The sequence below is a fragment of the Choloepus didactylus genome, chromosome 2, assembly GCF_015220235.1.
Source record: "Choloepus didactylus isolate mChoDid1 chromosome 2, mChoDid1.pri, whole genome shotgun sequence".
Taxonomy (NCBI): domain Eukaryota; kingdom Metazoa; phylum Chordata; class Mammalia; order Pilosa; family Megalonychidae; genus Choloepus; species Choloepus didactylus.
Window position 1 is genome coordinate 82,715,935 of NC_051308.1, and position 576,716 is coordinate 83,292,650.

Consider the following 576,716-nt stretch of genomic DNA (forward strand, 5'->3'; position numbering starts at 1 on the left):
GATGGAAGGGTGGGGAAAGGATCTGGGCAAGCTGTTTATTCCCATGTTTAAGCGGATTTATGTTAAATTTTGAAAGGGGGTTCTGATTTCTTCTTCCTTGAGATTGAAACCTTTTTATGACTAGATACAGGGAAAAAATGTGATCGTGTGATTTTCTTTTTCTGTTGGATTATTTTTACTGCTATTTGTTTGATGTCTTCATTAAAAACTGATCCCCCTTCAAAACAAAGGCTGGATCTTATTTCAGAGTGACTGGAGGGGTGAGTCCTGGTCAAGGAATCAGAGAACCTGACACTTCAGAACCGATGGAGGTTTAAACATTTCTTTAACCTCTCCTGATCAAGTTGTCCGTTCTACAAAAGGTGATTATAATACCTGTCCTGCTAACCTCAGGAGGTTCTTTTGAGGGATTGTGCTACTGAATGTCCCTTGAAAGACTGTAGGAGTGTAATGTTTTATTTTTGAATATGGTAAGAATGTGGCCCTTCATTCCTTTAAAGAAGGTGAGATTGGTAAGGAGTATTATATTGTAAGAGGGACCAGAAACCAGGTCAACAATCTGAGAATCCTGGGCAGGGAAGGCAGGAGGGAAGATGGTGAAGGGGGGACAGAGGCTTAGACTGCCCTCCAGTGGCAGCTTGGGCCTGAAGCTGGAAGACACTGGGAGGAGGTAAAATTGCTAGTGACCTGCAGCAAAAAAAGGAAACACTGTCAGAAGAGGTCATACTCCTCTCTCAAAAGAGCATTTAAATACCAACTAAGAAAAGCAGAAAATACTAACTGTTTCATGTCATCACCTTGTGCCCCAATGCATGGCTTCCCATTTAAGGCCTGCCACTTTACATTCAATTCACCGCTCTGGTGAATGCAATGAAGTGTTCAGAATCCATTAAGAAACCTCAAAGAAAACAAACCTTGGGCCTTTAGTGTTAGCATGAAAGCTCTTTAAAAGCTTCTCCCAAGCTATCATTTGTGCATTCAGAAAACCATTAGGACTTCCTCTTTTGGAAATATGTGTGTAATTCTTTAGCTTCTGATTTTAAACGTTAATATTTTCTTACAGTGACCCTTATCCTCAAGAACAAATTTCCCTCGCCTCACCAGGCAAGACAATCAATTTCCAAGATGCTGAGATGTGGACTGGATTTATAACAGTAAAGTGACAAATCTGATGGGAGGAAAATTGTAGTTGGAAGGAGTTGGGGGAGTGGGAAAGTGGGATGGACATGCATCCTGAATACTCCATTAAGACAGCAGGATTCCCGAGGACAGTGGGAGAGAGGTTTTGCCTGTTGGGATGAGGGGGATATCAGTGGACCAGAGTGGATCACAGTGAAGAATATGTCTTATTCCCTCCTAACACTCTCAAGCAGTGGGGACTTGGGCAGATATCCAGAGAGGTATCATGCAGTTTTGGTAGAGGCCTGCAAACGCTGGGACAAGCTCTTGAGTTCCTCAGCTCTGTCACTGTGACCTTGGGTAGTGAGAGAGTAGTGTTTTCAGTGGCCATGAGAACAAAATCCCAGGTAATTCATATCACATTCAACACTTGCCTATATAGCAAGACTAATTAGTCTCTTCTCTACCCAACAAACCTGATTTTACAAAATTCATGAATCGGGTGAGCCTTCTTGGTTTTCCTTGAAAAGGAGCAAGAAAGTATGTGCAGAGGTGAAGAATGCCAGGGTTCAAATGCCAGCCCCTCTGCTTACATGCTAGGTGACCACATTACTTTCTCTTTAAGCCTCAATTTCCTCATCTGTAAATTGGGAATAATGATAATTTCTATCTCTGGATGTTGTTGTGAAGATTAAATGCAATGATAATTTATGAACTATTTAACACTGCATGGCTCAGAGTAAGCAAAGCACTCAACAAATGGTAGTTATAGTAATAATAGTAATTATTTTCATAGTAGATATTTGAGGCCGTTCCCCACTATGATGCCAGGTCAAGTTGAGGGAAGGCATTGATTAGGATGTCAGAGACATCACCTGTACAAAGGTTTAAATCAAAAGGTCTTTCACAGAAGGTTTGACTTTCATATCTGTCTTTTTAAAAATGGAATTAATTGCTTTTATTCCTAATCACTAAAGTAATACACGAACACAATATAAAAGGTGGATATTTTAGAAAAGCATAGAAATGGCCTTTGTATATTATTCAATACAAGTCTTAAATATACAAATATATGTGTATATTTAAAACAAAACTGAACTCATACTGTACACACTGTTTTATAAACAGCTTTTTTTATTCAACAATTAATTGTGAACATGGTGAACTTTGTCCTCTGAAAAGATGATGTTTAATTTCTGCATTCATGCCATCGATGAATATGCAATAATTTATGTTACCTATGCTATATTGTCGAACATTTAAATTGTTTCTACCTATTGTAAACAACCATGCTTATTTCTTAAGGATAAGAATCCCAGTAGAGAAAGATGTGAAAATTTTAAGGTTTTTTAACTCATGCTGCCTAATTATCACCAAAGAAGTGGTTCCAATTTATGTTCCACTAATAATATAAAAGAATGCCCATTTCTCAGAATATTATTAAAATGTTTGCTGATTTGAAAGGTAGAAATGTGATCTCATTCGTAACTTTGCATTTCTTTGATTAGCAGTGAATTTGAATATTTTAAATATGTTTATTGGACATTTGTACTTTTTGGTTACTTTTCTATTCTTGTTGTTCTTTGTTTATTTTTATTGAGTCGTTCCATTTTTTTTCTTAATTTGTAAGAGCTCTTGTATGTATGACATTAACATTTGTATGTCATATATATTGCAAGGTTGAAAGGGGGATTTTAAGTCTACCTTTCCCAATTCTTGTGGTAGGTGAAATTAAGTGAAAGAAGCAGAATACAAAAACTGTATACATAGTATGAAACCGATTTTATTTATTTAAAAACACATAAAAGTGAAGAAAAATACTATTAGGTATCATATGAAAAAGTTAATTTTCTTTTTTATACTTTTTCTATTTTCCAAATTTTCTACAATGAACATATTTAAATTACATTTATTGTGTTCTTTCTCTTACAATTAGATCTAAGTTTCTAGGGAACAAAGACACCTATACTTCATTTGTCTCTTGTGGTTGTCAAAAAAAGTCTTCCAAATAAATAAATTGGTGGACTAATATTTTTATTTTATTTGACAATACACACTTTATTCTCAGGCATATTTTCCTCTGTTACTTCCACTGCAGTCTTATTTAAGCTTCCCTGGGAAGCGGAGGAATTAGTTTGTTTAAAAATCTGGTTTTAGAAGCGGCAGTCGGTGGTGCTCAGGTTATATCCTTTGCAGCTCTCAATAAACATCATCCATTAGCTCCGACTTCCTCCCTTGCTTTATCGAAGACTTGCTCATGAGGTAGGGGAATCCACAGACACTGGAAATATGCAGGAATGTATCACAACCTTGGTCACATGCCATTGTTAAGCAAAATCCCACTCAGAGGAGAACATCCTTCTCTACTTTTAATAGAAAAATCAGTCTCAGAGCTGTTGCTGCTCTTGTTAGTGGTGATAAAAATCCGGACCTTAGACTTCTGAGCACCTCAAGGAAAAGAGGTGGATTTGGCAGCAGCTGGAGACAAGAGAGGGCAATGGGTAAAGAAAGTGGTTCTGGAATCAAACACTACCCTCCTGGTTCTACATCGCTGTATGGCATTTCCTTGGCAATACAGAGTCAAAAGGGGGGATTTGTTGGGAGTCAGCCAATGGGATCCCACAGCCATGTGAGAAGGTGCTGGGCATCACCACAGTGCACTTTGAATTACTTGCAAACAGGCAAAGGCAGCTAACTAAGCAATATTGAAAAGTAGGTGAGAAAAATATTTCATTTAGTAAAAGTGGGGTCCCAGTTGCCAGAGTATTAGGGTAAACTATTCTAACTATTTTTTCTCAAATGAAAATGGGTTAGCAAGAGCTAGTTCAGAATAAGCTCCATTTGGAGGCAGTGAGCTGTTGGGTAGTTAGCTCCGGTTATGCTTTGGGCAGCAAAGCCATTCATGGGTAGATTGGTGTGTAGACTTTGCCTGGAAGGGCTTCCCCTGTTCCTGAATAACAGATCATGGCCCTCATAGAAAAGTGCTTCGTGACATCCTTTTTGCTTAGCCATCAAAAAAGGATCAAAGCTGGGAGGAGAGGTGGGGCCGGTTTCCCGAGTACTTCCCCCAGGGCTAAAAGCCCAGACACCCTCAGAGGCAGATGGAGACTTGCCAGAGTTCTCGGTTCACCCTCAAGGGACCTTGTTTATCCGGCTGCAGTTCTGAAGCTAACCAGTGTGGCTGCTAGATGCGTCTCCGTGTTGGTCTCCCTCAATATTCTTTTCTCCTCTTTTTCCTACCCTTTACCCTCAGCACCTCCCCTCGTATGACTTGCTAGAACACCCTTTATTTTCTTACTTTATTTGAGAAAAATGTCTTATATTGTCAAATAAACCACTATGTTCAACGGGCATACTAGAGGTACAGAACAGAAAGCCCTCCATCTGGCAGAAGGCACTTAGAGGAATCTCACCCTATTATCTTCCAGGTAATTTGTGCTTTTTAAATACTTTTTTTCTATGAAGAAAAGTCTAAATGACTGCAAAAAGAGATATGTGCCATTAAGAAGACAGTAATAGCATAACACTATTTTCTTAGAGTATTAATTAATAATCCTCTAATTGCTAAATGTAAATCACATGAAATGGTCGACATTAAAGTTTTTTTCAAAAAATAATTTTTCACATATCTCATTTCCCCCGAACAGCCACCTTTGTAATTACTTTAAGTGTTTTAGAAAAAGACCTGTAGTTGCAAAGTGTTTTTGCTAAGTCATTACCACAATTAGTAAGACACGATGGGAATTTACCCCCACCCCCACCCCCACCATCGTTTTCTAAAATGAAGACACCCAAGATGCCCAGAGGGGTTGGGTGACTTGTTCAAGGTTGCCCAGCTCCCTGCAGCTCAGAATTGCTCACTCTAGTTCCATGATGTTTATAGCTCCATGCTGCATTCTGTTGTTTAAAACAAAATAAAAAACATTATATTACACTTGACACTATCTTGTGGCTAGGTTATACTGGCATAGCTTTACACCTAAGCACTCATTCAAATGTGATTCTGAGCTGGGAAAATGCTATTTTCATATACCCAAGTGAGACTTAGTTGATTTTTTCCTAGTATGTGTCTATGTCTAAGAGAACACAATGTCTCAAGTAATTGTTCCTTCACTACCCCGGTAATGTTTGTTTTGCTAAACTCATGAAACTCATGAAGTGAGAATTAATTTCCTAGAAATGTATAGTAATCATTAAGGAAAGGTAAGTTGATTAAAAATTGTTTTAAAAAGATGATAAATAATGGAGATCTTCCCGTAAGTTCTGAGTCAGAGGCAGCTAATATTCCTCAATAGAAAATGCCAAAAAAGTAACAAGTCCTCAATAGAAAATACTAGGGAAATAGACAATCTTTCTGTTTATGTCTTGAAGGTAGACCTGCCTCAGTTCTGGCTGGGGAACCTACTCTGCCAACCCACCACCATTAATACGTATCCAAAAGCTCAGAAACAAAGGACTCAGGAACTGCACCTTAAAACAAATGCACACAAACAACACAACAACTGTCGATGTCAAATTGCTAAGATATTTGTGTAGCTAAAGGGTTACCAGGGTGAGTTTCCTTATAAGATGTTTACTGATTCCAAGTGGCCTTAAAGTATTTCAAAACAATGGAAAGACTTGTGACCAGTTATGACAAAGCCAAAACAATTGCTGACACACATACTTAGCAATGGAAGAAAAGTCTGTGCCGGTTATTTTGGGGTTTTCCAAAGAACAGAATCCTGAGTGGCAGTGTTAAATAAATAAATGGCGTTTCCAGCCAACAAGGGTGAGAACTTTGTCAGGGTTCAGGTTCATATTGGGCTCAGGAATTCTCACCTCCTCAGTGTCACTGAGCATTGACATCACAGGCATATTTTCTATATTGAGAATTTGGGTCTCTTGTTTCATTTTTGAGGTCTTTAAAAAAAGCAAAAAACAGAAACCTGTTATATGCCTGCTATTATGTGGCAGCTGTAGAGTAAAGCCAAGGTGATGACTCATTGTCCCTTGAACAAGTCATTCGCATTCCAGTCCCAGCACCCCAAGCTGCCCACAGGCCCTTCCCCCTCCCGCCCAACTAGCTGAGGCCACATGGGAGCCTCATCTCTGGCCTAGTGTCTTGTCTTCCTTCTCTGGGTCAAGGTGCTGTCTCTCTCCTTGGAACGTCTGCAGCCGCCATCATTTATGTTTACAACTTGGCATATCCTGTGGGGTATGGATAATTATCTTTCATATCCTGTTTCTGAAAATAGGCTATAAATTCCATCAATGCAGGCATGGCTTTCTTTTTTTTTTTAATTTTATTTTTTTAATTTAATTTAATTTTATTTTAAAAATTCCCCTGGTAGAGTGTCTCCTTCCTAACAGGTACTCAGCAATTTTGTTGACTGATCCGTGAACCCTAACCTCTTGGTGCTGGGAGATAGCACTCTACATTTCGATAGCAGAGCTGTTATTTCTCACTATATACCCCCTGGTTTAAGGTCCTTTGGACTGTGGGTTCATGTTGTCACAGTCTCTCAGTGCACTGTCGGGGAGGAGAATCACAGTATTTAAAGCTCCATTTGTATGTGTGCACTCTCTCATCTGTGGCTGTCATCCCAACCTGTGGCAAGGACATAATTAAGAATTATGAAGATTCAGGAGGGCTGAGTGTTCTGGCTTAATGGAGTGTGAGCTCAGTTCCAAGAAGGCTAAGGAGTTGGGAAGAAGAAAATGAAGCTTCTGGTTGGGGAGGGGAAAGCACCTGAGAGATTCAGCCCAGGAATCAGGCATCCTGTTGCTGCCTGTCTGTGGGGCTTGATTCACCCACATGAAAAAGGCAGCAGGGAAGGGGGATTCCTGTTCCTGGTATTAAATGAGGCTCTTTCCTTAGAAAAGCTGACAAAGCAGAGAAATGAGGAGGGGAAGCCAAGAGAGTAGAAAGCTATCTAGAAGAGTGAGAGGAAACAATTCTTGGAAAGACGATGAGAGCGGATATGAAAGTTATCGCAGCAGCAGGAGGGTCATTTCTGAGAGAGAGCTCTTGGGGAAAGGATTCAATTGCATGGAAGAAAATACTAGGGAAAGTTTTACCTGACTGTATAGAAAATTTTGCTGAGTTAAAGTAATAGATTTTAATTTTGGTGACCTAAGAAGTATGTGAAGGAATCGGGTTACACAAGGAGGCAGCAAGTCTAATAAGGTGAAGCCTGGGCTTTGGAGTCAGAAGACCTGGTTTAAACCTCTCAGGCGTGTGTCCCTGACCAAATTATCTTTGAATCTCAGTTTCCTCATCAGTAAAAGAAGAATGCCTACCACAGATTATTGTTGAGAGGGTTAAATGAGATAATATAAGCAGTTAATGCAGTCTCTGAGACTTAATAAATAGTAGTTCCATCAATATAGAAGGATGGGATCATTCTTGCTTTTCAATTTATTTTTTATTAGAGCAATTGTAGGTTTACAGAAATATGCAAATACCACCCCTTGCACATGTAGTTTTCCTTATTTTTAACATTTGGTACTAGTGTGTTACCTTTGTTACAATTCACGAAACAGTAGCATTATAATTATGCTATTCACTTTAGTGCTTGGTTTACAGTGTGCTATACAGTTCTATGGTTGTGTGCCTGTGTGTGTGGGAGTATGGAATATTTCTTGATCTCTTTTTAAACAACTGTGGCTTTGGGGCTCCCTTGGGATGCCAAGGAGGGACACAGTCAAAGAGAAATCTCTTGTGGAAGAAATGTCCAATGCATTTCCAGAAACAATGATGCCTGACATTGCATTTGAAATTATTTCCTGCCCCAGGCTATAACATCTCTGTCTGCTCTCAGGAGCCACAACATCGTCAGAAAAGTCTGTTATGTGCAACTGCTATGTGTTAGTGGTGCTTCGCAACAGAAAGAGACAGGCTACGTCTGTACTTTGGCTACTCACATGGGATGCTAGAGAGCAACCAGCATGGACTGAGCAGGAAGCAGGATTTCTGAGCCTGAGCTTACGGTTACATTAAGGACGGTTACAATGTTTCCAAAATGAATTATCAAAGGTAAAAGTGACCTCTGAAGGGTAGGGGTCTTGGAAACATCCAGGTTACACTAGCACCTTCTTGACTATGTCAGAGGTAGAAGAAATCCAGACAATTCTGCTTTGGTTATTGATCAAACCAACCCAGAGCTGAGAATTGATAGGAAGGCTTTTTTTTTGGCCTTATCACTTACTGATTAACTTTGGTCAACCTGACTCCCCTGGAGTAGCTCTGGCACATTCTAATTAGTCTGTACCCTCTACGTTTACAAAGCCAACATCTTTGACTGTCAGCTGTGGCTTCATGCTTGCATCCTTCTCTAGGTGACAGAAAGATTTTCCTGGGCCACCAGCCTTGGGTATACGCAGGATGCAAATATTAATAGCACGACGACAGGATTCTGTGCCCATTCTTCCAGTATTCTCTCTCTGGCTCAAAATGGGGAAGATTTCTAGGATGGCTCACAACTGCTGTCTTCTTGTTTCCAGGGCTGCAGTGACACCCTGACTGACTACTCCAGCAATCACCAGGGAAAGCATGAACCCCCCAGCCACTGCAGCCACTACCTTACCATGGCACCGGCCTCCGGGGCAGTGCCCTCACACAGGCAGGGCCCAGAGCAGGGCACACCCTCGTGTTCAGGCAGGAGCAGGGCTCCGGCTATTCTCAGGCTCTTACTTCTTCACATGGTACTGTTGAGGCTGCCCCCTCTGCCCGTGATGCCTTCTCCCAGGCAAGGAGCTCTGTCAAGGACAAGAGCTGAGCTGCTGCTCTTCAATGTCTCCTAGTTTTAAAAATAAACCTGGTTCACCCACACAAGTGGCTTGAAAGCCCTTTGCAGCACCTGTTCTTAGTCTCTAGAATTTCTCCAGACCATCTTCCACTTGCTCACTTTGCAGCGTATTTGTTATTCTTAGCTTTCTGGTCAGTGGTTGCTCCTTTTCTACTCTCCTCCTCCTGCTTCCCACCTTTAATTCCACTGGTAGCTTCTGTCCTTCACATTGGAATGGATTCCTCTGGCTTCAGCCCCAGCTCCCTTCTGGACAGAATCCCATCATTTCTTCACCTCAAAGACTTAGGGCTGAATTAAAATCTTTAGAGCTCTATGCAATATAAAAATTATAAACTGAAATTTTCAAATTATAAGCTATAAAATAAATATCAATCCTAATGGACATTTTTTTTTTCATGATCACCACCTAAATGCTTTTTTGGAACTTTCAAAATGCTCCTCCTGGCCAAATATTTTGGAGGCCTGGTTTGCCGGTGCTCAAAGCTTGTGCTTAGTCTGTCTGTTGAAGAACTGCACATGCTGCCACCCACCCCCACACCCTGGGAACCTTAGGGTCACATAAAGTCCGATCAGGTGTGGCTGCCTTGTCTGGCCTTGCCGGTCAAGAGAGGGGTTAGCATAGCTGGTAGGCTCACCCCAGGCCTTGCTTCTAGCTTCTTCCCCCAGTAAATCCACCTCTTCTCTTCCCTCCCCATTCATCCCAGACAAACAGTGTGTATATCTGCTTTGTCTCTTCAACTGACTCTCATTGAATTGACTGCTACTCATTGTTGCTTTCCACAAAGATGATTACAAACCCAGTGATAAGTACTACACCACTACACTGAGAGGTGTGTATTGAGTCTTTGCAACAGTGATTCCTCCTGTAGCCAGGCCCAACCCTACTAGGTGATATTAGGGAGCCGGGGAGCAATTTAAGCAACAGGCAGTGACAATTGTTCTGCTCCCAAGTAAGTTTACACAGGTCACCAGAATAGCCATCATTTCCAACTGCAAGCGTTCTAATGCCAGTAAAGATAGTTATGCACAATTTATTTTCTAATTGATGTGACCAAAAGGCCACGAGAGAAATAACAGTCATACCCAGAAGATTCTCTTTTACTTCTCTTTTGTTCTTTTCTATAGGCTCATACAAAAGCAGGCTCACTTTCTATGGATAACTCAAAATATTTACCTCATATTCACTCTTCGTGACACAACCTTCCCTAAATCCAAATCCCTTCCCAAATCTTCCTTGAATCAGGTAGAACTAGTAGACCACACATGGCTCTGTCTTTAACTATTAGTTATTTCAATTGCAAGGAGTTTTCTTGTGATAGCGTCATTAGCATGGGAAGGAAGCCTGTCTACCAGGGCAAGCTGGAAAGGTATATGCTTACCTCGGCAGTGCAGCCCTTCCTGGAGTCTTAACCTTACCTTTCAAGCTCATTTTATATTCTTGGCTTCCACCACTTGTATTCCCATTAGGTCTCTCCAGGATGCTTTACCCCTAATTTACTTGTTTTATTTCTTTTAACTAAACTTAATGCCTTTATAACAGTAGTCTCTTCAGAATTCCCTGTCTGATCATCACTGTCCACTTGACAGTAGACACTAGTGCTATGGGGAAGTGAGGAGAGTTAGCCTGTCTAATTTTGGGGGATGGATTTAAATGTTTCACCCAGGAAGAGATATTTTTAATTCATTGAGATTAAAGAGTTTCTCAGATGGACAACTGGGTGGGGATAAGACAGAGGAAGCAAAACACAGTAGCACAATAAACAGGCCCGTTCTGAGAACGGCCAGTAGGTAAGTTTGGCTGGAAAGTCAGGTATGAGAAGGGAGTGGTGGGAAATAAAAATAATACCACAACCAAAATAATTATTGATTTGTAGCTTAGCTTAGGTGGAAAAGTCTCTGTATCTCTCATTCCAGTCTAGCAGCTTACAAATTTTGCCCTTGGTCAAAAGAAAGAGAACTCTATGCAGGCAAGTCAATAATGTATTTTACATCCATCTATCATTCATTCATTTATTAATTCAATAATACCTGTTGAGCACCAAGTGTGAGGAAACATCCCAAGCAATGGGGATTCAGTGGTGAACCAGGTACACATACTTTCATCTTCTTGGAGGTCCTGGAAAAACAACTTCAAAGTGTGATCTTACTAGTCTTCAGACATGACCTCTATCATAAAACAATGTTTAGAATGAATTCCAAGGTTTGGAAACTAAAACCAGAGTGGTGGCAAAATGCAAAACAAAACAGGAAATCATTTTAAAAGGAGTAAATAAGCAAACATATCCCAGACAGGTGGCAAGCCTGTGCAAAGCTCTTTCTATGTCAAGGCCAGTACCCTTTAGGATAATAGGTAACTAACTCCTCCAAACAGCTAAAGCATGCCTGTCATTCCCATAATGAAAGCAGAAAACCCCCAAGTGACCCTGCTGGAAGGTGACACTATAACACACACACTTGGCCAGCAGGCGAAGTTCACAAGGCAGCAGGAAATATACAGCTACCTCTTCCATGCATTAAGGATAATTGGACCATGCCTGGAGAAGCACAATGAATTGGAAGAAAGCCTCAACTATAATCTAGGCAGCACAGTTGTCAATAAATTACAAAATGTCTCCTGGTTTCCATGGAAAAGAGGAAGGTGCTGCCGACATGTGATTAGTGCTATTACGTTCACTACAGTTAATATGTTCCATAAACTACAGATGGTCTCTGAATTGGGTGGTCTTTGCAAAAATTATGTTTTAGTACTATAAAATACTGCATGGAATTGCCTTTTAAAGAAGTGATGCACGCAAGGCTTGTCATTCAGTAGAGAGTTTTCACATTACAAGTATATAATATGTTTTCACAAAAAGTAGGGAGGGAGGGAAAAATGAGTAAGATAGCATGAATGTCATTAGGGTTATTCACAAATAGTCTGGCATTTCTTTCTCTCAAGGAACATGGTAGGATTGTATTTTGCTGCCCCTTTGCAGTTAGGTATGGCCATGTGATGTACTTTGGTGATGAAATGTGTGCAGAAGTGATCTATGTTACTAATAAGTGAAAGCTTTAAGGGCCAGTGCACAATTTACCACATTCTTTTTTTCTTGCCTCAGAGATTGTGGAAGCAGGAGCCAAGATGGAGCCTCTGTCATCACGGGTTCCTAGTGACTCTGACAAGCAGAGCTCATCTGGGGACGAGGGAGAAGAGGTTTAATTTCACAGCCAAAAGAAAGCCTAAAGGTATCCATGGTCATTTGACATTTGAAGAAATGAAAGTTAAAAACTTATAATCAGGCTGCAACCAGAAAAATAAATGGGTAATTTAAATTTTTAATCTAAAGACATCTTGGAAAAAAACATTAAAACAATTTTAATGTTATTCCCTATTTTAAACATAATGTAAATGAAACTGTGTACATTTTAATGTGTTTGACCAGATTTTCTGGCTTCTGATAACTAGTATCTTCCAAGTCTGAACACCACAAAATACATCAGTCATTGTTTCTTCCAGGACGATGCTTATCTGTGGCCATCATTAGTAACAAAGAAGGAATATTTGGATGAATGTAAACTTAAAAAAATTTCAAATATGAGAAATTCTGATTTTGGCACGTTTTCATTTGAATAAACACATACCAAGATATATGTGCTAAACATTTTATCTTTTACTGTGTATTTTAAAATGTCAATTTTTAATTTAAATTTTCACAGAATATTTGGGAGAAGAGGGGGGAAAGCCAAACAACAACCAACCACAATCAAATGGGAGTAATGACGTAGATTCAAAGCTAAGTTTATTCAACTCTACACTGTATGGCCTCTGTTTCTTGTTGTGACATTCAGAATAATAAATGGACTTGTCAAGCCCACATTCTTTTCTTCTTTTTTTAACCAAGCATATGTTAAGGAAGCCTATTTTCCTCTTCACTCTCAGTTCTTGGGTCTTAAGTCTAAAGAAGAAACAGCATTAGAATTTGGCTGGTGTTTAAAATAAAGATATAATTACATAAACAATTGTTCCATTCACGGTGCCATATGACATGAAAGATCTGTCTTTCCTAAGCATCAAGACCCAAAGTACAAAGATAATCCAGCTAGTCCTTCATGCTGGCAGAACACAAACTTGGTTCTATGTCGCCATCCTGTGCCCTCTATGTATATTACACTTGCACGTCACTGGTGCCCTGCAAACCATTGACTCAAACTCCCAGGACTAATTTTTTATATAAAGAAATTATATTTCATGAAGGTACACTGTGTTAGTTATGTCTTTATTTTCTGGCTCCTTTATTCTTCAAACTAGTAACTGAACGCAGAAAACGATTGCAGAGATAGTTAAGAACATTTTCAGTTTCTTAGTTTCAATTTCAGGTATACTTTCCTTAAAAGATCTTGGCTTCTAATGCACTTGGAAATAACTCAATATTAGTTGTGGTCAACTGATTAATAGCTGCTTCTCTGTTTAATGAAGTTTGAGAACAGTCTTAGTAGACATAAAAGGTCCAGGCTGCTTAAAAGACCTTGATTAGAACTACCTGGTCACTCACCTAAGTGTAAGGCTACAAGAAGTCACTTAATATTTAAGGCTTTCTTCTGGAAAATAATAGGATTTGACCGAAGACTTTGATGGGGATGTCCAGCTAAAATAATTCTATCATTACTGACTTCAGTGTATACTACAAGATTTAGCATGTAATTTTACTGCCCTGTTTGATTTTTTAATTGTTTCATGAGCATCAATTTTATCTCTCCACCTAAAATTTAAGTTACTCAATGGCAAGGATAATATTGGACTTTTCAGCCTGTGTGCTTTTTTACTGTACAACATTATCTGAAACATTAATAAGCCAGCACTTAATAACTTTTCGCTGATTAATTTTTAGCAAGATGGTCTAAATAGTGATATGACAAATTTAAAAATACATTTACTAATAACTAATATTCACTAAGTACCATTAACATACTAAAAGCTACATTAACAACAACAAAAACAAAAAGGTTTCAAATGCAGGGCAGAGGAAGAGTATGCTTGATTTTTATTGTCTAATCTTCTTTTTCTTTGTGCCCTTATATTTGTATCCATGGAATGATAAGCAACATTATACAAGATTTTACTGTAAAGTAAGTTTCTAAACCCACAAAATTTCCATCCCCCAAGTCTTTGTTAATTGGGTTAATTTGTTCATTATCCTCAAACAGCCTCAATTTAGGTGGTCTCAAAATTAATCACAATTTTTTCCTTCTTAATTTTTAGCAGAAACTATTTCTGAGGACTCAAGGATGTGATTTTGTTCACATTTAAATTTTGCTCAGTATTCAGATTTCACAAGACTCCAAGGTCACAACTCTGATTTTCTAGCTGTGATTCCTTATTTTGCATTTAGTAAAATTCTGATGATTTTATTTGAAGGTGGTCAAATGAATCTCAAGATTATGCAAATTAGATAATACAGCCTAATATCTTCCTCTACCTGCTTATCTGCCTATATGTCAGAGTCCTGCTAATGTGCTTAGTCAAAGAGTTGGATTAAAGTCAATGGATTTTCTAGAAGTTTATGACCTAGATAAATACCGCCAATCTGATTTAGTGATGTAAAAATAAGCCACTGACCTATTAGAATTCTTTTCTTTTAAATATTTGCAAAATAATGTAGCCTTTGTTAAGCGCGGTTTTACCTCTTAGAGTACGTTAACATATGTTCCAATTTTTAGTTTATGCTAGGTAAGGGGAAGGACAGGCAGCTAACTAAATTTCTGCTGTTTGCTTATCGAACCTTATACTTAAGTGAAAACAAGCAGCAGTGTTTGCTATTTTTATACCACTGTGCCTTTGCTACTTCTGCCTGGAATGCACTTCTCTGCTTCACTTACAATATTTTGTTGCCCTTATTCATTTGCTATCTGTAAGTCCTTAAAGAACAGTGACAGTATCTTTTATACATTCACTCATTCACTTATTTATTCAATAAAGATTTAGTTATGTGTGAGCTCTGGTGATACAGCAGTGATAAAAATAGACAAAAATCTCTGACCTCATGGAACTTACATACATGTAATATGTGAGAAGATTATATTGTATGTTAGATGGTGATAAGTGCTAAAGAAGTGGGATAGAGAATGCTGGGTAGGGGTGGGGTTGCAAGTTTTAATAGGGTGATCAAGGCATGCTTGCCTGAGAATGTGAGTTTGAGCAAAGACCTGAAGGAGGTGAGGGCAAACCATACAGATATCTGGGGGTAGAGTTTTCCAGAGAGAGGAAGTACCGAGTGCAAAGGAACTAAAATGGGAGTATGCTGGATTATGCATGGCTTTTAGAAAAATCACAAGCAGCCCATGGGACTGGAGTGGAGTGAGAGAGGGGAATAAATAATCTTGTTCATCCTGGTATCCTTCGGGTTTAACACTGTGTCTGCGGCATATTAGGAATTAACATGTTTTTGACGAATTCATGAATATTTTTGTGGTGATGTAAAAAAAATGTCAATATTTCACAAAACATGAATTGTACTAACTCCAGTCCAGTCGCTTTTTTAATGATGAAAACATTTTGGTTTTGCCATTGAAATAGATATTACTTTGTTAATTCAAAGTTTGGTTCATCTTGGATGTTGTGTCAGAGTATTCCACAGCGTTCACATCCTCTCTTTGCACTTGTTCTGTTAAAGAACTGCAGCCTATAGTGAATATAAACACTGGAAAATGCCAGCAGACATTGGTGGATTTTATCCAAATAATGTAACATTCAGATTCCCTAGCAAGGTTAACAGTGTTATATACAATTACTTAAAGAAATAGCCACTTGAAGGACTTATTTATTAGAAATAAAACTTGTTATTTCTTAGAACACTCCAAGAATTTGTATAAAGCTCACTGTGCACATAAACTTACTAATATTTATTTGCAAGATTGTCTCATGGTTAGCAGCAGACGGGGCCATGAACACACATGTTAAACATAGCAACTGCTACAAGTGAGACTGATTAGATGGTCATCAATTCTCTTTTGCTTGCTCCTTTTTCTGATTCACTTTGATTCCATGTGTCGAAGTTTCCTGCTCTTGCTTTCAATGTATTAGTGGCTTCCTTTGACTCGTTAACCTCTGTGTTGAGTGTTAAGCTTTAATTCCTGCAGGGGAATTACAATACTTTCTCCCGGTTTCCTGATTTCTCAGCTGATTTTTCATGGGATATAGAAAAACATATTTCTCAAGAAATACCGGGAAGGAATTCCTGCCTGGAAAGTCTAATTTTAAAAATAATCTATTCCCTCAAAGTCACCGGACCCTCATAGTTTTGTGTTTTAATAGAATCTTCAAGAAATCAAACATTCAGAGCTGCATTGAAGGCGAACAGGATTGAAAGGGGTTATTTCAAGGCATGTATCCCACAGATCAGCACTACAAATATAGATAGGTGCTTGCATGATACACTTCTAAAGTATGACACTGGTACAGAGAGTTGACAACAGAGTGGTACATTGGAAAAAATCTACCTGTTGCATGCTAGGGACTATAATAGGAATACCTTACTAGTACCACACAGATACTAGGGACAAATAATGAAGGGCTGAAAAGAGCTATGGGGTATTTTGGGTCATGAGAGTTGTTTAAAATGGAGAGTGATGAGGATTGTACAACTAAGTGATGATAATGTGAGATGTTGATTATCGTGGACAGAACACATGCTATGTGGAATTAGGAACCCTCTACTTTATAAGTTAAGCCCTCGATCTTGAGTCTTGCTCTTGTGAAACTTATGGTTGTAAACCTATAATTATGCCTGGGAGTCACCTCCCAAGAACCTCTTTTGTTGCTCAAATGTGGACTTTCTCTCTCTAACCCCAACTCTGCAAATAAATTCATCACCCTCCCCCAGATGTGGGACAAGAACCCCCAGGTAAGTAAGTCTCCCTGGTGATGTGGGACACAGATTTCGAGAATGAGCCTGACCTTGGCATCGATGGGGTTGAGAATGCCTTTTTGACCAAAAGGGGGAAAAGAAAGGCAACAAAACAAGGTTTCAGTGGCTAAGAGAATTCAAATAGAGTTGAGAGGCTACCCTGGAGTTACTCCTATGCAAGCTTCAGCTAGATATCCCAAATGGCCACAGTATGATGATCCCAAGTCAATAGTAGTCACCCTAACCCTAAAGAATACCTGGGTCCCTATCTGAGACTCTATTAAAGTTTCACTCACTAAGTTTATTCTTCAGAAACTTAAATCCTCCAGACAGCTCCTATGCCAGCTAAATCCCAAAACCCAGAGGCAACAGCCTCTTCAAGAACATCAACCAGTTCTGTCCCCTTTTTCCATAATGTCGACACCCCTTTTCAACATGAACAAGTTAGGGTGGTCACTGCCTAGACATCCCTGCAGATCAGGAAAGTGATTAAACTAGAGGAAGGGATAGCAAGGACAAGATGGAATTTAACAAAGGATTATGAATACTGAATCTCTGTATAATTTTCTTTTTCTTAGTTGCTAGGGTATTAGAATAGCTAGAAGGAAATAATATGAAATTGTGGAACTGTAACCCATAACATTCTTTAAAATTTGCTATATAGCTACTTGTTAAATTGTAATTTGAAAGTTATCACCTTTTTGTGTATGTATTTCACAATAAGGAAATAACTGAAACTGTGGAACTGTAACCCATAACAGTCTTTGAAATTTGCTCTCTAACTACTTGTTAAATTGCACTTGGAAAGTTATCACTTCTATGTAAATATGTTACATATAACAATTTAAAAAAAAAAGTAATCAAACGTTTTCAAGTGTCAAGGCCCTTTAGCCAGAGAAGACCAGGAACACATCTGTAGTTAACTAAGTTGGATTTATTGCTCATTAAAGCAAGAAAGAACCCACCTTGGGAAACCATGGGCTGTCTTGGCAAGAAGGTGTTAAGAAAGAACCCATTATAGGATTTGGGCTTTGGTTGGGTGATTTGAGGTAAGAGTCTAAAGAAGCAGGGATTTGCTCAAATTAAATGCTGTCAGAAAGCTGAGGCAATTTTGTGATTGGGCATCTCAATAACTCCTATATACAGGGAGGGGAGATGGACATTAGAATAGAGCTATAATTTGTAAAGAGGTAGCGATCAGTCATTTTGGCTGAGAGGAGTGTTTGACATTTTGTGGGTGGCACGGGATCTTGTTTTTGTTTGTGCTTAGACAAACTTATGAAATGCCTTGCTTTGTCTCATTTTACTATGGTTTCAGAGTGACCTTGTCTGAGGTTGGTATTTTGTGAGATTGTTTATATCTAATCAGAGAATAACACGGCCTAGCTCTAAGTGCCAGGCCAGCTTCTAATGTCAGGGGTTATTCTTTTCCCCTTCCTCCCTCCCTCTTTCCTCATATGTCATTAAAATTTTTTTCATTCACATATAATGTACAAAAATAAAAGTTCACAAAATTTAAGTGAATTTTCATATAGTGAGCACACCTGTGTAACTAGTGTTTACAGCAAGAAACAGAAAATCAGCAACATCCCAGAAATCCCTTTTGTTCACCCTCAGGTCACTAACCCCAAGCCTAATCTCTGTTCTGACTTCTAACATCCCAGATTAGTTTTGCCTGATTTTGAACTTTATATAAATGGAAGCATGCAGTGTGTACTCTTTGGTGCCAGACTTCTTGGGCTCATTATTATGCTTATGCGATTCATTCACGTTGGTGTGTGTGTGTGTGTGTGTGTGTGTGTGTGTGTGTGTGTGTGTAAATACACCACAGTTATTCTACTGTTGAGAGGCATTTGGGATTTCCAGTTTTGGGCACTCAAAAATAGTGCTGCCATGAACTTTCTTGTACATTTCTTTTGGTGAACACATGTATGTGTTTCTGCTGGATAGGAATAGAATTGCTATATGCTTATGTTCAGCTTTAGTAGATAATGTAAAACATTTTTCCAAACTTGTTGAACCAATTTACAGTCGTTAAAAAAAGATAAAATGGTTACCTGCATTGGGAGTTGCCGGGAGCAACCTCTTTTTTATAAATGGCAGGAACTTTCCAAAAGATAAAAATCGACGAGGGATGGGTCTCTCTGAGAAATCAGAGCAATACCAACAAAGCTGAAATTTTTGCAACATTTAGTTATTAGGTGGTCTCGGTACAGTTGGGATAGCCTATTAAAAATAGATGATTTTTTTGTCCAAGCTACAAACAAATTCAACCATTTCTAGAGGGCATAATTCTATGGCAGTATCTTGTTTTTTTTTGGTAAATTTGCTTGTTTTATTTTACTTTCTATTTTAATTTTATTTATATATAAAAACAAAAATGTACAAAATTACATTTATGGTGCCTTTTATTCTAAAACCTATATAAGATGCCTTCATTTGACAGTCATGTTAATTATAATTACTTCAGAGTGAAAAGAAACATCCGCTATCATCCCAAACTTTTTTGAACTGAAGGACTATACTAATAATTTAATTTGGTATATAACAACTTAATATATAATACATATTTTATTGTGTCTTGGATACACGGTTGTTGAATTTTGGTGTTTTTTGTTATTCATTCAAGAAGGTAAATTAATAAAGGCATAGAGAAAAAAAATAGACGAGTATGCCATACTGACCAACGTATAGCTGTTCCTCATTTTGCAAGGTCCTCCTATGTAATGAAGAACTTAAATGTCAACCAACCATTGTAACTTCCCAATTGGAAATCCCCTAATTGCCTTTATAAGCCATTGTAATTGGCTTGCTGTTCTGAGACTCTCATTCTGACCTCCCCAGTTTGAGGTCTTCCTGCTTAAACAGTTTCTTCTTCAATAAATCTGCAGCTCTGATTATACTGGTGACTTTGATTATACTGATTATCCTGGTGATTATCTGCAGCTCTGATTATACTGGTGACTTAGTTTCTTTTGACAGCTCCCACTAACCTATATGAGAATTCTATGTGCTCTATTCCACTTATTGAAACAATTCCAGAAAACAGAAAATGCAATCTACAAGGCTATTATTATCCTGATACAAATGTGAGAGGGGATAGAACAAAAAAGGAAACTATAGGCCAATGCCAACTTTAAATGGAGATGCAAGGATACTAAAGAAAATATTGGCAAACCGAATGCAGAGGTATTTTTTTAAAAGAGCATGATCAGGGACAGAATATGTTTATTCCAGGAATATAAGCATTGTTCAAAACTAGGAAATCTATCAATATACATTAAAACTCACATTAATTTATTGGAGAAAATACTTAGAAACCACATATCCAATAAGGGTTTAATATCCAGAATATATAAAGAAATCCTACAACTCAACAATAAAACAAACAACCCAACTTAAAAATGGGCAAAAGACGCAAAGAGATATTTCCCCAAAGAGGATATACAAATGACTAAAAAGCATATGAAAAGATGCTCAACCTTATTAGCTATTAGGGAACTATAGCTAATAAGTTCAAATTTCAAAACCACAATGAAATACCATTTCACCCCCACTAGAATGGCTACTATTAAAAATGCAGAAAATTACAGGTGTTGGAGAGGATGTGGAGAAACAGGTACACTCATTCATTGCTGGTGGGATTGTAAAACGGTGCAGCCGCCGTGGAAGACAGTTTGGCAGTTCCTCAGAAAACTAAGCAGAGAATTACCATATAACCCTGCAATCCCTCAACTAGGTAGGATTGAACGTAGGGACTTGAACAGATATTTGCACACTGACTTTCATAGCCGTCTTATTCACAATTGCCAGAAGACGGAATCAACCCAAGTGTCCATCACCAATGAAAGGATAAAGAAAATGTGGTATATACATAACAATGAAATATTACTCAGCATTAAAAAGGAATGAAGTTCTTGTTTATGAGACAACATGGATGAATCCTGAGGATGTTATGTTGAGTGAACTAAGCCAAGCACAAGAGGACAAATATATGTCCTGATGTGAAACAATTAGAATAAGCAAACTCACAGAATTAGAATCTAGAATATAGGTTACCAGGGGTAGGGAATGGGGGAGGGCGGTTATATGCTTAATTTGTACAGAATTTCTGTGTGGGTTGATTGTAAAGTTTTGGAAATTGATGGTGGTAATAGTAGCACAACATTGTGAGTGTAATTAACAGCACTGAATTATATATGTGAATGTGGTTAAAAGGAGCAATTTTAGGCCATATATAAGTTACTAGGATAAAAATTAAAAGATAAAACATAGGACTGTACAACACAGTGAACACTACTGTAAACAATGGACTATAGTTAATATTAATATAAAAATGTTCTTTCATGCATTATAACAAATGAACTACACTAAGGCAAGGTGTTAATAATAGGGTGGTAGATAGGAAAAAATATAGTGTAAACTATGGACTATAGTTAATACTACAATTATAGTATTCTTTCATCAATTGTAACAAAGTTACCACAGTGATGCTAAGTGTTAATAATGGGGTGGTGGTACAAGGGAATGTTGTATTTTTTACATGATTTTTGTATATATCTTCTCTAATTAAAAAATATTTAAAACCTAGGAAACCTATTAATATACAATTGTATACAATCAATGGCTCACAGTATCATCACATAGCTGTGCGTACATCCCCATGATCAACTCAATTGTGTTTTGAATACTAACTTAATATATACGATATATATATATATATATTTTTTTTTTGTCACCACCACTTAGGACACAATAATAATGCTATAGTTTTTGTTTAGTTCTATAAGTTCCTTCAGGGGCTAGGCTGTACTTTCTTTGGTTTCACTTGACTGAGTCTACAAAGTACAGTGGCAAGGCTGAGCTCGGAAAGAGAGTTTTGCTAAGGGTGGGGCCCGGGAAGGGCCTAGTCTCAGAGACCTGAAAGATAAGGTGCTCCGCAGTGCGCAAAGCGGGAGACGCTAGAAAAATGATTCCATCAATCAATCACAGATAGGTGCCAGAGGCCCATCTTCCGGCTTTTCATTCATTATAAGACAGAGCAAAACCTCAAGCAATCGATGAGGGCGAAGGGATCCGAAGCCGGGATGGGGGATGGGGGGTGGGTACGGTGGGTCCAGGAATTACCACAATACGTAGAGGAGGGAATAAGCGGCACCTTTCGTCCGCTTCATGTGTCCTGCAATTCCACTCATATCCTACTCTACCAGATAGATGCCTCCTTTCGCTACTCCCCACCCCTGACGGCCTATCCCGAGGACAGGTTCCTGAGTTTGTGGCTACCAATTACAACGAAAAGATTAAAGGGCACCGGAACGGCTGGAGACACTTTCTCCAAAAAGCGTGAACCCAGCAACATCCCGCGAGTCTTGGGTGGGAAGGGCGTCCAATGTAGGGCCGCCCACGCTTCCCCCTACCGGCGCGGAGCAGGCTCAAACAAGTCGCGCGCCGCAGACGCCGCGCGTAGCCCCGAGCTCGTGCTCGGGCGCGCACGCAGCCCCGCCCTCGCCGGCCCATCCGCCCGCCCTCGCCGGCCCATCCGCCCGCCCCGCGCCGCGCTCTCCCCGGCATCTCGGGTTTACTCTGCCTCGGGTGTCCCGCCTCCCGCGCCGTTGGAGGAACTTGCGGCGAGTCTGTGCGCACTGTTAGAGGGAAGACCGGAGAGGCCGGATCTCCTGAGAAGAGAGCGGCAGAGTGTAGCACGGCCTGCCCTGCACGCCCGGGGAGTGGAAGTGGGAGGGAGGCAGAGTTGCGGGAGGGACTGCGGAGTAGGTGAACTTGAGTCCGACTCGAGCTCGGGACGAGACTGGTCGGCTAGGCCCCCTTCCCCGTAGTACACCTGGTTTGAGGAGGACAGACCGGGCACAGAGAGACAGATCGAGAAAGGAGACATGGCCTCGTCATTTCTGCCCACGGGGGCCACCACAGGCGATAGTGGCGGGGAGCTGAGCTCGGAGGAGGATTCTGGAGATGTCGGAGACTCCCTCCAGAGCCCTGAGGTCGAGGCGTCCAGGAGCCTGACAGAGTTGTTTGAGAAGGCTGCAGTGCATCTCCAAAGCCTGATTCAGGTGGCCAGCAGGGAGCAGCTCCTGTATCTGTATGCCAGGTACAAGCAGGTAAAGTCGCAGGGAAGGAGTGGATGTAGGAGAGACAAGGGGGGCTTCTCTTTCTTCCAAAAACTGATTGCAAACATGCATGGTTAATGACTAGGTGTAATGCAGTTTGCGGGTGTTTCGTTTCTGTTTTTAATCATCTGCTAGGGATTAGCATCATTCAGGACATTGGAAGGCCCTATCCTAGGAGTGATACTGTAGCTGGACACTGAGTTTTTCTGTCTTCATTGACTTGCTCAGTGACCTTTCACATATGCTTCTTCCAGCTTCACGGCCCTTGCAAAATAAGAATAATAAAATGTAATTTATCATTCACTCTTTTTTAACAGTTTTATTCACACACCTTACATTCCATCCTAAGTGTATAATCAGTGGCTCTTGGTATAATCATATAAAGTTATGCATGCACCACCACAGTTAATATGAGAACATCTCATTTCTACCCCCACCCCCACTCAAAAAAAATTCCCATACCTTTATGCCCCTCTATTATTGACGTTTAGCTTTGGTATAGTTCCTTTGTTATAATTAATGAAAGAATATTACAACGTTACTGTTAAATATAGACCTTAGTTTGCATTAATTGTATTTTTTCTAATATACCATCCTGTTAGTAACACCTTGTAATAGTGACATATGTTTGTTCTAGTTCATATCATTCACTCTTGCCATGGTAAATGTTAGTAAAAATCTTTGCGATCCAAGAGAAAAATAGGATTGCAATAAATGAGATGATGCAATACAAAATAAAGTACTACTGCTTTTATTATAGTGATTTTTTTAACCCTAACTATCTTAGACTTACGTTTTGGCTGAATATATTTCTGTCTTTTAGATGTAATCCTAAAAATTTTAGAGGATATTTGTTCATGGTCGTACAGATAAATCAGAACTAGATTGAAACTCCCAGCTCTGTCTAAGGTTTTGAACTTAACCTAGAAATTTGGAAATGAATGAGTTATTCATATAAGCCATGTTTAATTTATTATTCGAAGAGTCATTAGTGAGGTACCAGAAGGAAAAGTAGTTTGGCTTATCAATCAACAAATATTTGTTCAGTGTCTTTTATGTGCACAAAACTTAGGTGTTGTGGTGTACAGGGTATGCAGAGAGGCAAAAGCATCATACTTGCCCTCAAGAGGCTTACAAAGTATTTTGAGGTATGTAGATGTAAGCAAGTGAAGAATATCCACGATTATCTGAAAAGGCTATTAAAATTCTCCTCCTTTTTCTAACAACATATCTGTGTGAAGCTGGATTTTCTTCCTATCTTCAGCCAAAACAATATATTGCAACAGTTTGAATGCAGTGAATATGAGAATCCAATTGTCTTCTGTTAAGCCAGAGAGATTTTCAAAATGTGAAAGAATGCCACTCTTCTTACAATTTTTTTGTTTTTGAATATATAGGTTTTTTGTTATTTATGGTAACATATAATGGGTTTATTATTGTTTTAAATTAATTAACCCACTTTTTTTAAATATGTTTCTGCTTTAATTTCTAGTATGGTAAATATCAATAGGGAAAATGAAAACAAAAGCTCTTTGGGGTCCTCAATTTCTAAGATTATCAAGGGATCTTGAGACTAAAAAGTTTGAGAACTGTTGCATTAAAGTCTTCTTTTCATGGCCAGAAAAGCCTACCATTGTCAAATGCATGTTCTCATCAGGGCAAAGGGGAAGGGGAAAATAAGCCCCCCATCCCCTTTTTTATTAAATACAGTTTTATTGTGATATATTCACACACCATACAATCCATCAAAAGTATACAATCAGTAGTTCATGGTATCGTCACATAGTTGTGCATTCATCAGATGGTCAGTTTGGGAACATTTTAATTTTTAACGTAAAAGCCCCTTTTCTTTTTAAGGAAGATGGTTATATAACTTACACACAGCCATTCCCCAGAACCTAGGCAGAAGTTGCATGGACACATGTGATGTTTAGCTGGATGGCCATGTGTCCAGCTGAAACTTCTATTTCTATAGACCAAACGGAGGATAGATGTTGGTATTCCTTTCTGCCATTGGCTGGTGTCTGAATAAAAAACAAAATTGGTAATAACTGCTACTTTTATGATTATATAATTTGTATAGTTTATCTCATTTCATATTTTTAACGATTCAGCAGTTTAAGTGATTTTAGAGAGGCCAGGACTAAAACCCAGTTCTTTATAACATGGAAGACAGAGTGGTATAGCGAAGAGGTATTGGACTTTGAAGTCAAACAGTCCTGGATTGAAATCCTGACTCTACTGCTTCCTGCTGTATGAACTGAGTCAATGCCCCTGAATTTCTCCATCTTCATTTATAAAATGAGTTTGTAATGGCATACTTCACAGTATTAATGTGTGGCTCTGGTGATTGTTCAAGAAATGCAGTTCCTTTTCTCTCTCACCCTTTTTTCTCTGTCAAAGCATACAATTTGATAGCAACTTGAGGGCGATGTGGTTAATTGCTAAGTAGATGCAAGAGATGATTATTGTTATGAATTCAGAGTAGACTGAATCAGTGTAGACTAAAAGAGTTCTTAGAATCTGAGCCTTGAATGGGATTTGAGGGAAGCATAGCACTTTGAAAAACTGAGTGGGAAAAAGGACTTTCAGTTGAGGGGAGTAACATGAGTAAAACACGCAACTAAAAATCCCTAAGGCAGTGAGCAGACCCATCTGTCTGAGTCAAGGGATTAGTTTGATTTTAGTGAAATTCAAATGTGTAAAAGTAATAGGAGGTAGTGGAAAGGCCCCTGAGAAGTAAATTGTGTCAAATTGTGGCATTTAGCATTCGTGAAAATGAGTATTTTGTTGAACACGTTTAATATATTCATTCTTTATGCAACAAACATTTTTTACTACCTCAAATTAGGCACTGTATTAGGTTCTGTGAGTTAAGAATGGTTTCTTAGAGGCTCTACTAGAAAGGTGAGACTGTATCATCTTTCCAAACACAAGGTAGAAAGTGAAAAGTGCCACAAGAAGTGTACAGAGTAAGTGTAAAAGTGCCATAAGAAGTGTGCAGAGTTAAGTGTTATGAGAGTTCATAAGAAAGGGAGATTACTTCTGGCAGTGGGAAACAATGGCTGTATAGTGAATTCTGCACCTTTGTGAATTTCACTAATGCTTATTCACAATGAAAATGATCCCTCTATAGTTTAACTACAAATGTCATTTGACGATTAAAAATAGACATTGACTGCAAACAAGAAGGGTTATTGTAGAATAGAATTTATGTTGTTGTTGAGGAACCCTTGAAATTATTTTTACATGTTTTTTGGCATCTAAATTTATTTTGATGCATTTCATAATAGGGCACTTTTTTTTAAATCTTCATTTTATTGAGATATATTCACATACCATGCAGTCATACAAAACAAATCGTACATTCGATTGTTCATAGTACCATTACATAGTTGTACATTCTTCACCTGAATCAATCCCTGACACCTTCATTAGCACGCACACAAAAATAACAAGAATAATAACTAAAGTGAAAAAGAGCAATTGAAGTAAAAAAGAACACTGGGTACCTTTGTCTGTTTGTTTGTTTGTTTCCTTCCCCTATTTTTCTACTCATCCATCCATAAACTAGACAAAGGGGAGTGTGGTCCTTATGGCTTTCCCAATCCCATTGTCACCCCTCATAAGCTACATTTTTATACAATTGTCTTCGAGATTCATGGGTTCTGGGTTGTAGTTTGATAGTTTCAGGTATCCACCACCAGCTACCCCAATTCTTTAGAACCTAAAAAGGGTTGTCTAAACTGTGCCTAAGAGTGCCCACCAGAGTGACCTCTCGGCTCCTTTTGGAATCTCTCTGCTACTGAAGCTTATTTCATTTCCTTTCACATCCCCCTTTTGGTCAAGAAGATGTTCTCCGTCCCATGATGCCAGGTCTACATTCCTCCCCGGGAGTCATATTCCACGTTGCCAGGGAGATTCACTCCCCTGGGTGTCTGATCCCACGTAGGGGGGAGGGCAGTGATTTCACCTTTCAAGTTGGCTTAGCTAGAGAGAGAGGGCCACATCTGAGCAACAAAGAGGCATTCCGGAGGAGGCTCTTAGGCACAATTATAGGGAGGCCTAGCCTCTCCTTTGCAGCAACCGTCTTCCCAAGGGTAAAACCTACGGTAGAGGGCTCAACCCATCAAACCACCAGTTCCCTATGTCTGTGGTCATGTTCAGCTACCCCAATTCTTGAGAACCTAAAAAGGGTTGTCTAAATTGTGTGTAAGAGTGCCCACCAGAGTGACCTCTTGGCTCCTTTTGGAATCTCTCTGCCACTAAAGCTAATTTCATTTCCTTTCACGTCCCCCTTTTGGTCAAGAAGATGTTCTCCATCCCACGATGCCGGGTCTACATTCCTCCCCGGGAGTCATATTCCGCGTTGCCTGGGATATTCACTCCCTTGGGTGTCTGATCCCACATAGAGGGGAGGGCAGTGATTTCACCGATAGGGCACTTTTAAAATGGTGCATTTTATCATGGAATTTGAGAGAGATGAAATGCTGATAGTGTTATGAGAATCAGCATAAAGTAACTCTGTTTAATTAACCCATGTTAATTACATGTTTAAAATCCATGTTATAAATAAGGATTCTATAATCTACATATTAATTTGTCTACTAATTTATGAATGCAACTGTATGTCACAAATTTTTTTTCTGTATTACAATATTAGATAACAGTAGTTTCATACAATAAGCCAAAGCAGCCTATATTTAAAGTTTGTTTTTGTAAAGAATGTTAAATTTTGTTATTCTATATAGATGCAAATATTTTCTAATCTATATTATTAAATATTTGTAATACATTTGAAAATAAAAAGTTTCTTGGGCATTTCTTTGAAAAAAAAAGTTATTGAAATTTTTTTCCCTCATTTAGGTCAAAATTGGAAATTGCAATACTCCTAAACCAAGCTTCTTTGATTTTGAAGGAAAGCAGAAATGGTAAGAAATTCTTGGAACCTGAATGAGGTTGTTGGAAATGGTTTAGGTGTTTAAGAATTAGAAAGTAGTGAGCAGATTAAAAGAATTATTTTTATATTAATCTCTCTTTGCTGTAGACTACACTAATGACAGGCAATTGGGAGACGGATTAAAAGGATCTGCTTTTAGCTAAGTCTTCTAGAGGATTGTGATGCTGTGATGTTGGTATATAAGTAGTTTACAATAGACATGCATTCCTTACATATGAATAGCTTCTTAGAAAGTAACCATAAAACCTATTGCCTGAGATTTTCCTTTCCTACCTTATAGCCCCTAATGGGTCACTTTTCCCCTCTGAAGGGCTCTTTGGAACAAAGCCAGGAGGATGGGAAAGAAGAGCAGCATAAATCCCCATTTTTTTAAAAACTCTTCCCTTCCCCTACCTCCAGTTTCATCTCCTTGCCTCTCAGTGGTATTCTGTTCCTTGCCCCAATTCCTACCCAGGGCCCTGTAAAGAAGTGCTTATAATAAACTCTTGGGAAGAATGGAAAAACAACAGATACTCGCACTCTCAATTTTTTTTTTACTTGTAATTCAAGGATTCCCTCTTATCATTTATGAGACGTTATTTACTCTTTTCCTTGTCTAAGTGAAAAAAGAGAAATTGCATAGTGTTATAGAAGAAGGACTTTGGCCCATCAGCCCTGGAATTAGAAGTACAGAGGGTGGGGTTAAACAAAACAAAACAAAACAGAAAACAAAGATGAAATATGTAGAGGGAGGAAGTGCTATGAAAAACTTTGCATTCTAGAGCGATGCTGCTCCAAAAGTGGTCCCCTGGACCAAATGCCTGTCTGCAAACTATATGTTAACCATCTGTAGGAAATTCGGAGCTTAAACCTGGATGGTAAATCAGTTGTGTCACCAAGCACACTGATAAGTTCAGTTGGAGTTTTTTTGTATAAAATTTTCTCAGTGAAAGGAGCATTGCTTTGATTTACGTTCTGGCATAAGCTTTCTTTGCTGATAATAATAAACAGTTTTCCGACTGGCACTTTATTACTGTACTAGAAAATACCTGATGTAACTTTTATTGTATTTTGTTTTAATTTGAGTTTTTTTTAACTTCACTAATATTTTTTCTAGTACCTCACCTGTTTTTCCATTGTTTTTAGCAATTAGAGAAGTTTAGTTTTTACAACCACCATAGTAATAATTCATTCAGGCAAGATCATCAGTGGACACTAAAACCTTTGCACAGTATGACCTACATTTTGCTTTATTAATTACAAAGGAGAAACCTAGCAGACACTGCCTTTTTCAAGTCATCAGTCTTATCATTGGTGAGGGAACAAACTGATATCATGTGCCCCCGATGTGATACGTTGTAAAGTACATGTCACCTATGTATTGCTCTTGCCAAAATATTGATCCTGATTTCAATCATGATTAAACACCTTTGTCAAGAGCGCTATATAGGTGAGACAAATCCAAATTGAAGGATGCTTTATAAAACAACTGTTTTGGACTTTTAAAAAGTCCACAAAATATTTGAAAAATTGTTAATATTGTGGAAGACCCAAAGGGCTAAAGAAATATGAAACTCAATACTATGTGTGAATCTTGAATGGCTCCTTGTCTGGGGGAGAAAAGCTATGAAGGACATTATTGGGACAGTTAGGGGAAATCTGACTATGGTCTATATAATAGATAATAGATTGATGTTAAACTTTGATGCATGTTTATATATTTGGGGATAAAGTATTATGGTATACACAAGTTACTCTCAAGTTTTGTAAAAATAAGTTTAGAAAACCTCAGAAAGGATGTTTTATTCATCATAGGAACAAGAAGATAGTAAAAAACTGTGGGACTGAGTTTTGTTTTACAGTGGATCAGGGAAATAGAGGAAACCCTGGTTGGGAGTAGAAAGAATTGGCAGGGAAAAACAAGGAAGCAGGCCTGTCTTTGCAGCTGGCAGAAAAAAAGAAAGGAATGACCAGAAAGGGGCTGAGGACTAAAACATCCCATTTTCTTGGTATTTATACTGTAGGAAGTTCCTACCTTCTTACTACACATTAGTCCCTTTTCTCTACCTCACCACTCATTATTTTTGAAGTCCCTACCTGAGGCCTCAGGATGCAGTACTAGTAACTTAACAGCAGAAGAGGAAAGTGTCTTTCTTGCTTCTCAAGTAAGAAGTTTGAAGCATTTTCCATACTTGTGAAATGCCATAACATTTGTAAGTTAATTTGTAAGTTAGGAACTACCTAACAGACCATGCGTTCTCAACAGAGATGAAAATTGATTTTGGGGGGATAATAAAGTCTGGATATTACAATGGTCTGTGGTCCTTCAAAGTTCAACAGATATGTAGTATATCTGTTATTAAAATTTCATGGGGGAGAGTAACTAGGAAAGAATAAAGTCTTGAAAGACTCTTTAGGTAGGGTGATAAGGAAAATAGGTTGAAAAACACTGCTATAGATCAGTGTAAATGTAAATAGAGAAGGCTACTCATTTATGGCTTATTATCTTTATCCTCAGACTCTTAAAATGTGTATGCAAATTGTTTTTTATTAATAAAAAGAAATATGCTATTTGTGTTATTTATATACTTAATAATAGGTCATTTTGGATATTCTGTACTATAGGGAAGCATGGAAAGCACTTGGTGATTCAAGTCCCAGCCAAGCAATGCGGGAATATATTGCAGTAGTTAAAAAATTAGATCCAGGTTGGAATCCTCAGGTAAGATTTAATCATTGTAAATGATACTTTCAAAAAACATCATCTTTCTCTCAAAATTGTTACACTGTTTATCTATCTAAAAATATTGCTCAAATATTAACAGCTACTGATACTGAGAACTTCTCTGAATTATAGAGAATTTTTAAAAGCATAACAATTTTCAATCCTGTAAGAATTCAGTTCATTTCAGAATTTGAAAGAGTTTAACTTGAGATCATTGTTGTGATCTTAGGGAAAGGAAGCTTTCTCTTGTTTTTTTTCTTTTTTTAAAATTTTTATGAGCACCTTCTTTGTGAGCACACAATGCTTATAGGAAAGGATGAAAGATGAATAATACGTAGTTTCTGCCATTATGTAATTTAAATATATAGAGTAGATAAAACTCATAAAAATATGATAACAGTGTATAGCAATAATAACACAAGTGCTTGGGAGTCCAGTGGAAGGAGATATTACTTTGGACTTTGCGAGAATTAGATATTATTCATTAAATATACTCTGATTTTCTATATAGTTATTGGGGAACATCTTAAAACATCTAGAAGGAATTTTTTTTAATAATTCAATTTTATTGAGATATATTCACATACCATACAGTCATACAAAGCGTACAATCAGTTGTTCACAGTACCATCATACAGTTGTGCGTCCATCACCAAAATCAATTTTTGAACCTTTAGAAGGAATTTAATAAAAGTGTGGTTGCTATTTTATTTTAAAAACTTTTTAAAACCTGGTTGACGGGTGTTTCAGTGAGATGAGGCAGCATTGGTACCATGTCAAGAATACAAATTGGGTATTTCTTTTCAATCAAAATATTTAGTCCATATGCTTCAATGGTGAATGAATTCAGCAATTTTCAATGAATTTTAATAGTTAAATTATTTCATGGATGCAGTTATTAGCTGTATAAAAGATTTTTTCCCATCAATTATGCAATCTTAAAATCTCAGAGTTGTAAGGAACCTTAAAGAAGTATGTATTATGACAAAGTGTATCTTAATTATGATTATAAAGGAGGAGAGATATCCAATTTAAATTATCTGTAATGATATGACCACCTTTAGAAGTCAATGCAAAATATCCTGAATGTTTTTGATGTGCATGAGTACTCATTCTTAGAAATTTTCCATTTTATTAATAGCTTTTATAAAACAACTGGTATGTATCATAAAGTTCTTAAGGGCTTAAAATCTGAAATTCAGTGGTCAAAGCAGGTGCCCTTCTGAGCCTAACTCAACCTGAAGTCATATAGCACAATGTTTAAAAACATTTGGCTCTGACCCAGAAGTTTTGGGTCTGGGTCAGAGCCAAAGGACTTTATCACTCATGACATAAGCAAGCTGCATGAACTTCATTAGGTTTGCATCAGTTTCCGATGTCCTCCAAGTCTTACAGGTGTGATGCAGGTAGACTTAGGTGGATTCCTGCATGTGTAGTGGGTTGGGCGGTGTGAAAGGAGTACTGAGCTTGGGGGATTGACCACTTTTGTAGCTTGCTCTTTGTCAGAGGGTGAGAGAGACATTACCTTGTATCTGAACGTGGCTTGCTGCAAACTCAACTTTAAGAAATGACTTTGGTAAAGAGTGGTTAGGGCCTGGCATACCCAACGAAAATGTGGGCAGACATTTAGAGTCCATGATGAATTGCCTTTCCTAACTTTCATGTACTTATATCAGTATGGGCTCAATGGATTTCTGTTTTACTCAATAGATTATAATCCTTTACAGTCATTTATTTGGCCACTGGAAGCCCTTCAAGATGGCTCTTGCATCCTTTAGACATGTCTCCATCACTCTTTGAGTATTTTCTTACTTTCTGGCACAAGCAGTTCCAGGCTCATCTTAAACTTTCCCTGTCCCAGCCCTGGAATCGGTTATTTCCCTGTGGTTCCTACAGGGTATATTCTGGTCTTCCCCTCTTTTCCATATTTATAACTCCTTTCTCTAACAGAAACCTGGCTCCCATTATCCTCAGTATATTTACTTGCTCAAGCCTAGAATACACAAAAAGTTTCAGAATTGCTAACCGATACGACATTGAAAAGCAAACTTACTAACTAAAGGTTACTATTTGTTTACAGGTTCTTTTTTTTTTTTGAGGCAAAACTTATATACAGTGAAATGCACAAATCTTAAGTGTATAATTCAGTGAGTTTTGAATAAATATGCAAAGCAGTTTGTAAAAATTTTGATGAGATTGGAAAATAATTGCATACTAGTCGCCTTGTTTTTCCTGACTACTACCTAATTGACTCAGTGGTCACTTGGGAAATAAAGGTTCCTTTTTAATGTGGATGCTCTGAATCATGAAGTAACCCTGTTCCAAAGTGCTTCCTTGCTTCTAAATCTGCAGGCTTAAATAATGTTGACATGTAAAGCAGGACCAGTGAAGTCCCGTAGCAATTTTAATACATTTTTTACTCTAGACAAAAAAAGATGACTTTTTATAGCCTAATAAGTATATTGACAGTTCTGTAAGAGGATGTTTTCCAAATTAAAGAATTGATGTTTTTTCCCAATAATTCCTAATTAATACCTCATATTTTCCATAACTCTTTTGAGAAGATTCTTGTTCTAAGTGCACAGTGTAATGAGTACTCTTTCTTTGGCATCCTATACAAAGTTTTTTAAATAATAATAGAATGATAGAATTTGAGCTTGTTTGGTATCTATTAATCCTACTTATTACTTATAGCACATTAATGATCTCTCTTCAGATCACACCGATTAAAAGACTAATATCATATACTTAGCATATATAATTAAAATTTTATCCCATTCTTTAATGGATTACTGTTTCATGTTGGATCAAATGTAAAATGGGGCATTTTGTCTTTTTTGTCTAACACCTGTTAAGGTTTTATTGATTTAGTCATTCATTCCACACACTATGTGCAAGCTATAGCTCTAGAGGCTAGGGTCACAGAAGTAAACAAAGTGATAAATCCTTGCTCTTAGAGAGTTTACAGTCTGGTAGGAATAAATAATATCATAGATAAGTTAATATTATAGTATATTAGAAGATGATAACTGCAATGATGAGAAAGGGGAGGGAGTACAGTAGGTAGAGTTACAATTTCAAGCAAGATGATCAAGGAAGGCTCACTGAAAAGGTGACATTGAACATAGAGTTGAAGGAAGTGGAGGAGTAAGCCATATAGTTATCAAGGGAAGGGCGTTCCGGACAGACAGAACAGCCAGTACAAGTCTTTTTTTTTTTTTAATGCAATTTTATTGAGATATATTCACATACCAGATAATCATCCAAAGTGTACAATCAGTGGTTCATGGTATCATCATATACTTGTGCATTCATCACCACAATCAATTTTTGAACATTTTCATTACTCAAAAAAAAAAAAAAAAGAATAAATAAAAGAGAATACCCAAAACATCCCATTTCCTTTATCCTACCCCATTATTTATTTATTTATTGTCTTTATTTTCTTACCCATCTCTCCATACACTGGACAGAGGGATTGTCAGTTGCAAGGCTTTCACATTTACACAGTCACACCGTAAAAGCCAAATAGTTATACAGTCATCTTCAAGAATCAAGGCTACTGAATTACAGTTAAACACTTTCAGGTATTTTCTTCTAGCTATTCAAATACACTAAAAACGAGAAATCTCTTAGTCATTGAAACTTTATTTTGTTTCATTTCTCTTCTGCCTTTTGGTCCAAGAAGCCTTCTTCAATCCCACGATGCCAGGGCCAGGCTCATCACCACGAGTCATGTTCCTTGTTGCCAGGGAGAGTTATACCCCTGGGAGTCATGCCCCACATAGAGGGGAGGGTAGTGAGTTCACCTACAGAGTCAGCTTAGAGAGAGAGAGAGAGGCCACATCTGAGAAACAAAAGAGATTCTTTGGGGTGACTCTTAGGCATAATTATAAGTAGGCTTAGCTTCTCCTTTGCAGGAATAAGTTTCATGAGGGCCAGGGCTTGGCCTATTAAATTGGTAGTCCTCAGTGCTTGTGAGAATGTCAGTAATTCCTAGGTGGGGGAGTTTAATATTTCCACAAGTACAAGTCTTTAAGGCAGGTTCAGGATTGGTGTGCTCAAAATCCCTACCACAAACATGACTGAATTGAGTGTACGGGAATGAAAGGCAGAGAAGTGGGAAAGGATACAGGTTGGGGCACATGGGGTAGGGCCTTATAGACTATGTAAGGATTATGGCCTTTGTCAGAATGAAAGGGGAAATACAGTCTTATAAAAAGATACAGTTATTCTTCTACATTGTCCAATAAATAATACCTTAATGAAAGTAATACATGCATATGGAAATAAAAGCTCAAAACAGTATAGAATAAAGTATAAAATGAAACTTTTAAGTTCCTTGTCCCATACTCATTCAGTTCTATTCCCTGTAAGTAACTGTCTACTTTTATTTTTTTATTTTTATTTTTAATTTTTTTATTGTGGTGCTTTATATACAACACAAATTTTCCCTTTTTAACCACGTTCATGTTCAGTGTTCTCAGTCACATTCGCAGTGTTGTGCTCCTCTCACTACCATCCTTTATCAAAACTTTTCATCGTCCCAAACACTTTTGACTGCTTCTGTCATTCTGCATTGCTACCTCCATAACATTAAGCTCTAGATCCTTTATTTTATTCTTTTCAAAAGTGTTCTTTGTAAATTGAACATTTATTTGTGACATGTAGGTGAAGATTAACCTGGATAGTTCCTGCAGTTGCATTCCACCTCCATTTCTATTCACACCTGGTAAAACCTCTTATGACCACCAGAGGGAGCAAAGTTCATTGTAAATAAGATGATTTTATTCTCAGAACTTACTAGGGTTTTCTGTCTGAATCACTAGTATTGATACCTTGATTTTCAGTGACCATCTGTTCCCTTATGTATATATTTTAAATTCTTCAGATCTTTAAAACTTTTATGTTTGCTTGGGATCTTATTGGTAACTTCATTTCTCTTCACCTCATTGGTCTGATGACTCCTGGACTAGGATCCATTGTATTACATTTATGTGTTGTTTGTAAAGATAAATGGCATGGATGGAGGAACTTGTACTCTCCTCTCTTTTGTTCCAGTAGCTGCATAAGTAGTCATCTAGCTGTCTAGTGGCCATCTAGCCTTTCTAGCAAAACTTGCTCCTATTCATCTGTGTTTTTTGTAACATCATCTACTTATTTTTTACCTGTAAAAATTCATTGAAAGTCAGACTAGATAAATTCATATATGTACCTCTAAAGGTAGTCATAACTTTTAGTTTATATTTTTAAAAATAATTAGGCAATGTTTGTTTTTGCCGAAAACTTACCCCCTTTGACTTTTTTTCTCATCATTAATGTTTAATTTGTGTTGACTGTCAGAATATTAGTATTGAATTAGGTTTCTTTTCTTTAGCTGCCTCATGATGGAGAATCATTCTTTAAGGTAGATCTTCTCATATATTAAAACTATCATCTCAGAAAGAACCTTAGCTCACCTTGTCTAATGGTACTACATCTAGCCTATAAGGTACTCAAACCCAAGGACCAGTTTGTATTCATCATTCTATCTCCAGCATAGCTCCCTCACCTCCCTCACCCCCATGGCCATAGAAGGTACCTAGTAAGTAGTTTTTATATCATTCTGTCCTCATTCTCTTTTCCAAAATAACAGTAATCCCTTTACATTTCTCTTTTAAGGCATATTTCTAGTCCTCTTCTCATTCCTCTCTTGTTTCTTTAAATTCTAAGGCATAATAATGCTCAGTATAGGGGGATTACTTTGTTTAATTCAACTGTTATCTATATAGAGTATAGATATGCAGGATGCTATTTTAATTCCTGAAAAACTACCTGGCAATAAACAGAAAACACAGGCTTTATGGTTAAGGACTAATGATCTCCTTGAAAAGATTGAAATAGATACATGTGGGGAAAGTAGATTTTGAATTAAGATTTGAGTGTGGTAAAAGCCATTTTTAGAGGTGATAGGAATATCATAAAGTGTGAAATTTGCATGATTAAATAATGGTTTGCCCCAGGATTCAGCTTATGTTGATGGTTTTGCAAACTGTTTCTCTCTCTCTAATATTCTTGTAGTTTTAACTGCAACCTATGTTGATTCTCAATTTATTGTTTAGCTCAGACCTTTTCTGTGATCCCGATCAGGGCTCAGAGTTTTTTTTTTTTTTGTTTTGTTTTTAATTAGCACCAGGTTTACAAAAAAGATCAAAAAGTCAAATGCCTGCAGGGACTAGGCAGTTAACGTAAATGGATGAAGTAGGTTGGAATTTATATGGGGACTGTAGTGTACAAGGGAAGTTCATGCCCTACCCTAAAGAGAGATACTGGACCTTAGCTCTATGGTTATTGCTTGAAGGGCTTGGAAGTGCCAGATGTGATACGAAATCTTATTTAATAGTACTTTCATATATGTAGTTTACTCAGGAGAGAATCCTAGGAGTCATCCCAGATTCTTTCTTTACCACCACCCCTTAGTGACCCATTCGATTAGTTACCAAGTCCCACTAATTTTACCATCTAAATATTTCACATCCATCACTTTCTTTTCATCCTTACTACCTCTGTCTTAGTACAGTCAGGCTCTCATCATCTCTTGCCTAGGCTATTGCAGTACCTCCAGTGTGTCCTCCCTGTTTTGAGTCTCGTCCCTCTCAATTCTGTCCTCCACATTGCTTCTAAAATGACTTATCCGAAGTGCAAATCTGACCTTGTTTTCCCTGTTTAAAAGTGGTCCCCTCCCGGGAGGAATCTAGGCCCAGCATCGTGGGATGGAGAACATCTTCTTGACCAAACGGGGGATATGAAAGGAAATGAAATAAGTTTCAGTGGCTGAGAGATTCCAAAAGGAGCTGAGAGGTCACTCTGGTGGGCACTCTTATGCACAATACAGACAACCCTTTTTAGGTTCTGATGAATTGGAATAGGTAGCAGTAAATACCTGAAACTATCAAACTACAATCCAGAACCCTTGAATCTTGAAGACGATTGTATAAAATTGTAGCTTATTAGGGGTGACAATGTGATTGGGAAAACCATATGGACCACACTTCCCTTTGTCCAGTGTATGGATGAATGAGTAGGAAAATGGGGGCAAAAAACAAAACAAAACAAAACAAAAAACCCAGTGTTCATTTTTACTTTAATTGTTCTTTTTCGCTTTAATTTTTATTTTTGTTATTTTTGTGTGTGTGGTAATGAAAATGTTCAAAAATTAATTTTGGTGATGAACGCACAACTATATAATGGAATGTATGCTTTGTATGACTGCATGGTATGTGAATATATCTCAATAAAAACGAATTGAAAAAAAGTGGTCCCCTGTTCCTCGTAGACTAAATTAGTATGGCATACATAGTCTGCCATAATCTGGTTCATAGCTACATTTCAGTCCCACTGCCTACCTCTCCTCACCTTTTATTTTATGTTCCGGTAGTATCAGACTGCTTGTATTTCCCTGCAGTATTGTTTCAACATCCTGGCCATGCATCAGAATCCCTTGATGCTTAAGCCTCACCCCAGATTTACTTAATCAAAATTTATGGTGGGTTGGGTCCTGGCATCTGGTTGGTTTGTCTTTTTTATTCCCAAAATTATTTTGAAGCTCACGGCCCAGGATTGTCAATATCCACTGCCTTATATCTTACTATTTTCATACGTCCTTAGTTCAAGTTGTTTTCTCTGTCTGAAAAACCCTCTCTCTCTTTGTTCTATTAATTTATACTCATCCTTCAGTACTCACTTCAGGGTATATTCACCTCGAGGAATCTTTTCCTCATTCCTTGAACCATACTGAAAGAGGCAAAGTGCCTGTTCTTTCTGGTCTGTGTTCTCATTGTACTTACCCCCTTGAATTCAAATTATCTGTGTCTTTCTCTCCTATTATACTGTGAACTCCAGAATTAAGATTATATCTTATTCATAATTATATTTCCTATGCCAGCACAGGATTGAACGTTGAAGATGTTCAGTAAATGTTGAACTGAACTAACTGAACTTACCTGGCAGTCATGTGTGGTCCAAGGGAAGTTCAAGTTCCTATACCTATTAACGCAATTTGGCCAGATTACCTTGATATCTGAGTGTGCTGTTCTTCTGCTTACTTTGCTTTGTATAGCTTTGCTAATTTTAATAACACCAAGTTAATAGAAAATCAGGTTAAGAACCTGTATAAATTGAATTCAAATTCTATACTTTTATTCCTTTTTTGGTGTGGGTTGCGTCCGTGTTTTCTCAGATATGTTCTGTCTGTATTAGTTGGGTGGGATTAATTGGATAAATATTGTAATCTTTGTGCAGGAACATTAAGGTTAAGGCCATTTTTTTTTTTTTTGTAGTTTTTTTTTTTTTTTTTAATCTTCATTTTATTGAGATATATTCACATACCACGCAGTCATACAAAACAAATCGTACTTTCGATTGTTTACAGTACGATTACATAGTGGTACATTCATCACCCAAATCAATCCCTGACACCTTCATTAGCACACACACAAAAATAACAAGAATAATAATTAGAGTGAAAAAGAGCAATTGAAGTAAAAAAGAACACTGGGTACCTTTGTCTGTTTCCTTCCCCTATTTTTCTTTTTTTTTTTTTTTTTTTTTTAAATCATCATTTTATTGAGATATATTCACATACCACGCAGTCATACAAAACAAATTGTACTTTCGATTGTTTACAGTACCATTACATAGTTGTACATTCATCACCTAAATCAATCCCTGACACCTTCATTAGCACACACACAAAAATAACAAGAATAATAATTAGAGTGAAAAAGAGCAATTGAAGTAAAAAAGAACACTGGGTACCTTTGTCTGTCTGTTTCCCTCCCCTACTTTTCTACACATCCATCCATAAACTAGACAAAGTGGTGTTTGGTCCTTATGGCTTTCCCAATCCCATTGTCACCCCTCATAAGCTACATTTTTATACAACTGTCTTCGAGATTCATGGGTTCTGGGTTGTAGTTTGATAGTTTCAGGTATCCACCACCAGCTACCCCAATTCTTTAGAACCTAAAAAGGGTTGTCTAAAGTGTGCATAAGAGTGCCCACCAGAGTGACCTCTCGGCTCCTTTTGGAATCTCTCTGCCACTGAAGCTTATTTCATTTCCTTTCACATCCCCCTTTTGGTCAAGAAGATGTTCTCCGTCCCACGGTGCCAGGTCTACATTCCTCCCTGGGAGTCATATTCCACGTTGCCAGGGAGATTCACTTCCCTGGGTGTCTGATCCCACGTAGGGGGGAGGGCAGTGATTTCACCTTTCAAGTTGGCTTAGCCAGAGAGAGAGGGCCACATCTGAGCAACAAAGAGGCATTCAGGAGGAGACTCTTAGGCACAAATACAGGGAGGCCTAGCCTCTCCTTTGCAGCAACCGTCTTCCCAAGGGTAAAACTTATGGTAGAGGGCTCAACCCATCAAACCACCAGTCCCCTATGTCCGCGGTCATGTCAGCAACCATGGAGGTGGGGTAGGCGAACACCCCTGCATTCTCCACAGGCTCCTCAAGGGGGCACCACATCTTTTTTTTTTTTTTTTTTCCCCTTTTTTTTCTTTTTTCTTTTTTTTTTTTTTTTTTTTTTTTTTTTTTAACTTTCCCTTCTTTTTTCAAATCACCTGTATGAAAAAAAAAGTTAAAAAGAAAACAAACATACAATAAAAGAGCATTTCAAAGAGACCATAGCAAGGGAGTAAGAAAAAGACAACTAACCTAAGATAACTGCTTAACTTCCAACATGTTCCTACTTTACCCCAAGAAAGTTACATAATATAGCAACATTTCAGTGAACTTGTTCCTACTACAACCATCAGAAATTAACAGACCATAGTCATTTCTGGGCATCCCCAGAACGTTAAATAGCTTATCTGTTCTTCCTGGATTATTGTTCCCCCTTCCTTAATTGCTCTCTACTGCTAGTTCCCCTACATTCTACATTATAAACCATTTGTTTTACATTTTTCAAAGTTCACATTAGTGGTAGCATATAATATTTCTCTTTTTGTGCCTGGCTTATTTCGCTCAGCATTATGTCTTCAAGGTTCATCCATGTTGTCATATGTTTCACCAGATCGTTCCTTCTTACTGCCGCGTAGTATTCCATCGTGTGTATATACCACATTTTATTTATCCACTCATCTGTTGAAGGACATTTGGGTTGTTTCCATCTCTTGGCAATTGTGAATAATGCTGCTATGAACATTGGCGTGCAGATATCTGTTCGTGTCACTGCTTTCCGATCTTCCGGGTATATACCGAGGAGTGCAATCGCTGGATCGAATGGTAGCTCTATATCTAGTTTTCTAAGGAACTGCCAGACTGACTTCCAGAGTGGCTGAACCATTATACAGTCCCACCAACAATGAATAAGAGTTCCAATTTCTCCACATCCCCTCCAGCATTTGTAGTTTCCTGTTTGTTTAATGGCAGCCATTCTAACCGGTGTTAGATGGTATCTCATTGTGGTCTTAATTTGCATCTCTCTAATAGCTAGTGAAGCTGAACATTTTTTCATGTGTTTCTTGGTCATTTGTATTTCCTCTTCAGAGAACTGTCTTTTCATATCTTTTGCCCATTTTATAATTGGGCTATCTGTACTATTGTCATTGAGTTGTAGGATTTCTTTGTATATGCAAGATATCAGTCTTTTGTCAGATACATGGTTTCCAAAAATTTTTTCCCATTGAGTTGGCTGCCTCTTTACCTTTTTGAGAAATTCCTTTGAGGTGCAGAAACTTCTAAGCTTGAGGAGTTCCCATTTATCTATTTTCTCTTTTGTTGCTTGTGCTTTGGGTGTAAAGTCTAGGAAGTGGCCTCCTAATACAAGGTCTTGAAGATGTTTTCCTACATTATCTTCTAGGAGTTTTATGGTACTTTCTTTTATATTGAGATCTTTGGTCCATTTTGAGTTAATTTTTGTGTAGGGGGTGAGGTAGGGGTCCTCTTTCATTCTTTTGGATATGGATATCCAACTCTCCCAGCCCCATTTGTTGAAAAGACCATTATGGCTCAGTTCGGTGACTTTGGGGGCCTTATCAAAGATCAGTCGGCCATAGATCTGAGGGTCTATCTCTGAATTCTCAATTCGATTCCATTGATCTATATGTCTATCTTTGTGCCAGTACCATGCTGTCTTGGCAACTGTGGCTTTATAATAAGCTTCAAAGTCAGGGAGTGTAAGTCCTCCCACTTCGTTTTTCTTTTTTAGAGTGTCTTTAGCAATTCGAGGCATCTTCCCTTTCCAAATAAATTTGATAACTAGCTTTTCCAAGTCTGCAAAGTAGGTTGTTGGAATTTTGATTGGGATTGCATTGAATCTGTAGATGAGTTTGGGTAGAATTGACATCTTAATGACATTTAGCCTTCCTATCCATGAACATGGAATATTTTTCCATCTTTTAAGGTCCCCTTCTATTTCTTTTAGTAGAGTTATGTAGTTTTCTTTGTATAGGTCTTTTACATCTTTGGTTAAGTTGATTCCTAGGTACTTGATTTTTTTAGTTGCTATTGAAAATGGTATCTTTTTCTTGAGTGTCTCTTCAGTTTGTTCATTTCTAGCATATAGAAACATTACTGACTTATGTGCATTAATCTTGTATCCCGCTACTTTGCTAAATTTGTTTATTAGCTCTAGTAGGTGTATCGTTGATTTCTCAGGGTTTTCTAGATATAAGATCATATCATCTGCAAACAATGACAGTTTTACTTCTTCTTTTCCAATTTGGATGCCTTTTATTTCTTTGTCTTGCCGGATTGCCCTGGCTAGCACTTCCAGCACAATGTTGAATAACAGTGGTGACAGCGGGCATCCTTGTCTTGTTCCTGATCTTAGAGGGAAGGCTTTCAGTCTCTCACCATTGAGTACTATGCTGGCTGTGGGTTTTTCATATATGCTCTTTATCATGTTGAGGAAGTTTCCTTCAATTCCTACCTTTTGAAGTGTTTTTATCAAAAAGGGATGTTGGATTTTGTCAAATGCTTTTTCAGCATCTATTGAGATGATTAATTGATTTTTCCCTTTCGAGTTTTTAATGTGTTGTAATACATTGATTGTTTTTCTGATGTTGAACCATCCTTGCATGCCTGGAATGAACCCCACTTGGTCATGGTGTATGATTTTTTTAATGTGTCTTTGGATTCGATTTGCAAGTATTTTGTTGAGGATTTTTGCATCTATATTCATTAGGGAGATTGGCCGGTAGTTTTCCTTTTTTGTAGCATCTTTGCCTGGTTTTGGTATTAGATTGATGTTAGCTTCATAAAATGAGTTAGGTAGTGTTCCATTTTTTTCAGTGTTTTGAAAGAGTTTGAGTAAGATTGGTGTCAGTTCTTTCTGGAAAGTTTGGTAGAATTCCCCTGTGAAGCCATCTGGCCCTGGGCATTTATTTGTGGGAAGATTTTTGATGACTGATTGGATCTCTTTGCTTGTGATGGGTTGGTTGAGGTCTTCTATTTCTTCTCTGGTCAGTCTAGGTTGTTCATATGTTTCCAGGAAATTGTCCATTTCTTCTACATTATCCAGTTTGTTGCCATACAGTTGTTCATAATATCCTCTTATAATTTTTTTAATTTCTTCAGGATCTGCAGTTATGTCACCTTTTTCATTCATTATTTTGTTTCTATGGGTCTTCTCTCTTTTTGATTTTGTCAGTCTAGCTAGGGGCTTGTCAATCTTGTTGATCTTCTCAAAGAACCAACTTTTGGTGATATTTATCCTTTCTATTGTTTTTTTGTTCTCTATGTCATTTATTTCTGCTTTAATCCTTGTTATTTCTTTTCTTCTACTTGGTTTAGGATTGGTTTGCTGTTCATTTTCTAGCTTCTTCAGTTGATCCATTAGTTCTTTGATTTTGGCTCTTTCTTCCTTTTTAATATATGCGTTTAGTGCTATAAATTTCCCCCTTAGCACTGCTTTTGCTGCATCCCATAGGTTTTGGTATGTTGTGTTCTCATTTTCATTCGTCTCTATATATTTAGCAATTTCTCTTGCTATTTCTTCTTTAACCCACTGATTGTTTAGGAGTGTGTTGTTTAACCTCCAGGTATTTGTGAATTTTCTAAGTCTCTGATGGTTATTGACTTCTAATTGTATTCCATTGTGGTCAGAGAATGTGCTTTGAATGATTTCAATCTTTTTAAATTTATTGAGGCTTGTTTTATGTCCCAGCATATGATCTATTCTGGAGAAAGTTCCGTGAGCACTAGAAAAGTATGTGTATCCTGGTGATTTGGGATGTAATGTCCTGTAGATGTCTGTTAAATCTAATTCATTTATCAGATTGTTTAGGTTTTCAATTTCCTTATTGGTCTTCTGTCTGGTTGATCTATCTATAGGAGAGAGTGATGTGTTGAAGTCTCCCACAATTATTGTGGGAACATCAATTGCTTCCTTTAGTTTTGCCAATGTTTCTCTCATGTATTTTGTGGCACCTTGATTGGGTGCATAGACATTTACGATTGTTATTTCTTCTTGCTGAATTGCCCCTTTTATTAGTATGTAGTGGCCTTCTTTGTCTCTCAAAACATCCCTGCATTTGAAGTCTATTTTATCTGAGATTAATATTGCTACACCTGCTTTCTTTTGGCTGTAGCTTGCATGAAATATTTTTTTCCATCCTTTCACTTTCAGTTTCTTTGTGTCCCTGTGTCTAAGATGAGTCTCTTGTATGCAACATATTGATGGTTCATTTTTTTTGATCCATTCTGCGAATCTATATCTTTTAATTGGGGAGTTTAATCCATTTACATTCAACGTTAAAACCGTGAAGGCATTTCTTGAATCGGCCATCTTATCCTTTGGATTATGTTTGCCATATTTTTCCCTCTCTCTATTAATATCCTTTATTGTACCCATACCGAATCTCTTTAGTACTGAACCTTTCTCCAGGTCTCTCTGTCCTGTCTTTGTTTCTCTGTCTGTAGGGCTCCCTTTAGTATCTCCAGTAGGGCAGGTCTCTTGTTAGCAAATTCTCTCAGCATTTCTTTGTCTGTGAAAAATTTAAGCTCTCCCTCAAATTTGAAGGAGAGCTTTGCTGGATAAAGTATTCTTGGCTGGAAATTCCTCTCTCTCAGAATTTTAAATATATCGTGCCATTGCCTTCTCGCCTCCATGGTGGCTGCTGAGTAGTCACTACTTAGTCTTATGCTGTTTCCTTTGTATGTGGTGAATTGCTTTTCTCTTGCTGCTTTCAGAACTTGCTCCTTCTCTTCTATGTTTGACAGTGTGATCAGTATATGTCTCGGAGTGGGTTTTTTTGGATTTATTCTATTTGGAGTTCGCTGAGCATTTATGATTTGTGTATTTATGTTGTTTAGAAGATTTGGGAAGTTTTCCCCAACAATTTCTTTGAATACTCTTCCTAGACCTTTACCCTTTTCTTCCCCTTCTGGGACACCAATGAGTCTTATATTCGGACGCTTCATATTATCTATCATATCCCTGAGGTCCATTTCGAGTTTTTCAATTTTTTTCCCCATTCTTTCTTTTATGCTTTCATTTTCCATTCTGTCATCTTCCAGGTCACTGATTCGTTGTTCAACTTCCTCTAGTCTTGTACTATGAGTGTCCAGAATCTTTTTAATTTGGTCAACAGTTTCTTTAATTTCCATAAGATCATCCATTTTTTTATTTAGTCTTGCAATGTCTTCTTTATGCTCTTCTAGGGTCTTCTTGATTTCCTTCATATCCCGTACTATGGTCTCATTGTTCATCTTTAGTTCTTTGAGTAGCTGCTCTAGATGTGTCTCTTCTGGTCTTTTGATTTGGGTGCTTGGGCTTGGGTTATCCATATCGTCTGGTTTTTTCATATGCTTTATAATTTTCTGTTGTTTTTGGCCTCGTGGCATTTGCTGTCCTTGATAGGGTTCTTTTAGGGTTTGTAGACCAGTTGAAGTCCTTATCTCTAATTTATCAGATCTACAGCTTCGTGGAGTACACTTTCTCTAACTAACCAGCAGGTGGCGTCCACGAGCCACCTGTTCTCCACAAGCCAGATCTCCCCTGCTTAGCCTTTTTGGTGAGTGGGGGGAGTGAGTCTTGTGGGGCCCAATTGGTGTCCCAAGCTTGCGTGTGTAGTTGGTGTTGCCTGCCCTGTATGTGGGGCGTGTTTCTGGGCAGTCGGGGAGGGGGGGTGGCCCTAACAATCAAATCTCCCTGATGATCCTAGAGTTTTAAAGCTACTGCAATAGTCTAATCCTTCAGTTCAGTCCTGCCACAGTTTGTCTCTGCCACTGACCCACAAGTCTTTGGTATTGGCGTATGGCTCCTGAGACTTGCAAGTGGGCCCCTCTTCCAGGCTGTGCACCCCGGGTCCTCTGTTGAGGGATGACTGTGCTATGTCACAGGTGAGTGCCGTCCCCCCAGGGCAGTTCTGGGCTGCTGGGCTGTGTTGGGAGGCTCCCAGTCTGCTCAAATGATGGCTGAATGGGGCTCTGTTAATTCACACTGCTCCCCCTTCCCAGCTCTGGGACATTCAGCTGAGGTTGCAGGGAAGGCTAATGTCCACGCCCAGTTTTGTGGTGTGTGCCTGTTATTTGAAGCACTTCTGTCACACTGGGTTGTCTGGGGCAGCTCTGGGCTATGGGGCTGGCGATGGGCAGGAGTGTTTCCTGTCCACCAGGATGGTGGCTGTGAGCGGACACCCCCCTTTTCTTGGGAAGTTGTGTTGTTTAGTGAATTTTCTCAGCCACTGGATTATTGCCTTTTGTCTCAGAGCTCTCTTAGTTCTGCTCTTGACTTGACGTGCCCAAATTTCAATTCTTTGAAGCTTTCTGTATTGAGCTTCTTAGAGTAATTGTTTTAGAAAAAGCAAAAAGGATTTAAAAAAAAAAAAAAAAAAAACGGCCCTCCTCAGAGATCTAATGGGTTATTGAAATGCTAATAGACAAAGCAACCAGGGCCATTAAGGAAAGGTGCCCTGGGCAGAGAGATCAGCCTTGCTTCGGGATTTGCATATGCGCCTCAAGGCCTGATCTCCGCCCTTCCCCTTTCTGTGTTCACCAGAACTCCAAAAATCCTCTGCTTTTACTTTGGAGCTTCTCCTGTTGTTTTCCTTCTATGCCCGTCTCCTCTCTGCTGGGCTGGCTGCTCTCAGAGTCTCTGGTGTCTGGCCTCAGTCTATCTATGGTTGGAGTTTGAATCAGTAGAATGAGTTTCCGATGAGAGCAGCCACTGCAATTCTCCCTTCTCCTTCCTGGAGCTGACAGCCCCTCCTCCCCCGGGACTGAGCCTGGCAGGGAGGGGCGCGGGTCCCCTGGCCGCAAAAACTTACAGATTTCGGTGATCTCAGCAGTTCCACGTTTTCATGAGTGTTGTATGAAGTATGCCCAAAGACAGATTGCTCTGTGGTGTCCAGTCCACGCAGTTCCTGGCTTTTTACCTACTTTCCTGGAGGAGTAACTAAAACATACAGCTCACCAGTCTGCCATCTTGCCCCGCCTCCCCTTCCCCTATTTTTCTACTCATCCATCCATAAACTAGACAAAGTGGAATGTGGTCCTTATGACCTTCCCAATCCCATTGTCACCCCTCATAAGCTACATTTTTATACAACTGTCTTCGAGATTCATGGGTTCTGGGTTGCAGTTTGATAGTTTCAGGTATCCACCACCAGCTACCCCAATTCTTTAGAACCTAAAAAGGGTTGTCTAAAGTGTGCATAAGAGTGCCCACCAGAGTGACCTCTCGGCTCCTTTTGGAATCTCTCTGCCACTGAAGCTTATTTCATTTCCTTTCACATCCCCCTTTTGGTCAAGAAGATGTTCTCCGTCCCACGATGCCAGGTCTACATTCCTCCCCGGGAGTCATATTCCACGTTGCCAGGGAGATTCACTCCCCTGGGTGTCTGATCCCACGTAGGGGGGAGGGCAGTGATTTTACCTTTCAAGTTGGCTTAGCTAGAGAGACAGGGCCACATCTGAGCAACAAAGAGGCATTCGGGAGGAGGCTCTTAGGCACAACCATAGGGAGGCCTAGCCTCTCCTTTGCAGCAACCGTCTTCCCAAGGGTAAAACCTGTGGTAGAGGGCTCAACCCATGAAACCACCAGTCCCCTATGTCTGTGGTCATGTTAGCAACCATGGAGGTGGGGTAGGCGAATACCCCCGCATTCTCCACAGGCTCCTCAAGGGGGCACTAAATCTTTTTTTTTTTTTTTTTCCTTGTTTGTCTTTTTTCTTTTTTTCTTTTTTTCTTTTTTTTTTTTTAACTTTCCCTTCTCTTTTCAAATCAACTGTATGAAAAAAAAAGTTAAAAAGAAAACAAACATACAATAAAAAAACATTTCAAAGAGACCATAGCAAGGGAGTAAGAAAAAGACAACTAACCTAAGATAACTGCTTAACTTCCAACATGTTCCTACTTTACCCCAAGAAAGTTACATAATATAGCAACATTTCAGTGAACTTGTTCCTACTACCTCCATCAGAAATTAACAGAGCATAGTCATTTCTGGGCATCCCCAGAACGTTAAATAGCTTATCTGTTCTTCTTGGATTATTGTTCCCCCTTCCTTAATTGCTCTCTACTGCTAGTTCCCCTACATTCTACATTATAAACCATTTGTTTTACATTTTTCAAAGTTCACATTAGTGGTAGCATATAATATTTCTCTTTTTGTGCCTGGCTTATTTTGCTCAGCATTATGTCTTCAAGGTTCATCCATGTTGTCATATGTTTCACGAGATCGTTCCTTCTTACTGCCGCGTAGTATTCCATCGTGTGTATATACCACATTTTATTTATCCACTCATCTGTTGAAGGACATTTGGGTTGTTTCCATCTCTTGGCAATTGTGAATAATGCTGCTATGAACATTGGCGTGCAGATATCTGTTCGTGTCACTGCTTTCCGATCTTCCGGGTATATACCGAGAAGTGCAATCGCTGGATCGAATGGTAGCTCTATATCTAGTTTTCTAAGGAACTGCCAGACTGACTTCCAGAGTGGCTGAACCATTATACAGTCCCACCAACAATGAATAAGAGTCCCAATTTCTCCACATCCCCTCCAGCATTTGTAGTTTCCTGTTTGTTTAATGGCAGCCATTCTAACCGGTGTTAGATGGTATCTCATTGTGTCTTAATTTGCATCTCTCTAATAGCTAGTGAAGCTGAACATTTTTTCATGTGTTTCTTGGCCATTTGTCTTTCCTCTTCAGAGAACTGTCTTTTCATATCTTTTGCCCATTTTATAATTGGGCTGTCTGTACTATTGTCATTGAGTTGTAGGATTTCTTTGTATATGCAAGATATCAGTCTTTTGTCAGATACATGGTTTCCAAAAATTTTTTCCCATTGAGTTGGCTGCCTCTTTACCTTTTTGAGAAATTCCTTTGAGGTGCAGAAACTTCTAAGCTTGAGGAGTTCCCATTTATCTATTTTCTCTTTTGTTGCTTGTGCTTTGGGTGTAAAGTCTAGGAAGTGGCCTCCTAATACAAGGTCTTGAAGATGTTTTCCTACATTATCTTCTAGGAGTTTTATGGTACTTTCTTTTATATTGAGATCTTTGGTCCATTTTGAGTTAATTTTTGTGTAGGGGGTGAGGTAGGGGTCCTCTTTCATTCTTTTGGATATGGATATCCAACTCTCCCAGCCCCATTTGTTGAAAAGACCATTATGGCTCAGTTCGGTGACTTTAGGGGCCTTATCAAAGATCAGTCGGCCATAGATCTGAGGGTCTATCTCTGAATTCTCAATTCGATTCCATTGATCTATATGTCTATCTTTGTGCCAGTACCATGCTGTTTTGGCAACTGTGGCTTTATAATAAGCTTCAAAGTCAGGGAGTGTAAGTCCTCCCACTTCGTTTTTCTTTTTTAGAGTGTCTTTAGCAATTCGAGGCATCTTCCCTTTCCAAATAAATTTGATAACTAGCTTTTCCAAGTCTGCAAAGTAGGTTGTTGGAATTTTGATTGGGATTGCATTGAATCTGTAGATGAGTTTGGGTAGAATTGACATCTTAATGACATTTAGCCTTCCTATCCATGAACATGGAATATTTTTCCATCTTTTAAGGTCCCCTTCTATTTCTTTTAGTAGAGTTATGTAGTTTTCTTTGTATAGGTCTTTTACATCTTTGGTTAAGTTGATTCCTAGGTACTTGATTTTTTTAGTTGCTATTGAAAATGGTATCTTTTTCTTGAGTGTCTCTTCAGTTTGTTCATTTCTAGCATATAGAAACATTACTGACTTATGTGCATTAATCTTGTATCCCGCTACTTTGCTAAATTTGTTTATTAGCTCTAGTAGGTGTATCGTTGATTTCTCAGGGTTTTCTAGATATAAGATCATATCATCTGCAAACAATGACAGTTTTACTTCTTCTTTTCCAATTTGGATGCCTTTTATTTCTTTGTCTTGCCGGATTGCCCTGGCTAGCACTTCCAGCACAATGTTGAATAACAGTGGTGACAGCGGGCATCCTTGTCTTGTTCCTGATCTTAGAGGGAAGGCTTTCAGTCTCTCACCATTGAGTACTATGCTGGCTGTGGGTTTTTCATATATGCTCTTTATCATGTTGAGGAAGTTTCCTTCAATTCCTACCTTTTGAAGTGTTTTTATCAAAAAGGGATGTTGGATTTTGTCAAATGCTTTTTCAGCATCTATTGAGATGATCAATTGATTTTTCCCTTTCGAGTTTTTAATGTGTTGTAATACATTGATTGTTTTTCTGATGTTGAACCATCCTTGCATGCCTGGAATGAACCCCACTTGGTCATGGTGTATGATTTTTTTAATGTGTCTTTGGATTCGATTTGCAAGTATTTTGTTGAGGATTTTTGCATCTATATTCATTAGGGAGATTGGCCGGTAGCTTTCCTTTTTTGTAGCATCTTTGCCTGGTTTTGGTATTAGATTGATGTTAGCTTCATAAAATGAGTTAGGTAGTGTTCCATTTTTTTCAATGTTTTGAAAGAGTTTGAGTAAGATTGGTGTCAGTTCTTTCTGGAAAGTTTGGTAGAATTCCCCTGTGAAGCCATCTGGCCCTGGGCATTTATTTGTGGGAAGATTTTTGATGACTGATTGGATCTCTTTGCTTGTGATGGGTTGGTTGAGGTCTTCTATTTCTTCTCTGGTCAGTCTAGGTTGTTCATATGTTTCCAGGAAATTGTCCATTTCTTCTACATTATCCAGTTTGTTGCCATACAGTTGTTCATAATATCCTCTTATAATTTTTTTAATTTCTTCAGGATCTGCAGTTATGTCACCTTTTTCATTCATTATTTTGATTCTATGGGTCTTCTCTCTTTTTGATTTTGTCAGTCTAGCTAGGGGCTTGTCAATCTTGTTGATCTTCTCAAAGAACCAACTTTTGGTGATATTTATCCTCTCAATTGTTTTTTTTGTTCTCTATGTCATTTATTTCTGCTTTAATCCTTGTTATTTCTTTTCTTCTACTTGGTTTAGGATTGGTTTGCTGTTCATTTTCTAGCTTCTTCAGTTGATCCATTAGTTCTTTGATTTTGGCTCTTTCTTCCTTTTTAATATATGCGTTTAGTGCTATAAATTTCCCCCTTAGCACTGCTTTTGCTGCATCCCATAGGTTTTGGTATGTTGTGTTCTCATTTTCATTCGTCTCTATATATTTAGCAATTTCTCTTGCTATTTCTTCTTTAACCCACTGATTGTTTAGGAGTGTGTTGTTTAACCTCCAGGTATTTGTGAATTTTCTAAGTCTCTGATGGTTATTGACTTCTAATTGTATTCCATTGTGGTCAGAGAATGTGCTTTGAATGATTTCAATCTTTTTAAATTTATTGAGGCTTGTTTTATGTCCCAGCATATGATCTATTCTGGAGAAAGTTCCGTGAGCACTAGAAAAGTATGTGTATCCTGGTGATTTGGGATGTAATGTTCTGTATATGTCTGTTAAATCTAATTCATTTATCAGATTGTTTAGGTTTTCAATTTCCTTATTGGTCTTCTGTCTGGTTGATCTATCTATAGGAGAGAGTGATGTGTTGAAGTCTCCCACAATTATTGTGGAAACATCAATTGCTTCCTTTAGTTTTGCCAATGTTTCTCTCATGTATTTTGTGGCACCTTGATTGGGTGCATAGACATTTACGATTGTTATTTCTTCTTGCTGAATTGCCCCTTTTATTAGTATGTAGTGGCCTTCTTTGTCTCTCAAAACATCCCTGCATTTGAAGTCTATTTTATCTGAGATTAATATTGCTACACCTGCTTTCTTTTGGCTGTAGCTTGCATGAAATATTTTTTTCCATCCTTTCACTTTCAGTTTCTTTGTGTCCCTGTGTCTAAGATGAGTCTCTTGTATGCAACATATTGATGGTTCATTTTTTTTTGATCCATTCTGCGAATCTATATCTTTTAATTGGGGAATTTAATCCATTTACATTCAACGTTAAAACCGTGAAGGCATTTCTTGAATCGGCCATCTTATCCTTTGGATTATGTTTGCCATATTTTTCCCTCTCTCTATTAATATCCTTTATTGTACCCATACCGAATCTCTTTAGTACTGAACCTTTCTCCAAGTGTCTCTGTCCTGTCTTTGTTTCTCTGTCTGTAGGGCTCCCTTTAGTATCTCCAGTAGGGCAGGTCTCTTGTTAGCAAATTCTCTCAGCATTTCTTTGTCTGTGAAAAATTTAAGCTCTCCCTCAAATTTGAAGGAGAGCTTTGCTGGATAAAGTATTCTTGGCTGGAAATTCCTCTCACTCAGAATTTTAAATATATCGTGCCACTGCCTTCTCGCCTCCATGGTGGCTGCTGAGTAGTCACTGCTTAGTCTTATGCTGTTTCCTTTGTATGTGGTGAATTGCTTTTCTCTTGCTGCTTTCAGAACTTGCTCCTTCTCTTCTATGTTTGACAGTGTGATCAGTATATGTCTCGGAGTGGGTTTTTTTGGATTTATTCTATTTGGAGTTCGCTGAGCATTTATGATTTGTGTATTTATGTTGTTTAGAAGATTTGGGAAGTTTTCCCCAACAATTTCTTTGAATACTCTTCCTAGACCTTTACCCTTTTCTTCCCCTTCTGGGACACCAATGAGTCTTATATTTGGACGTTTCATATTATCTATCATATCCCTGAGGTCCATTTCGAGTTTTTCAATTTTTTTCCCCATTCTTTCTTTTATGCTTTCATTTTCCATTCTGTCATCTTCCAGGTCACTGATTCGTTGTTCAACTTCCTCTAGTCTTGTACTATGAGTGTCCAGAATCTTTTTAATTTGGTCAACAGTTTCTTTAATTTCCATAAGATCATCCATTTTTTTATTTAGTCTTGCAATGTCTTCTTTATGCTCTTCTAGGGTCTTCTTGATTTCCTTCATATCCCGTACTATGGTCTCATTGTTCATCTTTAGTTCTTTGAGTAGCTGCTCTAGGTGTGTCTCTTCTGGTCTTTTGATTTGGGTGCTTGGGCTTGGGTTATCCATATCGTCTGGTTTTTTCATATGCTTTATAATTTTCTGTTGTTTTTGGCCTCGTGGCATTTGCTGAACTTGATAGGGTTCTTTTAGGGTTTGTAGACCAGTTGAAGTCCTTATCTCTAATTTATCAGATCTACAGCTTCGTGGAGTAGACTTTCTCTAACTAACCAGCAGGTGGCATCCACGAGCCACCTGTTCTCCACAAGCCAGATCTCCCCTGCTCAGCCTTTTTGGTGAGTGGGGGAGTGAGTCTTGTGGGGCCCAATTGGTGTACCAAGCTTGCGTGTGTAGTTGGTGTTGCCTGCCCTGTATGTGGGGCGTGTTTCTGGGCAGTCGGGGAGGGGGGGTGGCCCTAACAGTCAAATCTCCCTGACGATCCTAGAGTTTTAAAGCTGCTGCAATAGTCTAATCCTTCAGTTCAGTCCTGCCACAGTTTGTCTCTGCCACTGACCCACAAGTCTTTGGTATTGGCGTATGGCTCCTGAGACTTGCAAGTGGGCCCCTCTTCCAGGCTGTGCACCCCGGGTCCTCTGTTGAGGGATGACTGTGCTATGTCACAGGTGAGTGCCGTCCCTCCAGGGCAGTTCTGGGCTGCTGGGCTGTGTTGGGAGGCTCCCAGTCTGCTCAAATGATGGCTGAATGGGGCTCTGTTAATTCACACTGCTCCCCCTTCCCAGCTCTGGGACATTCAGCTGAGGTTGCAGGGAAGGCTAATGTCCACGCCCAGTTTTGTGGTGTGTGCCTGTTATTTGAAGCACTTCCGTCACACTGGGTTGTCTGGGGCAGCTCTGGGCTATGGGGCTGGCGATGGGCAGGAGTGTTTCCTGTCCACCAGGATGGTGGCTGTGAGCGGACACCCCCCTTTTCTTGGGAAGTTGTGTTGTTTAGTGAATTTTCTCAGCCACTGGATTATTGCCTTTTGTCTCAGAGCTCTCTTAGTTCTGCTCTTGACTTGACGTGCCCAAATTTCAATTCTTTGAAGCTTTCTGTATTGAGCTTCTTAGAGTAATTGTTTTAGAAAAAGCAAAAAGGATTTAAAAAAAAAAACAAAAAAAAACGGCCCTCCTCAGAGATCTAATGGGTTATTGAAATGCTAATAGACAAAGCAACCAGGGCCATTAAGGAAAGGTGCACAGGGCAGAGAGATCAGCCTTGCTTCGGGATTTGCATATGCGCCTCAAGGCCTGATCTCCGCCCTTCCCCTTTCTGTGTTCACCAGAACTCCAAAAATCCTCTGCTTTTATTTTGGAGTTTTTCGTGTTGTTTTTTTTCTATGCCCGTCTCCTCTCTGCTGGGCTGGCTGCTCTCAGAGTCTCTGGTGTCTGGTCTCAGTCTATCTATGGTTGGAGTTTGAATCAGTAGAATGAGTTTCCGATAAGAGCAGCCACTGCAATTCTCCCTTCTCCTTCCTGGAGCTGACAGCCCCTCCTCCCCCGGGACTGAGCCTGGCAGGGAGGGGCGCGGGTCCCCTGGCCGCAAAAACTTACAGATTTCGCTGATCTCAGCAGTTCCACGTTTTCATGAGTGTTGTATGAAGTATGCCCAAAGACAGATTGCTCTGTGGTGTCCAGTCCACTCAGTTCCTGGCTTTTTACCTACTTTCCTGGAGGAGTAACTAAAACATACAGCTCACCAGTCTGCCATCTTGCCCCGCCTCCCTAATTGATTTTTTATATTTAAGCCCAGACAAAAGAAATAATATAGGAGTAGTTTCTTTAGGAGTGGGTTATTATTTGAGGTTTATTTTAATTAAAACAACATGAGTTTATTAAGAATTAGTCACTCAAACTCATTAGAGCTGCATTTTATCTGATTTCCAAATTATAAAGAAATTTTTTTTCCCATGAAAATCCATTTATTCTACTAGCAGAACTCTGTTATAACATGTTTTGTTGTTAGGAACGGAGATTGAATATATTTTGGGTCAAATGTATTAGCCTTCATATATGGGTAATTTCTAATATAGAGAAGCATGATGCGTTAGTGTAAGAAAGGAATAAGTTTCGTTTTCACATAGAGACAGCATGGAATAAGGGAAATGGAGGCAAAACCAGTTTAAACAAGCCCCAGACAAAGAGAAGAGAGAATCTGCCTGATGTAAAGAGACATGAGGTAGTATCAGAGGCGGGAACTCACAGCAAAAAAATAAAAATTTGGGGGGGGGGCATTGGCTAATCAGTTCAAAATCTCAATAATGAGCTAGTTGGCTCTCTGGGATTGGCTGTACAAATTAAAATCTCAAAAGATGAATTAGTTAGTGTTCTCGGATAGGCTGTAACCTCTGTAGTACCCAGTCAATGGGGAAACAGGGGAGGGACTTGCGAATTAGGAGTAGGAGATTTAAACATCGCCATTCTCTTCCTCTGGCGCGCCAGCCTTCCGCGTGTTTGGCTGGACGCCCCATCTTGCAAGATCGTAAATAAATTCTTTTCTCCTCCAGAACCAAGAGAGCGTTTATTCCCTTACAGGTACCACTTTATTTCCGACAGTTAGTAAATACATGAAATGGTTTACCCTACTGATTTCATAAAGGGTTATACGATATTTAGTAACTGTCCTAAAATTTAATAGTGTTTGGTAACTGTTCATTTAGTAAATGTTCTAATGTATGTGTGGTTTGGGAGGGGTATGTTTACTAGTTTAATCCAGTGGTCCCTATTTGTGGTTTAAAAATGTATAATGTTTTGATTAGATTTAGAGGGGAATTAGCAAATAACTTTCGTTGGATATATTCACCAGGTATTTTCACGTTCCTTTTATGCATTTACTTGTCTTGACTTTTTGAGTTTTCTCCTGTTGTATTTGTCAACTGTACTTTTGAATTTTCTCTTATAATATTTGCCAGTTGAAGAAAGGAAGCAGTAGGTTAGTCTCTGTGTTATATACAAAAACCTGTGAGTGACTTCAGTCTGTATTAAAAAAATAATTTAGTGATATAACAAACAAAACATGTGAATGCTTTTAGAACTCACATTCCATCTTTAAACAACACTACAGTTTTGTATCAGAGATCTCATAATTTTACCTGGGATAAAGTTCTAGTGTTTTCATTGCCCTTGGTGGAATTGGGTTGCATTGGAATCAGATTCTGATTTTCGTATACAGTAGAGTGTTCATTTCGATATTTCTTCCATCAGTACCTAGATGTAATAATAAGTGTTGTAATCTTTCAGTTTTTCCTTAGGTTGAATTTTTAACAATATATACTTTAATTTGAAAAACAAAAAAGTTTTAGTGGAACTCTTAGTAATCTACAATTTCAATTTAAGTAAAAGGGAAATAAACTTAGGAAAAGATTTTTAAAAAATGAGATGTGACACACCTACTCTTTTCAACATATAATTAGATTTTATCGGAGTATTTTTCCATCGTATAGTAGTTATAACACTGGGCTGTTTAATTCAGGACCTGAATTTGAAGTCCAGTGAAGGGAAATAATTTTTAATCCCCAATTTTAATTGTGATGTAACATAAATTTTGCCATTTATCCATTTTATTTTTGACATAAAACAGCAGAAATGTGTTGTCTCGTAATTCTGGAGAAGTCCTAAATTAGTGTTTTGGCAGGACCATGCTCTCTCTGAAGTCTCTAGGGAAGAATCTTTTCTCTGCCTCTTTTGGTTACCCCAGAGAGTCCTTGGTTTGTAGATGCTTCTGCTTCCATTCTTCATGTGGGCATATTCTCTTTGTGTCTGTCTCCTCTCCCCTTCTTATAAGGACGACAGTCATAATAGAATAAGGGTAGGTACTTCAGTGATACTAATTATATTCACAATGTTGTGCTGCTATCACATCCATTACCAAAACTTTTCATCACGCCAAACAGAAACTCTGTGCCCATTAAGCAATAACTCCCCATGCCTTGTTTTCCCAGCCAATGATAACTCAAATCTATTTTCTGTATAGGAATTTGCCTATTCTATATATTTCATAAAAGTAGAGTCATGCAGTATTTGTCCTTTTGTGTCTGGTTTATTTCACTCAGCAAAATGTTTTCAAGGTTCATCTATGTTGTCTCATGTATCAAAATTTCATTCCTGTTTATGGCTGAATAATATTCCTGTGTGTGTGTATATGTGTGTATCACATCTTGTTTATCCATTCATCTGTTGATAGATGCTTGGGTTGTTTCTACCTTTTGGCTATTGGTAATAATACTGCTTTGAACATTGGTGTACAAGTATCTGTTTAAGTCCTTGTTTTCAATTCTTTGGGTTATGTACCAGGGAGTGGAATTGCTGGGTCATATGATAATTCTATGTTTAATTTTATGTGGAATTGCCAAAACATTTTCTATAGCGGCTGTATTATCTTACATTCCCACCAGCAGTGTTCAAGAGTTCTCATTTCTTCACATCCTTGCCACACTTATTTTCCACTGTTTGGATTGTAGCCATTTAATAAACATGAAATGGTATCTCATTTCGTTTTGATTTGCATTTCTCTGATGACTAATGATGTTGAGCATCTTTTCATGGGCTTATTGGCCTTTTGTATCCTTTTCTTTGGAGACATAGCTATTCAGGTCCTTTGCTTATTCTTAGATTGGATTGTCTTTTTGTCTTTGAGTTGTAGGAGTTCTTTATATATTATGGGTATTAAGCACTTATCAGATAGATGCAAATATTTTCTCTCATTCTGTTTTTCTTTTCACTCTCTTCAATAGTGTCCTTTGATGGACAAAATTTTTAATTTTAATGAAGTCCAATTTCTCTATTTTTTCTTTTGTTGCCTGTTTGGTGTCATTTTTAAGAAACTTGTCAAATCCAAGGTCATTAGTGTTTGGCCCTTTGTTTTCTTCTAGCAGTTTTATAGTTTTAGCTCTTAAAATTAGTTCTGATGTATTTTGAGTTAATTTTATATATGCTATAAGGGTCCAGCTTCATTCTTTTGCATGTGGATAGCCAGTTTTCCCAGCATCGCTTGTTGAAGAGAATGTTCTTTCCCTCTTAAATAGTCTTTTCATCCTTGTTGAAAATCCAGTTGGCCATTGGTGTGGGGGCTTACTTTGAACTCTCAATTCTATACCATTTGTCTATATGTCCGTCTTTATTGGCAGTTCCAAACTGTTTTGACTACTGTGGCTTTGTGGTAAGTTTTGAAATCAGGGACATGTCAGTCTTCCAATTTAGTTCTTCTTTTTCAAGAAGGTTTTGGCTCTTTGGGGCCCCTTGCTCTTCTATATGCATCTGATGATGGACTTTTCCATTTCTGCAAAAAAATGCCATTAGGATTTTGATAGGGATTGCCTTGAATCTGTATACTTTGGGTAGGATTGTCATCTTAATAATATTAAGTTTTTCAATCCATGAACATGAGATATCTTTCCACTTATTTTGGTCCTCTTTAATTTCTTTTAGCAACATTTTGTGGTTTTCAGGGTACAAGTCTTGTGCCTCCTTTGCTAAATTTATTCCTGAGTATCTTATTCTTTTTGATGCTATTGTAAATGGAATTTTCTTAATATCCTTTTTGGATTGTTCATTGCTAGTATATAAAAATACAATTAATTTGATGTGTTCAGTTTGTTACCTGCTACTGTGCTGAATTTATTAGCACTAACAGTTTGTGTGTGTGTGTGTGTGTGTGTGTGTATTCTTTAAGGTGTTCTAGATATAAGATGATGCCATCTGTGACTAGAGATAGTTTTTCTTCTTCCTTTCCAATTTGGATGCCTTTTATTTCTTTTTTCTTGCCCATTTGCTCTGGCTAGAACTTTCAGTACTCTGTTGAATAGGAGTGGAAAAAGCAGGCATCCTTTTCTTGTTCCTGATCTTAGGGAAAAAGCTTTCAGTCTGTCACCATTAACTCTGATGTTATCTATGGATTTTTCATATGTGGCCCTATCATATTGAGGAAATTTCCTTCCATTCCTAGTTTATTGAGTGTTTTTATCATGAAAGGATATTAGATTTTGTCATAAGTTTTTTCTTTTTCCATTTATTCCATTAATGTAGTGTACTACATTGATTGATTTTCTTATGTTGAACCACCTTGCAATCCAGATATAAATCCCACTTGGTCATAGTGTATAATCCTTTTAGTATGCTGCTGAATTTGGTTTGCTGGTATTTTATTGAGGATTTTTGAATCTAAATTCATAAGGATATTGATCTGTAGTTGACTTTTCTTGTGATATTTTTGTCTGGCTTCTGTATCAGGGTAATGTTGGCCTCATAGAATAAGTTAGGAAATGTTTGTTCCTCTTGAGTTTTTTGGAAGACTTTAAGAAGGGTTGGTAGTAATTCTTTAAATGTTTGGTAGAATTCACCAGTGACGCCATCTGGTCCTCGGCTTTTCCTTGTTTGACGTTTTTGGATACTGAATCGGTATGCCTGCCTGTTATAGGTCTATTCAGATTTTTAATTTTTTTTGAATCAGTTTTCATAGTCCCTTATTTATTTTTAAAATATAATGGTAAAAGAAATAGTGAAATTGTATACCAGAAACATACGAATGTGTCACTTCTAGTCTAATATATTTTGTGTCAAAAAGGTATAAATGTTTCATATAAATATATTAATAAATGTGTACAGATAAAATTCAGAGTAATATTCTATTAGTTTCAAAAAAGCCTTTTAAACAATCTTGTATGGTTGGCATTGTTATCCACCTATTATGGATGAGGAAACTAAGGCTAACTTAATTAACCAAGAGGTTAAGTAACCAGCACACAGCTAGAGAGTGCAAAAGCAAGAGTTATTGACCTAAGCTTGCCTGGCTTACATACTGTCATAATTTTCACACATCACATGGTCCAATACATTTTAAAAGATTTTTTTAGCTTTTCTGGTATACATTGTTTTATATTCTGTCTTTTCCTTAAAGATTCATTGGCTATTTGGCCCTACTTATGGGATTCTGATTTTGTTTGTAGGACTGCCTCCCCTTTTAAAAGCAAGTACAGGTTTCAACTATTTTTTATTGACATTTTTTATTGTGAAGTATAATACATATGTAGAAACATGATAACTTTCACAGTACAGTTTAACAAGTTGTTATAACAAAGTGTGTTATGGGCCACAATTCCACAATTTCATTTATTTCCTTCTAGCTGTTCTAATACACTAGAGACTGAAAAAAAACCTACATAATGATTCAGTAGTCATAATCCTTTGTTAAATCCTGTCTTGTCTGTTGCTATTCCTCTCTCTCATTTGATTACTGTCTCAGTCTTCAGGGGATCTGGGCAGTGACCACTCTAACTTGTTCATATTGAAAGGGGGTGTCAACTTTATGGGAAAGGGGTATGCAGCTGGTTGATGTTCTTGAAGAGGCTGTTGCCTCTGGGTTTTGGGACTTATCTGGCATAGGAAGAGTTTGGAGGTTTTAAGTTTCTGAAAAATAAACTTAGTGAGTAAAACTTTTATAGAGTCTTAGATAGGGACCTGGGTATTCCTTAGGATTTTCAAGATTACTGTTGATTTGGGCTTGGCCTACTGTGGCCATTTGGAATATCTAGCTGAAGCTTGCATAAGAGTAACCTCCAGTATAGCCTTTTGACTCTCTTTGAGATCTCTTGGCCACTAAAACCTTATTTTGTTACATTTCTTCCCCCTCTTTTGGTCAAGAAGACACTCTCAATCCCACGATGATAGGGCCAGCCTCATTCCTGGGAGTTATGTCCCTTGTTGCCAGGGAGACTCACTCCCCTGGGAGTCATGTCCCACGTAGTGGGGAGGGTAATGAATTTATTTGCAGAGTTGGGCTTAGAGAGAGAGAAAGACCACATCTGAACAACAAAAGAGGTTCTCTGGAAGTGACTGTTAGGCATAATTATAGGAAGGCTTGGCCTCCCCTTTATAGCCATAAGTTCCATAAGAGCAAGCCTCAAGGTCAAGGGCTTGACTTATTAAGTAGGGGTCCCTAATTTCATATAGCATATATTCTGTCCAAAATAATCAGTGCCTCACATCATCCTCACTTAGTTGTACAATCATAATCACTCTCAATTTTAAACAATTATTATAACCCAAAACACTCCATAGTTCTTATCCCCACTCCAATTATTTATCCCTAATATTAGTGTAGTACCAGTAAGATTTTCCTATTAAATATTGTCAATAGTATGCAATAGATAGTTTTCCCATATATCAGTCTGTTGTTAACTCTTTGTACAAGTGTCATGCCTTAGAAAGCAGATCATGTAAGAACTTATTTATATTTGTAGTGCTTATCTGTTAGATACATGACTTTAAACAACCCAATCGATCATGTTGGTCTTTAGTCTGGCACTGATACTTAATAATCCTTTTAATGAACTGTCATTACCCCTATCCATTCCCTTTAATTTCAACCTTGTTAACAAGTCTGTACATATTAGAAACCATTCCCCCTTCTCTACCTTCTGTCTGTCTATAGGTCCCCTATATTCTACATTTTAAGACACTGGTTTTACATTATCCAGGGGGTTCATATTAGTTGTATCACACAACATCTCTCCTTTTGAATCTGACATTTCACTTAGCATTATGTCCTCAAGGTTCATCCCTGTTATCACATGTTTCAGAGTCTCATTCCTTCTTACTGCTGCATAGTATTCCATCGTATGTATATACCACATTTTGTTTATCCACTCATCTGTTCAAGGGCACTTGGATTGTTTCCATTTTCTGGCAATTGTGACTAACGCTGCCATGAGCATTGGTATGCAAGTGTCTATTTGTGTCACTGCTTTCAGATCCACTGAGTAGTGAAATTGCTGGGTCGTAGAGTAACTCGGTATTTAATTTTTTGAGGATCTGCTAAACTGTCTTCCACAACAGCTGTACCAATATACATTCCTACCCGAAATGAATAAGAGTTCCAAATTCTCCACATCTTCTCAGCATTTGTAGTTTCCTGTTTGTTTAATGGCAGCCATTCTTATGATGTGAGATGATATCTTATTGTCGTTTTGATTTGCATTTCTCTATTAGCTAGTGAAGATGAACATTTTTTCATGTGCTTCTTAGCCATTTGTGTTTCCTCTTTGGAAAAATGTCTTTTCATATCTTTGCCCATTTTATAATTGGGCTATTTGTACTTTTATAGTTGAGTTGTAGGATTTCTTTATATATGCTGGGTATCAGTCTCTTATCAGATATATGGTTTCCAAATATTTTTTCCCACTGAGTTGGCTGCCTCTACACCATTTTTGCAAAGTCCTTTGAGGCACAGAAGCTTTTTTTTTTTTAAATTTTTTTTATTGAGATTGTTCAGATACCATACAACTATCTAGAGATCCAACGTGTACAATCAGTTGCCCATGGCACCACCATACAGCTGTGTATCCATCAACACAATTAATTTTTTTTTCAATTTTTAGAACATTTTCACTACTCCAGAAAAGGAATAAAGACAAAAAAAAAAAAAGGAAACTCAGATCCTCCCATACCCCTATCCATGCCCCCCTCCATTATTGATTCATAGTTTTGGTATAGTATATTTGTTATTGTTGATGAAAGAATGTTAAAATACTACTAACTGTAGTATATAGTTTGTAATAGGTATATATTTTTTCCCTATATGCCTCTCTATTATTAACTTCTACTTTATAGTGACATACATTTGTTCTAGTTCATGAGAGAGATTTCTAATATTTGTGTGGTTAATCATGGACATTGTCCACCACAAGAGTCACTGTTCTATACATTCCCATCTTTTAACCTCCAGCTTTCCTTCTGGTGACATGCATGACTCTGAGCTTACCCTTTCCACCACTTTCACACACCTTTCAGCACTGTTAGTTATTCTTATAACATGCATCACCCCTGTCCATTTCCAAACATTTAAGTTCACCCTAGTTGAGCATTCTGCTCATAATAAGCAACCGCTCCCCATTGTTTAGCCTCATTTCTATATCCTGGTAACTTATATTTCATGTCTATGAGTTTACATATTATAATTAGTTCATATCAGTGAGATCCTTCAGTATTTGCCTTTATGTGTCTGTCTTATTTCACTCAATATAGTGCCCTTAGGGTTTCTTCATCAACCCATTTCTTTTAAGATGATTTTGTTCACACACTATACATTCTGTCCTAGGTAAACAATCGTTGGTTCCCTGTATAGTCATATATTTATGTATTGAGCACCATCATGCTCTATATAAGGACACCTCCATTTCTTCCACAAAGATGGAGGAAAAGTCAAAGGAGGCAGAGAGGCAAAAGAAAAAGAGAAAGAGAGAAAAACAAACAAACAAATTAAAAAAAAACCCACAAAACTTGATAGCTAGAAAGTGACAAAGGAAAGATAGCATTAACCTAAAGTAGAATAAAGAGTCAGACAACATCATGAATGCCAGGAGTACCATATCCTTCCCCTATCCCCCCCCCCCATATGCATTTAGCTTTGGTATATTGCCTTTGTTACACTAAAGGAAGCATAATACAATGTTTCTGTTAATTCTAGCCTCTAGTTTGCATTGATTGTATTTTCACCCAAATCCTACCCTATTTTTAACACCTTGCAATGTTGACATTCATGTTCTACTTCATGTAAAAACATATTTGTACCTTTTATTACAATCAATGAGCACCCTAGGTTTCCCTGAGTTACAGTCTCAGTCTTTATCATTAATCTTTTGTTCTGGTGTCCCACATGGTCCCAGCCTTCCTCTTTCAACCATATTCACAGTCATCTTTGTTCAGTGTACTTACATTGCTGTGCTGCTATCTCCCAAAATTGTTTTCCAAACCTCTCACTCCTGTCTTTTCCTTTCTGTCTGCAGTGCTTCCTTTAGTGCTTCCTGTAGAGCAGGTTTGTTGTTCACAAACTGTCATTGTCTGTTTGTCAGAGAATATTTTAAGTTCTCCCTCATATCTGATGGATAGTTTTGCCAGGTATAGGATTCTTGGTTGGTGGTTTTTTTCTTTCAGTATCTTAAATATATCACCCCACTTCCTTCTTGCCTCCATGATTTCTATTGAGAAATCCACACATAGTCTTACCAAGCTTCCTTTGTATGTGATTGATTGCTTTTCTCTTGCTGCTTTCAGGATTCTCTCTTTATCTTTGGCATTTGATAATCTGATTATTAAGTGTCTTGGCATAGGCCTATTCAGATCTATTCTGTTTGGGGTATGCTGTGCTTTCTTGGATCTGTAATTTTATGTCTTTCATAAGGGATGGGAAATTTTCATTAATTCCTCTATTAGTGCTTCTGCCTTTCCCCTTGTCTTCTTCTGGGACCAGTGATACGTAAATTCTTCCTTTTCATTTTGTCTTCAAGTTTCCGGAGACGTTGCTCGTGTTTTTCCATTCTTTTCTCTATCTGTTCTTTTGTGTGTAGGCTTTCAGGTGCCTTTTTCTCCACTTCCTGAGTGTTTTCTTCTGCCTCTTGAGATCTGCTGTTGTATGTTTCCATTGTGTCTTCCATCTCTTGTGTTGTGCCTTTCATTTCCATAGATTCTGCCAGTTGGTTTTTCAAACTTTCAGTTTCTACCTTATGTACGTCCTGTATTTTTATTATATTTGTTCAGCTCTTTCGCCATATCTTCCCTAAACTTTTTGAATTGACTTATTATTAGTTGTTTTGATTCCTGTATCACAGCTGAAGTGTAAGTTTGTTCCTTTGACTGGGCCATAACTTCATTTTTCTTAGTGTAGGTTGTAGTTTTCTGTTGTCTTGGCATGGTTTCCTTGGTTACCCCAATCAGGTTTTCCCAGACCAGAACTGGTTCAGGTCCCAAAAGGAAGAAGTATTCAGTATCCGGTTTCCCTGAGGGTGTGTCTTAGAAAATTGGTACACCCTGTGATGCCTCCCGTCACTGCTTTTCTGCCCAGCGGGTGGTGCCTGTTAGCCTGTAATTCTTGACTGGTATAAGGAGGTGTGGCCCTTGACTGTTTTCCCTCAGGCTCTGGGGTCTGATTCTGAATGGAAGGTGGTAGTAGAGCCGGGCCCCACCCCTTTCCTCTTAGAGAAGATGGACCCCCTCAGGGGAGGTCATTAGCATTTCAGTGGTCTCTCTCTGCCTGTGCTATCTCCACCCTTGTCTGGGTCACAGCACTGGGAACTGAAAATGGTTGAAGCTTTCTCCACTGAGCCAAAAAAGGAACAGGAAGTCCCCTTCAGAGCTAGTCCGAGGTGACTCTCCAGCTCTCCAAGGTCAGTCATCACCCAAAGCCTCTGTCTGCTTGTTGGGGTTTCATACCTCATAGTGAGCAGTTCATACTCGCTAATTAAAGCCCCAATTGGAGCTCAGCTGAGCTATATTCGCTTGCTGGGAGAGAGGTTCTCTTTGGCACCACAAGGTTTGCAGCCTGTGGGGGGAGGGATCTCCCAACTTGGATGCACAGTTTTTACTTACAGATTTTATGCTGTGATCTTGGGCATTCCTCCCAATTCAGGTTGGCGTATGAGTGGATGGTCACGTTTGTCCCCCGCAGTTATTCCGGATTATTTACTAGTTGTTTCTGTTTTTTTTTTTTCAGTTGTTCCAAGGGGACTATTTAGCTTCCACTCCTCTCTATGCCACCATCTTAGATCCTCCAGCACAGAAGCTTTTGATTTTGAGGAGTTCCCATTTGTCTATTTTTTCTTTCTTTGCTGGTGCTTTTGGTGTAAGGTCTAAGAAACTACCTCCTGTTACTAGGTCTTGAAGATGTTTTTCTACATTATCTTCTAGGAGTTTTATGGTATTGTCTTTTTTTTAAATTCATTTTATTGAGATATATTCACATACCACGCAGTCATACAAAACAAATCGTACATTTGATTGTTCACAGTACCATTACATAGTTGTACATTCATTACCAAAATCAATCCCTGACACCCTCATTACCACACACACACAAATAACCAGAATAGTAATTAAAGTGAAAAGGAGTAACTAAAGTAAAAAAGAACACTGGGCGCCCTTGTCTGTTTGTTTGTTTGTTTCCTTCCCCCGTCTTTCCATTCATCCATCCAGAAACTAGACAAACGGGAGTGTGATCCCTGTGGCCCCCCCAATCCCACTGTCCCCCCTCATAAGCCACATTTTTATACAATTGTCTTCAAGATTCATGGGTTCTGGGTTGTAGTTTGATAGTTTCAGGTATCCACCACCAGCTTCCCCAATTCATTAGAACCTAAAAAGGGTTGTGTATATTGTGCATAAGAGTGCCCACCAGAGTGACCTCTCGGCTCCTTTTGGAATCTCTCTGCTACTGAAGCTTATTTTATTTCCTTTCACATCCCCCTTTTGGTCAAGAAGATGTTCTCCGTCCCACGATGCCGGGTCTACATTCCTCCCTGGGAGTCATATTCCATGTTGTCAGGGACATTCACTCCCCTGGATGTCTGATCCCACGTAGGGGGGAGGGCAGGGCAGTGATTTCACCTTTCAAGTTGGCTTAGCTAGAGAGAGAGGGCCCCATCTGAGCAACAAAGAGGCATTCGGGAGGAGACTCTTAGGCACAATTGTAGGGAGGCCTAGCCTCTCCTTTGCAGCAACAGTCTTCCCAAGGGCAAATCCCGTGGTAGAGGGCTCAACCTATCAAACCACTAGTCCCCTATGTCTGTGGGCATGTTAGCAACCATGGAGGTGGGGCAGGCCAATACCCCTGCATTCTCCACCAGCTCCTCAAGGGGGCTCTGCATATTTTTTTCCGTGTTTTTTTTTTTTTTAACTTTTTTTTTTCTAAATCAACTGTATGAAAAATAAAAAAATAAAAAAAACAATTAAAAAAAAACATACAATAAAAGAACATTTCAAAGAGACCATAACAACGGAGTAAGAAAAAGACAACTAACCTAAGATAACTACTTTACTTCCAACGTTTTCTTACTCTACCCCAAGAAAGTAACCTAATATAGCAACATTTCTGTGAACTTGGTCCTACTATACCCATCAGAAATTTACAGGCCATAGTCATTCCTGGGCATTCCCAGAACATTAAATTTACCCATGATAGCTTATCTGTTCTTCTTGGATTATTGTTCGCCCTTCCTTAATTGCTCTCTATCACTAGTTCCCCTACATTCTACATTATAAACCATTTGTTTTACATTTTTCAAAGTTCACATTAGTGGTAGCATATAGTATTTCTCTTTTTGTGCCTGGCTTATTTCGCTCAGCATTATGTCTTCAAGGTTCATCCATGTTGTCATATGTTTCACGAGATCGTTCCTTCTTACTGCCGTGTAGTATTCCATCGTGTGTATGTACCACATTTTATTTATCCACTCATCTGTTGAAGGACATTTGGGTTGTTTCCATCTCTTGGCAATTGTGAATAATGCTGCTATGAACGTTGGCGTGCAGATATCTGTTCGTGTCACTACTCTCCGATCTTCCGGGTATATACCGAGAAGTGCAATCGCTGGATCAAAGGGTATCTCTATATCTAGTTTTCTAAGGAACTACCAGACTGACTTCCAGAGTGGCTGAACCATTATACAGTCCCACCAACAATGAGTAAGAGTTCCAATTTCTCCACATCCCCTCCAGCATTTGTAGTTTCCTGTTTGTTTAATGGCAGCCATTCTAACCAGTGTTAGATGGTATCTCATTGTGGTCTTAATTTGCATCTCTCTAATAGCTAGTGAAGCTGAACATATTTTCATGTGTTTCTTGGCCATTTGTATTTCCTCTTCAGAGAGCTGTCTTTACGTATCTTTTGCCCATTTTATAATTGGGCTGTCTGTACTATCGTCATTGAGTTGTAGGATTTCTTTATATATGCAAGATATCAGTCTTTTGTCAGATACATGGTTTCCAAAAATTTTTTCCCATTGAGTTGGCTGCCTCTTTACCTTTTTGAGAAATTCCTTTGAGGTGTAGAAACTTCTAAGGTTGAGGAGTTCCCATTTATCTATTTTTTCTTTTGTTGCTTGTGCTTTGGGTGTAAAGTCTAGGAAGTGGCCCCCTAATACAAGGTCTTGAAGATGTTTTCCTACATTATCTTCTAGGAGTTTTATGGTGCTTTCTTTTATATTGAGATCTTTGGTCCATTTTGAGTTAATTTTTGTGTAGGGGGTGAGGTAGGGGTCCTCTTTCATTCTTTTGGATATGGATATCCAACTCTCCCAGCCCCATTTGTTAAAAAGACCTTTATGACCCAGTTCAGTGACTTTGGGGACCTTATCAAAGATCAGTCAGCCATAGATCTGGGGGTCTATCTCTGAATTCTCAATTCAATTCCATTGATCTATATGTCTATCTTTGTGCCAGTACCATGCTGTTTTGACAACTGTGGCTTTATAATAAGCTTCAAAGTCAGGCAGTGTAAGTCCTCCCACTTCGTTTTTCTTTTTTAGAGTGTCTTTAGCAATTCGAGGCATCTTCCCTTTCCAAATAAATTTGATAACTAGCTTTTCCAAGTCTGCAAAGTAGGTTGTTGGAATTTTGATTGGGATTGCATTGAATCTGTAGATGAGTTTGGGTAGAATTGACATCTTAATGACATTTAGCCTTCCTATCCATGAACATGGAACATTTTTCCATCTTTTAAGGTCCCCTTCTATTTCTTTTAATAGAGTTATTAGTTTTCTTTGTATAGGTCTTTTACATCGTTGGTTAAGTTGATTCCTAGGTACTTCATTTTTTTAGTTGCTGTTGAAAATGGTATCTTTTTCTTGAATGTCTCTTCAGTTTGTTCATTTCTAGCATATAGAAACATTACTGACTTATGTGCATTAATCTTGTATCCCACTACTTTGCTAAATTTGTTTATTAGCTCTAGTAACTGTATCGTCGATTTCTCGGGGTTTTCCAGATATAAGATCATATCATCTGCAAACAATGACAGTTTTACTTCTTCCTTTTCAATTTGGATGCCTTTTATTTCTTTGTCTTGCTGGATTACCCTGGCTAGCACTTCTAGCACAATGTTGAATAACAGTGGTGATAGCGGGCATCCTTGTCTTTTCCTGATCTTAGGGGGAAGGCTTTCAGTCTCTCACCATAGAGTACTATGCTGGCTGTGGGTTTTTCATATATGCTCTTTATCATATTGAGGAAGTTTCCTTCAATTCCTACCTTTTGAAGTGTTTTTATCAAAAAGGGATTTTCGATTTTGTCGAATGCTTTTTCAGCATCTATTGAGATGATCATTTGATTTGTTAATGTGTTGTAATACATTGATTGATTTTCTTATGTTGAACCAACCTTGCATGCCTGGAATGAACCCCACTTGGTCATGGTGTATGATTTTTTTAATGTGTCTTTGGATTCGATTTGCAAGTATTTTGTTGAGGATTTTTGCATCTATATTCATTAGGGAGATTGGCTGGTATTTTTCCTTTTTCCTAGCATCTTTGCCTGGTTTTGGTATTAGATTGATGTCAGCTTCATAAAATGAGTTAGGTAGTGTTCCATTTTCTTCAGTGTTTCGAAAGAGTTTAAGTAAGATTGGTGTCAATTCTTTTTGGAAAGTTTGGTAGAATTCTCCTGTGAAGCCATCTGGCCCTGGGCATTTATTTGTGGAAAGCTTTTTGATGACTGATTGAATCTCTTTGATTGTGATTGATTGGTTGAGGTCTTCTGTTTCTTCTCTGGTCAGTCTAGGTTGTTCATATGTTTCCAGGAAACTGTCCATTTCCTCTGCATTATCCAGTTTGTTGCCATACAGTTGTCCATAGTACTCTCTTATGATTTTTTTAATTTCCTCGGGATCTGCAGTAATGTCACCTTTCTCATTCATTATTTTGTTTATATGGGTCTTCTCTCTTTTTGATTTTGTCCATCTAGCTAGGGGCTTGTCAATCTTGTTGATCTTCTCAAAGAACCGACTTTTGGTGTTATTTATCCTCTCTATTGTTTTTTTTGTTCTCTATGTCATTTATTTCGACTTTAATCCTTGTTATTTCTTTTCTTCTACTCTGTTTAGGATTGGTTTGCTGTTCATTTTCTAGCTTTTTCAGTTGATCCATTAGTTCTTTGATTTTGGCTCTTTTCTTCCTTTTTATAGTACTTGCATTTAGTACTATAAACTTCCCCCTCAGTATCGCTTTTGCTGCATCCCATAGGTTTTGGTATGTTGTGTTCTCATTTTCATTTGTCTCTATATATTTAGCAATTTCTCTTGCTATTTCTTCTTTAACCCACTGATTGTTTAGGAGTGTGTTGTCTAACCTCCAGGTATTTGTGAATTTTCTAAGTCTCTTAGGGTTATTGACTTCTAATTGTATTCCATTGTGGTCAGAGAATGTGCTTTGAATAATTTCAATCTTTTTAAATTTATTGAGGCTTGTTTTATGTCCCAGCATATGATCTATTCTGGAGAAAGTCCCATGAGCACTAGAGAAGTATGTGTATCCTGGTGGGTATTGTCTTTTATATTGAAGTCTTTGATCCACTTTGAGTTATTTTTTGTATAGAGTGTGAAGTAGGGGTCCTCTTTCATTCTTTAGGATATGGATATCCTGTTCTCCCAGCCCCATTTGTTGAAGAGACAGTTCAGTGGATTTGGGGGCTTTATCAAAAATCAGTTGACCCTAGATCTGGGGGTCTATTTCTGAATTCTCAGTTTGAGTCCATTGATGAATATGTCTGTCTTTGTGCCAGTACCATACTGTTTTTACCACTATGGCTTTACAGTAGGCTTTCAAGTCAGGAAGTGTAAGTCCTTCCACTTCATTCTTCTTTTTTAGGATGTTTTTGACATTAAAGGCCCCTTTCCCTTCCAAACAGATTTGATAAGTAGTTTTTCCAAGGCTGCAAACTAGAATGTTGGAATTTAGATTGGTATCGCATTGAATCTGTAGATCAATTTGGGTGGAAATGACATCTTAATGACGTTTAGCCTTCATATCCATGAATGTGGAATATCTTTCTGTCTATTTAGGTCCTCTCTGATTTCTTTTTGTAAAGTTTTGTAATTTTCTGTTAGTGGTATTTTGCATCCTTGGTCAAGTTTATACCTAGATGCTTGATTTTTTTAAGTTGCTATTGTGAATGAAATTTTTTTCTTGATTGCCTCATCAGTTAGGTCATTACTAGTGTATAGAAACATTACAGATTTTTGCAGATTAATCTTATATCCCGCCACTTTGCTGAATTTGTTTATTAGCTCAAGTAGCTTTGTTGTTGATATCTCAGGATTTTCCAAATATAGGATCATATCATCTGCAAATAATGACAGTTTTACTTCTTCCTTTCCAATTCGAATGCCTTTTATTTCTTCTTGCCTAATTGCTCTGGCTAGAACTTCTAGCACAATGTTGAGTAATAGTGGTGATTATTTCCAATCCTAGGTGCAAGGCTTTCAGTCTCTCACTATACTGACTGTGGATTTCTCATATATGCCCTTTATCATATTGAGGAAGTTTCCTTCAATTCCTCCCTTTTGAAGTGTTTTTATCAAGAAAGGATGCTAAAGTTTATCAGAAGCTTTTTCAGCATTTGTCGAGATGATCATATGGCTTTTCCCTTTCGATTTGTTAATGTGTTGTATTACAGTGATTGATTTTCTTATGTTGAACCATCCTTGCATGCCTGCAATGTACACAACTTGGTCATGGTGTATAATTCTTTTAGTGTGCCTTTGGATTCAATTTGCAAGTATTTTGTTCAGAGTTTTTGCGTTCATTAGGGAGATTGGCCTGCAGTTTTTATTTCTTGTAGTATCCTTATCAGGAGTATTAAGAGTAATGTTAGCTTAATAAAATGAGTTAGGTAGGGTTTGTTTTTCTTCAGTATTTTAAAAGTGTTTGAGCAGAAATGCTGTTAGATCTTTTTGGAATGTTTGGTAAAATTCTCCTGTGAAGCCATCTGGCCCTGGGCTTTTTTTTTGTAGGAAGATTTTTGATGACTGATTGGATCTCAATGCTTGTGATTGGTTTGTTGAGGTCTTCTGATTATTCTCTAGTCAGTCTAGGTTGTTCTTGTGTTTCCAGGAAATTGTCCATTTCCTCTAAGTTGTCTAGTTCCTTGGTGTGCAGTTGTTCATAGTTTCCTCTTATGATTTTTAAATTTATTTGGGTTCCATAGTAATGACCCCCCGTCATTTTTTATTTTATTTATTTGAACTGTCTCTCTTTTTAACTTTGTCAGTCCAGATAAGGGTTTGCCAATCTTGTTGTTCTTCTCAAAGAACCAACTTTTGGTTTTATTTATTCTCTCTGTTGTTTCTTTGGTCTCCCCCTCATTTATTTCTGCTTTAATCTTTGTTATTTCCTTTCTTCTACTTGCTTTAAAGTGAGTTTGCTGTTAATTCTCTAGTCTCTTCAGTTGTTCAGGTAGGTTTTTGGTTTTAGCTTTTTCATCCTTTTTAATGTATGCATTTAGAGCTGCAAATTTGCCTCTTTGATTTGGGAAATTTTCCCCAACTGTGTCCTCAGAAATTCTTCCTAGCCCTTTATTTTTCTTTTTTCCTTCTGGGACACCAGTGATTCTCATACTTGTATGCTTCATGTTGTCCATCATGTCCCTGAGATCCATTTCAAATTTTTTGACCCTTTTCACCATTTTTTCTATTGTGCATTCACATTTGATTACTCTGTCCTCTAATTCACTTTATTTTTTTTTCTGCCTCTTCCAATCTGCTGTTGTGTCTCTAGTATATTTTTAATTTGATCTATATTAACTTTCATTTGTATAAAACTGCTATTTTTCTATTTACTATTTAAAATTCTTCTTTATGATCTTCTAGTATCTTCTTGATGGCCTTTATGTCTTTAGTCAACCTACTGAAGTTGTTTTGGAGTTTTGTATGTACTTCTTCGAGTAATTGTTCCAAGTTCTGCGTCTCCTCCAGCTTTTTAATTTGGTCATTTGATTTGTCCATATCTTCTCGGATCTTCCTATGCTTAGTGATTTCATGGCATTTGCTTATCTTGATAAGGTTATTTTGGGAAATGCAGGTCTCTTTTGACATTTGTGTAAAATCTGGGAGAATCACTATTTGTCAGGGTGCACTTTCTGTGTCTTCTCAGCAGATGGCTCTCTTGGGCCACCTCTTCCCCTCAAGTCTGCATTTCTGTGACTTCAGCTGCATGCTGGCTGGGGTCCAAACCAGGTGGAGTTCCAGACAATGAAGAAGGTCTCCGTGAGCACTGGGGATTGCCAGCTCCAGTGTTGGGGGATGTGCACTGTGCAGCTCAGTGGAGAATCTCCTTAAGGGTACAGTGGGTCTGGTGATTCCCAGGCCTCCAAGAGGATTAATCTCAGGATGTACAGCTGTGAGTTTTCACCTTCCCCAGCTCTCAGCAGCTCATAGATGCGCTTTTTCCCCTGCCTGCTGTGTGCCCACAGGCCTCTGGTAGAGGAGTGACTCCTGGTGCTTCCATGTGGCACTCTCCTTTATCCCCACCTGTGCCAGTTTGAATGTATTGTCCCCCCAAATGCCATTATCTTTGATGTAATCTTGTGTGGGCAGACCTGTCAGTGTTGATTAGATTGTAATTCTTTGAGTGTTTTTTTGGAATGCGCCCCACCCAACTGTGGGTGATGGCTCTGGATAATTTCCATGTAGGTGTTGCTCCGCCCATTTGGGGTGGGCCTAAGTTGAGTCACTGGAGCCATATAAATGAGCTGACGGACAGAGGGAACTCTGTAGCTGAGAGTGACATTTTGAAGAGGAGCCACAGCCAAGAGGGACACTGAAGAATGCACAGAAGCTGAGGGAGTAGCTGCAGATGAGAGACAGTTTGAAATTGGCTGTTGAAAGCCAGACTCTTGCTCTGGAGAAGCTAAGAGAGGACAAACACCCCAAGAGCAACTAAGAGTGCCATTTTGGAGGAACTGCAGCCTAGAGAGGAACATCCTGGGAGAAAGCCATTTTGAAACCAGAACTTTGGAGCAGACACCAGCCACATGTCTTCCCAGCTAACACAGGTTTTCTGGACACCATTGGCCATCCTCCAGTGAAGGTACCTGATTGTTGATGCCTTACTGTGGCCACTTTATGGCCTTAAGACTGTAACTGTGTAACCAAATAAACCCCCTTTTATAAAAGCCAATCCATTTCTGGTGTTTTGCATTCCAGCAGCATTAGCATACTGGAACACCACCTCTCTACCCATGCACACTGCAGACTTCCGTGGGGGAAGAGTAAAGGCAATGGAGCATAGACTGTCTCTCTTGTCTGCCAGTTGTTGAATAGATTCTGCTGAGCTCTGCATTCCCCTCCTCCTGAGGGGCAGGCTCCTTACTCCTCCCCAGAGTAGTCCCCCGCAGCAGCCCACCTCAGAACTGAGGGATTTAGGCACTGCCTGCTGGACCAAGTTTTCTGTATGCATCTAGTAAAAGTCCACTGGTTCCCACGTTCCTCATGGGAGCTCCTGGCTGCAGGGCTGAGAATGGTTATCTCCCTAGCTGGTTGCTGAGATAGGAGAGCGGGAGTGCAGAGCTCCTTGCTCTCCTGCTCCAGTCAGCTGGCTCATAGCAGCCTGCCTTGGCAGTGGTCACAATTGAATAAACTCATCCCATCCCTTTAGATCTCCACTTTTTCTTCTAGGTCCCCACTATATATTGTAGAGGTCCTTCTCTGGCCACTTGTACAATGGAACTACTGTCCTGGTCATTTTCTGCCTTGTCTCTAGTTATTCCACGGGGGGGGGGGGGGATTTGTTCTGCCTCTCCTATTCCACCACCTTCCATGAATTCTCAACTACATTTTTTGAAATGTAATTTTATTTAGAGACATTTACACACCATACGGTCATTCATGGTGTACAATCAGTTGTCCACAGTACCATCACACAGTTGTGCATTCATCACCAATTTTTTGAACATTTTCATTACTCCAAAAAATAAGAATAAAAATAAAAGTGAAAAAGAACACCCAAAACATCTCATACTCTTTTTCCCCCCTATTATTCATTTACTTTTTGTCCCCCTTTTTTCTACTCATTTGTCCACACACTGGATAAAGGGAGTGTGAGCCACAAGGTTTTCACAATCACACAATCACACTGTAAGAGCTGTATAGTTATATGATTGTCTTCAAGAATCAAGGCTACTGGGTTGCAGTTTAAGAGTTTCAGGTATTTCCTTCTATATATTCTAGTACACTAAAGACTAAAAAGGAATATCTATATAATGCAAAAGAATAACTCCAGAATATTCTCTCTACTCCATTTGAGATCTCTCAGCCACTGAAAGTTTATTTTGTTTAATTTCTTGTCCCCCTTGTGGTCAGGAAGGTTTTCTCAATACTACAGTACTGGGTTCAGGCTCATCCCTGGGAGTGATGTCCCGCATTGCCAGGGAGATTTACAACCCTGGGAGTCATGTCCCATGTGGGGGGGAGGGCAGTGAGTTTTTGCAGTGTTGACTTAGAGAGACAGGCCACATCTGAGCAACGAAAGAGGTCTCTGGGGGTGACTCTTAGGCACAATTATAAGTAGGTTTCGCCTCTCCTTTGCAGTAATAAGCTTCATAAGGGCATGCCCCAAGATCAAGGGTTTGGCCTATTACCGTGGTAGTGCCCAATGCTTGTGAGAATATCAAGAATTCCCCAGTTGGGGAAGTTTAATATTTCCAGTTTTCCCCCAGTCTCTCAAGGGGTCTTTGCAAATACATTTTTATTCTCTACCCAAATTATTCAGGGACGTATTGGGGCTTCACTCTAACGTGTACAAACCAACCAGATCTCGCCTCCTATTCGAGGTTCCATGTAATTATGATGTTTGTATAAACTGACCGTACAAGTTAAATTATATAGTGTGCTACAGGAAGTGTAGATTTTGCACCAAATAGACATCTCTTCCTTTGTTCTCACACAGAAATTGAGGTTTTAAAACACAGTCAATATCATCCTTTTCCCTTTAGTCTGGTTTATCTTAGTTCTAATCAAGTCCATTTTGTTCATATTTCTAATTAAAGGCTGATGTCTTTCAGCTTTTTTTAACATTTGCTGTATGGGTAACGTTGACATTCATAGCTGCCAAACTCTGGCTCTGAGTTTCAGGTGTCAGATACCCGAAATTACAGGGACCAACCAGCTCAGCATCTCAGAATTTAGAGATAGCCATTACAACTCATGAATATATGTGACTGCTGTAAGAGCTTACAATCTAGGAGCCTTTACCATAAACCTTCCCCTGATAACCAGTGCTCTCAGATTCAGTTCTCAGAGTTTGTACATTAATAGTTAGTCCGTATTAGTGAGGTATTATAATGTTTGTCTTTTCATTTCTGGCTTATTTCACCCGATATACTACCTTCAAGTTCCATTCACCTAGGTGCATACCTCACAGCTTCATTTCTTCTTGCCGTTGCTCGGTATTCCATTGTATGTATACATTACAGTTCACCATTCTATTTATCAGTCAATGAACCCTTAGGCCACCTCCATCCATTGCGAATCATGAATATGGCTGCCATACACACCAATGTGCCGTGTCTTTCATATCCTTCTTCTCACTTCTTCCAAGTATATAGTAACAGGGCTTCAGGACCATATGGCAAACCCATTGTTAGCTTCCTGTGGAACCACCACACTGCCATGTAGCTAGGCTGCGCCATTCTGTTTCCCTACCAACAGGGAATAGGTATATCCCTCTCTCCAAATTTTTTCTAGCACTTGTATTCCTCTGTCTATTCTTTAACAGTTTTATTCACACACTTCTAGTTTCCTAATGCTGCAGAATGCAAAACACCAGAGATGGACTGGCTTTTATAAAAAGGGGGTTTATTTGGCTATACAGTTACAGTCTTAAGGCCATAAAGTGTCCAAGGTAACACATTAGTGATCGAGTACCTTCACTGGAGGATGGCAAATGGCGTCCAGAAAACCTCTGTTAGCTGGGAAGGCATGTGGCTGGCATCTGCTCCAAAGTTCTGGTTTCCAAAATGGCTTTCTCCCAGGACGTTCCTCTCTAGCAAGCTTGCTCCTCTTCAAAACGTCACTCACAGCTGCACTCCGTTCGGTCTCTTTGAGTCAGCACATTTATATGGCTCCACTGATCAAGGCCCACCCTGAATGGGTGGGGCCACGCCTCCATGGGAGTATCCCACCAGAGTTACCACCCACAGCTGGGTGGGGCACATCTCCATGCAAACAACCTAATTCAAACGTTCCAACTTAATCCCCACTATTCTGTCTGTCCCACAAGATTGCATCAAAGAATATGGCTTTTTCTGGGGGACATAATACATTCAAACTGGCACATTCCACCCCCTGGACCCCAGAAAATCATATTCTTTCCAAATACAGAATACATTCATCCCACAATACCACAGAGACTTAAATCATTTCAGTAACAAAAGTCAAGTACAAGATTCTATCAAAATCAATTACAGGCATGGTGGGTCCTAAGGCATAATTCTCCTTTAGCTTTGGATCTGTGGACTTAGAAGAAGTTATATGCTTCCAATATACAAAGGAGGGACATGCATAGGATAAACATTCCCATTGCCATAAGGAGAAACAGTAAGGAAAATAGGGTTAACAGGACCAAAACAGTTCCTAAAACCCGCAGGACAAACTCTCATTAGATTTCAAAGTCTGAGAGTCATTTACAGAACAACGTTGCATCCTTGGGGCTTGAGAGAACGGGAGTCTAACCCTTCCTAAGTGCCTTTGTGGCAGCCCTTTCCTCTCCAAACACTTGGGTGAGTGCTCCAACATATCCACACATTGGGAGACCACCTTCTTGGCCCCACCGTCCTCAAACATCGGGGCAGCTCCCGGATTCCTTTCCATCTCCGGGGCACACGCTCAACCCCTTCAGAACAGTGTGGTGGCAGCCAGGCTCTCCCCAATTCCCTGGGAATGTGCTCCACCCTCTTTGGGGCTTGGGGTGGCAGGACATTTCCTGAGCATCGAGGTGGAAGGCCCGCCCTCGACCTCCAGGGCAAACTCACCCTTTCCATGCATGTGGGCTGCTCCGCTCTCCCAGCCCGAGACCTCTTGACTCCAGACCTCAACCTCCATGGCTCTGTCTTTGAAGAAATTTTTCCTTTAATTTTTTCCTTGTCTGTCTCTTCCAGTCCAGACCGGCAACGGCTCTGTCTATAAAGATCTCGCAAAAATTCCGTTGGCTTTGCATGAAGCACACAGGGGTCAAAGCCATTAGACAATAGGACTTCCACAAATCCTTTCTGGATAATTCCATCTCCAATCTTGGCTTGTACTGAAATGGCGGCTGGGTTCCATGTTTGGTAACATCTTCACATTGGGCTGTAGCTTTTAGGATTCCACCCCCTGGAAGCCTGTAATTTTCCAAGCCATCAGCTTCTGGTTTCTTTGAACCCAAGAGTTCAGTTCTAAGTTTATCTCTCTTCACTCGCATTTTACTATAAGCTGCAAGAAGAAGCCAGGATACATCCTCCACACGTAGTCTGGAGATCTCCTCAGCTAAGTATTCCAGGTTGTTGCTTCCAGATTCTTCCTTCCATCTGACACCAGGACTTAATTTTGCCAAATTCTCTGCCACTTTAAAACAAGGATCGCCTTTCTTCCAGTTTGCAACAACACATTCATCATTTCTGCTCAAGTCCTCATCAGAAGTATCTTTAGAGTCCATATTTCCACAAACAGTCTCTTTAAAGCAGTTTTGGCCTTTTCTATCAAGCTCCTCACAATTCTTCCAGAAACTTCCCCTTATCCATTTAAAAAGCCGTTCCAACATGTTTGGTATTTGCAAACTCAGCAGCAAAAGCACCCCACTTCTCTGGTACCAAAATCTGTTCTAGTTTCCTAATGCTGCAGAATGCAAAACACCAGAGATGGATTGGCTTTTATAAAAAGGGGGTTTATTTGGCTATACAGTTACAGTCTTAAGGCCATAAAGTGTCCAAGGTAACACATCAGTAATCGAGTACCTTCACTGGAGGATGGCAGATGGCATCCAGAAAACCTCTGTTAGCTGGGAAGGCACGTGGCTGGCGTCTGCTCCAAAGTTCTGGTTTCCAAAATGGCTTTCTCCCAGGACGTTCCTCTCTAGCAAGCTTGCTCCTCTTCAAAACGTCACTCACAGCTGCACTCCGTTCAGTCTCTTTGAGTCAGCACATTTATATGGCTCCACTGATCAAGACCCACCCTGAATGGGTGGGGCCACGCCTCCATGGGAGTATCCCACCAGAGTCACCACCCACAGCTGGGTGGGGCACATCTCCATGCAAACAACCTAATTCAAACGTTCCAACTTAATCCCCACTATTCTGTCTGTCCCATAAGTTTGCATCAAAGAATATGGCTGTTTCTGGGGGACATAATACATTCAAACTGGCACACACACCATACAAGCTTCCATACGTAAACAATTGTTGAATCCCAGTATAATTACATAATTATGCATTTAACACCCCAGTCTATATGAGGACATTTCCGTCTCTTCCCCAAAGAAAGAGGAAAAGGAGGGAAAAAAATGAAGAATAAAAATGTGAAAGATAGAAGAAAAATAAAAATAAAATGCGAAGAAAAGGTCAGACAACATCACCACCACCAGGAATGCCAAATCACTTCTTAAATCCCCCTCTTAGAGACATTTGGCTTAGTATTTTGCTTTTGTAAGAATTAATGGAACCATCTTACAATGTTACCATTAACTATAGACTCTAGTTTGCATTGATTGTATTTTTCCCTTATACCTTCTGTGCTGGTTTGGATGTATTGTGTCCCCCAGAGCGCCATTATCTTTGATGCAGTCTTGTGTGGGCCGGAAACATATTGGTGTTGATTGTGTTGGAGACTTTTTTTTTTTTTTTTAATTAAATTCAGTTTTATTGAAATACATTCACACACCATACAGTCATCCATGGTATACAATCCACTGTCACAGTATGATAACATAGTTATGCGTTCATCACCACAATCTATCTCTGAACATTTTCCTTACATCAGAAAGAACCAGAACAAGAATAAAAAATAAAAGTGAAAAAAGAACACCCAAATCATCCCCTCATCCCACCCCATTTGTCCTTTAGTTTTATCTCCATTTTTCTACTCATCCATACACTAGATAAAGGGGGTGTGATCCACAAGGTCTTCCCAATCACACTGTCACCCCTTGTAATCTACGTTATTATATAATTGTCTTCAGGAGTCCAGACTGCTGGGTTGGAGTTTGGTAGTTCCAGGTATTTACTTCTAGCTATTCCAATACATTAAAACCTAAGAGGTGTTATCTATATAGTGCATAAGAATGTCCACCAGAGTGACCTCTCGACTCCATTTGAAATCTCTCAGCCACTGAAACTATTTTGTCTCATTTTGCATCCCCCTTTTGGTCAAGAAGATAATCTCAGTCCCACAATGCTGGGTCCACATTCATCCCCAGGAGTCATATTCTGCATTGCCAGGGAGATTTACACCCCTGGGAGTCGGGTCCCACGTAGTGGGGAGGGCAGCGAGTTCACCTGTGGAGATGGCTCAGTTAGAGAGAGAGAGGGCCACATCTGAGCAACAAAGAGGTACTCAGGGGGAGACTCTTAGGCACCATTACATGCAAGTTTAGACTCTCCTCTGTGGTAATGAACTTCATAAGGGCAAGTCCCATGCTCGAGGGCTCAGCACATCAAACTGCCAGTCCCAATGTTTGTGACAACATCAACACCAGTCCAGGTGAGGATGTCCAACACATCCGCACCTTCCCCCAGATCCTCGGGGCTGGGGAGGGGGAGGCTGTAAATATCTTTTTTATTACCTGCCCAAATTACTCTGGGATGTTTCACTATTTCACTCCAGCCTATACTAACCTACCATATTTCACTTTGTGTTGGAGACTTTTGATGGAATGTTTCCGTGGAGATGTGATCACTCAACTGTGGGTGAGATCTTTCATTGGATACTTTCCATGGAGGTGTGGCCCCGCCCATTCAGCATGGGCCTTGATTGGTTTACTGGAGCACTATATAAGCTCAGACAGAAGGAGCGAGCTTGCTACAGCCAAGAGGGACACTTTGAAGAATGCACAGGGGCTGAGAGAGGAACTGCAGTTTACAGAGACATTTTGGAGACGGCCTTTGAAAGCAGACTCTTGCTTGGAGAAGCTAAGAGAGGACAAAATCCCCAAGAGTAACTAAGAGTGACATTTTTGAGGAACTGCAGCCTAGAGAGGAACATCCTGGGAGAAAGCCATTTTGAAACCAGAACTTTGGAGTAGATGCCAGCCACGTGCCTTCCCATTTAACAGAGATTTTCTGGACGCCATTGGCCATCCTCCAGTGAAGGTACCCAATTGTTGGTGACTTACCTTGAACACTTTATGGCCTTAAGACTGTAACTTTATAACCAGATAAACCTCCTTTATGAAAACTGATCCATTTCTGATGTTTTGCATTGTGGCAGCGTTAGCAAACTAGCAAACTAGAACCATCCAATTTTCAGCACCTTGCAATGTTGACATTCATTTGTTCTACCTCATTTAAAAACATTCTTATATTTGTAAATTTAATCACCATCATTGACCACTCTAGGTTTCTCTAAGTTATACAATCCCAGACTTTATCTTCCATCTTTCCTTCTGGCATCATACCTCTCCTTAGCCTCCCTCTTTCAACCATACTCACACTGATCTTTGTTCAGAGTACTTACAATATTGTCTTACCATCACACACTATTATGCTCTGCATTACATTTCTGGACCTATACAGTCAATCCTGTTGAATCTTTTGTACTCCTTCAGCATCAAAATGGCCCACTTTCCGACCTCTTTCTTTGTCCTGTTACTGTGTGTTCTCAACTCTCAAATTTCACTCATCAATGCATAGGCCATACTACTGAGACCATGGAGTATCTGTCCTTTTGTTTCTGGGTGATTTCACTCAACGTAATGTGTACTATCAACCGTTTTGTCTTTTGGATTTTATATATTGTATCTTATTTTATTTTTATTTTTTCCTCTCTCTCTCTTTTTACCCATACTGATAGTCTTCATTTCTACACTCTTCTCCAGAGCTGTCTCTCCTGTCTTTTCCTATCTGCCTGTAGTGCTCCCTGTAGTATTTCTTGTAGAGCAGGTATCTTGTTCACGAACTCAGTGTCTGCTTGTCTGAGAATATTTTAAATTCTCCTGCATTTTTGAAGGACAGTTTTGCCGGATATAAAATTCTTGTTTGGCAGTTTTTCTCTTTCAGTATCTTAAATATATTATAGCATTGCCTTCTCGCCTCCATGGTTTCTACTGAGAAATCTGCACATAGTCTTATAGAACTTCCTTTGTATATGATGGGTTCTTTTCTTTTTCAGCCTTCAGAATTCTCTCTTTGTCTTTGACATTTGATAATCTGATTATTAAGTGTCTTGGAGTTGGTCTACTCGGATCTATTCTGTTTGGGATATGCTGTGCTTCTTGGAGTTTTGCAACTCAGCCTGCTGTGCTGATGGGGGAGGGGCAGCAGCTCTGCAGTTTGGGGAGCTTTACTTACAGTTCTGTGCTGTGATCTCAGCCATTCCACCCATTCCAGGCTGGTGTACGGTGTTGTCCAGTCTTGGTTTTCCCTCCCATCAGTTGTTCCAGACTGTTTTCTAGTTGTTCCTGTCTATTTACTAGTTGCTCCAGGGGACTAACTAAATTCCACACCTCCCTATGCCGCCATCTTGGCCTGCCTCCTCAACTAAATTTAAGCCAGACTAATATGCCTTCCATTTTTATAACCTTTTAAAGAGAAATATACTCCAGATTTGTTTTACAATGGCTTTATACTTGTGTACTCTTCCTTGACAATATAGTGGGCTTCTTTTTTTAAAAATTTCTCACCAGATAGAAGTGTATATGAACAGAATCAGTAGTAAATTGGAAATGGTAGAGGATTAGAAAAGTAGTCTTTCTGTTTGTTCTTTATTTTGAAACCAAAGTTTCTGCAATGTTTTCAGTAAGAAATTATAGCCTTTGGAAATATGTGGAACTATTAGTTTTATATTTAGATTTATGATGAAGAGAAATCTTAATATGAAATGAATATTATTTCAGAATTTTAGCCTTAATATATGTAAAATGTTTATATATGTATATTTATAAACAGATGTTAATATGAATATTAGCTTTTTGACATAAGTACATGGTTATAAGAAATATTTTAATCAAGTGAATCAGAACTTCAGTTTTGGTGTGGTGATTTGATCTTGTGTGTCTTTATAAGAATAAATTATAACAGTTTGACAGTGGGTAATGTTTAAGAAATTAACACATTAAAAGCTAAAAAATAAAAAAGAGTCCATATGTGGCATTAACATTGCATTCTCAAGTATCCCTATTGCTTGCATTTTCCCCAAATATTTAGGTAATTTAGTATATCTCATTTTTAAATTTTTTTTTTTTTACTCTTAACATTTTAGGATATTAAAATTTTGCATTATAATAGATTTATATAGTTCCAAGTGCTATGGTCTTTGTTGTTTTTTGTTTGTTGTTTCTTTTCAGGTCTATTTGTGTTGTAAAACTGGGGGTGACTATGTTAATTTGTCCTTTGAGATTCAGTTCAACTAAGATTTATTGAGCCTTCTCAGACTGCATTTACTTAGCATAAACTAATGCTGTAATCCCAGTGAAGTCTTTTTTTTTTTTTTTTTTTTTTTTTATTCTTCATGCATTTTATTGAATTTTAGTGTTTTAAAAATTGATAATCCATGTAACTCTCAATGAAACAACACATTTAATTAAGCAGAACACATCTCCCCTCCCCTACCATCCCAGATTTCATAACTTGCTGAATTTGTTTATTTAACTGTATTTATTAGGACCATGTCCTTGAGTGTCAAAATTCAGCTACTGGCTTTGAGAACAAGAGTACATTTATTGTTCCATCTATTTCGTTAAACAACCTTTCATATGCCCAAGAAAATTGAAACCATTAGTTATATGTCAAACCATTAGACTGAAAAGTATCAACCTAGATAGCCACGACCTACACACATAACTCACACTAACCGATGTCTATTTTTCACAAAACAGTGTCACACACCGAGACACATCCTTTTAGCAACTAGATCTCTGGCTTTATTACTAATCGATTGTGCCATGGCTATATGTGAACAAGTTAATGTAGCTTCCCAAAGCACCTGGGTGTATATTAGAGAAATGATTAGTGTTTGAGGAACCACAGAATTTCAGAGAAGGAAAGGACCACGGAAATATTCTGGGCTCTTTGGTACAAAAGAAGATCAAAGGCCACTTACTGGAGTTATTTTTGGATTAGCTTTGAACATAAGCTAAAATCCACTATACCAGAAATTCTTGGACTTTTGAAATCAAAGGAAAGCTGTTAGTTTTTCATGCCCGTCTGTATAACTACATTGAAAATGGGCCTCTTCTGGTTGTAGTACATGGTGATAATGTTATCACAACAATCGTATTAGAATGGGAAGCTTTGGATTTCTCTATCCACATGCTCCCTGTATGGTATAAGAACCTTTCTCAAAATAAAACACAGGAAATCAATCCTTGACTTTAGTCAGATGTTTCTTTGACTATACAAAAAAAAAAACTGGCAAGGGGAATTCACATAACATCTTACAAGTTCTACTTTAAAAGCACAATGTACAACTTGGAAATTTCTGCCAAATTCACTCTAAATATGATAAATGCTGTCACACATTTTAAACAGCAAACTGACACGCATGACTACATAAAGCTCTCTTTTTATTTTTAATTCATAAACCTTAATGAATATATAATGCCTGATTTTAAATAAATGGATCCTTTAAACAGATAATGGTGATTATACTATAAATAATTAAAGTTTCCAGATTCCTTGCATTCTTGTAAAAGCCAAGTAACCTAGTTTTCAACACCCATATTAGCATGTGGGTGTGGTTCTCTAACCTTAGATACTAAATATTATAATTTATTTTTACTCTTCCCCATGGTGGATTTGGAAAATGGGACATTCATACATTCAGCAATTTCTCCAAAGTCCCTTTACAAGACTGTAATAGTTTTAGAGTACAAACATTTTGCAATATTTTTTGCAAACACAATTTATACATCCTATAATGGTCAAGGGAAAAGGTAGATTTCACCGTAGGTGCCAAATGTCCTCCTTGGCAGACTGTTCTGCTATTCAGTGTTCATAGCTTCTTCATGGATTAATTTTTTTGGAGAGTCTTCACTCTGCAAAGGCATCACTGTTCTAATTCAGTACTGGCTCCCTTGCATGACCATGTCCTTTTGTCTAGTGGGATATGGGTGAACATGGTTTCCATCAGAAAGACATCAAGATCAGACCCATATCATGTAACCAGGCAGCTATAAGGCTGACACATCGCCTACTCCAATCATTTTGTTCCCACTGCTTTCTATACTGTACAGTGGCTGATGCTATTGACTTTTTGGTTTTTGAGAAAAAAACAGTTTGAGAAAAAGTGTTACCCCCTACTATCCCAGCTGAAATTAACTTGCAGAGACCAGGATAACCATGGGCTGCCGGTTGTAACTGAAAAATAAAGCTATGTGGTTTTTCAGCAATTAGACATTTCTGGAGGCATGCAAATGGTGTGTGCAGTCTGGGACATGTTCTTTCTTTCCCAACATCAGTTGCAAGTTCTAAATGAGACCACAAGTCCCCCAGGTCCTTAAAATAGAGTCCTGCTCCATGCAAGTTATTCTTTATAGATGATTAATTCAGTGCCAGTTTCACAGTAAAACACTTTGTTCCAATTTCTGAATCATCCTTATATAGTCATTGGTAGCAAGAACAGATAAAGATGCAGCCTGTCACTCCAGACAGAATATTTGTTTAAAGCTGCTTCATTTATGAAGCAAACATGAACTGTTACCCGCCAATGTACGAAAGTAACAGTGTTGATACAAGCCAAAATTACACTTCTTGAAACTCTCTCTCTTTTTCTTGCAACATACTTATCTCATTATCCTCTTCATTAATCTGTATTTTTTCAACCGCCCTTGTAAGATTTGGTTGTTTCTTCTTCCAGTATAAGGCTCCAAAGGCAAACCCAATTACAAGAGAAAAGAAAGCTGGCAATGCCATGGCTGCCCATTGTAAGCTGGAGTCTCCAGTGGAATTTGAGGCCTTCCCTTTCTCAGGACTTAACGTTGAAGAAAGCACACATTCACTAGTTTCAGATGCCACGATAAAGTCTTTGATGGCATCAATGGATCTATTAAAAATTTGAAAGAATTGTTCAGGAGTAAATTGCCTGCGTTCTGTGTTTTTAGGTGGTTTTTTTACATTCTTAGATGAATGTTCATCCATGCACTCTACAAGGTCATCCACTATTTTCACCAGTTTGTCTATGATAGAATAGTTACTCAAGCCTTCAGAGATATCTGAAAACTTGTCCAGAAGCTCAGTCAAGCTGACTGTCAATTGTTGCACCATCACGCTTATCCAACAATGAGTAGGCAAGACATCCATCCCGGGGACATAGTTGAGGGTTATCATATAGTCTTTTGGAAGATTTGCCACCAATTTTGTAACGTCTTTCACATCATCAGTCACACGACTCCTGCAGGTCCCTGTAGTTCTGACGAGAGGATTAAACAGGAGCAGTTGAAGATAAATGCAAGTGATAATCCAAGTTTGTGTCTTCTTCATAAGGAAAGGCAGCACGGCGATCCAGCCCAGGCAGCGGTGTGGCGACTCCGTTTAGCTGTTCTGGAGCTCCAGCATATTGCACGGGCAGCAGTGGCAAATAGTCCACGCATTGGGTAGCCCGAGCACAGCACCCTCTCCGCGGCCGGTGCCTCCAGCAGCTCTCCCAGTCCCAGCGCGAGGCGGCGAGTGAAGCCCCAGTGAAGTCTTATAATAATTAATTCTATGTCATCTGAAAATTTTTAAGAACTAATGTACTTTGGAAAGTTATTTTCCCAGAAAAATCAAGATTTTAGATCAGTTTCTAGCTCTGTCCTCCAGTATTTTTGCTAATCAATGTGAAATCAACAAACTCAATTACAATGTCTTTGGCCTATAACTTTGAAAAACTGAATTAGAAGAATTTTTATAGTTTATTAGTGTTATATACCTTTGTGTTTGTTAGTTTCTTCCATGGAAATTTAAACTTGGGAGGTTCTCTTTAGATCAAGAATTAATCTTCCTTTGATTTTCTCCAGAATTCCCAGTGATGTCTAATGGAGTAGTTCAAGTAAGTCTACCCTAAGCCATGTTACTATCATTTTCTGATACTCTGAGTCATTCTTGGCTTAGTATATCTCTTATAAAGTGTGCACAATTATTCCATAGTCTAGCTTTTTTCTGGGTATCGCCTCACATATAAATCAACTCTGAGTAGTGAAATAATGGAGGAACTATCATATTTGATACTAAAATGACCCCAGCAGAAGATAATGACTAAACAGGTTTTGACATTGGAGTGAGACTTGCCAAGATAGGCCTTTTAGAACCTCTCTATAAGGTCTTTCCCTATGTGTATATATTTTCCTAAAATTTCAGCATGTCAGCCCCAATCAGGATGGTGGAATGAGAAGCTATGGGGCTTTGTCCCCCCACGCAAACTTTGAACAACTAGAAAGAACTAGCAGAAATATCTTTTTCAAAGCTCCAGAAAATAGTTAAAGGGCTGCAGTAACAGGGTGAGCAAATCGAAGAAAAGGCTACTTAAAAGCAGTAGAATCTCGTGGCACCCTGGCTGGCTCCTCCCCCAATCCTCACCAGCTCAGCATGGAGCCAGCCCGCATTCCTAGTGTGGATCCGTGGTCCTGGATTGAGAAGGAGCAGGGTCACCCTTGTGCACATACTGAGAGCATATAAGTCTGCCGTAGTCCATCTAGTGGTAGCTGAGGGACTTGCCATCCCAGAACTTGCCCAGCATGTAGAAGGTAGCTCTCAGAGCTCTCTACAGAACACTGTGGAAGAGCAGTCAAGTGGATGCTTGGGGCAAGACATTGCTGGCTGTAGGACATGTAGTCAAGTGCCTGAACCATGACAAAACTATTCACTAGGGAAGAAGGGACCTTTGTACCCATATAATTCCTTTGGCCAAACACATGCCTAATACAAAAGAAATATATGTAGAAAGAATCTTGGAGGCCCCTACGTTTTGGCCTGAACCTATTATCTAAATGATTTTTATGGATAAGCTCTGGAGGAAAGTACTCTTACAGGTGAGTCTGCAATGTCTGGGAAAGGTATTTTCTGTTTTCTTTTCCATCTTTTTTGTTAGCTCCTGGCATTCAAGGAAACCTCTGTCATAACACTAGCTGGATACAAGCTTAAGGAACAGACACCTCAGAGTCTAAATTCCAGCAATAACATATTAATGTCAAAATGTCCAGGTTTCAATGAAAGATTACAAAACTTGCAAAAAGACAGGAAGCAATGGCTCAGGCAGATGAGAAGGTTGAAGCATTAGAAACCATCAGTGAGGCAGTTCAGATCTTGAGCATTTCAGGCACTTTTTAAAAATGGTCCTAAATATGTGTGAAGAGCTAAAGGGAATCATGGACAAAGAGCCAAAGGAAATCAGGAAAATGATAGAAGGATACAAAGAGAATATCAATATAGATATGGAAATTATGAAAAGAAACCAAACAGAGCTGAAGTTAGAAATTAAAAATTCCCTAGAATGGTTTAACAGCAGATTGAAACTGGCAGAAGAAAGACTCAGTGAACTTGAAGGTAATACAATTGAAGTAATCCAGTTGGAGGAACAGGAAAAAGGAAAGAATGAAGGAAAGTTAACAGAGCCTGAGGAACCTGTGGGTTATCATGAAGTGTATCAGTGTACACGCACATTGTGGGAATAACAGAAGGAGAAGTGAGAGAGAAAGGGGCAGAGAGAATATTGAAAGAAATAATGGCTGAAAACTTCCCATGTTTAACAAAAGACCTAAGTATATGTATTGTAGATGCTCAGTGAACTCCAAACAGGATAAAACTGAATAGACCCACACTGCAGCGTGTTATAATCAAATGTCAAATGCCAAAGTTAGAACAGAATTCTGAGAGCTGCAAGAGAGAAGCAATATGTCACACACAAGAGAGTCTCAATGAGATTAAGTGCTGATTTCTCATGGGAAACCATAGGAGGCAAGAAGGCAGTAGGAAGACATATTTAAAATGCTGAAATAAAAAGAAATGCCAACCAAGAACTCGATATGTGGCAAAACAGTCTTTCAAAAATGAGGTAAAGATTAAGACTTTCCCAGTTAAATAAAAGCTAAGGGAGTTCACCATAACTAGATTGGCCCTACAAGAAATGCTAAAGGGGGTTCTTCAGGTTGAAAAGAAAGGACGTTAGATAACTGACTGAAGCTACATGAAGAAATGAAAATCTCTTCATGGACATGGAAGTATTATGTGTTCAAGGATTATGATGTGTGCCACCTGCTATTAAATGTTCAGAAAGTAAGTAGATAAATAGATAGGCAGATAGATATTAGGATGATATGGCAAAGGTGACAATGTTAAAATTGGTGGTTCTGGGTATTTGGGGAGGGGTAGGGTATGTTAAGTTCTCTGTATGGGGTTTGTTGTAATTTTTTTCACTGTATTGTAGATTTGGAATGATTTCATAATAAAAAATTAGAAAACCATTTCAGCGCATCATAAATAATATCATCAAATTTATAATTTTAGTAAGTAGAGATATAAATATTTTTCTGTTTACAAATACATATGTGTGTGAGAGGTTTTTGAGGAAACACATTGATCTAAACCTCTGCTGGAGCAGAAGACCATGTGTCTTAAATAATTTACTATACTAACCACAGTTGTTTTCTGTTTAATTATTTTTGTGCAGACAGAAAATCTGAGGTTTTTATTTATTACCTTAGCCTAGTGGCATATCCCTGCTTTCTGAGTTGACAGATTTTCAATTTTTGTCTCATTTAGGAACATAGAAATATCAATTACAAAATGAACAGGACAGTGAATTCTTATGTAAGACAACTGATTAGAATGTCAAGTTTCTAATTATTTTTTTGTATAGGTTATTGTAAAAAGTTCTAAAATTTTGGAATATTTAGAATATACTTGTGTTCAAGTAACATGTTTAGATTTATTAAACCTAAAATAAACAATTGTGTATTTTTCCCATCTCTGTGTAAAGACATTTGGTTTTAAATGCCATTTCAATTATGTGTTTTAAAATTAATTCAGCTTATCTCTATGTATCCTTTTTTTTAAATTCAGTTTTATTGAGATATATTCACATACTATACAGTCATCCATGGTGTACAATCAACTGTTCACAGTACCATCATATAGCTGTGCATTCATCACCCCAATCTATTTTTGAACATTTTCCTTACACCAGAAAGAATCAGAATAAGAATAAAAAATAAAAATGAAAAAGAACACCCAAATCACCCCTCCCATCCCACCCTATTTTTCGTTTAAGTTTTGTCTCCGTTTTTCTACTCATCCATCCATACACTGGATAAAGGGAGTACGATCCACAAGGTTTTCACAATCACACTGTCACCCCTTGTAAGCTACATTGTTGTACAGTTGTCTTCAGGAGTCAAGACTACTGGGTTGGAGTTTGGTATTTTCAGGTATTTACTTCTCACTATTCCAATATATTAAAACCTAAAAAGTGTTATCTATATAGTGCATAAGAATGTCCACCAGAGTGACTTCTTGACTCCATTTGAAATCTCTCAGCCACTGAAGCTTTATTTCATTTCATTTTACATCCCCTTTTTGGTCAAGATGTTCTTAATCCCACAATGCCAGGTCCAGATTCATCCCCAGAAGTCATATCCTGCATTGCCAAGGAGATTTACACCCCTGAGAGTCAGGTCCCACATAGAGAGGAGGGCAGCAAGATCACCCACCAAAGTGGCTTAGTTAGAGAGAGAGGGCCACATCTGAGCAACAAAGAGGCACTCAGGGGGAGACTCTTAGGCACAGTTATAAGCAGGTTTAGCCTCTCCTTGCAGCAACAAGCTTCATGGGGTCCAGCCCCAAGACAGAGGGCTCAGCACATCCAGCTGTCAGTCCCCAGTGTTTGTGAGAACATCAGCAACAATCCAGATGAGGAAGTCCAACACCTCTGCATTCTCCCCCAGCTCTTCAGGGGAGCCCCAAATATATATTTTTATTCTCCACCCAAATTACTTTAGGATGTGTTGCTATTTCATTCTGATCTATACAGACCTACCATAGTTCATTTCCTATTCCAAGTTCCATGTAATTGTAGTGTTTGAACAAACTGACTGTAGAAGTTATATTGTATAGAAAATATAGATCCTGCACCAAATAAACATCTCTTCCCTTGGTCTCACATGGAAGTTGAAGTTTGAACACGGTCAGTTTCAACCTTTACCCTTTGGCCCGACGATTTGCTCTAGTCTTAACCAGATCTACTTTATTCATATCTCTAATTGAAGTCTGGGCTCTATTTCAGCTTTTTTTTTTTAAACAGTTGCTGTATGTGTTAATACTGATACTCATATCTGCCAAGCTGTAGCTCTGAGTTTCAGGTGTTCCAGAGACCAATCAGGTTATGCATTAAGGGATCAACATCTCAGAGTTTGGAGATAGCCGTTACAATTCAGGAGTAGATTTGACTGCTGTAAGAGCTTATAATCTAGGGACCATTTTAATAATCATTTCCCTGTTAGGCTGTGCTCTAAGATTCAATTCTGAATTTATGCATTGTAGTTAGTCCATATTGGTGAGTTTTGCTCATTAGTGTTATTTCATATTAGTGAGACCATACAGTATTTGTCTTTTTGTTTCTGGCTAACTTCACTCAACATAATGTCCTCAAGGTTCATCCATGTTATTATATGTTCCATGTTCCATGTCTTTGTTCCGTCTTACAGCTGCATAATATTCCATCATGTGTATATACCAGTTTGTTTATCCACTCGTCCATTGATGGACATTTGGGCTGCTTCCATCTCTTGGCAGTCATGAATAATGCTACAATAAACATTGGTTTGCAAATGTCCATTTGTGTCTTAGCTTTCAGTTCCTTTGAGTATATATCTAGCAATGGAATAGCTGGGTCATATGGCAAATCTATACTTAGCTTCCTGAGGAGCCTCCACACTGTCTTCCAGAGTGGTTGCACCATTCTACATTCCCACCAGCAATGAATAAGTTTGCCTCTTTCTCCACATCCTCTCCAGCACTTGTCCTTTTCTGTTTTTTGGATAATGGCTATTCTGGTAGGTGTGAGATGGTATCTCATGGTGGTTTTGATTTGCATTTCCCTAATAGCCAGTGAAGTTGAGCATTTTTTCATACGTTTTTGAGACATTTGTGTTTCCTCTTTGGAAAAGTGTCTGTCCATGTCTTCTGCCCATTTTTTAATTGGGTTGTTTGTCTTTCTTTTGTTGAGTTGTAGGATTGCTTTATATATTTGGGATATTAAACCCTTATCTGATGTGTGGTTTCCAAATATTGTCTCCCATTGTGTAGGCTGCCTTTTTAACTTTTCTAACAAAGTTCTTTGATGTACAAAAGTGTTTGATTTTGAGGAGATCCCGTTTGTCTGTTTGTTCTTTGGTTGCTTGCGCTTTGGGTGTAAAGTCTAGGAAACCACCTCCTATAACAAGATCTTTAAGGTAGTGCCCTATGTTTTCTTCTACGAGTCTTATGGTCTTAGCACTTATGTTTAGGTCTTTGATCCAATTAGAGTTAATTTTTGTATAAGGTGCAAGGTAGGAGTCCTCTTTCATTCTTTTGGAAATGGATATCCAGTTCTCCAAACACCATTTATTGAAGAGGCTGCTCTGTCCCAGTTGATTGGGCTTGACTGCTTTATCAAAGATCAGTTGTCCATAGATGCGAGAGTCAATTTCTGAACACTCAGTTTGATTCCATTGGTCGGTATCTCTGTCCTTATGCCAGTACCATGCTGTTTGGGGCACTGTAGCTTTGTAATACGCTTCAGAGTCAGGTAGTGTGAGACCTCCCACTTCGTTCCTCTTTCTCAAGATTTTTTTGGCTATTCAGGACACCTTGCCCTTCCAAATAAATTTTGTTATTGGTTTTTCTATTTCTGTAAAGTAAGTTGTTGGGATTTTAATTGGTATTGCATTGAATCTATACATCAGTTTAGGTAGAGTTGACATTTTAATTATATTTAGTCTTTCAATCCATGAACACAGTATGTTCTTCCATTCTTTTAGGTCTTGTTTGATTTCTTTTAGCAGTTTCTTCTAATTTGCTTTGTATAGGTCTTTTGTGGCCTTCGTTAAGTTTATTCCTAAATACTTGATTTTTTTGGTTGCTCTTGTAAATGGAATTTTTTTTTTAATTTCTTCCTCTTGTTGCACATTACTTGTGTATAAGAACACTGCAGATTTTTGTGTGTTGATCTTATAGCCTGCCGCTTTGCTGTATTCATTGATTAGCTCTAATAGCTTTGCTGTAGATTTTTCTGGATTTTCTACATATAGAATCATGTCATCTGCAAACAGTGAAAGTTCTATGTATCCTTTTAAAATATGTTTTATAGTGAGCACAAGTAGTGTGATCTCTTACAAATTCCTGAATGTGCTAAGATATTGTAGATGTAGCACTTCTTTATATGAATATGGTAAAAACTGTGTTGCTCTCTTTTCTACATGTTTTAAAAATAAAATTTCTGTATACTGGAGTTCCTCATCAACTGTGTGAATATAAAGTCATGGGAGTCTTGAGATCTTCTAGGTATTTGACAGGGTTACTGTATTCTCTAGTTTAAGTGTTCTGTTTTTCAGTTAGCCTTTACTTCATACAAAGTCTTGTATTTAAATTTCTCATATCATTGGTATTCTAAGTAGTGCTTTTGCAGTCAAATCTCTGAAAGTGATTGCCTCTTTCCCCCATGGCTCTACAATTTATAAGAGAACATAAAATGAAAAGACTAGACCAAGATGATTTTGGTGTACATGGTCATAATCTTGATATCAGTGTAGAGAGTAAAGACTGTATCTGTTCAGAATATACTGGTTAACTAACTGATCAATTTAAATTTCATATAATAATTCCTTTTCATTGTTTAGCTGGTGATTTTGTTTGCTGCTTTTAATTTGTAGGTGTTGGTTGTCTTTGACTTTATGTCTTGAGAAATTTATGATTGGGTACTTTATTTACGACCTTGTAGTCTCAGCTTAGGCAATTGATTGAAATTTAGGGGTATTTAGTATGTATTTTTTTTAAAAGCTTAAATTGGGAAAATGAACCAACAGTACTAATATGATGGTAGTTTTGGAGCAAGGTAAGAAGGGAATGGCAGGTTAATTTCTTTATAGTTCTGTTGGTCTTTTATTGTTAAAGTCTTATTTACAATATTTAACATGATTTGGTTTTGGAGATTTGTAATGTATTGTTATGCTTTAAAGTTGTGAGAGAAAATTATAATTCATTGTGATTATATTTGTAGAAAACAGTTTGTATACATGCAATGCAAATATAAATTAAAAAAAAATTTTAATTAGAGAAATTGTAGGTTTACAGAAAAATCCTGTAGAAAATACAGCATTCCCATACTCTTCCACCATTGTTAACTCTTTGCATTATTGTGGTACCTTTGCTACAGTTGACAAAAGAATATTATAATTGTACTATTAACTATAGTTCATACATTAGGATGTATTTTTTCCCACCCTATAATTAACACCGTTCATTAGTGTGATATACTTTTTATAATTCATGAAAGAACATCTTCATAATTGTATTACTAAGAATAGTCCATTGTTTATGATAGGGTTGATTGTGTTATACAGTCCGATGTTTTATCTTTTAATTTTTATTCTCATAACATACATATGACCTAAAACTTCCCCTTTTAACCACATTCACATATATAATTCATTGCTGTTAATTATACTCATAATGTTGTGCTACCATTACCACCATCTATTTCCAAAACTTTACAGTTAGCCCTAATGGGAATATACAATGTAAGCATTACCTCCTGTGCTGGTTTGAATCTGTTACGTACCTCAGAAAAGCCTATATTCTTTTAATCCAATCTTGTCGAGGCAGACCTATTGTTGGGTGAGACCTTTTGATTAGGTTGTTTCCATGGAAATGTGACCCCACCCGTTTGAGGTGAGTCTTAATCCTTTACTGGAGTCCTTTAAGAGTGCTCTTGGAGAGAGAGAGAGTTTAGAAAGAAAACCCCCTGGGAGAATCAAGAAGGACCCATAGGAAAAGCTAAGAGACAGAAGCCCAGGGACATTTTGGAGAAAGCCACGGAAACCAGAAGCTAAACCTGGGAGAGAAGGACCAGCAGACTCTAGCCATGTGCCTTCCCATGTGGCAGAGGAACCCCAGATGCCATTGCCCTTGCCTCAGAGAAAGTATCATCTTGTTGATGCCTTAATAGGGACATTTTCGTGGCCTTAGAACTGTAAATTTGTGAACTAATAAAGCTCCATTGTAAAAGCCAATCCATTTCTGGTATATTGCATTCTGGCAGCTTTAGGAAACCAAAACAACTTCCCATTCCCTACCCAGCCTCGGGTAACTTACATTCTAGATTCTAGATCTATGAATTTGCGTGTTCTAATTATTTCATAAACAGTGAGATAATCCAATATTTATCCTTTGTGTCTGGCTTATTTCATTCAACATAATAGCTTCAGGATTCATCCATGTTGTCACATGAATCAGAACTTTGTTCCTTTTTAATACTGAATAATATTCCATTGTATGTACATACCATATTTTATTTATCCATTCATTGGCTGGTAGACAGTTGGGTTGCTTCCATCTTATGTGCTAACTCTGAAGATTAGTTTCTCTTCCCTAAGGTTTTATTGTAGGTGTGTTAAGGCTCTTCTTTGATGCTTGGTCCAACTTATAATGGCCCTTTAGAGTAGCCTGTGTTTAACTGTTCAGATTTTTTTTAGGTCTTCTGCACCTGTTTCTGGCCCTGGATATGCAGTAAAGCTTTTTAAGATTTCACTTTTATGTGTAGTTGTTTCACCTCCAGGACAAATCTTCCTTTCCTCTCTTTCTTCTCTGGGAATTTTGATCTGTTCTGTTTGTTTTTGTACAGAACTTTCTCCCCAACTCCTATAGTTTGTTTTAAATTCTCTCCTTCACTCAGTGCCTCCTTTCCATTACACTTTTCAACTCTGGGGCCTATCCTGTCTTACAGCAGTTCAGTCCCCCACCCTTTTAAAAATTTTATTATTATTTTTTATTAGAGAAGTTGTAGGTTACAGAATGTGCCAGTTTGAATGTGTTATGTCCCCCAGAACGCCATTATCTTTGATGCAGTCTTGTGTGGGAAGACATTAGTGTTGATTAGATTGTAATTCTTTGATTGAGTGTTTCCATGGAGATGTGACCCACCCAGTTGTAGGTGATAACTCTGATTGGATAATTTCCATGGCCCTGCCCATCCGGCATGGTCCTTGATTAGTTTACTAGAGCACTATATAAGCTCAGACAGAAGGAGCGAGCTTGCAACGGCCAAGAGGGGCACTCTGAGGAACATAGGAGGTGAGAGAGGAGCTGCAGATGAGAAACAGTTTGAAGATGGCCCTTGAAAGCAGGCTTTGCTCCAGAGAAGCTAAGAGAGGAAAAATGCCTCAAGAACAACTAAGAGTGACATTTTGAGGAGCTACAGCCTAGAGAGGAACGTCCTGGGAGAAAGCCATTCTGAAACCAGAACTCTGGAGCAGATGCCAGCCATGTGCCTTCCCAGCTAACAGAGGTTTTCTGGACACCATTGACCATCCTCCAGTGAAGGTACCCGATTGTTGATGACTTATCTTGGACACTTTATGGCCTTAAGACTGTAACTTTGTAACCAAATAAACCCCCTTTATAAAAGCCAATCCATTTCTGGTGTTTTGCATTCTGGCAGCGTTAGCAAACCAGAACACAGAACAATCAGGCATAATATACAGGATTCCTGTATACCACCCCACCACTAACACCTTGTATTTGCTGCAAATTGATGATAGCACATTTTTATCATTGTAATATTAATAAAGTCCATGGTTTAATTCTGGGTTTACTGTTTGGGTAGTGTAGTTCATGGATTTTTTTAAAAAAGATTTTTATTCTGTTAACCTTATACACAATCTAGCATTTCCCCTTTTAATCATATTCAAATATGTATTTCAGTGCTGTTGTGTTTATAATGTTGTGCTACTATCAACATCATCCATTACCAAAACATATCCATCATTCCAAATAGGAACCCCGTGCATTTTAAGCCTTAATTTCCAATTCCCTATCTTCCCCTACCCCTGTACCATGGTAACCTATATTCTAGATTCTGACTCTGAGTTTGCTTATTCTAGTTGTTTTAGAACAATGAGCTCATAATGATATTTGTCCTTTTGTGTTTGCCTTCTTTTACTCAACATGATGTCTTCCAGGGTCATCCATATTGTTGCATATATCAGGATTTCATTCCTTTTTATGGCTGAATGATATTCCATTGTATGTATATACAGCATTTTGTTTATCCATTCATCAGTTGGTGGATACTTGGGTTGCTTCCATCTCTTGGCAGTTGTACATAATGCCACTATGAACATCGGTGTGCAAATATCTTGTCAAGTCCCTACCCAATTCTTTTGGGTGTATACCTAGTAGTGGGATTGCGGGGTCATATGTTAGTGTTTTAGTTTGTTAAGCTGCTCAAAGTAGGTATTATGAAGTGCATTGGCTTTATGGGAATTTGTTAGCTTACAAGCTTTCAGTTTTGGAGCTGAGAAAATGTCCAAATCTAGGCATCATCAAGATGATGCTTTCTTCCTGAAGACTGGCTGCCAGCCAACCTGGACTCCTTTTTCTCATGGTAAGGCACTGCTGGTCTCTCTTTTCTCTTCCTGGTTTCATTGCTTTCAGTTTCTTGCTTCCGTGGCTTTCTCTTTGTCTGAATTTCATTCTCTTATAAAGAAAAGGAGGAGTAGGACACACCCTGGGCCATGCCTTGCCTGAAGTAGCTTTATCAGAATATCCTAATTACAGTGGGTCTACACTCACAGGAATGGATTAGTTTTAAGTACATGATTTTCTGGAGTTCCAAACCATCATAGGAAATTCTACTCTTAGCTTTCTGAGGAACTGCTAAACTCTCTTCCACAGTGGCTGCCAACATGAATGAATGTTTCTATTTCTCCACATCCTCTCCAACATTTGTCATTTTCTGTTTTTTCTTTTTTTTTTTTTTTGAAAGCAGCCACTCTGATGGGTGTGAAATGGTACCTTTTAGTGGTTTCAATTTGCATTTCCCTGATAGCTAATGATGTTGAGCATCTTTTCATGTGTTTTTTGGCCATTTGTATATCTTTTTTGAAGAGGTGTCTGTTCACGTCTTTTGCCCATTTTTTTAACTGGCTTGTCTTTTTGTTGCTAAGTTGAAGGATTTCTATATATAGTCTGGATAGTAAACCTTTATTGGATATGTGGTTTTGAAATATTTTCTCTCATTGCATAGGTTGTCATTTTACTTTCATGGTAAAGTCCTTTGAGGAAAAAAAGTTTCTAATTTTGATGAGGTTCCATTTATCTTTTTTTTGTTTTGTTGCTTATGCTTTGGGTGTAAAGTCTAAGAAACCATTGCCTAACACAAGGTCCTGAAGATGCTTCCCTACGTTTTCTTCTAGGAGTTTGATAGTTCTAGCTTTTATATTAAGATATTTGATCCATTCTGTGTTGATTTTTATATTTGGTATGAGGTAGGAGGTCCTCTGTTTTTTTGCAAATGGAGATCCAGTTTTCCTAGCACCATTTGTTGAAGAGACTATTCTTTCCTAATTGAGTGGTCTTTCCTTGTCAAAATCACTTGGCCCTAAATGTGAGGGTTGATATCTGAGCTCTCAGTTCTATTCCACTGGTCTTTATGTCTGTACTTATGTCATTACCATGCTGTTTTGATTACTGCGACTTTGTAATTGGTTTTAAGATGGAAAGTGTGAATCCTCCAACTTCATTCTTCTTTCTCAAGATGGCTTTAGCTATACCCTTCCCCCCCATCTGTTTTTTTTCTCATGAGGCTTTTCTGCCTCTTTTTTTCCCCATTAGAATATCCCCCAGGGAGCCAGATGGAGTCAATCCAGAAAGGTCTGTTTGTGTTTCGGTCATTCAATAAATAGAGGCAGGTTGAGTATGCACACTTTTTGCCAACAGTTCTGTCACAGTCTCTTTTTTCCCCCTGGGGACACTTTTGTATACCGCAGTCTTCAGCTGCCTGTGTTCTGACCTGGGTCTCTGAGGACTTAGGTCCCTGTGCTTGGATATGCATGAGGTTCTGACTTGCTTCTGTGAGTGGCTCTGTGGTTTGCATCTGCAGCAGGATTCTCGGGCCATGCTGCTTCAGTGCAACTCTTGAGCCATGTGGGACTGAGTGAGGGGACAGAGATGAGAAGGATATCTCCTACCTGAATTTGGAGATTTTTTTCTTTTTTCCTCAATTCAGCATTTGTGGATCCTTCTTGAGCCTCTGTCATCCTCCAGAGTTCCAAGCAAGTGAGATTTGTTCTTTTATTAGTTGATTCTGAGGGAGACTTTTCCAGAGATATCTTTCATTGCCAAGTTGATGACATCCAAATTTTTATTATTATTGTTATATCAAACATAATACTGAACAGAGGCAACAATTTTATTAATATGCTACCATATAATAAATGAAATACAATGTTAGTGTTGTTGGAAATGTTAATGAATGGTGATATGACACTTGGTAGTCTATGTTGAATAAATGAGGGAGTTTAATTAATAGAGGAATTATTCAGAGGGAAAAGTCAATACAGCGTTTGTGAGGACGTACTATAGCAAACCTTAATGCTTATTGGACTGATTTAGGTAAGCCATACCCATATTCCTTTAATTTAGAATTGGAAAATACAGTTTTTCTTCATATATATTGAATCTGTCAGCTGCATGAATTACAGTTCATCAACCAAATTGAAAATACATTCCTTTTTGAAAAATGTTAGCAGAGGATTGGATTTAAAACATATTGTCTGAATACTACATTGTTTTTATGCTTGCTATAGAGCAGTCCTCTTCTGTAGGCAGTTCTGTTTTATTCACTTCCCAGTGCGTGTGGAATAAGAATTCCAGCTATTCGATACAATTTCCAAGTCTAGACCAAAAATATTACTAACTAGTCAAAGCTACCACTTATTTGTTGGGCTTTCAATTTTTTAGAGTATGGCAGAGGTGAAATTCAGTGGGAGAGAATGAGGTGATTGGTTGACCCTTACATACAATGCAGAAATTGAATCTAAAAAACAACAAAACTGTAGGAGATGTTATGGTAGGAAAAAAATAGAAGATGTTATCACAAATTTGGGCCTGAATTTTCCAGCATTGTCTTTTTATGGATAAAGTTTTTATATTGTTTAAGATGGTTGTCTTATTTTCAGAACCATACAGTGATAAAAGAAAATTTGAACTGGACACTGGTAAGGTATCTTGATGGGCTTAGAGGTTCCTGATGGAAGCAAGTGCCATTGTTCTGACTGATACTGAAACATTCTGAGCAGAGCTCCAAGACATATGGAAGATAGGGAAACAAGATAAGGCAGTTGCCATGTTCTTGCCTTGTCCTTTTCTGTTATACCAAATAATCATCAAAGATTTTATGGTACTATATTTAAGCTAACTGATAGGCTTAAGTATCTTATTTATAGGTAACCTGAAGCAATTTTAGGAAATAGGGGAGAACTGAGAGTAACAGAATCCTGTAGTTTAATTACAGATTGCTAATGGAAAGGTGAAAAATTACACCTGAAATTTATATGAATAACTTTCCCCAGAAGAAATATAAATGCCAATAAATAGGGAAGATGCTCAATCTCACTAATAAACAAGGTATGTTAAGATAAAACAGCATATACTACCTTTTATCTATTAGATTGAATTAGAAGCATTTATAGTATCTAATATTGTCAGAGCATGAGGAAATGAGCACAGTCATGTACTTTAAAAAAGTTATTTTGGTGTCATATATATATAACATAAAATTTAAGTCATGTACTCTTAGTGGAGAGTAAATTGGCAGCAATCTGTCTAGGAGAAGGTTTCTTTGTCTCCTAAGACCTCCTGCCCACTTAGCTTCCTTTAGGGTGAGGACCAGACACAAAGATTTTGACTTCTTTTACTTCCAGGGTCAGGTGATAGTAGACAGGTGGAGGGGAAGTTCTCATATCCTTGGCTCCCAGGAGGGGTTGGGTAGTAAGCTCAGAAGGTTATGTACCGTGGGGCAAACTTTGACCAAGGAGAGCAGGATATGGGAAGGACCTGGCAGATAAATTGCTCTTCCTTTCTTTCCTCTGCCCCATGGTTTTGAGACACTGTGGTCCATTTAGCCTGACTGGAAGACTTCTGTGTGACCTACTAACCGGGTGTTTCTTAGAAGACAGCTCAGTAACAGTATACCACCTTTTATTTGCTTTCCCTCCACCTGTCTTACTTCCTTTCCTTCTCAATCTTCATATCCTGGGATTTCCCCTCCTAATAAATCCTTAGCTTGGCGCTTTACTCAAGCTCTGTTCTTTAGGGAATCTGGACTAAGAAGCTAGCCCCACTTCTGAGACTTTATTCTATAAAAATATCAGCAATAGAAGATGTATGTATATGGATGTTCATTGCAACATTGTTTGTATTACTGAAAAAATGGAGATAATCTAAATGGCCATCAAAAGGAGAATGGTTAAATAATGATATGTTGTACATTGGAATATAAAAGTTGTCCATGATAAGTAAGTTAAAGTACAGAAAAGTAATGTACTTAAGTTCCCAAACATGTTGGGCATGTTTGTACCCAAATGTAGGCACAGGCACAATATTGAAAGGAATGATGTGGGATCAGGGAAGAGAGTGAGGGAAGTGAGGGAGGTATTTTTACTTTTCAGCTTATACACTTCTATGGAGATTGAATTTTTTTTCATATTGAACATGTGTTAAAAAAAATGGAAAAAGAATTTGCTACTTAAGTCAGATAGACACTAGGATAATTATTAAAATTTGAGAACAAATGTTTTTAGGAGATAGAAAACATACCAGAATGCATAGTTCATCCAATATTTATCTTTGAGGATCTTGTAGAAACTAACTTTTTTGCTTTATTAATACTATGTCTATATATATATATGTTGACTATAAGTGCTTCATATACTCTATGAGGTAGGTGCTGTGGAACTCATGGCTTAGAAAAGTTAAAAACAAACCAACCTTTCCTGAAGTCATATAGATTTAACAGCAGTGGTTAGGAAATTAAACCTAATTTGCCTCACTCTACAACCTGAATTTCTAATCATGCTGCTTCTATCTAATTCATTCATATAGCACCTTCTTATCACAACTAGTGTATGATTTGGTTGTGAAGTTGCCTGCATACTACAGGACATAGCCAAGTTTTATTGTCTTTGAAAGAGATTATTTTTTTTCCAAAGTAGGAACAACTTTTTTTTTTCTGATTGTAAAAGTAATGTACTTTTTTATTTCCCTTTCCCATTCTCCATAAGAATTCATTTTATACCAAACATTCTTCTACTGTGTAGATTCCAGAAATATTGTTCAAACTTTCTGCTAATAAAATTGAAAAATTAACCAACTTGAATGCCCAAAGATTTCAAAAGCCACTCCTAATCCTAAAGCCTAAAGCTATTAAGGGTTTTTATTACAGTTGCCCCAAGTATAATAATTGGTAGCCATTTCTCTTCTCTTTTGTTATATTCCCAACTCCACCTTTCCACAATTTATGCACTTCTTACATTTGTTCTAACAAAGGGAAAGAAAGCTTGGGCCTCTGAATTGAAAGAAAAGGAAGTAGCCCTGGGTGCCGCTTATGAATTAAAAGGTTTTTGTTGCCAATTATTCACTAAGGATCCCAGGGTTCTCACTGTACATAGAAAAGAGTAAAACTCAGTTTAGAATTAACGTAACAGTTTATGAGAACATTTGCCTGGATTTCAACAGTGCTTCCCATGTTAAATGATGCTGTTCCTAAAAGAATTCTTAGCCACTTTCAATTAGTGATTCTCCTGATACATTTTCGGGATGGAGACAATTCCTTTTCCTGATATACTGTTTATTAAATAAATGGCTTCACCAGTATGTGAGGTAGGTAGAAATAAGACTACATAAAACTTGAACATTTCTGAGCTGTCTGTTAACTTGTTGGACAAAAAAACTGGGAATAGAGGGTTCAAGGTAAATTTGACTTGGCCATTCTTCCTCAGTCTGTTTGCCCTGATTCTCTTGTGGCTGTTGTGACTATTTTTTATTTTCTCTCTTTCTTATGATCAGAATTTGGCTTTGTTTCCTTTGATTTTATATATTTTATTTGAATCCTTTTCTTTGTATATATTTTTAAAGGAATAGAATATTTTTAAATATAGGTTTTTATCTTGTCCAAAGCCAAAAAAAAAAAAAAAAAAAAAGTAGTGTTCTAAATAGAAACTTCTAGAAAATACAGAGAAGTTTTTGAATGAAAATAAGAATGATCTATAATCCTATCACCTAAAAATAACACTTTTAATGTTTTGGTGTTTCATTTTGAAATTTTAAAATGTATATTCACAAACACATATAGTTAGAATTTTGTTTTATTTTCTTCCAAATGGGATCATATTAATCAATTATTTTTTAAAAATCTGCTTTACTTGCCAGTTATTATGGTCATCTTTCCATGTCAGTATATATAGATATATAGCATTTCTAGTGGTTATACTGTTATCTTGTATGGATGAATCATATTTATTTTAGTCAGTATTCTGTTCTTGACTATTTAGTTGTTTTTTACTCTGTTTTATAAGTATCCTGCAATAAACATCCTTCTACTTATACTTTTAAACACTTATCTAATTATTTCTTCCAGATGAATTTCTAGAAGTTCAGTAGCCAAATTTTATATTTTTAATTATTGATTGATGATTTAGTGTTCCAAATTGATTAAGTAGGATTTTAAATTTAGGTTTGAGTGGAGATCAGGTCCAACACAAATGTTGAGCCAGGAGCAATAACGCATGAAATGATAGTTTATTACAGTTCCTGGAGGGGGAGAAGGGTGCCACGAGGGGACAATGGGAAGTGTGAGAGGCTTGGGGACTTAGCCAGCAGGTGGGAAGAACACAACCAGGCAGAGAGGGACCCATGGGCTTGTGCCTTCATGGTGGTCCAGAAATGGTGCTTAGTAGGTTTCCTGCGAGAGTTAAAGATTGTTTAGTTTAAAGCAAATGCATGCAAAAAGAGAAAGAGACTGGGAGTCTGAGGGCAGTGGGATGGGTAACTTATCATTTGGGACCAGCTGTGGGTCTTGGGTTGGTACTGTGGGTGCTGTGGTGTGCATGGAAGGTAATGGTTGGGCAGAGGTGACTGATATACACTGGGGTCTGGGTGTAGAAATGGTTTAACAGCTAGAACAAAGGCCAAGAGCCCTTTCCAAAAATAGATGCCGAGATAGCACAAATGTAATGGAGGCTCAGGGCAATCCATCCCTTGGTGCCTCGACATCATTTGAAGTCAGAATGGCAGCTGCATGGGTGATTGATATATTGATAGCCAGAGGCATGGCATTGCTGAGTCAACTCAGGAGATACTTAATTATATACACAAGTACTATAAGTTGAAAGCCCTTTCATAACTGTTTCCTCCATCTCTCTGGGGAGAGCCAAGAAAACAGGTTAGAGGTCTGTTGGAATTGGGATATTTGTTGGAAAATCTGGGTGATGTTGTGAAAGATTTGAATGTCTTGAACTATCTTATTTTTTTAAATCATATTTTTTAATTGTAGAATGTAGCATATATACATAGAAGTGATAACTTCCCAAGTGCAATTTAACAAGTAGTTAGAGAGCAAATTTCAAAGAATGTTGTGGGTTACAGTTCCACAGGTTCAGTTATTTCCTTATTGTGAAATATAACATATATACAAAAAGGTAATATCTTTTTTTTTTTAATCATCATTTTATTGAGATATATTCACATACCACGCAGTCATACAAAACAAATTGTACTTTCGATTGTTTACAGTACCATTACATAGTTGTACATTCATCACCTAAATCAATCCCTGACACCTTCATTAGCACACACACAAAAATAACAAGAATAATAATTAGAGTGAAAAAGAGCAATTGAAGTAAAAAAGAACACTGGGTACCTTTGTCTGTTTGTTTGCTTCCCCTACTTTTCTACACATCCATCCATAAACTAGACAAAGTGGTGTTTGGTCCTTATGGCTTTCCCAATCCCACTGTCACCCCTCATAAGCTACATTTTTATACAACTGTCTTCGAGATTCATGGGTTCTGGGTTGTAGTTTAATAGTTTCAGGTATCCACCACCAGCTACCCCAATTCTTTAGAACCTAAAAAGGGTTGTCTAAAGTGTGCGTAAGAGTGCCCACCAGAGTGATCTCTCGGCTCGTTTTGGAATCTCTCTGCCACTGAAGCTTATTTCATTTCCTTTCACATCCCCCTTTTGGTCAAGAAGATGTTCTCCATCCCACGATGCCGGGTCTACATTCCTCCCCGGGAGTCATATTCCACGTTGCCAGGGAGATTCACTTCCCTGGGTGTCTGATCCCACGTAGGGGGGAGGGCAGTGATTTCACCTTTCAAGTTGGCTTAGCCAGAGAGAGAGGGCCACATCTGAGCAACAAAGAGGCATTCAGGAGGAGACTCTTAGGCACAAATACAGGGAGGCCTAGCCTCTCCTTTGCAGCAACCGTCTTCCCAAGGGTAAAACTTATGGTAGAGGGCTCAACCCATCAAACCACCAGTCCCCTATGTCTGTGGTCATGTTAGCAACCATGGAGGTGGGGTAGGCGAATACCCCTGCATTCTCCACAGGCTCCTCAAGGGGGCACTACATCTTTTTTTTTTTTTTTTCCTTGTTTGTCTTTTTTATTTTTTTTTTTTTTTTAACTTTCCCTTCTTTTTTAAATAAAATTTATTAAAAAAAAAGTTAAAAAGAAAACAAACATACAATAAAAGAACATTTCAAAGAGACCATAACAAGGGAGTAAGAAAAAGACAACTAACCTAAGATAACTGCTTAACTTCCAACATGTTCCTACTTTACCCCAAGAAAGTTACATAATATAGCAACATTTCAGTGAACTTGTTCCTACTACATCCATCAGAAATTAACAGACCATAGTCATTTCTGGGCATCCCCAGAACGTTAAATAGCTTATCTGTTCTTCTTGGATTATTGTTCCCCCTTCCTTAATTGCTCTCTACTGCTAGTTCCCCTACATTCTACATTATAAACCATTTGTTTTACATTTTTCAAAGTTCACATTAGTGGTAGCATATAATATTTCTCTTTTTGTGCCTGGCTTATTTCGCTCAGCATTATGTCTTCAAGGTTCATCCATGTTGTCATATGTTTCACCAGATCGTTCCTTCTTACTGCCGCGTAGTATTCCATCGTGTGTATATACCACATTTTATTTATCCACTCATCTGTTGAAGGACATTTGGGTTGTTTCCATCTCTTGGCAATTGTGAATAATGCTGCTATGAACATTGGCGTGCAGATATCTGTTCGTGTCACTGCTTTCCGATCTTCCGGGTATATACCGAGGAGTGCAATCGCTGGATCGAATGGTAGCTCTATATCTAGTTTTCTAAGGAACTGCCAGACTGACTTCCAGAGTGGCTGAACCATTATACAGTCCCACCAACAATGAATAAGAGTTCCAATTTCTCCACATCCCCTCCAGCATTTGTAGTTTCCTGTTTGTTTAATGGCAGCCATTCTAACCGGTGTTAGATGGTATCTCATTGTGGTCTTAATTTGCATCTCTCTAATAGCTAGTGAAGCTGAACATTTTTTCATGTGTTTCTTGGCCATTTGTATTTCCTCTTCAGAGAACTGTCTTTTCATATCTTTTGCCCATTTTATAATTGGGCTGTCTGTACTATTGTCATTGAGTTGTAGGATTTCTTTGTATATGCAAGATATCAGTCTTTTGTCAGATACATGGTTTCCAAAAATTTTTTCCCATTGAGTTGGCTGCCTCTTTACCTTTTTGAGAAATTCCTTTGAGGTGCAGAAACTTCTAAGCTTGAGGAGTTCCCATTTATCTATTTTCTCTTTTGTTGCTTGTGCTTTGGGTGTAAAGTCTAGGAAGTGGCCTCCTAATACAAGGTCTTGAAGATGTTTTCCTACATTATCTTCTAGGAGTTTTATGGTACTTTCTTTTATATTGAGATCTTTGGTCCATTTTGAGTTAATTTTTGTGTAGGGGGTGAGGTAGGGGTCCTCTTTCATTCTTTTGGATATGGATATCCAACTCTCCCAGCCCCATTTGTTGAAAAGACCATTATGGCTCAGTTCGGTGACTTTGGGGGCCTTATCAAAGATCAGTCGGCCATAGATCTGAGGGTCTATCTCTGAATTCTCAATTCGATTCCATTGATCTATATGTCTATCTTTGTGCCAGTACCATGCTGTTTTGGCAACTGTGGCTTTATAATAAGCTTCAAAGTCAGGGAGTGTAAGTCCTCCCACTTCGTTTTTCTTTTTTAGAGTGTCTTTAGCAATTCGAGGCATCTTCCCTTTCCAAATAAATTTGATAACTAGCTTTTCCAAGTCTGCAAAGTAGGTTGTTGGAATTTTGATTGGGATTGCATTGAATCTGTAGATGAGTTTGGGTAGAATTGACATCTTAATGACATTTAGCCTTCCTATCCATGAACATGGAATATTTTTCCATCTTTTAAGGTCCCCTTCTATTTCTTTTAGTAGAGTTATGTAGTTTTCTTTGTATAGGTCTTTTACATCTTTGGTTAAGTTGATTTCTAGGTACTTGATTTTTTTAGTTGCTATTGAAAATGGTATCTTTTTCTTGAGTGTCTCTTCAGTTTGTTCATTTCTAGCATATAGAAACATTACTGACTTATGTGCATTAATCTTGTATCCCGCTACTTTGCTAAATTTGTTTATTAGCTCTAGTAGGTGTATCGTTGATTTCTCAGGGTTTTCTAGATATAAGATCATATCATCTGCAAACAATGACAGTTTTACTTCTTCTTTTCCAATTTGGATGCCTTTTATTTCTTTGTCTTGCCGGATTGCCCTGGCTAGCACTTCCAGCACAATGTTGAATAACAGTGGTGACAGCGGGCATCCTTGTCTTGTTCCTGATCTTAGAGGGAAGGCTTTCAGTCTCTCACCATTGAGTACTATGCTGGCTGTGGGTTTTTCATATATGCTCTTTATCATGTTGAGGAAGTTTCCTTCAATTCCTACCTTTTGAAGTGTTTTTATCAAAAAGGGATGTTGGATTTTGTCAAATGCTTTTTCAGCATCTATTGAGATGATCAATTGATTTTTCCCTTTCGAGTTTTTAATGTGTTGTAATACATTGATTGTTTTTCTGATGTTGAACCATCCTTGCATGCCTGGAATGAACCCCACTTGGTCATGGTGTATGATTTTTTTAATGTGTCTTTGGATTCGATTTGCAAGTATTTTGTTGAGGATTTTTGCATCTATATTCATTAGGGAGATTGGCCGGTAGCTTTCCTTTTTTGTAGCATCTTTGCCTGGTTTTGGTATTAGATTGATGTTAGCTTCATAAAATGAGTTAGGTAGTGTTCCATTTTTTTCAATGTTTTGAAAGAGTTTGAGTAAGATTGGTGTCAGTTCTTTCTGGAAAGTTTGGTAGAATTCCCCTGTGAAGCCATCTGGCCCTGGGCATTTATTTGTGGGAAGATTTTTGATGACTGATTGGATCTCTTTGCTTGTGATGGGTTGGTTGAGGTCTTCTATTTCTTCTCTGGTCAGTCTAGGTTGTTCATATGTTTCCAGGAAATTGTCCATTTCTTCTACATTATCCAGTTTGTTGCCATACAGTTGTTCATAATATCCTCTTATAATTTTTTTAATTTCTTCAGGATCTGCAGTTATGTCACCTTTTTCATTCATTATTTTGTTTCTATGGGTCTTCTCTCTTTTTGATTTTGTCAGTCTAGCTAGGGGCTTGTCAATCTTGTTGATCTTCTCAAAGAACCAACTTTTGGTGATATTTATCCTTTCTATTGTTTTTTTGTTCTCTATGTCATTTATTTCTGCTTTAATCCTTGTTATTTCTTTTCTTCTACTTGGTTTAGGATTGGTTTGCTGTTCATTTTCTAGCTTCTTCAGTTGATCCATTAGTTCTTTGATTTTGGCTCTTTCTTCCTTTTTAATATATGCGTTTAGTGCTATAAATTTCCCCCTTAGCACTGCTTTTGCTGCATCCCATAGGTTTTGGTATGTTGTGTTCTCATTTTCATTCGTCTCTATATATTTAGCAATTTCTCTTGCTATTTCTTCTTTAACCCACTGATTGTTTAGGAGTGTGTTGTTTAACCTCCAGGTATTTGTGAATTTTCTAAGTCTCTGATGGTTATTGACTTCTAATTGTATTCCATTGTGGTCAGAGAATGTGCTTTGAATGATTTCAATCTTTTTAAATTTATTGAGGCTTGTTTTATGTCCCAGCATATGATCTATTCTGGAGAAAGTTCCGTGAGCACTAGAAAAGTATGTGTATCCTGGTGATTTGGGATGTAATGTTCCTGTATATGTCTGTTAAATCTAATTCATTTATCAGATTGTTTAGGTTTTCAGTTTCCTTATTGGTCTTCTGTCTGGTTGATCTATCTATAGGAGAGAGTGATGTGTTGAAGTCTCCCACAATTATTGTGGAAACATCAATTGCTTCCTTTAGTTTTGCCAATGTTTCTCTCATGTATTTTGTGGCACCTTGATTGGGTGCATAGACATTTACGATTGTTATTTCTTCTTGCTGAATTGCCCCTTTTATTAGTATGTAGTGGCCTTCTTTGTCTCTCAAAACATCCCTGCATTTGAAGTCTATTTTATCTGAGATTAATATTGCTACACCTGCTTTCTTTTGGCTGTAGCTTGCATGAAATATTTTTTTCCATCCTTTCACTTTCAGTTTCTTTGTGTCCCTGTGTCTAAGATGAGTCTCTTGTATGCAACATATCGATGGTTCATTTTTTTTGATCCATTCTGCGAATCTATATCTTTTAATTGGGGAGTTAATCCATTTACATTCAACGTTAAAACCGTGAAGGCATTTCTTGAATCGGCCATCTTATCCTTTGGATTATGTTTGCCATATTTTTCCCTCTCTCTATTAATATCCTTTATTGTACCCATACCGAATCTCTTTAGTACTGAACCTTTCTCCAAGTCTCTCTGTCCTGTCTTTGTTTCTCTGTCTGTAGGGCTCCCTTTAGTATCTCCAGTAGGGCAGGTCTCTTGTTAGCAAATTCTCTCAGCATTTGTTTGTCTGTGAAAAATTTAAGCTCTCCCTCAAATTTGAAGGAGAGCTTTGCTGGATAAAGTATTCTTGGCTGGAAATTCCTCTCACTCAGAATTTTAAATATATCGTGCCACTGCCTTCTTGCCTCCATGGTGGCTGCTGAGTAGTCACTACTTAGTCTTATGCTGTTTCCTTTGTATGTGGTGAATTGCTTTTCTCTTGCTGCTTTCAGAACTTGCTCCTTCTCTTCTATGTTTGACAGTGTGATCAGTATATGTCTCGGAGTGGGTTTTTTTGGATTTATTCTATTTGGAGTTCGCTGAGCATTTATGATTTGTGTATTTATGTTGTTTAGAAGATTTGGGAAGTTTTCCCCAACAATTTCTTTGAATACCCTTCCTAGACCTTTACCCTTTTCTTCCCCTTCTGGGACACCAATGAGTCTTATATTCGGACGTTTCATATTATCTATCATATCCCTGAGGTCCGTTTCGAGTTTTTCAATTTTTTTCCCCATTCTTTCTTTTATGCTTTCATTTTCCATTCTGTCATCTTCCAGGTCACTGATTCGTTGTTCAACTTCCTCTAGTCTTGTACTATGAGTGTCCAGAATCTTTTTAATTTGGTCAACAGTTTCTTTAATTTCCATAAGATCATCCATTTTTTTATTTAGTCTTGCAATGTCTTCTTTATGCTCTTCTAGGGTCTTCTTGATTTCCTTCATATCCCGTACTATGGTCTCATTGTTCATCTTTAGTTCTTTGAGTAGCTGCTCTAGGTGCTGTGTCTCTTCTGGACTTTTGATTTGGGTGCTTGGGCTTGGGTTATCCATATCGTCTGGTTTTTTCATATGCTTTATAATTTTCTGTTGTTTTTGGCCTCTTGGCATTTGCTGAACTTGATAGGGTTCTTTTAGGGTTTGTAGACCAGTTGAAGTCCTTATCTCTAATTTATCAGATCTACAGCTTCGTGGAGTACACTTTCTCTAACTAACCAGCAGGTGGCGTCCACGAGCCACCTGTTCTCCACAAGCCAGATCTCCCCTGCTTAGCCTTTTTGGTGAGTGGGGGAGTGAGTCTTGTGGGGCCCAATTGGTGTACCAAGCTTGCGTGTGTAGTTGGTGTTGCCTGCCCTGTATGTGGGGCGTGTTTCTGGGCAGTCGGGGAGGGGGGGTGGCCCTAACAATCAAATCTCCCTGATGATCCTAGAGTTTTAAAGCTGCTGCAATAGTCTAATCCTTCAGTTCAGTCCTGCCACAGTTTGTCTCTGCCACTGACCCACAAGTCTTTGGTATTGGCGTATGGCTCCTGAGACTTGCAAGTGGGCCCCTCTTCCAGGCTGTGCACCCCGGGTCCTCTGTTGAGGGATGACTGTGCTATGTCACAGGTAAGTGCCGTCCCCCCAGGGCAGTTCTGGGCTGCTGGGCTGTGTTGGGAGGCTCCCAGTCTGCTCAAATGATGGCTGAATGGGGCTCTGTTAATTCACACTGCTCCCCCTTCCCAGCTCTGGGACATTCAGCTGAGGTTGCAGGGAAGGCTAATGTCCACGCCCAGTTTTGTGGTGTGTGCCTGTTATTTGAAGCACTTCCGTCACACTGGGTTGTCTGGGGCAGCTCTGGGCTATGGGGCTGGCGATGGGCAGGAGTGTTTCCTGTCCACCAGGATGGTGGCTGTGAGCGGACACCCCCCTTTTCTTGGGAAGTTGTGTTGTTTAGTGAATTTTCTCAGCCACTGGATTATTGCCTTTTGTCTCAGAGCTCTCTTAGTTCTGCTCTTGACTTGACGTGCCCAAATTTCAATTCTTTGAAGCTTTCTGTATTGAGCTTCTTAGAGTAATTGTTTTAGAAAAAGCAAAAAGGATTTAAAAAAAAAAAAAAAAAAAAAAAAAACGGCCCTCCTCAGAGATCTAATGGGTTATTGAAATGCTAATAGACAAAGCAACCAGGGCCATTAAGGAAAGGTGCACAGGGCAGAGAGATCAGCTTTGCTTCGGGATTTGCATATGCGCCTCAAGGCCTGATCTCCGCCCTTCCCCTTTCTGTGTTCACCAGAACTGCAAAAATCCTCTGCTTTTATTTTGGAGTTTTTCGTGTTGTTTTTTTTCTATGCCTGTCTCCTCTCTGCTGGGCTGGCTGCTCTCAGAGTCTCTGGTGTCTGGTCTCAGTCTATCTATGGTTGGAGTTTGAATCAGTAGAATGAGTTTCCGATAAGAGCAGCCACTGCAATTCTCCCTTCTCCTTCCCGGAGCTGACAGCCCCTCCTCCCCCGGGACTGAGCCTGGCAGGGAGGGGCGCGGGTCCCCTGGCCGCAAAAACTTACAGATTTCGCTGATCTCAGCAGTTCCACGTTTTCATGAGTGTTGTATGAAGTATGCCCAAAGACAGATTGCTCTGTGGTGTCCAGTCCACGCAGTTCCTGGCTTTTTACCTGCTTTCCTGGAGGAGTCTTCCCTCATGTTTGAAGGACAGTTTTGCCAGATACAGGATTCTTGGTTAGTGGTTTTTCTCTTTCAGTATCTTAAATATATCACCCCACTTCCTTCTTGCCTCCATGGTTTCTACTGAGAAATCTGCACATAGTCTTATCACGCTTCCCTTGTATGTGATGGACTGCCTTTCTCTTGATGCTTTCAGAATGTTTTCTTTGTCTCTGACATTTGATAATCTGATTATTAAGTGTCTTGGCGTAGGCCTATTCAGATCTATTCTGTTTGTGGTATGCTGTGCTTCTTGGGTCTGTAATTTTATGTCTTTCATAAGAGATGGGAAATTTTCAGTGATTATTTCCTCCATTATTGTTTCTGCTCCCTTTCCCTTAGACACCCATGACATGTATATTCATGTGCTTCATGTTGTCACTCCTTTCCCTGAGACACTGCTCATATTTTTCCAACCTTTTCACTGTCTGTTCTTTTGTGTGTTGGATTTCAGATGTCCTGTCCTCCTGTTCATGGATCTTTTCTTCTGCCTCTTCAATTCTGCTGTTGTATGTCTCCATTGTTTTTCATCTCTTCTATTATCTTTCATTCCTATAAGTTCTGCCAATTGTTTTTTCAAACTTTTGAGTTCTTCCTTATGTTTTCCTGGTGTCTTCTTTTTTTTTTTTTTTTTTTTTTTTAATCATCATTTTATTGAGATATATTCACATACCACGCAGTCATACAAAACAAATTGTACTTTCGATTGTTTACAGTACCATTACATAGTTGTACATTCATCACCTAAATCAATCCCTGACACCTTCATTAGCACACACACAAAAATAACAAGAATAATAATTAGAGTGAAAAAGAGCAATTGAAGTAAAAAAGAACACTGGGTACCTTTGTCTGTTTGTTTCCTTCCCCTACTTTTCTACACATCCATCCATAAACTAAACAAAGTGGAGTTTGGTCCTTATGGCATTCCCAATCCCACTGTCACCCCTCATAAGCTACATTTTTATACAACTGTCTTCGAGATTCATGGGTTCTGGGTTGTAGTTTAATAGTTTCAGGTATCCACCACCAGCTACCCCAATTCTTTAGAACCTAAAAAAGGTTGTCTAAAGTGTGCGTAAGAGTGCCCACCAGAGTGATCTCTCGGCTCGTTTTGGAATCTCTCTGCCACTGAAGCTTATTTCATTTCCTTTCACATCCCCCTTTTGGTCAAGAAGATGTTCTCCATCCCACGATGCCGGGTCTACATTCCTTCCCGGGAGTCATATTCCACGTTGCCAGGGAGATTCACTTCCCTGGGTGTCTGATCCCACCCTGGTGTCTTCTTTATATTCTCCATCTCTTTTGCCATATCTTCCCTCAACTCATTGATTTGAGTTTTGAATTGATTTAGGAGATTTTTTTGATTAATAATTAGTTATTTCAATTCCTGTATCTTGTTGAAGTGTGAGTTTGTTCCTTTGACTGTGCCATATCTTCGTTTTTCCTGATGTGGTTTGTAATTTTTTGTTGTCTAGGCATCTGATTTCCTTGATTACCCCAATCAGATTTTCCCAGACCAGATGGGCCCAGGTCTCAAGAGGAGGTTGTTTTCAGTACCAGATTTCCCTGAGGGTGAGACCCAGAAGATTGTCAGACTTTCCTGTGAGGTCTCTAGACTCTGTGCTTTTCCTATCCTGCCCAGCAGGTGGCCCTTGTCAGCCCACAACTCCCCACTGGTGTAAAGAAGTGTGGTGCCTTTAGTTCTCAGCAGACCCTGGCCTGGCCAGGGGCCACATGAGTCAGAAGGCAAGCTTAAGTTGTTTCTGCCCCCCTCCCCCAGACCCTGGTGTCTGAATTCTCTGAGGGAGGGCAGCCACTTGATCTGCATCCTGCCCCACCTTTTCTTAGGGAAGATACACCCTTTAGGGAGTTCCCTTCTCTACGTGATTTCCTCTTTTGTTTCTCTGACTCTGTTAACTTCGCCCTTGCTTGGGTCAGCGCTGACAATTGAAAATGCCTGATACTTTCTCTAATGAGCTACTTAGAATGAGAGGAGAAAAAAAAAAAAAGAAAAAGTGTAAAGCCCTTTTCAAAGCCAGTTCCCAGCCCCTCAGTTTCTCCAGTTGACAAGTATTGATATCCAGTTCTCTGTTCCCCTTTTCTTGGGACACAGCCGTTTTCCAGTATTCTGAGCTCAGCCATCTCCGAAAGCCTCTGGTTTTATGTATCTATGTATTTTTTTCCTGTTAGCCACACCTCCTCTCTGTCAGGAGTGACCTCAGGGTACATTCCTGCTTGCTCTGAGTTTATCTGTGCTTATAGCTTATAGTCAGTAGTCCAAATTTGTTAATTAAAATGATAGTTGGAGATTTGTTAAGTTACTTTCCCTTGCTGCAGGTAACCTGCTTCTGTTTTCCACAGGAAATTGTTTCAGCCCAGCCTGCTGTGCTGGTGGGGAGGGGCGGCAGCTCCGTGTTTCAGGGCTTTACTAACAGTTCTATGCTGCAATCTCAGCCATTCCACCCATTCCAGCCTGATGTATGATTTGTATCCAGTCACAGATGTCCCCCAGCAGTTGTTCCATACTATTTACTAGTTGTTCCCGGCTATTTACTCATTGCTCTAGAGGACTAGCTAAATTCCACACCTCTCTATGCTGCCATCTTGCCCCACCTCTCCATCCAGTAGTTTTTAATGTTTTACTTGTATATGAAATCGTTTGGATATATTACTTATAACATGTAAATAGTAACCATTTATTATATTTGCTTAATATATAGTCCCTTCTTTTCCTATTTGTTTTATTACATTATACCTGTATTATTACAGAAATGTCCAGTGTTTGAAACATTGGGTCATTTTTTAAGGATTTTCTTTGGAGCTTAAAATCTGAGAAAAGTTATAATCTCCAAACAGGTATGATAAATGTAATATTCAGAATTATTTTCTAAAGAACATTTAAATCTTGATCATTGTTACATTTCTAGAGAATTAGTCTAGATATCCTAAAGGTAATTTTCCAGGAGAGCCATTTTAAAATAAAATTGTTAGTGAAAATATTTCACCAGGACAGATGCCTTACATATTATATAATGGAAGCTGGACATGTGTACAAGTTATAATCCTTTGTATTTTACTTTTAGAGTACCCTAGAACCAAGACAATTGAGAAAAGCCAGGAAATTAAGAATACAAAACTAATAAGACATTTATTCTCAAATTCCATTATGAAGTGATAAGAGAGCAATTACCAGTTTTTTGGTTTGTTATTAGAGAGTGATCAAATTTATTTGATGGAATATAATGACAGTCATTGGAGTTGTGTTAATCATATTAATTATCTGGAAAAATTATCTCAATTTTGTGGAACAGATTAATATATTTAGTAATAAATGTGTATTTGTTAATTGTTTTTTCATCTTTTAAAATCTGTTTTCTGGCTAGGTTATATGATAACATACACACACACAAAATTCGGAAAGCCCAAAATTTAGAATTTTGGATAAAATATCTCCTGTGCCTATTTCTGCTCTTTTTCCTTTTATCTAAAAATTGTTTTCCAATACTAATTTAAGCATTTATGTAATATTTCTAGATCATCATCATTCTTCTAAATAGTCACTGTTCTTAAAATTTTTAAGAGGTGATCTTTTTAAACTGTGCTGTGTTCATTATTTTAAGAGAAACTGAAGTTAGAAAAAGGAGCTTTATGAAGCTTCCTTTTTTGAGAAATGTTATAAATGTTGCTCTTTTAAATAATAACCAACAATCATTTTATGGTAAATTTGTGAGTGTTTTTTTTTAATGCTCTTAATGACAGATAGATGAGATGAGGGTTGTTCGTAATTTTCTATGTAGAAATGAATGACTGTTTCAGGGAAAAACTACAAGGAATATTATTAAAGAATTATTTAAAAAGTCTTTATTTTTTATGGGCTTAGAACTTCAGTATGTTTTAGTCTATTCAGTTTATTCAATGTAATAGGTAAAGTTCAAAGAAGTTAGAGTGGTATACATTTATTTTAATTTTAAAGTCTTATCTTTGAGCTAATGAAGTACTTTACTGAGAAATAAAAAAGGACACTTAAGAAAACAGAACAAAGTGTAATTCAGAATATTGTATAATGGCAAGAATGGTTTCATAAGTAGCGTGGAGAGGTAGTGTGGTTTAATAGAAAGAGCTAAGGCTTTAGTATCAGAGGATCTTGGTTTTAATCTCAATTCTTCCACCTGCTATGTGGCATTGGGCACATAACTTCTTGTATCTTCAGTTTTCTAATCTGTAAAATGGAGATACCATATTTCATCAGACAGTCATATATTCAGTTTGTAACATTTTTGAAATCTGGATGTGTCTTTAAATTGATGGTGTAGTATATTTAATTGGCTGTGTTTTTTCTCTCTGAGCATTACAGAAAATAATACTACTTCTTATAATTGATGATGTCTTAGATTAAATGAAATACAATAGTAATGCCAGCTTTATAGAATTGTTTTGAAGATGAAATTGGATAACACCTGTAAAGTGTATAGCATGTGGAATACGCTACTTAAGAATTAGTTTCCTTTCCCTTTTTCTTTTGACAGAGTTATGTTAGTTTTTATTGTTGTTGTTTGGTTTTGGAGTTTGTTGTTTTTTTTCAGGAGAATGAGAAGTTGAGAGCTACTAGATAAAGATTCTAGCCTAATACTGTAAGTCTCCACCTTAAAACATCTTGTATCTGTATTGTTGAAAAACTTTCACCTTGGAGAAATGGCCATATTTTGGCTAATTATTAAGTAATATTTATGTGGTATCAGCTTTGTGCCAGGCACTGTTCTGTTTTACATATATATTTTATAACCTTAAAACAACAAATGAGATAGGTTATTGTTATTCCCTTTTTATAGATGAAGAAACTGAGGTGGAAAGATTAATTAATTTGTCCAAGTACTTACATCTTGCCCAACAAACAAATAAACAATAAAACAGGATTTAAAAAGAAAGTACAGAATTTAAAAACAAACCCCCTTCTTGCATATATTAGTCTAATAATCTTTGGAATAGTTACTTTTTCAGATAGAAAAGAATTTTTCACGAGGTTTTAAATCTGAGCACTGCAACTGACTAAGGTGGAACCTGAATCATGAGATAGATTTAGCCAACAACTTATCCTTTCCTCTTTGAGTGAAGGAGCATTTTAGTGTTTTGAATAATATAGTCTGATGCAGTATAAGAATTGGCAAATTTTATCCTGTTGGTGTTGCCAGATTGGAGTCTCTTTCTTTAACTGCTGATGCAACATAAAAATAACTTAATGGATTCTGAGTAGAGAAAAATGAAATAAGCTTTTAAAAATTCTATGAGAGATACGTCAGAGTGGAAATCGAGGGTGTGGTAGCCAAAGTTTACCCCCTCTACTGGATGAATTGGTTGGAGAGGAAAACTAATGTATCTTTGGCAGCTTTAGTCTAAATTCAATTTGATGATGGCAGATTATTTTTAAAATATTATTTCTTTCAAAGATATCTTCTTTTCTCCCAAAAAATGTTGCCACCAATATTCTAAGGTGTTTATTTGTGCAATTGCTTCAGAAAGAAGAACCAACCCCAGGAATAGGGTGTGTTTTAGAATCCATTTTTTTCTAAAGATTTTAATAAAAATTATATTATGCTGTATGTACAAAGGTATTCATCATGTTTTTGTTTATAAGTAAAAATTAGAAATAACCTGAATATATACAACTGTTGAATAGTGGTTAAGTAAATTAGGATATATTACTGCATAGAGTATTATGCTAGATTTAGAAGTAATGTTTGTGCGACTTCTGCTTCTGGGTATGGTGGAGTAACAGGTATTGGATTTACCCTTTTGCCTAAAACAACAATAGAACCAGACAAAATAGATGAAAGATTTATTTTCAGACATTGTACCACAAGTAGTGTCAGACTGTGAGAAAAGGGAAACAAATAAATTGAGCTCTAAAATTGTTTCAACTTACTGCCTAAAAGCCATTTCTAGGCTGCAGTGCAGGAAAGGGGAACTCAGAAGGTCTTGGCAGTCTCATTGAATTGAGGAGATAACACATATTTGTACATGAATGTTCATAGCATCACTATTCACAATATACAAAAGGTGGAATAGGCAAAATGTGGTATATGCACATAATAGAATATTACTTATCCATAAAAAAAATTGAAGTACTGATACATGCTACAACATGAATGAGCCTTGAAAGCATTATGCTACGTGAAATAAGACATACACAAAAGGTCATATATTGTTTGATTCCATTTATAAGAAATATCTAGAATGGATGATAAATCCATAGACAGAGAGAATATTGGTGGTGCCAGGGCTGAGGAGAGGGGAGACTAGGGAGTGATTTCTTAATGGGTATGAAATTTTCTTTTGGGGCGATGAATGTGTTGGAACTAGATAAAAATGGTTGTCTCACAACATTGTAAATGTACTAAATGCCAGTGAATTGTATACTTTAAAATGGTTAATTTTATGTTACATGAATTTCACCTCAATAAAAAAAAAAAAGTGAGGGTGCAATACTTTTTTCAGACAAACAAATACAGATAATTCGTTGCTAACTGACTTTACTACAATAAATGTTAAAAGAAGTTCTTTAGGCAGAAAGAGAATTATGTCAGAAGGAAATCTGGTCCTTCGTAAAGAATAAAGAGTACTTGAAGTGGTAAATATATGGGTAAATAGAAAGTATATATTTTATTATATTTTCAACTCTTTAAAAGACAGTTGAACTTCCAGTTTCAGCTCTGATATATAAAGAGCTTGGAAGCCATCACCTTCATTCTCAGTCATGAAAAAGTTGATCAAACTGACAATCCAGAGCTAGTCTTAGTTCTCTGAGAGATTCGATGTCACAGGGCAAACAGCCACCTTGAAAACTGGAGATGGAGGCAAACAGAGGCAGAGAATCACAGCTGAAATTAATTTACTGGGAGTAGATGCTGCTGGAGTCATAAACTGGTGATAACACTTAAATAAATCATAATTGACATGTTGCTGGAGGCTGAGTGTGGACTAGCTTGAGAGTTTAGAACTAAGGGCCCAGTCTGAGGAGGCCCCCCTACACTTTTGCGGATTTTACCTCCAGGATCCTCACCAGGTTCTCATGGTGAAAGCTGGAGAAAAATCTTCTCATATTTCAACAGAGGAAGGGAATATGTAACTATTTTGAAATACACCCAGGGGAAACAATCTAGAGCACATAACAAATGCCTGCCCTCTAAAAGAAACTTACTAGAGCCTTATTTGACTTGAGGGAAAGACAATTAGCCAATTCCAGCACCCTGTAGCCTTTCTGTTTCATATTAAGAGGAGGGGGAAAAAGAGACCAAGAAACACTTCTGAAGTTCGCAGCCTAAAGATTCAGGCCCACTAAACAAAACAAAACAAAACAAAACAAAAACCATTGAGATTTAATCACTAGATTATAAAATACTTCCCCTCCTCAACACTTCCCCTCCCCATCAACAGGGCTCCACTATAATAACAATGGATTACAACTGAGAGAACTGCAATACACAGACTCTATTTAGAAGGAGTCTTTAGGGACACCCAAAGATAGCAGGGTAAGGAAAAAAACAAACAAACAAACAAACAAAAAAAACAGAATGAGGAAACTGAAGCTTCTGGCACTTACAGCAAATGGCCCAGGTTAACATAAAACGTCACACCAAATACCTGAGTTCCTATAACCCAGTACATCATGGTCTGCCTTTTCAACAAAACATGTTAAAAGCAAGAAAAAACACAGTCTGAGGAGATAAGCAGCAGAACTAGATTCAGTTAGACACAGATTTGGTGATCAGATAAATATGATGAAATGATAGGGGCTCTAATGGAAAAAAGTAGACAACATGCAAGAACAGATAGGTAATGTGAGCAGAGAAATGGGAACTAAGAAAAAATCGAAAGGAAATGCTAAAAATAATACTGTAAGAACAATGAAGAATGCCTTTCATGGGCTCATCAGTGGACTGGACACACCTGAGTAAACAGTCAGTGAGCTTAAAGGTATGTTGATAGAAACTTCCGAAACAGAAATGAAAAGAGAAAAAAAGAGAAAAATGAGAAACCCTGAAAGAAGCCATTGTGGGGTGGGTTTGGGAGGGTGGCTTATCTTTAGAAGAACAACGATAAGAATTACATTGGACTTCTCTTCAAAAGAAAGGGGAGTGAAAGAATTAAATTGTTGAAAGAAAATCCCCACCAACCTAGAATTCTGTATCCAGTGAAGTCATCCTTCAAAAGTGAAGGAAAAGTAAAGACTTTCACAGACAAACAATAATTGAGGGTATTTGTTATCAGTAGACCTGCCTTGCAAAAAATGTTAAAAGAAGGTCTTTCAGAGAAAAGAATATGATTTATGTCAGAAACTCAGAACTACATAAAGAAAGGAAGAGCATCAGAAAAGGGATAAACAAAGGTAAAATAAAATAATTTTATTTATAATTCATCTTATAGACAATGTTCAAAATAATAACAGCAATGTGTTGAGTGGTTACGGTATATGAGTAAATGAAATAAGAGAAAGGAGGGAAGAATTGGGAATGTTTCATTATAAGGGACTCGCACCACCCATAAAGTGGTTTAGTGTTGTTTGTAAGTGGACTTAGATTAGTTGTAAATTTATATTGCAAACTCTATGGCAACCATATTTTTTTGAAAAAGATAAGTATGATTGATAGGTAAGAGAGGAGATTTTGTTAGGGAGGTGCTTGACTGCAAAGAAACACAGAATAACTGTTTGAGGTGATAGAAATATGTTATATCATAATTTGGATGGCAGTTACATGATTGTATTCATTTAACAAAACTCATTGGTAACTGTTCTGGTTTGCTAATGCTGCTGTTTTACAAAACAACCAGAAATGGATTGGCTTTTATAAAGGGGGTTCATTTGATTACAAAGTTACAGTCTTAAGGCCATTAAGTGTCCAAAGTAAGGCATCAACAATAGGGTACCTTCACTGGAAGAAAGGCCATTGGCATCCAGAAAACCTCTGTTAGCTGGGAAAGGCATGTGGCTGGCATCTGCTCGTGCCCAGGTTGCGTTTCAAAATGGCGTTCTCCAAAGTGTCTGTCTCAGCTGCAGCTTTCCTTGATGCGTTTTGTTTTCTCTTAGCTCTAGCACCTCCTTCTGTCTGTGCACACTTTTATATGACTCCAGTGATTCAATTAAGACACACCCTGAATGGGTGGGGTAACACCCCCATGGAAATTAACCAATTAAAGGTCTTGCCCACATTTGATTGAGTCACATCTCCATGGAAACACTCAATCAAAGGATTCCAACCTAATCAACACTAATACATCTGCCCCCACAAGAGTGCATCAAAGAACATGGTGTTTGGGGGGACATAATATATCCAATCTGGCACAGTAACTTTTATTTATACCTTAGTAACGCTCTTTTAAAACTGTGTATGAAGAGTTTATAGTAACATAAAAAATACTTATCTCGTGGGAAACAAAGCAAAATTTAAAAATATACAAAATTTGCACAAAAGCAATGGATATACATAGAAAAAAATGAAAGAGACATGCTAATGTTGTCTTTAAGTATTATAAGACTATCGATGTTTTACTTTTTATTTTCCTATATTTTCCAAATAAATTTTACACTTAAAATGAAAAAGGAAAGTTTTAATTACAAAACCTTATAGTTCATTACAACATGATGAGATTGAAATATCAACACTTCACCAGAATTTTATTGAGACCTGATTATATACTATGCATTTTTTAGGCACTGGGGATACAAAGATGAATAATACACAAATCTCTGTCCTCCGTCAGCCCAGGAGGACTGATAAACTAATAAGACTGTTTTAATACAATATGTGAGGGCTATGTTAGTAGTCTTTGCACTGTGTCCTGTGTAGTGGAAGAACAAAGGCAGACAAGAAAGCCATTCTGGTTGGGCAAGGCACAGGAGACAGGGTTCAGGGAATATTTGGTGGACATAATGATCACTGATAGTTAAGTAGTTGGTGAAGAAAGAAGGGGTTTCCGGACAGAAACTAACATAATCAAAGGCATATAGCTATTAAATGGCATGCTATTGTACAATATTCATTATAGGTTAGAGGTCAGTAATATGTGAAGCTAAAAAAGTGGAGAGTAGTAAGGCTGAACATTTTTTGACAGTAGTTTTCTAACATTAAGAAAATGATTGCTATGGAAGGAATAGTGCTGGGGAAGAAGGTTGCAGTGTTAAATAAGATGGTCGGGGAGGGCCTCATTGAGAAGGTCATTTGAATAAAGATATAACAGAAGTGAAAAATGAGGCTTGCAGATAACTGAGGGAAGATTTTTCTAGGTATAGGAAACAGCCAGTACAAAGACTCTTTTGTGAGTATGCTTAGAATGTTAGAAAACCTTATATGTTCATGTTCTTTGCCTATTCTGTTTAAGCTGGAGGTGATTAATAAATTTTAGGGGTCAAGACTAAAGGTAGGAAGACAAAGTTGTTCATGAGAACCATAGTTTCTATTAGTTTTATTCACTGAACCTCTTAAATGTGGATGATTTAGGAGTAGATGATTTAGGAGATAAACTGTAGTCTGCTTGGCAGTTATTTACCATGAAAATATGTATTAGTAATTACAAGTTATGTGATATTTTGGAAAGAGGTGAGTGTAGTTCATTGTTCAAGAAGCAATGCTGAGCAATCTGTACTTGGTTCTTTTTCTATTTCTTTTTCCTTTGTATCAGTTTTCTCATTTCCAGTTTTATTACTCATTTAGCAAGTATCTCTTGAGTACCAACTATGTTTTAACTTTATCCGTTAATGGAGTGTGTATTTGAAATATAGTTGGATTAAATATAGAAAGTTCTTGCTTTTGATTGTGCTTTTTTAGTAGTAAAAAAGGATTCTGTATCCAGAAAATCCTTTGCAGCATTTATTCTCTAAGAATGCTCCTCAGAGAAGAAAGATACCTACTTAGTGCTTATTTGCCGAGCGTCATACTAGAGTACTTTATATACTTTTATCATTTAATCAAGACAGTAGTTGTTTTATTGTCTTGAACTATAGCTCTTCTGTCATGAATTGATAACTGACAAACAGCTGTTTCCTCAAAAATGTCTGCCATTACTTAAAACTTTAGTGTCCCCTGTCCTCATGGTCTTTTTCCTCAACTCAGTGGTTCACAGACCAAAACAAACAAACTTAACAAAAACAATAAAACAAAACCCCTTCTTAGAATACATTAAAAACAATATGTGGTGATTGCCTACAAATTTTTAATTACAACTAGTCTTTTTGCAGCCAGTTTTAACAATGAAAATTTAAATTTTGATTCTCAAGTATTTTATGTTCATAGTCAGAATTTTTACTTTTGCAGGGTTCCAAGGCCTAAAAACTCAGTATTGCAGGAGATATGGGCTTTTGCAGAGGATGCTTTTGCATCCTTTCAGACAAGAATAATATCCAAGCTCGCTGCTTGGATTACATGTTACATACTACATGTTTTAGAAGAGTTTTACTTCTAAATTAATCTTAACTCTTTTTTGCTTTTTGAGAACATAAAGCGGCAGAGCCTGTTGAATCTTTGATTTTGGAAAATGCTTCTTTGATAATTTGCTTCTGTTTTCTTTTTTTTTTTAGGTATAAATCTCCTTCCTTCTCTTCCTTTTTTCCCCCCTTTCTCAGTCCTTCTTTTCCTTCCTCCTTTCCATCTGAAAATATTTTCTTCATTTTTACCTATGGTTGAATTTTAAGATTTACTACAGTTTAGTTTACTTCTGAATTGGGAATTTGATTTTATTAGTCTAGATATGATTTTCCTCGTCACATTCGTGTTTGGTAGTTGCGCTTCATATTTTGTTTTAAGCATTGCCACATCAAATATCCATATTTCCCACTTTCAACATAGCAGAATTGCTTTTAGGTAGCTCCAGTAAAAAGATACTAGAATGACCTTCGATTACCAGTAGATACTCATTCAACTGCTGTGATGACCTGAGAAACCTATTGGCTTTCTGACACTACCTTAAAATTGTTCTAGGTCCATAGAGAAATGGTTGAAGGTAGAACACTCTTCCTTAGCAAAGTAATATTTTGTAACTAGTTAAAGTAATACTGTTTCAAACTATGTGTCTTTTTCCACTTTTTTTTTCCCCCACAGACACCAGAAAAGAAAGGAAAAGAAGCAAATACTGGGTTTGGTGGGCCAGTTGTTAGTTGTCTGTATCATGAAGAAACCATCAGGTAATTTCTCTTGTCATTGAGAATAAGGGATATGTATACAATATATATGTGTATATGTATTGTGTATGTGTGTGTATTTGTATTTTTAATACTGAAATGTTCAATTGTGAAACACTTTTTCCTTAATATAAAACTAATTTGGTAGTATCTATATTAGGATAATAAATGGAAAGAAAGAATTTGTCCAGGTGTATAATCTATAAAATCACTAAGTGTCTGAATCAGTACCTTTTTCTGCATAAGTTGTTGGCAGAGTAAGGTTTTGTGTCTCAAACAATCTGAAGCTATGGATATTTTTGGTTTTGGTTTTTTACTTTTTGCTAAAATAGCATTATTTCTTTTAAAGATTTTAATTTTCATAGCTTATTTGCTCTAGCTATGAATAAAAAATTATTTTATGTTTAACAGAGCTCTTAAATTTTGTATATTGTGCATAAAATTTCTTAAATAATCTCTTTCAGCACTGTGTAATTCAGAAAGAGGATCATATGCTGCTTTGAAGAGTTAATGTGACACATTTTCTAAGATTATGACTTTACAAACAAAATAATAGGAATCTCTGGTGCTCTTACTCTGAGTTATTTGAACTTTGCTTTGTTTACTCATCATTAATATGGGGGAAAAAAAAAAAGCCAAGCTCTAATTTTCAAGTGGAAAAACTGGTTTTGCCTAAATTTTTTGAAGGGAATTATCTATCTTCATAGAATTCAGAGGAAGTTGTAGCAAAAAGTTATGCTTCACTTATATAGAAAAGAGTTTGCTGGTATTATCCACCATATAAAGAAATAGCAATATAAACTCCCACGAAGCTTCCTGAAAGCACAGTTATTGGTACCACTATGAATCAAAAACTTTAAATGCTCATGGTTTTCAGTTAATAACCTGTCAGTTAATGCTAAGGAGCCCGTCTTGAGCCTATTTACAGAACAAGAGAAACCATTTTTACTTAGAGTAAATGTTTATTTGGGGTGGGACAAGGGAAAGCTAATGAAGACTTTGGGGAAATAAAGATGCCATTTAGGGCTGCTACTAGCCTGGAGTACACTTGCCCCCCCCCCCCCATCCCTTTGTTGGACCCTGAGGAGGAACCCGTAACAGTTTTGAGGAAGCACAGTTTGAAAAACATTTTCAGAGCTTAACCTTTTTTTTTCCTCAGAAAGTATTTTGAGGTCCTTAATTTTTATGGTCTATCCTTAGAGTCTTCTGAACAATGATATTTTAGGGCCTTAACCCTACTAGTCAAAGTTTATTTGATGTTAAATGAAATAAAAACTTTAGAGCCACTTCTCTAGGCAATAGGAGGTCAGACTAGTCATTCCTTCTGTTTTCCCTTTGTCCTTTGGTCATACTTTTGTTATAGCACTTAATACATTATTACTACATCAAAGTACAATTTTTAAAAAACCTTATGTTTACCACTAGACTTGTAGTTTTTCAGGACAAGGATCATATTTTATCCATCTCTCTATTGTCAGTATCTAGGGAAGTGCCCAGAACGTACTTGATATTTAGTAAAATGCCCTGAGCTTAGGAGTTATTCACGGCTGCTTCCCTCTAGTAGCTGGTAGCTTCATGAATGTTGCTTATATAAGACTTAACCTGGTAGTCCTATCAGAAGGCAAAGAGCTGCTGGTTTGGCTTTCCTGTGAGATGCCCATCCTCACTTCTTTCCAAAGCAATTAAAGAGAGTTATTGGCTATTTTTCTTTCCTGATTGGGTAACTAGATTGAGATAGTTTCTTGAATATACCTTTTTTGAATCACTAAACTTAACTTTCTAACAATATCATTCACCTATCCATAAGTAATAGTGGTCTTTATTTTGTTTGCTGATTTCCTTAAGGGATCCCAGACTCTAGTCTTTTTTCAAAATGATGTAATTCCAATATTCTTTTGGAATATTAATGACATGACTTATCATAATAGCTCTATAGGACAGAAAGAAAATCAAGTGTATTCCACTTGAAGTGACAGTGGACACCTGGATTACTGGAATTTTCCTAAGACAGAGTTAAACTTTGTTGGAAAAGTTAACATTCTCCCCTCATCCTTCACCCAGTTCTTAATGAAGTTACTCTAAGATTTAAATCAGTATTTAGAATTTTGATGACAAGAAAGAATAACACAGAATAATATATCATAATTTCATAAAGTAGAGATTTTAATTCAGCTCAACACACATTTACTGTGTTTCCACAATGATAAAAAAACATTGTGGATATTTGTGCTTCTCTGCTTCCTCATTTTAAATAGTGGTTTTTAGAACTTTTGTCATCTATATGTAAGTAGGTTTAGTAAATACTTTTAGTTAATTGAGTAAAAATGTGAACTTTAATTATGGGTAAAACTAGTTATCTTGGCCTTATTTCATTAAGGCATCAAACTGGTAGTCTTCTTATGAGTGATCTAAATCTTTCTATTCTAAAACATATTGTTAATATATGAAACAGTGAGATAAGAATGTGAGAGAATCATTGAAAGCCTTTTTAAAAAAATAATTATTTTTAATTGTGTTAAAATATTCGTAACAAAAATAATCATTTTAAGTGGCCAATTTTTTTATGTTAAATACATTGACAATACTGTGTAACTTTCACCACTATTTCTAGACTATTTTCATCATCCTAAACCAAAGCTTTTACTCATTTAACAATAACTCCCCATTTCTCCCTCCTGCCACCTCTGGTAACTGCTTATTCTGCTTTTTGTCTCTATGAATTTGTTTATTTTGAGTATTTCATATAAGGAAATCATACAATATTTGTCCTTTTGGGTCTGGCTTATTTCATTCAATATGATGTTTTCCATATTCATCCATGTTGTAGCATGTACCAGCACTTCACATCTTTTTACAGCTATATAATTTTCTATTGTATGGATATACCACATTTTGTTATCCATACGTCTGTTGATGGATACGTGGGTTGTTTCTACCTTTTGACTGTTGTGAATAATGCTACTGTGAACATTGGTATATGACTATCTGTCTGAGGATCTGCTTTCACTTCTTTTGGGCATATGCCTAGGAGTGGAATTGCTGGGTTGTACTGTAATTCTGTTTAATTTTCTGAGGACTGCCAAATTGTTTTCCACGGTAACTTCACCATTTTATATCGCCTCTAACAATGTATGAGCATTCCTGTTTCTTTGCATCCTCACCAACACTTGTTTTCAGTTTTTTTAATAGCCGTCGTAGGGAGTTTGAAGTGGTATCTCATTGTAGTTTTAATTTGCATATCTCTAATGACTGATAATGTTGAAAATCTTCTCATATGTTTATTGGCCATTTGTGTGTGATCTTTGGAAAATGTCTATTCATTTTTTTGGCCCATATTTTAATTGGGTTATTTTGTCTTTTTGTTGTTGAATTGCTGGAGTTCTTTTGTTTTTTCATTTTTATTGAGATATATTCACATACCATGTACCATTATATAGTTGTGCATTCATCACCAAAATTAATTTTTGACATTTTCATTACTCCAAGAAATAAAAATGAAAATCAAAATAAAAATACAATAAAATGCCCAAAACATCTTATACTCCTTTTGCCTCCCTATTATTCCTTTTCTTTTTGTCCCCCTTTTTTCTACTCATCTATCCATACACTGGATAAAGGGAGTGGGAGCCACAGTGTTATCACCATCACACTGTCATTCCGTATAAGCTATATAGTTACACAATCGTCTTCAAGAATCAAGGGTACTGGACTGCATTTCAACAGTTTCAGGTATTTCCTTCTAGCTATTCTATTACCCTAATAACTAAAAAGGGATATCTATAAAATGCATATAGATACGACCTCTCAATTCCATTTGAAATCTCTCAGCCACTGAAATTTTATTTTGTTTCATTTCTCTTCCACCTTTTGGTCAAGAAGACTTTCTCAACCCCATGATGCCAGGTCCAGGCTCATCCCCAGGAGTCAGGTCCACGTTGCCAGGGAGACTTATACCTTTGGGAGTCATGTCCCATGTAGGGGGGAGGGCAGTGAGTTTACCTGCAGGGCTGGCTTAGAGAGAGGGCCACATCTGAGCAACGAAAGACGTTCTCTGGGGTGACTCTAAAGCATGATTTTAAGTAGGCTTAGCCTCTCCTTTGCAGTAGCAAGCTTCATAAGATCAAGCCCCACACCGAGTACTTGGCCTACTACAGTCCCCAGTGCTTGCAAGAATATCAGGAATTCCTCAGGTGGGGAAGTTTAATATTTCCAATTTTTCCCCAGTCTCTCAAGGGGGCTTTGCAAATACATTTTTATTCTCTGCCCAAATTACTCTGAGATACATCGGGGTTTCATGTTAACCTGTACAAACCAGCTAGATCTCACCCCCTTATTCAAGGTTCCATGTAATTATGTTGTTTGAATAAACTGACCATACACCCAAGACCTCTATCTTGGGGCTTGCCCTTATGAAGCTTGTTACTGCAAAGGAGAGGCTAAACCTGCTTATAATTGTGCCTAAGAGTCTTCCCCTGAGTATCTCTTTGCTGCTCGGATGTGGCCCTCTCTCTCTAGCTAACCCAATTAGGCAGGTGAACTTACTGCCCTCCCCCCATGTAGGACCTGACTCTCAGGGGTGTAAATCTCCCTGGCAACACAGGATATGACTCCTGGGGATTAATCTTGACCTGGCATCGTCGGATTGAGAACGTCTTCTTGACCAAAAGGGGGATGCAAAATGAAATGAAATCAAGTTTCACTGGCTGAGAGATTTCAAATGGGTTCAAGAGGTCACTCTGGTGGACATTATTATGCACTATATAGATAACCCTTTTTAGGTTTTAATGTATTGAAATAGCTAGAAGTAAATACCTGAAACTGTCAAACTCCAACCCAGTAGCCTTGACTCTTGAAGACGATTGTACAACAATGTAGCTTACAAGAGGTGACAGTGTAATAGTGAAAACCCTATGGATCGCACTCCCTTTATCCAGTGTATGAATGGATGAGTAGAAAAATGGGGACAAAAACTAAATGAAAAATAGGGTGGGAGGGAAGAGATGATTTGGGTGTTCTTTTTTACTTTTGTTTTAATTCTTATTCTTTCTGGTGTAAGGAAAATGTGCAAAAATAGATTGTGGTGATGAATGCATAACTGTATGATGGTACACCATAGATGATTGTATGATATATGAAAACATCTCAGTAAAACTGAATTTAGTTTAAAAAAACTGACCATACAAGTTCAGTTATTTAGCATGCTATAGAAAATATTGATTTTCCACCAAATAAAACATCTCTTCCTTTGGTCTCACATAGAAGTTGAAGTTTTAAAACACCATCTGTATCATCATTTTCCCTTTAGTCTGGTTTACCTTAGTCCTAATCAAGTCAATTTTGTTTATATCTCTAATTATAGTCTGATTTCTTTTTCACCTTCTTTAACATTTGCTGTTTGGGGTAATGCTGACATTCATAGCTGCTGAACTCTGGCTCTGAGTCTCAGGTGTCACACAGATACCCAAAGTTCCAGGGACTGACCAGGTTATACACAAATAGCTCGTCATCTCAGAATTTAGAGATAGCCATTACAACTCATGAATAGATGTGACTGCTGTAAGAGCTTACAATCTAGGAACCTTTGCCATAAGCCTTCCCCTGAGAACCTATGCCCTCAGATTCAATTCTCAGAGTTTGCACATTATAGTTAGTGTATATTAGTGAGGCATTATAATGTTTGTCTTTTCATTTCTGGCTTATTTCACTCAACATACTGTCCTCCAGGTCCATTCACCTAGGTTCATACCTCACAACTTCATTCCTTCTTGCCCTGTTCAATATTCCATTGTATGTATACACCACAGTTCACCATTCCGCTATCAGTTGATGTACCCTTAGGCCACCTACGTCCATTGTGAATTGTGAATACTGCTGCCATGAGCACCAATGTGCAATGTCCATTCATGTCCCTGCTCTCAATTCTTCCAAGTATGTACCCAATAACGGGGGGTTGCAGGACCATATGGCAACCCTATAGTTAGCTTCCTTTGGAACCACCACACTGCCCTCCAGATGGGCTGCCCCATTCTACTTCTCTGCCAACGGTGAATAGGTACATCCCACTCTCCACATTTTCTCCAGCACTGGTATCCCTCTGTTAATTTTTTTTAACAGTTTTAGTCACACACAATACAATCCATTCTAAGTAAACAATCAGTGATTCCCAGTATAGCCACATAGTTATGCATTCACTTCCACAAACCATATGAGGACATTTCCATTTCTTCCACAAAAGAAAGAGGAAAAGGAGGGAAAAAATGAAGAATAAAAATACAAAAGAATAGAAGAAAAATAAAGTAAAGTATAATGAGAAGTTCAGACACCACCACCACCACCAAGAATCTTATATCACTCCTTATAACCCCCCTTATAGACATTTAGCTTTGGTAATTGCCTTTTTTACAGTTAATGGAAGCATCTTATAATGTTGTCATTAACTATAGACTCTAGTTTGTATTGATTGTATTTTTTTCCCCTGTACCGTCCAATTTTCAGCACCTTTCAATGTTGACATTCATTTGTTTTCCCTCTTTTAAAAACAGTCTTATGTTTGTACATTTAATCACCATTACTGACCACTCTAGGTTCCACTAAGTTATACAATCCTAGTCTTTATCGTCTATCTTCCTTCTGGTGTCATACATGCCCCAGCCTTGCTCTTTCAAACTGTACTCACACTCATCTTTGTTCAGAGTACTTAAAATATTGTGCTACCATCACACAGTATTATGCTGTCCATTTCTGGATCTGTGCAGTCAATTCTGTTTACCCTTCTGGATCTATACCATCAATTCTGTTTACCCTTGTGTACTCCTTCAGCATCAGATGACCCATTTCTAACTTGTATCTCCTGATAACCTGTGTTCTCAACTTTAACTCTCAAATTTCGCCCTTCAGTGTTAGTTCTTTTTAGTCTGTGGAGTATCCATCTTTTTGCTTCTGGCTAATATCACTCAACATAATGTCTACTGTCTACCATTTTGACTTTGGGGATTTATATGTCATGTCTTATTTTCCCTCTCTCTTTTTACTTTCACTGTTGTTTTTGTTTTAGTTTTTTTAAAACACATAAAATAATGTGTTTTGAAGGCCTGCTTTGGATACTTTTATATATGAATTTTATATATATATATATACACACACACACACTTTTGTATGTAAATTTCATATTTTTTGCATGCTTTAAGATCAGGAAAATCAGTATCTAAGATACTCATTTCATTAGGCTTGGGCTCTATTGTTGTAACAGCTTTCCTGACTAATGTGTATTGTAGGTGATAATTAAGGGGCCATCCTGATTTTCTAGTAAATGTTTCTGAGCCTAGGGCCAGGGGGACAACTCTGAGCTTGCTCCCTGCTGGATTTGGTTCAGGCCATTATTTCCACTCTGTCAGAGAAAGTGACAATCTAATGTCATAGGTGCAGATCCCTGTGTTACTATCCCAGAGCCCTGATACCAATTTCTCATTTGAAGCTAGTTAACAGTTTTGTAGTATAATAGAGGTGGTATAATGTGAGACTAAATTAAGTGCACAGATTATGTAACCAGATTGCTGACTTTTAAATGCTGATTTTACCATTAATCTTGGGCAAGATATGTGTAAAATGGTGACAATTATAGTACTTTTCTTTTATTGTCCTTATGTGGATTATGTGAGTACATGCGCACACACACGCACAGACAGCCTGTAACAGTATCTGGCACAAAATTAGTTACTTTGTAACTGTTAGGTTTTTTTTAGTATTGTTACTTAGCATAAGGAGTCCTCTTAGAGGAGACCCAGAGCAAAGGGCTGACATTAGGAACCCAAATCACTTGTCAGTTTGGTTATAGAATTAGGTAGAAATTGTTTGCTTTAGGAGAAGAAAATGCAAAACAAGGCAGGGAAGACCAGTACTATTAGATCTGTGTTTGAAACTATAGAAGCAAGAGAGTAAGAAATCTTGTCACTCACAACAATTATCTGTAGTCATGAGATCATTTATATTTCATGCATTTATACTGCAAATGGGCAGAAAAAGTGCTGGTAATAGGCATAGGACTTTACAAAGAGTCAAATGGTTTTGAACTGTATATACTAGCACATTTTTTTTTTAATTTTAAATCTTCATTTTATTGAGATATATTCACATACCACGCAGTCATACAAAACAAATCGTACATTCGATTGTTCACAGTACCATTACATAGTTGTACATTCATCACCTAAACCAATCCCTGACACCTTCATTAGCACACACACAAAAATAACAAGAATAATAATTAAAGTGAAAAAGAGCAATTAAAGTAAAAAAGAACACTGGGTGCCTTTGTTTGTTTGTTTCCTTCCCCTATTTTTCTACTCATCCATCCATAAACTAGACAAAGGGGAGTGTGGTCCTTATGGCTTTCCCAATCCCATTGTCACCCCTCATAAGCTACATTTTTATACAATTGTCTTCGAGATTCATGGGTTCTGGGTTGTAGTTTGATAGTTTCAGGTATCTACCACCAGCTACCCCAATTCATTAGAACCTAAAAAGGGTTGTCTAAATTGTGCATAAGAGCGCCCACCAGAGTGACCTCTCGGCTCCCTTCGGAATCTCTCTGCCACTGAAGCTTATTTCATTTCCTTTCACATCCCCCTTTTGGTCAAGAAGATGTTCTCCATCCCACAATGCCGGGTCTAGATTCCTCTCCGGGAGTCATATTCCATGTTGCCAGAGAGATTCACTCCCCTGGGTGTCTGATCTCACGTAGGGGGGAGGGCATATACTAGCACATTTGACGAGAAATCACATTTAGTGTCATATGTACTTACTTAGGTTTTGATCTAGACATTGGCATATCATATATTGAAAAATTAGGGCAAAAATTTAAAATACAACAAATAAAAGAGTGTACAGTGTCCACCCCCACCCCGCAATAAGATTTGATCATCAATGTAATGTTTTGTAGTTTGATGCCGCGTAATCTATCAGAATTTTATTAATCCCATTTACACAGGCAGCCATCTGGATCTTCTTTAAGCAAGATCAGACTAGTATACAACTAAAATGATTGATGGACTCTGGAATTGATTAGTTGTTCTGTGAGACAAATGAACTGCTTTGGCAGAAAATACCAGAGGTCACTGTTTGTGGTCAGGTACACAGGCCTGTAGAATTTTAAAGAGATGCCTTCGTCATTGACTTATAAAGTTTCAATTTTTAAACAACTATGGGTTTTGAAAATAATTATTAAAATATCTCTTTATTGCCTATTCTTTAGTTCTGATTATAAAACAGAAGAATTTAAGTGTTAAAAAAAACTAGAATGAAAAAGTGGTTTTATGCTTTAAATTTGTATTCCTAACGAAAATCTTAATTGGAATGAAAGCATAAATAGTATTCTAAAATTTTTCTGAAAAAGGTGTGATTGGAGAAAAAGGTACAGCATGTATGGTTTTATTGTGATTCATAAAATAAGATGGTATAAAATTCCATTTAATTATTCACACCTTCACATCACACTGTTAGAGAGGAACCTGTTTTTAACAAATCTGTTTAAGACTCTTCAGATCAAGGGTATATGATACACATATTTTATGTCTTATTAATTGACTATTTGGATTTTTATGCTTTAAATAAGCAAAATCCTTTTGAGACACCACTCTCCCATTGACACCACTGCTCTTAGCACCAAAAAGATTAACCTGCTTCCCCTCCATTTGGCTGGTAGTAGTATAAGCCTTCCCTGTTTCACTGTGTTGCCTGTGATCAACATTGTGCTAACACTTTGGTGATAGGTGATGAATTGGATGACATATGTCTTGTTACATTCTGGTTATTCTTTGAGGACTACACAAGTGTGTATAGGCAAGTGGGGAACTCCCCCTTGAGAATCTGACTGTTTAGAATGAACTTGAGTTATGGATTCATTCAGCCTGTAAAACCTCAGCTGGTATAAATAATTGAGAAAGCAAAGGTTTGTCTGTGGTGCATACCTCAGGGACTCATGGCTCCCTTCTTCCTCTCTACCTCCCTTTCTTATGAAAATGATCCCGGTGCACTCCTAGATAATAATACACCAAGCAATTAAAAGCCATGGGTGGCTGGAGAGAGGAGAAAAGGTTTAGTTAATGAGCTTTTCCTCTTCCAGTGCCCAGGAGAGCCTTGGGAATGACAAGGCGATTAGATAATTATAGATTATGTGAAAATGGCTCCCTTGGGACAAGTGGGTCTTGACAGAAACAGTAACTGTTGTAAGAGTCTCCTGGCTCCCATATTCACCCTTTTCTAACGTGCTTCATTTAGCTTCTATTTGCTCAGTGGCATGATGCCAACCAAGCATATAGGCAAATCCACCTGTTTGCAGATCAACAGCCCTTTCTGAACAAGGGGTCATTCACCAACTAAACCACCTTCTCTTTCTCTCCTTTTTTTTCTTGTTTCTTCCTCCTTCCCCTTCTTCCTCTTCTCCTTACTTTGTTCTCCTTTTCCTATTTATCCCTTCTAATGTTTCCCTTCTCTCTCTCTCCTTTCCTTATCTATATTTGTTACTTGTGAAATGCTAGATACTTTAACTTATTTATATAGTACACTATATCCATAATAATGATAAATGGCAGTACATGTACTACAAATAAGATAAATAAATGCTTTCCTTTGTTAAAATACTTTGCATATGCATTTAAAGAAAAGATATTTTAGAAGCGTTAGCAAAGATGTTAGCATTGCATAATAGAAAAAAATCATCATCTTAAGTTTTCATTTAATTATTATCATTTATTCTTTCAACACTGAAAGGAAGCAATTTTGATTTCATTTCATTGCCTTTTAACTTATGAGGACTTTGCTGATAATGTATTATATATTTTCATAAATAGTTGATGTTTATTGAAGTTTAAATTCTTTCTGTAAAAGATATTATATACATTAATTACACTTTGATTTTGTACATTTTACCTAGTTAAAAAATTTATATATGCATCAAATAAATATTTTTACAGTATTTTATGTACAGAATTGTCATTCCTGTATCTGTCTTATCTATCTATCTATCGAAGCCTACTCTAGCCCTCATCCCCTAATATATTAGAGATTCTGTTTCTTCATGTTCTAGAATAATTCAAATTCATCCGCTTTTCATTTATTGCCACAACCATTCCTTTGGCATCACCATCACTGCTTTAAACCACTGGACACTGCAGTGGTTTCTCAGCTGGATTCTTTACTTCTTTTATTATCTGTCTCCTTTCCAGATTTCTTACTCAGATCTCATCATAGCACTCTCTTGCTCAAAGTTCTTTAATGATTTCCCATAGCACATAGGATACAATTTTAAAATCCTTAACATGTCTTATAGGGTCCCTCACTATTTCATCTAATACCAGTTTGTCCCCTTGTTCACTCTGCTCCAACCACAATGGCTTATTTTCATCTCCTTGAAGGTCTAATTAATATTTGTTAGATGAGTTGGTTGACAGTGTTATGTAGGGATATGAGAAATGACCCCAGCTTTATGACTTAAATTCTTAAGATAATAATAATAACAGCTAACATTAATTGATAACTCACTATGTACTAGTAATCATACTAGGTTTGTTATATAGATTATTTCATGTAGTCTTCAGAATGACCTTTTACGATTCCTGTTTTACAGTTGAGGAAACTGGGACACATAGATGTTAGGTTAGTTGCCCAAGGTCACATGGTTAGTAGCCCTGCTCTTAATTGCTACACTGTACTGACTCTTAAAATGTTTGAAGAATCATTGCATCTCAAAGTTAATGAGATTGTATATAATAGTTGTTATGATATTAACATAGTGAATATCTTCAGTTTAAATTTTTAATTAAATTTCTTTTCCATTTAGTGCTTTTTAAAGTATGCTTCACTGGTAAAATTACGGACTGTAGTCTTTCATTTATCAATACACTGATGATGTTTCCTTTGGATTAGTTGTTTTTTATTGATTTTAAACTTAACCTTAATGGTTGAGAAGGAAACTCAAGCTTTGTAGAGCCATGTTAGCAAAGGGATTTGATGTGGCTACTGATTTTCCAGGATTTGATCAGAATTGGACAATGTTTTTACTTATAGTCATTTAGAAGTATCAGAAATTTTCAACTTTGTTTCAAGTTTAGCAGGTTTTAAGAGGTAAAGATGCATTTTAATAACCAAGGGCTTAAAAGATTTTAGTAACCAGGGACTTATCATGGTTAAATAACTTTTCCAGTTTAGTTATCTGCAAGAAGTATCTGGGGGCATTGATCTTTCTTTTGTCAATATTTCCTTGAAAGAATGTGAGAAAAATATGTTAAAATGTAAGTGATTTTATTTGAAGGGACCCAGATCAACTTAAATAATATGATAAATGGAATGTCTTATTTGAGGACTTTAAGAATTTTCTAGTCCTAAAACTAAGTCCACTGTATATATACTCAGTCAGAAAATAGTTATTATGTGGTAGAAGAATATGTTACCATTACCACTTAACAGGAAAGGGAAAGCTAACTGGTTATTTCCTATAACTGTCTGAAACCAATTATAGATATAATAGCACTGTGAGTAGGAGAGTTGTGATCAATATATATGAATTCCTTCAGTCATTTACTAGTCCATTTGGCACTGAGTATTTTGAACCGACCTTATTGTTTCATTGACTCTAAGACATTATTGGTTTTAAGAGCACCATTATTTAAAAACTATTAAAAAAGAAAAAAATTGCCATAAATTAATTATAAGATGCTACAGATTAAAAGATCCATCAAACATGTTAAAATGTGAAAAAAATTTGTGTCTTTGAATCAGTGATGTGAGGTAAGTTATTAAACAGTCTCCAAATGTCTGTTTGTCATCTAGGATTTCAAGAATCATTTTAAGAACAACACAATAAACAACAGAAATGCATTTCCTTAATTTTTTTTATTTGAATGCTTGGTTTCTTGAGCATGGTTACTGCCCAGAAAGTGTCTTGCCTCCTCCAGGGCTATGACCAAGATATTTCAGAAAGGAGATGCTATTTGCAAGACTTTACCTGAGGATCATAGACTTCATTTATGGTGTTTGGTAAAATTGAAACTCAAAACTGACCAATGTTTTAGGTTTTAATGTATTGGAATAGCTAGAAGTAAATGCCTGAAACTATCAAACTCCAACCCAGTTGCCTTGACTCTTGAAGACAATTGTATAGCAATGTGGCTTACAAGGGGTGACAGTGTAATTGTGAAAGCCGTGTGGGTCACACTCCCTTTATCCAGTGTATGGATGGATGAGTAGAAAGATGGAGACAAAAACTAAATGAAAAAAATAGGGTGGGTTGGAGGGGATGATTTGGGTGTTCTTTTTTTACTTTTATTTTTTACTCTTATTCTTTCTGGTGTAAGGAAAATGTTCAAAAACAGATTGGGGTGATGAATGCACAACTACATGATGGTATACCACGAACACCATGAATAATTGTATGGTATGTGAAAATATACCTGAATTAAATTTAAAAAAATCAATTGGCCACCAAAAGGGGGAAGCAAAATTAAAAAAAAAAAATAAAGTTTCAGTGGCTGAGAGATTTCAGATGGAGTTGAGAGGTCACTCTGGAGGGCATTCTTATACACCATAAAGATATCCCTTTTTAGGTTTTAGTCTCATTTAACTAAATGGAATGGCTAGAAGGAAATACCTGAAACTGCTGAACTGCAACCCAGTAGTAGCCTTGATTCTTGGAGACAGTTGTATAACTATGTAGCTTACATGGTTTGATGGTATGATTGTGAAAACCTTGTGGCTCACATTCCTTTTATCCAGTGTATGGATGGATGAGTAGAAAAATGGGAACAAAGACTAAATGAAAACTAGGGTGGGATGGGGGGATGGAATGATTTGGGTGTTCTTTTTTACTTGTATTTTTTATTCTTATTTTTATTCTTTTTGGTGTAAGGAAAATGTTCAGAAATTGATTGGGGTGATGAATGCACAAATATATGATGGTACTATGAACAGATGATTGTACACCATGGATGATTGTATGGTGTGTGAATATATCTGAATAAAACTGAAAAAATAAATAAATAAAAAAAACACATCTGCACTGATAATGGTAACATCAAGATGTGATTAATATCATTGAATTGTACCTTTGATAGTGGCTAAAATGAGAAATTTTGTGTTATATATGTTACCACAGTAAATTTCTTTAGTAGCAAGTAAAAAAAAAACAAAAAACAAAAAAGCAACTGACCAATGTTTTACAAGGTGACGTTAACATCTGAAATTTTAATTAAATTTTTAATGTGCTAAATATGAAAGCCATGACTACTGTTTAATCCTTTCGTTAGTAGTTGACTTCACACATTTCACTCCTCCTAGATAATCCTTAAACCAGCTTCACTAAAAACCTTTGAGTAAGAACTGATTCTTTTTTGGGGGAGAGAAGCAGCTTAACTAAAATTAAAATATGCCTGTGTAATTTTTTCATACCTGTAAATTAAAACATAATTTGATTTTTAAAATACAAAGAATATCTAAATTTCTTTGCAAACATTTTTATGTCAGCTTCTAAAATATTGATGACTTAGCCATAATGAAAGCATTTAGTAAGATTATATTGAAAAGAATCAACATTAGGCTTTGGCGTACATAATGGAGAGTAAAAAACCATAGTTAAATGAGATCAATGAGATGACAGCATTGCTTCCTAACGTTATGTTTGGACAGAATAATCATCCTTAACATTTCAGAATACAACTTCTAGTCATACATCCAAAAAAGAAAATACGAACTTAACTTCCTATAAAGAAGTAATATTCATCAGTAGTACTATCGAATTTTAAAAGACAGCATGTAGGCTTTTATCCTAGAAAGACTGACTCCTAAAGGAGCTTCAAAGAGTGGTATTTTTGGCAGATTTACCACTGATCAGGACTCATTCTTCAACTTCACAGGTCAAGAGAAAAGACCGATAGCAGAGACTAGAATAGTAAAAATAAAATTCATCTAAAACTGGCATGTAAACTAAAGCGCTTATTTCTTTCCAATAAAGGCAATACCTTTCTAGTGACATAAGTGCTTGGGTACTTCTGGGTATCCTTTTTGGGTATTAGGTAGTCCAGAGGACAAATTAATGGTCAGGTGATTGTGAACATGAAAATAGAGTAATAATAGAAGGTGAACCATTTTGAGAGTTCCTTTAGCCAAGGTGATAACGGGATCTTATGAGCCAGATACACCCCCACCCCACCCCGCTTTCCAGCAGAGAAATACCTCTGAATGCTTTTTTGCCTCAGATTGTTTCTTTCCTTTGGTTAGTGTTCAAAATTGGTCTCACTAACAGTTCTTTTTTCTGTGGTTCATTGCTAACCATTCCTCATATTGATGATAATTGTTTGTTGTTGTTTTGTGGTGTTTTTTTGGGGGAGGGTTGCTTTGTTTTTATTATTATTTTTAGATGTGTTAAGGTTAGGTATCTGAATCAAGTAGATCTTCCAGTCTATCTGGGAGACATTCTTTCTCCTAGAATTAGGTGCTTATTTAGTTTGTCTGACTTTAAGAGGGCAATCTTATTTCCCTTTATTCCCCGACTGACTTGTTACTTCATTTGTTGCTTATATTGTATATAGTGTGCTGAGGCTCTTTACGATCGTTTACTTTGGGCCTCCACTTTATAGAATAAAGAGTTACAGCAAGAAAGCATTTTGCTGCTGTATTCCCTTAAAGAATTTTGGAAATCTATGTTCCCTCTTACGTTTTTAGATAACATCTAAACTTTCTTATTAAAAGTTTAAATAATTCAAAAAGATGTAATTTTCTGGCATTTTGTAAATAATGAAATTTAAAAAATAAATGGATCGCTCTTTTAAATGTAGTCAATGAAATCTGAATATTATAATGGTAATCTGTTTTTTAAAATGCATGAACATGGAACCTTGAATAGGGAGTGAGATCTGGTTGGTTTGTACAGGTTACTGTGAAGCCTGGGTACATCCCAGAGTAATTTGGGCAGAGGATAAAGAAGTATTTGAAAAGTCCCCTTGAGGGACTGGGGGAAAATGTGGAAATATTAAATTTACCCAGCTAGGAAATTCCTGATATTCTGCAAACATTGGGGACTACCAATCTAGTAGGTTGAGCCCTCAGTCTTGGTGCTTGCCCTTATGAAGCCTGATACTGCAAAGGAGAGGCCAAGCTTACTTATAATTGGGCCTAAGAGCTGCCCTCAGAGAACCTCTTTTGTTGCTCAGATGTGGCCTCTCTCTCTAAGCCAACTTGGCAGGTGGACTCACTGCCCTCCCCCCTACATGGGACATGACTCCCAGGGGTGTAAATCTCTCTGGCAATGTGGGACATGACTTCTGGGGATGAGCCTGGACCCAGCATCATGGGACTGAGAAAGGCTTCTTGACCAAAAGGGGGATGAGAAATGAAACAAAATATTTTAAGTTTCAGTGGCTGAGAGATTTCACATGGAGTCAAGAGATCATTCTGGAGATGATTCTTATGCATTATATATATATATCCTTTTTTAGTTTTTAGTGTATTAGCATAGCTAGAAGAAAATACTTGAAACTATTGAAATGCAACCCAGTAGCCTTGTTTCTTGAAGACAAGTGTATAAGTATATGGCTTATACAGTGTGACCATGTGATTGTGTAAAACCTTATGGCTCGCACTCCTTTTATCCAGTATATAGACGGTTGAGTAGAAAAATGGGGACCAAAAAGGTAAATGAGTAATAGGGGGACTGGAGGACATGGATTGTTTTGGGTGTTCTTTTTTACTTTTATTTTTATTATTATTATTTTTGGAGTAATGAAAATGTTCAAAAATTGGTGTGAATGCACAAATATATGATGATATTGTGAACAATTGATTGTACACTTTGGATGATTCTATGGTATGTGACTATATCTGAATAAAACTGCAAGGGCAAAAAAAACGTAAAAGCCAAAACAAAACAAAACAAAAAAAAACCATGAACAGGTTTCCAGTGAAGAAATTGGGCAGAGTAGACAGGCTCTCTCTCTGTGTGAACTCACATTACAAGGTTTACAACTGAATGGGAATCTACAATTATATCAAAATAAAAAGATTAATTAAAAAAATCTGATTTTGATTAAAGAAATGCCTGAACATCTATAAGAAAGCTACTAGTGCTAATAAATGAATTGAGCAAAGTGGCAGGGAGCAAGATCAGTACATAGGAATCGGTGGTGTTTCTATACACCAGCACTGAACAACTTGAAAAGGAAATCAAGAAAACAATTCCATTTACAATAGCAACTAAAAGATTAAAATATCCAGGAATAAATAGAACCAAGATGTAAAAGACTTGTACACAGAAAACTATAAATCATTGTGAAAAAAATTATGATGTGAATAAATGAAAAGATATTCTGTGTTCATGGTTTGGAAGACTTACTATCATGAAGATATCAGTATTACCCAAAGCAGTTCAGAGATTCAGTGCCATCCTAATCAGAATTCCAACAGCAACCTTTGCAGAAATGGAAGAGCAAATCAGCAGATTCATATAGCAGGGCAAGGGGTCCTGAATAGCCAAAACCCTCTTGAAAAAAAAACAAAGTTTGAGGACTCGCACTTCCTGATTTTAAAACTTGATATAAAGCTACAGTAAGTAAAACAGCATGGTAATGGCACAAGAACAGATATATAGACAAATGGAATAGAATTGAGAGTTCAGAAGTAAACCCACACATCTGTGGCCAGTTGATTTTCGATGAGGGTGCCAAGTCTACTCAATGAAGAAAAAATAGTCCCTTCCACAAATAGTGCTGGGACAACCAGATATCCACATGCAAAAGAATGAAAATGGACCTCTACCTCGTATCATATATGAAAATGAATTCAAAATGAATCAACAGCTTGAACATAAAAACTGAAACTATAAAACTCTTAGAAGAATATGTAGAACAATATCTTCAGGACCTTGTATTCATAGACTTTACACCAAAAAGCATGAGCAACAAAAGGAAAAAATGGATAAATTGGACTTTATCAAAACTAAAAACTTTTGTGCGTCAAAGGACATTATCAAGACAGTAAAAAGACAGCTTACAGAATGGGAGAAAATATTTGGAATCATATATTTGATAAGGGCTTTAATATCCATTCACATTACATAAAGAACTCCTGTAACTCAACATCAAAAATACAAACAACCCAATTAAAAAATGGGCAAAAGACTTGGGTAGACATTTCTCCAAAGAAGATATACAGATGACCAGTAAGTACATGAAAAGATGCTCAACATCATTAGCCATTAGGGAAGTGCAAATCAAAGCCATGATAAGATACTATTTCATATCTACTAATTTTTTTTTAAAGGGAAATAACAAGTATTCAGAGTATTCAGAGAAATAGGAACCTGCCTACCTTGTTGATGGGCGTGAAACATGGTGCAGCCTCTTTGAAAACCAGTTTGGTCGTTCCTCAAAAAGTTTAACGTAGATTTACCATATGATTTGGCAGCCCCACTTCTAGGTATATACATAAATATATGTACTCCAAAGTATTGAAAGCAGAGACTTGAACAGATAGGGATACATGGATGTTCATAGCAGCATTATTCATAGTAACCAAAAGGTAGAAGTAACCCAAGCACCCATGAACAAAATGTGGTATATACATAAAATGGGATATGATCCTTAAGAAGGAATTAAATTCTGATACATGCCACTGCATGGATGAGCCTTGAAGATACCATACTGAATAAAGTAAGTCAGACACAAAAGAGCCAATATTGTATGATCCACATATGAAATAACTGGAATATGCAAATTCATAGAGACAGAAAGTAAAGTACAAGATGCTGGAAGGGGTGAGAAGGAGGAATGGGGAGTCATTATTTATTGGGTACAGAATTTGGGATGATGGAAATTTTCTTGGATGGTGGTAAGGATGGTACAACATTGTGAATATAATTATTGTCACTGAATTGTGTGCTTGAAGGTGGTTAAAATGGGAAATGTTAGGTTGTATATATGTTACCACAATAAAAAAAATTAGTAAAAAAACAAATCATGAACAAATTCTTTAAGAGTTTGAAATTTTGTATTGTCCCGTTTTCTCCTTTTATTCCACTTATCCTGCATAATTTTATGTTTCAGCAATAAAATTTTCCATAGTTTTATCATGCCATCCTAATTCTCTGCAACAAAAATATGTTTATAAATTCAAATTTTAAAAGTTTTAATTTTCTATGGCCCCAAAACTTTAAGCATTAGATTTTTTCTCATTTGAATTACCATTAAAATTATTATTTCTATACAGTTGATCAAAACATGTTTCAAATTTTGTTAAATAATTATTAGACATAAGTTAATTTTATTGGAAGTGTCTCTTAATAAGATGTATGAGGCTTTAAGGATAGTTTATTTATCAGATGAATGTTATTTATTACTGAAATCTGACAGTTTATCAACAAGTTAATTTTTTGTTTTGTTTGTTTCACCTCTTCCATCCCCCAACCTCAGTTACAGGAGGCTTCCCAACACCAGTCTTTCACCAAAATTGTACCTTTCTTTGGTATCATGGAGGATTTTATATTCTGGCAGTTCAAACTGGGGTTGATGTTTCCCAAAACTTTCTTAGTATATTTGTTAAACAGAGTACTTTTAAGCAAAAAAACTGACAGTTTTAATTAATGGTCATTTGCTAAATCTTAGTCATGTTTTTGAATATACTTCCTAGACTTAACACCTTACTAATGAGAAGAGTGTTGTTTGGTATTCTAGGAGGGACGTGATTGACCAAAGGGAAAGTGGAAGAGGAGAATGGTGATGAAATATATACCATAGCTGTCTTTTCAGGTAGATTAGTTTAGGAAAGAATACATTTGGAATTTGAGCCAGAAATTAACTCAAAGTTATACACACTTAGCTATCTAGAGAGCCCACAGGTATATATTTCCTAGTTTGAGAAATTAATGCATTCATTTGTTTATATTTGTGTAAATATTGGCCTACTGTTCTTTTTGTTTTCATTCATTCTGTAAGTGTTTATTCACAGTCTTTTCTGGAATACTGTGTTTTCTATATAATTGTGACTCACTCAAATATTTTAACTGAATGGGTGGTTTATTGAATGTATCTATTGCATAATTTGATTTCTGAGCTAGCCCCATAAATGTGTTTTTAATCCTGTGAGGTAGATGAAATAGTAGTTAAATGGATTTTAGGTGGCTTGCCATGAAACTTGGCTGTCACTTAAAATATCATTTTAGTAGGGCAATGCAATCTGTATAAAAAGGCAAGTGGATAACATTTTTAGAAATGGGCAAGGATCTATTCTTGGACTTAGAGATAAGACTACCATACTTAAATACTAAATTCCCATAATGTTGTTCCCTTATATTTCAAAAGAATTCCAAAGAAAGCCAGTGACTTTTCCATTTGTATAAATGTATTTTCTGTCTATTTCAGAAAGCTTGGGGTAGTCTAAGGAGAGACTTCCTGCCTTGTACTATGGAGAATGTGAGGCATCCTTGAGGGTAGCATCACTAACATAATTCATACTCATCCATAGAGTAGTAATATAGTAGTTTTCTGAATCAAATTCAACAAAGAGAAAGATAACTGGATAAGAATCATAAGAGAGAAAAGGATCAAGTGAGAAGATGTGGAAGGCAAAAACATTTATTGAGGTTCTGTATTTCATAATGATTGGATTCATTGGCACATGTTTCATTTAAGATAAGAATGGATATAGAGGAAAAGATTGCCAGTAGAAGAATGTATTGTGCTTGTTTTCTTTTCCCATCTGATAAAACAAATACTATAATGGGTAGGCTTAACAACAGAGATTTATTGGCTAATGATTTCAGAAGCCACAAGGCTTGCTTGCTCTTAGTGTCTTCCTGCTGGCCCGCAGTCTTTGGGGTTCCTTGGCTTTTCTGTAACATGGCAATGCACATGGTGGTATCTTCTCTTTTAGCTTCCAGGTTCTGTTGACTTCCAGCTTCTGGCTGCTCCCCGTGGCTTCTTCTCTTTCCGTGTCCAATTTCCTTTGCTTATAAGGACTTCAACCACATTGGGTTAAGGCCCACTCTCATCCAGTTTGGGCATACCCTAACTAATACAGTAACATCCTCAAACGTCCTGATTACAAATGGGTTGCATCCACAGAACTAGGGGTTGGAATCTGAACATGCCCTTTGTAGGGGACATAATTCAGTACCCAACAGAGCTCTTAACAGGGAAATGTAGAGAGGGAAAGAGAGGTATTTATACACTGTACCTACATAATTGTGTTGGAGGAGGTTAAGAAAGGAGTTGTGGCATGATATTGCTCCAGACATTTCTCTATTTTGGCCACTGGGTGGTGACATTGTATAAGGACAGGTTGCTGGCACATTAGCTAGTCAATACTGAGGAGGTGTGTGTGTGGGAGGGGAGAGTGATAGCTATATTAAGCCTTTAAAGTAGCACTTACTTTTTTTTTTATTAGTCATTCAGCTTTGTAGCACATTTGTGATGATTTTATTGAATTTCTTTTTTTGATATCTAAATTGTGTACTCCACCCTGAAGTATCTTATAAATACCTCTATGTATTTGGGACATATTTGGGAATGATAAACTATAGATGCTAAGCAGTTATTTAGATGAGGAAACACCCCCTGCCCTTCAAAAAATTCACATACCAAAAAAAAATAATTGATATAGATGATGTATATAAAAAACATGTTGAAAATGTATTAAGCAAAATACATAATAATTTTGTACTATGTTTTCTCATTTACTGATTATGCCTTGGGGTGGGTATACATGCACATTGGGGATTTCGATTCAGAAGAGAGACCACTCAGAAGATCTTCTCATCTATGAATAACGTTTACATATTATTGGGTTATGGGTGCATACTGCCCAAGGATCATCCTTACTTTCCTTTCTGTACCCACTCCCCCATCCCCCAACTCCTCATTATTTTCAAATTCAAGACAATTGATGAGTAGTGTATCTTTAATTACGACTTAAAATGACATTGTCCTTTCTCTCACCGTTGAGGTTGCTGCCTCTTGAAGTAGATGGTCTCTGGATTGAAGGAATGTAGGTCCCTATTATTCCAAAGTTGAAACTCTGAAAGCAGTTTTTCATAGGAACAGTGTTTTTAATGGTGGTTAAATAAAGTTGTGTATGCAGCCCTAATTGAAAAATAGAACTTTCTGGGGTTTTGGCCTCAGACTATCCTATTTTCTTTACAGAATAAGTTATCTGCAAATTCATTTTCTCTTCTGCAAAACTGCATTTTCAACTTATATATTCCTATTAAACATGATTTCTTCCTTGAAGCCCACCTTATTTTCTCCAGCTTGAAACTGGCTCTTTCTCCTCTGTACTCTTATGGGTCTTTATAAGGATCAAATTCTATCATATGTTAACAGTTCGCACATTTTATAAGTCAATCTTTCTTGTTTATCTTCATATCTGTTACCAACAATGCCCAGTACCCTCCTCCATAAAATACGTCAGATTTTAAAAAGGTTTTAATGGTTGATGTCAAAGCACTGTGTTTTAAGATAATGAGCTATGAGTAGAAATAACTTTTTATAGGGTATAAGGTGTTTAAATTGGCTTTTAAGGTATGAGGACTCCCTATGACCAGGTGTTTTGATTTCTGATAAATGGAAGCTATGGCCTTGCAGTTTATAAAATGCACTAGTTTAACTTTTGGAACTCAAAATACATTCTTTTACACCTGTCCAGATAATTCATTCCACATATGGGGCATTTTCATTGTTAATATTCCCAAATAATAGGGTCATAATTCCTTTTGAGAATCTGATTGAACCAGTGTCCCCCTGAACCCCCTACACCCAGAAAAATGCACATGCATCTTGCAATTCGGTATACTATTTTATAGGACTCAAAGACCCATGTTAAGAACTTTTGCTTTAGATTCTGGAATGGGCTACAGCTGACTAGCCAAGAGAGAAGAATGTACTATACAAAAAGTTATTTGATCTGAGTGGGTTTTTGCTCTGGTTTTATCACTGATAAATATGGTGCTATTTGGCAGGCCGTTTAACCTCTTCTTACCTATTTCTTCATTTGTAAAGTGAAGGTGTTGGATAAAATTAAATTAGTTCATATGTACAATATACTTAGAATAGTGCCACGTACTTAGTATGCTTCCCAGATTTTGTTTCCAGTCTTGGTTTCTACTATGTCTCATAAAAGATTTCTGAAGTTGTGAAGCCTCCTTTTTTCTAATTAATTATATTTTCTTAGGAAAATTACTTTAGTGTATACATTTTTAAAACCTGTGTAAAAAATCAACTTATTCTGTTTTCCTTTAACGCAGGTAGTAAGCTATGTCCTGACCTTTGAATACCTCTGTGCAGACAATAGTAAATGATCTTACTGCAGTGCTATGTACCTATAAGCCTGTAAAAGTAACTGGGGAAAGAAAGAGCACTGAGAAAATCTACTTTAGGATGTTATATTAGTATACTTAGTGCAACTTGTTAAAACAAGTTGCCAAGAACTTTAGTCTTTTCAGAGGTCAGCTACATCATGTCTTATCAAATATCAATATTCTTCATGTAAATTTTTTAAATTAAAATAGAGATTCCATTAATGTCTATGTCAGTAGCAAGTAGGTTGTGTTAAAAATATGTGACTTTTATGTATTACCTGGTAAGCCAACACTTTTTTTTTTTTACTCTAATTAGGGAGGAAGACAAAAACATATTTGATTACTGCAGGGAAAACAACATTGACCATATAACCAAAGCCATCACATCGAAAAAAGTGGATGTGAATATGAAAGATGAAGAGGTATGACAACATACCCTGCTCTTTATTTTCATATTTTTTGTTCTTGTGCCCAGTGTCTTCTTCTCAATATCAGGTCTGTGAACTGCAGCTCAGAGCATGCTATGGTTAAGAACAAATCAGGATATCTAAATGAGATGGTGTCGTCGCCTAGTTAAAATAGTTTATGTGTATATATTGAACATGTTTCTATCCATGTTGTAGAAGTTAGTAGCTTGAAGTACCAATAGTTAAATAACTTTTATTTGTTTATGGCAATAATTGTAATCTATAGGTGATGTCAAAAATCTCATATATAAATAGCATTAGCATCTTCTGTCATATCTTAAACAGGTATATTGTACTTAGCTCAATAATAATATTTCTAGAAAACTGTGTGTTCGAATATTTGAAAATCCAGTAATTTAAAATGTGGGCCCACTATTTAATGGAATCGTATAATAAATTATTTCATAATATAGATTACTTATTTGTTTTATGAATAAAACTTCACATATTGGGCTTAAACTGTCCCTAAATTTAGGAGCAAAATTTGCTAATTCACTTTATTTTTCTCTGAGAAGTTGTGGGTTAAGAACAGTCATGCGTAAAATACAGGATTCCCATATACCATCCTATTATTAACACATAGTATTGATTTGGAACATTTATTACAATTGATGAAAGCACACTTGTAGTGTACTATTAACTATAATCCATGGTTTGAGTTATGGTTCACTGTGTAGTGTAGTTCCATGGATTTTTTAAAAATTTTTTATTCTGTTAACATATATACAACCTAAAATTTCCCCTTTTAACTACATTCAGATATATATTTCTGTGCTGTTAATTATTTTCACAATGTTGTACTACCATCCCCACCATCCATTATCAAAACATTTCCATTGTTCCAAATAGGAACCCTGTACATTTTAATCCTTAACTTCCCATTCCCTACCTCCTGGTAAACTATATTCTAGATTCTGACTCTCTGAGTTTGCTTATTCTGATTATTTCAAATCAGTGAGATCATGCAATATTTGTCCTTTTTTTGTCTGCTTATTTCACTCAGCATAATGTTTTCAAGGTTCATCCATGTTGTTGCATGTATCAGGACACCATTCCTTCTTAATATTCCATTCCTTCTTAATATTCCATTCCTTCTTAATATTCCATTGTATGTATATACCACACTTTGTTTATCCATTCTTCTGTTGATGTACACTTGGGTTGCAGCTTTCTTTTGGCAGTTGTGAATGATGCCACTACGAACATCAGTGTGAAAACATCTGTTCAAGTCCCTGCTTTCAATTCTTTATATGTTAGTGGATTGCTGGGTCATATGGTAATTCTATACTTAACTTTCTGATAAACTGCCAAAGTGTCTTCCACAGTGGCTGCACCATTTTGCATCACCACCAGCAATGAATGTGTTCCTATCTCTCTGCATCCTCTCCAACATTTGTAATTTTCCCTTTTTTAAAAACATTTTTATTGTACTGTATTACAATAAATATATATATAGTATAATATATAATATATACAAAAATAATATATTTATTGAAATATGTTTACCGAAAAGTGATAACTTTCACGCTACACTTTAAGAAGTGTTAATAGAGCAAATTTCAACGAATGTTATGGGTTACAATTCCACCATTTCATTTGTTTCCTTCTAGCTGTTTTAATACCCTAGAGACTAAATTTCCCTTTTTTTTTTTTTTTTTTTTAAATAGCTGCCATTCTAATGAGTGTGAAATGGTATCTTGTGGTTTTGAGTTGTGTTTCCCTGATGGCAAATGATGTTGACTACCTTTTCATGTGCTTTCTGGCCAATCGTATATCATTTTGGGGAAATGTCTATTCAGACCTTTTGCCCATTTTAAAAATGGGTTGTTTGTTGTTAAGTTGAAGAAATTCTTTATATATTCTGGATATTGAACCCTTATTGGATATGTGGTTTCCCAATATTTCTCTCATTGTGTAGGTTGTCATTTTATTTTCAAGATAAAGTCCTTTGATGTGCAAAAGTTTTTAATTTTGATGAGGTTGCATTTATCTGTTTTTTTTGTTTTGTTTTTTTTTTGTTGCTTGTGCTTTGGGTATAAAGTCTAATTCACTTTTTTTTTTTTTTTTTTTTTTTTTTGTGAAAGAAAAGTTTATTAGCCCTCATGGGTCCTGGAACAAGGAGTGCTACGTCCTGCAGGGCTGTCCAGGGAAACACATCAGGAGTGTGGTTCCACCAGGCTGGTGGGGAGCAAAAGGTTACAGTGGCCTAGGACCTGTGCTTTTATAGTGTTATAGTCATTGCAGTTGGTCAAGCAAGAGTGGGGATTGGGGAGTTTACATTTGACTTTTGCAGGGGCTCAACTCAGGTGGGACATGAGGAGGAGAGGAGGAAGCTGTTTCTCTTGTTTAAGCAGGTGTCTAGGGTGGTCACTGAGGTCTAGGATGCTGAGACATTGTGACAATAAATGAAATAAATAAAATAATAAATAAATAAAAGTGAAAATAAGAATAAAAAATAAAAGTAAAGAAGAACACTCAAATCACCCCCCACCCTATTTTTCATTTAGTTTTTGTCCTCATCTTTCTCATCCATCCATACACTGGATAAGGGGAGTATGATCCATAGATTTTCACAATCACACTGTCACCTCTTGTAAGCTACATTGCTGTACAGTCATCTTCAGGTGTCAAGTCTACTAGGTTGCAGTTTGATAGTTTCCGGTATTTACTTCTAGCTATTCCAATGCATTAAAACCTAAAAAGGATTATCTATAAAGTGCATAAGAATGCCCACTAGAGTGACCTCTCGACTCCATTTGGAATCTCTCAGCCACTGAAACTTTGTTTCATTTCATTTCGCTTCCCCTCTTTGGTCAAGAAGATGTAGGGTCCAAATTCATCCCTGGGAGTCATATCCTGCATTGCCAGGGAAATTTACATCCCTGGGAGTCAGATCCCACGTAGAGGGGAGGGCAGTGAGTTCACCTGCCGAGTTGGGTTGGCTAGAGAGAGAGGGCCACATCTGAGCAACAAAGAGGTACTCATGGGGAGGCTCTTAGGCACAATTATAAGCAGGTTTAGCCTCTTCTTTGGAGTAACTAGCTTCATAAGGGCAAGTCCTGTGATATAGGGCTCAGCACGTCAGTGTTTTTGAGAACATCAGCAACAATCCAGGTGAGGAAGCCCAACACCTCTGCATTTCCCCCCAGCTCCTCAGGGAGGCGCTGCATATATATTTTTATTCTCTGTCCAAATTACTTTAGGATGTGTCACTATTTCACATTAATCTATACAAACCTACCAGCTCTCACTTCCTATTAAAAATTCCATGTAATTATGGTACTTGAATGAACTGTGTGAGTTACATTGTTTAGGAAATATAGATCTTGCGCCAACTAAACATCTCTTCCCTTGGTTTCACATGGAATTTGAAGTTTTAAAATGCAGTTAGTATTGTCCTTTATCCTTAAAGTGTATTTCACTTTCTTTTTTTTTTAATTTTTTAACATCCTTAAGAATTAAATCAACATTTATTTCTGTAGAATATGTACTTAGAAATGCATTTACTGGTTCACAAAGTACAGATATTGTTAAAGATTTTCTCTCTATATACATATATATATAATTTCCCTCTAGAAATATACTAGTTTAAACTCCCTCTAAACTCTGAGAATGTTCGCTTTCCTGCCCTCTCTCTATTGCCGAAAAATGGGAATTTTTATAAATTTTATTTTTGGCAATTTGATGGGACCCAGGAAAGCATCTTTTGTTTCAACATCAGTTATTTGTTTTCAACATCCTTTATTAGACAGTTCATTTTTTTTCTCCCTAAACTGAAGTATTTTAATTTAAGACAAAGTTTTTAGATGCCTATTTGGACCTGTTTCTGAAATGTTTATTGTGTCATGATTTCTATATTTCTATGTTAGCACTCCTTCTCAAGAATCTCAGAATTCTATTGGGATTTTTTTAAATGGTGTTCAGTGTATGGTTTAATTTGGAGAAAAATGTATACCTTTGTAATATTAAATGTTCTCATCCAGCAACATGGTATAGCTCTCTGTGAACAAGGGCTTTTTAAAACCGTTTAGTGACAATGACATTTATTACAGAAACACTTCTGTTTGGGGGAGCTCTGTTTTGTTCTCAAAATCTAAACTTTGGCTTCTACATTTTAGAAGCATTTTCAGGAGGACATTTCTGTTCTTTTTACTTTTTATTTGACCATATCTAAGGCTTTTTACAATTTCTACTAACTTTCATTTTCATTAGTTATTATTATTTTTATTTTTCAACTGCTTGTTTTCATTTCTATAAACCTCTTAATGATCCTTAAACAAAAATCTTTCTCTTAGTTTAGCCATAAAATGTCACCCTAACATAAACAGCTTCCATACATTAAGTATGCATTTGATTTGATGTGATACTGAGTATTTGCCAGGTGAATACAGGAAACCGTGTTAATATGCTGCTCGATAACATAATGTGATATTCTTCCGTATTTAGCATCCAAAACACTGAAAAATCATGACTGTCAGAAGTATTGCTTGTGGCTGAATAATCTGCCTCTCCAGCAGGTAACGCTACCCAGTAAGCTTTCTTTGGCTACTTTGAGCCTTGTCCTCAAGACAAATTGCACTTGATGGACACATGGTCTGTGCTTTCTACCCCCCGAGACACTGTGAAAGGTTTTCTTTCTATGGGCTTCTTCCTACACACACTCCAACCTCCGGCCCTTCTTTCTCCTATGTGTTCCGGTAGCTCCTTCTGCCTTTCTCAACCCCTTCTGGACCCGATTTCCTGCCCCTCTCTTCTTTGGGCTTCTTGCTGTGTCCCCAGGTTATTGGCTGCAGCGTTATCAGCAACAGCTGAAAACTGGAAACTTATGGCCACCAATATGGGAATTTTAGAATAGTTTTGCTATTTATTCTGCTACTGATAGTGTGGTCTTGAGCAAGTGACTTGGCCTTTTTGTACCTCAGTTTCCTTGAGAAAATGGGGATCCCAATTATACCTATCCCATGGACATAATGATGGTTAAATGGGCTAGTGTTTGTAAACGATGAAGCATGAGACATATGTTGGTTAAATAGAAAGAGGACAAAAAAATTCATAAAATACTGAGGAACACTGAAAAAAATCAGGGTTCTATATATACAAAATATATTGTTCAGTCAAAAATGTATACAGTATATAAATCTAAATATATGTAAATCTAAATATATACGGCATGTTAACTAAAAACATAATGGAAAATAATACATATGTTATGATCATGTGTATAAACACATACATATGTGTGTGTGTGTGTGTTACAGACACATATTTTTCTGCATTCAAAATTTCACACAGAGGAAAGTGTTTCTGGAAGGAAAAGTGGAAAGGTCGAGCTTCACACTTCCCACCGAACTCCTGATTGGAGAACCATGAACAGAGCCTGGTACTTTTTATTACAGCTCAATTGCTATTTTGGCCCAAAGATAATCCCAGATATTTGAAAGATGAGAAAGGAAGGAAGAAAGTGGCAGACCAATTTAGCTGGTTTCTTTGCATGAACAGAAACCCCATCAAATAATAAAAACTGCTCACTCTCTTCTCAGCTCCTTAATATTTACCCCTCTACATCTCTTGCATTTGTACGAGGCACTGGACCAAACTAGTGCCAGTCTCTGCCTCTAGAGCCCTGTTGGGACTCATGCATGAAGACCTTCAATGAGTTGTCCTAGCCGGCCAGTAGGACTCTGAGCCAGTCTTGAAGAAGGCAGGTGGACCCTCTGTCCTGTTCATCTCTATACTCCACGTGCTGAAAGTGAAGTGGGCACCACTCAGTCCCCTGAGGTGCCCTCTTCCTTTAGCTTCTGAGGAGTTTCCACAACTCATTTACCTGGGCTTCTATGAGGTATCCCAGTTTCAAATGCAGTCCCCGCAAGAATGCCAACTCCATGAGGGCAGGCTATAGTCACTGTTCTGTTCTCGAATGTATCTCTTGCACCTAGAACAATACCTCATTCATAGAAGGAGTGTAAAAACCACTTGGTAAACAGATGAATGGATGGATAAAGAAAGGAAAAATACATGCACATCTTTTTTCCCCAACTGTTCTTTTTTTGGGGGAAAAAAAACCTCTCTTTTTTTTCTCTAAGATTATATCCTTCCTCTTTTTCTGGTGTTAAAATGGCTCTTCTCCAATCATAGTGGTTACCTCTGTGGGAAGAGATATGTAACTTTCATTGCCATCCATCTCAGATCAGGGGATTCCCACTTTGTGTTTATCCTCAGTGTGGAGCGTACAGTCAGCCCAGCTCATGGCGCCACCCAGTGCACAGGAATTCCCTGCCACCCTGGGCTCTGAAGACAGGCTGCTGGCTTCTGAGACACCTCTGTCACATGGGAAGGCACATGGCCTGTGTCTGCAAGTCCTTCTGTTGTCTGCAACTCCTTCTGTTCCAGTTGTCATTGCTTTCAGCTTCTGGCTTCAGTGGCTTCCTCTTATGTTTTTTGTGGGTCATCTCTTAGCTTCTCCAGGGCTTTTCTCCAAATTTCTCTGAGTCTAATTCACTTTATTTATTTATTTATTTATTTATTTATTTATTTATTTATTTATTTTAATTAAATTCAGTTTTATTGAAATACATTCACACACCATATAGTCATCCATGGTATACAATCCGCTGTCCACAGTATAATAACATAGTTATGCGTTCATCACCACAATCTATCTCTGAACATTTTCCTTACATCAGAAAGAACCAGAACAAGAATAAAAAATAAAAGTGAAAAAGAACACCCAAATCATCCCCTCATCCCACCCCATTTGTCCTTTAGTTTTTATCCCCATTCCTCCACTCATCCATACACTAGATAAAGGGGGTGTGATCCACAAGGTCTTCACAATCACACTGTCACCCCTTGTCATCTACATTATTATATAATTGTCTTCAAGAGTCCAGACTGCTGGGTTGGAGTTTGGTAGTTTCAGGTATTTACTTCTAGCTATTCCAAAACATTAACGCCTAACAGGTGTTATCTGTATAGTGCATAAGAATGTCCACCAGAGTGACCTCTCGACTCCATTTGAAATCTCTCAGCCACTGAAACTATTTCGTCTCATTTTGCATCCCCTTTTTGGTCAAGAAGATACTCTCAGTCCCACGATGCCGGGTCCACATTCATCCCCGGGAGTCATATTCTGCATTGCCAGGGAGATTTACAACCCTGGGAGTCGGGTCCCACGTAGAGGGGAGGGCAGCGAGTTCACCTGTGGAGATGGCTCAGTTAGAGAGAGAGAGGGCCACATCTGAGCAACAAAGAGGTACTCAGGGGGAGACTCTTAAGCACCATTACATGCAAGTTTAGACTCTCCTCTGTGGTAATGAACTTCATAAGGGCAAGTCCCGTGCTCGAGGGCTCAGCACATCAAACCGCCAGTCCCAATGTTTGTGACAACATCAACACCAGTCCAGGTGAGGATGTCCAACACATCCGCACCTTCCCCCAGATCCTTGGGGCTGGGGAGGGGGAGGCTGTAAATATATTTTTTATTATCTGCCCAAATTACTCTGGGATGTGTCACTATTTCACTCCAGCCTATACTAACCTACCATACCTCACTTCCTATTCAGAGTTCCATGCAATTGTGGTGTTTGAACAAATCGACTGTAGAATTCTACCGTTTAGAAAATTTAGATCCTGCACCAAATAGTTATCTATTCCCTTGATCTCATATGGAAGTTGAAGTTTTAAAACACAATCAGTTTCAACCTTTACCCTTTGGCCTGGCTTGCCCTGGTCTTAACCAGACCTGCTTCATTCATGTCACTAATTGAAGTCTGGGCTCTTTTTCAGCTTTTTTTTTTTGACAGTGGCTGTATGCACTAATACTGACATTCATATCTGCTGAGCTCTAGCTCTGAGTTTCAGGTGTCTCAGAGATATGCATTGTTCCAGAGACCAATCAGGTTACACACTGGGGGATCAGCATCTCAAAGTTTAGAGATAGGCCTTACAATTCAGGGATAGAGTTAACTGCTGTAAGAGCTTACAATCTAGGGACTATTAAAATTATTGTGTCCACGTTAGGCTATGTTCTAAAATTCAATTCTGAGTTTACACATTGTAGTTAGTCCATATTGGTGAGGCATCATCCCTCTCACCATGTTTTCTCCAACACTTTTACTCCTATATATATATTTTCCTACAATTTTATAGAGTTATATTCACATACCATACATTTATCCACAGTGTACAATCAGTTGTTCATGGTATCATCATAAAGTTGTACATTTATCACCACAATCAGCACTTGAACATACTGATTACTACAAGAAAAATTGTTTTTTTTTTAGCAATAAGAAAAAAATGATAAAAAGAAAAATAACGTCATACAATACAATATACTAGTAAGGACAGCAAATAACACCACTACCAAGAATCCCATATTTCTCCCCTATATCCCCCTCTCATATACATTTAGCATTGGCATATTGCCTTTGTTACATTTAATGGAGGTATATTACAATGTTACTTTTGACCATAGACTCCAGTTTGCTTTGATTATGTTTTTTCCTGAATACCATCCCCTTTTCAAATTTCTACATGGTTGATATTCATTTGCTTTCCCACATGCAAAAACATTTTTATATTTGTATATTTAGTAACGGTCATTGGCCACTCCAGTTTTTGCCACGTTATGCAGTCCCAGTCTTTATCATCTATCTTTACCTCTGGTGTCATACATTCTCCTATCCCACCTCTTTCAGCTTTACTCACAGACATCTTTGTTCAGTGTACTTACAATACCGTGCTACCATCACACAGTATTATGCTATCTATTTCTGGATCTATGCAATCAATCCTAAACGTTCTGTAGTCCTTCAGCATCAAATGGCTAATCTCTGCCCTCTTTCTATCTCCTGGTCTCTGTGTTGTCAGCTTTTAACTCCCAAAGTTTGTTCATTAATGTCTGTTCATATTAGTGAAACCATACAGAATCTGTCCTTTTGTTTCTGGCTAACTTCATTCAACATAATGTCCTCTAGGTTCATCCACATTATTACATGATCCATGTCTTTGTTCTGTCTTACAGCTGCATAATATTCCATCATGTGTATATACCACAGTTTGTTTATCCACTCGTCCTTTGATGGACATTTGGGCTGTTTCCATCTCTTGGCAATTGTGAATAATGCTGCAATAAACATCGGTTTACAAATGTCTGTTTGTGTCTTAAGTTTCAGTTCCTCTGAGTATATACCTAGCAATGGAATAGCTGGGTCATATGGCAAATTTATATTTAGCTTCCTGAGGAACCTCCATAGTGTCTTCCATAGTGGTTGCACCATTCTACATTCCCACCAACAATGAATAAGGTGCCTCTTTCTCCACATCCTCTCCAGCACTTGTCATTTTCTGTTTTTTGGATAATGGCCATTCTGGCAGGTGTGAGATGATATCTCATTGTGGTTTTGATTTGCATTTCCTTAATAGCCAGTGAAGTTGAGCATTTTTTCATATGCTTTTGAGCCATTTGTATTTCCTCTTCAGAAAAATGTCTGTTCATGTCTTTTGCCCATTTTTTAATTGAATTGTTTGTCTTTCTGTTATTGAGATGCAGGATTCGTTTATATATTCGGGATATTAAACCCTTATCTGATATGTGGTTTCCAAATATCATCTCCCATTGTATAGGTTGCCTTTTTACTTTTCTGACAAAGTCCTTTGATGTACAAAAGTGTTTAATTTTGAGGAGATCCCATTTGTCTATTTGTTCTTTGGTTGCTCGTGCCTTGGGTGTGAGGTCTAAGAAACCACCTCCTATCACAAGATCTTTAAGATATTGCCCTACATTTTCTTCTAAGAGTTTTATGGTCTTGGTGCTAATGTTTAAGTCTTTGATCCACTTTGAGTTAATTTTGGTATAAGGTGTGAGATGGACATCCTCTTTCATTCTTTTGGAAATGGATATCCAGTTCTCCAAACACCATTTATTGAACAGGCTGCTCTTTCCCAGTTGCTTCAGCTTCACTGCCTTATGAAAGATCAGTTGTCCATAGATGCAAGGGTCTACTTCTGATCACTCAATTCGATTCCATTGTTCAGTATATCTGTCCTTATGCCAGTACCATGCTGTTTTGAGCACTGTAGCTTTGTAATATGCTTCAAAGTCAGGTAGTGTGAGACCTCCCACTTTGTTCCTCTTTCTCAAGATATTTTTGGCTATTCGGGGCACCTTACCCTTCCAAATAAATTTTGTTATTGGTTTTTCTATTTCTGTAAAGTAAGTTTTTGGGATTTGAATTGGTATTGCATTGAATCTGTAAATCAGTTTAGGTAAAATTGCCATCTTAACTATATTTAGTCTTCCAATCCATGCACATGGTATGTTCTTCCATTTTTTCAGGTCTTGTTCAATTTCTTTTAGCAGTTTCTTATAATTTTCTATGTAAAGGTCTTTTGTGTCCTTGGTTAAGTTTATTCCTAAATACTTGATTCTTTTGGTTGCTATTGTAAATGGGATTTTTTTCTTGATTTCCTCCTCTTGCTGAACATTACTTGTGTATAGGCACACTACAGATTTTTGCGTGTTGATCTTGTAGCCTGCTACTTTGCTGCATTCATTGACTAGTTCTAGTAGCTTTGCTGTAGATTTTTCTGGATTTCCTACATATAGAATCATGTCATCTGCAAATAGTGAAAGTTTTACTTCTTCCTCTCCAATTTGGATGCCTTTTATTTCTTTTTCTTGCCTAATTGCTCTAGCTAGAACTTCCAGCACAATGTTGAATAACAATGGTGATAGTGGGCATCCCTGTCTTGTTCCTGATCTTAGAGGAAAAGCTTTCAGTCTCTCCTCATTGAGTGTGATGTTAGCTGTGGGTTTTTCATATATTGCCTTTATCATATTGAAAAAGTTCCCTTCTATTCCTATCCTTTGAAGTGTTTTCATCAGGAAAGGATGTTGAATTTTGTCAAATGCCTTTTCTGCATCAATCGAGATGATCATGTGGTTCTTCTGCTTTGATTTATTGATGTGGTGTATTACATTAATTGATTTTCTTGTGTTGAACCAGCCTTGCATACCTGGAATAAATCCCACCTGGTCGTGGTGTATAATTCTTTTAATGTGCTGCTGGATTCGATTTGCGAGTATTTTGTTGAGGATTTTTGCATCTATATTCATTAAAGAAATTGGTCTATAATTTTCTTTTTTTGTAGTATCTTTTTCTGGTTTTGGTATTAGGGTGATGTTGGCTTCATAGAAAGAGTTAGGTAGCTTTCCCTCTTCAATTTTTGTGAAGAGTTTGAGCAGGATTGGTACTAATTCATTCTTGAATGCTTGGTAGAATTCACATGTGAAACCATCTGGTCCTGGGCTTTTCCTTTTTGGGAGCTTTTTGATGACTGACTCAGTCTCTTGTGATTGGTTTGTTGAGGTCATCTATTTCTTGTTGAGGTAATGTTGGTTGTTTATGCTTTTCTAGGAAGTTGTCCATTTCATCTAAGTTGTCTAGATGTATCTAGATAGTATCTTCTCATTATCTCCTTAATTTCTGCAGGGTCAGTAGTTATATTTCCTTTCCCATTTCTGATTGCATTTATTTGCATCTGCTCTCTTTTTTTTTTTTGTTAGCCTAGCCAGTGGTCCATCGATTTTATTGATTTTCTCAAAAAACCAACTTCTGGTTTTGTTGATTCTCTCTGTTGTTTTCCTGTTCTCAATTGCATTTATTTCTGCTCTAATCTTTGTTATTTCTTCCCTTCTGCTTGCTTTGGGGTTAGTTTGCTGTTCTTTCTCTAATTCCGCCAGGTGAGCAGTTACCTCTTCAACTTTTGCTCTCTCTTCTCTTTTAATATAGGCATTTAGGGCAATAAATTTCCCTCTCAGCACCGCCTTTGCTGCATCCCATAAGTTTTGATAAGTTGTGTTTTCATTGTCATTTGCCTCGAGGTATTTACTAATTTCTCTTGTAATTTCTTCCTTTACCCACTGGTTTTCTAAGAGGACGTTGTTTAGCCTCCATATGTTTGTGAATTTTATGACCTTCTGCCTTTTATTTATTTCCAACTTCATTCCATTGTGGTCTGAGAAGGTGTTTTGTATAATATCAATATTTTTAAATTTGTTGAGACTTGCTTTGTGACCCAACATGTGGTCTATCCTAGAGAATGTTCCATGAGCACTTGAGAAAAAAGTGTATCCTGCTGTTGTTGGATGTAGTGTTCTATAGATGTCTGTCAAGTCTAGTTCATTTATCATACCATTCAACATCTCTGTTTCTTTAGTGATCCTCTGTCTAGATGTTCTATCCATTGATGAGAGTGGTGTATTGAAGTCTCCAACTATTCTTGTAGAGGTATCTATTTCTCCTTTCAGTGATCGCAGTGTTTGCCTCATGAATTTTGGGGCATTCTGGCTTGGTGCATAAATATTTATAACTGTTATGTTTTCTTGATGAATTGACCCTTTTATTAATATATAGTGTCCTTCTTTGTCTCTTTTAATTGTTTTGCTTTTGATGTCTAACTTGTCTGATATTAATATAGCTACTCCCACTTTTTTCTGGTTGTTGTTTGCATGAAATATCTTTTTCCAACCTTTCACTTTCAGTCTATGTTTGTCCTTGTGTCTAAAGTGAGTCTGTGTCTTTTTATTGGGGAGTTTAATCCATTTACATTTAGTGTTATTACTGTAAGGGCAGTACTTTCTACTACCATTTTGTTTTTTGGAATTTATATGTCATATCTTATTTTTTCCTCTTCTTTTACCTTTCCTGATAATCCTCATTTCTGCACTGTTCTCCAACTCTCTCTCTCCTGTCTTTTCCTGTCAGCCTGTAGCACTCCCTTTAGTATTTCTTGTAGTGCCGGTCTCTTATTCACAAACTCTCTCAGTGTCTGTTTGTCTGAAAATGTTTTAAATCTCTCCCTCATTTTTGTTTTTTTTTTTTTAATCATCATTTTATTGAGATATATTCACATACCACGCAGTCATACAAAACAAATCGTACTTTCGATTGTTTACAGTACCATTACATAGTTGTACATTCATCACCTAAATCAATCCCTGACACCTTCATTAGCACACACACAAAAATAACAAGAATAATAATTAGAGTGAAAAAGAGCAATTGAAGTAAAAAAGAACACTGGGTACCTTTGTCTGTTTGTTTCCTTCCCCTATTTTTCTACTCATCCATCCATAAACTAGACAAAGTGGAGTGTGGTCCTTATGGCTTTCCCAATCCCATTGTCACCCCTCATAAGCTACATTTTTATACAACTGTCTTCGAGATTCATGGGTTCTGGGTTGTAGTTTGATAGTTTCAGGTATCCACCACCAGCTACCCCAATTCTTTAGAACCTAAAAAGGGTTGTCTAAAGTGTGCGTAAGAGTGCCCACCAGAGTCACCTCTTGGCTCGTTTTGGAATCTCTCTGCCACTGAAGCTTATTTCATTTCCTTTCACATCCCCCTTTTGGTCAAGAAGATGTTCTCCGTCCCACGATGCCGGGTCTACATTCCTCCCCGGGAGTCATATTCCACGTTGCCAGGGAGATTCGCTCCCCTGGGTGTCTGATCCCACGTAGGGGGGAGGGCAGTGATTTCACCTTTCAAGTTGGCTTAGCCAGAGAGAGAGGGCCACATCTGAGCAACAAAGAGGCATTCGGGAGGAGGCTCTTAGGCACAACCATAGGGAGGCCTAGCCTCTCCTTTGCAGCAACCGTCTTCCCAAGGGTAAAACTTATGGTAGAGGGCTCAACCCATCAAACCACCAGTCCCCTATGTCTGTGGTCATGTTAGCAACCATGGAGGTGGGGTAGGCGAATACCCCTGCATTCTCCACAGGCTCCTCAAGGGGGCACTACATCTTTTTTTTTCCTCCTTGTTTTTCTTTTTTCTTTTTTTTTTTTAACTTTCCCTTCTTTTTTAAATCAACTGTATGAAAAAAAAAGTTAAAAAGAAAACAAACATACAATAAAAGAACATTTCAAAGAGACCATAACAAGGGAGTAAGAAAAAGACAACTAACCTAAGATAACTGCTTAACTTCCAACATGTTCCTACTTTACCCCAAGAAAGTTACATAATATAGCAACATTTCTGTGAACTTGTTCCTACTATATCCATCAGAAATTAACAGACCATAGTCATTTCTGGGCATCCCCAGAACGTTAAATAGCTTATTTGTTCTTCTTGGATTATTGTTCCCCCTTCCTTAATTGCTCTCTACTGCTAGTTCCCCTACATTCTACATTATAAACCATTTGTTTTACATTTTTCAAAGTTCACATTAGTGGTAGCATATAATATTTCTCTTTTTGTGCCTGGCTTATTTCGCTCAGCATTATGTCTTCAAGGTTCATCCATGTTGTCATATGTTTCACGAGATCGTTCCTTCTTACTGCCGCGTAGTATTCCATCGTGTGTATATACCACATTTTATTTATCCACTCATCTGTTGAAGGACATTTGGGTTGTTTCCATCTCTTGGCAATTGTGAATAATGCTGCTATGAACATTGGCGTGCAGATATCTGTTCGTGTCACTGCTTTCCGACCTTCCGGGTATATACCGAGAAGTGCAATTGCTGGATCGAATGGTAGCTCTATATCTAGTTTTCTAAGGAACTGCCAGACTGACTTCCAGAGTGGCTGAACCATTATACAGTCCCACCAACAATGAATAAGAGTTCCAATTTCTCCACATCCCCTCCAGCATTTGTAGTTTCCTGTTTGTTTAATGGCAGCCATTCTAACCGGTGTTAGATGGTATCTCATTGTGGTCTTAATTTGCATCTCTCTAATAGCTAGTGAAGCTGAACATTTTTTCATGTGTTTCTTGGCCATTTGTATTTCCTCTTCAGAGAACTGTCTTTTCATATCTTTTGCCCATTTTATAATTGGGCTGTCTGTACTATTGTCATTGAGTTGTAGGATTTCTTTGTATATGCAAGATATCAGTCTTTTGTCAGATACATGGTTTCCAAAAATTTTTTCCCATTGAGTTGGCTGCCTCTTTACCTATTTGAGAAATTCCTTTGAGGTGCAGAAACTTCTAAGCTTGAGGAGTTCCCATTATCTATTTTCTCTTTTGTTGCTTGTGCTTTGAGTGTAAAGTCTAGGAAGTGGCCGCCTAATAGAAGGTCTTGAAGATGTTTTCCTACATTATCTTCTAGGAGTTTTATGGTACTTTCTTTTATATTGAGATCTTTGGTCCATTTTGAGTTAATTTTTGTGTAGGGGGTGAGGTAGGGGTCCTCTTTCATTCTTTTGGATATGGATATCCAACTCTCCCAGCCCCATTTGTTGAAAAGACCATTATGACTCAGTTCAGTGACTTTGGGGGCCTTATCAAAGATCAGTCGGCCGTAGATCTGAGGGTCTATTTCCGAATTCTCAATTCGATTCCATTGATCTATATGTCTATCTTTGTGCCAGTACCATGGTGTTTTGGCAACTGTGGCTTTATAATAAGCTTCAAAGTCAGGGAGTGTAAGTCCTCCCACTTCGTTTTTCTTTTTTAGAGTGTCTTTAGCAATTCGAGGCATCTTCCCTTTCCAAATAAATTTGATAACTAGCTTTTCCAAGTCTGCAAAGTAGGTTGTTGGAATTTTGATTGGGATTGCATTGAATCTGTAGATGAGTTTGGGTAGAATTGACATCTTAATGACATTTAGTCTTCCTATCCATGAACATGGACTATTTTTCCATCTTTTAAGGTCCCCTTCTATTTCTTTTAGTAGAGTTATGTAGTTTTCTTTGTATAGGTCTTTTACATCTTTGGTTAAGTTGATTCCTAGGTACTTGATTTTTTTAGTTGCTATTGAAAATGGTATCTTTTTATTGAGTGTCTCTTCAGTTTGTTCCTTTCTAGCATATAGAAACATTACTGACTTATGTGCATTAATCTTGTATCCCGCTACTTTGCTAAATTTGTTTATTAGCTCTAGTAGCTGTATCGTCGATTTCTCAGGGTTTTCTAGATATAAGATCATATCATCTGCAAACAATGACAGTTTTACTTCTTCTTTTCCAATTTGGATGCCTTTTATTTCTTTGTCTTGCCGGATTGCCCTGGCTAGCACTTCCAGCACAATGTTGAATAACAGTGGTGACAGCGGGCATCCTTGTCTTGTTCCTGATCTTAGAGGGAAGGCTTTCAGTCTCTCACCGTTGAGTACTATGCTGGCTGTGGGTTTTTCATATATGCTCTTTATCATGTTGAAGAAGTTTCCTTCAATTCCTACCTTTTGAAGTGTTTTTATCAAAAACGGATGTTGGATTTTGTCAAATGCTTTTTCAGCATCTATTGAGATGATCATGTGATTTTTCCCTTTCGAGTTTTTAATATGTTGTAATACATTGATTGTTTTTCTTATGTTGAACCATCCTTGCATGGCTGGAATGAACCCCACTTGGTCATGGTGTATGATTTTTTTAATGTGTCTTTGGATTCGATTTGCAAGTATTTTGTTGAGGATTTTTGCATCTATATTCATTAGGTAGATTGGCTGGTAGTTTTCCTTTTTTGTAGCATCTTTGCCTGGTTTTGGTATTAGATCGATGTTAGCTTCATAAAATGAGTTAGGTAGTGTTCCATTTTCTTCAGTGTTTTGAAAGAGTTTGAGTAAGATTGGTGTCAGTTCTTTCTGGAAAGTTTGGTAGAATTCCCCTGTGAAGCCATCTGGCCCTGGGCATTTATTTGTGGGAAGATTTTTGATGACTGATTGGATCTCTTTGCTTGTGATGGGTTGGTTGAGGTCTTCTGTTTCTTCTCTGGTCAGTCTAGGTTGTTCATATGTTTCCAAGAGATTGTCCATTTCTTCTACATTATCCAGTTTGTTGCCATACAGTTGTTCATAATATCCTCTTATAATTTTTTTAATTTCTTCAGGATCTGCAGTTATGGCACCTTTTGCATTCATTATTTTGTTTCTATGGGTCTTCTCTCTTTTTGATTTTGTCAGTCTAGCTAGGGGCTTGTCAATCTTGTTGATCTTCTCAAAGAACCAACTTTTGGTGATATTTATCCTCTCTATTGTTTTTTTGTTCTCTATGTCATTTATTTCTGCTTTAATCCTTGTTATTTCTTTTCTTCTACTTGGTTTAGGATTGGTTTGCTGTTCATTTTCTAGCTTCTTCAGTTGATCCATTAGTTCCTTGATTTTGGCTCTTTCTTCCTTTTTAATATATGCGTTTAGTGCTATAAATTTCCCCCTTAGCACTGCTTTTGCTGCATCCCATAGGTTTTGGTATGTTGTGTTCTCATTTTCATTCGTCTCTATATATTTAGCAATTTCTCTTGCTATTTCTTCTTTAACCCACTGATTGTTTAGGAGTGTGTTGTTTAACCTCCAGGTATTTGTCAATTTTCTAAGTCTCTGATGGTTATTGATTTCTAATTGTATTCCATTGTGGTCAGAGAATGTGCTTTGAATAATTTCAATCTTTTTAAATTTATTGAGGCTTGTTTTATGTCCCAGCATATGATCTATTCTGGAGAAAGTTCCGTGAGCACTAGAAAAGTATGTGTATCCTGGTGATTTGGGATGTAATGTCCTGTATATGTCTGTTAAATCTAATTCATTTATCAGATTGTTTAGGTTTTCAGTTTCCTTATTGGTCTTCTGTCTGGTTGATCTATCTATAGGAGAGAGTGATGTGTTGAAGTCTCCCACAATTATTGTGGAAACATCAATTGCTTCCTTTAGTTTTGCCAGTGTTTCTCTCATGTATTTTGTGGCACCTTGATTGGGTGCATAGACATTTACGATTGTTATTTCTTCTTGCTGAATTGCCCCTTTTATTAGTACGTAGTGGCCTTCTTTGTCTCTCAAAACATCCCTGCATTTGAAGTCTATTTTATCTTAGATTAATATTGCTACACCTGCTTTCTTTTGGCTGTAGCTTGCATGAAATATTTTTTTCCATCCTTTCACTTTCAGTTTCTTTGTGTCCCTGTGTCTAAGATGAGTCTCTTGTATGCAACATATCGATGGTTCATTTTTTTTTGATCCATTCTGCGAATCTATATCTTTTAATTGGGGAGTTTAATCCATTTACATTCAACGTTATAACCGTGAAGGCATTTCTTGAATCGGCCATCTTATCCTTTGGTTTATGTTTGCCATATTTTTCCCTCTGTCTATTAATGTCCTTTATTGTACCCATACTGAATCTCTTTAGTACTGAACCTTTCTCCAAGTCTCTCTGTCCTGTCTTTGTTTCTCTGTCTGTAGGGCTCCCTTTAGTATCTCCAGTAGGGCAGGTCTCTTGTTAGCAAATTCTCTCAGCATTTGTTTGTTTGTGAAAAATTTAAGCTCTCCCTCAAATTTGAAGGAGAGCTTTGCTGGATAAAGTATTCTTGGCTGGAAATGTTTCTCACTCAGAATTTTAAATATATCGTGCCACTGCCTTCTTGCCTCCATGGTGGCTGCTGAGTAGTCACTACTTAGTCTTATGCTGTTTCCTTTGTATGTGGTGAATTGCTTTTCTCTTGCTGCTTTCAGAACTTGCTCCTTCTCTTCTGTGTTTGACAGTGTGATCAGTATATGTCTCGGAGTGGGTTTTTTTGGATTTATTCTATTTGGAGTTCGCTGAGCATTTATGATTTGTGTATTTATGTTGTTTAGAAGATTTGGGAAGTTTTCCCCAACAATTTCTTTGAATACTCTTCCTAGACCTTTACCCTTTTCTTCCCCTTCTGGGACACCAATGAGTCTTATATTTGGACGGTTCATATTATCTATCATATCCCTGAGATCCTTTTCGATTTTTTCAATTTTTTTCCCCATTCTTTCTTTTATGCTTTCATTTTCCCTTCTGTCATCTTCGAGGTCACTGATTCGTTGTTCAGCTTCCTCTAGTCTCGTACTATGAGTGTCCAGAATCTTTTTAATTTGGTCAACAGTTTCTTTAATTTCCATAAGATCATCCATTTTTTTATTTAGTCTTGCAATGTCTTCTTTATGCTCTTCTAGAGTCTTCTTGATTTCCTTCATATCCCGTACTATGGTCTCATTGTTCATCTTTAGTTCTTTGAGTAGCTGCTCTAGGTGCTGTGTCTCTTCCGGTCTTTTGATTTGGGTGCTTGGGCTTGGATTATCCATATCGTCTGGTTTTTTCATATGCTTTATAATTTTCTGTTGTTTTTGGCCTCGTGGCATTTGCTGAACTTGATAGGGTTCTTTTAGGGTTTGTAGACCTATTGAAGTCCTTATCTCTAAATTATCAGATCTACAGCTTCGTGCAGTACACTTTCTCTAACTAACCAGCAGGTGGCGTCCACGAGCCACCTGTTCTCCACAAGCCAGTTCTCCCCTGCTTAGCCTTTTTGGTGAGTGGGGGAGTGAGTCTTGTGGGGTCCAATTGGTGTACCAAGCTTGCGTGTGTAGTTGGTGTTGCCTGCCCTGTATGTGGGGCGTGTTTCTGGGCAGTCGGGGCGGGGGGGGGTGGCCCTAACAATCAGATCTCCCTGGTGATCCTAGAGTTTTAAAGCTGCTGCAATAGTCTAATCCTTCAGTTCAGTCCTGCCGTAGTTTGTCTCTGCCACTGACCCACTAGTCCTTGGTATTGGCGTATGGCTCCTGAGACTTGCAAGTGGGCCCCTCTTCCAGGCTGTGTACCCCGGGTACTCTGTTGAGGGATGACTGTGCTATGTCACAGGTGAGTGCCGTCCCCCCAGGGCAGTTCTGGGCTGCTGGGCTGTGTAGGGAGGCTCCCAGTCTGCTCAAATGATGGCTGAATGGGGCTTTGTTAATTCACACTGCTCCACCTTCCCAACTCTGGGACAATCAGCTGAGGTTGCAGGGAAGGCTAAGGTCCACACCCAGTTTTGTGGTGTGTGCCTGTTATTTGAACCGCTTCCGTCACACTGGGTTGTCTGGGGCAGCTCTGGGCTATGGGGCTGGCGATGGGCAGGAGTGTTTCCTGTCCACCAGGATGGTCGCTGTGAGCAGACACCCCCCTTTTCTTGGGAAGTTGTGGTGTTTAGTGAATTTTCTCAGCCACTGGATTATTGCCTTTTGTCTCAGAGCTCTCTTAGTTCTGCTCTTGACTTGACGTGCCCAAATTGCAATTCTTTGAAGCTTTCTGTATTGGGCTTCTTAGAGTAAGTGTTTTAGAAAAAGAAAAAAGGATTGAAAAAAAAAAAAAAAAAAAAGCGCCCTCCTCAGCAATCTAATGGGTTATTGAAATGCTAACAGACAAAGCAACCAGGGCCATTAAGGAAAGGTCCACAGGGCAGAGAGATCAGCTTTTCTTCGGGATTTGCATATGCGCCTCAAGGCCTGAGCTCCGCCCTTCCCCTTTCTGTGTTCACCAGAACTCCAAAAATCGTCTGCTTTTATTTTGGAGTTTTTCGTGTTGTTTTTTTTGTCTATGCCTGTCTCCTCTCTGCTGGGCTGGCTGCTCTCAGATTCTCTGGTGTCTGGTCTCAGTCTATCTATGGTTGGAGTTTGGATCAGTAGAATGAGTTTCCTATAAGGGCTGTCACTGCAGTTCTCCCTTCTCCTTCCCGGAGCTGACAGCCCCTCCTCCCACGGGACTGAGCCTGGCAGGGAGTGGCGCGGGTCCCCTGGCCGCAAAAACTTACAGATTTTGCTGATCTCAGCAGTTCGACGTTTTCATGAGTGTTGTATGAAGTATGCCCAAAGACAGATTGCTCTGTGGTGTCCAGTCCACGCAGTTCCTGGCTTTCTACCTACTTTCCTGGAGGAGTAACTAAAACATACAGCTCATCAGTCTGCCATCTTGCCCCGCCTCCTCTCTCCCTCATTTTTGAAGGAAAGTTTTGCTGGGTATAGAATTCTTGGTTGGCAGTTTTTCTCTTTCAGTATCTTAAATATATCATGCCACTGTCTTCTTGCCTCCATGGTTTCTGCAGAGAAATCTGTACATAGTCTTATCGACCTTCCCTTATATGTGATGGATTGCTTTTCTCTTGCTGCTTTCAGAATCCTCTCTTGGTCTTTGACATTGGACAGTCTGACCAGTAAGTTTCTTGGAGTAGGTCTATTGGGATCTATTCTATTTGGGGTACGTTGTACTTCTTGAATCTCTAATTTTCTGTCTTTTATAAGGGTTGGGAAATTTTCAGTGACTATGTCTTCTATTACTCTTTCTGCCCTTTTTCCCCTCTCTTCTCCTTCTGGGATACCCATAAGATCTATATTTGTGCATTTCATGTTGTCACTCAGCTCCCTAAGATCGTGCTCATATTTTTCCATTTTTTTTTTACTAATTCACTTTTAATCACCTTTCTCATTCTTTGGTGATGCTATGAAAGATGATTGGAATGGCCAAAACGTGGTATTTGTTAGGAGGAGGACATGCAATAATCATAGACAATCTATAAAGTAGATAATCAACTAATATGTCATTACATATTAGATATTATTATAGACTATTTAGATCCCCATTCAATTTAACTGTTACTATTAGCTCTCTTTGGGTAACATCTTTCCTGTAATATATTGTTAATGATATCTGGAATTGAACAAATAAGACAATAATTCTAGCGTAGAGAGGGACCAGTAATATTGTTTGTTTGCCAATAAATAACAAAATAAACAGCCAAGAAATATGTGGCTAGATAAAAATCAGAAGCCCGATCATGAAATAATAAAACCAGGTCTTCTAATTCCAACTAGGATTCTTTTTTTGCCTTTCAGAATCAGAATACTTTTTTTTTAGTAACTCAGGCATGATTGCTTCCCTTGATTTTATTGTTAGTTTTTATTTCTGTGCTTGTCAGTTAAGATTTTTATAAAATTAATAGTTACTTAGCTAAAAAAAAAAATCAAGTAGTGCTGTAAGTCTTATGTTAAAAATAGTACTCCTTTGCCTGCATCCTTCTCACATTTGATTCTAACTCCTTGAGGCAAAAACTTTCAATTCTTTTAGTTGTTTCTTGTGCAATTTAGCTACATCATTCTAAATAATATACTTGTATCTCTTTTTTTTTTTTTAGGCTTTTATAAAGGGGTTTATTTGGTTACAAATTTATAGTGTGAAGGCCATGAAAATGTCCCAAATAAGGCGTCAACATGAGTATACCTTCACCAAAGGAAGGTTAATGGCATCCAGAAAACTTCTGTTAGCTGGGAAGGCAAGTGGCTGGCATCTGGTGATCTTGGGTTGTGTTCCAGCTCCTCTCTCAGCTCCTGTGTGTTCTTCAAAGTGTTGTTTTTGGGGCATTTTGTCCTTTCTTAATTTCTCTGGGATAAACACTGGGCTGGCTTCTCCAAAGTGTCAGTAAAAGTCTGCTTTCAGCACCCGTCTCCAAAATGTCACTCTCAGCTGCACTAAGCTCCTTCTGTCTGTGGACTCTTTTATAGGACTCCAGTGATTTAATTAAAACCCACCCTGAATGGGTGGGGTAACATCTCCATGGAAATAATCTAATCAAAGGTCTCACCAACAGTTGATTGAGTCACATCTGCATGGAAACAATCTATAGGTTCCAACCTAATCAACACTCATGCATCTGCCCCCACAAGATTGCATGAAAGAACATGGTGTTTTGGGGGATATAATACATCCAGACTGGCACACCTTACTACCCCAAAATGACTTTCCCTTCTGACGTGACAACTGAAAGCCATCTGTCAGGATGGAATCAAGTAGAATCCCAGGCTGGTATCAGATCTCTTAGTCTGATATGTTTAGCAGTGCCTTTCACTGTCTCCTTCCAGAGTGTGCAAAATCTGTGTAAGTTAACAATATTAAAATTCTGTTTTTGTAATGTACTCATTAAACGGAAAATGTTTGAACTAGCTCTGCATAAATTGGCCCTATTCTCTACTTCTGGTAAAAGTATTTTAAAAAGTATTCAGAGTTTATTCATGGCTTATGCTGAATGCTTTTTTTTCCTTCATTTTTTTTTTAATTGAGATTGTTCACAAACCATACAATTATCCAAAGATCCAAAGTATACAATCACTTGCCCATGGTACCATCATTCAGCTGTGCATCCTTCACCACAATTAATTTTTTTTTCAATTTTTAGAACATTTTCATTACTCCAGGAAAGAAATAAAGACAAAAAAAAGGAAACTCATATCCTTCCATACTGCTAATCACTCCCCCTCCATTATTGACTCATAGTATTGGTATAGTATATTTGTTACTGTTGATGAAAGAATGTTAAAACTATATACTAACTGTAGTATATAGTTTGCAGTAGGTATATATAGTTTTTCCTGTATGCCCCGCTATTATTAACTTCTAGTTGTAGTGTCATACATTTGTTCTAGTTCATGAAAGAGATTTCTAATATTTGTACAGTTAATCTTGGACATTGCCCACCACAAGATTCACTGTTTTATACATTCCCATCTTTTAACCTCCAACTTTCCTTCTGGTGACATATGTGACTATGAGCTTACCCTTTCCAACACCTTCACACACCATTCAGCACTGTTAGTTATTCTCACAGTAATGTGCTACCGTCACCTCTATCTGTTTCCAAACATTTAAGTTAAACCTAGTTGAACATTCTGCTCCTAATAAGCAACCACTCCCCATTCTTTAGCCTCATTCTATATCTTCGTAACTTACATTTCACATCTATGAGTTTACATATTATAATTAGTTCGTATCAGTGAGACCCTACAATATTTGTCTTTATTTGTCTGTCTTATTTCACCCAATATAGTGCCCTCAAAGTTTCTTCATCAACCCGTTTTTTTAAGATGATTTTATTCGCAAACCATACATTCCATCCTAAGTAAACAATCAGTGGTTCCCTGTAGTCACATATTTATGTATTCACCACCATCACCACTATCTATATAAGGACATCTCCATTTCTTCCACAAAGGAGGAGGAAGAGTCCAAGAAGAGACAAAAGAAAAAGAAAAAAGAGAGGAAAAAAAACCATGACAGCTAGGAAGCAACAAAAGGAAAAATAGCATTAAACTAAAGTAGAATAAAGAGTCAGACGATATCACCAATGCTAAAAGTCCCATACTCCTCCCTTATGTCCCCCTCTTATATGCATTTAGCTTTGGTATATTGCCTTTGTTACATTAAAGGAAGCATAATACAATGTTTCTGATAATTGTAGTCTCTAGTTTGCATTAATTGTATTTTTCCCTCAATACCACCCTATTTTTAACACCTTGAAAGGTTGACATTCCTTTTTTCTCCCTCATGTAAAAACATATTTGTACATTTTGTCACAATTGTTCAGCACTCTAGCTTTCACTGAGTTATACAGTCTCAGTCTTGATCTTTCCTCTTTCCTTCTGGTGTCCCACATGCTCCTAACCTTCCTCTTTCAACCATACTCACAGTCATCTTTGTTCAGTGTACTTACATTATTGTGCTACCATCACCCAAAATTGTGTTCCAAACCTTTCGTTCCTGTTTTTTCCTGTCTGTTGTGTTCCCTTTACTATTTCTGTAACATAGGTATCTTGTTCACAAACTCTGTCATTGTGTTTGTCAGATAATGTTTTAAACTCTCCCTCATATTTGAAGAACAATTTTGCCGGATATAGGATTCTTGGTTGGCGGTTTTTCTCTTTCAGTATCTTAAATATATCACCTCACTTCCTTCTTGCTTCCATGGTTTCTACTGAGAAATCTGCACATGGTCTTATGCTTGTTCCTTTGTTTGTGATGGATCACTTCTCTCTTGCTGCTTTCAGGATTCTCTCTTTGTCTTTGATGTCTGATAATCTGATTATTAAGTGTCTTGGCTTAGGCCTATTCAGATCTTTTCTGTTTGAGGTACGCTATACTTCTTGGATCTGTAATTCTATGTCTTTCATAAGAGATGGGAAATTTTCATTTATTATTTCCTGTATTATTGATTCTGCCCCTTTTCCCTTCTCTTCTTGTTCTGGGGCACTCATGACAAAACATACATTCTGTGTTTCATATTGTCATTCAGCTCCCGGATATGTTGCTCATATTTTTCCATTCTTTTCCCTGTCTGTTCTTTTGTGTGTAGGATTTCAGGTATCTTGTTCTCCAGTTCCTGAGTGTTTTCTTCTGCCTCTTGAGATCTGCTGTTGTATGTCTGCATTGTATCTTTTGTCTCCTGTGTTGTGCCTTTCATTTCCATAGATCTGCCAGTTCTTTTATTGAACTTTTGATTTCTACCTTATGTACACCCAGTATATTCTTTATATCCTTTGTGTCTTTTGCCATATCTTCCCTAAACTTTTTGAATTGATTTAGCATTAGTTGTTTACATTCCTGTATCTCATTTGAAGTGTAAGTTTGTTCCTTTTACTGGGCCATAACTTTGTTTTTCTTAGAGCAGGTTGTAGTTTTCTGTTGTATAGGCATCTGGTTTCCTTGGTTACCCCAATCAGGTTTTCCCAGACCAGAACGGGCTCAGGTCTCAGAAGGGGGTAATATTCAGTATCAGGTCTCCCTGAGGTTGTGTCTTAGAAGATGGACACACCTTGTGAGGCCTCTAGCCATTGTGCTTTTCCTAACCTGCCCAGCAGATGGCACCTGTCAGCCTGTTGCTCCTGACTGGTGTAAGGATGTGTGGCCTGCGTAGTTTCTATGGGGTTTGGCTGTGGGGTTTGGTTCTGAATGGAAGGCAGATAGTAGAGGTGGACACCACCTCCTTCCTCTTAGGGAAGATACACCCTCTAGGGAGTTATCATCTGCATTTAAGTAGGTCCTTTGTCTCTCTGACTCTGCTATCTTCACCCCTGTCTGGGTCAGAGCACTGTGAACTGAAAATGGCTGAGGGTTTCTTGACTGAGCCGCTCAGGTTGAGAGAGAAAAGAAGGGACAGAAAGCCTCCTTTCAGGGCTAGTCCACGGCCCCTCCAGTTTCACCCATCGGCCACAGATAGTACCTGGTCCTCTGGGTTCCCCCTCCTGGGACAGAGAAGTCTTCTGGCTGTTTAAGGTCGGTTGTCACTAAAAGTCCCGTCTTCTTGTTGGGGATTTGTAACTTATATTGAGCACTCCACGTTTGTTAATTAAAACCACAGTTGGAGCTGGATTGAGGTATATTCGCTTGTTCAGAGAGTGCTGTTTTCTACTACAGTGAGGTTTTGCAGTTCAGGCTGCCGTGGACGAGGGGTCTCCTGGCTTGGGTCCACAGTTTTTACTTACAGATTTTATGCTGCGATCTCAGGCATTCCTCCCAATCTAGGTTGGTGTATGATGTGGGGGCAGTCATGTTTGTCCCCCAGCAGTTATTCCAGATTACTTACTAGTTGTTCCTGGTTGTGTATTAGTTGTTCCAGCGGGACTAACTAACTTCCACTCCTCTCTATGCTTCCATCTTCTGTCGTCTCTATCTCTTGATTTTTGAACTTTAGACATTGTCTATTGATTTCGGCTTATAATAGGGTTTAACGGTTTTACTCCTTTTCCTCTCTTTCCCTGCCCCCCAATACAGTTATATTAAAACTTTTAGTTTGTTTCCTGATTGAATACATATTGAATCAATGTTTATATTATTACAACTGTAAGTATTGTTCATTGCTGAGGTATATTCTATACTATATGTATTAATCACATTTTTCTGTAGCAAAAAAAAAAAAAAAAACCCTATGTTTCGGTGACATACAACAACAAAAAAATATGTATCTTGCTCATATTTCAAAAGTTTTGGGGTCTGCTTAGGCTCTGCTGGGTTCTGGTAGCCATAGCTGGGCTCAGCTCATCTTGATTTCATGTGTCTTCTCAATGCTGGAATCCAACTTTAATGAATAGACACTGTCTGAGGCAGAAGCCTAAAGACAGAGCCAAACTCCATAAACACATTTAAAGCTTTTGCTTGGATGTGGCATGTGTCATATCTGCTCACATTCCTTTGGCCAAAACAAGTCATGAGGTGAAGCCCCAAGTCAGTGGAGTGGGGAAGTATGTTCTGATTAAGAGGAAGCAAAGCAAGAGTGGGAGGGAATTAATAATTATATATTTATTAATAATATACAATCTACATATCGTGTTTAGATTTTTTCTTAAGGTTAATAATTGTGTCTATTTTTAAAAACTTTTTTTTTTTAGTTTTCTGTTTCTATTACTAATTCTTCCCCCAGTTAATAACTGTCTCTATTTTTAAAAACATTTTTTTTTTTAGTATTCTGTTTCTATTACTAATTCTTCCCCCAGTTAATAATTGTCTCTATTTTTAAAAACATTTTTTTTTCTTAGTTTTCTGTTTCTATTACTAATTCTTCCCCCAGTTGCCCAACAGAGCTATCAAACTCTTCTCAGTGGAAACACATCAGGTAACCAGTCCCACGTTTTTCTTAGAAATATCCCTTCTGGTACCCACCTTTCTTCATCTCCAGTCTGGATTGGTAGTACTCTAGGCCTGTTGCAAAGATCTTATCCAGGAATTTCTCTTTACTTTTGACTTGGGAATTCTCTTCTCTTCTGCCTGGATCCTCCTGTTTTCTGGATCCTATATTTCCTCTTTTATGGTTCATTTCCCTGCTTTAATGGAGAATTCCTCTGATAGCTTCCTAAGAGGTAAATGTTTTGAGATTTTTATTGTTGAAAATGTTTTTGTCAGAGTTTTTGACATTATACCTTATGTTCAATAATGATTTGATAAATTAATGACTGATTAAGTAAATAAGTAGAGGGATTATAACATAATGTGAAGAACTGGACTACATAGGTTCAAGTCCTAGTACTGTCACTTTCTAGCATTATGACAATTGTTAAGTTTACTTTGTTTTTCAGTTTCTTAATCTATAAAATAGGGATAATAATCTTGCTTCAGGATTGTTTTAAGGATTAAATGAGTTAATGTTTTTGAAGCACTTAACTAGTGCCTGACATATACATAGTAAACACTCAATAAATTTTAGCTACATTTATTATTCTTAATAAATACTATGAACGAAGAACAATTATATTGAGAAAATAAATGAAGAGAAGCCACTTAATTTCTCAAGGTCACAATTTCTTTTTCTGTGAAAAATCATTGTGTATATATACTCTAGGATTTCTTTTTAAGTGTTCCATCTTTCAGGTAACGATAATGCATTATATGGTATATATATTATAGTTTACAGAGTACTTTCCCTTGTGACCATATTATCTTCCACAACAATCCAGTAAGGTAGGTAGGTATTATCCTCATTCTATAGATAGGAACTAAAGTTCATTTACTTGCTCAGCTACATACAGCTGGTGATTGGAAATGCAGGTTTGGGGGAGTGTTCTTTCCACAACTGGATTTTAAAAAGGATATACAATTTCCAGTTGGCCCTGCTTGTGTTCTGCTCTGATTTGTGACAATTTCCTTTATAAAATAGTACTGAAAGTCAAATCCACGTGTGGCCTCTGCAAAGATCATTATCATTGGATAGCAGTGATAGAATAGAATAAGTGTCTAGAACACAGATAGCTTACACTAAATAAGATTTTTGTGAAAATAAAAGCAGCACTTGCAAAATGTATTGCTTCCATCATTTAGTTTACTTTAATGCAGTACTGCTTCTCAGCTCTTCCAATTTGTCATCCATGCAGGTACCTTTTTACCTCCAGCCTGCTGGAACATTGTGTTCCCATGAACAGATGAAGTGCTTACACATTCATAGACTGAGACGTTAAGAATTCAGTTGGGTTCTCTTATTGCTCCAAGCAGATTTCTGCCTTCTCAGCCATGACAACTCAGGTTAGGCTTTGAATACTGATGGCAAGCCCTTTTATTATTAATCTGAATTAATTTCAGAACATAAGGGAGATGGGAGCTTAAAATCAGAATCAAACTTATCCTAAATAATATAAATGGTACTGCTTCATGACATTCAAAGCTCTAGTAAATAAAATGACGACTTGGTAAATCTTGCTGATGGACTAAAAGTATATAACCTCAAAATTAATCTGGCTAGCTAAATGCTTTTAACCCTTGTCAGTAAATAGATCTATCCCTACTGTAATAATTTTAGGGAACAGTTATACTTTTGAAAGGGCATCCAGTTCTTCTTTGTGTTTATCTGTCTGATATTTGATATTACACTACTGAAATATTACACTACTGAACTGATTACCTAGGATTCTTTGAGATGATATATATCTTTCTTTAAAATGTTCTTCCAACAGTTTCATCCTCATTTCAGTTTTGACCTTAGATAACTAAAAATTACATTTATTGCACTTAAATTTGCTGAGTGCCTAAAGAAATTTGGTTGTTCTTATATTGATAAGCTACATTTGCATTACTGCACATTGTAATAAACACAATTATTGTATTGCCTGAAATGCACATATTTAGATTGATGACTATCTTAGTGCAAGTTAATGAACTTAGTGCAAGTTCTGATATATGTATATATCAGAAATACTTTTCAAATAAGATGTATTCATTATTTCAAATGAAGTCATTAATTATATGTAAATATAGTTCCTCATGTATACCTTTTATTCATTTAAATTGTAATTACTACTAATTACGACACATATTTCTAATTTGAGAAAGTTATTTCCTACTGATGTAGTAATAGGTCATTGTCTGTATTTCATAACATAACAAAAAGAAAGTTATGTAATACATATTCAGCAAGTTATCTATGTACGGTGTTTCAGGGTCTAAGTTTATAGCACCATGATGTTATGTGTAATGATTTTTTATTTAAATTACAAATTTTACTGTATTTTTAACCATTGCAGAAATGCTTGGAAATTGAGCATTATAAAGAAAAATTGAGCATAAATAAAGAGAAAAGTGAAGGGGGAGAGATCTTAAAGCCTATTAATTTTTAAAAGTGATTCAATTTTATCTTTTGAGCCATATTAATACAGTTCTTCCCACATGCCAAATATATTTATGGTTCTTCCAAGGAAATATATTTTAAAGGGAAAGGATGATTTAAATAATTCATCAGGTATGTTCAGGATATGAACAGAATATTATCAAACATCAAACAAACAATAGCTGCATAATTATTGTCACACATTATTTCTCAGGTCAATACTGTATATGAGACACTAAATACATGCCTGTTGATGACTTTTCAATAGTATGTTAAACCTTTACATTAATTTAAATTTGTTTAAGAACAAAAGTAGCAGTGTAATTTTTTAGCAAATTATATTGCATTTTCCAATGTAGCCGTCCCCACCGAAAGCATTCGTACGTAGATTCTTACTTAATCCACTTCAAATTCCTTCTTTATTGAGTTACTTCTTTAGTTAACTTTTTCCTTTCTATTCTTTTGATGGTGTAATTGTTATCATTAACCATCTTCCTTATGTTTGTTGATTCTTTCAGATGCTTTGAAGGAAGTCACCTTTCTCTTAATTCTCATTCCTTTCCCTTCTTGCTGTGTTTTAAATCTGTGGTTGCTGTCAGAATACAATTTATATGCTTTTGGCTTGGGAAACTGCTGCAAAATCTGGTAAAACTGACAGTGTTAACCTAATAGGGAGAAGCAGAAGATTTAAGAGGCAGGGTCAGTATACCGAGGCTAAATTTATGCCTTTATTTAAGATATGAGAAAAGAAGGGAAAAAAGTGCATCATCTTAAATATCTTTCTGCTCTCATAAGAGTGTATGTTATTTTGGTAGTGTAGTTGATTAAAATATTAATGTGAAATAACTTTGATCATTCACATTGAGAGATACTTCACAAATTGTCAAATTTGGCTCAGTTGCATAAATACAAGCAACACCATTTAAAAACCAAGCCCATGGCCATACTTTACATCAAAATCTCATATTTAATACAGTCAAAGATAAACCAAGGCATTTACAAAATATTGTTAAAACTTATTTGGCCAACAAACAATTTGTGAATTAGGCAGTACCAAACTGAAGGTGGTAAGGAGCAATGTATATAGGGCAAACATGGAAGCAAGTGAGGAAATGTTCTGATTGGTTGACATTAAGTTTCCATTTTACATAGGGGGGTCAAAGTGGGGAGCAGATATGCATTGATCAGTATGGTAGGCTTGTCCATCCTGATAAGCTATCTGGACTGAAATTGGTTTATCACTAGCTTTTGCTTATCTGAAATTCTATAGGGTACATTCCACTGTTCCGTTTCCTTGAAACACTCTTGCAGGTCCATTGTTTTAGTCTTCTGGAAAACCCTTTCTCGTAAAGGGGTCCCTCCTGGCAATGGTGAATGCAAGCAGCCATTTTATTTTACTTAACAATACAAAATTAGAAAATAATGAAATCACTTAAATCTTATGAACTTTGACAACTTATTTTTGTTTGATTTTTTTCCAACACTTCATTATGAAAAATTTCAAACATACAGAAAAGTTGAAAAATTTACAGTGAACACCTGTATACCTACCACCTAGATTCTACAGTTACTATTTTACTGTGCTTGCTTCATTGATGTCTATCCATCTTTCTATTAATCCTTCATTCTGTCTTATTTTTTGATGAATTTTAGAGTAAGTTGCAGATAGTAGTACATTTCTGCTTAAGTGCTTCAGCATATATGTCATTAACTGGAATTTAGTATTTGCTTACAGTTTTTTCTTTCAAGATAAAATTTGTGTACAGTGAAATGCACAAATGTCAAGTGTTCATTCAGTGAATTTTGACAGATGCATATATTTATGTAACCAAAACACTTATCAAGAACAGAAGGTTGCTTGGTTTGTTGCTGATGTTCTCACCAACATTGAGGACTGGCGAGCCCTCTATCTTGGGGCTTGCCCTTATGAAGCTCATTACTGCAAAGGAGAAGCTAACCCTGCTTATAATTGTGCCAGAGAGTGTCCCCCAGAGTACCTCTTTGTTGCTCAGATGTGGCCCTCTGTCTCTAGCTAAGCCAACTCGGCAGGTGAACTCACTGCCCTCCCCTCTATGTGGGATATGACTCCCAGGGGTGTAAATCTACCTGGCAATGCAGGATATGACTCCTGGGGATGAATCTGGACCTGACATCACGGGATTGAGAACATCTTCTTGACTAAAAGGGAGACGCAAAATGAAACGAAATAAAGTTTCAGTGGCTGAGAGATTCCAAATGGATCGAGAGGTCACTCTGGTGGGCACTATATAGATAACCCTTTTTAGGTTTTAATGTACTGGAATAGCTAGAGGTAAATACCTGAAACTATCAAACTCCAACCCAGTAGCCTTGACTCTTGGAGACGTATGTATGACAATGTAGCTTACAAGGGGTGACAGTGTGATTGTGAAAGCCTTGTGGATCACGCTCCCTTTATCCAGGGTTTGGATGGATGAGTAGAAAAACGGGAACAAAACTAAATGAAAAATAGGGTGGGAGATGAGGGATGAGTTGGATGTTCTTTTTTAACTTTTATTTTTTATTATTTTTTTTCTGATACAAGGAAAATGTTCAAAAAATAGTCTGGGGTGATGAATGCACAACTATATTATGGTACTGTGAACAGTTGGTTGTACACCACGGATGACTGCATGATATGCGAATATATCTCAATAAAATTGAATTTAAAAAAACAGATAAAGAAGGTTGCCTTCACCCAAGAAAGTTTCTTTATGCCCCTTTCCAGCCAGTTCTTTCTCCCAGTCTCACAATGGCAGCCATCATTCTGATATTCCTGTACCATAGATTAGATCTTGAGATCTTAAAGTACTTTCTTAAGGTGGAGTTTCTGAAACAACATTGTTGTTTCCCTGATGAAAGGGCAATGGAAGTAGGAGGCATTGTGCAGTTTCTGATGGTTGCAGGTGAGAGAGTTGTCACTGTGCAACAGCAGCAGCAGAGGTTTAGAAGATGGGTATAGGATAGGGAGGAAGAAGACATTACATGTTATTGGTAATTGAAGACAATTCTGCTACAATTTTAAATTGAAACCCAATTTTTTTTTTCAGGGAGAAATTTAGGTCGACCTATTTGCAATATTTTATTTGCTAATTAGCCAGTACCACACCATCTGTCTTTGATAGAATGGCATAGTGACAACTCGTATAAATTTAAATACACTGACTTTGCTATATTTTTTGTCTACTGTATGTATGGTGTATGTTCTTTGTATTTGTTTTCAAAATGCCATAAGTATATCAAGACTCATTTTATAATGGAATCTCTTTTCATTCAATTTTGTGATATTCAGGAGAAAATCTAATTTAAAAAATTCTACATGGTTAAGGACAAGTAACTAAGGATATCAAAGAAGCATTTAAAATATTAAGACCTACTCTATGTTTTCCAGAAGGTACAAAAGTAATACCACTTAATAGGTTAGCTGCCACCCTGCACTTTCAAAAGCACTTTAGAGTCATTCGTCTGTCTGAGGTAGGACAGTATTATCACTTGGTTAACAGATGAGAACTCTCTTTTTTTTTTTTTTTTTTTTTGTTCTGCCTGTATTTGAGCTCCACAATTTATCCAGAGCTCTCCAAACATTAGTTTGTGGTCTTATGGTGGCTCAACAACTATTTCTTTAATGATGGTGTTCTCCTCCTTATCTTCTAAATACTTCTGGATATTTTTCTAGAAGGGTTTTAAAAACTAGAAACTAACAAACAAAACGAATTGTCAGCTTTGGAGGTAGCAGTAAAAAGAAATTTAACTTGAAAATGTGTAAGAGATTATATGACACATGGAAGAAGATAAAACAATTATAATATAAATAGATAAACTATTCCATAAATTTGAATAAAGTATTTAAGCATATATAGTTTCAGTGTACACCCAGTTCATGGTTTCTCTGCTGGAGGAAAGATTGTGGAATCTGTACCTAAAATAATTTAATTACAACATTTTGTTGTCCAAATATATTTGTGGTTAACAAAAAGAAAAGAAATAAGTTTATTTCCTGATTTTGCCACAATTTAAGAGGATTGCATCCCTGCAAATGATTGGTCAGGTTGTTACTTGAACTAATCTTATTAAATTAGAGCATGTTTACAGGAACTTTATAATTTGAGCAAGTAAAGGGTTATCACTTTCAGACACCTGGTTGTGCTGGTCTTTGTTCATTTAAGAATAGAGCATCTTGAAGGTAAAAATTCCAAAGCCCATTTTGTTTTATCTGTGTTTATTTACTGGTATGTTTAATCCTGCTCATGTTTTTGGGCTTCATAATACTGTATAAAAATATTAATCATGAAATGACCTTAATATAGATGTCTTCAGTACTTCTACAGAAAGTCATTGTCAGAGAATTCATTCTAATTCAAGGTTAATTAGTGTACCATTAAAATAATATGTTACAAAAATTAATTACATACCAGGTCAAAAAAGTGTTTAAAAGCATAGTATAAGTGTCTAAGAGCACATCATCCTTCTTAAAACATTGCTGTACATGTGCCACCTTTTAGGAAATATATTCAAAGTGAAAATCACTACTGAGATCCAGTCATAGGTGTTTCCCCTAAAGTAAATTTTTGGCACCGCATATGGGAAATATAAAATATAAGTCCCATTAACAATAAAATGTGTTGCTTGTCTGCTTTCCCATTGAAACAGCCAAAGATTTATATTTTAGCATTAGTTGATGTAGCTCTGTTGAGTTGAATCTAACAAGGTATCAAGAACCTGCTTGACAAAGTAATTATTTTAGGTTATTTGTTTTCCTTAATCCATTGCTTTGTTTGAAATGTTGTGGGGTTTTTTTGGTTGTTGTTTGCCTGTTTGTTTTTAATTTTTTGATAAAGTTAAAAAATTGAAAAAAAATCAGTAAAAAAATGGGAGTAAAAACTAAATGACAAATAGGGTGGGATGGAGGGATGGTTTGGGTATTCTCTTTTCACTTTTATTTTTTATTCTTATTCTGATTCTTTCTGATGTAAGGAAAATGTTCAGAAATAGATTGTGGTGATGAACGCATAACTATATGATCATACTGTGAACAGTTGATTGTATACCATGGATGACTATATGGTTTGTGAATATATTTCAATAAAACTGAATTAAAAAAAAAAAAAAAAAAAAAGAAGGGAAAGTTAAAAAAAAAAAAAGAAAAACAAGGGAAAAAAAAGTTGTAGTGCCCCCTTGAGGAGCCTGTGGAGAATGCAGGGGTATTGGCCTACCCCACCTCGATGGTTGCTAACATGACCACAGACATAGGGGACTGGTGGTTTGATGGGTTGAGCCCTCTACCATAAGTTTTACCCTTGGGAAGACGGTTGCTGCAAAGGAGAGGCTAGGCCTCCCTATGGTTGTGCCTAAGAGCCTCCTCCCGAATGCCTCTTTGTTGCTCAGATGTGGCCCTCTCTCTCTGGCTAAGCCAACTTGAAAGGTGAAATCACTGCCCTCCCCCTTACGTGGGATCAGACACCCAGGGGAGTGAATCTCCCTGGCAACCTGGAATATGACTCCCGGGGAGGAATGTAGACCCGGCATCGCGGGACGGAGAACATCTTCTTGACCAAAAGGGAGATGTGAAAGGAAATGAAATAAGCTTCAGTGGCAGAGAGATTCCAAAACGAGCCGAGAGGTCACTCTGGTGGGCACTCTTACGCACACTTTAGGCAACCCTTTTTAGGTTCCAAAGAATTGGGGTAGCTGGTGGTGGATACCTGAAACTATCAAACTACAACCCAGAACCCATGAATCTCGAAGACAGTTGTATAAAAATGTAGCTTATGAGGGGTGACAATGGGATTGGGAAAGCCATAAGGACCACACTCCACTTTGTCTAGTTTATGGATGGATGAGTAGAAAAATAGGGGAAGGAAACAAACAGACAAAGGTACCCAGTGTTCTTTTTTACTTCAATTGCTCTTTTTCACTCTAATTATTATTCTTGTTATTTTTGTGTGTGTGCTAATGAAGGTGTCAGGGATTGATTTAGGTGATGAATGTACAACTATGTAATGGTACTGTAAACAATCGAAAGTACAATTTGTTTTGTATGACTGCGTGGTATGTGAATATATCTCAATAAAATGAAGATAAAAAAAAAAAGAACCTGCTTGAGAAGTAGAAATTATCTGTATAACCTCTGATACATGTACTAGATATTTTAATATTATGTTTCCTACTTAACTAGTAGCTAGTTCTGGTAATACCACACATCATCTTAACTATGTATTGATTCCTGTTAATAATTTAACTTTGTAGCCATAAAATGTACACTTAAAGTTAGAACTGAAAATGATAGAGTTATAAATTTAGTTTCTTGTCATGAAAAACTGTGAAACAGCTGTACTGAACTATAGAATATTTTGTACATTGGCATTTGTTCAGAATTTTTCATTAATATATCTAATTATTCATTTGGAGGTTTTGGAATTAGAGCCCTAGTAACAACATAATTGTGCACGTTGGTACACACAGAAGTTTTAACATGAGAAATTCTTTTAATACAACAGTATTTTACTGCGCTTTTAGAGTTGTCTCCATTTTTAAAAACTCTTAGTGGGCGCTGAACAAGGTATAATAAACCAATTTTTGCTAGTACAACAAATTGTGATTTGCCCACATTGTAGAATTTTCTGCCTCCTCCCCTCTAAGGGTTTTTTGTATGCTATTGGAAAACAGATATTCACAGGTAAATAAAAGTAAATTGTGAAACAAAAGAAAAAGGATGGTTTATAGAAAAGAAATTGTCCTACTCGTTATTTTTGTTTCAAGAATTCATCCTGGTTTAATTAATTGAACTAATAGGTGTATAAGGAGAGTCTGAATGACTGAAAGGACATAAAGGAGGGATTTCAATTTAATGTGGGAAAACATTCCATTCTTTAAACATGACAACATCATTACCATGTTCAAAAAGTTGTGTTATGCCGTGTATCACTCACTTCTTCAGAAAACCCTTAGTTTTTGGAAGTTTATTTATTTCAACTAAGTAGGCTTCTTTAATTAAACCAAGTTTTCTGTCAGTAGAGAAGAGAGTTAACACATGTAGTAGCTGCGTGTTTTTGGTAAAGAGTTTAAATTAATACTTCATATTTAGTGCTTTGTCTCCTAATAAGTAGACCACCTATTCTGTTTTACAAGTGCCTTTCACAGTCAGCCATTTCAAGATAGACACTAATAGATAGTACTAGTATTTTTTGACATATTTTCACGTGTAAATTTGGGATATTAAAGGGGGAATGCTTCAAACTGATTACTCTTATAGTTTAAGGAATAAACTTGAGTGGATTTAAATATAGTACATTTGGATCATAATTTCTATCAAATTTTAAGTACTCTTTTTTAAACTGTAGGATTTATTTCACGAGAGTAAATGAACAAAATAGTTTCTTTTTATATTTATGAGGTACTTACAGTTTACAAAGCACTTTCTTGTAGTTCATTCATTCAACAGATATTATTGGTATTATTGCTGTTATTATTATCATTATCTCTATTCTGTAATTGAGGAAACTGGTTAGGCTAAAGAAGAAATTGGAATAATACATAATGGGTCCAGAAGTAGACTCAGTATTTCAAATTGATTGTCTGTTGTTCTTCTCATAGCACATTTTTATATCAGTCATTCTTAGAATAATTAGTCTACACTTTACCATATTACTTTGTCCCTCTTAAAACATTATGTCTTTTTTAGGGCCTCACAACTGGACTAACGCATTCATTTATCTCTTTCTCTGTTTTTAGGGCAGAGCTCTACTTCATTGGGCATGTGATCGAGGACATAAGGAACTAGTCACTGTCTTGCTACGATATGGAGCTGACATTAACTGTCAGGTAAGGGTGATGATGAGTGAGCTTTATTTTTTTTAATTGAGATAAAAGTCAAATAACCTAGAATTCACATTTTAACTATTTTAAAGTATACAATTCAGAGGCCTATAGAACTTTCCCAGTGTTTTGCAACTATTACCACTATATAGCTCCACAACATTTGCATCACCCCAAAAGAAAATCTTATACCCCTTAAGCACCTTATTCCACCTGCTCAACCAGTCCCTGGCACCACCAGTCTGCTTTCTGTCTCTATATGTTTTAGTTTCACAGCTGCTAAAACAAATACCATGCAATGGGTTGGCTTAAACAACAGGAATTTATTGGCTCATGGTTTTGATGCTAGAAGAAATCCAAAATCAAGGTGTCAGCAAGGCAATGTTTTGTCCTTGAAGACTGTGGCATTCTGGGACTGCCTGCCAGAATCTTTTAATCCTTGGCTTTCCTGTCACACAGCAATGTACATGGTGGCATCTTCTTTCTCTTATGGGTTGCATTGACTGCCAGCTTCTTACTCTTCCCATGTCTTTCTCTCTGTGGCCTTCTCTATACAGTCTCCAGTTATAGAATTAAGATCCATCCTGATTCAGTTGGCCTTACCTAACTAAAAATAGCCTCATTGAAGGTCCTATTTACAATGGGTTCACACCCACAGGAATGAATTAAGATTAAGAACATATTCTTCTGGGCACATAATTCAATCTCCCATGCTGTGGATTTACCAATTCTGGTTTTTTTACATAACTGGAATCATATAGTATGTGGCCTTTTGTGTCTGGCTTTTTTCACTTGGCATATTTTCAAGATTCATTCATGTTTTTGCATGTATCAGTACTTTGTTCCTTTTTATGGCTGTGTAATATTCCAGTATATGGATGTACCATATTTGGTTTATCCGTTTATCAGTTGGACACTTGAATTATTTCCAACTGTTGGATATTTGAATAGTGCTGCTGTGAACATTGATGTACATGTTTTTTTTGTATGAACATCTGTTCTCAATTGTTTTGAATATATACTTAGGAGTGGGGTTACTGGATCATATGGTAATTCTATGTTTAACTTGTTGAGGAACTACCAAACTGTTTTCAAATTAGCTACACCATTTTACATTCTTACCAGCAATGTATGAGAATTCCAGTGTCTCCACATCCTCTTCAACACTTGTTATTTTCCATTTTTTTTTGGATTAGAGCCATGGTACTGGGGTGAAGTGTTATCATCTCATTGTGGTTTTGATTTGCTTTTGCTGATGGCTAAAGATGCTGAACATTTTTCATGTGCTTATTGATCATTTGTGTATCTTCTGAGAAATGTCTATTCTAGTCCCTTGCACATTTTTAAATTGGGTTATCTTTTTGTTGTTGGGTTGTTTCTATATTATGGATAACTAGAACTTATATATGACATGCAAATATTTTCTCCCTTTCTGTTTGATGTCTTTTCATTTTCTTGATAATGTCCTTTAGTGCACAAAAGTTTTTAATTTTGATGAAGTCCAATTTGTATATTTTTTCTTCTGTTGCTTGTGCTTTGGGAATCATATCTAAGAAACCATTGGCAAATTCAAAGTCATAAAGACTTATTCCTATATTTTCTTTTCAAGTTTTAGCTCTTATATTTATGATACATTTTGAGTTAATTTTTGTGTATAGTATAAGGTAAGTGTCCAACTTCACTCTTTTGCATATGGATATTCAGTTGTCCCAGCATCATTTGTCAAAGAGACAATTCTTATCCCATTGTAGAAAATGCACCCTTGTAAAAACTCAACTGACCGAAAGTGTATGGGTTTATTTCTGGACTCTCAGTTCTATTCCACTGATCTGTATGGCTATCTTTATACCAGTACCACACTGTCTTGATTACTGTTGCTTTGTAGTAAGTTTTGAAATTGGTTAGTATCAGTCCTGCTTTGTTCTTCTTTTTCAAGATTGTTTTGGTTATTCTGGATCCCTTGTAATTCCATATAAATTCAAAGAACAGATTTTCTCATTGGGGACTACCAATTTAGACAACCAAGACCTTGATCTTGGGGCTTGCCATTTTGAACCTTGTTACTGCAAAGGAGAGGCTAAGCCTACTTATAATTGTGTCTAAGAATCACCCCCGGAGAACCTCTTTTGTTGCTCAGATGTGGTCTCTCTCTCAAAGCTAACTCTGTGGGTAAACTCACTGCCCTTTCCCCTACGTGGGACATGACCCCAGGGTGTAAATCTCCCTGGTAACATGGGACGTGACTCCTGGGATTGAATCTGGACCTGGCATCCTGGGATTGAGAAAGTCTTCTTGACCAAAAAGGGGAAGAGAAATGAAACAAAATATTTTAAGTTTCAGTGACTGAGAGATTTTAGAAGGAGTCGAGAGGACATTCTGGAGGTTATTCTTATGCATCATATAGATATCCCTTTTTAGTTTTTAGTGTATTGGAATAGCTAGAAGGAAATACCTGAAACTGTTGAACTGCAACCTAGTAGCCTTGATTCTTGAAGACAGTTGTATAACTATATAACTTAAACTGTGTAACTGTGTGATTATGAAAACCTTATGGCTCACACTCCCCTTATCTAGTGTATGGACAGATGAGTAGAAAAATGAGGACAAAAGTAAATGAATAATAGGGAGGGATTGGGGGGGATGGGATGTTTTGGGTCTTCTTTTTTACTTTAATTTTTATTCTTTTTTTGTAGTAATGAAAATGTTCAAAAATTAATTGTTGTGATGAATACACAACTATATAATGGTACTGTGAACAACTGATTGTTCATTTTGGATGATTGTATGGTATGCGAATATATCTCAATAAAATTGAATTTTAAAGAAAAAGATCAGCTTTTTCACTTCTATAAAAAAGACCATTGGGATTTTGATAAGGATTGTGTTGAATCTGTAGATCGATTTGCATATTGTCATCTTAAAAATATTGAGTCTTCCAGTCTATGAACATGGTATGTCTTTCCATTTATTTATGTCTGCTTTAATTTCTTTTAGCAATGTTACATAGTTTTCAGGGTAGAAGTCTCACACGTTTTTTTTCTTTTTAATTATCTGACTTTATTTAGCAATAGTTTATCCTGGTAAATAAATTAATATGTACAGCTATCAAAAAATGTTGGGTACTTTCCAAGGAAAATGTTTATTTCTGGAGGTGTACACTAAAGTGTATGTAGAACTATTTAAATAGTTGTTTTTATACTTTGCAAATTCAAAAGTGTGGTAGAATCAAGTTTTTGAAGAATAGTCTCTTTTACTGTAATTATTGATTGAGATAGTTTGAGTTTATAAAGGTTTCAGATGCCACTTCAGTTCCTGCAAGCTACAAAACCTGACATAATTGAACTGACAGTTCAGAAATCATCTGATCCCATCACCTAATTGTACAGATAAGGAATCCACTGGCATTGTCAAAGTTTACAAAAACTAGTGAGAGGCAGAGCCTGGACTACAGTTGGTTCTTAGAAAGGCTCCAGAAGTGTCTGTTGGGGTAAATAAGGCACATATCACACAGAATTCTAGTCATATCTAAAATGATCCTGGTTTTACTCTCTGTTTAACATTGAATTGAATTCTGATGGTTCTTTTGTTAGTATACAAACATATTTAGTCATTCCAACTATTGGAGTTTATCACTGATCACTGATTGCCAGGTCTGTCTGTTTATGCTTCTTTTCTCTTGGGATGTTTCAACGTTGGCAATTTTTCTTTCCATGCTCATAATAGACCTTTGTCAAGGGTGTCTGTTCTTGTTTGAAATTCAGCATCAGCAGAGGGAGCTAACATGGTATCAATATCTAGAAAACCATCAACATTTGTGTTCAGAGCAGCTCATTTCAGTCAGACTTATCATGTATCCTGCTCTGTTCATTTGAACAGTCACTGGTTCTGAGACCAGCTTTTGCAAAGCAGTTGTGGATTACTTCAGGGGTGTTGATATCCCACATAGCAGTGAGATTTCACAGCATATAAAGAATATGCCATGTAGTGCTTTAAGTGATGTACCATGGTGATTTATTATGTCTCAGCCTAATGGCTGCACAGAGCCATGCTGCAAGCAGGCAAAAGGCTACACACTTATTTTAATTTAAACCCCAGTGGGTGTGTAGAACATTTTATCAATGAGTAATAGAATGTCCAAATTCTAGCAAGCCAGTTTTCTCTTAGGAGCCATTTCCCAAACAACCTGCCAAGCATCAGTTCATTTTTACAACTTTAAACACAGGAAAGTATTTTGCATCTCCTTGATTAAATTTATTCCAAAGTTTTTGTTCTTTTTGATGCTATTATGAATAGGGTTATTTTCTTAATTTCACTTTTAGATTGCTCTTTGCTAGTGTACAGAAATACAAATGACTTTTGCAAGTTGACTTTGTATGCTGCAGTTTTGCTGATATGTTTATTAGCTTTAACAATTTTTGTAGATTCTTTAGGATTTTCTGTATAAGCTCATGTCATTTGCAAGTAGAGATAGTTTTACTTCATATATTCCAATTTGATATATTTTATCTCTTTTTCTTGCCTAATTGCTCTGGCTAAAACTTGAAGTACAATGTTGAATAGAAGTGGTATAAACAGGTATCCTTCTCCTGTTCCTAATCTGAGGGGAAAAGCATCACTCTTTCAAACATTGCGTATAATGTTAGCAGTGATTCCCCTCTATACTTAGTTTATTCAGCATTTTTATCATGAAAAGGTATTGGATTTTTCAAAATCAATTGAGAAGACCATGCGTTTATTTCTCTTCATTCTATTAAGGTGATTTATTATGTTGGTTGATTTTCTTATGTTGAACCATCCTTGCATTCCTGGAATAAATCCCACTTGGTCATTGTGCTAGTTTGAATGTATTATGTCCCCCAAAATGCCATTATCTTTTATGCAGTCTTGTGTGGGCAGACATATTAGTGTTGATTAGATTGTAATTCTTTGAGTGTTTCCATGGAGATGCGACCCACCCAACTGTAGGTGATAATTCTGATTAGATAATTTCCAGGGAGGTGTGGCCCCACCCATTCAGCGTGGGCCTTAATTAGTTTATTAGAGCACTGTATAAGCTCAGACAGAAGGAACGAGCTTGCTACAGCCAAGAGGGACACTTTGAAGAACAGCACAGGAGCTGAGAGAAGAGCTGCAGCTTACAGAGACATTTTGGAGACAGCCTTTGAAAGCAGACTTTAGTTTCGGAGAATCTAAGAGAGAACAAATGGTGCAAGAGCAACTAAGAGTGACATTTTTGAGGAGCTAAAGCCTAGGGAGGAATGTCCCGGGAGAAAGCCATTTTGAAACCAGAACTCTGAAGCAGATGCCAACCACATGCCTTCCCAGCTAACAGAGGTTTTCTGGATGCCATCAGCCATCCTCCAGTGGTACCTGATTGTTGATGCATTGTCTTGGGCATTTTATGGCCTTAAGACTGTAACTGTGTAACCAAATAAACCCCCTTTATAAAAGCCAATCCATTTCTGGTGTTTTGCTTCCCAGCAGCATTAGCAAACTGGAACAATCGTGCTGTACAGTCCTTCTAAAATACTACTGGTTTCTATTTGCTATTATTTTGCTGAGGTTTTTTCATCTGCATTCAGAAGGGATATTTGTTAGGTTGGAGTCATTCAGGAATCCACACAATGCAGCGAGTCAAAGTTTAAGTATAAAGTTTAAGATTTATTAGAGGAAGAAAGCAGGTGGGAGCCAGCAAAAAGAAAGAAAGAAAGATAATGGCTCTGGCTCTCTATCTGAGAGCAGCATTTTTTAACGAAAAAAGGAACCCACGTTGGGAAGGGTGTCTGCTGTGATGTTCTGTGCCTCAATTGGGTGAGTGCTTATCTAGTTTTGGGCTGATTGGTTGCTAGAATTCTGAGACAATATTCGTTTTAGGAAAGCAGCTGCATTATCTGACTAGGGAGAGCAGGCCTTTTTGGTTGTTCATCTTATGGACCTATCTGACCTTGCCTTACCCACCTTTGAGGTGCCACTGTGGCTGGAACAGCCTTGAACAGCTTTGAACAGCCTTCATTCTTTAGTTTATGGGGCACCTGTTTTCTGTGAGATAAGCTGCGGGGCCCCTGGGTCAGAAACTCCTTCTACATGTTAGTTTCTTCTTCTGGGATCTAACAATATTGTCTGTAGTTTTCTTTTCATACGATGTCCTTGTCTGACTAATGTCAGGGCAATTCTGGCCTCATAGTGTGAATTAGGCAGTGTTCCCTCCTGTATAATTTTTTGTAAAAGTTTGAGGAAGCTTGGTGTTAAATCTTTTTTAAATTTTTGGTAAAATTCACCGGTGAGAATATCTAGTCCTGGGCTTTTCATTATTGGGAGATTTCGATTACTGTTTCAATCTATTTGTTATGGGTCTTGTTAAATCTGTCATTTTTGGGGTCAGTTACTGTAGTTTATGTGTTTTTAGGAATCTTTCCATTTCATACAGATTATCTGATTTGTTTGCATTCAATTCCTCATAGTATTCTCTCTCTCTTTTTTTAATTAGAGAAGCTGTAGATTTACAGAAAAAATTATGTATAAAATACAAGGTTCAGATACACCACCCTGTTATTAAAACCTTGTATTAGTGTGGTACATGTGTTACAATTGATGAAAGAATTCTTTATAATTGTACTATTAAGTGTTGTCCACAGTTTATATTAGGCTTTACTGTTTGTATTGTACAAACTTGTGGATTTTTTGAAAAGTTTCTTCTAGTAACATTTATACAATGTAAGAGTTTCCCATTTAAGCACTTTCACATATGTGCTGCTGATTAACTTTCACAATGTTGTGCTGCTGTAACCACCATCCACTACAAAAGCTTTTCCATCACCGCAAATAGAAATTTTGTGTAATTTAATCATTAACTCCCCATTCTCTACCTGCGACTCCATCCCTTGGTAACCTATATTCTAGTTTCCGATTCTATGAATTTGCTTATTCTAGTTATTTCATATCCGTGAGATCATGTATTTGTCCTTTTGTGTCTGGCTTATTTCACTCAGCATTATGTCTTCAAAGGTCTTCCATTTTTTCGAATGTATCAGAACTTCACTCCTTTTTTACATCTGTGTGTATATACCACATTTGGTTTATCCATTCATCAGTTGATGTACACTTGGGTTACTTCCATCTTTTTAACTTTTTGAGGAGCTGCCAAACTGTCTTTCTTAGTGGGCACACCATTTTGCATTCCCACCAACAATGAATGGTTATTACTGTTTTACCATATCTTCTCCAATACTTGTTATTTTCTGATTTTTAATAGTAGCCACTCTGTTGATGTGACATGGTATCTCATTGTGGTTTGGTTTGCATTGCCCTAGTGGCTGATCATGTTGAGCATCCTTTCATGTGCTTTTTGTCCATGTGTGTATCTTCTTTGGAGAAATGTCTTTTCAAATCTTTTGCCCATTTTAAAATTGAGTTGTTTGTTTTTTTGTTGTTAATTTGCAGGTTTGTCTATGTATTCTGGATATTAAAACTTAATTGAATATGTGGTTTCCAAATATTTTCTCCCATTGTGTAGTGTAGATTGTCATTTCGCATTCATGAGAAAGTCCTTTGATGCACAAAAGTTTTAAATTATGATGAGTTCCCATTTATCTATTTTTTTCTTTTTTGCTTGTGCTTTGGGTATAAAGTCTTGGAAACCATTGTCTAACACAAGGTCGTTAATGTGCTTCCCTACATTTTCTCCTAAGACTTTTATAGTTCTCGTTCTTATATTTAGGTCTTTTATCCATTTTGAGTTTATTTTTGTATTTTATGTGAGGGATATGGATTCCTTTGCATATGGGCACCAGTTTCCAGGCACCATTTGTGAAGAGGCTATTCTTTCCCATTTGAGTAGACTTGGCACCCTTGTCAGAAATCAGATGGCCATTAAGTGAGGGTTGATTTTTGAACTCTTGGTTTAATTCCATTGGTCTATATATCTGTCCTTGTTCTGGTACCATTGCTGTTTTGATTACTGTGGCTTTGTAATAAGTTGTAAGATCAGAAAGTGTGAGTCCTCCAACTTCTTCCTTCGTTTTCAAGATGGTTTTGGCTATTTGGAGCCCCTTGTTCACTGTATAAATTTGAGGGCTCACTTTCCTGTTTCTGCAAGGAAGGCTGTTGGAATTTTGATTGAGATTATGTTGAATCTCTAATTCACTTTGGTTTTATTTTAATGCAATTTTATTGAGATATTTTCACATAACATACCGTCCTTCAAAGTGTACAATCAGTTGTTCGTAGTGTCGTCATATAGTTGTGCATTCATCACCACAATCTTTGAACATTTTCATTACTCCAAAAAATAAAATAAAAATTAAAATAAAAAAGAACATCCGAAACATTCCATTCCCCTTCTCCCTCCATTGTTCATTTACTTTTTTTTTTTTTTTTTTTTTTTAGTATACATAGTAGGATACTGTTTTTATTTATAAAAAAGAACACCACTGGCGTGTGTTTGCATAGTTTTCTATGAGCATAAGTAAATTACGGACAGATAAACACAACTGATGCTGTTTATCTCATCATGGTGGCATTGGATGGGGATTGATGGGAGAGGGGCCTCATTAACGTCAACAATTATTTTGAAATATTTCAAACTTTTAAGACTAATGAAACAAACATGAATGTTCCTACTCCTATTCTGTTTGGGGCATAAAACATGGCAAACAGAGTCTATGGCCCCCTATGTACATCCCCCAGGTCACACTGTGCCCTCCTCCAACTGGGGCTTAGCATCCATTTGTCTCTTTATATTTTGCTCCATATGTATATATTCTAGCATTAATTTTCCAAAGTAGACATATAATCATTTTTCATATTTTAAAACTTTACTTAAATGGTATATATGATATTTTGAAGATATTCTTATGAATGTACTTTTTTTTGCTCAATGTTGAGATTTTTGTGATTCATCCATGTTGCTATATAGTCTTTTTTTCTTTTAGTTGACTCATTACAAAGAGCATATATTACTCTTGTAATTTACAGAACTCTTATTAAGATTTGTTTTAAAAAAAGAACTTTCATGAGGAACATAAGAGAAGTCTGGAAAAAAATGACAAGACACACCTTGTTTTGGATAGGAAAATTCAATATGGAAGGGTATCAATAATCCTTAAATTTTCAGTAATTAAAATACTTTATTACTGGTTAAGGAATAGATAAACCCATTGATGGAAAAGAATTAGGAGTCCACAACTGTCCCATAAATATATGAGAACTAATATATGAAAAAAATATGATTTTACAAATCATTGGAGTAAAGTTGAACTATCAAATAGAGTTGACTGGGGAAATTACATGGCTATTTTCCTTCACATACTGAAATAAATTTCAGATGAATCATGATGTAACATTTTGATCCAAATAATGAACAAAAATGGGGAAAGCCAGTAAAAACTAAGGGGACTTTCTCACTCAGGATTCCTCACTGAACCACAGAACACAGAAAATGAATTGAGTGGGTTAATTTCTCAATTCTACCAATTCTGCATAACTGGTACCATTCTAGATGCTTAAGAGAGAAGTTAATTCATTATATATAATAGATGCCCTAGGGATTAGGGCTTAATTCTCCTAGGGAAACTTCACTGGGAAAGGCTTAAAAACAAATACATTGTGAAACTATTTGTAACATATATGACCAGGTATTCATAACCCTCATACACAAAGAACTCTCAAAAACTAATAAAAGAGACTATATCAATATACAAATACACAAATAAGTCAGACAAGCAATGTACAAAAGAAAACATGTAAATGGGCAATATCGACATCAAACTATTTTAACTTTCACCAGCAATTAGCTAAATGGAAATTAAAAAATAAACAAGGATACATCACTCTCAGCTAACAAAGTGTCAAAAATGTAAAGGTTAACAAGGGCGTGCTGAAACAAACACTGCTAGTACTTTTAATGGAATTCAAACTGGTAAGAGCTTTCTGGAAGGCAGTCTGGCTCAAGGAGATAATCAGATAGGAATGCAAAGAAATATACAGGGTTTTGATTCCAGAGTTGTTTATATATATATTTAAAACCAGCAAACAACATGAGTATCCATTGTTAGAGGCTTGTTTATTGAGGATACATTTATGGACCTGCCAATAAGGGAGGTAGCCCTACATATAAATAAGTAAATTATAAACTATATGGTCTAATAATGGTGTCTGCAATTCGGCTACACTGTTTCTGTAGGGAGAGTTCAGACCAAGTGCTTCATGGAAGGTCCTTTCCTGGGAATGACCTCATGGTTTACTCCTGGAAAAGTCTACCCTAAATTTAATAGTTTCTGCTCTATCAGAAATCACATATGTTAAAAAGTGCAGCAGAATGAAAAGATGTGGAAGATAGATGTTGAAGACTCCTACAGGCCAAGCTAACTAGGTTAAAAAATTTTTTATTCTTATTTTTGAAATAAGGCATGGCAGAGCCAGTCCTTGGTAATAGGATTTGCAAGGTCAGCTGGAAATGAGAAAGATTGCAGCTAGGGGAAGCTGGAGGATAAGACCTTTAGGTTAAGACAGTATGGGGCCTGAAAAAGCAAACCCCTGTTGGAATGGAAACGAGAGTAATCAACTCAAGATAAGTTTCTAGGACAGAATGAACAAGAGTTAATGACTAGGTGGTGGTGCAGGTGATGGGGAAGTGATATATAGGCAGACTTTAAATCGAAGGCCTTACTGAAATCAGATAGATGAACAGCAGGGATGAAGAGCTTCAATTCTGATCTCAATGAATGAAGCCCCGAAAGGTCTGTCTCCATCAATCATCTCCACTCACCAGCAGTTACACCAGTCACCTCCACTGAGGCTTTTACTCACATCTTCCAGTAGTCCACCTCCCCAAATTCTCTCTGTTAATCACTTGACTGAACCTTCATGACCCCTATTTTTAAATCTCCTATCTGTGAGCTGCCCTTCCCTGTGTTTCTTCTCCATCCCTGGAAGGAAAGGAAGACACCCAGTTTTCTCTGTGCCTCATGGGAGCCACAGGCCAGGGGTCACCCTCCTCAGTTCCAGGACTTTGGTGGATCAAGGCTGAGGGGAAGCATGGGTGGGGGTGGGGGGCAGGGCAAATGACCAGCGGGGGGTGGGTGCCAGGTGGGGTACCAGTCCTCAGACTGGTGTGGGAGAGCAAAAGGAGCACCGGGGGCGGGCTGGGAGGAGGGAAGGGCCTGGCTGTAGGGGTGAGGGAAGCAGGTCGCGGGTGGAGGCGGTGTTGGGAAAGAGTAGGGGTAAGCTGGGGACTCAGGCAGGAAGCCAGAGAAGGTGGCCGGAGACAGATGGGCCAGTGGCTGGAGCAATAACCGCTCTTGTTTCCGCTGCTTAGCTCTGCGGTTCTGGAACCAGACCTGGATTGTTGCTGATGTTCTCACGAGCACTGAGGACTGGCGGTTTGATGTGCTGAGCCCTCTATCACGGGACTTGCTCTTAAGAAGATTGTTACTGCCTTGGCATCACTCCCGCAGAAGCAGCGCCGCAGGGTCGGGACCCTCCGCCACCCTCACCTCAGCCCCTCACAGAGGGCGGCGGCGCGGCGACCCCGGGGGAGCTCCCTGCTCATTTACTTTTTTTAACACTCATTGTTTTTTAACTTTATCAAAAAAATAAAAAACAATAAAAAAATAACATTTCAAACAAAACCAAAACAAAGGAATAAGAAAAAACAATCTAAAATAACTACATTGCTTCCAACATGTTCCTACCCTACCCCAAGAAAATTAACAAACCATAACTGAAGAAAGGAATAAGAAAAACAAATAACCTAAAATAACCTCATTTCTGTGAACTTGTTCCTACCATACCCCCCAGAAATTAACAAACCATAGTTGTTCCTGAGCATTCCCAAACATTAAGTTTACCCTCCTGTATTAGTTAGGGTTCTCTAGGGAAACAGAATCAACAAGAGGTATCTATAAATATAAGATTTATAAAAGTGTCTCACGCAACTGTGGGTATGCATGAGTCCAAATTCTGTAGGGTAGGCAGCAGACTGGCAACTCCAATGAAGATGTTCGATGAAGTCCTCAGGCAGCAAACTGGCAGCTCCTATGAATGTGTTCGATGAATTCCTCAGGCAGCGAACTGGCAGTTTTGATGAATTCCTCAGGAAACACTTCACTGGTCAGCCGAAGAAGTAAAGATCCTCTATCTGTCTTGCTTAAAAGTCTTCAACTGATTGGATTAAATCCAGCTGATTGCATTCTCTCATTGTGGAAGACACGCCCTTTGTTGATGTAATCAGTCACAGCTGCAGCCTGAATTGACTGATGCTTTAATAAACCAGCCTTCTGATTTATTAACCAGCCACAAATGTCCTTGCAGCAAGGGTTAGGCCAGTGCTTGCTTGACCAGACACCTGGATACCATCACCTGGCGAGGCTGATACAAGAACCTAATCATCACAGCTTGTGATTGGTTTGTTGAGGTCTTCTATTTCTTCTCTGATCAGTCTGGGTTGTTTGTGTGTTTCCAGAAAATTATCCATTTCCTCTGCATTATGTAGTTTGTTGGCATACAATTGTTTATAGTATTCTCTTATAATTTTTTAAATTTCTTCAGGACCCACAGTAATGTCACCTCTCATTTATTATTTTGTTTGTTTGGGTCTTCTCTCTCTGATTTTGTCAGTCTGGCCAGGGGCTTGTCAATCTTTTTGATCTTTTCAAAGAACCAAATTTTGGTTTTATTTATTCTCTCTTGATTTTTTGTTCTCTATGTCATTTATTTCTGCTTTAATCCTTGTTATTTATTTTCTTCTACTTGGTATAGGATTAGTTTGCTGTTCATTTTGTAGCTTCTTCAGTTGTTCCATTAGTTCTTTGATTTTAGCTCTTTCTTCCTTTTTAATATATGATTTAGAGCTATGAATTTCCCCCTCAATTCTGCCTTCACTGCACCCTGTAAGTTTTGGTATGTTGTGCTCTCCTTTTCATTTGTCTCTATATGTTTAGCAATTTCTCTTGCTATTTCTTCTTTAACCCACTGATTGTTTAGGAGTGTGTTGTTTAATCTCCAGATATTTGTGAATGTTCTAAATCTCTGATGGTTATTGACTTCTGATTGTATTCCATTATGATCAGAGAATGTGCTTTGAATACTTTCAGTCTTTTTAAATTTATTGAGACTTGTTTTATGTCCCAGCATTTGATCTATTCTGGAGAAAGTTCCGTGAGCACTAGAGAAGAATGTATATCCTGGTGATTCGGGATGTAATGTTCTATATGTGTCTGTAATTCAAATTCATTTATCAGATTGTTTAGGTTTTCAATTTCCTTATTGGTCTTCTGTCTGGTTGATCTATCTAATGGAGAGAGTGATGTGTTAAAGTCTCCCACAATTATTGTGGAAACATCTATTGCTTCCTGTGCCGCTTTGAATGTATTGTGTCCCCCAGATGCCATTATCTTTGTGGTCTTGTGTGGGGCAGACCCTTGGGTGCTGGTTAGATTTGCTTGGAATGTGCCCCACCCAGCTCTGGGAGATAATTCTGATGAGATGTTCCCATGGAGGCATGGCCCCGCCCATTCGGGGTGGGCCTCGATTGGTGGAGCCATATAAATGAGCTGACTCAGGGGGAGGAAAGTGAGTGTAGCTGTGAGTGGCGTTTTGAGGAGGAGCAAGCTTGCTGGAGAGGAACGTCCTGGGAGAAAGCCATTTTGAGGCCGGAGCTTTGGAGCGGACGCCAGCTGCCTTCCTAGCTAGCAGAGGTTTTCTATCCTAGCTAGCAGAGGTTGGCCATCCTCCGGTGAAGGTACCCGATTGCTGAGGTGTTACCTTGGACGCTTTGTGGCCTTAAGACTGTAACTGTGTAGTGAAATAAACCCCTGTTTTATAAAAGCCTATCCATCTCTGGTGTTTTGCATTCTGCAGCATTAGCAAACTAGGACACTTCCTTCACTTTTGCCAGTGTTTGTCTCATGTACTTTGGGGCACCTTGATTGGGTGCATAGACATTTATGATTGTTATTTCTTCTTGTTGAATTGCCCCTTTTATTAGTATATAGTGACCTTCTTTGTCTCTCATAACATCCTTGCATTTATATTCTATTTTATCTGAGATTAATATTGCTACTCCTGCTTTCTTTTGGTTGTAGCTTGCATGGAATATTTTTTCCCATCCTTTCACTTTCAGTGTCTTTGTGTCTAAGGTGAGTGTCTTGTAAGCAACATATTGATGGTTCATATTTTTAAATCCATTCTGCCAATATATGTCTTTTAATTGGGGAGTTTAGTCCATTTATATTCAGTGTTATTACTGTGAAGACATTTCTTGAATCACCCATCCTATCCTTTGGTTTTTGTTTGTCAGATACATTTTTCTCCTCTCTCTTTTCATTTAATGTACCCTTACTAAAACTCTTTAGTTCTGAACCCTCCTGCATACCTCTCTCTCTCCTTTCTTTGTTTCTCTGTTTGTAGGGCTCCTTTAGTGTCTCTTGTAGGGCAGGTCTCTCGTTAGCAAATTCTCTCAGCATTTGTTTGTCTGTGAAGATTTTAAGCTCCCCCTCAGATTTGAAGGAGAGCTTTGCTGGACAAAGAATTCTTGGGTGGCAATTTTTCTCTTTCAGAATTTTAAATATGTCATACCACTGCCTTCTCGCCTCCATGGTGGCCACTGAGTAGTCACTACTTACTCTTATGTTGCCTCCCTTGTCTGTGGTGAATAGCTTCTCTCTTGCTGCCTTCAGAACTTGCTCTTTCTCTTCAGCATTTGACGCTCTGATCAGCATATGTCTTGGAGTGGGTTTATTTGGATTTATTCTGTTTGGAGTTTGTTGGGCTTCTATGATTTATGTATTTATGTCGTTTAGAAGGGCCGGGATGTTTTCCCCAACAATTTCTTTGAATACTCTTCCCAGACCTTTACTCTTCTCTTCCACTTCTGGAACACCAATGATTCTTATATTTGTATGCTTCGTGTTGTCCATCATATCCCTGAGATCCATTTCAAATTTTCAAATTTTTTTTGCCATTCGTTCTTTTGTACTTTCACTCTGCAGAATGTTTTCAAGTTCAGCTACTCGTTCTTCAGGTTCCTCTAATCTGCTGTTATGTGTTTCCAAGATCCTTTTACTTTGATCTACAGTTTCTTTTATGCCCATAAGCTCATCTATTTTTTTTATTTACTCTTGCAAATTCTTCTCTATGTTCTTCTAGGGTCTTCTTCATGTTCTTTGTATCCTGAGCCCTGGTTCTGTTGTTTGTGATTACTTCTTTGATTAATTGCTCCAAGTACTGTGTCTCCTCTGGTTTTTTGATTTGGGTGTTTGGGTTATCCATATCTTCTGGTTTCTTCATATGTTTTAAAATTTTCTGTTGTTTCTGATCTCTTGGCATTTGCTTATATCTTGATAGGGTTCTTTTAGGATATGTAGGCGGATTTGAACAATTAATTATCTATAATTTGACAGAGCTACACCTTGGTGTAGTGCACTTTCCCTGGCTTACCAGCAGATGACACCTCCGAGCCACCTATTTCCCTCAAGCCTGTTCTCCCCAACTTTGTGCAGAGAGTGGGTGTCCAAACCTTGTGGAGGTCCAGTCAGTGCACCAAATTTCCGTGTGCAATGGGGACCTCCCACCCTGAGGGTGGGGGATGTGCCTTGAGCAGTTAGGCAGGGAAGACGTCTTTAAGACTCAGAACTCCCAGCCTTTCTGGGAGTCTTAAAGCTGTTGCACGAGTCCAGCTCTTCAACTCAGATTCCCCACAGTCTCTCTGCTGCGGGCCTGCAAGTCGCTGGGATTGGTGTGGGGCCCTTGAGACCTCTGCGCAGGACCCTGCCTCCAAGCCATGTACTCTGCCGGCTTCCACAGAGGAAGACTGTGCAACATCACAGACTAGCAGAATCTCCAAGGTAAGCTTTTCAGCCTCGGTGCTGCGAAGGGGCATCTCCCAGCCAACTGAAAAGATGGCTCTATGGGGCATGTTTACTTCCCACTTCCCTGGACCTCTGCCTGCTTCAGTGGGCCACTCCTAGCTTTGGGACAATTAGCTGCCGGTGTGCAAAAGTGTGTCGTCCATGCCAGATACTGAGGTGGGTGCCCGGGGCATGGAAGGCCGCCCCACCATGTTCTACTGCGTGGCTCTCACTGCTGGATCCACAGCCATTTTTGGGGGTTTTAAACTAACCCATTTCCAAACGCCGACCCCAGGTTTCTCTGTGACATGGTTGCCATTTCCCCAGCTGCCGTTTCCCCTGCAGCCTTACTCACTCGATTTCAAACGCAGACTCTCGGTTTCACCAAGTGCACAGTCATTGTGGATGTAGTGGACCTTGTCCAGCCAGTACAACCCTGGAACTGGTATTCTGGAGCACTTTCTTTTATGTAGTGTTTTTCACGGAGAAGTATTTTTGCTCTGTCTCTCCTAATCCACCATCTTGGCTCCTCCCTCTCTCTAATTCACTTTGTGTAGAATTGATATCTTCATAATATTTAGTTTTCCAATCCATGAACATGAAATATCCTTCCATTTATTTATATACTCTTTGACGTCTTTTAGCTATGTCTAGTGGTTTTCTGTGTACAAGCTATGTACATTCTTGATTAGATTCTTTCTTAAATATTTGATTCTTTTAGTTACTATTAGTAATGGAGTTTTTTTCTTGATTTCTTCTTCCAATTGTTCATTATAGTGTATAGAATTCTACTGATTTTTGCGTGTTGATCTTGTACCATCCACTGTGCTGAATTTGTTTATTAGCTCTAGAGCTTTGTTGTGGAATTTTCAGGATTTTCTTTATACAGGATCATGTCATGTCTGAATAGAGAAAGTTTTATGTCTTCCTTTCCAATATGGATGCCTTCTGTTTCTTTTTCTTACCTAATTGCTCTGGCTAGAACTTGTAGTACAATGTTGAGTAACAGTGGTGACAGTGGATATCCCTGTCCTGTTCTTGATCCTATAGGGAAAGCTTTCAGTCTTTCACCATTAAGTATGATGTCAACTGTAGGTTTTTCAAATATGCCCTTCATCATGTTAAGGAAGTTTCCTTCTATTCCTAGTTTTCTAAGTGTTTTTATCAAGAAGAGGTACAGAATTTTGTCAAATGCCTTGTCTACATTAATTGAGATGGTCATGTGGGTTTTTTCCTTCTGTTAATGTGTTGTGTTACATTAATTGATATTCTTGTATTGAACCACCCTTATATACCTGAGATAAATCCCACTTGATCATGGTTTATAATTCTTTTGTGTACTCTTGTATTCAGTTTGCTAGGATTTTGTTGAGAGTTTTTGCATCTGTATTCATAAGGGATATTAATCTGTAATTTTCTTTTTTCTTGTTATCTTTATCTGGTTTTGGTATTAGGGTGATGTTGGCCTTATAGAATGAGTTAATGAGTGTTCCCTCCTCTTCAAGTTCCTGGAAGAGTTGAGAAGGGTTGATGTTTATTTTTCTTGAAATATTTGGTAAAATTGACCAGTGAGGCCATCTGATCCTGGACTTTTCTTTGTGGGGAGGTTTTTTAAAAAATATTTATTGGTCTTTTGTGATTTTCTGTTTCTTCTTGAGTCACTCAGAGTGTTTGTGTATTTCTAGCTGTATGTTCATTTCATCTAGCTATCTAGTTTGTTGGCATACAGTTGTTCATAGTATCCTCTTATAATTCTTTTTATTTCTATGAGATTGGTAGTAATGAGCCTTTTTATTTCTGATTTATGTTATGTCTTTTTCTTTTTTTCCTTTGTTTGTGTAGCTGGAGGTTTATCGATTTATTGATCTTTTCAAAGAACCATTCTGGGTTTGTTGATTCTTTCTGTTGTTTTTTTATTCTCTGTTTCATTTATCTCCACTCTTTTTTTTTATTTTTTATTTTTTTTCAGTTTCCTTCCTTGTGCTCGCTTTGGGTTTAGTTTGCTCTTCTTTTTCTAGATCCTCCAGTTTAGTAGTCCCTCATTTGAGATTTTTCTCTTTCAATGTGATCATTTAGAGCTATTAATTTCCCCCTCAGTACTGCCTTTGCTGAATCCCATTAATTTTGGTATGTTGTGTTTTCATTTTCATTTGCGTCAAGGTATTTTCTAATTACCCTTGTGATTTCTTCTTTGACCCATTGGCTGTTTAAGAGTGTATTGTTTGCAACGTGGAATATGACTTCCGGGGAGGAATGTAGACCCGGCATCGTGGGACAGAGAACATCTTCTTGACCAAAAGGGGGATGTGAAAGGAAATGAAATAAGCTTCAGTGGCAGAGAGATTCCAAAACGAGCCGAGAGGTCACTCTGGTGGGCACTCTTACGCACACTTTAGACAACCCTTTTTAGGTTCCAAAGAATTGGGGTAGCTGGTGGTGGATACCTGAAACTATCAAACTACAACCCAGAACCCATGAATCTCGAAGACAGTTGTATAAAAATGTAGCTTATGAGGGGTGACAATGGGATTGGGAAAGCCATAAGGACCACACTCCACTTTGTCTAGTTTATGGATGGATGAGTAGAAAAATAGGGGAAGGAAACAAACAGACAAAGGTACCCAGTGTTCTTTTTTACTTCAATTGCTCTTTTTCACTCTAATTATTATTCTTGTTATTTTTGTGTGTGTGCTAATGAAGGTGTCAGGGATTGATTTAGGTGATGAATGTACAACTATGTAATGGTACTGTGAACAATCGAAAGTGTGATTTGTTTTGTATGACTGCGTGGTATGTGAATATATCTCAATAAAATGAAGATTAAAAAAAAAGATATCCATTAAGCTATACAAAGATATGCAAATCAATACAAAGATATCCATTAATCTATATATTAATCTGCACTTCCAAGAACTTCAGGAAACTCCAAGTAGGATAAATACAAGGATATCCACAAACACACACATCATGGAAAAAATGTTAAGGAGCAAATCTTGAAAGCAGCAAGGGAAAAAATGACTTGCAAAATGTTAATAATAGGGAAAACTGCAGGGTAGGGGAATATGCGAACTCTGTATTTTCTGCATGATTTCTCTGCAAACCTGTAACTCTATAAAAAATAAATTTTAAAATAAATTTTTAAAAGTTAAAAAAAAAAAAAATGAGTGTATTGTTTATCTCCACAAATTTGTGAGTTTTCCAGATCTGCCCTGTTGTTGATTTCTAGCTTTGTTCCATTGTGACTGGAGAAGATACACTGTATGATTTCAGTATTTCTTAATGTATCAAGACTTGCTTTGTGACCTACTAAATGTTCTACTCTGTAGAATAATCCATGTGCACTAACAAAAAATGTGTATTCTGCTGCTGTTGGGTGAGGTATTCTATATGTGTCTCTTAAGTCTACTTGGTTTAAAATCTTATTTCAGTCTTTTGTTTCCTTGTTGATCTTCTGCCTAGATGATCTATCTGTTTTTGAATGTCATGTATTTAAGTCTCCTAATTCTTTCACATCTGTCGGTATTTGTTTCACATGTTCAGGCTTTGCCATTAGGTGCATATATATTTATAATTAATATTTTTTTGTTGAATTTACCCCTTTATCTGTATTGAATGATTTTGTTTGTCCCTCCTAACGGTTTTTGACTTAAAATCTATTTTATCTGAATTTGATATAGCTACCACAGCCTTTCTTTTGGTTACTATTTACCTGTTATAATTTTTTTTCCATTCTTTCACTTTCAACCGACTTATGTCTTTGAATTTAAGATGAATCTCTTGCAAACATGTATGTTTGAGTCATGCTTTTTTTATCCATTCTGCCAGTGTCTTCCTTGTGACTGGAAAGTTTATTCCATTTTCATTTAAAGTAACTACTGATAATGCAGGACTTTTTTTTCTGCCGTTTTGCTATTTGGTGTGTGTAAATCTTAAACCTTTTTTGTCTCAGTTCTTTTGTTAACTCCTATTTCTATATTTATTTGATTTTTGGTATTGTTACAAAAAATATTGAGTCCCTTCTCATTTCTTTTTATGTATTTTTCATATATTTTCTTTGTGGTTACCATGGGGCTTAAATTTAACATCATAAATCTATAACGGTCATGTTTGATTTAATAGTAACAATTTCAATAATGTCTATATACATTTTTCTCATACCCCTCTGTCCACCCACCCTTTTGTTACATTTATCGGAGATTACATCTTTATATATTGCATGCCTAATAACTATATTTATCATTATTTTTTATGCATTTGGCATTTCAGAATTTTGTTGCACACTGTACATTTGAATATTCTAAAGTGTTGACTCTAGGATTTAGTCCTTGAGCTGTCTGTTCCTAAGTTTCTATCAAGATAGTGATTTGACAGAGATTTCCTACCAGAAGCTAACAAAAACAAACCAATGCAAAAAACACCTTTCAAAAAAAAAAAAAAAAACACCTTTCGCAGTCTTTTCAAGTTGCCTCTGCTTTCGCTGGCACTCTGCTTTAGAGTTTAGCCCTCCTATCAAAAAGATCAGCCAGAGATGAATGTGAAGTGCTGAGTCCTCACGGTCTCTTTTGAGCCTGCATGTTGTCCTGGACTTGTGCATGCTCATTGTCTTAGGGATTACCCCATTTACAGGAATTGCAATTCCCCTTTTACTGCCTACAGAATAGACTTTCTTTGTCCCCCTATCCTCCCAACCCCAGGTATTCTATTTTATGACTTTAAGCAGATAATCCTTCGCCTCAGGCTTATTTGCCTAAATCATTTCTTATGCTGCTTTTGCTGTCCCAAGTTGCTTCTGCCTTCCTGGCAAGTTCTGGGAGGGCAAGCTAGAGATGAGTTTCTCTGTTCTGTCTTTCATCTTGCCACCTGACAGATTGACACCAACATGCTAACACCACAGTATGCATATTTTGTTTACCCTGCTTCCTCTGAAAGAGGTCCATGGATCCACAGTGAGATTGCAAACTGGCTTCACACCATGATGACAAACACGTAGGGAAGGAGCCAGCAAGGGAACCACATGCCTCTCCTACCATGTTTCAAAGCTGCAGTTTCTCGATTCGACATTTGCCCAGTTACTGCTTCTCTTTAAGTGTTTTCTGATGTTCAAAGAAAGACAGCTCTGCCTATTTTTCTAATCGTTCAAATGTTCTGTGGGGGAATGGCACCGTGGAGTATCTTATACCGCCATTTTGATTGACCTATGTTTCTTGTAACAGTTTTTGATGTAAAGTTTATTTTACCTGTTATTGGTCTAACTATCCAAGTTCTCTTTTGTTGACTATTTGCATGGAATATTTTTTCCATTCTTTCACTTTCAACCTGTTTGTTTTCTGGATCTAAAGTGAGTCTCTGTCAAACAGCAGATAGTTGGATCATGTTTTTAAATTCATTCTGCAAATCTCTTCATTTTAATTTGAGAGTTTAATCCGTTTCATTTAAAGTAACTACTGAAAAGATATGACTTTCCCCATCAATTTGCTATTTGTTTTCTCTGTCATATTTTTATTCCTCAATTCTTCTATTCCTCCCTATTGTGTTTATTTTTTTCTAGTGTGCCATTTGATTCCCTTTTCATTTCTTTTTATGTATGCTTTTAAAGTTTTTTTCTTGGTGGTTAACCTTGTGATTATACTTAATGTCTTACATTTATAACAGTCTGGTTTGAATTAATACCAAATTAGTTTCAATAGTGTACAAAAACTGCTCTATCACAGCGCTATCCCTCCTTTTATGTTGTTTTCATCACAAATTTCACCTTCATACGTTGTATGTCCATTAACTCTAGATTTATAATTACTGCTTCATGCATTTGTCTTTTGAACAGTGTAGGATACAAAAAGAGGAATTACAAACCATAAATACAATAATACTCCCTTTTATATTTATCTGTATGTAGCTACCTTTACCCATGTTCTTTAAGTGTTCATGTGTCTTTGAGTTACTATCTAATGTCCTTTCATTAGAGCTTAAAAAACTTGTTTTAGCATTTCTTGTAGGGCAGGTCTAGTGGCCTCAGATTTTGTTTATCTGAGAATGTCTTAATTTCTTCTTCATTTTTGAAGGATAGTTTTGCTGAATATCAAATACTTGATTAATGGTTTTTTCCTTCAGCACTTGAAATATCTCAGCCCACTGTCTTCTGCCCTCTCTGGTTTCTGATGATAAATTGGCTGTTAATCTTACTAATGATCCCTTTTATGTAATGACTCTCTTCTCTTGCAGCTTTCAAGATTCTCTTTGTCTTTGTCTTTTGACAGTTTGGTTATAGTGTGCCTTGGTCTGGATCTCTTTGAGTTTACCCTACTTGGAGTCATTGCCTTTGTGGATGTGTATGACATTTGTGTTTTTCATCAAATTTGGGAAATTTTCAGTCGTTATTTGTTCAGATAATCCTTCTATCCCTTCGTCTCTTTTCTCTCTGATACTTCCGTTATGGGTATGTGGTTACATTTAATGATGTCCCACAAGTCTCTTAGACTCTGTTCATTTTTCTTCATTCTTTCATGTTTTTGTTCCTCAGACTGGGTAATTTCAACTGACCTATCTTCAAATTCACTGATACTTTATTCTGCCTGCTCAAATTTGTTGTTGAACCTTCTAATGAATGTTTTATTACATTTATTGTACTTTTCAGCTCTTGAATTACTATTTGGTTCTTTTTTCAAAAAAAATTTATTTTTGTAACTCAAAAACCACCTGAAATTTCTGCCCTTAACAACATTCAAATATATAATTTAATTACATTAATTACATTCACATTTATGTGCTTCCATCACTCTTCTCCATACCAAAACTTTTCCATCACCCCAGCAGAAATTCTCTACCATCTATTTGGTTCATTTTTATAATTTGTGTATCGTTATTGATATTCTCTGTTTGGTGAGACATTTGTTTTTGTTTTTAGCTTTTCATTTTGTTAGTTCTTTGTGGTTTCCTTTAACACTTTAGTATATTTATGGCAGTTGTTTTAAAGTCTTTGTCGGGTAAGACCAATGTCTGGGCTTCTTCTGTGACAGTTTTTAGTCCTTTCTTTTTTTCCTGTGAATGGACCATACCTTCTTTTTTCTTTGCATGCCTTGCATGTTTTTGCTGAAAACTGAGCATTTTGTATATTATCATGTGGCAAGTCTGGACATCAGATTCACCCTTGTCCCTAAGGTTTGTTGCTGCTGCTTGTTGTGGTTTGTTGTTGTTTGTTTCATGACTTTTCTAAGCTGTTTGAAGTGTGTATTGTTTGTCATGTGTAGCTGCTGAAGTCTATTCCATTAGATTAGTGGTCAACTAGTAATTTGACAGAGATTTACTTAAATGACTAGAGCCAAAAATAATAATAATAATAATACTGTCTCCCAGGCTTTGCCGATTTTCTGTGTTGCAACACTCTTTCAGTGCTTAGCCAGGCCACTTAAAACTCTGCCATATCCTTCGCTTACTGCTTACATGAAGCCTAAGGGTCAGCCAGAAGTAAAAAGCTTAGGGTTTTCTCAGATCCTTTCTCACCATGTGTGGCCTTCTTAATTGCCTGTGATATGTGGGAGCTTTTCACAGTCCTTATTCCCTCAAGTATCTCCTTCATCAGTCTCTTTCTTTCTAGGGTTTTGGTCTGTTGCTTGCCCCAACTGTTATCCCTTACCCCAGCTGGCTGCATCTAATATATTTGCCTTTGAATAAATGCTTTTGACAAATACTGCTTGGGAAGCCACTTCAGCCCTTAGGAAGCGCCAAGGCATGCAAAATAAAGTCAATCCCCTTGAGCTGATTTTTCAGGGAGCCCCATCAGACATGTCAAAGCACACAACCACAGTTTTTAGATAATAAGGTCTGTATGGCTTCCTCTGATAGTAGCACACCACACCAGAAATGTACGCTGCTGTCTTCATGGCCATTGCTGAGCAAGAGAGTAGGGATAGTAAGCAGGTAAGTTAAAACACCATGTAGCTCTCTCTTACCAAAATTCTGCAGCTTCTTTCTTGATTAAGTGTTCCTCTGGTTTTTGTAAGTTTTTGATCCATTTTCAGAGTTCCAAAAAAGTAGACTTGGCAATTTTTCCAGCATTTTCATTGCTTTTGTGGAGGGATGATGTTTTGGAGTCCCCTACTCAGTCATTTTTGGTGACTAGGGTGAGCATGTTAATGGTGAGGATAATTTTTATTGATATATAATTCACCTGCCATAAAATACACCTTTTTAAAGTGTACAATTCGTTGGCTTTTACTATATTTGCAGACTTGTGCACTCATCGCCACAAATTTCGGAACATTTTGATCTCCCCCAAGAGTAACCCCTTATCCATTAGCAGTCACTTCCCATTCCTCTTTTCCTCCAGTCCCTAATCTACTTTTGTGTCTATGGATTTGGCAGTTCTGGGCATTTCATATAAATGGAATCATGCAATAGTAGCCTTTTTTTCCCCTGGCTTCTTTAACATAGCATAATAATTTTGAAGCTCAGCTATGTTGTAGAATGATCTGCATTCAGCCATTTTATGACTGAATAATATTCCATTGTATAGATATAACACATTTTGTTTATCTATCCATCAGCTGATAGAAGTCTGGGTTGTTCCTAGTGTTAGCTATTATGAATAATGCCACTATAAACATTCATAGGAATATATTATCATTTCTCTTGGGTATATTCACATAGTGAATATAGTAAAAGCATCTGAATTGTACACTTGAAAATTGATAAAATAGTAAATTTTGTGTTATATGAATTCTAATAAGCAAAAAGAAAATAAGCACAGGATTAAAGACGAAGATCACACAATTGATTGTTTTAGAGATGGCAGTTGTGAAAACAGTTGCTCTGTTTTCTTTTTATCGGTTAATAATGTTTTCTTTTCTAGTATCCTGTATCATGAAACTTTTTTAATGCAGCTACTTTTTCTTCAACTATGTTCAGTTTTTTTGAAAGTAAACATTTTAAGTGCAAAAAATTTTAAGGGTACATTTTTTTTTGCACACATATTTGAATGTGTTATATTTCACAATAAATAGGGTAACCATTAGAAGACTAGAAGTGGGATATATAATATAGAAGACTAGAAATAAAAGAAAATGCCATCAAGAAATAGCAGGCAGTAAAAAAGCCTAGTTAAATGGAAAACATTTTTAATAGTGTGATCATAATAAATGAGTTTGGGACATATGAACCTTTGTACAACTAAGAACATCATTTTAAAACATATAAAGCAAAAATGATAGAACTAATTGGAGAAATTGATAATTCCTATGAGACTTTACAGACCTTTTGCAAAAATTGTCACATTATACTGTATCAAATATTTAAAAGAGATGCTGAAAATGGTTTAAAAACAAAACCTAACTGTATAGACTACCGATATGAAGGAGGTAAGTACTATTAAGAAGAAAGTATGTGTGGTAATATTAATAGAATACTAGGCTAAAATCCTAAATGAGATAAGAAGAGATCTACAATCTTTAATGGTATAATTCCCTGTGGTTATGAACCTTTGTACAACTAAGAACATCATTTCAAAACATATAAAGCAAAAATGATAGAACTATGTGGAGAAATTGATAATTCCTATGAGACTTTACAGACCTTTTGCAAAAATTGTCACATTATACTGTATCAAATATTTAAATAAAACAATTAACAAGCATGATCATATATAAATGTTATCTCCCTGTAAGTAGAATTTTGATCTAGCAAGCAAGTAATGTGTATTCTTTTCCATCACTCAAGCCATGTTTATAAAAATTGACCACATGTTAATTACAAAGAATACTTTAATAAATCCCCCCAACCCCGATATAAAAGTACAAATCATGTAGGCCATGCTTTCTAACAATAAGGAAATAAAATTAGAAAATACACTTTAAAGAATGGGGAAAATGTTTCTATGTAAAAAAAGTTGATATATGTATATAAATGTATATATTTATATCAAATACAGAAGCTTAGATACAATCAAAGAAATGTTTTAAAGAAAATGAATAGTCTTGAGTACATTTATTAGGGAGAAAAAAAGACTAAAAATTAAACAATTTTTCAACTTTAAAAGCTAGAAAAAGAATATATGAAAGTTTTCCTTAATCAGAAAACTTAAAGCTTGTTCTTTGAAAATAGTGAATAAAATAGCAACATTCTGGTAAAATCTATTTAAGTAGAAAAATAGTGCAAGCCCAAGTAAGCATTTAGGAGAAAAAGAATCGTATAACTACAAAAAGATTATAAAAATCAAAGAATTCTATATTTACCTTTATTAATAATTATCACTTACTATTCTACTGAATACTTAAGAAACAAATAATCTCCATGTTGTATAAGCTAGCAGATAGAGAAAAGATTTGTTCTATGAGTCTAGAATAACCCAGACATCAAAACTAGATAAGAATAGTACATAGAAGAATATTATTAGCCAATCTATTTTGTGGATATATGAAAAATGTTGAATAGAATATTAACAGTCAAGATCAAGTATGTTTTATTCTAGAAATGCAAGAATAGTTCAATTTAAGGATGTGAAAGAATTCACTACAATGTTATTCATGGAAAAAAGCCATCTGATTATCTTATGAGAATCATACGTAAAAAACATTTTAGAAAATTAAAATATCCTTTCCTGATTTAAAGCAGTAGCAGCCACAAAACTTCTGCAATGTAGAAATAGAGAAAACTTCCTTAACTTGATAGAATGCATGTAAGAGAAACCTTGTCCCAACTTTTCCCCACAGTAGAATTAAAAACTGCAAAATGTTAGGTGTATTCAAATTAAAGGGATAAAACTACTATTAAATGTTGTACTAAAGGTCCTCCACAACACTATAAATATTGGAAAAGAAGCAACAAAGCAGTCACCATTTGAAGATGCTATAATCTTCTCTTTAGGAAATGTCAAAAGAAAATCGAATATTAAATTTAATAACAATTTGGTAAATTAACTAGATATAAGATCAACATATAGAAATCAATAGGATTTCCACATACTAGCAATAATAAATAAGAAAATCTTAGAGGAAAAAGATCCTCAGTTGCAAGTAACACTCTTTAAATACCTAGGTTACCCATTAAAATATGCCAAGACATAAACCTTTACTTAAGGGGCAGGGGAAAAAAAGAGACTTGAATGGAGAGATGTACCATGTTTCTGGATGGAAGACCTAATATTGTAAATATATTAATTCTCCCCAGTAATTTATTTATTCAATACTGTCTGATATAAAAATTCCAATTTTATTTTTAGTGAAACCTGACAAAATGACTACTTAAAAATTCAAAATGTCTGATAAAAAAAGGCAGTGCTGGAAGTTAAGCAACAAAGTAGGAGAAAATATTCAACATTGCTGAGTCATCTTAGTGTTCACCAAAGAGTTTGCTTTTTATTTCAGTATGTTAGCTGTAAAATGCTTTTCTTTTACACAATATTTCTTGCCATATTCCTCCAGCCCACATGAGCTCACCCTGGATCTTGTCATCAGCTCTTGAAATTTTCAGTTCAGATATCATTTTCTCTTACTATACCCTCAAATTCATTCTACTCTGTATCTGTTTTTTGACCTCATGAAAGCCCCTGGTCCCTTGAATGCTCCACCTTCTCTCATTTCAGTTCATTTTATCCATGCTCATTCTTTTATCCTTGTTCTAGTTTGCTAATGCTGCGGAATGCAAAACACCAGAGATGGATTGGCTTTTATAAAAGGGGGTTTATTTCGTTACAGAGTTACAGTCTTAAGGCCATAAAGTGTCGAGGTAACACATCAGCAATCGGGTACCTTCACTGGAGGATGGCCAATGGTGTCCAGGAAACCTCTGTTAGCTGGGAAGGCACGTGGCTGGAGTCTGCTCCAAAGTTCTGGTTTCAAAATGGCTTTCTCCCAGGACGTTCCTCTCTAGGCTGCAGTTCCTCAAAAATGTCACTGTTAGTTGCACTTGGGATATTTGTCCTCTCTTAGCTTCTCTGGAGCAAGAGTCTGCTTTCAACAGCCGTCTTCAAACTGTCTCTCATCTGCAGCTCCTGTGCTTTCTTCAGAGTGTCCCTCTTGGCTGTAGCTCCTCTTCAAAACATCACTCACAGCTGCTCGGAGTTCCCTCTGCCTGTCAGCTCATTTATATGGCTCCATTGATCAAGGCCCACCCTGAATGGGTGGGGCCACACCTCCATGGAAATATCTAATCAGAGTTATCACCTACAGTTGGGGTGGGGCACACTCCATGGAAACACTCAAAGAATTCCAATCTAATCAGCACTAAAATGTCTGCCCCACAAGATTGCATCAAAGATAATGGCGTTTGGGGGACATAATACATTCAAACTGGCACAATCCTCATCCCCATTTCCTGTTTTTCAACTGTCTTAGCCACCTGGCAAAATGTAATTCCGATTAATTCAGTTGTCTGCCTTCTACACGCCTACACCTGGGCTCTGGGCAAAGACAGCCCCAGTGTTATCATAAATCATGCTTTCTGTCTTTAATTTTGACTGGCAATTCTTCTGGTCTTAGGGTTCATAAGGTCATTCATCTCTTCTGCCCTGCTACTTCTTTTTTCCCATACAGCCATATAGCATATTATCTCTTATTGCACAAAGAAAATTGAAGAAGTCAAATGGAAGGGTTTTTTTTTTTTCTTTTTTTTTTTGCCATGGAATCAGCAAATATTTACCTGCCTTGTCTGTATTTAGTGTCTCTATTTTCTCAAGTCCCATTTACTCCTCAATCCATTGCAGTATTGCTTTTATTCTTTTTTTTTTATCATCATTTTATTGAGATATATTCACATACCCCGCAGTCATACAAAACAAATTGTACTTTCGATTGTTTACAGTACCATTACATAGTTGTACATTCATCACCTAAATCAATCCCTGACACCTTCATTAGCACACACACAAAAATAACAAGAATAATAATTAGAGTGAAAAAGAGCAATTGAAGTAAAAAAGAACACTGGGTACCTTTGTCTGTTTGTTTCCTTCCCCTACTTTTCTACACATCCATCCATAAACTAGACAAAGTGGAGTTTGGTCCTTATGGCTTTCCCAATCCCATTGTCACCCCTTCATAAGCTACATTTTTATACAACTGTCTTCGAGATTCATGGGTTCTGGGTTGTAGTTTGATAGTTTCAGGTATCCACCACCAGCCACCCCAATTCTTTAGAACCTAAAAAGGGTTGTCTAAAGTGTGCGTAAGAGTGCCCACCAGAGTGATCTCTCGGCTCGTTTTGGAATCTCTCTGCCACTGAAGCTTATTTCATTTCCTTTCACATCCCCCTTTTGGTCAAGAAGATGTTCTCCGTCCCACGATGCCGGGTCTACATTCCTCCCCGGGAGTCATATTCCACGTTGCCAGGGAGATTCACTCCCCTGGGTGTCTGATCCCACGTAGGGGGGAGGGCAGTGATTTCAGCTTTCAAGTTGGCTTAGCTAGAGAGAGAGGGCCACATCTGAGCAACAAAGAGGCATTCGGGAGGAGGCTCTTAGGCACAAATATAGGGAGGCCTAGCCTCTCCTTTGCAGCAACCGTCTTCCCAAGGGTAAAACTTATGGTAGAGGGCTCAACCCATCAAACCACCAGTCCCCTATGTCTGTGGTCATGTTAGCAACCATGGAGGTGGGGTAGGCGAATACCCCTGCATTCTCGACAGGCTCCTCAAGGGGGCACTACATCTTTTTTTTTTCCTTGTTTTTCTTTTCTTTTTTTTTTTTTTTAACTTTCCCTTCTTTTTTAAATCAACTGTATGAAAAAAAAAGTTAAAAAGAAAACAAACATACAATAAAAGAACATTTCAAAGAGACCATAACAAGGGGGTAAGAAAAAGACAACTAACCTAAGATAACTGCTTAACTTCCAACATGTTCCTACTTTACCCCAAGAAAGTTACATAATATAGCAACATTTCTGTGAACTTGTTCCTACTATATCCATCAGAAATTAACAGACCATAGTCATTTCTGGGCATCCCCAGAACGTTAAATAGCTTATCTGTTCTTCTTGGATTATAGTTCCCCCTTCCTTAATTGCTCTCTACTGCTAGTTCCCCTACATTCTACATTATAAACCATTTGTTTTACATTTTTCAAAGTTCACATTAGTGGTAGCATATAATATTTCTCTTTTTGTGCCTGGCTTATTTCGCTCAGCATTATGTCTTCAAGGTTCATCCATGTTGTCATATGTTTCACCAGATCGTTCCTTCTTACTGCCGCGTAGTATTCCATCGTGTGTATATACCACATTTTATTTATCCACTCATCTGTTGAAGGACATTTGGGTTGTTTCCATCTCTTGGCAATTGTGAATAATGCTGCTATGAACATTGGCGTGCAGATATCTGTTCGTGTCACTGCTTTCCGATCTTCCGGGTATATACCGAGAAGTGCAATCGCTGGATCGAATGGTAGCTCTATATCTAGTTTTCTAAGGAACTGCCAGACTGACTTCCAGAGTGGCTGAACCATTATACAGTCCCACCAACAATGAATAAGAGTTCCAATTTCTCCACATCCCCTCCAGCATTTGTAGTTTCCTGTTTGTTTAATGGCAGCCATTCTAACCGGTGTTAGATGGTATCTCATTGTGGTCTTAATTTGCATCTCTCTAATAGCTAGTGAAGCTGAACATTTTTTCATGTGTTTCTTGGCCATTTGTATTTCCTCTTCAGAGAACTGTCTTTTCATATCTTTTGCCCATTTTATAATTGGGCTGTCTGTACTATTGTCATTGAGTTGTAGGATTTCTTTGTATATGCAAGATATCAGTCTTTTGTCAGATACATGGTTTCCAAAAATTTTTTCCCATTGAGTTGGCTGCCTCTTTACCTTTTTGAGAAATTCCTTTGAGGTGCAGAAACTTCTAAGCTTGAGGAGTTCCCATTTATCTATTTTCTCTTTTGTTGCTTGTGCTTTGGGTGTAAAGTCTAGGAAGTGGCCGCCTAATAGAAGGTCTTAAAGATGTTTTCCTACATTATCTTCTAGGAGTTTTATGGTACTTTCTTTTATATTGAGATCTTTGGTCCATTTTGAGTTAATTTTTGTGTAGGGGGTGAGGTAGGGGTCCTCTTTCATTCTTTTGGATATGGATATCCAACTCTCCCAGCCCCATTTGTTGAAAAGACCATTATGGCTCAGTTCAGTGACTTTGGGGGCCTTATCAAAGATCAGTTGGCCATAGATCTGAGGGTCTATCTCTGAATTCTCAATTCGATTCCATTGATCTATATGTCTATCTTTGTGCCAGTACCATGCTGTTTTGGCAACTGTGGCTTTATAATAAGCTTCAAAGTCAGGGAGTGTAAGTCCTCCCACTTCGTTTTTCTTTTTTAGAGTGTCTTTAGCAATTCGAGGCATCTTCCCTTTCCAAATAAATTTGATAACTAGCTTTTCCAAGTCTGCAAAGTAGGTTGTTGGAATTTTGATTGGGATTGCATTGAATCTGTAGATGAGTTTGGGTAGAACTGACATCTTAATGACATTTAGCCTTCCTAGCCATGAACATGGAATACTTTTCCATCTTTTAAGGTCCCCTTCTATTTCTTTTAGTAGAGTTATGTAGTTTTCTTTGTATAGGTCTTTTACATCTTTGGTTAAGTTTATTCCTAGGTACTTGATTTTTTTAGTTGCTATTGAAAATGGTATCTTTTTCTTGAGTGTCTCTTCAGTTTGTTCATTTCTAGCATATAGAAACATGACTGACTTATGTGCATTAATCTTGTATCCCGCTACTTTGCTAAATTTGTTTATTAGCTCTAGTAGCTGTATCGTCGATTTCTCAGGGTTTTCTAGATATAAGATCATATCATCTGCAAACAATGACAGTTTTACTTCTTCTTTTCCAATTTGGATGCCTTTTATTTCTTTGTCTTGCCGGATTGTCCTGGCTAGCACTTCCAGCACAATGTTGAATAACAGTGGTGACAGCGGGCATCCTTGTCTTGTTCCTGATCTTAGAGGGAAGGCTTTCAGTCTCTCACCATTGAGTACTATGCTGGCTGTTGGTTTTTCATATATGCTCTTTATCATGTTGAGGAAGTTTCCTTCAATTCCTACCTTTTGAAGTGTTTTTATCAAAAAGGGATGTTGGATTTTGTCAAATGCTTTTTCAGCATCTATTGAGATGATCAATTGATTTTTCCCTTTTGACTTGTTAATGTGTTGTAATACATTGATTGTTTTTCTTATGTTGAACCATCCTTGCATGCCTGGAATGAACCCCACTTGGTCATGGTGTATGATTTTTTTAATGTGTCTTTGGATTCGATTTGCAAGTATTTTGTTGAGGATTTTTGCATCTATATTCATTAGGGAGATTGGCCGGTAGTTTTCCTTTTTTTGTAGCATCTTTGCCTGGTTTTGGTATTAGATTGATGTTAGCTTCATAAAATGAGTTAGGTAGTGTTCCATTTTTTTCAATGTTTTGAAAGAGTTTGAGTAAGATTGGTGTCAGTTCTTTCTGGAAAGTTTGGTAGAATTCCCCTGTGAAGCCATCTGGCCCTGGGCATTTATTTGTGGGAAGATTTTTGATGACTGATTGGATCTCTTTGCTTGTGATGGGTTGGTTGAGGTCTTCTATTTCTTCTCTGGTCAGTCTAGGTTGTTCATATGTTTCCAGGAAATTGTCCATTTCTTCTACATTATCCAGTTTGTTGCCATACAGTTGTTCATAATATCCTCTTATAATTTTTTTAATTTCTTCAGGATCTGCAGTTATGTCACCTTTTTCATTCATTATTTTGTTTCTATGGGTCTTCTCTCTTTTTGATTTTGTCAGTCTAGCTAGGGGCTTGTCAATCTTGTTGATCTTCTCAAAGAACCAACTTTTGGTGATATTTATCCTCTCTATTGTTTTTTTGTTCTCTATGTCATTTATTTCTGCTTTAATCCTTGTGATTTCTTTTCTTGTACTTGGTTTAGGATTGGTTTGCTGTTCATTTTCTAGCTTCTTCAGTTGATCCATTAGTTCTTTGATTTTGGCTCTTTCTTCCTTTTTAATATATGCGTTTAGTGCTATAAATTTCCCCCTTAGCACTGCTTTTGCTGCATCCCATAGGTTTTGGTATGCTGTGTTCTCATTTACATTCGTCTCTATATATTTAGCAATTTCTCTTGCTACTTCTTCTTTAACCCACTGATTGTTTAGGAGTGTGTTGTTTAACCTCCAGGTATTTGTGAATTTTCTAAGTCTCTGATGGTTATTGACTTCTAATTGTATTCCATTGTGGTCAGAGAATGTACTTTGAATAATTTCAATCTTTTTAAATTTATTGAGGCTTGTTTTATGTCCCAGCATATGATCTATTCTGGAGAAAGTTCCATGAGTACTAGAAAAGTATGTGTATCCTGGTGATTTGGGATGTACTGTCCTGTATATGTCTGTTAAATCTAATTCATTTATCAGATTGTTTAGGTTTTCAATTTCCTTATTGGTCTTCTGTCTGGTTGATCTATCTATAGGAGAGAGTGATGTGTTGAAGTCTCCCACAATTATTGTGGAAACATCAATTGCTTCCTTTAGTTTTGCCAGTGTTTCTCTCATGTATTTTGTGGCACCTTGATTGGGTGCATAGACATTTACGATTGTTATTTCTTCTTGCTGAATTGCCCCTTTTATTAGTATGTAGTGGCCTTCTTTGTCTCTCAAAACATCCCTGCATTTGAAGTCTATTTTATCTGAGATTAATATTGCTACACCTGCTTTCTTTTGGCTGTGGCTTGCATGAAATATTTTTTTCCATCCTTTCACTTTCAGTTTCTTTGTGTCCCTGTGTCTAAGATGAGTCTCTTGTATGCAACATATTGATGGTTCATTTTTTTTGATCCATTCTGTGAATCTATATCTTTTAATTGGGGAGTTTAATCCATTTACATTCAACGTTAAAACCGTGAAGGCATTTCTTGAATCGGCCATCTTATCCTTTGGTTTATGTTTGCCATATTTTTCCCTCTCTCTATTAATATCCTTTATTGTACCCATACCGAATCTCTTTAGTACTGAACCTTTCTCCAAGTCTCTCTGTCCTGTCTTTGTTTCTCTGTCTGTAGGGCTCCCTTTAGTATCTCCAGTAGGGCAGGTCTCTTGTTAGCAAATTCTCTCAGCATTTGTTTGTCTGTGAAAAATTTAAGCTCTCCCTCAAATTTGAAGGAGAGCTTTGCTGGATAAAGTATTCTTGGCTGGAAATTTTTCTCACTCAGAATTTTAAATATATCGTGCCACTGCCTTCTCGCCTCCATGGTGGCTGCTGAGTAGTCACTACTTAGTCTTATGCTGTTTCCTTTGTATGTGGTGAATTGCTTTTCTCTTGCTGCTTTCAGAACTTGCTCCTTCTCTTCTGTGTTTGACAGTGTGATCAGTATATGTCTCGGAGTGGGTTTATTTGGATTTATTCTATTTGGAGTTCACTGAGCATTTATGATTTGTGTATTTATGTTGTTTAGAAGATTTGGGAAGTTTTCCCCAACAATTTCTTTGAATACTCTTCCTAGACCTTACCCTTTTCTTCCCCTTCTGGGACACCAATGAGTCTTATATTTGGACGTTTCATATTATCTATCATATCCCTGAGGTCCATTTCGATTTTTTCAATTTTTTTCCCCATTCTTTCTTTTATGCTTTCATTTTCCATTCTGTCATCTTCCAGGTCACTGATTCGTTGTTCAACTTCCTCTAGTCTTGTACTATGAGTGTCCAGAATGTTTTTAATTTGGTCAACAGTTTCTTTAATTTCCATAAGATCATCCATTTTTTTATTTAGTCTTGCAATGTCTTCTTTATGCTCTTCTAGTCTTCTTGATTTCCTTCATATCCCGTACTATGGTCTCATTGTTCATCTTTAGTTCTTTGAGTAGCTGCTCTAGGTGCTGTGTCTCTTCTGGTCTTTTGATTTGGGTGCTTGGGCTTGGGTTATCCATATCGTCTGGTTTTTTCATATGCTTTATAATTTTCTGTTGTTTTTGGCCTCGTGGCATTTGCTGAACTTGATAGGGTTCTTTTAGGGTTTGTAGACCTATTGAAGTCCTTATCTCTAATTTATCAGATCTACAGCTTCGTGGAGTACACTTTCTCTAACTAACCAGCACGTGGCGTCCATGAGCCACCTGTTCTCCACAAGCCAGTTTTCCCCTGCTTAGCCCTTTTTTTGGTGAGTGGGGGAGTGAGTCTTGTGGGGCCCAATTGGTGTACCAAGCTTGCGTGTGTAGTTGGTGTTGCCTGCCCTGTATGTGGGGCGTGTTTCTGGGCAGTCGGGGAGGGGGGGTGGCCCTAACAATCAAATCTCCCTGGTGATCCTAGAGTTTTAAAGCTGCTGCAATAGTCTAATCCTTCAGTTCAGTCCTGCCACAGTATGTCTCTGCCACTGACCCACAAGTCTTTGATATTGGCGTATGGCTCCTGAGACTTGCAAGTGGGCCCCTCTTCCAGGCTGTGCACCCCGGGTCCTCTGTTGAGGGATGACTGTGCTATGTCACAGGTGAGTGCCGTCCCCCCAGGGCAGTTCTGGGCTGCTGGGCTGTGTAGGGAGGCTCCCAGTCTGCTCAAATGATGGCTGAATGGGGCTTTGTTAATTCACACTGCTCCACCTTCGCAGCTCTGGGACAATCAGCTGAGGTTGCAGGGAAGGCTAATGTCCACGCCCAGTTTTGTGGTGTGTGCCTGTTATTTGAAGCACTTCCGTCACACTGGGTTGTCTGGGGCAGCTCTGGGCTATGGGGCTGGCGATGGGCAGGAGTGTTTCCTGTCCACTAGGATGGTGGCTGTGAGCGGACACCCCCCTTTTCTTGGGAAGTTGTGGTGTTTAGTGAATTTTCTCAGCCACTGGATTATTGCCTTTTGTCTCAGAGCTCTCTTAGTTCTGCTCTTGACTTGACGTGCCCAAATTGCAGTTCTTTGAAGCTTTCTGTATTGGGCTTCTTAGAGTAATTGTTTTAGAAAAAGAAAAAAGGATTAAAAAAAAAAAAGAAAAAAGGGCCCTCCTCAGAGATCTAATGGGTTATTGAAATGCTAATAGACAAAGCAACCAGGGCCATTAAGGAAAGGTCCACAGGGCAGAGAGATCAGCTTTTCTTCGGGATTTGCATATGCGCCTCAAGGCCTGAGCTCCGCCCTTCCCCTTTCTGTGTTCACCAGAACTCCAAAAATCCTCTGCTTTTATTTTGGAGTTTTTTGTGTTATTTTTTTTTTTCTATGCCTGTCTCCTCTCTGCTGGGCTGGCAGCTCTCAGATTCTCTGGTGTCTGGTCTCAGTCTATCTATGGTTGGAGTTTGAATCAGTATAATGAGTTTCCGAGAAGGGCTACCACTGCAGTTCTCCCTTCTCCTTCCCGGAGCTGGCAGCCCCTCCTCCCCCGGGACTGAACCTGGCAGGGAGGGGCGCAGGTCCCCTGGCCGCAAAAACTTACAGATTTCGCTGATCTCAGCAGTTCGACATTTTCATGAGTGTTGTATGAAGTATGCCCAAAGACAGATTGCTCTGTGGTGTCCAGTCCACGCAGTTCCTGGCTCTTTACCTACTTTCCTGGAGGAGTAACTAAAACTTACAGCTCACCAGTCTGCCATCTTGCCCCGCCTCTGGCCTTGACTCTTGCTTTTATTCTTAACAGTGAAGTGAAACTTTGAAACCAAGATTGCTAATGACATCATTATTGCTAATGACTTTGATAACCTTTCCAGTCCTTATCCCAACTTGTCCGCACAGTAGAATTCAAAACTGCTGATTACTCCCTGACTTCTTAAATATTTTCTTCCTTTTTATTTTCTTGACATCATATGCTCCTAGTTTCTCTCTCTCCACCTCTTTTCCCCCTCTCTCTCCCTTCCCCCCCCCATGTCTCTTTCTCACGACTTCTAGAGGCTCTCATCCCTTTGTGAAATTGTCATAACAGGCTGTCAATGTGATTGAAAGAAGGAAATAGAGAACGTGAGTTCCTTTAGTGTTTACAAAGGATGCAACTTATTCTCTATGCAGAGAGCTTCACAGGATTAGGACACACAGCAGTGCAGCACTCCCTCAGAAGGACAGGCTCTCTTCCTGTGCATATAATATGCCCACAACTGATGATATCACATGATGGGATGAATATTCCTTCACATTCTTGGAAAAACTCTCTTTGTCTCACTGTTTTTGCTTCTCCCAACTGTTCTGGAGACTTTGAATACATTCTTTGGTATGGATCAAACAACTGCTTATAGTTAACAATTTCTGCAAGACTTAGTGCTTACTGCAAAGCTTAATTTTCTAGGTGTATGATCTCCCCTAGCACACCTGGTTAATTCTTGCACTTTCTGTTAATTGCTGGTGTTTCTCAGGTCTTCTAGGTCTTCTTTTGTTCTCACAATACTTTCTTCTTGGATTGTCTAATGAACTGGCATGAATTATCATCTTTGTGATGGTGATCCCCAAATCTTTATCACTGACCCAGATCTCAGTCCATAGCTCCAGACACACCTATCTCTTCTTGAATGTCCCTCTGACACTTTGTTCCAGTTTGCTAATGCTGCCATTAGCAAAATACCAGAAATGGATTGGCTTTTTAAAAGGGGGTTTATTTGGTTACAAATTTACAGTCTGAAGACCATGAAAATGTCCAAATTAAGGCATCAACACAAGTATACCTTCACAGAAGGAAGGCCAATGGTGTCCAGAAAACCTCTGTTAGCTGGGAAGGCATGTGGCTGGCATCTGCTGGTCCCTGGTTGTGTTCCAGTTCCTCTCTCAGTTCCTGTGCATTCTTCAAAATGTTGTACTTGGGTTGTTTGTCCTCTCTTAGTTTCTCCAGAGCAAACTCAGGGCTAGCTTCAGTAAAAGTCTGCTTTCTATGGCCATCTCCAAAAGGTCTCTTTATGCTGCAGTAGCTCTCCAAAATGTCAAGCTTTGAGGTCCTTCTGTTTGTGAGTTCTTTCATAGGACTCCAGTGATTAAATCAAGACCCACCCTGAATGGGGGTCCATATCTCCATGGAAGTAATTCAGTCAAACGGTTCACCCACAGTTAATTGAGTCACATCTCCATAGAAACACTTAATCCAAAGATACCAACCTAATCAACATTAATACTTCTGCCCCCACCAAGAAGGCATTAAAGAACATGGCATTTTGGGTGACATAATACGTACAAACCAGCACACACGTCAAGCTCACAGTATCTAACACTGAACCTACCATCTCAACAACTGACCCCCCACTCCCCTCCACAATTGGCACAGCCATCCAACCAGTTTCTCAGGAGTCATTCTTTATTTTTCTCTCATGTTCACGTCAGTTAAGTCCTGTAGATTCTGCCTCCTAAATATCTCTCAATTCTACCCAGTTCTCTATTTCAACACTGCCAGTACACTAGTTAGATATAGTGTACTTAGATTATTTCAGAAGCTCCGAACTAGAATCCTATTTCTAATCTTGTCATCCTTCACCATATTCCCCATATATCATCATTAGGGATCTTTCTAAAATGCAAACTTGAGCTTGTTCTCTTACTTACTTTTTAATTGCTCCTATTTTCCCCTTAAAATAAAATGTAAATTTAATTTGCCTTGTAAAGCCATTGTTTACTTCTCCTTTTATTTCTCAGTGCACTCTTTTCCTTATGACCCGTCTGTGGTACACTAAGATCCACTTGTTCTGAAGAACTTTTAGTTCTTCCAGCCCACTCACCTCTTGGCCTTTGTAGATACTTTTTTCCTCTCCTTCACTTCCCTCTGCTCTCCCTCTTAGGCCTCAGCTGATACATCATTTCCTCCAGGAAGCCTTCCTTGACTCTAAACTATCTTATAGGTTATTTATGGGGTATAACCTGTATTTGTAGGTTATACCTATGTTTCCTTATTCTTAAACTCATCAAAGAATTATCACAGTGCAATCACATTGTGTTATTATTGGCTGTTTAAATGTCTTTATCCTCAACAACACCATATACAGGTACCAGAGCTTGGTTGTGTCACCAGTGCCTTGCTTAATATCTGACATAAAGTAGGTGCTTATTTGTGGAATAAAGGAATGTCAACTTCTAAAAAAGTTGACACAACATTAGGAAAATAAAACATGAAAACCAGAAAGGACCTAAGCATATACCTGAACCTTTTGGGCATCCTCACTATTTACTCAGAAGAAATACTTCTTTCCCCATTTGACAATTGTGCCTCTTTGTTGGGCCAGTTCTCTAGCCTTGAATCATAAATCAAGTCATAATCTTAGGCCATAACTCTTCTTTGAAATGTATATAGTTCACATTTTTTAGTAGGTAGTACTCTTAAAAATGGAAAAAATTAAAAAGTGAAAAAGACTATATTTTTAAAAACCCTCCCACCCTTGTTTCCCAGCCACCCAATTCTCTTCTCTGGAGGTAGTTACCTATTTCCATTTGTATATGCATCCTTTCAGAGAGCTATATATATAAGCATGTATGATAACTATGATAGAAAACTATACACACTATACCTTCCTTTGTTTATTCAACAGTTTATCTTGGGGACTGTTCCATATCAAGAAGTATAGTCTTTTTGATGTCTGCATCATATTCCTCTATAGGGATAATCATAATTTATTTAACTCGTATCATATTAACAGACTATACCAATTCACAATTCCACCAGCAATGTATGAGAGAATTTCTATTTCTTCACCCTTACCAAAATAGTTTATCCTCACTCTTTTTGTTCTCTGCCTGATTGACAGATGAAGAACAATATATAATATTTTAAATTTGCATTTCTCTTAAGAGTGATACTGAGCATCTTTTCATATATTTAAGAACTATTTATATTTCATTTTCTGTGAATCATATGCTCACATCTTTTGCCTACTTTCTTGTTGGATCAATGATATTTTTTCTTCCCAATTTATAGGAACTTTTATAAACTAAGGAAAATAAGCACTTTCTTTGTGATATAATTATTAAAACTTTCTCCTGTGTTTTCTTAGTTCTTTCATGGTTTCTTTGATCAATCTAGAATTACTTTGTATCATGTGTATGTAACATGAATACAGCTTTTTTGGTCCATATGGTTAGCAGGTGTTGCAATAATGTTTATTAAATAATCTTTTTTCCCTTTATTTGAAATGCCTTATTTATCACGTACTCAATTCCTTTATGTATTTTGGTCTATTTTTGGTCTTATTCTTCTATTCCATTGCTCTGTTTTTCTGCTCATGTGCTTGTACTCTGCTGTTTAAATATTGTAGCTTCAAAATATGTTTTACTATCTGGTAGGACAGTTTCCTTCACTACTCATTCCTTCCCAGTTTTGCATGTTTGTTTTTCTATATGAACTTAAAATTAACTTTTCAACCCCTTCTTTCCCCAACCACCACCACCACCACCAAGGTTGCTTTTTTTGTTTTTTGTTTTTTGTTTTTTGTTTTGAATACTCTTGTTTCACCTCTGTCTTTTATTTGGTTTGAAATGTTAGGGATGTTTTAGAGGGAAATATCCCCAAGTTAGGAATTGTTTGAGGTTTTTGACTTGTGGGTCTTGTATTCTATTTGTTTGGGTAATATAAGACAAACAATCCAAAAACTGCTTTATGTACCTTTATAGAACACTCTTTAATGAACACCAGCTTTAACTAATTTAAAGTAAAAGTTCTGTGTAGATTTTTAGGATAGATCAATTAGGACCATATGCATGAGACTTTTTTTTTTTTTTGCCTCCTTTATAGTCATATGTCCATTTTTTGTTGCCTCTAGCCTTGGTTTTCCTTTGTTATTGATCATCATAATCCATACTTTCTTACTTCAGTTAATGGGAATGCTTTTGGCTTTCTCGGTTTGGATTGCTAACATGGCTTCCAAGTCAGAGGGCTTCTAGAGGTTAGCTCTAAGAATAGCTTTCCCCATGTAGTTTCTTCTTTGCTATCATTATTAAAAACTCCTTTCAAGTGTAGACAATACAAACATAATAAATGGAAGGAAAGGTTCATCTCCTTCATGACTCAATCCTTCTTAAACAGCATTATTATTGACTGGCCTATTGGTTGCCAAAAAGGAAAATCAATTTTATTAGAAGTATTTCCTTGGCCACAGATCTTGGTACTAACCCAGCACAGACAGGCTGATTTTATCAACTATCTAAAGACTAATTTTTACCATTAGCCTGAAATGAAGTAGTAATTAAAGATATGTCGAAGTCTGCTCTGTGTTTTACTGTCATTTTTACCCTTCAGTATATCTCATACATTCTTTTGTTGTACTACAGTTTCTGAATTCTGTGACTCTCTCTGATGGAATTGGAACTTTTAATTCAATTTTATTTCTAGGAAAGATCTTTATAGATTTCATTTGTTATCTGGCAGTGTTGCTGTGGACAGTTTGTCTTTGCCTCTGCTTGGTTTTGAGTTTTAGTTCAACTTTGGAAGTTAGGTTCTTACCACATTTGGGATCAGGATATGGAGTAAACACAGACAGACGCACACACAGGCACACACACACAGACAGACAGACACACACACACACATCCCTGACCTCTTGAGTAACTTTGCTCTTTCAATTCCAAAAGAAAGATTAACTCTATCATCAAAGCAAAATAAAAGGTATCTGAGTGCTAAAGATTTAGTGCTGTATTTTCTCAGATTTTTTGTGAAGTAATAAGGAAAAATGTGGGGTTCAGGAGAAGTGTGGAACATTTATGGTGTAGATGTCAACACTATGTACTAGATATTATGCAATTCAGAAGAAAAATATTTTGTTTGAATAGTACTGAAACATTTAAGGACTTTGTGATTTATAAATGATTCAGGCTTATGGTTTATAGAATGGTATAGGGCAGCATACCCTCTCAATGAGTACCTTGGTGTGATTATATGTGTGTTGTAAAAGATGTCAAAAACATGAGAAAAGTATAAAGCACTAAATAAAACCACCTGTAATTCCATTATCTGTGGGGGGGGAGGATATTAAACGGTTTTTTAGTACTTACTGTGTGCCAAGCATTTTATGTGCATTGTCTCTTTTAGTAATTACATCAGTCCTATAATGTAGGTGTATTATCTGCATTTTACTGATGAAGAAACAAGCTTGGAGAAGTCAAACAGCTAGTTAGTGACAAATCCTAGATTTAAACGTTATTCTGACTCCAAAGCCCATACTCTTAACCTTTCTCCTATAAAATATGAGTGTATTTCATCCTTATCTTTATTTTTTCTGTTTCCATGAATATAACATTTTAAAATATTTTATTGTACAAACACTTTTTCCTCCATTATAAAAAAATTGAGGTATGAAATATATCCAGTGAGGTGAATATAGTACACATATAATAAGGGTACAGCTTAATGCTTTTTTCACACATATGCACAAACCTGTGTAACTACCACCTACATCAAATTAGGATATTTCCAGCACCCCTAGAAGGTTTGTTCCCTTAAGCTTCAGTATCCATCCCCCACAGATGTAACTTTTATTCTGACTTCTATCACCATTGATTAGTTCTTTCTCCTCCTGAAATTCAATTATTTGGAATCATAATATATATTTCTTTGGAGCAGGCTTATTATGCTCAACATAGTATTTGTGAAATTCACCCATGTTATTACATATCAGTTGTTCTTTTATTTTTATTGCTGTGTAGTATTCCTTTTGGTGCATATACCACAATCTATTTATCCATTCATATTGATGGATATTTAGTGCTTAGGAATTTTTTTCCCTCCAGTTTTTGATTACTAGGAAAAAAGCAGCTGTGTAATTCTTGAAAATGAACATATACATATACTGTTTTCATTTCTCTTTGGTGTATACTGAGTAGTAGAATTGCTGGTCAAGTGGTAGCTCTATGTTTAACCTTTTGAGAAACTGCCTCTGTTTCCCAGAGGCTTCGCCATTCTACCTTCCCACCAGCAATATATGAATGTTGTGATGTCTCCACATCCTTCCTAACATTTACTGTTATCTTTCTTTTTCACTACAGTCATCCTAGTGTGTATGAGGCAGTTCTGATTTGCATTTCCCTGATGTGGATCTGAGGATCTTTTCATATACTTATTTGCTGTTTGTATATGTTTTTTGGAGAAATACCTATTCAAATACTGTGACCCATTCTTTAATTGGGTTATTCATCTTTTTATTATAGAACAGTAAGAGTTATTTTTATATTCTGGATATGAGTCTTTTATCAAATATATGATTTTCAAACATTTCCTTACTTTCTCTGGGTTGTCTTTTCACTCATTTGGTAATATTTTTTTTTCTTTTGCATTTTTGAACTTGTTTTTATTGTGAAATACAACATATACAGAAAAGTGGTGACTTTCAAAGTACGGTTCAAAAAGTAGTTATAGAGCAAATTTCAAAGTATGGAATGAGTTACAGTTCCAGTTATTCAGTTATTTCCTTCCAGCTGTTCTATACATTAGAGACTAAAACAAAATACCTGTATAATGATTCAGTAGTCATAATCCTTTGTTAAATCCTATCTTGTCTGTTGCTACTCTTCCCTCTCATTTGATCACTGTTTCAGTCTTCAGGGATATCTGGGCAGTGACCACTCTAACTTGTTCATATTGAAAAGGGGTGTTGACGTTATGGGGCAGGGGGGTACAACTGGTTGATATTCTTGAAGAGGCTATTGCCTCTGGGTTTGGGGACTTATCTGGCATAGGAACAATCTGGAGGTTTTAGGTTTCTGAAAAATAAAAACCTAGTGAGTGAAACTTTTATAGTCTCAGAGACCTAGGTATTTAGGTTTTTGGTAATACTGTTGGTTGAGGCTTGGCATATACTGTGGCAATTTGCAATATCTAGTTGAAGCTCGCATAAGAGTAACCCCCAGAACAGCCTCTCAACTTTATTTGAAATCTCTTAGCCACCAAAAACCTGAATAGACATAGTAAGTCTCAGAAGGTTTATGGAAAAGGAAATTATGGTCTATGTTAAGAAAAACTGAATGGATTTATCTAAAAGCTTTGCTATCAAATAATATACTAATCTCCTTCCCTTTGAGAACAATCTTAATTCCTCTTTTAACTCCATTCCTCATAGTCATCCTACTCCTCATTCTGAAACCTTATTTCTTACAACTTCTAACCAAGTTTGTTTACAGAAATGTTTAAGCCGTGACAAACCAAGTAGTCGATGACATGCTGCTCCTCCAACAAACACACCCTTGCCAGCCACTACCCTGGAACGAAATATAGGGACAATTCTACACTTCCCACCAGCCGGAAGCAGATACAGAAAAATAGATCTGCACCCCCTCAGCATCCCTAGAAAATAAAAGAATAAGCCTGGGATGTTAGGCAAAACTTTCCACCCCCAACCATAACATAATAACCTCCCTCACGTCAACTCCTTATCTTACCCCAACATCAGCTCCTTATCTTACCTTAAGCAAAGCAATCTCCTGACATCAACTCCTTACTTCTCTGTCTTACCCCAGCCCCCCTCCCCAAAACTATAAAATTGTACTCCCACCTTTGTTCGGGGTTGTTGACACTCTTAGGCTTCAGCCCGCCTGTGCATGGCCGCAATAGAACTTTCTCCAATTGAGCTTTGGTCTCTTCTCTTCCCAGTTAAAAAAACCTAACGGTTTGTACTTTGGTGGTTGAGTTTTAGGAATTCTTTATATATGCTGGATATCAGTCCTTTATCAGACATATGGTTCCCAAATAGTTTGTCCCATTGAAATAGCTGCCTCTTCACCTTTTTGACAGAGTCCTTTAAGGCACAGAAACATTTAATTTTGAGAAGTTCCTGTTTATCTATTTTTTCTTTTGTTGCTTGTGCTTTGGGTGTAAGGTCTAAGACCTCCTAGTACTAGGTCTTGAAGCTGTTTCCTTATATTATCTCCTAGGAGTTTTATGGTAGTGGCTCTTATATATAGGTCTTCAATCCACTTTGAGTTAATTTTTGTATATGGTGTGATGTAGGGGTCCTCTTTCATTCTTTTGGATATGGATATCCAGTTTTCCCAGTCCCATTTGTTGAAAAGACTGTTCTGTCCTAGTTCAGTGGATTTGGGGGCCTTATAAAAAATCAGTTGATCGTAGTTCAGGAGGTGTATTTCTGAACTCTCAATTTGATTCCATTACCATACTGTTTTGACCACTATGGCTTTATAGTAGGCTTTAAAGTCAGGAAATGTAAGTCCTCCCACTTTGTTCTTTTTTTAGGATGTTTTTGGTAAGTTGAGGCCCTTTTGCCTTCCAAATAAATCTAGTAACTAGCTTCTCAAAGTCTGCAAAGTAGGCTGTTGGAATTTAGATTGGTACTGCATTGAATTTGTAGATCAATTTGAGTAGAACTGACGTCTTAATGACATTTAGCTTCCCTATCCATGAACACGGAATATCTTTCCACCTACTTATTTACTCTCTGATTTCTTTTAGCAAAATTTTTAATTTTCTGTGTAGAGCTGTAAATTGCCCTCTCAGCTCCACCTTTGCTTCATCTCATAGGTTTTGATATATTGTATTCTCATTTTCATTCATCTGAAACTGGTAAAAATTTACCAGTTTCTCTTGGAATTTCTTCTTTTACGCACTGATTGTTTAAGAGTATGTTGTTTAACCTTCATGATTTGTGAAAATTCTGGTTCTTTTGTGGTCATTGATTTCCAGCTGCATTCCTTTATGGTCACAGAAAGTGCTTTGAATAATTTCAGTATTTTTTAGTTTATTGAGACCTGTTTTGTGCCGCAGCATATGAACTAGCCTGGAAAACGTTCCATAGACACTAGAGAAGACTGTATATCCTGGTGTTTTGGGATGCAACAATCTATATATATCTGTTAGGTTTAATTCATTTATCACATTGTTTAGGCTCTCTATTTCCTTATTGGTCTTCTGTCTAGATTTGTTCTATCTATAGAAGAGAGTGGTGTTTTGAGTCTCCCAGTATTACTGTAGAAACAACTATTGCTCCCTTCAGTTTTGCCAGTGTTTGCCTCATGTACTTCGGAGCTCCTTGATTGGGTACATAAACATTTATAGTTGTTATTTCTTATTGGTTGAATTGTCCCTTTTATTATATATCCTTCTTTGTGTCTTATGACATCTTTGCATTTAAAGTCTATTGTCTGATATTAATATAGCTAACCCTGCTTTCCTTTGGTTACAGCATGCATGGAATATTTTCTTCCATCTTTTGACTTTCAGTCTTTTTGTGTTGTTGGGTCTAAGATGAGTTTTTTGTAAACACCATTATCAATGGATCATATTTTTAAATCCATTCTGCCAGTCTGTATCTTTTAATTTGGGAGTTTAATCCATTCACATTCAGAGTTCTTACTGTGAAGGCAGATCTCAAACCAACCATCTTATCCTTTGGTTTTTACTTGTCAGGTCTATTCCTCCCCTCTCTTTTTTTCCTTTAAGTTACCCTTACTAATACTCTTCAGTTCTGTGCCCTTCTCCAGACCTCTCTCTCCTTTCTTTTTTCTCAGCCAGTAGAACTCCCTTTAATATTTCTTGCGGGGCATGTCTTTTTTTTTTTTTTTTTTTTAATTCATTTTATTGAGATATATTCACATACCATGCAGTCATATAAAACAAATCGTACATTCGATTGTTCACAGTGCATGTCTCTTTTTAACAAATTCTCTTAGCATTTGTTTGTGAACATTTTTAACTCTCCCTCAGTTTTTTTTTTTTTTTTTTTTTTTTTGCTGGATAAAGAATTCTTGGGTGGCAATTTTTCTCTTTCAGAATCTTAAATTTATGTCATACCACTGCCTTTTCACCTCCATGGTGCCTGCTGAGTAGTCAGTACTTAGTCTTATGTGGTTTCCCTTGTATGTGGTGGATCGCTTTTCTCTTGCTGTTTTCAGGGTTTCTTCTTCTTTTCACCATTTGATAATCTGATTATATGTGTCTCGGAGTGGGTATATTTGGATTTATTCTATTTGGAGTTCACTGCGCTTTTTGATTTATTTATTTCTTTTATAAGGGTTGGGAAATTTTCCCCAACTATCTCCTCAAATTCTCTTCCTAGCCTTTACCCTTCTCTTCTCCTTCTGGGACACCAATGATTGTTTTATTTGTATCCTTCATGTTGTCCATCATTTCCCTGAGCTCCAATCAGATTTTTCTATCTTTTCTACCACTTGTTCTTTTGTGCATTCAATTTCCATGATCTTGAGTACACTTATTCTTTCTTCTCCCTCTTCATATCTGCTGTTGTGTACCTCTAGTGTATTTTAAATTTGATCTACAGTTCTTTCATTTCTAGAAGATCTGCTATTTTTCTATTTACTCTTTCAAATTCTTCTTTATGCTCTTCTGGTGACTTCTTGATGCCCTCTGTGTCTTTAGCCAATCCATTTAAGTTGTTTTGGAGATTTCTATGTACTTCTTTGATTAATTATTCCAAGTTCTGTGTTTCCTCCAGCTTTTTCATTTGGTCATTTGACTTGGCCATATCTTCTTGGGTCTTTATATGCTTTGCAATTTTCTGTTGATTTCCTGGCATTTGCTTATGTTAATAAGGTTATTTTGGGAGATGCAAGTCTGTGTGGACATCTGCATAAAATTTGGCAGAACTGCAATTTACCAGAGTTCACTTTCCCTATCTTCCCAGAAGATGGTGCTCTTGGGCCGTCTCTTCCCCTCAAGTCCCCTTTTCCCTGACTATGGCTGTGTGCTGGGTAGGGTCTAAACCAGGTGGAAATCCAGTCAGCGCAGAAGTTCTCCATGTGCACTGGAGACTGCCAGCCCCAGGCTTTAGGGTGGCCACTGTGGACACATTTGGTCTGGTGATTCCCAGGCTTCTGAGTGGATTAATCTCTGGCTGTGGGGATGTGAGTCTCACCTTCCTCACCCCTCAGCCAGCTTATAAGTGCCCTGCTTTTAGTCAGCCCAGAAGATCCCTGCCTACTGTGCACCCACAGGTGTCTGGAATGGGGGAAGGGTTTTTGGTGCCTCTGTGTGGTATTCTTCCTTCTCCCCATCTCTCTGCCCACGCACACCGCTGGCCTCCATGGAGAAGGGATACAAGCAGCAGAACACAAACTGTCTCTTTGGCCTGCTAATTGTTGGATTGGCTGTGCTTAGCTCTGCGTCCCTTGCCTCCTTAGGGGAGGCCCCTGCAGTCCTCCTCAAAATCAGGCCCCCGTAGCAGCCTGCCTCAGGGTTGAGGCACTGTGCACTGCAGGAAGGTCTCTGTATGGCTAACACAAGTCTGTTGGTTCCTCAGTTCCCTCATGGGAGCTCCCAGATGCAGGATGGAGAAGGGTTATCTCCCAAGCTGGTTGGCAGAGATGGGAGTATGGGAGTGCAAGGCTTCTCCCTTTCCTGCTCTTGTGCCAGCCCCAGAGGCAATCATGATTGAATAAACTCACCCCATCCTTTCAGTTGTAATTTCTCTGCTTTTTCATCCAAGTCCTCCCTGTATATTGTAGAGGTCCTTCTCTGACTGCTCATACCCTGGAACCACTGTGCTGGTTGTTTTCTGCCTTTTCTCTTGTTATTCCTTGGGGTAGAGATTTGCTCTGCGTCCTCTATTCCTCTGTCTTCCTGGAAGTCAGTATCAGGTGTACCAGGCAGTCATTGTTTACAGGCTGATCCAGGGATGAGACATGTGTGATATCCAGGCACCTTCTGCAGCCTGCCAACACCAATCCTCTTGAGAATGTTGCAGGTATGAACTGTCAGCAGCAACACCTGCAGCAGCTGGAGAATGGGCACACCAAACTCTGGAAAGTCTCACTCTTGAGTCGTGAAAAAAACTGTATAAAATCTCCCAGTCCATCAACTGTCCTCTCATTGCTAGGGTCCCAATACAGTGCCTGATAATATATTCTTCGAAGCACAAAAGTTTTTAATTTTGGTGAAGTCCAATTTATCTGTTTTTCCTTTTATTGTTATGCTTTTGGTGTTATTTCTATGAAACTATTGCCTAATCCAAAATCACAGAAAAGTATGCCTTTATTTTCTTCTGCAAGTCTTATTGTTTTAGATCTTACATATATGTCTTTGATTTCTTTTTAGTCAATTTTTTGTATATGGTGGGAGGTAGAGATCCATTTTCATGTTTTTCGCATGTGGTTATGCATTTGTCCTATCATCATTTGTTAAAAGACTGTTCTTTCTCCATTGAATTGGTGTGGCAATCTTGTCAAAAATCAGTTAACCATAAATGAGGATTTATTTTTAGATTCTCTTTTGTTTTCATTGATATGTCTATCCTCATGCTAATACCAAACCATCTTGATTACCATTGCTTTGAAGTAAGTTTTGAAATTGGCAAGTGTGAGTCCTCATAGTTTGTTCTGTTTCAAGATTTGTTTAGGCTATTCTGGATGCCTTATAATTCCATATGGATTTTAGGATCAGCTTTTTCACTTTTGCACAAAAGTGATTTTGTTCATGATTATGTTGATATTTTGATAGTGCTTGTTTTGACTCTGTATATCAGTTAGGATTAGCTTTTCCACTTCTGCACAAAAGTGTTTTTGATTGTAATTATGTTGGTATTTTGATAGTGCTTGTTTTTACTTTATAGATTAATTTGGAGAGTGGTGCCATCTTAAAGAAATCAAGTCTTCCAATCCATGAACATTGGAAGTCTTTCTCTTTAGGTCTTCTTTGATTTATTTCAGTGATTTTTTTTTAGTTTTCAGTGTACAAATATTGCACTTCTTTTGCTAGGTTTACTACTATGTATTTTATTCTTTTTGATGCTATTTTCAATGGAATTGTTTTCTTGATTTCATTTTCAGATTGTTCGTTGTTAATGTGTAGAAATGCAAATGATTTTTTGTTTATTGATTTTATATCCTGAATCTTTGCTGAACACATTTATTAGTTAATAGCTTTTTTTTTAGTTGATGATCTACAATTTTCTGTATACAAGATCTTTCCATCTTCAAATAGATAGTTTTCCTTCTTCCTCTCCAATCTGGATGCCTTCTTATTTCATTTTCTTGCTTAGTTTCCCTATGTAGAACCTCCAATACAATGTTGAAGGGAAGTGGTAAGAGGGGACATCCTTGTCTGATTCTGATCTTAGCAGGAAAGCCTTCAGTCTTTCACCATTAAGTGTGATGTTAGGATTGATTAATTTTTAAATGTTAAACTAGCCTTGCTTTCTTAGAATAAACCCCACTTACTGGGTTCTATTCAGTAATACTTTATTTTAGAATTCTTGCATCTGTATTCATATGGAATGGTGGTATATAATTTTCTCTTTTGTATATTCTTTTTTTTTATCATCATTTTATTGAGATATATTCACATACCACGCAGTCATACAAAACAAATCGTACTTTCGATTATTTACAGTACCATTACATAGTTGTACATTCATCACCTAAATCAATCCCTGACACCTTCATTAGCACACACACAAAAATAACAAGAATAATAATTAGAGTGAAAAAGAGCAATTGAAGTAAAAAAGAACACTGGGTACCTTTGTCTGTTTGTTTCCTTCCCCTATTTTTCTACTCCTCCATCCATAAACTAGACAAAGTGGAGTGTGGTCCTTATGGCTTTCCCAATCCCATTGTCACCCCTCATAAGCTACATTTTTATACAACTGTCTTCGAGATTCATGGGTTCTGGGTTGTAGTTTGATAGTTTCAGGTATCCACCACCAGCTACCCCAATTCTTTAGAACCTAAAAAGGGTTGTCTAAAGTGTGCATAAGAGTGCCCACCAGAGTGACCTCTCGGCTCGTTTTGGAATCTCTCTGCCACTGAAGCTTATTTCATTTCCTTTCACATCCCCCTTTTGGTCAAGAAGATGTTCTCCGTCCCACGATGCCGGGTCTACATTCCTCCCCGGGAGTCATATTCTACGTTGCCAGGGAGATTCACTCCCCTGGGTGTCTGATCCCACGTAGGGGGGAGGGCAGTGATTTCACCTTTCAAGTTGGCTTAGCCAGAGAGAGAGGGCCACATCTGAGCAACAGAGAGGCATTCAGGAGGAGACTCTTAGGCACAAATATAGGGAGGCCTAGCCTCTCCTTTGCAGCAACTGTCTTCCCAAGGGTAAAACTTATGGTAGAGGGCTCAACCCATCAAACCACCAGTCCCCTATGTCTGTGGTCATGTTAGCAACCATGGAGGTGGGGTAGGCGAATACCCCTGCATTCTCCACAGGCTCCTCAAGGGGGCACTACATCTTTTTTTTTTTTTCCTTGTTTTTCTTTCTTTCTTTCTTTTTTTTTTTTTTAGCTTTCCCTTCTTTTTTAAATCAACTGTATGAAAAAAAAAGTTAAAAAGAAAACAAACATACAATAAAAGAACATTTCAAAGAGACCATAACAAGGGAGTAAGAAAAAGACAACTAACCTAAGATAACTGTTTAACTTCCAACATGTTCCTACTTTACCCCAAGAAAGTTACATAATATAGCATCTTTTGTATATTCTTATGATGTTTTACGATCAGAGTTATACTAGCCTCATAAAAACAGATGGGTAATATTCCCTCTTTATTTTCTGAAAGAATGTGTTTAAGATTGGTATTACTATTTTCCTTTAATGCTTAGATAAGGAGACTTCAGTTCCTGACAGGATGGAGCAGACTCATATCTCCCTATTCTTCCCATTACTTACAGCTGAAAATCCTGGACATAATGCAATAAACAAACATAAGAATACTGAAAAGTGGGAAGAAGAAAGCATACTGGCTAGACTTCTCAGAACTTCAAGAACAATACTGTGGTGATTTCTCTGGGTTTTCTTTTTGCTTCCTGTATTACCAGAGACTGGGCTGTTGATAAACCCACAAGTACAAACAAAAAAGGCCCCAAGGAAAGCCTTTTTCATTTAGCCAAAGACTGGGGAAAGGACATCCTGACAATACCCATGCTACCCCAACCAAACACCACAGAAAGTAAATGTGCTCTCTCCTGCAGTGTTTGGAGGCTGAGAGGGAAGCCTAGACTCCCCCACCTGGTGGTACCAGGCCATGCTCCCCTGCCCTCACCAGGGTGGTGCCAGCAGAGGCCAAATGAGTAGCCTGCATTTTCATCCCTGACCAGAGCTAGCAAGTGGTGCTCGCTTTCTCCCATAGGAGCAGTGTCAGTGGAGGAGAAGTGGGGAGCTGGGACATTCACTCCCACCCTGGAGATACAGTTATAAGATCGTGCTTATCCTCCCCCAAATAGACAGTGGTGGTAGGGAAAGGGAGGATTTTGGAGAGGGGGGAGCTAGAAAAAGGGGTTCTTTAATCCTGTATATGGAGTTCTGGGCAGACCTCCAAATGACCCACATATGAAACTGATCAGAATTAGCAAGACAGAAGTTTGATAACTGAACCACAGTGTGGAATACTGCCCAGGTTTTCACATTGGCCTCTGGGTAGCACACAGACAAAGCAGACCAGAATAGCACTTTAAGGGCTCTGAAAACTAAATTGTCATTGGAACCATGGCTCACAAAAGTAAGCCAAGACTTTCCTGGGAAACCCAAACAAACAGAAGATTTAAATAGATCCATAGTCTTGTAACATAATACTCAAAACTAAAAATCACTCATCATACCAAGAACAGGAAAATCACAACATGAATGAGAAAAAGCAGTCAATATACGGCAATACTGAGATGATTCAAATGATGAAGTTTTCTCACGATGATTTTAAAACAGTCATCATAAAAATGTTTCAACAAGTAATTATGAATTGAAACAAGTGAAAAATAGAAAATGTCAGCACAGGATATGAAGATATAAAAAAACTAAAAGATGGAAAATTTTTATCTGTATGTTACTATAATAACTTTTTTTAAAAGAACTAAATGGAAAATACAGAACTGAACATATAATAACTGAAATAAAAATTCACTAGATAGGCTCAATACCAGAATGGAGTTAAAAGAGAAAAAAATCAGTGAAGTTGAAGCTAGATCAATAAAAATTCCCTAATTTGAAAACAGAAAAAATAGATGGACATCCTTGTTGTTGGAGACCCAGGCGATTGGAGCTGAGAAAATATTCAAATAAATACAGACTGAAAATAACCCAAAATTTGGTGAAAGTTTCATTCATGTTGTCATATATATCAGAACATCATTCCTTTTTTATGGCTGAATAATATTCATATATATATATCTCACATTTTGTTTATCCATTCATCTATTGTTGGACAGTTGGGTTGCTTCCATCTTTTAGCAGTTGTGAATAATGCCTCTGTGAACTTCAGTGTGAAAACATCTGTTCAGGTCGCTGCTTTCAGTTCTTTTGGATTTATATGTAGAAGTGGAATTGACATATCATATGATAATTCTGTACTTAATTTTCTGGGGAACTGTCAAACTCTCTCCCACAGTGGCTACACCATTTTACATTCCCACCAACAATGAATGAATGTCCCTATTTCTCCGTATCTTCTCCAACACTTGTAATTTTCCATTTTTTTTAATAGTAGCCATTGAAGTGGATGTGAAAGGGTATCTCATAGTGGTTTCAATTTGCATTTCCCTAATAGTTGATGATGTTGAGCATCTTTGCATGTGCTTTTTGGCCAGCTGTACATCTTCTTTGGAGAAATTCTATACAAATTGTTTGCCCATTTTAAAATTGGGTTATCTTTTTGTTACTGAGTTGCCAGATTTCTTTATATTTCCACATATTAAACCTTATTGGCTATGTGGTTTCCAAATATTTTCTCCCACTGTATAGATTCATTTTTATTTTCATGGTAAAGTTCTTTGGTGCCCCAATTTTTAAATTATGATGAGGGCCCGTTTATCAAATTTTTTATTTTGTTGCTTGTGCTTTGGGTATAGTCTAGGAAACCATTACCTAGCACAAGGTCCTGAAGGTGCTTCCCTACATTTTCTTCTAGGAGTTTTATAGTTCTGGTTCTGAAATTTAGGTCTGTGATCCAGTTTTATTTGATTTGAGGTAGGGTCCACCTTCATTCCTTTGCATATGGACATCCAGTTTTCCCTGTGCCATTTGTTCAAGAGACTATTCTTTTCCAATTGACTGGACTTGGCACCTTTGTTAAAAATCAGTGGGTCATAAATGGGATGATTGACTTCTGAGCTCTCAGTTTGAATCCATTAATCTATATGTCCTTGTGCCAATATTATGCTGTTTTGACCACTGTAGCTTTTTAATAAGTTTTAAGATCAGTGATTGTGAGTCATCCAACTTCGCTCTTTCTTAATATGGGTTTGGCTGTTTGGGGCCCTTACCCTTCCATACAGATTTGATGATTGGCTTTTCTATTCTTGCAAAGAATGTTGTTTGGAATTTTGATTGGGATTGTGTTGAATCTGTACATCATTTTGGGTGAAATTGATATCTTCACAATATTTAGACTTCCAGTCCATGAACATGGAATGTCCTTCCATTTATTTATGTCTTCTTTGTTTTCTTTTAGCAATGTTTTATAGTTTTCTAGGTATAAGCCCTTGGTTAGATTTATTTCTAGATAATTGATTCTTTTATTTGCCATTGTTAATGAATTGTTTTTCTTGATCTCTTCTTCTGATTGTTCATTACTAGTGAATAGATGCACTACTAATTTTTGGGTGTTGATCTTGTACCTTGCCACTTTGCTGAATTTATTTATTGGTTCTGTTAGCTTTGTTATGGATGTGTCAGGATTTTCTATATATAGGATCTTATAGTTTACAAATAGGGAAAGTTTTAGTTTCCCTTTCCAATATGGATTTCTTTTATTTCTTTCTCATGCCTACATTCTCTACCTAGAACTTCCAGTACAATAATGAATAACAGTGGTGACAGTGAGCATTCTTGTCTTGTTCCTGATTGTAGAGGGTAAGCTTTCAGTCTTTCACCATTAACTATGTTAGTTGTGGGTTTTTCATATATGTCCTTTATCTTGTTGAGACATTTCCTTCTATTATTGGTTTTCTGGGTGTTTTTATCAAGAAGAGATGGATTTTTTTCAAATGTCTTTTCTATGTCAATTGAGATGGTCATGTGGCTTTTTTTTCTGTCCTTCTTTTAATGTGGTGAATTATATTAATTGATTTTCTTGTGTTGAACCACCCTTACATACCTCAGATAAATCCCACTTGATCATGGTGTATAATTCTTTTAATATACCATTGAATTCAGAGGAACCTAAGATGGTGGCTAGGTGAGACAGGACCAAAAAAACATCTCCGTGAAAAATACTAGAAAAAAACCAGAAGGAGACCCAGAGTACCAGTTTCAGCGATGCGCCAGTTGGATGAGGCCTCCTAGCACCACAGGGGCCGTATACTTGGTGTAACCAGGAGTCTGCATTCCAAAACGAGTGAGTAAGCCGGCTGGAAGACCCGCAGCCATGCTGCGGTGTGGGGAAGCCGGGGGTTGGTGGCTGGAGACAAACTGGTTCTTTAAAAAAAAAAAAAAAGGGAAAAACCCAGGAGCGGCCGCAGTTGCCGATGGTGGAAACCGTGCAGCGAAACGCAACAGGAGCGAGCTGAGCCGGTCTTTCGGTGTCAGCTGTGGAGGATAGCTCGCGGCAGACACCCTTGGGACCAGGGGAGTGCAGGTGAGAGCCGGAGGGAGGGAGAAGCTTGTAGCTGGATCCCCGGAGGGCTGGATAAACTCCTGCCTGGAGCTATGCCCACAGCCCAGAGCCCCGCCAGTTGTGCTGGAGCTGGGAAGGAGGAACTGTGCGAAGAGAGGGGGTTGTGGAGATGCCCCGTTCAACCATTTTTGCATCGGGCTGAGATCACCCCAGCACGGCAGGGTGGCCCGGGGCTTCCCTTGAGGGACGGCGCACAGTTGTGACGTAGCACACCTCTCCCTCAGCAGAGGTCCTGGAAGATCACAGGTGAGAAAGAGGGCCCACTTGGAAAACCCAGGGACGCTGTGCCAAGTCCGGTGGTTTGTGGGTCAGCGAGAGAGAGGGTCTGGGATGGATCTGAAATGAAGGCTTAGACTTTTGTGATGGCCTTGAATCTCCAGAAACACCTGGGGGGACTGAATATTAAAACTTCCCTGCCTCCCTGGCCACCTGGACACATGCCCCACATTCAGGGCGGACGGCTCTAGCAACACACCCAAACTGAGTTCACCAGCTGAACCCCCACAAGAATCATTTCCCCACACATCGCAGGGACAAGGTTGGGGAGAGCTGACTTGAGGGGTATAGGTGACTCACAGACGCCACCTGCTGGTTAGCTAGAGAAAGTGTACGCCACCAACCTGTGTTTCTGAAAAATTAGATTGGCATTTTTTTTTAACAACTCAGAAGAACCCTATCAAGCAAAGCAAATGCCAAGAGGCCAAAAACAACAGAAAATCTCAATGCGTATGATAAAACCAGATGATATGGAGAGCCCAAGTCCAAACACCCATATCAGAATATCAGAAGACACCCAGTTCCTGGCTCAATTAATCGAAGAACTACAATCAAGGAATGAAAACATGGCAGAGGATTTAAAGGACATCAAGAAGACCATGGCCCAGGATATAAGTGACATAAAGAAGACCCTAGAAGAGCATAAAGAAGACATTGCAAGAGTAAATAAAAAATAGAAGATCTTACGGAAATAAAAGAAACTGTTGGCCAAATTAAAAAGATTCTGGATATTCACAATACAACATTAGAGGAAGCTGAACAAAGACTCAAAGTCCTAGAAGTCCACAGAACAGAAAATGAAAAAACGAAAGAATGGAGAAAAAAATCAAAAAAATCGAAATGGATCTCAGGGATACGATAGATAAAATAAAACATCCAAACTTAAGACTCATTGGTGTCCCAGAAGGGGAAGAGAAGGGTAAAGGTCTAGAAAGAGTATTCAAAGAAATTGTTGGGGAAAACTTCCCCAACCTTCTACACAATATAAATACACAAAGCATAAATGCCCAGCAAACTCCAAATAGAATAAATCCAAATAAACCCACTCCGAGACATATTCTGATCAGACTCTCAAATACTGAAGAGAAGGAGCAAGTTCTGAAAGCAGCAAGAGAAAAGCAATTCACCACATACAAAGGAAACAACATAAGACTAAGTAATGACTACTCAGTGGCCACCATGGAGGCAAGAAGGCAGTGGCATGACATATTTTAAATCCTGAGAGAGAAAAATTTCCAACCAAGAATACTTCATCCAGCAAAACTCTCCTTCAAATTTGAGGGAGAGCTTAATTTTTTCACAGACAAACAAATTCTGAGAGTTTGCCAATAAAAGACCTGCCCTACTCCAGATACTAAAGAGAGCCCTACCAACAGAGAAACAAAGAAAGTAGAGATATAGAGAATTTTAACAGACATATATAGAACCTTACATCCCAAATCACTAGGACACTCATTTTTCTCTAGGGATCACAGATCTTTCTCCAGAAGGGACCATAGGCTGGGACATAAAACAAGCCTCAATAAATTTAAGAAGGAAAAAGAAAATTGAATATATTCAAAGCACATACTCCAACCACAATGGAATACAAATAGAAGTCAATAATTTTTTGAATTGTAACTCCACTATTTACTTCCTACATGATATAAAATACACAGATTCTAAGGACAAATCAGTAGTTTTGAACTCAACGTAAAATATGTAATTTTTGACAAAAACTATATAAAGGTGGGGGAATGGAGGAGTATAGGAACATAGTCTATGTGTCCTATAGATAAGCTGGTATCAAAGAGAAATAGGGGAAGGGGCAATGGGGAGTTAAGAAATGAGTGTAAGGTTGCTGTTTGAGGTGAAGGGAAATTTCTAGCAATGGAGGGTGGGAAGATGATAGCATTACAACATTCTAAATGTGATTAATCCCACTAATGGGATTCTAGGGAGGGGGTGGAATGGGAAGATTTAGGCTGTATGTATGTTTCCACAGTTGAGGGGGAAAAAAAAAACAGTCTAAATAGACAACAATTGAATGCCAAGGATGACCCTGGATAGGATCAGACGATGGAGGACAGGAGGCTCAAAGGGACATAGTTGAGACATAAGGAAAAGGAAATATAGAATGTAAGCTTTGTATCATTGTTGAATCTCTTGTACTTCTTAGCTGCACTTAATGGGATTGCATAAAAGAATGTTCTTGTTCATGGGAATTGTATATGAGAATTATAGTGTTTGTTCAAGGAGGTGTGCAGCTAGCTCTCATATGTTCAGAAGACAGAGCAATAGACGATGGATGATAGATAGGGAGAGAGGGAGGGAGGGAGGAAGGGAGGGAAAGAAATAGCAGTGGGACAACATGTTAAAGTTTGTGGATTGGGGGTTATCGGGGGGGATCAGGGAATGCTGGAGTTCTGTGTATGGGGTTTGTATGGTTTTTGCAACTGTTCCTATAACTCTGAATTTATTCCAAAATAAAATGTTAAAATATATATATATACACTATTGAATTCAGGTTGCTGGTATTTTGTTGAGGATTTTTGCATCTGTACTGATGAGATACTGGTCCATAATTTCTTTTCTCTTGGTATCTTTATTTGGCTTTGGTCTTAGGGTGATTTTGCCCTCATAGAATGAGTTAGGGAGTGCTCCCTCTTCTTCAAGTTTTTGGAAGGGTTTGAACAGGAGTTGTGTTAATTCTTCCTGGAATGTTTGGTAAAATTCCCCTGTAAAGCCATCTAGTCCTGGACTTTTCTATGTTGGGAAGTTGTTGATTACTGATTCAGTCTCTACTAGTTATTGGCTTGTTGAGATCTTATATTCATGAGTCAGTGTAGGTAGTTTGTGTGATTTTAGGAATGTGCCTGTTTTATTGAGGCTGTATGATTTGTTGGCATACAGTTGTTCATAGTATCCACTTACAATCCTTTTTATTTCAGTGGGGTCAGTAATGTGTCCCCCTTTTCATTTCAGATTTCTATTTTTTATGTCCTCTTTCTTTGTCAGTCTAGCTAAAGTTTTGTCAGTTTATTGATCTCAGTGAACACTCTTTTGGTTTTGTTAGTTCACTCGATTGTGTTTTTATTTTCTAATCCATTTATCTCTAATCTTTATTATTTCCTTCCTTCTGCTTGCTTTGGGTTAATTCGCTCTCCTATTTCTAGATTTTCCAGTTTTGTGATTAGGTCTCCATTTTTAGATCTTTCTTCTTTTTTAATGTAAGCATGTTGAGATGTAAATTTCCCTCTGAGCAGTGCCTTTCCTGCATCTTATAAATTTTAGTATTTTGTGTTTTCATTTCCATTCATCTCAGAATATTTCCTAATTTCCTTAGTGATTTCTTCTTTTCACTCATTGTTAAGAATAAGTTTTTAAATTTCTCACAGGTCTGTGAATTTTCCATCTCTCTATGGTATTAACTTATGGCTTCATTCCATGGTGGTAGAAGTTACATTGTATGATTTCAATATGTTTTAATGTATTGAAACTTGTTTTGTGACATAACATATAGTCTATCCTGAAGATTGATCCATGTGCACTAGAGACAAATGTGTATTCTGCTGCTGTTGGGGGAAGTGTTCTATATGTATCTGTTATGTCTACCGTGATTTAGAGTGTTGCTGAAGTCTTCTATTTCCTTTTTGATCTCTGTCTACGTGTTCTATCCATTATTGGAAATGATGTATTGAATTCTCCTATTCATGTAGAACCATCGATTTCCACTTTCAGATCTGTCGATATATGATTCATATATTTGTGTCTTTGCTGTTAGGTACATCTATGTTTATAATTGTTATGTATTCTTGTTGAATTAACTCCTTTTTCAGTATGGAACAACCTTCTTTGTCCCTCATAACAGTTTTGGTCTTACAAGTCTATTTTTCCTCATTTTAGTATAGCTACCCCAGCTCTCTTTTGGTTACTACTTGCATGGTTTGTTTTTTTTTTTCCATCCTTTCGCTTTCAACCTACTTATGTCTCTTGTAAGCATATATAGTTGTGTCATGCTTTTTTATCCATTCTGCCAATCTCTACCTTGTGATGGAGAGTTGAAATCATTTACATGTAAAGTAACTACTGATAATGTGGGACTTTCTTCTGCCATTTTGCTGTTTGGCATATGTAAGTCTTATATATTTTTTACTCTAAATTCTTCCATTAATACCTACTCTCATTTTTATTTGATTTTTTGTATTGTACCATTTTGTGTCCCCTCTCATTTATTTCTGAATATATTTTTCATATACTTTCTTTGTGGTTACTATGGGGTTAAAATTTAACATTCTTAATTTATAGCAACCATGTTTCATTTGATACCCACTTATCTTGAATAGCTTACATTTATTCTGTTCCTATACCTCTGTTCCCCACCTTTTCTTTTACTTGTTACAAATACCTTTGTACATTGTATGTCCGAAACTATAGGTTTATCATTACTTTTTCTGCATTTTCATTTTAGCACCTGTAAAAAGTAAGGAGTGGAGTTACATAACAAAAAAATATATAATAGTACTGGTATTTATAATTATCCATATGGCTATCTTTAATGGAGATCTTTTTTTTTAATGCCACTTTGATCCATTGCCTAGTGTCCCTTCTTTTCAATCTGAAAAGCTCCCTTTAGCATTGCTTGTAGGTCTGGTCTAGTGGTAGTGAACTCCCTCAGCTTTTGTTTATCTGGTAATGTCTTAATCTCTCCCTCCCTTTTCAAAGAAAATCTTGCTGGATATAAAATTCTTGGTTGGTAATTATTTTCTTTCAGCACTTTAAATATTTCATACCACTGCCTTCTTGGCTTCATGGTTTCTGGTATGAAATCAGCACTAAATCTCATTGGGATTCCCTTGTGCATAGCTTGTTGCTTTTCTCTTGTAGTTTTCAGAACTCTCTCTTTGTCCTTGCTGTTGGACAGTTTGATTACTATGTATCCAGTAATGGTTCTCTTTAAGGTTATTCGGTTTGAGTTCGTTAGGTTTCTTAAATGTGCATACACATCTTTTGTTAAATTTGGGAAGTTTTCTCCATTATTTATTTGAATATTCTCCCTGCCCCTTTTTCCTTTTTCCTTCTGGGACTAACGTAATGTGTATATTGGTATGCTTGATGGTGCCCCATAGTTCTCTTAGGCCCTGTTCCTTTTCATTTTTTTTTCTTTCAGCTTCTCAGCTTGAATCTTTTTCAATTGTCTTTTCTTCATGTCCACTGATTCTTTGTTCTGCCTCCTCCAGTCTGCTGTTGAAACCCTCTAGGGAGTTTTTCATTTCAGTTTATTCTGTTCTTCAACTCCAGTATTTCTCTGTAGCATTTCCCATATTGTTCACTTATTGTTTTTGTCATATCCTTTAGTTATATCTCTGTGTCTTACTTTTTCTCCTTGAGCATGTTAAGGATCATTTTCTTAGCTCAGAGTCTGTGCTTGGTAAGTCTAAAGTCTCCTTGTATTGTGGACAGTATGGGGGAGGAGCTAGCAAGTGTGCCAGAAGCTGCTTCTATGGCTTTTTTGGGTTTTTTTAAGAATAGAAAGATTTAATAAGATAATGTGTGTGTGGGTATAGTGGGAAGGTCTAAACTGTAGAACTGTTCTAATTTTTTTGTTGTTGTTAATTTCTTTTTTTTTATTAAATTCAGTTTTATTGAAATACATTCACATAGCATACAATCATCCATGATATATAATCCACTGTCCACAGTATGATAACATAGTTATGTGTTCATCACCACAATCTGTCTCTGAACATTTTCCTTACATCAGAAAGAACCAGAATAAGAATAAAAAATAAAAGTGAAAAAAAACACCCAAATCATCCCCCCATCCCACCCCATTTGTCCTTTAGTTTTTATCCCCATTCCTCCACTCATCCATACACTAGATAAAGGGGGTGTGATCCACAAGGTCTTCACAATCACACTGTCACCCCTTGTAATCTACATTATTATATAATTGTCTTCAGGAGTCCAGACTGCTGGGTTGGAGTTTGGTAGTTTCAGGTATTTACTTCTAGCTATTCCAATACATTAAAGCCTAAGAGGTGTTATCTATATAGTGCATAAGAATGTCCACCAGAGTGACCTCTCGACTCCATTTGGAATCTCTCAGCCACTGAAACTATTTCGTCTCATTTTGCATCCCCCTTTTGGTCAAGAAGATACTCTCAGTCCCACGATGCCGGGTCCACATTCATCCCCGGGAGTCATACTCTGCATTGCCAGGGAGATTTACACCCCTGGGAGTCGGGTCCCACGTAGGCGGGAGGGCAGCGAGTTTACCTGTCGAGATGGCTCAGTTAGAGAGAGAGAGGGCCACATCTGAGCAACAAAGAGGTACTCAGGGGGAGACTCTTAAGGCACCATTACATACAAGTTTAGCACCATTACATACAAGTTTAGACTCTCCTTTGTGGTAATGAGCTTCATAAGGGCAAGTCCCATGCTCGAGGGCTCAGCACATCAAACCACCAGTCCCAATGTTTGTGACAACATATGCTAGGGGATCAGCATCTCAAAGTTTAGAGATAGGCCTTACACTTCAGGGATAGAGTTAACTTCTGTAAGAGCTTACAATCTAGGGACTATTACAATTATTGTGTCCACGTTAGGCTATGTTCTAAGATTCAATTCTGAGTTTACACATTGTAGTTAGTCCATATTGGTGAGGCATCATCCCTCTCACCATGTTTTCTCCAACACTTTTACTCCTATATATATATTTTCCTACAATTTTATAGAGTTATATTCACATACCATACATTTATCCACAGTGTACAATCAGTTGTTCATGGTATCATCATAAAGTTGTACACTTATCACCACAATCAGCATTTGAACATACTTATTACTACAACAAAAATTGTTTTTTTTGTTTTTTGTTTTTTTGTTCTGATTTTTTTTTATTAATATTGTTTCGCTGGAGAAGTTGTAGGTTTACAGAAGTAAGCTTCATATATGTAAAATACAGAGTTCCCATATACCACCCCATTTTTAACACCTTGCATTAATGTGGTACATTTGTTATAAATCATGAAAGAACATTTTTGTAATTATATAATTGGTATTAGTATAGGCCATTGTTTACAGTAGGTCACTATGTTGCACAATCTTATGTTTTATCTTTTAATTGTTATTCTAGTAACATATTATCTTTTAGTTTTTATTCTAGTAAAATATTTATGACCTAGAATTTCCCTTTTAACCACAACCACATGTTTAATCCAGTGCTGTTAATTACAGTCACAATGTTGTGCTACCATCACCACCATCTATTTCCAAAACTTTATAATCAGCCCAAAAAGAAATTCTGTACAATTTAAGCATTAACTTCCCTTTCCCTACTGCAACACCGCCCCTAGTAACCTATATTCTAGATTCTGACTCTGTGAGTTTGCTCATTCTAATTATTTCATATCTGTGAGATCATCAAATATTAGTCTTTTTGGGTCTGGCTTATTTCATTTAACATAATGTCTTCAAGATTCATCCATGTCACATGAATCAGAACTTCATCCCCCCCCCTTTTTTTTTAATTTTATTTTGAAATAAATTCAAACTTACAGGAACAGTTGCAAAAACTATACAAAACCCATACACAGAACTCCAGCATACCCTGACCCCCCTCCCCCGATACCCCAGTCCACCAACTTTAACATCCTGTCACACCACCATTTATTTCTTTCTCTCCCTCCCTCCCTGTCGTCCATTATCTATTGCTGTCTTCTGAACATATGAGAGCAAGCTGCACGTATCTTTGAACAAACAGTATAATTCACATATACATTTCCCATGTACAATAACATTCTTTTATGCAGTCCCATAAAGCGCAGCAAAGAAGTTAAAGAAATTCAACATTGATACAAAGCTTACATTCTATATTTCCTTTTTTTTCTTTCTTTTGTCCCAACGGTGTCCCTTTGAGCCTCCTCTCCTGCATCCTCAGATCCCATCCAGGATCATCGTTAGCATTTAATTGTCATTATCTATTTAGACTGTCTCCTTTTTTTTTTTTTCCCAATTGTGGAAACATATACAGCCTAAATCTTCCCATTCCACCCCCTCCCTAGCATTCCATTAGTCAGATTAATCACATTTAGAATGTTGCAATGCTGTCACCTTCCCACCATCCATTACTAGAAATTTCCCTTCACCCCAAACAGAAACCCTGCACTCATTTCTTAACTCCCCATTGCCCCTTCCCCCACTTCTCATAACCCATACTCTACTTTTCATCTCTACGGCCATATTCTCTGATACTTCCTTTGTGTTTACGTGGGGCTTGAATTTAACCTCTTAAATCTATAACAATCTTGTTTCTCTTTGATACCAACTTACCTTCAATAGGACACGTAAACTATGTTCCTATACTCCTCCATTCCCCCACCTTTATGTAGTTCTTGTCAAAAATTACATATTTCACATTGAGTCCAAAACTACTGATTTATCATTACAGTTTATGTATTTTAGATCGTGTAGGAAGTAAATAGTGGAGTTACAAATCAAAAATACAGTAGTATTGGTATTTATATTTACCATGTGATCTTTACTGGAAATCTTTACTTCATGTGGTTTCAGTCAATTGCTTAGTGCCCCTTCCTTTTAGCCTGCTCAATTCCCTTTAGCATTTCTTATAGGACTGATCCACTGGTGATGAAGTCCCTCAGCTTTTGATTATCCAGGAATGTTTTCATCTCCCCCTCATTTTTACCCTCCAAGTGTTTGTGAATTTTCTAAGTCTCTGATGGTTATTGACTTCTATTTGTATTCCCTTGTGGTCAGAGAATGTGCTTTGAATAAATTCAATTTTTTTTTTTTTTAATTTTTTGAGGCTTGTTTTATGTCCCAGCGTATGGTCTCTTCTGGAGAAACATCCGTGATCACTAGAGAATAATGTGTGTCCTGGTGATTTGGGATGTAACATACTATATATGTCTGTTAAATTACTCTATATCTCTTTCTACTTTCTTTGCTTCTCTGTCGGTAGGGCTCTCTTTAGTATCTGGAGTAGGGCAGGTCTTTTATTAGCAAAATCTCTCAGCACTTGTTTGTGAAAAATTTAAGCTCTCCCTCAAATTTGAAGGAGAGTTTTGCTGGATAAAGTATTCTTGGTTGGAAATGTTTCTCTCTCAGAATTTTAAATATGTCGTGTCACTGCCTTCTTGCCTCCATGGTGGCCGCTGAGTAGTCATTACTTAGTCTTATGTTGTTTCCTTTGTATGTGGTGAATTGCTTTTCTCTTGCTGCTTTCAAAACTTGCTCGTTCTCTTCAGTGTTTGACAGTCTGATCAGAATATGTCTTGGAGTGGGTTTATTTGTATTTATTCTATTTGGAGTTTGCTGGGCATTTATGCTTTGTGTATTTATATTGTATAGAAGGTTGGGGAAGTTTTCCCCAACAATTTCTTTGAATACTCTTTCTAGACTTTTACCCTTCTCGTCCCCTTCTGGGACACCAATGAGTCTTAAATTTAAATGTTTTATTTTATCTATCATTTCCCTGAGATTCATTTCGATTTTTTCAATTTTTTTCCCCATTTTTTCTTTTGTTCTTTCATTTTCCATTCTGTGGTCCTCAAGGATGCTGAGTCATTGTTCAGCTTCCTCTAATCTTCTATTATGAGTATCCAGAGTTTTTAATTTGGCCAACAGTTTCTTTTATTTCCTTAAGATCTTTTATTTTTTTATTTACTCTTGAAATTTCTTCTTTATGCTCTTCTAGGGTCTTCTTTATGTCCTTTATATCCTGTGCCATGCTCTTCTTCATGTCCTTTATGTCCTGTGCCATGCTCTCGTTGTTTGACTTTAGTTCTTTGATTAATTGAGCCAAGTACTGTGTCTCTTCTGATCTTTTGATTTGGGTGTTTGGGTTTGGGTTCTCCATATCGTCTGGTTTTATCATATGTTTTAAGATTTTCTGTTGTTTTTGGCCTCTTGGCATTTGCTTTACTTGATGGGGTTCTTTCTGGATATAAAAAGTACTGATCTCTAATTTGTCAGATCTACAGTTCAGGGGCAAACACATTCTCTAGCCAGCAGATGGTGTCCACGAGTCAATTCTCCCCAACTTTGTCTTTGTGGTGTGTGGGGATCTGATTCTTGTGGAGTTCAATTGGTGCACTAAGTTTGGGTGTGTTGTTGGTTCTGTCCACCCTGAATGTGGGGCGTGTGTCTGGGTGGTTAGGGAGGCAGGGCAGCTTTAATAATCAAACCTCCCAGGTGTTCCTGGCTGGAGATTTAAGGCTGTTGCAAGAGTCTGAGCCTTCATTTCAGTCTTGCCACAGATTGTCTCTGCTGCTGACCCACAAGTACTTGGTATTGGTGTGGGGTCCCTGGGATTTCCGAGCGGGTCCCCCTTCCCAGCCGTGCTCTTCCAGGACCTCTGCTTAGGGAAGGCTGTGCCATGTCACAAGTGTGCTCTGGCCGCCCATGGAAGCCCTGGGCCACTGGGCCTTGCAGGGGCGTTCCCAGCCTGCTATAAAGATGGTTGAATGGGGCATGTTAATTTCCCCCTTTTCGCCCACAGCTCTGGGACAGTTAGCTGTGGGTGCACTGAAGGCCACTGTCCACGGCTGATACTGTGGCATGTGTGCAGTGCTGCAGGAAGTACTCCCCATCACACTGGGACCCTTGGCGTGGCTCTGGGCTATAGCTCTGGCCCTGGCCAGGAGCGTTCCCAGCCCACCGGGGAGATGGCTGCAAGGGGTGCGGTTTCTTTCTCATTTTGGCTCCCCTCTGCCCCCGAGACAATCAGCAGTGGGCTGTCCTCCCTGCCATGCACCAAGACATTGGCACAGCACTCTCCTGCTGTGCTTCACTGCACAGTTCTCACTGTTGTAACTGCAGCCACTCCTGGGTTTTTGTTTTTGTTTTTTTTTTTTAAAAGAACTAGTCCGTCTCCCAAACACCAACCCACAATTTCCCCACACCACAGCGTGGCTGCCGGACTTCCAGCCAGCTCTCTCAGTCTTTTCAGAATGCAGACTGATGGTTTCACCAAATGCACGGTCCCTGTGGATTTAGCAGATCATGTCTGGCTGGTGCATCACTGGAACTGGTGTTCTGGGTCACTTCCTGGCTTTTATCTAGTATTTTTCATGGAGATGTTTTTTTGCCCTGTCTCACCTAGCCGCCATCTTAGGTTCTCCCCTCATTCCCTTTTAATGCTGAGTATTATTGCATTGTATATATATATACCACATTTTCTTTATCCATTTATCAGTTGTTGGACACTTGGGTTGCTTCCCTCTTTTGACAGTGGTGAGTTAAGCTGCTATGAACATTGGTGAGCAAGTATCTCTTTAAGTCCCTGCTTTCAGTTCTCTTGGGTATATACCTAGTAGTGGGATTGCCAGATCATATGGTAATTCTGTACTTAGTTTCCTGAGGAACTGTCAAACTGTCTTCCACAGCAGTTGCACCATTTTACATTCCCACCAACAATTAGTGAATGTTCCTATTTCTTCTCATACTTTCCAACACTTCTAATTTTCTGTTTTTTTAATAGTATACATTCTAGTGGTTATGACATGGTATTTCATTGTGGTTTTGATTTGCATTTCCCTTATAGCTAATGATGTTTGGGTATCTTTTCATGTGCTCTCTGACCATTTGCATATCTTCTTTGAAGAGATGACTATTCAAGTTTTTTGCCCATTTTTAAATTGGGTTGTTTATAATTTTATTGTTGAGTTGTAAGATTGCTTTATGTATTCTCATACTAAGCCCTTATTGGATATGTGGTTCTAAATATGTTCTCCCATTGGGTAGGTTGTCTTTTTACTTTTGTAACAAATTCCTTTGATGCACAGAAGTTTTTAATTTTGAGTTGGTCCCATTTATCTGTTTTTCCTTTCTTTGCTTTTACTTTGGGTGTAACATCTTCCTAGATCCTGCAGGTATGCAGTTAGGTCTCTGATTTTAGCTCTTTCTTCTTTTTTAATGTAAGCCGTTGCTGCATCATGTAAGTTTTGATGTGTTGTGGTTCTCATTCACATGAGAAGCTTTGCCAGTTGGCCCTAGCGTGTCTTTTATAGCAAAAGGATCCAGCTTAGAATCATATATTGTGTTTAGTCATTGTGTCTAAAAGAGACTAAATGTTTCCTTCAACTGGAAGTTACTTAGCCTCTCTGTGATCTTTATGACTTTGATACTTTTGAAGATTATAGACCAAGTATTTTATGGCATGTTTCTCAATTTGAATTTGTCTGTATCCTCATGATTACATTTAGGTTATATATTTCTAGTAGGAATATCATAGAACACATACTGTGTTTACATTGGAACATAACTGGTGGCACATGATTTCAATTTGTTCCATTACTGATGTTCATTTTGATCACTTGAGTAATGTGCTATCTGCCAGGCTTCTCCACTGTAAAATTACTTTTACCCTTTGCAGTTAATTGGTATTTTGTGGTGAGATACTTGGAGACTAGGTAAATATTCTATCCTCAGCAAAATTTCAGTTTATTCATTTTTATTTACATCACCTTGTCCTCATGGTTCCCTGTTTTATTTAATGGTGTAATTCATTGCTTTCATTGAATAACTTTATGCTCAAATTGTCCCAGATATGGCTAGTGGAAGCCACTTCAGTCTTGCCTCTGTGTCCTTTTGACATGTGTCCTTCAGACCTTATACAAATATTCCACACCAATGCAAGGTGTTAATAATAGGGTGATATATGGGAATACTGTCTTTTTGCGTGATTGTTCTGTAAACCACTTCTCTGGTAAAAAAAAAGTTTTAAAAAATAGTAGAATGCATCATTTACAATAGCAACAAAACGAAAATAATATTCTTAGAAATAAACTGAACAAAAAATGTATAAGACCTTTATGAAAATCCTTTCAAACATCCTTTAAAGGTACAAAAGTAGACTTGAACAAATGAAAAGACATTCCTTGTTCTTGGTTTGGATGACAGCATTACAAATATATCAGTTCTCTTCCATTTGTTATATAAATTTACAGTGATCTGAATAAAAATAACAACAAACATTTTTCCTAGAGCTAGCCAAATTGATTCTAAAATACATATGAAAAAATAAACAGGAAAGCCAGGTACAAGTTGAAATGGAAGAGCAATAAGGGAAGCTAGCCCTATAAAATATTAAAATACCATATAGAGCCTATATTACATAGAGGGGTGTTCTGTATTACATATATTATATATAGTGTATGCAAACCAAAAAACAAAACAGGAAGTTGTAGGTTTATCTTGAACTTTTCCCTTTCCCAGCCCCAGAAACAGTTTCTGCCTTAAAAAAAAAAAATCCTCCCTAGGAAATAGAAAAGGCTTGCCTCTTCCCTTTTTTACCTTTTCTGTATTGTGTATGTAGACACTATGCCTAGACATACAATATTAAAGTAAATATTTAGACCAAAAAGGTTAGGTATTTAAGAAAAATGTAGTATACTAGCAAATGGCATAGGTGTATATATTTTTCATAGATTTATCAAAATATATACTTATTCACTTTTTCAATTTCTTAAAATTTATTCATTTATAAACTAGTTACAAATATATACTTGACATGTATCTAAAGAAGTTATAAATCACAAAAGATAAAATTTCAGTTTCACAATTATTATAGTGACAAAGAACCTTGATACCACATTATTATTGATGGAATGATATTAAAATAACTAATTATGTCACTTTTAATCAATTCTAAGATGAATAATTTTTCCCATCTTAACATCTTGAAATTGGGATGTGTCATGCAATCACTGTTAATCAAGCAGTGTAGTTGTCATTGACTATGTTTGAATGAACTTTTAGTCTGTAGCTTTTAATATTGTCACTTCAGTTAAGTTACATCATTGTTTGCTAGCTTTAATTGTCATTTAAAATATTTTTGGAAGGTGACTGATTTCATATTGAAAAAAATTATTTATATGCAAAAGGGCACAGCAACACAAGTGAGGAGTAAATTTGATATAGTAAAGCAAATATTCACCATTAAAGAAGTGAGTATTATTCTATGTTTGTGTGTATGTGTGTGTGTGTCTGTCCAAAAAAAACATATTCTACTAAAGCTTACTTTCTCTTTTGAATCCGACAGTAACAATTTATACTGGCTTTTTTTCTTTTCTTTTTTTTAACTTTTTGATGTAATTTTAGACATATAAAAGTTGCAAAAACAGTACAGAATTCTTGCATACCATTCATCCAGCCTCCCTTATTATTAACTTCTTACCTAAACATGATACAATTGTCAAAACCAGGAAATTAACATTGGTATTACTCTTACCTATTTTAATTTCAAAAGTTTTTTTTTACTAATGTTGAAAATGTTTTCTGTTTCAGGATGCTATCCTGAATCCCACATTGAATTTAGTTATTTTTTCCTAGTTTCCTCCAATCTTTACTAGTTCCTCAGTCTTTCCTTGTCTTTCATGATCTTGACACTTTTGAACAATTACTAATCAGTTATTCTGTAGCATGTTCCTCGGTTTAGGTTTGTTTAATGTTTTCTCATCATAGGAATTAGGTTATGAATTTTTGTCAAGAACACCACAAAAGTTATGTGCCCTTCTCAGTGTGTTGTATTAACGGGGTCATAATGTATCTGTGGTTAATTTGATCACTTTGTCTGCCTGGTTTCTCTATTACAAAGTTACCATCTTTCCTTCATAGTTGATAAGTATCTTGAGGGAAATACTTTGAGACTATGCAAATCCTGTTTCTCCTCAAACTTCTGCCCCCTAGTTCTAGCATCCATTCGTGAATCTTTGCAACAGTTATTACTCTGGTGTTTGGCTAATGATAATTTTCTGTTTTCCTCTTTCCTCCTACATTTATTAATTGGAATTCTACTGTAAAGAAGAACTGGCCCATCCATTATTTTTTTCAATTATTTGTATCAGTACGGAGTCATGGATATTTATTTTATTCTATGGGTTAAAATCCAATACTGTCATTATTTATTTTATTGCTCAGTTCCAGCTTTGGCCATTAGGACTTCCTTCAGATTGGATCCTGTGTTCTTTTTTTTTCTCTTTATTAGAAAAATTGTGCATTTATAGAACAATCATGCATTAAATACAGGATTCCCATATACCACCCTTATGTTCTTTTGATAAGTCCTCATCGTTTTTTGAGTCCTTCCTTATTTTCTGGCACCACAAGATGTTCCAGTCTCTTCTTGTATTTTCTCTACCCCAGCCCTGAAATCAAGCACTTCCCCAAGGAGCTTGGTTTCTTTTATTGGAGAATGGTGTTTAGTAAACAAGATCTTGGTACTAGTTGTGTTCATTCCTACTGGGATGTCATTACTTCTCAGCCCTCTCAGCAGATAGAGCTAGGAAATATATATATATAATATATATAATATATGTATATATATCAAATATATAATATATGTATATATATCCTTATTTGTAACTTTTTCCCCCCACAATGAGAAACCTGACTTTTATTATCTACAATATTTATTTTGTTAGATTCTGGTATACATATAAAGCAGTTTCAGAATTGCTAACCCATATACCTGTGAGAAACACATTTACTAACAAGATTAAAACATTTATGGATAGTTCTTTTTGCTGTTAGCCTTACAGTATCCAGTCAAGATACTGTTTTCCAAAGTTAGTTATTTTCTTCTCTACCCTCTTCAGTATGGTCATGTTATTTAAGTCATGTTCATTTAATTAGCATTTGTATACCATTTTTGGTTCCCTGTCACATCCTGGTTTGTTTGTTTCTTTATTTGGAGGGTATGTGGAACATTACTATACTTCTAAGAGTCAGAACTATATAAAAAGTTATACTCAGATGATTAATTATCATTTCCTTCTCATCCCTGCTACCCCAATCCCATTTTCCCCCTTGTTTCTACTTATTTCTCACTAACTCCCTGTAGGTAACCAGTCTTTCTTGTTTCTTGTTTATCCTTCCTGTATTTCTTTTGCTTAATGAGCAGGTAAATATATATTTTCATATTGTTGAAGGTGTACCTTCAGGGTAGATTCCTTAAAGTGAAATTACTGGGCTGAAAGGTGAGTCATATATAGTTTTGTTAGGCATTACTAAATTTCTTTCCAGAAGGGTGTACCAATTTGCATTTCAGCAAGCAATATACAAGAGTGCCTGTTTCTTTACAGCCTTGTCAGTAGATCCCACTCTCATATTTAAAAATGTTTCCCAGTTTTATAGATAGAAATGATATCTCAGCATTGTTTTAGTTTGCATGTCTCTAATTATGAATGAATTGTTACATTTTTTTCATGTTTGAGGACTAGTATTTTTTGTGCATATGTGAATTGTCTGTTCACATTTTTCTAAAAGGTTTTTTATCTTTTGTGCCTCAATTTTTTTAGACGTCTTTTATTTTTATATAGTCAAATTTGTCAAAAAATTTTTTATTGCTTTTGGATTTTGAGTCACAGGTAAAAGCCTTTCCTTACACCAAGATTAAAGAGAAATTCACCCATGTTTTCCTCTAGTGCTTTTATGGCTTCATATTTTACATTTAGATCCCTAAGTGTATGGTATGAAATATGCATCTAATTTTATTTTTTTCCATAAAGCTTCCCGGTTGTCTCAGCATCATTTATTTAAAAATTCACCCCCAGTGATGTGTGATGCCTCCTTTGTCTTTGTACTAAATTTCCATATGTATTTGGTCTAATTCTGGATTTTTTTTCTGTTCCACTAGTCTATGTGTCTCTTCTTGAACACCAATACCACTTTAATTGAGGGGCTTTATATTACGTATTAATGTGTGGAATGGCTATTTCTCCCTTATAGTTTTTCTTTTTAAATGTTTTCCTGGATATTCTTGCATGTTTATTTTTTTATGTGAGTTTTAGTATCAATTTGTGTAACTCCATAAAATAGGTTTTTCATATTTTTGTTGGGATTGCATTGAATTTATAAATTAACTTAGGAAGTACTGACATCTTTATAGTAATGAGTCATCCTGTCCAAGAACAGGGGATGTCTTCATTTGCTCAAGTCTACATTTGTGTCTTTCAGGAGTATTTCAAAAGTTTCCTGAGATAGGTTTTGCACATTTCTTGTTAAATGTATCACAAATATTTAATCTTCTTTGTTGCTTTAAAGTTTTTATGATTTATAAGTCTTTCAAATAATGCTTGAGATTTTTAGATCTCTGATTTCAGTACTTTACTGTAGTTCCCATACCGAGTATATAATGTTAAGTCATTGTCGATTTTTAAAATATTTTCTCTTAAGTGAAGGCATAAATAGTTTGTTTTCCTACTTTCTTTACATATTGTCCTTGCAACCCTAATTAAGGGGTCATCTGAAAAGCCTGGGTTAATGTGTTAAATCACCTGTATGATTTGCTAGAGAATTGCTTTAATTCCACCTAAGAGTATGCGATTTTGGAAAGTCAGGTGTGAAAACAGAAGCTCTTTGCCAAAAACACAATACATTTTGTTATTTGATCTTTTCCTGCTGAGTGGATCATTGTGAAAGTAGCCTTAGCCTTCTGATGTTTCCTTAATCCTTGATTCTTTCATACATTGTAAAGAAGCCAGTCCTCCAACCAGTTTTCTGCTCTTCCTAGATTACTAGTATGTTTTGGGTGCTGAGGAAGAAATATTTACTGGTACTTGAGTTTAGAACCTTGCCATGGGGAAACATAAAACTATTTTCTAAAACGAATGAAGTTTTACGTAATCTACAGAACCTAAATGACTATGTAGGTGGTAGTGGAGGAAGGAGGATGTAGATTAAATCCACTAGCTACCCTCTATTTAAAATAATTGTTTTAATTTTCATTATGAGACTCTGTTTCATGCAAGCCTATTTCTTTTATACAAGGCCAACAATGCAGATCTCTTTTATACAAGATTGTTTGATAGGAACACTTCCATTTTTAAGCTTGATAAATCACTGATTTATTATGTTGTGGAATATCCTTTTATACTAATTCCAAATATACTTAGAATTGTTGGCATTTAAAGGCAGAGTTTATGTTTATGCATTGCGTTTGATATTTAAAGCACTAGTACAAAAAACCTAGTTTTTCTTTTGCCCCCTAGAGCCAATCAAAAATCAGAATTTTGATAATCGAAGAAGTGAAAGAGTTTTAACCATGTCAAATACATCAACTGATACGATTTTCAGAATTCTTTATACTTTTGAAAAACTGTAAAATTTCAGTGTCAAATACCAAAAGCTACAATCCAGAATGTGAGCATTCTTACATAATATTCTTTACATTTTAAAACAGTTTTTATCTTTAACTTTTAAGTCATAAAGCTAGCACAGTAAATTTAGCAAATCTGGATCTCACTGATTATCACTGATATCAATATGATTTAGAATTCCCATTGGGCAATATATAATCTTTTCCAGTGGGTTATGGATTAAAAATAAATATATTTGCACATTCTTATTCTTGGCAGGCTTAGATATTGTCTTCTCAGTGACATTCTAATTTGTCTACCATCTAATTTAACCAGCTATAGGGTAAGTGCATTTAGGATGTCTAATGATAATAGTTTATAGCTAAAGACTAGCATTCTTTTCCCTAGATGATGGTATGTTTTTTCCTTGGTGCTCTTAACATTATTAAATGTTTTAAGTACATATTTTTGCAAATGATTGCTTTGAGTAGTTACTCTAATGAAACCCTAAAATAGCAGCAAAGTGCTAAAATGCCAAGTACTTAGGTTTCTCTATGCAAAGAACATAATTTAGAAAGCTGAAATAAGGGGGAAAATTAGAGTGAACGAAAAGAAAAAGTAAGGTAACAAAAGTCAGAGAAATTGATATTGGCAGGTTCTGAATGATGTTTCTACACGAGCAATCTTTCAAAATACTTCTTGTACATTGCTGCTATTCCTTTATTTATTATTAAAATAACATGATCCATGAGAAGCTTGGGGTGACTCTTGGCCTAGCTAATTCTAATTAATCCAGTCAGGGAGAGCAGTAGGGTAAGTGAAGCAGTCTATCGGATTGAAATTCATAACTTAATTGAGGTCAAAGTCCTGGGCTGGGAGAACAAAAGTCTTTTGCTAGGACCAGGCAGATCAATAGCAATAAATATCTGGCTTGGATACAAGTAGCTTATAGTGACAGATTATCTGACACTGGCCAGAGGTCTTGATTCTGTTAAGGGCAGAGTCCGAGCATGCCATGATTTTGCTGATATTCCATGACACTTGGAAAGAACTGTGTCTCAAGAACTCTTGAAAGTCTCCTGGAAACAACATGTGTGAAATTCCAAGAGACTTACATTTGTTATTATAAGCATAAACATATCTAACAATGCATGTTTTAAAATGACAAAGGAGTTTCTATCACATTGCCAGTAAGAGCCAAAGATTGCAGTCAATTAATTCTTAATTGCTAAATCCCCCAGTAATAATTTAAAATAAGTGTATAGAATTTCTTTGAGGGAGGAGCATAACAAGTCCATGTTGTCTTGATTTATATATTATTTATATTTATGTGACTTTAGAAATTAATAGGACCATGTTAACATTAAGGAGTTAGTTAATTACTTTAGGTGTGATAATGGTATTGTGGTTATATAGAATTATGTCCTTTTTAGGTGCTGACTGATGTATTTAGGGATGAGGTATCATGATGTCTATAATTTCTTTCATCAAAAAAAAGAAAAAGAAGAAGCAAATATAGGAAAATGTTAACAATCGTTAATCTGAATAATGGGTCTCCACGTTTCTGTATATATAAATATTTTTGTAATAAAAAGTAACAACAAAAAAATGGTTTGTTAAAACCATTAGGCTAGTATCTTACTAAGAAAAATTTCCCTCTGTCCCATTCTGTTCTTACCTTTAAATTCCTATTTAATTATCAAACCTTGGCTGTTCTTTTATACATTATGTTATTGTTTTTCATAATAATAACAATAGTATTAATTACTTAATTAGTACAAAACTTTGGCATTCCGTTCATCATTTAATGACATTATTGCCACTGAGGCTCAAGTACCATCTGACTGTGGAAAAAGGAACTTTTGAGATCTGCATTGTTGGCCTTGTAAGGTATGGAGAGTTTCATAATATGTGTTCCATTTCCTTTGACACTTCTCTGGTCCAAACTGTCCTCCATGCATATATTATTGTGGCAACTTCTTACATGCTTCTTTTTGATCCTACCTAATTCAGACAGATTAGTCTTCTTTAAACTTCAGTATCAAAATGCCACTTCTGTGATCAAAAACCTCCCATGGCTTTTCTATCTATGAATCATTTCTCAACTTTTATGATTGATACTCTAGGCCCCACCTTCTCTGACCAAACATTTTATCCAGTGTTCCTCCTTTTAGTGAAATTGGTGAGCTCACTTTCTACAAGTCAGAAGTTTCCAAACTATATCACCAGAATCAACTATACAGCTTAAAAAAAATAGGCCCCAACTCCTGAAATTATGACTCAGTGGGTGATTGGGAAGGAGGGGGGATTGTTGGGAAGATGAGAATCCCAAAATTATAAAATCTCCGTATGTAATTCTGTAGTACCAGCTTTGTAATTTTAAGCCCAATATTCACCAGCCAGTCCCTCAGTGCTACCTATCTTAAGTGGGAGTTTGGATAAAAACAATCAAATTAAACAAGTTGATTCCTGTGATCAATCATTAATAACTATTTAGAATTACCAGATAAGGTTGCATTTTTAATGGAGGGATGCAAATTCAGTTATAACTCCTATTCGCTGGGCACTTCCTATTTTTCATATAATTGGACAAGATATGTCTATATATTTGGTCCTTTTTTTTCTTATAATAATCCTGTGAAATGAATTTTTTTCCCTTTATAATATTCCAAAGCTACACAGCTGCTGCACGGTCAAGATTGCAATCCAAGTTTTCCAATACCACATGATCTCTGTTTGGTAAATTTTCAGTTAGTTTACCAAAATAAAGAGAAAAAAAAATCAAGGCTGTTTAGACAAAATAGTTTTAAGCAGAAGTAGTAAGTAGTTCAAGAAAGCATAATAGAAAAATTACTAACCAAGGAAGTTAAAATTAAAGAAGAGGAACTATAGCTCTTGAGAAAGCTCTCTCTATATAAAATAAACTCCAACAGTTCTATTTAGCTAGTGTCATTATATTAATTGTATTTACTTTATTGTCCACCTTCTGTTGTCTTTCCAGTTAGATTGTGTATTGAGTATAGGAATCCTGTTTTCTATTTCTTTAATATTCCTAGTGGTTTGTTGTATAATGTTTGACATACAGTACACATTCAGTAAATGTTATAAAATATTGAAAAATGATTGTTCCTATGTAGATGAATATTCCCTCAGTCTTTAGCACATACACATGTGCGTGCACACACACACACACACACACACACCACACACACCATTTCCCTTCACCTTCTTCACGAAAGCATTACCTCTTTTGGGAAGATCCTGACCTGGCCCTTCCCCTTTTGCTCCAACTACAACCCTGCCTTGAAATTCCCTCTTTTGTGGTCCTACAACACTCTTTGTTTACATCTGTCATGAAATTTATCATTCTTTGTTGTAATTGTCTCCATTCATTAGGTTCTTAATAGGGGCTTTGATTTTTTTCCTATTCCCAGCTCCTAACACACTAGTTGGCATATCATTTAATATGTGTTTGATATAAAGATTTAGAGTAGAAATAATAATGCCTCCAATAACAATATTTTTTAGATATTTATGGAAATTAAAAAAGGAAAGAATTTGGATTAGGCAGACTCAATCTTAAGATTTTTTAATACTTCATTACTTTCTTGACACATCTGGAAAATGTATTTATTTATTCTGTAGAAAATTGGCTGAGTGTGGCAGGCTTAAACAAATATGCTGTAATACATATATCAGATAGACATTCTTGAGCAGTGAATGCTAAAGACTTTGTTCTAAAGATAAATTAGATGTACTCTTAAATGAAGGTTATGCATTATGAAATGACAATGCCCATGTTGAAGTGACTTATTGCTCTTGACAGTTAGCTTGGCAGCAGACTGGTTTTGTTTCATGCGGCTGTTACTTATCTTGTTCAAACAATTTTCTTCTTTTTAGAAATGCAATTTCTTAGTTTAACGTTGTTAAAGTTGTGAATGAGTTGAAAGAAATGTAAGAATCTCTACAGTGGTAGAAAGTGTTTATTACTAGAGTAGAAAGATGAAAGAAGTTAGGTGACAGATAATCATGTCTCTCTATTTCCCTCTTCCCCAACTGTAAAATTTATACCCATGTTATACTTTTTAAGTCACATCTTCCACCAGTAATGCATGGGTTTATGTAGAGGCCAGTCCAGATGGTGCAGCCCATTTCCAGATTCCAACCCAAGGGCAGATCCCAGCTGCTGGTATGTGTGCCCCAAGCCCAAAGGATGGCCAAGAGAAAAGTTAATAGGGGTGGGAGATGGGTTGAGTTTCGACTTGTAAACTGAATTGTCTGTATTCATGTATGTGAGGCCTTTGTGATATGGAATGATGCAAAGGGTGGGAAGAAAAGGATTTGGGAACCTCCCTTTGTACTCTTGCCTTGGGCCTCCACAAATGTGGGAGGCCTGCCTACCAACTTGGTGGTTTTAAAGTATTCTGTGGGGCAGGCGGGGCAAGATGGCAGACTGGTGAGCTGTATGTTTTAGTTACTCCTCCAGGAAAGTAGGTAAAAAGCCAGGAACTGCGTGGACTGGACACCACAGAGCAATCTGTCTTTGGGCATACTTCATACAACACTCATGAAAACGTGGAACTGCTGAGATCAGCGAAATCTGTAAGTTTTTGCGGCCAGGGGACCCGCGCCCCTCCCTGCCAGGCTCAGTCCCGGGGGAGGAGGGGCTGTCAGCTCCAGGAAGGAGAAGGGAGAATTGCAGTGGCTGCTCTTACCGGAAACTCATTCTACTGATTCAAACTCCAACCATAGATAGACTGAGGCCAGACACCAGAGACTCTGAGAGCAGCCAGCCCAGCAGAGAGGAGACAGGCATAGAAAAAAAAACAACACGAAAAACTCCAAAATAAAAGCAGAGGATTTTTGGAGTTCTGGTGAACACAGAAAGGGGAAGGGCGGAGATCAGGCCTTGAGGCGCATATGCAAATCCCGAAGCAAGGCTGATCTCTCTGCCCTGGGCACTTTTCCTTAATGGCCCTGGTTGCTTTGTCTATTAGCATTTCAATAACCCATTAGATCTCTGAGGAGGGCCGTTTTTTTTGTTTTTTTTGTTTTTTTTTTTTTTTTTTAAATCCTTTTTGCTTTTTCTAAAACAATTACTCTAAGAAGCTCAATACAGAAAGCTTCAAAGAATTGAAATTTGGGCACGTCAAGTCAAGAGCAGAACTAAGAGAGCTCTGAGACAAAAGGCAATAATCCAGTGGCTGAGAAAATTCACTAAACAACACAACTTCCCAAGAAAAGGGGGGTGTCCGCTCACAGCCACCATCCTGGTGGACAGGAAACACTCCTGCCCATCGCCAGCCCCATAGCCCAGAGCTGCCCCAGACAACCCAGTGTGACGGAAGTGCTTCAAATAACAGGCAAACACCACAAAACTGGGCGTGGACATTAGCCTTCCCTGCAACCTCAGCTGAATGTCCCAGAGCTGGGAAGGGGGAGCAGTGTGAATTAACAGAGCCCCATTCAGCCATCATTTGAGCAGACTGGGAGCCTCCCAACACAGCCCAGCAGCCCAGAACTGCCCTGGGGGGACGGCACTCACCTGCGACATAGCACAGTCATCCCTCAACAGAGGACCCGGGGTGCACAGCCTGGAAGAGGGGCCCACTTGCAAGTCTCAGGAGCCATACGCCAATACCAAAGACTTGTGGGTCAGTGGCAGAGACAAACTGTGGCAGGACTGAACTGAAGGATTAGACTATTGCAGTAGCTTTAAAACTCTAGGATCATCAGGGAGATTTGATTGTTAGGGCCACCCCCCCTCCCCGACTGCCCAGAAACACGCCCCACATACAGGGCAGGCAACACCAACTACACACGCAAGCTTGGGACACCAATTGGGCCCCACAAGACTCACTCCCCCACTCACCAAAAAGGCTAAGCAGGGGAGATCTGGCTTGTGGAGAACAGGTGGCTCGTGGACGCCACCTGCTGGTTAGTTAGAGAAAGTGTACTCCACGAAGCTGTAGATCTGATAAATTAGAGATAAGGACTTCAACTGGTCTACAAACCCTAAAAGAACCCTATCAAGGTCAGCAAATGCCACGAGGCCAAAAACAACAGAAAATTATAAAGCATATGAAAAAACCAGACGATATGGATAACCCAAGCCCAAGCACCCAAATCAAAAGACCAGAAGAGACACACCTAGAGCAGCTACTCAAAGAACTAAAGATGAACAATGAGACCCTAGTACGGGATATGAAGGAAATCAAGAAGACCCTAGAAGAGCATAAAGAAGACATTGCAAGACTAAATAAAAAAATGGATGATCTTATGGAAATTAAAGAAACTGTTGACCAAATTAAAAAGATTCTGGACACTCATAGTACAAGACTAGAGGAAGTTGAACAACGAATCAGTGACCTGGAAGATGACAGAATGGAAAATGAAAACATAAAAGAAAGAATGGGGAAAAAAATTGAAAAACTCGAAATGGACCTCAGGGATATGATAGATAATATGAAACGTCCGAATATAAGACTCATTGGTGTCCCAGAAGGGGAAGAAAAGGGTAAAGGTCTAGGAAGAGTATTCAAAGAAATTGTTGGGGAAAACTTCCCAAATCTTCTAAACAACATAAATACACAAATCATAAATGCTCAGCGAACTCCAAATAGAATAAATCCAAAAAAACCCACTCCGAGACATATACTGATCACACTATCAAACATAGAAGAGAAGGAGCAAGTTCTGAAAGCAGCAAGAGAAAAGCAATTCACCACATACAAAGGAAACAGCATAAGACTAAGTAGTGACTACTCAGCAGCCACCATGGAGGCGAGAAGGCAGTGGCACGATATATTTAAAATTCTGAGTGAGAGGAATTTCCAGCCAAGAATACTTTATCCAGCAAAGCTCTCCTTCAAATTTGAGGGAGAGCTTAAATTTTTCACAGACAAAGAAATGCTGAGAGAATTTGCTAACAAGAGACCTGCCCTACTGGACATACTAAAGGGAGCCCTACAGACAGAGAAACAAAGACAGGACAGAGAGACTTGGAGAAAGGTTCAGTACTAAAGAGATTCGGTATGGGTACAATAAAGGATATTAATAGAGAGAGGGGAAAATATGGCAAACATAATCCAAAGGATAAGATGGCCGATTCAAGAAATGCCTTCACGGTTTTAACGTTGAATGTAAATGGATTAAACTCCCCAATTAAAAGATATAGATTCGCAGAATGGATCAAAAAAAATGAACCATCAATATGTTGCATACAAGAGACTCATCTTAGACACAGGGACACAAAGAAACTGAAAGTGAAAGGATGGAAAAAAATATTTCATGCAAGCTACAGCCAAAAGAAAGCAGGTGTAGCAATATTAATCTCAGATAAAATAGACTTCAAATGCAGGGATGTTTTGAGAGACAAAGAAGGCCACTACATACTAATAAAAGGGGCAATTCAGCAAGAAGAAATAACAATCGTAAATGTCTATGCACCCAATCAAGGTGCCACAAAATACATGAGAGAAACATTGGCAAAACTAAAGGAAGCAATTGATGTTTCCACAATAATTGTGGGAGACTTCAACACATCACTCTCTCCTATAGATAGATCAACCAGACAGAAGACCAATAAGGAAATTGAAAACCTAAACAATCTGATAAATGAATTAGATTTAACAGACATCTACAGGACATTACATCCCAAATCAACAGGATACACATACTTTTCTAGTGCTCACGGAACTTTCTCCAGAATAGATCATATGCTGGGACATAAAACAAGCCTCAATAAATTTAAAAAGATTGAAATTATTCAAAGCACATTCTCTGACCACAATGGAATACAATTAGAAGTCAATAACCATCAGAGACTTAGAAAATTCACAAATACCTGGAGGTTAAACAACACACTCCTAAACAATCAGTGGGTTAAAGAAGAAATAGCAAGAGAAATTGCTAAATATATAGAGACGAATGAAAATGAGAACACAACATACCAAAACCTATGGGATGCAGCAAAAGCAGTGCTAAGGGGGAAATTTATAGCACTAAACGCATATATTAAAAAGGAAGAAAGAGCCAAAATCAAAGAACTAATGGATCAACTGAAGAAGCTAGAAAATGAACAGCAAACCAATCCTAAACCAAGTAGAAGAAAAGAAATAACAAGGATTAAAGCAGAAATAAATGAAATAGAGAACAAAAAACAATAGAAAGGATAAATATCACCAAAAGTTGGTTCTTTGAGAAGATCAACAAGATTGACAAGCCCCTAGCTAGACTGACAAAATCAAAAAGAGAGAAGACCCATATAAACAAAATAATGAATGAAAAAGGTGACATAACTGCAGATCCTGAAGAAATTAAAAAAATTATAAGAGGATATTATGAACAACTGTATGGCAACAAACTGGATAATGTAGAAGAAATGGACAATTTCCTGGAAACATATGAACAACCTAGACTGACCAGAGAAGAAATAGAAGACCTCAACCAACCCATCACAAGCAAAGAGATCCAATCAGTCATCAAAAATCTTCCCACAAATAAATGCCCAGGGCCAGATGGCTTCACAGGGGAATTCTACCAAACTTTCCAGAAAGAACTGACACCAATCTTACTCAAACTCTTTCAAAACATTGAAAAAAATGGAACACTACCTAATTCATTTTATGAAGCTAACATCAATCTAATACCAAAACCAGGCAAAGATGCTACAAAAAAGGAAAACTACCGGCCAATCTCCCTAATGAATATAGATGCAAAAATCCTCAACAAAATACTTGCAAATCGAATCCAAAGACACATTAAAAAAATCATACACCATGACCAAGTGGGGTTCATTCCAGGCATGCAAGGATGGTTCAACATAAGAAAAACAATCAATGTATTACAACACATTAAAAACTCGAAAGGGAAAAATCAATTGATCATCTCAATAGATGCTGAAAAAGCATTTGACAAAATCCAACATCCGTTTTTGATAAAAACACTTCAAAAGGTAGGAATTGAAGGAAACTTCCTCAACATGATAAAGAGCATATATGAAAAACCCACAGCCAGCATAGTACTCAATGGTGAGAGACTGAAAGCCTTCTCTCTAAGATCAGGAACAAGACAAGGATGCCCGCTGTCACCACTGTTATTCAACATTGTGCTGGAAGTGCTAGCCAGGGCAATCCGGCAAGACAAAGAAATAAAAGGCATCCAAATTGGAAAAGAAGAAGTAAAACTGTCATTGTTTGCAGATGATATGATCTTATATCTAGAAAACCCTGAGAAATCAACGATACACCTACTAGAGCTAATAAACAAATTTAGCAAAGTAGCGGGATACAAGATTAATGCACATAAGTCAGTAATGTTTCTATATGCTAGAAATGAACAAACTGAAGAGACACTCAAGAAAAAGATACCATTTTCAATAGCAACTAAAAAAATCAAGTACCTAGGAATCAACTTAACCAAAGATGTAAAAGACCTATACAAAGAAAACTACATAACTCTACTAAAAGAAATAGAAGGGGACCTTAAAAGATGGAAAAATATTCCATGTTCATGGATAGGAAGGCTAAATGTCATTAAGATGTCAATTCTACCCAAACTCATCTACAGATTCAATGCAATCCCAATCAAAATTCCAACAACCTACTTTGCAGACTTGGAAAAGCTAGTTATCAAATTTATTTGGAAAGGGAAGATGCATCGAATTGCTAAAGACACTTTAAAAAAGAAAAACGAAGTGGGAGGACTTACACTCCCTGACTTTGAAGCTTATTATAAAGCCACAGTTGCCAAAACAGCATGGTACTGGCACAAAGATAGACATATAGATCAATGGAATCGAATTGAGAATTCAGAGATAGACCCTCAGATCTATGGCCGACTGATCTTTGATAAGGCCCCCAAAGTCACCGAACTGAGCCATAATGGTCTTTTCAACAAATGGGGCTGGGAGAGTTGGATATCCATATCCAAAAGAATGAAAGAGGACCCCTACCTCACCCCCTACACAAAAATTAACTCAAAATGGACCAAAGATCTCAATATAAAAGAAAGTACCATAAAACTCCTAGAAGATAATGTAGGAAAACATCTTCAAGACCTTGTATTAGGAGGCCACTTCCTAGACTTTACACCCAAAGCACAAGCAACAAAAGAGAAAATAGATAAATGGGAACTCCTCAAGCTTAGAAGTTTCTGCACCTCAAAGGAATTTCTCAAAAAGGTAAAGAGGCAGCCAACTCAATGGGAAAAAATTTTTGGAAACCATGTATCTGACAAAAGACTGATATCTTGCATATACAAAGAAATCCTACAACTCAATGACAATAGTACAGACAGCCCAATTATAAAATGGGCAAAAGATATGAAAAGACAGTTCTCTGAAGAGGAAATACAAATGGCCAAGAAACACATGAAAAAATGTTCAGCTTCACTAGCTATTAGAGAGATGCAAATTAAGACCACAATGAGATACCATCTAACACCGGTTAGAATGGCTGCCATTAAACAAACAGGAAACTACAAATGCTGGAGGGGATGTGGAGAAATTGGAACTCTTATTCATTGTTGGTGGGACTGCGTAATGGTTCAGCCACTCTGGAAGTCAGTCTGGCAGTTCCTTAGAAAACTAGATATAGAGCTACCATTCGATCCAGCGATTGCACTTCTCGGGATATACCCGGAAGATCGGAAAGCAGTGACACGAACAGATATCTGCACGCCAATGTTCATAGCAGCATTATTCACAATTGCCAAGAGATGGAAACAACCCAAATGTCCATCAACAGATGAGTGGATAAATAAAATGTGGTATATACACACGATGGAATACTACGCGGCAGTAAGAAGGAACGATCTGGTGAAACATATGACAACATGGATGAACCTTGAAGACATAATGCTGAGCGAAATAAGCCAGGCACAAAAAGAGAAATATTATATGCTACCACTAATGTGAACTTTGAAAAATGTAAAACAAATGGTTTATAATGTAGAATGTAGGGGAACTAGCAGTAGAGAGCAATTAAGGAAGGGGGAACAATAATCCAAGAAGAACAGATAAGCTATTTAACGTTCTGGGGATGCCCAGAAATGACTATGGTCTGTTAATTTCTGATGGATGTAGTAGGAACAAGTTCACTGAAATGTTGCTATAGTATGTAACTTTCTTGGGGTAAAGTAGGAACATGTTGGAAGTTAAGCAGTTATCTTAGGTTAGTTGTCTTTTTCTTACTCCCGTGCTATGGTCTCTTTGAAATGTTCTTTATTGTATGTTTGTTTTCTTTTTAACTTTTTTTTTCATACAGTTGATTTGAAAAAAGAAGGGAAAGTTAAAAAAAAAAAAAAAAAGAAAAAAGACAAACAAGGGGAAAAAAAAAAAAAAAAAAAAAACAAAAAAAACGATGTAGTGCCCCCTTGAGGAGCCTGTGGAGAATGCAGGGGTATTCACCTACCCCACCTCCATGGTTGCTAACATGACCACAGACATAGGGGACTGGTGGTTTGATGGGTTGAGCCCTCTACCATAAGTTTTACCCTTGGGAAGACGGTTGCTGCAAAGGAGAGGCTAGGCCTCCCTGTATTTGTGCCTAAGAGTCTCCTCCTGAATGCCTCTTTGTTGCTCAGATGTGGCCCTCTCTCTCTGGCTAAGCCAACTTGAAAGGTGAAATCACTGCCCTCCCCCCTACGTGGGATCAGACACCCAGGGAAGTGAATCTCCCTGGCAACGTGGAATATGACTCCCGGCGAGGAATGTAGACCCGGCATCGTGGGATGGAGAACATCTTCTTGACCAAAAGGGGGATGTGAAAGGAAATGAAATAAGCTTCAGTGGCAGAGAGATTCCAAAACGAGCCGAGAGATCACTCTGGTGGGCACTCTTACGCACACTTTAGACAACCTTTTTTAGGTTCTAAAGAATTGGGGTAGCTGGTGGTGGATACCTGAAACTATTAAACTACAACCCAGAACCCATGAATCTCGAAGACAGTTGTTTAAAAATGTAGCTTATGAGGGGTGACAGTGGGATTGGGAATGCCATAAGGACCAAACTCCACTTTGTCTAGTTTATGGATCGATGTGTAGAAAAGTAGGGGAAGCAAACAAACAGACAAAGGTACCTAGTGTTCTTTTTTACTTCAATTGCTCTTTTTCACTCTAATTATTATTCTTGTTATTTTTGTGTGTGTGCTAATGAAGGTGTCAGGGATTGATTTAGGTGATGAATGTACAACTATGTAATGGTACTGTAAACAATCGAAAGTACAATTTGTTTTGTATGACTGCGTGGTATGTGAATATATCTCAATAAAATGATGATTAAAAAAAAAAAAAAAAAAAAAAAATAAAGTATTCTGTGAGTCCCCACAGAAGTGCCTAGAGGTTTCTCTCTCCAATTCAATTTATACATATTTTAAGATTTGACTTCTCAGTAAGATTTTGTTTTAAAAATGGATTCTCCTATAATGGATTAAAAACTCGCTAAGAGTTGAGATTATAAAGGTAGGGACTAAATCCAGTACTTACTGTGTACCATACATTTAGTATTATTTAAATCCCCACAGGCTTTGGGGGCATTTTAAAAATATTTCTTGAGCAACAGAACGGATTTTTTCATCCTCCTCTGCAAAGAAATATCTACATCTGCAAAGACATAGGCAGGCTTTTCTGGGCTAACAGAGACAGACAAATGTCAATGCAATTGAAGTCTGAAAATTGTTAACAAAGATTATTAAACCAAAAATTTTTATCATCCTCTCTGTTCTGTGACATGTTTGTAAGTATTAGCTCATTTTATCCTAACAAGAGTCCTGTGTAACATTGTCCTCATTTTATAGTGGAAACTAAAGCCTAAAGAGGTTATGTGAATTTCTTGAAGATACAAAACTAGTAAGTGCGGTGACCAGAGGTTACGTCCCAGTATTGTGACTGCAAATTCTGTGCTTCTTTCCTTGCATTATGTTGCTATCGTACTCTATCATGCAGAATTAGTACTTTTAGAATTCATAGCCATCTGACATATTTTTTGAGGATATAGTATTAATTTCTTCAAGTCTTTTACATTTTCTTAATTATAATGAAATTCTTATATATAGACATCATTTTATTCATAAAATTTTCCCCTTCAGTTTAACTTTTAATTCATATTCTCAGCTCACATTTTCTTTAAGAAGTTATTTTTTTCTGTCATTTTTATATTGAATCATCTTTTTGTTAAGTATTTGTATGTGAGAACGAACAACTGGCTCACAGAACAGTGTGAATCAAGTTCAAATTACTTTGAGTTCAGAGAACACCCAGTGTCATCTTATTTTTACATCTAACTGAATTATAGGACACTGTCAAAGTGTTATGACCTGTATAGTAAATTGCTCTTTCTTAATGGTGCTTTGGCTACATTCTCTTTTGCTGTTGTTGACATCTTATACTGTTGTAAGCTTGAAAACAAAATAACTTGTTTTTATCCCCAGGCAGTCCACTTTTTCACCATAACGGTTTCTGAACGTCTTAGCTTACCTACAACTGAACAATACATAAGTTTTTGCAGTCTTTAAAGTTGATTGTGCCCTCAGAATTTGATTAATTTTATAATTCTGTAACTTCTAAAAAGTCAGGCAATTCTTCTTCATTGAACTCAGGAAATGAATCAATCATCTGCCTTAAAGGTACTAACTTGTTTGAATGTTGAAAAGATGACTCATTGATGATTTCTGAGATTTTTTATTTAAACATGTGCACATTATAAAATATATTTGGCTATATTAAGTGCTGTTAAGTCTAAAATGCTCTCTATTTAAATCATTACGCGGATGATTTAAAGATAAAGAATTATACAAAATAACAGGGTGCTCCCAAATGAGACTAAGCATTTGCTTAGTCATTGAGTAAACAGAATAAGTTCTAGAAATGTCAAGTTTGCTTCTTTGGTGATTCAGACTGATATACTCATTGAGTGTTCAATAATGCCTGAGCAATGGGAATAAGATAATTCAGGGGGGGAAATGACTTCTCAACAAGGTGATTTTTCAATAAATTACCTGCTTAGAATATTTATGGGCCATATTCATATACACATGTATAGAAATTGATTATGCACAAGTATTGTCTGTAGAAAATTTGATGGCCATTGTAGAACACAGATGAACAGTGAGACAGCAATGCAATGGTAAACTTACAAAAGTCAACATAATGCTGCCGTTATAATAACAGAAATATAACTCTATAAATTCCGGAGCAAAATACTATTTATACATAACAGTTATTAGACAGTAATTAACATAAAGCATAAAGTTTAGACTTTTATATTTCAAAAAGAATGTTGATAAATTGAAGAATCTAGTTAAGGATTTTTAAGAGCTTGGAAATGGAATTTTTGAGGGAAGTCTCATGGTCGCAAATTGGCATGGGTCATATATAGCCCAATGATCTGGTTTTGATCATTAGCTGTCAACTAATTTCACATAAAAGCACAGATTTTAGTCTTCTCTTGAAAAATCTGAATATATGGCAATCCTGGGCACATCCCCATAAGGCAACAATCAGCTATTGCTGAGTAGCTACTACTCTCTGTTGTCAGGCCTTAAACTCTACAATTCTCATAGCCCCACCAGAGCTTCTCTAACCCAGTAGACCTTGCTCTTATTTTTCTGCCCTGAGGCATTTGAGGTGTTTACAGCCTCTGGCTCAGAAAGACTAGATTTGGACTCAAATTACCTAGATTCTAGTTTTTCTGCCACTAATTGTGCAACCTTGGATAAATCAGAATTGCAAAATCTTAAAAATGGAGAGGAATTTAAAGATCATCTATCTAGTTCAACTTTCCACCTAAGGAAGGAATTCCCTCTGCTGAATTTCCAAAAAGTGGTAAAACTAGGTAGCCTCTGTTTGAACATTTCCATTTATGTCACAAAGTAGCCTACTCCATTTTAGAGAGCTCTAATTATTAGAAATTTCTCCTGCATGTTGAGTCTATGTCTGCCTACTTATAGTTTACCCTTTTGTTGTAATTCTGACTCTTAAAACTAAAGGAAAGTCAGATCTCCCTTTCATGTGACAGCCATACAGATATTTGAAGACGTTAGTCATTTTCTTCCTACATTTTCTCTTCCCCAAACTAAATTGTTTCACTATCCTAATTGCTTGCCTCTGAATCAATGTCCCTTTCTAAATATGTAATACTAATATATAAATGCCTTATACAAGATGTCTTCTCATTAGTATAGAATGAATAAAACTATAATAATATGTGTGACATCTAACACAAATTATCTACCATCACACTTCCTTTTATTTGAAAGGATAGTTAGTAAAATGTGCTAGGCCATCAAATGTGTGAATGGTTGAAAAGCAAAGCACTATACAGATACAGGTATTATCAGTCTGATTTTAGCCAGACCAGTTATAGAGCTTCTTTGCAGACTGTTAGTACTCAGTTTTGTTTAAAATTATTGCTTCTTTTTAAAAAATGGAAAAAAAAGAAAAGGAAGGAAGATTTAAAAACACGTCTTGTATTCTTGTTGGTATAATGGCATTTGTAAGTAGGTTCATACTTTTTAATTCTCCAGGACTTGCAGACTTAATCCCATGAGCTCACTTCTAATATCAGTAAAGAGTATGAGTTGTCTGTGTGGTTCAAACTGCCACTTGAGGGTTTCTCCTTCCTGTGGCTCCTTCTAATGGAATTCAAGGTTCTTTCTAAGGGTGATCATTATGAAGCCTTCCCAGGCTGCTGGGGGGGGATGGAGTGCACTATAGGTTCAAGGACACAGGCGAAGTTTAATGTGCACAAGTATGCTCTTGCTCCTGTTCCTGCTCCTGCTTGTTCTGATTGGCAAGGTTAGCTCTGAGAGGCTGCAGCTTTTTAAAGTGATTTGATTAGACTCACCACTTTATTCCCTTCACTTTCCCCCTCCCCCTTCAAGAACCAAACTACCACCTTCTTTGTCTTTGCAGTCTTTGCTTCTCCATTTACCTTATCTCTTTCCTGTCCTGTTTTTGTGCCAAATTTTGACTTTTTTGTTTGAAACAGAATAAAGAATCCAAAAAGACACAGTTCAAAAGTAAAATAACTTGTCTCATGGAAAGTTTTGCTATGAAAGATTTCCATATTTATGTTTTCTGCACTTAATGTTTATAAACTCCAAATCCCCTGCCTTCTTTTTGATGTATCTCATAAGGAAAAACAGAATTATCACTTACATTAGCAATTCACTTAAATTGGCAAGTATTTCTTCTATTCTCTATCAGGAATTAATGTGTGCATAATGAATTCTTTTCACAGCAGTTTTTAAAATAACCTTTAAATTACAAAAACAAACCACGTGTAGAAGTAAAGAGAATAGTATAAAGAACGTCCACACCCCCATCACTCAGTTTCAGCAGTTACTAGTTCATGGCAAATCTTGTTTTCTGTACTGCTATCCTACAACAGAGGTCTTTAACCTTTTTAAGAATATAAGGAAAGTTATCATATCAGAGAAAAAGGACGTGTGTGTAGAATTTTTGCATACAATTTTAATAGGTCCATACATTCGCTGAAGCTTTTCTGTGGATGTCCTTGGAATCCAAGAATCCATAGTACGAATATCTGCTTTCTACCAAAGAGAACACTAAATTTATTCAACTTTGCTATTCACCTGAATGTCAGGATTTGAGATTAGCATAGGTTCTCCTCTGGAAACTGCAATAAAGTTAAGCCAATGGCAAGATCTTTTAATGATTAAATATTCGTTATAGGACCATTCTTCTTAAGATTGGAAGACCCCTACTTCCATGTTCAGCTTCTTTTCCCCTTGCTCATCAGTTTTTTTCTTTAAATAATAGTACTTTTACCGATGTTGTCAGGTTTGGAACACCTTCATCTCAACTTTCAAGGTCAAAAGTTGCATCTAAAGTTTCTGAGTTGTCATTGCTCACAGCTAAAAAAGGAAAACTTTCTCTTCCTGTCTATAAAGAATAGAATGATTAATAATGAAATGCATTAAGTTGTTAGGAACTTAGGTAATAAAGCTAGAGTTTACATAAAAGAGGATATTAGAATTTAAATACTGATTTTAATTAATATTTAAAGCATGATTACTGAAAGTATAGGGATAGATAGCTGATCTTTCTTTTTCCCAACCTGCTTCACATCCTTCTTTTGTCAGCTGGCATTTCACTCAGCCCCTCTCTGAAACAGCTATGGTCATAAGGCAGATTCAAAACACAAGCAGCTGGTGAAGTGGCAATAGCAACCTGAGGAATTCCCTTGTAGAACTATTCCATTGTCAGACCCCACACCATTCTGGCCCTGTTGTGATTTTTAAAAAGCAGGTAATAAAAGGAATAGTTGATATAATTTAATTATTAATGATTCCACTTCAAAATACTAGATATATTGTCTTTTTTTTCCTTTGGCATGGTTCTTTTCTCTTTGTGGGGACAGAGTGGAGTTAGGAATAGAGTAGGATACGTGCCTTTCATTGATTGTGAGTAAAATAATTTCTATATTAACATTTTGTTTTGCGGTTGGAAGTACTTTTGATATTTTATTGAAGGGGTAAAAATTGATGGAAAGAAACCTTGAATGTTTAATGGTTATATCAAACAAACACCAAAATAAATGTAGTCATAGAAAGTAAATATAGACCATCTCGTTATTGTGTTTATAAGGATATATGTAATCCATATGACACATAAATCAACTTGCTTTTATTAATTGATGTTTTTATAGTATTTTGAAAGTTTTAAATTAGGGGACTTTGTCATTAGTATTAACCATTCTCTGCATTGGTTAGGAATACACAGTATTTTTGTTGCACATTACCTCCTTTTATGGAGAGGCTGTTGAATGCGTAGTCTCTGCTCTCCTTTGGGGTTGGCTTTGTTCAAGGCTAAATTCCTTAAGAAATTTTTCAAGAAGCTCAACATAGAAGCATCACTTATAAAAAAGAATAACCATCACTTTCAATACATTTTAAAATATTTTCTTTTAAAAAAGTATCTGTTTCAAAATATTTTACAGGTTCCATTATGATTCAATACATTTATTATTAGAACTGAAGATGAGTTCTCTGCTGTTTGGGGTAGTGCCCTGATGTCCTCCCCAAAAAGAAAAGTCTAAACATGTCTAAACACCTACCCTACCCCTCACCCCCCAAAAAGTTGTCTGTTAAGGGGAACTATCCCCACCTATACAATTTATTAAACCTTGACATACTGCATTACTTAAAGAGTTCTCAGAGAAAATTAAAACCCTTTTGACTGGGTTTTGCAATGCAGGGAAATTTTTAGTGACATTTAAAAGGTTTCTCTTGTGTTCCTCTAATGGGATAAATAAAAAAGGCTTGTTTTAGCCCGGCAAATGGGGGGACAATCCAATTTCCTTGATTCCATAAAGACACTCTTAAAGCATTAGCCTCCGCAGTAAAAAAATTCAACTGACCCCCTTTGCCTGATGGCTTTGAAAAGTGTCCTGATGTGTAAGTATTTGCCCAACACAGCATACTAGGTTATTGCTCTTCCAACACATCCATTGATGGAAAAATCTTATGTGACGCTCCAATAAATGTCAATTTATGTTATACAACTATAAAAACAGTACAGTAGACTATAATGGTGTCTCTGGGCAGCCTTTCACTGGAAGATGAAAAGAAATCCTGCCAAGTATGTTTAAATTTAAAAATTAAGGGAAAATGGATAAATCATTTAAAATAATATTTTAGTAAATGTTTTGTCACATTTATTTACTTCACTGGGGTTCATATTTACTTCTATTTGTCCAAAAGATGGTGCTCATTTACAGAGAATCTATTAGCATAGGGCTGAGGTTCTTGAATGTTAGCATCAGAGTCCCTAAATCTTGTTAAAACAGATTGCTGGGTCCTGCCCCTAGAGTTTCTGATTCCTAGGTTTGGGGTGGAGCCTGAGAATTTGCATTTCTAACAAGTTCTTAGGGTGATGCTGATAACCTGCTGGTCCAGGGATCTCACTTTGAGAACTACTGCCCTAGGGGATATGTGAAGAGAGATACCTCTGGATCAGTGATTCAAAATTTGAATCAGATCATTTAGTCTGAAAGTCATTAATATCTGAGAGCACTTTGGCTGTCGTAAAATGTGCTGATGGATATCAATACAGTCTGACAGGCATTCATTTGACACTTGGCCCCCTCATTGGCAGTTTCTACAACCCAGTCTTAAGAGGAAAAAAGAAAAAAGCCTGTGGAGATAGACCTTTTATTTTAGAGATGGTACAGGAGAAAAAAGTATGGGTCCCTGTGTGTTATTTAAAAGAATAGAAACTGAACATAAATTGCATAATAGAATGAAACTATTGTTCAGAAAATTTCTTTTTAACAAGAAATTTTGTCCTTTTACCACGTAAAAACCCAAAGCACCTTCTTACCCTTAAAAAAAAATGTTTGTTATTCTGATTCTTTGAAAATTGTCTTTCTTGTGTAGAAAATATGGTAACTGTGTTGTCCAGAATATTTCACTGTCTAACTATATCAGCAGTATTTACTTTGAAATACTCAGAATTGATGTAATAGTCTACTTTTACTTTAGAGTCTAGAGGGTTAGATGCTGTTTATTCACCTGTTCTTAAAATGCAATTGTGAGATAAATAGGAGGCAAAAATATAACTGTTATTTGACAAGGAGAAATTATAGCAATTATGGCAGAGAGAGGTTTTTTTTGACTTATCCAAAAGCCATGAAAGCAAACTTAGAATAAAAGAGGCTCAGATAGACTTATTTAAAGAAAACTGTCAAGCAACCAGTCTTACTTTTCTTTGGGTGGAAGGAAACATATGATAATAAGTACATGTGTATCTGTTCTTGATATACATGATAGCTGTTTTTGTAGTGATTATAATGTTCTTGTTGCACACTTCTGCTTTCTTCCATGAGTCCAGTAGATTCTGTCCTACTAACTCCTTTTCATAAAATAATACAAACATTTTATATTTCCATTTCACTTTGTATTTTTAAAAGGACTTTTCCTACATTGATTTCATGTCTTCCTCAAAGCTTTTTTTTTTAATGGTTTCCTTCCTAAAGTCATGGCAATACTATAAAATAGAGATACAGAGGGGCAAAAGAAATCTATCTGAAAAAAAATTTTTATGATAAAAATCTTGTTTTATTCATTGGCACTGTCACCTTTTTAAAAATTTGTTGAATTTGTGGCTAGTTTTGAAACAAAATGTTACTGTGTTTAAAGAGTTTATCAATTGATTTATGCTTCCTTTGGGAGTAAGGGTACTATCTACATCACTTAAAACTCAGTTTGAAAATAATTAAAGGTGACTTTGAAATTGCCTGTGATGTAAATGAATGGAATTATGTAATCAGCACTTTTCTGGTACCCTCCTGCTTTTCCCTAGTCTTCTGAGCCCTACGTTTTGTGATTCCCTTCCAGCATCAACTTGCTCTCTTGCTTTTTTTCCCCTTAGCTAAGGATAGGTAAGTCAAGTCAAATGATTGATAATTCTCCCCATTGTACCAGATATTATTATGCTAAACTTTCCTTGTGGTGCAATGAGTGGCTGAAGATGGAATCCAGAGAACACTGCATAGAGGAGGTCAGTGCAGAAGTAGTGACAGTCTCTCTGGTGCTCTGATACCTGACAGCTGGTCTGACATGGGCCCAGTGCCAGCAGTGTCTTTACAGGCTTTGTGGCAGAGATTATTTAAAGGAGATTAATCCCTCTAAACCCCTTATATTTTAATTATTTCTGTATGTATTTATAAAACCTGCAGTCTGCTAGTTTCAGGACACAACTGTCCAAGCCTTCATCTTTAACCTGGTTTCTACAATAAAACAAGTAGATTTCTGCTACAAGGGATATACATACCATTGATTTGATTTTCCTTGTTGTTAAAGTTATTTGTTATTTTGGAGTTTTAAAATTTATTTTTGGCTTTGGCTTTTGGTTTCTACTTGATAGTACCAACATTACTGTTTTTTAAAAGGATAACCAAAGTTAATATGACTTATTTTAGAATATCTGCTGAAATAGTGTTTTTCTGTTTGTATTACATAATAGGAATTTACAGTTGTAGACATGTAAAATGTGAAAACCTCTGGATAAAAAAACAATATGCCTTTCATGGTATTATAATTTAAAGATAGATTAGTAAACATGCCTACCATTGGTTTTCAGCATTGTCAGGTAAATTTATGCCTGACCAGAGAGCATCCAGAACAAAGATTTCTGCATGCCCAATTTATGTTATTGAGGGCTATAAAATTTTCCCCCAAGGTCAAGAGATTTCTTGAATATGAAGGAACAGAGACTTGTGAAAGCTCATGAAATACTCAGAGCTTCTCCCTCTGCTGGCAATTAAAACATCAAGTCCCTGAACACCATGAAAGTGCTACAGATACTAAGGAAAGGGAGGCTTTGGGGATCATCTTCCTGAGTGTCTTCAAGCTTCTAGGGTGCCTCTGATAGGTCCCCTCCTGATTCAGAATGTGAACATGACGTTTCTGTCTTCTAAACATTGTTTTACGTTGTTTTATTTGAGTGTAAAATTATCTTTTTCAATTATCAAGACTGTCCTTTCTCCTCTTAGTTGGACTTCTTCAGGCTTAACTGAGTGAATCTTGACAATGTATTTGCAACAAGAGTGGAAGAGGGATCTTGGTTAGCCAGAACATTGATAGCTAATGTTTTATTATCCAAATTCAACTATAATATTTCCCTATACTCTAGAAATGGGAATTAGACATTGAAATCTCAAAACTTGTCATTTCTGTACTTACTCCATTTGTGTAGAGGACATAGATTTTAGTCCTAATTCTGCTGTTTGGCTTGCTATATTATTTTGGGCAAGTCATTTAACCTTACTAGCCTTCAGTTTCCTTATTCATGAAATGGGCTATGAATACCTGCCCTACTTACATATGATGTTAGTTTCAAATAAATTGATATATATGAAAGTGTTGTGTAAAATATATACAAATGTAATTTTTTACTTCCTTGTTGAAAGAAAAGAAAAACGTGTCTGAATTAGGAAAGGTCTGTGGAAGACTAGGTAATAGAGTTAAAGATCTTTTACACTATCCATATTTTGTGAACAGTTTTTTAATTGGTGTTAGTTGAGCTTTTTCCTTGACTCTTTCCAAAAGACTTAATCTTCTTTTCCTAGTAATTATGATTTTTTTAAAATGTCTATTAATGTAATGACTGTTGTAGAAGCATATATTGCCATAAGGAATTAGATTATGATTACCTAATACCTAATAATATCAATAACTGTGTTCATTATATAATATATTCTCATTTTTGAACTGATCAGAACTTCCTGTATATAGTGTTAATTTTTAAAATCATATAACAATATGCCTAATTCTATACAAAGCTCGAGAAATGTATAGTTAGAAATTTTTGTCTAACTTGAAAGACAATTGGAATGTGCTTCAAAGTTTTAAATAGATGATTGGAATGTTTAAGACATAACTTGCAAAAGGGGTGGGAGACTCACTAAATTATCAAGGTGGTTCTTGTAGCCATCAGTGCATTGGGAGGTTAGGACCTTGATCCAGAGTCCCTTACTGTGGGGGAAAAAAAAAAAAGAATCAAGATATAGTACAGAAGGAGAATTGAAACAGGCTTACTTGATGAAAGACAATGTAAGAGATAAAGAAAAGGGGTAGAAGTTGAATATGATTCCAAAGCCACGGGCAAAAAGAATAACAATTTCTGATTTTGAGGAAGCTAATTTTAGGGGGCTGTCGCGATCCTTGAAGAAATTTCCTAAAGAAAAAGAAAAAGTCAGTTTATGACATTCTTGCACATAGAGATGTTTTCTGAAAAGTACAATAACAGACTCTGTGCACTGAATCTTAATTTTAACACCTCAAAATACTGAAAATATGAAGGTATACAAGGAAACCCATGGAATCCCAGTAACGTTTAAGAGCTTAAGCTTTGGGGCCAGAGACCTGATTTAAGTTCTGACTCTGCCACTTACAAATCAAGTTACCTTGGACAAGTTACTTGACTAAACCCTTCATTTCTGAAATGAGTTAATATAACACCTACTTCATAAATTGTTGGGTGGATTAAATGAGAGAACATGTGTAAATTGCTTAGTGCTGTAAGCAATATTAGCCACTACCAGTGGCTAAATAGTCACTCCTCAGTTGTTTTTACTCACAGCTGAGGAAAATCAGGCTTTCTTGTTACATTGGCAGGTTATAGGCAGAAAGGTATAAAAAATACGATATTATTAAAGCTGTCTGAAATACTGCATCTTTGTCTACTTCCTATTCATAGAAGACACATCTATTTTTATTATAGAATTCTAATTCATAGGTCGCTTGAATGAGATATATTGTTATTTTTTTAAAACTATCAGAAATAAGACCTTTTTATTTGATTCTTATCAGTACAGCTGTACACAAAAGTTATTTAATGCCGAAGGGTCGGGAGGTAGAGGTGGAGTAGAGGGAATAAACTAAAGCTAACATTTATTGAGAATCTGTTTGCCCTTAATAGAATCATTCATTCTCCCTAATAAAATTAGTCACTTCTGTCAGAAAAAATAGCTAAAATAGGCCGCATCCTATTTTACTGGGTCCCAAAGAAAGCAATGTATTGATATTTCCTTAGGAAGCCCAGGAAAAACTTAAGTAGTAAGACTAATGTGGACAGTAAAAATTGGAATAAAAATCTGTCTTTCCAGGTTTTTAAACATTTTTAAAAATTACTGTAAAGGAGGATGAAAGTGTTGATGGTGACCAGATCCCATTTGATATTACTTGTGGGAAAATTAGTTCTGAAGAAATTATATAGTACTCAAAACCGAAATTGTAGCTTCGCGGTAAATAGAGGGTTAAATCTCTGAGCTGTAGAAGCAGACTGTGTTTTCCTTTTGTGATCTGGGCTGACAAGACATCAGTATTCTATTCATCTGTTGGGAATTAGGCTGTTAATCCAATCAATGACTCTTGAGTGAGCTGTGGCCTACCTCCCCCACTGGGGAACAATCAGATCTAACTGCAGATTGTTTAAGAGCACAGTGCTGTCCTCATGTCAGGTGGAATTCTCAAATGTTCCCTGGTGAATTGGGGATAGGGAAAGCTGTCTTGGCCCATTTATCCCACTCCTTAAATAACCAGGTATCTGCCTCATCCCTACGAAAGCATTTGGCAATAGTGACAACAGGAATGCAATAGAAATCCATTAACTTTAACTCACAAAAGTGTGGGTGAAGGGAAGAAATGTTTTCAAACCCCCCAAGCAACTTACATAAAAGTTTTTTCACTTTATTCATATTTCTTTCCTACTCCTTTAAATCATTTTCTTTGCTGGTCTTTTGTTAACCACCACAAACTCTTTCTGTTTGTTTACCCTGCCCTGCCTATATTTTTAAGTCAAAAGGGTTCAAATTAATTTTAATATAGATTATGGGAACACTAATTAAATAAAATTTTAATTTTAAAATATCTTACTCTGAGGAACACTAATTAAATAAAATTTTAATTTTAAAATATCTTACTCTGAGCATACATAATTTTGACAGTTTTTGCAGCCTAGCAAATTTGATTTCTAATTAGAGATTTAATAGTCCATTAAGTACATTTGGAAATTGTTATTGAACTGATTAGATAGATGTTCTGAGTTGCATTTTTCTTCTGTGAAATGCTGCCCTCAATTTTTCCTCTCATCCAAGAAGGTAGCATAGCAAAGTATCCAAAGTGGCAAAGAGAAATTCTCAAAAAACATACTTACTATCCCACTCTTAGTGAAGATAAGCATAAAGAATAATTTTATTATTTCCCTTCTACATTACATAAAAGTATTCCAAAAAGAATGTCCTAAACCTGTCAAATTTATCCAGACATTCTATGAATATGTAGTGTGTACCTTCTGTGTACCTAGTCCTCTTCTAAGAATTGGAATTACTGTTGTGAACAAGACAAACAAGGTCCATCCGTACTCCTTTGGAGCATACATTCCAGTGAGAGAAACATACCCAAAACAAGTAAGCAAAGAAATAAGATGTTAGACACATGCTAAGAACTAAATAAAACAGATTGGTTACTTTGAACTGTGTTGTCAGGTAAGACTTTACTGAGGAGGTGACAAACTGAATTTTCAGTGAAGAGAAGTTGTGTAGTCATGCAAACAATCTCTGAAACAGAAATGAGCTTGACATACCAAAAGCAAAATACTTACATGTACCCTCTTGAATTTCTTCAGAAACTTTGTAAAATTAAAGGTATCTGAGCCTCCATCCCTGAAATTCTGATTTCAGCAGGGCTAAATGGAATGGAACCTGGGTATAAAGTGCCATGACCAATGTTGGAAACCCCATCTCTAGCCGTTGTTTCCTTAAATATACCACATACTTACTTACCTCTAGGTACATCTTTGCTCATGGTTTTTGGTTTTTTTTTTTTTTGCCTGTAATGTTCACCCTTCTTACACCTCACACTTACTTCCATCCCCACCCTCTCAAATACTTCTGTACCAATAAAGTGTATTTGCCCCCCCCAAAAAAAAAGTTGAATCCATATCTAATATAATCTGTATTAAAAAATAAGTGAGAATGATGTAAATGGCATCAGACAAAAGTAAATTGACAAACCCAGACTGTGGTACATTCTGCTTACTGATTCTATTTCTCAAGCAAGTCATTGACATGAAAAATTAAAAAGGGAGGGGGTAGCTCTAGGTTAAAAATTACTTAAGAGACCCAGCAACTAAATGTAACATGTGGACTTTGGATCTTCATTCCAACAAATCAACTGTAAAAAGACATTGTTTTTAGACAAGCAGGAAATTTGGGAATTGGGGCTGTGTAAATTTTAGAGTTTCGTACTGAGTTATGTGGGAAATGACGTAATGATTGAATTTGCTTTAAAATACTTCAGTAAGGAAAAAGAAAAAGGAAAAAAACAGAAAAATCTTTATAGTGTTGAATCTGGGAGATAAGTAAATGGAAGTTCATATTTTGTGCTTTTGTATATGTGTGAAATTTTTCATATTAAAAGTTTAAAGAGCATGAGATTTTTATGTTTATTTGAAGGGAACATGAATTTTTAAGTATTGAGAAACATAGTGATGCACCATTTTGCTTTACCTAAGAAAGTAAAGAATAATTATCTACATTATAAAGTGATAGTGCTTAAAAAAGAATTTATCATTTATCAAATTGTACCCATGATACCCCAGGTACAATTTGATATGCAACTGACTTTACAGGAATAAATCTTTTGCATAAAAATAAGCAAACTTCTAATTACCAAGACACTATTTCACAGTTTTTAAATGCTGTGCTCCATTGAGGAAGTCTTTGCTTAAACATTAGGATTCCTCTAGCCCATAAACTATCCACATTTTTAGAAAAGTACTGATTTTCTGGCTTCTTGATACAATGAAGTTTAAAGCAGAATTTGCCTTAATGTTTGTAGAGCAAAGAAAAGTTGGGGAGGAGGGAGCTCTATCCAGGTTCTATAATAAAAGTTGTTTAGCATGCTGCATGGTCCAGAAACACCATAGCTACTATATATTTAAATATAAATAAGTTAAAATGAAAATAGATATAGTATTTTTATAATAAAATCACTAGTGCTCAATAAATTTGTCTTATTATTACCAAATCTTATATATTTTAAGTGTACATGTACATATGGGAGAAGAGGTCATTATTGTCCTGGTAGAATTAGTGAGGCAGTGAGGCCATGATTGTGATTACTGTCAGACTTACCAGTAATATCTGCTATTATTACAATGACCTGTTTCCTGTTAAAGAACTTTTTCTCCTCCTTACCCATTCAGCATCCAATATTACACTTTTTAATATTTAGCACTTCTATATAGTATTCAAAACTACAGGTAAAAAAGGGCAAGCTCTGCCATGAGGACCACAACCAAGAACCCAGCTAAGCAGAAAAGGCTCTGTCAGGTAAGTGAGATTCAGGAAGGCAAAGAGGTTAGCTAAAACAGAGCCTCATGTCTAGGAATTTAGCCAGTCAGCCAGAGTATTGACATCTGGTCCTAGGGCCAAGTCTCTACTTTCTGCCCTGTTTAATACTACCTATTAATTTTAGGTTACCCTAGGCCCATTCAGTCATTAAACATGTGAGCATTTGCTGTATGCTAGGCTCTGAACTAGACCTAGAAGGCGTTGATGATAATAAATAAGACTGAGCCCTTTTCACTATGAAACTTGGCCTCCATCTGGAATGATAGACTCATAAATGCATGATGGTGATATGGTGATACTGGGATGGCAGCGTTAATAGAAATAAACATGAAGTGATTTGGTAACATAGCATAGAGTAGGATTTGTTTTCTGCCTCAAGCTTCACAGAAGAGGTGAAAAATAACACTTTGACTTATCCTATTCTTGATACTTGAAACATCAAGATCCTATTTTTTCTTTATTTTACACTATTGGCCACTCTTTCCTTGAAATTCTCTTCCTTTGGCTTCAGTAGTGCCATCCTGTTTGGTTCTTCCCTCACTTTTCTGGATCATTCCTTCTAAGGCTCATTTTTTCCTGTCTGCTCTTTATTTACATAACAGGTTCCACCTTTATCCCACTTCTCACTATATTCCTCCCTAGATTGCCCCCTTAACACCCCTGGTTTCAGTTATTCCCTCTGGTCTAGTGTGGAAAAAAATGAGAGAAAAGATTAATATGGGCCAAAGAAGTCAGAGACATCTTAAAGAGGGAATTGTGGCCTGTTGTGAACTGTAAAGGCTGGTGGTATTTGATGGACTCTGAGATGTAGCAATAAGGATAGGTAGTGGAAACAGCTCAATCTAACAGATATGTTTGTAATGAAGAATTATTGGATAAAGTAGAGGCAGACTGCAGAAGACATGAGCGCTCAGATTAAGGAGTTTGGACTACTCTGTGTGTGTGTGTATGTGCACATGTGTGCGCACATGCATTTGAATAGGGGAGTAACAATGAATTTTTTTAGAGTGATTGATCTAGAAGTGTACTGTCACAGAAAAAGGCAATAGGGAGAAAGAGGAAACTATTAATTCAGCTATGAACTGATAAAGAATTTGTATTTAGGTTACAACAGAAAGATATGAATTTATTTCCCACATACCAAAAGGAAAGTTTGAACTGGGGTCTCTTAATAGGTTGGGTTAGGAAATGCTGAGAAGAAACGTTAAAACGAGATGGCAGTGAAGAGGATTGAAACATTCTTAGTTGCAGTTATACACAGCCTGATTAATTATATCAAAGTTATTCAGTTGTTGGGAGAAAGGGATAGAGAAGGAAAAGAATGCAAAAAGAAAAATATTTCACATTATTTTACAATAACTTAAAGACTTAAGGACTCCAGAAATAAAAATCAGTCTTACAGTGACATTCAGAGGAAAACCTGAAAAGAATTTGAAGCATTAATAAACTCTGTGACTGATAGAATGGCTAACAAAATTAGGAAATGGCTTTATTTCAGTGAAAAGAGAGATTAAAGAAAGGACCACTGATAAATGAGGGAGTATGAACCTAACAAAGACCCCTAAATAACTCAAGAATTAAACCCATTTTTAGAAACTGACATCATGTAAGAAACAAATTAACTAAGAGTAGTTAAAATATAGAAAATAGGTTGTTAAATGTTGCTCTTGCTAAAATACCAATGGACATAAACCAAATTTAAAACTTGGGAAAATTTTGCATTTTCAATTATACATGGTATGGATAACATTCCTTTAGTGAATAATGTTAATTTTCAAATATATTTTTGATACCTAATGATTTTTTCTATAAATGTGATTGAAAACTAAACTAAAATAAAAAATTATAAGGAGAAGAGAGAATTTCCATCTCTACTTCCTTCAGCAGCCACCTTCTCCTGGGAAACTCATCCAAAACCTTCATCAGAGTTCCCCATTTGTGGCCTGCCCTAGATAATTTGTACTTACCCACCTCCACAGAATCCCTCATATTTTAAAGCATGTAGGGATTTGAAGTCCTTAGGACATCACCTAAATCTGATTTGAAGAGACATACTTGAAGGATGGCCTTTCTCTTTCATGCTTTGTCTGCTTAGTACGACTGTCTGTGAGTGAAAAACCAGAGGAAGACAGTTGACAGTCAAGCTATTGACAATGTAACCACTGATGAAAAAGAGCTAGGGAAAATAGGGGCTACTCTAAAGTTGTAGAATAAATTGGACCAGGTGTCAAAGAGGATCATAGATACAAAGCCAGTCAATAATAAAACCCTACACTGTGCTGGTTTGGATGTATTATGTCCCCTAAAATGCCCTGTTCTTTATTAATGCAGTCTTGTGAGGGCAGACGTATTAGTGTTGATTAGGTTGGAATCTTTGAATTAGGTTATTACCCAACTGTGGGTAATACCTTTGATTAAATTATTTCCATGGAGGCTTGGCCCTGCCCATTCAGTGTGGGTATTGATTAGTTTACTGGAGCCCTATAAAAGCTGAGACAGAAGGAGCTCAGTGGTGCTGCAGCCTAGAGAGACATTTTGAAGACACCTGTTGAAAGCTGAAGCTGACATTTTGGAAAACACCATTTTGAAATGCAACCTGAGAGCAAGCAGATGCCAGCCACGTGCCTTCCCAACTAAAAGGTTTTCCAGATGCCAATGGCCTTTTCCCGGTGAAGGTATCCTATTGTTGATGCCTTACCTTCGACACTTTAAGACTATAACTTTGTAACCAAATAAACCCCCTCTATAAAAGCCAATCCATTTCTGGTGTTTTTTCAAAATGGCAGCATTAGTGAATCAGAACTGACTTTCAGAGTTAGCACATCAAAATAATCAGATGCCCAGACTTTAGAAAAAAGGACAAGCCTTAGTAAAGAAACAGGAAAATATGACTCAGTAAAGGGTACAAATTAAAACTTCAGAGGAGTCACAGAATTTGGAACAACTAATCAAAGAAGTTCAAACAAATCTCCTAAATCAGTTCAAGGAGGTGAAAGAAAGTATGGCTATAGAGCTAAAGGATATTAAGAGGACAATGTGCAAGCATAAAGAAGAATTTGAAAGTTTAAAAAGAAATGTAATGGAAATTATGGGGATAAAAGGCACGATAATGGAGATTTAAAATACACTAGAGGCATTAAAATACAGCAGCAGATTTAAACAGGCAAAAGAAAGAATCAGTGAACTAGAAGGCTGGACAATCAGAATCATACAGTCAGAAAAACAGAGAAAAGAAAAGAAAAAATTGAGCAGGTTCTCAGGGATTCGAGTGACAGCATGAAGAATACAAACATATGCATCATGTGTGTCCCAGATGGAGAAGAAGGGAAAAGGGGCAGAAAGAGTATTTGAGGAAATAATGGCCAAATATTTCCCAACTCCAAAGAAAGACATAAATATATACATGACCAAGAAGTGCAATATACTCCAAACAGAATGAACTCTAATAGAACTACTCTGACACATATACTAATCAGAATGTCAAATGCCAAAGACAAAAAGAATTCTGAAATTAGCGAGAGAAAAGCAATTCGTCACATGCAGGGATCCTCAATAAGACTAATGCCTTTTTCTCATCAGAAACCATGGAGGCAGGAAGGCGGTGGTATGAAATATTTAAGGTATTGTAAGAGAGAAACTGCCAGCCAAAAATTCTCTGTCCAGCAAAACTGCCCTTCAAAAATGAGGGAGAGTTTAAAATATTCACAGATAAACAGAAACTGAGAGTTTGTCAACAAAAGACCTACCCTTTAAGAACTATAAAGGGAGTTCTGCAGGTTGAAAGGAAAAGAGAGGAGTGTGGCTTGGAGTAGTGTGAAGAAGTGAAGATATTCAGTGAAGATAACTAAAAGGGTAAATGCAAAATCCGGTAATACTGTATCCTCAGTATACAACTCTACTCTTAAATTCCTGGAAAAGTCAGAATACAATTGAACAACAACAACAACAAAAAGGCATGATTTCTGATAATGGATAAGCAAAATATAAAGAAGCAAAGTGGAAAAAAAACAATATAAATAGAGAGGAAACTGAGGGATATGGGAGCAGAGAATATGTTTGTTATTGAAGCTATGTTGAATCTTTTCAAATTGGTAGCTTACATATGTAGGTTGTGTAATAGAAAGTCCAGGGGAAACACAAAGAAAGTATTCTTTGGAAGATGATTTGGCAGTTCCTCAGAAAGCTGAGTATATAGCAACCATATTCCACATCTGAGTATATACCCTAAAGAATTGAAAGCAGGGACTTGAACAGATGTTTGCACACCAACATTCATAATGGCAGTATTCACAATTGTCAAAAGTTGGAAGTAACCCAAGTGTTCCATCCCAGCTCTTGAAGGGCTTCAGTTGGCACAGTCCCAAGATTAAAGAACAAGCTAGGCATAGAATCAGTCCTGTTTTTATTAGGACTTACAAACGGGAGAAGATTCTTCCCAATATGGAGTGGGAGCCCAAACCCTGAGTCTCCACAATCCACACCCATACAGCAGACTATGTTGACCATAGGGCAGACATTGAATCCATATTCCACAACAACAGTATAAGAGAAAACAGAACACTAGGAGCCCCCTACACAGAGATAACAACCCTACAAAGAAATGCCACCATGGCCAAGAAAGAGAATTAAACCATTTAGACAAGGGGTCTACTAATAATTCATCAATATTATGTATGTGCTCTTGCATATAATTTAAAACTTGTGAAACTGTGAATGATCAGGAATATATACACAGTATTGCACATTAGTTAAGGCACAAGTTCCGCCTCATGCTGCAGTGAGGATATCCAAGGCCATTCTGTTTTGTAAAACTACTTTTCTAAGCTGTGTGGTTTTTTCATTTAGCAATAACTCTTCTGGAATCATAAAGTGCTTGGGCAGTGTGATTGACTAAACTTGCCACATGTTTTTCAGTAACTATTGTAGCTCCACCTAGTAAAAGAATGGCTAAAGGATAATACCACCAGGGCATGCATTTTATTCTTTATCTAGCTTTCCCAATTACTAGGAGTCTGGGCTAAAGAGTCATATAAGATAGCAGGGACATAGGGCTGTCGCCACATATAACATCCTGTCCAGTTATTGGGTAAATAGATCCAACCATATTGCCCACAGTTCCATTGCCGTTCCTTAGGGGAAGGATATGCCCCATGTTTGTTGGTAATATCTTGCAAATAGAAAAGACTATTGTTTTGTAGCTTAACAGTAAAATTACACAGTTCGGGGGGTAGCCAGCCCACGTCATGAATCCATCAAGTCATCTCATACAGATAGGGGCCACATGGTCTCCTGTTACAGCTTCTGCCATCAGCCACCCTTTAAAACCATCATATACAACATACCCCAATACAGATAAGGGCTTGTTCACCTGTCCCTGTATAAGGGAGAAGATGTGTGCCCTGATATCATTATAAGATGGTCGTTAGATTTCAGTCTTACATGAGATGACTTTTTTCCAGATTTTCTGATGTGCTGAATTCTGCCAGGCAAGCAGGATATTCCATGCAATCCAATTTGCAGGGGTTACAGTCTAAGGAAGGCCAGTAGCACCCAAAGATGGCAAGTCCATGCAAACCCAACATTGGGTTAGATTGTGGGCATGAGTTACCACTGAAGCCCACTGTAGGAAGGTGTTTTCTAGGGTGCTGTGTGTGAAAAGAGAGATGTTTGTGGGGAACAATGAGGGAAAATTCCTGCTGGTCTAACTGTATACATGCTAGCGTTCCACTGATTGATAACAGGTACCAGGCAGAGGAATGTTATGAGGAGGTTTTAAATGCCAGATATTCTCCCCCCTGTGAATCTTGGAAGTCCTCTACTATTACATCAGTTGTTAATCTGGGCATAAGAAGGGTCCACATAGTCGTGCATATGGTTCCCCTGGGAATAGGAGGTCCTAGATTGGTGATAAAGATTTTAACAGGCATTTTCTGTATAAATTGAAGTCTTATTACATAGCCCATGCTTGGGTCATTTGTCCAGTGAAAGAGGTCCCCTGATTATTGTCCTTTTGTGTAGGCATTCCATATAGGGCACTTACCTTCTAGCCAGCGTATGGTGGCCTGCTGGTTCACCTTCCTCACCGGGAAAGCTAATAAAAGTCCTGTAGCCATGTCCACAGCAGTAAAAGCATACCTTGCCCCCTCCGAGAGTGGAAGGGGACCAATGTAGTCTACTTGCCACCAGGTCACTGGGATTTGTGACAGGCCATGTCCCATCTTGTGTGGTAGCCTACATGGTTGATGCAGGGAACATGAAGAACACTTTCTAGTGATGTCCCCTAGTTGCTGGCATGTGGTTGGCAGATGGGACTGCTGAGGCAGAAGCCACGGAATTTGATACCCTTGGTGTCTGCTTTTCCAATGAAGCTGTTCTGCCACTTCCTTGGTTTCAGCTGTGCTGCTATGAACCTGTGTGAGTGCATCTGCTTCCACGTTCCAGGTAACATTTTGGGAATGTGAGCAGGGACATGACAGACAGTTACCTTTCATCATTGGCAGGCGTCCCAGATGTCTTTCCACAATTCTTATCCCCAGAAGAGGCAATCTATGGCTGTCCATTGTTCCTGTTTCCAGGTTGCCATCCAGGTCATAAGGCCTTTGTAAACAGCCCAGCTGTCAGTACAAACAGAGCGTCTACTGGTTAATGCACTATTGCCATCCATAGCCTATTGACTGCTTTGCATAGAGCCAGTGTCTCACCATATAGTGTTAGTACTGGGTTTGTACAGTCACAGCTGTCCATGTGAGAGGCTGCCCACTAGTGAGTCCATCAGTATATCAGGCAGACTTGGGAATGGTACCCATACTTCTATAGAGGGCATTTCAACAGCTATTTCAGGTGCAGCAACTTTAGCTGTTGAATCTTCTGTATAGGACACTGGTCCGAGAATCTCATGTATTTCTGTACTCAGAGGGCTGGTGTTAAAAATGCTGTGCTGTAGCAGGTAGGCTTTCCATTTCGTCAGTGTGCTTAGTTGGGCACTGCTAGAATGTGGCTTAGAAGCTGTGTTGGTTATCCACCCCTGAATGGGGATGGCCATTTTCAAAGTGACTGGGCACCTTTGCATCAGTCCTCCACTTGCAATAAGGCATTATATGCAGCACACAATTGCTTTTCTGGGGGGGGGTGCTGTCTCGGTTTTGCACCTTTCCATAATTGTGACCAGAAACCAAGGGGTGTTCATTTAGAATGTTACCTCTGCCACAGACCCTACCCAAAGCCAATATCAGTGCTGGCTACATCCGGTTCACAGGGTGGGTCTGGATCTGTGCTCCCCAGTGCTTGTGCCTGTGCTATTGCCCTTTTTGCCTTTTCAAGAGCAGATCATTTGGGCTAAGTAAGGAACAAAAGTTCTCCAGTACCTCAACAACCCCAAGAAAGCCATTAGTTGTTTTGATGTTTGTGGCATGGGGAGATATTGCACGTTATCAATTATAGCAGAAGATACAGGTTTTGTCTTAGCTGACCATACAACACCCAAGAATTTGGAAGAGCAGCCAGGACCTTGCAGTTTGTCACAATTGACTGCCCTTCTTTGACTCTCTAGGTAAGATAGCAATGAACCTGAGGCTTCTTTTAATTCTGAAAGAGAGTTTTACTGGTTAACATGACATCATCAATATAGTGAAATAGAGGTACACTTGCAGGACTTTTCCAGTTAGCCAAATCATTTGCCACCAGACCATGGCATATGGTCAGGCTGTGTATATAGCCTTAGGGAAACACAGTAAAAGTCCATTGTAGGCCTTCCCAAGTGAAGGCGAATGAAGATTGGCTTGATTTTTCTAGGGAGACACTAAAGAAAACATTAGCAAGATCCAATACAAAACACTGACACAGTTGAGTACTAATATCTTGTAATAAGCCGGCAATGTTCAGGACTGTGGCATACAATGCTGCTGTTACTTTGTTTAACTCCTGGTAATCTATTGTCATATTCCACATTCCATAAGGCTTTCATACTGGCCATACAATATTATCAAAAGGGGTATGGGTGGGTATTATTATCCCCACCTGCTCCAACTCTTTGATAGTGGCTGAGATTTCTTGGTGCCCTCCCAGAAGTTTATATTGTTTTGTGGCCACGACCCTCTGAGGCAGGGGTACTTTAACAGGGGACCATTTAGCATGTCCTCTCAGTACCACTTTAATCACTCTACACCAGACACAGAATTCCCCTATAGTGGTGTGCAACATGGCATTCTGTAGAAGATCAGTTCCTAAAATGTATTCTGGGATAGGGGAAATACAGACCATGTACATTTGGGGTGGGGAGCAATCTCCCAATTTGTAAAGTTAGACTATGCCACTTTGCCTAGACTGTTTGACCTGTTTCAGTTTGGTAAAGCTGCCAAAATGCAAAATACCAGAAATGGATTGGCTTTTATAAAGGAGCTTTATTAGGTTACAAATTTACAGTTCCAAGGCCATAAAAATGTCCAAACTAAGGTATCAACAAGAGGATACCTTCACTGAAGAAAGGCCGATAGCATCTGGGGTTCCTCTGAGACATGGGAAGGCACATAGTGACATCTGTTGGTCCTTCTCTCCCAGCCTCCAGTTTCAAAATTGCTTTCTCCAAAATGTCTCTGGGATTTCTGTCTTAGCTTTTCTGGGCCCTTCCCCTTGTTTCTCCCAGGGCATTTCTGTCTCTAAGCATCTGGGGGTCCTCTCTTATCATCTCTGGGGCAAACTCTGGATTTCATCTCAGCTTAGCATCTCCAAACACCTTTCTGTCTGCAACTCCAAGTATCTGGGTCTGTGTTGGCTTTGAGCTCTCTCTCTCTCTCTGAGCTCTCTTAAGTACTCCAGTAAACTAATTAAGACCCACCTTGAAATGTGTGCAGTCGCATCTCTGTGAGATAATCTAATCAAAAGGTCCCACCCACGATTGGTCTGCACCCACAAGATTGGATTAAAAGAACATGGCTTTAACGGGGTACATAATAGATTCAAACCAGGACACCCCCATAGCAGTCTACAGCCAGTACTGACCTGCAGAATCAAGCTATAGCCCCATAGATTAAGGTACATTTGGCTCCTGTATCTACTGGTGCTAACACTTGCTGCTAGTTAGTAGGGGACCAGTAGATGGTTAATTCTACATGTGGCCTCCGATCCCCAGGGTCACTGGCTAATGTTCACACCCAGTGGGGCTTGCCAAGCCTCTTCTGGGGAAGCGGAGGACTCTCAGGCTTGGGCTTTGAACGGTGGTTTCTTTCCTGACTTCCTTTCTCCCTTGGAGGCTTGGGAGCTCACTTTAGTGAATCTTTGCCTCCTTAGGCAATTTGCTCCATAGTTTTACCAAGACTGCGTTAGGTTGCCTATCTATAGCCTCTATCTCTGTGCCTGCAGCAATGAGTTCTCCCCACATTTGCTTGCAGGATCCCCAGTTAGGGCCATCATGCTCATGGGGAGCCTTTCCCATTGCCCTTACTCCTGCCTGCTTTTTCCACAGCCTCTCCAGGGTCAGCTATAGCCTGAGCATCAAGGGAAACAGGCTCTCCTTCTAGTGGACTTAGGATAGGTATGAGAGGCCCATAGTGATGGTTGTGATCAGTATGTGGTACTTTCATTCCAGCAATAAAAGCTTCAGTGTCAGGACCTACGAAAGCCGTGGCATAAATGGCATGTTTCATTCCTAGCTCCCTTAAAACATCTTGTAGCTCCTCCATATTTTATCAATGGGGGGTATTATGCAGTATATCTCCTTTATTAGGTCATGCAGCCTTACACCCATCAATCAGCCATAGCAGTAAGGAAAAAGTTTTCACATTAGCTGAGGTAGTGTACAAGCGTTATCATAGTGAAGGGTGTGTTGTAATAGATGCCAATTTACTCATCTCTACTCCAGATAGCACTACCCCCTCTGCTCCGGTGTCCCATAACTTAAGAAGCCAATTGATTAGGGATTCCCTAGTTTTTTGTCTATACCGCTGCCCAAATCATCCAATTCAGCAGCAGTGTAATCTCTCATAGTAACGTGTAAATTTCTGTTCAGGAGTTGGAATTGCTGAACCCCACAGGTTGATTTTGTGAAGCCTTCCATTTCTGTTGTGTTATGGGGCATACCTGTTGGGGCTCTTCATCCTCCACCTCCCAACCCTCCTCCCCTTCCTCTTCTGAGGAGGAGTCTGTAGGGTCCCGTTTTGGGGTCCCATCCCAGAGTAGCTAAAATCCTCTGCACTTGAGCCCAAGGCAACTTACAGCCTTCAACTTGGGCATATCTGCATGCTGATGTTTCTAATTGATTATCCACACAATGCAGTGCTCAGTTAAGGCATTTTTCATGTTTGTTTGAGCAAGCCTTGTGTCCCTCTCTAATTTTAATTCTTCCTTTAGGCAGCAGGCTGTTGCTTTCACCACCTGTTCTGCTTCTGTGGCCATATGTGAGGCTCCTAAAAGGGGCCAGGCTATGGCTGCCACTGTTTGACATTCTTTTTCTTTTTGCTAAAGTTTGGTTGTCCTGCTATCTGTTGCAAAATAGTTAGCAACCTGCCAGAATTTTCAGGGCGTCCCCGTATTCTCGCGGCAGTCCCCATTCGTTTAGGAGGGCAGCCACCCCTCCCCACATGGACATTATTAGCCAATTTGGGATTTCCCCAATAGATTCTCCCTTCCCAGGTCTCATGCCCATTACAGCTGGCAGCTCTTTTGTCTCCTGGCTGGCTCACCAGTTGTTCCAACCCAGCTCTTTAAAGGCTCTGGTCAGTACAGCCCCAAGACCAAAGAACACGCTAGGCATAGAGTCAGACATGCATTTATTAAGACTTACAAACAGGAAAAGATTCTTCCCAGTGGCAGCCATTCAGGAAATGGAAGTAACACTCCACAAAGGTGGGGGTGGAAAAGGGCAGCTATAAAGGTTTGGGACAAAGAACATTCCACAGGGTGTGAGAAAAAAATTTTAGCAGGGTCTCATGACACAGGAGTCTGGATATTTGTTATTAACAGTGATCAGGAGGGGGAAATTTCATTGCTTTACAAGATAACTGGTTTACAATGTCAGCTGTACATAATTTTCTTCCCCAAGGAGGTCTGATGACCTTTAACTTCTGTCCCAGTCATGTAGGTGACTACATGCAGTAACTTACTGTCAATATGGAGAGGAAGCCTGTGCCCTGGGTCTGCACACCTAGTGTCTGTCACCCAGTGAATGGATAAACAAAATGTGGTATAGACATAGAATGGAATATTATTCAGCACTTAAGAGGAATGAAGTTCTGGTTCATGTGACAACTTGGATGAATCTTGAAGACATTATGTTGAGTGAAAAAAGCCAGACACAAAAGGACATATATTGTATGACCTCACTGATATGAAATCGTCAGAATAAGCAAACTCATAGAATTTAGAATCTAGAATATAAGTTATCAGGGGCTGGATTGAGGGTAGGGAATGGGGAGTTAATCCTCAATTTGTACAGAATTTCTATTTGGGTTGATTATAAAGTTTTGGTGATAGGTGATGGTGATGGTAGCACACCATTCTGAGTGTTATTAACAAGCACTGAATTATATATGTGAACATGGCTAGATGGGGAAATTTTAGGTCATATATATGTTATTAGAATTAAAATTAAAAGTTAAAACATAGGAATGTAAAGACAGTGAACCCTATTGTAAATGATGGACTGAGTTAATAGTACAATTATAAAAATGTTCTTTTATGTATTATAACATGTACCACATTAATGCAAAATGTTAATAATAGAGTGGTACATTGGGAGAAAAATACACCCTAATGTGACTATGGACTATGGTTAATAGTACAATTATAATATTCTTTCATCAGTTGTAATAAAGGTACCACACCAATGCAAAGTGTTAAAGATGGGGGAAGGTGTAAGGTATATGAGAATGCTGTATTTTTCCATGATTTTTCTGTATACCTACAACTTCTCTAATTAAAAAATTTTTTTAATTATAAGAACAAAAAGAAATCTTATTTGGATGTCATTTTTAAATATATTGTCCAATAATGTCAGAAGTTTTTAATAAAAGTAGTAAAATGTAGAAAGTAAATGTTTACAAGGCTGTGGAATATAGCTCATAAGAAATAAGCAATTTTTTTTGTCTAAAACATTATATTGTTTAAAAGTTAACGGCTTTTTGGACTGAATATTTTAAATTAATGGAAGAGGAGGGAATGTGGCCCACAATTGTCCTCACCATTCAACCCCATGCTTTCTTATTTAGACACCACAATTTGTGTTGAGACCTACCAGTCTTGGTCTCAGTTTATAAATCCTTCAACCCTGGCAACGTCCAACTAACTTGCTTTATTTAAAAAAAAAAAAAAAATAGCAGCAATCATATCTCGGATAAAACTCATTGTCTACAATACGCTGCTGTGCAAAGCTCAACTAACTTGTATTTTAATATCATGAATCTTGCTTCCAATCAAGACTTCAAATTCTGAAATTTCCCTGGATGATTAATTCTTTTTTTAAAGAGAGAAGTTGTAAGTTTACGGAAAACTCATGCAGCAAATACAGAGTTCCTACATATCCCCCCTCACATTAATTACTTTCCCTATTATTAACACTTTGCATCAGTGTGGTACCTTTGATATAAATGATGAAAAAAATATTATTGTAGTTATGCTGTTAACTGTAGTCCACAGTCCATACATTAGGGTTCACTGTTTATGTTGTACAGTCCTATGTTTCTCAGAAATGTTTGTTATACTAACATACATACAACCTAGATTTCCACTTTTGACTACATTCAAATATATAATTAAGTGGTTAATTACATTCACAATGTTGTGCTACTGTCATCCTCACCCATTTCAAAAACCTTTCCATTACTCCAATTGGAAACTCTGTACCAATTAAACATTAGCATTCCTTTTCCTCCTCCACTCCATCCCTGGGTAAACCTGTTTTCTAGTTACTGATTCTTAAATTGGTAGTTATAATTATTTCTTATCAGTAAGATCATATGATATTTGTCTGACTTATTTCACTCAACATGGTATCTTCAAGGTTCATCCACATTGTCAGAACTTCAGAACAGGGCTGAATAATATTCCATTGTATGTATATACCACATTTTCTTTATCCATTCATTGATTGATGGACACTTGGGTTGCTTCCATCTTTTGGCAGTTGTGAATAATGCCACCATGGACATCTGTGTACAAATATCTGTTCAAGTCCATGCTTTCAGTTCCCTTGATTATATACTTAGATGTTGAATTACCAGATCATATGATAATTCTATATTTAACTTTCTGAGAAACTGCCAAACTGTTTTCCACAGTATCTGGACCATTTTACATTCTCACCTAATGAACGAGTGTTCCTATTTCTCCACATCCTCTCCAACAGTTATTATTTTCCTTTTTTTTAATAGTATTCTTTCTAGTGGGTGTGAAATGTCACCTCATTGTGGTTTTGATTTGCATTTCCCTAGTGGCTAATGGTGTTCATCATCTTTTCATGCACTTTTTGGAGGAATGTCTGTTAAAATCTTTTGCCCATGTTTTTGGGAGCTGTTAGTCCTTTTGTTGTTAAGTTGAAGGATTTCTTTATGTATTTTTTATATTAAACCCTTCTCAGGTATGTGGTTTCCAAATGTTTTCTCCCATTCAGTGACTTGTCTTTTTACTTTGATGATGAAGTCTTTTTTTTTTTTTCTTTTTTTTTTTTTAAATCTTCATTTTATTGAGATATATTCACATACCACGCAGTCATACAAAACAAATCGTACTTTCGATTGTTTACAGTACCATTACATAGTGGTACATTCATCACCCAACTCAATCCCTGGCACCTTCATTAGCACACACACAAAAATAACAAGAATAATAATTAGAGTGAAAAAGAGCAATTGAAGTAAAAAAGAACACTGGGTACCTTTGTCTGTTTGTTTCCTTCCCCTATTTTTCTACTCATCCATCCATAAACTAGACAAAGTGGAGTGTGGTCCTTATGGCTTTCCCAATCCCATTGTCACCCTTCATAAGCTACATTTTTATACAACTGTCTTCGAGATTCATGGGTTCTGGGTTGTAGTTTGATAGTTTCAGGTATCCACCACCAGCTACCCCAATTCTTTAGAACGTAAAAAGGGTTGTCTAAAGTGTGCATAAGAGTGCCCACCAGAGTGACCTCTCGGCTCCTTTTGGAATCTCTCTGCCACTGAAGCTTATTTCATTTCCTTTCACATCCCCCTTTGGGTCAAGAAGATGTTCTCTGTCCCACGATGCCAGGTCTACATTCCTCCCCGGGAGTCGTATTCCACGTTGCCAGGGAGATTCACTCCCCTGGGTGTCTGATCCCACGTAGGGGGGAGGGCAGTGATTTCACCTTTCAAGTTGGCTTAGCTAGAGAGACAGGGCCACAGATGATGAAGTCTTTTGACACACAAAAGTTAAATAGATGAAGTACCATTTTACCTATTTTTTTTCTATTATTGCTCATCCTTTTGGTGTAAAGCATGAGAAACCAGTGCCTAAAATAAGGTCCTAAAGATGCGTCCCTATGTTTTTTTTCTAGCAGTTTCATAGTTTTGATTCTTATATTTAGGTCTTTGGTCCATCTTGAGTTGATTTTTGTATATGGTGTGAGGTAGGGATCCACCTGCATTCTTTTGCATATGGATATCCAGTTTTCCCAGCAACATTTGTTGAAGAAACTATTCTTTCCCAATTAAGTGGACTTAGCACTTGTGTCAAAAATCAATCAGCCATAGATGTGAGGGTTTATTTCTGAACTCTCAATCTGTTTGCATTGCTTTAAATGTCTGTCCTTTGCCAATACCATGCTGTTGATTTCTGAAGCTTTATAGTAAGTTTTAAATTGGTAAGTGTGCATTCCCCGTCTTTTTATTCTTTTCTGAGATGATTTTGGCAATTTGAGACCACCTCCATATAAACTTGATGTTTAGCATTTCCATTTCTGCAAAGAAGGTAGTTGGAAATTTGACTGGTATTGTGTTGAGTCCGTAACTAGCTTTGGGTAAAATGAACAGTTTAGCAATATCTGGTTTTCTAATCCAGGAACTTGGAATGCCCTTCCATTTATTGAGGTCTTCTTTCATTTCTTTTATCAGTGTTTTGTGGTTTTCTGTGAGGAAGTCCTTTACATACGTAGTGAAAATTATTACTAGATATTTGATTCTTTTTGTTAATCTCATAAATGAATCTTTTTTCTTGATATCCTCTTCAAATTTTTCATTATTAGTGTATGGAAACTCTGCTGATTTTTTCATGTTGATTTTGTACCCTGCCACTTGCTGGATTTGTTTATTAGCTCTAGTAGCTTTGTTGTGAATTTTTCAGGGTTTTTTGTATATCAGATCGTGTCATCTGCAAATAAGGAAAGTTTATTTTTTCTTGATTTCCTCCTCAAATGGGTCATTACTATTGTATAGAAACACTACTAATTTTTGCATGTTGATCTTGTATCCCGCCACTCTGTTGAATTTGTTTATTAGTTCTAGTATCTTTTTTGGCAGTTTCTCAGGACTTTCTATATATAGCACCATCTCATCTGCTAATAGTGGAAGTTTTATTTCTTCCTTTCCAATTTGGGTATCTGTGTTTTCTTTTTCTTGTCTGACTGCTCTGAAATTTCCAGTACATTGTTGAGGAACAGTGGTAACAGTGGGCATTCCAATCTTGTCCCTGGTCCTAGAGGGGAAGCTTTCCATCTTTCACCATTGAGGATGATGTTAGTTTTGGGTTTTCCATATATGCCCTTTATCGTGCTAAGGAAGTTTCCTTCTTTTCCTGGTTTTCTAATTGTTTTTATGCTAGATTTTATCAAATGCCTTTTCCATGTCAGTTGAGATGATCATGTGATTTTTTTCTTCCTTGGCTGTGTTAATGTGGTGTATTAAATCAATTGATTTTCTTCTATTGTACCATCCTTGCATACCTGGGATAAATAATCCCATTTGATCATGGAGTGTAATCTTTTTAATGTGCTGTTGGATTTGGTTTGCTAATGTTTTTGTGGCGGTTTTGCATATTCATATCCATAAGAGAAATTGTATTTCTCTTATATTTTGTTGAGGATTTTTACATCTGTATTCATTAGAGAAAAGGATCTGTAATTTTCTTTTCTAATAGTATCTTTGTCTTGCTTTGGTATTAAGGTGATTTTGCCTTCATAGAATGAGTTAGGTAGTGTTCGCTCCTCTTCAAGTTTTTGCAAGAGTTTGAGCAGAATTCATATTAATTGTTCTTGGAATGTTTGTTAGAATTCACGTGAAGCCTTCTGGTCCTGGGCTTTTGCTTGATAGAAAGTTTTTGATGACTGTTTCAATCTCTTTACTTGTGATTGGTTTATTTTTTCTTGAGTCAGTGTAGATTGTTCATATGTTTCTAGGAAGTTGTCCATTTCATCTAAGTGGCCTACTTTGTTGGCATACAGTTGCTCATAATATCTTCTTATGATTTTTTTATTTCTGTAGAGTCAGTAGTAATGTCCTCTTCTCATTTCTGATTTTATTTATTTGCATCATCTTCCTTTGTCCTTTGTCAGCCTAGCTAAGGGTTTGTCAATTATATTGATTTTCTCAAAGAACCAACTTATAGTTTTTTTTATTCTCTCTTGTTTTTTTAATTCTCAATTTCATTTATTTCTGCTCTCAACTTTGTTATTTCTTTCCTTGTGTTTGCTTTAGGGTTAGTTTGCTGCCCTGTTTCCTTCAATCGTGGAATTAAGTCTTTCTTAGTTCTTTCTCTTTTTTTAAAGGTAGGCATTTATGGCAATAAAGTTCCCTCTCAGCACTGCCTTCACTGTGTAAGTTTTTTTTTTTTTAATGCAATTTTATTGAGCTGTACACACACACCATATAATCCATTAAGTATATAATCAGTGACTCACAGTATTAATATATAGTTATGCATTCATTGCCACAATTTTAGAACATTTTCATTACTCCAAAATAAGCAAAAAATAAAAAAGAACACCCAAACCATCCCATACCCTTTATTCCCCCCCCCACATTATTTATATATTTTCTCATTATTTTATTGCTCATCTGCCCATATGCTGGGTAAAGGCAGTGTCAGTCACCAGGTTTTCACTATCACATGGTCAGACAATAAAAGCTTTATAATTATGCAATTATCATCAAGAACCAAGTCTACTGGATTATCATTCAACAGATTCAGGTATTTCCTTCTAGCTATTCTAAACCACTAGAAACTAAAAAGGAATATTTATATATTGACCTGTTGACTCTATTTGAGATCTCTCAGCCACTGAAACTTTATTTCATTTCTTTTCCCACTTTTGGTCAAGACAGCATTCTCAATCCCATGATGCCCAGGGCCAAGCTTATCCTTGAGAGTCCTGAACCTCATTGCCAAGGAATAAGTTTCATAAGGATAGCCCCAAAATTGAAGGCTTGGCCTATTAAATGGGTAGTCCCCAATGCTTCCGAGAATATCAAGAATTCCCCAGGTAGGGAAGTTTAATATTTCCAGTTTTTTCCCAGTTCTTCAAGGGGGCTTTGCAAATACCTTTTTATTCTCTGCCCATATTACCTTGGGATGGATTCATTCACCTAGTTGCATGCCTTAAGACTTCATTCCTTCTTGCAGCCATTCAGTATTCCATTGTATGTATACACCCCATTTCACCCTCCCATTCACCCATAGATATACCCTTAGGCCACCTCCATTCATTGCAAGTCATGAATACTGCTGCCATAAGCACCAGTGTCTATTCATGTCCCTGCTTTCAGTTCTTCCAAGCATATACCAAATAGCAGGGGTTACAAGATAATATGGCAACTCTATACTTAGCCTCCTGTGGAACCACCACACTGCCCTCCAGAGGGGCTGCACCATTCTACTTCCCTCCAACAGTGAATAGGTATATCTCTCTCTTCACATCTTCTCTAGCACTTGTATCTTTTGGTTTATTTTTATAAGCTTTTTAAAATGCAATTTAACTGAAATATATTCACATACCACATAATCATCCAAAGTGTACAATCAGTGGTTGGCAGTTTCATCATACAGTAGTGCATTCATCACCACAATCAATTTTTGAACATTTTCATTACTCAAAAAAAATAAATAAATAAAAGTAAAAATAAGAATAAAAATTAAAAAGAACACCCAAAAGTTCGTATAACCCTTGTCCCCTCCTATTATTTATTTATCATTTGTCTTTGTTTTCTTACTCATCTGTCGATACATTGGATAAAGGGAGTGTCAGTTGTAAAGTTTTCACAATTACACAGTTGCATCATAGAAGCTATATAGTTATACAGTCATCTTCAAGAACCAAGGCTACTGGATGACATTTCAACAGTTTCAGGTTTCAGTTATTTCCTCTAGCTATTCTAATACACTAAAAACTATAAAGTTTATAAAAACTATAAACTATATAATGTATAAGAATAACCTCCAAAATGACCTCTCGACTCTACTTATGTGTTATGTAGATATCCCTTTTTGGTTTTTGGTGTACTAGAATATCCTTGATTCTTGAAGATGATCATGTAACTATATAGCTTATACAGTGTGACTGTGTGATTGTGAAAACCTTGTGGCTTTATCCAGTGTTTGGACAAATGAGTAGAAAAATGGTGAGAAAAAGTAAATGAATAATGGTGGGGGGGCAGTAAGAGATGTTTTGGGTGTTTCTTTTTTACTTTTATTTTTATTCTTATTCTTATTTTTTGGAATAGTGAAAATTTTCAAAAAATTGATTGTGGTGATGAATGCACAACTATGTGATGATACTGTGACAATTGATTGTACACTTTGGATGACTGTATGGTATGTGAATATATCTCAATAAAATTGCATGAAAAAAGTAACCTTAAAAATATCAGTGATTTTTTTATACTTCCCTTATACAGGTAATTCCTGGTAATAACAGGAATCTTAGAAATTTAGAAAAGTAAAAAGAAGAAAACAATGTATAGACTTTACCTAGTGTTTACATTTTAGTAGTTTTTTTCAAGTTTTCAATATTAAGTGTTTTTTGGTTTCTTTACTTGCTTTACATAGTTGAGATCTTATTGTAAAAACATTTTTGATTCCCTCATTTTACACTAATAATATTGTAATGATTTTCTAAGTTATAAATACCTTATGACCATCAGTTTAAATTGCTATATAATAATCTACTCTACTGATGTGTTACTAACTTTTCCTATATTGTTGGACATTTAGATTGTTTCTAATTACTTGCTATTACGGATAATATTGGAAAGAGCTCTGTTTTTCATAAAGCTTTTAAGTTTTTAAAGTATTTTTTAGAATTGATTCCTAGAAGTACTAAATCAAAGGAAATGAACATACTCTAAAAGAGTTATACTAATATATGTTCCTACAACCAACAAATGAAAGCAACTCTTTTATAGCACCCTCTGTGAATGGGAAACTGTCTTATGGACCTAGCAGACTATGAAAATTATCATTGTGAAAGTGAAGAGTGAATAACAGTATGGTCCAAAAGAATCCTTTCCTTGATTTCTTCAGTATATATCTGGTTATTCACCATACAAGGAATTTGGAATAGAGCACTGTTTCGGTTTGCTAATTCTGCCATTATCCATATACCAGAAATGGATTGGCTTTTCTAAAGGGGGTTTATTTGGCTACAAATTTACAGTTTTACGGCCATAAAAGTATCCAAACTAAGGCATCAACAAGAGAATACCTTCACTGAAGAAAGGCCAGTGGTGTCCAGAACACCTCTGTCAGCTGGGAAGGCACGTGGCTGGCGTTGGATGGTCCTGGATTATGTTTCGGCTCCTGTATATCCCTAGCTTAGCATCTCCAGAAATCCTTCTGTCCGCAACTCCAAGTATCTCTAAGCATCTCTGTTGGCTCCCAAGCATCTCTCCAAAAGTCTCTCTCAGCTGCTCTCAGGGTGTTTTGTCCTCTCTTAGCTTCTCCAGAGCAATTCTGGGCTAGCATCTCAAAGTGTCAGCAAGCATCTGGTCCTGTATCAGCTCTTTTTAAAGGACTCCAGTAAACTAATCAAGACCTACCCTGAATGGGCGGGATGAAATCTCCATGGAAACATTCGATCAAGAGTTCACATCCTAATCAAAAAGATTAATCAATCTGTCCCCCCAAGATTGCGTTAAATATGGGGGACATAATGTAAACAAACTGTCACAAGTGGATTGAGGTATATTGAGTTTTCAATGTATATTATTATAGAAACAGTAATGCAGTAAGCAGAAAAAATATCTTTGTTTATTAAATACCCTGCAAAAGAGAAAACGTTTTGGCTCTGTTCTCTTATGTGAGTGCTAGACCAGCTTAGTAAGTTAATAAAAATATATAGACTAATCTATAGCTTCTCAAAATATGCATATTTGAAACAGTGCAGCAATAAATTGAGGCAGAAGTAAAGGTGAGTGTGCAGTCTTGAAGAATAAGAGTATTCACTCTCTGAATGTGACATTAGCGATTTTTAGATTATGGTAATAAGAAATTTTTAACATTTCTCCTTATTTGTACTCATTTGTATTGTTTCCCTGGGACTTTGGGCCAGTTGTATAATCACTATGAGCCTCATTTTACTCGGCTTTAAAATGGGAATAATAATATTTATGTAGTAGTGTTGTTGTGAGGATTGAAACTTCCTGTACACGATAGGTATTCAGTCAGTGTTTGTTTCGTTTTCTTTCCCATATAACTCTAGTAAACTATGAACTATCTAGCACTCTTTGGAAATAAAATATACTAGATTAGTATCGGTTTCGAATAACTGAACAATCGCATTCTGCTTTTTATTTTGTTTTTCTATAAAATATTTTTTTCTAAAATGTATTTTATATCGCATTATTTCTACTTAAATCATTGTCTATTCTGTGGTTATTTGTAGATGGTGGAGACAAAGGGGTAAAGCTTTTCTTTCTCTCTTTAGATTGCTGAAATCTGTTCTCTGCATACAGCCCAGTCCTCTTTCGGTTGTCTATTCTCTGATCTAAAATGTCGACAACTTGCCACCTCTGTCAGTTTTTAATCTCTACCCACTGCTACTTTTGCAACCTAATTAGCATTAGGCTCTGTTGGCCTTCTCACCACTTCTGCTCTCTACTTCATACTTTCCTTCACTTTTCACTTTTCATGCCTCATCTGCCTCCTTTTGCCTCATATTTCATAAGCAAAGACTGGCCTTTCATTGCTTTCTCAAGCCAACTAGAAGGGTCCTTCTAAACAGTGAGTTGAACATGGTTAATGTGGTGCTTGTCAGCCTTTTTTTTTCTTTACTCTGGGCTCTTTGCAGGTACTCGAGAATGCCAAAAATCAAGTCTTTGCATTGTAGAGTTATAACTATATGTGGTTTTCCTGCAAGTAATTTATTTTTCTTTACTCTTATTTAACTTTTACTATATGCAAAGTTCTGTGCTTTATAAGGGACAAAGGAAATAGAGGTCTATCAACTTAAAGTATCCTCACTTTCAAAGGAGAAGGTGAACACAGACATATTCATAAATAAAACAAGGTAAAAGATGAAGGATGAGAGGAAAGTTTTAATAAGGATTGTGAAGGCTCAAGGTTCTATTCAGAGTTATAAACAAGAGGTCTGTTTTGAACCCAGTCTCAGAGGAGTGACAGTTTAGAGTCCTACAAGAATCAGGGAACGGAAAAAAAGACCAGATGGAAGGGAGTTTCCATGATTGTCTACCACCTTAAAGGTGATGGAAAAGAATCACTTGGGGGGGAGGGGGGTAGAATCTTAGGTACATTTTTCCTCTTCTTATTTGAGAGTCTGGGTCTTTAAATTTCCTATATTAATTTGTCATTCATGTGTGTTCTTTTTGGGCTTTTATTATTTATTTGGAAATTGAAAGGATGTGGAAGTACATGGGAGCTGCATTATTTTATGCTTTTGTACATTGATTTTAAAGCATGGTTGAATTTTTCTAGCATTTAATTTTTATTATGTTATTTAGTTTATTTTTAATTCAGCTGGGTATTTTTATTTTACCCTAAATACTAAGATTTTAAAATGGCTAATATTAATTTATGGGAATAGCTTTTCTGCTGTTTATAACAACTCCGTATTTATTAAATTTGAACATTTCCTTTAAACTAAAACAGAAAGGAAAAACATAAATAACCATGACAAACAACCTTCCTCTGGTATGGTCATATGAAATGAAACAACCAAAAAATTTAATTAGTTTAAATCTAGAAAAATTAGCTGATATAAGTTGTAAACCAAATGAGTAAAAGCTTTCACTTATTCATTCTTGACATTCAATTCCATTTATTCTTTGTAATATATTTTAAAACAGAATTTCTGCAATGTCTAAGGTTTTGGTGCCTATGTTCTATTTCAAGGTTACCAAGGAAAAATATTTATAGTCATATTTATGCTTTAATACAAATTCTGTTTTGGCACACAAAGATCAGAGGTAAAGATTTTGTAGATACAAGATAATGTGTTTTATTTTATGAAAGCATTACAATTATAATGGTATTATTATAGTGTAGTAAATTTTAAATGATTATTAATGATTAAAAATTAACAGGCTTTGTATTATTGAGTCATAATCATTAAGTTCATTGATCAAACATTTCTTGAGTGTTTATTATATGCTAGGCATAAAAAATATGAAGAAGAGAAGAATTTATATTGCAGCCCCTGAAGACTTCAGTTTGTCTAGAGATTAATTTTAAACAATAGTCTTCTCTTTGTTTCACCCAAATACCTATTTTTTAGACATATCAAGAAACAGACATATAAACAATTCAGAGTAGAAGAAAATTCTCAGTGTCTTTTTTAAGTTTACCTCCTTTCTTCCAGTACTCTTGAAAGACAGAAAATGTAATAGAAATAAAGAACAGCCTGGTTGGCCTCCTGTTTTACTGTTCCCCACTTGTCAATCAATTCTGTGATTGGAGTCATGGTTCTTATGTGCATGTCTCTGCTCTAATTGATTTCTAGGTGGACATGCCTTAAGTTGAAAGATCAAAAATCTCAATATTTCACATTAAATGCTTGAGCACTTCAGCCCGCAGCAACTGAACACAAAAGCCCCAGATTAGGCATGGTGATCTGAGGAACACAGCAAACGAGCTGTGGATTGGAGGGGAAGGTAATGCTATCAAGTAATTGTAAGAGCCATTTATAAGTAACCATGATTTTAATTGGTTTGACTGGTGTCTTAGTTTGCTAATGCTGCAGAATGCAAAACACCAGAGATGGATAGGCTTTTATAAAATGGGGGTTTATTTCACTACACAGTTACAGTCTTAAGGCCACAAAACGTCCAAGGGAACACATCAGTAATCGGGTACTTTCACTGGAGATGGCCAATGGCGTCCGGAAAACCTCTGTTAGCTGGGAAGGCACATGGCTGGCGTCTGCTCCAAAGTTCTGGTTTCAAAATGGCTTTCTCCTGGGATGTTCCTCTCTAGCAAGCTTGCTCCTCTTAAAAACGTTACTCATAGCTGCACTCCGTTCAGTCTCTTTGAGTCAGCACATTTATATGGCTCCACTGATCAAGGCCCACCCCAAATGGGCGGGGCCACACCTCCGTGGAAATATCCCATCAGTTATCATCTACAGTTGGGTGGGGCGTATCTCCGAATCCAAACATTCCAATTTAATCCCCACTATTCTGTCCCACAAGACCACAAAGATAATGGCATTTGGGGGACACAATACATTCAAACTGGCACAACTGGTTTTTATTGGGATGAGTAATGATTATTCCATCCAAAATAAGTAATGATTATTCCATTCAAAGTCAGATCACTGAAAAATAAGTTTATAAACATATGGATGGCATGCAGATTCAGAGCGAATACAAATGAAATTTTTATAATAACTTACTCTTTATTACAAAGGTAATAATATATTTCAGATATGTTTAACAAATGAATTAGTTTTTAAATTATCCATAATCTTATTCCCAAGGAGGACTTCTTTACATAGATGATAGGCTGGTACCTGAAAGATGAGAAGGAGCCAGCCATGTGGAGAGCAGAAAGAACATGTTATGGATAAGATTAGAAAGTTAGACAGGGTTAAATTATGCAGGATTTTCTAAGCCAAAGTACAAAATGGGAACCCATGGGAGGCCTTGTGATCCTTTCAGGGGAATCCATGAGGACAGAACTATTTTCATAATAATTCTAAGCATTATTTGCCTTTTCCACACTCATTCTCTCATGAGCATACAGTGGTGTTTTCTAGAGGTCACATGATATGTGGTATCCCAAGAGATTGAATGCAGAAGTAGATACCAGTATCTAGTTTTCTATTTTGACAGACACTAAAGAAAAGAGATTTGCAAAAATGTAAAACAATGCTACTCTTCTTACTATGTTTTCTTGTTTTTTGGAAAATATATTTTTCATTTTTAAAATTACGTCACTTTTGTTATCATGTAACGAGTTTTAAATTTCTCAGCTTTGATTTCTATTATGGTAAATATAGATCGATTTAAACCATATAAACAAAGGCTTTTAAGTTTCCCAATTATTAGATCCACAATTATTATTGAGGTCCTCTATAATAATTTTTTAAAGAATTAAGGGGTCTTAAGACCAAAAAGCTTAAGAACTGCTGTCCTAAGCCATGATAAGAGTTTGGACTTTGTTCTAAGAGCAATGAGAAGCCATCAAAGGGTTTAGTGACATGCTGTAATTTAACTTTTGAAAAGGTCACAGTAATACTCTGTGAAGAGTAGATTGGAGTGAGCCAGGAGTGGAAGGGAGAGGGAGACAATTAGAAGTTACTGCATTAGTCCAGGTAAGAAATGATGGAGGTTTGTACTGAGGTGGTAACAACAGGGATAAAGAGAAATGGGTAATTAGATATATATTTTTTGGAAGCAGAACCAGTAGTAATTACTTATGAATTAGAGCTACAGGGTGAAATAAAGAGAAATCAAGGAGGGATCTCACATTTCTGACTTAAGCAGCTGAGTAAATAGTAGTGCCAAATGATATGCCATTTATTAATATGAAGGCTTGGGGATAGGTCCATTTTTCTTTGGGAATAAATTCCTGAATAGAATTGCTAGGCTCCCATTTTCTTAAGTATTCTCTTGCATTTATGCTTCAAGATATGCTTTAGCATTATTAGTATTGTTTTAGTAGTATTCTGTCAGATTTCCCCTGATTTAAACAATTAAACGTAGTAGTAAAATAAAATATTGTGGCCCAATTCATTCAAGTATTCAAAGAACCCAGGCAAAAAGAAATAAAAAGGAGGGGGACATAAAGAATCAAGAACATGTACCATGGAAGAAATTCTCATGGCCAAAGTAGGACAGACAGTAAGAGTTGGCATAGTCCTATGATATCCCCAGAGTATTTCAAATTAAACTTCTAGGTGGAAATTCCGGCTGCATAAATTTAATATCACATTATGAAACTGACTACAATTTCCCCTGCTGAATGAAAATCTGACCTGAAGTAAAATTGTCTGTGTTCCCTGATAACCTGATGAGGTTGAGGATGTCAGTTACATTTCTAAGTGTGGTGGTTTGCAGTTATGTACCCCAGAAAAACAAGTTCTTAATCTGAATCCATTTCTGTGGGTATGAACCAATTGTAAATAGGACCTTTTGATGAGGTTACTTCAGTTAAGTTGTGGCCAAACTGAATCAGGTTAGGTTTTAATCAAGATTACTGGGGTCCTTTATAGGCAGAGTGAAAGTCAAGTAGAGAGAAAAGCTATAGGGAGCAGCCAGAAGCTGGATGTCAACAGGACCTGGAAGAGAATGAAGAAGACACTGCCATGTACATTGACATATGACAGAAAAGCCAAAAAACCCCTAAGATTGCCAGCCAGAAGATACTGACCCCAGGAGGAAGCAAATCTTTCAGCCTGTGAAACCATGAGCCAGTAGATTCCTGTTTTTAAGTCAACTCCTTGTATAGTATTTGTTTTAGCAGTTAGGAAAATAAAACACTAAGCAACATTGCTTATGATAAAAATGACCCATGATATCAAACTAGGAATAAAGGGGAACTTCTTCAACCTGATAAAGAATGTCTAAAAAAGCCTACTGCAAAACTAGATGCTTTTCCCCCAAAGTCTGGAAGTAGACAAGGATGTCCCCTCTTATCACTCCTGTTCGGCATCCTATTGGAAGTCCTAGCTAATGCAAAAGATAAGCAAAAATAAAGGAGTAAAGATTGGGAAAGAAGAAATAAAACTGACTTGGTTCATAGATAATATGCTTGTCTATGTAGAAAATCCTCCAAAAATTGACCAAAAATCTCCTGGAACTAATAAGCAGTTATAGCAAGGTTACAGGATACAAGGTTAATTGTCAATTGCTTTCCCATATATAAGCATTGAATAATTGGAATTTGAAATTAAAAACACATTACCATTTATATTAACCCACACATACACACAAACAAATGACAAAATATGTACAAAATCTATATGAGGAAAGCTACAGAACTCTGATAAAAAAATCAAAGAAAATAAAAAATCAAAGAAGAGCTAAGAGAAAATGGAGAGCTATTCCGTGTTCATGGATAGGAAAACACAATATTATTAAGATGTCACTTCTTCCCAACTTGATCTATAGATCAATGCAATCCCAATTAATCCCAGCAAATTATTTTTTGTATATTGACAAACTAATTCTAAAGTTTAAACGGAAAGGAAAAAGACCCAGAATAGCCAACACAATTCTGAGAAAGAACAAAATCAGATGACTGGCACTACCCAATTTCAAGACTTACTATAGAAGTTGACAGTAATCAAGACAGTGTAGTATTGGGAAAAGAATAGACAAATATATCATTGAAACAGAATAGAACGACCAGGAAGAGGCTCACATAAATACAGTCCACTGACCTTTGAAAAGGGAGCAAAGGTAATTCAACAGAGAAAGAAGAGTCTTTTCAACAAATGGTGCTGGATCAATTGGAATCCATATGCAAAACAATGAAACTAGACTACAGACCTTATACCTCTCCCAAAAATTAACTCAAATTGAGTCATAGACCTAAATGTAAAGCACAGAACTATAAAACTTCTATAAGATGAAATCAGAGAAAATATAGATGACCTTAAGTTTGGCACTGACTTTTGAGATACCAAAAGCATGGTTTATGAAAGAAAAATCTGGTAAGCTGGACTTCATGCAAATTAAAATTGTCTGTTCTACAAAAGACAATGTTAAGAGAATGAAAATACAAGCCACACACTGGGAGAAAATATTTGCAAAACACATATCTAATAAAGGACTTGTATCCAAAATGTATAAAGAATTTTTAAAACTCAGCAATAAGAAAATAAGCAACCTAATTTAAAAACAGGGAAAATATCTGAACAGACACCTCACCAAAAAAGATATATAGATGGAAAATATGCCTGTGAAAAGATGTTCAACATCATCTGTCATTAAAGAATTGCAAATTAAAACAACGAGGTATCACTGCAACTATTTAAATGGCTAAATCTAAAGCACTGACAATGCCAAACACTGGTAAGGATGTGGAGCCACGGGAACTCTCAGTTATTGCTGGTGGAGATACAGAATGGTACAAGTTTGAAAGTTTGAAAGACAGTTTGGCAGTCTCTTACAAAGCTAAACATAATCTTACCATACAGTCCAGCAATTACACTCCTAGGTATTTACCCAAAGGAGTTGAAAACTTAGGTCCACACAAAAACCTGTACACAAATTTTTATGGCAGTTTTATTCATAATTGCCAAAAATTGGAAGCAACCAAGGTGTCCTTTAATAGGTGAGTAAATTGTGATACATCCATATAGAACAGTATCATTCAGTCATAACAGTTGTGAAAAGACATGGAGGAACACTAATGTATATTACTAATTGAAAGAAGCCAATCTGAAAAGGCTACATACTGTATGATTCCAACCCTGTGACATTCTGGAAAACACAAAACTATATATAGAGACAGTAAAACAACAGTGGTTGCCCAGGTTTCAAGCCAAGAGGGGATGAATAGGTGGTGCACAGGGCATTTTTAGGGCAGTGAAACTATTACGTATTTTACTGTAATCATGAATACATGACAATATGCATTTGTCAAAACCCATAGCACCATACAACACTGAGTGGACCCTAATATAAACTATGGATTTTAGTTAATAATAATGTCAATATTAATTCATGAGTTGTAATGATTGTACCATGCTAATGCAAGGTGTTAATAAATAGGGGAAACTGTGGGATGGTTCGTGGGAGAATATATGGGAATTTTCTGTATTTTGCATAATTTTTTTGTAAGCCTAAAACTGCTGTAAAATATGAAGTCTATAAAAAGAAAAAAGAAAAAAAGACACCTGATTGGTAATTGCATCTAGACTAAGAGAGACTGCAAAGGAATGATAAATATCTGATGATGAGGATACTATGCTTTGGACTGTCCTGAGTTTCTTCTAATTGGCCTGTCCCTTGGGGGAACCCTGGAAGCAGTTTTTACAGGATAAAATGTCTCCTGTATCAGGGTTTTTAAGCCATGATACACACCCACATTCACTCATATGTATCTCTTCTCCTTGCACCTGAACTCCTTGCCTGAAGAGAAGATAGCTCCTGGACAGCTGGGCAATCTATCACCTACATGAATTACTGCAAGAAGACACTGCCCTGAAGGCAAGCTCTGTTTAGTTTCTGTCTGAAATTCTAATGCCAAGTGTGCCATATGGTAGTCTTGTGAATCTGAATGATGAGATAAAATGAAGACTACTTTGTAGATACAGTACATACATTATCCATTCTTTAGTATCAACTACTCATTTATACTATGCTTATTTTACTCCAATGCCTTTCTGTCCTGCAACTTTAATATCATGTTGAAGTCAATGTAGTCATCTAAGCTGCAATTTCCAAAGCAAACTTTTCTTGAGAACATTTGTGTAGATGTGAATTTTCTCAGTTGTCTTAAGAGGTAAATAATCAATAGGTGCTGCCCTTGATTGTTTTCATTTCAGTCATTTGCTTGTCGTGTTTGCAATGTTATTTATCAATTTGCATATCATCTATTAAAGATAGTTTTTACTGTTGTAGTCCATACAGAAAAACAGACGACTTCTCTGTCCTGAAGGTATGGTGGCAAAAAGTGTAGCTAAAAATGCCTAATTTTCCATTTGATGTAGATGTATAATTTTGCATTCAAATTTAATTTGATGCTTGAATTACTTACCACTTACCCAATGAGACATATCTTCAGAGAATCAGGTCTCTAAGCTTTTTGTCAGCTTTTTGGAAGATATGTAATTAATTTCTCCCTTTATTCAGGACAACTGGTCAGAAAAAGTTATCTTCTAATCACTGATTAACAAATTAGTTCTATTATTTTGTGGTGGATTAGGCAAGGTGAAACAGTGACCTCTAACTTATCCAGAAGTTTGTTACCCAGCAATTTCAAAGTGCACCATGGGAGTCCCTTCTGGTGATACTACTCACAACTGATAGGGAGGCAAGAATGCCAAGTATCCAGGGACTCCAAGTTGCACCCCTTCTCAGCCAGAACAACACAACTTTTTTATTTGCTTCATTTACTTGTCCCTCCAGAATCCATTTGAACAAAGGCTTCCATAGCTTAAAAAAAAATGAAGATCAACCGATTAAGAATGTAGCCCAAACCAAGCTAGAAAATAGAATATACAGATCTGATAAAGCTTACTACTAATCATGTTGTGAAACACTCAGACATCACCAGACCATTGCTCAGAGACTATTTCCTAATTTTAGAAGCAACTTGAGGAACTTGTTTGTCTGATTTCCAGTCCTTAGCAGATTAGAAGTAAAAAATTTAGACTTCAAGCATATTGACAGTAATAAGGAATAATTGATAACCCTGTGGCTCTGGAAAAGCTGTTTTTTAAAAAATTACTAAAATTAAACTCAGCAAAAGTATTCTGGAGACATTTAGTGGTAGGACAAAGAGCCATATATACTTGGATGCTCTATAATGGCATTATATTATAGATGTACAGTAAATGATGTTTTTGTTCATTCATATATTCCCAGCCATTTATTTGGTGCCAGGCATTGTTCTAAGCCTGGAGATGCCAGAGTTAATAGAATGGGGGATACTGCCTGTTTCCGTTTGCTAAAACTGCTGGAATGCAATATACCAGAAATTGGTTGGCTTTTTCAATGGGATTTTATTAGGTTACAAATAAACAGTTCTAAGGCCATGGAAATGTCCAAATTAAGGCATCAAAAAGAAGATAACTTTCTCTAAGGCAAGGCTGCTGGCATCCGGGGCTCCTCTGTCACATGGGAAGGCACATGGCAACATCTGCTGGTCCTCCTCTTTTGGTTCTGGTTTCAGTGGTTGTTTCCAAATGTCCCTGGGTATTTCTCTCCCTCTCTGGGCTTTTACTGTCTTTTATCCTCTTCACGAATGCTGTGTTCTCTAAAGATGTCAGTTAAATGAAATGTTACTATGCCTACTGTTTTTTGGAAAGGAGTATGCTTGGATCTTAGAGCTAAAGACTTAACTTATGTATCAAGAATAATTCTTAGAAAAAGAGTCATAAAATGAATTTTCAGACTTCTAAATTGTGAAGTTAGTTTAATCATCTATTATGGAGTCACGTATCTCATAGGAAAAGAGAGAAGGTACATTCCAAGCTTAGAAATAATATTTAAAATTACCCAGTATGTATCATGATCAAGTGGAATTTATCCCAGGTATGCAAGGGTGGTTCAACATAAGAAAATCAATTAATATAATAGCACCACATCAATTAATACAATAGCATCACATCAACAGAATGAAGAGAACAAAGCAAATGATCATCTCTATTGATTCAAAAAAAAGCGTTTGATGAAATTCAGTATGCTTTCTTGATTTAAAAAAAAAAACAGTAAAATAGAATAGAAGGAAACTTTTTCAACATGATGAAGGGCATCTATGAAAAGCCCACTGCTGTCATCATACTCAATGGTAAAAGATTGAAAGCTTTCCCTCTAAGACCTGGAAAAAGACAAGAATGCCTACTGTCACCACTATTACTCTGCATTGTACTGGAAATTATAGCCATAGAAGTCAGGCAAGAGAAAGAAATAGAAGGCATCAAATTGGAAAGGAAGAAATACTTTCACTATTTGCAGATGACATGATCCTATATATAGAAAGTTCCAAAAATCTTCAAAAAGCTACTAGAGACAATTAACAAGTTCAGCAGAGTGGTGTGGTACAAGATCAATATAAAAAAAAAAAAGTGTTTCTATATACTAGCAATAAGCAATCTGAGGAGAAAATACAGAAAAAAAATTCCATTTACAAAGCAATTGAAAGAATCAAATATCTAGGAATAAATTTAATCAACAATGCTCAAAGATATCAAAGAAGACCTAAATAAATGGAAGGGCATTCCCGCTCATGGATTGGAAGACTAAAAAGAAGTCAATTCTGCCCAAACAATTTACAGATTCAAAGCAATCCCAATAAAAATTCCAACAGCCTTCTTTGCAGAAATGAAAAAGCCAATCATCAAATTTATTGGGAGGTGTAAGGGGCCCCCAAATAGCCAAAACCATCTTGAAAAAGAAGAACAAATTTGGAGGACTCACACTTCCTGACTTTAACACTTAGTACAAAAGCTACAGTGATCAAAACAGCATAGTATTGGCACAACGATAGATATATAGACCAATGGATTCAAACTGAGAAATCAGAAATTTCCTCACATCTGTGGCCAATTTATTTTTTTTAATTCAATTTTATTGAGATGTATTCACATACCATGCAGTCCTACAAAGCGTACAATCAGTTGTTCACGGTACCATTATATAGTTGTGTGTTCATCACCAAAATTAATTTTTAAACATTTTCATTACCACATACACAAAAGTAATAAGAATAAAAATTAAAGTGAAAAAGAACAATTAAAGTAAAAAAGAACACTGGGTGCCTTTTTGTTGTTGTTGTTGTTCCCCGCATTTTTCTACTCATCCATCCAGACACTGGGCAAAGGGGAGTGTGATCCACATGGCTTCCCTAATCACATTGTCACCCCGTATAAGCTGCATTGTTATACAATCCTCTTCAAGATTCACGGGTTCTGGGTTGCAGTTTGATAGTTTCAGGTATTTACTGCTACCTATTCCAATTCATTAGACCCTAAAAAGGGTTGTCTATATTGTGCGTAAGAGTGCCCACCAGAGTGACCTGTTGGCTCCTTTTGGAATTTCTCAGCCACTGAAACTTATTTCATTTCACATCCCCCTTTTGGTCAAGATGTTCTCCATCCCACGATGCCAGGTCTAGATTCCTCCCCAGGAGTCATATTTTACATTGCCAGGGAGATTTACACCCCTGGGTGTCAGATCCCACGTAGCGGGGGAGGGCAGGGCTTTCACCTGCCAAGTTGGCTTAACTAGAGAGAGATGGTGTGGCCAATTTATTTTGACAAGGCTACCAAGTCTACTCAATTGAGAAAGATTAGATTAGTCTCTTCAACAAATACTTCTGGGAGAACTGGATATCCATATGCAAAAGAATTACAGGGAACCCCTATCTAACACCATGTATGAAAATTAACTCAAAATGGATACAAACCTAAATATAAGGACCAGGACTATAAAACTTCTGGAAGAAAACATAAGGAAGCATCTTCTGGACCTTGTGCTAGACATTCATTTCTTAGACTTTACAGGCAAAGCACAAGCAACAAAAGATAAATGGGACCTCGTCAAAATTTAAAACTTTTATGCATCAAAGGACTCTATCATGAAAGTGCAAAGACAACCTACTTAAAGGGAGAAAATATTTGGAAACCACAGATCTGATAAAAGTTTAACACCCAGAATGAAAAGAAATCCTATAACTCAACAATAAAAAGACAAACAACCCAACTTAAAAATGGGCAAAAGATTTGAATGGACATTTCTCCAAAGGGAATATACGGATGGCAAAAAGCACATGAAAAGATGCTCAGCATCATTAGCCAATAGGGAATGCAAACCAAAACCACAATGAGATACCATTTCACATCCACAAGAATGACTACTATTTATTTATTTTATTTTATTTTTTTGTCCTTTTTTAGCTATTCTGTATTTAGAGTGACTACTATTTTTAAAAAAATACTGCTACATGCAACACAAAACAAGTGTTGGAGAGAATGCAGAGAAATAGGGACACTCATTCATTGCTGGTAGCAATGTAAAATGGTGCTGCCAGTTTGAAAGACAGTTTGGCGTTCCCTCAGAAAGCTAAGTATAAAAGTGCCATATTCCCTGTCATTCAATCCCAATCACTTTTAGGTATCTGGTTTGCTAAAGCTGCCATTATGCAAAATATCAGAAGTGATTTGACTTTTATAAAGGGGATTTATTGGGTTACAAATTTACAGTTCTTAAGTGTCCAAACTAAGGCATCAAGAGGATACCTTTACTGAAGAAAGACTGATGGCATCCAGAACACCTCTGTCGGCTGAGAAGGCACATGGCTGGTGTCTGCTGGTCCTTTGCTCCTGGGTTGTATTGCTTTCAGCTTCTGATTCCAGTGGTTTTCTCTTTAAGCGTCTGTGGGTTCTCACTTAGCTTCTCAGGAGCAAACTCTGGGCTTCATCTCTTACTGTAATGTCTCCAAACATCTTTCTGTCTGCATCTCCAAGCATCTGGATTTGTGTCAGCCTCTGAGCTCTCTTAAGAACTCCAGTAGACTAAGACCCACCTTGAATGGGCGGTATAACACTTCCATGGAAATAATATAATCAAAAGATCTCACCCATGGTTGGGTGGGTCACATCTCTATGGAAACAACCTAATCAAAAAATCCCACCCATAATAAGTCTGCACCCACAAGATTGGATTAAAAGAACTTGGCTTTGGGGGATTCTGGGAAGATGGTGGCATAGAAAGAAGTGGAAGACTTAGTCTCCCCCAGAACAATTCATAAATGAACAAAAAACCAGTAAATAACCTGGAATAACAGCGGGGAGACAAACGTGACTGTACACTCAACATCCACCGACATGAATTGGGAGGAATGCCCGAGATCACAGCATAAAATCTGTAAGTAAAACTGTGGACCTGCGCTGAGAGCCGAGAACCTAGAGCCCCCCCCCCCCCACAGAAGCCATGCTGTGCACTCTCTCAGCTCCGCTCCAAGTGAGGTTTTAATATTAACTGCTCAATACAGGCAGCGAATCCTCAATAAGCAGACACAGGCTTTTGGTGACAGCTGACCTTGGGAGAGTCGGGGAACATATCTGTCTCAGGATAGGGAGCCCAGAGAATCGGGTGCTATCTCTGGCTGACGGGTAAACCTGGGAGTTTTTCTGTCCCTTGTTCTCTCTCTGTGGAGAAAACCTCAGCTGTTCTCAGCCCGCAAGGCATTGCAGTAAAGACAGCCTCAGACATTCTGCATTCTGAAACGAGCTGAGAGCCCCGCAGCACAGCCCAGCGGCCCAGGGCTTCCCTTGAGGGACGGTGCACACTGATGACGTACGATGGCATTCCCTCGGCTGAGGGAGGATCGCGGCTGGGAGGGGGGACCTGCTCGGAGAACCCAGGGGCGCTGCGCCAAGTCCGGTGGTTTGTGGGACAGTGAGAGAGAAGGGGTCTGGGGCTGAACTGAAATGAAGGCTTAGACTCTTGCGGCAGCCTTGAATCTCCTGGAACCTGGGAGATTTGAACAGTAGAACTGCCCTTCCTCCCTGGCCACCCGTACACACGCCCCACATTCAGGGCAGACGGCTCCAGCAACACACCCAAACTGGGTTCTCCGACTGAACCCATAAGAATCATTTCCCCACACACCGTGGAAAAAAAGGTTGAGAACTGACTTGAGGGATATAGGTGACTCACAGACGCCATCTGCTGGTTAGTTAGAGAAAGTATACCTCACCAAACTGTGTCTCTGAAAAATTAGATCGATATCCTTTTTTTTTGTTACAACTTGAAAGAACCCTATCAAGCAAAACAAATGCCAAGAGGCCAAAAACAACCGAAAATCTTAATGCATATGATAAAACCAGACGATATGGAGAATCCAGCTCCAAACACACAAATCAAGATTTCAGAAGAAACATTGTACCTTGCACAATTAATCAAAGAACTACAATCGAAGAACAAAAACATGGCAAAGGATTTAAAGGACATCAAGAGGACCATGGCTCAGGATATAAGTGCCATAAAGAAGACCCTAGAAGAGCATAAAGAAGACATTGCAAGAGTAAATAAAAAAATAGAAGATCTTATGGAAATAAAAGAAACTGTTGGCCAAATTAAAAAGACTCTGGATATTCACAATACAAGACTAGAGGAAGCTGAACAACATGTCAGTGTCCTAGAAATCCACAGAACAGAAAATGAGAGAACAAAAGAAAGAATGGAGAAAAAATTTAAAAAAATCGAAATGGATCTCAGAGATACGATAGATGAAATAAAACATCCGAACTTAAGACTCATTGGTGTCCCAGAAGGGGAAGAAAAGGGTAAAGTCTAGAAAGAGTATTCAAAGAAATTGCTGGGGAAAACTTCCCCAACCTTCTACACAGCATAAACACACAAAGCATAAATGCCCAGCGAACTCCAAATAGAATAAATCCAATAAACCCACCCCAAGGCATATTCTGATCAGACTGTCAAATACTGAAGAGAAGGAGCAAGTTCTGAAAGCAGCAAGAGAAAAGCAATTCACCACATACAAAGGAAACAGAAGACTAAGTAGTGACTACTCATTGGCCACTATGGAGGCGAGAAGGCAGTGGCATGACATATTTAAAATTCTGAGAGAGAAAAATTTCCAGCCAAGAATACTTTATCCAGCAAAACTCTCCTTCAAATTTGAGGGAGAGCTTAAATTTTTCACAGACAAACAAATGCTGAGAGACTTTGCTGATAAAAGACCTGCCCTACTTCAGATTCTAAAGGAAGCCCTACCAACAGAGAGACCAAGAAAGGAGAAAGAGATATAGAGAATTTTAACAGACATGTATAGTACCTTACATCCCAAATCACCAGGACACTCATTTTTCTATAGTGATCATAGATCTTTCTCCAGAAGGGACCATAAACTGGGACATAAAACAAGCCTCAAGAAATTTAAAAAAAAAAAAAAAAAAAAAATGGAATATACTCAAAGAACATTCTCCAAACACAATGGAATACAAATAGAAGTCAATAATTTTTGAACTATAACTCCACTATTTACTTCCTATGTGATAAAAAGTACGGAAACTCTAATGACAAATCAGTGGTTTTAAACTCAATGTAAAATATGTAATTTTAGACAACTATATAAAGGTGGGGGAATGGAGGAATATAGGAAGATAGTTTATGTGCCCTATTGAATTGAAGGTGGTATCAAAGAAAACAAGATTGATTTGGATTTAAGAGGTTAATTTTAAGCCCCACAGTAAACACAAAGAAATCATCAGAGAATATAACCATAGAGATGAAAAGTAGAGTTTGGGTTAAGAGAAATGGGGGAAAGGGCAATGGGGAGTTAAGAAAGGAGTGTAGGGTTGCTGTTTGAGGTGAAGGGAAATTTCTAGTAATGGATGGTGGGAAAGAGCATTACAACATTCTAAATGTGATTAATCCCACTAATGGAAGGCTAGGGAGGAGGTGGAATGGGAAGATTTAGGCTGTATATATGTTTCCACAATTGAAAAAAGAAAAAAAAAAAGTCTAACTAGACGACAATTGAATGCTAAAGATGAACTTGGATGGGATTGGAGGGTGGAGGACAGGTGGCTCAAAGGGACACAGTTGAGACATAAGGTAAAGGAAATATAGAATGTAGGCATTGTATCATTGTTGAATCTCTTATACTTCTTAGCTACTCTTAATGGAATTACATAAAAGAATGTTCTTGTTCATGGGAAGTACATACGTGAATTATAGTGTATGTTCAAGGATGTGTGCAGCTAACTCTCATATGTTCAGAAGACAGAGCAATAGATGATGGATGATAGGGAGGGAGGGAGGGAGAGAAAGAAGTAACGATGTGACAGCATGTTAAAGGTGGATTGAGCTGTCAGGGGAGGGGGGTCAGGGTATGATGGAATTCTGTGTATGGGGCTAGTATTGTTTTTGCAACTATTCATGTAACTTTGAATTTATTTAGGAAAAAAAAAAACAGAAAAAAAAAAAAAAAAGACCATGGCTTTTGTAAGGGACATAATAGATCCAAACCAGCACAGGTATATACCCCAAAAAACTGAAAGCAGGTACTTGCCCAGTTGTTGGCACACTGATGTTCATAGTGGCATTATTCACAATTGCCAAAAGATGGAAGCAACCCAAGTGCCCATCAATCAATGAATAGATAAACAAAATGAATGTAGTATGTTAATTAGCCGTAAAAAGGAATGAAATTCTGATACATGCAACAAAATGCATGAACCTTGAAGACATCATGTTGAGTGAAATAAGCCTGACACAAAAGGACAAATATTGTATGATCTCACTGAAATGAAATGATTAGAATATGTAAACTCTTAAAGTCAACGTCTGGAGTTGGGGGTAGAGAACAGGGAGTTAAATGCTTGAGTTGTACGTTTCTATTTGGGTTGATTGTTACAAAGTTTTGGAAATGGATGGTGGTGATGGTAAGCACAATATTGTGAGTGTAATTAACAGTGAATGTGGTTAAAAAGGGAAATTTTCGGTTGTATGTATGTTACTTGAATAAAAATTTTTTAAAAACTGTATACCATAAACAGTGAGCCCTATTATAAACAATGGACTATAGTTAATAGTACAATTATAAAAATGTTCTCTCATGAATTGTAACAAACATACCACACTAATGCAAGGAGTTAATAATAGGGTGGTAATTATGGGAACTCTGTATTTTATGTATTTTATGCATAACTTTTATGTTAACCTGCAACTTCTCTAATAAAAATAATTCAAAATTCAAAAACAGTTACCCAAAACTATATTACTAACTCATAATTTTTATATCAATACTTCTAATTTCTCATAACCAATTTGTTTGACCACCTCTGTCAACATACATTCACTTGAAACACTACTTTTTTAAGTATTAAATTATGGAATCAGAACAAAATCTCTCAGCCACATTGTAGGAAAATCCAACCCCTATTAGGCAAGTCTGTTATTACTCCTTTAATGGTTCATGCTGCAGGGTACTATATTTTTAGGACTAACATTGGTAGCAATGTTAGATCAAATCTAATTTGAATTTATCAGGATAAGTATGGTCACTCAAAATGAAACCCAGTAACACTCAGGAGAATTTTCTACTTACTGAGAACAGCTAGGAGCCACGTTGTTTCTTTTTTACAAAAAGGTTATATCTTTCAAATTACAATCTTAACAGGTAGCTATAGAAAAATTTCAAAGGATGTTATGTGTTCCAGTTTCACCATTTCAGTGCTTTCCTTCTACTATTCTAACACCTGAGCAACTAAGAAAAAGAAAATTATGTAAAGATTGAGTATTCATAATCCTTTGTTAAATTCCATCTTGTCTGTTGCTAACTCTTCCTCTAGTTTAATCACTTTCCCGATCTTCAAGGATGTCTAGGCATTGACCACCCTAACTTGTTCATGTTAAAAAGGGGTGTCAACTTTATGAGAAAAGGAGACACATCTAGTTGATATTCTTGAAGAGGCTGTTGCCCCTTGAGTTTTGGGACTTAGCTCGGATAGGAGTTCTCTGAAGAATTTAAGTTTCTGAAGAATAAACTTAGTGAGTGAAACCTTTATAGAGTCTCAGATAGGGATTCTAGTATTCTTTAAGGTTTTCAGGGCTAGTGTTGACTTGGGCTTATCATACTGTGGCCATTTGGCATATCTAAATGAAGCTTGCCTAGGAGTAACCTCCAGGACAGCTTCTTGACTCTACTTGAATTCTCTTAGCCACTGAAACCTTATTTTGTTGCCTTCTTTTCTCCCTTTTGGTCAAAAAGGCATTCTTAATCCCTTGATGCCAGGGTCAGGCGTATTTGCGGAATCTGTGTCCCATGTCCCCAGGAAGACTCATTCATCTGGGGGGTCCTGTCCCACATCAGGGGGAGGGTGATGAATTTATTTGCACAGTTAGGCTTAAAGAGAGAAAGTCCACAGTTGAGCAACAAAAGAAGTTCTCTGGAGGTGACTCCTAGGCATAATTATAGGTGGACTTAGCCTCCTCTTTACAACTGTTAAGTTTCAGCCAAGCAAGCCTCAAGATGGAGAGCTTGACTTGTAAAGTAGGGGGTTCCTAAATTCACATAGCATATGTTATGTCCACGATAATCCATCTGTATCTCACATTATCATCATTTAGTTGTACAATCCTCATCACTCTCCATTTTAAACAATTCTCATGACCCAAAACATCTCATAGCTCTTGTCAGCCCTTAATTATTTGTCCCTAGTATTTGTGTGGTACTAGTATGGTATTCCTATTAATTATAGTCCTTAGTATGCAATATGTAAATTTTTCCCATATACCCTTCTGTTGTCAACTCTCTGTGCTAGTGTCATAGTGTCATGCAAGCCCCATCTATATTTGTGGTGCTGATCTGTGGGAAACATGCCTTTAAACAACCCCTTTCAATTCTATTCACCTTCAATACAGCTCTGATACTTATAATCCCATTAACAAACAATCCTTACCCCTATCCATTACCATACCTTTGAATTCACCATCATTAACATATCTGAACATATTAGATTTATCATTCCCCCTCCAGATTCATTTAGCATTAGGAGGAAAATGAGGACATGGTTACATAATTTTATGCTTAGTGTATTATCAGTGTCTTAGTATTAAAGGGATAAAATAAGTGGTGTTTACATGTATCAATTCTGAGCTAAATATTTAATATTTTCATCAGTACCTCAGTTGGTAAAATAATGAGTATACTTATGTTTGATAGGGCACTCAATCTGGAGATAGTAGAAAACTAAATCCTTAAAATATTTATTAATAAATTGGGGATGTGATCATAATAAAGTAAAAAAGGATTAGTGCAGAGTGTATGTAGGGAGAGAAATAAGCTGTATAAATTCAAGAGAGTAACTTGTTCTATGCACATGTAAAGATAAAAGAATTGAGAAGTCACACTGAATATAGCAGTGATTTTGCACCTATTAACTGTGAACTAAATCTCTAGTTCATTACTGTCTAGGCCCTCATTGGATTATTATGTATCTTATATTCCACACTGTAGGAAATATGTGGAGAATTTTTTAAGAAAGTTCAGGTAAAAGGAAAAAGGTCAAAAGATTAAAAATTAAACCAATGAGGAAAGATTAAAGGAATATATTCCTTCACTCATTGTCCCGGCCCGCGGGACGTTCAACGGAGGCTCCGAGTCCTGTGAGGGAGGAATGGTATGGGACAAGAGACACGAGGAATGACAGCAAGACAGGTTTCTGATCAAGCTGCAAATCTTTATTGAGGGGGCAGAGCATATATACTCTAGGAGAGAAGGGGAGTGGCTAGCAAGGGTGGGTGGCGGTCTAGGATTGGTTGCTGCTGTTGCTAGGGCGGATGGCAGATGTAAGGCTAGCACAGGATTGGTAGCTACTGTTGCTGGGGTAGAAGGCAGATTGTAAAGCTAGCACTCTAGGCGCGAATCTTAGGCGCGAACGGCTATCACTTCCGTAAAGAAGGCTGAGGGCAACTTAAGCCGTTATTGCATCAGCCCTAGCGGCCATGTTGCATATCTCCGGCATCGCTGAGGGTGGATTTTATACATGCTACCTTAATCGTCCCCAACAACTCATCTCCTGAACATTTATTGAGCCCACACTATATGCAAGACACTCTTATAGGCACTCAGTGAAAGACATAGTTATTGCCTACAAAAAGTTTACAGTCTTAGTGGAAAGAAAAACAAGTACATATAGCATATGCTATGTCACAGTAGTAGAAAAGAGGGGTACCTATCTGAGGAGTCAGGGGAGATTTTCTCAGGAAGGGAAACTGAGTCTTAAATAAAAGGAACTGAACTTTGAGTATAAATGAACCCAGTGATTAAACATGAAAGTTATGCACAAATAGCAAGAGAACTATGCTTTCTAAAGATGGATATTGTGGAAAATGTAACCTTACATGACGCATGTATAAGTAGAGTCCTGAAACTGCAGTAGATTAAGCCCTTTTTGAAATTGTTTTCTATTGATGAGCATTCAATCTATAAATGTTAGTGTGTAAACCTTCCAGGTGTATGTATATATGTGGGTACACATACACGTACACACACTTTTATTGATTAACATTGGAAATTGGCAAAGTAGATATCGTAAGCCATAATAGTCAATACAGTTCTTATGAAATTACCCTTGACTCTAGTCAAGTAAAACAAAATACTCTGGAGCACAACTTTATATTGTCACGCTGCCCTGCATGAGCATCACTCTAATTCTGTTCACTCTAGTCACCTCAGCTCTCTTCTCCTACCTTTCCTCACCCTCAGGGCAGGGCAAGACAAAGGGAAACGTGGTAGGGGCTGTATCTAAAAAGACAGGAAAGAATTAGGCAAAAATTATCTCTTATACTTTCTCACCTATTATGGCTTACGGTATCTACTTTCCATTTTCCACTGTTAATCAATAAAAGTATGTGTACGTGTACGTGAACACACATACATACATCTGGAAGGTTTACACACTAACATTTATAGATTGAATGCTCATCAATAGAAAACAAGATGAGCTCTCCGTCTTTTACTCCCCTTAGAATTTGTTACCCTTATCATGATTGATAGACATCCCAAACATAGACACTGTTGCACCTCAGCCAAATCTACCCAACCCTCAGGATTCCTCACAATTACTTCTTTCATTTCTCCCCCAACCCACCCACACACCCACTTCACCTCCAATCTGTCAAACTTTTCTAGGTGTTAAAAGCCTTTAAAGAATGTTTTTTCTTACTACCTATCTTAGCAGAGGATTGAAGCAGAAAATAAGTTCCCTGTGGCAAATTATTAGTTTTCTTCTTAGGGGATCAAATACAGAGAACCATAGTGAAAAAAATTTGGGAGCCAACCCCCACCCCTAGATTCAGCTTTTGGGAAGTGGGAAAAGTAGATAAGGAATTCCCAAGACTAGTTTGGTTTGAGTCATAATACCACTCTTTCCCAGTTATTCACAGTAATGGTTTAGTATTTATTATTAATTATCAGGGGCACAATAATGGCCCCACATATTACTAAGTACGTATCAAATTAATTACTCAATTCTACTTTTCACCTGTGCTTAATTCTGATTGTTTGTTGCTCATGTAATGTGATCATCTCTCTCAAGAAATAGCAGTGCTAAAAAGGATTTATATGTGCTATAATTAGTATATATAGTTAGAATATCTTGGTTTTAAAAGAAAAAAATTTAACTGAAATGCTGACCTTTTTTCGGTATTATATGGGAATTTTTAGCTTTCTTAACTACTTACAGAAGGCTGTGTGCTCTAAAATCACATTTCCCTATGATATTTGATCTGGTTTGCAAACCTTTGAAGAGTTTTAAAAGCTACCAATTCATTCTCACTATAAATCACAGAGTTAGATAAGATTTGGGCATAAGCTTAGAGAAAGCAGCCTAATGCTGACCAAGGTAAATGAAATATAATGTCAGTTTTTCTGCCACTAAATGGGTAGTCAAACTGCCATAATTTGAGGGGTCCCCTTTTGTTTCATTTCTGCAGATCTGGTTATCCTCTCACTCTACTGTAGCTGCTGCAATACACAAGTTGCCATTCAATATTTTCCTATTCTCCAAGGTAGAAATCTTGGTCAAAAGAATTAACTTTTTCTTTTCCTGTGTTTGATAAACCTATGGAACATTGTTATGCCAGACATATTTGATACAATTTATAAACTTTGATACCTTTGTAGTTACTTAAACTTCTAAAATTTATTGCTTCTTTCTTTTATAGGACAATGAAGGTCAAACAGCTCTACATTATGGTAAGATGTTTCTAAATTACTGATAATATTTTAAACTTTTCTCCATTTGTTTATTTCAACTTTGTTTGTCCAACACTGTATCTATAGTGCTTAGAAGAGTGCCTGTAAGCTAGCAAAAGTATAACTTCATGTTTAAAAAAAATTAAACTCTAAGTTTGGAGATTTTTAAAAATTCTTGTAGGAACATTCATAGTAAATTAAGCATTTCTATACATTCAACAGAAATGGAGACTCCTTCAACCCCACCTTTGAAAATTCATTATTTCATTCTTGGTATTGTCATTGATATCTAAAATGCTAATTACTGTCACTGTAGGAACTGGAATATCTCCTACAAGAAACACTTTCTTGATGAAATTAAAGTGAATAAAAATGGATTTGATTTTTAACTCATTTCTCTTACTAACTGATTAGTTAAGTAATCTGCAAGATGGAGATTTAATCTGTAAAATAGATATAATATGGTTGGTAAGAGCCATTGAGTAAATTCACCAAGATAAAAGATATTAAAGTATTTTGGAAATTTTAAAGTATAAATATATATAAGACAAAGATTCTATCTGGGTCTGAATTTGTTTGAATAAAAGACAATCATCAATATTTAAACCAGATTAAGAATCAACTACTTTCCAGCCATTTGAAAGGAACTCATTAGGCTGTTTTGCCTGTCTTGGCAATCCTAGACTGCCCAGATGCCACTGGGTTGTCTAAACTACTGGGCTGGCTGTTATACCACCTATATTCATTAGCCTAATAATGAAGATTGAAATGTCACCAAATGCATGCCCCCAGTCATTTATGAGTTTAGCTAGTATAACCTGGGTACCAAAACTATCAGAAGAAAGGAAAATTGTGGGTCACCCTCACTTTTTTGAACATAAATTCAAAAATCTTAAATAAAATACTGCAAATTAAAATGAGAAATGTATTTTAAAAAGCAGGTAAGTTGGGTTTATCTCAGAATTCAAGGATGATTTTACGTTAACATTTAATTAATGTAAATTGCCACATTAGCAAATTAGGTGAAAAACCATATAATCAGATCAAATGGGAAAAAAGCAGTTGAGGAAACTCAACACTCGTTCTAAGAAGCAAAATAGAAAAATGGTTAAGAACTTAGGCTTTTAAGACAGCTCTGAGCTGAAATACCAGCTCTATGACTGACTTTGGACAGATTATCTATCTTTACTGTACCTTGGTTTACTCATGGTGACTTAAGGATAAGAACCTCAGAGGTTTGTTATTAGTAGATAATGAGTTAATCCATATAAAGTACTTAGAACAATACTTGATATATACTCATTAACAGTTAGCTAATTAATTACCTAATTATCCATGATAAAAACGCTTAATAAACTAGGAATGGAAGGAAACTCCCATGACCTGACAAAGTTATGTAACAAAAACCTAGAGCAAACATTATTATTAAAGATGGCGTATTTGAAGCATTCTCTTTAAAATCAGGAAAAAGAAAAGAAGGCCTACCATAAATGCTTCTTTTTAGTATTGTGTTGGAATATATAGAAAGAGAAGCAAAATAAATAAAAGGTGCATTCACAGACTGGATAAAAAGAAACAAAATCATCATTATTCTAAAATAATATAATTAGCTACAGAGGAAATCCAAGAGACTCTACAGGCATATTATTAAAACTGTACAGTTTAATACAAGATCAGTTTTTTAAATTGTATTCTTAAACACCAGTGGTGGTGGGGGGTGGCAGGAAATAAAATATTTTAAAGATATTGTTTATAATAGCAACAAAACCCTAGGATTCAGTCCTAACTAACAATATGCAAAACCTTTATGGAAAAACTTACAGTACGTTTTTCAAAGACATGTTTTTAAAGACCTAAAGAGAAGGAGAGAGAGTCCATGTTCACGAATGGGAAGACTCATATCATAAAGATTAGTTGTCACCAAGCTAAACTATAAATTCAGAGAATTTTCATGAAAATCCCAGAAGGGATTTTGTAGAATTTAGCAGTGTCGCTCTAAAATTCATACTGAATAACAAAAAGCCAGGAATATCTAAGGCAGTTTGAAGAAGAACAAGAAAGAGGGACTCACTCTTTCAAATATTGAAATGTTGTTTAAAGCTGTAATAATGAAGGCAGAGATCAGCTTCTATCATGACAGCATATGGAGCTCTGCTGACCTGATCCACCCCTCACCCCCAGTGAAACTGATAAAAATTATAAAATAACAACCATTTAAAACCTCTAGAAGTGGTCCTAAAAACAAAAAGCAAATTGAAGAAACATCTATTGAAGAAAATGTGGCAAGACAGGTAAAAGTCTGTGGTATTTGAAGTAACATCACTCTCTTCTTCCTCCCACCCAGCTCAGGGAGGTAGAGACTCCATACCAGACTGCTCCAGCCAAGGACACAGGGTTTCTGCTATCCCCAGCTCCCACTTGAAGGTCCTTTTTCTCAAGAGGAGTAGGATTTTATCATTTCTCATCCTATACCAAGCTATCTGTTGCTGAGACTAAGTCTCAGGAGACTGCAGTTGAAAGGAGGTGATCCCTTCTTCCACTCATCTTCCTCCCTCTTGTGAATGGAGGCTCTAGATTGGGGTGATGCACTGAAATACTGGGGTGCCGATTGTTCTTGCCTTGGCTTATGAGGAGTGTTTCTACACAGAATGAGGCAAGCCAAAAGGACTTTAGTACCAAGCGCTTAGCACCTATAATGGAGTGTTACTCAGAGAGAAGCTTGCCATTGTCCCCATACCCAGCTCCAGAGCCCTAGCTCAGAGATTTTTTGCCTGGAGGGAGAAGCAGACTATAAAACAGATAGTTCATAATCTCTTCCCAAAGGAATTAGCTTAATTTGCAACAGGCATGGAGAAGTTCATACCTAAGAATGCTCCAAAAACAGTGAAGGTTGTGATGAAAGGCAATTGGGAGGGCTTTTGTGGATTTAATGAGTATATAGCCTGGACTATAGGCCAGATTGTTTGCAGGAGACAGCCAACGAATAAGACAGCTGGAAGAAACCCTTCTGGGGTCAAACACTGACCCTGAAAACTGTTCCTTCAAAGGAGCCAGAATTTTTATTGAATTCATTTGTAGAGTGATTTATATTCCAGGGCATTGTTAAACAATAGCTAAATCACCCAGTAATTAGTGGAGTTTCAAGCTGGGTGTAGTCAGGAGAAGAGTAGAAGAGAGTCCTACCAGTACTGCTGTCATCCCAGGGTGACTGGGGATACACAAAGCCGTTTTTAGAGGGACATTTTCAGAGACTTAATAGTGTGTGGGGGAAGAATAGACATCATTAAATAAGCCAACCAGTCACTAAAGAGATAAACATGCAAATAAAAATAGTAAGACCTGGAAAGGGAGGCCATTATCCAGAGTTCATATACTGTATTATTTAAAATGTACAGTTTCCACCAAAAATTATGAGGCATGAAAAAAAAAAAAAAACACAGGAAAGTGTGCCTCAAACACCATCAAAAAAAGCAGGCAACAGAAATCCCTCTGAGAGTAACCAGTTATCAGATGTAACAGAAAATCACTTCAAATAGTCATTATAAATATGTTCATCAGACTAAAGGAGATATGATTAAAGAAGTAAAGGAAGGTATTATGACAATGTTGCATCAAATAGAAAATATCATTAAAGAGAGAAATTATTAGAACAATAACAAAATGGAAATTCTGGAGTTGAAAAGTACATTAACTGAAATTTAAAAATAACTAGAGGAGCTCAAAGGTTAGATTTAAACTGGCAGAAGAAAGAATTAGGGAACTTGAGGATAGATTGATAGAGATTATGCAAGCCAAACACAAAAAAAAAAAATGAAGCAAAATGAAAGCAGCCTCAGAGAAATGTAGGACATCAGTAAGCATACCAACTTACATGTAATGGGAGTACCTGAGGAGTGGAGAGCAAGAAAGGAGAAGAAAAATATTTGAAGAAATAATGGCTTGAAACTTCCCAAATTTACTGAAAAGCAATAACCTACACATTCAGAAAGCTCACTGAACTCTAAATAGGTTAACACAAAGAAATCCACAGACAGACACATCATGATAAAAATGCTGAAACTCGAAGGCACGTAGAAAAATCTTAAAAGCAGCAAGAGAAAAACAACTCATCATTTATACGGGGATGCCAATGATATTAACAGCTTACTTCCCATTAAAAACAATGGAGACCAGAAGTTTAGTGGGATAACCTATTTGAAGTGCTCAAAGAAAATAGCTGTCAACCCAAGAATCCAACATCCATGAAAACTATTTTTCAAAAGTGAAGGTTAAATAAAGGTATTTCCAAGCAAACAAAAACTGAATTTGTTGCTAACAGACCCTGCTTACAAGAAATAACTAAAGTAAGCTCTTTAAACTGAAAACAAGTGACCCCAGCCAGTACTTTTGATCCACATGAAAAAGCAGAACACCCATAAATGTAATTAGGTAATTGTAAAAGACAGTATAAATGCATACATTTTCTCCTTTCTTTTCTTAACTGATTAAAACCAGTTGTTTGGTGCTCACTTTGGTAGCAAGTTTACAAAATTGGAATGATACAAAGAAGATAAGCATGGCCCCTGCACAAGAATGAAACTCAAATTTGTGAAGTATTCCATATTTTTCTCTAATGAAATTTTTTAATCATGTTTAAAATAATATGTATATAATACATTGTTTACTCTGTAACATATACAAATTAATATATGTGTAACGTATTTGCCAATAACAGCACAAAGGAGATGAGTGAGTACAAAGCTGTAGTAAGGTAGGTAAGGAACTACAGATGGTAGAATAATGACTATAACAATGTATTTTTGGGTTTGTAATCTTAATAATTATAATAAGTATAACAATAATACCACGAAAAGGGGGGAAAGGAAATAGAGATATATAGAAGTAACATTTCTCTATATCACTAGAATTAAGCTAGTATAAAGCTGAAGCTGATTCTAATACATTGATGTGTCTTGGTTTGTAGGCTGCTATGACAAATACCACACACTGATTGGCTTAACAACAAGAATTTACTGTCCCATCATTTTGGAAACTAGAAGTTCAAAATCAAGTAATCAGCAGGACCATGCTTTCTGCCTGAAGTCTGCCATGTTCTGGTGTTGGCGTGGTGCAGTCTTTGGGGTTTCTTGGCTTGCATATCTCCCTCCCATCACATGGCTCTCTCTCCTTGTGTATGCTCTTCCAGTTTTTACTGACTTTCTGACTTCTGGCTCTAAACTTCCTCTCTTAATAAGGCCTCCAGTCATATGGATTGAGGTCTGCTCTCATTCAACTTGGCCACACCCAAGTAGAATCTTTGAAGATCCCAGTCACAAATGAGTCCACACCTTACCTGATGACACATCTTCAAAGGGTCTGTTCCGGTTTGCTAATGCTGCCATTATGCAAAACACCAGAAATGGGCTGGTTTTGTAAAGGGGGTTTATTTGATTACAAAGTTATAGCCCTAGGGCCGTAAAAGTGTCCAAACAAAGGCATCAACAGTAGGCTGCCTTCATTGAAGAACACCAGTGGCATCTGGCGTTAGCTGTGAAGGCACAGGCACATGACTGGCATCTGTTCCAGGGTTTTGATTTCAAAATGGCTTTCTCCCAGGACCTTCCTCTCTAGGTGTCTGGGGCTCTTCTCTTAGTTTCTCCCAGGCATACTATGGGCTAACAAAAGTCTGCTTTTAACAGTTGTCTCCAGAATGTCTATCTTGGCTGCTCCCTCAGATGTCACTCTCAGTTGCTCTGAGGTCCTTCTGTTTGTCAGCTCTTTTAAAATGGCTCCAGTGATTTAATGAAGACCCACCGTGAACGGGTGGGGTAACACCTCCATGGAAATTATCCAATCAAAGGTCTTGCCCACAGTTGATTGAGTTAATTCTCCATGGAAACAATCAATAGGTTTCAACCTAATCACCACTAATACATCTGCCCCCACAAGACTGCATTAAAGAACATGGCGTTTTGGGGGACATAATACATCCAAACTGGCAAAGGGTCCTATTAGCAAATGAGTTCATACCCACAGGTATGCAGACTAAAATTAAGAACATGTCTTTATTGGTGCACATAATTCGGTCTACCACAAGATGTATCATGGTTATCCCTAGAGCAACTGCTAACAAAATAACCCAAAATAATATATTGGAAAAGATCATTAAAGAAATTAAAGTTCTGCATTAGAAAATATTCACTTAATACAAAAGAAGGCAATGAAGTAGGAATAGAGAAACAAAAAGGAAATGAAACACATAGAAAAAAGGTAAAATGGCAAACATAAATCCAACTACATCAATAATAAAATTAAATGTAAATTGATTGAACAATCCAAGCAAAAAGCAGAGATTGGCAAACTGGATTTAAAAACAAGATCTAACTATTTGCTGCCTGGAGAAGTCACACTTTAGATTCAAAGATATCAATAGATTAAAAGGGTGGAAAAAGATATGCAAACAGCAACCACAAGAAAGCTAGGCTTGTGCTGCTATCAGACAAAATTGACTTTAAATCAAAAAAGGTTGCTGGATATAGTCATTTTATAATGATAAAAAGTCCAATCAATCATGAAATTAATACAATTATAAACATATAAGCACCAATCCTTCTTAAACTCCTCCTCCAAAGGGCAAAAAAATAAAAAACAGAAGAGTTGGGAACACTTCCCAGTTCATTTTATGAGGCCAGTATTACCTCGATACCAAAACTAGTCAAAAGTGTCAAAGGAAAAGTAAACTACAGACCAATATCTCTTGTGAGTGTGGATACAAAAATCCTCAACAAAATACTAGCCAATCCAGCAACAAATAAAAAGAACTATAAACATTTTGACCAAGTGGAATTTATCCTAGGAAGGCAAAGTTAGTTTAACGTTGAAAATCAATTAATGAAATACATCACATGAATAGAATAAAAATAATCACATGATCATCTCAGTAGACACAGTAGGCATGTTGGATTTTGTCAAACATCCTTTCATGATTTAAAAAAAAAAAAAAAAACAAAAAAACCTACATGGGGCCTGACTCCCGGGGATGTAAGTCTCCCTGGCAACGCAGGATATGACTTTTTTTTCCTAGTAATTAATATGTTCAAGTGCTGGCTGTGGTGATAAATGCACAACTGTATGATGATAGCGTGAACAACTGATTGTACACTGTGGCTAATTATAATGGTATGTTAATATAGCTCTATAAAATTGTATGGAAAAATATAAACAGGGATAAAAGTTCTGATGAAAACATGGAGAGAGGGATATACACAGTATTTACTGTTGGTTAGGAGGCAGAATGGGATAGCCTTTCTGGAGGACAATGGGGTAGTTCCACACAAAGCTAAATATGTGGGTACCTTAAGGTCCTGCAACCTCATTAAGGGGCATTTACTTGGAGGATCTGAGAGCAGGGACATAAATGGACATTTGCACACTGGTGTTTATGGAGAGAGTATGCGTGATTTGCAATGGGTGGAGGTGGCCTAAGGTTACATTGACTGAGGAACAGAATGGTGAACTGTTGTGTGTGCAAACAATGGAATATTAAGCAACTGTGAGAAGGAGTGAAGCTATGAGACACGCAAGGAGGTGAATGGAACCTGTAGACAGCATTTTTAGTGAACTATGCCAAAAACAAAGGCAAACACTATAATGCCTCACCAATATGGACTAACTACAATGTGTAAACTCAGAATTGAGCCTTAGAACACTGCTTATCAGGGGAAAGCTTATTTTAACGGTCCCTAGATTGTAAGCTCTTTACAGAAGTTACATCTATTCCTGAATCGTAATGGCTATCTCCGGATTCTGAGATGCTGATCCCTTTGTGTATAACCTGATTGATCCCTGGAACTTTGGGTATATGTGTGACACCTGGAACTCAGAGCTAGAACTCGGCAGATATGAATGTCAGTATTAGCACATATAGCAACTGTTAAAAAAGCTGAAAAAGAGTCCAGACTTCAACTAGAAATATGAATGAAGCAGATGTGGTTAGGACTAGGACAAATTGTGCCAAAGGGTAAAGAACAATACTGACTGCGTTTTAAAACTTCAAATTCCATGTGAAACTAAGGGAAGAGATGTTTAGTTGGTGTAAGATCTATATTTCCTAAACAATTTAACTCACAGTTTTTTCAAATACCGTAATTACATGGAACTTTTAATAGGAAGTGAGACCTGGTGGGTTTGCATAAGTTAGTGTGACATAGAGACACATCCCAAAGTAATTTGGACAGAGAATAAAAATATATATGCAGGGGCCCCCTGAGGAACTGGGGGAGATGCAGAGGTGTTGGGCTTCCTCACCTGGATTGTTGCTGATGTTCTCAGAAATATTGAGAACTGGTGGTTTGATGTGCCAAGCCCTCTATCACGGGACTTGCCCTTATGAAGCTCGTTACTGCAAAGGAGAGGCTAAACCTGCTTGTAATTGTACCTAAGAGGCTCCCCCTGAGTGCCTCTTTCTTGCTCAAATGGAGCCCCCTCTCTCTCTAGCTAGGCCAGCTCGGTGGGTGAACTCACTGCCCTCCCCCCCTACATGGAATCTGACCCCCAGGGGTGTAAGTCTCCCTGGTAACACAGAATATGACTCCCGTGGATGAATCTGGTCCTTACATTGTGGGATTGAGGACATCTTCTTGACCAAAAGGGGGATGTGAAATGAAACAAAGTTTCAGAGGCTGAGAGATTTCAAATGGAGTGGAGAGGTCACTCTGGTGGGCACTCTTACGCACTATATAGATAACCCCTTTTAGGTTTTGATGCATTGGAATAGCTAGAAGTAAACACCTGAAACTATCAAGCTGCAATCCAGTAGCCTTGACTCTTGAAGACAATTGTATAGCAATGTAGCTTACAAAGCATGAAGTGTGATTTTGAAAACCTTGTGGATCTCACTCCCTTTATCCAGTGTATAGATGGATGAGCAGAAAAATGGGGACAAAAAACTAAATGAAAAATAGGGTGGGATGGGGGGATAATTTGGGTGTTCTTTTTTACTGTTTTTTTTTTTTAATTCTTATTTCCACTTTTTCTGGTACAAGGAAAATGTTCAAAGAATTGATTGGGGTAATGAATGCACAGCTATATGATGGTACTGTGAACAATTGATTGTACACTTTGGATGATTGTATGGTATGTTAATATATCTCAATAAAATTGAATTTAAAAAAAGAGAAATACTAGATTCGTCAAAATTAAAAACTTGTGCTTCAAAGGACACTATCAAAAAAGTGAAAATACAATCCACAGACCCTTGTCTGCGTCAGAGCGCTGGGACTGAAAATGGCTGAGGCTTTCTCCACTGAGCCGAAACAAGGACAGAAAGCTCCTTTCAGGGCCAGTCCATGGCCACCCTCCGGCTCTCCAAGCTTTTTCACCAGTTGCTGTATGGGGTAATACTGCTATTCTAAGCTTCCAAGTTCTAGCTCCAAGTCTCATGTGTCACACAGATACCCAAAGTTCCAGAAACTGACCAGGTTGTACACAACGAGCTCAGCATCTCAGGATTTAGAGATAACCATTAAAACTCAGGAATAGGTGTGACTGCTGTAAGAGCTTACGATCTCTGGACCATTACCATAAGCATTTCCCTGATAAGCTGTGTTCTAAGATTCAGTTCTCAGTGTTTACACATTATAGTTAGTCCGTATTAGTGAGGCATTAAAATGTTTGTCCTCTCATTTCTGGCATGCTTCATTCAAAATATTGTACTCAAGATCCATTCACCTAGTTGCATGTCTCACAGCTTCATTTCTTCTTGTAACCACTCAGTATTCTATTGTATGCATACACCACAGTTCATCATTCTGTTTATCAGTCAGTGTACTCTTAGGCCACCTCCATCTTTTGCAAACAGCAAATACTGCCACCAGATATACCAGTGTGTAAATGTCCATTCATATCTCTGCTCTCTGATCTTCCAGGTATATACCCCATACTGAGGTTGCAGGACCTTGAAACCCCCATATACCTAGCTTCTTGTGGGACCAGCATACTGTCCTCTAGATTGGCTACACCATTCTACTTCCCCACCAACAGTGAATACATACATCTCTCCAAGTGCTCCCCAGCATGTGTGTCCTTCTGTTTGTTTTTTCCCCTACAATTTTATAGGGATATATTCAAATACCATATAGTCACCCACAGTGTACAATCAGTGGTTTACAGTATCAGCATATGGTTGTGCATTAGTCACCACAGTTAGCACTTACACATTCATTACTCAAAAAAAAAAAAAAAAAAAAACGAAACAAAAGAATTATAAAAAAGATAAAAGGAAAAGTATAAATAAAATAACATACAGCAATAAGCTCAGTCAACAACACCACTACCAAGAATCCCATACCTCTATCCACTCACCTCCCTCCCACACATTCAGCTTTGGTATAGTGTCCCTGTCACATTTAATGGGAATGTACTGCAATGTTATTGTTAACTCCAGACTCCAGTTGCATTGTTTATATTCTTTCCTCTAATACCCTCCCCTTTTCAATGTCCCACAAGGTTACCATTCATCTGTTCTTCCCCCGTGTAAAAACATTTTTACATTTGTTTATTTATCACCATCACTGACCACTCTAGGTTTCACCGAAGTACACAATTCCAGTCTCTATCGTCCATCCTTCCCTCTGGTAGCACACATGCCCCCAGCCCTCCTCCCTCAACCCTACTCACACACCCTTGGTCAGTGCACTTACAATACTGTGCTGCCATCACACAGCACTGCACTCTCCATTTCTGGATCTACACAGTCAATCCTGTTGAACATTCTATAATCCTTCATCACAAAGTTCCTGATCGAAAACAATTTTCTATATCCTGATAACCTGTGTTCTCAGTTTCAACTTGCAATGTTTCTTCATTAATTTTGGTTCATATTATTGAGACCATACTGTATTTGTCCTTTTTTTTCTGGCTAACTTCACTCATTATAATGTCCTCAAGGTTCATCCGTGTTATTGTATGTTCTGTGACTTTGATCTGTCTTACAGCTGTGTAATATTTCATTGTGTGTATATACCACAGTTTGTTAATCCACTTGTCCATTGATGGACATCTGGGCTGTTTCCATCTCTTGGAATAATGCCGCTATAAACATCAGTTTACAAATGTCCATTCATTTCTTAGCTTTCAGTTCCTCTGGGTTTATACCTAGCAATGGAATTGCTGGGTGGTATGGAAATTCTATACTTAGCTTTCTGAGTAACTGCCCCACTGCCTTCCAGAGTGGCTGCAGCATTCTACATTCCTGCCAACAGTGAATAAGCATGCCTCTTTCTCCACATCTTCTCCAATACTTGGAATTTTCTGTTTTTTGGATAATGGCCATTCTGATAGGTGTGAGATGATATCTCATTGTGGTTTTGATTTGCATTTCCCCAATAGCCAGTGAAATTGAACAACTTTTCATATGTTTTTTAAATTAAATTCGGTTTTGTATTTATTCATATACCATACAATCATCTATGGTGTACATTCAACTGTTCACAGTACCATCACCCCAATCTATTTTTGAACATTTTCCTTACAGCAGAAAAATCAGAACAAGAATAAAAAATAAATAATATATTTTTAAGCCATTTGTATTTCCTCTTCAGAAAAGTGTCTACCCATGACTTTTGCACATTTGTTAATTGGGTTGTCTTTCTCTTGTAGAATTGTAGGATTTCTTTATATATTCTGGATATTAAACCATTATCTGATATGTGAAAAAAAAATCCAATCCACAGAATGGGACAAAATATTTGCAAATCATATATCTGATAAGAGACTTCTATCTAGAATATATATTTTAAAAAAACTCTTAGAACTTAATGAAAAGAAAAATAACCCAATGAAAAAAATGTGCAAGGGACTTGAATAGACATTTCCCCCAAGGAAGATATGCAGGTAGCCAATAAGCTCATGAAAACATGCTTGACATCATTAATCATCAGAGAAATTCTAATGAATACCACAATGAGATACCACTTTATACTCGCCAGGATAGCTAGAGTCAAAAAGTGAGATAATAGGTGTTGATGAGACTATACAGAAATCAGAACCCCCATATACTGATGGTGTATAAATATAAAATGGTGCAGCTGCTTTGGAAAACAGACTGGCATTTCCTCAAAAAGTTAAATATAGAGTTATTTCACCCACGAATTTTACTTTTAGGTATATACCAAGGAAATGAAAATGTATGTCCGTGTAAGAATTTGCACACAAATGTTCATAGTAGCATTATTCCTAATAGCCAAAAGGCAGACACAACCCAAATATCCATCAGCTGATGATAATTAGTAAACAAAATCTGGTAGATACATACAATGGAATATTCCGCCATAAACAGAAATGAAATTCTGATACATGCTACAACATGGATGAACCTTCAAAACATGCAAAATGAAAGAAGCCAGTCACAAAAGACCACATTTATATGATTCCACTCATATGAAAGCCCAAAATAGGAAAATTTATAGAGACATAAAGTAGATCAGTGGTTGCTTAGTGCTGAGAGCAGGAGGAAAAGGATAGAGGGGTAATAGCTAAAGGACATGAGGTTTCTCTTTGAGATGATGAAAATGTCCTAAAATTGGCTATAACCATAGCTGCACATATGTGTGAATATACCTGTCATTGAGTTGTACACTTTATATGAGTGAATTATATGATGTGAAATATATATCAAAAAGCTGCTGAAAAATAATGAAGTCATATCCACAATTAACATCATACACAATGGTAAAAGACTGAAAACTTTCCCCCTAAGATGAGGAACAACACAAGGATGCCTGCTTTTACCACTTCTATTCAACATTGTACTGGAACTTCTAGCCAGAGTAATTAGGCAAGAAAAAAATAAAAGGCATCCAAATTGAAAATGAAGTCAAGCTATCTCTGTTCACAAATGAAATGATCCTTGTTTTGGTTTGCTAAAACAACAAAAATGCAGTATACCAGAAATGGATTTTACAATGGGGGATTATTCACAATTTTACAGTTCTAAGGCCATGAAAATATCCCAATTAAGGCATCAGCAGGACAGTACCTTCTCTGAAGAAAGGCTGATGGCATCTGGGGTTCCTCTGTCACATGGGAATGCACATGGCCATTCTGTTTCTGGTTTCCATGGCTTTCTCCAAAATGTCTCTGGACTTCTGTTTTAGCTTCTTTCTCTTAGCTTCTCTCTTAGCTTCTCCTGTGGTCAAACTCTGGATTACATATCTTAGCTTCTCTGAGCTCTCTCCAAAATGTCTCTGCCTTTTATCCTCTCATAAAGGACTCCAGCAAGAGAACTAAGACCCACCTTGAAGGTTGGGGTCACATCTCCATGGAAACAACCTAATCAAAAGGTCCCACCCACAATAGGTCTGCCCCTACAAGACTGGATTAAAAGAACATAATCTTTTCTGGGATACATAATAGATCCAAACCAGCACAGTTCTATTTAGAGAAAATCCCAAGAAATCCACAAGAAAGCAATTAGAGCTAATAAACAAATTCAGCAAAGTTATGGGATATAAAACTAATATACAAAAAAACATGGTGCTGTTTCTGTAAAGCAGCAATGAACAACTTGAAAAGGAAAACAAGAAGCAATTCTGCTTATAACATCTAAAACAATAAAATATCTAGGAATAAATTTAACCAAGGGGGTGAAAACCTTGTACCCTGAAAACTACAAAACTTCATTGAAAGAAATTAAGGAAGGCCTAAATAAATGGAATGATAGCCTCTGTCCATGGGTTGGAAGATTTAATATTGTTAAGATATCGATACTATCCAAAGCAATCTACTGATTCAGTGCAATCTCAATCAAAATTCCAAACACTGCCTTTGCAGAAATGGAAAAGCCTGTCTTCAAATGTATATGAAATTGCAAGAGGCCCTGAATAACCAAAACCATCTTGAAAAAGAAAAACAAACTTGGAGGACTCACATTTCCCTATTTCAAAAGTTACTACAATACTGGTAATAGTATAAAAGTGTATATATAGACCAAAGGAATAGAATTGAGAGTCCAGAGATAAAAACCCTCACATCTATGACCAACTGATTTTTAACAAGGATGTCCAAGTCCACTCAATGGGGAAAAAAATAGTCTCTTCAACAAATGGTACTAGGAAAACTTGATATCTACCTGCAAAATTAGCTCAAAATGGATCAACAACCTAAATGTAAGAGCTAAAACATAAATTCTTAAAAGAAAACAGGAAAAGCTTCAGGACTTTGTATTTGACAAAGGATTCTTAGATATGGTACCAAAAGCTCAAGCAGCAAAGAAAATATAGATAAATCTCACTTCATCAAAATTACAACTGATTGTACTTTAAAGGGCATTATCAAGAAAATGAAAAGACACCCCTACAGTATGGGAGAAAATGTTTGAAAATCATGTATCTGGTAATGGGTAAACATCCAGAATATATAAAAACTCTTACAACTTAACAACAGAAAGACAATCCCAATTTAAAAATGGGACAAAGACTTGAATTGACATTTCTCCAAAGAAGATATACAAATAGCCAATAGTTATATGAAAAGATACTCAAACATCATTAGCCATTAGGAAAATGCAAATCAAAACCACAATGAGATACTACTTCACACCCACCAGGATACCTTTTTTTTTTTTAATGATAAATAACAGATATGGAGAAATAGGAAACCTTGTGTATTGCTAGTGTGAATGTAAAATGTTGCAATTGCTATGAAAAAGTTTGGCAGTCTTCAAAAAGTTAAACATAGAATTACCATATGACCTGACTATTTCACTCCTAGATAAATACCCAAAAGAATTGAAAGCAGTGACTTAAGCAGATACTTGTACACTGATGTTTATAGCAGCATTATTCACAATAGCTAAAGGTGGAAGTGTCCATCGACAGACAACTCCAGGTCCATCAATAGATGAATGGATAAACAAAATGTGGTATATACCTACAACAGAATATTATTTGGTCATAAAAAGGAATGAAGTGGAGGGGCAAGATGGCAGCATAGAGAGGAGTGGAAGCTAAGTAGTCCCCCTGGAACAACTACAAAAAACCAGAAACAACTAGTAAATAATCCAGAATAACTACGGGGGGACAAACAAGACCATCCACTCATCATACACCAACCTGAATTGGGAGGAATGCCCGAGAACACAGCATAAAATCTGTAAGTAAAACCTGCGGAACCAAGTCGTGAGACCCCCTCCCCCATAGCCCGAGGTGCAAAGCCTTATGGTGCCAGAGAGAAGCTCTCTCCCAGCAAGCGAATACAGCTCAGCTGAGCTCCAACTGGGGTTTTAAGTAGCGAGTGTGAACTGCTCACTACAGGTACGCATCCCCAAAAAACAGACAGAGGCTTTGGGTGACGACTGACCTAGGAGAGCCAGAAGGTCGCCTTGGACTGGGTCTGAAGGGGACTATCTGTTTCTTTTTTGGCTCAGTGGATGTGCCAGTTTGAATGTATTGTGTCCCCCAAATGCCATTATCTTTGTGGTCTTGTGTGGGGCAGACGTTTTTGGTGCTGGTTGGATTTGCTTGGAATGTGCCCCATCCAGCTGTGGGCAATGATTCTGATGAGATGTTCTCATGGAGGTGTGGCCCCGCCCATTCAGGGTGGGCCCTTATCAGTGGAGCTATATAAATGAGCTGACTTGGGGGGAAAAAAGTGAGTGCAGCTGGGAGTGATGTTTTGAAGAGGAGCAAGCTTGCTGGAGAGGAACGTCCTGGGAGAAAGCCGTTCTGAGGCCGGAGCTTTGGAGCAGACGCCGGCTGCCTTCCTAGCTAGCAGAGGTTTTCCGGACACCATTGGCCGTCCTCCGGTGAAGGTACCTGATTGCTGAGGTGTTACCTTGGATGCTTTGTGGCCTTAAGACTGTAACTGTGTAGCGAAATAAATCCCCGTTTTATAAAAGCCAATCCATCTCTGGTGTTTTGCATTCTGCAGCATTAGCAAACTAAGACAGTGGAGAAAGCCCCAGTCATTTTCAGTTTCCAGGGCTGTGAAGCGGAGAAGGGTGGAGACAGCACAAGCAGAGAGTGAGACCATTGAAATGCTAATGACCTCCACCTGGGGGCTCTGTCTTCTCTAGGAGGAAAGGGGTGGGGCCCTTTCCATTCAGAACCAGACCCCAGAGCCTGGGGGAACACAGCCATACCTCCTCACACCAGTCAAGAATTATAGGCTAACAGGCATCGCCTGCTGGGCAGAAAAGCACAGTGACCCGAGGCATCAAAGGGTGGAGCAATTTTCTAAGACACACCCTCAGGGAAACCAGATACTGAATATTTCTTCCCTCTGGGACCTGAGCCTGTTCTGGTCTGGGAAAACCTGACTGGGGTAGCCAAGGAAACCATGCCTAGACAACAGAAAATTACAACCTACACTAAGAAAAACAAAGTTATGGCCCAGTCAAGGGAACAAACGTACACTTCAACTGAGATACAGGAATTTAAACAACTGATGCTAATTCAATTCAAAAAGTTTAGAGAAGATATTGCAAAAGAGATAGAGGCTGTAAAGGAAGCACTGGGCATGTATACGGCAGAAATCAAAAGTTCAAAAAAACAACTAGTAGAATCTATGGAAATGAAAGGCACAACACAAGAGATGAAAGACACAATGGAAACATACAACAGCAGATCTCAAGAGGCAGAAGAAAACACTCAGGAACTGGAGAACAAAACACCTGAAAGCCTACACGCAAAGGAGCAGATGGAGAAAAGAATGAAAAAATATGAGCAACGTCTCCGGAAACTCAAGGATGAAATAAAGTACAATAATGTACATATCATTGGTGTCCCAGAAGGAGAAGAGAAGGGAAAGGGGGCAGAAGCAATAATAGAAGAAATAATTAATGAAAATTTCCCGTCTCTTATGAAAGACATAAAATTACAGATCCAAGAAGCGCAGCATACTCCAAACAGAAGAGATATGAATAGACCTACGCCAAGGCACTTAATAATCAGATTATCAAATGTCAAAGACAAAGAGAGAATCCTGAAAGCAGCAAGAGAAAAGCGATCCATTACATACAAAGAAAGCTTAATAAGACTATGTGCGGATCTCTCAGCAGAAACCATGGAGGCAAGAAGGAAGTGGTGTGATATATTTAAGATACTGAAAGAGAAAAACTGCCAACCAAGAATCCTGTATCCAGCAAAGCTGTCCTTCAAATATGAGGGAGAGCTCAAAATATTTTCTGACAAACAGACAATGAGAGACTTTGTGAACAAGACACCTGTCCTACAGGAAATACTAAAGGGAGCACTACAGGGTGATAGAAGACAGGAGTGCGTGGTTTGGAACACAATTTGGGGAGATGGTAGCACAATAATGTAAGTACACTGAACAAAGGTAACTATGAATACGGTTGAGAGAGGAAGGTGGGGAGCATGTGAGACACCACAAGAAAGGAGGAAAGGTAAAGACTGGGACTGTGTAACTTGGTGAAATCTAGAGTATTCAACAAGTGTGATAAAATGTACAAATATGTTCTTTTACGAGGGAGAACAAGCAAATGTCAACCTTGCAAGATGTTAAAAATGGGGAGGCATTGGGGGAGGGATGCAATCAGCATAAACTAGAGACTGTAACTAATAGAATCATTGTATTATGCTTCCTTTAATGTAACAAAGGTGATATACCAAGGTGAATGCAGATAAGAGGGGGGGATAGGGGAGGCATGTTAGACACTTGACATTGGTGGTATTGTCGGATTCTTTATTCTACTTTGATTTAAGGTTATTTTTCCTTTTGCTGCTTCCTAGCTGTCTTTTCTTTTTTCTCTTTCTTTTGCCTCTCTACCTTCTTTGACTCTCCCTCCTGCCTTGTGGAAGAAATGTAGATTCTCTTATATGATAATGGTGAAGGTGGTGAACACATAAATGTATGACCATGCTGAAAACCATCGATTATTTACTTGGGATGGAATGTATGGTGAGTGAACAAAACCATATTAAAAAAAAATGGGTTGATGACAAAACCTTGAGAGCAATATACTGAGTGAAATAAGCCAGACACATAAGGACAATTATTTCAGGGTCTCACTGTAGGAACTAATTATAATATGTAAACTCATAGACATGAAATATAAGGTACCAAGATATAGGACGAGGCTTAAGAATGGGGAGTGGTTGCTTAGTATGAGCAGAATGTTCAATTAGGATGAACTTAAATGTTTGGAAATGAACAGGGGTGTTGGTAGCAAGATGTGAGAATAACTAACAGCACCAAATGGTGTGTGAATGAGGTGGAAGGGGGAAGCTCAGAGTCATATATGTCACCAGAAGGAAAGTTGGAGGTCAAAAGATGGGAATGTATAAAACTGAATCCTATGGTGGACAATGTCCATGATCAACTGTACAAATACTAGAAATCACTTCCATGAAACAGAACAAATGTATGACAATACAATTAGAAGTTAATAATAGAGGGGCATATAGGGAAGAACTATATACCTATTACAAACTATATACTACAGTTAGTAGTATTTCAACATTTTTTCATAAACAGTAACAAATGTACTATATCAATACTACGAGTCAGCAATTGAGGGGGGTTGGTTAGGGATAGGGGAGGATTAGAGTTTCCTTTTTTTTTTTTTTTCATCTTTCACTTTATTTCTTGTCTGGAGTAATGAAAAGTTTCTAAAAATTGAACAAAAATTAAGTGTGATGGATGCACAGCTGTATGAGGGTACCCAGGGGCAAGTGATTGTACACTTTGGATCTTTGGATAATTGTATGGTATCTGAACAATCTCAATAAAAATGAAAAAAAAGGGAATGAAGTTCTGATACATGCTACAACATGGATAAACTTTGAAAACATGCTAAGTGAAATAAGCCAGACACAAAAGGACAGATATTGTATGATTTCACTTACAAGGAATATCTAAAATAAACAAATACATAGAGATAGATCATAGATCTGGGGATGGGGGTGTGGGGATGAGTTATTGCTTCGTGGGTACAGAGTTTCTGTTTGTGAAAATAAATAGGTTTTGGTAATAGATGGTGGTATCAGTAGCACAGTGTTGGGATTTTAATTTATATCACTGAATTATATCAAGATAGTGGTTAAAATGAGAACTGTTTTATAGGTTACCACAATAGTTTTTTATGTACATATATGGCACAGTATACAAGTAATTTGTAGACTCATTTATATAAACAGCTTTCTAAAGTAGTTAATGTTGTCCCCATTTTACTAAAGAGGAAACCAAAACTCAGAGATGTTAATAATCTTGCCTGAGAGAGCCATAAATTTCAAACCCACTTCTGTAGATTTGCTGGGAAAGGAGTGAAAAACTAAAGTCCCAGCCCTCCTTCCAGAGCACTTCACACGTCTCACTCCTCAAACATGTTTTTACAATAATTTTGTCATGTATCTCCTATAACCTGGCTGAGAGCTGGCCATTCTAGTGTTAGACCTGGAAAAAAACTTTTCTTAGTCGCCCTACAGCTGTGATGGCCAATCTGGAGTAATCAGGTATAAGTAAAACCAGAATCTGAAAGGAGAAAGAAGAAACCAGCAATTATGGGACCTTCAGCACAAAATTCAGGACTACTCTCTTTTTCCTGATACGTTGCTTCAAGAGGCCAACTTTCTTTTACTCCAAAATATTTGCCATAAGGTCTGGAGTTTACCTTGTTCTGCTAAGGAAGACAAACCCTGCCAGTGCATCTACATGCTCTGCTGAATTAGATCTTATTTCCATCCCCTCATTCCTTTTATTCATGTATTAAGACATTTTTATTGCTTCCCAAGGCATGTACTTAATCTCTCCCTTCCAGAAACTGTAGCAGTAGCCAAACCAGACTGAGTGTACCCATGATCTAGGTGAGTTATTCTGTCATCCCTAGTGTTCTGGTTTGCTAATACTGCAGAATGCAAAACACCAGAGATGGATAGGCTTTTATAAAACGGGGGTTTATTTCGCTACACAGTTACAGTCTTAAGGCCACAAAGCGTCCAAGGTAACACCTCAGCAATTGGGTACCTTCACCAGAGGATGGCCAATGGCGTCCGGAAAACCTCTGTTAGCTAGGAAGGCAGCTGGCATCTGCTCCAAAGCTCCGGCCTCAAAACGGCTTTCTCCCAGGACGTTCCTCTCTAGCAAGCTTGCGCCTCTTCAAAACATCACTCCCAGCTGCACTCAGTTTCCTCTCTTTGAGTCAGCTCATTTATATAGCTCCACTGATCAAGGCCCACCCTGAATGGGCGGGGCCACACCTCGATGGGAACATCTCATCAGAATCATCTCCCACAGCTGGGTGGGGCACATTCCAAGCAAATCTAACCAACACCAAAACTTCTGCCCCACAAAACTACAAAGATAATGGCATTTGGGGGACACAATACATTCAAACCGGCACACCTAGTTAACCATTAGGGGTGACTGTCTTTAGGGATATGGGAATATGACTATTTAAGTTTGATATATGTAAAGTGCATTTACTGATAGCAATAGGGTGGGAATTTTTCAAAAGTCTTTTCTGACTGGCTTCAATTTAAGCTATACTTTCCTTATGTACTGAAAAGGAAAAATCTCTAAGATGTGTTAAATGAAAGGATTAAGGGACAGAACAGTATACATAGTGTGCTATCATGATTATATCTATACATATTGACTAATAAATGCATAAAATAAACTGAAAGGTTACATAAAAATCTAATAATGTTGGTTACCTAAGGGAAGAAAAACGGGCTAGAAGACAGGGATTGAATAATAACTTTTTCCTTTAAACTTTTTATAACTTATTTATTTGGAATCAATGAATATATTACCCATTCAAAAGTTAAATTTAAATTATTTTTGTATCTAAATATCTTAGTTTATATTATTTAACTAAATTTCATTCATTCAACAAATATATATTGAACAACTATTATTTGCTGGAAAAAAACAATTATTTTTTTTAGGGTAAGGAAAATCCTTCACCAGAGTCCTTCAACTCCCTCTCTCCCACCCACCCCACCCCACCACCTGCCAAATAAAGAAGGACTGATAATACTTTATCTAATCTAGGAAAACCATGGACTTGGGTTTCAGTGTCAACACAACCTAGAAATGAGGCTCCTTGAACCAAAAATGGTAGAAAGTTAAAACTGAGACCTTGCACATAAAGCTAGGACCTTCAAAGAGTTAGACCTTCAGTAAAAGATTAGTTTAGAAAAAGTGTAAGGAAGGAAGACAAAGAAGCTTATCTGCCTCAGACTAGATCTGAGTGAAAAGAAAAAAGCCCATCTCACAGTTATGGGGTTCAAATGTATACTAATTGTTTCAGGAATCCTTGGGTCAAGAAATTAATATAAATGACCTGGGCTGGCTTACCCCAAGAAATCTGACAGAACCAATTGCTCAACTTCTCTTAAGGGACATATCCTCAATCCAGGCATCATGTAACTCCTACAGAATGAAGCCCTGCTGAAATGAGCTCACAATGCAAAATTACAAAATACCTATTCATGGATTTCAACAAACATAGTAAACCACAAAATTAGACTTTGAGACAATCAGACAGTAAGACTATGGAGTAGAAATTATCAGAATAATTCCTTATAAAAGCAAGGGATCAAGGACTACTGGGAAGATGGTAGAATATGGAGAGGCGAAACTTGCTCCTCCGCCAAAAACAACACTAGAGAACAGGCAGAAACTGTCCAAAGCAGTGGTTCCTGGGCTCAGGTGACTAGGGAAGGACCATTGCAACATACGAGGAAGAACCTGGGAAACAATCAGAGAAACTATGGTGGAGAAATTGCGGTGAGTGACACAGCTACTGGCACCCATCACCCCCAAGGCTGTCAGCTTCAGGTCAGCTGATTCTTGCCCAGCTAGGTGCTGCATACTGGGAGAGACAGGGAGGCCCTTCCCCAGGAAATGAAGGGGATGCCGCACAATCCTGATCCAGCTGTTGGCTGGCAAAGTTGACCCTCTGGGTTCCGCAGCTTTGAACATTTCCATGCAGGGGCCCTTGGAGTCCATGGTGCCTTTATCTCCACATACAGAGAAACTCCACTGGCGACTCAACTCCACTGTGGCTGCCAGCGCATATCCCCCGCTTTGAGGCTGGCAGCTTCTGGTTGGCTGGGTTCTCATCCTGATGGCTGCTGTAAACTCGGGGAGACAGGGAAGCCTTCTCCCCAGGATCAGAGTGGATTATGACATAGATATGACCCAACTATTGACCAGCAAAGTTGACCCTCAGGGTACTGCAGCCTTGATCCCTTCCAAGCAGGAGCCCAGGTCACATGCAACACCATTGTTTCCATTCACAGAGAAACTGCAGTGAGTGACTCAACTCCACCATGACTCCCAGCACCCATACCCCACCCGGTCTGGCTGGATCCTTCTCAGTTGCATGCTGCAGACTGGGAGAGTTGAGTAAGCCCTCCCACCTGGGAACAGAGAGGGGCACAGCACATTTCTGATCCAACTGCTGGCTGGCCAAATTGGACTGCAGGGTCCCACAGCCTTGATCCTTTCTGGACAGCTACCCACATCACCATGGTGCCTATATTTCCACCCACCTCAGAAACAGAAGGGACATAGGACTAAAAATAACTTACCTTTGTAGGGTTGTGGGGAATAGGTTGCCAAAGAGCACCATCTGCTAGGAAGACTGGGATTTTGCAGTCTTGGGGAAGCTGCTCTCTAAGGTCAGTCTCTAAAAGCCTCCATATTTTTCCTTTTTATTAAATTAATTTTTCCCCCATCAGCCCCACTTCCTCTCCACTGGGAGTGACCTCAGGATACTTTTCTGCTTGTTATGGTTTTGTGTTTGTAGCTCCCCTCTCCCCAGGGCCCTTTGGAACTGTTTTGCATCCCTTGCATGGAACCTTGGCCCTGTTTTAGCTGGGAAATACTGACAAACCAAGTGCCAAAGAAGACCTTTAACACAAACTCAACCAAGAACAAAATCTTAGACAAGAGAGAGAAACCAACTTTCCAAGTAATCTTATCAAGAAAATCAGACACCCAGATACCAGCAAAAAAATTACAAGGTATTCTATGAAGCAAGAAGATATGGTGAACCCAAATGATCAAATTAAAAAGTCAGAGAAGGTACAGAGTTTGGAACAACTAATCAAAGATGTTCAGAGAAATCTAAATAAATTCAACAAGATGGCTAAACAGATAAAGAATATTAAGACTATACTAGGAGAGCAGAAAGCAGGATTTGAAAGAACACATCAAAAAATAATGTCTTTTGGAACTGAAAGACATTGTAGGTGAAATTAAAAATATACTAGAGGAGAGAGTGGCAAGATGGCAGCATAGAGAGCAACTAATAAACAACCAGAACAACTAGTAAATAATCTGGAACAACTGCTGGGGGACAACCATGACTCTCCACACATCATACACCAACTTGGATTGGGTGGAATAGCTGAGATCGCAGCATAAAATCTGTAAGTAAAAACTGTGGATCCTTACCAGGAGTCCCCTCCCGCCATGGCAGGCTGAGCTGCAGGACCTCACTGTGGGTGAAAGCAACCTTCTTGGAGCGAGCAAATATAGCTCAGCCCAGCTTGAACGGGAGTTTTAATTAACAAATGTGAACTGCTGAATACAAGCTACAAACACAAAACCATAACAAGCAGCAAAGTACCCTGAGGTCACTCCCAGTGGAGAGGAAGTGGGACTGATGGGGAAAAAAATTAATTTTAAAAAAAGGAAATATATGGAGGCTTTTAGAGACTGACCTTAGAGAGCTGGAGGACACCATTGCCCCAGGAGAAGGGATCCCAGAGGACCAGGTGCTCTATCTGACCGAAGGGCAAAACCAGGGGGGATCCATGAACTGACTCTGAAAGGGGGCTTTCTTTTTCTCTCTCTCAACCTGAGTGGCCATTTTCAGATCACGGCACTCTGACCCAGACAGGGGTGGAGTTACAGAGTTAGAACAACAAAGGAGCTATTAAAATGCAGAAGATAACTCCCTAGGGGGTGTATCTTCCCTAAGAGGAAGGAGGTGGGGCCCAGCTCTAGTGCCAGCTCACCCAGGGCCGGGGGGCAAACAGGACTCAGATCCCAGGGCCAGGGGGTGGGGGACAGTAAAAACAGAAACAAACTAAGCTAAGAATTAAAAGGTTGACAGGCACCACCTGCTGGGCAGGTTAGGAAAAGCACAGTGGCTAGAGGCCTCACAGGAAAGTCTGTCAATCTTCTAAGACACACCCTCAGGGAAACCTGAGTCTGAATATAGCCCCACTCTGAGACCTGAACCCGGTCTGGTATGGGAAAATCTTGATTGGGGTAACCAAGGAAAGCAGATGCCTAGACAACAAAAAACTACAAATTACATTAGGAAAAACAAAGATATGGCCCAGTCAAGGGAACAGATTTACACCTCAATTAAGATAGAGTTGCGATATTATTTCACTTTAATGAAACAATCGAAGATTTTCAAAGAAAGGTGCGAAAACATATCAAAAATCAAGTCAACAAGTTCAGGGACAATATGGCGAAAGAGATGAAGGATATAAAGAAAACACTGGGCAAACATAAGGTAGAAATCGAAAGTTTGAAAAAACTACTGGCAGAATCTATGGAAATGAAAGGCACAATGCAAGAGATGGTAAACACAATGGAGACATACAACAGCAGAGTTCAAGAGGCAGAAGAAAACACTCAGGAACTGGAGAACAAGACACCTGAAGTCCTACACACAAAAAAAAACAGATAGGAAAAAGAATGGTAAAATCTGAGCAACATCTCAGGGAATTGAGTGACAACATGAAGTGCATGATTGTATTTGTCATGGGTGTCCCAGAAGGAGAAGAGAAGGGAAAAGGGGCTGCGGTCGCAGCTAGGGGCGGGCACCCACAGAACCCTCTGCGCTCGGGGTTGCTTAAGGGGTACCGGCGGCAGCTCTTCCCGGAGGCGAAGGTGAGGCGGGGGACTTGGCCGAGTTCCCGGCAGAGGCATGCAAGGTGTGGAGGGCGGCGAGAGAGGGACGTGAGACACTCTCCTTTCAGGGTAGTAGAACAAGCCTTTATTCAGGGGTGAGCACAAGTTATATAGGCTGGCATAGAGGGCGGGGTTGGTGTAGGGGTGTAAGGGCCTTAAATGGTAATGCTGAGGGGATAAAGGCTAGGATTGGTTCTGAGAGGACGCGGAAGCTGTTTGCAGCGGGCGGGAGTTGCTCTGGCAACGGTGCATGCGCACTGGCGGTGGCGGGAGTTGCTCTGGCAACGGGGAGTGTGCGGGCAAGATAAGGGGGGTGGTTTTCTCCGGCAAGCTTCCTCTAACGGTTGTATTTTGGGTGAGGAAATGGGGCCTGCATCCGGCTCCACTTTCTCAGGCCCGGGGGGCTGTGGAGGGTAATACTGCCCGTGCCCACCACCCTCCCCAGGGGCTGATCAGGTCCCCCGGCCCAGGCCCACCAAGTTGAAGCATGTAATCAGTATCCCGCAAGGGGCAAAGGCAATAAAAAAGGAAATAACCAATGAAAATTTCCCATCTCTTATGAAAGACATAAAATTACAGATCCAAGAAGCACAGCATACCCCAAACAGAATAGATCTGAATAGGCTTATGCCAAGACTTTTCATAATCAGATTATCAAATTTCAAAGACAAAGAGAGAATCCTGAAAGCAGCAAGAGAAAAGCGATCCATCACATACAAAGGAAGCTTGATGAGACTATGTGCAGATTTCTCAGTAGAAACCATGGAGGCAAGAAGGAAGTGGTGTGATATATTTAAGACATTGAACAAGGGAAGCCACCAAGAATCCTATATCCAGCAAAACTGTCCTTCAAGTATGAGGGAGAGTTTAAAATATTGTCTGACATACAGACAATGAGAGAGTTTGTGAACAAGATACCTGCTCTACAGGAAATACTAAAGGGAGCACTACAGACAGATAGGAAAAGACAAGAGTGGGAGGTTTGGAACACATTTTGGGTGATGGTAGCACAACAATGTAAGCACACTGAACAAAGATGACTGTGAGTATGGCTGAAAGAGGAAGGTTAGGAGCATGTGGGACACCAGGAGGAAAGAGGAAAGAGAAAGACTGGGACTGTATAACTCAGTGAGACCTAGAGTGCTCAACAATGGTGATAAAATGTACAAATGTTTTTACATGAGGGAGAACAAATGAATGTCAGCTTTGCAAGGTGTTTAAAATAGGGTGGTATTGGGAGAAAAATACAGTCAATGCAAACTATGATTATAGTTAACGGAAACATTGTATTATGCCTCCTTTAATATAACAAAGGCAATATACCAAAGCTAAATGCATGTAAGAGGGGGACATAAGGGAGGGGTATGGGACTCTTGCCATTGGTGATGTTGTCTGACTCTTTTATTGTTCTTTAGTTTAATTCCATCTTTCCTTTTGTTGCTTTTTATCTGTCATTTTTTTTTCTTTTTCTTTTGTCTCTCTACCTTCTTTGACTCTTCTTCCTTCTTTGTAGAAGAAATGGAGATGTCCTTATATAGATAGTGGTGATGGTGGTAAATGTATAAATATGTGATCATACAGGGAACCATTGATTACTCAGGATGGAATGGGTGGTGTGTGAACAAAGCTGTCTTAAAAAAAACAACAGATTGATGAGGAAACCTTGAGGGCACTATATTGAGTGAAATAAGTCAGACACAAAAGCACAAATATTGTAGGGTCTCACTGATATGAACCAATTATAATATGTAAACTCATAGACATGAAATATAAATTACCAGGATATAGAACAAAGCTAAAGAATGGGGAGTGGTTGCTTATTATGAACAGAATGTTTAACTAGGTTGAGCTTTTAAGTATTTGGAAATGGACAGAGGTGATGGTAGAACATTATTTTGAGAAAAACTAACAGTGCTGAATGGTGTGTGAATGTGGTGGAAAGGGGACGCTTAGAGTCACATATGTCACCAGAAGGAAAGTTGGAGGTTAAAATATGTGAATGTATAAAACAGTGGCTCTTGTGGTGGACAATGTCCGTGATTAACTGTACAAATATTAGAAGTCTCTTTCATGAACTAGAACAAATGTATGACACTATAACTAGAAGTTAATAATAGAGGGGTATATAGGGAAAAAATATACCTATTGCAAACTATATACAACAGTTATTAGTATTTTAACATTCTTTCATCAACAGTAACAAGCATACTATACCAATACTATGAGTCAATATGGAGTTGAGAGGTGATTAGGGGTATGGGAGGATTTGAGTTTTCTTTTTTGTTTTTATTTCTTCTGGAATACTGGATGCACAGCTGTATGGTGGTACCATGGGCAATTGATTGTGCACTTTGGATGATTGTATGGTATATGAACAATCTCAATAAAATTGAATTAAAATATATGTATATATACATACACATACACACATACTAGAGACACAAAACTGCAGATTTGAGGAGGCAGAAGAAAAGATCAGCAAGTTAGAGGAAAGCACAACTGAATTTGAACAGACAAAACAACAAATGGAGAAAAAACGCAAAAATTTCAGGAGGGTCTCAGGAAAATGATTGACAACATGAAATGCATAAATATACACATCATAGATGTCCCAGAAGGAGAAGAGACGGAGAAAAGGACTAGGAAGAATATTTGAGGAAATAATGGTTGAAAATTTCCCAACTCTTAGACATAATATGCAAATCCAAGAAGCCCAACATACTCCAAATACAATAAATCCAAATAGACCCACTCCAAGACACATATAATCAGATTGTCAAATGCCAAAGAAGAGAGAATCCTGAAAGCAAAACAGAATAGTGATTCGTCACATACAAGGGACGCCAGATAAGGCTAAGTGCTGACTTATCAGACACTGTGGAGGTGAAAAGACAGTGGTATGATAAAGTAAGATATGGAAAGAGAAAAATTTCCCGGCAAAAATTCTTTATCCAGCAAAGCTGTCCTTCAAAAATGAGGGTGAGTTTAAAATATTCACAGATAAACAGAAGCTGAGAGAGTTCATTAACAAGAGACCTGCCCTATAAAAAATACCAAAGAGAATTCTTCTGGCTGAAAAGAATAGGAAGGAGAGACTTGGAGAAGAGTATAGAAATGAAGATTATCAGTAAAGGTAACTAAAAGGATAAAAAGAGAGAAAAAAAATTAAAAAAATAGACCTGACAAATAAAAGCCAAAGGATAAAATGGTAGAAAGAAGGACTGCTTTTATAGTAATAACATTGAATGTTAATGGATTAAACTCCTCAATCAAAAGACATAATTGGCAGAATTGAATTTTAAAATATGATCCATCTATGTGCTGTTTACAAGAGACTCGTTTTAGATCCAAAGATGCAAATAGTTTAAAGTGAACGGATGGGAAAGCATATTCCATGCAAGTGGTAACCAAAAAAAAAAAAAAAAAAAAACTGAGGTAGCTATACTAATATCAGACAAAATAGACTTTAAATGCAAAAATGTTATGAGACAAGTACACTATATATTAATAAAAGAGCTAATTCACCAAGAAGAAATTACAATCGTAAATATTTATGCACCTAATCAAAGTACATGAGGTAGGCACTGGCAGAACTGAAGGAAGTAATAGATAATCTGTACAATATAGTAGGACACTTCAACTGACCACTCTCTTCAATGGATAGAACATCTAAATAGAGGGTCAATAAGGAAACCGAGAGCCTTTATAATATGATAAATGAGCTGGACCTAAGAAACATATATAGAACATTGTACCCAAAAACAGCAGGATATACATTCTTCCCATGCTCATGGAACAGTCTCCAGGATAGACCATATCCTGGGGTACAAAACAGGTCTTAATAAATTTTAAAAGATTGAAATTATACAAAGCACCTCTCTGCTCATAGTGGAATTAAGCTGAAAATCAGCAACAGGCAGAGAACTGGAAAAGTCACAAATATGTGGAGGTGAAACAACACGCTCTTAAACAATCAGTGGGTCAAAGACAAAATTGCAAGAGAAATCTCGAGATGAATGAAAATGGGAACACAACATATCAAAACTTATGGGCTGCACCTCTCTCTCTCTGAACTAAGCCACCTTGGCAGGTGATCTCACTGCCCTCTCCACTATGTGGGACCTGACTCCCAGGGGTGTAAATCTCCCTGGTGACACAGGATATGACTCCAGGAGATGAAACTGGACCTGGCATCATGAGATTGAGAATATCTTGACCAAAAGGAGGATGCGACATGAAACAAAATAAAGCTTCAGTGGCTGAGAGATTTCAAATGGGATTGAGAGGTCACTCTGGTGAACATTCTTACACACTATATAGATAGCACTTTTTAGGTTTCTTTGTATTGGAATACCTAGAAGTAAACACCTGAAACTTCCAAACTCCAATCCAGTAGCCGTGATTCTTGAAGATGATTGTATAACAAGGTAGAGTACGAGGGATGACAGTGTGATTGTGAAAACCTTGTGGATCTCACTCCCTTAATCCAGTGTATGGATGGATGAGTAGATAAATGGGGACAAAAACTAAATGAAACATAGGGTGGGGTGGGGGGATTGATTTGGTTGTTATTTTTTATTTTTATTTTTTATTCTTATTCTGATTTTTTCTGGTATAAGGAGAATGTTCAAAAATACATCGGGGTGATGAATGCACAACTATATGATGGTACTGTGAACAGTTGATTGTACACCATGGATGATTGTATGCTATATGAATATATCTCAATAAAACTGATTTTAAAAAAAAAAAAACTTATGGACTGCAGTGAAGGCAGTGCTGAGACTGAAATTTATAGCCATAAACGTCTACATTAAAAACAAGAAAAGAGCTAAAACCAAAGACCTAACTGAACACCTGGGGAAACTAGAGAAAGAACAGCAAACTAATCCCAAAGCAAGCAGAAGGAAAGAAATACCAAAGATTAGAGAAAAAAATAGATGAAATAGAGACCAAGAAAACAATGGAATCAGTAAAGCCAAAAGTTGATTCTTTGAGACGATCGATAAAATTGATACACCCTTAGCTCTACTGACAAAGAAAAAGAGAGAAGATGCAAATAAATAAAATCAGAAATGAGAAGTGGGTCATTACCATGGACTCCAAAGAAATAAAAAGGATCATAACGGTACTATGAACAATTGTATGCCAACAAACTAGACAACTTAGATGAAATGGACAATTTCCTAGAAACACATGAACAACTTCGAGAAGAAATAGAAGACCTCAACAAACCAATCACAAGTAAAGAGATTGAATCAGAAATCAAAAACCTCCCAACAAAGAAAAGCCCAGGACCAGATGGCTTCACAGGTGAATTCTACCAGGCTTTCCAAGACAAATTAATACTGTCTGTATTAGTTAGGGTTCTGTAGGGAAACAGAGTCAACAAGAGATATCTGTAAATACAAGATTTTATAAAAGTGTCTCACACAACTGTGGGGATGCATGAGTCCAAATTCTGTAGGGCAGGCAGTGAACTGGCAACTCCAATGAAGGTGTTTGATGAACTCCTCAGGAAACGCTTCTCTGGCTAGCCAAAGAAGAAGTGAAGGTCCTCTCTCTCTCTCTTCCTTAAAGTCTTCAACTGACTGGGTGTGCCAGTTTGAATGTATTATGTCCCCCAGAAAAAGCCATATTCTTTGATGCAATCTTGTGGAGCAGACAGAATAGTGGGGATTAAGTTGGAACGTTTGAATTAGGTTGTTTGCATCGAGATGCGCCCCACCCAACTGTAGATGATAACTGATGGGATATTTCCATGGAGGCGTGGCCCCACCCATTCAGGATGGGCCTTGATCAGTGGAGCCATATAAACGTGCTGACTCAAAGAGATGGCACTCAGTGCAGCTGTGAGTGACGTTTTGAAGAGGAGCAAGCTTGCTAGAGAGAAATGTCCTGGGAGAAAGCCATTTTGAAACCAGAACTTTGGAGCAGATGCCAGCCACGTGCCTTCCCAGCTAACAGAGGTTTTCCAGATGCCATTTGCCATCCTCCAGTGAAGGTACCTGATTACTGATGTGTTACGTTGGACACTTTATGGCCTTAAGACTGTAACTATATAGCCAAATAAACCCCCTTTTTATAAAAGCCAATCCATCTCTGGTGTTTTGCATTCCACAGCATTAGCAAACCAGAACACTGGGTTAAGTCCAGCTGATTGAATTCTCTCATTGTGGAAGACATGCCCTTCGTTGACATAATCATTCACAGCTGCAGTCAACTGACTGATGATTTAATAAACCAGCCTTCTGGTTTATTAACCAGCCACAAATGTCCTTGCAGTAACAGTTAGGAAAGTGCTTGCTTGACCAGACACCTGGACATCATCACTTGGCCAAGTTGGCACATAAACCTAACCATCATACCATCTTACTCAAACTCTTCCAAAAAATTGAACAAGAGGGAACACTGCCTAACTCATTTGATGAAGCCAACATCACCCTAATACCAAAGCCTGATAAAGACACTACTAGAAAAGAAAACTACACACCAATCTCTCTAATGAATATAGATGCAAAAATCCTCAACAAAATACTTGCAAATCGAATCCAACAGCGCATTAAAATAATTATACACCATGACCAACTGGTTTTTATCCCAGGTATGCAAGCATTTTTCAGCACAAGAAAATCAGTTAATGTAGTACACCACATTAACAAATCAAAAGAGAAAAAAACACATGATTATCTCAATTGACGCAGAAAAGGCATTTGACAAAATCCAGCACCCTTTCTTGATAAAAACACTTGGACAAATATGAATAGAAGAAAAATTCCTCAATGCAGTAAAATGCATATATGAAAAAACCCACAGCTAACATCATAGTCAATGGTGAGAGACTGAAAGTTTTCCCTTCAAGATCAGGAACAAGACAAGGATGCCCATTGTCACCACTGTTATTCATCCTTGTGCTAGAAGTTCTAGCTAGAACAGTTGGGCAAGAGAAAGAAATAAAAGGCATCCAAATTGGAAAGGAAGAAGTAAAATTTTCACTATTTGCAGATGATTTGATCCCTATATTTAGAAAGCCCCCAAAAAACAAACAAATTCAGCAAAGTGGTGGGATATAGGATCAACATGCAAAAATCAGTAGTGATTCTACACACTAGTAGTGAGCTATTCAAGGAGGGAATTAAGAAAAAAATCTGTTCACAAGAGCAACTAAAAGAACCAAATATCTAAGCCTAAACGTAACCAAGGATGTAAAGGACTTGTACACAGAAAACTGCAAAGCATTACTAAAAGAAATCAAAGAAACCTAAACAAATGGAAAGATATTCCATGTTCATGGATTGGAAGACAGTATTGTTAAGATGTCAGTTCTGCCCAAATTGATCTACAGATTCAATGCAATACCACTCAAAATTCCAACAGCCAACTTTGCTGAAATGTAAAAGCTAATTATCAAATTAATTGGAAGGGAAAGGGGCCTCAAATAGACAAAAACATTGAAAAAGAAGAACGAAGTTTGAGGACTCAAGTTTCCTGACATTAAAGCATATTATAAAGCCACAGTGGTCAAAACGGTATGGCACTGGCATAAAGACAGACATTAATCAATGGAATTGAATCGAGAGTTCAGAAATAGACCCTCCAGTCTATGGCCAATTGATTTTTTTAATTCATAATTATTGAGATATCTTCACATACCATGCAGTCATACAAAACAAATCGTGCATTCAATTGTTTACAGTGCCATTATGTAGTTGTGCATTCATCACCAAAATTAATTTTTGAACATTTTCATTACCACACACACAAAAATAATAATAATAAAAATTGAAGTGAAAAAGAACAATTAAACTAAAAAAGAACACTGGGTGCCTTTTTTTTTTTCTTCTCCCATTTTTCTGCTCATCCATCCATAAACGAGACAAAGGGGAGTGTAGTCCATATGGCTTTCCCAATCACATTGTCACCCCTCATAAGCTACATTTTTATACAATTGTCTTCAAGATTCCTGGGTTCTGGGTTGTAGTTTGATAGTTTCAGTTATTTACTGCTACCTATTCCAATTCATTAGAACCTAAAAAGGGTTGTCTGTATTGTGCATAAGAGTGCCCACCAGAGTGACCTCTCGGCTCCTTTTGGAATCTCTCTGCCACTGAAGCTTATTTCATTTCCTTTCACATCCCCTTTTTGGTCAAGAAGATGTTCTCCATCCCATGACGCCGGGTCTAGATTCCTCCCCAGGAGTCATATTTCACGTTGCCAAGGGGATTCACTCCCCTGGGTGTCAGATCCCATGTAGTGGGGAGGGCAGTGATTTCACCTGCCAAGTTGGCTTAGCTAGAGAGAGAGGGCCACATCTGAGCAGCAAAGAGGCATTCGGGAGGAGGCTCTTAAGCACAATTATAGGGAGGCCTAGCCTCTGCTTTGCAGCAACAGTCTTCCCAAGGGCAAGTCCTGTGGTATAGGGCTCAGCCCATCAAACCACCAGTCCCCTATGTCTGTGAGCACATCAGCAACCATTGAGGTGGGGGAGCACAACACCCCTGCATTCTCCACCAGCTCCTCAAGGGGGCTCTGCATATTTTTTTCACTTTTTTTTTTTAAATCAACTATATAAAAAAAAAAAATTTTTTAACATACAATTAAAAAAAAAAATTTCAAACAAACCATAACAAGGGAATCCAACGTGTTCCTACTTTACCCCAAGAAAATAACCTAATATAGCAACATTTCTGTGAACTTGTTCCTACCATACCCATCAGAAATTAACAATGCATAGTCATTCCTGGGCTTTCCAAGAACGTTAAATTCACCCACGATAGCTTATCTGTTCTTTTGAGTTATTGTTCCCCCTTCATTAATTGCTCTCTATCATTAGTTCCCCTACATTCTACATTATAAACCATTTATTTTAGGAGTGTGTTGTTTAATCTCCATGTGTTTGTAAATTTTCTAAGTCTCTGATGATTACTGACTTCTAATTGTATTCCATTATGGTCAGAGAATGTGCTTTGAATAATTTCAATTTTTTTAGCTTTATTAAGGCTTGTTTTATGTCCCAGCATATAGTCTATTCTGGAGAAAGTTCCATGATCACTAGAGAAGAATGTGTATCCTGGTGATTTGTGATGTGATGTTCTATATATGTCTGTTAAATCAAATTCATTTATCAGATGAATGGATTGTTTAGGTTTTCAATTTCTTTACTGGTCTTCTGTCTGGTTGATCTATCTATAGGAGAGAGTGATGTGTTGAAGTCTCCCACAATTATTGTGGAAACATCCATTGCTTCCTTTAGTTTTGCCAGCGTTTCTCTCATGTATTTTGTGGCACCATGATTGGGTGCATAAATATTTACGATTGTTATTTCTTCTTGTTGAATTGCCCCTTTTATTAGTATGTAGTGGCCTTCTTTGTCTCTCATAACATCCTTGCATATAAAGTCTATTTTATCTGAGATTAATATTGCTACTCCAGCTTCACTTTGGCTGTAACTTGGATGAAGTATTTTTTCCATCCTTTCACTTTCAATTTCTTTGTGTCCCTGTGTCTAGGATGAGTTTCTTGTATGCAACATATTGATGGTTCATATTTTTTGATCCATTCTGCCAATCTGTATCTTTTAATTGGGGAGTTTAATCCATTTACATTCAACATTACTACTGTGAAGGCATTTCTTGAGTCAGCCGTCCTATCCTTTGGTTTATGTCTGTCAGATATATTTTTTCCCTCTCTCTCCTATTGTTCTTTAATGAACCGATACTGAATCTCTTTAGTACTGAACCTTTCTCCATATCCCTCTCTCCTTTCTTTGTTTCTCTGTCAGTAGGGCTTCCTTTAGTATCTGAAGTAGGGCAGGTCTTTTATTAGCAAAATCTCTCAGCATTTGTTTGTCTGTGAAAAATTTAAGCTCTCCCTCAAATTTGCAGAAGAGCTTTGCTGGATAAAGTATTCTTGGTTGGAACTTTTTCTCACAATTTTGAATATGTCATGCCACTGCCATCTCGCCTCCGTGGTGGCTGCTGAATAGTCACTACTTAGTCTTACTTTGTTTCCTTTGTATGTGGTGAATTGCTTTTCTCTTGCTGCTTTCAGAACTGGCTCCTTCTCCTCAGTATTTGACAGTCTGATCAGAATATGTCTTGGAGTGGGTTTATTTGGATTTATTCTATTTGGAGTTCACTGGGCATTTATGCTTTGTGTATTTATATTGTGTAGAAGGTTTGGGAAGTTTTCCCCAACAATTTCTTTGAATATTCTTTCTGGACCTTTACCCTTTTCTTCCCCTTCTGGGACACCAATGAATCTTATATTTGGACATTTTATTTAATCTATCATATCCCTGAGGTCCATTTTGATTTTTTTTTCCCCATTCTTTCTTTTGTTCTTTCATTTTCTGTTCTGTCATACTCCAGGTTGCTAATTCATTGTTCAGCTTCCCCTAGTCTTGTAGTATGAGTATCCAGAATCTTTAATTTTGTCAGCAGTTTCTTTTATTTCCATAAGATCATCTATTTTTTAATTTACTCTTGCAATTTCTTCTTTATGCTCTTCTAGGGTCTTCTTCATGTCTTTTACATCCTGTGCCATGCTCTCATTGTTTGTCTTTAGTTCTTTGATTAATTGCTCCAAGTACTGTGTCTCCTCTGATCTTTTGATTTGGGTGTTTGGGTTTGGGTTCTCCATATCATCTGGTTTTTTCATATGCTTTGAAATTTTCTGTTGTTTTTGGCCTCTTGGCATCTGCTTTACTTGATAGGGTTCTTCTAGGATATGTAAGATTATTCAAAGACTAATCTATAATTTATCAGATCTACAGCTCGATGGAGTACACTTTCTCTAACTAACCAGCAGGTGGCGTCCACAAGTCACCTATTCCCCTCAAGTCAGTTCTCCCCAACTTTGTCTTTGTGGTGTGTGGGGGTCTGATTCTTGTAGGGTCCAATTGGTACACCAAGTTTGGGTTTGTTGTTGGTGCTGTCCGCCCTGAATGTGGGGTGTGTGTCTGAGTCTTTAGAGAGGCAGGGCAGCTTTAATAATCAAACCTCCCAGGTGTTCCTGGAGATTTAAGACTGTTGCAAGAGTCTAAACCTTCATTTCAGTCTCACCACAGATTGTCTCTGCCGCTGACCCGCAAGTCCTTGATAATGGCCTATGGTCCCTGGGATTTCCAAGTGGGTCCCTCTTCCAAGCTGTGCCCTTCTAGGGCCTCTGCTGAGGGAAGGTTGTGCTACATCACAAGTGCTCACCATCCCTCAAGGGATGCTCTGGGCCACCAGGCTGTGTAGGTGTGTTCCCAGCCTGCTGTAAGGATGGCTGAATGGGGCGTGTTAATTTCCCCCTCTTCGCACAGCTCTGGCTTCCCAGCTCTGGGACAATTAGCTGTGGGTGCACAAAAGGCTATTGTCCATACCCGATATTGAGTGTTGCTGGAAACACTTCCTGTCACACTGGGTTTTTTGGCGCGGCTCTGGGCTGTGGCTCCGGCGCCGGGCAAGAGCTTTCCCAGCACTCCAGGAAGATGGCTGCAAGGGGAGTGGTGTTTTTCCTCTTTTGACTCACCTCTGCCTTCTTCACTCTGAGACAATTAGGAGTGGGTGCGCGTAAGGCTGTCTTCCACGCCAGATATTGAGGCGTTCGTGCAGCCCGTTCCTGCCATGCGTCACTGTGTGGTTCTCACTGCTGTATCTGCAGCCGCTTTTGGGTTTTTTAAAAAAGAACTAGTCTGCCTCCAAACGCCAACCCACAGTTTCCCCACACCGCAGCTTGGTTGCCGCATATTCAGCAGGCTTACTCACTCGTTTCAGAACACAGACTCCCGGTTTCACCAAGTGCATGGTCCCTGTGGATTTAGCAGACCTTGTCCAGCTGGTGCATCACTGGAACTGGCGTTCTGGGTCACTTTCTGGCTTTTATCTAGTATTTTTCACAGAGGTGTTTTTTTGCCCTGTCTCTCCTAGCCGCCATCTTAGGTTCTCTCAGCCAACTGATTTTTGACAGGGACCCCAAGTCCACCCAACTGGACAGAACAGTCTCTTCAATAGATGATGTTGGGAGAACTGGATATCCATATCCAAAAGAATGAAAGAGGACCCCTATCTCACTCCCTATATAAAAATTAGTTTTAGGGTAATATAACACTTCTAGAATAGAATGTAGGGAAACATCTTTAAGATGTAGTGATAGGTGGTAGTTTCCTAGACCTTACACCCAAAGCACAGGCAATGAAAGAAAAAATGAATAAATGGGACCTCCTCAAAATTGAATAATTTTGTCAAACGGGTGAAAAGGCAGCTGACTTCATGGAAGAAAATATTTGGAAACCACGTATCTGATAAGGATTTGATATCCAGAATATACAAATTCTACAACTCAACAATAAAAAGACAAACAACCAATTTAAAAATGGGCAAAAGACATGAATAGACATTTTTTCCAATAAGGAAATACACATGACTAAAAAACATGAAAAGATGCTTATCTTCACTAGCTATTAGGGAAATGCAAATCAAAACCACAATGAGATAACCATTTCATATCTGCTTGAATGGCCCCTATTTAAAAAAAAAAAAAAAGAAAAACTGTAGGTATTGGAGAGGATGTGGAAAAATAGGAAAACTTATTCACTGCTGGTGGGCGTGTAAAATGGTACAGCAGCTGTGGAGGATGGTTTTTTTGGTTCCTCAGAAAGCTAAGTATAGAGTTGCCCTATGATCCGGCAATTCTGCTGCTCGGTATTTACCCAGAACTGAAAGCAGGGACACAGATAGACATTTGCACACCAATGTTCATAGCAGCATTATTCACCATTGCCAAAAGCTGGAAACAATCCAAGTGTCCATCAACCTCTGAATTAATAACAAAATGTGGTATATACATACGATGGAATATTATTCAGCAGTAAGAAGGAATAAAATCATGAAGCAAGCAGCAACATGGATGAACCTTTTAGACATTATGTTAAGTGAAATTAGTTAGACACAAAAGGCGAAATATTATATGGTCTCACAAATATGAACTAATTGTACTATGTAAGCTCATAGACATAGAATCTAGGATAGAGATTACCAGGAGATAGAATGAGGCTAGAGAATGGTGAGCAGTTGCTTAAGATGTACAGAATTTTTAACTAGGTTAAACTTAAATGAGTGGAAATGGATAGAGGTGATGGAGCACATTATTGTGATTATAATGAACAGTGCTGAATTGTGCGTCAATGTGATTGATAGGGGAAGCTTAGAGTCATATATGTCACCAGAAATTCAAAACATGGAGGTGTATAACTCAGTGAGTGTTGTGGTGGATGATGACTGTGATTAATAGTACAAATCTAAAAATTTCCTCCATGAACTAGAACAAATACACGAAACTTTTACAAAGAGTTAATAGTAGAGTAGTATATGGGGGAAAAACACACCTATTGCAAACTACAGACTATAGTTAACAGTAATATCTTAATATTTTTTCATCAACAGTAACAAATGTCCCACACCAATGATGAGGGGAGGTAAGGGGTATGGAATGATTTGGGTTTTCTCTTTTTTTTTTCTTTCTTTTCCTGGAGTAATGAAATTGTGGTGAGCAATGCACAACTACATGATGATACTGTGAGCCATTGATTGTATACTTTGGATGGGTTGTGTGATGTGTGGATATATGTCAAAAAGACTATGAGGAGGAGGCAGGGCAAGATGGCGAACTGGTGAGCTGTATGTTTTAGTTACTCCTCCAGGTAGGTAGGTAGAAAGCCAGGAACTGCGTGGACTGGACACCACAGAGCAATCTGACTTTGGGCATACTTCATACAACACGCATGAAAACGTGGAACTGCTGAGATCAGCGAAATCTGTAAGTTTTTTGTGGCCAGGGGACCCGCACCCCTCCCTGCCAGGCTCAGTCCCGTGGGAGGAGGGGCTGTCAGCTCCGGGAAGGAGAAGGGAGAACTGCAGTGGCAGCCCTTATCAGAAACTCATTCTACTGATCCAAACTCCAACCATAGATAGACTGAGACCAGACACCAAAGAATCTGAGAGCAGCCAGCCCAGCAGAGAAGAGACAGGCATAGAAAAAAAACAACACGAAAAACTCCAAAATAAAAGCGGAGGATTTTTGGAGTTATGGTGAACATAGAAAGGGGAAGGGCAGAGCTCGGGCCCTGAGGCTCATATGCAAATCCCAAAGAAAAGCTGATCTCTCTGCCCTGTGGACCTTTCCTTAATGGCCCTAATTGCTTTGTCTCTTAGCATTTCAATAACCCATTAGATCTCTGAGGAGGGCCCTTTTTTTTAATCCTTTTTTCTTTTTCTAAAACAATTACTCTAAGAAGCCCAATACAGAAAGCTTCAAAGACTTGCAATTTGGGCAGGTCAAGACAAGAGCAGAACTAAGAGACCTCTGAGACAAAAGGCAATAATCCAGTGGCTGAGAAAACTCACTAAACACCACAACTTCCCAAGAAAAGGGGGGTGTCTGCTCACAGCCATCATCCTGGTGGACAGGAAACACTCCTGCCTGTCGCCAGCCCCATAGCCCATAGCTGCCCCAGACAATCCAGTGTGACGGAAGCGGTTCAAATAACAGGCACACACCACAAAACTGGGTGTGGACCTTAGCCTTCCCTGCAACCTCAGCTGATTGTCCCAGAGTTGGGAAGGTGAATTAACAAAGCCCCATTCAGCCATCATTTCAGCAGACTGGGAGCCTCCCTACACAGCCCAGCAGCCCAGAACTGCCCTGGGGGGACGGCACTCACCTGTGACATAGCACAGTCATCCCTCAACAGAGGACCCGGGGTGCACAGCCTGGAAGAGGGGCCCACTTGCAAGTCTCAGGAGCCATACGCCAATACCGAGGACTTGTGGGTCAGTGGCAGAGACAAACTGTGGCAGGACTGAACTGAAGGATTCGACTGTTGCAGCAGCTTTAAAACTCTAGGATCACCAGGGAGATTTGATTGTTAGAGCCAAACCCCCTCCCTGACTGCCCAGAAACACGCCCCATATACAGAGCAGGCAACACCAACTACACACCCAAGCTTGGTACACCAATTGGACCCCACAAGACTCACTCCCCCACTCACCAAAAAGGCTAAACAGGGGAGAACTGGCTTGTGGAGAACAGGTGGCTCGTGGACGCCACCTGCTGGTTAGTTAGAGAAAGTGTACTCCACGAAGCTGTAGATCTGATAAATTAGAGATCAGGACTTCAATTGGTCTACAAATCCTAAAAGAACCCTATCAAGTTCAGCAAATGCCAAGAGGCCAAAAACAACAGAAAATTATAAAGCATATGAAAAAACCGGACGATATGGATAACCCAAGCCCAAGCACCCAAATCAAAATACCAGAAGAGACACAGCACCTAGAGCAGCTACTCAAAGAACTAAAGATGAACAATGAGACCATAGTACGGGATATGAAGGAAATCAAGAAGACCCTAGAAGAGCATAAAGAAGACATTGCAAGACTAAATAAAAAAATGGATGATCTTATGGAAATTAAAGAAACTGTTGACCAAATTAAAAAGATTCTGGACACTCATAGTACAAGACTAGAGGAAGTTGAACAACGAATCAGTGACCTGGAAGATGACAGAATGGAAAATGAAAGCATAAAAGAAAGAATGGGGAAAAAAATTGAAAAACTCGAAATGGACCTCAGGGATATGATAGATAATATGAAACGTCCGAATATAAGACTCATTGGTGTCCCAGAAGGGGAAGAAAAGGGTAAAGGTCTAGGAAGAGTATTCAAAGAAATTGTTGGGGAAAACTTCCCACATCTTCTAAACAACATAAATACACAAATCATAAATGCTCAGCGAACTCCAAATAGAATAAATCCAAATAAACCCACTCCGAGACATATTCTGATCACACTGTCAAACACAGAAGAGAAGGAGCAAGTTCTGAAAGCAGCAAGAGAAAAGCAATTCACCACATACAAAGGAAACAGCATAAGACTGAGTAGTGACTACTCAGCAGCCACCAAGGAGGCGAGAAGGCAGTGGCATGATATATTTAAAATTCTGAGTGAGAAAAATTTCCAACCAAGAATGCTTTATCCAGCAAAGCTCTCCTTCAAATTTGAGGGAGAGCTTAAATTTTTCACAGACAAACAAATGCTGAGAGAATTTGCTAACAAGAGACCTGCCCTACTAGAGATACTAAAGGGAGCCCTACAGACAGAGAAACAAAGAAAGGACAGAGAGACTTGGAGAAAGGTTCAGTACTAAAGAGATTCGGTATGGGTACAATAAAGGATATTAATAGAGAGAGGGGAAAAATATGACAAACATAAACCAAAGGATAAGATGGCTGATTCAAGAAATGCCTTCACGGTTATAACGTTGAATGTAAATGGATTAAACTCCCCAATTAAAGAATATAGATTCGCAGAATGGATCAAAAAAAATGAACCGTCAATATGTTGCATACAAGAGACTCATCTTAGACACAGGGACACAAAGAAACTGAAAGTGAAAGGATGGAAGAAAATATTTCATGCAAGCTACAGCCAAAAGAAAGCAGGTGTAGCAATATTAATCTCAGATAAAATAGACTTAAATGAAGGGATGTTTTGAGAGACAAAGAAGGCCACTACATACTAATAAAGGGGGCAATTCAACAAGAAGAAATAACAATCGTAAATGTCTATGCACCCAATCAAGGTGCCACAAAATACATGAGAGAAACACTGGCAAAACTAAAGGAAGCAATTGATGTTTCCACAATAATTGTGGGAGACTTCAACACATCACTCTCTCCTATAGATAGATCAACCAGACAGAAGACCAATAAGGAAATTGAAAACCTAAACAATCTGATAAATGAATTAGATTTAACAGACATATACAGGACATTACATCCCAAATCACCAGGATACACATACTTTTCTAGTGCTCACGGAACTTTCTCCAGAATAGATCATATGCTGGGACATAAAACAAGCCTCAATTAATTTCAAAAGATTGAAATTATTCAAAGCACATTCTCTGACCACAGTGGAATACAATTAGAAGTCAAGCACCATCAGAGACTTAGAAAATTCACAAATACCTGGAGGTTAAACAACACACTCCTAAACAATCAGTGGGTTAACGAAGAAATAGCAGGAGAAATTGCTGAATCTATAGAGACGAATGAAAATGAGAACACAACATACCAAAACCTATGGGATGCAGCAAAAGCAGTGCTGAGGGGGAAATTTATAGCACTAAACGCATATATTAAAAAGGAAGAAAGAGCCAAAATCAAAGAACTAATGGATCAACTGAAGAAGCTAGAAAATGAACAGCAAACCAATCCTAAACCAAGTAGAAGAAAAGAAATAACAAGGATTAAAACAGAAATAAATGACATAGAGAACAAAAAAACAGTAGAGGATAAATATCACCAAAAGTTGGTTCTTTGAGAAGATCAACAAGATTGACAAGCCCCTAGCTAGACTGACAAAATCAAAAAGAGAGAAGACCCATAGAAACAAAATAATGAATGAAAAAGGTGACATAACTGCAGATCCTGAGGAAATTAAAAAAATTGTAAGAGGAGACTATGAACAACTGTATGGCAACAAACTGCATAATGTAGAGGAAATGGGAAATTTCCTGGAAACATATGAACAACCTAGACTGACCAGAGAAGAAATAGAAGACCTCAATCAACCCACCACAAGCAAAGAGATCCAATCAGTCATCAAAAATCTTCCCACAAATAAATGCCCAGGGCCAGATGGCTTCACAGGGGAATTCTACCAAACTTTCCAGAAAGAACTGACACCAATCTTACTCAAACTCTTTCAAAACATTGAAGAAAATGGAACACTACCTAACTCATTTTATGAAGCTAACATCAATCTAATACCAAAACCAGGCAAAGATGCTATAAAAAAGGAAAACTACCGGCCAATCTCCCTAATGAATATAGAAGCAAAAATCCTCAACAAAATACTTGCAAATCGAATCCAAAGACACATTAAAAAAAATCATACACCATGACCAAGTGGGGTTCATTCCAGGCATGCAAGGTTGGTTCAACATAAGAAAATCAATCAATGTATTACAACACATTAACAAGTCAAAAGGGAAAAATCAATTGATCATCTCAATAGATGCTGAAAAAGCATTTGACAAAATCCAACATCCGTTTTTGATAAAAACACTTCAAAAGGTAGGAATTGAAGGAAACTTCCTCAACATGATAAAGAGCATATATGAAAAACCCACAGCCAGCATAGTACTCAATGGTGAGAGACTGAAAGCCTTCCCTCTAAGATCAGGAACAAGACAAGGATGCCCGCTGTCACCACTGTTATTCAACATTGTGCTGGAAGTGCTAGCCAGGGCAATCCGGCAAGACAAAGAAATAAAAGGCATCCAGATTGGAAAAGAAGAAGTAAAACTGTCATTGTTTGCAGATGATATGATCTTATGTCTAGAAAACCCTGAGAAATTGACGATACAGCTACTAGAGCTAATAAACAAATCTAGCAAAGTAGCGGGATACAAGATTAATGCACATAAGTCAGTAATGTTTCTATATGCTAGAAATGAACAAACTGAAGAGACACTCAAGAAAAAGATACCATTTTCAATAGCAACTAAAAAAATCAAGTACCTAGGAATAAACTTAACCAAAGATGTAAAAGACCTATACAAAGAAAACTACATAACTCTACTGAAAGAAATAGAAGGGGACCTTAAAAGATGGAAAAATATTCCATGTTCATGGATAGGAAGACTAAATGTCATTAAGATGTCAATTCTACCCAAACTCATCTACAGATTCAATGCAATCCCAATCAAAATTCCAACAACCTACTTTGCAGACTTGGAAAAGCTAGTTATCAAATTATTTGGAAAGGGAAGATGCCTCGAATTGCTAAAGACACTCTGAAAAAGAAAAACGAAGTGGGAGGACTTACACTCCCTGACTTTGAAGCTTATTATAAAGCCACAGTTGCCAAAACAGCATGGTACTGGCACAAAGATAGACATATAGATCAATGGAATCGAATTGAGAATTCAGAGATAGACCCTCAGATCTATGGCCGACTGATCTTTGATAAGGCCCCCAAAGTCACTGAACTGAGTCATAATGGTCTTTTCAACAAATGGGGCTGGGAGAGTTGGATATCCATATCCAAAAGAATGAAAGAGGACCCCTACCTCACCCCCTACACAAAAATTAACTCAAAATGGACCAAAGATCTCAATATAAAAGAAAGTACCATAAAACTCCTAGAAGATAATGTAGGAAAACTTCTTCAAGACCTTGTATTAGGCGGCCACTTCCTAGACTTTACACCCAAAGCACAACCAACAAAAGAAAAAATAGATAAATGGGAACTCCTCAAGCTTAGAAGTTTCTGCACCTCAAAGGAATTTCTCAAAAAGGTAAAGAGGCAGCCAACTCAATGGGAAAAAATTTTTGGAAACCATGTATCTGACAAAAGACTGATATCTTGCATATATAAAGAAATCCTACAACTCAATGACAATAGTACAGTCGGCCCAATTATAAAATGGGCAAAAGATATGAAAAGACAGTTCTCTGAAGAGGAAATACAAATGGCCAAGAAACACATGAAAAAATGTTCAGCTTCACTAGCTATTAGAGAGATGCAAATTAAGACCACAATGAGATACCATCTAACACCGGTTAGAATGGCTGCCATTAAACAAACAGGAAACTGCAAATGCTGGAGGGGATGTGGAGAAATTGGAACTCTTATTCATTGTTGGTGGGACTGTATAATGGTTCAGCCACTCTGGAAGTCAGTCTGGCAGTTCCTTAGAAAACTAGAAATAAAGTTACCATTCGATCCAGCGATTGCACTTCTCGGTATATACCCGGAAGATCAGAAAGCAGTGACACGAACAGATATCTGCACGCCAATGTTCATAGCAGCATTATTCACAATTGCCAAGAGATGGAAACAACCCAAATGTCCTTCAACAGATGAGTGGATAAATAAAATTTGGTATATACACACGATGGAATACTACGCGGCAGTAAGAAGGAACGATCTCGTGAAACATATGACAACATGGATGAACCTTGAAGACATAATGCTGGGCGAAATAAGCCAGGCACAAAAAGAGAAATATTATATGCTGCCACTAATGTGAACTTTGAAAAATGTAAAACAAATGGTTTATAATGTAGAATGTAGGGGAACTAGCAATAGAGAGCAATTAAGGAAGGGGGAACAATAATCCAAGAAGAACAGATAAGCTATTTAACATTCTGGGGATGCCCAGGAATGACTATGGTCTGTTAATTTCTGATGGATATAGTAGGAACAAGTTCACAGAAATGTTGCTATATTATGTAACTTTCTTGGGGTAAAGTAGGAACATGTTGGAAGTTAAGCAGTTATCTTAGGTTAGTTGTCTTTTTCTTACTCCCTTGTTATGGTCTCTTTGAAATGTTCTTTTATTGTATGTTTGTTTTCTTTTTAAGTTTTTTTTCATACAGTTGATTTAAAAAAGAAGGGAAAGTTAAAAAAAAAAAAAAGAAAAACAAGGAAAAAACGATGTAGTGCCCCCTTGAGCAGCCTGTGGAGAATGCAGGGGTATTTGCCTACCCCACCTCGATGGTTGCTAACATGACCACAGATATAGGGGACTGGTGGTTTGATGGGTTGAGCCCTCTACCATAGGTTTTTCCCTTAGGAAGACGGTTGCTGCAAAGGAGAGGCTAGGCCTCCCTATAATTGTGCCTAAGAGCCTCCTCCCGAATGCCTCTTTGTTGCTCAGATGTGGCCCTCTCTCTCTACCTAAGCCAACTTGAAAGGTGAAATCACTGCCCTCCCCCCTACGTGGGATCAGACACCCAGGGGAGTGAATCTCCCTGGCAACGTGGAATATGACTCCCGAGGAGGAATGTAGACCTGGCATCGTGGGATAGAGAACATCTTCTTGACCAAAGGGGGGATGTGAAAGGAAATGAAATAAGCTTCAGTAGCAGAGAGATTCCGAAAGGAGCCGAGAGGTCACTCTGGTGGGCACTCTTATGCACACTTTAGACAACCCTTTTTACGTTCTAAAGAATTGGGGTAGCTGGTGGTGGATACCTGAAACTATCAAACTACAACCCAGTACCCATGAATCTTGAAGACAGTTGTATAAAAATGTAGCTTATGAGGGGTGACAATGGGATTGGGAAAGCCATAAGGACCACACTCCACTTTGTCTAGTTTATGGATGGATGAGTAGAAAAATAGGGGAAGGAAACAAACAGACAAAGGTACCCAGTGTTCTTTTTTACTTCAATTGCTCTTTTTCACTCTAATTATTATTCTTGTTATTTTTGTGTGTGTGCTAATGAACGTGTCAGGGATTGATTTAGGTGATGAATGTACAACTATGTAATGGTACTGTGAACAATCGAAAGTGTGATTTGTTTTGTATGACTGCGTGGTATGTGAATATATCTCAATAAAATGAAGATAAAAAAAAACATGTAAAAAAAAAAAGACTATGAGACACTACAAGAAAAAGATTGGAAAAGAACCAAATAGAACTTAATTAAATGGGAAAATGTAGAAATTTTAAACATCAACAAACAGGTAGGGTAAGGTTGAGAATTAGCACAAGTGAAGAAGAATTGGTGAACTGAAAGGTGGTTTTCTAAAGAAATTACCAAAAACGCAGCACAGGAAGATAAAGGGATGAGAAATGTTAGAGACATTAAGAATAGAGTGAGAAATGTCCAGTATTTTAAAGTAGAAGGAGGAGTTTTAGGGATAATGTTGCGCTTAAGAAGTGAGACACAAAGAGTACATACTTTATATTTCCATTTATATAAAAGTCATAAAGGGGGGAAACTAATCTTCAGTGTTAGTAGACAGATTATTGATTACTTTGGAGTGGGGTGAGGGGAGGGGGGTAGCAACTGGAAGGAGGCACAGGGCAGGGGTGCTCCCAAGATCCTGATGATGATCTAATTCGTGATCTATGTGCTAGTTATATGGATAGGTTCATTTTATGAGAATTCATTGAGCTGTATATATATGATTGTGGTACTCTTCTGTATGTGTGTTGCTTTATTGAAAAGTTGACACACACACACACACACAGTCCAAATCTAGACAAACATAAGGTGATAGTGTTACTGTTTCCATATGTATAATCTCTCTTAATCTTTCCGACAACTGTCTGAGCTAGATGGTGTTTTCTACCATTTGAAGATGAAAAACTGAAGTAGAGAGAGGTGAAGTGAACTGGACAGGGTAACAGAAGTTGTAGGGAACAGAGCCAAGACATTTGTGAAAGTTGTCTGACTCCACATTCAGTCCTTTTTTCATAATTTCATAAATAATTTACAATACTTGTGTCCTTTTTAAAGTAGACATTATTTTGTGAAAGGTAATGTTTTCTAAAAATAATTGAAAAATAAATGAAAATCCTTTATCATTGGTAACCTCAGTCAGTGAGTCAAGGCTACATTTCATAATTATACTTGTGATTAATTATATGTATCAGCATATGTGTCCATCTCTGTGCTTTTATATTCTTATTTCTGTTTACTGAGAGTGTAAACATTAATAAAGCTTATCCCTGAATCAGAAATCTTGCCCAAAATTGATCTCCTTCTCTCTTTCCGATTATATTAACCATTGTAGAAAGAACAAAACAAATACCATATATGTTATAATAAAGAATAATTAAACACTAAAATAATGTCATTAGTCATAGGTTTTGGCATTACAAATATATAAAACAAAAATATTCTGACAACTCAAGGAATTCTTCATAAAATTAAATGTTTTAAGTTTAATAGTCATTATAGGAGTGATTTCTTTTCAATTTAGATCTTTTATCAGGTCAGTAGACTTTTACCAGTTATCAAGGTAGTCATAAGAGTCTTATATGTATAACAATAACCATTTTTGAAGCAACTGTTGTATTCCAGGCAATCTGCTGGGCATATTCTGTTCATTTTTTCACTTAACATTATTTAACCCTTTTTTATTTAGTAGGCACTCAGTAGTATTTGTTGATTTGATTTGATTTTAGGACCCTTAACCTTTTCTTGGAACTTTCATAAACTCGTAGTTAAATCTAGTAAGTGTGGACAGTGTTAGGTATGTCTTCGGGGGCTTAGCTATTATTTTTTATGAATTACGGTTTGGCTTGACAGCTGTCCTTGTGTTGACAGCTCTTCTGATTATAGCAGTTGTCAAACTCCATCCTTAAGCAGGTTGTAAATCCTGGCTTCTTCCGATTAAAACTGTGTCAGAGCCAATCACAGGTTAACTAAAGGCCAGTATTCTACTATGGTATGTCCTTATAAGTTCATTCTAAATGGGCTTTGTGTAGCAGCAGACTGAAGCCCTTATTTGCCTATATTATACCTTTGCGGTTTTGAATCGTCAAATATTGGTCCTCTTGTTATTTTGTGCTTAAACATGATCCTTGCTGAGAAGTATATTGGTATATGTGTGGTCTTCTTTGAAAATGGCCTGTTAGCCTTCTTCCCATCCTCTCTCTCTACTGGGAATACTAACATCATTGCATCTGTGTCTCCCAGGGGAAATCAAAGGCTTTTCCTTGCACATGCAGTCATGTGCTTTCAGAGTGGGCAGACTTTGTATCCTCATGAGCCCTCTGTCTTCCACGTAAAGCACCATCTGTTCTGTTCCTTCCATGCTGTTGCAGGGCAGTAGGAGGAGGCATTAGAGTGGAAATAAATAAAATTTTAAAAAAGAAAGAAATTCATCATCAAAACCCTGAGGATTAATGGAGTCAGAAGACTCACTGCTCTGAATGAAAATTCATCTTCACCTGTGCCAGCGTCAGGGCTGCCTCTATGGCACTTGACAAATAGAGGTTCCCAGGGTACCATAAATTCAGCAACTGTTCTAATCCCTATAGATTTGCTCAAGCTTTTCAGAGATGGGCTTATGACTGTTTTTTTATTTCCCAGCACACTGTGGGCACCAGTATATTCCCTCATTAATTTAGTAAAATGTTAGCACCCTTTCCCTCTCATCCTTCTCTCATCTTCTCTGCCTTTGTCTGTTTTTAGGGGGGCAGGCAGCTCACACATTTTTGAAAGGAGTCTCAACCTTGTGAATAGTGCTTCACTGAAGATGCCAAAGGCAGAGAAATCAATTAACTAATGAATTCCACGCAAAATACTAAATTTCCAGCACTGTGTTAGATGGAGAGGAGAATACAAAAAGCATATACTCAGTAGCTCACCAACTACTTGGGTGTGCAAAGCATATTTTTTCAACAGCTATTTTTTGGGCATCTATATGTACCAGTAGGCTCTGTGCTAAAAAAACAAAAATGAGACCTATCTCCAGGAGTACCGCAAGTGCCCTCCTCCTACTGGGATAAGACTCATCTGTGTGGTTCCTCCTGGTCCTTTAAGTTATCCTTTTTTTTTTCTTTCTACCACAGCTTCTGATTGTTGGTGCTCTCATATCAATTCTGTCTTTGCATAAACCCAAGTATTTTGTTAATAAAACTCCAATCCTTATGGATACCATACCCCAGGTCTGAAGTACTGTCTTGCAACCTTAAATAAAACATTTAAATCCCATTTTATCGTTAGACTTGAGCTAAAATTTCATTCACATCTGTCAGGTTAGGGAATTATGTGCAACCCAGGGAGCCTTTCTTTAGATGGTTGGCTATAGTCATCTAGATGTGAAACTTAGAAATGTAAGCTCCATATGAGTTGATATCCATAGATGATATCATGTCTCAGTACTGGAAGGTCACTTCATCATGCAGCTTAGTGTGAAATTCATGCCCCTTTGTGTGACATGACCAGATTTAATGTCTTCACCCGTAACATAGCACACATCTACCTAGCACTGGTCTTCATGCTTATTAGTCTTAAGTGTTGGGTTAGATTTGAGCCAAGTGTTATCTGACAGATCATGGTAATTATTATCCTGAATTACAGATTTCTACACTGGGAAGTATATTCCTCTGAAACTGCTAAAAAATCCAATTTTAAACCTAACCAAGTGTTTCTTGTGATAAACTGAGACTGATAGCTGCAGTAAAAAGGTTAAATGATTATTGCTCAAAATACAAACATCAAGGAGCTAGTTCAGAGCAAGATAAATATCCACTTCTCACAGCTACTTGACACTAGGCAATGTGTCTTTAACTTTGGTCTCCTGTCACACAAGAGGCTATCTTCTATTTGAGTCTAAGTTGGTCCACAGTGATTCATGGTAAAACCCTTCAGAAAAAAATTTAAGTGTTGATTAAAATTATTTGGAGAGACAATTTTGAGTTCTCAAAAGGATTTAGGATTCTGAACACTTTCTGTTGTATCCTGGGCCTTAGTAAAGGATAATCCTGTCTCTACCTACCTCCCTGCCTATGGCATCCCTCGAAATGCTCGAGTCTCAGGCACTACCCCAAAATATAATCCCAGCCAATTCACAGCTGCTTCAGATTGGAACATGCAGTGCTTTCTCTCTACCTTTTCCCCTACTCTCCATTCATTCACTCATCAAATATTAACTTAACATTTATAATCCTGACAGCATTCTACGAAGTCTCACATCATGAAAGCAGAGAGAGAGTTCCCAAATGGCCTGACTTTAGTTCAAAAAAGTTTCTACCCTCCCTGTTAGGTCACTTAGAACCACACTGAGCTTGTATTGTTATGGATTAGAATTTGGTGCCTAAGTCTGTCAGGATAGGTAATTGAAGGACCACCAAAGCTATCCCAGCACAACCTGGTTGTAGCTGTTGGCTCTATGCTCACTTTACAGAGTGTAGCCAGGGACCCCTGAGCTGAAAGCACCTACTAGAGGAAGGAAGAGAGTCAAGGGAACCAGAGAAACTCATTCACCTTTTACCTGAATTACAACTGAGAGCCAAAAAGGAAATATCAGAGAAGCACTACAGATACATACACGCACTCCTAGACACGTCATAGTGAAACTGGTGGAAGCAAAAGATAAAGAGAAAATCTTGAAGGTAGCCAGAGTTAAAAGAAACATTGCATAAGAGGACCAAATATAAGAATTATATCAGACTTCTCATCACAAACTATGCATGCCGAAGTCTGTGGAGTGACATCTTTAAAGTACTGAAAGAATTCTGTACCCAGCAAAAAAGTCTTTCAAAAATGAAGGCAGCATATTAACTTTTTCAGACAAAGCTGATAGAATTTATTACAGCAGACCTGTACTATAAGAAATATTAAGGGAAGTTTTATGGGCAGAAGGAGAATGACATCAGATTTAAATTTGGATCTGTACAAAGAAATGAAGAGAGTAGTAAAAGTAATATACTTTTAAAAGTAAAAAGTAATCTAAGTAGTAAAAGTAAATATACACTTTGTCTAATTTATGGATGGATGAGTAGACAAATAGGGGAAGGAAACAAACAAACAGACAAAGGTACCCAGTGTTCTTTTTTACTTCAATTGCTCTTTTTCACTTTAATTATTATTCTTGTTATTTTTGTGTGTGTGCTAATGAAGGTGTCAGGGATTGATTTAGGTGATGAATGTACAACTATGTAATGGTACTGCGAACAATCTAATGTACGATTTGTTTTGTATGACTGCGTGGTATGTGAATATATCTCAATAAAATGAAGATTAAAAAAATAAATATAAACATTTTCTTCTTTTTAATTGTTTTCAAAGACAAATGACTGTTTAAGCAAAAATAGTAACAAGGTATTGTGGAGTTGATAACATATAGAAGTCAGAGAATGACATCGGCATTAAGGGTGGGAGGGAGGAAATGGAAGCATACTGTTGTAAGGTTCTTGCACTTTATGTAAAATGATACAATATTATTTGAAGGTAGACTTGGATCAGTTAAACCCTAGAGCAGTCACTAAACAAACTTGTTAAAAAAGTATGACTAATGAACCAATAAGGAAGATAAAATAGAATCATAAAAATGCTCAATCTAAAAGAAGGCAAGAAAAGAGGGAAAATGAACAAAGAACATATGGAACAAATATAAAACAACTAGCAAGATGGTAAACTTAATTCCAATCATATCAACAATTACATTAAATATAAATTCTCTAAACACCCCAATTTAAATATAAAAGCAGAGGTTAAAAATAAAAGGATGGAAAAAAGCTGAGCCTGCCCCAATCAAGATGGCAGAATAAGATGCTTCAGAGCTCCGTTCTCCTACAGAAGCTTTGAATAACCAGCAAGAACTGGCAGAAACATCTTTCTCAAAGTCCCAGAAAATGGTGAAAAGACTGCAATAACAGGGTGAGGACCAAAACAAGAAAAAGGCTTCGTAAAAGCAATAGGATCTTGTGGCACATTGGCTGGCTCCTTCCCCACCCTTCACCAGATGGGCATGGGGCCAGCCTAATCCCTGGTCCTGGTTCTAGAGGGATCAGAGTAACCCACCTGCACATACTAGGAGCATGTATGTTTGGCCCAGTCTACCTGGTGGTGGCCTGAGGGACCCACCTTCCCAGAACTTGCCCTGCATGTGGTAGGCAGCTCACTGAGCTCTCCTGCAGACTTCTATGGGAGAGCAGTCTAGTCGTGCTGCCTGGGGCAAGGGATGCTGGTTGTACGTGTAGTACAGTTCCCAGAACTGTGAGGAAACTGTTTTGTAGAGATGAAGAGTCATTTGTATATGTGTAAATGGGGGAATTCCTAGGGCCATATGCACATGCCAAGAAAAGACATGCACAGAAAACATCAGGGAGGCCCCTGTGGAGCTATTCTCCAAATTCATATGGATAAACTTTAAAGGGGAATGCTCACACAGGCCAGTCTGCAAGAATGGGAAAGGTGGGTTTTTTTTTTTTGTTGGTTTGGTTTGGTTTGGTTTGGTTTGGTTTGGTTTGCCCCTGGCAATCATGTCAACACTAGCTGGATACAAGCTTAAAGAACAGACACCTCAGAGTTGAAATTCCAGTGATAATACATTAAAATACCAAAATGTCCAGGTTTCAACAAGCTATTACAAAGCATACAAAGAAACAGGAAGCAATGGCCCAGGCAAAAGAGAAAATTAAAGCATCAGAAACCGTCAAGAAGGAGGACCAGACCTGGCACATACCAAATGTAGACTTTTTCTAAGTGGTCCTAAATATGCCCAGAGAGCTAAAGGAAACATGGATAAAGAAATAAAGGATATCAGTAAAACAATAGATGAACACAAATAAAATATCATTGTGGAGATGGAAACAATGAAAAGGGAACAAACGGAATTGAGGACTACAGTAACAGAATTAAAAATTCCCTAGACAGGTTCAACAGCATATTGGAGCTGGCAAAAGAAAGAATAAGTGAACTTGAAAATAAGACAATTGAAATCATCCATTCAGAAGAGCAGGCAAAAGAAAAGAATGAAGGAAAGTAAACAGAGCCTGGAGAACCTGTGGGACATCATCAAGCATACCAATATATACATTGTGGGAATCACAGGAGGAAAATAAAGAGCAGAGCGAATAGTCAAAGAAATAATGGCTAATAACTTTCCAAATTTGTTGAAAGATATGAATACACACAAAATGCTCAAGGAACTCCAAACAGGATAAACTCAAGTAGACCCCATCATGACATTTTATAATCAAACTGTCAAATGCCAAATATAAAGAGAAAATTCTGAAAGCCACAAGAGAGAAGAAATGTGTCATATACAAGGGAGCCTCGATAAGATGAAGTGCTGATTTTTTCATCAATGGAATGACATATAAAGTGATAAAAGCAAAAAAAAGCCAACCAAGAATTCTATATCTGCAAAGCTGTCTTTCAAAACTGGGAGCAATTCAGATGTGGCCTTCTCTCTCTCTAACTGAGCCACCTCTACAGGTGAACTCGCTGCCCTCCCCGCGACGTGGGACCTGACTCCCAGGGGTGTAAATCTCCCTGGCAATGCAGAATATGACTCCCGGGGATGAATCTGGACCCGGCATCATGGGACTGAGTATCTTCTTGACCGAAAGGGGGATGCAAAATGAGACGAAATAGTTTCAGTGGCTGAGAGATTTCAAATGGAGTCGAGAGGTCATTCTGGTGGACATTCTTATGCACTATATAGATAACACCTCTTAGGTTTTAGCGTATTGGGATAGCTAGAAGTAAATACCTGAAACTACCAAACTCCAACCCAGCAGTCTGGATTCCTGAAGACGATTATATAATAGTGTAGATTACAAGGGGTGACAGTGTGATTGTGAAGACCTTGTGGATCACATCCCCTTTTTCTAGTGTATGGATGAGTAGAAAAATGGGGATAAATACTAAAGAACAAATGGGGTGGGATGGGGGGGGATGGTTTGGGTGTTCTTTTTTCACTTTTATTTTTTATTCTTGTTCTGGTTCTTTCTGATGTAAGGAAAATGTTCAGAGATAGATTGTGGTGATGAACGCATAACTATGTGATCATACTGTGGACAGTTGATTGTATGCCATAGATGATTGTATGGTGTGTGAATGTATTTCAATAAAACTGAATTTAAAAAAAAAAACAAAAACTGGGAGCGATTAAGACATTCCTACATAAACAGAAGCTGAGGGAGTTTATCACCGCTAGACCAGCCCTGCAAGAGATGCTAAAGAGAGTTCTGCAGGCACTAGGCAATAGATGGAAGCCACATGAAATAATAAGGCTCTCTGGTAAGGGTAACAACATAGGTAAATAAATATAAATGCCACTATTGTACTTTTGGTTGGTATCTCCACTTTTTACTTCCTACAGGATCTAAAAGGCAAATGCATAAAATGTAATTATGAATCAGTGGTTTGGGACTCACAATGTATAAACATGCAATTTGTGACAAGAACTGCATAAAGTTGGGGGGGACAGAGGGTTATAAGAACAGAGTTTGTGTATACCATGTAAGTAAAGTTAATATCTAAACAACTTTAGTATGTTAAACTTAAGTCCCATGTATCTACAAAGAAAATATTGGACAATATGCATGCTCTCAGAGATAGAAATTAGAATTAGAATACAGATAGCCAGGGGCAGGGTGGGGGTGAGTGGTAATAGGGAATTAATGTATTATGATTGTATGGTTTCTGTTTGGGGATTTTCAGTAATGGAAGGTGGTGAGGTACTACGACAGTGTAAATGTAAGTAATCCACTGAATGCTATGCTTGGGAGTGGTTGAGATGGAAAAGTTTATGTTGTAAAATTATTATATGTTCCCACAATTTAATAAAAAGATTGAGCGACTAGAGACAAGGACAATTAAATGTAATATGTGATCCTGTGTAGGATCTCATAAGGGAGGAGACTAGGCCAAAAGTATGTTTTAAGGCCACAGGAAAAAACTGGAATATGGACTGTCAGCTTTATATCAGTGTTAAATTTCTTGAACTTGATAAGTATACTTAAAGTGGTTACATAAGTGGATATCCTTGTTCTTAGGAAATGTACATGGCAATATTGTATGTTTAAGAAGCATGATATATACAATCTATACTTGTGTTAGAAAATGGATTGATAAATAGACAAGTAGATAGATGGATTTATAAATTGATGGATGGGTAGATAGAATGAGATGGCAAATGTGGCAAAATGTTAAAATTGGTGAATCTGGTAACCTGGGGGAAGAGAGGTATGTTGGAGTTGACCATATGGGGTTTGTATTTGCTTTGCAACTATCTTGTGTGCTTGAAAGTATAGCTTTTTTTAAAAAGGATGGAAAAAAACTATATCATTCAAACAATTGAAAACTGAGTGGCTATACTAATAACAAATGAAGTCAGCTTCAAAACAAGGAATATTGGCAAGGGATCAAAAAGGTCATTATATAACAATAAAGGGATGAATTCCTCAAAAACACATAACAATCCTAAATGTGTTTGAATCTAATAGCAGAGCTTCAAAATACATAAAGCAAAAACTGATAGAACTGAAAAGAGCGATAGATAAATCCACAGATGTAACTGGAGACTTCAAAACTCTCTTGGTAACTGATAGAGTAAGTAGACAAAAATTCATCCAGGATATAGAAAACAAGCAATACTATTAATCAACTTGACTTAATTGACATCTGTAGAACACTCCACCTAATAAACAGAATACACATTGTTTTCAAGTACACATGGAACATTCACCAAGATAGACCATATTTTGTGCCATAAAACAAACCTCAGCAAATATAAAAGAAATACAGACTTTGTTCTTCGACTACCATAGAATTAAATTAGAAATCACTAACAGAAACATAATCTGGAAAATCCCCAATTATTTGGAAATTAAACAATATACTTCTAAATAATCCATAGGTCAAAGAAGAAATTCCAAGGAAAATTAAAACATATTATGAACTGAATAAAAATGAAAACACCCTATCAAAATATATGGGATAAGTGAAAACATGCTTACAAGGAAATTTATAGCTAAATGTTTTTATTAGAAAAGTAGAAAATAATGATCTAAGCATCTGTCTTTTAAAAAAAATAGAAAAAGAAGAGCAAATTAAATCCAAAGTATAAGAAGAAAATAATAAAGATCAAAGCAGAAATCCTTGAAATAGAAAACCAAAAATCAATGAGAAAATCAGTGAAACAAAAAGCCAGTTCTGTGAAAAGGTCAATAAAACGGAAAGACCTCTAGCCAGACTAATCAAGAAAAAAAGAGAGAAGAAAAGAGTTACCAGTTTCAGGATGAAAGGGAAACACCATTACTGATTCTACAAATACTATAAAGCAAATAAGGGAACATTATGAACAAATTTCTTGAAAAACACAGACTACCAAAGCTCTCTTAAAAGAAATAGATAACCTGGATAGTCCTGTATCTATTAAAGATACTGAAGTTTTAGTTTAAAACTTACCCACAAGAAAGTCTCCAGGTTCGGGGTGCTTCACGGGTGAATCCTACTAAATATTTCAGAAGAAACAATACCAATTCTGCCCACAAACTCTTTCAGAAAATAGAAAAGAAGGGAATACTGCCCAACTTATTCTATGAAGCCATTATTATATCAATATATGTATAAAAAGCAGTTGACAAAATTTAACCTTTCTTTCTTCATGATTGAAAAAGAAATTCAGCAAAATAGGGATAGAAGAGAGCTGACTCAACCTAGTAATATCCACAGCTAATGTCTTCCTTAATGGTGAAAGGCTGGATGTTTTCCCTTGAACAATTGTTTATCCATGTGGAAACAAAGAACCTCAACCCTTTCCTCCCACTAGACACAAAAATCAACTTGAAATTGATCATAGACCTATATGTAAGAGGTAAACTATAAAGACCTAGAAGAAAATCTTTGTGACCTTGAAGTAGGCAAAGATTTCTTAGAACGCTAAAAGCACAAATCATAAAAGAAAATATAATAAATTGGACTTCATCAAAACTAAAAACTTTTGCTCTTCAAAAGATACTCTTAAAGTGAAAAGACAAGTGATTGGCTGAGAGAAAATATTTATAAAACAAATATTTGAAAAAAAACTTTCAGAATACATAAAGAATTCTTACAACTTTATAATAAGAAGAAAAATAACCCAACTAATACATGGGCAAAAGATTTGAACAGATAATTCAGCAGAAAAGATAAGTGGTTGTCAAATAAACACATTGAAAAGATGCTCATTATTAAACATTAGGGAAATACAAATTAAAAACCACAATGGGAAACCACTACAGAACTAATTAGAATGGCTAAAAAAATTTTTAAATGCTAAGTGCTGGCAAGGATGAAAAGCAACTGAATTCATACTGGTGTTAATGCAAACTTTGGAAGTTTGGAAATTTCTTATAAAGTTAAATAAGCACTTGCTTTATGAATCAGCAAATCCTTTCCTAGATATTTCCTTAAGAGACATGAAAACACAAAACAGGTCCACACAAAGACCTGTACCCAAATGTTCACAGGAATACCACTCAGCAATCAAAAGGAAAGAACTATTGATACTTGCAGCAACTTGGGCGAATCTCAAAAGCATTATGCTAAGTAAAAGAAACCAAACACAAAAGGCTATATGTTATATGATTCCATTTCTGGAAAAGGCAAAACTATGAAGGACAGAAATCAAATCAGTGGTTGCCCTGGGCTGTGGGTGAAAGTGGGAGATTGACTGAATGTCAAGTGGCAAGAGGGAACCTTTTAAAGAGGATGAAAATGTCCTATATCTTGATTGTGATGGTAGTTACACAAGTGGATACATTTGTCAGAATTCACTGAATTTTTTAAAAGAATGAATATTCCAACTCGGTAACAATCCCCTGCCCCCTCAAAAAATCTCTCACTGTGTATGTTAAGTGGTACAATCCAAAGAGGATGAATATAAATTATAGTTAAAAATATAACTACGTAACTGGCATTATTTGTTTTTGCCGCTTAAACTTTTCATTTCCCAACTGCATAAATGTATCTATTGATGGGTGCACCATTAGCAATGTTGAGTAATCCGTATCTCTTTCAAACATCCTCCTCCAGCATGGTAAAAGGGAGACTACCTTGGCTAGGCAGCGCTTGGTCAGGGTGGTCATGTAATATATATCTCTTTAACAGCGGTACCCAGAAAAATTTGCTAAAACTCCTAATTTCACATGTTATGTCTTCAGAAAGTCACGTAATACAATAAAAATAGATACAGTAATTTGTATGGTATGATTGTCTCTTCCTCTACACCTTTTCTTTTCAGATTCCAATTTTCCCTCCCTGCTGCAGTTATCAACTTAGTGATATCCCTTAGGATCACTTACTCATCATGTCCCAAATCAAGATTATTTCTCCCCCTCCATAATTTTCTGCTTCATTGCTCCTCCAAAAACTCCTGTTCTTCCTCTGTTACCATATTTGGGGGATAATGTCACCAACATCTACATGGTCTCCCAAACCAGAAATGTAGATGTCATCTTTGATTCTTCTAATTCTCTGACTTTGAATTTCAGCGACTCTCTCATTCAGTCCCTTTTCTATATTCCTACTGGTTAATTTCAAGCCCTCCTCACATCTCCTCTGAAGAATCACCACGGTCTCCTAAATTGTCTACCTTCCACAAATTTTTAGGCTCTCAAAGGCATCCTAAGACAGAGGCCAAATTATAAATTCCTCATAAATGCCAGTGGGTCACTTGATAAAACCCAAACTTCTTAGCATGGCATTCAAGGCCCTGCCTAATTTGACTTCGTCTAGCCTCTCTACTCTCTACTCCCTGTATTCCTTCTCTGAACCAGTGGACATTTCTCTCAGCATTCTCTGTGCTCTCGTGCCTCCACTAGTGTTGTTTTCTCACTCAGTGCCTTTCCTTCTCAGCTTACCTGGAATTTTCCCCTTTCCTTCAAAACTCAGCTTACATACCACCTACTTGTGGTGATTTTCCTGATCCTTCAGTTTTTTCCTTCCCCCTTGCCTTTGCAGTTTTGTATTTATTTCTGCCACGATACTTATTCATTCGTTTGTACTAGGATTGGCTGTTTTCATATTGGTCTTCTCTGCTGTTTTATAATAAGTTTCCAAGAGCAGGAATCTTGTCTGGATACTTTACTGGATTGGTGCAGTATATACTCAATAAAAAGTCCATTGAATCAAGCTCCTTACCCTTCTTTCCTTTCTTTTTTAACCTTTTTGTTGTTGTGTAACTATTCACACTAAAAAAGATATATAAAATATATATGACAAGTTTAAAATATAGTTTTAAGAAATGTACCCACCACCTAACTTGTCCTGTCCAATCACATGGCTCTTACTACCACCACCCTCTGCAGATTACCGCTATCCTGAATGTTGCGTTAGGATTTTCTCAATTTCCTTTATAGTTTCACTATATATTTGTATCTCTGAACAATGGTATTTAGTTTTACCAGTTTTTAAATTTTGTTTAAATGGAGTCATACTTAACATGTATTCTTCTGACTTGTTTTTTTCCTTCAACATTATGTTTTGGAGATCAGACTATGTTGTGTGAAGCTATAGTTCATTAGTTTCCATTGCTGAAGAGGATTTCATTGTATAAGTGTACTATTTAATTTTTCCATGTTACTGTGGTGGACAGTTGAGTTGTTTACAATCGGGGGCTATTACAGACAGTGCAGCCATGTATATTCTTCCATATATCTTCCGGCAAACATATGCTAAAGCTTCTGAGAGTGTATAACTAGGACTAGAGTTGCAGGGCCAGAGGGTATATGTATGTTTAGCATTAGCACGTAATGCCAAATTGTTGTCCAAAGAGATTGTGCGGTACACTCCCAGCAGTCCAGAGGAGAGTTTCCCTTGCTCCGGTCCTCCTCAATGCCAAATCTAATGAAATTATATCCTCTGGTTTTACTTCTCATTTCCATGATTACTAATGTGGCATTTCCTTTTCTGTGAAATGCCTATTTTTGCCTTTAGACCACTTGCCTCAGCACCATCTAATTAACAGATCTTTGTTTCCTCACCGATCTACAGTGCTGACTTTGTCATAAATCAAGTTTCCATATATGTACAAAAGTATAGATGGCTTTCTGTTCTATCCTTTTGGTCTGTTTGTCCACCCTCGGCATAATATCACCATCTTTATAATAAGTCTTGATATGTATAGATCCTTTAATCCCTCTCTATGCCTTGAACTTATCTATGACACCCATTGGTGCCTTTTTATTTAATTTTTAAGTTCTATGGAGGGATAGTCTGATTAGTCAGCCAGCTTTTTTTTTTAAATAAATTTTAAAGTTCAGCTAGTTACCCACTTACCTCTTCTTCAAAGCCAAAAATAAAAAAAAAAACTTTTCCTTTGACATTTACAGTATTTTTAGCCTTTTGATATAGCCTATAAACTTCCCATTATTCTGAAATACAGATCAAAGTAAAATTGATACTTAAATGTTTGTATGTTTTGTTCTTTCCCTTCATCCTATCCTTTAAGAGTAGAGTCAAAGCCTCACAAGTTTAATTTTTATTTCTGTTTGTTTATTGGCAACTAGAAAGGTAAATTTGATTTTCCTAGCACTTGAAAATCCACTGTAATGACCAGTTCTCATTACAAGGACTGAACATCCTTCAGTCACCATAATGTTTCCTATTTTTCAGAATTTCTTATTGGTCTGCATTTGCCTTTCCTCCTGAAGTAGTTTTGCTTTGTCTCACAGTAAACTTGTTTTCATGTTTGTCGGTTTTCCTTTCAGCTGCTGCCTGTGAGTTTTTGAACATTGTGGAGCTGCTGCTCCAGTCTGGTGCTGACCCCACACTCCGCGACCAGGATGGCTGCCTCCCGGAAGAGGTGACTGGCTGCAAAGCAGTTTCTTTGGTGCTGCAACAGCACACAGCTGGCAAGGCTTAATCAAAAGACCTGAAAACCACGGGGTTATACCAGCATAGGGCTTCAGTGATGAAAGAAAACTGCAAAAATAGTACTCCTTTTACCACTCATCTTTGGTGTGCATTGGCTAATAAAATCACGACATTCCAAAAAACTGGGATTTTGAAGTATCAGCAGTTGATTCCACTTGCATACATTCTGGGGAGTAGAGTTTCAGTGGTGAACGTGTACTGTGTGTAATACGATCCAATTCTGCTGAGCATGCTCTGAAATTTATCACTGCTGTAGAGGGTGCAGCGAGGAAGAAACAGATCATATTTTACAATATTAAACATGGCTGCTCTTCTAAAAAAAAACATACAGAAGCAAAAAGTGACCCACTGTACTACACTGTCAATTAGGGAAAGTTTCATGAGATCCCAATTTGGTGGAAATCGAATGATCTCTTGGCATTTAGATAGCTAAAGATGTCTAATCTTTTGGCAAACAAAACTGGTAGGGTAGGAAAGAAGTGGAGCATTAAGGAAAAGAAAGCAAAATAGAAAAGACAGAATTTTTTCTCATAGGGGATTATAGAAGTTAGAACAACAGCCATATTTACTGAAAACCTTTAGAATAAGATCAGCAACCTCACTCTATGATTAAAACATGGATTCTGGAGAATTCACCAAATAGGTCAGGATTCCTTAAACTCACCTTCAGAAAACAGGAGAGAGATTTCCCTGGAGTTCTTTTAATTGGCTATAAAGTCCTGTCATGTTTGGCAACAATCTCAGGCCTGAGCTGTTGAGCCTATTTGGATCTAATGTGAAATTATGCTTAATGCCCCAATACTTACATATTATTGGCAAAGTGATTTCTGTATACCAGAAGAGCTTCTGTTTTTTTATTAAAAGCATAGACAAGTACTCCACAGTTTTTATTTTAAGAATAGACAAGTATGCACATCACTATTAAAACTGGCTCCCTACATTTGTCCTTTTAAGCCTAAACAATTCCACCTGGGAAATTCCGTGACATTTCTTATGATATAAGGAGAGTGGATAGTTGTCATAGGAAGAGGAATGAAGGAAGAAATAAGTTGAGATGAAAAGATGACCATTTGAAGGATGATAGTTTTTCTAACAAGTGTCACTATTAAGTAACAAACTTGCTCAGTGGCACCCTTAACAGTGGGCAAGATTTTCATTAGCTTGAGCTGACCACTCTTTCTGGAACAAGCCTTCCAGAGCAGAAATGAGGCATGTGAATGCTGCTTGTTTTGTGATTTTTCTCACCTTGACTTATTTTTCTGAGATGTAAACCGAAACCATTCACCAAGATTATTCATATTTGAAATGCTTTTTTAAGTATCTGTGGAATTGATATCCATGTTAGTACCTTCTGAAATGTTACTGTGATTCTTGTAGCACTTTCTCTTCATTATGTATTCTTTCACTACAGTCTTAGCTTCATTGCAATCTAGTGTTTAGCTAAACTCTCATGTTCCACATTAATTCAATGTGTTTAAGAAACATTATAGGTTGGCTACAGTAAAAGTGACCATGGTGTTGCATGTAGTTTTTGATTAATATTACTTTGTGCATCTTTAAGGCATTAGCAAATCAAAATGTATTTATTCTTCTTAAATTTACAGGGTAGTTATCTGAGCAAGAAGCTATCAAGGAGCTTCTTTTTTCATCTTTCTTTTACAGTTTGTTCTTGATACTTCTTAGACTGTTTTGCCACATCTAAAACTATTATAGATTGTTTTTTAAGCAAAGAATACAACTTGTGTTGATTTTATTTTAAAGGTTGCAAATTCACATTCTAAAATATCTATCACTAAAAACAGCCATCAACTTAATATTTTCAAGTGCATTCTAAAATCAGTTTCCAAAATCTCTATTTTTTTGTCACCTATCTATAGTATCATGAACCTTACTATCATATAACTATCTATGGATCATCTCCCTGTGCCTTAAGAGGATAATTTCACCCATAATGTCAGAGAAAACTAGATCCTGATTGGTTTTCAGTCCCCTTTAAACACTGAGCTATTATGCTAGTGCATCACACTTCAGCCAGATCATGAGTTCCATTGCCAAATGCTGCAGTATTTCCCACCAAAAGAACCCAAATTTGCTGAAGCAGAAACTCAGCTGACTTTCCCAGGTACTTAGTGAACCATGTTTTAATATAGCTTAGCAGGATATTCTAAAACCAGGACATACTTTAGTGTAAGTTTGGTTCTGCTATGTATGATAATTGGTTTCCCCTACCCCACCCCATGGACATATAAGTAATGTTCAAGCCAATTAGCATTAGAAAATATCACAGAAAATCATTTTCTGAAGGTTCATTTCTGGTTATGGTTCAACAAGAACTTCAAAATAATTGCTCAGCTTTCTTTCTTTTTTTTTTTTAATATTTACCGTGGCTGGAATTCAGTTTATACTCATTGCTTCAAACTCTCTGATTTGATATTTTAAGGGCACATGAGCATTTTAAGAATAGAGTCGCCACCATGTACCCTAAGTGGAAACCAGTCGGTTAAAGTCATAAAGTGGGTAACTGAAGACATTTCTCAGGCTTGCTTGTAGTTCCTTTTTGCTCCTTTACTACTTGTGTTTTCTACACTGTTTATAAATTGCCTGTCCTACTCTTACCTCATTCTCAGTTTTACCTTGATGGCCACCTCAGTACTTCTCTACACATAAAAGCATACCTAACTCCATTTTCTCATGTCCTTAAAAAAAAATGAAATTTGTTGCTTTTTCTTTTTTTTTTCCTTTCCTGAAGTTTTTGTGATCAGAATAACACTAGTGACTCTCTGTATTTACTATTTATTAATGATTGTTGTTTGCCCTCCACCCTTGGATTTGATTGGTTTGGTTTCACAGTAGTCTTGATACACACTCATGAAAATGAGGACTAAAGAGAGAATCATTTAACAAACATTAAAGAAGCAAAGAAAAATACCTGAGTCACTGTTATCTTCAGAACTCTTGCTTGAGTCTCTCTTCTAAGTCAGTGTTCCTAACACTTAGGGAATTCCAGATTGTTTTGAAAAACTATGCGTCTCTTCCCCTAGAATAACGTATAGGGCATGGAATTTTCTTGAAGAGTCCACAGATCTCCTGAAGCCCATCCATGGACTCCACAGGGGTCTGTGGATTCCATTAAAAACCTTTTTTCTGGCTCTTTTTCACAGCATTTCAGGAATGCTTTCAGAAACCTTTTGTTGAGTGACTTGATTTTCACACTTTAATGTGCCTGTACCAGGTAGTATATGGTTTGTTTCCATGAATATTTCAAAGAATGAGGGAAACATGTTTTTTTTTTTCCATTGGCCAAGATTTCAATGATATGTATAGATCCACAGACCACCACATTGGGAAGCTGGGCCTGAACTATTTAACTTCTGATTCTGTGGCAGGGCAAAAATTAGCCTGTATGTTCAATTCTGTATGACTAAAAATGCCTTATCATATGTGTTTGGCTTTTGTTAACTTTTCAGAGTATTTCTCAGGCATAACTTATCATCCCTTCACAATAACCCTATAAAAGGTAGGTAGTGCAAGTGGTATAAAGGCCACTTAAACTAGGAGGAATCTGAAACACAAATAGGTAAGTCAAATTGCTAGAGATCACAAGCAGAATTAGTGGCAGAACCACAACTAGGACCAAATCTACTGAATCTCAGACCTTTCATTAGACCACAAAACTTCTTGAAGTGTTAAAGCTCTTCCCCATTCAACCCACAGATATTTCTTGATGGCAGGTATGGTTACAGGCCACTGTCATTCCCTTTTCCCACTTCCACGGATAATTTAGAATTGTTTATATGTTGTCGTCTCAGGATATTACATGAGATATCTTGAAAAGTCTCGGAGAAATCCATGAATTACCAATCAGAGACTAACTAAATCTTTTAAACCTAGTATAATAAGATCTAAGACATCAGCCAACTGGCCACATATTGTTATCTCTTAGGCTTTTCAGGTAGAGGGTAACAACTAAACTATAATATCTGCAGTCCTATCTATTGTATTTTTTTTTTAATCTTTCAGCACTTTTGTAACTAAAAGGTTGTAATAATCTAGTGATCCTTTCCATTAAATAGGTGTTTCTTAGCTTCCTGCCAGGTTTAACTACTTGGCTATAGGTTATTATTCCATATACAGTACAGCATCTCTGAGGATTAATGAACAAGGTGTGTGAGTGTGGCAGAGCTGAGCTTGGGTTGCAGAAGAATTTAGTGCCTAGGTAAAATATATGCTTCGATTGAACTAAAGACTTTTATATGTTTCTTTCTTTTTAAGCTGAAACATGAAGGCTTTTATCAAATTTCAAACCCCTAAAGAGTCCCCTTCATAAATAAATGTCTATCACTGAAGAGGTATATAACCCACAAGCCACAATTTATTAATGTTTTAGTAGTAGTTATAATACTGTATGTGATCAATTGTAAGATACATATTTTTTCACATTTTAACACTCCAAAATTGGATGTCTTTTACAAGCAATGACATATCATAGTAATTAATTGGCAGCATTTTTTTCTTAGTGATACATAAAATAACGTGTTTTACAATCAATGGCATCTTAGCTTCAATGAAATAACAGTAACAACATCTTACTTTTGTACAGGTCTTTATAGACAGCATCTTAATTGAACCTCAGAATAATTGTAAAAATAGAATTTGTATTGTCTCTATTTTACTAATGAAGAAATTGAAGTTTAGAACTGTTGGTAGAAGTGGTAAAAAAAAAATGCTCATTTATATAGGCTTCATTATATATAAAGCACTTCAATATACATGAACTTATTGAGATTCAGGATGCAAGCCCAAAAGGTTTCCCTGCATCACATCATCAGGATAAGCTAAAGCTAAAATAAAAGCAGCCACACTCACAGGTGCGTTATCCAGTCTCTTCTTGGATTTTAAATAAACAATCTCAGTCCCTTCACCAGAGAGATTTGGGGTAAAAGTATGTCAGTTGTTGGCGGCAAAGGGAAAAAAATTCTTCCTTTTTATACTTACCACCTCGTGTTTGTTATGCACCATGGACAGTCAATTTTTCAAAGATGGAAAAATTGTCATTAGACTAAAGGATTTGGCAGGAAAAGCTATTTAACCTAATATTATTAACTTATCCTTGAAATGTTCTTGTCATGCTCCTCCCTGAAAAGCAGAACTTAATGACATGATCCATGTGTGGATCAACATAATTATTAGTTCATGGCTTTTTATTTCTTCCTTAGTATTTTTATTTTATACATGAATTTTTCAGATTTTTCCTTCCTGTTTTTTGCTATATCACTTTTTCTTGGCACAGTTATAAAATAAATGCCATTATTTTAACTATTTCACTCTCTCTCCTTTGGCAATATATGTGCCGGAATCACTTCTGAAGGCAGTATGTATACCTTCCTTCCCAATGCAAAACCTCTTGGCCTTAAAAGCCAGATCGTGTTCACAAGTTGCAAGCTGGTTTTCACTCAGGACAGAATCTTCCTTACTGGTATTCTTCTCACATGTCTTAGAAGGAATGAACGTGAATAAACAGCGGAACACAGGTGAAAAACCATGTCGGAAACACAAGGAGCTGCCCACGGAAGCATTTGCCTCACAGTGGAACTCGAGGCACTCATTGTGGATTTCTCTTTTAAGGTGAGAAAATGACCACTTAAAACAGCTGAATGCAGTGGCTGAACATGTGGGCTGATGAGGGCGCTGAGGAATAGAGAGGTGACTTTCGATGTGTTGCCCTAAGAAGCAACAACAAATTTACCATCCATACTGCCTCCAGGATTTATTTTTCCTCTCACTCGTGTAGCAATCCTGGTTTCCATTTTAATATTTAGAGGGTAAGTTCAGCTGATGGACACTTTGTGTAATAAAAAGCTCTTTTAGAGTACATGCATGTGCATGCACACACAAGATAAAAACTGGCACTGCTATGCCTGTGGCTTTCATGAAGTACATTTGTGGAACCCAAAGCTTAGTCCCAGGATATGTTTATAGCACTTTAGGTCTGTTTGTGAGTTTGGAACCCTTCCAAAAAAAGAAGGAAAAGACATATTATTGTTTATAATCTGCTTTATTCTGCCAAACCTTGACTGAACAGACTTGTGGATTGCTGTTTAAATCCCTCAGTGCCTTTAACTACCAATACAGTAAGTGGTTAATGCTCATTCTAAATGAAGCTTGGCCTCAACTCCAGGAAATCACTTTAATTGAGAAGCATTAAATGTTAAAATGTTTTTTTTTTAATAAAAAATAAACCCAGCAGACATTGAGTATAAAAGTCCTGGTCTACCAGTAATATAGTTTCTTGGTTATCATATTTCTCCAGCCTGGGTGAGCTTTAAGCCCTGCCGTTGACAGGTGTTGAAAAAGTGACTTTCTATTCCCTAGGTCACTATCCACAGGCAGCCACCTATCAGCTGATAAGTGAACGGCCAACCTTTAAGAACACCACTTTAGAGGAGGGAGGGAGCTGTCAACTTTATAGATGTTTGTTTTTCTGGAATAATAAGCTAATCCCAAGTGACTAAAATTTGAGATTTAACCCCCCAAAGTCCTCGCATTGCTGTGCAGAAGCCATCTGTTGAAACCTGTTTACCATTTTAATGGCCTCTTTTAAAACTGCTTATTTCCAGCTCTGTGTATGCCAAGACTGCTTTTTGGGGTCTATATTTTATCTTTTCAGGAAGCAATTCTCAGTCTTTCCAATCCCCAACCCCCTCCTGACCAACAGGAGATCTTGGTTCAAGGTTGGCAAGCAAGAGAAAGATAAATCTTTTAAAATTAAAAATAAAAAACAGCTCTCTCACAAGCTCTAGAGACAGGCCAGCCTCTGTCAGCCTTGAAAGTTCTGGCCAGGTCAGTGGTCTGCTGGACAACCAGTAGTATGAATAAGTCTCCTGGAAACCTTTTTTTTCCTAGGAACTCCTTCATGTTGCTATTCTTCACCTTATCAACATTTTTTAATAGGGAAAATGTGCATCCGGTCTACGACAGTCTGTGACTTGTTCACTTAATTACAAAATAACACATAAGCGTTCTAAAGGAAAATTCTGAAATCAGATTGAACAAAAGTAAGAAAAGAAAATGAACAAAGACGTGATAGAGACAAATGTTACATGCAAAAGCCTAGTCCCGCTTTCTCTGAAAGGACATGATATACTCCTCCTATAGCAGGTGCTGATCATTTAAAATACTTTTATTTAATAGTTTGGAGGGTTTATTTTTATTGCTCCTTTTAGAAGTATGATAAAGATTTCCCTCCTCCTAATGATTTGGCCCCGTTTTATAAACATTGCTTTTTTTCCTCCTTCCCAATTCATAGTATTTCTCCAGCAGCAGTGGTTGAACAGTACTTACTTCTCTGCAGTATCCATGATCCAAATAAGCATACACACTGAGTTTGCCTGACAAAAGGACTTTGAGGAAAGGCACTAAGAATTCTGATCAAATAGAAATAGCTTTTTCTAAGAGTAGCAAAGGGATTAAATAATGTTCTTTTTAGATTCTAAAGAACAATGTTTAAAATATGTCTCATATATCAAATCTAATGAAATATGTTCAAATATGTGAGAATCACCTCTCAAGATTTTACTTCTAGTCTAGTAATTGATGAAAATGTATGCCACACTGACTTGCCTTTGATCTCTTTTTGTCCTTTTCTGGTCTTACCTGAGTAGAATCCTGGGACCAAGGAGAAAGAAAGATAGGAAAGCAACATAAACACTGACTGCTGAGCCTCCATTTTTTCTCTTGAGTTTGGATCTTATTTCATTCTTTTTGGCCAGTGATTTCTTTCCTTTATTCTTCTTTAAGCGTCTGTCTTTTTGGAAAGCCTACAGTCAGAAAGAAAATCAGATTGCTCAGGAGCTAGTCTCTAGTGACCAAACAGGAAAAAAGAATAGATCCTCTCCAATCTTTGTAAGCTCAAAACACATTTTATAATTCAAAAAAGTGGTTAGCATTGTGTTGGAAGCTGTACACCACTAGTGCATAAAGTAGAAATGGTCCAATGAATTGTCAGCCTGATGGCCTCAGAACAATTGATAGTGTATTGAAAGCAAAGACTCTATATAGACAGACTGGTGATAAAGGGTTTGAGAAAAGATGAATTAAGCTACCGAAAGAGATGGTGTCTAGTGCATACATTGATCAAAATCCTAAGGCCCCATTATGTGTACCTCAGATGAGTAACCAAATTTAAGAGCAACAGAGCCCTGCTAAATCACTTTGTGAATTTCCCTAATAACCATCTGAGGGTCTGGGCTTGTGACAAAAAAAAAAAACAAAACAAAAAAAAAGAACTTATATACAGAACCTCCTGTGTCCCCTGCCACCCCCACCCCACCCCCACTCCCATCTGATGCTCTCATCTTCTCCACTTTTCCTTGGTACATAACCCATATGTCTTTTACCCTTCTCAACCTAATAAAGAATTTACCAAAGGAGATGATTCTGGCAAAAGACTATAGATCTCTCTCCTTTATAGCACTTTGGGCCTCCACTATAGGGTCTTTAAGCCCTCCAAGAATCTCTCTGGGCATCCTGCCTGGGTAGTTGTGCCAGTTTGAAGCTGTTATGAACCCCAGAAGAGCCATGATCTTTTAATCCAATCTTGTGGGGTAGGACCTTTTGATTGAATGTTTCCATGGAGGTGTGAACCCACCCATTCAAGGTGGGTCTTGATTAGTTTATTGGAGTCCTTTAAGAGAGCTCATGGAGACAAGGATTCAGAGAAGCTGAGAGAAACATTTTGTAGAGAAGCTAAAATATGTAATCCAGAGTTTGCCCCCAGGAGAAGCTAAGAGCTGATGACAGACCTGGACGCTTGGAGATGCTTGGAGATGCAGACAGAAGGACGTTTGGAGATGCTAAGCTAAGAGAAGCAGCCCAGAGTTTGCCCCAGAGAAGCTAAGCGAGGACCCCCAGACACTTAAAGAGAAACACCCTGGGAAAACAAGCAGGGATGCATGGGAGCTGAGAGAGAGAAGCTAAGAGACAGAAGCCCAGAGACATTTTGGAGAAAAACATTTTGAAACCAGAACTTGGGAGCAAAGAACTAGCAGACGCCAGCCACATACCTTCCTAGCTGGCAGAGGTGATCCTGATGCCATCGGCCTTTCTTCAGTGAAGGTATCCTCTTGTTGATGCCTTAGTTTGGACATTTTTTTGACCTTAGAACTGTAAATTTGTAACTAATAAATCCCCTTTATAAAAGCCAATCCATTTCTGGTATTTTGCATAACGGCAGCTTTAGCAAACCAGAACAGAAGTAGTATCTTTTCTGTTTACCTAAGTGGACTATGGGGCACAAAGTGGGTATAGGACTTAGGTAGAGGCACAGGAACCCGGTGGCAGGGTTAGACTGAGAACTCAGAGGCCCAAAGCCCAGCTGCCTACTTTGTACCTTAGGAAGCTATCATCATGTGTAGTGCTCTCTTTTTTTAAGTTGTCTCTGCCCCAGAAAGGGGGAAAAAAAAAAAAGAAAAAGCAGAAAAATCACACCACACAGAAAGTAAGAAGCCAGAGAAATTGCCACTGCCGCTATCTAATGAGTCTCAGAATTCTTCACCAAATACTCCAGGATTACTAGTAGCTAATCTTTATGTGATAAATGAATTTTTTCTGTCCATTTTCCTTAACCAGACTCTTCAGCACTGCCCAGTAGAACTTTCTGTGATGATAGAAATGTTCTATATCTGTGCCGTCCAAATATGGTAGCCACTAGCCATGTGTAGCTACTGAGCACTTGAAATGTGCCTAGTGTCACTGAACAACTAAACTTTTAGTTGTATTTAATTCTAATTAAATTTAAATAGCCATGTGTGGCTAGTAGCCACCATCAGACAATGCAGCTCTGTTTGGATCTTCTCTTGAACTAAACAAAACTAATGACTAATGAAAAAAGCACCCTCCAATTTTTCCAAGATATAAAGATATATTAGGACTTTGATTTTTTTAAAAATAATTATTTTGATGAAAGTGTCTCTGTTGCTGTTTCCATCCCAATAAAACTTCAGGTCCTGCACACTAATAAAGGCCCCAGCAAAGAAAAAAAGCTGGGTGGAGATTTTCTTAGAAAAGCTCATCCACAGACTCTGATGAGGTCTTTCTGCTTCTCTGTCCAACTCCCACCCAAACATAGCCATTTATACATACTGTAGCTAGGGGAAAAATTGATAAGTGTGAAGGACTTTAAATATGTAACAGAACAGACAGTAACTAAAAAGTATGTGGTCAGCTGGTTTTCTCTGCCCATATCCCTGAGTCTAGGAGCAGAGGATTGGGCCACAAAAACTTGCTATTAGAAAAATCTGAGAACTTCCTCTAATCACTTTATTGAGTCGATCTGGTATTTCATGGTTGTAAGCAGTCCTGGCATTCAAAGTTCTATTTTTGGTTTCCTTCTAGTAGTGAAAGGATCCAGTGTCTGCTCAGCTTTTTATTCTCTTTATGTCAAGAGAAAAAACTTCCAGAGAACCAAATGAAAAGCAAGTCACATCAGCTTCTAAAGAACTTCCATCTTTATTTTACATAGTTTTACCATACACATCTCATGCCAACACACAGGAGGCATATATACAAACAAACTCACCAGCTTCTGTTTTCCAAAGTCACAAGGCAATAAATAAGAATGGGTGGGTCTTTTTTTTTCTTTTTCTTTTTCTTTTTCTTTTTTTCCCCAGGAAATGAGACCTCATTTCTAACTGTACAAAATTTACACTTGAAGGGTGAGGGCAACAATCCAGCGCCTAGGGGATCTGGGGCTTTGAGGTCTGAATGCAAGCTCAGAGCAACCTTGCATCTCAGTTCCTGCAGCCCTGAACCTACTTGTTCAGCTGAACATAGTCCTCAAGTGGGAACAAACAATATGGTTTCTATCTTTGAGTGGGCAACAGATGGGAGTGGGGTATCCTTCCTCTGTCTCCCTGTGCTCTACCTCCCTAAGCAAAGGAATGCTTGGCGCACCTTCCAAACCTGCAGCTGTCTTCTCACCAGAGCTAACAGCATGAAACTGTGTGCTTTCAGTGTGGTCCTACCAAGCAGTGTGGATGGGATGACTTTGCTGAGCTCTCTCTTTTTGGCTCCAGTCACTGTGTTAGAGCAGTTGGAGCAACTACTGCAAAAAGGGCCAATTGACCAATCCAAGAAAGAGAGAGCCCATGATGTGCTTTTTATTTAGCTTTCAGCATGCCCAGAGCCCTTCAGCAGTAGGCAATAAAACAAAACTCATTTCCGCTTAATTGAATTTTTCTTTATCTCACAGTTTCCAATTTTTAAAGTGCAATGTTTAAAAATGAGCCTCCTCAGTTCTTCCAGACCCCGCTGGCTGAGGAAGTAGGGTCATTATTTCCATGGTGATACCCAAGCTGTCAGTCATGGTGTGCAGGATGGGTTTGTGTGGGCATATAGGTTTCAGATAGGAGACTCTCATAGGACACACAGCTCTTGCTCATCTAAAACCTTTAGCCACCTCCTGCAAGGGGGAAGTTATTTCAGAATATCCAGCTTAAGCCTCAGAGATGGTAATGTCTCGTTCTACAGATTTCTTATACTTCTTGCAAAGTGAACTTACTTACGAAGCTCTAACAGCCAATTATCATATTTCATGTTGTACAATGACAAAACAAAAAATACTTTTAAGGACACGGCCAAATGCTTTTCTTATGTCAGTTTTGTTGTCTTTCCCTAATATTTCACTGTATTAATTTGCAAAAACAATGTTATCAATATGGTAGCCTTTCATTTTATATTATATTCTTAACTATCAAATGAGGCAACAAAGAGAAAGCATAAAGACTGAAAGGAATTTGCCTAAGATTGCACAGCAAGTCCTTGAACGTGTCAGGGACCAAGCTTCCCAACAATGTGATTTTTCCAATGGGCAGCTTAGTCCGTAGATTCACTATTTCCTCCATGGTTTTATTACTTTTCATCCATAGCCCCTCAGTTCCCATTTTTGCTTGTACCAGCTACCACTGGAAATGTGAGGGGTTTTGTTTATTTGTTTGTTTTATTTTGTTTGAGGAATTTGCCCCTGAAGTCAGAAGCTTCCTATTCTGAAGTCTGTCAGCCAAGCACTGCAGATAATAGTTGGTCAGTAATTGCTCTCTTGGAGCCAAAGACTGGTCCAATTATTGTAAATGCTTCTAGGTTTTGTTCCATTTTTTAAAAAAATTCATCCATGTCATGGTTAACAAGGGAGAAAACAGCTGCAAAGTAGGACCTTATACCTCAGTAATAGACTATTGAGGCAGAGAGGGTGTCTTTATGAGGATCTAAAGGTGCTGTTCTTTCCTTCTCCAACTCCAAACCACAAAAGGGCCATGGAACCATTTTGGCATGCAGTGGCCCATTAGTGCCTCCAGCTCATCCACAGTGCTAACACCATTTGCAGGGAGATGCATTTAAAATCTGAGCCCTATTGTGGCTGTGCTTCTAAATGGGGCATCAGTGTTTGTCTTGCTGCTTTCTGGAGAGGTAGCTCTGGGGAGCTTAGATAGAGCTAACCTGGCTTTGTGACCAGTGCTCTCTCAAGGGCTTTTCCAGCTATCCAACCCTAACAATACCCAGGAAGCTACTACCAACATTAACGGCACTGAGTTCCACATGAGACTTTATTAGTATGAATGAGGAAGGTCTCCCATTCTTCCACCAGTGAATTGGGTTTAAGTCATGATCAATTCGTAGGAAACAAGCAAACAAAAAAAAAAAAACTGTTCAACGTCATTAGCTGTGTAATTTGATCCTAAAAACAAACAAACAAACAAAAAACAGTGCTGCCCAGAAGTGGGAATGTCCCCCCCTTTTAAAATCCTGCTCTCCTTATACCATACTCACCAAAAATATGAAGTTCCTCTGGAATCCTATGAGCTACTAAGCCAGATAATCAAGCTGAGATAGTGGTCTATCTAGGTGGGACAGTTTTGAAACTGGTTCATTAAGTACACCAAGAATGTTGTATTTAACACGTCCTCCAAAGAGACAGTAGCATTTTCCTTTCACATGGTTTGTTATCTTACATCTGTGTCATCACTCCCACCTCCAAGTCTTCACATTATTGGGGAATTCCCAACAGCATAGAATTGGGTAGGCTTAACACCATTGTTGGTTACCATGGAACCTCGAGGAAAGAATCTACATTTGCAGATTCCCGACCCAAAAATTACTACAGTTGCAGCACAACAAAAAACAAGAGTATGCTAAAAAATTGGTCAGAGAAAAGGTGGCCTGAAGGCTGATGCCGGGAATTTATTGACTTGATATTTTCAAGAGGCTTAACTGTACTTAGTTTAGTCCTGATAAGGGGTTTACAAAGGAAGCAGCAGCCAAAGAAAGCAAGCTATTTCTTCTTTTAGTCTGGTTACCTCAGGCCTAAATCTATGCAGTCCTCAAAAGATGACGAACCATTCACAGAAGGAAGGTTCCTTAGTGTTTGGTCCCATCATATGTGAAAGGAAGACAATGCCTTGTCATTTTTTCATGTTCTGCTGATCTTGTTTCAGAGAATGGGGCCCAGAAGAAACAAAACACCATTCCCCAAGAGGACTGGGATAAATTCCACCTGACTAAATTCCAATTTGCACATGGAGAACTTCCTGATCAACAGGTGTATGGTGCATAATGTGGGAGTTGAAGCACCATTCACAACGATATTTCCCACTGAAATGCAGTCTGTCTATCGCAGGGGCAGCAGCTCACAAAGCAGGGGTTGGCTTAGCCCTTGCCTCAGGCTCAGTGACCTTCTGTTGAATGCCTGTAAGCCATATCTGCTGGAGAGCGCTGCCTTTCTGAGTGCGGGACTGGAACATAGGGTAGCTCCTTCCAGCCAGACAGATGCGGCACAAGGACCACTGCAGCCTTTTGGCTGCTCCCTTAGTTTTTTAATTATGGATGGGCCAAGAAGCATCTCTTGTACCAAGAGACCAAGACAGTCCTTCAATTGAACTAACTAGCACAGCAGAGAAAATGGTCATTTTAAAGTGGAGGGAGGGCTCTCATGGCAGGTGGGGAGGGTTTGCAAACTCATCTACACCAGCTCCCTCAAAACAGGCCCTCAAAATATCATTCACTTGGAAGGATGGGGCGCTCTGGGAGACTTGTGTCTGCACTTTGGAATCCAAGTGTGTCTACAGATGTTTTCACTGATTGTCATTCTGTTCTCTCCACATTTTAGCTTTGATCATTTTGTAACCCAGAGCCTGTCTTATGGAATAAATGATACAAGCAAATTAAAAGGCACATTGTGCACTGAGGGGACTCATTGGGCAGTCGCTTTAATGGTGGTCCAGGGCCACTCAGCTCTAGCCTGGAAGTCATCTGCAATGAAAACCACTTCTTGCCATCAGAGATTCAGTGATATGGGATTTCTTAAAAACCAAAATTGACACTCCAGGGTAGGTAAGATGTCATATTTTCACAACAAAAAAATAAGGGAGCGGGCATGTTTTTAATATCAAATTCTGGCCATCAAAGTTTTCACTGATGTTTAATAGCTGATTTTTTTTTCTTTTTTTGAAAATTAGGATTCAATAAGGGTGGTCAAGAAATCACTTTCATTATACTCAAGGAACGTGATGCCTCTGCCTCAGGAATCTCAGTTCTGGTGAGAGCAGTGGCTTGGGAGGCCTTGCATGAAATACACCAGTCAGAGCAGAGTTCCCAAAGGCCAAGGTGGCAGTCACTGTCACCTCGTGCTCCCAAAGCACCAAGCAGCCAAAGCCTCTAAGCAGGGTGAGAGGGGAGAGCCAACAAGCCAGCATTCCCTATAGCTCTAGGCTATATATCCCTGTGCTGTGTTCTGAGAGGAGGCTGCTCTACCCCCACTGCCCCAAGAAAACAATGCCCTAGAGTGGTCTCACAACCTTCTAGGAATCAGTAGAGGACTTCCATTGAAAATAATGGAAATTCCCATTGGCGCACTTTTGATCCTTAAAAGGCAAGTCTCTTTTGATCTTTGAAGATATTCTCTCAAGCCAGAAGGATGGGTAGGATGGGGAGGAGAGGTGTTTTTTAAAAAGGAGGATGATCCATTTCATCAAGCCAAGAGGCTGGGCTAGTAGGAAAGTCGGGGTAGCCTACACTGCTTCCTGTGGAGATGTCAGAGGTGGGCCCCCCGGCCATGGCTCTCAGCGTCTGGCTTACTCCCTGCCCCGCATGCGCAATGATGCCCAAATTACTGTCCACCGTGTAATCCAGCCCATTGAGCAAAGGAGTGTGGGATGGCAAAGACGAAATGGAGGATGGAGACTGGGGGACTCCATAGGGGCTCCCATCCCTCAAGTCCTGATAAGATTGTCCTGTCCCATCCATGGAGAAGCTCCCATTCATTAACTGTCCGCCTGTAACGTCCCCCACGTTGCCATAAATCCTATTGGTGTGTCCAAGTTCTGAGAGAATATGATCCTCTGTGGACAAAAGAACGGAGATTTATCGTCAGCCACCAGGACTCCAGTGCTCCCCTGCTCTTCACAACCCAGGAATACACATTACCAGGAAAGAAGCCCAGGATGTCTGCCACCTGACTGGGGAGCCTGGGTCAGACGTCCACATGCCAAACACATCCAGAGACTCACCCAAGTCAAGGGGACAAACAGAAGAAACATCTTGAGAGACTATAAAATCCCAGGTCCCAAAGGCTTGACAAATGTTTTGTGAGCTTGTTGGTCCCATCGGGGTTCATGTACCTAAGATACTCTGCTACATCGAGGAGTGGCCATACGCTATCCACATCACAATTGGAAGCTATGTGCTAAACAATTTACTCTGAAAGTGTTAAAGCTTAGAAAAGTGTTTGGTTCCATTGGTTGGGAAACAAACAGGCCCCTTTGGTAAGTGCAATTGAGGACCACTGTTAGATGTGTACAAACTCCTTCTGGGCTGCCTGGAAAAGAGGTTCAATGTCAAAGGGCTTGATTTCTCTCTATATCAAATAAGCTCTTCACTGAGGACAACATAGACTTGATTAGGGCAAATGGACCTTCTTGTTTCTTGAAGGATTTCAAATCTTTGCCACCTGAAAGAATTCATTTCTCCAACATAAGTAAGCAGTTTTAGTCCTTAGAAGGGATTACGTAGTTACCCACAAAGACCAAAGATATATCAACCCAGGGACCCAGCTGCACCCAACAAAAGTGAGTTACAATATAAGACTTAACTATCTTGTATGTTTCAGACATTGATTTCAACAGCCCCAACCTGGCCAAGAGGCCTAGAAGTTGAGCATAAGGCCTTGAGCTCTCTCCAGGGCCCCACAGAGCAGCCGCTAAGCTGAGCTACATACAATCCCTTCAGAGCATCAGGCTCCTCCTGGCAGGTGGCTTGTTCCATTCTCTGCCCCACAGACTTCCCATTCCCACCTGGGCCTATGCATCAATACGTGTATAAGGTCTCCTCAGACTGGACTCTGGTACTCTATCCCTTCTGACAACCTGCCCTGAGGCCTGTCCCCATCCACCCATAAAAATGGGGAAAAAAAAGGAGAGGGGGATCTCGTGTCCTTTTAAAGAGAGTGGGAAGATGAAAGCTCACCTCCACTGTAAAACAGTCATTATTTGGCCTTGTGCCTGTATCTGTCATCCCGTATGATTAGGGCACTGTGTGGGAGCCACAGGCTCCTGTAGGAATACCCATACCTTCCAGGTATAAGAATGTGCTTAGCACTCCCCAAGCACATCCATAGTAGGTTGTCTTCATTGATCTCCACAACAAAGCTGGGAGTTGGGCAGGGAGACAGTTGTTTCTAATTTATAGATGGGGAAACTGAGGTTCAAAAGAAATTATTCAGTTTGATAGAGCCACAACTAGAAAGCAGGTTTCCGACCCCCAGCTCAGAACTCCCCCCGCCCCCCCACACACACACAGAAGACCTTCCCTATTTGAGGATTCACTATTTGCAGTTATGGCTATTTGCAAACAACCTGAGGATCCACAGCATGCGTTAATTTGCTATTTTGCTGATGCACAGATTTGAATATAGCGCATGCTGCAAAGCTTGTGTGCAAGGGAGAAGATGAAGTAAGTGATGGGGAAAGGGATTTCAGAAACGAGGCCAGTCCCCCATCTCACATGCACTCACAATGTTGATTTCCCAGGGAAAGGGGCTTGGGGAACTTGGGGGACCATGGAGGCAGGCTAGTACCCCTGCAGAGGGCAGAAATGCCAGAGAGGGGCTAGGGGCACAAGGCTGAGACACAGCTATCTGCTCACAGCTAATGGGCTGCTGAGGGAGCACCCAGTCAGCTGGAAAGGAGGGGAGGCCTTGGGCCCAGGGGATTGGGCCTGGCCGGATCCCAAAGCTTCCACATCTCAGCAGCAGTGCTTTCTTGTTTTCTACTCCTTGTCCCATCTTAAAGAGCCACTACCATTTTCCCCCACCCTTTATTTCAAGTCATGGGGAAAATCCAGAGTTCAGGAGGGAGTTGCCAAGGCCTCAAGAAAGATCCCTCCTGAGTGTCAGGGATTACTGTCTGCCAGGGGACTTTCCTAAGGGCTCAGCCTGGCCCCTCCAGCCCTGCTCACCTCGGAAGCTCAGCTCACTGTCACTAACCCCACAGTCCTCTGCAGAGCTCTCCTTCTCCTGCTTGCTGCCTCCCCGGCTCCTCTTGACGCTCTTATAGAACTGCCCCCAGCGATGCCGCCCCGCATCCTTCTTCAGGCGTTTCTCCTTGGCCCTTCTGTTCTGAAACCAAACCTGCCACACAAGCACAACGATCACACTAATGACCAAAAGCTAGGAACCAAGAGCCCCCAGGACCCCCGAGGCAGGTGGCTAGAAACGGGCTGAAGCCTCAGTAGAGCCAGGCGGCCCCTACTCCCTCTGCCTGGGCCTCAGAACTCTGTCTCCAATCCTGGCAAATTCCCTGGGGTCATGGCCCTGAGCCCAACCACACCCAGGGGATCACTGACACCACTTAGGAGGTAGCCTCACCAAGCCTCATGTAGGGAGGGCACAGAGACAGCTCAGGACATCTAACCCTGCTCCAGACCCATCAGAAGTGGTGATGGGCCCAGGATCACCAGATGCAAAGGAGTCCTGGGGGTGGGTAGCTGGTGCCTCACCTGTACGACCCTCATGTCCAGCCCCGTCTCTGAGGACAGCTGCTCCCTCACATGCCGGGCAGGCTTGGGGGAGTTCTTGTAAGCGTTCTTTAAGGTCTCCAGCTGCTTCGCTGTGATGGTGGTCCGAGGCCGCTTAGCTCCAGCCTCTGAGTCATCTGCAATGAAAACCACTTCTTATATGGTTCTGCCTCCTGAAGTAAGCGGGTCTCCTCCCTCTTCTCCTCCCTCCCTCCCTGCCTCCCTTTCTTCCCATAGTCTTGTCTGCGCAGGGCAGTGGGAGGGAATGGTGAATGCCAGAATGGAGTGGTCCAAACCCTCAGGGAGCTCACTCCTGCACCCCTGGCTCTGCTGAGTCACTGAAAAGTGAGGCGCACCGTCCTCCTTCAGGGCCTCGCCGCTCCCCTCTTCCCTGCCAATCCAGCCTCCCCAAGCTATTCATCGCACTGAACTGATGATGATTCTATTTGTCCGCCTTGGAGAACTCAGCCAGGCTGTGAAGGAGTACAAGCAGAGGGAAGGCTGTGTGCCGAGCTGCCCAGACGCCCCTGCCCCTCGCTCCCCTCAAGAGCCTATCTTCTCCCCAGGTTCCCCCTACAGCCACGTGGCTCAAAGCAGGGACGGGCTGGCTGGGGTGAGCCTGCACATTCATGAGCTGTCAAAGCAACGTCTATAATTTCATCAGAACCCACTAGCGGGTTGGAAAGCCAATTTAGTGGGTCAAAACTAAAACTGAAGTAAGATGACTGGGATGGGAAGGGATGGGATGGAATAGAATAGATTAGAGCAGGTATCGTTTCATGAATATAGTTTAGTTTTGGCTACATAGAACGTGTGTACTGAGTCAAAATGTAAAGTGAGTTTCTTACCGTGGATCAGAGTCAAAAGTTTTTGAAAAACACCAATCTAAGGAGTCAGGGCAACATACTGACTGATCAACACAAAGTCTTCAATGGGTTTTGAACAAACAACTCAAGATTCCAAAAGACTGAGGAAAACCTCCAAAATTCTTTACTTTAAATTCTGTTATAAGGAAATAATCCCTTCTGTCTATATTTACAGAGATTACAGCATGACTGTATTTTATGCAAATTTGAATTGTGCACATGTGAAGTAGGGCAATTTAAAAATATGGATACAGTCTTACTTTATACATAAAAATTTGAAATGAGACCACCAAAAATATTTTAATTCATCAAGAATGACTTAATTTCACAATATTTTGGCCTAGTGAATTAGAAATTGTTTTCACAATAGCCAGTGGCAGTGCCATTGGAATATAACCCTGTTGTCCTTCATTGGTGTCACATTGACTCCTCACTGCTGTTTACGTGAACAGGACTTTCTTCTTGCGATTAAGGGGACTATTATGCTTTTATTTTAACATTCACTGTTATTATAATTTAAAATCTTTTTTCTATCCTATAACAATGTCATCCAAGTATTCATTAAGTTGCAGTGGCAGTGCTTGTGCTGAAAAATGTACCCAAAAATCAATAACTTTGGTACGGAAGTTAAATGTGATAAAATGCTATGAAGAAGGCCAAGCAAGACCGTGATACACCAGCTATTAATTTAGGAGAAAGCATTCTGTGAGGTATTAGAGATAATGCTGAGAAAATAAAAAGTAGCATTAAGGCAAAGATACATTTCACTGGTTATAGATTTACGTGCTCCTAGAATACATTCCCACACCCCCTACTTTTTACATTAATTCCTTTGGGAAAATTAGTCTAATTTCCTATGGGAAAATAAGTCATTAGTTTCAAATTAGGCAAGGTCTCCTAGAACTTGTCCCTGATATAAAATGCAACCTTATTATATTGAAAATGCAAATATCCAGGGAGATGAAACAAATTAACAAAGCCATTCGCACTCAGGTGCAAATAGCTGATATTAGATCCTTGGCTTAGCTCAAGGATATTGCAAGCCTGAAAGAGGCATAGAAACAACAGTAAAAGGGAGAGCCAGATGCCCACAATGCAAACATTTTGCATTCCCCTTTTGCACTAAGATTGCCCTGACAGCACAGGATGGGGAAGCCCCCACCTGACTGACAGTGAGAAGCAGGGAACAGGTCAGAAATACCAGGTAACCTTCAGCTATTTTTAAGCCTAAACAGACCTCACCTCCTTGTTTGTATTTGTCTTCCTCCCGGGGAATCTATTTAAGCCTCAGGAAATGGCCCCATGTGACAGGCATTATCCCACAAATATAGCTGAGAAGCCAAGGCTCAGCCAGTTACACAACTGTCCAGGGGACCCTCACCCCAAGTACATGCTGAACAGAGATGCCCCCCAGCCTCTGACTCCAAATCCAGTGTCTCTCCATGTCCTACAGAGGTCCGCTATGGTACAAATAGTCCTGGATAAAATTCTTAGCTCCACTGTGTGACGCTGGCTCTCCAGCTAGATTATGACCGGTCTTCATTGATCTTTCCCTTCTCGGAAACCATCCACAGCAGAAGTGGACGGCGTGCGGGACGCTTGGGGTCTAAAGCAGGGCTCTCACAACGAGAACCCGCTGCGAGCCCGGAGAGGCCGGTGTGCATCCTTATCTCTGGTGAAGGACATTAGAGTTCCAAAGGCGTCTCCGTATCTCTGAGTCCACCTGCTTTGATGGTTTGTCTCTGACAAGACGCCCTAATCTTGGGACATCACAACTGACTCCAAAGCAACGGCATCAGGTGAGCTTTAAGCAACCAGAGCAGATTAATACATTAAAGCAAAGATCCTTGGGAAGCGGGCTTGTAAAAGCCCTGGAGGAAGTAAACCCAAGGCTTCTACCCGCGTTTAAGGATCAGAGCTGGGGGTGTGGTGGGGGGAGAGGTACTCAGAGAGGAAGCACCGGCAGTGGGCGTGGCTCTGCGGTGGGCGTGGTCCTGCCGAGCAGCCCTTCCCGCCTCCAGCCACAGCCCAGCTCAGAGCCCTTTGAATTACCTCTGCCTTCTCACCACCACAACCCCCTTATTTCAAACTGCATTTATGACGCAAAAGAACTAATCTCTCCAGGTATTAATCAGATATATATATGAAATATGTGTGTGGGCCCAGAAAAGATCTGGAAGGACATATATGAAATTATTGGGGCTTTCATTTTTTTAATCAAGCCCGGAGCTGTCAATGAGAGCTGCTTTCCACAGTTATACACCCTGATTTGATAAACTTCTAATTAAAAGCAAAGGAAATTAATGTTTCTGCAGTTCATGAGTCTGAGATCTCCAGGCTGAGTTTGGCCAAATCCCAAATTCAGAGCTAGGGTGGAGAATACAACACCCGCACGCTGCAGGGACCTGGTGCAGCCCAGGGGCCCAGGGCAGCCCACAGCTGTGAGTGGGAAGCAAGAGGGTGGGCTACAGGAGGCCGGGAATCCGCTTGGCCTTCTGAGAGTGGAAGGGCCAGAGCCATGCCCACCGAGGCACTGCTCTCAAACATATCCTTGGAGGGCAAGACCAGCGCCTGCTCACAGGCTGCCCGTGTTTGGGCGGGTTTTCCCCGGTGTGGGGCATGATTTCGGCCTCCACCTGTGCAGTGGACGTCTGCTGCAGACTGTGGAAAATGGCCCCTGAGGTGGCTGAGATAGCAGGTAGCAGTGGCTGGGTGGGGGAGTTATATTGTTAGGTTGGAATTTCCCTGAATGTAGCCAATTTTTCTTCCTCTGCATCTGGGTGAAACTGACTGAGCCCCTGCTCCTGCATCTGGGCTTTAGGAGATGCAACAATGTATCATGACCCCTAAGTCCCCATCCTCCTGAAGGTCACAGCCTGAGAGGGAAAATAAAACACAATTAACTGAAATACAAGATGGTCCATTCTAAGGATGCCTTAGGCTAACTAACGCCCGGCTCTCACCGACTGCAGCCTTTGAGGCGTGGAGTGCTGAGGTACGTGTACATCCTGATATACAAGACTAAAGTGAGGCTCCACGAGTCCACTGTAGACAGAGTGGTCTCCCAGTCACCCTCAACACTTCCGGCCCCTCCCCAGGCAAGGAGTCCACCAAAAGGGTGAAGACAAGTTCCCTGGCTGCTCCTGAGCATTCTTGAAATAGCCAGAATTCGATTGATGCTTCAAAAAAGTCGGCAAGTGCTAAAGGATTAGAGAGTGTTCACAATTAATTCTCACTGTGGAGATCTGGGGAAGCTTCTCGGAGGTAGTGTGCAGGAGAGGCTTTGAGGAATGGCTAGGTAGGAGCAGAGAGAAAGGGCAGCCTGGACAGAGGTCTGGAGGTGTGATCGAGAGGTGCAGAGCTGTTTTACCATTCTGCTTGGCCGTCTCGTAGTCCTCCTTGCACACCAGCCGCCCGTCCTCCATGAGGTAGAACTCGTCCCCCGTGGCCAGCTGCCGGTTACAGATGATGCAGGCGAAGCAGTGCAGGTGGTACACGAAGTCCTGGGCTTTGCGGACCACCTGGGTGGGGGGGATACCCTGCTGGCAGGCTGTGCATTTTGTGCCGAAGCGCCTGGTGGGGCAGCAGAAAAGAATTAGGGGACAAAGGCAATGCCTGGCTTCCCCTACTTCCCATCGGTCCCTCTCCCACCCCACCACTCAGGGGGGAGTCCGGGGCATCAACTCCCCACCCCCCAACCAGGGCCACCCAGAGCCTACCCTCCACACCTCCTCTCTGCCTCCAACCAGCATCACTGCTTTGAGCCCAGGCTTTTTAACCACAAAATGTAAAGTTGGATCAAGACGAGAGTCTCCAAGGCCCTTTTCCATGCTGACATGTCAGGGCTCCAAAATGCCCGATTAACACCCAATCGATGAAACCGGGCAGTAGGAGGACAGGCTGTTTCACCCTCAGCCTCCTGTGAGGCCAAGAGCACCAGCCACACAGTGCAGCTGTCTTTCCGTAGGCTGGTGTCTACACTTTTCCACAGTGAGGCCAGGAGACAGCACAGGCCAGTGTCCACCCTGCATCTCCTGAGAAATCACACTTGGTGAGTAGAGCTGGGGGTGGGGGTGGGGGCGGGTCTCCCTGGGGGCTTCTCTCCCCTGCTGCCCACCATGTCTCTCCTCCCCTTCACCCAGCCCACACTAAAGCCCTCGGTGCCAGCCTCCACCCCCTTCCTGTGCACAGCCCCTGGCATGTTGGGGGCTGGGTGGACCCAGAAATCCGCATTTTCAAGCCCCTGCAGCGTGCTGGGGCAGGCAGTCTGCCAACCTCCGTGTGAAAAATGCTGCATCAGACCCTTCCCTGGTCCACACCTTTCTGGGCTTTACCGAGGGAGGAGGGAGCCACCTGCTGCCACCCTGGGCTACAGCTGGGATTGGGAAGCAAGAAGAAATAGGCACATTTAAAAGATGGCCCAGTGGGGTCAGGTAAGCACCCTCTCCCCATCTGGCTGTAGAGATCAACAGGGCTGCACAGGGCGGTCGAGGCTACGGGAAATTATTGGGCTGGTGTAGACACGGTCAGCAAAGGAGGTGCGCTGATGCAGGTGAGTCTTCCCGGCTTCAGGAAGGAGGTGGGAGTGGATGGGGAAGCAGGGGCAGAGTTTAAAACAGCAATCAACCTAATTATTCATGACATTTCACACAGCAGAACTTTATCTTCTTCAGGATGAAAGACTTCGCCTAATGGATCTGGGGAAGGTTTGATTTTAATGGTCCTTTTAACTAATGCTTATAGGCAGCCTGATTTCCCCTGAAAGGACAGTACATATTTCATCCACATTAATACCAAATAAATTAATTATGGTCATGGCTATCATGATGAATCCCAGATTAATGCAGAATGATGGGTCTCTTATTCCATAATGATACCTGCCGAGGGGGTGCAGAGGCCTGGATCAGGCCTGGCCGGCTGCGGCTTCAGAACCCCCCACCCCACCCAGGGACATAGAGTCCCAGAGAGAAGTAGGGAGGGGGGTCCCTGAATCTAGGTGGTTAACCCCAAAAGAGCCAGGATTGTGGTCCCAGGGACTGCTCCTACAAGATATAAGCAGGGGTTAGGTATGAAGGGCTGAGATGTTTGGTTTGGGGGAACCCCAAACTCCCGAATTCCTGGAATGCCTCTTCATTTTAGGGGGAGGGTGTATGGGAACATGCTCTTCAGAGCAGGAGTTCTCAGGCAGAGACCCAGGATGGACTTTGGGGGATCTGAAAACCACCTCCCCCACCCCACTCCCACCCCACCAAGTTGTTCAAAATTGTGCATCAGGAGGGGGTCGGGCTTTGATCAGATTCTCAGAGGGGGCCAGGCCCCAGAAAAATAGAGTTAAAAAATATTTGTTGAATAAATAAATAAGCAAATAAAGAACCACGCTCGAGAGAATATGCACAGAGATGGCTAAATCTGAGGATGGAGAGTAAGGAATGCGGTCAGCTCTGGATGGTTCTGCACCTCCCCGGACAAAGGTGAGCATCAGGCTGCTCCAGCCGTGGCTGGCTAACCACATGGCCTGTACTAAAGAGCAGAGGAGGCAGCTCCCAGCACTGTTCTGTGTGGGAGTGTGCGTATGGCACTTTGTGTGTGTGTGTGCATGTGTTTGGGGAACAAAGAGAAAAGGAGCCCTTGTATATTCAAAATGCCAGTATTTTCATATCCAGTCCAGGTCAATTCACAAAGCAGTTGTTTAAAAAAAAAAAAACACGAAACAACGCCTTCATCGTGCTCGCTGAGAACCCTGCCAAATAAACCACCGAAAATCCAGAGTGTGCCCAAATTCTTCGCTGCCAGCGTGTGCAGAAGCAACACCAGAGAATGCCCCGGATTCTTCAAAAAGCGGGTCCTACCTTGGTGGCCAGTATGGGGGAGGAGATCGGGGGGTGGTCCTGGGGAGCTGCAGGGCTGAGCGGGCCCCTCCACGGCCTCTCCCACGCGAGGGCCGCCCCTCTCTCCACTAAAGAGCAGCCAGTGGCTTTCAGTAACCAGAACCCCAGTTACCACCAGAGCATCAGAGACATGAAAGATAACGGGGGTATAAATTTAATCTACATACCGACAGTGATTTATGTGTGAGGGCTGCAAGTGCACAAGAAAAATGAAAAATAAATGGACTTTCCCACCAGCGTTTTTTAGCAATTGAAGCAATTTTCCTGATTGTGGGATTTATACCGATGGTGAGTGGAAGTTGCTCCTTGTTATCTTTCTCCCCTGGAGCACGGTCAGTGGGGACCCTCGCTGCGGGGCTGCGTCCCTCCCTTGGCCCACAGCCCCCCACCTGCACTCTGGCCGCAGTCAGCAGACCTGGAATGGCACGCTGTCTGCTGTCCTTTGGAGGTGTGTGCATGGTGAAGGCACTGTCCCCCGAGTTTACAGATCTTAGACCAGCCAGTCCAACTGAGGCCCAGAGAGGCTCCATGGCTTGTCCTGGGATGGGCAATGCTGAGACCCACGGCCATGATAGAAATCGCGACTCCAAAATGAGCAGAGACGGCAGAGTTGGCTGCTACCCAGAGAACCGGGAGTCCAACCCACCTGACCAAAACTGGAAGGATGCCAGGGGTGGGGGCAGTGGGATCAGCCGCCAGCTGGGGAGAATGCTTCCGGAGGCATTTTCTAGGCAGCACCACTGAACACCTGCCACCGAGCACCTGCTGTGTGCAGGGCCCTGCCTGCTCCGTGCACTCCCCACTGGTGTCACTCGCAGAAAGACCATGCCTCTGGGCTACCCTGCCCGGCCAGCCCCCGGGGACAGCCATCCTCCCCAGGGGAGGTAGCTGGAACTGACCCCAAAACAACAGAGACAATGCAAGGAAGGACTCAGCAAACGGCTCATGTGATTTCCAACTCTGACCAGCAACACCAGCATTTCTCTTATCCCTGCCCGACCCAAGGAGGCAGGCAACAAAGGTGCACTGAATGAATGAATGAATGAATGAATGATGAGTAAACCGCTCCTTCAAACTTCTGTCCAAAGCAGTCAGGGAAGAACTGACACTCAAAATAATAAATGCGGCTCCTATCAAAAGCTTTTCTAGGAAGGGAATTGAAACCTGGGCTGAAATGAGGTCCGTGGCTTCCTAAAGCACAGAACTTTCCACCCCACTTTGCTGTCAACCTCAGCATAAGGATTCGTTACATAAATGTTTCCTGATGCTGAACCTGAAAGATGGGTCTTAAGATACCTGTTAATAGAGAATTCTGAGGCTCAGAGAGGTAAGGTTCCCATCCCAGCTCACACAGGAATGAGTGGGAGAGCAGAATTTGAACTCAGTTATGACCCAACACAGCTGGCACAAGTTTGGCTGAGAAAGGCAGCAAATACCAACTGAGAAGTCAGCCGTGTGCCCCTACCTTCGCCCTGGAACTTGGGTAGAGGGGCCCTGCCCACCCACCACCATCCCCAGCTGTGTAGCTTATGAGGCCCCAGGCTCTGAGCTACTTAGCGTGAGGCTGCCAATCCTACAAATCAGGGCCTGCCCCGGGAGCCCTCACCCCCAGGGCCAACACACCCGCCTGGCCCTGCTGCAGCTGGCTCAAGCCTGAGGGCCTGGGTGCCAGAGGGGAAATGCACAGACATCACTGCAGACTCTCAGGGGCTACCCTCAACTCTCCTTGGTCTCCATCTGCTAGTCTCTCTGTCCACCCCTGCTGCTCTTCTCAGGCCTGGCTGGGCCACTTGAGAGGACAGGGGCAGACTTGAAGGTGTCTAGATCCTGGGGAAAGAGGGCAAGACAGGCCCTGCACGGGAGCCCCGCTGGCACCCACCTCTGGAACCAGGCACACATAAACCCTGCACCACAGATGTTCTGGCCCATTCCTGATTTTAAGTACTGTCCTATGATCAGGCCCAGGTACCATACTTTGGTCACCAAAACACTACTAAGAAAGGCAGCTCCTAGCTACTGAGCACCTACCACGGGCCCTGCCCTGAGCCGGCGTTTCACGCTCACCCCCAGGCCCTTGGACCACAGCCCCCACCACCTCTCCATGGGGCAGTCATCACCCCCACCCCTGACTTCCCTAATCCCCTGTCACAATTCTTGCTGAATTCAAGATCCACACAGACAACCCTTCCTGCCCCTGCCCTCTCAAGACCTTCCCCCACTCTGGTACCCTCTGCAACCCCACAGGAGCCGCCAGCCCACTGACCACCTTCCTGCTGCCCCTCCACAGTCCATGTCACTCGTACACCCTCCAATCCCCCGCCCCTCTCAACCCTCCACCTTCCCCACCCCAGCATGGGCATCTGAGCAGGGCTGGAGGGAAACACACCACGTGGCTGACGGGGCGCACTTCAGATTCATGACACACTTCACAAGGACTGAGAAATCTACTACCCCAGCCCATTCACTCCCCCACCCCTTTAGACTCCTACTGTCTCTCAAGCCCCCATCCTCAGACTCAGCTGGTGGCCAGGAGAAAAGAGAAGCTCTCAGAAAAGACCTTCCCTGTGCTCCCCCCACCCCGCCTGTCCCCCCCTGCAGCTGTGCCATTGCCGGACCCTCTGCTGACTCGAAAGCTGCCCAGGGCTCCTGCTGAAGGCATGTCCTTCTCGCCTCATCAAGAACATCCCTCCAACAACTGTCCCCTTTGCCTCCCACAAAGTCATCGTCCCTCTCTACTAGATCTTTCCCATCAGCACACAAGCAGGCTATTATTTCTCCCATTAAAAAAAAAAAAAAACAAGACCCTCTTTTGACCCATCTCCCTCCATCTACTCCTTTTCAAACAAAACTCCTGAAAGAGGGCCTGGACTCAGGGTCCCAAATGCCCCTGCTCCTGGTCTTCTGCAGTCAGGATGCCACCCCACCAGTCAACCAAAACGGCCCAGGTCAAGGTCACCATGACCTCCACATTGCTAAATCCAGTGGTTGGTTCTCGCCTCTCTGGACCTTTCAACAGCATCTGCTCTCCTCCTCCTTCTTGGAACACGTTGCTCACTTGGCTCAGGACCCAGGTCTCCAGGCCCAGCTCCTCCCCGCTGGCAGCTTCTCCTCCATCTCCAGGACCTCTTCTCCGTTTACCGGCTGCCCGGGTGATCTCGCCCCATCTCCCGGTAATGAACGCCGCGTGGCCCAGCACCTCTGCCTGGATGTCCGACACCAAACTCCCGATCTTCTCCCCAGCATCTGCCCCTCCCATGGTCTTCCCCATCTCAGATAATGGTGACACCATTCTTCCCATTGCTCCTGCCAAAAGCCTAAGAGTTGTCCTTGACTCCTCTCTCTCTGCCCAATCTGATCTGTCAGCAAATCCTGTTGGCTCTCCTCAAAATAACATCAGGAATTGGACCAACACTCACCATCTCCACCACCATCATCTCAGTTCAAGCCTCCACCCCCCTCATCTACAGCAGCTTCCAAACAGGTTCCTGGGCTCAGCCCTAGCCCTCCACCCCATCCTCCACACAGCAGCCAGCACAATTCTGTTAACACCTACATCAGACCATCTTGCTCCTCTGCCCAAAGCCTTCCAGTGGCTTCTGTCTCACTCAAAGTAAAGGCCAAAGTCTCTTTAAAGACCTACAAAACCCTATCCCCTTCAGCCCCCATCATCTTTCTGACCTCGTCTCCTCCAGTCTCCCCCTTTCTCACTCCACCAGCTGCCCTGGCTTCCTCAGGCCCTTGAACTGGTTCTTCTGCTCAGAATGCTCTTTCCCCAGATACCTGCATGGCTTCCTCCTGCAGGTTCTATGGGTCTCTGCTCAATTGTCACCTTCTCAGGGTGGCCATCCTCAACCACCCCTGTCCTCAGCACTTCCTTTCCCCTCTTCAGAGCGCTCATCTCCAACAGACATACTGTGTGTTTCTTTGTTTACTTGTTTGGCAGTCCCCACAATGGCAGGGATCTTATCTGTTTTGTTCAGTGCTGAATCCAGCACCTAGAATGGTGCCTGGGCCATATGTGTTCAATGAATATTTGAATATTCCTATGGTTTGCATTAATACATGGTCTCCCATTTCATAGATGAAGAAACTGAAGTTCAGAGAGGTTAGGTCACTTGCCCAAGGCGTCACAGCTATAAACGATGAAACTGGGATTTGAACCCAGCCCCCTTATTCAAAGACGCCTCTCTTCCTCTTGGCACACCTGGGGTCCTTCCATTGGAGGACAGTCTGTGAGGCAGCCCATGCCCCGTTAGCCTCCCGCATGTGTGAGCTGCCACTGCACGACGACTGTCCCAGGGAAACAAAATACTGCATAACTTGATTTTATGCTTTAATTGCTTGGCGGTGATTTACTGCAGGCTGTATATTTTTTTCCCAGCTGACACTTTCCTAAACGTATTTCTTTTATCTATCACCACACTTGACAGGTAAGTTGCTGATATTTACTGTTACTGTATGTACCAATATTTCCAACATATATCACCACCCACTCTAAGGCCACAGCCATGTCATGGACGTGTAAAGTTCTGCCCGGGAACGGTCAGCCTTCTCCAGACACAGCCAGGGCCATTTTGGGAAAAGATCTGATACCAGAGAATGTTAGAGCATTTTGGGGTGAGGTGGGGGCGGGGACACAGCACCCTACACCCGCACATGCTCACACGTATATCTCCCAGCACCCCCCCATCCCCAGAACTGCTCCAACAGTGCCCTGCTTTTTATTTGGGGGAGGGGGGTTATTATATGATGTTTTTCTTTTTAAAGAACATGCAATTTTATTGTTTTGAGATGAATGCTGCTGAAAAAGCTTTATAACCGATGATGTAGCACAACCCCCTCATTTCATAAAGGAGGAGACTGGAGCCCAGAGAGGGGTAGTGACCGGCTCAAGATTACACAGCTCAGCCAGCAGCAGGAAAGGGGCTGGAGCCCACTTCTCCTTTTCCCTCGGCCACACCTCCCCTTCTGCCCTGCTAGGGGCAGATTTGCTTCCCAGTGGGGCACGTAGGACCCTCAGCTGTGAGAGTCCTATCCCTCCCACCCACCCTCTCTATTTCTATTATTGTAAATTTTTTAAATGTTAATTGTGATAACATATATACAACATGAAACTTCCCATTTTAACCACTTTCATGTGTACAGCTCAGTGGTATTAATTACATCCACAATATTGTGCTACCAACACCACCATTCATTATCAAAACTTTTTCATCACCCTAAACAGAAACTCTGTACTCACTAAGCAATAACTCCTTACCCCAATCCTTGGCAACCTGTAATCTACTTTCTGTCTCTGTGAAGTAGCTTATTCTTGGTATTTCATGTAAGTGCAGTCATACAATTTCTGTCCTTTTGTGTCTGGCTTATTTCACTCAGCATAATGTCCTCAAGGTTCATCCATGTTTGTTGTCTCAGGTATCAGGACCTCATTCCTTTTCACGGCTGAATATTATCCCATTATGTGTATACACATTTCCTTTATCCATTCATCTGCCAATGGGCACTTGGGTTGCTCCCCTCCATTTTGTAAATGTGTAGCAAGCATGGAGCCTGCCCCAGGCCTTTCCGTGAGCGCTGCCTCATTTAAACCGCACACAGCTCTCGCAGGCAGGTATTGTTCCCTTGTCACAGACGGAGACAGTCGCCGGACTGGCCCAAGGTCAGCCTTCTCCCCCGACCCACTCGCCCCAGACGCCTAAACTGCCCTCCTTACTCCAGGCTAATCTGCCCACGTGCCCTGCCTAGGGGGTGGCTCAGCTGTGCAGCAGACCCACCTGGGAAACCCCAACCCTGACACCTGATTCTGGGCCCCAAACCCACTCTTTCCACAAGCCCCCCACGGACGGCCCCGGTGTCACTGTGGGTGGACCCTCTCTGAGACCTCCTGTGTAACTTATGCCCTTAGCTGCCCGTGGCATCTGAGGCTGCTGGTCGATTCCAAGTCCCAAAGCCCCTCAATGCCTAAGACCTCATTTTCTAATAGTGGGTGGCAGGACTGTGACAGGAGTGGGACGGACACTCAGGACAGGGGCCCCACCCAGCCCCCCACCCACCACACCTCTGTCTGACCCGCTGTGCTCACCTCCGGCGCCGGCTACAGAACCCAGCCCTTGTGTCTGGATGCCCCCTCAAAGTGGGGACACGGAAAGAGAGGGACAAAATCAGGGGTGGCCTTGCCCAGGGTATGGGGTTCACGAAGGGAACCAGCAGGAGATGAGGTTCAGCCAGATCTTGGGCCCTTCGGCACTGGGCTCGGAAGCTTCCAGAGGCGGTGGGGACAGCACGGCCAGAGAAGGGCCTGGCAGGGGCGATAAGCTGGTCAAGAACGAGAGGAAGGGAGGGACATCCTGGCGGAAAAGCTTCCAGCGGAGCAGAGGCCCAAGGACAGGGGCCTGACCAAGAAGGGGCAGCAGGGATGGCAGGAGAGGGCATTTCAGACGTGGAACCCTCTGACTTGGTGTCGGGGCTGAGGGCGAAGGAGAGAGAAGGAGATCGCACCTCAGCGATGAAGAAAATGAAGATCTCTGCCGCTGCTGTGTTTGGCCTGGGCGAGAAGGACGGTGGCCAGGTTTTCTGCTCCCACCTCCCTCCTCAGATCCCAGGTTGCTGGGGGGGCCCTGCTTCCGCAGCCCAGAAGCTGGCCGACTCCCAGGCTGATGTGCAACTGTTGGGTTCCAAACCAGATTCCCCCAAGCTAGAAAAGTCCCCGAGATGAGGATTCCACAGATGTCGGTGGCTTTTGCCCCGAGGCGCTGGCTCTGGGAGGGTGGCCCGGGCAGCGGCTGACTGGGAGTCCCCCAGAGCGCAGGACCCACAGATAATCTGCCAGCTCCTCGCTGCCTGATATACAGCCTCTGACCCCAGAGAACTGCACGGCTAAGTAATTGCTTCTGCCTTGATTACAGGCCTTTGCAAATGACTGCGGCCCGGCCCACCAGTGTGTTTGAATCTTACAAATGTCCATGCGCAGCCACTATCTGGACCATCTGATCGTTACCTTAGAAGGTTTAATTTGCTTAGCGAGGGAATTAGACTATAAACTACTCAGAAATTATGGAAAGTCACATGTCAAAAAGACCCTGTCCCTCTGGGTTCCTGAAGCACATTTTGCAGGAGCATCGTGTGTGTGTGTGTCTCACAGGTGTGCAGTTATCAGAAATAACGAGGAGCCTGGCAAGAAGCTGGTCCCAGATTAGACCCACAACCAACCCCAGAACCCGAAGGGGCCTCTTCCTGGGGCAACAGGACAGCACGAGGCCGCCCTAAAGCTACCCAAACCCAGGCTGGACGCCTGGCACAGGACGGGGCCCTCCTGCCAAGGCTGAGAACCCCACTGGGCATGATGAAGGCGTTGCGGGGCTGCAGGTAATGAGACAAAGCTCAGGACCCAGGGGGACGGCACTCTGTGAGGAAAACTCAGGTCGACTCCCTGACCCCACGGAACAGCCCCAGGTGCTCCAACTCACCTGGCCCACCACTGCCACTGAAACGTGGCAACGTGGCCTGGACTCTAACAGCACCACCGGCCCGGGGCTCCATCCCTTCTTCCATAAATACACAACCCTCATTATAGCTACTAGTCATGATATCTGAGCACTTTCCTTCCTGCAGCCTCCTTAATCCGCATAGTAACTCAGAAAAAATAGATGTTTGTGTTGCTGTTGTAGAGCAGGGAAGTGGAGCCCCAAGCTCCCACTGAGCTGGATGCAAATGCACACCAGGTCCAAGGTTCCGCCGCCTTCCCCACATCAGCCGATGCCCTGTCTGCCCACTGCCCAAAGGGCGAACAGAGGCCCTGGTCACCCAGGTGACTGGGCCGAGGTCACCGGTGAGGGCCACTGCAGAACCAGGGAAACCACCCTGAGGCCCGGCCAAAGGGAGCACAAGCAGGAGCTGAGACACACTGTTCTGGGCTGCAGGGATAAATCAGAGCAGCTCCCAGGTTCCCAAGGACACCGCTTACCTGCCCTTGGCCGACAGCCGCTGGCTGCCTGGGCCTAATGGGCCGTGGCTGGGGGAGGGACCAGCGGGGGCGACCCGGCATAGCTTCCCAGCGACAGGGCCCTCGTCCCTCTCCCAGCGGTCCCCATCTCCCCCTACCATGAAGTTTTAGGCAGGGAGCCCCTGGAGAGGCAGTCACCCTTAGAATGCCTCAGACTGTCCCCCCACAGCCCCTCCTGACAGGGGAACACACCCCTGGCAACTAAGGATGCAACTCAAAGGCCCCCACAAACCTGAAATGTCCTTGAAGTCTTGTGCTTTGTCTTAAAAGTGTGTGCGAATGTTGCCTTCTCTTCAATTCTATAGCTATATTTGTTTTAATATAATAACCACTGGTTTGTTTCCCAAATCTTCAAGTAAATCAATGCGGCATGTTTACCCCGCGGCTCACCCACCAGCCCCCGCCCCGGCACACCACTGCCATGGGCCCTCCCCTGCCCTGCTGGGTCACCCCACCTCTGAGGCCCTCTCGGCTGTCAAAAGCCACCTCAGTGGGGAGTTCTCCACGCTGGTGCTCGGGGAGGTGAGGGGAAGGCAGCGCAGGCCCAGCCCTGATGGAGAATCCTTCACGGCCCACAGGTCAGGGCACCTCACAGCAAGACCAGAAACCCGGAGACGCTGATAAAGCTCCTAGCCCTGCCCTGGACAAGGTTTCTGCACCGTCTTACTCACATGTCACAACTCTGTGGGTTAGTATTAGCTCCTCCTAAGGGAAGGAGGTTCAGAAAGGCCTAGAAACTTGTCCACTGACAAACAGCTAATAAGCAAGAGGACATGAATTTGAGCTCTGGTTGATTTCACCACCACACGACTCGGCTCATAAAATAACTCCCTTTTGCAAAATGCTCCTTGTGTACCAAGCCTCTTTTAAAGCAGGCACTGTGAGCATTCCCATTTTTCCTCAAGATGAAAGTGGAATTCAGAGATGTTAAGGAACTCGCCTAAGTTTGCCTGGCATCCAACCTACAGCCGCTGATGGAGCCAGCACTTGAACTCAGGTCCTGGAGCAGAGAGCCTGCCTTGTCTTCACTGTGCTTCCGAGTAAGGGTGCTGCCGGGGCTCCTCCCAGGACCGAGTTAGTGGTGAGGAGGGACCCAGGGCCCCACCCCCAGACCCCTGCCATCCCCAGGTCTTAGTCCCTTTGCAGGGAGACCTGAGAGCTACGGCACGTGAGACGTGTGGTCTGAGAAAGGACCTGCTTGGCAAATGCAACACAAGGTGGTGTTGGCTCCCTGGCTTGCAATTCAAATTATAACAGGCCTTGGAACATCACATGTGGCATGGGTGCTCCAGATGCTTAAGCCCCCACTGGACTTAGAACAAATCAAAGCCCAGCTACGCCGCTTAACCAAATCAGTGCCTCTCCTCTCAGGCCTCGGAAACTATTTCCTTTGGAGAAAGGGGAGCCAAGAACCCAAGAGGCAAGAAAAACAAACAACAGCAAGAATCAACCCATATTACTGAGTAAGACAAGCCTCAACAGCCCCAGTGGAAAAAGGCAACAACCACTGGGTACAACCTCCCAACAATACTTCTTTCTTCATCTATGGACACACCAACATCGCCCTCTGCTGCCCCCCATCTCATCCGCTGAAGACAGACCTCCAACTTTCCCCCTCATCTTTCCTCCAGGGCTGAGGTATGGCACGTCTTCAGGGAGCACTCTCATGTTACATTCCTGAGTCCCAAAACCTCACATCTATGAAGGATGTCCCCTGAAGTTGTGCAAAGCAGTGGCCTTGACCCTCGGCATGGACAAAGAGATTAAAATATTGATCATGGAACTTACAACCACAGTGTTCCAGAGATCAGTGAGGTCAGTGAATCCTGCCCCCAGCCTCTGAACAGGGCTCTGGGGCAGGTACCAGAAAAGGACACTTTACAGAAGCAAAGAGAGGGGGCTCCTCCCTGGCTCTAACCAGGCATCTTCTAACCCCAGGTCTCGTGGGCAGATTCAGGTGCAGTACACCTGCCGCCCTCAGCAGGCTGCCACAGATGCTACTCCTGCAGCCCAGTGTGAGGACAAAGCAGGGCCTGGGGTCCCAGGGACTGCCCCAGCCCCTTCTGCCCACGTCATGTTGCTTCTTGCAGTGTTCTCTACTGCATGTGTGCCCCAGTGTGCCGTCTGAGAGCAGGTGGATTTAAAGAGGAGGCTCACAGCCGCTCCACAGTCTGAATACCTTGCTCCCTACCTGCACCTTCCCTGGGATGGGGCCTGCAGCTGGGCCTCCCTGCAGCCAAGGTCCTGAAGAGGGGGTGGGGGGTGGGGGTGCCTGGCTGTCTCTAAATCCAAATATCCTCACTTGGGACTTCAGAGCCAACCCATCTTCATTTCCAATTGACCCTCCTCTGGCCGTGGGAGAACCATTTCAGCTTTAAATCTCTCTACACAGCACCCCCGTCCAGTATGGACTAGTTAATGGCCTGGTCTCAGAATTCAGGGGGTGGCTGACTCCTTTGCTTTACAAAGGGATTCAACTCTGGGAGTGGATCTTTTTATGAAAGGGGAATCACTGCAGCTAACCAACGGGCCTGACACCTCCCAGGCAGGCTGGGTCTCCCTGACTCACAGGACTCTGTGAGAGACACAGAGGAAACCGGTCTCCAAAGCTCACTGTGAATTCACTGTGTAATTTACTTCTTGCTGCAAGGAAGAGCCCAGCGACAGACTACGGGCAAGGCTTGGGGCCAGGTGTTTACACAGCAGACAGAAACTGAATAACGTACAGGCCCTTTCCTCAAGCCAACAAGGAAGATAAAACAGGTGCTCAAGGAATGCAAAACAAAGCAGCTTGTGCTGAGTCACTGGAAGAGAGAAGGGAGAGGGTGGGTGATGCTACCTGAGGGGGCTCCCACCCACTGAGGAGCTGGACCCCAAAGGGGAGACCTTGAAAGGTGGAAATGGAGGTGACAGCCTGGCCGAGGTGTGGAGGTGGGGAAACGCGAAGCGTACCTGGGGAAAGGTTGCACCTGGGGTGTTGGGTGCTGAGGAGAGCAGTGAGCTGGGACAGAAAGGAAGGCTGTGATGGTGCTAATGTGTCTTCCTTCTTCTGTAGACAGAGGAGCTGCACTGAAGAAGGTGGTGGTGGGGACACAGGCTCATCTGTAGGGCAGGTGTGTGGGCTAGGGAAGGGGAGGCGGTGGGGGACCACGAGCAGGTGACTGCAGAGCAGGGGCCCATCAGGATGCAAATGAGAAATGAGGGCTGCAGCGTGGGGAGACGCTGGAGGGGCCAATGCACCAGCCTGGGTGAGCAATGGCCACCCCCAAGTAGTACTGTTATTCCCAATCCTGGGCCTCTTCTCCTGGGCCTGTGGTACCCCCTCCCCAGCCCCACTCTGGGCCCCTCCTGGGCCTAGGGTGACCCTCTTTCATTATCACTAGTTCTTTCAATCTAACCTTACACTTGAGCTGCTGCCGCATTCCTCTCCACTTCTTCCTTTTCCAAACGCAGAGCCAGCCAGGCAGGGTCCAAAAACCAGACAGGGCTCTGGGGTGGTGCTTGAGGGATCAGAGGGGCTTCTCTGGTGACCAAGCTCTGAGTCAGTAGCCCTGACAGCGTTTTCCCTGCACCACATGGGCTGCCCACAGCTGCCAGGCTGGACCGGCTGGCATCCTCTGGGTGCTGAGGTCTGACTCAGGAGCAACCAGCACCTACGTGTCCCTGGATGGGCAAGATGTCGATGTGGCCTCTTGTGCCTCCCCCAAGGCTTTCCAAAGATGGAGGGACCCACTGGAGGATGGTGTCCCGACCACAGAAGCAGAGGCACTTCACCCAACCCCAGAGGCCAGGCCTCTTGTTGGTTCCGCCTCCTCCTGCCCTCCTCACACACACATCCATGCTCCTGTGTGCACACAGGCACACGTATGTGCACACACACTGAAATTCACCCCAAGCTGGCCTCTGTAATCGCTGCCGTTGGGCTTGGCCAGGGCAAACCCTTATTGCCCTGGAGAAAGGGTGTGGGTGGAGGGCACAGAACTGCGTAAATGCTAGAATAAGAGGGAGGAGGTGAGAGTCAGGGTGAGGGGAGCAAGAGGAAAATGGGAAAAGGGGGAGCCGTATACAGAGAAGGCTTAGGGGAAGAGCCCAAAGGCTGGTACCTCAATTCAAGTCATCAAGGATTTGTGGGGTGTGCCTGCGTTAGCGGCCGTCCCTGCCCCCACGCGGCACACACGCAAGCACACACACACACGGGTGCACACATACAAGAAGAGAGCATACAAACTGACGGGAGTGCGGTGGTGCCAGGCAAGGAGGGGCAGCCTTCTGAACATAAGCCAGGGAGGCCACTGCCGCGGGTACCAAGACAGCTTTAATAGGCTTTTCAACACATTTTGGACTTAAGAAATATGTCAGCACTTCACTTATTTTCCCTTTGGAAAGATTTGGGAGAAATCATGTTCTGTACCAGGAGCTTGCCATTCCTCCTCATTTCTCCTCCCATTCTCCAGAACACACGTCCTCAGGTTGGGCTTGTTTTAATTAGAGGAAGATGTGCAGCACTTCCTCGCGGCTTGGTCGTTGGTGCTGAATGTTTTCAGTCCCTGACCCAGATCTCCCTTTGGGCTTACTGGCTGGCGACCTCCCGCCCTTGGCCTTGCCTGCACCAGCTAGTCCGGCCAAAGTGCCTCGGTCACAGATTTTGGAAGGTCCCGTCTCCCTGACTCTGAAGCTCCAACAGGATTTTTTTTTGATGGATCCAGCCCCAGAATGAAAAATCAAGGAGAGTCTTAGTAGCTAACATTCAGGTATCAGACATTATTCTAAGAACGTTACTTGTATTGACTCATTTAAAACTAACAGAACCCCTATGAGGTAGGAACTATTATTATCAGCCCCATTTTACAGATAAACAAACGTAGGCACAGAGAAGTTGAGTAACTTGCCTAAGAACGCACAGCCAGTAAGCAGGTTCAAACCCAGGCTGGACTGGGCTCTTCACCAACACACTAAAATGCCTCTTAGAATCATATTTCCATTTGAACTGATGGCACTGACGGAGCCTGGCTTGCCTCCTACCAGGAGCAACTCTTCCAGGCCTGTGAGGCCCTAGAAACAGACATGGAGACACCTCTAGATGCAGGGCATAAAGCTGAAAAGCACAACCTCTGCAAGCTGGAATGATACAGCCAAGAGCCCTGGGCATCAATTGACCGAGACAGAAAGAGGAATTCCTTTTAGGATTTGCAGAGATCCTGCCAGCCACCCTGGTGAAGCTGGTGAATTCTGATGAATTCAGGCTCATGCCTTCCCCGGCTTCTCACCATGCGCCTCACAAAACTCAAGTGTGGCTGGGACACTGGGCCAGGGGAAATGATGGGGCGGGTGATCAGAGGGGTCCCTTGACGGGGGCCCATCCTTCCTCCCCACGCCGCTTCACTGCAAGCCTCCCCCAAAGGAGGCAGGGTGTCCTCCTCCCTGCACGGGAGAGACGCAGAGACAGCCCTGGTGGGGAGAGGGAGGTGGCGCCCCAAGGCTCTGACTTACTTGAAGAAGTCCTCCTTGCAGTAGACGCTCCCGGCCCTGGAGAAGCACCTGTCGGCCAGCTGCATCTGGCAGTCTGCGCACTTGAGACAGGAGCTGTGCCAGTGTCTGTCCAGAACCTTCAGTATGAATTTGTCCAGGATATGCTGGTTGCAGCCAGCACATTGGGGGATCTCTGCAGGGAGAGGAGAGACAGAGAGGCAGCATGAAGCTTCCACACAGTCCTGCTGACCAGCCCAAGCCATGGGTGGCCCCTTCGGATTCTGCCGATGGTGGAAATAGACATATAGTTGTTCAGTTGTTCAGGTTGTACACTGAACAAAGGCACTGGTCGAGAGGGTAATTGGGTACTTAAATCCAACCCTTGCTTTGCTGGCCAGGCTGTGCACTCTGACTTAGGGTGGCTTTGGCCCAGAGTGGGGCTGCCTGTTTCAATTTGTACAAGGACATGACAAGGCCAGCAGTACCAGCGAGCCCCATTTATGCCTGCTGCAACTCCACAGCCAGGAGGCCAGGAAGTCCCAACAACATTCACCTCTATTTCCATGACATTTTCACCACAAGACGAAACCTGTGCTAAGAACAGCAGCCCCTAAAGTGAAGCCTGTCTGGGCATGAACTGAGAGATCATATGGCCTAAAAAGCCAATAATTTCGAGGGCAGGCAGTCACAGAGATTCAGTCCTGAGGGTGCTTGTGGGGCCCTGGAATAGAGAAAAGAATTTTTTTTTCATTCATGAGTGTTTCCAGCCAGTGGGGTAATGTTCAGCATCCTTGCATAGGTGACGTGAGCTGACCCCCAAAGGAGAAAAATCAACCATGTTAAGATCTGGGGGAGCTTGTTCCAGGCAAGGGAGGAACCTCTGGAAAAGCCCTGAGTCATGAAAGAGCTTGGGGTTTTAAAAAGAAATAGACTGAAGATCTGAGAGCAGGGACATGAATGGACATTTGCACACTGGTGTTCATTGAGGCAGTGTTCGTGATCTGCAATGGGTGGAGGTGGCCTAAGGGTACAGTGACTGAGGAACAGAGTGGTGAACTATTACGTGTGCATACAATGGAATACTGAGCAACTGCGAGGAGGAGTGAAGCTGAGAGACATGCAAAAAGATGAATGATCCTATAGACAGCATTTGGAGTGAACTATACCAGAAACAAAGGCAAACACTATCATGCCTCACCAATATGGACCAACTACAATGTGTAAACTCAGAATTGAATCTTAGAGCACAGCTTATTAGGGGAACGCTTATGTAATGGTCCCTGGATTGTAAGCTCTTACAGCAGTCACATCTATTCCTGAATTATAATGGCTATCTCCAGATTCTGAGATGCTGATCCCTTTGTTTATAACCTGATCGATCCCTGGAACTTTGGGTATCTGTGTGACACCTGAAACTCAGAACTAGAGCTCTGCAGATATGAATGTCAGTATTAGTGCATACAGCAACAGTTAAAAAAAGCTGAAAGAGTCCAGACTTCACTTAGAGATATGAATGAAGCAGATCTGGTTAGGACTAGGGCAAATCGGGGCCAAAGAGGAAAGGATGATACTGACTGTGTTTCAAAACTTCAAATTCCATGTGAGACCAAGGGAAGAGATGTTTATTTGGTGCAGGATCTATATTTCCTAAACAATGTAACTCTGTACAGTTTGTTCAAACACCATAATTACATGGAACTTTGAATAGGAAATGAGACCTGGTAGGTTGGTATAGGTTAGTGTGAAATAACGACACATCCCCAAATAATTTGGGCAGAGAATAAAAATATATATGCAGGGACCCCCTGAGGAGCTGGGGGAAAATGTGGAAGTGTTGGACTCCCTCACCTGGACTGACGCTGATGTTCTCACAAACATGGAGGACTGGCAGTTTGGTATACTGAGCCCTCTATCTTGGGGTCTGCCCTTATGAAGCTCGTTACTGCAAAAGAGAGGCTAAACCTGCTTGTAATTGTGCCTAAGAGTCTCCCCCTGAGTACCTCTCTGTTGCTCAGATGTGGCCCTCTCTCTCCAGCTAAGCCAACTGGGCAGGTGATCTCGCTGCCCTCCCCCCCATATGGGACCCAACTCCCAGGGGTGTAAATCTTCATGGCAATGTGGGATATGACTCCTGAGGATGAATCTGAACCAGACATTGTGGGATTGAGAACACCTGCTTGACCAAAAAGGGGATGCGAAATGAAACAAAATAAAGTTTCAGTGGCTGAGAGATTCCAAATGGAGTTGAGAGGTCACTCTAGTGGGCACTCTTATGCACTATATAGAAGACCCTTTTTAGGTTTTAATGAACTAGAATAGCCAGAAGTAAATACCTGAAACTATCAAACTGCAACCCAGTTGCCGTGACTCTTGAAGATGATTGTATAACAATGTAGCTTACAAGGGGTGACAGTGTGATTGTGAAAGCCTTGTGGATCACATTCCCTTTATTCAGTGTATGGATGGATGAGTAGAAAAATGGGGACAAAAACTAAATGAAAAATAGGGTCAGAGGGGATGATTTGGGTGTTCTTTTTTACTTTCATTTTTTATTCTTATTTTTACTTTTTCTGGTATAAGAAAAATGTTCAAAAAATAGATTGGGGCGATGAATGCATAATTATATGACAGTACTATGAACAGTTGATCCTATACCATGGATGATTGTATAATATGTGAATATATCTCAATAAAACTGAAAAAAAAAAAAAGAAACAGACTGGCTCTTTGCAGCCAGTGCTGTGTGATGGGCATCTCCCAGGACAACTTGCGGGCAAGAGGAAGCCCTACCACAGGAGGCGGAAGTAGGAGCTGGGGCACCTGGCTGCCAGCACGAAGCTTGGCCCCCACTATGCACACACAGTTCTCGTGCCAGGAGGCAACAAGAAGTCCCATGCTCTGAGGCTGGAGAACTTCTCCTGGGGCACTGAGTGCTATAGTTGCAAAATGAAGATCACGGATGTTGTCTCCAATGCACTCAGTAATGAGCTGGGCTGCACCAGGGCCCTGGAGAGAACTACACTGGCTCATTGACTGCACACCAACCAGCAGTGGTACGAGTCCCACTGTGCACTGCCACTGTGCCACAAGAAGGGGGCCAAGCTGACTCCTGAGAAAAAGAGATTTTAAACAAAAAGTGATCCAAGAAAATTCAGAAGAAGTATGATGAAAGGAAAAAGAACGCCAGGATCAGCAGTCTTCTGGAGGAGTCATTCCAGTAGGGCAAGCTTCTTGCAGGCGTTGTTTTGAGTCTGGGCCACCGTGGCTGAGCCAATATGTGCTAGAGGACAGGGAGCTCGAGTTCTGTCTGAGGAAAATCAAGGTCCAAAAAGGCAAATAAATCCTCCTTGCTCCCATCCTAGCTCACAAAATAAAGGTGTTTATTTTTTTTTAAATTCAGTTTTACTGAGATATATTCACATACCATACAATCATCCATGGTGTACAATCAACCATTCACAGTACCATCATATAAAGTTGCTTATTAAAAAAAAAAAACAGAAAAGAAAAAGAAAAAAGAAATAGACTGGAGCATAGTGAGATCAGAAGATGGAATCTCAGTATTTGGATGAATTGTAGCAGATACCACAGATTGGCTCAATCAACATCCCCTCCTAATGCACCCTCCTGTCCTACAGACCAGAAAGCTTGAAACTGCTTTTCCAGACTCCCTTGCAGCTAGGTTTCAGAATGCGATTTAGAGCCTGCCAATCGGATGCACTTAGAAAAAATCTGAATTCAGAACCGAGTTAAATGCAGAGACAGCTGAAGAGCAGGCTACTGTTGTGCTGGTGTGGATCTGGCAGAGGCTGTGAGGTTCTGTGGCAGGAATATCTTGATCTTGCGATTTTCCCAATCATGGCAAAGGAAATGGAGGCTGGGAGGTATTTCTGGAAGTTAAACCCAGAGCTGGTTCCACTGAGTTGAAAGCCAACTAATACCTGGTAACTGATCAGTTTCCACTTAAATAGTGAAAGTAGATTCTGTTCTCTGCAACTAAACCCTAACCACTGCTCACCCTGTCCCTGAGCCATGTGAATACTTATCTGAGGCCTGTTTCTCTGCCATCACATCTTTACCAAGGGATCACCTGGAGTTTTGACAGCAATTTGAGTCAGTGAATTTGTTTCAAAATCTACAAAATGGCCAGGCTCCTGTGGTTGTAGGAAAAAGCAGTGCCAGCACCTCTAGCCATTTTTTCCTGTCCTTTTTCCAAAAGGGAGGCATCAACAAATATTAAGGAAAGAAAAAACATAAAGGTGCAAACATTTTGTACCCTACAGTATCTCCCAATATAGCAAGTCATGAAGCTGACAACCCCAGAGGTTTCTCACCTCTGTGGTCACTCACACTTTTGCTAATTGCTTGTCTCTGCAACTGCCTTTCCCATTAGATGGTGAGACCCTTGAAGGGCAGGACAGTGTTTCTTTCTCAGCTTTGTATCCTCACTGCCTACCATGGTACCTGGCGCATGGGAGTTACTCCACAGATGTTTTATCACTAAATTAAGTAATGGGTTAAATCCTCTCTAAAAAGCACACCTTGAAACATTCCTTCACCAGTTTTTCTGTATACCGCAAAAAAAGCCCAACAAGAGTAGCGAAACCAACTCTCTCATGAATCAGACATGTTTCTCTAATCATATCACATTGGTTATATCACGTCTGCTGGCTGTGATATAATATAAAAGTGTTAACATAAATGAATGAGTCTGAAATCACTGGAAAAAAACAAACACATCTAAATGTATCTAGAGAGAAATCTTTCTCAAGTATTAAGACATTTGTATCTCAAACTTTTAGACAGGCCATTGGGACATTCACCAAACACCATCACTAGCCTTGTATATACAAGTGCCACCCTTGGACCCTGCAGTTAAACCCCACCCCCAGCCTGCCCTTTTCATGCCCTGACGGTCACCACCATTTACTTGAAAGCGAGACACACTCAATGCCCTGCCTTTTGACCAAACGTCCTACGGAAACTATCAGGAGTCACACTCTGCTAGACACATGTAGGCCTGGGCACTTGCTACTTGCCCTAGCTCAGATGGGATTGATTTTCCTATCTCAAAAGGTTTCCTCCTTGAGAAATAAATTGTCGACCAACAAGTACTCACAAAGGAATTCCGATGTGCCCAGCAAAGTGCTGAGCACATGACGGCGATAGAATATCCATCTAATAAGAGGGAATAAGTAGGGCATAGGGTTAAAACAATGGATTCTGGAGACAGATTGCTTGAGTTTGGATCCTGGCTCTGCTCTTTAACTCTGCACAAATTACTTCTTAGCCTCTCTCTGCTTCAGAGGGCATGATGATGACAGCAGTGCCTCATAGAATCGTTGCAAAGATAATTAATTGATAGGCGTAAAATTCTTAGTACTGGACCCCGAATACAGTATGTGCTCAATAACGGTTCACTATTATTATTTTACTAGTCAAGGAAACAAGATTAACTGCAGTCACCGTGTTGGATGTGGTGCTGCTGAGGAAAATGAATGCCAGGCACCCCAGAAGCGTGCACCCGCTTTTCCTCATTTTGCCCTCCCTAGAATCCCTGCATGGATGTCACGCCCCTCGTGCAGAGGCTCGGAGAGTGCCCGCGTCCCACAGCAGCGACGCCCCGCGCCTGGGCACAGATCTGCCTGTCTGCTTCGGTGCACATGCTCCCTCAACCACAGCCCCCACCCCCACCCCCAGGTCCAGGAGGCAGTTCCCTGAGGAGGTGGCCCAGGAGCTGCGGAGAGATTTGGATAAGCAGAAAGGACACTTTGAGGAGTGCGGGGTGGATAACCAGGAGCTCCTGCGGTGTGACAACAAGGCCATCCTCAGGGGAGGAGAGGGTGGAGGGGAAGTGGGGACCCATTCAGGTAAAGAGGACCATCCAGGGCCAGGGGGCCCGGTTTGGCCGGCACGTGTTTGCATTTCAGCCATTGCAGGTTGCTCAGCTGGAGAAAGGCTTGAGGAAGGAGGGGCTGAGGAAGGTGACTCCCGCAGCATTTTGCAGGGAAAGGGGAGGAAAGACCTAACCAGGAAGCCATCCCAGGACAGGAAAGTGGTTTAAGGACAAACCCGGGGCAGAGCCAGCAGGGAGCTATCAACAGGACCCCCTGCGGACTGTGGCCGTCTCCTGTCCGCCGCTGTCGGCTCTGCGGACTGAGCCCGGGTCCGTGGCTCGGCGTCGCCAGCCGCCGGGGACCCCCGCGCGGGGCTTGCCCCCAGGTGGCGCAACCCGCGTCGCCTCCGTCCTGATAGCCCCGGCAGGGTCTTCTTTGTGTGAGCAAATGGCTGGATTCTGAAGAGCAGAAACCCGCGGGGAGCGAAGCCTCCCCCAAGGAGGCACATTAACTCTGAGTACTTGGACCCGGAAGCGTCCCCATTGGCCCCGGGCGTGCGCGCCCCTGCGCGGGGAGCGAGCCGGGCTCCTGGGCAAGAAGGGCCGCGGATTCCTACATAATTGTTGTTTGGCTTTCCCTCCGAGGAAAGATAAAGCTATATTTCTCCTTCCAGCCACAAATGCATGGGGATGAGGGCGAAGATGTATGCCCATAAAATTTATTTCGAGCAAGGCATCTACCGGGAGCCTTAATATGATGAGTATTCAGGACAGAATACATTAGAGCTAATGTATGCAGGGAACGCCAGGCAGGGGAGTTTTAGAGGCTTGTAAGCCAAGACAACATCACGTTAAGAAACAACACTAAAAGCAGACGAAACAAACCATTCCAGCCTGGAGCTTGGAGATGCTTCTGGCTGGGTCAAGAGCTGCTCCCCAAACCAAGGGTCCTCAAAGAGAGGTCTGGGACCAAGCTCGAGTCCTTGGATCTGGTAAAATGTAAGGGCCATACCAAGGGTACATTTCAAGTTAAAAAATAAAAAAACCTTTTCCACTGTATACCATTGTAGATTTTACAGTTTCAAAAAAAAAAATGGATTTTTAAAAACAAAGATAAATGTAAAAATGGCTTCAAAGGTCCAAACTATACCAATAACAATAGTAAACCCAGGCATCAAGAGTCAGTCATATACTGCCCCCAGGTCCTGAGTGCATATTACCACACAACTTGGTGGGGAAAGTATCACCATCACCATTTCACAGATGAGGAAACTGAGCTTGGAGAGATCAAGCAAAGTGCCCAATACCCCAGAATGGGGGAACTGGCATCTGCACCAACAGCCCGTGCTGCTGCTTCCCTTAAAGTGGACTTACCCTGCAAGAGAGCTGGAGGGTCCTGAGACATTACACCCACCGGCTCCACCATGTCATGCTAGAGAAGGGAATAGGACGCAGAGAGAAGTCTCAGAGCTGCTCTGTTTACAGTGACAAGACTAGGTAAGACCCTGGCCTCTTGTGCTCCTTAAGAGTTGGGTAAATGGAAATGTTTGAGGCACAAATTCAGATTCAGATCCTTTGGGCAGAATATGTCTTGTGCAGCACAGACACCAAATGCCCAGGGGAGGGCTGGAAGCAGGAAGCTCCCGTCCTGCTTATCTCCTCCACCCCATAAGGTGACAGCTTGGCTTGGTGATGGCATCTGTCAAGTACAGATCTATCCCTGCCTGGAGGGGACGGAGACCTGGAACTCAGATGCCACACTTCAGGTTACACAACCCGATGAAATTAGATTAGTGTGAAATGTAAACTATCTAGACTTTTTTCAAATAGTGACAACATAAGCCTTTACTTTTTACCTACAAAAAATTATTATTATTTTACAATTTGGAAAGCCCAAACATGACAGAGGTTATTTAGTTCTCCTACCAGAAATAAAGTTGTAACCCCCTTGTCAAGGGGCAAGAGGATTTCCAAATCCCTAATAAGTTCAGCTTATTTCATGCAATATTTAACATCATGAAATTCCACTTTAAAAAAGGAAATTAAGTAGATCCTTGGAGTCACTGAAACAGAATTTCATCTATAAACTCAGTTCCCAATATGAGGAGTCATTTAATTAAAAATGAAAGTTTTTATTTTATCTGCAAGTAAGCATTCTGTGGTGATGCTCTCTGCTGGGAATCTGCAGAGGGTAAACTCAGGCATGAAAAGACAGCAACACTCCAGGAACAGCCAGGGCATCTGTGGAGAGGCTGGAACAGGGCACAGTACACCTGTGTGTGCAGATACAGACACACTATCCACACAGACACATACATATACAAACAGATACACATACACACACTCACATACACGCAAAGACGCACACATATAACACAGACACACACAGAGAGAAAAATACAATCTCAAATAGTTACACTGCAAGATACACATACACATACACACTCAAACATACACAGACACACATCCTCATACACAGGCCAAGCTATTGCCATTCTGGAAAAAGCCGATTCTTCTGCAGCACCCCCCTGTCTTTGGAAAGGAAGCCGTCACTAAATGAGGGAGCTGTCCAACCTCGGAGCAGTGGAGGGAGAGGGAGAGTGAAACAGAAAACTAGGGGGAAGTGGAAACATTTCTTCAAATATTCTTTTGAAGATGTTTCAAAAATATGAGGTGAATTTGAAAGTTTTCAGTTCTGTTCAGTTCAGTTGTGTTCTTCAAATCTTTAGTTCTGCCAAATCGTTTACAATAAATCACAGTTCAGTCAGGCAGACCTGGGTTCAAATCCCGATTCTACCCCATCTGTGATCCAGGGCAAATTACTTAACCTTTTTGAGCCTTGGTTTTCTGATCTGTAAAATGGGGATAACACCATCAGTCTCTCAGGGTTGCCATGTAATTGCATCAGATATTATGGGTGTAACACACCAAGCTCAATACTTAGCTCCTTTCTCCATGCTCTGATGGCCAGTTGCCAGCAAAATGAACCTACATGTTAAAAGTGTATCAAAATTATTTCATGCTTCATTTTTTTCCCAGTGTATCTGTTTTCCCTCCTTCATTCCTCTACCCCACAAGAAACACTCAAAACTCTTCGTTCTAAGGCATCTAGAAGAAGCACATCCCTTTCTAATCAACGTAATCCCAGACAGTGAACAACAAACAATGCAATGTTACAAGGTACGTTCTGTTTAGAATAAAGACTTCTTGGGGAATCTTTCCTCCACAGAATGAGGGCAAGTTCGCCAGATTTTAGTCCCCCTTCCCACATGTGAACAGTGACAGCCAGGAGGCTGGGGGATCCCACCAGCCTGACCCCACTTCGCTTTTGCTGTAATGAATGCAGGTAAAGTGGATTGAGCCCAAATCAACATTTCAGGCTTCCACATTTTTCTTGGAGACATCTAAATGCCCCAAAGTGACTATTTCTAATTTGATACCCCACCCTTTGCTTGTAGCTATAGTCTACTTCTTCATCATGGAAGCTTATAAAACTCACGACATGGTGCCCAGCCCTCAAAGGACCTGAAGTGCAGGGGTGCAGGCATACTGGGCTCATCAGAAAAGGGATTCCATTTTTAAATCCCCAAATTCTTCCATTCGTGAAGTTTTAGAAAACTGGGCAGTGGAAGAGATCAAGAGGTCTGATGTGGTCAGTGGCAGAACAAATTGCCCTCACCCTTTTGGTGACACATAATACATAATTTTATTCCCCACTCACGTTTCTTCATTTCCAAGAAACTGCTCTCAAGGAACCAGGGGCCACCGTGAAACATTCTAGAGAGGATTTTTTTCTTTTTTTTTGGGGGGGGGTGGTATTTGATTGATTTTAATCCTTTGAAAAATGGTGTTTTCTATCTCTTTGGTCACAGAGGATAAACAGGGAGTTTAGGGGAAAAAAAAATTTCTACTACAAAGACTACAACTAGAACCAACACACATGTGACACACTGACAATGACCTTAACGTGTATTTTTAAGAAAAGTGCACCTTCCTTGGGAAATGAATCAGAATTTCAGATATTTCCATTGGGAGCATAATGCTGATGAATTACTTTCAAAATTTCTAAGACTAAGTTATTTTGTACTAATAGGAATAAGGTTTGTTTATGCTGTGGGATCAGATTAACAGTTTATAAAAATTAAACTTTGATGTGTCACCTTGGAGTTCTGTGACTCGTTGCTTTTTAACTGCCTTTTGGGTGAGAAGTGTTTCTCTTTTTGTTTAATGCTTAATGCTCAGAAAACGGTTTTCCTTACTCCTTTCAAGAAAGGGAGCTGGGGTCTGTGGGAGATGCATCCAGGGCCCCGGTTCCCAGCCCCAGCACACACCCCCAGGACACCCTTTAAATGTAGGCAATATCCATTTCACAGGGTTACTGGAAGTGTAAATGAGCTTGCAGATTTGAAAGTTCTTGCCAAAGTTCAGAGTGCTAGCAGTCTGAACTCCACTTTCCTCAACTCCGTCTTAAAATGGGAACCGTAATCCTGGTCTCCAGGTACTTTAAGATTGCTATCTGAACTTCGGCAAGAACTTTCAAATCTGCAAGCTCATTTACTCTTCCAGTGACCCTGTGAAATGGATGTTGTCCATATTTAAAGGGTTACCAGAATAAGGGGCTTCTCTAAGTATGCACAGTTGGGGGTCAAACTGGTGCTAGAACCTTCTTTTTTCTCTGGGACAGATTCTGGGGCTGACTGAAGACCACTGCTTTCAGCAGTATTCACAAAAACCACCTCTATCTGGAACTTGTGTCCCAAATCCTTGTGCTGGTGTCATCACTCCAGGAGTAAGTAGTTTTTTTAATTGTTTAAAAATTTTTACTGTGGTAACATAAATATATATGTATATTATATATATAATACATATATATGCATACATATATGTATATATACAACATAAATATATATGTATATTATATGTAATACATATAATATATATATATAATATATATGTTATATGTAACACAAAATTTCCCATTTTAACCATGTTCAGGTGTACAATTCAGCGGTATTCATTACATTCACGATGTTGTGCTACTATTATCCCCATCCATTACCAAAACTTTTTCATCACCCCAACCAGAAACTCTGCATCTCTTAAACAAAACTCCCTATCCCCGTCCCCCTGGCCCCCAGTAGACGCTAATCTACTTTTTGTCTCTGTGAATTGCTTATTCTAGTTATTTCATATAAGTGGACTCACACAATATTGTCCTTTTGTGTTTGGCTTATTTAACTCAGCATAATGTTTTCAAGGTTCATCCATGTTGCAGAATGTATCAGAACTTCATTCCTTTTTACAAGTGAGTAACAGGAGTAAGTAGTTTTTTGAGCTCCATCTTAAATAAGATTTGGCCAATGTATATTTTCAAAAACATCTAATTTTATTTATTTTTCTTTGCTGGTTACTAACCGAAAGGAAAAGCCAACTTGAGTCTTTAAGGAAATACAAATACAGTTGAAATAATACTGTGCAAATGTTTTTCTTGGCATCTGCCACTCCTTCTCCAGATTGTAAGGGAGAGAAAACAACAGTCAATAGCAGACATCGCCTCTCAGTTCCCTCAGGTTGTCTGAGTCACTAAGAGAGAAGGGAGATGGTTTTCTAAAAGGTGGGCTTGGGAAAAATTCTCAGTGTGGGGCTCATTGATCAGTCAGGCAACAATTAATTCTAAATTGTATGGCTGTAATACCACAGGGCATACCAAGTCATGGCATACCTGCCTAAACTCATATCTAAGTTCTGGAATATCCAATTTCAAAAATTATAACAGAGGTAAAGTTAGATTAAAATAAAATTAATTAAAATTTCCATTACTGGATAAATATTTCAAAAATAAAACTTTTCCCATTCAAAATTGCCACAATCACCATTGGCAATAAAATCCTATTTTATGGTCACAGATCCCCTTTTAAAGTCATCAGATAATTATAACTGAGGGACTGATTCGTCTATGCAGTCCACACACTGGGAAAACCTGACACCCAGGACCCAGTTTACATGACAAATCATGACTAGATGAGTCTGTGGTTGTTTTCCCTCCTGGCTCTTTGTTTGCCTTTCCCCCTATTAAAGACAGTTCACATTTACTGAACAGCTTATACTTTCCTTTTTTATTATTTTTCCTTATTCTAAATCAGTATATCTTGAAGAGGCCATGACATAAAAACAAAAATGTTTTCTAAAATTCCTCTTAAAGGATCCTCATAATTTAGGAAGAGTAATCTCATAAACAACCCACTGAAGCATGAAATTCCAAGATCAATTCTTTAAAACTTAGAGAGAAAAGTCGCATTGGACATTATGGTATTTCATGACGCTGACAGCATCAAACATAGTGAGCAGGGCCAGCCACAATATTCCAGAGTATTGGGAAAATCCTCAAAAAGCAACAAAACAAAACAAACAAACAAAAAAACTGTCATCACATTTAAGGTAAGTTATATTCTCTATGATAATTATATCCATGTATATACTTAAAACATACGTCAGTCAACACGCATCTTGCTAATTTCTAGTTTTTTCCTAGTCTGTCTTGACAAATGACTAAAACTGGAAAAGAAGTCAGAAAATCCTTCTATCAGAAATGATCACATCTTAAAATTGTCCCTTTCCTACACTTTCCCAAGGGAATTCTTCCCCGCATAAGTCCCTTTGTTCTTTTTCTGCTTAGACTGCTCAAAAATAGTAATCTCTTCAATAAAAGAGCAAATTGAAAAGTATCCTGGGGAGAAATTCGATGTTACCATCTTAAGGCTGTAATTGGGATTACATTTTAATAGCAGGAGTCCTGTAGCAAACGAAACACACAGTGTAAACATGTATTTGTAGGTTCCGGATTATTTTCTAGATTATCTATTGACACAGAATTAGTATTCCTTGGTAAAATATTGAATATTCTCACGGTAACTGCAAATAAAACAGATAATTACATTAAGCATATCCATGATAGTCTATGAAAATGCTGTGGACACATCTCTTTTTCCACTTCATTTTCCCATTTAATCATTGCTAAATTGCCACAGTGTATTTTTCCAATGTCTCATTCTGTGGCAATATTCCATATGTCTGGCAATCTCTCCCTCATAAGATGAAACTTTCAATTAATTTGGCTGCAAGTTTTGCCTCTATTAAGCTATTTCCAGAACCAATCCCTTAACCCCCTAACATTATAATTTAAGCAAATTATACTTTAAAGGCATTTAGGGGTGAGGCACCGCAGTAAAACATCTGTGGTTAGATCCAGACCTGACAGAGGGTAGCGAGAGGGGGGTGGGGTGTCTGCATTTAACATCCGCCAAAATAACAACAGGAGTTAGGACTTGCCTTCCAAGATTTTCCACCCAGCCACTAATAGAGTTAACGCAAAGTACATTTTCCAGAGGAGAATCAATTTCAATTTTGCCAATTAAACCCAACCTGTCCACCTAACCCCAACAGCAGTGCCTCAAAACGGTTGGTTTGTGCTCCATTCTGATCAGGGCTCCCAGAAAACTGAAAGGGTAAAACCTCACACGGCATCTATTTTTAGCTGATTTCTTCTTATCATAAACAATAATAAGAGCCCACCTCCAGGATGGCTTCTGTACTGAGCCCACCACCTGCCCTTCCTTCCCAGGGCTCCTAAAAGGGGCTGGGAGATGGTATCTCACCACTCTGCAGCCAGCGGGACACAAAACCCTTTTGCTGTGAATTCATGCACAAACCCATGTTCCTCCCATTTCATAAAGGAAGAGGAGAGTTAGAGAGAGAGAGGCGTTCAAATCGTGATGGAATTTTACTAAAAGCCATAGACCCTGTTTGCTCACACTCACGTTAGGATTATTGTTAACACTCATTCCAGGAAGGGATAAAAGGCAGAAAATCACAACAAAAGTAAATCTCCCCACCCAGTCATTTCCAAATCAGCAGCCTATGCAGTAATGTATGTGGTGCTGCCACAGCAAACTGCTGCTTTAAATCTGTCTCCAACAGCGGATTTCCAGAAGTGGGTAATATTATCCCTTTCTTCATCTCATCAGCTAAACTGGTTCCAAGTCTGTGCATTCCAAGAGATCCCTGTTCTAATCCTGATAAATTTCCATGATTGAAAAAAATGGCACAAGTTCCCTCCATCCTACTCCATCTCCCCTCCCCCATCCACAGTCCTCAATTTGGAGAAGGAAACAAGATTCTCAGCCAGAGAAATCCACCAAAATCCACCATTCCTGACCAAGAGGCTCAAAGGGGATTTTTCTTAAATGCTAATATAAAGAAAGGTCAGTCACTGTTAATTTTCGATCCCTGTGCGACCATTTCCAAGTGCTGCCCTCCCTCCCCTTGTCTCCTCCCCAGCACTGATGTCTCCCTGGGTTCTGTCTGCTAAAGCCGGCGCTAAGTAATCCCTAATTGACTGTAGCAGAGTGAAAGGGTGCTAAAATCCGAGGCAAATGGGAAGTTAGGACAATGGAAATATTTAGGACTTGAGCCTGTCTACACCTGGTCATCGGGGTCATCGGGTCACTGTTCAAATTGGAGAATTGGGCGGTATTTTGTCTGCTCAATGGAAAGAAATTGCTTTGCCAGTTTTCCTTCTCCCCCCAACTCCACCTCACCTCCAGGAGGATTTATTTTTAAAAATCGACCCTGGTATTTGCAGTCGCATAGGAGGTCTCTCTTGAGGACTCACTTTGCTCTAATCCCCGGAGCATTCGGCCTACATTCTTGCCTTAATGCTGCTTTGTTTTTGGCGTGTTAAGAGAGAAATACAACTAGCTTCAGCCGTCCTTCCTTTAAGTTCCTGCCGCTCCAGGTTATATCCTGCCGGGCTCTGCTAAGTAATTCCTCTCCTCCCTGATTAGACTCACGCTTCAGACCCCTTTATACATTCGCCCACCGATTTAAAGAAAAAAAAAAAAAGTCAAAAAAGTCCCCTGGGCGCGTCAGAGCGCATCCCGCCCGCCTTGGTTCAGGGCCAGCGGCGGCTTCCTCAGCTCAGCGTGTGAGATCCCGCAGCACGCGCCATTCCCCCTTCCCGGGCGCACAGTGTCACCAACTCTCCCCTGGTTGAATTTAATTTACATCATCGGCTGCTCTGATAGAGACCTCTTCTCTCTTGAGCTTGCCAAGATTCGAGCGCTTGCGAAGGTCCGTTAAGCACGCGGAGCGGAGCGAGCCAGCAGTCGAGGCTCCAAAGCCGGCAGGGCACACAGACAGCCCGAAGCCGGGGTTGCCTAGCTGCCCCCACAATGGGAGCACCGCTGTCCAAGGGTTAAAAAGTTATGGAAAGGCTCGGGCTGCCGGCGTTGGAGGTTAGTGCTTTCTTTCTAATAAGCTTGGCGGGAAATGAGCACCGGGAGAGGGAAAAGATTCAACCTGTCCTGCCCTACCCCAACCCTCGGCTTTGCGCAGTCGACATTCGGTTCCGCCGCGCCTCTCCCCGCTGAAACAAAACCCTGCCACCTCTCTAAGAGGCACGAAACGTGTCCCAGGTTTGGCCCATCCAAAACCAGCTGGACCTCTGGGCCGCGCTGGAGGATAAGCCCGTAAAGGATCTGGCGTCGGGGGCAGGGTGGATGGAGGGAAAGCGCCGAAGCACAGGAATGCCGAATGAAGCGCCGTCGGTCCCCCGCACTCTTCCAGTTTCGGACCTGTACCCGGGCCTCCAGTACGCGGTGCGCGCAAAACCAGCCCTCTGCGAAGGGCAGTCCTCTACGCATCACCCGCGAGCGCTCAAAACCCAGGGCACGCGTTGAGCCAGAGCCCAGGACCCTATGCCTTTAGCAAATACGCAATTACAGCTCCCTGAATGAATTCTTCGCCAGTTCCCCTGGCCACCCAGGCTCGCAACTGCCCGCGGGGCGGAAAAACCCTGTCCAGGTCAGGGCGAGGTCACGCAGGTCGCACTCCCAGACCCGAGGGCGCCGCTGCCTCCCAGCCTCGCGCGGTCCCGCCTGGTTCTGGTTTTCCACCAGCCGGGACAGCGGCCAAGCGAGGAACAAAACTCGAGTTAGGTCCTGCTTCCTCTTCTCAAACCCGACTTTCCGTCTTCTCCGGACACTGGGGATCGCTCAGTGCAGACCTTCGCTCCTTACCCGCTCCACCTGCCTGCTGCGATTAAACCAATTTCGCGTCCTAGGCGCACTGGGACTGCGGTTTCCCAAGACTCCCACCAGCCTCACTGCCTTCTCCGATCTCCAAGGCCATGGAAAGGGCAGGCCAGAGTCCCCACACCCCTTAGGCGTGCCCCGAGCGAGGCACCGCTGCAGTCACCCTAGTTTCTCCAAATCGCGTTCTTGGTAGTGCGCAGTTCTGGCCAGTGGCTGGGGCAGAACCTCTTGGAATCCGGACCCCAACCCGCAAAGCTAAGAGTTGGCTTGCGCCTGAAAATATTTTTGCGGCAAGAGGAGGGAGGTCTGTGGAGCCCCGAGCTGCTGTCTGAACTTCTGTATCGGAATCTCATAGAAACTCTCTGTACATAAATATTATTTTTTCGCGTCTCCCCATCCCCCATCCCCGCACTGCACTACAAGAAAAAGCAGGGATGGAAAGAAGAGCGCACAGCTGCCCCAGAGTTTAAGAGACCTCCCAGGGAATTGGAGACGGCCTGCAAGGACTATCAACAACAGAACATCGGGGGTGAGGATTCGTGATGCGACCTACACTGGTAGATTTACTCCCGCGCAAAAGCTGCAGGAAGCAGACGTTTTAGGTGACAAGGAAGAGGAACTGGAGACACCACCTGCCTGCTCTCCATTTACCAGCACCAGAACAGACCAGGCCAGTCCAGCAACCCGGGTACCGCCGGTGTCCGTTGTTCTTTCCCCCAGTTCCTAGGGAGTCTACGTAGGAAATGGGTCAAAGCCGAAAGCAAGGGGCAGATAAAACAGCCCACCTTCCGACAGCTCTCGCAGTTTTCCCAGTAGCCTTGGCCGGGAAGAGGGGCCAGCAGGACCTAGATAACTGCGTTCGGGGAGCAGAGGTTCGAAGGCGGCTCCGAGACCCTCAGTGCGACCACAACCAGCGCTGCCTGGGGTGGAGCGCTACGAGGACTGGGACCTCGGCGCCCCCAGGGAGGCAGCAGCGGCGAACCAGACTGACGCAGGTTGTGTCCGAACGAGGGAGACTAAAAAGACAGACAGACAGACAGACAGACAGACAGACACACACACACACACACACACACACACACACACACACACACACACACACCGCGGTGGTGGTTGTGGGCGGAGACTCATGACCCTAAAGTGTGGGCCAAGTAGCCGCTACCGGCTGGTTTAAGGCGAGGTCTCTATCTGAACCCATCCGCTCAACTCCCCAAAAGACACCAGACCCTTTCCAAAGAGCCCCTGGCCCGCCTAGAAGTGACCCTGAGCGTCCTGCCTCCTTCCATGCCGCCCTCCGAGCGTTCCCATCTCCCAGAGTAAGGAAACAGGAGCCTTTCTTATAAAAGGTTGACCAGAGGTGGGAGCGGGACTGCGCCAGCCGACCCCACCGAAATTTAAGGGGGAAGGACGGTTCTGCTTCTCCATCCCAGGTTGCCCCAAGCTTCCTCACGCCCGAGTCTTCCTGGCTTCTTGGTCCAGGCCGAAGCCCCTTGGCTGGCAACGCTGGAGCTTTTCCAGGGTGTCTGGGCCCGTTGCGGGCGGATGGGGCCGATCCGGAGCTGCCTGAGCCGCAGGCCCTCACCCGGGTCTGTGACCTCGCGCCGTGGAGCAGAAGGGCGAGGGCGCTGATCACAAGTCTGCCCAGGAGTGAACACAGGCAGGAGATCAGGAAGAGGGCAGCAGCGCGGACAGAGAGACCCACGAAGAAAGAAATCGTTACATTACTTGGAAACATTTTCCAGCAGGGACTGCACCTCACCCACCCCAAAATAAGCAAAAGAATACTTCTACTGCCATGGAAACAAGCTGGGTAACAGTTCCCCTTTTGAAACATCCCTAGAGTGGAGGGCACCAAAGGGACCTAGGTTGAGGGGTGGGGGGTGGGAAGCCTTCCAGTTAGTGGGTTGGAGAGACTCCAGTGGGAGAGTCTTTCTGTTGTCCATTGTCTCCTCCTGAGTTTGAAAACCCACCACCCAAGCCTGAAGCCCAAGGATGTGCCCCAACTCTCCCCACCCCTACCCCACCCCACCCCCACTCCCGCCCAGCTCTTAGGCCACTAGGCCAGGAGGAAAGAGAAAGATTGTATGTGTGTGAGGGGACCACACCCCACTCATCCCTAGGTCCCAGCTCCAAAAGCTTAATAGCCATTGGTCAGTTCTGCTGCAAGGGGGTAGGGTAAGATCAAGACACATTCCCAAAGGAAAACAAAGCCAGATCCTGAAGTCTTCAGGAATAGGGCACCTCAGTTTAGGGCAATGCCTCCTCCAACCCAAGACCTCAAGGCAAGACAAAAGGAAGGACAGACTATCCCCTCCTGGCTAGGCACTGCCTGGCAGGGCCTCCCTGTGGTGAGAATCCCTTCCTCTACCTCATTAAAATTTCCACAGTGTGAACCCAGACTCCAAGCCATGGCAAACTGTAGCTCTGGATGCCATTTCTGGGCATTTTAGGAGGGCAAGTTCTAATGCCCAACATCAAAGTTGTCTCTGAATAAGAGAAACAAAGACAGTCTGAGAAAGAGTGCCATGAACCTCAAGAAAAGCATCCAAACAGGAGTCCATCATCCTTCACCGCTGTCCCAACAGATAGGCCATCTACAGACCACAGCTAACAGAGCACAAACGTAGTAATAACAAGAACACTGACACACAGACACCCTCCCCACACTGCCCTCACTTGCGCAGAGCTACATTAAGATTAAGAACCTGGAGCACCTCTGCCAGTGTTTTTGTGTCTGAGCAGAGGCTGGGAATCCACTCAACCCTATATCTGTGGTGAGGTGGGGGCACTAACGAAGGCAGTGAAACCCCAGCACCGTCTACAGACACATGTCAGCAGTAAACTCTCGGAGGCACGGCACAGAAGTGTAACTGTTTGTCAGCAGTTGACACTAAAAGGGATAAAGGATGAGTGTAGGATATAGTCAAGGAACAATCTGAACAGGTTGGGTAAAGGTCTCCTTTTCTAGCCCCTTCTCAAAAACTTCCCAGGGAAGCCCGAGGCACGGCGTACCAGCCTGCCCTTTAGGGACTGCCGGGGCAGAAACCCTGCCACGGAAAGCCGAAGCGCAGGAGGGCGCGCTCGTGCGCTCTGGGTAAAAGGTAGGCACCATCCTTAGGTCCTTACTTAACATAAACTCCGAGAATGTAGCTATGGCACCACCAAAGGAGTCGCGGGCGGAAATACAGCCCCTTGGCGAACGGAGTAAGGGAATTCTGTCTCTCCACGGTGCCCTACAGAGCGCGCGAGGCCCCTGGGCGGGACTTGCACGGCGCCCGGGACCTGCTCCGGCGTCTGCAGCACAGATCCTCCCTCACAGACTCTCCACTCGAGAGTGAAGAGACCGAGTCGCTCTGGAAAGAATCCCTGCGCGTATACACCCACATACACACAGAGACCTGGGGATAAACACAACCTGAGTTTGGGCCGCCTCGCTTATTTTCGGGCACGAGAAGAGAGCCAGCGGGAGAATGAGGTGCCCACACACCTCAGTCTCTTCGCTCTCCAAGTCCAAGCCACCCTGGGCGCCTGCCCTCGCGTGCGCAATGGCTGAATCCCGAATTCACAACTTCGTTTCGGCATCCTTCCCTCCCCTGCATTCCTGGGCTAGCTGGAATGTGGCGACAGATTCCCTCACGCGGAGCAGTGGGTCTCCGGCGGTAAGGGCTGGGGGAGTCGCGGGCAGCAGCGGCTGGGGACGAGAAGGTGTGCCATCCCGGCACTCACGTCGCGGGGACCAAGCGTGCGGCTGGGGTTTCCGCGCCTCCAGCCCCGCGGGTGGGGGACGCACTCTCCAACTTCCCGCCTGTTGGGGTGAAGTTGCACCTACGGTACTGAGAGCTTCGACCGTTTCTCCGGGGAGGCGGATGATTTGGCGGTACCACCCCGCCCTCAGGCCTGGCCTGCAGCTCGCTCCCCTGATGTCCCCAAATGGCACTCTCCCCAACGCTCCCAGAAAGGCCATGGGCTGGGGATGCGGGGGTCAGCATCCAAGCTAGCCTCGAGCATGACCCCAGAGGCTTCCACATTTAGCCCCAAAAGCCAGAAGCCGAGCCCTTCAAACGCACGCTGGCCGGTGCCCCTGCCCTGTGACCGCCTGTGCGCCCCGGCCGCCGGCCCTTCGCCCCACCCGGCCCTTTCGGCCCCGGCTGCGCGCAGTGCCTGGCCCGCCCCACGCCGACCGAAGCTGCTAGCTGTCAGGATATCAAATTAAATCGGCGAGAAAGGGGGATGTCTTACGTTGCATCGGCACACCGAGCATCTCCGGGAGCCCCTTGACAGCCCCCTCCGCGGGGACAGCCGCGCTCTGCATCATCTTAGAGCGAGAGCCAGCGAGTCGCAGTCTACGGAGATCTCTCCTTCTCTCGCTCTAGCTGGATGCAGAAATTTGAAAATAATAAAAAGCCCAACGAGGCCGCCGAAGTCACGGTCGAAGCCAGGCCCTCCGCCTCTCCAGGAGGACTCCACACGCTGGCCGACCCCCTCCCCCCGCCAGTCCTCAGCCTGTTTCAAATCCCTTTGATCTCGCCCTCCCGGGTTGGTGCACATCCCGGGTTGAGGAGACGCTGTTGCTGCAGCTCTGGCTTTTTTCCTCCTCCCTCCCCCCTCCCCGCCCGCCTTTCTCCCCCTCCCCCTCCACCCTTCGCTTGCCGGCCGCCTGGGAGGCCGCGGTCACCGAGGCATTTTGATTCATTCACACTGCAGGAGCGGCCGTGACGTCGCTTTCCGCAGGGAGGCCCGCCCTTCAGCCAATATCCCCACTGGGCTGCAGGCGGCCGACCCCGGCCGGAGTGGGGGACCCGCGCCCCGAGAGAGGTCGGCTGTGCGAGAGGGCGGGATATCACCGGGCGGGGCGGGGCCTCAAGAGCAGCTTCCCCCCGCCCCCCCGCCGTGCACGCTCGCGCCCCGCGTATAAATACTGCGGCTCACTGGGCCATTGCAGCAGGTGGTCTGGCACCGCGTCTGGGGTTCCGCGGGTCTTCCGGGGGTTCCACACGAGGCTGACGGCTCGTGTCCTCCCATCCCCTCTGTTCCGACCCAGAGGCGGGCTGAGCAAACCCTCCGGGAGGCCGAGGCCGCGTGGCTGTGTCGTCCCCTCGCGCGCTCTGGGTCCCCATCTTCTCTCCGGCCGGCCGAGCGTGCTCCGTAGCCGGATGAGTCCATCCTTCCTCCTCCTTTCCTCCTCCGGCCAATTCCTTTCCAGCCGGCGCTTCCCAGCCTCTGCTTTCTCTCCCCCGCGTCTGGCCGAGGCTGGGCCAGGGACAGCCAGTACTCGACCCGGAACGCGAGAGTTACGCAGCGGGCGGCGGCTGCGGGCTGGGCCGGGGACGGCGGCCAGGGGCAGTGCGCGAGAGTGGCGGGACGCGGGTCCCCCACGCTGGCCCATACACACCGCGACCTGCAGTCCCCAGAGTCCGCACTCTAGTCCCCCGGCACCGTCGGGGCCCCACGCCTCTCGGCGACCCAGCTTTCCCGGTTGATCTGCCCGCCTCTGTCCGGCTCATTACTGCCCTCGGTCCCGGGAGACCCCGCTGCCTCGCCGCCTGCAACCGCGGGCGCTTTGAACACTTCCCGACCTCGTGCGCGCTGCGCGGCTGCGCGCTCTCGGACACCAGGGCTAACCAGCGAAGGGACTTGGGTTGTTTACCGTATTTACAAGACACATATAGACACTTAAAACAAATTCTCCTCATCAGAGTTAGAAGCGAATAAAACAGAAGGCCTCATGCTGGGATGAGGTCTCCGCGGAGGTTCTTAAACATCCCGGAAGGCGCTTCATCAAATAGCGGACGCCGGCGAATTGCAGGCGCCGAAGCCCACCCGGTCTGTCCCGAGACCCGGCCCGTCTCCGAAACCCAGTCCCCGCACTACTCCCATCCCGAATTTCGTTCCTGAGATGGTGACACACAAGTTCTTCCAGACAAATGGGGTCCAGCTCAGGTGGGAAAGAGGACTGTGTGCCTTCTCCAGCCTTCTGGAGAGTTCCTCACTCTTTCCCTGGCATGTACCTGAGAAAAAAGACCGAATTCGCTCAAACGGTGTCCCTGCCCACCTTCGAGGACGATGAGGAACGAGGACGCGGGTGAAGGAGGATGGCGTGGCTATTTGCGCTCAGAATTTTTCTTCAGTGAGGTCATAGTGAAGTCTCTGTGTTCTGGTACTGAGTCCGCATCATCTCTTTCCCTCTTTATCTGCGAGATGGCTTCAGTGCCCGAGACTAAGTGACAGTATGTACAGGAAAAAAAGCAAAGAACCTGGTGACATTTTCAGTGTTTACCAAAATGTTTTCTATAGAAATATAACCAGTAAACAAACATGGGAAAATGCCAACCTTATAGCAAGCAAAGACACACAAAACATACAACATAGCCTGTACCTCTTCTTGCCTGTTGATCAACTGAGGAACAAAAGGTGGAACCCAGTGCTGGTGAAGGTGCTGCGAAACTGGTATGCTCATGCCAAAATCCATAAAATTGTTCACACCCTTTATGTATGCTCATGTAATTCCATTTTTAAGTATCTGTTGCACGGAAATAATCTAAATATGAAAAAGTTTCATGCAGGAGTTTGCTACAGCATTATGGTTTGGATTAAAATAAATATACAACAACAACAAAAAATGGTCTAGTGAAGTGTATTAAATTTCCTTGGTAATATTTTATACAATTATTGAAACTAGAAATCTAGCAGCATGGGAACGCTTGTGAAATACATTTTTAAAAAGCGGGATGCAATATTATGTGATTATAGGTATGCAAAAATGTTAGTCAAAGATAAAAGCAGTGATAATACCCACTTTAGAATACACATCTAAAAAATGTGTATTCCCTTTGACCCTGGAAATTTATTCTTAGAAAATAATAATATTTATAAAGATTTGTTGTGGATGCTTATAATAATTTTAAAAGAGAATAATCAAAATGTCCAACAGTAGGGGATTATCAAATCAATTATCATAAATAAAAAATACCATAGAAAGATACTTATGTTGAAAAGTGTTTGAGATTTATTAAGAAATGGAAGAAAGGAGGATAGAAACAGTGTGAACTTTAGGATCACATTTTAAAAAAAGAAGTATAGATAGAAAAAATATGCTAAAACATAAAAGTGGTTATCTGTACAGTATGTATTTTTATTTTCTTCCTTTTGTTTTTGTTTCCTCAATGAGTACATTATTTTATAAAGCACAAAAACTAATAATATTTTTTTGAAACATTGGGGGAAAACAGGAAGGAAATATATTGACTGCTATTCAAAAGCATATTAAGGAGATGTATTATGGAACATTTTAAAACTTTTTTCTGTCTTCCACATTTTCTGTAAAAGGGATTTTATTTTTTCAGTAATATTAGCAAAAGATAAAATAATTATATGCAGTGAACTGTAGAGCATATATGGCAATTACTTTTATAATTCAAAATTTACATTTTAAGAATGTTCTCTGCAGCTTCTGTTCTCCTGGTTCATCGCACCTGCCCAGATTCTGCCCTTTTGCCATTGCAAGTCCTAGTCTGCGACTGCGGGGAGAAGGGGCATCGTTACAGTGCCCAGCACTGATTCAGGAGATGCCACTTTCACCTCCACCCAACGGCAGAAGAGCCTTAGGAGGTCTGTTTTGTTCTTGGATTTTGAATATGTGGGCAGCAGCTCTCCGGCACCCCCTTGCGCCCCCATACATACACACAATGCAGCTCAGCCATTAAATCCCTTTCCACATTCTGAGACTTTTCTACAGGCATTTGCCTCCTAAAGATATGAACTGGGTCCCATTCCCAAAGTCGTCCACTGATATCCACATCTGGCAAGTCATTTTATTTCCATACTGGGGATTCAGCCCTCCTATCAGAAGATGAAGAAACCCTAGTAAAAAGCTTTCCTTAAATAGATTTTTAAGTGCCTACTATAGCTGATAATAATAATAATAAAACAGCAATATAATAATATTTGATGGTAATAACCACCATTTGTTGAAAGTTTATATTTGTACAAGGTAAATGCTTCTACTTGTATTATTTCATCTATTCCTCACAATGAGCCAATAAGAGTATTTTATACCTACTTTGGGGATGAAAAACAGGCTAATAGGGGCTAAGCTAGTGTCTACACCAGAGAATGGGAAAATAAATGAATCCCACAGAAGTCAGATAATCTCTAATGTGGAATGGTCCAGGAAGACTTTTGGGGTGGGTCTCAGTTTGGATTTAAATCTCCAAGCTGACAGCAAGGGCTTTTGTCACCGAAGGCAGCTCCAGGGCTGGCAGGTGGCCTCCCAGAAGCAATTGTTCTTAAAGCCATCCTCAGACCTGAGCCTTGGGGCTGGGATCCAGATGGAGGATGGGCAGCAGGGGATTTGCCAGTGGAGTTTTAAGGCTTTCCCCAAGTCTAAGGTCTGTCAGGGCAGTTGGTCAATAGTTGGCACAAACTATCTAGTACTTTCTAGACATTTACACATTACATTCTGGGAACCAAACCCAACATATCAGTGGATCCAATTCTGAGGGAAGAATCTCCAGAAATCCAATTATCTGTGATAATAATCACAGCTTACTTTTTGTCTAGTATTTCACATTTCACAAAGTTCTTCCACATATTTTATCTCATTTGTTCATATACTTATGACTGGGCTTGGTTATGATTACTAGGAAACAGAGAGGTAAAGTGACTTGTCTAAGGTCACACAGCTAATAAGTTGCAGAGCCAACTGGAAATTAAATTCAGCCTTTTGACTCCCAGTCTGGTGCTCTTTCCACTCTGTGACAGCAGCCTTGTGTGTCTTCAAACCCTTGCATTTTAAGAGGCCCACAGAATAGGCGAGGTCACTCTTAAGAGGCTAGGAATCCTGAACCCTAGCCTCTCTTTTCCTCTGAGGAACAAATATCACCCCCCTGCTTCCCTGTCACCCCATCTCTAATCATCCCCTTCTTGTCCTCATTCCTCTCAAATGCTCTTTGATCATTTGCATTTTGAAACTCTTTCCTTAATTATTCTCCTGCTGTTGGAAACTTACTCCCTACCGCCCCCCGCACTGGTCTCTGTGGCATCCTTTGATTTATTTCTGTCTGGATAACAGCTCCCCAATTCTCCTTGGGGAATTCAATTTTCATTCATTTTTCTGCTGGGCGAGATTGATATAGACCCTCTGCCCCGGTCCATATTACTCATCCCAGCAGAGAGAACCAGGGAGACCAACCCTCGGCCCAGCCCCTAGGGAGCCACTGTCTTGTTCAGGGAGCCACACAGAGTTCTCCAATAAAAGGACAGGGGCCTTTGCTCTTCTCCATCTGTCCACCCAGTCCTTCCAGTCATTTGTCACGGGTCCCTTTCGCGAGACCACCACTTTGTCATTTGTCTCCTTCCCTTCCCAGAACCTTCCTGGGATCTCCGCCCCCCACCAGGATGCTGATCAGAAGGCAGTTGCTGCTCCCCTTAAACCTGCCCTGTGTCCTTGACACAGACATTTAAGGGGATGAAAAAGAAATGGTCCTGCAATTAGGCTTCTGAATCTCAAGATAAGATTCTGACTCAGTATATGGCTGAGAAACAGGACAAGAGCATTTGTCTGCCAAAAAGGACACTGATCCTTAGAGGAAGAAGGAAAGTGACAATAGCTTACACTTATGTTGCCAGCATTGTTCTAAGTGCTCCACGTGTATTTACTTCTCACACATCCTTCGACATAGGTACTACTATTATCCCCATTTTACAGATGGGGAAACCGAGGCACAAAGAAGTCAAGTAATGGGCCCAAATTTGCACAGGTGGTAAGCAGTGAAGCCAGGATATGGGCACAGGTAGTTTGGCTTTGTCTTTGCTGTCACCATCAAATAACTCTTATTTGGAGATCCTTGCACATAGCCAGGTAGTGGGTCCACCCAGAGTACATGGTTGAGTGCTCTGGGAGCCATCGTGCAGCCCTCACACCCATGGTCGTGTACATGGGGGAGCTGTGGAAGAAATCAGGGTGTTTGGTCTTGTTCTAATTTCAGGGTTTATTCACTTTCTCTCCCAACAAAAGTCTACAATACTTGAGGTCATTTCTGAATTCAGGCATTCATTGAGCACTTATTCTGTGCCACCACCATTGCCTGGGGAGGCGAGGACCTGGAATGACAAGTGGAGACAGCCCATAGCTTACTTTGCCCCAGGACTCCCGGCATTCCTGTGAAATAGTGTCACCCAGGTTCTCCAGGAGCAGAAACTGGGTTAGCGAACATTTGGATTCTCCACTGTCTCACTAGCTAAATGGGGATAAAAATCGTACCCTCTTCACAGACTATCTCCTGAAGCACCTAGTAAATTCTTTCTCTAGAAATGTTGACCAGCATCATTATTTTACTCCCCTCTTTATTTGGTTTTGTTTTCCTTTTATTTTATATTTATGGGAGAAACCAGGGTACAAGAAACTTTCTTGGATGTTTTTAAGCTAACTAGAACTTGGGAGCTCTTCTTTCCTAAAAATGTGGTTAGGAGTTAGAAAGAGGTCCATGGTTTTTTGGGCCTCTTTGGGTCCTTTTGGGGTGGAGAAGACCTGCTGTTACAGCTCGGTTACAAGCCGAAGCCAATGTGTCAAAATTCTCCCTTGGATGAAATTTTAACTTTCTTGTGCAAAGCTCCCACTCCATCAAGGGAACAGGCACATTTTCCTTTGGTACAGCTGGGTCATGGCTGGGGGAAGATTTCCCTGAAAAGAACCTGGTGGTGTGATCAGAGTCAGAGCCGTGGGGGTTCACACCCCAGCCCTCTCCTTCTCGACACCTGGGTCAAGTCCCTTGGTCTTGCCAACCTTGTTTTCATCACCAGTAACGTAGGGATAAAACCCCCTGTGGTAAGGTGGTAGTTGGATTCGAGATAATGCATGTAAATCCAGGAGCATAGTGCCCTGCACACAGAAGGCACACAAATGCCATCGTGGTGGTTGTTAATAATGACAACACCCAGTAGTAACTAGAAGGCTCTGCTCCTTCTACCTGCCTCCCCCAGACAGCCTCTCCAAGGTGTTGCACTCAGATGCAGGATTCTGTACCTTTTTTCTGGAAGCTATTCCGCCTGCACAGTCTTGCAATTATTTGCTCTTTTAAATTTTGTTTATTTTTTGATTTGGCTTAACCACCAAGTTTATTTGCACAGAAGGAAGGTGGCTTGCAGTTGCTGCACAGCTAACACTCTTCCTCCCTTCCCCATTTCCCTCTTCAACCCCAGGACTCAGAGGCATCCTGAATCCAGGAATGGTCTCAGTACCAACATTTTTATGGTGCTTCATAGTTTAAGCACCTTTTCTCTCCTAGGCCTCACAAGGGTAGGTGGAGCATATGATAGTACAGCCACTTTAGAGTTGAGAAAACTGAAGCTCAGAAGAGCTAAATTGTCTGATGATACCTAGAACTCAGCCCCAGAGCTTCTGACCAGATGATCCATTTTCTCAGCTTCTAAAAAGGAGGCTGTAAACAGGAGGCTGAGGGGTAGAAGCTCCATCCTGGCTCCATTTGAAAATCGCTGCAGGTGTCAAGGCTCATCTATAAAACAACGCTGTCATCATCTTGGTGAAAGATTTTTACTGGAGTAGCTTAACTCAGCAGTTTGCCCTCTGGAGCTGACTTACAACCAAAAAAAAAAAAAAAAAAAAAGTAGGGTCCTTAGAAGTGGGCAGAGGTGGTGACAGGAGAGAGCCAGGGTGTGTGTGAGGGGAGGTGGCAAGGCAGGGTCCAGACTCCTGATTCTGGAGCCAGACTAACTGAAGTTGGATGCCAGCTCTGCACGTGGAGCCTCCGTTTAACTTACCTTCATAACTGGGATAATAATAGTATGGGCCAGAGAGTGTTGTCAAAGGAGGACTAAAGGTGATGTCACGGGGCCCGGCACACCGTGAGCCCCACATAAACGTTAGCTGTCTTTGGTGAATAAGGACAGGGGAACCCAGTACCTTTTGGGTCTCGGACTGCTTGGCTTTGGCTCCCATGAAGGGGCTCACCTTTGGCCCCCCAAGCTTTTTGCTTGACAACATTGACCCACAGAGAAGGAACCAGGACACTGGGACTGTGGCCACTGTTAGTGGTCAGAGAGGAAACCCCGAGAGCTCTGGGGGGCAAAGATCTCCCAAAGACCTCACCTGAGGAAGCGTTCTGTAGAGGATGTAAATCCTGGCTCCAATCAACTGCGGAGCTTTACAGCTGTGGGAAATTAAATACTCTGAGCCTGTTTCCTCCTGCTTAAATGGGGACAATAATACTCAGACAAGACTCCTGAGAAGGGGCTCTTTGGGGGCCACGTGAGATCCCCACATGAACACCTAAGGCAGATGCTCCACATGCTCATTCCCTTCCCCTGTCCCTTCACAAGGCACTTCTCAGATTTTCCTACGCATGTGATTCACCTGGGATTTTGTTAAGCTGCTGATGCTGATTCAGTGGGTTTGAGGCCTGTTATTCTGCATCTCTAAAGTTGCTGGTTCTTGCACCACACTGTGGGTGTCTGCTACCACAGCCACTAGTGACACGTGGCTCCTGAACAATTGATACGTGGCCGATCAGAACTGAGATGTGCTGTGGGTGTGAGCTACACATTGGATTCCAAAGACAGTACCAAAAATGAAAATAAAATAAGAATGTGAAGTATTAAAGATTTTTTTTAAATGTATTATATTTTGGATCTATTCAGTTAAATAAGAATCTATTATTAAAATATGTATTCTGTTTCTTTTTTTAATATGGCTATAAGAAAATTTTAGATTATACATATGGCTGGCATTATGCTTCTGTTGGATGGTGCTGTCCTGGGTGTTCTGAATGGTATGACGCAGCACCCACATGCACACACAGGCTGCATGGCCAAAGGTAGCCCTTTTCCTCCTGCACCTAGCACAATTTCTCTGAGTTAGCGATGAATAAGCATTTGCTGGACGAATGAATGGGAGGGATGCCCACAGACGCAGCCCAGCCCGCGAGCAGGTGGCCCTGCACGCTGATGAGCGGTAGTGACCTCGGCTGCACCCGAGAACAGGCGGGGGCTGAGCAGGTGGCAGGGCCTGCAGAGTGGCCATCTCCCTGGTGCAGTTGACCCTGACCTGCCACCCATCCATTCTCTGTCATCCTCAGCTCCTCCCTCTGCTCTTTTCAAGGCTTGAATGGCGAAGAAAAAGGAATTCCAGTGCTCCCTGCTCCAGGCTCCCCTGATAAAGAGGAAAGGGCCGGAGAGGGACGGGTGGCGGAATCGCCTCCATGTGTCCAGAAAACAGCTGTGCACCCACAGGCTCCCTGCCTGCCCTGAAAGCCCACCTCAGGGGGCCCCACCCCTTCCCGCCCCTCCCCTCCCCTGGGATTCACATCCTCCCCTCAGCTTCTCTTTGTGGCCCTCGGCCCATCCCTGCCCTGGGGGCCAGGGGAGCCCAGCATCACAGGCCACAGGCCATGTGCAAACCTGCACAGACCTCCCTGAGCCCATCACCCAGGAGAAGGGGCCACAGGCAGCCCGAGGGGGCCCAGGGAAAGAACTGGAAAACAACTTCGGAGGTGCCCTCTACCCCCACCCTGAAATCAGCAGAACCCCATTCCCACATTTTCCAGTACTCCCAGAAACCAGAGTCAGATGTGAGGGCTCGCAGTCTGAGGCCTGGGGGTGGAGGTTGCCACAGAGAGAGACCCAGCCGGGAGGGTCCCCTGGGTGCTCAGGGGCTGGGCTGTGCCCCAAACCACAGGGCTCGCAGCTGATCTCTGCCCCCTCCACGAGGCCCTCTGGGTGTGTGTCCCTGTGGGCTCATACCCCCACCCTTACCCCAGCACCTCCCACACCCTCCTCCTGACCGCCCCCCAAGCATTTGACACCAAGCGAGACAAAGGGAATTCTGGAGGTGCGTGAACTTACCAGAGGTCAGGGGAAGAATCTGCCTTCATGACGAGGATTTGGAGGCTGGGACCGGCTGTCCTAGCTGAGCCCAGGCAGCTCCAGGGGAAGTCAGAGAATGGTGGGGAGGGGAGCAGCACCCCCAGCTGGGGAGGGAGCCGGGGAAGGGGCTCGCTGGAGGGAGTTGGGGGGGGCAGGCTCTGAACTGGAGATGCACAGACCCCAGAAGAGGCCTCTCTCCTCCTCTCTCTGAGAGGTGTTCTGCTCCCCCTCAGAAGCTGGGAAATGAGGGTTTGTCTAGGGGGAGGGTAGCAGAGGGGCTGGAGACTGCCTCAGAGAAAATTAAATTGCACTTGAGGGAAAATTCTATTAGGGAATAGAGCGTGTCTCTCAACAGCCTGCGTCCATTTAGGTGATTAGCTCGCCCGGCACCTCCACCCCAGAGCCCGGGAGCCCTGTCCTTCAGCTGGGGGGCAACCCTGCTCCCCTCTACCCACCACAACCCCTCAGCCTGCCCTGGGAGGACACCTCTCTCCCCACCCCCAGCCTCTTTGAAAGTTGTGAGCACCTCACTGTTCCCCAAGAACTCCGTGGGGGGGGCGTGAACACACAGGGAACTGGGGAGGACAGGGATGTGGGTTGCCCTGGTTGAAGTCTGGAGTGGGGACAAGGGGGTCAGAGGTCAGAGGAGGGAGAGATCCCTGGGACCCGGAGTAGAAGACAGAAGGATCTGGGTAGGTGGAGGGGGCAGGGGGAAAGAAAGCGTTCTGGTGAGCAAAAGGGCAGGAGGAAAAGTGGAGAGCAGGGCGGGAGGCAGGGCTTGAGTCAGCAGAATTTGGATCCAGGGAGTGGGCAGGAAAGCACAGGGCTAACATTGGTAGAAGGCTGCTGGTAAAAAAAAGTCAACCGTGAAATGGGCATAAGAACAATAGTAATAGATGTACCCTGTGTTGCGGTATTTAAATGTACACACTAGGAGTCCGATAACTCCCGGGAGCTGTTAGCTATTAGCCGTCAGCTATCGATTGAGTGTCCACAGGCCTCACACGGTGTCCAAGCTTTGGCAAAAGGGCTCCCCCACCCCCTACGCTCTTTCCTAGCACCAGTGTCCCCCAGATTCCCACTCACAAGCCAGTGGCGACCCTCTGGCCCTCCTCGGGACCCCTCTGCCACCTGCCCCAGGTGGCCAGTGAAAAAGTTTGCTTGGCTTCCCTGGCTATGAAATTCATTCACGTGTTCAACAAAACTTTCTTATGCCTCTGTGATGTGTCCTGAGGGGAGCCGGCATCGTTCCTAGAAAAAGGAAAAACATAAGTAAATGCAGCTGAAAGTCAGGTCTGGAGCAGGTGATAAAGCATTGTCTCCAACCAGCAGCACAAGTTATTCTGGTTTATGTGACCCCTGCTCTCACAGGCTCTTCCCAGGCCTGCTCCTGTGCCCTGGGGACACTGAATTTTAGCCCCAAGTGAGCTTAACCTTTAAACCAAGGGTTAAGTCATGTATTTATATTGCTGGGGTGGCGGCCCTAAGCCCAAATAGCAGGGGATTTGTGTTCTGTATTGGACAAGAGATTTGTGTTCTGTGGGGGAGGAGAAGGGGAGATGTTTAGAAAGAACAAAGATCTCAGGGGAAGAAATGAGAAAGTGTGTGGTGTGTGTGTTCCCCAGAGGCTCGAGGCTGTGGCTTAGTCGTGTTGTGGGTTGTGGCGTGGAGGGGGCTCTGTACCCAGGGCCCTCAGCCTCCCCCTTACTGAAGCCCACGCCCATGGCCACTCCTAGCCCCAGCCCAGTTCTCTCGGTGAGGCTGCTTCTGCCCAGATGGGTCAAAGGCTGCCTCCTGCCTGGTTTTCAGGATGCAGTTTCAGCATCTGAAGGGTATGTGGGGAGCGCTAGAGCTGAGTGGTGTTGCAGGGAGCCTGGCGCCCTTCCCGGGAGAGGTGGCTTGGGTCCCCCAGGTTTCAGGCTTTCTGGCCTCAGACACACCAGATAACATGGACAAGTTCCGCCTCCCCCCGCCCCCGCCAGCCCCCAGGCAAAATCAGATTTTCAACCGAGTTTGTTCAAAGGCAAAGGACTGTGAGAAGTACTAGTTCTGTCACAGAGCAACGCATCCCCTGACACCTGCTGTGTTCACACGGAGGCCAGATCACCGTCATCCAGGGATGCCACTGGTACAATTCTGCAGGGACAGGTGGTTGAGCTGGAAGACCTCTCAGACGCCTTGTCAGTGAGGGTGTGATCCTGCGATGCTAAGGGACACATGAAACCTGATGTCTGAAACTGGCTTGAAGAATGGCCAGGACTTGGAAATGTGGAAAGAATGGGGCGTGGCATCTCACAAGTATGTTGAAAGCTTGTAGGCTGGGACCACCCAGTCTTATTCCAGGGACAGAGCTCCCACACCAGGGGGCTGAAGCAGAAGGCTGGGGGCAGAGGAGGGGCTCCTGTGCCTCGGCCTCGGGGTCCTTTCCCAGGCTTTCCCTTTCCTCCTCAGATCTCATCACCGGAGACATGTGGTGCATATAATAAAGTCCACAGACTGCCAGGGGAGAGCAGGAAGTCCATAAAAAGCCAGGGACCATTACAGAGGAGAGATAAGTGGGGCCCTGACAGCCGCATAACGGGGAATATCTAGCCGGCTGACCACACCAATAACATGTCCAATAACCTAACCAGGCCCGACAGAGCCACTGTCGGCCGCCCGGCCACTCTTGGGAGCAGACACGGAGGGCAGAAGCCACTTCCCCAGCCTGGTCTAGAGAATCTGTGCTGGGATTTCTCCCCACTCCTGGGTTGCAGCAGTGGGTTATTTATAAACTCATTCACTTACTCATTCATCCATTCATGTAGCAAATATTTACTAAGGAGCCATAATATATTAGGCCCTGTACTTGGAGCTGGAAATATGTTGGTGAGTCAGACAGGCAGCGTCCCCATTTATTTACTGTCAGCAAAGAGGTGTAAAGAAAGGGACCCCAGGACTTTGTAATAACATTTATTTCTGTCTGTGGAGCACCTTTTAAATGCCAGGCACTGAACACAGTTATTTTCCATTTAATCCTGAGAGGCATGTATGACTCCCTCCGTTTTCCTATGCGGAAGCTGCCAGTGAGCTTAAGTGACTTGCGCAACGTTGCACAAGATTGTGCTTGGATAGTGAAGCTGATGAGAACCAGCAGTCCTTGAATGCCTTCTCGGGAGTTGCCTGAGAGGAATCCCCATGAGCGGGTGGATGGGACAAGGTGGGGGTACCCGAGTCCCGTCAAGGGCCAGAGTGGGTGTTATCTGGGATGTACTTGTCAAGAAGAGGCTGGAATTCTAAGGAGGAAACAGCTCCCTGGGCTAATGGGTGGTGTTTCGCGTTTTGCTAAGGCTGATGAAATGCAATATACCAGAAATGATTTGGCTTTTATAGTGGGGATTTATTAACTTACAGTTTACAGGTCTTAGGCCCTGAAAATGTCCAAGTCAAGGCATCAACAGGATGATACCTGGACTCTGAAGACAGTTGCTGGCATCTGGGGCACCTCTGTCACACGGGAAGGCACATGGCCAGCATCTGCTGATCCTTCTCTCCTGGGTTTCGTTGCTTTCAGCTTCTGGCTTCAGTGATTTCCTCTCTCAGCTCCTCCAGGGACTTTTTCTCTGTGTGTTTCTCTGGGCTTTTTCTGTGTCCTTTATACTTTTATAAAGGACTCTAGTATAAAGGATTAAGACCAAACCTGAATGGGCTGGGTCACATCTCAACAGAAATAACCTAACCAAAAGGTCCCACTAATAACCGCACCCACAGAAAAGGATTAAAAGAACATGGCCTTTTCTGGGGTACACAACAGCTTCAAACCAGCACAGGTGGTGAGAGGGGAGGGCTCTCAGGAAGCAGGGGCCTTGCCAATGTTATCTGGTGTGTCTGAGGCAAGAAAGCCTGAAACCTGGGTACCTTAAGCCACCTCCACTGGGAAGGGCGCCAGGCTCCCTGCAACACCACTCAGCTCCAGTGCTCCCCACGTACCCTTCAGATGCTGAACCTGCATCCTGAAAACCGGGCACAGGGTGGCAGCTGTAAGTTACGTAAGCTTTATAGCTAGCACTTAAATTATTGTAAATACTTTGAAAATGACTTTAGCACCTGGAGTTACTTGTTTTTCCCCTCTTTTCTTTAACCTACAATGATAAGTGTAAGAGGTGATCTAACTTCAGGACTAGCTCTTGGCTTTTCCAAAGTGGGCAAGTGATTTTTTTTTTAATTTTTTAAATTCAGTTTTATTGAGATATATTCACATATCATACAATCATCCATGGTATACAATCAACTGTTCACAGTACCATCATATAGTTGTGTATTCATCACCCCAATCTATTTTTTGAACACTCTCCTTATACCAGAAAAAGCAAGAATAAGAATAAAAAATTAAAAAGAACACCCAAATCATCCCCCCCACCCTATTTTTCACCCAATTTTTGTCCCCATTTTCCTACTCATCCATCCATAGAGTTGTTAAAGGGAATGTGATCCACAAGGTTTTCACAATAACACTGTCACCCCTTGTAAGCTACATTATTATACAATCATCTACAACAGTCAAGGCTACTGGGTTGCAGTTTGATAGTTTCAGGTATTTACTTCTAGCTATTCTAATACATTAAAACCTAAAAAGGGTTATCTATATAGTGCATAAGAATGTCCATCAGAGTGACCTCTCATTTCCATTTGAAATCTCTCAGCCACTGAAACTTTATTTTGTTTCATTTCACATCCCCCTTTTGGTCAAGAAGATGTTCTCAATCCCATGATGTCAGGTACAGATTCATCTTTGGGAGTCATATCCTGCGTTGCCAGGGAGATTTACACCCCTGGGAGTCAGGTCCCACGTAGGCGGGAGGGCAGTGAGTTCACCTGCTGAGTTGGCTCAGTTAGAGAGAGAGAGGGCCACATCTGAGCAACAAAGAGGCACTCAGGGGGAGATTCTCAGGCACAACTACAATCAGGTTTAGCCTCTCCTTTCAGTAACGTGCTCCATAAGGGCAAGTCCTGTGATAGAGGGCTCAGTATACCAAACTGCCAGTCCTCCATGTTTGTGAGAACATCAGCAACAATCCAGGTGGGGAAGTCCAACACTTCTGCATTTCCCCCCAGCTCCTCAGGGGGGTCCTGCATATATATTTTTATTCTCTGCTCAAATTACTTTGGGATGTGTCGCTATTTCACACTAACCTATACCAACCTACCAGGTCTCACTTCCTAGTCAAAGTTCCATGTAATTATGGTATTTGAACAAACTGTATGAGTTAAATTGTTTAGGAAATATAGATCTTGCACCAACTAAACATCTCTTCCCTTGGTCTCATATGGAAGTTGAAGTTTTAAAACACAGTCAGTATTGTCCTTTACCCTTTGACCTGATTTGACCTAGTCCTAACCAGATCTACTTCATTTATATCTCTAATTGAAGTCTGGACTCTTTTTCAGCCTTTTTAACAGGGGCAACTGATTTTTAACTATTTTCTGAAAAGACAAAAATGAATTTCTCTAAATTGTTCTCCATTTACATGATCACATCCTTAAAGTTTACACACACACATCACACACAATACATTCTCACACAAGCCATAGATACCTGTTATTTATGCTCAGTAGAGGCCAGGTGGAGCGGCAAGGCTTACACAGGTGGCCCGATGAACCGTGTCTCTGGTTTCTTGCTCTGGTGTAAGCCCCTCCCCTTTGAATCTGGGCGGGGCCTGTGACTTGCTTTAACCAATGGAATGCAGCAGCAGTGACACTGTGCCGTCTGGGACTGTGCCTTAAGAAGGCCTGGCACTTTGGGGAGTCCTGAGCCGCTGCGTGAGTTCAACTACGCTGCTGGATAGACCACGTGGAGGGAGCACCTGCAGGGGAGGGACCCCTCCCCATGGAGAGGAGAAGGAGCTGTCCCAGGGTCCTTCTCAGCGCAGATCTCAGTCCCCGGGCAAGACCTGCAGGAGAGCTGCCTACCAAAACTAGCCCAGACTGCAGAAGCATGGACCAATAAAACAACTGTTGTTTCAAGCCACTAAGTTTTGGGGTGGTTTGTTAGACAGCAATAGAGAACTGAAATAGGCCAGGATGTGATGCAATAACAAATTAACTCCAAAATCTCAGTGGCATAACAGAACAACAGGGAAGTTGCAGGAGGCTCCAATCTCTTGTAGCTACATCATCTAGCACGTGTGGCCTCCTTAGTGGTGGTGGCAGGGGGAGAGAAGTAGAAAGGTGAGCCTGGGCCTCTCACCACCTCAGCACCAAAGGGACACATCATTTCCCCTCACATCTCATTGGCTAGAACTAGTCACAAAGCCCTGACTCCTGGCAAGGGGCTGGAAATGGGGAGAGCAAATGAAATACTTGGTGGGCATCACTGCCTGTACCCTAGTGTTTTTGTATTTGACTTTCAAATTTTTAAATATGTGTCAATGACTTGGAAGTGCTTTGATAAGTAGGAATTAGTTTTGCTGAAGCAGAAAATTTTCTCCATTTTATTTTTATTATAAAAGTAATACATAGGGGGCAAGATGGCAGACTGGTGAGCTGTATGTTTTAGTTACTCCTCCAGGAAAGTAGGTAAAAAGCCAGGAACTGCGTGGACTGGACACCACAGAGCAATCTGTCTTTGGGCATACTTCATACAACACTCATGAAAACGTGGAACTGCTGAGATCACCGAAATCTGTAAGTTTTTGCGGCCAGGGGACCCGCGCCCCTCCCTGCCAGGCTCAGTCCCGGGGGAGGAGGGGCTGTCAGCTCCAGGAAGGAGAAGGGAGAATTGCAGTGGCTGCTCTCATCGGAAACTCATTCTACTGATTCAAACTCCAACCATAGATAGACTGAGGCCAGACACCAGAGACTCTGAGAGCAGCCAGCCCAGCAGAGAGGAGACGGGCATAGAAGGAAAACAACACGAGAAGCTCCAAAGTAAAAGCAGAGGATTTTTGGAGTTCTGGTGAACACAGAAAGGGGAAGGGCGGAGATCAGGCCTTGAGGCGCATGTGCAAATCCCGAAGCAAGGCTGATCTCTCTGCCCAGGGCACCTTTCCTTAATGGCCCTGGTTGCTTTGTCTATTAGCATTTCAATAACCCATTAGATCTCTGAGGAGGGCCGTTTTTTTTTTTTTTTTTTTTTTTTTTTTTTTTTTTTTTTAAATCCCTTTTGCTTTTTCTAAAACAATTACTCTAAGAAGCTCAATACAGAAAGCTTCAAAGAATTGAAATTTGGGCACGTCAAGTCAAGAGCAGAAATAAGAGAGCTCTGAGACAAAAGGCAATAATCCAGTGGCTGAGAAAATTCACTAAACAACACAACTTCCCAAGAAAAGGGGGGTGTCCGCTCACAGCCACCATCCTGGTGGACAGGAAACACTCCTGCCCATCGCCAGCCCCATAGCCCAGAGCTGCCCCAGACAACCCAGTGTGACGGAAGTGCTTCAAATAACAGGCACACACCACAAAACTGGGCGTGGACATTAGCCTTCCCTGCAACCTCAGCTGAATGTCCCAGAGCTGGGAAGGGGGAGCAGTGTGAATTAACAGAGCCCCATTCAGCCATCATTTGAGCAGACTGGGAGCCTCCCAACACAGCCCAGCAGCCCAGAACTGCCCTGGGGGGACGGCACTCACCTGTGACATAGCACAGTCATCCCTCAACAGAGGACCCGGGGTGCACAGCCTGGAAGAGGGGCCCACTTGCAAGTCTCAGGAGCCATACGCCAATACCAAAGACTTGTGGGTCAGTGGCAGAGACAAACTGTGGCAGGACTGAACTGAAGGATTAGACTATTGCAGTAGCTTTAAAACTCTAGGATCATCAGGGAGATTTGATTGTTAGGGCCACCCCCCCTCCCCGACTGCCCAGAAACACGCCCCACATACAGGGCAGGCAACACCAACTACACACGCAAGCTTGGGACACCAATTGGGCCCCACAAGACTCACTCCCCCACTCACCAAAAAGGCTAAGCAGGGGAGATCTGGCTTGTGGAGAACAGGTGGCTCGTGGACGCCACCTGCTGGTTAGTTAGAGAAAGTGTACTCCACGAAGCTGTAGATCTGATAAATTAGAGATAAGGACTTCAACTGGTCTACAAACCCTAAAAGAACCCTATCAAGGACAGCAAATGCCACGAGGCCAAAAACAACAGAAAATTATAAAGCATATGAAAAAACCAGACGATATGGATAACCCAAGCCCAAGCACCCAAATCAAAAGACCAGAAGAGACACACCTAGAGCAGCTACTCAAAGAACTAAAGATGAACAATGAGACCCTAGTACGGGATATGAAGGAAATCAAGAAGACCCTAGAAGAGCATAAAGAAGACATTGCAAGACTAAATAAAAAAATGGATGATCTTATGGAAATTAAAGAAACTGTTGACCAAATTAAAAAGATTCTGGACACTCATAGTACAAGACTAGAGGAAGTTGAACAACGAATCAGTGACCTGGAAGATGACAGAATGGAAAATGAAAGCATAAAAGAAAGAATGGGGAAAAAAATTGAAAAACTCGAAATGGACCTCAGGGATATGATAGATAATATGAAGCGTCCGAATATAAGACTCATTGGTGTCCCAGAAGGGGAAGAAAAGGGTAAAGGTCTAGGAAGAGTATTCAAAGAAATTGTTGGGGAAAACTTCCCAAATCTTCTAACAACATAATACACAAATCATAAATGCTCAGCGAACTCCAAATAGAATAAATCCAAAAAAACCCACTCCGAGACATATACTGATCACACTGTCAAACATAGAAGAGAAGGAGCAAGTTCTGAAAGCAGCAAGAGAAAAGCAATTCACCACATACAAAGGAAACAGCATAAGACTAAGTAGTGACTACTCAGCAGCCACCATGGAGGCAAGAAGGCAATGGCACGATATATTTAAAATTCTGAGAGAGAGGAATTTCCAGCCAAGAATACTTTATCCAGCAAAGCTCTCCTTCAAATTTGAGGGAGAGCTTAAATTTTTCACAGACAAAGAAATGCTGAGAGAATTTGCTAACAAGAGACCTGCCCTACTGGAGATACTAAAGGGAGCCCTACAGACAGAGAAACAAAGACAGGACAGAGAGACTTGGAGAAAGGTTCAGTACTAAAGAGATTCGGTATGGGTACAATAAAGGATATTAATAGAGAGAGGGAAAAATATGGCAAACATAATCCAAAGGATTAGATGGCCGATTCAAGAAATGCCTTCACGGTTTTAACGTTGAATGTAAATGGATTAAACTCCCCAATTAAAAGATATAGATTCGCAGAATGGATCAAAAAAAATGAACCATCAATATGTTGCATACAAGAGACTCATCTTAGACACAGGGACACAAAGAAATTGAAAGTGAAAGGATGGAAAAAAATATTTCATGCAAGCTACAGCCAAAAGAAAGCAGGTGTAGCAATATTAATCTCAGATAAAATAGACTTCAAATGCAGGGATGTTTTGAGAGACAAAGAAGGCCACTACATACTAATAAAAGGGGCAATTCAGCAAGAAGAAATAACAATCGTAAATGTCTATGCACCCAATCAAGGTGCCACAAAATACATGAGAGAAACATTGGCAAAACTAAAGGAAGCAATTGATGTTTCCACAATAATTGTGGGAGACTTCAACACATCACTCTCTCCTATAGATAGATCAACCAGACAGAAGACCAATAAGGAAATTGAAAACCTAAACAATCTGATAATGAATTAGATTTAACAGACATCTACAGGACATTACATCCCAAATCACCAGGATACACATACTTTTCTAGTGCTCACGGAACTTTCTCCAGAATAGATCATATGCTGGGACATAAAACAAGCCTCAATAAATTTAAAAAGATTGAAATCATTCAAAGCACATTCTCTGACCACAATGGAATACAATTAGAAGTCAATAACCATCAGAGACTTCGAAAATTCACAAATACCTGGAGGTTAAACAACACACTCCTAAACAATCAGTGGGTTAAAGAAGAAATAGCAAGAGAAATTGCTAAATATATAGAGACGAATGAAAATGAGAACACAACATACCAAAACCTATGGGATGCAGCAAAAGCAGTGCTAAGGGGGAAATTTATAGCACTAAACGCATATATTAAAAAGGAAGAAAGAGCCAAAATCAAAGAACTAATGGATCAACTGAAGAAGCTAGAAAATGAACAGCAAACCAATCCTAAACCAAGTAGAAGAAAAGAAATAACAAGGATTAAAGCAGAAATAAATGACATAGAGAACAAAAAAACAATAGAAAGGATAAATATCACCAAAAGTTGGTTCTTTGAGAAGATCAACAAGATTGACAAGCCCCTAGCTAGACTGACAAAATCAAAAAGAGAGAAGACCCATATAAACAAAATAATGAATGAAAAAGGTGACATAACTGCAGATCCTGAAGAAATTAAAAAAATTATAAGAGGATATTATGAACAACTGTATGGCAACAAACTGGATAATGTAGAAGAAATGGACAATTTCCTGGAAACATATGAACAACCTAGACTGACCAGAGAAGAAATAGAAGACCTCAACCAACCCATCACAAGCAAAGAGATCCAATCAGTCATCAAAAATCTTCCCACAAATAAATGCCCAGGGCCAGATGGCTTCACAGGGGAATTCTACCAAACTTTCCAGAAAGAACTGACACCAATCTTACTCAAACTCTTTCAAAACATTGAAAAAAATGGAACACTACCTAACTCATTTTATGAAGCTAACATCAATCTAATACCAAAACCAGGCAAAGATGCTACAAAAAAGGAAAACTACCGGCCAATCTCCCTAATGAATATAGATGCAAAAATCCTCAACAAAATACTTGCAAATCGAATCCAAAGACACATTAAAAAATCATACACCATGACCAAGTGGGGTTCATTCCAGGCATGCAAGGATGGTTCAACATAAGAAAAACAATCAATGTATTACAACACATTAAAAACTCGAAAGGGAAAAATCAATTGATCATCTCAATAGATGCTGAAAAAGCATTTGACAAAATCCAACATCCCTTTTTGATAAAAACACTTCAAAAGGTAGGAATTGAAGGAAACTTCCTCAACATGATAAAGAGCATATATGAAAAACCCACAGCCAGCATAGTACTCAATGGTGAGAGACTGAAAGCCTTCCCTCTAAGATCAGGAACAAGACAAGGATGCCCGCTGTCACCACTGTTATTCAACATTGTGCTGGAAGTGCTAGCCAGGGCAATCCGGCAAGACAAAGAAATAAAAGGCATCCAAATTGGAAAAGAAGAAGTAAAACTGTCATTGTTTGCAGATGATATGATCTTATATCTAGAAAACCCTGAGAAATCAACGATACACCTACTAGAGCTAATAAACAAATTTAGCAAAGTAGCGGGATACAAGATTAATGCACATAAGTCAGTAATGTTTCTATATGCTAGAAATGAACAAACTGAAGAGACACTCAAGAAAAAGATACCATTTTCAATAGCAACTAAAAAAATCAAGTACCTAGGAATCAACTTAACCAAAGATGTAAAAGACCTATACAAAGAAAACTACATAACTCTACTAAAAGAAATAGAAGGGGACCTTAAAAGATGGAAAAATATTCCATGTTCATGGATAGGAAGGCTAAATGTCATTAAGATGTCAATTCTACCCAAACTCATCTACAGATTCAATGCAATCCCAATCAAAATTCCAACAATCTACTTTGCAGACTTGGAAAAGCTAGTTATCAAATTTATTTGGAAAGGGAAGATGCCTCGAATTGCTAAAGACACTCTAAAAAAGAAAAACGAAGTGGGAGGACTTACACTCCCTGACTTTGAAGCTTATTATAAAGCCACAGTTGCCAAGACAGCATGGTACTGGCACAAAGATAGACATATAGATCAATGGAATCGAATTGAGAATTCAGAGATAGACCCTCAGATCTATGGCCGACTGATCTTTGATAAGGCCCCCAAAGTCACCGAACTGAGCCATAATGGTCTTTTCAAACAAATGGGGCTGGGAGAGTTGGATATCCATATCCAAAAGAATGAAAGAGGACCCCTACCTCACCCCCTACACAAAAATTAACTCAAAATGGACCAAAGATCTCAATATAAAAGAAAGTACCATAAAACTCCTAGAAGATAATGTAGGAAAACATCTTCAAGACCTTGTATTAGGAGGCCACTTCCTAGACTTTACACCCAAAGCACAAGCAACAAAAGAGAAAATAGATAAATGGGAACTCCTCAAGCTTAGAAGTTTCTGCACCTCAAAGGAATTTCTCAAAAAGGTAAAGAGGCAGCCAACTCAATGGGAAAAAATTTTTGGAAACCATGTATCTGACAAAAGACTGATATCTTGCATATACAAAGAAATCCTACAACTCAATGACAATAGTACAGACAGCCCAATTATAAAATGGGCAAAAGATATGAAAAAACAGTTCTCTGAAGAGGAAATACAAATGACCAAGAAACACATGAAAAAATGTTCAGCTTCACTAGCTATTAGAGAGATGCAAATTAAGACCACAATGAGATACCATCTAACACCGGTTAGAATGGCTGCCATTAAACAAACAGGAAACTACAAATGCTGGAGGGGATGTGGAGAAATTGGAACTCTTATTCATTGTTGGTGGGACTGTATAATGGTTCAGCCACTCTGGAAGTCAGTCTGGCAGTTCCTTAGAAAACTAGATATAGAGCTACCATTCGATCCAGCGATTGCACTCCTCGGTATATACCCGGAAGATCGGAAAGCAGTGACACGAACAGATATCTGCACGCCAATGTTCATAGCAGCATTATTCACAATTGCCAAGAGATGGAAACAACCCAAATGTCCTTCAACAGATGAGTGGATAAATAAAATGTGGTATATACACACGATGGAATACTACGCGGCAGTAAGAAGGAACGATCTGGTGAAACATATGACAACATGGATGAACCTTGAAGACATAATGCTGAGCGAAATAAGCCAGGCACAAAAAGAGAAATATTATATGCTACCACTAATGTGAACTTTGAAAAATGTAAAACAAATGGTTTATAATGTAGAATGTAGGGGAACTAGCAGTAGAGAGCAATTAAGGAAGGGGGAACAATAATCCAGGAAGAACAGATAAGCTATTTAACGTTCTGGGGATGCCCAGAAATGACTATGGTCTGTTAATTTCTGATGGTTGTAGTAGGAACAAGTTCACTGAAATGTTGCTATATTATGTAACTTTCTTGGGGTAAAGTAGGAACATGTTGGAAGTTAAGCAGTTATCTTAGGTTAGTTGTCTTTTTCTTACTCCCTTGCTATGGTCTCTTTGAAATGCTCTTTTATTGTATGTTTGTTTTCTTTTTAACTTTTTTTTCATACAGGTGATTTGAAAAAAGAAGGGAAAGTTAAAAAAAAAAAAAAAAAAAAAAAAAAGAAAAAAGAAAAACAAGGGGAAAAAAAAAAAAAAAAAGATGTAGTGCCCCCTTGAGGAGCCTGTGGAGAATGCAGGGGTATTCGCCTACCCCACCTCCATGGTTGCTAACATGACCACAGACATAGGGGACTGGTGGTTTGATGGGTTGAGCCCTCTACCATAAGTTTTACCCTTGGGAAGACGGTTGCTGCAAAGGAGAGGCTAGGCCTCCCTGTATTTGTGCCTAAGAGTCTCCTCCTGAATGCCTCTTTGTTGCTCAGATGTGGCCCTCTCTCTCTGGCTAAGCCAACTTGAAAGGTGAAATCACTGCCCTCCCCCTACGTGGGATCAGACACCCAGGGAAGTGAATCTCCCTGGCAACGTGGAATATGACTCCCAGGGAGGAATGTAGACCTGGCACCGTGGGACGGAGAACATCTTCTTGACCAAAAGGGGGATGTGAAAGGAAATGAAATAAGCTTCAGTGGCAGAGAGATTCCAAAAGGAGCCGAGAGGTCACTCTGGTGGGCACTCTTATGCACACTTTAGACAACCCTTTTTAGGTTCTAAAGAATTGGGGTAGCTGGTGGTGGATACCTGAAACTATCAAACTACAACCCAGAACCCATGAATCTCGAAGACAGTTGTATAAAAATGTAGCTTATGAGGGGTGACAATGGGATTGGGAAAGCCATAAGGACCAAACACCACTTTGTCTAGTTTATGGATGGATGTGTAGAAAAGTAGGGGAGGGAAACAGACAGACAAAGGTACCCAGTGTTCTTTTTTACTTCAATTGCTCTTTTTCACTCTAATTATTATTCTTGTTATTTTTGTGTGTGTGCTAATGAAGGTGTCAGGGATTGATTTAGGTGATGAATGTACAACTATGTAATGGTACTGTAAACAATCGAAAGTACAATTTGTTTTGTATGACTGCGTGGTATGTGAATATATCTCAATAAAATGATGATTTAAAAAAAAAAAAAAAAAAAAAAAAAAAGTAATACATATGCTTTGCAAATAATTCCAACACAGATGCACCTATAGTAGCAAATGAATGTCTCTCCCCCTACCTGTCTTAAACTTTGCAAAGGGAGATTGTTTCAGAGTTTTTTCTAAATACTTAACAGATAAGCACACACATATAAATATGTATATCTTTTTTATTCAAGCAAGTTTATTCTATACATACTGTTTTGCAGTTTGCTTTTATCATTTAATAAGACATTGCAGGTGTTTCGTGCCAGGGCCTATAGTTTTATTTGTTTTTCAATGGTCATGTAGTGTTCCACATACAATAATTTGGTTCTCTATTGATGGGTATTTAGGTTAATTTGTGCTACTATAAATGCTTCCATGAACATTCTTATACATATTATCTTGCCATTCATATGCAACTATTCTTAAAGGATAAATCATTGGAGATGGATTTCCTGGGTAGAGGGTATGCACATTTATTAGTTTGATAGATACAACCAAAAAGCCCTCCAAAAATATGCACCAATTTACAAATCTTATGTTGCTTCTGAGAATCTAAATATCTTTTAAAATATCCTTTTTGGTGTCTTTCCTCTTCCCAGGATGCTGCGTGCATCCAGGCCAGGGAGCATTTAGTCAGCCAGGGGCAGAGAAGGGCTGAGTCACAGCAAAGTCAGGAAGCATTTTTCTTGCTGGTGGGAGTTGGAGCCATGCATACATTCATCAGCCATGGATTGAGCAGTCCGGGTGACAAGGACAAGCCGAGAGGTACAAGGATGGGCAGGATGCGACCCCTGACTTCCCGGAGGTCAAAGTCTGATGGAGGAGGCCTTCAGCCTCTGGGCACGACTTCAGCAAAGTGAGAGGGGCAGAAGGAGAAGAAAAGAATCACTTACTGTGGCCTATGGGAGGGGAGGAAGAGCCTAACTCTGCAGGGAGAGGGGGAGAGAGGGTCAGGGAAGGCTTCCCAGAGGAGGTGATATTTGAGCCCAGTTGGAGTTTGGTGGGGAAGAATTTCAGGTGGAGGAGGAGCACACACGAAGGTCAGGGGAGTGAGAGAGCCTGGCAGCTGGGGGACCTGCAAGTCCTAGCGTCCCATCTGGGGGTGGAATAAGCAAACGAGTGGATGGAGAGGTCCTCTTCCTCCCCCTTCTCCCCCACCACTCATGCCTCCGTCCTGGGGAGCCCCTGCTCTTCTTCCATGGCCCCCCACCCCCACCCCAGGAGAGGAGGTGGCTCCACCCTCAGGGCTCCCTCAGCACCCCAGTCATTCTGGGGGCATTTGCCAGGCTGGGTAGTAATGAAACCCTTTACAGGTTGCTCTCTCCTACACACCAAGCTCGCTGAGGGCAGGGAGCCACATAAGTATTTGCTACAACCGTTACAGGCTCCTACTCTCCCTTCTTCCCACTCAGGAGGCCACCAAAGCTTTCCTCTGGAAGGAGAACAAAGCTTTTTCCATGATTTGAAGCATCTGTGACTGTGGCTCCTGGAGTGAGTTTTAAAATCACATCCATAAATTCTTTGACCCTCTTCCCATTCAGAGGTGGGGACTACGTGTGCCCGTTTCGCTTGAACCTAGGGTAATCAACAGGAGGCAACGGAAATGCCAGACGCTGCGTGATTTCCAAAGCTAAGTGAGGAAAAACTGTGTTGATGACCTGGTGCTCTGGGATGCTTGCTCTGCAGGAAGCCAGATGCTGTGTAAGAAGTCCCACCACCCCGAGGCTGACATGCCGGAGGGGCCCGTGTGGGTGCCGCAGTGAAAGCTGGCCTCCGCTGCCAGCCCTGCCAGGGCCATCGTGGATGTCCAGCCCTGTCAAGCCCTCGGGTGTGTGGTAGGATCAAAAAAAAGGCTCTCCTATGTCCAAGTCCTGATCCTCAGAACCTGGGAATACAACCTGACGTAGCCAAGGAAACCTAGAGGGAAGGAGTGTATCCTGGACTGGCCAGGTGGCCTTAAGTGCAATCAGACATCTTTTTCTAAGGGGGAGGCAGAGGGATTTTGGCACAGGCACAGAGAAGGTGGTGTGAAGCTGGAGAGAGATGCAGCCACAAGTCGAGCAACAATTTGGGATAATTTGTTACACAACGAGAGTAACCAGAACACCTCCCGAAAGAAAATCCAGACTGAATGGGGAGTGGAAAGGACAGGAGGGGAATGTCCCCCTTCCCCGGACGTCTTCCAGTGCCCCCCTCAGCCCCTGTTCTGGAGCCTGGCTGTGCACACACAGCCCCACCTATCCGTTGACCCCTCTCCTGCTCTCCCAGACAGGAAATCCCCCAGGACTTGCTGCTGCCCAGCTCTGCCTTGGGGTAATTTAGCACCCCCACACCCCCATACTCAATTGATACAGTCTGTTCAGTCACAGAAAATGGACAGTGGTGATAGGAAGTGTTGCTTGGGCCACAGGCTGGACCCAGAAAAGAATTCTCCCAGAGAGAAACAGCCGCCATGGAATTAGCCTCAGGCTCTCCCCCAGGCCTGGGAGGTGACAGCTTCCTTTAGGCTGGTAATCCACCGTGAAGGCCGCATTTCACACTTGCCACTCTGGAATAGGCCTGCAGGGAATTGTTCCTAGAGAGTGAAAATTGGAACTCGTCAGGGTAATTTGTCCATTTGACCACACGTATTTCAGGGCTGGAGCACAGGGTCTGATCTGTGACTGCCGAGATGGGAGATCAAGTGCTAGACCTGCCGGCCCTTGGTTGGGAGGGGGCTTGGCCGGCTGACCAGCGCCCCTGGTGTGGCCCTCGCACTGTCAAGCACCTGCTGTGTCATCGGCCCTCTTCCCCTGCGGAGCCCTGCCTCTCCCTGACTGGGGACAGGGAGCATTTCCTGCCAGGCCTACCTGACGCGGCCTGCTGGGTCCCATGGGATGGTGGGATGGGTGGGGAGGCTTCAGACACTGCGGATACCTTTTCTGAGTCTGTAAACTCTCTGCTAACTTGACTTTGGTATCCTACATTGAATGGAAATTCTTTATTATGGCAAAAGAAGACCATCAACACTTCGCCTTATGGTTTGTGCTTTTTGGGTCTTATTCAAGAAGTGCTTTCCCACCCCTACATCTTGATATTCTCCTATGTTTTCTTTTACTGGCTTTGTAATTTTACCTTTCACGGTTAGGTTTTTAAGCCTATCTCAAGTCCATCTTTGGTGTAACACAGAGGTCCTGGTGTCTTTTTCTCCATATAGTGAGCCAGGTTCCCCACCGCCACCGGCTGTCCCCACTGATTTATGATGCCACCTTTATTACATGTCACGTTTCCATATATTCATGGGTCTGTCTTTGAGCTTTTTATTATGATCAATTGGTCCATTTATTTAATCCAAGGGTAAAATGACTCTTTTTTTTTTCACTCTGACTTCTTTGTAGTATGTTTTTATTCTCATAGGGTAAGTGTCCCACTTTGCTCATTTTCCCCCAAAGTTGACTTAGGAATCCATGGACCTTTAATTATCCATATAAATTTTTGAATAAGGTTTGAGTCCTAGAAAAAACCCTTCTGGAGTTTTGGTTGATCCATTGAATTTCAGATTAATTTGAGAAGAACTTTCACCTTTACAATTTCATCTTTACAGTGTTAGTCTATCCATAACTACAGAATATCTGTCCATCTAGTGAGATCTTAGTTTATGTCCTTTATAAGCATTTCCCCATTTTATTTTCTTCATAGCATTTATTCTCATGTGAGATCCTTGTTCGTTTCTTTGCTTGATTATAGTCTGTCACTTCCTACCGTCTTGTCACAAAAATGTAATCAGAGATCCCTCCCTCTTATTCATTCCCCAGTGCCTAGATGTTACTGAAAAAAACTGAGGTTCAGAGAAATTGAATAACTTCCCAAGGTCACACAGCTCATCAGACACAGGACCATGATTTGTAAAGGAAAAAGAAGTTAGGAAAAGCATGACGGGGTCAGACAGGGGAGGGCAGAGTGCTAAGGGATTTAGCCTTCATCACTGGAGGTAAGAGGAGATTCTGAAAGATGGTGAGCAGGGGCCAGACTACAGGAAGGAGATTTGGGAGAATCCAACAGGTGGAGGGGCAGAGGCAGGACAGCGTGGAGTCCAGGAGGCAGGGCAGAGGCTGTAGCCATCAGGGGGGCAAGAAAGAGGAAAGCTGTCAGAGAAAACAGAATTTATCAGCAGGATGGGAAAGAGGAGGCTTCTCATTTTGGGGAGACTACAAAGGGCTCCGCTGGAAACAGCATTTCAGGAGAGAGAACAGGCTTTGAGAGGAAGATGTTGAGTTGGATTTTAGACATCGGGAGAGCTGGAGGAGTCAGGCTTCCCAAGGAAATGAGTAAGTGATGGTCAAAGAGGCAACTGGAGCTCAGAAGTGAGACCAGGAAGGAGATAAAGATTGGAGAGGGCCAAAGAGACTGTGCAACTGTGCATTTATCGGCAGTTCTGTATATACTGACGTGGAAGAATTTTCAAGATTCAGAATTAAGTGGTAAAAAACAAACCAACCAACCAAGGTGCTGAATGGTGTATACAGGGTATGTCTTTCATTGTATTTGCATAGAATAGGTCTGACAGGACACACGAGAAACTAGCAGTACTGTGTGCTTCCAGGGAGGGGAGACAGGGCAGGGGAGAAGACTCCACTCTCAGACCTTGTGAAATTTTTTCAATACCTTAAGCATGTATTGCCTATCCAAAACAATGGATGAAATTAAATGTTCAAAAAAGAACAAAGTATGAGAAAGAGTCTTGAGATGTCCAAAGGGCTTTGGAAACAGTGTTTTCTGCCTTTGAAGAATGGTGCTGAGCCTTCTGAGAAAAACCTTGTTATGAAGTACCCCCGGGGCAAGGCAGCACCCCTCATTTCTGGTCTCAGCCCGATTGCCTGGTTGCTCTCTGTTTCTTGTCCACGCCACACCCCAATGCCTGGGCCACTGCAATTCGTAAAGAAGGCTGATGGCGTGCTAATGGGCACACGTATGGAGCTCCTGCCATGTGCAGGTACTTGTAGCTGAGCCTTTAACCCTGTATTATCTCCTTTACAGATGAAAACACGCAGGGGTATGAAAGTGAACAACACGCTTTGAGAGATGCACACCCTAGAACGTATCCCTGTTTGTTCAGGAGATATTTATGCACCTACTATGTGCCAGGCCTCATGATAGGCCCTGAGGCTGCAGTGGGAGAGGGGAAGACAACCCTGCGAGCCCGGGCAGCTGGTGAAGACAATAGCCAGGTAACTAAGCTGCAGTGTGATAAGTGTCCTGCTGGGGGCGCCGTGGGTGCGCCACTTTGGGGGTCATGCCAGAGAAAGTGATGTCTCTGCTGACTCTAAAGTAAGGCTGCAACTCAAAGGCCTAGGGGGTCAGGCACCTGAGTAAGCGAGGGACGTGCACTAGGTCCTTTTTCAGACACGGGCTCTGCCTGAATATCAGATTACACTAGGCTAGTCTTCGCTTCCATCTTTCTTGAAACATGGCCCGTGTAGTTAGAGACAGGAGTGCAGGGAGCTATTTCCCTCTTCTACCTCAACAGAGCTAACGTGATGACGAATGGGAACTGCCCCGTGGCCTGCCTGCTGGGGCGTGGGGGCCCGTCGCCCGCTGCCGTGTGGGAATTGGGCCCAGGGTGGTAGGTCGTCTGATTGCTGGGGTGTAGGTTGTTCCAGTGTGGAGCAGTATCTCTATTTCATTAGGCTAGATTTTGAGCAGTAAAATTACTAAATCAAAGGGTATAAACAAATTATTTTTTGGAATGATTATACCAAATTACAGTACCACCTTTTCAGCATCAAGCTGTATTGTTTAATTTTTGCTTCCTTGATTACTGAGGTAGAATATTGTTTCAGATATTTATTGGCCTTTGCATTTCTTCCTGTTTGAACTGAACATGAGTGTTCACATTCTTGGCCCATTAAAACTGTTTTTAATTGTACAAACAGTATTTATTCAACAAAAATGAGAAAATACAGATAAAGTAAAAAGAACAGACATCCCTAATCCCACCACCAACCATGAACTACTTACTGACATTTTGGTGTGTATGTGTACCAGGCTTTCACCCATGCATTCAATACTCATAAATATATACATTTTCTTTTTCAAAGTAAGGATCATGCAATCCAGAGCTGTTTCTGCAACTTGATATTTTCACTTAACAATATGGTGTGAAAATGCTTTCGAGTTAAAAATATATACATTCAAATCATTTTCAGTGGCCACACTGTATTCCACAGGAATCATACACCTTAATTTAATCAGTCCCTTATTATGGACTGTAGGATAACCTTATTTTCTAAAAATTTTTTTTTATTAGAGCAGCTTTAGATTTACAGAAAAATCATGCAGAAAGTACAGAGTTCCTATATAACTCCATCACATACACAGATTTCCCTCTTACTAACATTTTGCATTATTATGGTACCTTTGTTATAGCTGATGAAACAATATTATCATATTATTAACTATAGCCCATAGTTTACATTAGGGTTAACTCTAAGTTAATCTTATTTTGTTATTATAAATATTAATGTAGCAAATATTAGTAAACATCCTCAATTACTTTTTTAGGATAAATTCTAGATAGAATTATTGGATCAAAGATTATACATTGTCTCAAAAATTTTAAAACACATCACCAGCTGTTTTCCAAAAGGTTGCATCAGTTTATATCACCACCACCAGCGAGCGTGCTCTGTGAAAACGTGTATTTCCCAAAGAAGGCCAAGGCAACATCTTCCATCTCACATAGTTTTCCAGAACTTTGCCAATCCTCCATCGAAAGGCGGTGTCTAAGACTCCTCCCCTTGGATCTGGACAGGTCTTTGTGTCTGCATCCTGGGCCAGCCTTTATGCTGCCTCACCGGATAGCACTCAGCCAGTCATGCTGTGTGACCTCTGAGGACAGCACATAGAAGTGCCATGCACTTCCACCTTGTTCTCTTGGAGCAGAGCCACCAAGCTGCCCATGGGAAGGCCCATGCAGAGAGGAACGAGGCCCCCTGCCCACAGCCCTTGCCGAGCCCCTGGTCGACAGCCAGCGTCCATTTGCCAGATGAATCACACGCAGATGCCCCGCGTGGGGCAGAGATGAGTCGTTCTCCACTGAGCTGCTTCAGTTGCAGACTCATGAGCAAAATATATGGATTTTGTTATTTCAAAACACTAAGCTTGGGGGTGGTTTGTTATACAGCAATAGATAACTGATAGACATCATTTTCCCTCACTCTAGGTATTATTCTTTTCCTTATCTTTGCCAATATTACAGGCAAAAGGGGGCACCTCTTACTTGGCTTTAATACCTTGGCCCATTATTCTTCAGTAGGGCTTTAGTGCACTTATTATTTATAATAGAACTTTAAAATTCTTTAATCACAGTTTCCTTGTTATTTTTTGTTTATTGCAAAAATTCAAAATCATATTTAAGTACTTAAGTCAGGGCCAGCATGAGGGTAGAGCGATTGAGGCACCAAGGGCACAAAATTTGAGGCAATGCTCCACCCTCAGGTGCGGCCCTGCACTTGTAGGACCCTGAGAGTGTCTCAAGTTTTGGCCCCTTGGTGCCTTGTTTGCCGCCCAGCCCTGATTTCAGTTCCTCCTAACCTCACTTCCTAGATACAACCACTGTTCATAGTTTGTTGTCTATTTATATTCTTCCAAGATTTTTTCTAGACAAACATTAGCATATATATAACAATAGTAATTTTAATTTTTACAAAAATGTATCCTTGGATATTTTATCATGTCAATACATGCAGATCTATCTCATTCTTAAGAATGCATAGTACATGAATAGTCATATCCCTTTGTCGTATTTATGGCATATATTTTCCCAGGTTTTTAAAATGCAGCTTGATATTTTGTTAGTTTTTAAACAACTGACATTGTCAAATAGATCAAATTCTCACCTGGTTATATTTCCCAATGTTTTTATGTTTTGTTTTGTTTTTTAATATTTGTTAACCTACTGGGATTTATTTTGGGATACCATGTAAAGGTGGGATCTTAGCTGAATTTTTCCCCAAATGATCAATATTCTCAACATCATTTGCTGAGCAGTCTCTCCCTCCCCAAGGCAGGAGATTCTGCGGCCATTGGAACCATCGAGATGTTCAAGAACTTGACGGGGACACTATGGGGGGACACCTGCCTGGCCATCTCTCCAGCCCCAGCCCCCCACTTCCAGGCTTCTCATCCTCCAGAGACACCCCTGCTGTGGGTCTCTACCCTTCAGGGCACTTATCACAATCTGTAATTTTTTTCCTCACTTATTGTCCGACTTTTATTCTAGAATGTAAGCTCCATAACCAGCAGGGACCTATTTTTCTGTTTTATTCCAGCGTCTAGTTCAGTGCAGCATTGAGAGAGTCTTTAAGCAAAATTTATTTTTTAAGTTTTTTCTTAGAATTTCTTATATTTACTATTTTTCTTTGTTGGACTTTTCATGTGCTTTCTTCTCTCCCTGGAATATCCTTTTCTTCCTTATTTTCCCTGCTAACACCTACTCATCTTTCAAAATCCAGCTCAGCTTTCTTGTCCTCTAGGAAACGTTTCCTAAACCCTCGGTAAGTAGCATCCCAGTCAGAGGTGAGTTTCTCTGTCCAGGAGGATCCTCTCCTGCTGCGGGAGCCCTCCCACGGTGCAGAAAAGCCGCCTCGAGTGGTGGTCCCGAGACAGCAAGCCCAGCTCCCAGCCTGGCAGCCTGGGTGGGGGAGGGGACCAGCTGGTGGGCGAAGCCGGGTTTATCGATGCTGCTAAGAGCCCTGGGGAAATCAAGGGGAAAGGCAGCAGTTGTGAAGAGGGAGAGGCCCACTCCCTGTGTATCAATCAGAGGGGCTGGGACAGGGAAAAGGAGGCTCCTGGCAGCTGTGAGACCTTCTCCCACTCCCGCCGCCCGGCCACGGTGGACCTCAGATAGACCTCAGCTTCCTGTCTTGGGCCTGGTGGGCAGACACCGTGGAGCCGGGGCTGCTCACGGCAGCTTTTACAGCACGGCCCTAATTCTAAATACCCAAGTTTGGTTTTAGAAAATACGCTCACAGGAGCTAGAGGGCTTGCTGATGGAAATCCTTGGCACTTGACATTGTGCAGGCCACAGGTGGTGGAGGAAAGGGTACTCAGTGGTCTCGGCCCAGTGGGCACGCTAGGGCCCTGGCTTCGGAAGCCTTTCGCCCCCTTCCAGGCGGGTGGGGGGCTGGCCTCCAACACTCCCAGCCAGGGCCCCGTGGGAGGTGCTACTGCCCTGGCCTCGGGTGCACGACCTCTCCGCCTTCAGAGCTGGGGGAGGTGAACAGGCAGCAGACTCAGGGAGGGAACCAGTGAATGAGGGGCTCATGGAGAGAGCTCGAGGTGGGAATACACCCAGAGAAGCCAGGTGGCTAAAGAGGCAAAACGGGGCCAAAGCAGGCAGGGAACAGGGGAGGTTTGGCCCCTGTTTGCTCAAAAGCCTCTCCCACCCTAGCTGCCCCAGCAAAGGCAGTGTTTTTGCCATCTCACCCACATGACCCAGTGCCAATGCCATCTGAGCAGAGAGAAGATATCAAAGAGAAAACCCCAAATCAGATTGAGGCTCCTGCTCCCCCTTAATGAGGTTCATTATCAGCTGCTCTGATCCCTGTAAAGCCCAGCAAGCCGGATTAGGGGCAGGCTCTCTAATCTCGGCTGGCTCTGCCCAGCTTGAGCAGCCAGGCCAGGCCCCACTCTCACAAACAAGCCCTCTCCTTCCTGAGGAAGAGCTGGGGCTGCAGGATGTCTGGAAGAGGAGGAGCCAGGCAGCAGAGAACGGGAACACACAGGCAGGTGTCCCCAGGGAGGCTGTGAGAACAGAAGACAGGACTGGATATCCACCCAGGCCTGCTCCCAGCACATATCTGGGGACCTAAGGGGCTTGGGCATGGAGGGCTCAGAGGGCAGTGGGTATAGGTACCATCCAAGAGAAAGGTGGGCATCCCACAGAGGGGGCCATGGGCTATGTGTGCTGGGGGTAAAGTCTGGCTGGACTCCAGGCAACACCGGACTCTGGGTATTCTATCCAGGCCCAAGTCGCAAGTTAAAAAACACACCGATGCTTGCCTTTGCAAAAATAATTTATTCCACACACACACATCCCCCGCCACCAAGCAATGGGGCACTGGGAAACAGGCATGGATAGTTTTTCCTTCCCCTCAGACCCTTCTAACTTCTACATGCTGGAGAGGACACCCCCATCATTACTCCCAACCCAGCACCCTGCACATTAAAAAACTAGCATCTATTTCTAGAGGCCAAAATACAAAGACAAAAGAGCCAGCCTGGAGCGGGGCAGAGCCCAATGGGAAGAAAGCACATTCACAGCAACCACGCTTTCCTTGCAGCTGCAGGGTACCTCTCAGTGACGCCCAGGGCCAAGGCACCTGTCGGCCTCAACATCCATCCCTGTGTCCCAGGCCACCACGGCACTGGGTCCCGCCAGGCACGCCACTCACGCAGAAGCCCTGCTGGGCGAGTCCACACCAGCTCGGACCTACACTCTTCCTGCAGCAGAGGTCTGGGGAAGAAGCCTGCCATGGGCTCTCTTCCCAGAAACGCTGACTCAAACCTCACCTGGGAGGCCAGCATGACTTCTAGAAGCTTCTGGACCCCACTCTGAAGCCAAATCCCACTCAGGAGAGCTAAGGGGTTGGAGGAGGGGCAGGCCACCCGGCGCTCCTCCCTCCTCTGGTGCACAGTCCTTCGTGTTCAGAAGGGAGGGTGCAGGTGGAGCCCCCCAGGCCAGCAAGCCTCCTTTAGATGAGAAACCTTGGAAACTGGGGCTTCACTCACCCTGGTTTAGGGCCAAGATCAAGCAGGAGACATTGAGGCTTCAGCCAGGATTGGGGCAGGACTTTGAATCAGCTGAAAACAGGAACTTGATGGCACAGGCCAGGGACTCAGCCCCCCTAACCCCCACTGCCCTCCCCCTCCACTGTCAGATGACACTGGATTCTATTCCCGTCTATGGAGCACTCCTTCCCAGCAGGCCCAAAGAGGGTCACTGGAGCAACTGGTTTTCCTGGCTTCTACCTTCCTAGGCTGCACAGGGAGCAAGGGGTTGTGCACAGAGGAGGGGGCGGAGGCCGGAAGGCCGCTGGTTGGCAGCTCCCTCTCCCCTCCACCCCACCCCAATGGGCAGTTCAGGCTGTGGAGTGGCTGGCGCGGCCCTTCAGGGCCCTCATCCTGGCCCGGAAGTAGGTGTACATGGCCAGGAGGCCCATGAAGGACAGGGAGTAGAGCCCCACACAGAGGCTGAGGTCCAGGTGGGAGAAGCCCCCTTCCAGCAACTGCAGCCACTGGCCCTGGCCCCGCACCGCTCCGGCCTCGGGCTCCCCATCAGGGATGCTGGCCAGCTGCTTGGAGCTGCGGCCCACTCGCCTTGACTTTGAAGGGCCTCCGAGGAGGTCTTCCTCAGCCTGGAGCTCGGCCATCAATACAGCCCCTGTGTCTCGCTTGCTCAAGCGCTGCTTCCCCTGTGGCTGCTCCATATCACCCCTCTGACTTTCTGCTCTGAGCTCAGGGGGTTCCTGGTCCAGCCCCTGGTTGGTTGGACCCAGGCCAATGCTCGGCTCCTGGGGGCCTCGTGCCCCGGGTCCCTCTGCTGGAACACCCAGGACGGTGGTTCTGGCAATCCCCTGTCCCTGGGCCCACAGTGATCTCAGCCTCCTCCTCAGGGCCCGGAGGTGGGTTTCCAGTGGCCAGCTCCCGCACCCTGAGGCTGGCTGCCCTCCTCTCTGCAGCCCTGTGGGTGGGCACAGCCCAGGAAGGTCCAGAAACTATGTTGCTGCGGGAGAAGTGAGTCTTGAGGAAGCGGAGGGTGGCGCCCAGGTCCCACACAGGCTCACCCTGGAGCTCGTTGTGGCAGGCAGAGCAGAGTTCACGGGGAGGCCACTGCACCTTGGGGAACCGGGGGTCCTCACTGGGGGCCCCTGGGGAAGGAAGCACAACACAGGCCAGCTGTGGACAACACTGGGCCCACTGGAATCCCAAACCCCATTCCTCCCTTCAGCTTCCTCATTTCCTAAAAGGGCTTGCACTGCCCTTCAAAGACCAGGATGTGCGAGATGGCAGATAAAGGACCTGCACAGGGCCTGGCCCACAGCAGGAGCTTAACAATGGTCCCCCTCCTCCCCCACCCCCAGCCCTCCATGGTTTCCCGGGAAGTGTGATCAGCTCCACTGCAGGCACCAGGCCCACCGTCCCTTTGCTGAGTCCACTGCCACTTTGTACCCCGAGACCAGACATAGGAAAGGGCAGGAAGACTTAGAATGGTCTGTTTCGCAGAATGCATTTGGTCTGTCGGTGTTGTTTTAAGATCTTTTTTGCATTTTTCTGAAATTTTATAAATTTTATATAGTGAATCTATACTACTTTGTAATTAAAGGGAAAATGATTTTTAAACAAGAGTTTGCTACACATGGTAATGCTTGTCCGTATCTGGCTGTAGCTCTCCAGGGCATGTGGGAGTCAGCACAGTGTCCTCCTTGGTGGACCCCATGGGGTAAGGCGAGGCTGGGGTCTGGGCAGGAAAGATGGCACCAGAGAGCCAGGAAGTTGCTCTCAACTGCCAGACTGTTGGAACCCCAAGTGGTGTCCCCACTCCAGGCAGAAACCCCCAGGCTGAGGTCTTGAAGGCCTGCGCCGGCCCCTCGCCCAGCATCGCCCAGGGAATGCTAACCAGACCATACCTCTCAGAGGAATCCCCTCTCCTGTAAGTTTTGATAGGAAAATAGATGCTGTTGGCCACAATGAAGCAGCTGCAGAAGCAGCAGCAAGTGATGTTAAAGTCAGAATGGTTATTTTGGGGAGGGGGCAATAAGTAGACTCCAGGGACTGGGTTTCAGTGAGTAGTGACAGTGACTAGCCTTGAAAAGGAAGCACGTGATATGTACCTGATAATTATTATTATTACTCTGATCTACAAGGACCCCACCAGAGAGGGTCCTGTCTTCCTTCTGGCCCCTCTAGGGGCAGGCTCCAGCTCCTGGCAGCAGCAGGTGGGGGCACTGAGCACTGCTGCATCGGCCCCGAGGGAAGCCGGAAGCCTGCCGAGGTCAAGGGGCTGGGTGCTTAAATGGAGCATTTGGTGGCAGGAGGTGGGGCGGGGAGGGGCGGGAGGAGAAGAGAGGCACGTGTCTTCTTTTCAAAGGCCACCAGAAGGTCCCAGGAGACAAGACCAAGGGCGGACGCCTGCGCCGCCACCTGCCACCTGCTCCGTTCAGCTCCTTTCACCTCGGCTCCGCCCCCAGGCCCACCCCCCTCTCCCCCGCTGTAGAAGGCCTGTTGGCAGTGTGTGCTCCTCTCCCTCCCCACCAGGCAGGCCGCCTCCTGTCCACAGATGGCTCTCAACCCATCCTGCCAGCTTCTGGTCACCCCCTGGCATCTAATGCCTTTGCCTGTTGAATCCATCAGACCCCTGTACACGGGGAAATGAAAACACTGTCAATGAGGGACACTCAGAGAAGACAAGGCCTCCCCTTATGGGAATCAGTCCCTGGTACTTCTAGGAAGGATCCAGTGTCTCTTCCAGCCCATTGTTTCATTAGGCCACCCACCGGGGAGTGGAAAAGCCCGGCTTTCTCCTCTCTTCCCTCTTTGTTTGAATAAAGGGCCAACAGCTAGAAAGTAGAGGAGGGGAGGTGGGAGAGGGACCCCAAAAGGCCAGAGAGGCCCTGGTGGAGGGGTGTGAGCATCAGCATTGGAAGACTGGGGTCTTCAAGTGTAAAAGCCTTGGTTTCCTCCTCGAGGAAATGGGTCTGATGACACTGATATGCTGACAGGGCTGGCAGGGCAAACGGAAGGTCCTTGAGAGCCGTGTAGCACCATGAGATGTGCGGCGGTACCTAGGGGACAGTGAACATCCCTGCTCCCCACCTCGAGTGCAGGACTCGGCAGGTCACCTGCCTCGCCCTTCCTCTGTAGGCGACTCCGACCCTGGAGGTGGCCCTTCCTCACCTGCGAGGCGAGCGTTGACCCTGTTGTGGGAGGACCAGAGCCAGAGTGCAGCATTGTCCAGACTCCCCACCCGGTGCATGGAGGCAGTGGCCATCTGCTCGAAGTGGTCAGCGCAGTCTCGGCAGCCGAAGAAGTAGCGCACATAGCCCCGCATGGCCTGGAGGACCTCCTGGGGGTCGGCTGCCAGGGAGAGGAGACCCCATTCACAGGGGCCCACCACCACTCCTCCCCAGCCCACCAACGTCCCGGCCCATCCTTTACTTCTCTATCTTCCAGGGGTCATTTTAAAATTGATCCCATCTTCCTAAACTCCTAAACCACAGTTTCCCTTTCTTGCCACTCATCCAGACCTTCATCACTTATTTACATGCAGGATAAAGTCTCAGCTCTTCAGCCGGATACCAGCTCTTTCTGATGTGGCCGGGGAGACCCAGGCTGGAGCACCAACCACCTTGTCCCCATGCTCCTATGTGGCTGACTTGCTTTGGGTTTCCTGCTCCAACATGCAGGACCAACCCCATTGTGCCTCACCTCCCTCAGGTACTGTCAGAAGTCCACCCTGATCTGGCTCTGCATACCTCCTGACCTGCCTCCACCTCCCCTCATTCCCCCCGTCCCGTGCCCTCCCACTGAGCCCTCTGGACTGGCAGCTAAGGCCTCTGAATGCTGCTTCCCATTTCTTGCCCTAACTGAAACCAGGATCTCATTCTGAAGACACCACTAAGCCCCTCCCTCCCCAACACACCCCTCTTAACCCCTTTTTTTCCCCAGTCCTATACTTAAAGGTAGGAGGTGGGTAAGTATCCTCCCTGCTGTTTGTTGCTTCTAAACTCCCTCTCCTTCCTGCTGCAGAAAACTTAGCCCTTTAAAAGCCAATCCCCTAGTCCTACCCCCTTATCCACTGTGACATCAGCTCCCGGCTCTCTGTCCCCCTCACTACCATTCTCCAAGCCATCATTCCTTGCAGCCTCAGTGTCCACACCAGTCCATGCCTTGCCTCTCACTGCCCTGACTTCCTTAGTTCCAACCATCTATACCTATGTCCACCTCAGTTCCCACCCAATGGTGACATCCACCACATGACCTGCAGCTGTATTCACATCCTCCACCTCCCCTCGTGCTCTGAATCTCACCTCTTCTCATATCCTCCAGGACTGTACTCCTGTAAATATCTTCTTTCTACTGCATCATCAATTTCTCCCTTAATATAGAATCATTCTGATTGGTAAAAACAATTACAATAAAAGAAAACCCTTCCCTGGATTCAATCAAGAGGGTTGGAAGAGGGTGGGGAAGATGGTGAAGTAGGGAACTATTAGGAAACACTCCTCCTCCAAAAACAGCTAGTGAAAAGGCACAAACTGTCAAAAAACAGTTCGGGGGCTTCAGAGGCCAGGAGAGCTCTGTACAGCATCCAGGAAAGAGCAAGATGAGGTGACTTAGAAGCTGTGGCCCAAAAAACTGGCTCTTTGGAACTGATCTGTTCCCCGTTTGTGGGTCCCTGGTCCTGTTTTGATCAGTAAACACGGGCAATTCTAAAGAACTAGAATAAGTTGAACCAAGTATCAAAGAAGAGCCTCAACATAAAGCCAATCAAAAATAAACCCCAGGCAAGAGAGGGAAACTGACCATCAGGGTGAACTCATCAAGATAATCAGATGCCTAGCTAAAAGCAAAAAGTTACAGGCCATACTAAGAAACATGATGATATGGCCTAGTCAAAGGAACAAATTAAAAAGCTGGAGGAGACACAGAACTTGGAGCAAAGAATTAAAGATGTTCAAACAAATCTCCTAAATCAGTTCAAGGAGATGAAGGAAAATATGGTTAAAGAGATAAATGATATTCAGAAGACACTGGCTGAGCATAAAGAAAAATTTCAAAACATGCAAAGAAAAACAATTTATGGGAATGAAAGGCACAACAGAAGAGATAAAAAATACACTAGAGGCATTCAACAGCAGATTTGAAGAGGCAGAAGAAAGGATCAGTGAATTAGAAGACAGGATATCCAAAATTGCACAGACAGAAAAAAAGATAGAGAAAAGAATGGAAAAAATTGACCCAGAGTCTGAGGGAATTGAATGACAGCAGGAAGCACACAAACATACACATCACTGGTGTCCCAGAAGAAGAAAAGAGGAAAAGGGCAGAAAGGATATTTGAGGAAATACTGGCTGAAAATTTCCCAACTCTTATGAAAGACATAACTATACATGTCCAAGAAGCATGATGTACTCCAGACAGAATAAATCCTAATAGACTTACTCCAAGACATAATAATCAGAATGTCAAATGCTAAAGATAAAGAGAGAATTCTGAAAGCAGCAAGAGAAAAGCAATCCATCACATACAAGGGATGCTCAATAAGACTAAGTGCTGATTTCTCATCAGAAACCATGGAGGGGAGAAGTCAGTGGTATGCATATTTAAGGTACTAAAAGAGAAAAACTGTCAGCCAAGAATTCTTTATCTGGCAAAACTGTCCTTCAAAAATGAGAGACAGCTTAAAATGTTCACAGGTAAACAGAAAATGAGAGACTCTGTCACCAAGAGATCTGCCCTACAAGAAATACTAAAGGGAGTTCTGCAGGCTGAAAGGAAAAGACAGGGGAGAAAGATTTGGAGTAGAGGGTAGAAATGAAGATTATCAGTAAGGGTAACTAAAGGGGTAAAAAGAGAGACAAAAATAAGATATGACATATAAAATCCAAAGGATAAAATGTTTGAAGTCCTGCCTTCACAGGAAAAATATTGACTATTAATGGATTAAGCTCCCCAGTCAAGAGGGCAGAATGGATTAAAAAATAAGATCCATCTATATACTGTCTATAAGAGACTCACCTTACACCCAAGGACACAAACTGTTGAATGCGAAAGGTTACAAAAAGATATTCCAAACAAACAGAAAACAAAAAAGAGCTGGGGCAGCTATACTAATATCAGACAAACAGATTTTAAATGCAAAAATGCAAAAAGGGACAAAGAAGGACATTCTATATTAAGAAAAGGGGCAATTCACCAAAAAGAAATAACAATCATAAATATTTATGCACCTAACCAGGGTACCCGAAATTTATGAGACAAAAACTGCCAAAACTGAAGGGAGAAATAGACATCTCTACAATAATAGTGGGAGACTTCATACACAACTCGCATCAATAGACAGAACATCTAGACAGAGGATCAAAAAGGAAACAGAACTTGAATAATATGATAAAAGAACTACACCTAACAGACATATACAGAACATTGCACCCCAAAACAGGGTTTACATTCTTCTAAAGTGCTCATGGATCATTCTCCAGCACAGACTACACGTTGAGTCACAAAACAAGTCTCAATAAATTTAAAAAGACTGAAATTATACAAAGCACTTTCTATGTTCATAATGGAGTGAAGCTGGAAATCAATAATAGCTGGAGAACTGGAAAATTCACAAAATATATGGAGATTGAAGATACACTCTTAAACAATCAGTGGATCAAAAAAGAAATTGCTAGAGAAATCAGCAAATATCTCAAGATGAATGAAAATGAGAACACGACATATCAAAACAATCATAAATATTTATGCACCTACCAGGGTACCCGAAATTTATGAGACAAAAACTGCCAAAACTGAAGGGAGAAATAGACATCTCTACAATAATAGTGGGAGACTTCAATACACAACTCACATCAATAGACAGAACATCTAGACAGAGGATCAAAAAGGAAACAGAACTTGAATAATATGATAAAAGAATTACACCTAACAGACATACACAGAACACTGCAGTGAAGGATGCAGTGAAGGCAGTGCTGAGAGGGAAATTTATAGCTTTAAATGCACACATTAAAAAGGAAGGAAGACCTAAAATCCAAGACCTAACTGCACACCTGGAGGAACCAGAAAGAGAACAGCAAACTAATCCCAAAACAAGCAGAAGAAAGAAATAAAGATTTGAGCAGACATAAATGAAATTGAGAATAAAAAAATAGAGATAATTAACAAAATCAAAAGCTGGTACTTTGAGAAGATCACTAAAATTAACAAACCTTTAGCTAGACTGACAAAGTTAAAAAGAGAGAAGATACAAATAAATAAAATCAGAAATGAGAGGGGGGACATTAACAATGACCCTACTGAAATAAAAAGGACCATAACAGGATACTACCAGCAACTGTACGCCAACAAATTAGACAATCTTCTAGAAAACTTTCTAGAAACACACAAACAACCCACACAGATTCTAGAAAAAACAGAAGACCTTAATAGACCAATTACAAGAGATTGAATCAGTCATCAAAAACCTCCCAAAAAAGAAAAGCCCAGGAGCAGATGGCTTCACAGGTGAACTCTACCAATCCTTCCAAGAAGAATTAACACCAATCCTGTTCAAACTCTTCCAAAAAATTGAAGAGGAGGGAACATTACCTAGCTCATTCTATGAAGCCAACACCATCCCAATATCAAAGCCAGAAAAAGATACAAGAAAAGAAAACTATAAACCAATCTCTCTAATGAATTTAGATGCAAAAATCCTGAACCACATACTTGTGAATCAAATCCAGCTGCAAATTACAAGAATTATACATCATAATCAAATGGGTTTTATCCCAAGCTTGCAAGGGTGGTTCAGCACAGGAAAATCAATTAATGTAATACACCACATTAACAAATCAAAGGGGAAAAGCCATATGATCATCTCAATTGATGCAAAAAAAGGTATTTGAAACAATCCAGCAATCTTTCTTGATAAAAACCCTTTGAAAGACAGGAATGGAAGGAAACTTCCTCTACTTGATAAAGGGTACATATAAAAAATCCACAGCTAACATCATACTCAATGGAGAAAGACTGAAAGCTTTCTCTCTAAGATCTGGGAAAAGACAAGGATACTCACTGTCACCACAGTTATTCAACATTGTGCTAAAAGTTCTTGCTAGAGCAGTTAGGCTAGAAAAAGAAATGAAAGGCATCCAAATTGGAAAGGAAGAAGGAAAACTTCATTTGCAGATAACATGACCCTACATATATATCTGAAAAATGTACTACAAGAGCTAGTAAGTGAGTTCAGCAATGTGGCGGGATATAAGACCAAGATACAAAAATCAGTAGTGTTTCTATACACCAGTAATGAGCAATCTGAGGAGGAAATCAAGAAAAATATTCCATTTACAATAGCACCTAAAAGAATCAAATATCTAGGAATAAATTTAACCAAGGATGTAAAGGACCTGTACACAGAAAACTACAAAACATTGCTAAAGGAAATCAAAGACCTAAATAAATGGAAGGACATTCCGTGTTCATGGATTGGAAGACTCTTAGGAGATTTCACAAACTGACATAGTACACAAAGCCTCAAACAAAAGTGCTCCCAAGGGCCAGAGAATATCCGGACACCACAGGCAAACCACACGGCTACGTGAAATCAACACTCCCTTGGCAGGCTCTATCTGGGAATCTGTGAAAAGCTATTTCCCCAATATGACATAGTTATATGCACTCATAAATCCCCTAATCATGATTTTTCTACTTCTTTTGTTTGAACCCTTAATTTTCAATTTACTTAAGTTTATTTCTCAAAGACGTAAAGCCTCTGGGTTGTTCCTATGCCAGTTTATCCCCAAAACCCAGCAGGCATGTGGCCGTCTCCCAGTCTCCAGTTCTTTGGGCCTGCTGGGGACAACTAACAAAATGGTGATGCTGGATCAGCCCCATTCCAGAAGCAAGTGGTATCTTCAACCGCAAGCAAAGCAATTCCATTCCTCTGCCCCATAATAGCTACATCCCCCCTCAGCCTGAAGCAGCCTGAGTGGCCATAGTCCCAAGTCCCTCAAGACTGTGGAATGAACAAAAATAAGGGGGCATTGTAACTACTGACTATGGCAGGTTTATTGCTATTGTAGATATTATCTTTTGTTTAACTGAGTAATTTGTAATATTGATATTAAAAAAGAGATAAAGGACATGATGCATGCCAATTATTCTTAAATGGTTCAGGGGAAAATAATAATGTGTATGTGTTAAACTCTGGTGAATCTGCCTGGGTAAAAGGTATAAAAAAGTTTTTTTTGTAATATCCTTGCACCTTCTCTGTAAATTTGAAGTCATTTCAAAATAAAACCTTTTTTTTTTTTAAAGAGGACAACTCTTTAAACATCAACAATAAAAAAAAACAAACAAAAAACCAACAAACCCTTCTCTGACCCCAAAGCACGCTGCAGTTACTGCCCGTGATTTCTAATATCTTGCCTTCTACTCTCTCTGCAGCCCAATCCAGCCAGGCCATTCTCTCCCCTACTCCACTAAAACACGTCTTGCCAGAGATGTCCTCATGTGGAGCCACCTCAGCAGCACACCCTTCCTGTTGAAATACTTTATTTTGGGAGCCCTCTTGAAATCTCAATAGCTGCCCCTTTTCAGTCTCCTCTGCCGGCCGCTCTTCCTCTAGCAGAAGTCCAGAGGCCACAGTGTCCCAGAGCTCAGTCTTAGCACTCTTCTTTCCCTGCCCACTAGTGAGGGCATCTGGCTTGTGGCTTTGAGTATCATCTATATGCTAATGACCATGAAAGTCCTATCTTCTTTCTGGACCTCTCTCCACAGATCCAGACTCAACTGCCTACATCTCCATTTGGATGACTAATAAACACAAAGCAAACAATTAATGCTACTCCTCCCCCATCTACTCCGTCTTACCCCTAAACCTTCCATCTCTCAACACACAGGACCATCACCCACCCAATACTCAGGCCAAAGAACCCAGGAGCTTACCCTAAGTATGCTTCCTTCATACTCCTCATCCAATCCATCAAATCCTATCAGCTTTACCTTTGAAGTATTTCTAAATCTGACCACTTCTTCCATCTGCATACCTGCAACCTTAGTCTAGGCTACCATGAGCTCTCCTAGACTATGTGCAGGAGCAATCCTTCTAGAGCATTAATCATTCATGCTGCTCCCTTGCTTAAACTCTCCAAGAGTTTCTCATTATGCGGAAACTGAAATCCAAACCTCTCAGCAGGACCTCCAAGCTTGCGTGCACTCACCTCTCCGTGCCTCCCTCCCCAGCTGCATCTCCCTCACCCCCAGGGCTCCACCACTCTGGCCTTCTTTGGGGGCTGCCAACATGCCAGCCCTGTTCTCAGCACCTACTGGTCCTTGGCCTGGGAGACTCTCTGTCCGTATCTTTCCAAGGCTGATTCCTGCTCCCCATTCGGGTCTTGGCACAGGGGCACCTTCTCAGAGAAGCCTTCTTCCACTTCCCTATCTTATAAAAAGCAGCACTCCCCTCCTTAGCCCCCCTCTCATGTATCATTTTCTTTGCTTCTTCCCAACACTCTCTGTTATACCTGAAGTTCTCTATTTATGTGTTTATTATCTGTCTCCTGCCCCTAGAACACTGGCTCCTTGAGTGCAGGACTTTTTGTCTTGGGCACTGCTGTATCCCCAGCACAGAGAGCAGTGCCTGGCATTTTGGAGATGCTCAATAAAGACTCTCCAGCCAGTGAGGTGATTCCAGGGAGTCATCCCACTCCCTGTTCCCATTGAGAGCAGGACAGGGCAGGGTCAGAGGCACAGTGGGGTGAACTGGCCCAGGACTTACCTGTCTCTTGCGGCTGATTTATATTTTGCCGAGTTGCCTGCATGGTCAGGAAGTGGAAGAGGATCCACAGGGAGCAGGGGAAGCCCCGGAACTGTGGCTCACTGCCCTGGCAGCCAACCCAATGCACCTTCTCTGCGATAACAGCACCCTGAGGGATACATTTGAATATGAGTGTGTATGTGGGGCAGAAAAGAGATGAGATGGGAGGTGAGAAGCGTCAAGGAGACTCCAAGGTCAGCACACAGCCCTAAGGCAAATGCGCTCCCTCTCTCAGTCTGTCACCTCGAAGGCTGCTGGGTACACCCATCCAGAGCAGCAGCTCTGAAAACCTGTAACGTAGATCAAATTAGATCCTCATTCAGACTTCAACTTCCCCATCTGTAAAATGAGAGGGTTCATCTCGGAGGTCCCTTCAAGCTTTGGCATCTTACAACTCCGTAAGATGTTGTGCCTCTCCTGGCTGCAGAGGCCCACCTTTGCAAACAGCAGCATGTGCAGGAGCCCAGAAAGGTACCCCCGGAAAGGACCAGAGAAGCCAAGCTGAGGAGCACAATACGCTCGTATACAAGAGAGTGCAGTGCTTAAAAACTGGCATCTCAAACAGTTTTAAACCCCAGCCCAAAGCCTTAACTGGCTGTGTGATCTCAGACAACTTAATTGACCTCTCTTAACCACTTTCTCCATCTGTTACCTGGGGATAACACCTACCTTCCACTAAAGTTATGAGGATTAGAGATAATGCACACAGAGAGCTTAGCACAGGTGCCTGGTATGTAATGGGGGCTCAAGGAATACTATTAATGGAAGAATCCAATCAAGATCACTGACTCCTTCCCCAGTGCAAATTGGTAAAGGAGGTCAGAGATCACAGTGTTCACCCATCTGTTCCCACAAATATCGAGGATGGGGAGAAGATCTTCATTTGCCTCCAGGACTCACCTCGTTCCTGCTGTCCAGGGCAGCTTTGAAGGAACTGTAGGGAATTTTCTTTCTGTGCTGCTTCTTGAGCCAGTCATTAGTGGAGCGAAGGAAGTTCTGGACTACGGGCTGGCCAGGGAAGTACTACAGGGAGGGACAAGTGGAAGTTGAAGAGCGAGAAACAATTCTGAGTTCCACAGCTTGGAGAAGGAAGAGGGCCATGCAGAAGTGGGCCAGGGCCATTTTTTGGAATGCTGCGAAACTACTAGGAAAACACTCTTCCTAATGCACAAATGTGGGTTCTCACTACCTTTATCTGGGGCACTGGATGAGGCTGGGGGATGGGATGGGGAGAGGAGAGGCTCTGCCTCCATGTGCCACTGTGAGGAAGGCCTGAGCACCTGTGCCCTCCCAGGGGCTGCTGGGAACCCTGGGCCACGCAGTCCTCTCTTCAGGAGGCCTTCGGATGAACAGCTGACTTGCTGACTAACTGATGGGCTGGGCTAGGCTGGCAAAAGCCTTTCATTTGTATTTCATGAACTACCAGTGGGGACAAGCCAGTCCAGGGGCTTATAGCCAAATCTTGATGGTAGCTCCCAATAGTCCCTGAGGAACATGAAAAGCTACTTTGACAATAAGTCAACTCAAATCTGATTAGTATCCGCACTTTAAAACCACAAGGACTCCAGGGAGAAAGAAATGTGTGTGTGTGCACATGGGTATGCACGGAGGGCGGGGGCACATAAGGCAGGAGAAAGAGAGATGCATCGGTAGAGCAGGTCAGATAAAACCACAAAGAGGTAGGTCCACAGCACAACGAACCCGAGAAAAAGATCAGAGAAACATCTGAGAGAAGGGTACTGGAGATAGGAAGGACAACTAAACAGAAAAACCAGATCCAGTCCTTGGAGAGAGTCATTAAATATTCTTATCAAAACTCAGAGGCTGGACACCTTCCCCCAGAATGGGAAGTGACTGGAAAGAATCTTGTGCTTTGACATGCTCCCTCCTGGCTAGCTCACATGGGCCTCTGGGGCTCACAACACAGATTACAGCTTCAAGTAGGCATTTCTCATTGACCTTCACCCGACATCTGACTTGGAACCCTCTGCCTTCTAAGGCGATGGTGTCAGGAGAAGGATGTATTGAAGGGCTCTGGCCTGCAGTGAGTCCTGCTCTCTGTAGAAACCCCGGTGACCGCACGCCACCCAGTGGCCAGTCCCTGCCCAGACACCTCCTTGAGGAAGAGGACCAGAGGCCTGCGCAGGCAGGCCGGGCATGAGGGCAGCTGCAGAACTTGCCGAGTGGCTCCCGACTGGGCACACTCAGTCAGAGCTGACGTTTCTCGGAGGCTGAGCTGGGCAGGGTGAGCACTATCACGCTTTATGCCATGTAGTGGACTGGGTGAGATGAGGTGCAGATCCCAGCTCGGCCACTTGCTGGAGGGAGGACCTTGGACAAAGCACTTTACGTTTGAGCCTTTGTTGCCTTGTCTACAAAATATATGTAATACTAGTACCTGCCTCGTGGAGTTTGTTATGAGATATAATAATAAGCTCCTCTCAGAGTTCAAGAAGTGGTAGCTGCTACTATTACTATTCAGAGAAAAACAACCTAAGCACAGGCAGGGCCAGAACACTCTGCAGTTCCCAGGGGGAGTGTGAGCAAAGCTCCACCAAGGATCTCAGAGCTTGTGCCCTCAAGCCTCTCTGTTCCCACCGCAGTGTGTTCCTGGCTTCCTGCCCTCTCCAAGGATCTGGCTCCTGGCTGGGAGAGCTCCTTCATCCCAAACTCATTTCCAGAGCCTACTGAGGGTGGCAGCTCAGGAAGCACCACTGAGAGGGCGCTGTAAACCTCTGCCCAATCAAGTATTTTCTGGATAGCATTCTTTCCCTTAATCTGGCTCCAAACAGCCCCACTGGAGGCCAAACAGAGAAATCAGCTTTGAGTACAGCTGAGAGATGCAAATGACCCACGGATAACCACTTCCCTGGGATGAATCCTTCAGAGTGGGCTGGGCTGGGGGGAGAGGAGATGGTGTCCTCAGCCCCTTCTGAGGTATGCCTGAAGAGCATCTGGAGATTCTCCCTCAGGGGTTGGGCAGCAAGACAGCACACAGAACCTCTCAAGGATTTTTCTCCTCCAATTCTATGGGCCCCAGGACTCGCGATTTGGGGACCAAGGAGCTCTCAGGTCCTCTGGAGCAAGGTCTCTATTGTCAGAATGGGCTGAAAAACGGGCTCCTTCTGCTTGGGATCCCTGTGAGGGGCCACAGGCTGGCCCTGGCTTTCACCTCACCGTCCTCTCATTATAATCACACATGCACATGACCAAGCCACATGGGACAGAGAGGCCATGACTGGGCGAGGCAAGGGGAAGAGACTAGGCCGTCAGGAAGTTCCCAGGAGAAAAAGGCCAAATCACCCACTGGTAGCTCCAATTGCCTGCAGACCTGCAGAGAGGAGGACGGACTCGGCTCTGCTACTAGGGCTGAGAGTAGCCGAGTCAGCAGTCGGCTCTCAAGGCGACCGAGCCCACATCTGACTCAGCAGGAGCTGCCGGTTTTAAGTAGGGCAGCATTGGCAGTGGACTTGGAACCAGCGGGAAGGATGTGGGAAGGGAAGGAGGGAGGCAGATGCAGAGGGAAGAGGCAGCCCACATTCCACCTTCAGAGAGGAAGGGGTGTGGCAGAGAAAGGGCACAGGCATCTGGTCCTGGGGCCCTCTCATCCCCACACTGGGGGGCAAGGGGAGAGTCCTGGCAAATTGCAGGGCAGATCTGGGATACGACAGACTGGAGACTAGCAGCCCATGGTGGACTACGGACTGAGATAGCTGTGCATCCAGAAGTCCAGCCAGACCAGGAGCTCCCAGAGCAGGAGCACTGGTCTAGCACGGTGCCCGGCTTGCAAGGATGCACACTAATCGTGGGTGGGATGCACAGACAAGGGGGCCAGGGTCCTGCTCACCTTAGCCAACACCGCCACCAACTTTTTCAGTGCCACCAGGCGCTGCCCTTCCAGGACTGAGAACTTGCCCACTTCTACTCGTAGGATGTAGTGTAGTGCAGATTCCAGGTCAGCCATGTAGATCTTGGAGCTTATGACCCAAAGAGAGGCAGAGAGAGAAGGGACATTAACCACGGGGCAGGACTGGGGAGGAGCAGTGAGGGCTAAGGGAGAGAAGAGGAGGAGTGTGGCTGCTGGTCACAGAGTCTAATAAGTTAGCATGCGGCTCTGCCTATGCTGTGTAACCTTTGGTAAATTACTTAAATACTCTGAGCCTCAATTCCTCAGGTGTGAGATGGGGATAATAATAGCTTCCTGACAGGTGGGTTGCTGAGAAACTTAAATGAAAGCACAAAGGTAAGCCCCTCGGCAGCTCCTGACATAAAGTATGGGATTCCCCTCTCCAGGCCCAGGCCAGCTCTAATTCAAATTCACTAAGGTGTTTTAATCAGTTCACTAGTGAAAGGCTGAGCTTCCTTCTCTCTTCTGAGCAAGACTCTAGGGATGCACAGATGGACTAACAGGTCCACACACACTGCATGGCTCTGGAAAAGCTGAGCCAGTCCCAGGGTGTGACTGCTCACCAGGGCTGGGGGATGGGACGGAGGCTGTGTTTGTGTTTATTTCAGGGCTGATGTGCTCACAGGCGCCAGACCTAAATCTCAGGTCCAGTTCTACTCGGCCCCCCTGAGCATCACCTCCACACTGGCTGCTCCACCCCATGCCCTTTGACGCTGCCTTGGGGTCCGGGCTCAGGGCTCTGATGGAAGGCGTCCCCTGAGTGTGGCTGCTTCCCGACCCCTGCCTCCTGACACCTGGGTTCTGGTCTCAATTCTACGGTGAAGACCTCTGTAAGCTTGGGGAACTCACGTTACCTGCTGGGCCTCAGTTATCTCACCTATAAAGTAAGCTAATCACTCCTGCTGCTCCCCTGCCCCACCTCCCAGGGTTGTACAGATCCAACAAGGTCAACCCACAGGGCAAGCACGGTGACTCCCTGCACTTTACACTATAGCAAAGTCCCCTTTGTGCTCCACTTTGGTGTCCTTGGGCCTCAGTTTACCTCTCCATCCTTGTGTTCCACCCAAGAAATGGCCCCGTGATGGAATGAGATGACATTTTGGAGGTGCCCACTGCAGAGCTTGGCATGTAAGGTCAACAAGTCCCAGCTATAAATATGAACATTCCCACTCCTGTTCTTTCTCCCCTGATTACTAAAAATCTCTCCATTAGCACTTGCCACCTTTAAAGTCCCTCATGCTAGGAGGCAAAATCCTTCTTGAAATCAGAGGCCCTTTCCCTCTTGTGCAGCCCCTCCTGGAGACTGCCTTCCTGACCCAGCTTTGAGCTCCCTGGTCAGCCATTTCTACTTGGTGTGCAGCTGGGTGCCAGAAAAGAGGTCTACAGCCCCGTCTCCCCACCCAGTGGGCAGGAGTCTACCACAAAAGAAAAGTCGAGGAGCCTTACAGAGAACAGCAGCTTTTTCATTCTTACAACTGTGCACAAAGATACAGATTATCTCACAAAAAGCAGTGAGTTCCCTGACAATGGAGGCATTCAAGTAGGTTTGGATGCCTTCCTAGAAGGGATGCGGTGAAGGGGACTGTAAGCCCCATCAGTGTGAAAAGGCACTGCATCTGCCCTATCCCTATTTGTATTCACAGTGCCTAGCACGCAGCAGGCACTCAAAAATACTTGCTGAAGAAATAACTGCTTGGATGGGAAGTTGGCTCAGAGGCCTCAGAGTATCCTTCCAAGCTGATTCTATTTGTTCTTGAACTAAACTTGAGAAATGTAGGCACTGGAAAGTGTTCATTCCATCTTGAAGGATAAAATTAAATGCTGCTTTGGCATCATCTGCAGCCAGCAGCTCCTCCCGCACAGCCACCACTCTCCCGTGTGGGGCAGGCAGTCAGGAGCCCACAAGGATCAAGGCCAGCTTGCAAGAGTGTCTGGCCTCAGAATAACATGTGCTAAACACAGGACAAAGGGGTGGGGTGGTGTGGTCTGTGATTAGAGGAAAACATGGGGTGTGGGGAAGGGATGGGGACAGCTTACTGATCTGCAAGTTTCCAAACAGTGGGAGCTGTCACATTAGCAGTGGTTGGTGCAATCGTGGTCTGGGAAGCCTCCCTGGTAACCCCAAAGAGCCTCTGCAGATAAGCGGTATAGAAGGATCTCGATTCCATAAGCCTGTGAGGGAAGAAAACCAGAGATGAGAGGCAGTGAGTACAGAGGAATGAAATTCCAGAGCTAAGTAACGTCAGAAGAGGGAGCAGTGTGGTCCATCTGAGAGAAATGTTTATTAAGAAATATTTGAACTTAGTTTTGTCTTGTCCTCAGGGAGATAAAAATCAGGAACCTGTGTTCACTTTAGTCTTTTTACTCACTGCACATGCTGAGGAAAATTCCTTTAATTCCAGCCTGGGGAAGCAGCTGGGCCTGAGGTTTCAACTGGCCTTCTGGCACCAGGAAGGGCTGGAGGTTGTCAACTCTGTCCATGGACAGGAAAGTCAAACTACCAGCCCTTCCGCTCCTACTCTCTGGACTGAGGCTGCTGGGTTTGACTACCTTCCCCACGGACCAGAAGGTTCAAAGCAGTGGCTGACTTCGAGGAAGCTGCCCACTCACCAGCTTGTGCCGAGGCACCAGGAGGTGACATTACTCCCAAGGAAGCCAAGGGAGTGTGATATGTGATGTAAAAAAATACATACAGTGGAAAACATTTTGGCAGTTCCTCCAAAAGTTAAAAGAATTACCATACGACCCAGCAATCCCATTCCTAGGTATATATTGCAAAGAAGCGAAAACAGGGACTCGAACAGACATTTGCACACCAGTGTTCATAGCAGCATTATTCACAATTGCCAAAAGGTGGAAACAACTCAAGTGTCCATCAACCATGAATGGATAAGCTAAATGTGGTCTGGACATACAATGGAATGTTATTTAGCCATAAGAAGGAATGAACTTCTGATATATGCTATCATGTATCAGATACATGGATGAACCTGGAAAACATTATGCCAAGTGAAATAAACCAGACACAAAAGGACTAATATTGCATGATTTCACTTATATGGAAGATGAAGACTAGGCAAATTTATAGACAGCAAGCAGATCAGAGGTTAGAGGGACTGGTGGAGGGGAGACAGGGAGTAACTGCTTAATGGGTCGGAGTTTCTGTTTAATGGGGTGACGAAAATTTTTGGAAATAGTGGTGATGGCTGCTCAACATTGTGAATGTAACTAATGCCACTGAATGGTACACTTATAAATGGCTGAAATGGCAAATTTATATTGTAGGTACTTTACCATGATTAAAACACATGAGTAAAAAGAAAAATCACCAAAATCCTCCAAATTCTTTTACAACCCTTTTGATATCTTTCTCTCTTCTGATAGGGGTCCTCAAGGGCAGGAAATGTCTCGTAAGCACAAACTTTCCCTCTCCACCCAGCAGAGTCGGGGCTGCCTGGAGGGACATGCAGCTCCAGCAGCAGCGGGCCGGCCCCCCGGGGAGCTGGCACCGGGAGGCACTGCTTTCCGCTCCGCTGTCCTGGCCCAGCGTTTATCCATGAGCAGATGGCTCCGAAGCGGCATCGTCACAACAATTTTCCCCTCCACCAACTCCAAGTGAGGAAACCATGCCTCCTCCCCTCTCCAAGACTGGTACTTTCTGGGCCTGCGCAGAAGGACAGTTCCTCCCTGTCCCCCTGGGGCCGTCACGCTTCCTCTCCCCAGCAGGGCTGACAAGTCTGCCCCCGCGCTGCTTGATGGTCTGGGCCAGGGCCATCGGGGGCAAGTGGCCAGGCTGCCAGCCTCAGGATGGCACTAATGGCCTCAAGGGGAAGCTCGCTGAGCACCTCAGGCAGCTCTTTATCTCCTTGGCCTGCGAGCTCCTGCCTGCAGGGCCAGCCTGACGTCAATCATCTGCCCAGAGAGGGCACTGAGGTACCATCTGGCACCATTTAGCAGGCCATTCAGCAGCAGGAGCCTGACAGAGGGGCCGAGGCTGGCCTGATTGTTTTCACTTGGCATTTTGGAACTGGCCATTGTCTGGCTCCTAATGAACTTTTCTGCAATTAGAAAACCAAAGGGAGGGAGGGTCAGGCATATCTGAGTCCTTGCCAGGACTGTTGCTTGCCAGTGAGTCTGTGAACAGAAGAGGATGGGGATGAGGCCAGGCCTGTGGTGGGGATGGTGCAGAAGCAGTGGAGAGGGCACGGTGCAGAAGCAGTGGAGAGGGCACCAACCCTGGGTGTACCCAGGCACTGGGGATGAGGTTCTGGGCTCAGTCTCCTGGCTGCAGAGGCTCTGTTCTACCCAGAAAGGTAGACATCTGCTTCTGCACAGGGCGCTCCTCACCTGCCCATAGACTCCTCAGAAGAATCATCACTGAAGAAAGGACTTGGCCACTGTGGAGAGCTGACTGCCCCACTGAGCAGAAAGGAAGGGCACAGGAGGGGGCAGAGAGGGGACAGGAGATACTGCACTCACACATGGACCCGGGAAAATGAGCTGTTCCGAAACAGCAGGTAGCACGATGGAAAGTCGGTGACACCAAACTTGCTCACTACGTCATCCTCTGTGTTCAGGACCCTGCGCACAGCCAAGCCTTTGTACTGGAACAGGTCCAAAGCCACCTGCAGAGACAGTAGAACATCCAGGGGAGCCAAGCAGTTGGGCAAAGGGAGCCGGGGCTCAGAGTCCTGGGTGACTGCCCCAAGCAGGGCCTGATGGCAGCTATGCTCCATCTAGACTCTGACTCTTTCAAAGGGTAGAGACCCTGGTGATGAATGAGACCTTCTTACGCCACCAATCACATCTAACACACAGGTGACAACTGCCAAACACCACTCCAAAGGAGGGGCCTTGGAACTGTGGAGCCCACATTTTTGAATTTTCTAGGACAGTCCCAATTTAATATAATTTTACTCTTTCCAATAAAAGCAATCTGTAGAAGGCATAATAAAATGTGGTTTCACTTGTATTCTTCTATTTATAAGACTATCTAGAGTCCAATTCTGAAAAAACATCCTTAGGATGATTTGATTTTTAGAAAGAAATAAGAAAGGAAAAGACAATAATATTAGCTAACATTTATTGAGCATGTATTATATGCTGTGGACAGATTACCTCATTTAATCTTCAGAATAACACTATGAGATAGGAATTCTTATTCGGCGACTAGGAGAGGCAGCACACGATGCCATGCTCTGCACACAGGCTGCCTGGGTTTGAATTCTGGCTCCACCTGGACTAAACCTCTCCCTGACTCAATTTCCTTACTTGCAAAATGAGAATAATAAATAATAATAGGACCAACAACCATAGGGCTGTTATGAGGATTCATGGGTTAATTTTATAAAAGTGCTTTTACCAATGACTAGCACATAGTAGCTATATAAGCATCTGTTAAAGCTATATAAGCATTTCTCTAAAAAATGAAATTCCCATTTTGTAGATAAAGAAACAGAGGCTCAGAACTGAAATAACTTGTTTGGGTCACATAGGGAGCAAGTGTCTGAACTGGGCTATAAATCCCAGGTTAGTTTGGCTCCAGAGCCTGTGCTCTAAAGCCACTATGGCCTCCTGCTGCCCACATTAGCCATTTTCAAGCATCTCTAATGTGGCCCTTGGCTCCGTCCACAGGAGCCCCCGATCCTGGTTACTCAGGGGCAGTGTGGGGCAGGGGAGAGCGAAGAGCTGATTCCAAGCAACTTATCAATCATCTCTGATGTGGCAGGCATGGACCCAGGCATAGACAGGGACTCCAGAAGTGTCAAGCACTCCTTCAGCAAAGCTCTCTGCCTCTTCCCTACTTCCCTCCTCAGGGCTGAGAGACCAGGAGTCAGCTTCTGGTTTCAGTTCAGAGCTCTCAAGTGTGCTTGATGATTCTCAGCAGGAAAACCATTCAGAGCCCAGGGCATTTCACTTCATCTTCACCCTGTCTCTTCTTTCTCCCCACACTGCCCTGGAACATCTCCCATGCACTGGTCTAGCCCACCTCGGCATCTGAGAAAAGCTCACAAGTGATCTGCAGATGTCTGTGAGCCAGTGGTGCATTGCAGAGCTCTCTGCAAAAGCAATGGGGATGGATCTTTATAAAGCATCTACTATGTGCTGACTACTAATCCAGGCCCTTCACCTAAATGGCCTCATTCAACCCACCCAACAATACTATGAAGAAAATGTAATTATTAATACTTTATAGAAAGGGAAACGAGCCTCAGAAAAGCTGAGTGCCAGAAGTGGCCTTCTCTCTCTCTAACTGAGCCATCTCGACAGGTGAACTCGCTGCCCTCCCGCCTACGTGGGACCCGACTCCCAGGGGTATAAATCTCCCTGGCAACGCAGAGTATGACTCCCCGGGATGAATGTGGACCCGGCATCGTGGGACTGAGAGTATCTTCTTGACCAAAAGGGGGATGCAAAATGAGACGAAATAGTTTCAGTGGCTGAGAGATTCCAAATGGAGTCGAGAGGTCACTCTGGTGGACATTCTTATGCACTATATAGATAACACCTCTTAGGCTTTAATGTATTGGAATAGCTAGAAGTAATACCTGAAACTACCAAACTCCAACCCAGCAGTCTGGACTCCTGAAGACAATTATAATAATGTAGATTACAAGGGGTGACAGTGTGATTGTGAAGACCTTGTGGATCACACCCCCTTTATCTAGTGTATGGATGAGTAGAAAAATGGGGATAAAAACTAAAGGACAAATGGGGTGGGATGGGGGGATGATTTGGGTGTTTTTTTTCACTTTTATTTTTTATTCTTGTTCTGGTTCTTTCTGATGTAAGGAAAATGTTCAGAGACAGATTGTGGTGATGAACACAAAACTATGTTATCATACTGTGGACAGTGGATTGTGTGTCATGGACGATTGTATGGTGTGTGAATGTATTTCAATAAAACTGAATTTAAAAAAAAAAAAAAAGAAATTAACAAAAAAAAAAAAAAAAAAAAAAAAAGAAAAGCTGAGTGCCTTTCCCACAGATACATGTAAGCGATACAGTGGAAATTCAAACCTTCCTGGTTCTGTTACCCACTTTACATGGTAAAGTGGACCCCTCATTTCCTCATGGAGGGACTGGATGATCTCCAAGGTCTTCTCATCCCCTATATTTTTTCTCCAATTCCATGGGGATGGGGCAGCGTGAACACAACATGGGCTCTGGAACCAGGGAGACGTGGCTCAAAGTCCTGCTCTACCAATTTACGAATTGTGTGATCTTGGAAATATGTTTTGGTCATCTGTATTAATTGTAAGGATTAGCAACTATGTGTGTCAGCTATCGGGTCCAAATCTCAGTAAACAGCGGGTGTGATCTATTGAGTTTTGGTGAAGGGACAAAAACAGACATGAAGGTTTTAAGACAGAATGGTCCAGCTCCTACACTTCCCGTTCCTCCCAGCAGAGGGCAGGGCAGTGCCAGGCGAAGAAACGCACATGGATGAAGACCCCAGAATTGGCAGGAAAAGCCCTGTGCCTCCAGTGGGGCTCTTACCCACAGGCTGAGGGGAACCTGAGGGCGGCTCACCTCTCTACCCAGGTACAAGCCTTCCTTTTCAAAGATCAGGGCCAGGTATTCTTCATCGTTTCTTGCAAAGAATCCATCAATCTCCTCCAGCCTGCAAGAGACAACTCAGGCGGTCACAGTGGGAATAAGCCGTGCCACAGGTGGAAGACACAGTACAGAGAGCACACCCATACACGCCTCCACTGTTTCCACAAGAGGCTGTGGAAGCCCTCGGAGGGAGTAAATCAAACCCTTGGTCTCAAAGGAGGTCCCTTTAATTACTCAACCCTGGTGCTTCGCTGGGTCCATCTTGGGTGGTCTTATTTTTTTCTCATCTTGTTTCTTTTACGAGTCCTGGGAGAGAGTGAGGCAGTCTGGGGAGCAGGACTGGGAAGGGCTGTTTGAGACCAGTTGTCCCTAGGCTCTGGGTAAGGCCTGGGCTTACTGAATATGGTTTTTATTGGTTCTCCTGAGAGACTGGCGATTAGAACCCATCAGATACAAGCCTTAATCTGCGGCATGTCATTACTAACTGGGAGATTCGCTTTCTCCTCCTCTGGGGGAGGCATAATAAAAGAATTAAAGAATCAGGAAATCCTGGGTATAGGAAGCTATCTAATCCAACCTCCTCATTTTAAGATGAAGAACTGAGGCTGAGAGGAAAGGTAGAAATGGAAAATGAGGAGGAAAATTTTATTGCCCCCCCAAATCAGAGACCTAAGCTAGAAATTGTTTTTAAAAATCAAAGTTTCAGCAAAAGATAATCATTTAAATACAAAAATGATTTGCTTATTTTTTCTAATCAAGAGCAGAACATCATCCCACATCTCTGCTTAAGAGGTCAGCAGGTGAGACGGCATGAGGGGAAAAGGAGGTTTCATCTTTTTATCCCCAGAGGTCAGGTTACTCTGCTTTGGGGACCTATTTCCCTCTAGCGGGGTCATGACATGGCAGTGACCACCTGGAACAGAAGGGGCAACCCCAGGCCAACGCTGGAGATGGAGAGGCTAGAGAGGTGGGGGCCAGAGTGCACCCCACTGGGTGGGTAAAAAGAGGTATTGTAGCTACCAAAAGCCTCTGGAATGGCATCGGGCAGCCTCTCAGACCACTTCACCAGACCCTCCCTAGGCTGGTGAAGTAAGTTCTCCATGGCGGCCAGCCCCACTCCTATTCGTTCCTACCCTCAGACTTACAGAAGAGGCAGCTCGCTTTCATCACACATCTCTACCTCCTTCCTAAAGCTCTTTAGCGGGATCACTTCGAGAGACGTTGGCAGGTCTGCCTGATTTGTTGCTTTTGAGATCCCTCAAGGCTGAAAATGCACCATAGGGGATGTGTCTGTGTGTATATAAGAGACAGAGACAGAGAGATCTAGTCATTGAGAAATGGAAAAGTAAGAACCAGGTTACAGGTTAGCATGAGTGTTTCCTGGAGCTGAGACTCCACATCACAAACCACATCAAGACCATATATCAGGATCTGTGCGATCCTTTGGGAGGATGGAGAATTGGGAAAAATTATAAAGGAGTCCCGTGCATTAGGTTCAACCCCAGCTTGGAAACACAGTCTCTCAGCAGGACTCTGAAGAACCACAAGTGTGCAAACCTGAAGAGCCTTCGAGCACCAACACCTCTCTCACGAAGGCTTCTCAGCAGCTGGGACCTGTTCTGAGGCTGGGGGCCCTCTAGAAGTCCCTGCTGGTACTTGGATTTGGTCCTTCTTTGCAAGAGTCCCCTGAAGTGATCATTATCTTATCTTGAGTTCTCATCCAGAACTGGGGACCTAGTGTTTTTAATTTTCCTGCCACCATCTCTTTGGGAGAGTCAGGGCAAGACACCTATATATCTCGCTGTCCTCAAGAGGCAATCCTGGGAGCCAGCCTGGCAGACAGATTCAGAGTATGAGCCACTGTGCCTGGTGCTCTGCAGCACAGGCAGCTGAGGGCCAGCCCCCCACCCCAGTCACAGCCACTGCTCAGAAACACATTCATGTTACAGAGTTAGGGCTTCACTCTTCTGAGTTTATCCCTCCCACATCCCTACCACCCCCCACCGCTTTTCCTCTAAATGGTACTTTGTCTCCCTTTTCCCTCCCCATGCTCACTCTGACTCTTAGTATCCCTCCCTGGGTTAGATCATGTGATTCACCAAAATGTTGCTGAGGACACGTTGTGAGGAGAAGGAGCAGCAGGTAAGAACTGGAGAAACTCCACCCATCCTTCCCTTTCCACACATTGGGATGGGCCCCTGCACCTGTCACTCAGCTCCAGGAAGAAAGGGCTGCTCAGTTAGGACCTCCAGCAAGAGGAGGCCCTCCACCAGCCACCAGCTGCTCCAGAGTGGCTCGCACTCTGGACAACAGGGGTGTCTACCCCGATGGCAAAGGCAGCAAGAGGAATTAAGCAAGCCTGTCCTAGCCCTAAATACCTGGCAGGCTCCAGAGGCGGACAGGCTGGGGGCCACGTGTCATGATGAGACTCCAGTGCATCAATGAGCCTCTCCCGCAGCACCTGCACATCAGCACCAGCCACTGTAAATGAAAAAGGACATGGCGGGGTGGGGTAGGGAGTGAATTCCAATGCCCTTGTCAGCTTCACTCATAGAAACTAAGGACATAGGGCTTGAGCCACTTCTGACAGAAACAAAGCATACATTCATCCTTCTCTGTATTAGAGGAATGGGGGTGGGGGGTGGGAATACTCCTGGGGCCCTAAGCAATGCAAGGAGACCCATTCCTCAGAAGGCAAGAGAGAACCCCTTGGAATTGGGACCCATGAGGGCTCTGATCAGGGGCTGTCTGGTCTGCTCATCTGGCTGTCAATCCTATTTTGACATGAAAGGTTATTCTGGAAACATAGAGTCCCTCTCATCCCAGGACCCTGGATAGACCAAAATTGAGAGGTCTCTTCAGCCTAGCTTTCTCTAGGGCATCTTCCAGGCTGATGGGGAAGGACATTTTTCTTACAGGAAAACACAAATTAGGCTTTGTGTTTTAGAACTTGCAGATTGTCAGGCCTTTCTTTACCCCAACAGAAACCCAGATAAACCAGAGAGGCAAGGAGAGGAAGACAGTGACAACACCAATAGCACAACCAGAGCCGGGACACCCACCTGACAGTGTTGCTCCAGGGCCGCTCTTGGAAAAGGCCTTAAAGAACTAGAAGCAAACACATAGATGAGAGTCAGTATCACGAGGTGGTTAAGAGCACAAGACTGGTATCAGACGGATCTGAGTTTAAGACAAATTACTTCACATTTTGAGCCTCAGTCTCTTCATCTGTAAAATGAGGACAGGGAGGTTTTTGTTCTTGGAGCTGGACACTGCCTCTCTTCCCCAGTATCTTTATATCTAATCCCTACCCCCACATCTCAGAAGCACCATGGGAAGCTATAGGCAGTGGCTCATATTTATACGCTTTACCAGAGGTGGGCTATTTCTATAAAGCACAAATACCCTGCACATAATTACTGAAAAATATTTAGTGTATGAATGAATGATGAAAACACCACTGCTGCTTCTCCTTGCAGACCCACCTGAAAAATAAAACAAAGTCACTTCGTACATCTCTGGGAAAATGTCAGCTGCCCTCTGAGGCAATCCGTTACTGTTCCTTATCTTGGAAAAAAGGCCCATGTCTCCACCCACAGAACTCCCAGGCTGAGGCTGGGCACAGCACACACTCAACAAAGGGAGGGGTCTGCAGCATAGGTGTGAGTGAAGGGTGGGCCTGAGCCCCCAAACAAATCTTGTTACAAAGAGACAAATTTAACTCATTACTTTGTCCCCTTTTCCCATTTACAAGACACCCCAGGCCTAGTGCCCTAATCTCTTGGACTGAGAGAACAGAAAGAACAGAGGACAACCCCTTACTATCTAGGCTTCCACCCAAATAGCGAGATAGCTGCCAAGCCTCCTGCCTGTGCTCTCCTGGGCTCAGGAAGGGACAGAGTTGAGCTGTCCTGACAGAGAAGGCGGAACTCGGGCCTCCACCTCCAACAGTGTGGCCTTATTCCAAGCTGGTGGTTATGAGTGCAGGTCCTGATATCTAAAAGACCTGGATTCAGGGCCTGGCTCTGCTAACACTCTTGCTTTGTGGCCTTGTGCAATCCATTAACCTCTCTGAACCTTAGTTTCCTCATCTTTAACATGAAGAACTGTTGTGAAGATCCAATGGCAATACATCTAAAGTGCTTAGCACAGCACCTGCTGCATATAGTAAGTGATGAGTAAACATTAACTGCACCACCACTGTCCCCTACTTTCCCTTGTTCCTCCCTTTTTTTAATTTTGAAATAATTTCAAACATATAGGCCAGTTGCATATACAATACAAACCCCACACAGAGAACTTCAACACCCCACCCATCCCCAGATATCCGTATCTACCAATTTTACATTTTGCTACCTTTGCAGTACCTTTCTTTTTCCTTCCTCCCTCCCTTCCTTCCTTCCTCTCTCCCTCCCCCCTCTCTCTTTCTTTCAACTATATCTATTATCTTTATATCAATTATCTATCTACCCATTTATCACCTTCTGAACATTTGAGAGCAGGTTGCATATATCATACTCCTTGAACTCATAACACTTCCATGTACATTTCCTACGAACAAGGATATTCACTTATGTCATTAACTTAACTGCAGTTAATTCAAGAAAATTAATATGGATATAAAGCTTATTCTATATTCCAATTTTTCTTATGCCCCCTTTGAGCTTTTCTCCTCCATTCTTAGATCCACTCCAGTATCATATATTGCATTGATTGTCACTAACTCTTAATTAACTTTTTAAAAAAAATTAACTATATAAAAAATTTTTTTAAAGATATATATTAAAAAAACATTTCAAACAAACCATAACAAGGGAGTAAGAAAAAGACAACCAACCTAAAATAACTACTTTACTTCCAACATGTTCCTACTCTACCCCAAGAAAATAACCTAATATAGCAATGTTTCTGTGAACTTGTTCCTCCCATACCCATCAGAAATTAACAAACCATAGTCATTCCTGGGCACTCCCAGAATGTTACGTTTACCCACGATAGCTTATCTGTTCTTATTGGGTTATCATTCCCCCTTCATTAATTGCTCTCTATCGCTAGTTCCCCCACATTCTACATTATAAACCATTTATTTTAGGAGTGTGTTGCTTAACCTCCAGGTGTTTGGGAATTTGCTAAGCCTCTGATGGTTATTGACTTCTAATTGTATTCCATTGTGGTCAGAGAATGTGCTTTGAATAATTTCAATTTTTTTTTAAATTTATTGAGGCTTGTTTTATGTCCCAGCATGCGGTCTATTCCGGAGAAAGTTCCATGATCACTAGAGAAGAATGTGTGTCCTGGTGATTTGGGATGTGATTTTCTATATATGTCTGTTAAATCAAATTCATTTATCCAATTGTTTGGGTTTTCAATTTCCTTATTGGTCTTCTGTCTGGTTGATCTATCTATAGGAGAGAGTGATGTGTTGAAGCCTCCCACAATTATTGTGGAAACATCCATTGCATCCTTTAGTTTTGCCAGTGTTTGTCTCATGTATATTGTGGCACCATGATTGGGTGCATGAACATTTATGATTGTTATTTCTTCTTGTTGAATTGCCCCTTTTATTAGTATGTAGTGGCCTTCTTTGTCCCTCATAACATCCTTGCATTTAAAGTCTATTTTATTTGAGATTAATATTGCTACTCCTGCTTTCTTTTGGCTATAGCTTGCATGAAATATTTTTTCCATCCTTTCACTTTCAATTTCTTTGTGTCCCTGTGTCTAAGATGAGTCTCTTGTATGCAACATATTGATGGTTCATATTTTTTGATCCATTCTGCCAATCTATATCTTTTAATTGGGGAGTTTAATCCATTTACATTCAATGTTATTACTGTGAAGGTATTTCTTGAATCACCCATCCTATCCTTTGGTTTATGTTTGTCAGATATATTTTTTCCCTCTCTCTCTTATTGTTCTTTAATGAACCAGTATTGAATCTCATTAGTACTGAACCTTTCTCTGTCTCTCTCTCTCCTTTCTTTGTTTCTCTGTCAGTAGGGCTCACTTTAGTATCTGAAGTAGGACAGGACTTTTATTAGCAAAATCTCTCAGCATTTGTTTGTCTGTGAAAAATTTAAGCTCTCCCTCAAATTTGAAGGAGAGCTTAGCTGGATAAAGTATTCTTGGTTGGCAATTCTTCTCTCTCACAATTTTGAATATGTCATACCACTGCCTTCTCGCCTCAGTGGTGGCCACTGAGTAGTCACTACTTAGTCTTATGTTGTTTCCTTTGTATGTGGTGAACTGCTTTTCTTTTGCTGCTTTCAGAACTTGCTCCTTCTCTTCAGTATTTGAGAGTCTGATCAGAATATGTCTTGGAGTGGGTTTATTTGGATTTATTCTATTTGGAGTTTGCTGGGCATTTATGCTTTGTGTTACTTATATTATGTAGAAGGTTTGGGAAGTTTTCCCCAACAATTTCTTTGAACACACTTTCTAGACCTTTACCCTTCTCTTCCCCTTCTGGGACACCAATGAGTCTTATATTTGGGCGTTTCATTTCATCTGTCATATCCCTGAGGTCCATTTCGATTTCTTCCCCCATTCTTTCTTTTGTTCTTTCATTCTTTGTTTTGTCGTACTCCAGGTCACTGATTCGTTGTTCAGCTTCCTCCAGTCTTGTACTATGAGTTCCAGAATCTTTTTAATTTGGTCAACAGTTTCTTTTATTTCCATAAGATCATCTATTTTTTATTTATTCTTGCAATTTCTTCTTTATGCTCTTCTAGGGTCTTCTTCATGTCTTTTATAACCTGTGCCATGCTCTCATTGTTTGTCTTTAGTTCTTTGATTAATTGCTCCAAGTACTGTGTCTCCTCTGATCTCTTGATTTGGCTGCTTGGGTTTGGGTTCTCCATATCATCTGGTTTTTTCATATGCTTTAAAATTTTCTGTTGTTTTTGGCCTCTTGGCATTTGCTTTACTTGATAGGGTTCTTTTAGGATACGTAGAATTATTCAAAGGCTAATCTCTAATTTGTCAGATCTGCAGCTTGGTGGAGTACATTTTCTCTAAGTAACCAGCAGATGGCGTCCATGAGTCACCTATTCCCCTCAAGTCAGTTCTCCCCAACTTTGTCTTTGTAATGTGGGGGGGTCTCATTCTTGTGGGGTCCAATTAGTGCACCAAGTTTGGGTGTGTAGTTGGTGTTGCCTGCCCTGCATATGGGGCATGTGTCTGAGTGGTTAGGGAGGGAGGGCAGCTTTAACAATCAAACCTCCCAAGTGTTCCTGGAGATTTAAGGCTGTTGCAAGAGTCTAAACCTTCATTTCAGTCTCACCACAGATTGTCTTTACTGCTGACCCATAGATCTTTGGTATTGGCACAGGGTCCCTGGGATTTCCGAGTGGGTCCCTCTTCCAAGCTATGCCCTTCTAGGGCCTCTGCTGAGGGAAGGCTGTGCTATGTCACAAGTGCACACTGTCCCTTAAGGGAAGTTCTGGGCTGCCGGGCCAGGTAGGGGAGTTCCCAGCCTGCTGAAAGGATGGCTGAATGGGGCGTGTTAATTTCCCCCTCTTCGCACAGCTCTGCCTTCCCAGCTCCGGGACAATTAGCTGCAGGTGCATGAAAGGCTATTGTCCACACCCGATATTGTGGCATGTACATGTGTTGCTGGAAACACTTTCTGTCACACTGGGTTTTTTGGTGCGGCTCTGGGCTGTGGCTCTGGTACCAGGCAGGAGTGTTCCCAGCCCGCCGGGAAGATGGCTGCAAGGGGCGTGGTTTTTTCCCCTTTTGGCTAACCTCTGCCTTCCTCGCTTCAAGACAATTAGCAGTGGGTGCACGAAAGGCTATCTTCCACACCAGATATTGAGGCATTTGCACAGCCTGTTCCTGCCGCACTTTACTGTGAGGTTCTCACTGCCGTATCTGCAGCTGCTTTTGGGTTTTTTTTTTTTTTTGAAAAAGAACTAGTCTGCCTCCAAACACCAACCCTCGGTTTCCCCACACCACACAGTGTGGCTGCCGGATATTCAGCAGCTTACTCACTCGTTTCAGAATGCAGACTCCCGCTTTCACCAAGTGCATGGTCCCTGTGGATTTAGCAGACCTTGTCTGGCTGGTGCATCGCTGGAACTGGTGTTCTGGGTCACTTTCTGGCTTTTATCTAGTATTTTTCATGTAGGTGTTTTTTCGCCCTGTCTCTCCTAGCCGCCATCTTAGGTTCTCATTCCTCCCTTTTTAACACTAGGAAACACTGATCAGCCGGGATTCCATTTGTTCACAGCCATTGGTAGGCAGAAACAAATCTGGAGCCACCACTGCCCACCTTTCCCACATGAGAACAGGTTGAAGAAGTGGCCCATCTCTCCCCACCTGCAACCTTTTCCTGCTCCCTCTGACCTCACCTGGACCCTTACTACTGGCTCACTGCTTTTATTCTCTCTCTCTGTTTAAAACATCAAGGTACACTTTTATTCTAGGTGAAAACTATCCTCTCATACATGCCACACATATCTATAATAGTGTACTTTAGAGTTATTGAATAAAGTGTTGAATTAATTATGTGAGTTATCATAATGCTTGTAAAAATGATCACAAATTTCCTGGATTGTGACATAAGATCACACTGATAAAGCAATTATGGGCCGACACTGTTTCTCAGAAAGAAAATTGAAAATCCAACTATTTGGGGTGATCGTTACAGATGTAGTTACTCATAGTGATGGTGTGTGCACATATTTTTATGTACTGCCTGGATAGACCTCAAGTTGTCTCCATGGCATTAAAAAACAAAATACTGACATCACGAAGTCTCAAACTGTTAGGCTTTCTCATAGCTAGAGCTGTTATTTTCATTCTGAAGAGATGTTATTGAAAAGTAAAATGGCAACTCTTTCTTCTCCGTCACCTGGCAGGTCACTCAAATCTGAAGAGGTGTCTGTATTAGTGGGGGTTGGCATTACTGCCATCAAAAGGCAGCCTCCCCTGACCTCAGCTGAGCCTTCTCAGGGCACCAGCAATGGGCAGCTTGGAGTCAGACAAGGAGCCTCCATTAGGAAGAATGACCGAGGAGAATGCAGGGACTCCAAGAGACCCTCCTAAGGGGGGAGGTCTAAAGGGAAGGCTCCCCAATTCTACCTCTGTGTTGGTTACTCAGCCTTCCCATCTGAGCTTTCCTTCTATCTTCCAGAACAGTCTCAACACCTGAACTCTGGCTCCCAAACTGCAGCTCTTTAAGGCCTTTTTCCTATTAGTTAACCTCTCATCTTCCTCTTTTCTACAGCTCCTTCTCTAGGCCTACAGACAGATTCAAATCTCCCTAATCTAAAATGAAAGAGGAAAAGGAGAAGCAGAAGAAGAATAAAGACAGAAAACAGGAAAAAGAATGGGAATAAAAAGAGGCCCTCCTTCCTTCTCCAGCATTTCCCCTTTCCCTGCACTGCAGAATTTCTCCAAACAGTGGTCTGCTCTCTCCTCTGACTTCCTCCCTCCCTTCATTCCCATGATCAGCTGGCTCTGGCTCATGCCCCCACCACTCAGTGGAGACTGCTCTAGGGAAGCTCAGTGCTGACTTTCTCTTTGGCCAACCCAACGACCTCTTTCCAGATCCTTCTCGGTCACTCTGCAATATCTGATGTTAGTGCCACCCTCTTTTCCCCTGTGGCTAGAGTTTGCCATTTTTTGTGCCACATTTTCTGGACACTCCTTCTTTGCCTTCATATCACCACCCTCCCCGGGTTTGCTCAACACTGACTGATCAGCCACTCTGGGCCCCCTTCACAGCCCTCCTCTAGCCCTTAGCCTAGCCTCCTTGACTCCCGCTCCTGTGTCTGCCCTCGCCATCGCCTGCCTGGACTGCTCCCTTTCTCTCTCCCTGCCTTCATCTCTCCTACAGCCACATGTCAGATCATGACACTCTTCTGTTTAAAGAGCCCTTTGAACAGTTGCTGTTGTGAAGGAGCTCAATCTGTGCTTCTGAATGACTGTGTGAATAATGAATGCACGGACAAACAAACCAGTCTTTTCTCATCTACTTTGTCCAAAGCGCTGACACTCTGAATCCTGTCTTTGGTCCTCACCTGTCTCAGACTTGGGTTTCCTCCTGGTGCTCTCCACAAAGGTGTCAGGGCACATCACACCCACCCACAACCACACCCTCCAAGACTGAGTCACCCCTCCCCCAACCTGCTTTCCTGTTTCCTCTGTCACCTGGTGATGTGGCATCACCTAGACCAGAATCTCCCTCTCCCACACCTGGCACCATCCAGTCAGTCAACATGTTCTGTGAATCTGACCTTTGTGATACCTTTTTAACAGCCCTCTCCTTTTCCACCTGTTGCCTTGTCTAGCCAGAGCCTCATCACCTATTTCCTGGACAACTGCAACAGTCCCTACACCTGCTCTCCCTTCATGTACTCAGAAATTTTAATATACACAGTCCTTTCATTCTCCAACCATCTTCCTCACTTACAATGGTCAATATTCTAAGGCACAATTCTGGTCTGATCATGTCACATATCCTCAAATCTTCCATGGCTCTCCATTGCCTGTGAATAATGTCCAAACTCACTATAATCAAAGACTTCCAGGATCTGAACCCAAACTTATCTCCCACTGCCCCCCCCCATTCCCTACACTCCAGCTACAGTGGGTTTCAACTTGAATTTTCCACCCACCCCACCAGCCTCCCTAATTCATCTCTGCAAGCCCAGAGTGCCTGGCACTATGTCCAGTTCAGGAGACAACTGGTCAGGTGAACGGAGACTCTTGCCCTTTGATTGTCTTGTAATTTCATGTGGAAATCACATTAATATCAAGCCAGGGCACATTTTTGTCTTCTTATTAAAAGGCAGCCTTATTTAGTCAGCTCTTGGAGGCGTCTGCCTAACCAAAGAGAAACCACCACATCTCCTTGGAAGAAGGCAATTAAGATTTTTAGGAGTGAGGTTTCTTTTCTCTGGGAGCAGTCAGCACCCTTTCCCTTCTTTTCATCACTTCACACAGGTAACTTCTGCCTTCTCCAACCTTGGAGCCCCTGGAAGACCTGCCCAAAGGCAGGAAGCTAGGTGACAACAGGCAGGTCTTTACCAACCCAGTGAGCAACTGACTTTCTGGGAGCCAAATAAAGCTGAACAAAAAGAATACTCTCCAGTGGTGACCACTGATGTATCAAATGCAACCTTTAAAACAAATTTTAAGGAAAATGATCCAGTCACTTCTCTTAAATACTTTATGTTGAACCCACCTGCAGGTCCATTCTCCCAACTTTAGCCCATGAGCATCCACCACCCTAACCACTTCCTATGTTTGGTGGGCCAACAGAGAAGACAGCTGGAAGACAGCAAGCAAATGCTGGGAAGGGGGCCCATCTCCTCTTTCCAGAGAGAGGCAGAAAACATCTTTTTGAGGTTCTGCCCCCTCCTTGGCATCTCAGCCTCTAGCAAGGGCCACGTAAGTCTGGACATCACAGGGTATCTCGACTGCCAGCCTTAGGTTCCAAGACCTGCCATTAATGGGCTCCATCCTTTCCTAGCCCTGCCTCAACCCTGGAGGTGAGTGTCGGCTCCAACCAAACCAGTCTCCTCAGCAAGCCACACAGTTCTGCCCACACAGGGCCTCTGCTCTCACGTTCTACCCTCCCTGCAATGCTCTGTCCTCTCCTAGCCAAACCCCTTCAACACCAAGCAGAAGCCCCCTCCTATGTGAACGTCTCCCTGATGAGTGAGGTTTACAAAGACCTTAGTGAGCCCAGGCAAACTCCTCTGGCATTTGTATCCAGATCCTTCACTGTCTCTCAACCAGCTGGTGAGCTCTGTGCTGTGCCTGTGCCTTGAAGTCACGTCTTGTGTCACTGGCCTCCCACAATGGTGAGCACAATGCTGTAAACCCAGAAGACAGCCACTCAGTAGCTGCGGAAGGACAGACTGCCTAAAATGCAGCAATCACAGCCTCATGGGGTAACCCAAGGAGGAGATGATGCAATGGGAAGGAAGAAAACTAACAGTTACTGAGCCCCAAGTAATACCACACAGTAACTCAGCACTTTCACACATGAGACCTCACTTCACCCTTGCAACAATCCTTTGAGATAGATATTATTGTCCCATTTTTACAAACAAGGAAACTGAAGCCTATGGCTGGGGGCATGGTTAAGCAACTTCTTGAATCACATGCAGTAAGCAGAGGATTTGAATCCACATCAGTTTGTCCTCAGAATCTTGCAAAAGGAAGACTTCTATCTTCTCCACCCTGCTGCTGCTGCTCTGTGGATTCTTGATTCCAGCTAGGCCTTTGGCCACAAAGGAGTTCCACTCCATTACTCACTGAGGAGCAGTCCTGTGACCCATGGAGAAGCTTGGGGACACAATGGTCAAGCCCTTCCCCAAGAATTTCCAGGCTCTAGGTCCCCAAACTCCAGCCACACCTGCTACAAACCAGCCCCTCCCTCCCATGCACCTGTGTTGTCTTCCAGCTGGGCTCTAGCTCCAGCCTGATACAGACCTGACAGAGCCAGCCTGTCCTGCAGGGCCAGGTGTTTGCTCAACAGGCTGGGCTGGTGGAAGCTTGGTTTGCTCATGGTGACAAGGGGCAGGAGGCGGAGGAAAGGGACAGTGACACATGTCATTAGGGCCAGTCAGACTCTTGTGTGGGCCCTGTTTCCATCACACGGTATTATAGAAGTAATACTCTTTCTTCCCCCTGATTAGCACATGTCGTCACCTCAGAGCTCTCACACCCTTTATGGGCAGACAGGGCAAGGACGGATGGCTCAGGTCCCCAGAGGGCAGCCAGCAGGGCAACAGGGCTCTCTCTCTGGCCTGCTGGCAGCCAGGTGGACCTCTAAAGTCTGGCCACAATACTTAAAATCTCTGGAGATCTGGAGTCTGTTTGAATAGTGTTTTCCAAACATTAGAAGCGACCTGTAAGTAAGCTATAAAATCAATTTAGTGAATCATGGCCAGCACTTAAAAAAAATGGAACAGAACAGAACAAAAAAGATCAGCACGTGCTGAGCTTTGTAAGAAAAGGTATTATTTTATAACACTTTTCCAGTGATAATAGATAGAAACCAATTTCTGGATCTCAATATAATGTTTCTTACTGTGGGTCACAGTAAAAATGTTTGAAAACCATTGCAATAGGGCCTCGGTGCACAAACCTGCCAACAGTGAACTTGGACTACTTGCCCATGGCCTGGAGTCCTAAGGACAGGGTGCCAGGTGCCTCTTCCTGGCCCAAATTGAACTGCAAGTTCCTCAGGAAAGGCAGGGAAGGCTTTGCTGAGGAAGGTCACAACATTCATCTCTAGAGATCTTAAGAATTGGAAAGATGATTCCTGAACTGGCCCAGCTGGGTGCTGCCCATCTGGAGGGAGGGGAAGGTCAAGACCAGTAAAGGGCCCTCCTAGCTCCCTTCCCATAGCCAGATGGGTGGTTAGGGAGATGATTAAGCACTCAAAGCATTTGTGCTACGTGTGCTACATGACCTGGGTAGGTGCTGAGGAGCCTCTGGATCTCCCAATGGCCTGGGCTGCCTCCTTCACACCCACAGGGCCCCAGTCTCTCCCAGGCAGAAAGAAAGCACCTCCTTTCAGGCCCCACAGAGCCCCAGCAGGATGACCCAGCCTGACCTGCCCAGGACACCGAGGCCAATCCCTTCCCTGGGGGCTGGGCAGTGGCTGGACCCCTGGGTTGAGTCCTCACTGGAAGAAAAATGCCAGCCTGTGAGCACGGGCCCCTGCTGCCATTCTGGTTTTACCACAGCTTTCCACCCAGGGCTGCTCTGCATGGGGACAGCAAAAAGAACAGAGTGCCTCATCCGACCCTCTCCTCCCTAGCCCCAGTAGAGTCACAGAATACTTTCAGTTATGTATCTTGGGATCTAAGGGTGGGGGAATGGCATTGCTAGGGAGGTCTTATACTGTAAAGGGATGAATCTCTCTGCTGCCACTTTAAATGACGTGGCAGCAGCTCCTACTCACCATGCTGTTCCCCAGACCAGCCTGGCCTCAGGGAAACCTGGGGCCCAATGCCTGACCTCAAGTAGTAACAGGAGCCTACGAGGGGACTCTATTGGGCTTTGGGAACCCTGACTCCTGCAGGATGTCACTGGGCTCAAGAAACAGAAAGGTCACATGGAGTTCGAGCTGGACATTCTTGGAGGAGCCTAGGGGCCTGGCTGTCCAGATGAATTCTCATGGAGTAATCACGCTGAGATGCAGCTCATGGGTCTGCTTGGAACTTGAGGCCCCTGAACTCAGAGATATTCTGTTTTGGGTACAATGTTAGGCATTTAAGATTTCAAAGGCATTTCCTGATTATTCTTAATGGCTACACAGGAAACTGATTCCTAGATACCATTCTGATGGGAGGTGGCTTATTTACCTACAACTGGAGATAAAGAGAGGTAAAGAAAACCAAGCCTTTGGATTTTCTCATTTGGAAGAATATTAACTGGACTACAGCTGGGCCTGAGCCCTGGAGAGGCTTGGAGGTTGTTCAGGTATTAATTAAGCTGCTGATGCCCTGTAGTTGGTAGGCTGGCAGGCAAGGCACCATCAGAGAGCTCAAGCCACTTTCTGCCAGGGTTGGGGTGACAGAGCCCTCACGCCTTGGGTGTGACAACTCCGTGCCAGGGATCCCTGCCACCTGAGGCATCTGCATTTTGACCACAGGGTGAGGTACCCCAACAGGTCACCTCTGAGCTACTTGTGGCTGTAAGTTCAAAGCATTTGCCTGAGGAGGATGAGGCTTGTTGCTGTCTCTGGGGCCCCTTTCCAGGGAAACATTAGGTGCCTTGAGTCTGATTCTGCCCACTGATGGGTCAGAGCCTGAATCTTATTTTACAGAGTCAGATCATACTCTAAGGCTAGGACGTCAGGAGGAAGAGGAATTGGAAAGAAAACTTAGGGGTGGGAGCTCTCACTAATCTAGGGGATAATCACTTCCCAGCTTAAACTGGAGCAGTTGAATGCCACCCAACCCAGCACACACACACACACACACACACACACACCCCTTTCCCTTCTAAAGGGCAGAGTTTTGCAAACCAAACGAACCTCTTTCTTTCCTGCCTCCCAATTCACATCCCTTTCTGCCTCTTTAACAGATGTTTCATTAAGCAGGACAGTGCTCCAGGGGCTTGATTTAAACAGATGAGCCCAGAAGCATCAGAGAGGACCCCACAGGGCTCAGCAGCCCGAGCAGATGCCAGGGAAGCACAGGGCAGCTGGTGACATGCTCTGCCAGAACTGTCCCCTCAGCCCAGCTCTGCCTCCCTTGTCACCTACCCGCACAGTCGGGAAGCCAGCAATGTTGAAGTCTCTGCAAACCGCGGTATTGGTCTCCTCAGCACAGTCCAGGGCAGCGAGACTCAGCGCTGGCCTCCACTCTGAAAGGATGAACAAACCTGAGTAAGCAAGAGGGGTAGGCACCCTCTCGGCCTGCTTACCTCCCTCATGGAACGCCACCAGCTCCCACAGTCCCTGACCCCAAAGCTCTTATGGGAATGGTCACACCTTCCTCAGAAAAGGACCTCGGAGGTATTCCAGCCACTCTGCAGCTAGCAGAGCTTCAAGAAGGGGCTGTGCTCCATTTGATGCTGAAGGACTACAGAATGTATAGGATTGATTGCATAGATCCAGAAATAGATAGCATAATACTGTGTGATGGTAGCACAGTATTGTAAGTACACTGAACAAAGATGTCTGTGAGTAAAGCTGAAAGAGGTGGGATAGGAGAATGTATGACACCAGAGGTAAAGATAGATGATGAAGACTGGGACCGTATAACGTGGCAAAAACTGGAGTGGCCACTGACTGTTACTAAATATACAAATATAAAAATGTTTTTGCATGTGGGAAAGCAAATGAATGTCAACCATGTAGAAATTTGAAAAGGGGATGGTATTCAGGAAAAAACATAATCAAAGCAAACTGGAGTCTATGGTCAACAGTAACATTGTAATATACCTCCATTAAATGTAACAAAGGCAATATGCCAATGCTAAATGTATATGAGAGGGGGATATAGGGGAGGAATATGGGATTCTTGGTAGCGGTGTTATTTGCTGTCCTTATTTATTGTATGACATGTTATTTTTCTTTTTATAATTTTTTTCTTATTGCTAAAAAAAAAAACAATTTTTCTTGTAGTAATCAGTACGTTCAAGTGCTGACTGTGGTGATAAATGTACAACTTTATGATGATACCATGAACAACTGATTGTACACTGTGGATAAATGAATGGTATGTGAATATAACTCTATAAAATTGTAGGAAAATATATATATAGGAGTAAAAGTGTTGGAGAAAACATGGTGAGAGGGATGATGCCTCACCAATATGGACTAACTACAATGTGTAAACTCAGAATTGAATCTTAGAACATAGCCTAACGTGGACATAATAATTGTAATAGTCCTTAGATTGTAAGCTCTTACAGCAGTTAACTCTATCCCTGAATTGTAATGCCTATTTCTAAACTTTGAGATGCTGATCCCCTAGCATATAACCTGATTAGTCTCTGGAACAATGCATATCTCTGAGACACCTGAAACTCAGAGCTAGAGCTCGGCAGATATGAATGTCAGTATTAGTGCATACAGCCACCGTCAAAAAAAAAAAAAAAAAAAAAAAAAAAACTGAAAAAGAGCCCAGACTTCAATTAGTGATATGAATGAAGCAGGTCTGGTTAAGACCAGGGCAAGCCAGGCCAAAGGGTAAAGGTTGAAACTGATTGTGTTTTAAAACTTCAACTTTCATATGAGACCAAGGGAATAGATATCTATTTGGTACAGGATCTAAATTTTCTAAATGGTACAACTCTATAGTCGATTTGTTCAAACACCACAATTGCATGGAACTTTGAATAGGAAGTGAGATACGGTAGGTTAGTATAGGCTGGCGTGAAATAGTGACACATCCCAGAGTAATTTGGGCAGATAATAAAAAAGATATTTACAGCCTCCCCCTCCCCAGCCCCGAGGATCTGGGGGAAGGTGCGGATGTGCTGGACATCCTCACCTGGACTGGTGTTGATTTTGTCACAAACATTGGGACTGGCGGTTTGATGTGCTGAGCCCTCGAGCATGGGACTTGCCCTTATGAAGCTCATTACCACAAAGGAGAGTCTAAACTTGCATGTAATGGTGCCTAAGAGTCTCCCCCTGAGTACCTCTTTGTTGCTCAGATGTGGCCCTCTCTCTCTCTAACTGAGCCATCTCGACAGGTGAACTCGCTGCCCTCCCCCCTACGTGGGACCCGACTCCCAGGGGTGTAAATCTCCCTGGCAACGCAGAATATGACTCCCGGGGATGAATGTGGACCCGGCATCGTGGGACTGAGAGTATCTTCTTGACCAAAAGGGGGATGCAAAATGAGACGAAATGGTTTCAGTGGCCGAGAGATTTCAAATGGAGTCGAGAGGTCACTCTGGTGGACATTCTTATGCACTATATAGATAACACCTCTTAGGTTTTAATGTATTGGAATAGCTAGAAGTAAATACCTGAAACTACCAAACTCCAACCCAGCAGTCTGGACTCCTGAAGACAATTATATAATAATGTAGATTACAAGGGGTGACAGTGTGATTGTGAAGACCTTGTGGATCACACCCCCTTTATCTAGTGTATGGATGAGTAGAAAAATGGGGATAAAAACTAAAGGACAAATGGGGTGGGATGGGGGGATGATTTGGGTGTTTTTTTTCATTTTTATTTTTTATTCTTGTTCTGGTTCTTTCTGATGTAAGGAAAATGTTCAGAGATAGATTGTGGTGACGAACGCATAACTATGTTATCATACTGTGAACAGTGGATTGTATACCATGGATGATTGTATGGTGTGTGAATGTTTTTCAATAAAACTGAATTTAATAAAAAAAAAAAAAAAAAAAGAAGAGGAAACAAAGGGACATAAGCATAAATAATATTATCTTGAAAGTAAAACTATTACCTGGAAATCTATTTTGATAACACTTGTTTAAAGAAAATTGAAGAATGAAACACAGTTTATCTAACCCCAAGCAATTCTAAAAACATGTAAGTGTTCTAGAAAGGGAATTCAACATTATTTCCAAAATACCAAATTGGCAGTACATTCAGTCAATAGTCTTACTGCTTTGTTAAATTCTTTAAATAAATTATTGGAAAACGGAAACAAAAAAAAAAAAAAAAAAGAAGGGGATGTGCTCAGAACACAGTGAAACAGCACAAGAAATCCTGTCCTGTAATGTCTGTGTTCCCCGGCTACCCTGCAGGTCGGGTGGGGGTTAGGGGCACAGGGGGAAGCCCTGGTGTCGCCGCTGCCCCTGCCACCATCTTGAGATGGTCCGTTTCTGAAGGGTGGAGAGTGTGCCTCAGGAGGTTTGGGATTCCCCAGGAGACCTTCAGTGAAGGGTTTCTGGGGCCTGAGATTCTGGCAGTCAGCCCAGCCTGGGAGGAATATAAGGTGTTGGGGACTGGGTCCACAGGCAGAAATGGAGGCAGGAAACGAGGTGGTGGGGAGGGTGGGCACCAGGAGTTCAGCAACAACAAGGGAAAAAGCCCTGAGCCCTGAGGCCAATGTCGCTGCCTCTGGAAGGAGAGTAATAGCTCCCCCTGGCCAGCTGCCCAGGCATCCTGCTCCTTCATCAGGCTGACAGTCCTTCCTTAGCTGAAACTTATTGGCAGAAAGAATAATGGCACCATCCAGAGCCACAACCTGGGGTGTGGGAAACAGAAAACAAGCTCATGTGCAAGGCAGGCCTCCTGAGCTCTGATTCCAAATCAGGTACCTCTTGAGCAAGCCCGAAAGTTCTACCCTACAATGAGGCTGCTCCAGCTGGAAGGCAAGATATATACACATGAAGCCATCAAAACAGTGAGATGGCAATGGGCTGGTGCCAAATTATGCAGCACAGACCTCCAAAGGAGTTTGGACACTGAGAGATCAGCCTTGGGGATAAGGCATGGGCCTCACCAGAAAGGTAGAAATTGAGTTCAACTGGACAGTCAGTTGAGTTGGCAGAGAACTGTGTGAGCCGAGGCGAGGAGCGGAGAAGTGGCAGTGTGTGGGGGGCTCCTTAAGAGACTAGGAGAGTCTGCTGGGAGGCTTGGGAGCGAGGCTAGAGGGAGGCAGCAAGGGGGCCAGATTGTGAAATGTAGACCACAGCGGTCTGGGCTTACTCCCGTACCATCCTGGAGCCACTGGTGCCTCTGGGGCACATGAGGGAAGGAGAGGGTTGCCTAGTGGCCATGCGTGGCTCCCCACAGGGCTCCAGCACACACAGAGGCCCACGGCCTTGAACCTCCCATCTGGAGCACATGCCCCGTGGGGGAGGGGAGGAAGAGGGGGACTTACACAAGCAGTCCACCCCGCACCCAGTAGGCATAGAATGCTAATATCTGAACAACATCCCCTGAGAATCACAGTTTTGCCATGACCTTTTAACCTATCCTAGGACCTATTTCTTATGATGTCTGAAAAATGCTATTTCAGAAAGAAAGTATCTGAGCTACCAAGGGAGGAGGATTACCCTCAGTTCCATGAGAGAGGTGCAGGAAGAGCCAGGACACCTCTCAGACAACCCCTGACCCATCCCTCAATGGAAAGGCTCTGAAAGTCTCCTGGCAACCAGGGTAGTCCTCCTCGGGGCTGGCACAAGGGAGGGGGATCTGCAGCCGTGAGGGAGGCCTGGAGCAAAATCACTCATCCGCTCCCTCCTCTTCCCTCCTAATCACTGGCCCTTTCTTGCTGGTGGTCTACCTATGGAATCCTGGTGGGAGGGAGGAAGTGTGGGTGGGTATGGAGGGGGGAGATGGAGGGGAGTGGATGGAAGTGTTTAGTAGAGGCAAGTGAGCCACATCTTATTATACTATTCCCCTTGCCCCTCCTCACCAAACCTCTTTTGGGAAGCTCTCTACTCCCCTGGTACATAAGGCTAACAAGTTAAACTTACCCAAATTATCAGCAAGCGGGTTTGCATCCTTTGGCTTTAAATCTTACTTGCAGAGCAGCCTGCACAAATGGTGGGTGTTGGGCCAGGGCCTGCTGAGTGCCAAGCTCAGGAGAGCTCCCCTCCTGCCCTCCCTGACACTTGCCTCTACTCCCCTCTCTGCTCAGAACACAGTGAAACAGCACAAAAAATCCTGTCCTGTAATGTCTGTGTTCCCCGGCTACCCTGCAGGTCGGGTGGGGGTTAGGGGCACAGGGGGAAGAAGTGCCCCACCACTGCTGACAGGGACAGGTAGTTCACCCACTTGGATCTGCTAATCCCAACCAAACTCCAAATCCCACCCACTCTCCCTCTGAAGTCTCTTCCCCCTTCTCAGCTCTTCTCTCCACCTCCTCTCCCTGGACCTAGGTTGGCTCGGACCCAGACCTGGTTTTTCACTCCTCTCACCTCTGATCCACCCTCCATGCCTAGTGCCCTGGTACAGGGTTTCTTACGGCAGGGCCTCTTCAGATGAACATGAAAATCTTATTCCCCTCCCAACTGAGGTTCCAGTGTATGTCATCCCTTACTGGTACACCCGGCTACCAAATGACCTTTTCTACCTGTGGGTCTGATTACGTCACTCTCTATTCAACATTCTTGGGTGGCTTTCTTTGGAAGAACCTACAGCCATAAGGCCTTTCTTGATCTGGACCCTGCCCATCCATCCAGCCTCTTCTCTTAGCACTTCCCCCAGTTATGCTCTAATACTGAAGGTTTTCTCCTTCCCTGAAAGCACAGTGCTCCCTCTCACATCTCCAGGCCATGCCCCTTAAGAAACAGCCTCCCCACAGGCCACCCTTACCTTCCCAACAAACTCCTATTCGTCAGGCATGACTCAGTTTGGAAAACTATCCCCTCTTCCCCTACAAAGAGTTGTCCTACAAGCCCAAGGCTCAGGAGCCCAGCTCCTCTTCCTACCTCACAGTCCCAAGCCGGTCCATCCCTAAATGCCTTTTTGCTTTTGCAGCCCCACTAGCTAGCACACAGCAGCTGCTCAGTGAATGTTTACCACACTATACAGACTAGGGGCTCTTCTCTCTGCATCTCTAGGGCTGGAAATTGTTCTCTTCTGTCCTCAGCCTCAGCCTAGAATCAGGTCCAGGTAGGGTGAGGCCGAAGCCAGTTACCCGAGAATGCAGGTGTAGAGAAGAGCTCCCCGTGGCAGCCTGCTGCCCGTGTACAGGGTTTTACCCAGGTCACAAGCAGAGCATCCCAGGCCTTCTTTCTGTGGCCACCTTTGGAAGAGTGGGCGGTGGGGAGCACAGGTCACTCCCTAGGGCCATCTGGCACACTTTAAGCCCGGCTCCTTCTTTCTGCTCCTGTGACTCTGGTCACTGTGTTCCAGGAAGACCCAGGAGAGGCCCGGCTGTCCGAGGAGCACACGGGACCATGTGCCATCAGTACCAGCAGGAGCAGGAATGAGGCAGGCCAAGCTAAGTGTCTCTGAATTAAACCCCTGTTGTGGGAGGGGGTGGGACACGACAGCTCTGGGACCCGAGGGGATGGCTTTCAGGTATCATTTCTATTTCACAAACATCTATGTGTGGGGCAGGGAATCTGGGGTAGGTGCTGGAGAGGGTATAAAAATGAAAGCAACCCCAGTCCTGTCTTCAAGAAGTATGTGGTCTCATAGGGCCTCAGAAAACAGGCAGTTTTGTGACTTGGTACCAGCGAACAAGGGTAGGAGGTCTCACAAGGCCTCTTGGCAGGGTGACCAAGGCTGCAGGCCTCAACTGCTCCTCTCCTCTCCAAGGATGGAGGCCACCACCTCGCAGACTCTTGGTGTCCATGGCCCACTGGGACACGGAGACTTGGAAGGTGTTGGAAGAGAGAAAAGGAAGGTATCATGCAGGGAGTACCCACTGCACACCTGTAAGTGACCTCACTCTCCCACCACATGTGAGGTGGACGTCATCACCCCCACCTTACAAATGAGGCAAAGAGGGCAAGCTTCCAAGCCTGCCCATGGGCTACTGGACTTGAAAACCCACTTCTTTCCTCATCTTCTCACCTCAGGGTGTTACCTTCATATTTTTTCTGTTTGCTTCCAATGACATCCTTCCCCACGAGAGTAAGAGAGTGGCAGAAACCGTTTTGTCTTCTAGTAACTCACAACAGTCAGGAAATATCATAGACTCAGCTTTTACTTAGTAGCAAATGTACTGAGTGTTTACTGTGTGCTCAATTTACCTAGTTTAATGCTCACAGAAACCCTGTGAGGAAGGTAAGAAGGTCTTTATCTCTAAACCTTTCCTTGTCTGTAAAGCAGAGATTAGGTAACCATGCCAAGGTCACACATCTAACCAATGACGAACCTGGGATCTGATCCCAAGGTAAGAGGCTCCATGCTAGTCTCAAGAGTTCTCAGGACAGAACAGAGAGCTGCTCTATTAGCTTCCCCACCAGGGAACTCAGGAGAGGGGGAGAACATTAATAGTGGGAGGACAAGAGGAAAGGTGATGCCTGGGAGTTCTCAGCCCCTTGCTCAGTGGCTGCCTTTGCCTCATTCTCTTTACGTCTTGATTCCCTGCACCCCCATGACATGGACCCAGTGCCTCCTGCTAACTGCCCCAGCCCCAGGGGGAGGTGGAGATGGAGGTTGGGGCCAGTCAGGTGCTGGCAGAGTCCTGGCTGAGGAATGTTTCTCAGGAATATCAATGTCAATACCTTAATGAGTCATAATGACAGATAAAAGTCCAGTTTGACACTAATCACTGTGGACCTGACTATTCATCATTCTACTAACAGTATTAGGACTACAGAGGACCTCATCTGAGGGCTCCATTGGAAAAACACAGATTTTTCAGCCAAATGCACTGCTGTCAAAGAGAAACAGAATTCCAGGAAAGAGGCCTTTTAAAGTGTCAGGTGACTTCAATACCACTATCCTAAAAGCCTACCATTAAAATGACCAGCAGTGTCAGTCCAACCCTGGGAAGAGTAATTTCTCTACTAACGAGAGTAAATAGGCAAATGGAGAGGGAAGGAGTGAAGTGAGGACAGCTGTGAACTTCTGTGAGCTTTAGAGTGATGGGTGAGGGGGAGGAACACTCCGTGGTGGGTAGGTGATGAGGGGGTCTGCCGTGCTCCCAAGGGAGCACCGTGGGTGGGTGAGCCCCAATCAGATGTTAGCCTCCACAGGTGCTCCTCTGGGGTCACAGGCAGAGCCTTCTCCCTCACTCATGACACTTGCTTATAGGGGTAACTGCCTGAAGGACTATGGGTGCCACATGTTTCCTCTCTGGGCTTCAGTTTCCTCATGGGTCAACGAGGGCCAGGATGGATGACCTCTAACATCTTTTCCAGTTCTGACAACTTTAACTATTCATGTGCCAAGTGGCTGACAACTCTTGCCAAAAAAAAAAAGGCCTTGAAACCTTTGAGTGCTAAGTAAGCCAGGCCCTCCATTAAGGCCGAGGCACAGACTTGCCCAAACCACCAAGAGCCAGTCAAGGACTGCGGGGCAGAACCACTAGAGGCTGGTGGTCTCGTAACTAGACCCTGTCTGTTTTCAGGTCCAGGTCCCCACCCCCAGCCAAGTCTCCAGGAATCCTCCTGGCACAGAGTTAGCTTATACCATGTCCAGCTAGTCAGTGCCAAGCAGTCATTCCTATGTCCCTTCTTCCTTGGAAAAGGCTTCTGGGCAGTGAGGTCATGGGATAGACCAAATGCCTTCCCTACCCCTCACACCTGGCAGGTACCCCAGGTCTGAGTCAAGAGCCCCAGCACCACAGAGTCCTATCGCTCACATTCTCATTTGGAATCCCATAAGGCTCATGCCACCGGCCTCCGGAGCATTCAGTGGGCTCCTACCCTGGGCCAGGTTCTGTGCCAGGCCTTGCAGGGGTGCTGGGAGGAGACATGGTCCATGTCCTCGAAGAGAAAGGGAGACAAAACCAATACTGCCCATCCCTCTCAAACCCACGCGCCTTACAGATCTCGTCTCCGTGGCTCTGCACATACTGTTTTCCCGCCTGGCGTATTCTTTCTCCTCTAACCACCTGTCTATCTGCCCAGGATCTGGAGAGTCACGAAGAGCTGGGTTCAAGTACCTCCTCCAGCATCTGTGTAATCGTTAGCAAGCTACTTATCTGTAAAAAGAAGATAGTATCTATTGCTCAGATTTTTTCTCAGGTAAAAATTATGTATGATAGTGGCCTGAAAAGGCCGCTAGCAAAGTGACTGGCTTAAGGGAAGTGTTTAATAAATACTTGAATGAAGGCTTTCAGTAATACAGATTTTCTCTCTGTGACTTTCCCCCTCCCTGAACTCCTACAACAACAAAAAGAGGCAGAACTGAACCACTCCTTCGGCCTACTTAAAACACAGCTGCTTAGTGCTGCCAATTTCCCTGCTGTGTGTAGCTCACTTCTCCAACTACAACGTAAACAATGCTTCATACACAGAAGTCACTCAACAAATATTTGCTGATTGATTAGCCAATGAATAATAATGAAGGTCTAAATCGAAATACAGTCAATTTGCCCAAACTTATGGTGGAACTAGAGCTACTCTTGAACAGAAAGTGGTGAGCCAGGTCCTCAGAAACAAGTGCCCTGAAGAAATGAGCCCTATCCAGTCAGATGAGATACCGGAGGCCTGCAGATCAGGGCTGTAAATGAAATTTACCTCCCTCACCCTGCCTGCGGCCTTGAACTTCCACTGTTGGTTCTACCCCAAAGTACTCCCCTACATGAGCAGAGGGCACGAGCTACACTCCCATGAGTCCAGCGTTGTATGAGAGCAGCCCTCTGCTGGCCCACAACCAAACTTTCTAGAGGAACTTTGGAAAACAGAGATGAGCTGAAAGCAACCACATAGAGGCTGGCTCCTGCCTTCTCAGCAGGGCCTTGCCAGAAACACCATGCTGGATGTGAGTGGAGGGCAGCATTGCAGTCCAAGACACCAGTTTCTGCCAGTGACCCCCCCATCCCCCCACCCTAATACAATCCTGCCCATGGGGGCTGTGTCGCCCCCATAGCTCACAGGAGACCCGCAGTTTTCACCAATATCCCCAGCCTCATATTTACTTTGGTTCATCTCCACAAACTTTGATGCTTCCATTTTCTTTTCAGAGGTTGAGTTTTATTTTTGTTTATTTAGGGAAGGGCTGTCACTCCATGCATTTGGAAGAGACCCCTTTTGGAAGTGGCAAACTTTATCGGGGAGCAGCCTGGGTGAGTATCTGGGTGTGCAATTCATAGGAAAATTCTGGGTTGCAAACTGCCAACGAACAGAGTCAGCTGGAAGACAATCTTTGTCTCCATCACTCAAAAGATAGTAGAGGAGTTTTTCTAGAACAAGTCCACCTGCAGCCATTAAAGATCCCTTGTAACCACAACGCAGAAACTGTGGGGACTTTTAAGACATTCAGGCCCACAATGTCCCCTGAGATTATCTCCCCTTAGGTGCTCCAGTTCTACGTTTAACATTCTTCCTCCCTTCCTGCCCAGACCCATCAAGTCTCGACATCACTGAAATAGTATGAAGAGCTGCTGAGAGAGGGTGAATTCAGGTGATGGTACCAGAGAGGCAGGCAGGCAAGTGTCAACATATAAATTGGAGAAATAATGGTTTAAAAGTCTTGTTTACCAATAACTTTTCAGGACCATATGGCTAACATATGTACCCATCTTTCCATCCAGCCACTTCAGTAACCATTTCCCTTGAGCAAGCTGCTCAAGGGAAGACCTAGGCTGAGTTTGAAAACCGACAAATGAGCTCTTCCACCACAAACAGTTGAGTTAATCAAGAAATACCAACAGCAGTTCCAATACTCCTTCCTCCAGAAAGCAGCCTATTCCCTAAAACGTCCACAGTCCTCATTCAAAGACCATTTCAGATCAGGAGCTTGCTAGCCCTAGCACCATAGCAGGAAGCAGCTCCATTCAGAGGCAGCAAATCACTTACTGCCACTACCTCGCCATTCCTGCCCCCAAAATACCCCCACCTAGATTAGGCAGATGTGTGACACCACCAGGATCTTTAAGTTGTGGAAAGGAAACCCTGAGATAATGTACAGCAAGTACTTAGTAAGGTGTCTGACATATAGTAGGCATTTGGTAAATGTTAACTGCTATTATTACCATTTTCCTCAGTTCTAAATCTTACCTTTAAAAAAAGGTAACATTTCTGTAGCCTCTATACTTTTAGTGGTTTTCTTATCTCTCTACCCCTCAGGCTGTTATTAAACGAATGGTATGTCTCACAATTGATGGAGCCTTCGAATCAAGGAAACTCTAGTATTAGTGCCCAGGCCAGGGAATGGGAAAATGGAGCCAGGGCCAAACAAACACCAGGAGGCTGCCTTCCGTCAGGCCCCTGGCCTCATGGAGTTAGAAAATAAGGGTCTGAGGGTGCACAGACACAGAAAAGAGAGGAGGAGCTGACCCAGAAGCTCAGGAGCTGGAGGCTGCAGGTCAGGGTAGGCCTGGAAACCCGACGGGAAAACTCGGTCAAAGATAAAGATGAGGTGGCAAAGGAAGTCTAACACAACCAACCGAGGGGGTGGGGAAAGCTGGTGGTGGTGGGGGACGGCAGTGTTAGTTTCCTTATCTCCCAAGCACTTGATCCACAGCAGCTGGAGAATTTGGCAGGAAGGCGACACAAGTCCCTGGGTGACAGGAAGAGGACTGCCCCACGGCTGGACTAGACGAAACCGTAAGGTGTCAGTGAACCATGAGAAAGAACAAAGGAGACCCCCACCCCCAGGGATGAAGGCAGTAACCCGGCAGAGGGCGAACGGGGAAAGCAGAGCCGGAGGCCAGGGGGAGGAGAGCGGGAAGCAGACCGAGAGGGAAAAGACACGGCGGAGTCGGAGCCAAAAATGGAGTTGAGGGATGTGAAACTGGGGGTGGGGGGGAGTAGGATGGGCAGAGAGGAAGAGGAAGTGACTGCGGAAACGGGGAAGAGCGCCCGGAGAGAGGGGCCCGGCCCGGGTGAGGCGAGGGGCCGCGGGGGAGACGGGGAGGCTGGCCGCTCCCGGCTTTTCACCTTTGACGTCGTTGGCCAGCGCCTTCCACGTAGGGGCGAAGGCGATGCAGTGGCCGCACCAAGAGGCGAAGAACTCCACGGCCCAGGCGCTGCGGGAGCCCAGCACCGTGCTGCGCACCGTGTCCGCCTGCAGCAGCATCAGCGGGTCGGAGGGCACGTACAGCGCCGCGGGCACAGCCGCGCCCGCGCTGGGCACCGCGAGCAGCAGCAGCAGCAACAGCAGCAACAACAGCGGCGGCGGTGGTCCCGTGCCCCGGACCGCGGCTGCGGACCAGTGGACGCGCCTCCCCATCCTCGGCGGCTGCGCCCAACGACTGCTCCCAAGTTTCGGGCGACGAGGTGCCTAACCAGCTCCTCGGCGCCGCCGGCCTCCGCCCGAGGGGAGGAGCTACGCAGCCCCGCCCCGCTGGCTCCGCCCGCCGCCGCGGGTCCCGCCCTTCCTCGCCCTCAGCGGCGACCCCGTGGATTCTGGAAGTACTCCAGTGGCCGGATCAGATGTCAGTAAAAGGCAGTTGCCTTCAAATGACTCTATTATTAAACAATGTTGTAGTTATCTTCCCCAGTGGTCTGAGATTTAAGGAGGCAATGTCTGCTGAACATGCCAAGCCCCTGGGAAAAACACCCCCAATAAGTACACAAAGATTTTCTTGTTTGTGTATCTGTTGTAATGCATCAGAAATAGAACAGAATACAAACTATTTGAATGGAATATAGAAAGTTTCTTGGCAGTGGAGCCAACAGAAGATTAGGATTGAGTGCTTAAAATCTGGGTCTTGAAAGACCTTAAAACAGGTATTTTCAACTTTTTTTAAGTCTTGGAAGCCATTGTTCAAACAAAATTTTGAAAGGAAACCTAAACAGATAAAAGCAAGCTGAAAGGTATGATGTAGAGCAATACATACTTTCTGTGGTCTATGGGGGCTTCTTGAAAACACCAGGGCTCCCCAAGCCACCACTTGAAAAACACTGGCTTAGAATGAGAACAGCAAATTTAAGGATTATAACTTGCCCTGCTTGCGCTTCCTGGAGTTTCCTGGGATGAAAATGTGGCAGAGAAGGAGATCTACACAGGAATGTGGTATGGAGGGGGAAAGGGGTTCTGAAGAAAATGTTGAAAGTAGGGGGACTTAGAAATTCATACCCAGATCTGCTTTTCCCCTTTCCTACATATAAGTTGTAGAAAAGTGAGCCAAGATGAATCAGATGAGAGAGGAAAATATATTAGCTAACCCTTTGTACCTGCTGTTCTAAGCACTAACAGACATTGCTCATTTAATCCTCGCACTGACACTACAAGGTTGATAGTATTACTATCCCATTTTTACAAATGAGAAGACTAATGTAGAGGAAGTCCTGTTGACTTTCCCACTTGTGAATCATTCATGTTTTATGCATGAATAAAATAAAGGGCATTTGGGAATCTGGCAACAAAAAATGAGATAGATGGTGAGAGGAATGCACCTTATACACAAATACAGATAATTACGGTGAGTAACAGAATATTATTTGGTAAAATATGTCATACAATACCAGAGCATTAGATGATTTGCCACTTGCTCATTTGCACTGAGGATTAGAGAGGGTGTGGGCAGCCTGAAGGCAAATGTCCAGGGCCCTGGACACAATAAGGGAGCAACTGTAAGAGAAGTGGCCCTTGCCTTGTCTCTTCACCTTTGTGTCTTCCAAATGAACCTTCCATAGCTGAGAGCAATTAGAATCCTAATTCTGAAGGTTGAGAGAGAGTAACAGTCAGATAATAGCAGAAAGAGCACACCCAAAGAGTTTACTGAAGGGGATTTAATGGAAGGATTACTTACAAGGCAAGCAAACTAATGAGATGATGAGGTTCCTGGGGACTGGAGATAAAAAAAAGCCCTTTAGCATCCCTAGACAAGAAGAAGAAAGAAGGAACTCTGTGATGGGAATTGGTGGGAGTTGGAGTCAAGGAAGAGGGCCACCCAAATGGAGCTGCAACCACAAAATGCTACCACTGCCAGAACCATGGGAAGCAGTGAGATTTCCGGTGAAAATAACTCTCCTCTTCCTCATCCTCTGATCTCTTGCCAGTGCCTCCCATTGACCAAACCCAACCAAAGCCAGAGGACAAGGATGCCCTGATTAGAAGTTAGCTTCCAAAACAAAAGACAGGTTAGAGGAGGGAGAAGAATGGGAAATACCTAGTAAAGAGTCCCTAAACCTTGGCCCTTAGGGCCTCAGAAATGAGAACCGTGTATTAGTTAGGGTTTTGTAGGGAAACAGAACCAACAGGCGATATCTGTAAGTGTCTCATGCAACTGTGGGGATGCACGAGTCCAGATTCCGTAGGGCAGGGTGCATGAGTCCAAATTCTGTAGGGCAGGCAGCAAGCTGGCAACTCCAATGAAGGTCTTCATTGAACTCCCCAGGAGAGGCTGGCTGGTTGAAGAAGAAATGCAAGTTCTCTCTCTTCTCCCTTAAAAGTCTTCAACTGATTGGGTTAAATCCAGCTGATTGAATTCTCTCATTGCAGATGACACACCCTTCATTGATGAATCAGCCACAGATGCAAGCAATTGATGGATGATTTAATAAACCTGCCTTTTGGTTCATTAACCAGCTACAAATATCCTTGCAGTAATGGTTAGGCTGGTGCTTGCTTGAACAGACGCCTGGGCCCCATCACCTGGCCAAACTGACACACAAACCTAACCATCACAAACAGAAAACATGAGAATCACTGCACAATTTCCTGGGTGGGGATGGAGGGCTGGAAATTGACCCAGTCACTAGAAAGAAAAGCCAGCAGAAGATGGTAACTAAGCAATTCCTTCCCGTATCTTCATTCTTTCCTGCTCACACTTAGCCCAACTTCCATATTCTACATCTGTTGAGGAAACTGAGGCCCAGAAAAGTGAAGGGGCTTGCTCAAGACCACTAAGCAAGGTAATAATAAAGTCCATTTTTGTCAGACTTTCTGACATAGCAATTGTAGCCTTGAGAAGGGAACAATTTGTGAAAGGGATATTGGGGGAGGACCCCATGTTCAGTTAGAGCTTCTCTGCTTATGGAAACTGATGGCAATTCAAAGGGATAGACCCTGCCCCCCCCAACCCTAGAACAAATTAGTTGTATAAAATGTAATGAAGCAGTTTTCAGACTGATGGCATTGGTGATGTTACCTGGCAATCCAACCTTGTGACCTCCCAGTTGGAATACTATGCATCCTCACCAGATGAAAAGGCTCTAGTGGAAGCTGCTGCAAGAATTGGCATTAAATTTATTGGCAATTCTGAAGAAACTATGGAAGTTAAAACACTTGGAAAATTTGAATGGTATAAACTGCTTCGTATTCTAGAATTTGATTCAGATCGTAGAAGAATGAGTGCATTTGTTTAGGCACCTTCAGGTGAGAAGTTTTTTTTTTTTTTGCTGAAGGAGGTGAATCATCAATTCTTCCTAAATGTATAGGTGGAGAAATAGAAAAAACAACAGAATTCATGTAGATGAATTTGCTTTGAAAGGGCTAAGAACTCTGTGCATAGCCTATAGACAGTTTACATCTAAAGAGTATGAGGAAATAGATGCCTAATTGAAGCCAGGACTGCCTTGCAGCAATGGGAAGAGAAACTGGCAGATGTCTTCTAGTTCATAAAGAAAGATCTGACATTACTTGGAGCTACAGCAGTAGAAGACAGACTACAAAATAAAGTTCAAGAAACAATTGAAGAGGAGAAGCTAAGATGGCAGCATAGAGAGGAGTGGAAGACTGTTAGTCTCGCCCAGAACAATTCATAAATGACCAAAAAACTAGTAAATAACCTGGAATAACTGTGGGGAGACAAACATGACTGACCACTCATCATCCACCAACCTGAATTGGGAGGAATGCCCGAGATCGCAGCATAAAATCTGTAAGTAAAAACTGCGGACCTGCGCTGAGAGCCAAGAGCCGAGAGCCCCTCAATCATGGAAGCCTTGTGGTGCTAGAGAACAGCACTCTCCAAACAAGCGAGTGGACCTCAGCCCAGCCCCAACTGGGGTTTTACTATTAACTGCTCAATACAAACAGCGAATTCCCATCAAGCAGACAGAGGCTTTTGGTAATAACTGACCTTGGGAGAGTCGGGGGACATATCTGTCTTGGGATGGGGATCTCAGAGGATCGGGTGCTATCTCTGGCTGATGGGTGAACCTGGGAGCTTTCTGTCCCTTTCTCTCTCTGTGGAGAAAACCTCAGTGGTTTTCAGCCCGCAGTGCTTTGCAGTAAAGAAAGCCTCAGCCATTTTAAAATCAGAACACTTTGATCAGCAGAGTCAGAGCAACAAAGAACTTACTGATATACAGATGACCTCTCTGGAAGGGGCATAGCTTCCCAAGAGAAAAGGGAGGGGCCCAGCTCTACTGCCTGCCTTACGGTAACCACCTCAAAGCCTGGGGGAAGAGAGCCATAGGCCACACCCTCTTACACCAGCTGGTGACAGGCTGACGGTGCACCTGCTGGGCAGAAAAGCACAGGTGTGTTAGCCCTCTAAGAAAAACCATCAGGGAAACCGGATACTGAATATTTCCTCCTTCTGTGACCTGAGCCTCTTCTTGTCTGGGAAAACCTGATTGGGGTGGCCTGGAAGGTCAGATGCCTAGACAACAGAAAATTACAACCTACACTAAGAAAAACGAAGTTATGGCCCAGTCATAGGAACAAACGTACACTTCAACTGAGATAAAAGAATTTAAACAACTAATGCTAAATCAATTCAAAAAGTTTAGAGAAGATTTCGCAAAAGAGATAGAGGCTGTAAAGAAAACACTGGGCATACATAAGGCAGAAATCGAAAGTTCAAAAAAACAACTAGTAGAATCTATGGAAATGAAAGGCACAACACAAGAGACGAAAGACACAATGGAAACATACAACAGCAGATCTCAAGAGGCAGAAGAAAACACCCAGGAACTGGAGAACAAAACACCTGAAAGCCTACACGCAAAGGAGCAGATGGAGAAAAGAATGAAATAATATGAGCAACATCTCTGGGAACTTAAGGATGAAACAAAGGACAAGAATGTACGTATCATTGGTGTCCCAGAAGGAGAAGAGAAGGGAAAAGGGGGCAGAAGCAATAATAGAGGAAATAATCAATGAAAATTTCCCATCTCTTAGGAAAGACATAAAATTACAGATCCAAGAAACGCAGTGTACTCCAAACAGAATACACCTGAATAGGCCTATGCCAAGACACTTAATAATCAGATTATCAAATGTCAAAGACAAAGAGAGAATCCTGAAAGTAGCAAGAGAAAAGCAATCCATCACATACAAAGGAAGCTTAATAAGACTATGTGCGGATCTCTCAGCAGAAACCATGGAGGCAAGAAGGAAGTGGTGTGATATATTTAAGATACTGAAAGAGAAAAACCGCCAACCAAGAATCCTGTATCCAGGAAAGCTGTCCTTCAAATATGAGGGAGAGCTCAAAATATTTTCTGACAAACAGACAATGAGAGACTTTGTGAACAAGACACCTGCCCTACAGGAAATACGAAAGGGAGCACTACAGGGTGATAGAAGACAGGAGTACGTGGTTTGGAACACAATTTTGGGAGATGGTAGCACAACAATGTAAGTACACTGAACAAAGGTAACTATGAATACGGTTGAGAGAGGAAGGTGGGGAGCATGTGAGACACCAGAAGAAAGGAGGAAAGATAAAGACTGGGACTGTGTAACTTGGTGAAATCTAGAGTGTTCAACAAGTGTGATAAAATGTACAAATATGTTCTTTTACAAGGGAGAACAAGCAAATGTCAACCTTGCAAGGTGTTAACAATGGGAGGCATTGGGGGAGGGATGCAATCAATGTAAACTAGAGACTGTAACTAACAGAATCTGTATTATGCTTCCTTTAATGTAACAAAGGTGATATACCAAGGTGAATGCAGATAAGAGGGGGGGATAGGGGAGGCATGTGAAACACTTGACATTGGTGGTGTTGTCTGACCCTTTACTCTACTTTGATTTAAGGTTATTTTTCCTTTTGCTACTTCCTAGCTGTCATTTTTCTTCCTCTTTCTTTTGCCTCTCTACCTTCTTTGACTCTCCCTCCTGCCTTGTGGAAGAAATGTAGATGTCCTTATATAGATAGTGGTGAAGGTGGTGAACACATAAATATGTGACCATACAGAGAACCATCGGTTATTTACTGAGGATGGAATGTATGGTGTGTGAACTAAACCATATTAAAAAAAAAAAAATAGGTTGATGACAAAACCTCGAGGGCAATATACTGAGTGAAATGAGCCAGACACACAAGGGGGTCTCACTGATAGGAACTAATTATAATATGTAAACTCATAGACATGAAATATAAGGTATCAAGATATAGGACGAGGCTTAAGAATGGGGAGCAGTTGCTTAGTATGAGCAGAATCTTCAACTAGGATGAACTTAAATGTTTGGAAATGAACAGAGGTGTTGGTAGCAAGATGTGAGAATAACTAACAGTGCCAAACGGTGTGTGAATGAGGTGGAAAGGGGAAGCTCAGTCATATATGTCACCAGAAGGAAAGTTGGAGGTCAAAAGATGGGAATGTATAAAACTGAATCCTATGGTGGGCAGTGTCTTTGATTAACTGTACAAATATTAGAAATCTCTTCCATGAACCAGAACAAATGTATGACAATACAATTAGAAGTTAATAATAGAGGGGCATATAGGGAAGAAATATAAACCTATTGCAAACTATATACTACAGTTAGTAGTATTTCAATGTTCTTTCATAAACAGTAACAAATGTACTATACCAACACTACGAGTCAACAATTGAGGGGGGTTGGTTAGGGATATGGGAGGATTCGAATTTCCTTTTCGTTTTTTTTTCTTTTTTTTCTTTTTTTTTCATCTTTCACTTTATTTCTTGTCTGGAGTAATGAAAAGTTTCTAAAAATTGAACAAAAATTAAGTGTGGTGATGGATGCACAGCTGTATGAGGGCACCAGGGGCAACTGATTGTACACTTTGGATCTTTGGATAATTGTATGGTACCTGCACAATCCCAATAAAAATTAAAAAGAAAAAAAAAAGAAACAATTGAAGCATTGAGAATGGCTGGTATCAAAGTATGGGCATTTACTGGAGATAAACTTGAAACAGCTGTTAGTGAGTGTGTCATGTGAACATTTCCACAGAACCATGAACGTCCTTGAACTTATAAACCAGAAATCAGACAGCGAATATCTGAACAGTTGAGGCAGCTTGCCTGAAGGTAAGAATATAGGTTTCTGGATCATGCAGTTCAGGTGTCAGCAAACCAGGGCCTATGGGCCCAATCTGCCCACTACATGTTTTTGTACAGCCCATGAGCTATTTTTTAATGGTTAAGAAGAATCCAAAGAAGAATAGTATTTGTTTGTGATATGTAAAAATTATAGTAATTCAAATTTCAATGCCTGTAAATAAATATTCATTTGTTTATGTATTGTTTATGGCTGCTTTTGCATTATGGTAACAATTGAGTAGTGGCAAAGGAGATCTCATGAAGCACTCTTACCCCTTCACACTGCTGCTTGGTGTACTAAAATCACAGTGACAATTGTAACTCAGTAGTGTATCAAGTGCCACGTGCATTGTTGTATTGTGACATTTTGCTACCATTACATTCCCCTCATGTCAAAACAGTAAAGGAAAAGTCGTCTTTGAAAATTACACTTTTAAGGCACAGTGGAGTTTGGACTATTTTGTTATTGAATTAGATGGCAAGCATTGTGTTTATTATGCTATGACACTTTAGCTGTGGTACTTATTTAAAAAGACGTTTTCAAAGATGAAGTATGTACTATCTCATTACAGATCAGCATTAATAGGTAAACATTTATAATCGATTTTTATAAGGAACATTAACTTGGAACCCCAATTAAGCAAGATGTTATTCCCCTGTCTCACAGAAAGAATTCCATTCTTCTCATTAGTGAACCTCTATTACAAAAAAGTTATACTCAGTTATTACAATTATATTTTTTATTTAGTAAATAAAAATTTTGTTGGAAAAAAAAATGAAGATACAAGGCTGTAAGCTCAAGGCCTTGTTCAGGCTCTCTGACCAATATCAGGGTTGTGGCCTTTTGGGAACTTGCGAGTCATCAAATGATGCCTGAAGTTAAAGGCAACAAGGCCACATTGCTGAGCTGCAGAGGGGCACCCAGTCTTCCCCATAGAGGGATTCTGGGGACCTTGCCAACTTTGTGATACTGTGAGATTTATTTTGGTGAACTTTAGGCTTCTGGAGTAGATGCTGTAATTTAAAATATTTTCTGCCATGGCTTAAGGGTGTATACTGCAGTTCTTATGTCACAAAATGCATTAATAGGGTTCTCTAGGGAAACAGAACCAAGAGGAGATATATCTGTATATCTATATCTTTATCTATATCTGTATCTATATCTATGTGTGTATTATGTAAATATTACAAGATTTTTAAAAAGGAATTGGTTCACATGACTGTGGGGATGGGCAAGTCCAAAGTCTGTAGGGCAGGCTACAAGCTGGGAACTCCAAGGAAAGTTGTTGGTGAATTCCCCAGGAAAAGCCGGCTGGCTGAAATAGAGATAAAAAGTCTCCCTTTTGACTGCTGAAATCATCACTTCTCCTTTTAGAGCCTTCAACTGATTGGATGATACTTCTCTCATTGTTGAAGGCAATCTCCTCAGTTGATTTTTGTTCCAGTTTGCTAATGCTGCCATTATGCATAACGCCAAATATGCATTGGCTTTTATAAAGGGGGTTTATTTGGTTACAGATTTACAGTCTTAAGGCCATAAAGTGTCCAAGGTAAGGCATCAACAATCGGGTACCTTCACTGGAGGATGGCCAATGGCATCTGGAAAACCTCTGTTAGCTGGGAAGGCACGTGGCTGGTGTCTGCTCCAGAGTTCTGGTTTCAAAATGGCTTTCTCCCATGACGTTCCTCTCTAAGTGTCTGCTTGCTCCTGGGCTACGTTCTCCAAAATGTCTCTGTAAGCTGCAGCTCCTCCAAAATGCCACTCTCAGTTGCTCTGAGCTCCTTCTCCTTCTGTCTGTGAACTCCTTTATACGGCTTCAGTGATCCAATTAACACCCACCCTGAATGGGCTGGGTAACACCGCCACGGAAGTTATCCAATCAAACATTTCACTCACAGTTGATTGAGTCACATCTCCATGGAAACACTCAATCAAAGAATTCCAATCTAATCAACACTAATAGTCTGCCCCCACAAGATTGCATCAAAGAACATGGCATTTTGGGGGACATAATACATCAAAACTGGCACAATTGTAGATATAATCAGTCTTAGATACAGTCAACACTGATGATTTAAGGCCATGAAATGTCCTGTAAGTAACAATTAGGCCAGTGTTTGCTTGACAAAACAACTGGGCCCCATCAACTAGCCAAGTTGACACATGAATTTAACCATCACAGTCCACCCCTTGTTAACTTGGCAGCTGTACATTTCTCCTTAAACCATACTTAATCTATAAATAAAAACAATAATAGTCATATTTTTGCCTAACAATACTCAGCTGCCCTGCCTATAGCCAGAAATGCACTAACTCTCCCTAGAGTAGGGTGCAAGTCCTTGGGTAATATTCAGTCTTAAACTTGATATCCTATAACTTAAATACTATGACATGAAGCTAATACAACTCATGTCATTGATAAGGGGATACAATAGTAAAGAAAACAAAGATATTTGTGTTATGTTATACGCACACATGGTCATATCAAAACAAGGAAGAAATATTAATAACCATTATAGTCCTCATTTCTGTAACTGGTCACATAGTTATAGCTCATATTTACAGCTACCTTCTTCCATTACCCATTCCGTATTCCCTTCCTTGGCTGTTGCTTCAGAGGCATGAGGAACCCAAAGTGGCCAGGTGGCAATCTTAACTTCTGGTTCAACGGAATCATTGTTGTATCTCCTGGTGGAAGCACTCCTCCCTTTGGAACTAAGAACTGTAGACCAGCAGAGCTTAAGTTTGCAGGGACAGGAAGCAAAAATTTTCCTAGTGGATCACCAGGGGTAATAGTGAGTGATGCTACTCCTATTTCCACAACCTGATTACTGGACCCATAAATCCTAGTCATGGGAAGCACAGCACCATAGAATGGACACTGGTTCAGGGAATACACAGCCTCCTGGAGAACATTGCCCCAGGCCTATAAGGTATTGCCATTTAGTTGGCACCATAATTGAGTCAAAAGGCCATTCCAACATTCTATCAATCCAGGTGCTTCAGGATCATGGGGAACATGATAAGACCAGTGAATTCCATTTACATCTGCCCCATTCCCACACTTCATTTTCTTGAAGTGGGTTCCTTGATTGGAAGCAATGCTGTGTGGAATACTGTGACAGCAGATAAGGCATTCTGTAAGTCCATGGATGATAGTTTTGGCAGAAGCATTGCATGCAGGGAAGGCAAATCTATATCCAGAGTAGGTGTCTATTCCAGTTAGAAGAAAATGCTACCCTTTCTGTGCTGGTAGTACAATGTGATCAACCTGCCACCAAGTAGCAGGCTGATCACTTTAGGAAATGGTGCCATACTGGGGACTGAATGTTGGTCTCTGCTGCTGGCAGATTGGCACTCAGCAGTGGCTATAGCTAGATCATCTTTGGTGAGTGGAAGTCCATGTTGCTGACCCCATGCATAACCTCCATCCCTACCACCATGGCCATTTTGTTCATGAGCCCATTGGGTGATGACAGGAGTGTCTGGGGAAAGAGGCTGACTGCTATACACAAAACAGGTCATCTTATCCACTTGAGTATTACAATATTCCTCTGCTGAAGTCACTTTCTGGTGAGCATACACATGGGACACATATATCTTCAGTTTTTTTGCCCATTTAGAAAGAGCTATCTACATACCTCTTTGTCACAAGTTTTCCAGTCATGTTCCTTTCAAGTCCCTGATCATCCAGCCAAACCACTGGATGACAGTCCATGAATCAGTTTCCAAACACCTCCAGTCATGTCTCCTTCCAAGCAAAATGAACAACCGGGTGCACTGCTCAAAATTCTTTCCATTTGGAAGATTCCCCTTCATCACTGTCCTTCAGGGATGTCCCAGAGAGGGGCTGTAGACCTGCAGCTGTCCACTTTTGGGTGGTATCTGTATATTATGCAGAACTGTCTGTAAACCAGGCCTGAGTTTTCTCTTCCTCGGTCAACTGATCATAAGAACTCCCCAAGAGGCAATAGCTATCAGCTGGGAAAGAGAAGGTATTGTGTGGCAGGAGTGGGGGGCTTTGGGCATTTGGGCCATTTCTTCAAGTAACTTACTTGTGCCTTCAGGGCCCACTAAAGCTATGTTTTGCATATACCAGTTCCATTTTTTTTTTTTTTTTTTTTTGGAGTGCTGCTGTGCACGCCCAATTTTATGACTTGGCAGACGACACCCAGTTCATGATGGGCATCCCAGGTCTCACGGTAATTTGGTGGCCCATGGTTAAACATTCAGTCTGTACTAAGGCACAAGAGCAGACCAAAAGCTGTTTCTCAAAAGGAGAGTAGTTATCTGCAGCGGCTTTGCTCCAAAATCCCAAGGGTCTGTGCTGTGTCTCTCCTATAGGGTCCTGCAAAGGCACCAGACAGCACCTCTATTTGCCACTGACACTTCCAGCACTGTTCGATCTGCTGGATCATATGATACAAGTGGCAAAGAAGCTTGCACAGCAGTCTGGACCTGTTGTAGAGGCTCCTCTTGTTCTGGTCCCCATTCAAAAACCGCAGCTTTTTGGGTCACTCAGTAAATGGGCTGGAATAGCACACCCAAATCAGGAATATGTTGTCTCCAGAATCCAAAGAGACCAACTAGACATTGTGCATCTTTTTTGGTTGTAGGAAGGGCCAGATGCAACTGCTTTTCTTTCACTTTAGAAGGGATATCTCTACATGCCTCACACCAATTGACAGCTAGAAATTTCATTGAGGTAGGAGGACCCTGAATTTTTGCTAGATTTATCTCCTATCCTCTGACATGCAAATGCCTTACCATTAAATCTAGAGTAGTAGCTACTTCTTGCTCAGTAGGTCCAATCAACATATCAGTATAATGGATCAGCGTGATGTCTTGTGCGAGGGAGTGCTGGAGAGTTGATATATCCCTGTGGTAGGACAGTGAAGTTGTACTGTGTGGAAAGCCGCCTCCCGAATCGGGCCTAGCGTATGCGCTGCAGCCTGCTCTAGAGTTACCCCCGCCCATCGAGTGAGCCAAGATGGCGCCTGCATCCTGTTTCCGCATAGTGACGCATGTATCCGCCACCCGCTCCTACCAATCGAAATCCTGTATACGCGATACTAGCCTAGAAGCTTATTGGTTGTTAATTGTGTATAAAAGGTCTTACCCGGACGGGGTAGGGTGAGACAGCCCACAAGGAGCCGTGCCTGACGGCCACATCGAGGCTGCTCTCCCACGAGGCGCCGTGCCCCGTGTGGGAACCAGTAACACAGAATGTTCATCTAGCTGTAGTAAAGGGCTTGCTTTCACAACTGCCGTGTGGTTCGAGTCGTGATTCATGACCAGGTTAGTTCGCGCAGTCTGCATCTCTCTCTCTCCTTCCCTGTTTCCCCTCGCCGGCCGGGAACCGGGGACCGAGCGGGGCAGCGCCGGACAAGTGGTGGCCCGTACGGGGCAGCTCCTCCTCCTGCCTCGCTCTCGACGGTCCCTCTGTGAGGAGAGCAGCGCTGCGCGTCGAGCTTACGGCGGACTTCCCGCGCCTGATCAACGCGAGAAGGTGAGTGCGTCTTATTACATGATAGTTAGGGCCCGTGGGTTTTCAGGTGACCCCGGGGGACTCGGAAGAGCTCTCCGAGTGACTGAAGTATAGTGCCGACTGCAATCATGGGGCAGTCCGGAAGTTCACCTCTCTTAGCTCCCTTAAAGAACCTTTTGAAACAACGGGGTATCTCGGTCAGGAAAAGCTCCCTTCAGCGTTTTCTTGATGATGTTGATACTTTTGCCCCTTGGTTTGCCTGCACCGGCAGCCTTAGCCTACCCTCTTGGATGAAGCTCGGTCGCGAAATAGACCGAGCGCGCCAGACGGGCGTGTGTATGGACCCGATTCTAGTACCCATATGGGAGACCGTCCGTGCGGTCCTTGAACTAGAATCGGCTACCGGCCTAAGCCCGTCCTCTGTCTTGCAAGAAGCACGGTGCGCGCTCCAAGAAACCCAGTCAGTTTCGTCAGCGGACGGCTCCTGTAAGGGCAAACCGCCGGAGTCCAGTGACTCTGACTCAGAGTCAGATAGCGATACTGACGAGAAGGCGGAAGCATCCCCGCTAATTGAGTGGGAGGAGCCTCCCGCCACACCCGTGCGGCCTTCCGCCCCGCCAATGTCTACCGCTGCACCCCCAGGGACACCCCAGCTCCCAACTGACGCCTTGGGCGGTCCCACCAAAGGACCTCGCCGAGAGCTCCCTCTAGTGGCCATGCCCAGTAAATGTAATTATCCTTTGCTGCCAGACCCGGAAACCCCGATGGGTCGGTCAGGGGAGGGGCAACCTTTGCCGTACCCCCCGCCCGAGTATACAGGCCCTCAGGACCCTTTGCCATTAGGTAGTGGTGGGAGACATTTCTGGAGATGGAACCCTTTCACAACATTTAGACCTTTTGGCATGCTGGGTGGCTACCAGCCACTTGAGCCGCAGCCAGTCTCAGAAATGTACCCGGTTATTATCAATCCCCAAGGTGGCAATCGGCACGAATCATATGATTACAAACTATTGAGGGAATTGAGGCAGGCCGTCCATCAGTATGGCCCCAATGCCCCTTATACCTTGAACATGATCGAGAACCTCTCTGCTCTAAATCATACACCCGCAGATATTTTTCAGCTAGCCCGTGCTTGCTTGCCGTCAGGCCGATTCATAGATTGGAAAGCATGGTTTGAGGAGTTAGCTGAAGAGCAGGCCGCAAGGAATGCGGCGGGGAGACGTGGCGGGTGGAATGCTGACATGCTGTTGGGGAGAGGCGCCCATGCCCAGAACCAAACGGGTTTCCCACAAGAGGTCTATGCCCAGATCTTCCGCTGTTTTGTGGGTGCCTGGAAAAAGCTAACAGGTGAGGGAGAGGCTCAGGCCTCACTCAGCAATATACACCAAGGCCCCACAGAACCATTTGCGGATTTTGTAGCCAGGATGCAAACCGCAGCTGAGAGAATCTTCTCAGATCCAGGAGTAGCAGAGACTGTGGTTAAGCAAATGATTTTTGAGCAGTGCAACAAGGAGTGCAAAGTTATCCTGGCACAAAACAGAGCAAAAAATTTGACAGAGTGGGTCAGGCTCTGTAGAGATGCTGGCAGCCCTTTAACTAATGCAGGTCTAGCTGCCATGCTAGCCAGCTCCCTACAGGTGGCTACAAAAAGCCCGAGAACCTTAGGGGCAAAGTCTAACGGGTGCTATGGCTGTGGCCAATCAGGGCACTTTAAGAGAGATTGTCCCAATAGACGTCAACCCCCTGCCACTCAACGGTTTGGCGAACCAGGTGCAGCAACCAGGCCGTGTGGCCGTTGCCACAAAGGCCCCCACCGCGCAGAAGACTGTAAATCGGTTTTCGATGCGCAGGGTAGACGCCTCTCTGGCCGCCCCGAGCAGATTCCAAAAAACGGGAAGAGGGGGTCCGCCCTTTCGACGGACCCCCTTGCATGCCATTCGACAACACAGGATCCGATCAAATTCGTGCGTCCCCCGGCTCAGCAGGACTGGACCTCTGTGCCACCTCCAGACTCGTACTAACCCCCTCCATGGGTGTCCAGTTAGTAGGGACCTCCTTCAAGGGGCCCTTACCGGCTGGTACTGTAGGGCTCATATTGGGAAGAGCATCCACGGCCCTGAAAGGATTAACAGTTATACCAGGACTTGTAGATTCAGATTTCACAGGCCGTGCCCAAGTTATGGTTCAATCTCAGCGGGGCACCTTAGTCATTGCAGAAGGTGATAAGCTGGCGCAGCTCCTGCTCTTACCCAGCTTACATGCAGTCTTTCCAAGCAGAATCAGACAGAGAGGGGAAAAAGGGTTTGGATCCAGTGGAGCGATTTTTGAGGGACTCCATATGTCCCTGGAGTCTCGACCTATGCTAACCATTAAGGTGCAAGGCAGATCTTTCTTGGGCCTGCTCGATACAGGGGCCGATCGGTCTATCATAAGACAACAAGAATGGCCCCCCACCTGGCCAACGAGCAGGGCGGAAGAGCCCATTAGAGGAATAGGCCAAATTTCAGCGCCCATGCTCAGTGCAGCTGCCCTTCATTGGGCCGATGAAGAAGGACACCAAGGCAGTTTCCAGCCTTATGTATTAGCCCTGCCTGTGTCTTTGTGGGGAAGAGACATTCTGACCCAAATGGACGTTACTTTAATTAGCGGCTACTCCCCAACCTCTAAGCGACTGCTAAAAGAAATGGGGTATACCCCCGGCAAGGGTTTAGGAGCTTCACTGCACGGACGTGCGGAGCCTATACAAGCTGCCCCCAAGTCTGACAGACGAGGCTTGGGTTTTTCATAGGGGCCACTGAGGAGAGATTCCCACCCACACCTATAAAACTAAAATGGAAAACCGAGGCTCCGGTGTGGGTGCCTCAGTGGCCCTTGCCACAGGAAAAACTTGCAGCGTTGCACGCCCTAGTATCAGAACAACTAGAAAAGGGCCATATCGCCCCTTCCACGTCATCGTGGAACACCCCTATATTCGTAATAAAAAAGAAATCTGGTAAATGGAGACTGCTACATGATCTAAGAGCTATTAACGATTGCATGGAGCCTTTAGGGCCCGTTCAGATGGGACTGCCCCTCCTCTCAGCATTACCGGAGCACTGGTCGATTTTCATCATAGATCTGAAAGATTGCTTCTTTTCTATTCCGCTCCACCCTGAAGACACCCCTAAGTTTGCCTTTACTGTGCCCTCTAGTAATCAAGAGGAGCCCTGTCAACGCTTTGAATGGACAGTCCTGCCCCAAGGCATGGCTAATAGTCCTACCATGTGCCAGCTGTATGTCGCTGCGAAGCTAGCTAGCACTCGGCAGCAGTTCCCTCAAGTGAAAATCATCCATTATATGGATGACATTCTCTTAGCCCATAGAGACACAGATCTTCTTAAAACAGTTTTGTCACATTTAGTCCTTAGTCTTAGAGAAGCTAACCTAGAGATTGCCCCTGAAAAAATCCAAATGACTGACATTACCACTTTCCTGGGGGCGAAAGTCGCACCCACTCATGTTTCCCCCCAAAAGGTGTCTCTCAGGCTAGACAATATACACACTCTCAATGATCTACAAAAACTCATGGGGGATATCAATTGGATCCGTCCATACCCAAAAATACCCAATGTCAAACTAACACCTTTGTTCGACCTGTTGAAGGGGGGATTCTAATATAAACTCACCTCGAAGCTTCACTCCAGAGGCAAGGCGAGCACTATGCCAGGTGGAACAGGCGCTCAGTGGCGCTGCATTGAAGAGAATAGACCCTGATGAGCCTTTTGAAGCCTGCGTGCTGCCGACAGAATTACAGCCCACTGCGGTACTGTGGCAGCGGGGGCCGCTGCTCTGGGTCCACCCTGGAGTTTCCCCCAAAAAAGTCCTAGAGCACTATCCTACAGCGGTTGCAGACTTGGCCCTAGAATGCATTAAAAGGGCTGTGCAGCATTTCGGTCAGCAGCCCAAAAATCTCAGGGTGCCTTATTCTTCCCAGCAGCTTGAGATACTCACCGGATGCATAGATCAATGGGCCATTCTCCGGTGTACATTTCTTGGTCCCATTAACAATCAGTTCCCTAAGGCTCCTCTCTTGCAGTTTGTCACCCGGCACCCAGTGATTTTTCCCAAAGTAACCTCTCCTAGGCCACTAGCAGGCGCCCCCACCGTATACACGGACGGCTCCAGCTCCGGAACAGGGGCGTATTGTGTGGAGGGGGACACTCCTAAAACAGTGCTCTTCCAACCACAAAAGCCTCAATGGGTAGAACTGCAGGTTATCATTGCAGTCCTGGAAAGCCTTTCCGAGCCCTTAAATGTCGTCTCGGATTCTGCTTATGTTGTGAACTCTGTACAAATTTTAGAAACGGTGGGCATTGTTAAACATTCCTCTACAGTAAGGACGTTCTTTGCCAAACTACAGGAGGTTATATGGACCAGGCAACACCCTTTTTACATAACCCATATTAGAGCCCACACAGGTTTGCCTGGCCCTATGGCCCAGGGGAACCATAGCGCAGATGTAGCCACTTGACAGCTGCACATCTTTCCGACGCTGGTACCGTATCAACAAGCCCGAGAATTCCATGCCAAGTTTCACATCAACGCAGGTACCCTAGCTAAGCGGTTCAGCATACCACGTGCAGCTGCTCGAGATATTGTCCGAGCCTGCAACAATTGTGCAGAGCAGAGAGCAGTCCCCTCGGTTGGGGTCAACCCTAGGGGTCTCACCCCAGGGGATACTTGGCAGATGGATGTCACTCATCATTCAGAGTATGGTAAGATCAAGTACTTACATGTGTCGGTGGACACATGCTCCCAAGTTTTATTTGCCTCTGCTGAACCAGGAGAAAGAGTCTCCCACGTCATTGCACACTGCCTTGCTGCATGGGCAGCTTGGGGTAAGCCAAAGACGTTAAAGACGGATAACGGGCCTGCCTACACTAGTAAATCCTTCCAAAAATTTTGTGACAACATGGATGTCCAATTAAAACATGGCATCCCCTATAACCCTCAGGGGCAAGGAATCATTGAAAGAGCGCACAGATCTCTCAAAGACTTGCTTAAAAAACAGAAAGAGGGTATAGGCCACGGCCTGTCCCCAAAAGCTCGACTGTCTGTAGCCTTGCTCACATATAATTTTTTAAACGAAAATTCACAAGGAATGACACCTGCCCTGCAACACACCACCCCGAGTCCTCCGCATAGAGGTCTAGTCCGTTGGAAGGATGTCCTGTCGGGGCAGTGGAAAGGCCCTGACCCGGTGCTCAGCTGGGCCAGAGGCTCTGTTTGTGTTTTTCCCCAGGAACCAGGACGTCAACCAGTGTGGGTTCCGGAAAGACTGGTGAGAACCGTGGCATCACCTGAAGAAGCCAAGGAACAGCTGTCAGAAACGCCAACGAATATACAACCTGAACCATTAGACCAAGCCTCCGACCCTGCTGATGATGGCGACGACCGACAAGACGATAATAGTAGGACTGACCACCCCGCGGTTGCCCAAAAAGAGGATCGGTAACTCTGTTCTTTGCTCTCCTATAGCAATCCTTCTAATCTGCCTTTTTCTTTTTAGTGGAACTATATTTCCTCCACAAGCTTCAACGAGTCCTTCCCCCTCACCAATGACACACTGATCCTCTCTTTTGCTAACCTCTCTGTCAAGGTTGTCAACACCACAGTTGCGGCGAATGCTACTTGTGAAACTGGTAATGGCGAGTTAAGTAAGGGAGTCTTGCTTGAATTTCTTAACGTTACAGGGAAGAGCCGCCAGTCTTGTGAAGGGATCTTGAGTAAAAAGGAGACTCAAAGGTGCCTTTTCCTTCCAGGGCTTGCTCCTACAGTCTGCAACCGTTCCAAAGACCCGGATGCCTCGCCGCCCCGCTATCCTAGTGTATCGCCCAAGTTATGTCTGGCTCCCCGTCAAGGCAACCGACTGGGTTGGCCCTGTTTCTCAAGTTGTTTCACTTAACAATATCCCCTTCTCTAAGTCTAGGCGTCCAAGAGGCATAAAAGAATGGCTATCGAATGCTGCCAGTGTAGCTTCCTCTTTGTTTGTCCCAACGATCGGGCAGGCTGTGCTACAAGCATGGACAGATCGGCAGCTCGCCATAACGATGGAAACGGTAAATGGCTTGGTCAACCTTACCCGAGACGTGCTACGCCGCCACAATCAGATGCTGAACTTAAATTTCCAGGCCATTCAGAAACTCCAAGCAGAGATAGATGAACTTGGACTGGAAATAGATGGACTCTGGAGAGTGCTTCAGCAAACATGTGACACCCGGTGGCTTACGGTTAAACTCTGTGTCACTCCTGTCAGGGCCAACGTGACCGGAAGCATTTCCAGAGTCTCTGATTGGCTGAAAAGGTCATATTTTCCTGAATTTGTTAATCTCTCCCAACAGGTGGAATCTAGTTTAGACACAATTGGGGGGATCAAGTTAAAACCCGTTAAAGTCGATCTCTCCGGGTTAGGCGAGGTTCTACAGAAACTATTGCACAGTGTTTCTTCCTGGTTCTCTTGGCCCAATTTAACTAATTGGATCCTCATTGCAGTGGGATTATTGGTGGGATTAGTCGTTGTTAAATGTTTGCTAGAACGCCTGTTTCAAGCGCAGCAGCAATTGCGTGTTACCACTATGATGGCTATGACTCCCACCTCTGTTACCCCCGATAGTGACCGATTTATTAACCATACCCCTTCCTGGTCGCCTCAGGTGGGGCGCTTTGGAGCAAAATTTGTAGCGAATCGCATGGCTGTTTCTCGGGTGTAAAAGGCGACACCAGTAGTCATAATTTTGTCTCAGGTGGGTCTCTAGGGCAGAGTCCTAGTTGTGGCCAGACTGGACCCTAGCCATTGCACAGAGACACCTAGTGACACCCCCGACTCTGGTTACTGCTGTTCCTGCCCCCGTCGTTGTTCCCCAGTTGCCAGGCAAAGCACTGCAGGGAGAGTCACGTTGCTTCCAGCTTACGGACTCTCCGGTCTCCATATGACGTGAGCATTCTGGTTGGTGCTAGAGGCTCCGCCGCTGGATGGCTGAGGCCTAGTCCAGACTCCCCAAAGCACCAAAGAGGTTGTGAACCATTTGGGTTCACGGGAGCACGCTCATCACTGGAGACACTGGGTCAAAAATAAATAAGAAAGGGGGAGATGTGGAAAGCCGCCTCCCGAATCGGGCCTAGCGTATGCGCTGCAGCCTGCTCTAGAGTTACCCCCGCCCATCGAGTGAGCCAAGATGGCGCCTGCATCCTGTTTCCGCATAGTGACGCATGTATCCGCCACCCGCTCCTACCAATCGAAATCCTGTATACGCGATACTAGCCTAGAAGCTTATTGGTTGTTAATTGTGTATAAAAGGTCTTACCCGGACGGGGTAGGGTGAGACAGCCCACAAGGAGCCGTGCCTGACGGCCACATCGAGGCTGCTCTCCCACGAGGCGCCGTGCCCCGTGTGGGAACCAGTAACACAGAATGTTCATCTAGCTGTAGTAAAGGGCTTGCTTTCACAACTGCCGTGTGGTTCGAGTCGTGATTCATGACCAGGTTAGTTCGCGCAGTCTGCATCTCTCTCTCTCCTTCCCTGTTTCCCCTCGCCGGCCGGGAACCGGGGACCGAGCGGGGCAGCGCCGGACAGTACTGCTGGCCTTGCCAGTTGAAAACAATCTTTCTGGTCATTTTAATAAGAGAAATTGAGAAAATAGCATTTTCCAGATCAATAGCTGAGTACCAGTTACCAGGGGATGTTTTGATTTGCTCAAGCAACAATACCACATCTGGAACAGCAGTGGCAATTGGAGTCGCCATCTGGTTAAGTTTATAATAATCCACTGTCATCCTCCAAGATACATCTGTTTACTGCACAGGTCAAATAGGAAAGTTGAATGGGGATGTGGTGGGAAACACCACCCCTGCATACTTCAAGTCCTTCATAGTGGCACTAATCTCTGCAATCCCTCCAGGAATCCAGTATTGCTTTTGATTTACTATTTTGCTAGGTAGGGGCAGTTCTAGTGGCTTCCACTTGGCCTTTCCTACATTAATAGCCCTCACTCCACAAGTCAGGAAACCAATGTGGATTCTACCAGTTGCTGAGTATGTCTATTCCAATTATGCATTCTGGAACTGGGGAAATAACCACAGAATGGATCTGGAGACCCACTGGAACCACTGTGAAATGGGCTGAGCTAAAACTCTGTTGATTTCCTGACTTCCATAAGCCCCTTCTTTGACTGGTAGACCACAGTGGGTTTTGGGTCTCCTGTAATTAATGTCCCTTTTGAGCCAGTGTCTAATAATCCCAAAATGTCTGATCATTCCCTATTCCCCAATGCATAGTTATCCTGGTAATATATTGTAAATATTATGAGATTTTAAAAATAGGAATTGGCCCATGTGTCTGTGGGGATGGGCAAGTCCAAATTCTGTAGGGCAGGCTGCAAACTGGGAACTCCGATAAAAGTTTTCGCTGAATTCCCCAGGAGAAGCTAGCTGGCTGAAATAGAGAAAGAAATTCTTCCTTCTGAGTGCTAAAATCATCACTTCCCCTTTTAATGCGTTCGATTGATTGGGATGAGACTTCTCTCACTGTTGAAGGCAGTCTCCTCAGTTGATTGTAGATGTAATCAGCCATAGATGCAATCAACTTACTGATGATTTAAATCCATGAAATGTCCTCACAGTAACAACCAGGCCAGTGTTTGCTTGACCAAACAGCTGGGCACCATCAAATGGCCAAGTTGATACATGAACTTAATCACCAACATAAATACAGATACCTAAAAATAAAGTATAACATTATTTCTGTGAAAGGACAGACTTTATCAACTCCATTATATCCATGTAACTCCTTTTTATAACAAGAGCATTTTCAGAATTTGCCTGAAGAGAAGTAGAGTTATGTCAGTGCATATTGGAAGCTGCAGAATGCAGGGGAGGGAGAAGTGGGGAGAAGCGGGGCCGTTAGAAGAGGGCAGTCACCGAGGGTAGATGGGGATACCCTCCTTCTCCCCAACAGTCACCAGTTTGGAACTCTCTTGGGAGAACTTGGAGTATGGTAAATGAGTACATTGTCTTGGAGTCAGGATACTTGGGTTCCAATTCTTGGCAACTGCCTTCCTCTTTCTGACCTTCAATTTCTTTATGTGTAAAATGGGCACAGAGCTTAAGTGCATAGTTCTCATCTATGAATTACTGTGTGATTGTTTTGTTTTCAGCCCTGGTTCCTCCAGTGGTTCCCATTACCAGTGCTCAGTCTGGTCAGGCCCCTTGACACAGATTTCACCAGTCCAAGAGTGAAACACAGTTATTTTATTCTGAAATTATGTTTTTCCTAATTTAAAAATGTTAAATGTTACTTTTAAAAAGTGAAACAATGATGATAAAGGCTAGTAACAACAAAATTATCTTTAAAGGAATGTTTGAAAATTGGTACCTTATTTGGTTCCTCCGTGAAATATTTTTGGAAATTTTGCTGGCCCATAAAATGACAAAACAGGTTATGTGGTTGACTCACCAATGAATGTTTAAAGGTAAAGCTACACTTGAGTCTGCAAGCAGGTCTTGTCATCAGAGTGAAGGAAATGAGGTGCCAATTACCCAGCTGCAGAAAGGCATTTTTCCCAATCTGGAATTTGGAGCTTGGGAAAAAAAACGTCCTGGATGAACTGTAGAGAAGGGAATATGACACTCATGGACCTGAGCAGAAAGCTAGCAGTAAAAAATCTCCCATTTTGGAATTATTGAGTAATTAGTATGGACCAAGCTCTGTGCTAAGTAAAGAGGTTGCGGGGTGGGGGTACTTGCTTGAGCAAGTACAAGCACAAGAAACAGAGATGAAACCCTTCAGCTTTATTACAGCTAAAGCCAATTGGAGAATGTGGCTTAGATACATTCTTAACACTTCACCCTGGAATTTAATGTATCCCCCAGACTACAGGCCGTTTCCACAGGGCCTGAGTCTGGTAAGCTGCCTGCTGGCTGGCAGATGTCAGAGAAAGACGCTTCAGCCAAAGCTGAGCCACACCTGTCTCGTTTCTTTTCCCAAACGTGTCCTCCCTCTCAGTGAAGAGAGCAAAGGGACGGAAGGAAGCTGGAGGTGTTCTTCCCATGGTCTGCTCTCTTGTAGGGATGGGGTGGCATGGAAATTCCACTAGCTAACACTAAGTGCCTTCATCCTCAGAACAAGCCTATGATATTGTGATTTCTATGTGGCAATTGAGGCACAGAGATCTACGCAACTTCCCCAGCATCACACAGGAAAGATGGCAAAGTTGGATTTCAATGCCAGATCTGTGTGTCACCAAAGCCTGTGCCCTTAGTGACTTATAAACTATTCTAAGGCTGCCCCCCAGATACAAATAAATTTAATGCACCAGTTAAAACTGGAAATGTAAATGCCTAAGTCTTAGCTAATAGTACAGGGCCAGTTCCCGTGTCAAGGGCTGCTTTTCTCTTGTTCATCATATTCTCATTAAAAATACTGAGGTGAACTTAATATTGATGCAGAAAGAAGTCCGAGACGTATTAAGTGAAAAAAGCAAGTGTTTGAACAATACGTATCATATGACATCTTTGTAGATATTTCAAATATATATGTTTATATATATATGTTTTAGTCTTAACTGCATTTCTAAATTTACAGAAAACCTCTCATTAACTTAACAGCATTAACTGTTGTGTTACCTCTGGGGAGGCTGTGGTGAGGGAGGTAATTTTTAATTTTATAGCATTGTTTAATTTGAAAAATGTTTTCATGCTCATGTATTTTACTTTTTAAAAAATCAGCTATTCTGTGGTATAATTTAGTACAATAAAATCCACCCATTTCAAGTGTACAGTTCAATGTGTTTTGAGAAATGTGTACACCTGTGTAATCAGCGATATGATTAAAATGAAGAATATTCCTGTCTCCCCATATAACCATATATAAACAGGATCATACAGTAGGTGCTTTTTTATGCCTGGCTTTTTTTTTTTTGCTCAACATACTGTTTTGAGATTTACTCTTTCTGTGTGTATCAGTAGTTCCTTCCTTTTCACGGCTGAGTAGTGTTTTATTCTATGAATATATCACACTTCATCCATTCTCCTCTTGATAGACACCTGAGCTGTTTTCCATTTTGGACTATCATAAAGCCATTATAACTATTCTTGTACAACTCATTTTGTGGATATATGTTACAATTTCTCATGCAAAAATACCCAGGAGTGGAATGGCTGGGTCATAGGGTTGCTGTATATTTAGTTTTAGAAGAAGTTGCCTTAACTTTCTCTCAAGTAATTTATTCCCACTGACTATATATGAGAGTTTCAGTTGCATCACATCCTTGCATTGGTGGTGTTAGTCTTTTTTAATGTGCATGGAGTAGTGGCATCTCTTTGTGGTTTTAATTTTCATTTCTCTGATAACTAATGGTTGAACATCTTCTCATGGCCATTCTTTAATCTTTTTTTGTGTGTGGTGTTTGTTGAAATCTTTTGTCTTATTACTGAGTTTTAAGAGTTCTCTCTCTATATATTACATATATATATGCTGGATATAAATCCTTCGTCAGGTATATATTTTGCAAATATTTTCAATCACTTGGTAGCTTGCCTATTCACTAAGCTTGCCTTAGTGGTGTCTCTTGATGAGCAGAAGTTTTTCATCTTAACATTGTCTAATTAGTCAAATTTTTCTTTTGCAGTTTGTGCTTTCTGGGTTCTAAGAAATCTTTGCCTATCCCAAAGTCGCAAAGAGTTCTCATCTGTTTACCTCTTTAAGCTTTATAGTTTTAACTTTTGCATTTAGGTCTTTGATCTATTTCGAGTTTATTTTTGTGAGTGAGGTATCAGAGCTCATTTTTTTTTCCAGACAAATATCTAGTTGTTTTAGGACTAGTTACTGAAAAGAATATCTTTTCCTTACCAAATTACCATGGCAGTTTAAAAAAAAATCAATTGACATACATATGAGTCTATTTCTGGACCCTTGATTCTGTTCCGTTAATCTACATAACTATCTTACAATAATATTACATTTTGAGGTTTACTGTAGCTTTATAGTAAATCTTTTTTTATATTGAGATAAAATTTACATAACATGAAGTTGATCTTTTTAAAATGTATAATTCAGTGGTTTTTCATATTCACAATGTTGTGCAATCATCACCGCTATCTAATTCCAGAATATTTTCATCACTCCCCACAAAATACCCCATACCCATCCTCAGTCACTCCTGATTCTCCCCTCCTCCTCCCATCCCCTGGCAACCGTTAGTCTGCTTTCTGTCTCTTGTGGATTTGCTTATCTAGACATTTCATAAAAAGGGAATCATACAATATGTGGCCCTTTGTGTCTGGCTTCTTTCACTTAGCATCATGCTTTTAAAGTTCATCCATGTTGTAGCATGAAGCAATACTTCAGTCTTTTTTTATAGATGAATAATATTTATAGCAATTATTTATAGCTGAATATTACAATAGTAATCCATTATATGGATAGACTACATTTTAAAAATCCATTCATTGGTTGATGTACATTTGAGTTGTTTCCACTTTTTGGCTATTATAAGTAATGCTGTTAGGAATGTTAGTGTACAAGTTTTTGAGTGAACATATGTTTTCAGTTCTCTTGGGTATATACCTAGAAGTGGAATTGCTGGGTTGTATGGTAACTCTATGTTTAACTTTTTGAGGAGCTGCTATAGTAAATCTTTACATTAGTACAAATCTTCCAAAGTTTGTTTCTTTTTTTTCAAAAATGTTTTGGCTATTCTAGGTTCTTTGTAGTTCAATATAAAGTTTAGAATCAGCTGACTGTATATGAGAGTTTCAGTTGTATCACATCCTTGCGTTGGTGGTGTTAGTCTACCAAAAAAAAACCTGAGATTTTTATTGGGATTACATTGCATCTATAAGTCAATTCAGTTTGCTACACTGGTTTTTAATTTTTTAAATTAATTTTTTGAATAATGCTCTCCATGTAGGCTCCAACTTATAGCTAGGAAGCAAGGGATCCAGGCTGGGTTGCTAAAACCTCTTGCCTCATCTTCAATGTTCGAGTGAATCAGTTTTGGGACAGCTCACACATGGAACAGGCCTGCAGGCCCTGAAGCAAGCTAGCTGGAGACGTGGGTGCTGTAATCAGGTCTGTTTTGTAATTTTATTGCCTCATGTTATTTGCTTCCTTCCTGTTACCTCTCAGAATTTTAATCATATCTGAAAATTCCACCCTATCTTAGCAGTGCAAAGGGAAACCAAAGGAAGTAGAGTTTATTCATATTTGGTCCAGAGCTACGAGCCAGGAGCCAGTATGGTGGGGGCAGTAGTTACAGAGGAAGCAAGAGAATTGCAAGAGTATAGCAAAAAAACAAACAAAAAAAACCAAAACCAAAACCAAAAAAAAAAAAAGTCAAGGGAACAGGGTCTGACCTCTTGTTCAACTGAAGAATCTGCTTGAGGGTCTGCTATTTTTTGTTGTTGTTGTTGTTAATAAAAAAAGGAGCATCATAAGCAGGACTCTTGATTACCACCAACAAAATCCTCACCTGAACTAACTGAAGCAAGAAAGGGGATGTGATTGCCTCAAAGAACCAAGTCAAAAGTAGGGCAAAACTAGGCCTGGCTTCAGAGACACCGTAACTTCATCTTTTTATGCTCTGAACATTGGCTTTATTCTCTCAACCTCGCTGTTTCCAGAAGGCTTGCTTTCATCTTGAGACCAGAGAGGAAAGACAGAACTTCCCTCCTAACCCTAGTTAGGAAAAGAGTAGGGGCAAAACTCTACCCAGGCTGGGGTATGTGTCCATCCCTGGCTCAAGCTCTGTGGCGAGGGAGATGCGGCCTAACTACTGGCTCTTGGCTCATCCCAGGCAATGCACACGTTCCTGGTCAGGGGTGGTGGTGAACACTGTAATCAGCAGTCCCATCTAGAACCACACATTTGGAGTAAGAAGAAAGCAGCTCCCCAAAGAAAACAGAGTACTATTACCACAGGAAGAGGTCAGAGTGGGCTGGGCAGATCAAAGCCGACGGTGAACACCACTCGGAGGATCAAACAGGAGGAGGTGAAGGAATCTAGCACAGAGCCTGGGGCATGTTAGGCTCAACTAAGAGTTGTTTTTTAAACTAGGAAAAGCTGTGGTCTGAGTACACCTGGAGGTCACAGTACCCATGTCCAAATACGTCATGAATGCACCAGAGACCTTCAGATGCCCGGGTAAACTTGATTCAAGCTGCCTGGGTGCAAAAAAGGGGAGAAAAATTCTTCAGAGAAACAGAACCAACAGGATACACACACACATACACACACACTAAGAACCTGATTATAAGGAATTGGCTCACAAGATTGTTGGGGCTGGCAGGTCTGACACCCTTGGAGCAGGCTGACAGGCTGGAAATTCCAGTAAGAATGATGTTGTAGTCTTGAGTCCAGAATCCTTAGGAAAGGCTGGCAGGCTAGAAATGCCAAGAGGAGCTGATGTTGTAGTCTTAAGGCAGGGTTTCTGTTTTTTGGAAACCTCAGTTCTTTGCTCAAGGCCTTCAACTCACTGGATGAGGCCCCCCACCCCCCCATCCCAATAATGAAGGCAATTTCCTTTACTTTAAAACAACTGATTGTAGATGCTAATCCCATCTACAAAATACCTCCCCAACAACATCTAGGCCATGATTGACCAAACAACTTGACACCATAACCCAGCCAAACAGGCTTGTAAAATTAACCATCACCAAAGCATAGAAATAAGAAAGACCATCCTACAAGAAGTTGCCTGGCCCACACTAGATACTCAGTTAATGCTTGTTGAATGAATTGCCCAAATGAAACATTGAGTGTTTTTATATTCCCAGGTCCCCAAACGTCTCATTCTTATTTTAAGATGGCTTTGCTGTCAACAGACATCCTGAAGGATTTGTTGAGGTTCTGCCCCTCCTTTTCTCAACCGATTTGCTCCATTGCTTCTGCCTGGTTTCCATTTTCCCACCCAGCCCCTTGAGAGGGTGTGCCCAGTTACTCATAGTCAAATAATCTCCAAAATGACCAGAGGGCCAGGTAATGTGACCCTCTCTCATTTCCAGCTAGGCACTTGCAACCTGTAGCCTAGGAGGGGGGTTTGAAAGCACTGTCTGCCATTATACTTTCATAAAAACATAAATGCTGACAGCCCCTTGCTGAGCCTGAACTTTCCTAGCTGACATTCAGGATCTCCCCTTCCCAACTTTGCTTTCTTATCTGAAACAAGTCACAAATTTCTGGAAACTTGTTTATATGATCAATCTTCTCTTAAAAGTAATCACAGTCCTGATTGTCTCCCTTACCTATTCATAGATTGTATGAGACAAGATCTCTTTTACTCTCTCTTGTCTTTGCATGTCCTGGTAGATGCTCAGAAAATGTTGGTAATAAAAAAGATAATCATTATCATTATAATAGTTATGAATCATTGAGCATCTACTATATAATCAGCCCAGTGCCAGGTGCTGGGAATATAATGGTGACCAGAGGCAAACATACTGAGCAGCTAATTCAGATGAAGCTTCAGGCCTCTCACTTGTACAACCCGTGTGAGTACTGGGAGTTGCAGAGTGTTCTAGGTAGGGAGGGGAAACTTGGTTACCATCAGGAAACATTTCTATGTAATATTTCTGCTAAATTACCTAAATAAGCTCCTAAGAAAGGAACCTATACCTCCCAAGCTCTAGAAATTTGTTGTGACTTCTATTCTCATTTTAAATGAGTATTCATTTATACTCAATTTTGCACTTGTAAATTTGTATGTATTTTTTTAAAGACAACCCCTCTCTCCCCTGAATGATAAAAATCTTTAAGTCCCACAAAACCTGAATCTGCCCCTGGTGGTGAACATGAGACACAGTTCTCAAGGAGTTTACAGTCTAGAGGAAGAGGCATTAATCAAAGAATTGCATAAATAATTTTATAAAGAGTAAAAAGGTAATGAAGAACTATGGAGTGTCATAAGTGTAAGGATAGAGGAGGTGTCAGAGAAGCTTTCCTGAGCAGGCAGTAAGTAGGCAGGGGGTGGGAGTGGGAGAATTCTTAGTGCCCCTGGGACACTGTCACTTCTGGAGAGTTCTGTCTCTCCAACCCAGGTCTGAAGGTAAGTGTTGAGGACAGAGAGGCAGAGAGGCTGTCCCAGCCCATGGTCCTGGTCTCTCCCCTCTAGACCCTTCCCCAGAGCACCTCATGCCCTGCTTACAATCTTCCAGGGACTTCCCATCCCCTCAGAAAACTCACATTCCGTTCCATGGTCTAAGGGCACTGCCTGTCACTCAGACCCTGTCTCCTACTCCTGCTGCACTGCCCTGCCTCAACACACCACGAGGCTGTTCCCACTGGGGCAGTTTTAAGACCATTTGTTCTAGTTCGCTAATGCTGCTGGAATGCAAAACACCAGAGATGGATTGGCTTTTATAAAAGGGGGTTTATTTGGTTACACAATTACAGTCTTAAGGCCATAAAATGTCCAAGGTAATGCATCAACAATCAGGTACCTTCACTGGAGGATGGCCAATGGCATCTGGAAAGCCTCTGTTAGCTGGGAAGGCACGTGGCTGGTGTCTGCTCTGGAGTTCTGCTTTCAAAGGCCGGCTTCAAACTGTCTCTCATCTGCAGCTCCTCTCTCAGCTCCTGTGCATTCTTCAAAGTGTCCCTCTTGGCTGTGTTAACCTTGTGCCTTCTGTCTGAGCCTATATAGTGCTCCAGTAATCAAGACCCATCCCAAATGGGTGGGGCCATGCCTCCATGGAAATTATCTCATCAGAGTTATCACCTACAGTTGGGTGGGGCACATCTCCATGGAAACCCTCAAAGGATTCCAATCTAATCAGCACTAAAACATCTGCCCCACAAGATTGCATCAAAGAATATGGTTTTTTCTGGGGGACATAATACATTCAAACTGGCACACCATTTTTGTCCCTAAGGAGCATTAATTTTGTAGGCCCTTCCCGTGTCCTATCAGCTGTATTCAAATACACCAATATCTTTCAATAAATTATTTTGTTTTTCTGAAAAAAGAGTTTTGGAAGCAATGCTTAGAATTTCACTTTGGAAATTGTTTGACTATGAGTAACTCCTCTATTTTATAATCATGATTTCTCAGTAGTTGTTGTGCATACTCTGAAATTATTATAAAGTAAGAAAGTCTTAATCAACAAATTGTGTCCCAATGTAAAACAGTTTTTTATGATGAATAAATTTAACAGGGCATGAAGACATAATTACATTTATACCATTTAAATAAACATTTATCAATATTAATTTTGCAATTTTGTTTTTGATTTTGGTTCATTTCCCCCCACCCCCAGATCTGAAGACATTTTCTTAAGACCTAAAATAGCTTGTTGGCCAGGGGGCTATGTCTATAATGCCTAAAGGAAAAAACAGTCTTGTTAGCCTTAGGCTTTGCCTTCACTGTTCACAGTATCGTCATATAGCTGTGCATTCATCACCACAATCAAACTTTGAACATTTTCATTACTCCAAAAAATAAACTAAAAATTAAAATAAAAAAGAACATCTAAAACATCCCATTTCTCCCTCCCCCATTGTTCATTTACTTTTTAAAAAATACAGTTTAATTGAGATATATTCACACACTCTACAGTCATCCACAGTGTACAATCGATTATTCACAGCACCATCATACAGTTGTGCATTCATCACCAGAATCAATTTTTGAAACTTTTCCTTACTCCAAAATAAAAATAAAAGCAAAAAAGAATCCCTAACTCTTTCCATCCCCTCCCTCCCACCCTATTCTTCATCTAATTTTTCCACTCATCTGCCAAGACACTGGATAAAAGGAGTGCAAGCCACAAGGTTTTCACAGTCACACAGTCACACTATGCAATCTACACAGTTATACAATCATCTTCAAGAAGCAGGGTCACTGGGTTGCAGTTTGACAACTTCATGTATTTCCCTCTAGCCATTCCAACACACTAAAAACTAAAAAGTGATATCTATATAGCGCATAAGAATACCCTCCAGAGTGACCTCTTGACTCCATTTGAAATCTCCCAGCCACTGGAACCTTATTTCGTTTCATCTCTCTTCCCCCTTTTGGTCAGGAAGATCCCGTCAATCCCACAGTGCTGGACCCAGGCTCATCTCCAGGAGTCATATCTCACATTACCTCCACAAAATTGCATCAAAGATAATGGTGTTTTGGGGGCCATAATACATCCAAACCAGCGCATCTTCCTTTATAACCTTTTCATTTTTTATAAAGTTATTTGTGCAATTCTTTGATTAATGCCTCTTCCCCTAGACTGTAAACTCCTTGAGAACTGTCTCATGTTCACCCAGGGGCAGATTCAGGTTTTGTGGGACCTAAAAATTTTTATCATTCGGGGCGGGGAGCATCTTTAAAAAAATACATGTAAATTTACAAGTGCAAAATTAAGTATAAAAGCTTTGGTACATTCCCCCTCTGAACAGCCTCTTTAAAGTCCCCCTTTCCTTGTGTTAGCATATCTTTTCTTTAGTAATGTCATTGTAGCAAGAAGCCTCTACACTTGTACCTATGAACTTCTAATTCCATGTTCAAGTACATTTCCTCCTACACTGGCTTGAAATATTTTTATTCTAATTTTCCTTGTGATGTTTTCTTTGACCAATGATTATTTAGAAGGGTGTCATTTAATTTCCAAATGTTTGGGATTTTCCTAAATATGTTACTGTTATGATTTCCAGTTTAATTTCATTATGGTTAAATTTTAATCGGTATGCTCTTGATCCTTCCAAATTTACTGAGATTTGTTTTGTGGTCCTGCATTTGGTTTACCTTGGAGACCATATCATATGCACTTTAAAGGAATGTGTATTCTACAGTTGTTGGGTGTAGTGTTCTAGAAATACAAACTAGGCCAAGGCAATTGATAGTATTGTTTAATCCTCTTGTCTTGACTGACTTTTACTGTCTAGTTGTACTACTGTCTAGTTGTTCTATCAATTTTTGAGAGCTACTAAAAATCCTTTACTGTGATTGTAGAATTGTCTACTTGTCTTCTGTTGACTTTTGCTCTATTATTAAGCACATACACATTTATGATTATGTCTTCCTGATGAATTGATCATTTTATCAGTATAGCATTATCTTTGGTAATATTTTTTAATCTTGAATTCTGTTTTATATGTTATTAATATACCCATTATAGCAGTCTCATGCTTTTTGTTTACATGGTATATCTTTTTCTATTAATTTACTTTCAAGTTATCTGTGTCTTCATATTTAAAGTGTGTCTCTTGAGACAGCATGTAGTTGGGTCTTGCTTTTTTTATTCATTCTGACAATTCTGATATACAATGTAATATTGATTTGATTGGAATTATATCTATAATTTTACTATTTGCTTTCTCCTCTGCCTTCTTCTTTCTCTTCACCATATTTGGGAACGGTTCAGCCATTATTTTGTCAAATATTTTTTTCTTCTCCATTCGGTCTTTCTTCTCCTTTGGTGACTCCAATTATATATATCTTAGATACATGTTCTACAGGCTCCATAGGTCTCTGAGAATCTTTTCTGATTTTTTTTTCAATTTTATTTTTCTCTCTCTTCTTAGATTGAAAATTTCTACTGATCTATTTTCAAGTTCATTGAATTTTCCTTCAGTCATCTTCATTCTGCTGTTATGCCTATTCCATAATTTTAAATTTCAGATTATATTTTTTAGTTTATAATTTACATTAGGTTATTTTTTATGATTATTATTTTTCTTCTGAGGTCCCTACCTTTCCATTCATTGCAGGCATATTTTCCTTTGTATCATTGGGCATATGTATACAGCTGCTTTAAAGTCCTCATTTGCTGATTCTAGCATTTGAATAGTTTCAGGGTTGTCGTCCATTGAGAATGACTTACATTTTCCTGTTTTTTCATATGTCGAGTAATTTTAGATTTTGTCCTGGACAGTTTGTCTTGGAATGCCATGTTGTTGAGACTCTGGATTTTACTGGAATTTTTGTTTTGTTTTAGCAAGCAATCAACTTTGTTAGACTTAAGCTGCAAAAGGTGTCTCTTGAACAACAATTCAACAAACTTTATGCCGGAGAAATTTCTGGGTTTAACATTCTGTTCCTCTCTATCTCCTTTGGAGAAACTTGGTTTTGCACAATGTAACAAGTCCATAGAACTGCACCATATCCATATGATGTCATCTAGAAATAAAACAAGTGGGTAGAAAACAGAAGTGAAGTTTTTTGGTAAGATAGATTAGAGGAGATGTCTCTTTATTTCTCACAGTTGTGTCTTTTTTATATCCCTTATCTAGTTTCTTTTGTATGTCTTCCTCTCTTCTACCTTTTGAACATTTCTGTGAGATTTAAAGGGGTTCTAGTTCACTGTCAATCCCCTGATAACTTTTGTCTCTTTCTTTTCATATTGTGGAGAAAATGGGATCATTTTCATGGCAATTGGAGCCTGGGAGGAAAAGGAGAGAAGTTATTTGGAGAAAAGAAGGTGGTTTCTAACTCTGTTGTTATTTTCCTGGACCTTCAGTGACCAGGATCAGATGTTGAGCTCAGCATGGCTTTCATGCCAGAGCACAACCACTTCCTTTAAACCTCCTCTCAGCAGGGGTTAATCACGAAAGGGCCTCTGTCACTGCCACACTGGGAGGCTCTCAGCCATCCAGAGATGCACCCTCCCCTCCCCATCCTGCAAAGAGGGCCAGTATAGAGAATGACCCCCAGTGAGTAAGGATCCAGAAAATGCTGGCAGCTTTCCCTCCCCTTACCTTTCCTGGGAAGCAGGTAGGCTGACTGGGTCTGGGGAGATGGCGTATGGTGGGAAAACACATGAACTTTTGAGTCAAACAGACCCAATTGGATTCACAGGTCCTCAGCTGACCAGATCTGACCCTGTCCAAGGTCTTTGAGCTCTTAGATCCCCAGTTTCTGCTGGGAGAATGCGACCTCTCTTGAGTCACGATGAAGTGTATTTATCTAGCTTTTGTAAAGTAGCACTTTTCCCCAAACCACCTACACAACAATCCTTAAACTACCAGAGAGCTCTTGTAGGGAGCAAAGTTGGAAGACCTGTTGCTGCTTCTGGGGTGACCCAGAGGGCAGACATTCAGCAAGTGGCAGGGCAGGATCAGGTGTTCTATTTCCCCTTGCTTCATGTAGCCAGATGACAGCTGCAGACATCATGGCTGGAGGAGCTCCCCAAGGACAGCAAGTCCCAATAGAGATTTTTTTTTATCAGCTTTGCCCCAGGTACAGAGAGAATGAACTCAAGCTGGGAGTCTCTCAAGCCTCTTGTAACTGGGTGGAGGTGGTATTTATTGCTCATGCTTTAGAAGGGAATGATTTCAGAATGCAGATGTCAATGATGCTACTAGAAAAATGCCTCCCCCTACACTCATCTCCAGCCTTCTGAGGATCTCCTTCCTTAGCCAGGCATTATAAGATGGAACCCAGCCATAAAGAAGGAATCACAACTCACACTCAGACAGTGCTTGATAGTCCTCAAAGCAGTTTGGCATGTTGGATGGGAAGCAGGCAGGGCAAGCATTATTTTTTTAAAAATATGAAGCTGAAGAAACAGAGGCTCAGGCAGGCTAAGACGGTTGCTCCAGGTTACACGTCTAGTACCAACTCCAGAGCCTGACCTGGACCCAGTAAGACCACTCACAGTTCCAGTGCCAGGAAGAGTGAAGAGATGGCAAAGGCCACTTCTTTCCTGAACAATGCAGGTTTCTGTAAAACAGGTTGCTTCCACACTCTTTCTCTTTCCTCAAACTTCCAACATAGTTTCCTCACCCTTTTCCCTCAGCTGAGACCTCACTTCTGTCATTTTGATGGCAAAATAGAAGCTATCAGATGAGAGCTCCTTATTGTCCCACCATCAAGATACAAACAGTCTAGCACCTACACTCATCTTTGTTTTCCCTCCAGCTGCCTCCTCCAATCAGTGCCAACTCTTCCATTTGTACTTTTGGTTCCAGCCCCTGTTGTTGTTTAAGGACTTTCTCCTGATTTGCACCTCCTCTCTCTTGCAACATCTATCATTCCCTCTCTACCAGATCAATTCCTTCTGCTAACAAACATGCCCTTTGTCTCCCACTAACACAAACAAAACAACTCTTGGATGAACTTAAATCCTTCTCCAGATACTGTCCCATTTCCTTCCTTCCTTCTCAACAAAACTTGTTAACAGAGTTGGCTATTCACTGCTTCCACTTCCTCATCCCGCCTTTTATTCCTCAACCCAATTCCATTCTGGTTTCTGAACTCATCTCTCCATGGAAACTGTTCCATGAGGTTAACAACAGCTTCCATGTTGCTACACCCAGTGGTTAGATCTGTTTTCCTCTTACTCAGCCTCTCAGTAGACTTTGACACAGCCTGTGGTGTTCTCCTTCTTGAGACACTTTCTTCTCTTGGCTTTCCATACAAACCATTTGGATTCACGTTCATGTTCATGTTCATTTGTACTCATGAGCCCACATTCATTGGCTCATGGCCCCTTTCTCCAGCTTCAAAGCTGGCTATGGCATGTCGAGTCCTTCTCACCCCTTAAGTCTTTGCTGCTGTTTCTCCCATCATCACATCTCTCTGGCTTCCTCTCCTGCCTTTCTCTTTCATTTTTAAGGATTCAGGTGATTAAATTGGACTCACCCAGATAGTCCAGAATAATCTCTCCTGAATCTTAATCATATCTGCAAAGTCCCTTTTGCTGTGTAAGGTAACATATTCACAGATTCTAGGAATTGGGGAGTAAGCATCTTTGGGGGCCACTGTTCTGCCCACCACTCCATTCTCCTTGATCTCCTTGTGCCTCTCCAGAGATTCCCTCTTGGTCTCCTTTACTGGTTCTTCATTGACCCATGACCTCTAAATGCTAGATGCTGCAGCCACAGTCCATGACCTCTGTGATGGTTAGGTTCATGTGTCAACTTGGCCAGGTGATAGTACCCAGCTGTCTGATCAAGCAAGCACTGGCCTAACAGTTGCTGCGAGGATGTTTGAGGCTGGTTAATAAACCAACAGGCTGGTTTATTAAATCATCAGTCAATTGGCTGCAGCTGTGACTGATGACTCACCAAAGGGCGTGCCTTCCACAATGAGAGAATGCAATTGGCTGGATTTAATCCAATTAATCAGTGGAAGACTTACAAGCGAGACAGATGGAGGACCTTCACTTCTTCGGCTGCCCAGCGAAGCGTTTCCTGAGGAGTTCGTCAAAGTTGCCGGTTTGTTTCCTGAGGAGTTCATCCAACACGTTCGTCGAAGATCCCAGTTCATTTCCTGAGGAGTTCTTCGAAGTTGCCAGTTTGTTTCCTGAGGAGTTCATTGGAGTTGACAGTTTGCTGACTGCTCTACAGAATTTGGACTTGTGCATACCCACAGTTGCATGAGTCACTTTTATAAATTTTATAGTCATAGATATCTCTCACTGATTCTGTTTCCCTAGAGAACCCTAATCAATACAACCTCTTATCTCCTATACATTCTCCATAAACAATCCTGTCCAATCTAGTACCTTTTAAATACCATTAGTACACCGATGACTCCTAAACTTTTATTTTCAGCTCTAAATTCACCCTTGATTTCTTTTATTAAAAATGTTTTATTAGAGAAGTTGTAGGTTTACAGAACAATCATGCAAAAAATACAGAATTCCCATATAACCTCCCCACCACTAACACTTGCATTGGTGTGGAAGATTTGTTACAATTGATGATAACACTTTTTTTGTAATTCTATTTTTTTAAAAAGTAGTTACATTTGTTAAAATTGATGAAAGATTATTAATCACCCTTGATTTTGAGATTCATGTATATAGGCCCTTTCCCTGTCAAGATGGCCTCAGGGCTCCATCCTCCCATAGAGGCTTTCTACAACCAGCAAGAACTGTCAGAAACACTTTTCTCAAAGCTCTGGAAAGCAGCTAAAGAACTGCAGTAACAGGATGAGTGCCAAATCAAGAAAAAGGCTATTTAAAAGCAGTAGGATCTCAGGGTGCCCTGGCTGGCCCCTCCCCCACTCTTTACCAACTTGGCTTGAGCTGACCCGTGTTCCTGCTCCTGGTTCCAGAGGGAGCAGAGTAGTCCTTGTGCACATGCTGGGAGCATGTGTAGCTGGCCCGATCTGTCTGGCAGTGGCCTGTCCTAGAACTTGCCATGCATGTAGAAGGCAGTTCTCAAAGAGCACCTACAGAAAACTGTGGGAGAGCAGTCAAGTTGTGCTACTTAGGGCAGGGGATTGCTGCATACAGGACAGATGCAGTGCAGTGCCCGGGATAGTGAGGAATGTGTTCCCTAGGAAAGAGGGGACATTCAGAGCCATGTAAACCAGGGAATTTCTAGGGCCACACATACATGCCCAAAATGAGACACATGTGCACAAAGGATGAGGGAGGCCCCTACGCTTTGGCCTGAAGCTCTTCTCCAAACTCACTGTATGGATAAGCCCTGAAGGCATAGGTGAATCTGCAAAGACTGGGAAAGGTATTTTCTTTTTCCTCCTGCCCCCTCCTCTTCCTCCTTTTTTTTCTCTTTCTCCTCCTCCTCCTCCTCCTCTTCCTCCTCCTTCTTCTTTATTTGTTAGCTTCTGGCATTCAAGGGAAGCTCTATCATAACACTAGCTGGATATAAGCTTAAGGAATAGATGCCTCAGAGTTTAAATTCCAGTAATAACGCAACTAAAATATAAAAATGTGCAAGTTTCAACAAAAGATAAAAAACATAAAAGAAACAGCAAGCCATGTCCCAGGCAAAAGAGAAGATTAAAGCATTAAAAACCATCAAAGAGGAGGACCAAACCTGGGACGTACCAGACAAAGACTCTAAAAAATTGGTCCTAAATAGGCTCAAGGAGCTGAAAAAAAACACGGGCAAAGAACTAAGGGAAATCAAGAAAACAATAGATGAACACAAAGAGAATATCAATAGAGAGATAGAAATTGTGAAATGGAACCAAACAGAGCTGAAGATCACAGTAACAAATTAAAAATTCCCTAGAGGAATTCAACAGTGGATTGGAGCTGGTAGAAGTAAGAATCAGTAAACCTGATGATAAGACCATTTGTTTCCATTTTTCTAAAGCTGCTGGAATGTGCTATACCAGAATTGGATTGGCTTTTTCAATGGGATTTATTAGGTTGCAAATTTGCAGTTCTAAGGCCATGAATATGTCCAAATTAAGGCATCAAGAGGTAGATACTCTCTCTGAAGAAAGGCCGATGGCATCTGGGGTTCCTCTGTCACATGGGAAGACACAAGGCTAGAGTCTGCTGGGCCTCTCCTGGGTTTAGCTTCTGGTTTCTGTGGCTTTCTCCAAAATATCTCTGGACTTCTGTCTTAGCTTCTGTCTTAGCTTCTGTCTTAGCTTCTCCTGGGGGCAAACTCTGGATTACGTCTTAGCTTCTCTGAGCTCTCTCCAAAATGTCTCTGCCTTTTATCCTCTCGTAGAGGATTCCAGCAAGAGAACTAAGACTCACCTTGAATGGGCGGGGTCACATCTCCATGGAAACAACCTAATCTAAAGTTTCCTCCCACAATAGGTCTGTCCTCACAGGATTGGATTAAAAGAACATAGGCTTTTCTGGGGGTACATAATAGATTCAAACCATTGAACTCATTCAGTCTGAGAAGCAGAAAGAAGAAAAGAATGAAGAAAAGTGAACAGAGTCTGAGAAACCTGTGGGATAATATTAAGCATACCAATATATGCATTGTGGGTAGTCACAGAAGGAGAAGAAAGAAAGGGGCAGAGAAAGTATTTAAAGAAATTATGGTTGTAATGTTGACACCCCTTTTCAACATCAAGAAGTTAGAATGATCATTGCCCAAATATCCCTGAAGACTTAGTAATGATCAAATGAGAGGGAGGAATTGTAACAGAGAAGTTAGGATTTAACAAATGATTGTGACTACTGAATCATTATGTAGATATTTCTTTTTAGTTTCTAGTGTATTAGAACAGCCAGAAGGAAATACCTGATATTGTGGAACTGTAACCCATACTATACTTTGAAATTTTCTCTATAACTACTTGTTAAACTGCATTTTGAAATGTATCACTTTTCTGTATTATGTTATATTTCACAATAAGACATTTTTTTTAAAAGAAATGATGGCTGAAAACTTCTCAAATTTAATGAAAGACAGGAAATATACATCCAAGATGCTCAAAAATCTGTAAACAGGATAAACCCAAATAGACCCATGCTGTGGCATATTGTAATCAAACTGACAAATGCCAAAGACAAAGAGAGAATTCTGAAAGCTGTAAGAGAGAAGCAAAGTGTCACATACAAGGGCCCCTCAAAAAGAGTAAGTGCATATTTCTCATTGGAAACCATGGAGGCCAAAAGGCAGTAGGATGATATACTTAAAGTGCTGAAAGCAAAAAATTGCCAACCAAGAATTCTATGTCCAGCAAAATTTTCTTTCAAAAATGAGGGAGAAATGAAGCCATTCCCAGATAAACGCTGAGGGAATTTGTCACAACTAGATCATCCCTGTAAGAGATAGTAAAGATCTATAGGTTGAAAGAAAAGGACAATAGACGCCACATGAAGAAATAAAGATTTCTGGTGAGAGTAATGACATGGGTAAATATAAATGTAAGTACTATTGTATTTTCAGATCTAAAAGGCAAATGCATAACTTTTAATAATAAATTAATGGTTTTGGACTCATAATATATAAATATGTAATTTGTGACAAGAATTACATAAAGGTGGGGGGACAGGGGTATAAGAACATAGTTTGTGAATACTATTGAAGTTGGTATCAAAACAAAGGAGGTTGTTATAGATTTAGGATGATGAACTGAAGCCCCATGGTAATGACAAAGAAATTATGAGGAGAATATGCAAGTTCATAGAGTCAGAAATGGAGCACAGGTTGCCAGGAGTGAGAGGCAGGGGCAGTGGGGAATTAATGCATAAAGGCTGTAGAGTTTCTACTTGGAGAGATGGGAAAGTTTTGACGTTACGGAATGTGGCAAGGGCACTGCAGTATTGAATGCGATGAATTCCCTTGAATGCTATGCTTGGGAGTGGCCAAGATGGGAAAATTTATGTTGTATATATGTTTCCACAATAAAAAAGAGCAACTAAAGAGACAATGATACGCTATTCACAATTGCCAAAAGATAGAAACAATCCAAGTGTCCATCAACCTATAAATGGATAAACAAAATATGGTATATATATGTGATGGAATATAATTCAGCAGTAAGAAGGAATGAAGTCCTGAAGCACATGACAACATAGATGAATCTTGAGGACATTGTGTTGAGTGAAATAAGTCAGACACAAAAGGACAAATATTGTATGATCTTACTGAAATGAACTAATTATACTATGTAAATTCATAGACATGGAATCTAGAATATAGGAATCAGGAGATACAAGGAGGCTGGAAAATGGGGAACAATTGCTTAAGATCTGCAGAATTTTTGACTAGGATGACTTTAAACGAGTGGAAATGGATAGTGGTGATGGTAGCACACTATGGTGAGTATAATTAACAGTTCCAAATTGTGTGTGAATGTGGTTGATAGGGGAAGTTTAGAGTCATGTGGTTCACCACAGTAGGAAAGCCAGAGGTTAAAACTGGGACTGAATAATTCAGTAAGTCTTGTGGGCCACAACGATAGGTAAAGTTGTGGGAAAAGTGGGCCACAAGGAAAAGTGACAATGACAATTGCATAATCCTTGATGGGATCTAGCAAGGTAGGAAAAAAGATCAAAGGGACATTATTGGGACATATGAAAAAAATGGAATATAGACTGTAAGCTTTAAAGCAGTGTTAGATTTCTTGAACTGGATGCCTGCCCTTAAGGTCGTTACATAAGTGAATATCCTGTTCTTAGGAAATGTATATAGCAGTATTAAGTGTTCAAGGAGCATGGTGTATACAAACTACACTCAAGTGTTCAGAAAATGAATAGATACATAGATATGGCAAAGGTGGACAAACGTTAAAATTGGTTCTAGGTATCCAAGGGGAAGGATTGGGGCTAGGTATCCAAGGGGAAGGATTTTGCCAGTCCTGAGGCTAAAGAAGACATCGGGCATTTTTTGATACGTGAACTTTTATTCAGGGTTTACCAACAGGGTGAGAAGTCGTGAAGAGATCATGACGGCTCTCTTACACCCAGCGGGCGGGCATCGCATTCGCAGGGAAGTTGACCCCGCAATCAAGCTAGCTGGTCAAGCTGATTCTAAGGGCTTTCTAGACAAAGACAACCCTAAGGGCATGAGGGTGTAAGCGTGGGAAAGGGGATCTCATGACAAGGGGGTGGTGTTGATCGATTATGTTGTGCAGGAAGGGATTAGAGATAACAAAAGAATGACAGCCTCTTAAGATGCTCAGGAAGGAGGTAGACTTAACATTTGATGTAGGAAGTCTGGCTTCTATACTCACAAAGTTCAGCTACACATCCTTTCTAGGGAACAAAGATAGCAGATTAAACATTAACTGACTTAGGTCACGCAGGCTGTTGAGTGCTAAGTCTCACAGGCCCCAAATAGGGCCAGTGGCTCTTACACCTATATTTGATGGCACAGAAATATAACTCATACAACTACCATTGAATAGAGTTCATATAATTGCTTCTTAGGCTTTTTAATATCATGTTATAATTTGAAATATATCTGCAACTACTCTGATAATGAGAACACTTTTAAAACAACTCTTATAGAAAACAAAATATCTTAAAATAATTTTGTGTTATGTTAGACTGCTTAAAGAAACTTAGCAAAGATGAAAAATAATGTACAAGAATTATAGTCCCTTGTTTATAGTAACCACCCAAATAAAATATTTTCCCTAATTAATTATCCTCACTTCCTGTAATTTATTAGCAAAGATGAATTACAAGAAGCAGCCTATACCATTTTTTGGTTTTTGGTTGTAGCTGCCAGCTAATGTGTTCATGACTGTAAATGTGAAGCAAAATATGATTATCCTCACAAATTCTGGAATGGGAAAAACCCAAAATATCTCTTTAAAATTTTTCTCTGTCCTTGCTTTAAGTCAAGATAAAAAATTCACAGCAGTTGAAAGGGTGGTGAAAGACTATGGGGCCCACTAAAATAAAATTGTGATTAATTTTACCTATTACACTCCTGAAGTACTAATTGTAATAAGTATGATATTTTATTAGCAAGTAACATTCTATAGTAAGCTTTGAGTAAAACAGTGCTTAACAGATTTATTAACAGATTAGTTATGGTAGTCTTTAGATAGAACATCTTATTTTTACTCTTGAACTTTGCAACCTTAAAAAAAAAGTAACATACATAAAGAAATATGTGATTTATGACAGCTGGCCAGGCACTTAACTTGGGGAAAGAGATTTTTAGATTTTGAGGTAACCTAACATTGTTTCCAGCAATCATAAACACTAAAAACACCACATTTTATACCACACTAACTGAAGTTATTCAGCTCTTTTTTAAACTATAGTTTTGTCACACTATTGTGCCAAAACTCATACCTAAGTTCAGCTTCTTAAGATGATAATAGAAGAACATTTTCAAGTCTGACATTTGGCCCTATTTAGATACTGCTAACTACTTGTAAGCCACGCAGTTCTTCTCTACTTCTCTCAATATGTCAAGCACTCTACCACCTCAGGGCCTTTGCACTGGCCTACTGCTTTCCCTGCAATGATCTTTTCCTGATTCTTTTTTTTTTATTAAATTCAGTTTTATTGAAATACATTCGCACACCATACAATCATCCATGGTATACAATCCACTGTTCACAGTATGATAACATAGTTATGCGTTCATCACCACAATCTATCTCTGAACATTTTCCTTACATCAGAAAGAACCAGAACAAGAATAAAAAATAAAAGTAAAAAAAGAACACCCAAATCATCCCCCCCCATCCCACCCCATTTGTCCTTTAGTTTTTATCCCCATTTTTCTACTCATCCATACACTAGATAAAGGGGGTGTGATCCACAAGGTCTTCACAATCACACTGTCACCCCTTGTAATCTACATTATTATATAATTGTCTTCAGGAGTCCAGACTGCTGGGTTGGAGTTTGGTAGTTTCAGGTATTTACTTCTAGCTATTCCAATACATTAAAACCTAAGAGGTGTTATCTATATAGTGCGTAAGAATGTCCACCAGAGTGACCTCTCGACTCCATTTGAAATCTCTCAGCCACTGAAACTATTTCGTCTCATTTTGCATCCCCCTTTTGGTCAAGAAGATACTCTCAGTCCCATGATGCCAGGTCCACATTCATCCCCGGGAGTCATATTCTGCGTTGCCAGGGAGATTTACACCCCTGGGAGTCGGGTCCCACGTAGGGGGGAGGGCAGCGAGTTCACCTGTGGAGAAGGCTCAGTTAGAGAGAGAGAGGGCCACATCTGAGCAACAAAGAGGTACTCAGGGGGAGACTCTTAGGCACAACTACATGCAAGTTTAGACTCTCCTTTGTGGTAACGAGCTTCATAAGGGCAAGTCCCATGATTGAGGGCTCAGCACATTTTCCTGATTTTTTTTATGGCCAGTTCCTCTTCAGTATTCAGGTCTCAGTTTAGATATCACCTCCTCAGAGAGATCTTCTATGACCCTCTTTGAAAGGAGTGCCCACCTCCCAGGAGCCTCCCCTCCCCACACACTTTCTCAATTCACCCTACTTGATTTCCTCCCCTCTCCTTATCTCATCTCTAACGATCACATTATTTCTTTGCTTTCTTGCTGCTTGTCTCCCCCTAACCCCCTCTAGAAGTTAGACAAGTGAAGGGAGGGACCCTTGTCTTTCTGACTCCTGTCACTTGGGGACTAAAAAGGAGCCACACAATAACTACTTTTTGAATGAACTGGGAGCAAATGCCTACCCCCTCCCTCTATCCCCATCCCTTTTGTCTCCCACATCCACTTTCCACAGTTTTTCTTCCTATGACAAGCCCTGGCCTGGGGACAGCCTGGTTTGTGAAATTCTCCATGTCCCCAGGGATAGCTCTTGCCCCATTGACAGTGAAGAAATGAGTATTTTGCAGCACTCAATCTGCTAACAACTTTGGGGAAGCCTGACTAAACCCAAATAATAATTACACTTAATTTCTAGCACTTGTTTAAAATTTAGTATGTGCTAGGCCCTTTTCTAAGTACTTTACCTACGCTGAATAAGCCCACTCATTCCTCAGTTGTGCCTACGGTAATGATCACTGTTTTATAGATGAGGAAAATGAAGAACAGAGAGATTAATCAACGTGCTGTGCTGAAGGTCTCGCAATAAGGAAGTGTCGGCAGTAACCTCTTTGAACCCACTGGAGGACCTGCTGCCCTGGGCTCCGTACTGTAAGAGGCTCTGCTCTGGCCCTTCTCTGGCTGTCTTGCTTCTCCCAGGGCAAAGAATCCATGGGCCATGGGGAGAGCACATGCCCCATTTCTAGACCGTGCTCAGGTCCTTGGGACTGTGGAATTCCTGATCCGAATGGCCATGAGTCTGCTTCTAGGGCCTGTATGGCCTGTTTCCCGGGCCCATCTCCCTGAGGGTGGACAACACCCT

At 40.4% G+C, this 576,716-nt stretch overlaps 5 protein-coding genes, 1 non-coding gene and 1 pseudogene across 8 annotated transcripts; 3 read left to right on the forward strand and 4 right to left on the reverse strand.

Moving 5' to 3' along the window:
• Positions 1 to 22,338: 22,338 nt before the first annotated feature.
• ACBD6 (acyl-CoA binding domain containing 6) lies at positions 22,339 to 391,837 on the forward strand. 3 transcript variants are annotated; one of them, XR_005215157.1, is made up of 9 exons: positions 22,339 to 22,908; positions 27,784 to 27,848; positions 30,482 to 30,578; positions 124,459 to 124,541; positions 148,187 to 148,292; positions 185,717 to 185,806; positions 314,743 to 314,809; positions 329,024 to 329,054; positions 389,937 to 390,036. XR_005215157.1 is itself a non-coding variant. In XM_037825238.1 (8 exons), exons 1-8 carry the CDS (start codon positions 22,684 to 22,686, stop codon positions 390,089 to 390,091), a joined length of 852 nt encoding a protein of 283 aa, XP_037681166.1. In that variant the 5' UTR covers positions 22,340 to 22,683; the 3' UTR covers positions 390,092 to 391,837. The 3 variants fall into 3 exon arrangements, 2 of the variants coding, with proteins under 2 accessions (XP_037681167.1, XP_037681166.1); XM_037825238.1 differs by lacking the exon at positions 314,743 to 314,809 and having other exon boundaries at positions 22,340 to 22,908; positions 389,937 to 391,837; XM_037825239.1 differs by lacking the exons at positions 185,717 to 185,806; positions 314,743 to 314,809; positions 329,024 to 329,054; positions 389,937 to 390,036 and adding exons at positions 150,422 to 150,532; positions 152,784 to 152,805.
• On the reverse strand, positions 83,356 to 86,496 carry LOC119526274 (kit ligand-like). Its single transcript, XM_037825240.1, has one exon. It carries the CDS (start codon positions 86,311 to 86,313, stop codon positions 85,576 to 85,578), a length of 738 nt encoding a protein of 245 aa, XP_037681168.1. The 5' UTR covers positions 86,314 to 86,496; the 3' UTR covers positions 83,356 to 85,575.
• Positions 195,842 to 200,889, reverse strand: LOC119527825 (homeobox protein prophet of Pit-1-like). Its single transcript, XM_037828261.1, has 2 exons — positions 200,775 to 200,889; positions 195,842 to 197,234 (listed from the first exon to the last, which is right to left on the reverse strand). The coding sequence occupies exons 1-2, from the start codon at positions 200,887 to 200,889 to the stop codon at positions 196,795 to 196,797; spliced, it is 555 nt and encodes a 184-aa protein (XP_037684189.1). The 3' UTR covers positions 195,842 to 196,794.
• LOC119528256 lies at positions 333,557 to 333,661 on the forward strand. Its single transcript, XR_005215576.1, has one exon. It is a non-coding gene; the product is annotated as a U6 spliceosomal RNA (small nuclear RNA).
• A 13,259-nt stretch (positions 391,838 to 405,096) lies between the features above and the next one.
• Positions 405,097 to 448,632, reverse strand: LHX4 (LIM homeobox 4). Its single transcript, XM_037812790.1, has 6 exons — positions 448,557 to 448,632; positions 428,412 to 428,583; positions 412,399 to 412,601; positions 408,145 to 408,299; positions 407,605 to 407,776; positions 405,097 to 405,491 (listed from the first exon to the last, which is right to left on the reverse strand). Exons 1-6 carry the CDS (start codon positions 448,630 to 448,632, stop codon positions 405,097 to 405,099), a joined length of 1,173 nt encoding a protein of 390 aa, XP_037668718.1.
• LOC119516475 lies at positions 431,137 to 431,730 on the forward strand (annotated as a pseudogene).
• A 33,944-nt stretch (positions 448,633 to 482,576) lies between the features above and the next one.
• QSOX1 (quiescin sulfhydryl oxidase 1) lies at positions 482,577 to 532,867 on the reverse strand. Its single transcript, XM_037825241.1, is given in 13 exon segments — positions 482,577 to 484,142; positions 484,144 to 484,448; positions 486,475 to 486,654; positions 494,069 to 494,216; positions 495,008 to 495,130; positions 497,955 to 498,084; positions 500,052 to 500,186; positions 502,494 to 502,639; positions 505,548 to 505,638; positions 507,953 to 508,055; positions 508,637 to 508,682; positions 520,810 to 520,910; positions 532,494 to 532,867. Coding segments are annotated over 13 exon segments (2,283 nt in total). The 5' UTR covers positions 532,786 to 532,867; the 3' UTR covers positions 482,577 to 483,659.
• Between the last annotated feature and the right edge of the window lie 43,849 nt (positions 532,868 to 576,716).

Excerpts from the sequence above, each read along its gene's own strand:
- LOC119526274 (XM_037825240.1), bottom strand. The coding sequence starts at position 86,313 with ATGAAGAAGACACAAACTTGGATTATCACTTGCATTTATCTTCAACTG.
- ACBD6 (XM_037825238.1), top strand. The coding sequence starts at position 22,684 with ATGGCCTCGTCATTTCTGCCCACGGGGGCCACCACAGGCGATAGTGGC. Across the intron at positions 22,909-27,783 it reads TGTATGCCAGGTACAAGCAG|GTCAAAATTGGAAATTGCAA; the intron begins GTAAAGTCGCAG and ends TCCCTCATTTAG. Across the intron at positions 124,542-148,186 it reads TATCATGAAGAAACCATCAG|GGAGGAAGACAAAAACATAT; the intron begins GTAATTTCTCTT and ends TACTCTAATTAG.
- LOC119527825 (XM_037828261.1), bottom strand. The coding sequence starts at position 200,889 with ATGGGCATAAAAGAAACTGTAGATCAAAGTAAAAGGATCTTGGAAACA. Across the intron at positions 197,235-200,774 it reads AAACATTCTGCAGAGTGAAA|GCAGTAACAATCTTCTTAAG; the intron begins GTACAAAAGAAC and ends AGTGATGCCAAG.
- LHX4 (XM_037812790.1), bottom strand. The coding sequence starts at position 448,632 with ATGATGCAGAGCGCGGCTGTCCCCGCGGAGGGGGCTGTCAAGGGGCTC. Across the intron at positions 428,584-448,556 it reads GCTCGGTGTGCCGATGCAAC|AGATCCCCCAATGTGCTGGC; the intron begins GTAAGACATCCC and ends CTCTCCCTGCAG. Across the intron at positions 405,492-407,604 it reads CAGTGAGCTGAGCTTCCGAG|AGGATCATATTCTCTCAGAA; the intron begins GTGAGCAGGGCT and ends TTTTGTCCACAG.